The 576,716-nt window shown below is 41.4% G+C and overlaps 7 protein-coding genes and 1 long non-coding RNA gene across 13 annotated transcripts in view; 3 read left to right on the forward strand and 5 right to left on the reverse strand.

Moving 5' to 3' along the window:
- Window positions 1-53,071, forward strand: part of LOC132881737 (transcriptional enhancer factor TEF-3-like) — a 71,236-nt gene extending 18,165 nt beyond the window's left edge. The window contains exons 2-11 of the mRNA XM_060914557.1: window positions 18,945-19,009; window positions 21,646-21,696; window positions 39,204-39,338; window positions 39,587-39,630; window positions 39,746-39,804; window positions 39,892-40,022; window positions 40,155-40,328; window positions 49,898-50,038; window positions 50,295-50,447; window positions 51,912-53,071. Coding sequence (XP_060770540.1) covers window positions 18,945-19,009; window positions 21,646-21,696; window positions 39,204-39,338; window positions 39,587-39,630; window positions 39,746-39,804; window positions 39,892-40,022; window positions 40,155-40,328; window positions 49,898-50,038; window positions 50,295-50,447; window positions 51,912-52,025 — 1,067 coding nt within the window. The 3' untranslated portion in view covers window positions 52,026-53,071. The remainder of the gene's footprint in view (window positions 1-18,944; window positions 19,010-21,645; window positions 21,697-39,203; window positions 39,339-39,586; window positions 39,631-39,745; window positions 39,805-39,891; window positions 40,023-40,154; window positions 40,329-49,897; window positions 50,039-50,294; window positions 50,448-51,911) is intronic.
- A 14,163-nt stretch (window positions 53,072-67,234) lies between these two features.
- Window positions 67,235-76,809, forward strand: LOC132881739 (mucin-5AC-like). Of its 2 annotated transcripts, XM_060914558.1 has the most exons (3): window positions 67,235-67,515; window positions 70,071-70,205; window positions 72,593-76,809. In XM_060914558.1, the coding sequence occupies exons 1-3, from the start codon at window positions 67,296-67,298 to the stop codon at window positions 74,416-74,418; spliced, it is 2,181 nt and encodes a 726-aa protein (XP_060770541.1). In that variant the 5' UTR covers window positions 67,235-67,295; the 3' UTR covers window positions 74,419-76,809. The 2 variants fall into 2 exon arrangements, with proteins under 2 accessions (XP_060770541.1, XP_060770542.1); XM_060914559.1 differs by lacking the exon at window positions 70,071-70,205.
- On the reverse strand, window positions 75,503-112,421 carry mrps35 (mitochondrial ribosomal protein S35). Its single transcript, XM_060914560.1, has 8 exons — window positions 112,243-112,421; window positions 103,712-103,758; window positions 103,392-103,559; window positions 92,150-92,210; window positions 89,841-89,980; window positions 86,320-86,429; window positions 83,048-83,117; window positions 75,503-76,017 (listed from the first exon to the last, which is right to left on the reverse strand). The coding sequence occupies exons 1-8, from the start codon at window positions 112,385-112,387 to the stop codon at window positions 75,742-75,744; spliced, it is 1,017 nt and encodes a 338-aa protein (XP_060770543.1). The 5' UTR covers window positions 112,388-112,421; the 3' UTR covers window positions 75,503-75,741.
- A 5,411-nt stretch (window positions 112,422-117,832) lies between these two features.
- On the forward strand, window positions 117,833-410,068 carry kcnq1.2 (potassium voltage-gated channel, KQT-like subfamily, member 1.2). 3 transcript variants are annotated; one of them, XM_060914561.1, is made up of 18 exons: window positions 117,833-117,916; window positions 142,360-142,924; window positions 176,414-176,504; window positions 178,548-178,674; window positions 178,773-178,851; window positions 183,448-183,544; window positions 185,811-185,951; window positions 209,068-209,178; window positions 209,690-209,785; window positions 209,921-210,052; window positions 211,534-211,690; window positions 212,657-212,683; window positions 226,480-226,573; window positions 332,098-332,173; window positions 333,123-333,217; window positions 333,393-333,433; window positions 335,490-335,551; window positions 409,779-410,068. In XM_060914561.1, the coding sequence occupies exons 2-18, from the start codon at window positions 142,638-142,640 to the stop codon at window positions 409,923-409,925; spliced, it is 1,860 nt and encodes a 619-aa protein (XP_060770544.1). In that variant the 5' UTR covers window positions 117,833-117,916; window positions 142,360-142,637; the 3' UTR covers window positions 409,926-410,068. The 3 variants fall into 3 exon arrangements, with proteins under 3 accessions (XP_060770544.1, XP_060770546.1, XP_060770547.1); XM_060914563.1 differs by lacking the exon at window positions 409,779-410,068 and adding an exon at window positions 343,343-343,808; XM_060914564.1 differs by lacking the exon at window positions 185,811-185,951.
- Window positions 410,069-426,842: 16,774 nt separating this feature from the next.
- cdkn1bb (cyclin dependent kinase inhibitor 1Bb) lies at window positions 426,843-430,928 on the reverse strand. The gene is made up of 3 exons (XM_060914565.1): window positions 430,109-430,928; window positions 429,854-429,959; window positions 426,843-428,307 (listed from the first exon to the last, which is right to left on the reverse strand). The coding sequence occupies exons 1-2, from the start codon at window positions 430,515-430,517 to the stop codon at window positions 429,868-429,870; spliced, it is 501 nt and encodes a 166-aa protein (XP_060770548.1). The 5' UTR covers window positions 430,518-430,928; the 3' UTR covers window positions 426,843-428,307; window positions 429,854-429,867.
- A 2,217-nt stretch (window positions 430,929-433,145) lies between these two features.
- On the reverse strand, window positions 433,146-454,200 carry yars2 (tyrosyl-tRNA synthetase 2, mitochondrial). The gene is made up of 5 exons (XM_060914566.1): window positions 453,413-454,200; window positions 450,515-450,682; window positions 442,603-442,758; window positions 436,320-436,490; window positions 433,146-433,985 (listed from the first exon to the last, which is right to left on the reverse strand). The coding sequence occupies exons 1-5, from the start codon at window positions 454,198-454,200 to the stop codon at window positions 433,826-433,828; spliced, it is 1,443 nt and encodes a 480-aa protein (XP_060770549.1). The 3' UTR covers window positions 433,146-433,825.
- Window positions 454,201-469,102: 14,902 nt separating this feature from the next.
- Window positions 469,103-518,847, reverse strand: pparab (peroxisome proliferator-activated receptor alpha b). Its single transcript, XM_060914567.1, has 8 exons — window positions 518,660-518,847; window positions 491,955-492,200; window positions 488,792-488,949; window positions 486,690-486,828; window positions 479,448-479,647; window positions 478,197-478,406; window positions 475,906-476,149; window positions 469,103-475,764 (listed from the first exon to the last, which is right to left on the reverse strand). Exons 2-8 carry the CDS (start codon window positions 492,157-492,159, stop codon window positions 475,520-475,522), a joined length of 1,401 nt encoding a protein of 466 aa, XP_060770550.1. The 5' UTR covers window positions 492,160-492,200; window positions 518,660-518,847; the 3' UTR covers window positions 469,103-475,519.
- Window positions 518,848-535,825: 16,978 nt separating this feature from the next.
- Window positions 535,826-548,186, reverse strand: LOC132873282 (uncharacterized). 3 transcript variants are annotated; one of them, XR_009651550.1, is made up of 5 exons: window positions 547,671-548,186; window positions 546,644-547,500; window positions 546,255-546,303; window positions 544,330-544,383; window positions 535,826-536,789 (listed from the first exon to the last, which is right to left on the reverse strand). It is a non-coding gene; the product is annotated as an uncharacterized LOC132873282 (long non-coding RNA). The 3 variants fall into 3 exon arrangements; XR_009651549.1 differs by lacking the exon at window positions 535,826-536,789 and adding an exon at window positions 541,516-542,030; XR_009651551.1 differs by lacking the exon at window positions 535,826-536,789 and adding an exon at window positions 541,516-542,030 and having other exon boundaries at window positions 547,667-548,186.
- Window positions 548,187-576,716: the final 28,530 nt, after the last annotated feature.

The raw sequence follows: 576,716 nt of genomic DNA on the forward strand, positions 1-576,716 counted from the left end.
GACTACTTCACAGTTTCCACAATGTGGCATCTTTGCTTTTCTTTTCTTTCAGTTTCCTTATGAACTACTGAAGTTTTCCCATGTGCTTATTTCCTTGCTATTTCTTTTCAAAGTCATCACCTTGTGACTGTGACTGTATGTATGTAGTCTATAAAAGGTCCCTGCTATGTCATGCTCATTTTCTTCTCATCAGTCTGAGTGACCATTCTATTTGTTCAATATTTTTGCACTTCCTTTTATTCATTTGGAACTAATGGAGGCTGTATATCAGTAATAGGCATCATTCTTCAACAATACAAATACCATACATTGCTGAGAAGGAAAATCATCTGAGATGTTAATATTGCTTTCTACTGAGGAGGGGAATCATGTACAATGTTTATACTGTTCTTTATTGAGGCTCAAAATCACTCAACATTCTTAGGCCCTGTCCACACGGCAATGGATTCAGGTGAATCTGATAAAATTGTTTATCGTTTCGGCCTGGCGTCCACACGGCACCGGCGTTTTGGGTGCCCCAAAATGAAATCTTTTGAGAACGGGTTCCAGAGTGGAAAAATCTGGCAACGGCGCCGTTGCGAAGTCGTCTGGATGAGTAGAACGGATTTGTTTACGATGACGTCACAACCACATGACTGTCAGTGCTTCACGCTGGGTAGAAGTGTAACGAACTCGATGCAAGTTGTCAACAAATCCTATAACTTGGCTCATGAAACGCGCTTACAAAATATTTTCACTGCTTTCCAAAAACAAAAACAATCCCGCCAGCAAAAATAGGGGAAAAAAAGGAGCGATCTCACCTCTTCAGATGTTGGTTTAAGTCCGACAATACATTCCTCAAAAAGGGCGTAGAAGAACAAAGTAATCCATCAACGTGTAGCATTCAATTTATTCCGGACCATTAAAGAATTCTGGAGGATATCAGAATGTTGGCGTACCGGCTTCCATCTACCCCCATTCATTCCTCTTTCTGCGTCTTTCGTTTTACGCTACTGATTAATAATCAAAACTTTCTGTGGCTGATGCTACAGAAGAAGGGGTTTATGCGCATGGGTCTACTTCTTCTATTGTTCTGGTGTCTCCGATGGGACCGTTTTAAAGCGCACATAGAGGTGTGGCATGTGTATTGCATCGTTTTCAGCAAGCGTTGCGTTGCCATATGTACCTGATATTTTACTGATCCGTTGCCCATGTGGACGCGATATTTAAAAAAAAAAAAATCTCGTTGCCGTTGTCGTGTGGATGTAGCCTTATACCAGAGGTGGGCAAACTATGGCCCGCGGGCCACATCCGGCCCATTGGCGTTTTTAATCCGGCCCGCGGAAGACAATCATATAAACACGATTGAGCAGATCTATAAACTATAAGCGTCAGTGTTATCACATAGATAGGTGTTCTAGAGATCCGTCTTTCCAGTCAGTCGTATTCACGCGAGATTACATTTGCAGAGTGGTGCAGCGCGTGCCATGGAAGTCATTCTGGCGCCCGTGCCACTGATGATCTCGAGAACACAGGATAAAACTTTACAATGAGTGGTCCTAAAAGAAGAAAAGTGGACAGTGAGTGCCGGGTGTTCAATAAAGAATTTACAACTAAATATTTTTTTGCTGAAGTCCGATCAAAGGCTGTATGCCTTATTTGCAAAGAAACCGTTGCAGTTTTAAAGGAATATAACATCAAACGGCACTTTTCCTCCAAGCATGCTAATTATGCTAACAACCAGTCAGCACAAGCACGGACGAATACAGCTCAGCGGTTGCTGAGTGAATGTGAGTATTAACACTTTCTCTTTTTAAAACTATGTTGGAGCTGTAATAAGATGGTAGTCACATGTTTACAGACATAATAATATAAAAAGTATAACTCTTAGTAATTTTGGTTGTCGTGGGTGGCTGCTGTAGTGCTGGTGTTTGTTTTTAAGTACCGTGTGCTTTTGGGTGTCTGCTCCGCCCCTCATTTATGTCCCTGTCTGCTAGTATTGAGGTATTTCACCTGACGTCACAGGGTCACGTGATGCCCCGGTGTCCACCATTTTGGACGGCAAGCTAGCTAATGTCAACAACAGTAGCTGGTATGTTACTGTAGCAATGTTTACGTTCAGTCATTTGGATGACTGTTAAAACCTTTCAGTCTCAAGTTTTTCCTTTACTGGATTTACTAGTTTACTGAGCCAGCCGGCCCCGGAGCGCTAGCTAGCTAGCCAGCCAGCCGGCCCCGGAGTGCTAGCTAGCTAGCCAGCCAGCCGGCCCCGGAGCGCTAGCCATCCAGCCAGCCAGCCAGCCGGCTCCGGAGCGCTAGCCATCCAGCCGGCTCCGGAGCGCTAGCTAGCCAGCCAGCCGGCCCCGGAGCGCTAGCTAGCTAGCCAGCCAGCCAGCCGGCTCCGGAGCGCTAGCCAGCCAGCCGGCCCCGGAGCGCTAGCCAGCTAGCCAGCCAGCCAGCCGGCCCCGGAGCGCTAGCCAGCTAGCCAGCCAGCCAGCCGGCCCCGGAGCGCTAGCCAGCTAGCCAGCCAGCCAGCCGGCCCCGGAGCACTAGCCAGCCAGCCAGCCGGCCCCGGAGCGCTAGCCAGCCAGCCAGCCAGCTCCGGAGCGCTAGCCAGCTAGCCAGCCAGCCAGCCGGCTCCGGAGCGCTAGCCAGCTAGCCAGCTAGCCAGCCAGCCGGCTCCGGAGCGCTAGCCAGCTAGCCAGCCAGCCAGCCAGCTCCGGAGCGCTAGCCAGTCAGCCAGCCAGCCGGCTCCGGAGCGCTAGCCAGCTAGCCAGCCAGCCAGCCGGCTCCGGAGCGCTAGCCAGCTAGCCAGCCAGCCAGCCGGCTCCGGAGCGCTAGCCATCCAGCCAGCCAGCCAGCCGGCTCCGGAGCGCTAGCCATCCAGCCGGCCCCGGAGCGCCAGCCAGCCGGCCCTGGAGCGCTAGCCAGCCGGCCCCGGAGCGCTAGCTAGCCAGCCAGCCAGCCAGCCCACCCCGGAGCGCGCTCAGTAAACTAGTAAATACAGTAAAGGAAAAACTTATAACGGTCCATGTCTCAACAGACTAAGAAGTTATTTCAATGACATTTAATAACATTTTGTTTATCCTGAGGACCGAAAGTAAATGAAAATGTGAACAAATCTTAGCTGTCAGTGAACAATCCTGGTGGAAGCAGGTAAACGTCGTTCTCCAAGCCTGCTAACCTCAATTTTTGCAAATGCCTCTCCCTCTGCTCGCCCTGTAAATGCCCTACGTCGCTGGATAGTGAAGGTGTTTTCTGCATCTCGCTCCTTTTTCTTTTATGTTTTTCGTTTGTCGCCTTCCTCGCATTCAAACTGATTCGAGCCGTGCCGTCCAAAATGGCAGCCTCACATGACTTGGTCACGTGAGTGAAATACCTCAATAGGTGTATTATGAGCAGCTGACCTTGCTTCTGCTTATATCTGTTCCTGGACTTTTGCCTGTGGAGGTTATTCTGATCTATGAGTGGCCTTTTGGAATATGAAAACCTGTTTGGAACCTGTGTTTTGATTTTTTGAGGACTGGAAATATTTCAGTGAGTGACTTTGAACCTGAAAACCAGTTTGGAGTTTTTTTTGCTTTCTTGAGCTGTTTTGTTTGATTTTGTGGGCTGGATGGATCCAGTGCCAAACCACTGAACTGCAAACATGTTGGCATGGTGTGGTACCCAAACTGTTGAACTGCAAACATGTTGGCATGGTGTGGTACCCAAACTGTTGAACTGCAAACATGTTGGCATGGTGTGGTACCTCTCCTACTAATTTTGGTTGGTTGTACTGGCAGGCTGGAAGTGGATGGTTAAAAAAAAAACACTCAGGTGTAAATCTACGAGTTCAGTGAAATGTACAAAAATGATATGTACTGATATGTAATTTAGTTCAATTTAATGATATGCAATTTAGTTGTATGTATAAAATGATACAAATATACAAATACACTGGCATCCTACTCATCCTGGCAGCTCAAAGATGTAATTTAAGAATTAAGTGTGCTACTTTTCTTACTGTCGTGTGTGTGTGTGTGTGTGTGTGTGTGTGTGTGTGTGTGTGTGTGTGTGTGTGTGTGTGTTACTTTTCTGGATGGATCCAGTGCCAATCTATTGAACTGCAAGCATTTTTCTGCTCTGCCTTTGTTGACTGAGAACTAAAATAAATGTCAATTTGATCTGCATTTGGGTCTCTGTCAGTGAAGGCCTTACAATAACACTAAAGCTTTTCCAGTTTATGTTCGATATGTATGAATTTGGTGTTGGCCCGGCCCGCCTGGCAAATTTCAAAAGTCAATGTGGCCCCTGAGCCAAAATGTTTGCCCACCCCTGCTCTAAATTGACCGTAGGTGTGAATGTGAGTGTGAATGGTTGTCTGTGTCTATGTGTCAGCCCTGTGATGACCTGGCGACTTGTCCAGGGTGTACCCTGCCTTTCACCCGTAGTCAGCTGGGATAGGCTCCAGCTTGCCTGCGACCCTGTAGAACAGGATAAAGCGGCTACAGATAATGAGATGAGATGAGATTAAGCTAGAAACAAGAGAATACCCCACATGCTCACACAAGCTAACTGCCTTTCTGTTCTGGTCTGCCGTTAGCTTAAGTGTTAGCGAAATACATCCATAATATATACATAATCCTCTTTTTTAATAATGTGCTTACTGGATTTTAAGCAAAGCAAGTATGCATTGATTTTACAGCCAGAAATCTTTTGAATAATTTTGCTAATTTACACCTTAAAATTAATAGCCTGGCCCATGGGAGTGACTCCAACAAACTGGAATGTGCAGAAAGTGTCAGCCAATGTTGTGAGTTCATGTGCAGCACAGCATCTAGGCATCAGTTATATGCAGGAAAGTGAAAAGTTTTGCCACTCTATGTAAAATACATTGTGGTAGTGGGGGCATGATCAAGCATCAGCTGTGGGCAACGACGAGTCAGGTAGAACCAGCTGATGACCCGTGATGAGTTTCACCGGTGTTTGATTACTGGCAGTTTACTTATGTGTGTCTTTTGCATTATTTCAGAGAAAAGCCAGTAACTAGAGAGAGAGAGAGAGAGAGAGAGAGAGAGAGATATGAGCTACCCAGCACAGTGTGTATGTTTGTATGTGTGTGAAAGAGAATGAAAATGTCTGAAAAGTGATCTTTAAATTAAAAATAAAATGCACCTTGAGTTGTCAAGCCTGTCTCCCACATCCTCATTTCCCAAAAACCTTGAGAGTGTTACACTGGTGCCAAAACCTGGGAATTGAGGAGAAATGCCATCAAGGAGTCCACGCCAATCAGCGTGACCCTCCAGACCCTCGTCAACATCCACCAAAGCCAACATCAGGCCCTTATCTCACTGTGCGCAGAGCAGGAGCAGCACTTCCAGGCTCTGCTTCAGGCCCAGGCACAAGACTGGCAGGTGATCCAGAGCCTGATTCAACCAGTGGTTACTCCAGCAGCCTCTCCCACAGATACTGCAGCCAAACAGCATGTTCCACTGTTCAAAATAGATCCATAGAACACTGTGGAGCTGTTTGCAGAGCTGTTTGAACATGTTGCTGAAGTGTGCATGTGGCCAACCTCACAGAGGGTGGTCCACCTATTGCCACTCCTGTCAGGGGAAGCCCAGCTCACAGCCCAGCAGCTCCCATCTGCCAACTTGGAGTATCTGGAGCTGAAGTGGGCTAGCTTGCAGTCGACTGAACCCCAGAGCAACATCACCAGCGCTTCCATTCACTAAGGTTGGCTGCCCATTTGCCTTTGCCCAACAGCTCTGAGATACCTGCTGATGGTGGCTGTTGACAGAGGAGTGTGATGCTGATAACATCATCAGTTGAGGGGTGCTGGAGCAGTTCATCATTCAGCTGCTGGAAGGAACTTCTCAAGTGCTTGTTTTCCTACCCACATGAAGTTGGAGCAAGTTGGAGAACTTGGCTATGAGACCAGGCCAATAGATAGAAGTTATGCACTTCAGATTTACCATCGCAATCTCCTGAAACCATGGAGAGAGGTGTTTCCTGTGGCTCTGGCAACAGCGGTTTCCTAGAAGGAGGAGCTGGGACTGGAGGTAAGCCTGAAAAGTGTGACCCAATTTACCCAAGTCCCCTGTGGAGACCACCTCTCACTGTCTCAACACAGGTTTCCAGGTTGCAGGAGGAATTCGCCGATGTATTTTTGCCTCTGCCCAGTCGTACTAGTCTCGCAGAGAACCACATTGGGAATCCTCCAGGGGTGGTGGTACACTGCTGCCTGTATCGAATCCCTGAACACACACAAAAAAATGTGGTTCAGGATGAACTCAAGGCTATGGTCAACATGGAAGTAATTGAGGAGTTGCACTGTGATTGGAGCAGCCTGGTGGTTTTGGTTACCAAAACCAATGGGTTGGTCTGGTTCTGTGTAGACTTTAGAAAAGTCAACATGGTGTCTTAATTTGATACATACCTGTTGCCTCACATTGATGAACTGCTCAATTGGTTAGGTGCGGCTCGATTTTATTTGACACTGGGTTTGTCTAAGGCAGGGGTGGGCAAACTTTTTGGCTCAGGGGCCACATTGACTTTTGAAATTTGCCAGGCGGGCCGGGCCAACACCAAATTCATACATATCGAACATAAACTGGAAAAGCTTTAGTGTTATTGTAAGGCCTTCACTGACAGAGACCCAAATGCAGGTCAGATTGACATTTATTTTAGTTCTCAGTCAACAAAGGCAGAGCAGAAAAATGCTTGCAGTTCAATAGATTGGCACTGGATCCATTCAGAAAAGTAACACACACACACACACACACACACACACACACACACACACACACACACACACACACACACACACACGTGACAGTAAGAAAAGTAGCACACTTAATTCTTAAATTACATCTTTGAGCTGCCAGGATGAGTAGGATGCCAGTGTATTTGTATATTTGTATCATTTTATACATACAACTAAATTGCATATCATTAAATTGAACTAAATTACATATCAGTACATATCATTTTTGTACATTTCACTGAACTCGTAGATTTACACCTGAGTATTTTTTTTTAACCATCCACTTCCAGCCTGCCAGTACAAGCAACCACCATTAGTAGGAGAGGTACCACACCATTCCAAAATGTTTGCAGTTCAACAGTTTGGGTACCACACCATTCCAAAATGTTTGCAGTTCAACAGTTTGGGTACCACACCATGCCAACATGTTTGCAGTTCAACAGTTTGGGTACCACACCATGCCAACATGTTTGCAGTTCAACAGTTTGGGTACCACACCATGCCAACATGTTTGCAGTTCAACAGTTTGGGTACCACACCATGCCAACATGTTTGCAGTTCAACAGTTTGGGTACCACACCATGCCAACATGTTTGCAGTTCAGTGGTTTGGCACTGGATCCATCCAGCCCACAAAATCAAACAAAACAGCTCAAGAAAGCAAAAAAACTCCAAACTGGTTTTCAGGTTCAAAGTCACTCACTGAAATATTTCCAGTCCTCAAAAAATCAAAACACAGGTTCCAAACAGGTTTTCATATTCCAAAAGGCCACTCATAGATCAGAATAACCTCCACAGGCAAAAGTCCAGGAACAGATATAAGCAGAAGCAAGGTCAGCTGCTCATAATACACCTATACTAGCAGACAGGGACATAAATGAGGGGCGGAGCAGACACCCAAAAGCACACAGTACTTAAAAACAAACACCAGCACTACAGCAGCCACCCACGACAACCAAAATTACTAAGAGTTATACTTTTTATATTATTATGTCTGTAAACATGTGACTACCATCTTATTACAGCTCCAACATAGTTTTAAAAAGAGAAAGTGTTAATACTCACATTCACTCAGCAACCGCTGAGCTGTATTCGTCCGTGCTTGTGCTGACTGGTTGTTAGCATAATTAGCATGCTTGGAGGAAAAGTGCCATTTGATGTTATATTCCTTTAAAACTGCAACGGTTTCTTTGCAAATAAGGCACACAGCCTTTGATCGGACTTCAGCAAAAAAATATTTAGTTGTCCATTCTTTATTGAACACCCGGCACTCACTGTCCACTTTTCTTCTTTTAGGACCACTCATTGTAAAGTTTTATCCTGTGTTCTCGAGATCATCAGTGGCACGGGCGCCAGAATGACTTCCATGGCACGCGCTGCACCACTCTGCAAATGTAATCTCGCGTGAATACGACTGACTGGAAAGACGGATCTCTAGAACACCTGTCTACGTGATAACACTGACGCTTATAGTTTATAGATCTGCTCAATCGTGTTTATATGATTGTCTTCCGCGGGCCGGATTAAAAACGCCAACGGGCCGGATGTGGCCTGCGGACCGTAGTTTGCCCACCTCTGATTTAGAGCCACCAGTTAACCTAACCTGCATGTCTATGGACTGTGGGGGAAACCGGAGCACCCGGAGGAAACCCACGCGGACACGGGGAGAACATGCAAACTCCGCACAGAAAGGCCCTCGCCGGCCTCGGGGCTCGAACCCGGACCTTCTTGCTGTGAGGCGACAGCGCTAACCACTACACCACCGTGCTGCCTCACTTTATTTTATTTTATTTTATTTTATTTTTTTAATGATTCACATCTTCCAACTTCTTAAAGTTTCTGAGTAGGTGGGTTGATTTAGTCTTCTTTTAATCTGACTTCTGTCAGAACCTTAGACCTCCCAGCATGCTTTGGAGAAAGGTTCAAAACAGAAAAATGCTAATACTGGCATATTAAAAGTGAATCCAACTTTGTTTTATTGCCTGGCAAAGATCAGCTTGGAGCCTCTCCTGATGCCTCTCTGTGGTCACTTTGCCATGTGTCAGACCTCACTCTCCCCTGTGATGCCACCACTATGGGAAGGAGTTTCCTTGTAAAATTGTTCTACCACTAGTCTATAGAAAAATCCTATTTGCCATTACTTTTCCAAGAGAAACTGGAAAACTGATGTCTAATTAGCTGAAGTTGGTTTTCCTTGAGAGTTTTTGAAAACACTCACAGATTACAAGCTCATCTCACAGCTCTGTTTTCCCTATTAAGTAATCATATAAGGCATGTGAGTGAGTGGCCTTGGGGTTAAGAAGTGCCATGGGTTAGTGAAGGGGTTTAGGCACGCCTTGCCATATAACCAGTGCTGTGAATCATTGTGGCTGGTAACTGGAGAGCAGCTGAAGGAACAAGCCGTGATGATTTATGGCAGGAGTAAAAGCATATTCCATAAACATTGACACATACACACCAACTGCTATCCAGCTTTCCTGAGTCAGGGTTGCATTAGAACACCCCGCTGCTCTAGGTGTCATTCGTTGTCTCATACCTATGCCCACACGAACACACTCTTTTTCCTTCTCACTCACTCACACTTATATAAACAGATGCCAAAGACTGTAATTTAGTATTCACAGTGTCTTGCAAAAGTATTCATCCCCGTTGGTGTTTGTCCTGTTTTGTCGCATTAGAAGCTGGAATTAAAATGGATTTTGGGAGGGTTAATACCATTTGATTTACATAACATGCCTACAGCTTTAAAGGTGCATTTTTTATTGTGACACAAACAATAATTAAGATGAAAAAAAAAACAACAACACAGAAATCTGGAGTGTGCATAGGTATTCACCCTCTTTCGTATGAAACCCCTAAATAAGAGCTGGTCCAAACAATTCACTTCATAAGTCACATAATTACAACCCAGATTCCAAAAAAGTTGGGACAAAGTACAAATTGTAAATAAAAATGGAATGCAATGATGTGGAATTTTCAAAATCTCGTTATCTCTAGCTGCTTTATCCTGTTCTACAGGATCGCAGGCAAGCTGGAGCCTATCCCAGCTGACTACGGGCGAAAGGCAGGGTACGCCCTGGACAAGTCGCCAGGTCATCACAGGGCGAATTTTCAAAATTCCATGTTTTATTCAGAATAGAACATAGATGACATATCAAATGTTTAAACTGAGAAAATGTATCATTTAAAGAGAAAAATTCGGTGATTTTTAAATTTCATGACAACAACACATCTCAAAAAAGTTGGGACTAGGCCATGTTTACCACTGTGAGACATCCCCTTTTCTCTTTACAACAGTCTGTATACGTCTGGGGACTGAGGAGACAAGTTGCTCAAGTTTAGGGATAGGAATGTTAACCTATTCTTGTCTAATGTAGGATTCTATTTGCTCAACTGTCTTAGGTCTTTTTTGTCGTATCTTCTGTTTTATGATGTGCCAAATGTTTTTTATGGGTGAAAGATCTGGACTGCAGGCTGGCCAGTTCAGTACCTGGACCCTTCTTCTACGCAGCCATGATGCTGTAATTGATGCAGTATGTGGTTTGGCATTGTCATGTTGGAAAATGCAAGGTCTTCCCTGAAAGAGACGTCGTCTGGATGGGAGCATATGTTGCTCTAGAACCTGGATATACCTTTCAGCATTGATGGTGTCTTTCCAGATGTGTAAGCTGCCCATGCCACATGCACTAATGCAACCCCATACCATCAGAGATGCAGGCTTCTGAACTGAGCGCTGATAACAACTTGGGTCGTCCTTCTCCTCTTTAGTCCGAATGACATGACGTCCCTGATTTCCATAAAGAACTTCAAATTTTGATTCGTCTGACCACAGAACAGTTTTCCACTTTGCCACAGTCCATTTTAAATGAGCCTTGGCCCAGAGAAGACATCTGCGCTTCTGGATCATGTTTAGATACGGCTTCTTCTTTGAACTATAGAGTTTTAGCTGGCAACGGCGGATGGCATGGTGAATTGTGTTCACAGATAATGTTCTCTGGAAATATTCCCGAGCCCATTTTGTGATTTCCAATACAGAAGCATGCCTGTATGTGATGCAGTGCTGTCTAAGGGCCTGAAGATCACGGGCACCCAGTATGGTTTTTCGGCCTTGACCCTTACGCACAGAGATTCTTCCAGATTCTCTGAATCTTTTGATGATATTATGCACTGTAGATGATGATATGTTCAAACTCTTTGCAATTTTACACTGTCGAACTCCTTTCTGATATTGCTCCACTATTTGTCGGCGCAGAATTGGGGGAATTGGTGATCCTCTTTCCATCTTTATTTCTGAGAGCCGCTGCCACTCCAAGATGCTCTTTTTATACCCAGTCATGTTAATGACCTATTGCCAATTGACCTAATGAGTTGCAATTTGGTCCTCCAGCTGTTCCTTTTTTGTACCTTTAACTTTTCCAGCCTCTTATTGCCCGTGTCGCAACTTTTTTGAGATGTGTTGCTGTCATGAAATTTCAAATGAGCCAATATTTGGCATGAAATTTCAAAATGTCTCACTTTCGACATTTGATATGTTGTCTATGTTCTATTGTGAATACAATATCAGTTTTTGAGATTTGTAAATTATTGCATTCCGTTTTTATTTGCACTTTGTCCCAGCTTTTTTGGAATCGGGGTTGTAGTTGATTAAGATCCACCTGTGTGCAATCAAAGTGTCACATGATCTGTCACATGATGTCTGCATAAATCAACCTGTTCTGGAAGGACCCTCACCCTGCAACACGATTAAGCAAGCAACATGAAAACCAAGGAGCACTCCAAACAGGTCAGAGACAAAGTTGTGAAGAAGTATAGATCAGGGTTGGGTTATAAAAACTTTGAAACTTTGAATATCCCAGGGAGCACCATTAAATCCATTATAGCAAAATAGAAAGAATATGGCACTACTACAAACCTGACAAGAGAAGGCCACCCACCAAAACTCACAGACCAGGCAAGGAGGGCATTAAATCAGAGATGCAACAAAGACACCTAAGCTAACACTGAAGGAGCTGCAAAGATCCACAGCGGACATGGGAATACCTGTCCATTGGACCACTTTAAGCCATACACTCCACAGGGCAAGGCTTTATGGAAGAGTGGCCAGAAAAAAGCCATTGCTTAAAGAAAAAAAAATAAGAAAACACATTTGGAGTTTGCCCAACAGCATGTGGCAGACTCCCCAAAAACATGGAAGAAGATTCTCTGGTCAACTGAGACTAAAATTGATCTTTTTGGCCATCATGGGAAACACCATGTGTGGTGCAAACCCAACACTTCCCATCACCCTGAGAACACCATTCCTACAGTGAAGCATGGTGGTGGCAGCATCATGCTGTGGGGATGTTTTTCATCTGCAGGGACAGGAAAGCTGGTCAGGACTGAAGGAAAGATGGATGGCACTAAATACAGGGCAACTCTGGAGGAAAATCTGTTTGAGTCAGCCAGAGGTTTGAGACTGGGATGAAGGTTCACATTCCAGCAGGACAATGACTCTAAACATAGTGCTAAAGCTACACTGGAGTGGTTTAAAGGGAAACATTTAAATGTCTTGGAATGGCCTAATCAAAGCCCAGACCTCAATCCAATTGAGAATCTGTGGCATAACTTGAAGATTGCTGTACACCAACACAACCCATCTAACTTGAAGGAGTTGGAGAAGTTTTGCCATGAAGAATGGGCAAAAATCCCAGTGGCTAGATGTGCTAAGCTAATAGAGACATACCCCAAGAGACTTGCAGCTGTAATTGCAGCAAAAGGTGGCCCTACAAAGTATTGACCTTGGGGGCTGAATACCTATGCACACTCCAGATTTCTGTTTTTTATCTTAATTAATGTTTGTGTCACAATTTAAAAAAAGAAATTGCAGCTTTAAAGTGGTAGGCATGTTGTGTAAATCAAATAGTGCTAACCCCCCCCCAAAAAAAAAAAAAAAAAAAATCAATTTTAATTCCAGCTTGTAATTCGACAAAACAGGACAAACACCAAGGGGGATGAATACTTTTGCAAGACACTGTACATAAAATATTCACAAATTAGCCAAAAGAGTTAACAGAGTCAAAAATACTCTAATGTATTTCACTTAATAAATGTTTAAACCTAAAAAATGTACAGTTTATATAAAGTCTTCACATACATGTTAAAATGGAAAGATTTTTTGTGACGTAAAAAAAAAACAAAGCAAAAACAAACAAACAAACAAAAAAATGCAAGATAAATCGTGTCAGAAATTTCAAGTGGAAAATAAATAGAAACTTTTTATTTTATTTATTTATTGTGTGTGTGTGTGTGTGTGTGCGCGCGCAATAACCTGGTTGTATAAGTGTGCATTCTCTTTTATAATGGGACATGTGACTATGCTCAGAATTAACCAATCACATTCATTCTCATGTTCACCATACAGCTGTTATCAATGCAGTGATTCTGATTGACTCCAAATAAAGATCAAACCATTTCTGTTGGATTTTCATGCCATCTTTTTGGTTTCATCTGACTGTTGAAGCTGTTGTTGTGTGCAAGGAACTTACAAAGCATGTACATTATCTCATTGTTGAAAGGTGTCAATCAGGAGAGAAATTTTCAAAAGGAATTTATAAAAGAATTTCTAATTGTATGGGGTAGGGTGGCTAGATGGAAACCCTATTTCAAAAAATAATGTCCAGACCAACCTGAATCACCTCAAACCATGTGGCAACCATGTAAACTTTTTAGGCATAATTCTAAAAGGTATGTTTGACTCAAAAACAAGAGTTAAACAAGCTTATAGCTAAATAGAAACTGTCAGGTATGCAGGCGACAGATAGGTGTAAGAGCAGTACAATTTATTGCAGCAAAGCTGGCAGACAAATTCAAATCGATAATCAAAAGCAGAATCATTTAACAGGCAATGGTCAGGCAAGTCACAAACAGGATATCAAAGGCAAAGGTGATAAGCAGTAATCAAAGAACAAACTAGGTCAATAACCAAATCAACAGCATGAATCAACAAAGACTCGGTAAAGTCATATACAAGAACACTGAGCGATACCTCACAAAGTCCTTGTGCTGTGATGGTGCTAATATACAGAGCAGTGATGAGGCTGTGATCACAAACAGGTGTGTGTGATATTCTGTACTCTGGAGACTGAGAACAGGATGGCTGTTTTAATCCGTGGCGGCTATGTATGAAGGCTACTGCAAACTTTGACCAGGTGTAGACGTGACAGAAACATACCCACAGTGAAGCATGGTGGTGGTGGCAGCATCATGGTGGTGGGGGCTGCTTCTCTTCAGTTGGAACTGGGGCTTTAGTCAAAATAGAATGGATCATGAATAATAGAGGGGTTTGAACCTCAAAGCTGACAGGGGCCTTTCTGTGTGGAGTTTGCATGTTCTCCCCATGTCTGCGTGGGTTTCCTCTGGGTGCTCTGGTTTTCCCCACAGTTCAAAGACATGCAGATTCTGTAAAATACCCAGCCACTGGGATTGTACAAGCCAGTGCATATTTAGTGCCAGTCCCAAGCCTGGATAGATTGAGGAGGGTTGCATCCGGTGTAAAAACTATCCCAAATCAAATACTGTATGTAGAACAGATCCGCTGTGGCGACCCCTAACAGAAGCAGCCGAAAGAAGAAGAAGAAAAGAAGAAGATGAATGGCGACATATATTTCAGCACATAGCCTGCAGTTCTCTGTTAGACAGCTAAAGATGAAGAAAAAATTCACCTTCCAGCAGGATAACGATCCAAAATACAAATCCCACTCAACAAAGGAATGGCTTCAGAAGAAGAACATCAATGTTTTGGAATCCCGGATCTAAATCCTAGTTACAACCTGTGGAATGACCTGAACAGAGCTGTGTACAGGAGATCCCCTCTCAATTTCATAAGTTTGAAGTATTTTTTCAAAGGAAGAGTGAAACAAAATGACCAAATCAAGATGTGTTAAGTTGGTAGACTCTTACCCCCAAAATACTGAATATTGTATTATTAGAAAAAGGTGCTTTAACAAAATATTACTTAAGAGGTGTGTACACTTTTGCAAACAGGCTACTGTAAGGCTTTTAATTTTTTTTCCACCCGTAAAACATTTCAATTTGTTTTTTGCTTGAATATTTTTTGGTGGCTATATCACATCAAATGTGGAAAATGATCACATGTAATTTATCATGGTTTCATTTTTTAACATGACAAATGCCTGTAATTTGAACAAGGGTGTGTAGACTTTTTATATCTGCTGTAATTCCTTAGCGGCTACTGTGATCCCACGGTCATACCAGAATCTGTTTCGAGCATCATATTTATCATCATTGCCTGATACACACAACTGACCCCGGTATTGGAATGTTGCTTGCTTGCTCCGCTGCTTTAATGCCACCTGAAATGAAGAGCATGATTACAATATACAGTGGTGCTTGAAAGTTTGTGAACCCTTTAGAATTTTCTATATTTCTGTATAAATATGACCTAAAACATCATCAGATTTTCACACAAGTCCTAAAAGTAGATAAAGAGAACCCAGTTAAACAAATGAGACAAAAATATTATACTTGGTCATTTATTCATTGAGGAAAATTATCCAATATTACATATCTGTGAGTGGCAAAAGTATGTGAACCTTTGCTTTCAGTATCTGGTGTGACCCCCTTGTGCAGCAATAACTGCAACTAAACATTTCCGGTAACTGTTGATCAGTCCTGCACACTGGCTTGGAGGAATTTTAGCCCATTTCTCCGTACAGAACAGCTTCAACTCTGGGATGTTGGTGGGTTTCCTCACATGAACTGCTCGCTTCAGGTCCTTCCACAACATTTAAATTGGATTAAGGTCAGGACTTTGACTTGGCCATTCCAAAACATTCACTTTATTCTTCTTTAGGCCCCGGTCACACCGCCCGAACTTTGCTGGAGCGTTCCTGGAGCGGTGAAAAAAATTCATCACCGCTCGTAACCATTCACCACTGTTTAACAAAAGTTGGCCCCTGTTAAAGCAACGCCGTATACGCTCGGCCACCGCTGATGTTTCTCGAGGGGCCCTCCTACCGCTCCGAAAGTTTTGAGCTGCACAAAATATTGCGAGCGGTGACGAGGGGGCAATTTTCCGCCCCGGCAAAGTTCACCCCCGCTGCACCAACGCCCAGTCAAAGTTTGGCACCGCTAGATGCAAGTTCGTGGACGCTTGGGTCCGCTAGGCCAACGCAGAAATCTTGAATGCTGGACCACCGCTGCTTCGCCAGCGTTGCCCGGGTGGCGATTAAACATTGCACAAACTTCGGTGGAGCGGTTGTAAGCGTTTTACGAGCGGACACGGGGTTGCTGGAACGGTGTCGGGCGTTGAAGCAGCTATCCATGGCGGCGATGAACTTTGGTTTGGCGTTGGTATAGAGGTGTCGGAGCGGGACCAGAATTTGGCTATAAATACGGGGAGAAATGGACCAGGAGCTCATTTGGAATCGAGCTGCCGTTGAGTTCAGACCTCATCTATATCGAATTTGCTCAAAGTTACAGTAAAACTGTATCACCATGGATGCTGAGAGACTTGCTATGATTGGTGCTAAACCAACTTTATACCCCCGCCGAGCCAAAGCCCGCATGCGCAGAACGCCGCTATACCAACGCTCGCTACTGCTAAACCAACGCTAAAGCAACGCCGGCTTCAGCGGTGCACCGCTAAGCCAACGCCCGTGTTTTCGATTTTTTTCCCATTTTGTGCGCGGTGACGAGCGTTGTCGAAATTCGGCCCCCCCTCCCTACCGTTCAAGGAACGCTCCAGCAAAGTTCGGGCGGTGTGACCGGGGCCTTAACCATTCTTTGGTAGAACAACTGAGGGTCATTGTTTTGCTGCATGACCCACCTTCTCTTGAGATTCAGTTCATGGACAGATGTCCTGATATTTTCCTTTAGAATTCACTGGTATAATTCAGAATTTATTGTTCCATCAATGATGGCAAGCCTTCCTGGCCCAGATGCAGCAAAACAGACCCAAACCATGATACTACCACCACCATGTTTCACAGATGGGATACGGTTCTTATGCTGGAATGCAGTGTTTTCCTTTCTCCAAACATAACGGTTCTCATTTAAACCAAAAAGTTCTATTTTGGTCTCATCTGTCCACAAAACATTTTTCCAATAGCCTTCTGGCTTGTCCACGTGATCTTTAGCAAACTGCAGATGAGCAGCAATGTTCTTTTTGGAGAGCAGTGGCTTTCTCCTTGCAACCCTGCCATGCACACCATTGTTGTTCAGTGTTCTCCTGATGGTGGACTCATGAACATTAACATTAGCCAATGTGAGAGAGGCCTTCAGTTGCTTAGAAGTTACCCTGGGGTCCTTTGTGACCTCGACGACTATTACATGCCTTGCTCTTGGAGTGATCTTTGTTGGTTGACCACTCCTGGAGAGGGTAACAGTAGTCTTGAATTTCCTCCATTTGTACACAATCTGTCTGACTGTGGATTGGTGGAGTCCAAACTCTTTAGAGATGGTTTTGTAACCTTTTCCAGCCTGATGAGCATCAACAATGCTTTTTCTGAGGTCCTCAGAAATCTCCTTTGTTTGTGCCATAATATACTTCCACAAACATGTGTTGTGAAGATCAGACTTTGATAGATCCCTGTTCTTGAAATAAAACAGGGTGCCCACTCACACCTGATTGTCATCCCATTGATTGAAAACACCTGACTCTGATTTCATCTTCAAATTAACTGCTAATCCGAGAGGTTCACATACTTTTGCCACTCACAGATATGTAATATTGGATCATTTTCCTCAATAAATAAATGACCGAGTATAATATTTTTGTCTCATTTGTTTAACTGGGTTCTCTTTATCTACTTTTAGGACTTGTGTGAAAATCTGATGATGTTTTAGGCAGGGCTTTGAACCGGTTCAAGGAACGAAAACGAAAACCGGGAACTTTTTCTATTTCACATGGAACAGAAACGAAACCAGAAACTTTATTATTTTTTATGTTCCGGAACAGAAACGCTTATTAAAAATAATGGTAACCGGTTAATACCGGTTTTTATTTCGTTCCTCAAAGTTTCTGTAGCCTACAAATAGTCATTCTTCTCCTGCGCGAGTTTCTATGACCCGCTGGGGTTCACTTCCTGTGTGACGTTCGCTGATTGAATGGAGAGAGCGGGAAGGTGGACTACTAGTGAGTAAGTGCATTACTGAGTGTCTCTGAGCAAAGAAGAGCCTGAACGTTGCAACCTCCCTATTGGCTGTTTATAAAAATGTATCAGTTGTTGCCCTTCCCACGGGAATCATCGCGGGCTCGAGAGACGAGACCTGACGAGTTAGTTCGTTGGTAGCAGAACAAAATGTCTGGACACAAATCGGGTTTTCAGAAAAGGAAAGAAAATAAACGGAGGGTCGAAAATACAAAAAAGGAGGCAGAAAATGCAAAACGAGTTTTAAGGTAGGACAAATGGTTACTTTTCTGAGGCAGCCCGCCGTGGCTGCCTGCAGGCTTATTTATTATAGCCCATTTAGTTAAAATAGTTGATATAAAATGTTTATAGTTATAGTTATGTGATGGTTGTCCTGATTTAGACTGTTTTTTTTGGGGGGGGGGGGTTGCGCGATGTTGCACCCGGGTCCAGATTAGGGCAGAACCGGCCCTGGCTACATTTCAGCTGTAGTTTATGTATGTATGTACTTGCATAGATGTGTACTTCCAATATGGCGCCTAACAAAATCTCGCGGCGCAGTGACGTCATGCGGTAGCCCTCTATAGGGCCTGACTAGCCTTTGGTAACACACTAAACGAATTATCTTTCATTTTTGGCACTTTTTCTGTTTGTGTAGATGGGAAGACATACTGAGAATCCAAATCGCCAACATTTGAAATAATAATTGTTTTGAATTATTTTTTGTCTTATTTAATGAAGGTTGTAATAGAATTAGCCTACATTTGGCTTAAGCTGGATGAGACAGAGACATAATTTTATAGCCATTTGTTAAACAGCTGACAGGGAACGTAATTAACCGTTCCGGGAACGAAATTTTTTTGTTCTAACCGGTTCGGGAACATCTATTTAATGGTGGAACCCAAAACCGGAAACGTTAAAATTCCGTTTCTGTTCGGAACGAACCAATAGGAAAAAAATTCCGGTTCAAAGCCCTGGTTTTAGGTCATATTTATGCAGAAATATAGAAAATTCTAAAGGGTTCACAAACTTTCAAGCACCACTGTAAATACAATATTTTGATATTCTGATTTCTGTTTCTGTTGCTAGGACGCAATGAGCTAATAGCACGCTACATCAAACTGCGAACAGGAAAGACGCGGACAAGGAAACAGGTGAGAAAGCACTTGGTTCTTTTGCCAACAAATACTAGTGTACGCATAATGTCAGCCTATAACCTTAGACAGCATAGAATTGGATGAAATGAAAAGAAAAAAAATTGGAACTTAATTAGACTGGCTGCTCACAGTGTAGTGAGCATGTGATTATTAGGCCCCTGTGGGCCTCTCTGCTGAAACTGAGCCCAGTTATGTGATTTATGCCTGAGACCCACACACAGATGCTGCTGGATTGAATAACGGGCTTGCTGCTCAGCACCTCACATAGCCTGGCTTGTTAGAGCCATAACCAGCCGTTCTCTCACAATCAGGGCCACACTGCTCAGGGTTAGGCCCTGGAAACTGATAGTACTCCTTCCGGCCTTCAATATTGCTCCATCTCATCCAGAATTGGCAACATACATGAGGCTTAAGCCCATTTGCCACAGAAGGAGAAGGTGGGAAGGATGGATGTAGGAATGCTGGAATTTGAGTGCAGGGATACTGCTCCGGAAAAGGGAGCTCAGACACCTGTTCCTCAAATCTGGGATAATATCAGGGTGACTATTTAAACAAAGTAAGTAATAGACAGATATACAAGCATATAACACAAAACCCATGCAAGAGGCAGGTGAAGAACACTAGCATAAAATATTTGAACATTTATTTATAAAATGTATTTGGAATAGTAAGCCTAACCATTGCTGTGGTAGTGTGTAATATTTAGATGACCACGTACAACAAGTGATTATTTCATTACAATGGCATCTGTCAAGGGGTGGGATTTTCAACCCCATTTCCAAAAAAGTTGGGACACTGTGTAAAATGGAAATAAAAGCAAGATGTGATGATTTGCAAATCATGGAAACCCTATATTTAACTTGAAAATAGTACAAAGGCAACATATCAAATTTTGAAACTGAAAAATGTTATTGGTTTTTGAAAATTATATGCACATTTTGAATTTAATTCCAGCAACACATTTCAAAAACATTGGGATGGAGCAGCAAAAGCTTGGAAAAGTGTAATTCTAAAAAAAAAAAAGAACACCTGATGGAACATCTGGTAATTAATTAGGTCAGTTGGCAACAGGTCAGTAAAATGATTGGGTATAAAAAGAGCATCCCAAGGAGGTGGAGTCTATCTGAAGTAAAGATGGGGAGGGGTTCACCACTCTGTGAAAGACTGCATGTGCAAATAGTGCAACAATTTAAGAATAACATTCCTCAATATAAATTTGCAAAGAATTTGGGGATCACATCATCTATGGTACATAATATCATTAAAAGATTCAGAGAATCCAGGGAAATCTCTGTATGCAAGGGACAAGGCCACAAAACAATATTGAATGCCCGTGATCTTCAGGCCCTCAGGTGACGGCATTAAAAACAGACATGATTCTGCAGTGAAAATCACTGCATGGGGTCAGGAACCCTTCTGAAAACCATCATCTGTGAACAGTTTGTCACTGCATCCACAAATGCAAATTGAAACCATATATAAACAAGATCTAAAAATATTGCCACCTTCTCTGTGCCCAAGCTCATTTACGATGGACTGAGACAAAGTGGATAATTGTCCTGTGGTCTGACGATTTAAAATGTGAAACTCTTTTTGGAAATCTTGGATGGCGCGTCCTTTGAGTTAAAGAGGAGAAGGGAATGCACGGTTCAAAAGTCAGCATCCATGATGGTATGGGGGTGCATTAATGCACATGACGTGGGTAGCTTGTAGATTTGGGAAGGCATCATTAATGCTGAATGATATATATACATTTCAGAGCAATATGCTCTTGTTTCTTTCAGCAACACAATGCCAAACCACAATCTGCAATATTACAACTGTATGGCTCTGTAGTAAAAGAGTCTGGGTGCTAAACTGGTCTTCCTGCAATCCAGACCTGTCTCCCATTGCAAACATTTGCCTCATTATGAAACAAAAAATACGACAAAGGTGACCCTGAACTGCTGAGCATCTGAAATCCTATATCAGGCAAGAATGGGACAACATTTCACTTTCAAAACTATAACAATTGATCTCATTTGTTCCATAACATTTACAGAGTGTTGTTAAAAGTAGAGATGATGGCCAGGTATGTGTGCATCACTTACCTGGGGAAGAGATGGCACCAGGGTGCACTATGGGAAGAAGGCAAGCCGACGGAGGCAGTGTGACGCTCTGGGCAATGTTCTGCTGGGAAACCTTGGGTCTTGGCATTCATGTGGATGTTATTTTGATGTGTACCACCTAGCTAAATATTGTTGCAGGCTAAGTACCCCTTCATGGCAACAAAATTAAAATTACCATGACTTAAGCACATGGGTGGGCTCAGAGTGGTATTGGCTAGTATAATTATCTATCTCTTGTGGTCATGTGTGTTGTCAAATGCAAGTACATGGTTATAATTCATGCACATTTAAAGCCACTTTAAGTAGTACCTCCCATTAGCTATTTTTTTCTATTGCATTTGTTTATGCATTACATTCATATCATACTGTACCACAGTGTCTTTTTTGTTGATTGTCAACCCTATTATTATTATTATTATTATTATTATTATTATTATTATTATTATTATCACCTGTTCATATTATGTTATAAAATGTTATCTTTCATGCATAGCTTTTGGGAAACTGACTGTATCTCTTGTCCAGGTATCCAGTCATATCCAGGTGCTGGCACGGAGGAAGGCTCGGGAGATACAGGTGAAACTGAAGGTAGTGGCTCCCCGAGATGGATCCACCCATTACCAAATTCTCACCCGTTCTTCACTTTAACTGTGTTCATAAGTTTGATTGCGTGCGTTGTTCATCCATGATGTGACATTTGATCACCCTCTGACCTCTAAGTACACAAGGGTCAAGTTTATCCTCCTTGAGTTTCTATCTTTCCTCTCATGCTTTCATGTCTTTTATTGCACGGTATAGTTCACTCCCACTCCCATTGGCCGTCAGCCATCATAGCCCAGCTGTCAGAGCCCAGAGCTGGTCACAAGGCTACCACTGACAGGCCTTTGAAATATATTTCTGAAATGGAGAACAGTGACAGACACACACACATGTCCATCGTACGGGTTATGGCTGCACTGTTGGTCTGGTCTAGGCAAAAGAATGCATTGGCTTGTTGTGTTTCAAGGACTCTATTGCTCCAGGACATGGACAGCTCATTTTAAATCTTGCGCTTTAATTGATTAACAAATCTGTACTCATGTTGCTACTGATTTGTTGTGATCAGTTTAGTCTTCCAAAGCCATAATTAATTAACTGAGAATTCTACACTTAGACATTCACACACAGCTGTGGATTAGGATTTGCAACTGGTTCAGAGACAGAGTTTTTCCACTTGATGTTTCTCCAAGCTGGTCTGGGGTTTCATAATGTTGGCGCTTTGAGCTCTTAGCAGTTTGACCTCTAGCAGTAACAGGCAGCTTGTCATCACTAGGTGCAGTCTGGCAAGGCCATAAAGTTTAAATTCCTGCTCTGTAAGGCCCGCAGCAGGATTACAACTGCTTCATTCAGGAAAGGAAACATACTCACAAACCTACTTTTGTAGTCTTGAAGAATTTGCAGATATATTTAATTTTATTTATTGTAATTTATAGTTTAATGTAGTTACAAAAATAGAAGAACAGTGAAACAAGAATACACATACACAGCTAGGTTTAAGATTAAAATGTACAACCCCAAATCAGAAAAAGTTGGGACGGTATGTTCAAATTGAAATTAAAACTGAAAACAATGATTTGTAAATAATCTTTGACCTGTATTGTGTGTGATGCTTTGCCTCATGATTTTTTTTTCAAAATAAATGAACACATTTCAATTTTGATTCTTGCAACACATTTCAAATAAAGTTGGGATGGTCAAGCATTTACAACTTTATTACATCAAATTACAGGCATTTAGCAGACGCTGTTATCCAGAGCGATGTACAACAAGTGCACAAGTCAGGTACATGAAGTGCTGACCTTCTAGACAAGAAAATTCTAGTGCCAGCTGACCAAGTGACACAATAATACTTTGTGTAATATTCGTATGAAGTACTGATACTCAGCAAGCAGCCAAGGAATCAAACCAACCATACAAATGAACTGACAATGTACAACTAAATAGAGAAAATAAAACTCAATCGGCTAACCCCAGACTAGACAGTACTCAGCTTGGGTTGGTCTAGACCAATACGCGGTTACACAGTGGGCAGGGAAGCAGGGGAGAGGTGCAGCCTGAAGAGGTGAGTCTCCAGTCTGCGCTTGAAGGTGGTCAAGGAGGCGGCAGTTCTGACCTCAATGGGAAGGTCATCCACCAACAGGGAGCCAGGACAGGCTGAGCGGGCTGGGCAGGAGCGGAGAGGAGGAGGGGCCAGGCAACCAGTAGTAACAGAGCGTAGGGATCTGGCTGGCTTTATAAGGTTGTCATTCCTTCACACAACACTTAAAAGATTGTTTAGGGACTGAAGACACCAAGTGATGAAGCATTTCAGGACGTTACTTTGCCCCATTCTTCCTGCAAACAGGTCTTAAAGGAGATACACAGAACCTTTATTTTTAAATACATTTCTGAGTGGATAGTATCTCCATCCTTGACTCTTGTATGCTGCATAATTGGGAATAAAAAAATGTTTTTGAGAGTTAAAATCGACCACAAAGTTGGCATTCGAGCTGCCCCGCTGAGCCAGCCAGCCCTGGGTGGGTGACGTCACAGCGGGAACCGGTGTTATAGACCAAAGCCAGACTCAGCAGGTGAGAGTGGTTGCAATGGCCTCTTCATTCAGATTTATTGGAGATTCTTCGGATTCCTCAGACAGTAATACATCTGACTGTGATACTCCTGAAATTGGAGTGTGTGTACATGCTACTGCTATACACATAGAACCGTATCAGTTCGAACCATCGGAAAGTGAATCTGATAGTAACACGTTGGTCACGGAGGCCCCCACCTTACTAAATAAAGCCAGAGAACAAAGCCGGCGAGAGAATTAGATGGAATTGAACTGACAGTCTCATGTGACTCTCATTAAAACAGGATAGACGTTATAACTAATGCAACATATATGGACATGCATGCATTTTCACTAATAAAATGTAAAAGGCTAATTAAATAATCAGATGAACGGAGACAATCACATTCTGAAGCAAATTAAAAAATTTTATACCGGTAACTTAAACACACAATACAAGTTGCATGTATTAATCTAAATGCAGGTAAACAACGAGTGTTGTTGTTTTTGTTGTCATGTAGCCAAATGAGAGTTGGAGCTTACCCATCTGTGTTCTCGCTTCTTGAAGGCTGAGCTTGTGGCCGATTGTTTTGAAACAATCTGACTTTCAGTTCTTCGTTCATTCGCTTCGTCCATGTAAGGGCAAGATATTCCTGCTGAGGCAAGAATATCCAGCGGGGGGAGCATATCCAGTGGAGATATCAGACGACTGGACCACTCATTCTCCATTTTCTCCATACTGAGTACTCCGCCATTACTGCTTGGCTCACAGAACTGGTGCAACTGAACTTACTTTCCTTTTCTTGTAGTTTTCTTTTCCTTTAATTTTTGGTACTGCACCCTCTTTCAATACGGGCTTATAGCCAACACTCCTCAACAGATCAGAGGTTTCGTACGAGTCCTCAGTAAAATGTGCAGAGCAGAGGAGAGACCACTTTGTAGGTGCCCAATCCGTGAATTTCTCACAAAACGCGTCCAAATCTTTGCAGTTTGAACATTCTTGGGCCATGAATGCAACATAAATCTACCTTCTGTCATGTTGCTGCACCGGCCAGCAACACATCTATGTGACATGGTGATAAATTAGCCCAAAATGGAGGATCGGAAGTTAGCTCTGTGCTTTAGTATACCGGAAATGGCAATGAGACCAATAGCCTTCCTGCTGTGATGTCACAGATGTCAAGGTCATTCACTCAGACCACTACCTATATGAATCACTTTAATCGTAAGAATTACTATATTAGATTTATTGTTAACGCTTAAAACTATTCCTGTCCCATTCTTGAGGTCTCAAGGCATTTATAAACAAAAAGTGAGGCCATGGTTCTGCGTATCTCCTTTAAGGTGTGCAACAGCACAGGGTTGTTGTTGTCGCATTTTTCATTTCAAAATTTACCACACATTCTTTATTGGGGAAGAGGGGACAGGCACATTCTTCTTCCACAGCCATGCCTTTGTAATGTGTGCAGAATGTGTTTTTGCATTGTCTTGTTTAAATATGCATGTGCATCCCTGGAAAAGATGTTGTCTTGAAGGTAGCATGTGTTGCTCCAAAACCTAAATGTACTTTTCTGCATTAATGCTGCTATCACAGAAGTGTAAGTTACTTTTGCCAAGGGCCCTGACACAACCCCATACCACAACAGACCCTGGCTTTTGGACTTGTTGCTGGTAACAGTCTGGATGATGCTTCTTGATGCAGTGATATCTGAGGGATTGGGGATCACAGGTGTTCAGCTTAGGCTTGTGCCCTTGCCCTTTTTGAACTGGAATTCCTCCAGATTCCTTAAATCATTTAATGATACTATGTATCATAGAAGGTGAAATATCCAAATCCATTTCAATAAGGTTAGGCTTTTCCTGGATACTGATTTTGTTTAAAAAATATATATACATAATTACAGGCACCTGTTGACGCAAAACTGACACAAATTGTGTTAAATTCTTATTTATTCTTATAAAACATTATCATGAAGTAATAACAATAAGATTCACAGAAATCAAACTGAAGAATATAACAATACAAATTCATAGAGTAGAATTTCATAGAGGCGGCACAGTGGTGTAGTGGTTAGCACTGTCGCCTCACGGCAAGAAGGTCCAGGTTCGAGCCCCGTGGCTGGCGAGGGCCTTTCTGTGTGGAGTTTGCATGTTCTCCCCGTGTCCGCGTGGGTTTCCTCCGGGTGCTCTGGTTTCCCCCACAGTCCAAAGACATGCAGGTTAGGTTAACTGGTGACTCTAAATTGACCGTAGGTGTGAATGTGAGTGTGAATGGTTGTCTGTGTCTATGTGTCAGCCCTGTGATGACCTGGCGACTTGTCCAGGGTGTACCCCGCCTTTCGCCCGTAGTCAGCTGGGATAGGCTCCAGCTTGCCTGCGACCCTGTAGAACAGGATAAAGCGGCTACAGATGATATGAGAGATGAGAATTTCATAGAATTTCAGTAGTAATAAAGAAAATGTCTGACATAAGACAAAACAGTTCTTTTTCCAATTTTATTAGGCAACATGACACGTAACCACACCTCTTACATTTCACTTATTTCAAAACTTGGATTTTGAATTGATGTATATCTGATAATCCAAGAACCTAGGAATCACTGACCAAGGATCATCTTCAGATTGATCCATTTGCTGCATAATAAAGTAATAAAATATTAACATTTAGACAGATGCTTTTTCCTTTTTTTTTTACAATATTTTTGACACAAAGCATTAGCTGATATCACAGCTCTTCACCCCCTCCCCAACATAAAATCTATACACTTAATGTTAGGTAACATGAGGCTGCACCTACACATTCATACACCAAGATTGTCATACTTGCCAACCCCCTGAGAATGAAAAACGGTAGATCAGATTGTGCGACACATTCACACCCTTTTAGGGGGGTCCGGGAGCTAAAATGGTGCATTCTTCTGCATTCTGAGTGCTATATTTGAAGAAAATTGATTGACAAATTGGACTGACATATTTCACAAAACGCCTCACCTTGCCTTGATGCTTTGATGCATGGATGATCCGATGACCAAGTCACCTTGAACTTGTTGTCATAGCAAATCTTTTTCTTCTTTGAAGTTTTCATTGTTCGCGATCACCAGAGTCTGTTTGGGTTTTACAAATACTGGCACGATTTGTTGTAATATGTGACCTCATTACTGATTGGCTAGAACTACAATGAGAACCAGTGGAATGGTGCAATAGAGTGATATGATTTAGATCATTGTAATACTATATATACATCATTACCGTTCCATTGGCTCTTGGTTTCACTTAATATAACTATTTGACACTATATACTTGTATCCTCTGTATTGAAAATAGCTGAAGTGAGGTCAGAAGAGTGAATCCAACAGTTTTCACTGATTTATTTTGTAATGATGTATTTTTTTAGAACTAAAATCAGTAGATGGTATTCACCTTTCAAAATCGGTAGACTACAGCATGAATCGGTAGAATGGCCAAGTATGCATTCTTACAGATTTGAACTATATTTTTAAAAATATCTTTGTATTAAAAAGATTACCATCATGGGAAATAATTGGATTAAGCCAGTCATAGCTATATGAGGCACATCTTAGTTAGCAATACAGAAAAGTTAGATTGTTAACAAGAACAAAAAATATTCCCACCCCATGATGAATAATTAGTAAACTTATATTTCTCGTCAGGCTCTTTAATAATACCAAGTACAAACTAAATGGTAATCAAAATGGCACACAGTTACATAAAATATCTCACAAGTTAAAATTCCATCTTGCAAACTGAACAACAATATCTAAAATAAATAAATAGATCTCCCCACTGTGTTTGTGCCGTGTAAATTAGCTGCCTGTGCCATTCTGACAAAGTTAGCAAATTGATCTCAAGTTAATATAGAGTAAATGATATGGTTTAACAGTTCTGTTAGAAAACAAACTAAATCAGTTGTAGCGCGAATCAAGTGTGGGTGGAGCACAGAGGACGGCAGGACAACGTTTGAGATGCAGAGAAGGATATTTATTAATCCACTTTTCAGTCGGATTCAGCGTAAGCTCACATACACACGCACACACACACTCTGCTTCCGGTCCCGGGTCGCGCTCCCTCTGCTCTCTCTCTGCCTCCTTAAATAGGGAGCGGTTACTGGGAAAACACACACAAACACAGGTTAACGACCGTCAGGTGTAGCGATTCTGCCACTCACCTTCCCTGGCTCCGCCCTCCTGTCACAGACCGGCGCTTGACCACGCCCCCGCTGCCACATACCCCCACCGCCCGACTCAGGCCAGGCGCCCATCCGGCCTGCAGCCGACTCCCCCCCCCCCCCCCCCCCCTTGACGGGAGAGGAAGTCCGCCACGACCATCTGCGCCCCCGGCTTGTGGACCACCTTGAAGTTGAAGGGTTGGAGTGCCAGATACCAACGGGTGATCCGCGCGTTGGCATCCTTCATGCGGTGGAGCCACTGGAGGGGTGCGTGGTCCGAACAGAGGGTGAAAGGGCGCCCCAGCAGGTAGTAACGGAGGGCGAGGACCGCCCACTTGATCGCCAGGCACTCCTTCTCAATTGTGCTGTAGCGCCCCTCACGCACTGACAGCTTCTGGCTGATGTATAGGACCGGGCGATCCTCCCCCTCCACCTGCTGGGACAAAACGGCCCCCAGCCCTCTGTCCGACGCATCCGTCTGTAACACAAAAGGGAGAGAGAAGTCAGGGGAGTGTAAAAGTGGCCCCCCACACAGTGCAGCCTTTACCTCAGAGAAAGCCCGCTGGCACTGCTCCGTCCACTGGACCGGATCTGGCGCCCCCTTTTTAGTGAGGTCAGTCAGCAGGCTGGTGACGTCTGAATAGTTAGGTATAAACCTACGATAGTAGCCAGCCAGCCCCAGGAACTGTCTCACCCCCTTTTTGGTCTTCGGCCTCGGGCAGGCTGCAATCGCTGCTGTCTTATTAATTTGGGGACGCGCCTGCCCGTTGCCCAAGTGGAAGCCCAGATACCGTACTTCCACCCGCCCAATCGCACACTTCTTTGGGTTGGCAGTGAGTCCCACCCACCTCAGCGACCTAAGGATGGCCCTCAGGTGTTGCAGGTGCCGCTGCCAGTCATTACTATAAATGATAATGTCGTCTAAATACGCAGCCGCATAGGTGGCGTGGGGCCGGAGGACCCTGTCCATCAGCCGCTGAAACGTAGCGGGCGCCCCAAACAGCCCAAACGGAAGTGTGACGAACTGGTGTAAGCCGAACAGTGTGGAAAAGGCTGTTTTCTCCCGGGATAATGGAGTCAAGGGGATCTGCCAATATCCCTTCGTCAAATCCAGTGTCGAGTAAAAGCGAGCCATGCCTAGTCGATCAAGCAGCTCATCAATACAAGGCATTGGGTACGCGTCGAATTTAGACACCGCGTTGACTTTTCTATAGTCCACACAGAACCGGACCGAGCCGTCGGCCTTGGGAACCAAGACCACCGGGCTGCTCCAGTCACTGTGGGACTCCTCGACGATGCCCATTTCGAGCATGGCCTGAAGTTCTTCCCGAACCACCTTTTTTTTGTGTTCGGGTAGCCTGTAAGGGCGGCTATGCACTACCACCCCCGGGGGCGTCTCTATGTGGTGTTCTATGAGGTTAGTGCGACCGGGCAGGGGCGAGAACACATCCGAAAACTCAGCCTGCAACTGGGCGACCTCCGTGAGTTGGGTCGGGGAGAGGTGGTCTCCACAGGGGACCGGAGAGGTACGTGCTGCCAATGTCCCTTTTTGAACCTCCGGCCCCAGCTCCGCCTTCTCCGGAACTACTGACACCAACGCCACGGGGACCTCCGCGTTCCAGAGTTTCAGCAGATTGAGGTGGTAGATCTGTAGTGCCCCCTCCCTGTCCGTTCGCCTAACCTCATAGTCGACGTCCCCGACTCGCCGTGTGACCTCAAAGGGTCCTTGCCACTTGGCGATTAATTTGGAGCTCGACGTGGGCAACAGGACGAGTACCTTATCTCCCGGAGTGAACTCTCTAAGGCGCGTGCCCTTGTTGTACAGGCGGACCTGCCATTCCTGGGCCTGCCGCAAATTCTCTTGAGTTAGGTGGGTGAGCGTGTGGAGTTTTGCGCGCAGGTCCATAATGTACTGAATTTCATTTTTGCTCTGTGAAGATCCCTCCTCCCAATTTTCCCGCAGTACATCTAAGATGCTGCGCGGCTTACGCCCGTATAATAATTCAAACGGGGAGAACCCCGTGGAGGCTTGGGGGACCTCTCGCACTGCAAATAACAAGGGTTCGAGCCACTTATCCCAGTTACGTGCGTCCTCACTTACGAATTTTTTGATAATATTTTTGAGGGTGCGATTGAACCGTTCAACTAAACCGTCCGTCTGTGGGTGATAAACGCTGGTGCGGATCGGCTTAATACCCAGTAGCCCATACAGTTCGCTCAGTGTTCGTGACATAAACGAGGTGCCTTGGTCAGTTAGAATCTCTTTCGTGATTCCAACCCGGGAGATGACGTGGAAGAGGGCCTCTGCAATACTGCGTGCTGAGATATTGCGAAGAGGCACTGCTTCCGGGTATTGCGTTGCATAGTCCACCAGAACCAATATAAGCGGTACCCTCGCGTTGACCGATCTAATGGCCCGACGAGATCCATCCCAATTCTTTCGAACGGGGTCTCGATTAATGGTAGGGGGTGCAAGGGCGCTTTTGGAATGGCTGCTGGGTTTACTAACTGGCATTCGCGGCATGCCGTACACCACTTACGGACATCGCCGTGAATCCCCGGCCAATAGAATCGGGCCATTATTCGGGCTAATGTCTTATCCTGCCCGAGGTGTCCAGCCATGGGATTAAAGTGAGCCGCTTGGAATACCAATTCCCGGCGGCTCTTTGGAATTAATAACTGGGTGACCCGCTCTTTCGTCTGAGTGTCCTGCGCCACTCGGTATAATCTATCCTTCAAAATGGAAAAATAGGGGAAGGACGGGGTGGCGTTTGGCTGGAGCGTTTGACCATCGATTACTCTCACTTGGTCAAACACGTGTCGCAGAGTCTCGTCTCGCGATTGTTCCAGTGGGAAATCCGCGAGGGATTCCCCAATAGAAAGAGGAGGAGCCGGCGGCTCCTCACTCTGTCGCGGAGATGACGTAGACGGCTCTGCGACCGCAGCTCCAGCCAAAGAGACACCGGGACCCTCCCCTGTCAACCGGCAGGACCCACTCTTTACTAGGCGTGCCATTAAACCCTGAAATCCCGGCCAATCAGTTCCCAAAATTAAAGAGTGGGTAAGGCGAGGATTAACCGCCGCCTTCACTATGGATTTTGCCCCTCTGAAATATATGTGGACCGACACCAACGGGTATCTGTGAACATCCCCGTGCACACACAACACCTTCACCCCCTGTGCTCCCCCCAATGCCTCGTCTTGCACCAGGCTTTGGCGGATTGAGGTCTGATTGCAACCCGAATCCACCAATGCCTGATATCAAATCAAATCAAATCAAGTTTATGATATGTAGCCCCTTGTACACTTACCGGTATGCGATACGCTCCGGCCCGATCAAGGGCAGCTTCTGGCGCGTCGGGGATCCGCACCACCGCCCCCACCTCCATAGCTGCGCACTGTTGCTGCAGGTGGCCCGGTTCCCCGCAGCGCCAGCAAACCGGCCCGGGCCTTCCCTCTGCAGCTGTGTTCTGGGGCTCACTCACCTGAGGGGGGGGAGAGACAGACACAGAAGGGAGAAATGGGAGGGCACCACGGGTGCGGCGGGCCGGCTGGGGTGGAGCCGGCCCCCGCCTCCGTGGTGGGGGAATGGGGCGAGGACGGGACACAGAAGGGAGGGGAGAAAGAGAGAGAGAAGAGGGGAGAAGAGGCAGCATCGTTGGCCGTCCTGCCGCCGGAACAGCCGCCAAATGATCCTCCGCCAGTCCTACGGCCTGGTCCAGCGACGCCGGGCGGTGGCACTGGACCCACTCTGCGGTTCCGGCTGGTAAGCGGGCGATGAATTGCTCCAGCACCACCTGATCGATGATTCCCTCGGCGTCGCGATCGTCTGCCCTCAGCCACCGCCAGCAGGCATCCCGGAGTTGCTGGCCGAACGCGAATGGCCGGCCGACTTCCTCCATCCGCAGCACGCGGAAGCGCTGGCGCTGTTGTTCGGGCGTGCGCCCCACGTGCTGGAGGACGGCCAGGCGAAGGTCGGCGTAGGCCAGCCGGCGGTCAGCGGGAAGCTGTAGTGCGGCCAGCTGCGCCTCTCCCGTGAGGAGGGGGAGGAGGCGCGCTGCGCGCTGCTCCATCGGCCACCCCGAGGCTTCGGCGACTTGCTCGAACAAGGTGATAAATGTCTCGGGGTCGTCCTGCGGGCCCATCTTGGTCATGGTGAGGGGAGACGGGCCTGCGGCCGGGGTGCTGGTGGATCCCGCCGACGCGAGGAGATGCCGAAACGCCTCTCGATCTTCCTGCTGGGCCAGCACCAGGGCTTCAAAGCGTCGCTCCTGCTCCTTTCGGAGCGTGACGAGTGCCTGGTGCTGGATCTGCTGAGCCGTGGCGAGGGCGTGGACCAAGTCCGCGAACGGGGAGGATTCCATGGGGCTGCAAAGCTGGTGCTCCACCTTGTCCCGGATTTCGGCACCACTGTAGCGCGAATCAAGTGTGGGTGGAGCACAGAGGACGGCAGGACAACGTTTGAGATGCAGAGAAGGATATTTATTAATCCACTTTTCAGTCGGATTCAGCGTAAGCTCACATACACACGCACACACACACTCTGCTTCCGGTCCCGGGTCGCGCTCCCTCTGCTCTCTCTCTGCCTCCTTAAATAGGGAGCGGTTACTGGGAAAACACACACAAACACAGGTTAACGACCGTCAGGTGTAGCAATTCTGCCACTCACCTTCCCTGGCTCCGCCCTCCTGTCACAGACCGGCGCTTGACCACGCCCCCGCTGCCACATCAGTATTAAAAAATAACAGCAGCAGAAGATTTCGTTTTTGCACATAAATATACATTAAGAAACGATTTCAAGTACAACTTATCTAAAGAATTTTGCTTGCTGTCACAGGCATGAATCCTCTCTCTGTCAAAATGGCGGTTTCGACATTATACAACTCCCATGATGCTTATTGCGTACACTGGCCAAAGTCACTGGAAGTTAGCATTACCTGGTGACACCATGCATGGAACACACACTTGCCAACCAAAACCAATTAACTACTACTATAACTACAACATAAACTAGCCTTTACCTGCTTCAAGAACACATTGAATATATAGCTCTGGAAAAAATTAAGAGACCACTGCAAAATGATCAGTTTCTCTGGTTTTACTATTTATAGGTACAACCCCGATTCCAAAAAAGTTGGGACAAAGTACAAATTGTAAATAAAAACGGAATGCAATGATGTGGAAGTTTCAAAATTCCATATTTTATTCAGAATAGAACATAGATGACATATCAAATGTTTAAACTGAGAAAATGTATCATTTAAAGAGAAAAATTAGGTGATTTTAAATTTCATGACAACAACACATCTCAAAAAAGTTGGGACAAGGCCATGTTTACCACTGTGAGACATCCCCTTTTCTCTTTACAACAGTCTGTAAACGTCTGGGGACTGAGGAGACAAGTTGCTCAAGTTTAGGGATAGGAATGTTAACCCATTCTTGTCTAATGTAGGATTCTAGTTGCTCAACTGTCTTAGGTCATTTTTGTCATATCTTCCGTTATATGATGCGCCAAATGTTTTCTATGGGTGAAAGATCTGGACTGCAGGCTGGCCAGTTCAGTACCCAGACCCTTCTTCTATGCAGCCATGATGCTGTAATTGATGCAGTATGTGGTTTGGCATGGTCATGTTGGAAAATGCAAGGTCTTCCCTGAAAGAGACGTTGTCTGGATGGGAGCATATGTTGCGCTAGAACCTGGATATACCTTTCAGCATTGATGGTGTCTTTCCAGATGTGTAAGCTGCCCATGCCACATGCACTAATGCAACCCCATACCATCAGAGATGCAGGCTTCTGAACTGAGCGCTGATAACAACTTGGGTTGTCCTTCTCCTCTTTAGTCTGAATGACACGGCGTCCCTGATTTCCATAAAGAACTTCAAATTTTGATTCGTCTGACCACAGAACAGTTTTCCACTTTGCCACAGTCCATTTTAAATGAGCCTTGGCCCAGAGAAGACGTCTGCGCTTCTGGATCATGTTCAGATACGGCTTCTTCTTTGAACTATAGAGTTTTAGCTGGCAATGGTGGATGGCACGGTGAATTGTGTTCACAGATAATGTTCTCTGGAAATATTCCTGAGCCCATTTTGTGATTTCCAATACAGAAGCATGCCTGTATGTGATGCAATGTCGTCTAAGGGCCTGAAGATCACGGGCACCCAGTATGGTTTTCCGGCCTTGACCCTTATGCACAGAGATTCTTCCAGATTCTCTGAATCTTTTGATGATATTATGCACTGTAGATGATGATATGTTCAAACTCTTTGCAATTTTACACTGTCGAACTCCTTTCTGATATTGCTCCACTATTTGTCGGCGCAGAATTAGGGGGATTGGTGATCCTCTTTCCATCTTTACTTCTGAGACCCGCTGCCACTCCAAGATGCTCTTTTTATGCCCAGTCATGTTAATGACCTATTGCCAACTGACCTAATGAGTTGCAACTTGGTCCTCCAGCTGTTCCTTTTTTGTACCTTTAACTTTTCCAACCTCTTATTGCCCCGTCCCAACTTTTTTGAGATGTGTTGCTGTCATGAAATTTCAAATGAGCCAATATTTGGCATGAAATTTCAAAATGTCTCACTTTCGACATTTGATATGTTGTATATGTTCTATTGTGAATACAATATCAGCTTTTGAGATTTGTAAATTATTGCATTCCATTTTTATTTACAATTTGTACTTTGTCCCAACTTTTTTGGAATCGGGGTTGTATGTGTTTGAGCAACATGAACATTTTTCTTTCATTCCATAAACTACTTGACAACATTTCCTCCAAATTCCACATAAAAATATTGTCACTTAGAGCATTTCATTGGAGAAAATGACAACTGGTCAAAATAACAAAAAGGATGAAGTGTTTTCAGAGCTTGAATAATGCACAGAAATCAAGACCATATTCAATTTTAAAAAACACAATACTAATATTTGAACTTAGGATGAGTTCAGAAATCAATATTTGGTGGAAAACCCCTGACATTTAATCACAGCTTTCATGTGTCTTGGCATGCTCTCCACCAGTCTTTCACGTTGCTCTTAGGTGACTTTATGCCACTCCTGGTGCAAAAATTCAATCAGCTCAGCTTGGTTTGATGGCTTGTGACCATCCATCTTCCTCTTGGTAATATTCCAGAGGTTTTCAATGGGGTTCAGGTCTGGAGATTAGGCTAGCCATGACAGGGTCAGAAGCAGCAGAAGAAGTCTTTGTCACATGCACACTCAAGCAGAGTGAAATTCTTCCTCTGCATTTAATTCATCTGAAGCAGTGAACACAAACATAAGTGAGCAATGAGCACACACACATACCCAGAGCAGTGGGCAGCTATGCTACAGCACCCAGGGAGCAGTTAGGGGTTTGGTGTCTTGCTCAAGGGCACTTCAGCCCAAGACCGCCCAATGTTAACCTAACCACATATCTTTGGACTGTGGGGGAAACCAGAGCACCCGGAGGAGCCTGCACAGGCATGGGGAGAACATGCAAACTCTACACAGAAAGGCCCCCATCGGCCTCTGGGCTCAAACCCAGAACCTTCTTGCTGCGAGGCGACAGTGCTAACCACTACACCACTGTGCCACCCACCCACTGTGCTGGTTTTTATACTTTTCCTCATTCAATAAGATTTAGTTCAGGTGATCACCTTATCAGTACGTTATTAAGTAAAATGAGGTGTGTTTGTGTTGAAATTCCAGCACAGCCACTGGAATGAAATGGTTGCCATACACAGAGATGCTGATTTAAGAAAAAATTGAAGTGGTCTCTTCATTTTTTCCAGAGCTGTAGTTGTTATAAACAAGTAGCAAGCTAACATGATTCAAGCTGAAGATAGAGAGAGCTAGTGTTAATGTAACAGGGGTATAGCTAGGATTTTTCAAAGGTGTGGGGGGGGGGGGGTCACACACTGACTGGCAGCCTGAGTACATACCCGCAGGTTTGTAAATAAAAAAAATACATTGAATACATTTGAGAAAATAATGCAGTCTTTGCATCATTCTTTCATCTCATGTTGCGAGCTGTTGAGATGTCGGACAATGATTAGGCCAAATCAGCTTTATCCGGGGGCGGCACGGTGGTGTAGTGGTTAGCGCTGTCGCCTCACAGCAAGAAGGTCCTGGGTTCGAGCCCCGGGGCTGGCGAGGGCCTTTCTGTGCGGAGTTTGCATGTTCTCCCCGTGTCCACGTGGGTTTCCTCCGGGTGCTCCGGTTTCCCCCACAGTCCAAAGACATGCAGGTTAGGTTAACTGGTGACTCTAAATTGACCGTAGGTGTGAATGTGAGTGTGAATGGTTGTCTGTGTCTATGTGTCAGCCCTGTGATGACCTGGCGACTTGTCCAGGGTGTACCCCGCCTTTCGCCCGTAGTCAGCTGGGATAGGCTCCAGCTTGCCTGCGACCCTGTAGAAGGATAAAGCGGCTAGAGATAATGAGATGAGATGAGCTTTATCTGGTAGTGTATGGATAGCGGCTCGACATCTTACCCTAGTCAACCGATGCAGATCTCTCTATTCTTGTTGTCTTACTGCTCATCGGCCAAAATGTTTCTAAGTAAAAGGCGCCATGGATGACGCCTTTGACAAGATGTCAACGATCTTGTCAATGTCGATCGCTCTGCCATTCTTGATTATGTGTTCTAGAAATGGCACACTAAAACTTAGCTTCGAAGCCACAAAATGCAACTTTGATGGAAAAAAACATCTAATGAATTGCTTACCTCTCTTCACATCGAAAGAAGGAGGAAAGTTGCACTTCTTTTGGCATGGCAAATTATTAACACAAGAGGAAATACTTGTAATTTGCAATTAAAAAGACTGCAGCTACACTGGCAGCTTGACCGTGCTTTCTAGTGCGATCGTGTTGCGCTTGCGCAGAACTGGGTTTTCGCTCCCAAACCAGAGGAAGTCTATACAAGGTTATAGAAACCCTAATGAGGCTGAGGTGACAATCTAGTTTAAAAAAAAATGTTAGAAAAATTACAGTGGGCGCTTTTCTAATATTCTCATGCGGCTATTGAAAAAATGTATGGTCCGACAAAGGGGGGGTCACGGGCACCCCAGGACCCCCCAGCTACGCCCCTGTGTAACAGTAATGGAGTAACCCCATTAGTTAAAATTCCCTTATTGAAATCCCTCACCTCAGTTACTATCATTCTACCGATTTCCAGGGGGTTGTAAACAGGGGACTTCAATCTTATCCACTCAAGACTGGTGTATTATACTGCGAGTAGTAAGTACTGACAAGCTTCTGAATGTCTGCCGTTAGCAGAGTTGTTCCCATCATCTCTGAGAAATGAACAGGAGGTTCAGAGGCATTTAATGACCACTGAGCTGTGGATTTTTTTTAAGTGATTCACATTGTGAAGTTATTATAATAAAAAAATACAACATATGTACAACAATATATAATAAGTTGAAAACATAATGGCAAGTCGATGTCATTATCAGACTACAGACTGGCTACTGTTCAGCTCACTCAAACAGCTCATGCATTTAAAAAACCTGATACCAAGTTTGTGTAGAGCAGATCAGTCTAATGTTGTGAACAAATTTACAGATTATGTTAATTTTAAAACTACACATAACTATATATTAAAAAAAGCTGAATATTTCCAACACAGTTTAATTTAATATTGACACAAAATATGCAAACTCGAGTGCTGCACATGATTTGTGTAATTTTTCTACACATTCTTTCTAAGCGTGCACCTGTTTCAAATCACGTCATTATTTAATTGTTTTACCTCATTACTATTCCTAAATTGTCCCAGTCTCACCTTTTTATTGGAATGCATTGCACACATTTTTTAGAAAAATTGGAAAATTTAACTTTTTTGTTATGTGTAATGCTGCAGGCCTGAAATGCACGAATGGACGTATATTAACAGATGAAATGAAATTGACCAGACGAAACATGAAATATCTTCATTTAATCCTGTCTGCAATGAAATACAAGTCAAATTCAGAAATCACTGCTTTCTTTATTTTATTATTTACGTTTTCCATACCATCCCAACTTTTTCTGATTTAGGATTGTATTTAAAACAGCCAGTTTAATATATATATTTTTTCAATGTAGTTAGATTACATCCAGCCAGCCAGCCATCCATTATCTGTAGCCGCTTATCCTGTGCAGGGTTGCAGGCAAGCTGGAGCCTATCCCAGCTAACTATGGGCTAGGGTGCATCAGTTGCCCCCTAAAAATGAAAAGTTCCTCCGATCATGATGCATTTTTGTTTTTATGTTCCTTTTGGTAAGAAAGCACACTGGGTGAAATATTTTGACAAAATTCAAAAGTTTAATGGTGGCACCAGGAGCTCAAAGTTATGGAAAAAGCTGCTATTTTATGACAAAATTTCGATCACTTTTCATGAAACATTATGGCACCTTATAGAGTATACCAAATATCTTAGATACACATTTTTAGTACATATTCTAAATATATTATCAAGCACAGTTTGAGTTTTAGCTGTTCATTGAATCATTGTTCAACTACTTTTAAACAATACAAATGTATTCTGAATCACATTAATGCTTCTCAATCCCTTGCAAAGGTTCTTAACATGATCTCTGGCTCACAAGAAATCAATAAATGGAGTCCAACATTGTGATTCAAACCTTACGCGAAAGCATAAAATAAGCATTTTTTGGCAAAAAATGAACCTCATGGTGCCACCATTAGACTTTTGAATATGGTCAAAAAATTTTACAGGATGTCTTTATTGGTGAAAAGGAACACCCAAACAAAAATGCATCAGATTTTATGAAAGTGAGGGCAACTGATGCACCCTACTATGGGCGAGAGGCAGGGTACACCCTGGACAAGTCACCAGGTCATCACAGGGTTGACACATAGAGACAAACAACCATTCACACTTACATTCACACCTACGGTCAATTTAAAGCCACCAGTTAACCTAACCTGCATGTCTTTGGACTGTGGGGGAAACCGGAGCACCCAGAGGAGCCCGCACAGACACGGGGAGAACACAGAAAGGCCCCCGTCAGCCGCTGGGCTCGAACCCAGAACCTTCTTGCTGTGAGGCGACAGTGCTAACTACTACACCACTGTGCCCCCCTACTTTGATTACATAGATTTCTAATTCATTTGTAACAAATGGTAGCTTTTTGCATAGATTCTTATATAATTCTAATATTTGCATTACTTTAGATATCAATTAAGATTAAGACTTCAAGCTGTTCGGTTCAAGGCCAGTATTTGACACTGATCCCAACATTACATTTGTTTGATTTGGTATGGTGATGGACATCTAGTACCCTGGTAATGTCACTATTGTCTACTTTGTTTCTTGAAAGGACCAGGCAGCCAAAGACAAGGCCCTCCAGAGCATGGCCAACATGTCATCAGCACAGATCATCTCTCCTCCTGCCTTCCAGAACAAAATGGCCCTGCAGAGCCTCTCACGGCCTGCGTACCCAACTGCTGGTGGGGTGAGTTCAGGACTGAAATCAGCCTGACTTCTAATTAGAGCTTTAAACAATGTTTTTTTTTTGTCGTTTTGTATGAGATTGTTTTAATATGGTGGAGGAGTGTGAGAATCAGGCCAAGTAAATCAACTGACCATATGTCATACTGTGAATTGTGTAGTGGCATTCATGAATTGAATGTCCTATGAATGTATGATGACCACCTGACCTTCTTAGCAGGTATGAAATAAAGGCTTTCTTCTTCTTTGCAGTTTTGGCATGGAGCACTTCCAGGTCAACCAGTGCCTACAGAGGAGTAAGTAAGATTTTCCAAATTCAACATTAGAGCCAGCACATAGTGAAATCTGACATGCAGAAAAAAAAATACAGGCTGGTTTAAAACAACGTCTATGATCCATGTGTTCATACAGCATCAAACCATTTTCACAACAGAACTACGTAATGCAAGCCACAGGTCCTTCCATCACAGGTCTGTCTGCCATTAATAGTTAAACTTATAAGACACGAAATATTATCATAACTGGTCCTACAATGTTCCTTTTCCACTCTGTTCCAGGTTATGAGAGTGCATCAGGACTGTCTATGTCCCCTAGTTCCCCCCCTTGGCAGGGCAGAAGTATAGCTAGCTCTAAGCTGCGGATGTTGGAGTTCTCTGCCTTTCTGGAGCAGCCACAAGACCCAGAGAATGTAAGTCTATGAATTCAACTGTTCAGACTGTGTAATATGTTTTTTATTATTAAGTAGAGTTTTTAAAGCTATATGATAAGATTCTCTTTGCTGCATTAAACCTGATATTGCTCTCTGTTCTGATCTGAGCAGTTCAACAAGCACTTGTTTGTGCACATTGGTCAGTCAAACCCAACATACTCTGACCCTTATTTGGAGGCTGTGGACATCCGGCAGATCTATGACAAATTCCCTGAGAAGAAAGGAGGTCTGAAGGAGCTGTTTGAGAAAGGACCAGCAAACGCGTTCTTCCTTGTCAAGTTCTGGGTAAGACCTACAAAAAAAAAAAAGAAGTTAATGTGCAATGATTCACCCTTCAATCACTGATACTACTAAGTCTGATGATCAAGTTATCAGACTTACAGAATGTATGAAAGTTAAGATTGTGACATGAAAAAAGGTGAACTTTATGACTTTCTTGACCACCTGCAATGGTCATGCGTGACAACCTCTGAGGGACATGTAAGCATATATATTGGATGTTGAGCACATCTGAGCTCATATAGGAATGGTTTTGTATAAGTGATGAAGTGCTTTCTTTACATTGGCCAAACACACAGTTGTCCAGAGGGCACAAAGAGAGGGAGGGTGGGATGTTGTAGATCTCTAGGGCCTTAGCTTGGGGAGAGTGACAGGTTCTACTTTTTCAGCGGAGAAATCTGACCTCAGCCACCTGTCCCTCTCACTGTTACACCATCCCACAACACACGCACATGTCTATTTATAGAACCTTCAAGCCTAGATAGATAGATAGATAGATAGATAGATAGATAGATAGATAGATAGATAGATATTGTCAGAGTTTGACATAATGATGAGTTCATATAGTCAACCCCTGATGATACGTTTATATCTCCAGTAGTTTTACTGATTTTAATCTATCTGGAGTTAATTTTATGCTTGACAGACTCGTCTTACACTACCACTGGTAGCCAAATAGATATACAAAAGAGTTCACGAACTCATAAAGTCCTCTTTAGAAGGTCAGCACTGCTCAAAGTGTCTATTGTTGCTAAATCAGTATGAGGTCTGTTGAACAATGGGTGTGCAAAAAGACTACACGTGCACGACATACATGGGGACAAAATATGCAATATGTCTAGTCCTATACCAAAGATTAGATTGAAAAAGGACTTTCAATATCCAATAACCACTGAATTTTAAGTTTAGTTTACAAAATCATCACTAAGAAGTCTAAACCAATGAGCACTGTTCCATAAACTCATAAGTATAGGTCATGACTTGGGCGTCCATGTGCACAGGTCGCCATGACAACACTGACAGGCCTCCTGTGGTACTCCAAAGCTATGGCGTTCTAGATTAAATTTGCACACCGTCTATGGCCACTGTCTCGAACTGCGCCCCGCAGCCATGTCCTAACGGATCACCTCACGCTTTTGAAGTGCCGCCGCAATCGGATTTGAGTCGGCCGTGCTAAATTGTTACACAGGGAGCTGGGCAGCGTAACGCAATTTTGAACGTTGCGGGATGTTGATTGTAATTGGATGAATTCCCTCGCAGAAAGAGAGAGAGCATGGGTTCAGCTGAGAAATGAAGATAAATGAGGGAATAACCGTGCGCAAGGAATAGAGATGGAAGAGCAGTGCAGGCAGGAGAAAGGTGTCAAGGGGATTATAATGGGGCATTAAGAGGCAGGGAGCTAGAGGGGAAAAGGTGAACCTTCCTTGAACGTGTGCTTATTTAAGGGCTAATATGAGAACAGGGTTTGCTGCAGCGGAAACATCTGTGTAGGTCACCCTGTTGGTAAGATCTACATGGATCTGTGTCATTGTTGCACAAAAATGTGAAATTTCCTAATATACAGTTATTTTATATATATATAAGATATGAAGTTTATATTTGAGTGGTGAATGTATATATCATGAGTGGTGAGCGAAGCGAATGAGTGAAAATACTTTTCATCATGAGAAGATAAACTTCATATCTTCACACCACCATGTAATGTTCTTTGTTATATGGACACATCCACAAAAATATACGCAAGATAATCAAAAGAATTTTAATTTTGAACCGGTTCGCCATTTTAACAACACACATCTACTCAGCTGGAAAACACTGGAAGTGACATCATCAGAGTGAAATATCTGGAAATATGTCACTCAGATCTGCAATGTATTTTGTATGAAAAATGCGAGTTTTTCAACACGAGAAGACAAACTTCGTATCTTCAAGCCAACGAGTAATGTTCTTTTTATTATATAGACACATTCACAAACAAAAAGTACTCAAATTTATCAAAACCATTCATTAATTTTCTCATAATCATGCTATCAGCTGTCAGCTATCAGTGCAGATCCGACTCAGTTTCGTAGAATAACTGCTATATCTCATCATCTCTAGCCGCTTTATCCTGTTCTACAGGGTCGCAGGCAAGCTGGATCCTATCCCAGCTGACTATCGGTGAAAGGCGGGGTACACCCTGGACAACTCGCCAGGTCATCACAGGGCTGACACATAGACACAGACAACCATTCACACTCACATTCACACCTACGCTTAATTTAGAGTCACCAGTTAACCAGTATATATATATATATATATATATATATATATATATATATATATATATATATATATATACACAATGGTGCTTGAAAGTTTGTGAACCCTTCAGAATTTTCAATATTTCTGCATAAGTATGACCTAAAACATCATCAGTTTTTCACACAAGTCCTAAAAGTAGATAAAGAGAACCCAGTTAAACAAATGAGACAAAAATATTATACTCGGTCATTTATTTATTGAGGAAAATGATCCAATATTACATATCTGTGAGTGGCAAAAGTATGTGAACCTCTAGGATTAGCAGTTAATTTAAAGGTGAAATTCGAGTCAGGTGTTTTCAATCAATGGGATGACAATCAGGTGTGAGTGGGCACCCTGTTTTATTTAAAGAACAGGGATCTATCAAAGTCTGATCTTCACAACACATAGTTGTGGAAGTGTATCATGGCATAAACAAAGGAGATTTCCGAGGACCTCAGAAAAAGCGTTGTTGATGCTCATCAGGCTGGAAAAGTTTACAAAACCATCTTTAAAGAGTTTAGACTCCACCAATCCACAGTCAGACAGATTGTGTACAAATGGAGGAAATTCAAGACCATTGTTACCCACCCCAGGAGTGGTTGACCAACAAAGATCACTCCAAGAGCAAGGCACGTAATAGTCGGCGAGGTCACAAAGCACCCCAGGGTAACTTCTAAGCAACTGAAGGCCTCTCTCACATTGGCTAATGTTAATGTTCATGAGTCCACCATCAGGAGAACACTGAACAACAATGGTGTGCATGGCAGGGTTGCAAGGAGAAAGCCACTGCTCTCCAAAAAGAACATTGCTGCTCATCTGCAGTTTGCTAAAGATCACGTGGACAAGCCAGAAGGCTATTGGAAAAATGTTTTGTGGATGGATGAGACCAAAATAGAACTTTTTGGTTTAAATGAGAAGCATTATGTTTGGAGAAAGGAAAACATTGCATTCCAGCATAAGACCCTTATCTGTTCTGTGAAACATGGTGGTGGTAGTATCATGGTTTGGGCCTGTTTTGCTGCATCTGGGCCAAGACAGCTTGCCATCATTGATGGAACAATGAATTCTGAATTATACCAGTAAATTCTAAAGGAAAATGTCAGGACTGTCCATGAACTGAATCTCAAGAGAAGTTGGGTCATGCAGCAAGACAATGACCCTAAGCACACAAGTCGTTCTACCAAAGAATGATTAAAGAAGAATAAAGTTAATGTTTTGGAATGGCCAAGTCAAAGACCTGACCTTAATCCAATTGAAATGTTGTGGAAGGACCTGAAGTGAGCAGTTCATGTTAGGAAACCCACCAACATCCCAGAGTTGAAGCTGTTCTGTACGGAGGAATGGGCTAAAATTCCTCCAAGCCGGTGTGCAGGACTGATCAACAGTTACCGGAAACGTTTAGTTGCAGTTATTGCTGCACAAGGGGGTCACACCAGATACCGTAAGCAAAGGTTCATACTTTTGCCACTCACAGATATGTAATATTGGATCATTTTCCTCAATAAATAAATGGCCAAGTATAATATTTTTGTCTCATTTGTTTAACTGAGTTCTCTTTATCTAGTTTTAGGACTTGTGTGAAAATCTGATGATGTTTTAGGTCATATTTATGCAGAAATATAGAAAATTCTAAAGGGTTCACAAACTTTCAAGCACCACTGTATATATATATATATATATATATATATATACTGTGTGTCTATATATGTATATATGTATATATGTATGTCTGTATCCCTCATCAAAAAATTCCCCTGCAGGGATTGGCCAGTGATGGCTTATGTAACATAAAATAGTTTCACCATTGATTAAGCAATGTATCTCGTGACATCAAACATAAAAAAAATGGATATGGTGTGAGTCAGTCATGGTATATCCTTGATATATCATGAACTGACATCACAATTTCAAGCTATACAGCTGACTTGTGTCACAGCTGACATGAGCATTTCTGTGTGTATAGATATACATATCATGATCATGCCTAGCGAGGCCAGCAATAGCATGGTACATTGCACATGCACAGGTTGAAGTTCGCACTGACGTAAATAATAAACATGTCTCCCTCACATTTTTTTTTCCAGATTTATTTCCAATTCTTTGTAGTTCACACTTTTAGTTTGGAATTTTTTGAGGACACATATTAATCTAATATACCATGCACTGAGAGGCTCCGGTAATTATGGATTCTCTTCAGTGACTGGCATCGTGCTGCTGCGCCCCTCACAAAATAGTACTGTGCCAGTCACTGAAGAGAATCCATAATTTCAACCAGAGTCTCTCAGTGCATGGTATATTAGATTAATACACATCATCATCATCATCTGTCATTCGGCGGGCCGGTGACTTGGTAAGATATCCTATCCCAGCCCCGCCAGTCGAGCATAGCTGCTCTGAGTTGTTCTTCCTTCAATCCCGTCTCTCGCTCGAGGACTGTTTTCAGGGTGGTACGTGGTTGACCGACTTTGCGCTTCGCCTCAGGCTCCCACAAGAGAACTTGTGCGGCAGGTTGGTCGTGACGAAACACATGGCCGCACAATGCCAGATGGCGTTTAGTGATTATGGTTGAGAGGCGTGGTAGGGAACCATACAGGCGGTCGTTTGTCCAATGGTCCTGCCAGCTGACGTTGAACACTCTGCAGAGCATGCGGGTGTACGTGCCATCCATGGATTACTCTTGTGCTCTCGTTAGAGACCAAGACTCGGATCCGTAGAGAAGAATGGATTCGACTGAGGACTTGAACACTCTGACCTTTGTGTCTCTAGACAGCGGGGCAGCCCACACCTTGATTAGAAAATTTAGGCCGTCCCAGGCTTTGGCCTTTCTGGAGTCGATGTTGTGAGCAGTGTTCATCCAACTGCCAAGGTATTTGAAGTCATCCACCTTCTCGATAGCAGAGTTGTCAAACGTGCAGAGAGATTGGTCCGTAGAGGAATTTATATGCATCCATTTGGTTTTACATGCGTTCAACTGAAGGCCAACTGATTTAGCAGCCAGTTCTACTCGGTGAAGAAGATCCTCACCCGAATTCACCGAGTCCTCGAGAAGATCAATGTCATCAGCAAAGTCGAGATCGGATAGATGGACAGCAGGGTGGTGAGAACTTCTACGACATTTAAGAGTGAGCCCATCATCCATGCGAAGGGCTAAACACAAGGCATAATCAAGAACAATGATGAAGAGCAGAGGAGCTAGGGGGTCTCCCTGAAGGACACCCGAGTTGATAGAAAACTCCTCAGTTACACCGTCAGGAGTTATAACCACGGCAGTGTTATCAATATACATTGTCCTGATTGCCTCGACCATGCTAGGGGGGACGCCATATGCTTGTAGAATGGAAAACATTGTGTCGCGTCTGATGGAATCAAAAGCCTTCTTAAAGTCCAAAAAGGCTATCACACCTTCTTTATGGTGGTTCATGAGCTCTTCGATAATGTGCTGGAGGGCTAAGATGTGAGCGCTAGTAGAACGCAGTTGACGGAAGCCATTTTGGTTTGGGCGCAAGAAGTTACGGTATCCATTACTGACCTCAACCTATTGAGTAACAGTCGGTTATACACTTTAGAGGCAATCTGAGCTAGACTAATTCCCTGTAGTTGTCAGGCAACATCAGGTTGCCTTTCTTAGGGACAAGGACAATGCCTGCTAGACCCCATTCCTTGGGCCTGTTGCCTGCAAGGGTTTCATTGCAGAACATGAAGAGGAAGTCGCGGATGTTTGGGAGCTTCCATAGCTCAATAGGGAGACCATCCATCCCAGGAGCACGACCAGATTTCATCTCGTCAACAGCAGAGTTAACTTCATTACGGCCGAACAGCCCAATGAAGATTTGCTCATTGAGTTCAAAAATTTGGATGATCTCAGTTGGCCTTTCTGGCATAGGGCTATCAGGTGATAACACACGTTGAAAATGGTCCTTCCAGAGCTTCAAACAATCTTTGCCTTGGATGAATACTGGGTTTGGAGATTTGTTGGATAACTTCTTCACTAGGTTCCATGCACGTTTTGTGTCCGTCAAGGTGTTACTGGAGTCGAACCGGTTGAGGATGGCTCGGATTCTTAATTCTTCCTGCATAACGTACGTAGAACAGAGGGAAGCCTGGGCAGCTTGAGTAAGCTGAACGCTGGGGTTAATAGCGACATGGCGTGCCTCCGCCACCGCAGGGCAATTGGAAAGTGGTGACTTTTTGGGATGTTCTTTGGGTAGAAGGGATGACCCCACTTTATTACAGACTCCCACGAAGGATGAATAAGATTGGTCTTCTTCAGGAAGGCTTCAGAATTCTTCGGATATTAAAGCATCGACGGAGGAGGCGAGATTTGGGTCGGAAGTCAAGGAAGACCAGTTGAGCCGTTTCATTCGCGGGCACCTGGTCGAACGGACACTCAATTTGGTAGACACAGTAACAATTCTGTGATCGCTGCCAACAGGATTGGACGATGAGTGTGCTTGAGAGTCTCTAAGGCTGTTTCGCCAGCGCTTATGACATAGAATGAAGTTGATTTGAGAGAGTTCACCTCTCGGGGACCTATGAGTCCAGAGTTTATGCCTGGGCTTTTGGAAACAAGTGTTAGTAATGATAAGACTGTGCTCACGAGCAAATTCGGTCAATAGCTCCCCGTTCCGATTTTCACTCATGTGATATGAATGTCGTGCCGCGACATGGGCATTGAAGTCGCCCCCAATTGCAAGGAAAGCATGCGCCGGTATAGAGGCAACTGCCTCACGCAAAGAGCGGTAGAACTGCGTGACTTCCTCCTCGGGGGAAACGTTATGAGGCGAGTAGCACGACACAACATTAAGCCTTGGATTGCCTTTGAAAACAGTGATAATAATTTGTTCCGAGACCTTCCTGATAGTAGAAAGTAGTGGTAAGAAAGACGAAAGTATAGCTATCCCTACTCCATGAATGGCCACGCCTTGGGCGTTACGGGAAGCCGAGATGGTAAACAGCGTCACTGCACCTAGATTATGGGTTACGATGTCTGAGGACTCATCGTTATGGACAAAACGATGTTCTTGGATGCACACTATGGGTGTGTTATAGTGGCACATAAGGAAATTCAGTTCCTCCTTGGATGACGTAGTCGAGAGAGTTCGACAATTGAGCTGCCCTATGGTGAGTGTTTTACCAGGGTGCATAAGACCTTTCCCGGGCTGACGATCAGACAGTGACCTCCCCTGGGGGTTTGGGGCACTGTCATCATGAGATGTCTGACAGGCATCGACAGGCACGGTACCGGGTGAAGTTAGAGCACGGGCTTGAACCGTGGTGCAAGTATTGGATATCGTCATCAAGTTTTCAAATTGCTGTGAAAAGCCGAGGTGACGCAAATATTCCCAGGATTTTCTGTCTGGGTTTACTCCCATAGATCTGCCGCGTTCTGCAACACTAGGGGCGGCGCTGAGAGCCACGTGGACGGTCTTCGGCATGTGAGAGGCTAGATAGAGGGACTGCTTGCTGATGACGAGTTGGTCCTATATTCTGCATCACATGCCGCTGGTATGGGGAGACCAGTCTGGGATGCCAGGATGACGATCGGCAACCAGAAAGGTACTACTCCTCCAGGGACCTTGCCCCTAGATTAATATACACACGTCTCTAATGTTGCTGAAAATCTATTTCTGGTCTGGATATGTGTCCAGATGATATGTCATATTTTAAACGCATCCCTGAGCCATATAAGGTTTTTCAGACAGGTGGTATGTGATGAAGGGCAGGCCAGATCAGTGCTCTAAGTCAACATCAACTAGGTTGGAGCGGGTAGTTGGCCTTTGCAATTACATTGTTTGGCTTGACCATCTAATGTGATGGTACATAGTACAACTATACTGAAGAAAAAGGTTTCGGGATGCAGTATTTAATAGTTTTAAAATATGGAGTCTGGCTAGAAGTAAGCATGACTGATATAACGGTGCTAGCAGGGTTCAACACCCCCTGCCTCATCAGATTATTTGTGTTATCAAATGTCTTGAAATGGGTTATTGTGGACTTTTGTGGATTCAAGCACAACAGCACCACCAGCAGTCATAATAAAAATGAAGAAGTGAGTCTGGGGCTGACTTCTTTCAAGCCCAGACTGTGGATTCATGCAGCTACAGTTGCATCAGGTGATTATACAGAGTGAAACACCTCTTAGAGTTGTCTTCGATCAGTTCGCTTCACTGGCACATCTTTAACGTGGTGCATATTAAAATTTAGTTATTGTTGTAATGCATTTCAATGAGGTGAATTATTTACTCTATCATTCTTTTTGCCTTAAAATGTCTGAGTTAGAAACTAAAAGAAGACACAGTGCAACTGTAAATTTAGTGTGTGGTTTTAGCATTTTTTGTATTTGGAAGAAATACTGCATGAACCTAGTCATGCATTACAGACTTAAAACAGTTCATAAAATAGAAATTACGAATCTGTCTTTGTGTGTGTGTGTGTGTGTGTAATCATTTGCACATGATTATTTTTATTACATTGAATACAGCTTGGGCGGCACGGTGGTGTAGTGGTTAGCGCTGTCGCCTCACAGCAAGAAGGTCCTGGGTTCGAGCCCCGGGGCCGGCGAGGGCCTTTCTGTGTGGAGTTTGCATGTTCTCCCCGTGTCCGCGTGGGTTTCCTCCGGGTGCTCCGGTTTCCCCCACAGTCCAAAGACATGCAGGTTAGGTTAACTGGTGACTCTAAATTGACCGTAGGTGTGAATGGTTGTCTGTGTCTATGTGTCAGCCCTGTGATGACCTGGCGACTTGTCCAGGGTGTACCCCGCCTTTCGCCCGTAGTCAGCTGGGATAGGCTCCAGCTTGCCTGCGACCCTGTAAAAGGATAAAGCGGCTAGAGATAATGAGATGAGATGAATACAGCTTGTGATATAAATATATCACTCAAACACTAATAGTTTATAGGTAGAAGACTACAGTCAGTACTCTTATGCTCTTGAATTATATGCACAATAAGGTCCGTGATATCCAGAATACAGTAAGCAACTGTGAAGTAATTATCTTTGAATAATTACAGTAGCGTGTTAAAACTAGAAGAGTCTGGTGGCTGATTTGACTCTGCACTCCTTGCAAAGACAGCGCTCTTGTTCTCTGTACAGCTCTGGGTAGTGCTGTAATTCATGTTCCAAAAAGCATTACAGCACAAACCTGAAGACAGATGTGTTTGCTTGATACCATTTAGGTCACCTTTAGCTGAATTATGCCTGACTCAATGCACACTGTGCACCTGTTGCACTGAAAAGCAGACATTGTATATGGAATTGCTGAAATGATTAAAGCCTTTTTGTGTCGGCGCAGGCGGACCTCAGCTTGAACCTCCAGGACGACAGTAGTTTTTTCTATGGTGTCTCGAGCCAGTACGAGAGCTCAGAAAACATGATCATCACTTCCTCTACTAAAGTCTGCTCCTTCGGCAAGCAGGTTGTGGAAAAAGTGGAGGTAAGAAAAGACAGGAAGGCGAGAATGAAGCATGTAGTGCAATATTGCCAGTGGCTTCAGTACACTTAGATTAGCAAAGATATTCTAGTAATGAAATCACACGTCATGCCACATAAGCAATTGCACTCTTGTGAATCACAGAACAATTACGTTGCCTCAAATTGGCTCATATATTTGAAATTAAACACAATGTGATGTGATTTCTGATTATGTTTACCAAGATGAGGAATCTCTTTCCCTCTTTCTCTTTTCTCAGACGGAGTACGCACGGTTTGAAAATGGGCGATACGTATTTAGAATCCACAGATCACCTCTATGTGAATATATGATCAACTTCATCCACAAACTCAAACATCTACCAGAGAAATATATGATGAACAGCGTACTGGAGAACTTCACCATACTACAGGTAAACGGTCACAGAAAGACAAAGCCAGTGGTGCGTGTATCTTTAAAGAACCAGTTGGTTGAAGCAAAGGCAAATACAGCGCCAAAGGCAAATATCATAGTGCCTTGAAAAATTCCTCTAGCTCATCAATAACTAACCCTGTACGGGTGGCAGTTAACTTTGCCAGGCAGAGAAAAGTGCATTGAGTCAGATGGAAATGAGGCTATTACCCCAGCAACAGTGTGTTCCTAACAACAGTTCTCAAACACTGGTGTCGACTGTGTTAGCCTCTGCCCACACACTGTGACTCTGAGACAATGATCTACTGAGCATGCATTGAACAGCATAGGAGACTCACTCATGGGCTCCAGTGCCCTCTCAATAGTCTGATTTAGCCCAGATTGACTGTTTGAGGCATAAACAGATAGACAAGGACACATACAGTGGCTGGGATAAATATCCCTCCTTTAAACTTTTACACATTTTGTAGTGTTACATACTGGAACTGAAATGGATTTAATTGGGATTATGTTGTGAATCTACACAAAGCAACTCATAATACTGAAGCAGGAGCAAAAAGCTATATAGTTTGCACAAAAGGTGTTATGTGAAACCTTGATATAAATATACCTGTTCCTGGAAAACGCCAGAGTTTGTTAGAGGATGCACTTAAACATCATGAAAAATAAGGAGCTATCAAAACTGAAATAAAGTTCTGGAAAAGTATTGATCAAGGTTTGATTATTGAAAAAATCCAATCTCTGAACATCCTGCGGTGCGTTCATTATTAAAAAATGCAAAGATTATGGAACAATAGCTTCTCTGTCTGGAGGAAGCTGTCCACCAAAAGTCACTGATCAAGTAAAGAGGGCATTAATCAGAGACGCAACCAAGAGGAACAGGTGAATTTATAGTGAGATCATGTGACGCTCATTGCACACAGGTGGACTCGGCAGTTTCAACTGGTTGCACCAGAACTCATTTTTTTAATCGTAAACAATTTCACAAATATTATCAGATTTTTACTGTAGATTCATGACATTCCAGGCATTTAACAGACACCTTTATCCAGAGCAACATACAACAAGCACACACACATACCCAGCGACTGGGGAGCAGTTGGTGGTTAGGTGCCTTGCTCAAGGGCACTTCAGCCATGGATTTTTCCTGCTTGTATAGGGAATTGAACCAGCGACCCTTTGGGCCCAAGGTTGTTTCTGTAACCTTTAGGACATTGCTGCATAACATATAACTCCAAGTCAGGTCCAGGTTGTTACTCTAGAAAATATGGAAAAGCATAAATGGATTGAATACTTATGAAAGGTACTATTTGTGCACAAAGGACATTGATTTTTTTTTGCACTGCAGCTTGAAAACTTATGTCATTTTCCTACCAAATGTAAAGAGTCTATAGATTGTGACGAAAAGACATCAGCTGCCTGCATTTCTCTGATACTTTCTGCACCCATGTCTACTCTGTCTCAGGTTGTTACGAACAGGGACACTCTGGAAACTTTGCTGTGTGTGGCTTACGTATTTGAAGTGTCAACCAGTGAGCACGGTGCCCAGCATCACATTTACAGACTGGTCAAAGACTGATACACAGAGGCTCAGGCCATTAGACCCCTTTTTACCACTACAACTACTACTGCTACTACTACTACAGTTAAAAGCACCACAGCGCCCCCTACTGACTGCAGCCATAGCCTTCTATGCTTTAGGCAGGGATGACAAGCGCATCGGGGCATACGACTCCACAGCATTGCTGTCCAACGGCCTGAGCAGATAAGGCTTCACTACAGGAACCGTATCGAATGGGAACCATTGGAACGCTTGAGAATGTCAGGAGGTCACTGTGCATGTTGTAACAGGCATTTTGTGTTCTCTTGTGTTTTTGTTTTTGTATACTGGAACCTCTGATTAGAAAGAAAATGCATGAAGATGTTTTTTTTCCCTATTTCCTCTTCTTTAATCCAGTTTTACTCAAGAGTGTTTGTTCTATAACTGTCTGTTCACACAGTTGCATGTGTGACGTCCTGTCTGGTGCTCACCTAGTGACCACAGATATATATCAAATCTTGTATAGACTCCAAAGTGGAGGGGAAAAAGGGTACACCAAAATGTGACTTTATTTGGCTCAATTCTGTGTGGTCATTTCACAAGATTTCATGCAATTCTGCGAGACAAATTTGGTTTTTAGAAACAATCCTGGGAGAGTAGTTTTTCATAGCTTCAGTTTAGGAAGCTTGGTGTCATGAGCTGAATTATTTGGTGTATTAAAAGATGGGGAAAATCCATCTTAGCAGTCCAAGGGGTCTTTCAGGACTGGAGCTGAAAACTACTGACATATACTGTTTGGCTTAAATTCATTATGTACTATTTATCATTTATAAAAAGAAATCATGATGTATTCTTTTCTAACTTGAAGCAAAATTCTGTCGCATGTGCAGAAAAAGACAGAAAGAAAGCCACAAGTGGGCCAGTATGAGCCTGCACAAAGAAAACTGGGAAGAGAAACATGGAACTTTGCATATCAGGACTTGACTACAGAGTCATGTGTTTGATTATAATTTGTCTATATCAGTGAGGAAGCTAAATCTACCAAATAACATTTTGACAAATGAGATTAAATGAAGAAAATGTCACAGTCTCTGATTTGATTACATGTTTTTAAGTATGTTCAACAATTTAACCATAAGCCTGAGATTGGGATTGTACTTTTTTAAACATGTACATACAACATGGCTGCCACTCTAATCGGCACACCAATTGTGCATGTCTGAAATAATTAATGAGTTGTGTGCTCATGGTGCTGCACCAACATAAATCATGGGGGCAACATAGCTAGTACCACATGACAGTGTCTGCAAATGACTAAAAAAACCTAGCACTGTATCTAGTGTAATTCACATACGTCTCAATATCATGAGCTGGCATGAAATCAGTAAAACATTTTACAGAAACGTGATGGTCACGAATGTTTTGACTCCAACGTGCCATCCAGCGGATGTTGCTTTAATCCTGCACAGGTATATAAGGTACGCAGTTGAGTATGTGAACAATTCAGGTAATGTTGCCACTGCATCTACACACACACACACAGTCATGTGTTAAGTATAAACCAGGTCTTATTCTGGTAATCTGATAATCTTTTATGAACATGGACAATTATTTGATGGTTATACATATTTAGACACTAATGGTGTCATCAGCAGTCACCTTCTGAAAGATATGTGGTATGACTGCTGATCTTTTACAGTGCTCAGCGTAAATGAGTACACCCCCTTTGAAAAGTAACATTTTAAACAATATCTCAATGAACACAAACAATTTCCAAAATGTTGACAAGGCGAAGTTTAATATAACATCTGTTTAACTTATAACGGGAAAGTAAGGTTAATAATATAACTTAGATTACACATTTTTTCAGTTTTACTCAAATTAGGGTGGTGCAAAAATGAGTACACCCCACAACAAAAACTATTACATCTAGTACTTTGTATGGCCTCCATGATTTTTAATGACAGCACCAAGTCTTCTAGGCATGGAATGAATAAGTTGGCGACATTTTGCAACATCAATCTTTTTCCATTCTTCAACAATGACCTCTTTTAGTGACTGGATGCTGGATGGAGAGTGATGCTCAACTTGTCTCTTCAGAATTCCCCATAGGTGTTCGACTGGGTTCAGATCAGGAGACATACTTGGCCACTGAATCACTTTCACCCTGTTCTTCTTCAGAAATGCAACAGTGGCCTTAGATGTGTGTTTAGTCATGTTGGAAAAGTGCACAACGACCAAGGGCACGGAGTGATGGTAGCATCTTCTCTTTCAGTATAGAGCAATACATCTGTGAATTCATGATGCCATCAATGAAATGCAGCTCCCCGACACCAGCAGCACTCATGCAGCCCCACATAAGGACACTGCCACCACCATGTTTCACTGTAGGCACCATGCATTTTTCTTTGTATTCCTCACCTTTGTGACGCCATACAGTTTTGAAGCCATCAGTTCCAAAAACATTTATCTTGGTCTCATCACTCCAGAGTATAGAGTCCCAGTAGTCTTCATCTTTGTCAGCATGGGCCCTGGCAAACTCGAGGCGGGCTTTTTTGTGCCTGGGCTTTAGGAGAGGCTTCTTTCATGGACGGCATCCATGCATGCCATTCCTCTGCAGTGTACGCTGTATTGTGTCACGGGAAATAGTCACCCCAGTTTGGCTTTCTACTTCTTTAGATAACTGCAGTGACCTTGTATGCCAATTTTCTTCAACCCTTCTCATCAGAAGACGCTCCTGTCGAGGTGTTAACTTCCATGGACGATCTGGACGTCTCTGTGAGATGGTTGCAGTTCCATCTTTCTTAAATTTTTTGTACCACTTTTGCTACAGTATTCTGACTGATAAGTAAAGCTTTGCTGATCTTCTTGTAGCCTTCACCTTTGTGGTGTAAATAAATTATTTTCTTTGGGGAATTCTGAAGAGACAAGTTGAGCATCACTCTCCATCCAGCATACAGTCACTAAAAAACGTCATTGTTGAAGAATGGAAAAAGATTGATATTGCAAAATGTCGCCAACTTGTTCATTCCATGCCTAGAAGACTTGGTGCTGTCATTAAAAATCATGGAGGCCATACAAAGTACTAGATGGAGTAGTTTTTGTTGTGGGGTGTACTCATTTTTGCACCACCCTAATTTGAGTAAAACTGAAAAAAATGTGTAATCTAAGTTATATTATTAACCTTACTTTCATGTTATAAGTTAAACAGATGTTATATTAAACTTTGTCTTGTCAACATTTTGGAAATTGTTTGTGTTTATTGAGATATTATTTAAAATGTTACTTTTCAAAGGGGGTGTACTCATTTATGCTCAGCACTGTAATTGAACATTAAAAAATACTTAAATGAATGTGTTTAAAGCAGCAGTATGTACAGTGTATTACAAAAGTATTCATCCCCCTTGGGATTTGTCCTGTTTTGTCGCACTATTTGATATACACAACATGCCTACCACTTTAAAGGTGAAAATTGTTGTTTTATTGTGACACAAACAATAATTAAGATGAAAAAACAGAAATCTAGAGTGTGCATAGGTATTCACACCCTCAAGTCAATACTTTGTCAAGCCACCTTTTGCTGCAATTGCAGCTGCAAGTTTCTTGGAGTATGTCTCTATTAGCTTAGCACATCTAGCCACTGGGATTTTTGCCCATTCCTCAAGGCAAAACTGCTCCAACTCCTTCAAGTTAGATGGGTTGCGTTGGTGTTCAGCAATCTTCAAGTTATGTCACAGATTCTCAATCGGATTGAGGTCTCGGCTTTGATTAGGCCATTCCAAGACATTTAAATGTTTCCCTTTAAACCACTCCAGTGTAGCTTTAGCACTATGTTTAGAGTCATTGTCCTGTTGGAAGGTGAACCTTCATCCCAGTCTCAAACCTCTGGCCGACTCAAACAGGTTTTCCTCCAGAATTGCCCTGTATTTAGTGCCATCCATCTTTCCTTCAGTCCTGACCAGCTTTCCTGTCCCTGCAGATGAAAAATATCCCCACAGCATGATGCTGCCAACTTCATGCTTCACTGTAGGAATGGTGTTCTCAGGGTGTTGGGTTTACACCACACATGGCGTTTCCCAGGATGGCCAAAAAGATCAATTTAGGGTCTCATTTGACCAAAGAATCTTCTTCCATATGTTTGGGGAGTCTGCCACATGCTGTTGGGCAAACTCCAAACGTGTTTTCTTAAGCAATGACTTTTTTTCTGGCCACTCTTCCATAAAGCCCCACTCTGTGGAGTGTATGGCTTAAAGTGGCCCTATGGACAGATACTCCCATCGCCGCTGTGGATCTTTGCAGCTCCTTCAGTGTTATCTTTGGTGTCTTTGTTGCCTCTCTGATTAATGCCCTCCTTGCCTGGTCTGTGAGTTTTTGTGGGCGGCCTTCTCTTGTGAGGTTTGTAGTGGTGCCATATTCTTTCCATTTTGCTATAATGGATTTAATGATGCTCCCTGGGATATTCAAAGTTTGGGATATTTTTTATAACCCAACCCTGAGCTATACTTCTCCACAACTTTGTCTCTGACCTGTTTGGAGGCTCCTTGGTTTTCATGTTGCTTGCTTAGTAGTGTTGCAGAGTCAGGGTCCTTCCAGAACAGGTTGATTTATACAGACATCATGTGACAGATCATGTGACACTTTGATTGCACACAGGTGGATCTTAATCAACTAATTATGTGACTTATGAAGTGAATTGGTTGGACCAGCTCTTATTTAGGGGTTTCATATGAGAGGGAGTGAATACCTATGCACACTCCAGATTTCTGTTTTTTATTTTTTCATTTTCACAATAAAACAACAATTTGCACCTTTTAAAGTGGTAGGCAGGTTGTGTAAATCAAATGGTGCTAACCCTCCAAAAATCCATTTTAATTCCACATTGTAGTGCGACAAAATAGGACACACCAAGGGGGATGAATACTTTTGCAAGACATTGTATCTAAGGGATTTGTAGACCTTTAATTAAACTACTGCAAGCAATTCAGAAGAACCCATTTCTAATGTCAATTGTGCTGCTTTCCTACCTTGGATGGATTCACCCTTGTGTGGTGTTCATATTTTTGTTACTCAGCCAGTGTTCGTGGGTCTGGTGGACCCGCTGCATTTTGGTGCTTTAAATTCAACACAATCAAACAATTTTACATTAAATACTTAACAGGTGTTTACTTCACCCCAATTACAAGCAACATAAACAGCATATATGGTTAATATTTGCCCTTTACCTTTGTTAGATTAAATTTTTTTTTTTTTAAAAAGTGCTACTCGTGGGCGGCACGGTGGTGTAGTGGTTAGCGCTGTCGCCTCACAGCAAGAAGGTCCTGGGTTTGAGCCCCATGGCCGGCGAGGGCCTTTCTGTGCGGAGTTTGCATGTTCTCCCCGTGTCCACGTGGGTTTCCTCCGGGTGCTCCGGTTTCCCCCACAGTCCAAAGACATGCAGGTTAGGTTAACTGGTGACTCTAAATTGAGCGTAGGTGTGAATGTGAGTGTGAATGGTTGTCTGTGTCTATGTGTCAGCCCTGTGATGACCTGGTGACTTGTCCAGGGTGTACCCCGCCTTTCGCCCGTAGTCAGCTGGGATAGGCTCCACCTTGCCTGCGACCCTGTAGAAGGATAAAGCGGCTAGAGATAATGAGATGAATGAGTGCTACTCGTTTTTTGTTTGTTTTTTAATAAAATGTAATTTTACAAAAAGAAAACCAATTACAGTCAAGATATGAGTGGAAAAAAAGAAGTTTATCTTCAAATTTACAAATGAAGCAAGGTTTTTCATAACAACTGATTTTTATTTCTTTGAATTTCATTAGAAATTTAACCCATTCAGTTCAGTTTACACAACACAAGCTGAACACATATCGTAACCATGTCAGTCTATACAACACATCATCCCCATGCTCGTCTTCGTTTTGGGACTGGCTGATGCTCCATCTCATCCTCTTCTTCAAAGTCACTGTCAGACTCTGAATTTTCAGAAATGTGATCCTCACGTTCTGAAACGTCTTCCTGTACATCATCATCAAAAGCTTCTCTCTCTTCCAAAATCATTTGCAAGTCCATCTGAGCAGAGAATCTTTTGGCCATCTTGATCAGTTGTGATAAGGAGCCACATTGGAAAAGCTATATTTATTGTGTCCCGCCCCCAATTTATGGGAACTTCTGTCTTGGTTCCTGTAAGACAGAGGGTAAAATGTATAGGAATGTGAGAGCAGACAGGTGTCGGTGCTTGAACGGCAGGGGCAGAAACACAAAACTCACTCATACACACACACACACACACACACACACATACACACACACACTAACAGCAGGCCCAGACAAGAGGAGGACAGAGTGAAGGTACACACTTTTATTAGCCCCGGTTCCAGTGGACCCGAACATCCTGTATGTGATATAAATGTGTAGAGAGGGTGTACAGTGTGTGGTCATTGAAAATGTGTTCTGATATATGTTCTTCACAGAAAATGAGCCAAGGCCAATGAGTCTGAGTTTGAAAAAATAATTAATCGTATCATTGTTCCTTTGATAAAAAATGAAAACGGGTCCCACAGACCCGAACACCATACAAGGGTTAATCTGATGTCTGTGGGTGTCAGCTAAATAGACATTTAAGTAGTATTCAAGTAGTGCCAACGTCAAGCCAAGTTAGTTTTTATTGTCATTCATCTATATAGCTGGTATACACTGGAACGAAATGTTGTTTCTCCAGGACCATGGTGCAACACATAACAGTATGATAGTACAGTACACACCCATGTGTATACACACACACACACACACAAATAAAGTGCAAATACACAACACAGTACAATACCGGTATTTGATTTGATTTGATTTGATTTGATTCAATCATAATGTAAAATGAAGTACAAAATACATTAAAATCAGGATTACACAAGAAAGCACAAGCACTTATTTCCATTGTGGTCCCATTAAAACACGTAAAAAAGCAATGGCAACGTTATGATTTGACTTAATATTGACTCACTGTACTATGTAAATGGTGAAAATAATAATAATAATAATAACAACCACAATAATAAAATAATAATGATAAAATAATAATAATAATAATAATAATAAATTGACTTAAATTGACTAGACTAATAGACAATGAAAATGCATTGTATAGACTAGACTGAAATTTGATTATAAAATTTGATTTCAAAAAATATGACTAGTACCTATGGATAACAATTATAAAGTAAAATGTTGTATATATTAATAGTAAATATTAAATGATGATTAAATGATGATAAAGATAATATAATAACTAATAATAATAACATTAAGGAAAAAACAGCAAAAACATAATGAAAATAAAAATAATCTGACTGACAGCAAACAATAAACAAAAAATAAAGTAATATAAATGATAATAAAAAAGTATAAAGTAATATGAATAATAATATTAATAACAAACGTTTTTATAGATAGAAATATGATAATAAAATCAACTAAACAACAGTGAAAAAAGGGGAAAAGCTATACAGACAACAGAACAGTAATAAGAATTTTAACTAGAAAAAAAATAAATTAGTAAAATAAAAAAGTGTTATTTTCTTGATAGATAGATACACAGTACAGTGACAACAGTGTTGCTTGGGAAAGCCATTGCAATGATGGGCTGTAAACTACTGAGTAGTGTAATAGCAATAATATAGCAGCAATATAAGCAATCAAAAAGGAGTTTAGTTTCATAATTAGAATATGTCTAATGCAGCATTGTAAAGTGCAGTGTGCAGTGGTATTGAGGGATACTGCATTAGGTGTTTGACTAGCTCGGTGAGCATTGGAAGCCAGCAGAGTGTTGATGAATCTGACTGCTTCAGGGAAGAAACTCTTGTGGAATCTGCTGCTGGTGGTGGCACAGATGCTTCTGTTCCCTCTGCCAAATGACAGGAAGGTGAAGAGTCCATGGGATAGTTTATAGGTGTCATCTGCAATGCTGGTGGCTTTGCAGGTGCAGCGGTTATTGTACAGGGTGATGATGGTTGGTAGATTTTGCAGTTGTTCTCGCAACTCACTATTGGGTCTTGCAGGGTCTTCGTTAGGAAGCTCTCTATCATCCTTCTCTTGAAGGTGGTGAGATCAGAGCATTTTTTAAGGATTTTCCACTAGGAGACCAACTGGTCTGGGCAATATAATCACAGACCCCAGAGTCCATGCGGCTGCACTGCTGCAGCATATTCTGTGATGCAAATTGCCGCATTACGAATCCTTGTTTCAGCCAGCATAATATCAACATAGTTAATGCAGTGCCAAGTTTTCCTTGTTAAATGTTACATGGTACTTGGTTAATTAATTGCAACTGATTGAACCAAATGATAAGACATAACTTGGTTTAAAATTTGGTCTCCCAGTGAAGCTGGTTTGGCATTGACTAGGAGACCAAATCTGGCCACTGGGAGACCATTTGGTCTCCCAGTAACTATGTTAAAAAATGCTCTGGGTGAGATTGAGAGGGGGATTTTGACTCTCTTCAGCCTCCGTAGGAAATGGAGGCACTGCTAGACCTTCTTGGATATGCAGGTGGTGTTGAGAGTCCTAGAGAGGTCTTGGTCATGTGTATACCAAGAAACAGGAACTGTTGACTCTCTTCACAGTTGTCCCTGTGATGTGCAGTGATCAGTGGTGCACTCTAGTTCTCCTAAAGTCAACAATAATCTTGTTTTATCAACATTGAAAAATTGATTGTTGTCTCTGCACCATTCCGCTAGCTGTTCCACCACCTTTCTATAGGTAGACTCATCATTGTTGCTGATGAGGCCCTTAACTGTAGTGCCAACAGCCTATCAGCAATCCTGATGATGTGATTTGAACTGTACTTTTCAGCACAGGCATGAGTCAACAGTGTAAACAGCAGTGGACTGAGCACGCAGCCCTGGGGAGTGCTAGTGTTCAGTATGGTGGTGCTGGAGGTGGCAGTGATGATCATAATGGTCTCCCAGTTAAAAAGTCCAGGATCCAGGTTTTTTTTTGGGGGGGGGGGGTCAGACCCAGGAGGCTCAGCTTTTCTACCAGTTGTTGTGGGATTAACTGCTGAACTGAAGTTGATGAACAGCATCCTTACATAATTATCCTTTTTGTTCAGGTGGGTCAGCGAAAGGTGGATGGTAGCAGCAGTGTTGCCAGACACTGCTGACATTTTCCAGCCCAAAATATGTTCAAATCCGCCAAAATGCACTTAAAACCGCCCAATCTGGCAACACTGGGTAGCAGATATGGCCTTCTTTGTTGAGCAATTAAGGTGGTAGGCATACTGGAATGGGTCCAATATGGTGGAAAAATTGCTCTTTATGCTCTTTATGTGTTTCATGACAAGCCACTCAAAGCACTTCATGATGATAGGTGTGAGTGCAATGGTCCGTTAGTCATTCAGGCAGAACACAGCAAATTTCTTCTGCACAGGGATGATGGTGGTCATCTTGATGCACACAGGAACAACCGCTTGGCTCAGGGAGATGCTGAAAATGTCTGTAAGGATAGCTGACTAACACATTCCCTGAGCACCTGACCAGGTATGTTGTCAAGACCGGCACCTTTCCGTGGGTTAACTTGGGATTTGGAAGTGTTCCTGAAGTCTGCTGAATGAGTACTCTGTCATGTAGACAGAGTACTTGGTCACTGGAATTTGAAGTGATCTTCTCTACTGGCTTCAAATCATGCATAGAAATAATTTAGTGCATCATGGAGTGAAGTATCATTATCACAGACTTGTCATAGAGAACACTGTACACTGTGGTGGTCTGGATATCTTACCACATATGCCACGTGTGGTGTAGAGGTTTGTGATAAAATAACCTGTCCTGACTTTGAATTCATATTTTTGGACTTCCAAGGTAACAGCATGAGAACATATTTTTTTTATTTGTTTCTATACAGGGAAAGAAAGAAAGAAAGAAAGAAAGAAAGAAAGAAAGAAAGAAAGAAAGAAAGAAAGAAAGAAAGAAAGAAAGGCAATTACACACTGTAACTTTGAATTTCTCTCACTGGTACAAGGCTATTATTTAGTCTTTCAGCAGTGTGGCCCCCTGATGGTTTCTAATAGTGGTCCATAACTGTCTGGTATCCTGGTATGTTGGTTTAATTTATTTCTTTAATCACAAATCGTTGAAACAACCTTAAACAAATTTAACTTCACAATAAGGCACTTAGTATTAGTCAGTTTGAATGGCCACCAAAATTCAAATCTATGAAGCATTCATAATTTCATACTATATTTTTGTGAACTTGCAGCATGATGCTTTCACAAATCATGTTGTTCCAATATGATACAGCTTTACTGAGTGCAACGCCGATGCACAAACATGTCATTCTACACATTCACACCAGGCTACATTACTATTACCCTTTTAGACTGGGCCTGATTGTACCACTACTCTTTGTGTAAGCAACACTAGATCCTTTCAACGTCAACTTCATGGATCCCTAGAGACACTACAGAACACACACCAGTTGTTCACCAACTATGAACTGCAAAGGGATGTTTTCTGAAGTGGTCGACTCTACACGAGGATCTGTTCTTCTTCAAAGCATATATTTTACAAAGTACGATGGCTGCTAGTTAGATTTAAAGCATATACCTGTTAGTAAAAGTATACTTGACTCCCATAATTGAAAATATTTTGTAACAGCATGAAAGAAAACCATTTTACAGATGATCTTGGACTATACCTCAGGGTACAACTTCACATTTTTAGTGTTGTTGAGAGTTTAAAAAAAAAAAGCTATGGGATATAATTCCTCCCTGTGTGAATCCACACTGGCTAAAGAAATTAGACTTTTAAAATGGGAGTGTTTTTCTTCGAGAAACAGTGCATGTAAATGTATCATCAATACATTAGAAAACTTTTCGTCTGGTGCTTCTGGTGACTGATGCTGTGACAGTAATTATCAGCATGACTGAAGATGTTGTCTCACAGCTTACCTCAACGTCTTTAACAAGGACACAGTTTCTTTAATACAAAGCACCACTGTGACAGTGAGTACACCATATGTGTGTTACAAACCAGCTCCTTCAAGTGCTTTGCATCTAAAAAAGCTACAGAATGATGGCACATTTAAAAATCTAATAAAAACAACAGCGTTAATACATTTAATTTTTTTTCTTTAAGTCAGACTTTTAAAGAAGTAAAAAAAAAAAGTAGTAAAAAAAATAGTCCATCTCAACTTTTCCTGTTGTTTAATAGACATTTTTATAATGATGTTGAGTATAATTTAATTACGGTGAAGCTGCTGTTATAGTGTATAACCTCCTTGAGGATTACTTTACCTTCTCATTCCTTTTCTGCATTTTGCACAATATTGTTGCTAATTGTATGTAGGTAGTGCAAAAGAATGATAGATAGATAGATAGATAGATAGATAGATAGATAGATAGATAGATAGATAGATAGATAGATAGATAGATAGATAGATAGATAGATAAGCCAGTTTGATTGATAATTAATTCATTTAAGTTCATTTTTGTTATGAGTATCACTAAATCGGAAAAAAGTAAAATGCACCCACTAAAGTCACTGCTGGTGGTTAACAAAATTGCACCTGTTCATTGTGTGAAGTTGTTTTTTATGTGTCACCGTTGCTTGACACAGTGTGATTTTGTGTTATGAAGTTTGCATGATGCCATGTCGTGCCTGTTCATTGTGTGAAATTATGAATATTCTTATTTTTAAACATACAGTTGAGTGTCACTATTGCTTGGCACAGTGGCATGGTGTGTTACATCTAAAACTAAATAAAAAAGGAAACACAAACTAAAAAGTAAAATGCACCCATAAAGTCATTGTTGGTGATAAACTGTGTCACATTCATCTCATTATCTTCGGCAGAGCGGTGGGTTTAAAAACAGGCTGATGAACATATGGACTAGTTGAATGAGGACTTATTGTTGAGTCTCTAAAATAGTCATTGAATTAAGTCAAATCAAATCAAGCTTATTTGTATAGCGCTTTTAACAATAAACATTGTCGCAAAGCAGCTTTACAGAATTTGAACGACTGAAAACATGAGCTAATTTTATCCCTAATCTATCCCCAATGAGCGAGCCTGTGGCGATGGTGGCAAGGAAAAACTCCCTCAGACGACATGAGGAAGAAACCTCGAGAGGAACCAGACTCAAAAGGGAACCCATCCTCATTTGGGCAACAACAGACAGCCTGACTATAATATTAACAGTTTTAACAGGTATAACCCTCAACTGTCCTCATGGGGCCATCCTTCACAGGAGCAGTGTGATAAAACTCCGACCAGACACAGGGCACCAGGATGGATCAAGCAGGTCCGAGGGGCAGAAGAGGCCAGCATCTCAATCCCAGGATCAGCATGTAACTCAGAGGGACAGATTGGGGGGGAGAGAAAGAAAACATGTTGTTAGGTATGCCCTAAAAATGACAAGTATTAAATCTGTGTGGTAGGCTCGCAGAGACGAGAGTCTTTACATCAGGCATAACACACAACCAGTCCCGTCGCGAGATCTCAGTCTTAAGGGGGGCTTATGAAATCCACCAGGGGGGCACCACTATTATTAGCTTATTTTTGCACACTATTCGGGCAGCCCTAATCCCGCACAGTAATCATCACATTAAACATAACCAACAGCAAACATGACCGGACCAGCAACAGCCTGCAACATCAGTCCCCTCTCTCTCTCGCACACACACGCGCGTGCACGCACACATCAAGTACACGTAACTTATTAGATCACAAGCAGCATCTCAAACTAAACAAACAAACAAAAAAAAAAAACGCCACGGCGGGTGCATTTCAAAGCAACCAAGAGGGGTAGCTACCAATTGCCATTACACACACACCAACAACAACAACTGAGTGTGCACATGACATATTAGATGAAAAGCAGCATCTCAAACTAAACAAAAAAACACCACGGCGGGTGCATTTCAAAGCAACCAACAGAGGGGTAGTTACCAAATGGGTTGATGGTCTTCTTTGCCAACGACATCATGTGTTGGTTTATCCGAAGTTGCCGGTGTTGGGGTTTTGAACCAATTACGTATATCCATATTTAAGAAAGCGCGGAAACTAGCTGCTGTCTGCTGGCATAAACTTGCGCTTCATTTTCCACCCAAAAATGCGGGTAACTGATTTGGCAACACTGACTGACGTAATTACGTAGCCAAACTTTCCAACAAACTCACACGGTTTTAATATGTTTAATGTCTTAGTGATTGTGCAACACTGGAAGTTTTAACCCAAAGCGAGTACAATAAAATGAAATTAGGATTTTATTTATCTATTTATTTATTTGAGATCTGTGATTGTGATCTGGCTTGGGTGGGCGGGCCGGGCGGGCCCACGCATATTGGTGGGCGGGCACTGCCCCCAATGGCCCGCCCACAGCGACGGGTGTGCACACAACAATGGCATGTTAATATGGTAAAATATATCATGACCTGCTCTGGCTGGATGCTTGATTGGGTGATGGGAGCACACTCATAGGCGGTTTTAAACAGGGGCCAGGGGGGGCCAGTGCCCCTGTAAAATTGCTCCTGGCCCCTGTTGTGGCCCCTGTGCTGAACAGGTAACAAGATTTATTAATTTTGACGTGCGCTGGCTCGAAGATCGGAACTGACATGACGGAGTGTTCTACATGGACTCCTTAAAGCGCTACACGCACACTGTTATCTGCAGCAGAAAGACCAGCAGCAGCACGAATTGTAAACTTCGGACGTGAGAGATAACAGCTGCAGCCCTGCAAGGACTAGGCTACTGCCAAGAGGTGAAGGTAAGGAAAATTATTCAATTTTGTAATGTCAGTGTTTGCACATATCTGTGTTTTACTGTTGTTGTTCACTACAATAATAAATCTGTTTTATTGCGCTTTCTTAAAAGTGCGTTGCACAGCAATAAGTAGCCTAACTTAATATTTTTGGGAAATGGGTAAAATAACCGACAGTGTTTAACCTTCTTGTAAAACTTTAATGGCCTTTTGATATGTAGAGGCTACATTCCTCTCCGTTTACTTTTTAGTATAGACCTACTGTAGGCTGTCATCATGGAAAGGAGCAAGAAGGACATTATGTCCTTTTTTGCCCCTGTTGGCAAAAAGCAACATAGAGAGAGTAAGGAAGATGAAGATTATGAAAGAGGAGAGAGAGCCAGAGGTGGAGAGAGAGCCAGAGGTGGTGGTTGGAGAGGTGGGAAGTGAGGCATCTGAAAGGCAATCTGAGTGAGGATGAAGACATTCAGGATCAGATTGAGGGACAGAATGAGGGACAACCCAACGAGTCACTGGGACAACCAGATTCACCATGCATATCAAGTACAGCACCATCAGGTTTGTGATGTTGAACAAATGTATGTGTGTGAGCAGTGTCGACCTACAATTCATATAGCCTACCCCGAAAGTGTGAAGTCTGAATAATAATTAATAAATATAAAATACAAATAATAGATATAATAATAAATGAATAAATGAATAATGATAAATAAATGTTGTTCTCAGTCGCACTCTCATATTTACTGTATTCATCTTTCTCCAGATATCAGCAAGTGCTTGGACAACACTCCAGTGCAGCCACGTCTGAAGAAAAGGTTCATTGTATGCAAAAATAGAAATCTTATTTTACAAAAAAGAGAAACATGGTTTTAAGATTTACTGAGCACAATTTATTTTATGTTTAGGCTATTGAGACAGAATGTTTATCTCATTGTATTTATGCTCAATGTATTTTGTTTTGGTTTTAAATAAACTAAACAAAACATTTTGAACACTTAAATATTGCCATGTTTTGCCCATATGTGCCCCCCTGAAAAAACACTGGCCCCACCTCGGCCCCCCTAGTAATTTTGGTCTAGAACCGCCACTGAGCACACTTAAGTGACTTTTGTAGGACACAAAGTGACTTTTGTAGGACACACTTAAGTGACTTTTTGTAGGACACAAAAGTCCCATTAAGTGACTTTTGTAGGTAAAATGAGGTGTTTAACAACCTGTTAAAAATACACCAGAATGCAGGAAATGGCCTCTAATTAATTAATAAATGTTCTGGGGGAGGACCCCCCACACCCCCCGCCAGTGTGTCCCCCCCACATTAAAAATGCTTCTGACGCCGCTGGGATGGATGGATAGATGGATGGATGGATGGATGAAAGTTGGGATTGGCAGTGTGGAAGGGGCGTGGCAATGGCTCTTGTCCTTCCTCGCGCGCTCACTAGTACCTGCGCGCGCGCACACGGCCCCACACAGACGCGCGCGCGCGTGCACGTTTTCAGTCAGCGCGTCTCTGAAGCCGAGTCCAGGCGCGCGAGACATGTTCACGTTGACGTGACTGAAATTCAGATGATCGCGCGATGATCGTCACGTGGAGGTTCCTGTCCATCTTGAGTCTGTTCAGTTACACAGCATCCGAGTGCTCATCGACTTCCTACTACAGGAACTGCTGGATCCGGCGCTTCCCGGGGCTGCACGTGGACGCGGAGGAGTCTCAGCGCAGAGGCGCGCAGCTGCTGCAGCTGTACCGCGGGGAGAGCGCGCAGAACTGCAGCCGAGCCTGCTGCCTCACCTCCAACTGTGAGTCCAGCCTCATCCATCCATCCATCCCCCAGTCTGTTCGAGCCAGGGGTGCAGATCCGATGTCAGGATTGGGGGGGACACAAAAGCGATTTTTTTTTTTTGCCCGTATGCAACTCATACCATGCAACCATAAATCACAACTTCGTAGAGGCATCATTCAAAAAGTACTGCACAGGGAATCATTTGTCTGAAAATACATTTGTTTGTACAATTTTGAATAATTTAGGGGATTTTTATTGGGGGGGACAATTCATGTTTTTCAAAAATTGGGGGGTCATGTCCCCCCCGTCCCCCCTCGGGATCTGCACCCATGGTTCGAGCTGTCAAGAGAGCTGGGTCTGGAAAGTAGCATGGCACTAAAACAGATGACAAATATCAAATTCCATAAATTCTAGGATTATCAGTTCTGTACTATTTAGATTTAATAATACTAAAACCTGAAGTTGAAAAAGACTTATTGTTAGACACTGAAATGTAAAAAAAGTACTTTATACAGTATATATACTAGGGTGCATCAGTTGCCCCCTAAAAATGAAAAGTTCCTCCGATCATGATGCATTTTTGTTTTTATGTTCCTTTTGGTAAGAAAGCACACTGGGTGAAATATTTTGACAAAATTCAAAAGTTTAATGGTGGCACCAGGAGCTCAAAGTTATGGAAAAAGCTGCTATTTTATGACTTTTATGCCAAAATTTCGATCACTTTTCATGAAACATTATGGCACCTTATAGAGTATACCAAATATCTTAGATACACATTTTTAGTACATATTCTAAATATATTATCAAGCACAGTTTGAGTTTTAGCTGTTCATTGAATCATTGTTCAACTACTTTTAAACAATACAAATGTATGAATCACATTAATGCTTCTCAATCCCTTGCAAAGGTTCTTAACATGATCTCTGGCTCACAAGGAATCAATAAATGAAGTCCAACATTGTGATTCAAACCTTACGCGAAAACATAAAATAAGCGTTTTTTGGCAAAAAATGAACCTCATGGTGCCACCATTACACTTTTAAATATGGTCAAAAAATTTTACAGGATGTCTTTATTGGTGAAAAGGAACACCCAAACAAAAATGCATCAGATTTTATGAAAGTGAGGGCAACTGATGCACCCTAATATATATGTGTATACAGTATATGTGTATATATACTGTAGATAGATAGATAGATATAGATATGTCCACACTGTATATAAAAATTCTTTTACTAAACAGTTATTTAACTTAAGACAACTACACTTCATGTTCAACTTCTTTATTAGTCATATAATTAACAGTTATTCTACAAAATCAAGTCCTATATGAGCTGGCATGTACGACGAGATTGAATGGAATAACTGTTTTATTCTATCCACATGCACTGGATTTTGAGAAACAGAGCATTTTTATTTTTTGCAAATTTGATCAATAAAAACTTGACACAAAACGTCCCACAAACTCATTTCCGCTTTGAATGTAAACAAACTGAAGAAATAATAGTAGCAATTTGTGAAAAATGTTATAATAATAATAATAATAATAATAATTCTTGAAAAATAAAAAAAAGATACGTTCTGTCCAGCCCTGTGATGACCTGGCGACTTGTCCAGGGTGTACCCCGCCTTTCGCCCGTAGTCAACTGGGATAGGCTCCAGCTTGCCTGCGACCCTGTAGAACAGGATAAAGCGGCTACAGATAATGAGATGAGATGAGACGTTCTGACCAGGTGGCATGGTGTTGTAGTGGTTAGCACTGTCGCCTCAAAGCAAGAAGGTTCTGGGTTCGTGAGTTTCTGTGTGGAGTTTGTATGTTTTCTGCGTGTGGTTGCTCCGGTTTCGCCCACAGTCCAAAGACATGCAGGTTAGGTTAATTGGTGGCTTTAAACTGACCATGAATGGTTGTTTGTCTCTATGTGTCAGCCCTGCGATGATCTGGCGACTTGTCCAGGGTGTACCCCGCCTCTCGCCCATAGTCAGCTGGGATAGGCTCCAGCTTGCCTGCGACCCTGCACAGGATAAGCGGTTACGGATAATGGATGGGTGGACATTCTGCCCATTAAATACTTTTATTCCATATTTTGTTCCTTTTTTTTTGTATTCTTTGGGGTTTTGTTTTCGAGTAGAGTTTTTATTTCGTCCTCAGTTGGTTCAGGAACACGCCACCATTTTGTTTTTCTCAACTCATGGTATATGAGCTGATAGCCTTGTAGTAGAGTAGCCAATCAGAGCCCGTGATTGCTCATATCCAGTGAATGTGGATAGAATAAAAAGAGATATATGGTGTATAATTCATGCAGTAATATTTTAGCTGCAGTATTCTGGACCGTGGAAATATTAGACACATAAGATATAAAAAGTACAACAGAGCAGGACAATACGGTGCAGATAATGTTTAGAATGCAAATTGCAATGTTCAAGTGCATCTGATATGCAGTAAGACATGATATTGTATATGAATTTCCAGATTTGGTGTGTGTGATGTGTGTGCTGAGACTTATATGAATTGGAATTAAAACCTGCTTGTGTTTTATGATGTGAGTTGACCTGCTCTGTCCCAACTCGCAGTCTCCTGTAACGTGGCTGTGTTTCATTACAACACCACTCAGGACAGTGTCAATTGCTTTCACCTCCACTGCCCAACACTACAAAGCTGTATACTCCATCAAAGGGCTAATGTCATCCTCTATAATGTTACCAAAGGTGGGTGCTCAAGTATTCTATTAATATCTGCCAAAAAAAAGCTTTTTAACTACACTATATGGCCAAAAGTTTGTGGACATTTGACCATCAATCCTGGATGGACTTGTTGAACATCCTGTTCCAGATTTAGTCCCTTTTCTCTGTTAGGTACTGATGTTGAGTGAGGAGTCCTGAGGCACACTGGTGTTCTCATTCATCCCCAAGATGTTCAGTGGGGTTGAGGTCAAGGATCTGTGCAGGACACATGAGTTCTTCCACTCCAAACTTGGCAAAATGTCTTTATGGACGTCAGTTTTTGCACAGGACCATTGTCATGTTGGAACAGATCTGGGCCTCTTAGTTCCAGTGAAAGAAAATTATAATCCTACAAAACTTCCAACTTTGTGGCAACAGCTTGGAGATGAACCACATATGTGTATGACGGTTAGGTGTCCATAAACTTTTGGGCATTATAGTGTACACTCACCGGCCACTTTATTAGGTATACCCGTCCACCTGCTGTTTTATGCAGTTATCTAATCAGCCAATCCGTTGACAGCAGCACAATGTGACTGTGATTTTCGTTGTGGCGTGGGTGTTGGTGCCAAATGGACTGGTTTGAGTATTTCAGAAACTGCTGATCTCCTGGTGTTTTCACACGCAACAGTCTCTAGAGTTTACACAGGATGGTACAAAAAACAAAAAAACATCGAGTGAGCGACAGTTCTGTGGGTGGAAACAAACACCTTGTTGATAAGAGAGGTCAGAGGAAAATGGCCAGATTGGTCCAAGCTGCCAGGAAGGATATAGTAACTCATATAATCACTCTTTACAACTGTGGTGAGCAGAAAAACATCTTCTGCAACAGCAGAAGAACACACTGCGCTCTATCCTTGCCAGCCAAGAATAGGAATCTTAGAATCAAGAACAAGTTCCTATTAAAGTGGCCGGGGAGCGTATCTACAATACTTTATCATTTAAGTCAGGTATATTTCTAACTCTAGGGTTTGGATGCCAAGTTTCGTAATGTTAGGATGGCATGGTGGCACAACATGTAGTGTTGCTGCTTTACAGCTCTAGGGTCCTTAGTTTTATCCTGAGCTCGAGTTACTGTATGTTCTCTGGTTTCCTACACATCCCAAAACCACACTGGTTAGGTGGATTGGCTATGCTAAATTGCCTATAGTTGTGACTGTGCGTGCAAATGTGAGTGCGCGTGTTAACCCTGCCATGAACTAGTGTTCCATTTGGTGCACATTCCTGCCTCGTGCCTAGTGTTCTTGGGATAGGTTCCAGATCCACAGGCACCCTGATCAGGATAAATCAGTTAATGAAAAGGTTAATCTAAATTGCCCCTAGGGGTGAATGAGTGTACGAATGTACACTCACTGACCACTTTATTGGGAACACTTCTATACCTGCTTATTCATGCAGTTATCCAATCAGCCAAACATGTGGCAGCAACACAATGCATAAAATCATGCAGATATAGGCCTTGCGCTTCAGTTAATGTTCACATCAAATATTAGAATTGGGAGGATGTGATCCCAGTGAAGTTAATCCTGGCATGGTTGTTGGTGCTAGATGAGCTGGTTTGAGTATTTCAGAAACTACTGATCTCCTGTAATTTTCATGTGGAATGGTCACGAGAGTTTGCACAGAATGGTGTGAAAGACAAAAAGACGTCAATGAGCAGCAGGTCTGTGGGCAGAAATGCCATGTTGATGAGATGGGTGAGAGAAAATTGCTAGACATTTTCAAACTTATAGAGAGGCTACAGAAACTCAAATAGCCACTCTTTACAACCACAGTGAGCAGAAAAACTTATCAGAATGGAAAAACTGTTAAACCTTGAGTGGATGGAGTACAACAGCAGAAAACCACATTCAGTTCTAACCCCATCAGCCAAGAACAGGAATCTGAGGCACAGTGGGCACGGGCTCACCGAAACTGGACAATTGAAGATTGGAACAAGACCAGGCAATGTTTTTGAGAAAGAGCTTGGGCCCATTGTAGCTTCAGATTCCTGTTCTTGGCTCACAGGAGCAGAAAAGTAACTGGCATCACATTTTCCCCATTCTATTTGGTCTGAAGATTAACAGGTCACTTGTTTACCTGTATTTGTATGATTTTCTGCATTGTGCTGCTGCCGTCACCTCATTGGCTGACTGAAAAATTGCATGAATGAACAGTGCAGGTGGTTTTAATAAAGTGGCCCTGAGTGTATTTGTATGGTGTCCTGTGATGAACTGCTTGAAGCGTTTACTGAAGATAAAACAATGAATAAATAATGCAAGCGAATAATGAAGATAAAATAATGAATAAATAATGTTGCCCTGTTAACTGTTAAACCGATAATACAGATTGAGTGTGACTGCTTGAAACTTTCCTGTGTATGTGTTTTGCAGGCATGGACCCTGACCTGTTGATATTTGGGAAATTCTTCTCCTCTAATGTCCAGGTGCTACCTGAGCTGGTCTCTCTTAACACCTCTGACTTGTCTGGAACAGACAAGCGTCAGTTCAACCGGCCTTACATGGAGCCCAGCAGCTCAGACCATCCTACTATTCTTCCCACTAGCCCCAAAGCATCTACCAGTGCACCAACATCCAGCTTTCCCATCTCTACTACTCCCCCTGTCTCTGTTTATTCCACCCGAGATAACCAAGACACACTTCCTGCTTCAGCAATACAAAGATCCACAACCCTGAAGCGGTCATCTCTACTCATTTCTACTCATATTATTACCAATCCTTCAACAGACCCTACCATCATTTCAACTACAAAGGCATCCCCAGCTCCAAGAAGTACCTTGCAACCCTCATTCAGCTTTAGTAACAGGCAAACAAGCTCAATGCCTGAACCTGCACATACTTCCAGTACCACCATAACACCTTCACAACTATCCAGTCAGCTCACATCAAGCTCAACATCCTCTTCCCAAGTTGCTCTCCTTGAAACCACAACAGCATATACTATCAGCCAAACCACATCCACAGAGTTCAAAACCTTGCCGTATTTAGTCATTAGTACAAACTTCAGTAGTGGTCGTACCACAACAACTACACCTGTCCCTTTCTCGGGTACTCCGCAATGTAGCACGGGAGTGACTACAACCACGCCTGTCCCCATCAGAAGTACTCCAGAAAGTAGTACAGTAGAGACTACAACCATGCCTGTGCCCCTCACAACTACTCCACAAAGTAGTGCTGGAGAGATTACAATCTTGTCTGTGCCTCTCTCAGGTACTCTGCAAAGTAGTACAGGAAAGACTAAAACCTTGCTTGCCCCTCTCTCAAGTGCTCCACAAAGCATTACAGAAGAGACTACAGCCACACCTATCCCTCTCTCAAGCATTTCACAAAGTAGTATAGGAAAGACTACAACCACTCCTGGCCCTCTCTCAGGTACTCTGCAAAGTAGGACAAGAAAGACTACGACCATGCCTGTCCATTTGTCAAGTACTCTGAAAAGTAGTACAGGAGAGACTACCACCATGCCTGACCCTCTGTCAAGTATTCTGCAAAGTAGCAAAGGAGAAACTACAGCCCATACTACACTTGCTATGGCCCAGCTCAGCTCTGCAAATACATACTTAGCTTCAACTCCACTTACTCCAGTCAAAACCATGACTGGGCATGTAACTACAACTACAGGACCACAAGTAATGACTAATAGCTTCACAACCACCTCTTGCCCCTATAATCAGCCCATAAATACCCAATCAACAGCATCTCCTCTCATGGAAAAAATTACCACTCCAGCCTCGGCAGGTGGCCTTTCTCAAGGGTATACCGACATCAACTTGGCTACCACTGATGTTTCTGTGACCACCATCAGACCAACAACCTTAAATAGAATTCACTTGTCTGCAGCAGCTTCAGAAACCAACTCTGGCCTAAACACCTCACCAACACCCCCTCCCATTGTAGAGGACAGCCAACCATATCCCAATGACACAAAGGGTTACGTTAGCCGTAATGTCACGACAGGTAACAGTCCACAGCCTGTAAGTGAAGGAGGATTGACGCACGTGTGGCATCTGGCAGCCAACACTGTCCTGGTAGCCTTGGCAACCTGTGCAGCCTTAGCTTGTGGTTGTTGTTGTTCAGTGTTGATGGCGGCGAGTTGGAGAGGAAGGAGGAGGAGGAAAGGGAGATACCAGACTACGCTAAAAGGCAAGAAGGGCTCCATGCGCCTCATCAAATATGTCTTTGTTAGGGAGAGCTCGTGAATCAGGTCCTTCAGATACCTTTGTCAGAGTTTTCAATAAATGCCACTTTTGTTCAACCCTGTTACATGATCACAGCTACTTTCAAAAGACATTTTTCAAAAATCCACAACCCTCACTACATTAACTTGCATAAAGGAACTATCCATGAAGTACATTCATAAATGTATATACATTTCTTTTCTGTCCCAAATTAAATCAATATGGCCAATATAGACCAAAATGACCAAATGCAGTGAAAGCTTTAACACTTCCAGGTACTGTAACAATGTTTATCAGTTACCGGTCATGCTTGTCCTTAACCAGGACAACGTTAGGAATATTACATCTTAGAATATCAGACTCTGACCCATCATGAATATAAACCACTCATTTTAGAAAACCATCCATCACATGTAAAGGATGTATACTGTGTATTTTCAGGTCCATAGTGTCCTAGACTATATAATCATCCCAAGGCAGTGTTTAGATTAAATACCAAACCCTGTTGAGAAACCAAAACCAGCAAAGAAAACTTGATGTGCACGTTAAGTAGTTTGATGGGTGCTTCCAAGCAAGACAGCCAACAAGCTCAGTTTTGTTCTATAAAGGCAGTTGGGCTTTTAAGTGCTAGAACCTGTTACGGGTGGTACAGTCACCTGGGCTTGCTCTAGTTTTTGCTCAAATGGAAAGAGCCGGAACTTTTTTTTTTTTTGAAGGAGTCGGGTTACTCTTTTCCCATCACCCACAGATCAGAGCAGAAACTAATGGTGCAACTGGGAATATTTACCAAAAACTTTGCTTGAAAGAATTTCTTGAACAAAGGTCTTTGTAGATCATGTTGTGTTGTTGGAGTAGGCCGAGTCATATTCATGCATCAGAAGTTATGAATGTTCTGCCAAGCTGGGTGAAAAACATTTTTAAACATGAATCACACACATTCTTCATATTTCACAATATACTGTAGGTGGAATAAGTAAAAACACAAGGAGGCAGCTGATGTGTTTTGTGAATGGAAGACAAATTCAATTAAAGTTATTCATAATTAAATACAAGTACATACAAAAAAAAAATCTGAATTTACAGAAAAAGAATGGTCAGATGTATATATTTTTCAAGGACTTGGTTTTATTTGCTGTTAAAAGAGAAGATATTTACATCCCCAATAACAGACAGGAATAAAACACAATAAAAGAGTGAAGGTTCTTGACAGATGGTACTCAAACTTAAGCCCATATGCATCAAGCATCTCAAATTGATGATTTATGAGCAGATAAAACCACACCAACAGAACTGCATTATGCCAATGTCAGAAAACTAGAAAAGTGGCTCTTTGATTTATTTTATTTAGATATTTAGTAGTTTCTTCACTGCCTCTTTGTACTGCTGCATATTGCTCTCGGTTTCTCCCTCGTTCTTGAGCTTCGTCACAGAGTTTTTGTACTCCTGCACCTCTGGCCGTCCCAGCAGCTCCTCCTGCGCTCCTCCCTCATCCTCAGGCTTCTCCTTAAGTGGATACATGCGCAGCAAGGTTTCCAGAATGTTCTTCTGAGAAGGGCTGTCCTCCCAAACGTACTCCTCCATGTCAGCACGTGTCTTATCTTTCTCCCACGCCTCCGTTTTCTGAAATCGAGAAGTGCACAGGAATAGTGGGTTGGAATGGTAAAACCAGGATAACGCAAAAAGCACATCATCGAACAGTGGAAGGAGGAGTGATAATCCTGGCTGCAATTCGCCTGTTTCTAGCTTTGCACTGCATTTCAGAGAAATCATAATTGTAAAAGTTAGATATATGAAGATCTCGTTCATCTCTATAGCCATCTCACGTGAACCATAATGTCACATTGTCATACTCTGCGTATACAAAAGCTGCTTTGTGTTGTATGTAAATGCTTGTGTTGTCATATGAAAGCTTCTATTATTATTATTATTATTATTATTATTTTTGCTACAACAGTCTTTAACATCCCTGCTAATAGAAAGAAAAAAGAGAAATAGTCCTTCATTGTGACTTATCCACTGTGCTTTAGGCAACACTTACAATAATTAGATTTTATTAAAATGTTTGTGTTGAGCCTCTGATTGGATTATGTCCTCAATTAATGAGCCAGAGCAATTAGCCGAAAACTGGATGATGTGATTACCCTTTAACTTTAATGACAGAAAATAAGGGTTTAGTTAAAGATGTTACGTGCATTCTCTTGCTGTTAAAAAGCTGGAACAGCCACATAGATTATAGCAGTGTCTGCTAGAAGTATATTATATATATATATAAAAAAATCAGAAAATACATAGGAGCTACAGTGGTGCTTGAAAGTTTGTGAACCCTTCAGAATTTTCAATATTTCTGCATAAATATGACCTAAAACATCATCAGATTTTCACACAAGTCCTAAAAGTAGATAAAGAGAACCCAGTTAAACAAATGAGACAAAAATATTATACTTGGTCATTTACTTATTGAGGAAAATGATCCAATATTACATATCTGTGAGTGGCAAAAGTATGTGAACCTCTAGGATTAGCAGTTAATTTGAAGGTGAAATTAGAGTCAGGTGTTTTCAATCAATGGGATGACAATCAGGTGTGAGTGGGCACCCTGTTTTATTTAAAGAACAGGGATCTATCAAAGTCTGATCTTCACAACACGTTTGTGGAAGTGCATCATGGCACGAACAAAGGAGATTTCTGAGGACCTCAGAAAAAGCGTTGTTGATGCTCATCAGGTTGGAAAAGGTTACAAAACCATCTCTAAAGAGTTTGGACTCCACCAATCCACAGTCAGACAGCTTGTGGACAAATGGAGGAAATTCAAGACCATTGTTACCCTCCCCAGGAGTGGTCGACCAACAAAGATCACTCCAAGAGCAAGGCGTGTAATAGTCGGCGAGGTCACAAAGGACCCCAGGGTGACTTCTAAGCAACTGAAGGCCTCTCTCACATTGGCTAATGTTAATGTTCACGAGTCCACCATCAGGAGAACACTGAACAACAATGGTGTGCATGGCAGGGTTGCAAGGAGAAAGCCACTGCTCTCCAAAAAGAACATTGCTGCTCATCTGCAGTTTGCTAAAGATCACGTGGACAAGCCAGAAGGCTATTGGAAAAATGTTTTGTGGACCGATGAGACCAAAATAGAACTTTTTGGTTTAAATGAGAAGCGTCATGTTTGGAGAAAGGAAAACACTGCATTCCAGCATAAGAACCTTATCCCATCTGTGAAACATGGTTGAGGTAGTATCATGGTTTGGGCCTGTTTTGCTGCATCTGGGCCAGGACGGCTTGATGGAACAATGAATTCTGAATTATACCAGCAAATGTCAGGACATCTGTCCATGAACTGAATCTCAAGAGAAGGTGGGTCATGCAGCAAGACAACGACCCTAATCACACAAGCCATTCGACCAAAGAATGGTTAAAGAAGAATAAAAGTTCATGTTCTGGAATGGCCAAGTCAAAGTCCTGACCTTAATCCAATCAAAATATTATGGAAGGACCTGAAGCGAGCAGTTCATGTGAGGAAACCCACCAACATCCCAGAGTTGAAGCTGTTCTGTATGGAGGAATGGGCTAAAATTCCTCCAAGCCGGTGTGCAGGACTGATCAACAGTTACCGGAAACGTTTAGTTGCACTTATTGATGTACAAGGGGGTCACACCAGATACTGAAAGCAAAGGTTCACATACTTTTGCCACTCACAGATATGTAATATTGGATCATTTTCCTCAATAAATAAATGAGCAAGTATAATATTTTTGTCTCATTTGTTTAACTGGGTTCTCTTTATCTACTTTTAGGACTTGTGTGAAAATCTGATGTTTTAGGTCATATTTATGCAGAAATACAGAAAATTTCTAAAGGGTTCACAAACTTTCAAGCACCACTGTACATATATAATCTTTGGAATTAAATGACATTCAATAAATCTACCTATAAAAGGTCCAATAAGTAAATCTACATTTTCTACCAAAATCCAGTAGTAGTAGCAACAGCTTCTGTCTTTGCTTTTGAACAGAAGCTGTGGAGTCTTGAAAACTTTAGTATTTAAAAATTTTTTCCCTTTCTATTAGTTTGAGTGCCATTTAAACCAATAGCAATGTAGCAGCATTAGTGAGTAAATTAGGCCTTAGAGATATAATCTCCCCAATGGTCACTAACAATCACTTCCATTGTAAGCCCCCCCAGGCAACTCCACGTCACTAGCTGTGTTGCGCCATTCGCTGGCACCACTGCGGCTGCCATTGTAGCTGCAAAGGCCAGTAGACACGATTACACTTCCCAGCCAGGAAGGCTAACAATACGCGACCATGTCCTTTCTCCAGTAAAGCTGTATCCTTGGAGCAAAGCTAAGGTGCATGTTACAAAACACATAGGCCATGTGTTCCTGTGGGAGCACTGCATGCTGGGAAATGCACCTGACCGACTTAATCGATTTGAAATGGGCCCTTCATGGCGGACCCGAGGAATGTAAGGGCGAGTCGCAGGGAATAAAAAAGGGTTTTGTTTTAAACTTGTCCAAGTGAATATTAGGACATTTGTACACAGGAAAAAGTGGATAAGCTGTGTGCTGGTAAAGGGTGTGGTCTTTTGGCTGCAGGAATGAATTCACAAATGTGAAAAGCAACAGATGTCAGTCTGTGAGAAGTTCATCCGTATCGTATTCATTCAGTCCGTCCTGGAATTCAGTGTCCCATCTACTCGAACCTTACACTATCCTCATTTAAACCCTCCAACTGTACTGTGTAAACAGGGAATAACAAGTCATGTTTCAGGGGACTAATTGTTTTTTTCAATTCCTCTACTGATCTGAATAAGTACTATGTATACATATTTAGATACAAACAAATCTACAACTTCCTGTTTGTTGATGCAATTATGTACTTCTACACAGGGGGAGAAAAAAAAAAATCAGTATTGTACCGATACCTACAGTGATAAACTGGTACTGTAGGAGTTGTACAAGTCACTCAAGATGGATAGAAAACTGGAGGTGTTCATTATCCACTAGGGTGCATCAGTTGCCCCCTAAAAATGAAAAGTTCCTCCGATCATGATGCATTTTTGTTTTTATGTTCCTTTTGGTAAGAAAACACACTGGGTGAAATATTTTGACAAAATTCAAAAGTTTAATGATGGCACCAGGAGCTCAAAGTTATGGAAAAAGCTGCTATTTTATGACTTTTATGCCAAAATTTCGATCACTTTTCATGAAACATTATGGCACCTTATAGAGTATACCAAATATCTTAGATACACATTTTTAGTACATATTCTAAATATATTATCAAGCACAGTTTGAGTTTTAGCTGTTCACTGAATCATTGTTCAACTACTTTTAAACAATACAAATGTATTATGAATCACATTAATGCTTCTCAATCCCTTGCAAAGGTTCTTAACATGATCTCTGGCTCACAAGAAATCAATAAATGGAGTCCAACATTGTGATTCAAACCTTACGCGAAAACATAAAATAAGTGTTTTTTGGTAAAAAAATGAACCTCATGGTGCCACCATTACACTTTTGAATATGATCAAAAAATTTTACAGGATGTCTTTATTGGTAAAAAGGAACACCCAAACAAAAATGCATCAGATTTTATGAAAGTGAGGGCAACTGATGCACCCTATTATCCACTAAAGACTGAATAGTAATCCGTCGCTTATGCACCCATACAAACAAGCTCTGTCTCTCCTAACGCTGGAGGGCTCATCTGTTGTGCAGGGATGTGATTTGGGGCTGGTGAAATTATCTGAAAATTTTAGCCGGGGGTCTGGGGGCCACAGGCCCCCAGCTGGTCCAGGGCAGCACCCTGGTGGGGGGACAAGGGGGGGCGAAGCCCCCCGAAGCTCCTGGGTTCTGGGGTTTTCTGACTTAAAAATTGTACTAAAATGGCAAGCAAACACACAAGAAAAAACTTGTCATGATTAACAAATTCAAGCCAATTTAATGGTCAACATGCAACTCTGAGCCCCTATAGTAAATTCAATGATTCTTAACTGACAAAAAGCCAAAACATGAAACCTAAAAACGTTATTCAAAATTAAATCATCTGCATTAGAATAAATAGAAAATTGTATAAGGAAAAACAAAATTTATACTTTCAATTACTGTAGAAGTTGAACATACCTAAATGTGCCTTTTTAAACAAACATGATGCAACATAAGAATTCATCCACAAGTCTTCAGGAACTCTCAAAGGAAAAAGATGCTAGCATCCATGTCCAGTTCCAGCATATATCAGTCACTTTTTTTCTGCAGTTTCTACTCTAGCAATGTCAACTTCATATACATAACTCTATAGTGTTCACTCCCCAAAGGATAATCATAACTCCACAGTGTTCACTCCCCAAAGGATAATCATAACTCCACAGTGTTCACTCACCAAAGGATAATCATAACTCCACAGTGTTCACTCACCAAAGGATAATCATAACTCCACAGTGTTCACTCCCCAAAGGATAATCATAACTCCACAGTGTTCACTCACCAAAGGATAATCATAACTCCAGTGTTCATTCACTTAAGGATATTCAAAACTACTGTGTTCACTCACTTAGGTTTCTTTTCTATCCCAGGCTCCAGCCCGACTTTGCACACCCGTAGCTCGGGAAGGGGAGGTCCCAGAATCCCCAAACTTGACAGCCAGAGTCCTCTGCCCTCCCCCCAAAGAACCAGCGTGGGCAAGGCGCGCTAGCCCCGCGCCTTGGGACGTAATTCGCCTCGAGGCGAGCCGCGGCGCTCCGCTTAGGTTTCGTTTCTATCCCGGGCTCCAGCCCGACTTTGCACGTTTGTAGCTCAGGCAGGGGAGGTCCCAGAATCCCCAAACTTGACAGCCAGAGACCTCTGCCCTCCCCCCCAAAGAACGAAATCGCTGAACAAATGTCTCACAGTCTTATGTCCAACGTCTGTAGCAACCTCTTTCTCCAACCATTCCCAGCGGAACTTGTTTTTTCACTATTCTGTCGATTTCTTTACGCTCGATCACGGAGGCTGCCATCTTTCAACTCTCTGTTTGAAGCGAGCTTACGTACAGCTATCTAACAAGCGCGTTCATTGGTTGTTACAGAGCGATGGGCCAATCACGTACCTCGTTTCATCTCAATGACGGAATTACTGAAAGTCGGAACGAATAGGATACGAATGCGGATTTTTGAGCGAAAAATTGGAAAAAAAATTTTTTTTTCAAATTTTGAGGTGAAAAAAGTGGAATTCCGCGAATTCGTGGAAAAATCACATCCCTGGTTGTGTGCCCCATGGCGCAGTGTGTAGAGATCATGGAAACATAATTGTGAGCAGACCTTCAATGAAATGAGCGAAGATACAATGGACCCCTAAAAAATGTACGTCTGAGAAGAAAAAGACAGACTGCAAGCTTTTGTGCATTCAGAATGTATAAAACCTTCAATGTACAGTGTCTTGCAAAAATATTCACCCCCTTGGTGTTTGTCCTGTTTTGTCGCATTACAAGCTGGAATTAAAATGGATTTTGGGGGGGTTAGCACCATTTGATTTACTGTACACAACATGGCTACCACTTTAAAGGTGAAAATTGATGATTTACTGTGAAACAAACAATAATTCAGATGAAAAAAACAGAAATCTAGAGTGTGCATAGGTATTCACCCCCCAAAGTCAATCCTTTGTAGAGCCACCTTTTGCTGCAACTACAGCTGCAAGTCTCTTGGAGTATGTCTCTATTAGCTTAGCACATCTAGCCACTGGGATTTTTGCCCATTCCTCAATGCAAAACTGCTCCAACTCTCAAGTTAGATGGGTTGCGTTGGTGTACAGCAATCTCCAAGTTATGCCACAGATTCTCAATTGGATTGAGGTCTGGGCTTTGATTAGGCCATTCCGAGACATTTAAATGTTTCCCTTTAAACCTCTCCAGTGTAGCTTTAGCAGTATGTTTAGGGTCATTGTCCTGCTGGAACATGAACTTCCATCCCAGTCTCAAACCTCTGGCCGACTCAAAAAGGTTTCCCTCCAGAATTGCCCTGTATTTAGTGCCATCCATCTTTGCTTCAGTCCTGACCAGCTTTCCTGTCCCTGCAGATGAAAAATATCCCCACAGCATGATGCTGCCACCACCATGCTTCACTGTAGGAATGGTGTTCTTAGGGTGTTGGGTTTACACCACACATGGCGTTTCCCATGATGGCCAAAAAGATCAATTTTAGTCTCATTAGACCAGAGAATCTTCTTCCATGTGTTTGGGGAGTCTGACACATGCTGTTGGGCAAACTCCAAACGTGTTTTCTTATTTTTTTTTCTTTAAGCAATGGCTTTTTTCTGGCCACTCTTCCATAAAGCCCTGCTCTGTGACGTGTACGGCTTAAAGTGGTCTTATGGACAGGTACTCCCATCTCTGCTGTGGATCTTTGCAGCTCCTTCAGTGTTATCTTTGTCGTTTTTGTTGCATCTCTGATTAATGCCCTCCTTGCCCGGTCTGTGAGTTTTGGTGGGTGGCCTTCTCTTGTCAGGTTTGTAGTAGTGCCATATTCTTTCCATTTTGCTATAATACTTTTGCAAGACACTGTATATTCAACTTGCCAGCTACAGCTTTGATATCAGTTTGGAAAAAAACACTTCATATCCTATGTATTTTCACTCACATTTACTTTATAAAACAAAAGCCAATCGACTTACCCAGGACTCATGGTACAGAACAGTGAGCAGGTACATGGCATAGTCATAGTTCTGCTGTCTCCGTGGACAACTGTGGAAATAGTCATGCGACACGTTAGACAAAAAAAAAATATATATAATAATAATAATAAATAAATAAATAGATATGAAACATTTTTACAATTAATAAGCTGATCTTAATGAAGTGTATGAGTTTAAGAGCCTAAAGGTTATGATCACTGAAGAGAACTAACTAACAAAATTACCATGCATCTACCATTTGAATGTGTTGAATAGCCAATAAAAAGTTTGCAATCAATGTTCTCAAAAATCTAAAATCCCATTTTTTCCTGCAGACAACCCCCCACCACCACAGTGTAGTGGTTAGTACTGTCTCCTCACAGCAAGAAGGTTCCAGGTTCAAGCCCAGTGGCTGACGGGGGCCTTTCTGTGAGGAGTTTGCATGCTCTCCCCGTGTCTGAGTGGGTTTCTTCTGGGTGCTCCGGTTTCCCCCACAGTCCAAAGACATGTAGTTAGGTTAACATGGGGCGGCCTTGGGCTGAAGTGCCCTTGAGCAAGGCACCGAACCTGCAACTGCTCCCTGGGCGCTTGTAGCATAGCTGCCCACTGCTCTGGATGTGTGTATTCACTGCTTCAGATGGGTTAAATGCAGAGGACGAATTTCACTGTGCTCGAGTGTGCATGTGACAAATAAAGGCTTCTTCTTCAATCTGGTGATGCATGGGTGCAAGTATAAAATTTTCCAAAACCTGAAAAGTCTGACAAAGTCAGACGTGCATGGCGCAGCCATGGGGGGGTGGGGTGGGGTGTTACAAAGGGGGTGAGCCCCCCTTAGGGCTCGAAAAAAAATTTTAAATTACAAGTTAAAATGGTCTCTCATGCAAACATTTATAATATTAATAGTTATATGATTTGCATATTCACATCAAATGTTTAATACATTTCATCAATTCATCTGAAATAACAATATTTCAAGTACAAGGCTTGATATTTCAAAACATCTAGCAACTACTAATTTAAATGTTGAAACAACCATTTTTAATATGCTTTTGCTGTGATACCTTTTTTACAATATATACACACTGGAATAGCTGTGTTGATTTGGTCGAACAACCTGCTACATGCGTGAAACATGATATCACACATGTATAACACCGTGAAACAATGGGCTAGTCAGGACTGCTCGTCGGTGAGCGGCGTATAAATTGAATGAGGTTTGTGGCGAAGACGAGATGAAAAGATTTGTCTCGTGCAGAGACTGTACCGCGGTAACCCGGTAATACGCTGGGAGTGAGACAGTGAGAGGGCCACCCCCTGAAAATCTCAACGGATTTACACGATTTGGAAAAATGACTTTTTCAGAACCGAAAAAAAACCAGAGCTTCCGGCACATGCCGGAAAACTTGCACCCATAGTGATGCTGATGAAGACCCAAACTCAGCAGCCAAGTCACAAGTCCAGAAAGCAATCAGAGTAGTTTTCTAGGTAAAGTAATGAGCAACATTTCAGGAGTTGAGACAATGCAACTCAGAGTCTTGATGTCCTTCAGTGGAGTCCTCCTAACAGCTCAATGACTCTTCATCCTCCCTGTTCCATATCTCTGATGAATCAGCGGATGTTATGTCTCCAGCCATGTCTGGAAGATTCCTCCAGACTGATCATTACCCAACTATTCTGAAATTCTCAGCCAACACTGACAGGCAACAGCGTTCCTCTTCTTTCGTCACAGCAGCTCTGACATAGGTTTATGCAACCCTCTCTAATCTATCCGGGCCTGGGACCGACACTAAATATGCACTGGCTTGTGCAACCTCAGTGGCTGGGTATTTTACCTAATCTGCATGTCTTTGAATTGTGGGGAAAACCGGAGTACCCAGAGGAAACCCGTGCAGACATGGGGACAACATGCAAACTCCACACAAAAAGGCCCCTGTCGGCCATGAGGTTTGAACCTGGAACCTTCTTGCTGTGAGGCGACAGTGCCAACCACTACAGTTGACAGTCAACGCCATTAGGTCTAAAGGAGGATTTGGACAGACGGCTCTTCCATCCCCGTTCTCCATGGCACGTGTTTTAGCCAACATGACCGGTCACATGCAGGTCAGCCTACCCCAAATGTCTGCCACTGATGCCTGTAATCATATTGCTGGTGGTCTCACCACATGAAGGCTGACACCCAGGTGTGCGCTGCCAAGTGCTGAATACAAATGACTTATGACATTCTAGAGGACTTATTGCATTGTGGTCACAATACACAAGTAATTTTAATGCTAGCTTTGGAACAATCGCTCCAATATACAGAAGCTGCTCAATCTGTGGGAACACCTTGCTCCTGGGCCAGGATATGAGGTTTAGACACACCAACAAATATAATTAACACAATCTGTACAGTTGATTGCAGTGTGTGGCTCTGTCCTGCATGCTCAAGTTGCTTTTTCAGCCTGCAAGGTGTGGTGAGGTTGTAGAACCCGCTGCTCATTGGCGTACAAGTACACTCTCATGGGCCAAGTCCAAAGAGCACCTCTACCTATGAAGGTATGGGTTGGCAATGAATGCTTTGAAGTCAAAAACAGTGCTCACAGGCACAGCATTAGGGCCTAGTCAATGTTAGACCCCAATAAACAATACTCTGACCCAAGTCATTTGTTCTTTCTTAGACAGAGGAACCACTACAGTATACTTTTTCAGTCTTCAGACAAGGGATCTACATAAAGGGTTACGAGTGTCCAGCGTAAAGGCTTTTGATTAACGTGACAGCATTTCGGACAGACTTTAGTACCACTGTACTTTGCTATAATATGGGCTCAAGAAGAACATTCAGTGGAAGCAAACAAAACTGCAATAATAATCTTACGTTTTTAATAATTTTTTAAATTATTCCATAAAATTAACTTGATGTGCATAGAACTACATTAAAAATAACAGCTGGGGGGGGAACGTCATGGCTCAGGTGGATAAGGCGCCATACCATAAATCCAGGGACCCGGGTTCGATTCCGACCCGAGGTCATTTCCCGATCCCTCCCTGTCTCTCTCTCTCTCGCTCATTTCCTGTCTCTACACTGTCCTATCCAATAAAAGGTGAAAAAAGCCCAAAAAATATCTTAAAAAAAAAAAAAAACAGCTGGTAAAAATCTCTGGTGACCACAGCGCATCTTAGGCGACTCACATGGGGTCACAACTCCAAGCTTGAGAACCAGAGCCTTACACAGACTGCTGCTGATTTAAAAAAAAGTGCTACAGGTTAAAAGGTGCGAATGTAGCATAGGCTACCTGTCAGTGGTAATGGTGAGTATGTCTGTTTCTTTGTTGTAGCGCTCTCCACTCAGTTTGATCATTTTCTTCCTGGCATGATCATCGAGATTCAAACTGGACAGCTTTACCTGAGGCAAAAAATAAATATTGGCAGATATTAGTATAAATACGCAGGCAATTTTAGAAAATTGCATATGCTGATTATTGAGAAAAAAAGTTTGAATTTCTTGACAAATCACCTCGAGCGTCTCGGCACAATGCCAACCAATCGCTTCGTCACCGTATGTGAGGAAGAATTACAAATTATGAAAGAAAATGCTGTTCCTAAAAGCATTAAGATGCTATGAAGTGTGGTCTAAAACTATTCAAAGGGAAGGTGGAATTGAGATTTATTTTATCGATTTTAAAACAAAGTATTTTATGTGTATCGGCGTAGATAAGTGACACAAATCTGCACGTTAGATATGCATGCCACTTTTGAACTTTGAAATAAATTATTTTTTAAATACTATGTTAAATAAATAAATAATCAAATCACCCGCATTTTTATACTAATACAATTATCTGCCTCAGGCTCAGTGAATAATAACCAAGTTGGTCTCGCTTATTATTCACCAATATTCACTTAGCCTTCAGCAAATAATTGTTCATTTTTATTGCAAGTCAAAGTACATGAATGCATTTACTGTACAAATGCATGGGATAAACTATGGAATAAAACACAAAGCTAGACGGCCTTTCGATTTCATAAAATCGGTGAAATTTAGTTCCCTCTGAAATGTGGTCATTGTGATATATGTTTATTTCTGTAATGTCTCACAAAATATTAGGCCATTCTGTGGCTGGGAAGTTATTTAATTTGAGGAGATTCCCGAGCAAATAATGTGCATGAAATCGCTCGCTTTGCGCAGTCAAGCAGACAGAGGAAGTCCATGTGCGCATGCGCAGGTTTATCTTCTTCCTCTTTTGGGTTTTACAGCAGCCGGCATCCACAGTGTTGCATTACTGCCATCTACAGGTTTACTTTGACCGTGCACTGACAGTTCCATCATTCTGTCGCTAAACAAACAGCTGATCACACCGAGGTGCTCGCTGACCGCCGATATTTATTAGTTTGATCCTGCATTTCCTTTCCTTCGCAACACAACGCCTTTTCTTCTTGCTTTCCGTTACTGTAGTCAGTCTTTCACGTTTCATTCGCACACTCACGTCCTCCATTTTTATCTCCTGTTTCAAAATTTGTATCCCACAATGCCTTGCGTGAACGGGGAAAGCCCACCATGTGAAGCGTAAAGTAGTATTTTGAATTGGGTCATGGTGAAGCAGGAAAAATTAGTGGAGAACTCATTAATTATTCTATTAAAAAACCCTAATAAGTCTGTGATTCGAATTCAGTAGCTTCCGGTCCACTAAACAAAAATAACTGGGTGTCAGGGAAAATTCTTTGTATGACCTACACTTGAAAAATCTCAGAGGCAGTCTATCTTTAAGCAAAGTTGAGATAATGTGTAAATATATATTTATCAAAAATAAAACCTCTAATTCAACCAGATTTACAACACAAAATGTTTCTCAGTGCATGATGTAAAAAGAAAATATTCAAGAGTAAAACAAACAAACAAACCCTCATGCTGTTATCCATGTAACACTGCCATTAAAAAGATTACACTACTGATGGGATTAGATTACACAATACTTTTGTCTTTCGCAATGGTCACCATATGGTCAATCACAGCGCCATGAATTATTTTTGTGTTTTGGTCGGGAGACTGGCAACACTACAACCTTGTTCACTACCAATCATCGTTCACGTCCTTGTGTGTCGTCGGGGAAGAGGGTCAAGAACTTGTCAGTCATGGCCATCAAGGAACACACTGTCGGAGTTATCAAACGATGAAAAAATACAAAAAGTTTCTGACATGCTAGACTTTCCGTTGGCGTGTCATGGGGCGTCCTAGACGCCGCATCGCTGTTCTTCGATTATGTCACACTACAAAACCTGTTAATTCGCATTTGGGCCCGACGCTGGTAGTCTGATCTGCAGTCTGATCCTGGCTTAACACATACCAGATTCTGCTGTCTTCTCATCGAAACTTCCTTTTCTCCACCATTTTGGCCAAGAAATCACTGGATTCATTTCAGCTCAGCTCGTTATCGAATTCAGACGCTAATCATGTTTTCAACTTTCATTGAAAAGCTAAATGACATTAAATCACAACAACTCAACTGATCAGCTGAGAACAGACGAGCGAGGTGTTAAGACTTCCCTGTTCCATAAAGCCTCGTCAGGGTCAGCCAATCAGGAGCACAGCTCATATCATGACATCATTACTCATCTAAGATCGAAGGTTCCTTTGTTGATTGAGGAAAGAGAGCGAGATTACGACCATGTGGAGTTCTACGTGTGCTCACACCCCTGTGCTGGTGATGCAGAGAGGACAGCGTCATTTCACTTGTGACATGTTTCAGCCAGTTGTTTGGTTCCTGGTCTTCTCTTTCTAATCCAGGAGGATTACGGCAGATTCCTGCATCAGGGCCTTAAAGTGCCATTCCACCATTGGATGTATTCTTTGGCATAAAATACAATATATTTTATGACAACATGACTAGACAGAGAAATCTTTTAGCTTCAAAATGATATATCAAACATAATTTTTTGACAACGACAAGTATATTAATTTTGCGACCAAAGTCACCTACCCTTTTAATTTCCGCGCGGTAGTGAAACGTGATGTCATCGGCAGGTTCCCCTTCTTGTGTACCACGTCACATGTGATGTGGCACAGATTATCAGCAATGGCGGATAGAACGCGATTTCCACTTGTCGATTGCTGTGCCGATATTCACCATCGACCGTCTCCTTTGGGCATCACTTGCTATTTTCCTTCGCTTCTTTTACGAAGCTGACAATTGCGTTCTATCCGCCATTGCTGATAATCTGTGCCACGTCACATGTGACGTGGTACACAAGAAGGGGAACCTGCCGATGACATCACGTTTCACTACCGCGCGGAAATTAAAAGGGTAGGTGACTTTGGTCGCAAAATTAATATACTTGTCGTTGTCAAAAAATTATGTTTGATATATCATTTTGAAGCTAAAAGATTTCTCTGTCTAGTCATGTTGTCATAAAATATATTCTATTTTATGCCAAAAAAAATACATCCAATGGTGGAATGGCACTTTAATCTAACATCAAGTGTCACTCAAGCAGATAGTGGGAGAGGAACTGAAAACTATGTTTTTCCTTTAATGATGAATGAAAATGTGCATTTATTATAAATATGATGTTTAAATTCAGTAAATAACACGTTTCATTTGTATATTAATTACGATATGTCACTTGGCCATAAAAAGTTATTGAACAGGTGACTTTGCATTTAAGGGTTTAATGTTAATTAGCAGTCAGTGTGCTGGTTAAGAGAAAAACTAAATTGTTACCAGTTGCTCAGGAATTATTACAAATTATTCTGGGACTTTACAATCAAATAACCTTCAAAAAGACAGAAAAGACATATGAACATGTAGACAAGACTCACTGTGAGTGTGACGATTCGAGCATCGGGGTTCCTGAGCGACGGTCCAGCAGACACGTAATCCTTAGTCTGTATCTGGATGGGGAAATGCTCCTCACACTTCGCATCAGAGTCCAGAGCGGCAGGCCACTCAGTGCAGAACGCTGCAGCGGAGAGATGAGAAGAAAACACAACCTCAGAGTCAGCATGTAACTATTCACACAATTCATGATTCAATTCGATTCACAATATTGGGTTTATGATTCAATTTTCTTACAATATTTTTGAAAAAAAAAATTAAATGAAGAAAATTTTATGACCAAAAAAAGCAACATTTATTTTCCTATTTCTTATCAACTTAAATATTCCTTTTGTTAATTTAAAAAAAAAAAAAAAAGTTTCATTTTCTTAACAGCTAACAATAATTATTTACTCACATTTGTAAATGTTGGAGTAAAATATACTAGCCTATTATCGTATTTTTTGGACTATAAGTCGCACTTTTTTTCATGGTTCGGCTAGCCATGCGACTTATACTCCGGTGCGACGTATATATGTTTTTTTTTTTTTTTCACCGCGGAATAACTGGAGCTGATGCTGAGTCTGACGACAGGCACGCAGAAGAAGAGGAAACGGCGCTTCGTCTGCCACTGGAGTTGGCAGAGTTGTTCAGAAGCGACACCGAGGATGAGGAATTCAATGGATTTGCTGATTTGGAGTGAAATCATCAGCTTGATAAACTTGATTGACCTGTGTTTTATTATTAATGATAGCCCTATAGTTATTTAAATAAGTTATGTAATGATTTTAGGCAGTGCTTAATTTGTGAAGTGGGAGGTCCCGGAACGCAGGAGGTGGGTGGGTCCGGCAACTCAAAAAAAAAAAGGCGGGGGGTGGTTTACTATAAGTTTACGCACATGCGCTTATTGTGTGTGTAAAAAAAAAAAAAATAATATCAGACATTATGATCTTAGAAAACGCTTTAGTGACGAACAGTTACAGACAGTAATATGTTGTGATATGTTATAAAATATTATTTTTATTAGGCTATATATTAAATTATATATTAAATTTATCTTCTAAAATAACAGACTACTCATATCACAACCGGTTTATTTCACCATTGGAGATCAGATCACACAAGACATGAGTTAAATGACTCTTTTTAAGGATTTAAGTAGGGGATTTAAAAGCGGTTGTTGTTGTTTTTTTTCACTAGACGGTTGTCTTTGGAGATGATATACCTATAGCCTACTTGACCTCTGATTTAATAAAATAAAATTCGACAAAAATGAAGAATGACTCTCCTCGATGATGACTACAGCTTTAATAACAAAGATGAAAGAGCCATGGGGCGATAATAAGCCCTACCGGTAAAAATAATCTAAAAGCAAACTGATTAATGCATCAGTAATAGGCTACTAATATTAGTTATAATAATAATAATAATAATATAGGCTATTAGTAATAACGATAGTGATAGTATTAAAGATAGTAGTAGATATTTAAAATAATCAGACTAGGCTACTTACAGGGCAAAGGGCGCGTTATCACTGCTCAGCTGTTCGTTTATTAAATAAACAATGCAGTCGCGCAGTAACCACGCGCCGCTTATCAGATACAATCACAGATTCTATGGATAGAATAACCCTTCAAAAAAGTGCGACTTATAGTCCGGTGCGACGTATATATGTTTTTTTCGTCTTCATAATGCATTTTTTGGCTGATGCGACTTAAACTCCGGAGCGACGTATAGTCCGGAAAATACGGTAACTAAAATATTCCTTTTATTAAAAATTAAAAAGTCATTTAAAAAAAAAAATCAGCAGCCTTTTCTTAATAAATTTTTTTGAACATTTATACAAATGTTCAATTTTTTTCAATTTGAATGTTCAATTGCATTCTCTTTTCTTTCGCAATTCTCGAAAGTTCCAATTTCTACTTAAATCTATTTGTACTTTCCCATTTTAGATCTGTTTTTTTTTTTGGTGCATTTTCGCAGCATTAGAGCTGTGTTACTTCCACCTAGGGTGAAGTCTCGTGCATTCCTACTATCTATACATTATCTGCTGACTAAAGAACGCAATTACACCTTGGAAAACCTAAGAGATTACACAGCCCAATAATAATCACGATTCATTTGTTATTTCATCGATTTGAATCATCAAAAAAATTGTATCCTGATTTATTGTTGCACGATATAGGATTACATGCCTAATTCAGAGTGTTCCTGCACAGAGAAAACAATGTGGGCATCAAAACCAATAATGCAACAGTGAACAAATACGTTAACTGTACTATCGACATGAAGGACAGAATTATAAAACACATACGTTTGAGGGCTTCACAGTGTTTCTTGATGGCAGCTGGGGTTAAGTGTAAGAAGTTCGGAATCTGTAAGATAAAGTCATGTAAGACATGATGTTGATTCTCAAAAAGAAAGAAAAAAAAAAGAAGACCATACATAGCTTAAATGCACAGAGGCTGAGCACTGCTGCTTTACATGAATCAGATTTGATCGAGAAGTGCTTGATTTTTGTGCCTCGGATAATGTCAAGTTTTTGGTAAGGAAAAAAAAAACAAAACAAAACCTTGTGCTACATTTAATCTGTAGTGATTTAGAGACTAAAACTTTTACCTACTAAGCTTTTAACCACCTGAATAGATTAACTAGCTAACAAACATCAACTGAAACGGAAATAACCTCAAGAGCTTCAGTTAATGGTCACACATGAAACATCAGACTGGGGAAACATATGATCTCAGTGACTTGGACTATTGCATCGTTTTGGTGCCACTGGATTGGCTCCAACAACAGAAGAAAAGGGAAGTGTAACCGAGTAACGGAAGAAATTATATTTTTGTCTGGTGAGTTTATTATAGGGCAGCATGGTGGTGCAGTGGTTAGCACTGCTGCCTCATTGCCTTTCTTTGCAGAGTCTACATTTTCTCTTTGTGCCTGTGAGAGTTTCAATCTGGTTTTCAATCTGGTTTCCTCTCACAGTCCAAAGACATGCAGATTGGGCCAACTGGCTACTCTAAGGGCCCATTTACATGAGGACGCTGTCGGGTAAAAACGACTAAATATTTTATCGGAAGTGCCTTTCGTCTACACGGGGACGGCATTTCCGAGGCTGAAAAACGGAAAAAATTGAAAACGCCTTCCAGAGTGGATAAGTTAAAAACAGCCCCCGTTGCATATCCGTCTAAACTACCCAATACGCGAAACTCTGCTCGGATCTGCTCACGTGGGGTACGTGTTTACGTCATATATATGTCATATACTGTACATGCCAGCCCGGGAAGTAGGAAAGTAAGTAAAAAAGTAAGAGCATGTCTGATTACATCGATCCAACGGACCTTCAAGCTGCTCTGGCAGCTTTAATAAACGTCCAGGAGTCCTTCGAACATCTATACCGAATCTGCACATATACCGTTAATCAGGCATGCAAACTGGTCAGGGGTGAAAAAGGTGAGAAGGGCGCACGGACACACGGCACGCGCGCAAAAGTACATTTCGTAGTCTACGTTACAAAAAAAAATTGCAACCAGTATTAAGCAGGCAACATTCAACATCACTCATCACTTCCCTTTCAACTGTTGTGTGTACTAACTAGGTTTTATCTGGACAGGATGTTGTGTAATATACCATACCACATATACCATACGGTCAATTTGAAGATCGAGATGGTGATTTTGAATTAAAGAACAGGCGTGTACAATGGGCATTACATATTGGATTTTTTTTTTTAAATAAAAAACTATAAAGTTCATCTCGGCCTAAAAAATTTGGGCAGACGCTCCCGCGTGGCACATGCCAGCAATTCCCCCCGTCCCCCTATGAAATGAGCAACAAGTAGGAGAATTATACACGGTATCATACCTAAAATTTTATCAGAAATATAGATACGATACTATGATTCTCCCCAACATACTACATTAGATAAGCTAACCTCATTTATAAAAGATACACACTTGTCTATGACGCATGTGTGATATATATTCATACATTGTTACTTTATGGAAATCTTCAGTAAGTTTGGTCTTTTCATGACAGCCTGTTGTAGACCTAAATATAATGCACATGAAATGACACTCCTCACCTCAACATGTCTTTTACAATCATTTAAGCCACCATGGGCAATGCTGAAACCACTGCTGCAAACAGTACATCGTGCGAAACTGTCATTATTGTTGACCCTTATTAGACAGGGAGATTATCAGACAGGGAGATTATCAGGCAGGGAGATTCTTTTGTGTAATCTGAGCTGAAGTGGGTTTTGTATTTTGGGGCGCGCGCGCGCTCTCTGCCATGCCGATCCTGTAGGCCGCACTGACTCAGCTGAAAACTTCGGTCCTCGAGAAAAGAGAAGCCCGCCCACACTGAAGGCTGATTGGCTTATTTTACTGAGTAACCCAATCAGGATGCTCTTTGTCTCGCGTGCTCCGTCATATGCGCGAGGCAGACATTAATGTTTCGATTGGGAAATTTTTTTTTTTTAATCGCGAGTCTGATTGTGTGGCGCTGCGCAACACACTGGTCTATGTATGGGAAACCCTGCATTGCTTGCGCTCTACAGCCAGAGCAAGCTAGAACAAGCGGTTGTCATGGGGATTTGAAAAGACGCTTGGTGCTTATTTTTAGGAGAAAAACACCCTGTCGGCTTTCTAGCTCTCGAAAAAAAAAACTATTTGAAAACCATCCATTGTGAAGAGGGAATTTCTCTATACCACGCCACTGAGCTGATCATGTGTTCGTTTTCATCTCTCTTATATCTGGCGACAGTAAGCTATAGCAGCTGGTATTTACATCTGTAGCCGTCTTATGGAGCAAGCTAACGTTATGTCTTAAACTTGATTTCAGCATGCATGTTAAAACATATTAGACATAGTTACATTTATGTACACATTTCTGGCACTGTAAAAGACTTGCCTCAACACGTAACAGCAACAAAATCCAACGACTTTTCCAGTTATTCACCCCCGAGCGTTTTGTGGAGTTTGCATGTGTGGTTAATGAACAGAGGCGGGTATAGTATGCTCTTACTTTTTTACTTACTTTCTTACTTACCATAGCCAGAGTAGTCAAAGTTTTCGCGGCGCAGGTCAGACAAGACGGAAGACGTTGCGCATGCGTGCAGACATAGCGGAGGTCTTTCACAGCACCACCTAGCCGCCTGGCATGCACATCCAATTGAATTCCACACATTTATGCGTCACCGTATAGACGCAGATTTCCTCCTTGAAAACGGTCGTGTAGACGCGGAAAAAAGCGAGAACGAAAACGGACTTTTGCGTTTTTGTTTCAGACTGTCCCCGTGTAAAGTGGGCCTAAACTGCCGACAGGTATGAATGTGAGTGTGAATGGCTGTCTGTCTCTGTGTTAGCCCTGCGATAGATTGGCGACCTGCCCAGGGTGTACATGTGTCTCACCACCACTTATTAAAATCACAATGTCTGGGCAGTAAAAAAAAAACCAAATAAATAAATAAAGCCACCTTTACCATTGTCCAGTGGCAACAAGCACTGTTCCAGGAGTTTTAAAGGATTTCACTGCATCTGATTTTGCTACAAGACTTTCAACAGAAATTAGAGTGGATTTGTTAGTACAAATGGACTGAATCAACTATTACTTTACAATTATCCACCTCAGGCTCAGTGAATATCAGTGAATAGTTATTATTCACCGACATTCACTGAGCCTGAGACGGATAATTGTTTTCGTATAAATACACAGGTGATTATTTGAAAAAAAATAAAACGTATTTAAAAAAAAAATCATTTTCCAAACTTCAAAAGCAGCATACAAACGTAATGCGCACAGACTTGTGTCACTTCTCTATGCCGACTCGCATAAAATACTTTGTTTTGAAACAGATAAATCACAATCCCACCTTCCCTTTTAATAGTTTTAGACCAAACTTTGTAGCATCTTTAGTGATTTTAGGAACAACACTTTCTTTCATACAGGGTTTCTGCAGGCTTGAACAAGTTCAAATTAAGACTTTTTACGACCTTTTTAAGACCATAACAGGTTAAATTTAAGACTTATGCCGCACAAAAAAAATAAAGAAAATTGGGAGAGCCTGAATTACTTTCGAAATAACAAAATTTATCATCATTCACCAATGAACTCATTACATCCCCAGGGTGCGCTCTTGCATTAATGAGGAACTAAGTTGCAGTGGAGCCAAAGACATCCCGCAAATCACTTGAGGATGAGGCATTTGATTACGTATGGTTTGTGTGTTGTAGCGTTACAGTTCGCACAGAGTTAGCTGATACACCATCTCGAGATGTGCTTGGACCTGATAACGGTGAACAAAATTGAGTGATGGCATGCGACTGCTGCAGACTTTTATGGACAGCCTGGTGCTTCTTCGCTTTCGCATGTGATTCCGGTGCCTTTACACCCAGGGTGCCGAGTTTGAGTGTTCTTTTGCATAATGTGCAGTACGCCTCAAACGGATTGTTTGGTACACGTTTTAACCAGTCTACGAAACCATTGCGTTCAAGCCAGCAGTCGTTAAACTTGCATTTGCCCATTTTGCTACAAACCGTGACAATCTCCCTCGCTTCTTTTAGGCTCTACTGTCTAAATGCGTGCATGCCATGCCCTGTGCATCACCATACCTGCCAACCTTGGAAAAAAATCCTGAGTAGCAACTTATCGCGTCGGTGCAGCGCAGCATGGCGTGAGGTCAGGCACATTTGCTGATCAGTATTGATTGTAATGAGTGAGCATGTGAACAATGTATTACTAAGCACAGAGTTCCCACTCACCACCATATCTAGTTGTGCTCCGGTTTCCCCCACAGTCCAAAGACATGCAGGTTAGGTTAACTGGTGACTCTAAATTGAGCGTAGGTGTGAATGTGAGTGTGAATGGTTGTCTGTGTCTATGTGTCAGCCCTGTGATGACCTGGCGACTTGTCCAGGGTGTACCCCGCCTTTCGCCCGTAGTCAGCTGGGATAGGCTCCAGCTTGCCTGCAACCCTGCAGAAGGATAAAGCGGCTAGAGATAATGAGATGAGATGAAGACTCCGCGGAAGCCCTGTTCATAATGTCTAATTCTTCCTCACTTACGGTGACGAAGCGATTGGCCACCATTTTGCCGAGTCACTCGAGGTGATTATCGAGAAATAGTCCGAATTTCTCGACCAATCAGCGCATGCAATTTGCTATAAATCACCTGCAAATTTATACTAAAGTACAATAGGACAGCATGAATGCACTGAAAACAGTTCACTCGCTTTGTGTTCTGCTTGCACACTTGTTTTGGCAGAAAAAAAGATCGTCTCATCTTCCTATAAAATTTGGTCCACTTGAAATAAAAACAAGGTCTTCTTCGGTTTCATTTTGAGAGATCACAAGATCAACTGTGAGCTACTGCTCACTTGCGTATCCCCCCGCTCTCACTTATCAGAATGTAAGCAGTTGAAAGAATAGGACACTTATTATGAATGTTGACTTCAACAAATAATGAACCCTGAAACAAGTAAGTAAAGAGCAGTGTCTCTCCCCAGGGATTTCAAACAGCATCCTGGTACACTGTCATTTTGAAATAGCATTTTGCTTCTTGAAATAACGTCAAAATCCACCTTAAATGTTTTGTAAATACATTCAGTCAGTAAACAGGAAGTCGATGTGCGACAGACCTGAAAATAATATACACGGTATAAAACCCCAAGCTGAAGCTTGGTACCAAATATCAAGCAGTTGTGATTTGTAGTTGCTGAGAAAAGTGTTATGAAAATTTTGTAAATCCACCCTATATGTTTGGTAAATACATTCAGTCGGTAAACAGGAAGTCGATGTGCGACAGACCTGAAAACGATATACATGATATAGAACCCCAAGCGGCTATGATTTGTGGTTGCTGAGAAAAAGGGTGCTTCGGACGGATGGAAATACGGAGATACAGACAGACAGAGGTAAACCAGTATACCCCTCTCCTTTGGAGTGGGGGTAAAATTAACCTTTGTATCCCTCAGGCTATGAAAATAATGAGATTAGAAGAAGAAGAAACCTTTGTCACATGCACACTTCAAGCACAGTGAAATTCATCCTCTTAAAATACTCCTGCAGAAAAACTTAGAGATGAAAGTGGAGCAAAGAAAAAAAATCCTGAACTTTTGAAAGTCAAACTGGGGGGGGCAACATCCCCCGAAAAAATATGAATAACATAACACGCAAAACCCTGCATTCTAGTGCATTTTAGTACTTATTTTCATGTTAATATTTAGAGGTATACAAATTCATAAATGACTCATTAAATATAGCTAACCAATTATATCCCAATAAATGGCATACTAATAAATTATAATATCACTTATATTGAGTGTGTGGTTCATTTTTTATTTTTACTAACATTAACACTTCAATACGCCGATACGGTTTACAATATCACGCACGCTCACTGATAACTACTTTTATTTGCGATCATTATCAGTCAAGTCAATAAGAATTCATTCACAATTTTCTAAATCTCAATATGGATCTCAAGTACAACAAATTAAGAATAAGAAAAAATGACTTACCACTAGGGGTGGGCAAAAATATTGATACGGTGATATATCGCGATACTTTGTCTTCCAATTTAATATCGATACTCAAAATTTGAATATCGATATTTTTTCAAATAATAAATCATGTTTCAGACGGGTTGTAAATCCAGTGCGACTTCCGCACCGCGAGGTGTCACTGTGCCGCTACCTCACTGCAAGGCACTCTTCGTCTTCTCTTTTTTCCCCCGGCGGTTGCAGTGAGGAAAAAAAAAAAATGCCGACATATTAGCTCAGCCGGAGCCGCTGAAACCCCACCTGAAGCAAACTACACTGGACAGCGCCAAAGTCCTCCCGTCTACTTCAGTGATGTGTGACTTACTGTAACTGTGAACTTAATTTTCTCATTTAAGGCCAAAGGCAAGAAGCTGCACTTTATTTTGCATTTTTAATTTTAGTGTGTGTGAGACACTGCATTTTATTTTGAGTATTTACTCTAAGTTCAGAAGAAACATGATTCACTGAGGTTTCAATTCAGTTTCAGTGTGTGGACACTGACCCACACTGCACTTTGTTTCATAATTGTGCTCAAGGAGACCAAGATGCCCACTGCATGGATTAAAGCAAAAAAAAAAAAAAATCATCTGACTGAAAAAAAAAAAAGCTCCATGTCGTTGTTGGCCCCTACCACGTCAGCGATGCGTCAAATTTTAAACGCCGTGTTGTCCATTATCCCCTAGGCCCCTACTTATAGTACATTTACATAATTTTAACAATGACTAAAGCTAAGGCAAGACTTTACCATTGTCATTACTGGCTATTCATGATGAAACATCAAGTTTTCAGCACAAAGTGCAAATTTATTTCAACAATACTTTAGTAATGCACAACAGTGGTTCAGAGAAAATTGCAAGTGCAGTCAAACTTGAACCATGCTTTCAAAAGGGTGGAACAGAAAGAAAAATAAGAAAATCTGTTGAAATAAAGCCAGGAAACAAGAAAAGTGAAAGTTCACTTTTTCTGCTTCTTTGCAGTGAAGCCAAAGGAATCTAGTTTGGCAACACCTGATGCCTGTTTTTGTTTCTTTTTCCTTGGCACAGCAGCAGGAGCTTGCCATTATCGCCCATTTCATTTCGCCAAGCCCATCTCCACTTATTCTTTACCGTTTTGTCGATGTCTGACACATCTGTGCCTTCATTTAAAAGAAGCGCATCCATGCTGGCAAAACCGAAAGTAATTTGACGCGCTCTAGTGATGGAAATCGAAGGGCCTATGTCCGGTGAAATATGGCCTTATAGCCTACATGTACTCGAGTTGAGGGGGGATGTGGGGGGAGGCATCCCCCTTCTAAAATAAAAATCTCAAATCATCCCCCTTATAAAACGGCCATCCCCCCATCACATCCCTTGGGCCATTTTACCGATTAATGTGGAAATTAGCCTACTATTATTTTAACAAATATTACTACCATTTCAACATTAGAGGCTTTGCGCAGTGATAGCCTACATGTAGCCGGATAAAAAAGACGCATATTTATTTATTCGGTTGCACCTCTCATTCACACCTATACGGAGGTTTCAGTTACTGAAAACAGCTACTTTTGCAAACTCTGGGCAGAGTGGAGATTTCTGAAAACTCCATCTTCAGACACTCGTGTAAATCGAGAAAACGAAGCAGCAGTGGGCGAGAGGGCGCGCGCGAATATAATGAGTCATAGGTGTGAATCTTTCACCGAATGCCAATTGTCCTGGTTCTTCATGAAATCACACGCACACACACAAATTCATTAGGTTAACTTTCAAATAACTGTTCTTGTGCACTTGCGACACCGGAGCCACTTTCCTGAATTTTGAGCTTTGGAGTATTCACTTCTTTATTTAATCAATGAATTTATTTGTCACATACATTAAATTACTAATGTAAAACATTAGTAGCCTATTTAAGCAATAGCTATTTTCTCCACTGTTTTCCGACCTTTTGTGCTTAGTGAATGAGACACTTCATTACACTCCACTGACCGACTTCCAATTCCAGACTTTTTTGAAAATGTAAAATATAGGCCTACGAGATGTTTTTTTGGGACTTAATTCGCGTTGGTCCTTCACTATTAATTTTTGAGACTGACGAGGCACTAAATACTGTGGAATTATTTTCTCCTTACTATGAAGTTTGGCATCTTAAACAAGTGTCGGGAAATCTTGCAGCCCGACTCTGCAGCCTCCAATGTTTAAGCGAACTGCTGAAACCATAATGTTTAAAGATTAAATCGTAGGCTAATCAAACCAAAGAAAAACACAGCCTTTCCAGAACATTGTCTGCCGAAGCCTGTTTAACCTACAAAAGGCTTAATAGCATAGATCTCGCTGCGGCTTCAACAGGGCTGTTTAGATTTTTCACCTGATCGCCTTTCAATAGGCAAATATTATTATTATTACTACAATAGGCCTAATATTAGTAGTAGGCAAGTAGTTGCCTAGTAGTAGGACAGCCAGATTGTTTCATCAGTGGAGCCGCTGTTAAAAGGAAACTGATGCGGAGCGCCGCGGCTCGCCTCAGGGTGAATCGCGTCCTGAGGTGCGGGGCTGGCCCGCCCTGGCAGCGCTGGTTCGTTGGGGAGAGGGCAGAGGTCGCTGGCTGCCAAGTTTGGAGAGGCTGGGACCTCCCCTGGCCGAGTTACGAGCGTGCAAAGTCGGGCTGGAGCCGCCGATAGAAACGAAACTCAAGCCGAGCACCGCGGCTCGCTGCCTACGCCGAGCCTCCCCAGGACTAGACAGTAGTGTAGGCTGTATTTATTTATTTAGGCCTATCTAGCGCAACAACTTATTCCTTTACATATACTCCAGTGTTTCCCGCAGAAAATTGCTTAGTCAAGGTGGTGAGTCTTCGGTGGGCATCACGCACGGCACGGATAGTGGTCGGGGGGGGGGGGGGGGGGGGGGGGGGGGGGGTAGTAGTACTACAATAATAACAAAGCTGTGTAGAACTGTAAAATAGGTATTTATTGAAATTAAATGTCACAACTACTTACAAAAACTGAGGTAAAATGGTTTCCTGGCCAATAAAAGTGCTCTCAGTACAGCAGCAAGAAAAAAGTAACAAACCGATATTTTTTGTTGTTTCCCTGCCATTTACTGCACGCAAGAAAGGAAGCAACAAGTTAGCGTCAATCATGCAATCATTGGGACAGATCGGTTTTTTTTTTAACTATTATAATTTATTTACGGCCCATCAGAGGAATGTTGGTGTGCAACGGCGAAAAATGTATGGCTTTGCCATCTAGCCTATGATTACCCTCCCCTTTTGTTGAGGAGGAAAATGCATGACCCTCTCTCATAACATCCAGACCAAATAGCTGCCCCTTCCTTCCACAAAAAAAGTTGCGTGACCATTCCCTGTTTTCCTCCGGTGGACCCAACGAGAGTAATCTCGCTGGGTGGACCAACAAAAATAACGGAAGGGTCCCACGAATGTAGCCTACAGCCATAATTTATATTGCCTACCTTAATACATTTATATTAGGCCTACTTATATTAGCACATGAACATTATATAGCATTAGGCTATATAATTATATTATTATATTATCTTACTTATATTAGTACATGAAAATTAAATTTCACTGTAACAGTGCACCGTTTAGATGAGCAGTTACAAATACAACTTACCTTCTTATTCCACCGACGATAATGGCAACGTCTCCACTTTCCCGCTGAACCGTTGAATTTAAAATTAAAATGTTTGTAAATATGGCCTCGAGGACATATGGCGTAGTAATATATCCAACCACTAGGTGCCGCAGTTTAGTCTAGCTGTCAGTCCCTGCGCTGAAATGCATTACCACTTCGGTTGTTTTTTTTTTTTTGGACGCATTTTTTTTTTCTTGGAACCTTGCTAGGGCGGGCGGTCGAGTTACCCAGGGCGGCCGCCTTGCCTGGAAAGTGCTGGGGGAAACACTGTACTCAAACATAGCACAAGAAAGGGTTCAACAACAGGCAATCACAGCAGCTTGGTGAAGTTCTAAATCACATCGGTGTCAGACCTATGGGCCTACCCCCCCTTTTTTCGTCCTCGGATCTGCATCACTCTCATTATTGACCTTTAGCGCTCCCAGTTGAAATCCGTCGTAGCGACGGAAAACTTTAATCCATGCCACTGCACTTTTCAATGTGTTCCAGACAGTGTGTTGTTCCTGCAAATATATTGTAACTTGCGCTTGTATAATAATTTGAATTACATTGTTTTGACTCAGTTTGTCCCATGAATTATCACTATCATCTGATGTACATACAACTCGGATTTTAAGATGCATAATGCATTTTACATTTTTCAGTGAACTATGTAGAATACCGCAATATATCGCAAAATTTTGATATCGCAATATCGTATCGTGACTCAAATATCGTGATGCGTATCGTATCGTGAGGTCCTTGGCAATACCCACCCCTACTTACCACGTGCATAATGCATATCCTGGCCTGTCCACTTTCCTCACATAGTCCGATAAAAAGTCATCATTTGCATCTTTCTCCTCCAGCCACGACCATTTGAACTTGTTCTTTACCTTTCCTTCTATGCTACGGATATCCGCCGACCTGTCAACTTGTTTGTACATTATTATTGCTGAATCGGTAAACGCATTTCAATAGGGAAGGCTCTTCAACTGTCTCACTCAATAGAAAAGGTACACAAAAGAAAGACTGCGTTTTCTAAAGCACGATATCGCAATAAAATCTCGTTCACATGACATAAGGTATGTATATAAGCATATAAGGTCTCATACACACCAGCAAGCATTGCGAAACTACAAAAATGGCGGCGCCCTGTCGCCGAACGTAAACAAGCCACACGATCGCAAAACTGAATTTCTATGAAACGAAACACGAAAAATCCGAAAAATAAATTTCTCCATTCAGAAAACCAGAGATTTTCAAGAGTTTTGTCAAATATCCAGATTTCCGGGTAAATCCGGAAGACTTTCATCTATAAAAATTGACACTACATTTTAACCACCATTTATAAAACCAGAACAACGAAATGAAGCTCATCAGAGCTTTTCTGGCAGTTATTCTCACCTTTATAAGTTCAAGATTGCCCTTTTTCTCAGGAGGCACCCCTCTTTTTACTGGGTAGCCCATTCGCACTGGTAGCGGCACAGCATCAGGTTTAAAAGACTTAGCAGCGGGATAAACTGCAGTCCAGTCCTGATCCACCACCATCCGCTCTGTCCGTGGTTCTCCAGCCTACATAATCACAGAGGAGGGAAAAAACCCTGTAGGTTTTCATAGCAATATCTGTAGATACTGGAAATACAGGTCCCTGGAATTCTGAAGCCCGAACTGGAACGTTCTAAGAGGCAGATTATAGTGAATAAAGAAAGAAACTCAGCACTTGCCATACGTCTTGGTTTCCTCAGACCTCGACTGCTCCCCTCTAGTAAACCTGAAAAGGAAATAGAGACAGCTGTGGAAATGGTTGAAGGGTTACTGTGTTACCACTACTAATACCACAGCCAACTTAATCTGTTGTGATTGCACTTCCATCAGTTCTGGCTAAGGTTTAAAAAAAATAAACACGTTCATTCATTTTATTTGCCTTGTTAACTGATGTTGGTGGAGGTGGTCCAGTGTGGTAAAAATGCAGGCATCAGTATGAGGAGAAGAACTGGTCCATATGATCGGGGAACAACAGGAGTGGTTTTCTGTTGTCACTATGGTTACAGATACTTCGCTAGCGTAAGATGAGAGCTGACTCCAGAGCTGTCCCTAATGGTGCCTTAAGGCGGTCCTCCTCCAATTCAACATCTTAGTGATGGAGACAAAGTGAATATGTTTCTTGAACATGTGCAATTTTTTTAATGGGCATTTGGGACACAGTATCTGTTGAATGCAGTACACAGTTCTTGATCTTGGAGTGTCCACTGTGCTGAACGTGTTAGAGTTTTCCTTGCTTTAAACCTCTTCAATTCAGGAATCCCAGTTGATTGGCTGTCGGTTGAAGCAGGTGTGTTAAAGCATGAAAAACAATTTGTAGGAAAATGTGACAGGACAGGAGAGGACAGGGCAGGAGAGGGCAAGACAGGACAAGGCAGGAGAGGGCAAGACAGGACAAGGCAGGAGAGGGCAAGACAGGACAAGGCAGGAGAGGAGAGGAGAGGGCAAGACAGGACAAGGCAGGAGAGGAGAGGAGAGGAGAGGGCAAGACAGGACAAGGCAGGAGAGGAGAGGAGAGGAGAGGGCAGGACAGGACAAGGCAGGAGAGGAGAGGAGAGGGCAGGACAGGACAAGGCAGGAGAGGAGAGGGCAAGACAGGACAAGGCAGGAGAGGAGAGGGCAAGACAGGACAAGGCAGGAGAGGAGAGGGCAAGACAGGACAAGGCAGGAGAGGAGAGGGCAAGACAGGACAAGGCAGGAGAGGAGAGGGCAAGACAGGACAAGGCAGGAGAGGAGAGGGCAGGACAGGACAAGGCAGGAGAGGAGAGGAGAGGGCAAGACAGGACAAGGCAGGAGAGGAGAGGAGAGGGCAAGACAGGACAAGGCAGGAGAGGAGAGGAGAGGGCAAGACAGGACAAGGCAGGAGAGGAGAGGGCAGGACAGGACAAGGCAGGAGAGGAGAGGAGAGGGCAAGACAGGACAAGGCAGGAGAGGAGAGGGCAGGACAGGACAAGGCAGGAGAGGAGAGGAGAGGAGAGGAGAGGGCAAGACAGGACAAGGCAGGAGAGGAGAGGAGAGGGCAAGACAGGACAAGGCAGGAGAGGAGAGGAGAGGAGAGGAGAGGAGAGGGCAAGACAGGAGAGGAGAGGAGAGGAGAGGGCAAGACAGGACAAGGCAGGAGAGGAGAGGACAAGACAGGACAGGAGAGGAGAGGGCAAGACAGGACAGGAGAGGAGAGGGCAAGACAGGACAGGAGAGGAGAGGGCAAGACAGGACAGGAGAGGAGAGGGCAAGACAGGACAGGAGAGGAGAGGGCAAGACAGGACAGGAGAGGAGAGGGCAAGACAGGACAGGAGAGGAGAGGGCAAGACAGGACAGGAGAGGAGAGGGCAAGACAGGACAGGAGAGGAGAGGGCAAGACAGGACAGGAGAGGAGAGGGCAAGACAGGACAAGGCAGGAGAGGAGAGGAGAGGAGAGGGCAGGACAGGACAGGACAAGGCAGGAGAGGAGAGGGCAGGGCATTTTCTAGGATCAAGGTGAGAGAACTTGTGTCCTTACATTACATTAACAGTTATGACGATCAGTCCTAAACAGTGTACGCATATTTATGAGCCTGTGGTAGATGAGAAACTAACTAACAATCTACTAACCTACACCATGAGTCTTCCTTTTTAATTCAGACTCGACCAACAGTTTGTATGGACCCCATTTCTCTCACTTGGGAAAAAAAAATGGAGTTACATATGTCATAATAACGAGAACGTATCTCATAATTACAACTTGTGTCATAACAATGAGAAAATTTTCTCAAAATTATGACTTAATAGCTTACATTACATTACATGGCATTTAGCAGACGCTCTTATCCAGAGCAACGTACAACAAGTGTAAAAGTCAGGTACACGAAGTGCTGAACTTCTAGACAAGAAAGTTCTTGTGCCAACTGAACAAGTGACAGCAAGACCGAGTGTAATATTCTGTTGATGTACCAATACTTAAACAGCCAAGGGAACACACCAACAATATAAAGTCCAACTAAATAGAGAACTCAAACAGCTAACCCCAGGCTAGACAGTACACAGCCTGGGTTGGTTGCTCGTTATTGAGATACCTAATCATTACAATGAGATTCTATCTCAGAATGAGATAATAATATGATATTGATATATTATAGGAGACCGCTAATTCAATATTGAAGAGATCTTTATCATCAATACATCCATATACAAGTATACAGTGCATCGAAATATTTTCTCTCAGGCTCCCTATGGTGCATTTACAGAGAAAAACAGATTACAAAATAGGGTATGACTAAATAAACAAACAAACAAACAAACAATATAAATGACAAAACAAAGACAGGTGCAAAGTGGCGTTGTGCGTGTGCGCAAATGTTCATTTTAGTGCAAAAATACAAGAGAATAAGTTCAGTTTGAAGAGTTCAAGTTTTCCCAGGATATTACAAGACAAGACAAGTGCAAATTGAGCACTGTGCATGTGCATGAAATGGATTAGAAGTGGATGAGAAAACTAGAGCGGCAGCTACAATTACTGATAGTCCATAATTATCGACACCTTTTCAGATCTACCAATAAAAAACAAAGGTGAGTTTCAGTTACAACAGTTATTATTGGTTAATTAATCAACCGGAAGACACCGCCCCGCCCCACCCTTTGATCTTGTCGTCTGATGACACAGCTCGTTACCCGAGATGGAATTTTTTTTAGCACGATCAGCAAGTTGAGGAAAACCTGGATGTCATCATCACAGGTAAGCATGGTGGAAAGATCACAGACATGTTTTTACTGATCAAATTAACCAATATTTCATGATGATCTTGTCAAAACCTACTTTGTTTCTAACTCTTTCATTTGACAGTCGCCATTTTGGATCTAAATGCTTGTTTGAGAAGTCACGTGAGGTGTCGATAATAGTAATCACTTTCACCGGTGTCCACCATTATCGACACCCTGTGGAATTAAAGCTGTGTTCACATACGCTACCGTTCAAAAGTTTGGGGTCACTTTGAAATGTCCTTATTTTTGAAAGAAAAGCACTGTTCTTTTCAACGAAGATCACTTTAAACTAATCAGAAATCCACTCGATACACTGGTAATGTGGTAAATGACTATTCTAGCTGCAAATGTCTGGTTTTTGGTGCAATATCTCCATAGGTGTATAGAGGCCCATTTCCAGCAACTGCCCTGGTGCAAATCCTGGCCAGGATCCTACCAGGATCCTAACAGGATCTTGTACAGGATCTGAAATATAATCCTAAAGGATACTGTACAAGATCCTACAGGATCCTGTACAAGATCCTGTAGGATCCTACAGGATCCTGTAGGATCTTGGACAAGATCCTTTAGGATCCTAACCAGGATCTTGTACAGGATCCTACAAGATCTTGTACAGGATCCTGTAGGATCTTGGACAAGATCCTTTAGGATTATATTTCAGATCCTGTACAAGATCCTGGTTAGGATCCTGGTAAGATCCTGCTAGGATCCTGGCCAGGATTTGCACCAGGGTATTGTAAGACCTGACTTCTTTTTTGGTAGAAAAGGTTAAAGCCTATTCAAATGGTGTTCTGAATAGCCATTATTGTTTTAATCAACATTTAAGAGGGTGCTTGCATTCATTTTCATAAAGAATCAGCTGTGACCCAGGTATATGCATACTTTTAGATGAATCACATTATTATGGTTATTTTTCAACCAAACATGCTGTTGATTGTACTAGGTTTCATAGTTGAATAAATATGGAACACTGCTCTTTATAACTTTATTCAAGCAAACTAATGAAAACTGTAACTCTGAAATATTATCATGGAATAGTTAAAATTGTCTTCCATATTCACATTATTATGGTTTGTTGAAAAAAAGGTCATCATATTTAGCTATATTTAAACCCTAAATCACATATAGTATGTGTGAGCCCTCTTCTGCTCTTGTACAGAAGGATATTTATTTAAGTTTAAAAAAACCTCGCAAAAAAACTTTAAATTCACTATCTATTCAAGAATTTAGGGCTAGCAAGCCTTGTTTCTATGCTACCCTGAATTTGCTGAATCAGAGTATTGGGAATTCGTTCGGCAAGAACCTACTCAGCATCCTGTTGGTATCCAGTTAGGATCTTATTCAGGATCCTACTTAGGATCTTGTTAAGATCCTACAAGAACATACCCAGGATCCTGTTGGTATCCAGTTAGGATCCTGTTCAAGATCTTGTTTAAGATCCTACAAGATCCTACACAGGATCCTGCTGCAATTGAGTTAGGATCTTATTCAGGATTCTGTTCAAGATCTTGTTTAAGATCCTACAAGATCCTACTCAGGATCCTGTTGGTATCCAGTTAAGATCTTATTCAGGAAACTGTTCAAGATCTTGTTTAAGATCATACAAGATCCTACTCAGGATCCTGAAGCATTTGAGTTAGGATCTTATTCAGGATCCCACTCAAGATCTTGTTTAAGATCCTACAAGATCCTACTTAGGATCCTGAAGCATATGAGCTAGGATCTTATTCAGGATCCTACTCAAGATCTTGTTTAAGATCCTACAAGATCATACTCAGGATCCTGAAGCATTTGAGTTAGGATCTTATTCAGGATCCCACTCAAGATCTTGTTTAAGATCCTACAAGAGCCTACTTAGGATCCTGAAGCATATGAGCTAGGATCTTATTCAGGATCCTACTTAGGATCTTTTACAGGATCCTGATACTTTTTCAAGATCTTATACAGGATCCTGTTCAAGATCCTATCACTTCCAAGATTTTGGCTCCTTCTAGGATCCTATTTAGGATCCTGCACAGGATCTTATATAGGATCCTATTTCTACTTAGGATCTTAAATAGGAATGTAATCCTGTGCAGGATCCTATTTCTACATAGGATCCTATTCAGGATCTTAAATAGGATCCTGTTCCTATGTAGGATCTTATTCAGGATCCCATTCCTAAATAAGATCCTATAGGATCCTACAGGATCTTACAAGATCCTACAGGATCCTGTGTAGGATTTGCACCAGGGTATCACTCCAGTGTTCTAATGGTACAGTGTGTTTGCTCATTGCCTCAGAAGGCTAATGGATGATTAGAAAACCCTTGTACAATCATGTTAGCACAGCTGAAAACAGTTGAGCTCTTTAGAGAAGCTATAAAACTGACCTTCCTTTGAGCAGATTGAGTTTCTGGAGCATCACATTTGTGGGGTCGATTAAATGCTCAAAATGGCCAGAAAAATGTCTTGACTATATTTTCTATTCATTTTACAACTTATGGTGGTAAATAAAAGTGTGACTTTTCATGGAAAACACAAAATTGTCTGGGTGACCCCAAACTTTTGAACGGTAGTGTATATACCGGTACGATAGTGGTATAACTGTATCGATACAAAGTATACCGGTACAGTTTAGTGCATCTGTCCACACTAGCGAGAAATGTTTGCGCTTTTCTTTCACGGTAGTTGAAATGCGCGTGCATGAAATGTTTCCGTGGTTACCGAGTAACTTCCTTCCGAGAATATGGCGGATGAAACAACGCGTGTGTGCTTTTTGTTGTCAATGTACAGTCTGTATTTCTGGTGGTCATTTATTCAGTCAAATTGCATAAAATATGCGAGGCAGTTGAGAAAGACTCGTACGTGTACCCCTCAAATGTTCCTGGCATCGCTCGTCTCCCCAAAGCTCCAACAAACACACAACTTCGTCTTTGCTCCATGTAGCTCCACGGTCGTTTTGAGCCATTTTGATGTTTTATTTACAGCTGGAAAGCACGTGCGTATTGTATTGTATGAATAACCCGGAAGTAGGAGGAATGGTTCATTGTGCATGCGCATTATATTTGTATCGATACAGAACCGCTTCATCTGTCCACACTACAGCAAAGCGCTACAGTACCGATACTGTACCGGTACGAAACCCATACATTTGTGGGTTTCATACTGATACAGTTATACCGCTACAGTACCGGTATAGTTGCTAGTGTGGACAGGTGTTGCGGTACGAAAGTAGTATCGTATCGGTACAAAATCCCTAGTGTGGACAGGGTATAAAAGTGACATTTACAACTGTTACGTATCAATCTTTGTGTAACATTGTTGAAGTAGATGAAGTACTTTAAAAAAATAAAAGTGCTGTGATTTATAATAATTTTTTTCTGATTCATAACAGAATGGAATGATTATAGAGTATTTGGAATCCTATTGCAATAAATAGAATTACAGCAGAATTAAATTCTTAGCATATAAAAAATTACATGCTTGAAATATCCAGATTTTTTTCTTCCATTCAGATTTTTTTTTTTTTTGCAATTTGTTGTAAATATCAACCACATATTACACTATCAGTAGACATTTTATATTTTGGTTCGAGGAATGACATGCGACCTTTGACTTGGATTTTCATGTGGTTACAATGCCAATTGTCTGTTGAGATTTATTGGTAAACTACAAAACTAGAAATTAATACAAACAACAACGAATGATTAACAAAATGTGATCTATGAAAATACTTCGAAAGTGGGTAGAAAGTGGAACAAAAAGATTTTCCGACACAGGTTCAACAGTTCATTTGTTTACAAACATTAGAATTACTTCCTCATTTACGTAAATACTGACATCGATATATTTATATAAAAGATATTTTGTACTAAATACAAGTCTATATAAAACATCCATCCATTATCTCTAGCCACTTATCCTTCTACAGGGTCGCAGGCAAGCTGGAGCCTATCCCAGCTGACTACGGGTGAAAGGCGGGGTACACCCTGGACAAGTCGCCAGGTCATCACAGGGCTGACACATAGACACAGACAACCATTCACACTCACATTCACACCTACGCTCAATTTAGAGTCACCAGTTAACCTAACCTGCATGTCTTTGGACTGTGGGGGAAACCGGAGCACCCGGAGGAAACCGATGCAGACATGGGGAGAACATGCAAACTCCACACAGAAAGGCCCTCGCCGGCAGCTGGGCTCGAACCCAGGACCTTCTTGCTGTGAGTTGACAGTGCTAACCACTATACCACCATGCCACCCCAATGTAAAACAAATTTTAAATAAAAACTATATGTTTTGTTAACTTAATATTACATACCGATTATTTTTTAAAATAAATAATCATCTGGGTGTCGATAATTGTAGATAAAGCTGTCGATAATTGTGGAATGGTGTCGATAACTAACTGTGGGCGAAGGGCGTCGATAACTAACTGTGGGTGAAGGGGGTCACGTGATCTGGCATGCTAAGGGCCTCTGCATGCTCTTGCGACAAGGCTTTTGCAGATAGCTTTTCGCAGACAGTTGTAATTTATCGTTGAGCGGGGAGTAATAGGCGTGCGCGATGTTATTCACCGCTACAACGCAAGGGGGCGCGAAGTCGCTAGGAGTAGTTGGTGGGTGTGGTTAGTGGAGTGTTTATCCTCCGGTTACTTATAATGACTAGAACTGGAGTCGTATAGATGTCCGTACTTCCTCACTTCCTCGATCAACCGCTCTTCGTGCTGCTCCATCTTCGCTCGTGTTTTTAAAAATAGCGGTCGTGAAAACAAACCAAACAGGGAAAGTAGGGAAGCGGAAGTGCATGTACAGCGGATGTAGAGTGGACCAATCAGAGCCCTCTTGTCTGCGACGCTGTCTGCGAGGCTTCTGCGGTGGTCACAATTTTTGGGAGGTGCGCGCAGAGTGTCTGCGAAGGTGGGGGGGTGCTGCGCAGAGCGTCTGCGAAGGTGGGGGGGCTGCGCAGAGCGTCTGCGAAGGTGGGGGGGCTGCGCAGACGCTATCTGCAACACCGTCTGCGAGGACTGCGTTGTCAGCATAAATTGGCCTTAAGTCATCAGGAATCAACTCATTTTTTCCCAGTGGAAGTTTGAATCATTATTCATGCACAACTTACCTCCTGAAAGTCTTTTCTACTTTTGCAACGGCCAAAAGATCGTTAAGGTGTCGATAATTGTAGCCGCCGCTCTAGTTTATGATCATAATCACTGAGATATTAAATCATGATGATATTATTATGGTCGGAGAAACAAGCTTACAGTGTTTTATATTCCCACATGCACACTCCTGAGCTAAACTGTGTTCTTGTGTGAATATAAAAACACTGTGTGCTCTGCATGGGAACACCATCGCTAACTCTACTGATTATCTGCTGCATGTCTGATCTGAAACCTGCATGGATCAGAAATAAACAGTGGACTGAAGCACGAGTGCGGTCACTCAAACCGCGTCACAGCTCAGACATCACACAGAGATGAAGACCCGAACTCACCCCGGCTCTCAGAGCCACTGCTCGTCGCTAGTCCTATGGAGTATGCGGCTCTTTGCCGAGATACAGAAAGTGTGTAAAATCCGGAATGTTTACAGTTTAACCTCGGTAAGGCCGACAGCACGGGGCTGAGCGCGGCCGCCGCCATGATGCGCGGATCCAGGAGCAGCACGTCACGTTAGAGGGCGTGCAAATGCACTGAGCTTCAAGTCATTTCCACAGCCAGTCCAGTGGAGTAAATGCGATACAGAACTGCACTTTGCGGAGCGAAGGAGCGGACTAACGGACGACGGTGGCCCAGACGGCACATTTCCTCAGCGAAGCCGCCATCTTACCACTCACACCGCGTGTATTTTGGCTGATGTGTTAAACCGTTGTATCCGATCAAACTTGCTCCAAAAAAACTATCTCCTGACTTTTTATCCCATTACCTACGGAAAAGCGATAGTTCCATTAAGAAATACATTTATTTTTTAAATTTCTGAGAAAAAAAAACTCAGAATATTTTGTCTCATTTGTTTAACTGGGTTCTCTTTATCTACTTTTTGGACTTGTGTGAAAATCTGATGATGTTTAAGGTCATATTTATGCAGAAATATAGAAAATTCTATCTATCTATCAATCATACCAACACAAAGGCTGTACAATACTTCCTTTCTATTTAAACAGGATTAATTTATCATGTTATTTGCCATTTTTACTTCATTCTCACAGTCACGTCTTCACAGTATTTATTGGTCACATAATTCACATCACACATGAATCGATCCTGATAGAGTTCAATAACTTACAGATTATTCCTCGGTGCTCACACAACATGGCCTTGTCCCAACTTTTTTGAGATGTGTTGTTGTCATGAAATTTAAAATCACCTAATTTTTCTCTTTAAATGATACATTTTCTCAGTTTAAACATTTGATATGTCATCTATGTTCTATTCTGAATAAAATATGGAATTTTGAAACTTCCACATCATTGCATTCCGTTTTTATTTACAATTTGTACTTTGTCCCAACTTTTTTGGAATCGGGGTTGTATATTTTATTATTATATCATATTATGAAGATAAAAATGATGGCTTTCTCCAATATTTTAATATATAATGATTTAATCTCGTGTGTGTGAGAGAAAGAGAGAAAGCACATTCGGGATATTTTCGGTTAAATGAATGAATAAATGAAGGACTTGAGGAGGGGATAATAGTCTGAGGGGAAAAAACTCCGACTTTCCGAGATTAAAGTTGTACATTTACAAGAAAAATAATCAAATATTCTAAGATGAAAATATAAGAAAATACATTATTAAGAGGTCACAAATTTACGAGAAAATAATAATAAAAAACCTCTCGTGCTTCCCTGCTTCCTGTCTCAGTGCATTCTGGGAAATGCAGGCGAAACGCTCTCAGCGCTTCATCCTTTTATGTCGCGCTATCGAGGAGGAAAGACTACATTTCCCATAACTCTCAGCTCAGCCTTTTCAAAGTCACGCAGATTTGGACAGATGAGAAGAATCCATGCACTGAAAGTAACGGGAAACTGCTAGGCAAACTAGGACACAGATAAACAACCCTGTGCGGTTTATACATTCATCTTCTGTTCCATCCAAGAAGTGCAACAATCACATGCTTCCTGATTGCAGTGCATTATGGGAAATGAAGTATCACGCTATGAAGGTGTTAAAACTACATTTCCTGTAACTCTCAGCTCAGTGGTGGGGTCTGTGCTGCTGTGATGATGTTGATCCATGCAAAGTGAAGGGATCGGGTTCCTTGACAAAAAAACAAATATCTATCTATCTATCTATCTATCTATCTATCTATCTATCTAAAATCTGTAAGTATTTTTTCTCAGAATATGATCCCAACTCTACAAATCTACAATGACCTTAATACACTGTCGTATGTATACATATAAACACAGTGTGTAGAGAGAGTTTAGTTTTTCTTTTTAAACAAGTTAATAAAAATTAATAATAATTTGATTCATAAAATTAATAATTAATATTTGAATTAGGGCGGCACGATGGTGTAGTGGTTAGCGCTGTCGCCTCACAGCAAGAAGGTCCGGGTTCGAGCCCCATGGCCGGCGAGGGCCTTTCTGTGCGGAGTTTGCATGTTGTCCGCGTGGGTTTCCTCCGGGTGCTCCGGTTTCCCCCACAGTCCAAAGACATGCAGGTTAGGTTAACTGGTGACTCTAAATTGGCCGTAGGTGTGAATGTGAGTGTGAATGGTTGTCTGTGTCTATGTGTCAGCCCTGTGATGACCTGGCGACTTGTCCAGGGTGTACCCCGCCTTTCACCCGTAGTCAGCTGAGATAGGCTCCAGCTTGCCTGCGACCCTGTAGAAGGATAAAGCGGCTAGAGATAATGAGATGAGACAATTCTGATTAATTTTTGCAACGCCATGTTTATAAATAATTTGTATTTACTTGTTTTATATTGTTTTTCTTTTCCTCTTTTCTATGTTTATATGCTGATGTTTATGTGTTCTATTTACTATTTTTTAATCAATCTGATCCAAAATGTTTATGTTTATTACTCCTGTGAATGTGTCCACATTACACACACACACACACACACACACAGTGTATTGATGGTTCGAGCTGTCAGGAAGGATATAGTAACTCATATAATCACTCTTTACAACCGTGGTGCGCAGAAAATCATTTCAGCAGCAGAAGACCACATTCGGTTCCACTCCTGTAGCTAAGAACAGGAGTCTTTGAATCAAGAACAAGTTCCTATTAAAGTGGCCATATAGTATGTATGGTGTGGCTTACCATGGTACAGTATAGTATCGTATATTATGGTATGATGGGCGGCACGGTGGTGTAGTGGTTAGCGCTGTCGCCTCACAGCAAGAAGGTCCGGGTTCGAGCCCCGTGGCCGATGAGGGCCTTTCTGTGTGGAGTTTGCATGTTCTCCCTGTGTCCGCGTGGGTTTCCTCCGGGTGCTCCGGTTTCCCCCACAGTCCAAAGACATGCAGGTTAGGTTAACTGGTGACTCTAAATTGACCGTAGGTGTGAATAGACCCCGAAGCCGCCGCCAGGCGCCGCTAAAACCGCCATTTAGAATCTGAGCCGCCGCCAGCCAATAATTTTGTAAGCCAATTTGAGCCGCTATCTAATAAAATTTGGCTGAGCCACTAAGAATTGTGTACATCAAATAATGGGTTTATCCACATCATGAGCTACAAGAAAAGTGACACAAACATGATCAACTGTACACACTAGTAGTAACACAATAGAGACATATAGGCATACACTGTAGAGATTTAGAACTGATATCACAGTACAGAGAGCCACCACAAGCTTGCCGTTGTGACTACCTGTCTGGCTTCCCGCCCCTCACACCGTTACCACGATACACTGGGGAACCCGGGAACCCACCCAGAGCATCAATCGACTCCGATATCGACGAGATGGCTGCATTCTTTGCCGCTGCTGAGGGAAAGTGTAAAGGTTTTTTTTTGTTTGTTTGTTTCACATACTTCGAGATTGATAAAAAAAAAAAGTACTCCACCACTCTACTTTCATCATAGTAAGATAGCTGCCAGTCCTTCACTGGTCATTGCTAGTGAGAGTAGATAGCTAGATGCCTTCCTCGAACAATCCAGATTAGCTTATTATTAGCATTGAACTACAATCTTGCTAGATTTATATTTACAATGAAGTAAGAGACCAGGGGACCTGTGGTAATTTGCTATTTATTCCCCCCATTTGTTTGATCCGTTCGCCCGGATATATGCCACACAGTGACGTCCAGTATCAGCCATTTGTAGCCATAAACATTTTGGTGGCTGCAGCAGCCATTAAGGTTTTGGCTGAGTCAGCTAGCCAGCCAATAATTTCATCAGTCAGCCATTATCCTGAAAACAAACGGCTTCGGGGTCTAGGTGTGAATATGAGTGTGAATGGTTGTCTGTGTCTATGTGTCAGCCTTGTGATGACCTGGCGACGTATCCAGGGTGTACCCCGCCTTTCGCCCATAGTCAGCTGGGATAGGCTAGAGATGATGAGATATTATGGTATGACATGGTAAAGTACAGTATAGTATAATATGATACAGTATGGTTTACTTACTTGCTTAAGGATGTCCGTCGTATCTGATGATGACAATCCTGCCTCTGCTACTTGTGAGTTCTCATGTGACTATAAAGTCCAATCCGTGAGCCACACTGCCTGACGCAGACACAACAGTTAAGGGCACTGACTGGGGGTATGGGTGTGGAACTGGCTTCATGTCTCTTCAAGCATCTCCTAGTCCGTCGGTCTCCTTGAGCTTCTGCACCCCTTGCTGACAGAGCTGCCGCCAGATGGAGCGTTGGGTGGCAATGTCCTCCAGCTGGCTTGGGTTCAAACCACACTTTTTCATAGTCGTCTTCAGTTGGTCTTTGTAACAGTATGGTATAGCACAGCATAGTACAGCATGGAATAATACAGTGGTGTATAATAATAATAAGTTAAATTTATATAGTGCCTTTCTCATCACCCAAGGTCGCTTTACAATTAGGGAAGGAAGGAAAGAAGAAAAAAAGTCCACCAAAAGAGGGTCAGGATGTAATTCCAATGGTGTAGCTACCACAGTCCCACCAAAAGGCGCATGAAGATAAATCCCATACCGCCTGCACAGCTGCTGCGACACTGCCGGGCAACATCACTCAGAACACCGCACCAAGCACAGAAGCACCGCCACACAGAGCACTGGACAACCCTGATGTTAAAAGAGCAACGAGCTCACTGCAGTCCATAGCGAGGAGCATAGGCATCACCCACAGTGGATCAAGGCCTGAAGGGAACCGACACCCAAAACTGGGTCCGGAGCTACACCACAACCGGTGGACAAAACATTCAAACAAAAAACAAACATCAAACTATACAAACACAAAAAGAAAGACAAAGGGAAGAAAAATAAATAAATAAAAAGCTCGGGTGAGAAGCGGCAGCCAAAATGCGCACGGCGTACTCTCAGCCGGAAATGGAACTTCATTCTCATCATCTCTAGCCGCTTTATCCTGTTCTACAGGGTCGCAGGCAAGCTGGAGCCTATCCCAGCTGACTACGGGCGAAAGGCGGGGTACACCCTGGACAAGTCGCCAGGTCATCACAGGGCTGACACATAGACACAGACAACCATTCACACTCACATTCACACCTACGGTCAATTTAGAGCCACCAGTTAACCTAACCTGCATGTCTTTGGACTGTGGGGGAAACCGGAGCACCCGGAGGAAACCCACGCGGACACGGGGAGAACATGCAAACTCCGCACAGAAAGGCCCTCGCTGGCCACGGGGCTCGAACCCGGACCTTCTTGCTGTGAGGCGACAGCGCTAACCACTACACCACCGTGCCGCCGAAACGGAACTTATGATAATTATTATTAGTATAGTACCCTACTTTTTTTTTTATTTAAATAGTATAATCCTGTTTCTCTACTCTTTCAATATTGCTGTTTGTGTTATCAGACGTCCAATTCTAGTATCATACCTAAAGGAAGCACTTAATCAGTTTTAATCTACTCTAGAAGGCAACACAGACACCTACCTCCCTCCCTCCCTCTCTCTCTCTCTCTCTCTCTCTCTCTCTCACCACGTGTATCACTGCTCAGAGTCCCAGAGTCTGTACCTCAATAGCACATGGTTTTCTCTCTCCATGGTATTTGGATCTCCTTATCTAAGGTAATTATACCTTTTGTTAATTTTATTTGATTGAATAGAACAGAGTCACTTGAGTTTAGTAAAATTATGAAATTAAGATTTTTAACGCCATCTAAAGAATCAGAAGTAATTGTGCATGCTGACTGTTATTGAGTCATGGACACAGTGTTGTTTTAACACGTTTTTATCGGCTTACCTTTCTTGCCAAGAATATAATCTCTGCAAAAACAGGATTTCACATTTTACTGACATTATTAATGATGTTACCTTTGCCACCATTTTTCAAAATTTTTACATATATTAGTAACTGTAAATGAAGTCTTTGAAACAGGCTGGTGGGTGATGGGGCACTGAAGACTAACCGGTTCTCCTCAGGATAAACCGATTCTCTACACAATGATATGAAAAATAAAGAGAAGCTATTTATCCTTCAGAGACCCGGACTATCCTGTAGTGTTTCCCCCGCCATGCTCTCCTAGCACATGATGATTATGGAAATTAAACATTGTATTACAACGGATATTCTGTGAAAATATATTCTTTAAGGCCCTGTCCACACGGCAACGGATTCAGGTGAATCTGATAAAATTTTTTATCGTTTCGGCCTGGCGTCCACACGGCACCGGCGTTTTGGGTGCCCCAAAACGATATTTTTTGAGAACGGGTTCCAGTGTGGAAAAATCTGGCAACAGCGCCGTTGCGAAGTCGTCTGGATGAGTAGAACGGATTTGTTTACGATGACGTCACAACCACATGACTAGAACAAGCAGCACTCTCGCGCGCATCATTCGTAACAACAGCAGCAACAATGGATAAGAATCTTTATTATTGAATAAGAATCTTCTGAAATTGTTTACACATTAACCTGACTGACCTGCCAGACAGACAATTTACACCTGCTTTGATGAACAGAAAGTACAGCCTTTCACACAAAGCAACAGTTACCTGACTATTGAGGTATTTCACCCACGTGACCAAGTCATGTGATGCTGCCATTTTGGACGGCACGGCTCGAATCAGTTTGAATGCGAGGAAGGCAACAAATGAAAAACAAAAGAAAAAGGAGCGAGATGCAGAAAACACCTTCACTATCCAGCGATGTAGGGCATTTACAGGGTGAGCAGAGGGAGAGGTATTTGCAAAAATTGAGGTTAGCAGGCTTAGAGAACGAAGTTTACCTGCTTCCACCAGGATTGTTCACTGACCCATCGCCATACACAGGTTTGGGCGATTAGAATAGAATATTATTTTCCTTTTGATGAATAAAGTTTATAAATACTACTTATATCATGTCATAGCCGGAGCGCGCTAGCGAGCTCCCCCGGCGCGCTAGCGAGCTCGCTGGCACGCCGGGGGAGCTCGCTAGCGTGCCGGGGGAGCTCGCTAGCGCGCTCGGGTGCCGGAGCTCCCCTGGCGCGCCAGCGAGCTCCCCCGGCGCGCCAGCGAGCTCCGGCGCCCGAGCGCGCCAGCGAGCTCCCCCGGCGCGCCAGCGAGCTCCCCAGGTGCGCCAGTGAGCTCCCCCGGCACGCCAGTGAGCCAGCGAGCTCCCCCGGCGCGCCAGCGAGCTCCCCCGGCGCGCCAGTGAGCCAGCGAGCTCCCCCGGCGCGCCAGCGAGCGGCTAGCGAGCTCCCCGGCGCGCTAGCGAGCTCCGGCTATGACATGATATAAGTAGTATTTATAAACTTTATTCATCAAAAGGAAAATAATACATGACAAACAGGAGAACAAAATGTCTGCTACATGCAACCCTAGACAAATTAACACTGCCTTGTTTCACTGCTCAGATGGGTTAACAAACACTGACCCATTTACTTTTTGCTATATATTTTATCAAAATTGCGTTGACTGATAAACTAACCTGAAATTAAATGATCATTGCAAAGTCTGGAGTACTCTGTTGGCTCCCAATCGTGTCTTTTCACAGCTGCAATCCATTTGGCCCTCTTGTCTGGGTCAGTAGGAAACCGGTAAAAGGAGCGTCCTGCACGCTGTCCCTGTCCGTTGTGGCAGCCCACAGCACAACAAGCAAACACCATGGTTATTTATAGAGTGCTTACTGACAAATTAATCTATTCTAGGTGTCTGTAACACGTTTTTTTCCAAGCTGGTTCTCCCTCTCTGTCTGCAGCGTTAGTATGTAGCTTGCCGTCCAAAATGGCGGACACCGGGGCGTCATGTGACCCTGTGACGTCAGGTGAAATACCTCAATAATGGAGGCAGAGGGGAAAAGGGTCAGAACACCCTTCAACAGACTGTTTTGTATGAACCACTGCATTGCATTCACTTTTGTATACAGCTTTTCTTTTAAATAAACAAGTAACTGAACCATTTCTTGAATTTCTTTTTTTATTGGATAAGACTGCTTTTCAAAATGTTCACACACAATATAAAAAGTTATATAAATTATATAGAAATGCTTTTCAAAATGTTCACACACAATAAGAAAATTAAGTTATATAAAACTATGCACACTAATAAAACTAATTTGTACACACAGAAGGCACGATTTCCTCGTGTAGTCGCAGCCATCTTCTTCTTGTTGTTGTGTGTTTGTTCCTGTGAGTGCTTCACGCCGGGTAGAAGAAGGGGTTTATGCGCATGCGTCCTACTTCTTCTATTGTTCTGGTGTCTCCGATGGGACCGTCTTACAGCGCACGTAGAGGTGTGGCATGTGTATTGCATCGTTTTCAGCAAGCGTTGCGTTGCCATATGGACCTGATATTTTACTGATCCGTTGCCCATGTGGACGCGATATTTTTTTTTACCCGCTAAAAAAAAAATCTCGTTGCCGTTGTTGTGTGGATGTAGCCTAAGACTCAGAAGTAGTGAGGATGCTGCTTTAAAGCAACGACAACTGTTATCTAATGTTCATGACTTGCTGACTGCACTAATGTACAGCACATTTAAATGTTTTCTGTTTTCCCCCTGTAATAGTTTCTCTGTGAAATTCAGTTTCCAGATTGATAAGATAGAGAGATATTTTTATGCCCACTGCCTTTATACAGCCACCAATCTCTTTCATGCTCTCTGAACAGCTTTTGGATCTTCTTAGTTGTAAAATCCCACCCTCGCTTTCATTCTTGACATATTGTAACCCTGCCAGATGTTGTTCCCAGTGATCCTCAGATCAGTTCTGGCATCCTTGAGGGTTTTGAAAAAACTGTGCATTCTTGTTTTTTTTGTTCTTTTCAAATTATTATTTTTTTCTGCTGTCTTTCCTTTTTGTCATTATACACTCACATTTCATTTTTAAGTCCTTTGGGATTTCTTTTGTCAAGAAATTATAAAACATTTTCCTGTTTTTCTACCCAGAAACTACTGTACATGTTGCACTCAGGTGCGTTTTATTTTCAGTAGTCATCCTGATGTAGCTAGTGATATGCAGTATACAGCATCAATCAGTATGTTTTATGGGTCTTAAACAGAAAATAACAGCTGAGTATTCGTAGTGGATGATCATCAAGCTTAATGTCTAATCCCTAGAAAATCTGAAAAGACAACTGTACAAACTGTAACCTGCTTTCAGCTAGCTTTAATGGCAAAGACTGGGATTCTCATTTCCTTTCAGGCTGTAATCCTTAAGTGGTTTTTTATTTAGTTGAACTAACTGAACAATGCTTGTGAGTCTGCAGGATCCTGTCACTGCACTTCTGTGACACAGTGTACTGTACATTACAGGTAGACTGCCTTTCAGATTTTTCAAGTTTACACCCAATTATTTTTGTTTAGTGAACCGAAAGCTACTGATTTAGAACCACAGACTTCCAATTTTATTATTTTTTTTTAAATAGAACAATTAATGAATTTAGGGCCATGTAACCCAAATTCTCCACTATTTTTTCCTGCTTCACCATGACCCAATTCAAGATACTACGTCATGCATCACGTCGTGGGCTTTCCCTGTTTGCACAAGGCATTGTGGGATACAAATTTGAAACAGGAGAGAAAAAGGGAGGATGTGAGTGTGTATAATGAAAGACCGACTACAGTAACGGAAAGCGAGAAGAAAAGACGTTATGTTGCGAAGGAAAGGAAGCGCAAGACCAAACTAATAAATATCGGCGGTCAGCGAGCACCTCGGTGTGATCAGCTGTTCGTTTAGCGACAGAATGATGTAACTGTCAGTGCACGGTCAAGGTAAACCTGTAGATGGCAGTAATGCAACACTGTGGATGCCAGCTGCTGTAAAACCCAAAAGAAGAAGAATAAGGTAAACCTGCACATGCGCACACAGACTTCCTCTGTCTGCTTGACTGCGTGAAGTGAGCAATTTCATGTTGTCAGTAATGCTGTCGAGAGCGCCAGTCTGAACCCAACTACAAACATGGTTACTCAGAACTACAACACCCATGAACCACAGCGCCCTCTATCACCTGTTTATTAAATACACCTGTCACTTGTTTCCTGGTTTATCAGTCCCTGCTATATAAACACTTCTCCCACTCCCTCACTCGATGCGAAGTATCATTCAGTGTTCATTCCTGTCATACCAAGCCTTTATTCTACTGCCTGCTTTATTGTGTTCTCGACCCTCGCTCTCGTATCTTTCTTGTTATTCTCTAGCCCTGTCCGCATTGCCCCGTCTACCGATCGATTGACCCTCGCCTGTCCCACGACCTTGATTCTAGTCTCGCCTTTTAGCTTTGTTTCCAGTTTGCTTTCCCTGCTCTCCCCTGCGCATACATCCATAAGTGCCTGCACCCTGACACATGCACGTTAGTTACTCAGGAATCCCCTCAAATTAAATAACTTCCCAGCCACAGAATGACCTGATATTTTGTGAGATATTACAGAAATAAACATACATCACAATGATCAAATTTCAGAGGGAACTAAATTTCACTGATTTTATGAAATTGAAAGGTCGTCTAGCTTTAACTCTCTCCAGTACACATGCCCAGACTGATTAATCTGTACATCTGGGGTCCACAAGGACCCCAACGCTATTTCATTGACTTTGTATCTATATTCAGTATACAACTGCCTCAAAATTTGTTTGAATGATGTGTGAACTTGTAAGTCCAAAGCAAAAACAGAATTTTTTTTTTTTTTTTTTTGCTGGTTATAGTGGTTTTATTCAAGGAAAAACGAAATACACAATATTTTCACATTTTTTACTTTTTCCACAAATTTTTGTGCCACATCAAGTCTAAAGAAGGGTGTTGTCACATCCTAGTGCTACTTTGATAATAAGGTAGAAGAAAATATAATAAAGATGTACAGGTAAAGCATATATTTGGCTGATTTATCAAAATTACCCTATTGAGCACTGGGGTCCAGGTGGACCTCATGATAATAGCATGAAACTTAAGGTGGCAGCAAACATCGGATACAAAGGGATGCCGCCGGGGCGCACGGACAATGGAACGCAGCGGGATCTAGCAGGGCAACACAAAGGCGCGCGGCAGGTGCTAATTGCGAGCTCTCTCCTTTTTTTTTTTTAACCTCCATGGTATCTGCAACAAACTGTACAAAAATAGTGTTATCCTGTTAATGTTGGTAAGTATATTGTTTGAATAAAGTGTGGCTGAAAATAGCTGAAAATTAGAGAATCCGGCTGGGGTTCACATGGACCCCAAATGAAAATCTATTATAAAAATTCTATAAATGCGTGCAATGCAATAATCTGTAGTGTGTAGAGTGACAACCTGGTGAGTGACAACTACCTAATATAGCAGACAAAAAAATTTGGTAACATAAAAAATATTACAAAATACATACTGCTGGGTCCAAGCGGACCCCAAGTGTACTGATTAGGGTTAAAGCTAACATAAGGTAAAGTGTTATTTTGCATTATAGGTGTGTCAGGATGGGGATGGTAGTAATGTTTTAAGAAATTTGTTCATTCCATCTTAGATCACGGTGCACTTTTTTCTGGCATGGAGCAGGATAACATTAATGAAAAGGTCAATACATTGTTTGTTTTGTGGAGACAACTGTCATGTCAAGAATAGGGCTATAAAATTCTTGTCTCACTAAACGATTTAAAGTAGAAGCGTTTACCATCTATACGAGTTTAATTTCTTTCACCACACCAACTTCGAGTTGATATTAAATGCACTTGGAAGAATGATCTGTGTTCATCCGTATCTGTTCCAATATGTCTTGAACCATTTCAAACCCACCTGTTCTGGGCTTCTGCATCTCTGGTTCCACTAGTTGTCCAGGTGAATTTGGAGGACTGCGAAACTCAATCCAGATGAGGACAGTAGTGTGGTGGAGTCTGTCAGCACATCTGCTGTCCTGCATGACAGGGGTATAAGTGGACACAAGGCTCCTGTTTCCAGCCTCTTAAACATACAAAGACTGGTTTCCAGAGGCCAAATGTCCAGCCACTGCTCATCATGCAAAGATTGATGGTTGCCTTGAGGAATAGACTGACCTTTTAAATTAGGCTGCTTGACTCATATTTCTTTTTTTGTTTGTTTGTTTGTTCCGAGACTGATTGCCATGGTCTGTTAAATAGGCAAGGAATAGACATTAGGCAAGTGCCGGGGGGAATCACAGTAGACAGAGCTTTTATATGACGCCATGCCAAAGAAACACCACATTTTTTCTCCCAAATATTGCATCTGTTTGACCAAGATTGATACACTTTTACTGACTGTAACTAGTTAACAGGTTCTTAATTCTGTTACAAATGCAGAGCACACGAGAGGAACTCCGTCTGACTGGCAAGTCACATGAACACCTTAGATATTTTATCTCCATGTAATGTGTGGTCCAGTAACCACTGTTAATCTTGTTCATGCAATATGCAGAACAGAATGCCACTATTTATAATTTCAGGCTCCTTATTTAAATGGTCTGCTATATACGTAGATTCATTTTCCAGTTTCGTCAAATGAATAAGCCTTGAAATAGCAAAAGCCTTAAGTTTAAACTGAAAGATAACAAATGATAATGATAAATTACATCCATCCATCCATTATCTGTAACCGCTTATCCTGTGCAGGGTCGTGGGCAAGCTGGAGCCTATCCCAGCTGATGATGGGTGAGAGGCGGGGTACACCCTGGACAAGTCACCAGATCATCGCAGGGCTGATACATAGAGACAAACAACCATTCACACTCACATTCACACCGACGGTCAATTTAGAGCAGTGGCGGCTGGTAGTCTTTCAAACAGGGGAGGCTGGTCGGTTACGATATTTCCAGATTTTAAAAGAAAAAAGAAAAAACACATCAATTTTGCCCATACTCTTGCCTCTGACCTGGCTGATTGTTGGCAGGGTCACAAACTGTGAAATAACAGGTTCTTTTGGCCCATTAGCCTACTGTCCAATATACATTGTGTTGGGGGGGTATATTTTAACATTTTATATTTTAAAATTGTGGCATGTTGTTTAAAAATTGATCATTATTGAAAGCAGCTCTTTGTCAGGAACCTCAGCAGTAACAGCAGAGTGTTCTGGAATAGGCACAAGCACTGACCTTGGGGAGCCAAACATAGAGCTGGGTGCCACACATTTCATTCAATGACACTTTCCCTATATTTTACTTATTTTGACTGAGAAATGTTTTATTGAGGGCGGCACGGTGGTGTAGTGGTTAGCGCTGTCGCCTCACAGCAAGAAGGTCCGGGTTTGAGCCCCGTGGCCGGCAAGGGCCTTTCTGTGCGGAGTTTGCATGTTCTCCCCGTGTCCGCGTGGGTTTCCTCCGGGTGCTCCGGTTTCCCCCACAGTCCCTGCAGGTTAGGTTAACTGGTGGCTCTAAATTGACCGTAGGTGTGAATGTGAGTGTGAATGGTTGTCTGTGTCTATGTGTCAGCCCTGTGATGACCTGGCGACTTGTCCAGGGTGTACCCCGCCTTTCGCCCGTAGTCAGCTGGGATAGGCTCCAGCTTGCCTGCGACCCTGTAGAACAGGATAAAGCGGCTAGAGATAATGAGATGAGATGAGATGTTTTATTGACAATTTTGATAACCCTTCACTTTTAATCCAGGTCTGTAGTGTGAAATGTTCTCGGCTGTGTTTTTGTTTAAAAATGTTTTCCAAATTGTAGCTGTGTTTAATTCATATCCAGAAAAATATATATTCCAATATAATATACTCAGCATAAACATTTTAAATAGATTCTATATTTTTGGTCCATCCATGACATATTACTAAAGTAGCCTATTTACTGTTGTTGATGTGGGTCACTTGCTGTTAGCCAATTCACTTTCTCGTACCAGGAGAGCTGAAAGGAACGAGTATTATTCCCTACCTTTTTCACCAAGTCAATTTGAGGCGTTGGTCTACCCTGCTCTTTAATTTAAATTTTTTCCTCGAAAGGAAGACTGGCAAATGGCTTCGCCAAAATTAAATCAGCAATGCTTGGCATCTGTGCGCAGCTTTCTTGCTAGCTGACTAGCCCCCTCAAGTTCAAGTTCAGTCACTCAAATAAATGAAATTTCTGGAACTAAGATAGCAAACTTGACAACACTATATTTACACTTTATTTACAATGAAAATATATACAAACTAAAAAAGCTGGTAGAAACCGTATGTAATGAATGAAATCGAAATGTAAGCCGATCTCTTACAATACACCACAGCACTTGCGAATCCGCATGGGACTGAACTGAAATTCACCACTGCCTGTCTATATTTGAAACGAGCTGTCAATCAAAGAGAATATCTGGCCGCTTTCACCAATCACCAGTCTCCTCGCGGAAAGCTTTGCCATGTCCTTCCCACTGTGAGGCTCGGAGTCCATGGGCGTGCGTTTTCGCAGTATTTGTCCAATAACCGTCTTGCATTTTGAGATTGAAAAGCGCATAGCTCCCAAATGCCATTGAAGTCCACTGAGGCTGGGAGTCCGTGGGACTCCGTGGGGCGGGCGTTTTCGCAGTATTTGTCCAATAATCGTCTTGCATTTTGAGATTGAAAAGCACATAGCTCCCAAATGCCATTGAAATCCACTGAGGCTGGGCTGCATCGCGCTGTCACGAGGGGGAAAAACTTACGCACACATTAGGCGAACTGGGGAAAGTTATAAGGGAATGATTTCGCACTGTAGTGGGTTGAGCACATATATTTCTATGATTCTTGATCTGAAATAGCAATGTTATAAGGTCGGCTATAACATAAGCCTAGCGCAATTCATCCTACACGATGTTCGTCATTTTTAGAGGAGGCTGAGCCTCCCTCGTTGTCTTAGAGCAATCGCCCGTGATTTAGAGCCACCAGTTAGCCTAACCTGCATGTCTTTGGACTGTGGGGGAAACCAGAGCACCCGGAGGAAACCCACACAGACATGGGGAGAACATGCAAACTCCACACAGAAAGGCCGCATTGGTCACTGGGCTTGAACCCAGAACCTTCTTGCTGTGAGGTCTCATCTCATCTCATTATCTCTAGCCGCTTTATCCTTCTACAGGGTCGCAGGCAAGCTGGAGCCTATCCCAGCTGACTATGGGCGAAAGGCGGGGTACACCATGGACAAGTCGCCAGGTCATCACAGGGCCGACACATAGACACAGACAATCATTCACACTCACATTCACACCTACGGTCAATTTAGAGCCACCAATTAGCCTAACCTGCATGTCTTTGGACTGTGGGGGAAACCGGAGCACCCGGAGGAAACCCACGCGGACACGGGGAGAACATGCAAACTCCACACAGAAAGGCCCTCGCCGGCCATGGGGCTCGAACCCAGGACCTTCTTGCTGTGAGGTGACAGTGCTAATCACTACACCACCGTACCACCTGATAAATTACAGTGTTAGTAAAATAACTATTTAAAAAACTGTTTATAAGACCATAGACATTCAATTACCCTAAAATTACAGTAGAAAGTGACAGACCTCTTAAATGGCATGAAAATTGCTTGTGGGGAAGCATTACACTAAATGCTAGAGAAAGGGAAATGCAGCAGGCTTAAAGCACTGGCGGCTACAGCAAAGTCAGATCAGATACAGTATGCTGTTACTTAAAGGTATACTGCCATTCAGATTTTTCAAGTGTAGGGCATAAAAAGAATTTTCCCTGACACCCAATTATTTTTGTTTAGTGGACCGAAAGCTACTGAATTCGAATCACAGCCTTCCAATTTTATTGTTTTTATTTTTTTTTTTAATAGAACAGTTAATGAATTTAGGGTCATGTGGCCCTAAATTTTCTACTATTTTTTCTTGCTTCACCATGACCCAATTCAAGATACTACATCATGCATCATGTGGTGGACTTTCCCCATTCGCGCAAGGCATTGTGGGATACAAATTTGAAACAGGAGAGAAAAATGGAGGACGTGAGTGTGCGAATGAATCGTGAAAGACCGACTACAGTAACGGAAAGTAAGAAAAAAGACATTATGTTGTGAAAGAAAGGAAATGCAGGACCAAACTAATAAATATCGGTGGTCAGCGAGCACCTTGGTCTGATCAGCTGTTCGTTTAGCGACAGAATGATGTAACTGTCAGTGCACGGTCAAGGTAAACCTGCGCATGCACACATGGACTTCCTCCGTCTGCTTGACTGCGTGAAGCGAGCGATTTCATGTGCATTATTTGCTCGGGAATCCCCTCAACTTAAATAACTTCCCAGCCACAGAATGGCCTGATATTTTGTGAGATATTACAGAAATAAACATATATCACAATGATCAAATTTCAGAGGGAATTAAATTTCACCGATTTTCTGAAATTGAAAGGCTGTCTAGCTTTAATTGTTTAATAGCACTATTCTAATTTTAATGGTCTAAAAAATGAAATGAAGGTTTTATATTTTGACCAAATTCTTGGTTCTGGATTAAGATAGATATGGACTAACTAATAATCTGTCTATGCTAGCTATAATCAACATTGCTGACATTTTCAATTGAGATTTTAATAGATTTTTAATATAGCAGGATTCTCTTATGTAGATTTTAGATAGCTGTTTCGTGTGCTACTTATTAACCTCCTGTTGAAGCTTTGAGTTACCTCAAGAGTAGGAAAGCATGCCAAGCGCTAGACAACTTACCAGAGAATACTGTAAACACAATGGGTCTCATTTATCAATCTTTTAGTAAAGTTGTATGTAAAATGTAGGCTACGCCATATGAAAAATGCTGCAGGATTTACAAAAGTTTTAATAATGTCAAAATGACAGCTAAAGTGCACCTCCTAATCATGTCTCCCAATAATGTAGCTCAGCCACTGCAGCGTGTTCATACTCGGAAAATAAAGTACATCATTGTACCAGTAGGAGTACAATGGCTTGTCACTGAGGCACATTCTAAGATACTTATTTGTATCCTTTATATACTCCTTGGGAAAATATATGTGCATTTTGAGGTCCAATAATGAGCCCTAGGTGGTACATTAGTGTAGACTGTATCTTGGGGGACAGAAATGGGCTCCTACTGTACCCCTACAGTGGCTACAAAAAGTCTCTAAAATGGCAGGTTTTTTGTGATTAAAAAAAAATGAAACCAAGATAATTCCTGTCAGAACTTATTCCATGTTTACTGCAAAATTAAAATCTATACAAAGAAGGTGAAAACAAAGCAGAAACCATTTAGGATAAAACATGAAAATAAAAACCATACACCCCTCCTAGAACTGCCACTTTATTGTGGTGGAGGGGTTTGTGTGCTTGAATGATCCTAGAAGCTATGTTGTTGGGGGCATTATGCCCCTGTCAGGGTTTCCCAAGGCAGACAGGTCCTAGGTGACAGGCCAGACCAAGAGCAGTTCACCAAAACCCGTATGGAGAAAAAATCAAGGACCGTGACGTCGCCCGGTATGACGCAGCCGGGGCCCCACCCTGGAGCCAGGCCCGGGGTTGGGGCTCATATGCGAGCGCTTGGTGGCCGGGCCTTTGCCCATGGGGCCCGGCCGGGCTCAGCCCGAAGAGGTGACGTGGGCCCGACCTCCTGTGGGTTCACCACCCACAGAGGTAGCAGTAGGGGATTGGTGCAGCGTGGATTGGGCGGCAGTCGAAGATAGGGGCCTCGACGACCTGATCCCCGGACACAGCGGCTGGCTGTTGGGACATGGAATGTCACTTCGCTGGGGGGAAAGAGCCTGAGCTTGTGCAGGAGATTGAGAGGTACCGGCTAGAGATAGTCGGGCTCACCTCCACGCACAGCTTGGGCTCTGGAACCCAGCTCCTCGAGAGGGGCTGGACTCTCCACTTCTCTGGAGTTGCCCGTGGTGAGCGGTGGCGGGCTGGTGTGGGCTTGCTTATAGCTCCCCAGCTCAGCCGCCATGTGTTGGAGTTTACCCCAGTGAATGAGAGGGTCGCCTCTCTGCGCCTTCGGATTGGGGAGAGGGCTCTTGCTGTTGTTTGTGCCTACGGGCCAAATAGCAGTATAGAGTATCCGGCCTTCTTGGAGTCCCTGGGAGAGGTACTGAGGGGTGCTCAGACTGGGGACTCCATTGTGCTACTGGGGGACTTCAATGCTCATGTGGGCGACGACAGTGACACCTGGAGGGGCATGGTTGGGAGGAACAGCCTCCCCGATCTGAACCCGAGTGGTGTTTTGTTTTTGGACTTCTGTGCTAGTCACGGTTTGTCCATAACAAACACCATGTTCGAGCATAGGGGTGTCCATAAGTGCACGTGGCACCAGGACACCTTAGGTCGGAGGTCGATGATCGACTTTGTAGTCGTTTCATCTGATCTCCGGCCCTATGTCTTGGACACTCGGGTGAAGAGAGGGGATGAGCTATCAACTGATCACCACCTGGTGGTGAGTTGGATCCGCTGGCAGAGGAGGAAGCTGGACAGACCTGGCAGGCCCAAACGTATGGTGAGGGTCTGCTGGGAACGTCTGCCCGAGCACTCTGTTGGGGAGGTCTTTAACTCCCACCTCTGGGAGAGCTTTTCCCAGCTTCCGAGGGAGGCGGGGGACATCGAGTCTGAGTGTAACATGTTCTCTACCTCCATTGTGGACGCAGCTGTTCGGAGCTGTGGCCGCAAGGTCTCCGGTGCCTGTCGTGGCGGCAATCCTCGAACCCGGTGGTGGACACCGGAAGTAAGGGATGCCATCAAGCTGAAGAAGGAGTCCTATCAGGCCATGTTGACTCCTGAGGCAGCTCCTGAGGCAGCTGACGGGTATCGGCAGGCCAGGCGTGCTGCAGCTCGGGCAGTTGCGGAGGCAAAAACTCGGAACTGGGAGGAGTTTGGGGAGGCCATGGAGAAGGACTATCGGTCGGCCTCGAAGAAATTCTGGCAAACCGTCCGGCGCCTCAGGAGGGGGAAGCAGTACTCTGCCAACACTGTTTACAGTGCGGGTGGGGAGCTGTTGACCTCGACTGGGGACATTGTCGGGCGGTGGAAGGAATACTTTGAGGATCTCCTCAATCCCACCGTCATGTCTTCCACTGAGGAGGCTGAGGCTGATGACTCAGAGGTGGATTCGTCCATTACCCAAGCCAAAGTCACTGAGGTGGTTTGCAAGCTCCTCGGTGGCAAGGCACCAGGGGTGGATGAGATCCACCCTGAGTATCTCAAGTCTCTGGATGTTGTGGGGCTGTCTTGGTTGACATGCCTCTGCAACATCGTGTGGCGGTCGGGGACAGTGCCTCTGGAGTGGCAGACTGGGGTGGTGGTCCCTCTTTTTAAGAAAGGGGACCGGAGAGTGTGCTCCAATTATAGGGGAATCACACTTCTCAGCCTCCCAGGGAAGGTTTACTCCAGGGTACTGGGGAGGAGAATTCGACCAATAGTCGAACCTCAGATCCAGGAGGAACAATGTGGTTTTCGTCCTGGTCGTGGAACACTGGACCAGCTCTATACCCTTCATAGGGTGCTTGAGGGTTCATGGGAGTTTGCCCAACCATTCCACATGTGCTTTGTGGATCTGGAGAAGGCATTCGACCGTGTCCCTCATGGTATTCTGCCGAAATGAGTTTCCTTCGCAGGGTGGCTGGGCGCTCCCTTAGAGATAGGGTGAGAAGCACAGTCACTCGGGAGGAGCTCGGAGTAGAGCCGCTGCTCCTCCACATCGAGAGGAATCAGCTGAGGTGGCTCGGGCATCTTTTTCGGATGCCTCCTGGACGCCTCCCTGGGGAGGTGTTCCAGGCATGTCCCCCCGGGAGGAGGCCCCGGGGAAGACCCAGGACACGCTGGAGGGACTATGTCTCTCGGCTTGCCTGGGAACGCCTTGGTGTTCTTCCCGAGGAGCTGGCCGAGGTGTCTGGGGAAAGGGAAGTTTGGACTTCCATGCTTAGACTGCTGCCTCCGCGACCCAGTCCCGGATAAATGGAAGAAGACGAGACGAAAAACCATACAAAAACCTGGCTGCATTAGTGTGCACACCCTTTCATAATCAAGGATTTGGCTGTGTTCAGAATCAACCAATCACATTCAGTCTCATATTAAATAGTCATTAGTATACACCCGGCGGCACGGTGGTGTAGTGGTTAGTGCTGTCGCCTCACAGCAAGAAGGTCCTGGGTTTGAGCCCAGTGGACAGCGAGGGCCTTTCTGTGTGGAGTTTGCGTGTTCTCCCCGTGTCTGCGTGGGTTTCCTCCAGGTGCTCCGGTTTCTCCCACAGTCCAAAGACATGCAAGTTAGGTTAATTGGTGGCTCTAAAGTGAGTGTGAATGGTTGTTTGTCTTTATGTGTCAGCCCTGCGATGACCTGGCGACTTGTCCAGGATGTACCCTGTCCAGGGGCGGACTGGCAATTTGTGCGTTCTGGAAAAGTCCAGAACAGCTGTCCGGTCTACGGCCGTCAGCCCTGTTCAATAACCAAAATTTTCAGTCTATCAACTAACAACAGGTGGCGCTAAGATGATAATTTATCCGTCAATCATTATTCCATAGGCCTAAAAGCCAACAAAGAAGAGTAATGTTAGTGTCTGTCAACAGAAAGATGGCAAACATAAAACATAAGGAGAAAGGTGGATGAGAAAAGTTAAAACAAAAGAAAGTGAAGTCACTTGAAGAAGATGCTTCAAAATGTAGAAAGCTCACAGAGCTTTTTGGCAGCAGTGCAACTGCAAGCAGCAGCAGTAACGTTCATGTCACGTTATCACCGAGCGAGACTGAGAACCAGGTGGACATCCAACCTGACCAACCACATGCTGATGATGATAGTCATGATGAGGGGCAGGCAGCTGAGGGAATTTCACCGGAGGAGGAGGTACCGGTAAGTGACAACGACATAAAACCATAGCATAAAACAGGTTACGTAAAGGCCACTCATAGACCTGTCTCATAGTAGGCCAATCTTCTATTGACTGGATATGCGGTGTGATGATGAGAAATATGTGGTTTATTGCTGTCAAAACAAACACATAACTACCAAGCAAGCCAATTCTAAATAGATAGGCAAGCACAAATGGCTGCGATTTCATATGTTCACCTCTGCATAATTCATGCAGATTAGGCTCTTTACGTTCAAGAGAACCAAAGCTCTAGCCTATCGTTAACCAAAAGTTTGAGGGGGAGAAGTGTTTTCCATTTTGGCACTATTTATCTTTGTCTTCTCTTTCGAGGTGCGTGGTGGAATGTCTGTGGAATAGGCTACAAATGTTGTTTGAAGGATGATTGGTTGAACGGTATCATAACTAATCACAGCAGCATTGCATTGTGCAATTTGTTAATAGCCTAATTTTAGATCTGTTTGTCAGGCTTACCTACCAAAAAATCAGCATAATATTAAAACTATAAAATGTGTCAAGCAGGCTAATTCTTACACAGAATAGACCTAAAAGGCTAAAAATGTAATTGGGATTTAGGAAAAACCTCCAAATCTGTTTTATTCTTCTTGTCTGTAGCCTAGGTATCAAATGCTATGTTTATCCAAAGTTTTGGCTGGTTTTTAAAAATAGAATTTTGAGGTCTAAGTACAGGTTTAAAGGCTGTCATTCCAAATAATACCTTGAGGCCTTCATGTTAATGGCTACTGAAAAAGACATCCTCATGTCCCTGGATAGTGACTTGACAGAGTGGCAGAAAACAGTGACCTTCTGAGGAAACTTCTTCTCTCTCAGCACTAATTGTACCAACCTTTAATAGCCAACATTCAGAATGACTGCTCAGTGTAATTATTGTTGGCAAAGTCAGTTACAAATATCAATGATACAGATGTTTTTTCTCTTTAAAGTGCAAGCATAGAAGTGACTGTAAAATAGCAGTATAAAAGACAATCTCTATGTTCATTTTTGTTTAGGAGATGCAAGTGATGTTTAGTCATTCTTGAATATTAGGTGTTCTTGAGTTCTTGAATAAACAATCATAAATAGTTCATTTGTGTGGGTTTTGTTATAACAGACAATATACCACTATAGTACTTTACTATAGTATAGTGGGCCTATTTGGGGGGAAAGTCCAGGGCCGTTTTTTTGGTCCCAGTCCGTCCCTGACCCTGTCTCTCGCCTATAGTCAGCTGGGATAGGCTCCAGCTTGCCTGTGACCCTGCAAAGGATAAGCGGTTACAGATAATGGATGGATGGATAGTATACACCTGAAATCAATTAAAGTGGCTCTAATTGTCCTCAGGTAAAGTTTGGCTGTTCCTGTAGAATTATTCTGATATCCTCTTGGTTGCATCATACTCCAAAAGCCATGGTCCACAAAGAGCTTTCAAAACATGAACAGGATCTTATCACTGAAAAATATCAATTAGGGCAGGGGTACAAAATTATTCAAAGCATTAAACATCTAATGGAACACAGTTAAGACAGTCACCAGCAAGTGGAGAAAATATGGTTCAACAGTAACCCTACCAGGATCAAGACGTCCCTTCAAGACTGATGAGAAGACAAGGGGGAAACTGGTCAGGGAGGCCACCAAGAGGCCTCCAGCAACATTAAAGGAGCTACAGGATTTCCTGGAAAGTACTGGTTGCTCCCTACATGTAACAACAATCAGTCATATTCTTCAGATGTCTGGGTTGTAGGGTAGGGTAGCAAGATGAAAGCCTTTACTCACAAAGAAAAACATCCAAGCCTAACTAAACTTTGCAAAAAGGTATCTCCAGTCTCCCACAACCATGTGGAAAAAATGTATTATGGTCTGATGAGACCAAGGTTGAACATCATCTTCTTTCAGCTGCTCCCATTAGGAGTTGCCACACTGCATCTGTTCCACATATTTGGTTTGGCATAAGTTTTATGCCAGATGCCCTTCCTGATGCAATCCTCCCCAAATGAGACCAAGGTTGAACTATTTGGCCACAATTCCAAAAGATATGTTTGGCACAGGGCGGCACAGTGGTGTAGTGGTTAGCGCTGTTGCCTCACAGCAAGAAGGTCCGGGTTTGAGCCCCGTGGCCGGCGAGGGCCTTTCTGTGCGGAGTTTGCATGTTCTCCCCGTGTCCGCGTGGGTTTCCTCCGGGTGCTCCGGTTTCCCCCACAGTCCAAAGACATGCAGGTTAGGTTAACTGGTGACTCTAAATTGACCGTAGGTGTGAATGTGAGTGTGAATGGTTGTCTGTGTCTATGTGTCAGCCCTGTGATGACCTGGTGACTTGTCCATGGTGTACCCCGCCTTTCGCCCGTAGTCAGCTGGGATAGGCTCCAGCTTGCCTGCGACCCTGTAGAACAGGATAAAGCGGCTAGAGATAATGAGATGAGATGAGAAGTTTGGCACAAAAAGAACACAGCACATCATCAAAAGAACACCATACCCACAGTGAAGCATGGTGGAGGCAGCATCATGCTTAGGGCTGCTTTCCTTCAGCTGGAACTGGGATTTTAATCAAGGTTGATGGAATCATGACTAGCTCCAAATATCAATCTATTTTGGCACAAAACCTTCAAGCATCTGCTAGGAAGCTGAAGAGGAATTTCACCTTTCAGCACGACAACAACCCAAAGCATACATCTAAATCAACAATGCATTGGCTTCAACAAAAGAGAATCAATGTTCTGGAATGGCCCAGCCAGAGCCCAGATCCTAATCCAATTGAAATTCTGTGGAGTGATCTGAAGAGAGCTGTGCACAGGAGATGTCCTCACAATTTGACAGATCTGGTAAATTTTTAAAAGGAGGAGTGGGCAAAAATTGCCAAGTCGAGATATGCCAAACTGATAGACCCTTACCCCAAAGACTGAGTGCTGTAATAAAATCAAAAGGTGCTTCAGCTAAGTATTAGTTTAGAGGTGTGCACACTAATGCAACCAGGTTTTAGTAAGATTTTCTTTTTTTTCGCTAAACAGTTTCTGGTTTGGGGCGGCACGGTGGTGTAGTGGTTAGTGCTGTTGCCTCGCAGCAAGAAGGTCCGGGTTTGAGCCCCGTGGCCGGTGAGGGCCTTTCTGTGCAGAGTTTGCATGTTCTCCCCGTGTCCGCGTGGGCTTCCTCCGGGTGCTCCGGTTTCCCCCACAGTCCAAAGACATGCAGGTTAGGTTAACTGGTGACTCTAATGCCGCTTTTCCACTACAAACGCGGCTGAGCCGTGCCGTGCTGAGTCGAGCTGAGTCGAGCTGAGCGGGGCTGTTGGAGTTGCATTTCGACTACAACCGCGCTGAACCGTGCTGGCTGGAAGTGGGTGGACACATTGGGTGGAGTTAGTGAAAGTGGGTGGACGTCACATGATGTCGTTAAGCAGCGCAAACAGTGACATCAGTGACAGTGGCGGAACAAGTCAGAGCCGGGCCGGGGGCGGGGCAAATGACCGGGCCCTTTATTAAAGCTTATCATAACATCATTTTAGGCTACAAAATGTCCGCAACTGCGGTGTTTACCAATTTCAACACTACCGGGTGCAACTATATGTTATTTAGTACATCAAGTCCTTCAAACGAACATGTAACTCAGAAACAAAAAACATTAGGATACTGTACATGGCTCATAATAAAACATCACTGCGCACATTATTTGAAGGGCATACGAATGAGCACTCAGAGTGGTGACAGGAAGAGTCAGAAATAAAAGGAGGGCGGTGCAAACCTCACTGAATGCACTGTGTTTACCAATTTCAACACTACGGTGTAGGTATCATGCCGCCATCTTGTGTCAGAACTACAATTCCCAGTCCACTTCCGTGTGACCTACGTCACGCGTGGGCGGGATCATCTACGTCATCATACAAGGAAACATAAAACAATGGGACAACGCTTCCATCTTGGTCTCTCGCGGCTAGCTTCCGATGAATCTGGACGTATAAAGAGGCGCTCTCCACCCAAACAGATGTCTTCTTTCTTGCAAGATCCATCACTCAGCGCGATTTTCTTACTTACCCTTGGCAAAGGTAAGCTCTAGAGTCGCGCGATCTTTAAACTCAACCTGAGTTATAACCGGTTTACTTGCATTAGAAGTGACGTCACGACTGCAGCCCAGGCAGTTAAAAGTTAAGAAGCGATTGAATCCTTTTTAACTCAAAAGCGCTGTGCATCTTATTCTGATCAGAGACTTTTCCTCACGAACGCTGAGGTTCGGACCAAGAATCCTCTGCTTTCCACGGGAACCACCCAAGTGCTCCGCTGGACCCGAAAGTTTTCTCCGCCTCCATCACGAGCGGCTCACGTGCTCCCACGGCGAGGCCCGAAACTACACCGGCGAATAGTTCTTCATATCTTGCTAAAGGCAGGATTAAGTAAGATTTTGGCATTTGGGCATAATTAGGATAGTCTTAGGAATTTGCTTTTATTTGAAATAGTGTGAATTTAAACCCAGGTTTATCTGTTACACTGTTAGACACGCAGCGTGTTGATTTATTTTGGTTCTATGTTCTCTCAATTGTTTAATAGATAGGCTGCGCATGCTTCTCTCTCTTTTATTCTTACTAACATTATAATTTCATTATTATACATCTTGATCTCAAGATTTCAGTGGATTCAGTATGGTTATGAGCTAGTGGGTTAGCTACAGCTTCCCTTTTGTCTGCTTAGCAACACAAAGCTAATCAAGGCCTACCATGTGCTCAGCAGGCCATCAGGCCTGATAAACCACACCTCAGCTAGAAATCCACAAGCTAGCTTTTAGTTAGCTACGGCTAATACCCCTGTCTTTAGCAACACGTGCTCAGTAGGCCTCACCAGGCCTAACAAACACACTTTAGCTAGGCCATAGGGCCTTTAGCAAACTCTCACTAGCAACACAAGGCTAAACACAGAGCTAATCCTTTGTTCTGTTTAGATAACATTCTTTTGTTTAGCTACCAACAAGCTAGGCCTCCACCACGTGTAGTTAGCTACACGAGGCTAAACACATGGTTAAGTCCTACACACACACACACACCTCACTGCTTGTATATATTGATTTATTATTTTTATCTTTTATCTTTGTATAATAAATTCATTTATTAAACAAACTGTTTATTTGTGAACAATATCTGAAGTCCCCAATCTTCTCAAAGAATTCAAAAAGGGTGCAAATGTTATATAATATGGTAAGTGATCTTAATAATTTGGAAATGTACCATAATTTAGCTGTTTGGTAATTTATTAAGCACCAGGATTAATGGTATGATTCATTGAACGATTCACTAAATGATTCATTGAACGATTCACTAAATGATTCACTGAATGAGACTGATTCTATGGTATGATTCACTTCAAGTGAGTCAAAGTAAATGATTCAATGGGATTGATTCATTTTAATTATTAACCTTCAAAATTTAATGAGACTGATTTAACGAGATTGATCACTTAATTTCAATAATTAACTGATTGCACCCACAACAGGGTGCAACTATGTTATTTTGTACATTAAGTCCTTCAAACGAACATGTAACTCAGAAACAAAAAAACATTAGGCGACATACTGTACATGGCTCATAATAAAACATCAATAGCCTACTGCGCGCATTATTTGAAGGGCATACGACGAGCCTTGCGCTCCGCGAACTCGTCCACGATGCTCTGTATGTCACTGATTCAGTGAGCTTTTAAGCGGTAGTCTCACGACCCGGATAGTAAACAATAAACATGGAGGACATGGAGTCGTTAGTGTTGCTGGTCTTGGTGCTGTGGCTTGTTGTCACCGACAACGCCAACAGATACTGGCAAGAGCGTATAGATGAGGCGAGGCGCATAAGGCTTCAGAAATTCTCGCAATTTGTAATTCTTCTTCTTCCGGGTTTGCGGTGTTTACAGATCCCAGCGCGCTCGCGGGGTGTGTGTGGGCATGTGAGGACACTCCTCCTCACCAATCAGTGCACAGGGGAGTGTCTGCTCACGCCCCCAACCTCACTCGGCACGGCTTGGCTCGCTTCAGCCCCACTCCAAAACGGTGCGAGTTTTAGGGGCTAAGCAGGGCTGAAACGAGCTGAGTCGTGCTGGTTTTTGGTAGTCGAAACGCGAGCCGTGTCGGGCTGGAGTGAGCTGAAGCGAGCTGAAGTGAGCTGAAAAAGGGTAGTGGAAAAGGGCCATATATTGACCATAGGTGTGAATGTGAGTGTGAATGGTTGTCTGTGTCTAATGGCCCTTTTCCACTACCCTTTTTCAGCTCACTTCAGCTCGCTTCAGCTCACTTCAGCCCGACACGGCTCGCGTTTCGACTACCAAAAACCAGCACGACTCGGCTCGTTTCAGCCCTGCTTAGCCCCTAAAACTCGCACCGTTTTGGAGTGGGGCTGAAGCGAGCCAAGCCGTGCCGAGTGAGGTTGGGGGCGTGAGCAGACACTCCCCTGTGCACTGATTGGTGAGGAGGAGTGTCCTCACATGCCCACACACGCCCCACGAGCGCGCTGGGATCTGTAAACACCGCAAACCCGGAAGGAGAAGAATTACGAATTACGAGAATTTCTGAAGCCTTATGCGCCTCACCTCATCTATATGCTCTTGCCAGTATCTGTCCGCGTTGTTGGTGACAACAAGCCACAGCACCAAGACCAGAAACACTAACGACTCCATGTCCTCCATGTTTATTGTTTACTATTCGGGTCGTGAGACTACCGCTTAAAAGCTCACTGATGTCACTGTTTGCGCTGCTTAACGACATCACCTGACGTCCACCCACTTTCGCTAACTCCACCCAATGTGTCCACCCACTTCCAGCCAGCACGGTTCAGCGCGGTTGTAGTCAAAATGCAACTCCAACAGCCCCGCTCAGCCCGACTCAGCACGGCACGGCTCAGCCCGACTCAGCCGCGTTTGTAGTGGAAAAGCGGCATATGTGTCAGCCCTGTGATGACCTGGCGACTTGTCCAGGGTGTACCCCGCCTTTCGCCCATAGTCAGCTGGGATAGGCTCCAGCTTGCCTGCGACCCTGTAGAACAGGATAAAGCGGCTAGAGATAATGAGATGAGATGAGTTTCTGGTTTGTTTTCACCTTCTTTGCATAGATTGCAATTTTGCAATGAAGGTGGAATAAGTTCTGACAGGATTTATCTTTGTTTAATTTTTTTTTATCACCAAAAAACCTGCCATTTTAGTAGTGGTGTGTAGACTTTTATATCCACTGTTTGTAGACAGTGGTGTACTGTCTACAGCCTGCAGTGTGAGACGCGCACTGACGGTATTCACTGATTTAGTTGCTCCAGTTGCTGGTAATTTACCGTTACCTGTAAATTTGACTTTTGAAATGGGATGTTATCATTTCACACATTTCTGTAGTAAACATTACTGCATTTCATCACTTTTTTCACTATACTTTGAAATGCACCTTTATGAGTTTGCTTTTTTGCCTGCCCTCCAAGCCAGCAGGTCATTGGGATGACAGAAATCTAACACTAATGCATCAGTCTCACATAGCCAGAATCACTTCATGGTAGACGATTTTGAGCCTTCCAGGGGTCAGTCGGCACGTGTTCCAGGCCCTTCTTTCAGAATATGTGAGAGCCAGGGAGTTATAATGACAACCGGAAGGGCATGGCTTCCATCCCTGGAAAGTTTGGTCATGTTGAAAATTGCTGTGGGTCAAGCGCCAGATGAATTAATAATGAGACTGTATTTTCAGAAGGTTAATAACCAATTTAGCTCACGCAAATCTTACACTGGGCCTTCTGTCTATCCAGGCTTGGGACCGGCACTAAGCGTGCACTGTCTTGTACAGCCCTAGTGGCTGGGTATTTTACCGAATCTGCATGTCTTTGAATTCATCCGTCGCAACCGTGAAGGCATCTGTGAGCATTCTTGAGGCATACTTGAGGCTATGTGAGCTACCAGGCAGTACTGTAGCATTCCGTCGCAACCATCAAGCTCAAAATGTTCCCAGAACAATATTCTGCAGAAAGTGAAACGTTTGCCTGGGGGCGTGGCTTATTTCGTCTTGCTGTAACTATGCCATACTGCAGCCGTGAAAAACGTACACACTTCCATCATTGTTGTAAGGCCATACATCGCTGCCACCATTGGTTTACCGGCATCTTCTGTCACTACTGTTGCGGTTACTGTGGCTTCATTTGCATATTTACTTCTCCCAAATGTATGCAACGGATCACCTCCAAAATCTGTCAGAATGGTCACGGTAACCCCAGCCACAGTTCTCACGGATCAATCAGCTATGTGTGACCTGAGCATAACAGTGGAAGAGCTCTCCCTCAGACCAGTGAGCTGCCACACCGCCTTGAGTTACTTAGCTAGGTTTGAGAAGATGCTATGGATTCAACCACGGCTGAACAAACTAGTGACATTAGATTGCTGAAACTTGTTGAGAAACAAGCCTCTCTGAGCGAGATATGGCGATATTTTACTTTTCGAGCAAGTGATAGTGGAGCAGTGGAGTCCCCTTCTACACCTGTGTGGAAACAGTGCATCAGGCCATGTGTGGCAGGAGGAGGCAATACAACGAAACGTCTGATGCACGTATATACCAATGTGTATAAAGAATTCCAGGAATGGAAGGTGCACATGATGATCACAAAAATACATTGAAAATAAGATTGTTTTTGTTCTTGTCTATGCTGTTTGTAGATCACCCAATGCTTGTTTGTTTATGACCACGTTTCTGCCTGCCGTATTGGATCTGTTTGCCTGTATTAATAATCTCTTCCTGCACATGTATCCTGCCTCAACCAGCCCTTTCATCACAGTGCATATAACCTTCTCACAGAAACAATTATTTCTTACACTTTAAGGATGGCCGTTCATTAGATGAACATTGATTTTATAGAATCAGTAAACAACGCTCTTATTTCAACAACTTACTTCTTTTTGTATTGACATGATGTGATGTAAATAAAACTTTTCTTTTTTTCTGAACAGATATTTTTGTAGTCTGTATTTTTGTATTACTGATTTTGAGTTTCCTGCTAAGCCATGCGTTGCCTATATACATGATGCCCTACAAAGTTATATACATTATGCCTACTTTAAACTAACTAACTACTATACTTAGAAATTTCAAGGCAAACAGTTTCCTGATTTTTGTCTGAGACAACTTATTACAGTGTACAGAGTATCACTGAAGGATACAATCTACTGGAGAATTTTATTTTATAGAAAATTTAGCCTTCCTTGCATGTCTGTGAAATGGCTATTTACTGTATATACAGTATGTCTTAAATATATGTAGACCTTAACTGAATAAATGGTGTATTTATAAGTATAATATAAGTGATTTCTTAAAGTAAATTGTGAATTACACTTTTCGTTCCATCACTTATTCTAAAGTGAAATACAGTAAGTGATGTTCCTTTCCGTTTGTATTTTCACAGGTGTAGAGGATCGAGTAACACTTCCCAGTGTAGTCATCGATGAACTTCGGTGGTCACACCATCATCAATTCCATCTTCTCTTCTTTTGTTTGAACACTAAACCTCTCCCAAGAGCCATGGAAGAGCGTCGAGGACGTCCCATTCCTCTCATGTGTCACACACAACATTTTGACTGATCTGGGAGCAGCGACACTGTTGTAACCAAAATCGACACTCCAAATGAGCATACTCTGAAAAGCCTAAACTCCAAGCGCAGCTTAGAAGAAGCTCCAGTAGCCATGCCGGAGGCACCAGTAGACAGCCCGTGCTGCTCTCCTGTTTCAGTGGAACTTAAATCCATGGTGAATAATGGATCAGACGTACTAGATGGAAACACAAAAGAGTTAACGACGCAGGGAGAAGACAGGGAGCCATACTCATGCTCCCCTGCCTCACTTTCAAGCAGCCCCGCTCCCCCTCACTTCAAATGCAAACCCTATCGCACCAAGACTAGCATGCAGGGCGATGTCTACAATTTCCTAGAGAGACCCGCAGGCCTAAAATGCTTCCTCTATCACTTCCTGGTGTGAGTAGATTTGTTTGTCAGCTGATTTTTCATAGTTTCTGGTAACAACATCTACAATTGTAAGTGTCTGCTTTATAATTTAGTATATTTTATAATGGTATCTTTCAGTCTGTAAATCGGAAATTGTGTCAGAGTGCATTGTGGTGATCCTTTTTCTGATTGGCTGGAAAAACAATTAAATCAGGACTGCTAAAAGTCACATGACCAGAAGCCATCTAATGGATGCTTTTGGAAATGAAAAGGAAGTCAATTTATTATTATTATTATTATTATTATTATTATTATTAATTTATTTTTCTTTTTGCAAATTGTGATTTACAAGCACAAATTGTCTGATGTTTACAATTACGAATATATAATTTGCATAGTTTTTTTCATAATGTTATTTCTACAGATCAGGGGTCTCATATACAGTTGTGGTCAGAACTTTATATACAGTGACATGAATGTCATGGCAATATTTGGGGTTTCAGTAATTTCTTTGAACTGTTCTTTTTCTGTGGCAGAATGTACAGCATACAACTTTAATTAAAAAAAAACACTAGAATTTGGTACACAAGTTTTAATTTTCTTTGGGTTTTCTGAAATCAACACAGGGCCAAAAGTATACATACAGGGTCAAAGATATACATACAGCATACCTAATATTTGTGTAAAATGTCTCTGTGCAAGATTCACCTTGACCAAATATTTTTGTTTACCATGAACAAGCTTCTGGCAGAATTAGGGTTGGAAATTTCACGACTCTTCATAGTAGAAATTGGTAGAGTTCAATTAAATTTTTTTTTTCTTGGCATGGACTCGACTTATAAGCATGGTCCATATATTTTCAATAGGGTTGAAGTCAGGACTTGTTTTAAGCTTAATGTTAGCCTGCTTTATCCTCCACAACCAGCTCTGATGCGTGTTTGGGTTCATTGTCTTGTTGTAACTCCCAAGCCCCAAGTCATGTTCAAGTTTGATGGTTTATGCGGAAGAATTCTGAGATAGTCCTCCTTCTTCATTATTCCATCCACTTTATGCAGTGAACCAGTTCCACTGGCAGCAAAACAGCCCCAGAGCATGATGATCCTACCACCACCACCAGCTGGTATAGTGTTCCTCTGTACATGGTGGTCTTTTTGGCCAAACAACTCAATCTTTGTCTCATCTGACCATACAGCTTTCCTCCAGAAGGCTTTTTCTTTGTCCGTGTGGTCAGCTTCAAACTAAAGTTCTGAAGAGTATGTAGTCCACCTGTGTAGATCTTCCTCCACTCTTAAACATCACTCTGTGCTGCTCTTTCTTCTCGAAATATGTATTGACTTTTGTCAAATTCATCCTCTTTGAAAAATCAACCACCATTTGCCCTTCCACATTTCTCTCTCTTACACCATATCTGCCCATCACGTCCTCATCTCCTCTGTTTCCCTCGCCAACATGTCCATTGAAATCTGCTCCTATCAGTACGCGCTCCTCCCTCAGTATACTTTCTACCACTTCATCCATCTTTTCCCAGGAAGACTCTTTCTCTTCATTCTCACATCCAACCTGTGGGGCATATGCACACACAATGTTGATTACCACTCCTTGAATCTCCAACTTCATGCCTATTACTCTATCTGCCACCCTCTTCACATCAGTCACACTGTTGACCAACTCTCCCCTCAAAACACTACCAACACCATTTCTCTTTCCATCCACTCCATAGTAAAACAACTTGCATCCATCTCCAATGTTCTTGGCCTTGCTTCCTTTCCACCTCGTCTCCTGCACACACAAAATGTCCAACTTCCTTCTTTCCATCATACCTGCTAACTCTCTTGCTCTGCCAGTCAGTGTTCCCACATTCAGTGTTCCTACCCTCAATTCTAAGCTCCTTCCCTTCCATCTTTCACACTCTCTCCTAACACGCCTCCCCCTTCTCCGTTTTGGCGCAACAGTAGCACACTTTCCACCGGCACCCTGTTGACCAACAGTACCAGAGGTGGTTGTTGTTAACCCGGGCCGATCCGGTATGGTATTTCTCTTTTCATTCCGCATGTTAGATTTGGCACAGTTTTACGCTGGATGCCCTTCCTGACGCAACCCTCTCCAATTTATCTGGGCTTGGGACTGGCGTCAAGAGTACGCTTATGCACCCCCAGTGGCTGGATTTTTTTTTATATATGTGGAAAGGATATTTTAAAAATCAAGTTATTTTAAGCTGTTTATTCCAATTAGATTTTATATCTAGTTGGAAGAAACAGCTTAAAATAACTTGATTTTTAAAATATCCTTTCCACATATATTTTTCATATGTCTGAAATGTACTGTAATGTTTCTTCCCTATCAATTTTGTTCTTTAAACATATCTTTGTGTATGCTGATGAACACTTTTGGGGTTTTTTGTTCACGGACATTATTTAGCAGCACTGCTGCTTCCTGGATGCACCTGCCCTAAGTTCTACAGGGTTAACATGACCCCTCCCAGTGGCATGGTTTCAAACCATGCAGTAATTACAGCTGCAGTAATTACAGAGGAATAAAATTGATGAGCCACACCATGAAGTTATGGGAAAGGGTATTGGAGGCGAGATTGAGAAGAGAGGTAGCAATCTGTGAACAGCAGTACAGGTTTATGCCAAGGAAGAGCATGTCGGATGCAATTTTTGCTTTAAGAATGTTAATGGAGAAGTACAGAGAAGGCTAGAGAAAGCTACATTGTGTGTTTGTAGACCTGGAGAAGGCATACGATAGAGTGCCGAGAGATGAGTTATGGTATTGTATGAGAAAGTGTGGAGTGAATGAGAAGTATATCAGAGTGGTGCAAAACATGTATGAGAACAGTGAAACAGCAGTGAGGTGTGCAGTTGGAACGACTGAATGGTTCAAGGTGAAGGTGGGACTCCATCAAGGATCTACTTTGAGTCCTTTTTTGTTTGCCATAGTAATGGATAGCTTGACGGACAAAGTGAGGCAAGAATCACCATGGAACATGATTGTGGATGATATTGTGATATGTGGTGAAAGTAGAAAGGAGGTTGAGTTGGGTTTGGAGAGATGGAGGTATGCATTGGAACGAAGAGGAATGAAGGTGAGCAGTAGCAAAATAGAATACATGTGCATCAATGAGAATGGGGATGAGAGTGTAGTGAAGATGCAAGGAGTAGACGTAAAGAAAGTTGGTGAATTCAAGTACCTGGGGTCAACTGTGCAGGAAAATGGGGGCTGCGATAGTGCGGTGAGAAAGAGAGTGCAGGCAGGGTGGAGCAGTTGGAGAAGGATTTCGGGAGTCATTTGTGATAGATAAGTCCCAGCAAAAGTGAAAGGTAAGATGTATACGACAGTAGTGAGACCAGCTGTGATGTATGGATTGGAGACCGTACCCTTAACGAAGAGACAGGAGGCAAAGTTGGAGGTGGCGGAGTTGAGAATGTTAAGGTTTGCGATGGGAGTGACAAGGTTGGACAGGATAAGGAACGAGCACATCAGAGGGACAGCACATGTGGAGAGCTTGGGAATTAAGCTAAAAGAGATGAGACTGAGATGGTATGGGCACATCCTGAGAAGAGATGCAGAGCATGTGGGAAGGAGAATGTTGAGGATGGAGCTGCCAGGCAAACGAAAATGAGGAAGGCCAAAGAGGAGATACATGGATGTGGTGAGAGAGGGCATGAAAGTGGCAGGTGTGGTAGAGAAGGATGTGGAAGACAGGGAGCAATGGAGACGAAAGATCCGCTGTGGCGACCCCTAATCGGGAGCAGCCAAAAGAAGAAGAAGATTCCAATTAGATATAAAAGCTGCAAAAAATGTTCTCATGCAAATTGCATATGGTGTCATTATAAAATATGTTGCCATTGGTTGGGAATATTTCACGCAGCAATTAGCAATCATGGTGCAAATTGCATATGGTGCAAATTGCATATGGTGTCATTATAAAATATGTTGCCATTGGTTGGGAATATTTCACGCAGCAATTAGCAATCATGGTGAAGAACCTCCTAAAGTTCTCAGGGACAACATTTATTAAACAAATCTTGCTCCCGAGTGGCACAACAGAAACTTGTCCACCCTATCATTTGGAGATCGTGAATTTAATTCCCGATGCTGCCACAGCCATCTGTGGCCAGGAGCCCAAGACAGCAAAATTGGGCTGCGCTCTCAGCAAAGGAGGGGTGGCATAGTCACTCTCCCCTGTCAATTACAGCAGCACTAGCCAATCATGGGCATCCATGAGCTCATGCATGCGGGAGTGGGTGAATAGCACTTTCCTCCGAGTGCCTGATGTTGCACATGGAGCAGTTTGAAAAGATGCAATCAGCTGGCATCATGTGCCTCGGAGGAAGCATGTGGTAGCTTTCGCCCTCCTTGGGTAGTAGCTGTCATGTGTGTCTGGTGGTGGGAATTGGCCATGAATTAAGTTAGGAAAAGTCTTGGAAAAATCTAGAATTGAAAAGCCTATAGAGACAAAGAAGATATCTGTTGGTACAAATGGTTTGATAATATACAGGTGGAAAGTTCATGGAACCACAACAAATCATCCCTGGACAGGTATGCAGTGCAAGATTTCAAAATACGCTCTCAGACAAATGATAAGGAAGGTAACTGGAAAAGAGTTGATGACCTGAAAGCAGCAGGAACAACTGTTACATAAAGAACCATAAGCAATAAACTGCACCACAATCAGGCGGCATGGTGGTGTAGTGGTTAGCACTGTTGCCTCACAGCAAGAAGGTTCTGGGTTCAAGCCCAGTGGCCTTTCTGTGTGGAGTTTGCATGTTCTCCCTGTGTCTGCGTGGGTTTCCTCCGGGTGCTCCGGTTTCCCCCACAGTCTAAAGACATGCAGGTTAGGCTAATTGGTGGCTATAAATTGACCATCGGTGTGAATGGTTGTGTGTCTCTATGTGTCAGCCCAGGGATGATCTGTTGACTTGTCCAGGGTGTACCCCACCTCTCACCCATAGTCAGCTGGGATAGGCTCCAGCTTGCCCACAACCCTGCACAGGATAAGTGGCTACGGATAATGGATGGATGGATGGGTGGATGCACCACAGTCATCTCTGTTTCTATACCCCATGCAAAGTCCAATCTGCTTCCTTGAATCCCTTTGAAAATTTATGGATTTTGAAATTGCAAGTCTAAGCAGGGACGCTCTAACTTGGAATGGGAAAAATTGAATCCCAATGCGACAAAATCTAATTCCTTCTTACCATAGTAAGAGATGTTTCAATGCTGCAATTTCTAACAATAGTTTTGCAAGAAAGTAGAAGTAGTGTTTTGGTCACCTGCCAAAGTATGTTGTTAATTTGTGGTGACTGAATACTTTTTCCCAACCAATTTTGTTTTTTAAATGTATATTTGCTTACGTTTATGAATACCTACTGGTAAATTGTTCATAATATCAAGAGACATTCAAATTCCTTCCCATGCCACAAGGCACATTGGGTGACACCAATCTCTATTTCAGGAGCCCTCGGCCTCTTACCTATTACATAGCTTGGGTTACAGTGGAGGGCTGGTCCTCTGGTAACCGCGAGAGTTTGACTCCCTACTCGCATCTGTGTTGTGGCGTACCTTGCTGGATGGCAGTAGGTACCATTTTTATGATGGTCTTTGGTATGACTGGACCATAAGAAGAACTTAAAATCTCCTCGTCAAGAGGCGGACACATCAACCACAAGGCCAACTTGCTATTCTCAAAGGACATTATGTGTGTGCATAAATTTGAAAGTGGAAGTATATTAAATAACAAAAATAAGTGTCCAAATACCTATTTCCCCTCAGTGTAAATACATATGTTACATAAAAAACATAAAATATAAAGTACCAGTACACATACACTTGGTTAGAGAAACCAACCAGAATATAGCACAGCTGCTCAATTTCAACATGATGATATCCCAAAACATAGCAGGAATTTGATAAATGTTAATGCTACTTTTCACTTATACTATCTTGAATATGTATAATACAATATAACTACCTGAAATATCCAATAGGTGGTGACATTACTCTGTGTTACTTACCCAGTGCCATGCCTGTAATAATAAAAGAAAAGCACAATAGCGATGCGTAATTATTCAGTGCACATTTGAGAGCATTTGTTTTATGTTTTTATTACATGCGCATTAGTCATGATTGGAGCTCTAGCCATTTAACTATGTGAAGAAGAACACCACTAAATCCACCTTCCATGACTGCCCATGTGCACAAAGCATACTTGGAGAATTAACCGTGACCAAAGGAGTTCAATTAGGGTTAGAATTACCAAGGACTGTCATAAAAACACTTTGAGTGGCTATTTATTAAGTATTGCCTTACTTTGATAAAGGTAACTCACATGTAGCTAAATCTACCTGGGTTTACATGTCAACCTTTAGTTACCCATGCCCTTACAAAATCTGTACTATTCCCTTACATACACCCATGAGCCCTTATACATGAGAAAAAAATTCCAATATCCAAAGCACCAATTGTTTTATTCCACATTATACACTCCTATTGTAATAGGCATATTTATCACACTGCATCAAGTTAAAGGGATCAAATAAGCATGTACTGAATGAAAAAAAAATTTTGATCCCAGAGAAAACAACTGAATTAAAAAGGACTATATGTACAGTCAAGTAAATGATTATCTACTAAAGAGAATGACTGAACTCTAAACTTAATTATTTAATATACATTGTATCAGTAATACCAGAATTATTTATGTAAATTTTGCAAATAAAATGTATTAATATTAAATCAATATTAAGTCAACTAAAGATGACTAAACCACATCAAGTATATTATCTAAACAAGGATAAGTGAAAATATTAATAAGTAATGAAGTTAAATTGAAAATCTTCCCAGTAATTTATAATAAGAATTCCTTTTTATTCCTTTTTGGAGTGTTCTTTGTTGTACAAAGATGTTGCAGATTTGGCACTAGCTATAATATCACTGCTTGGGCAGCAGTTGTAGCTCCTCATCACAGCTCATTTTAATTTGCAGATATGCAGTTAATGTGTCTGCAGCCATCTTTTTTTTTTTTGTACTCCGTATGAATTCTCCTAACCAATGAAAAAGCCCTCTCACTATCTGCATTGCTATGTGGGAGGCACAGCAAAGCAGTAAAAAGTTGTTTCAGCACTGGAAATCTGGCAACACCCAGAGCAGTTTTTACATCGGAGACCTTTCGCCAATATACATCTATTGGTACTTTTTGGCCATCATTTGCTCTGCATGGCACATCGTCTGGCATAAGCTGAAAGTCCTCCCACTCCTCCTTCAACTGGTCCAGGTCAAAGCCAAAAGAGGAAGTTAAATTGACAACACCACTATAGTCCAGGTCATCCTTTTTAGATGGATTTAACACTGCAAGATTGGCCAACACTTCATTGTCAAATGGAAATTTATCCATCATCTTCCTGGCAGCAGCCTCATAAAATCCTCTGACAGAGGAGAAGAAAACCTGGACAGTTTTTGCGTCCAGCTCTTCCTCTAGCTCCACCAGGTGAGATCTGACTGCAGGCCCCACTGCCAGCTTGTCATCGGACTGCTGCAGCTCCTGGTTGCCCACATCAAGTTCCCTAAGGTTCCTGCAGGACTTGACATGCTTCAGCTCCAAGAACTTCACAGCAAACTTCCGTAGAAGCCTGTCCATCTCGGGGAGGAGACTGCCAACCATGCAATCCTCCCCTTGAAAAAGGATGTTAAACTGATTGAGCACTGGCATAATGTACTGCAGGAACAACAGTATCAGCTCAGTCAGGGGTTCCTGTAGCCTGTCATTTATCGACTTGACTTTGTCCGGTTTCTCAACATCTTTATGACTGGCAAAGTAGCTTCACAAGGTTGGCAGTTGGCTCAGCAGGCGGTTGCAGACTTTCTCTAGGGATAGCCAATGGGTAGGACAGTGCTTCAAGAGCTGCTGCTCCTCTACCTAGAATTTAATGTAGAACAATTAATTGAGGAAAAGCTGGAAGACTACCAGAAGAGAACCTCAAAGACTCCTTATGTTTTAGTGATACAATAGGTCTGTTAGCTAACCTCTGTAAACTGCTGAAATTCTTTGAAGTCCTGAATGCGCTTTGAGCTGTGGTGGAAAAAGTAGAACACATCCACCAGAAGGTCATCTACTTTAAATGGCAGCGCCTTCACACTGGCCTTCACACAAAGATTTGCCAAGTGGCAAATGCAGCCAATGCTGAAACAGAAATAACAGTAGAATAAGTACAGTACTGGAGTACTATTCTGATAAAATTTTGGTGCATATTATTATATATACATATATTATATATATAAAATATATCAACTTATGACACATGAAAAATACCTAAATCTGGAGACTTTTTGCTTGGAGCCTGGTCAAAACAGAATCTTTTCTGCCAATCATGGTGTTGCAATTGTCACCTGCAAACCCAATTGGCCCAGGGGATGTCATTTTCACTGAAAATATGCATTATGCATTAGTGCTCATTTTGTAATTATAAAAGTTACAAAGGTATTATATATATATATATATATATATATATATATATATATATATATATATATATATATATATATATATATACTAGTGCGTCTCAAAAAATTAGAATATTGTGAAAAAGTTCAATATTTTCCATCAAGAACGTGAAAATGTTATATATTATAGACTCATTACACATAAACTAAAATGTTTCAAGCATTTTTCTATTTTAATTTTAATCAGTATGGCATACAGTACAAAAACATAAAAAAAACCCATCTCAAAATATTAGAATATTTCATTTCGAGTTTGAGTAAAACAGTATGAACACAGTGTATCTCTCGGTCTAGTTCAGTACACACAACCACAATCATGGGGAAGATTGCTGACTTGACTGTTGTCCAGAAGATGATCACTGATGCCCTGCACAAGGAGGGTAAGCCACAAAAGGTCATTGCTGAAAAGGGTGGCTGGAAAAGGTTCACAAGCAACAGGAATGGCCGCAGTCTTGAGAGGATTGTCAAGAAAAGTTGATTCAAGAACTTGGGAGAGCTTCACAAGGAGTGGACTGAAGCTGGTGTCAGTGTATCAAGACCCATCATGAACAGACATCTTCAAGAAAGGGGATACAACTTTCGCATTCCTAATATCAAGGTACTCCTGAGCCAGAGACAATGTCAGAAGTGTCTTATCTGGGCTAAGGAGAGAAAGAAATGGACTGTTGCTCAGTGGTCCAAAGTCCTCTTTTCAAATGAAAGTACATTTTGCATTTAATTTGGAAATCACGGTTCTAGAGTCTGGAGGAAGAGTGGAGAGGCACAGAATCCAAGGTGTTTGAAGCCCAGTGTGAAGTTTCCACAGTCTGTGATTATTTGGGGTGCCATGTCATCTGCTGGTGTTGGTCCACTGTATTTTATCAAGTCCAAAGTCAACACAGCCATCTACCAGGAGATTTTAGAGCACTTCATGCTTTCATCTGCTGATGAGCTTTTTGGAGATGCTGATTTCCTTTTCCAGCAGGACTTAGCACCTACCCACAGTGCCAAAACTACTACCAAATGGTTTGCTGACCATGATATTACTGTGTTTGATTGGCCAGCCAACTTGCCTGACCTGAACCCCATAGAGAATCTATGGGGTATTGTCAAGAGGAAGATGAGAAGCACCCGACCCAAAAATACAGATACGCTGAAGGCCACTATCAAAGCAACCTGGGCTTCAATAACACCTCAGCAGTGCCACAGACTGATCACCTCCATGCCACACCGCATTGATACAGTAATTCATGGTAAAGGAACCCCAACCAAGTATTGAGTGTATAAATGAATATACTTTTCAGAAGTTGGACATTTCTGTATTGTAAATACTTTTTTTGATTGATCTTAGGGAATATTCTAATAATTTGAGATACTGGATTTCTGATTTTCATGAGCTATAAGCCATAATCATCAAAATTAAAACAAAAAAGGCTTTAAATATTTCACTTTACATGTAATGAATATAGAATATATGAAAGTTTACCTTTTTGAATTAAATTATGAAAAAAAGGAACTTTTTCATGGTATTCTAATTTTTTGAGATGCACTAGTGTGTATATGTGTATGTATGTATGTATGTATATATATATATATATATATATATATATATATATATATATATATATATATATATATATATGAGTGATTCCACGCTTATGGGTACTGAAATGGGGACATGAACTTATTTTTAAAAATTCACCTAAAACCATTTCTTTTTTTTACCATCAGGTCACAAAACATGTAATCTTTAATGAATGATATGTTAAAAGATAACTTTAATTTTCTGAGATGTAATAAAAACATATTTATATGCCAAAGTCAGAACGTAACAGAAGTGTTGTGGACATATATATTTTCAATTTTAACAATGTAGAATTACTTTTTGAAACATAGGAAGGTGATGTTTTAGCAAATATAATTAATAAACATGTGTAGTAGAATAAACATACACATTCTTTCAATAAGATTAACATGGTATATAGCTAGATTGTAATTAATTTGTAACAGACGTGAGATGGACAATCGTAACAGAAGTAATGTAACAGACATCATTTTGGAACTCATAGGCTTGACTTTGGCATATAAATATGTTTTTATTACATCTCAGAAAATTAAAGTTATCTTTTAACATATCATTCATTAAAGATTACGTGTTTTGTGACCTGATGGTAAAAAAAGAAATGGTTTTAGGTGAATAAGTTCATGTCCCCATTTCAGTACCCATAAGCGTGGAATCACTCATATATAAAATTACTATACACTTCCAGTCTAGATTGTTAAACAATTACTACACACTTCCAGTCTAGATTGTTAAACAGGTATACAGATTCAGCAAACTGGCACATCGTATTACAATTTAAAGAATAAATTCTTACCTCATGAAGCTGTCAACAGCTTCAAATATCGCTGAAGCTTTACCAGAAGCAAGTTCTGGTAAATCCAGCATTCTAGTTTTTACACAGACATCTTCAAAAATGTGTGCCAGAATGACCAAGCGCTTGGTGCTGTTTCTGTCGTTGCTCTCATCTATCATAAGGCTAAATGGCTGCTGGCGCATTTTTTCAACGACAGGATTTGTATAAGCAGGGGCTAAACTTCCTTTGATGACCATGGTCGTCTTCGTTCGTTTGCGTGCAAAATCCTGGGTGAACAACAAATGAATAAAAGGTTAGGTCTACGTACATAACTGGCAAGTACAGATTATTTTCCTGGTCAATAAAAGAAAATCAGAGCACAGCAAACATGTAGATGGTGTTAAATTGCTTCCATCCCCTACTACACATTTAAGAGACAGGTTACCAACGGTCATTACCACCATTACTCTTCATTCAATACTTTTCCAATTTACTGACGACTGATGGTAGTAACGAGTGTTGGTCATCTGTGTCTACATATCCTCCTGGGAACCAAGAAAAAAATGTGTCTCAATTTCTCTTTTGTTGTGATTTCCTTACTAGGTAGGGTTAAAAAAAACAACTTACAATTTAGATTTTTTTTTAAAAAAAAAAGGATGCACTCTTTACAAGACACCAGGATTCAAGTGAATAGCTTGAAAGAGTAAGAGGGTGTGCACGTAAAACAAATGTCAACTACAGAGGACACAAGTCTATGGATTGGTTCTCAGGAGGACAAAATGTCTATCAGCAATTAAAATGTTTAGGGAAGCAAAATCACTGGGTAACTACAGTTGCTGTTGTATAAACGGTGCCTCCCAGTATTGCCTCCCTAAATTATCATGATAATGGAGGAAGCTTTCCTACATGCAAACCAGTAAAAACTTTTTCATCTCATCTCATTATCTCTAGCCGCTTTATCCTGTTCTACAGGGTCGCAGGCAAGCCGGAGCCCATCCCAGCTGACTACGGGCGAAAGGCGGGGTACACCCTGGACAAGTCGCCAGGTCATCACAGGGCTGACACATAGACGCAGACAGCCATTCACACTCACATTCACACCTACGGTCAATTTAGAGTCACCAGTTAACCTAACCTGCATGTCTTTGGACTGTGGGAGAAACCGGAGCACCCGGAGGAAACCCACGCGGACACGGGGAGAACATGCAAACTCCACACAGAAAGGCCCTCGCCAGCCACAGGGCTCGAACCTGGACCTTCTTGCTGTGAGGCGACAGCGCTAACCACTACACCACCGTGCCATCCCGTAAAAACTTTAAAAAAAATACATTTAAAAAACCCACAAATGCTTACCTGTACAGTCTTTGAATCGAGAAACTTTTTTTTTGCTAGCTCTGAAAAATGGTCTGCCACAGTCGGGGGATGTTGTGTTCCACAAGAAATTGGCAGAACGTAACTTCTGCAGTCGTCACAGAAGTCTGGACAGTCTGAGCCGATGGACTTGCGCCAAAATGCTGCTCCATATACTTGAAGGTCCTGCATTTAACGACGCAGTCTTTATGTGCCTTGGTTTGGAAATGCAATTTCAGGTCATAAAAACTGAAGCTGCCACTTTAATGTGCTTTCTGCATGGAACACAAAACAAATATTGGGGGCCATTCGAAGATGCCTGGATCCATCCTTTGTACTCTCCATCCAGAGTTTCCCATTCCTTCAGATGTTTTTCGGTTCCAGCACATTTTCTCTTTGCCATTGCGTTTCCAGATGCCATTTTTAAAAGATAAAACTTGTCAAATTTGATGTGCACATGAGGACTGCTCAACTACAAATGACCGAGAAAACCACGTGCAACTAGAAAACCACAAACTGAATATAGTTCCGTTTCACTGGGCATGTGTGTCAGGACTGCTCAACCACAAATCAATGACCAAGAAAACCACGTGCAACTAGAAAACCACAAATCGAAAATAGTTACTTTTCATTGGGCATGCGTGTTTGAAAAAATAAATGGGGGATGCTAAGAAAATTTTCTCGGAGTAATGGAAAAAATCTCGGATGATACGAAATGTAATTTTCCCGTATGAAAATCAGTGTACGCCGTATTAGCCAAAAAATTGCATTTTCCCGTACGAAATACAGGGAAACCGTATACGTTGACATGTAGGGGTTTATGATAATTTGCTTGATAAATACTAAATCCCCTATATAGCCTACATCTCAATAAAACACACTGAATGATTTGCGCAGTGTTTTGTAGAGAATCTCATCTCATCTCTCATCTCATTATCTCTAGCCGCTTTATCCTTCTACAGGGTCGCAGGCAAGCTGGAGCCTATCCCAGCTGACTACGGGCGAAAGGCGGGGTACACCCTGGACAAGTCGCCAGGTCATCACAGGGCGTTTTGTAGAGAATCATGTCACCAAAATACACTACTTTGTACAGCATCCTTTTTCCAGATCAGGCATCAAACTCCTGTGTCTACTTAAATCCTGTTTATATTTTTCACACAGAAAAGGTTTCTGATTTCTCTGTACACAGCTCATTACCAATGAACTCTAGACTGAACACAATACTGGAACACCGTATTACACTTACTCACGTTCAGCAACTGCTTTTTCCTGATCAGGGTTACGGGGATCCAGAACCCATTCCAGGAAGACTTGGTGTAAGGTGGGATTTCACCCTGGATGGACCACCTGTCTACTGCAGAGGACTGTGTACACATGTTCACACCTAGGGGCAATTTATCTGAGTCAATCCCCCTACTGGTTTGTCTTGGGGGGTGGAAGAAAGCCAGAGAACATAGAAGAAACCTACATGGACACAGGGAGAACATGCAAAGAAACTCCACATGGAGAGTAACCCCAGCTCAGGATCGAGCCCAGGACTCTGGAGCAATGAGATGGACAAGCTCATTACTGCAATTTCATTTGTAAAAAAAAAAACATGGTACCTTTTCCATCCATCTGTTATCCATCTGTGTATCCATCAGGCTCAAATCCGAAGCTGGAGCCAATCCCAGCTGAACTTGGGTAAGAGGCGGGGTACATCCTGGATAGGGTGCCAGTCTATCGCAGGTCTCACATAGAGACGAACGATCATTAACACTCTCACACCTATGTACAATTTAGAGTAGCCAGTTGATCAGGGTGCTTTGATAGCAGTCTTCAGCTCGTCTGTATTTTTGGGTCGGATGTTTCTCATCTTCCTCTTGACAATACCCCACAGATTCTCTATGGGGTTCAGGTCAGGCAAGTTAGCTGGCCAATCAAGCACAACAATATCATGGTCAACAAACCATTTAGTAGCACTTTTGACACTGTGTGCAGGTGCTAAGTCCTGCTGGTAAAGGAAATCGCCATCTCCATAAAGCTTGTCAGCAGATGGAAGCATGAATTGTTCTAAAATCTCCTGGTAGATGACTATGTTGATTTTGGACTTAATAAAACACAATGGACCAACACCAGCAGATGACATGGCACCCCAAATCATCACAGACTGCAGAAAACTTTACAAGGGACTTCAAACACCTTGGATTCTGTGCCTCTCCACTCTTCCTCTAGACTCTAGGACCTTGATTTCCAAATAAAATGCAAAATTTACTTTCATTTGAAAAGAGGACTTTGGACCACTGAACAACAGTTCAGTTCTTTCTCTTCTTAGCCCAGGTAAGACGCTTTTGACGCTGTCTCTGGTTCAGGAGTGGCTTGATATTAGGAATGCAACAGTTGTAGCCCCTTTCCTGAAGACATCTGTGTGTGGTGGCTCTTGATGCACTGACACCAGCCTCAGTCCACTCCTTGTGAAGCTCTCCCAAGTTCTTGAATTGACTTTTCTTGACAATCCTCTCAAGACTGTGGTCATCTCTGTTGCTTGTGCACCTTTTCCAGCCAGCCTTTTCAGCAAAAACCTCCTGTGGCTTCCCCTCCTTGTGGAGAGTGTCGATGATTGATTGATTTATCATCTTCTGGACAGCTGTCAAGTCAGCAGGCTTCTCTATGAATGTAGTTGCGTGTACTGAACTAGAAAGAGAGATAGACAGTATTTATACTGTTTTACTCAAACTCGAAATGAAATATTCTCTTTCATGATAGGCCATAATTATCAAAATTAAAATAGAAAAATGCTTGAAATGCTTTATTTTACGCGTAATGAGTCTAGAATATATTAATTTTTCACTTTTTTAAATAACTGTGTGGCAGCGGGGGCATGGTCAAGCGTCAGTCTGTGACCGGAGGGCGGAGTCAGGGAAGGTAAGTGGCAGAATCACTGCACCTGATGTCAGTTAACGTGTGTTTGTGTGTCTTCCCCAGTGACCGCGCCCTATATAAGGAGAGAGAGAGCAGAGGAAGAGAGCTCTCTCCCCAACCAGACGACCTGTGTGTGTGCATGCGTGGCTGGGAGAATAATGTCACTGTAAAGTGTTCAAATAAAGAGATTTTGTTGAGCTCAGTTCTGGCCTGCCGTCCTTCTGTGCTCCACCCACCCGTCCGAATTGCAACAAACTGATATCATGATATTCTAATTCTAGTTGTTTTGAGATGCACTAGTACTATATACCTCACTATTATGCTACACTGAACAGTCAGTATTGCCATCTTGGTTTAGGCATTGAACAAGTGTAATATTTCAGGTTGGTGAGAATCAAACTCAGTTAAACAGGAGCACTAGTTTAAGCATTTCACTACAAGATGGTTTCTTCTGCCTTTTTTGCTTTGCTGAGATCATGATCTGACCTTGGCAATGATTAAGGTTCATGTACATTCTTCATAATCTCCCAGTCTTCCCAGTAAATATTACCTGTGACATAGATCAGGAAATTTTAATTGCATGATGAGTAATAGAGCATATTAAATGACATCCTTTTGGTAAGGGCTAATGGTAAAGAATACAAATGTAAAAAAAAAAAATCTTTAAAATTTGTTTTCTATGAGTGAGTATGACATGGCTTATTTTATGGAAACTAGGAAACCTTGTGCTCTGTATGTGTCCACGTTTGTGTGATCTGGGTGTCTGATAAGCATCTGTCTTTGTAACTGAACCTCCACTATGGCAGCATGTTTAGTAGAACCTGATATCAGCCTGTTACAAAATTAAACTCTTTTAATTGACAATCTACAGTGTTCCTTTAACTAACCTACTTACTTGTTGATGGTTATCAACTCCAAGCCCTTGTTCTTTGTTCTTGCTCTGGTTGCCTGGTCTAAAGTGTGTCTATAAAGACCTCAGTGCATCAGCCTTGACAACATAATGACCTGTCTGTTTACTTGGATGGCCAGTGAATATGTGCTATTGTGTCTAATGAGCAAGGCACAATGCATTAATACTCTGTTTAGAGTGAAAACACTCTTTTATACAATTGATTGAAGATCACTGCCTTTCATTCTTTTTCTTCTTCTTTGATAACCGCATGGCTTAAGTGTATTATTCCACTTATACTACAGCAACTTGCCAACAATTATTATTATTTTCATTTAATTTCATTTCATTGAATGACACCTTGTGCTTTTTAACAGTTTATATTTCATATTACATTTAATGTTGTGGAATGTCTGCAAAATAAGTTAGGTCCTGTTATCACTTACATTATGGCAGCAATAAGCATTTACTCATGTGCCTTTCCTGTATTAATTTGATGTGACAAAAAAGTTGCCTTGCCATGTTATTGAGGAGTTGGAGAGTGCTAAGTCCTCTATCCTGAAAATTCCTGAAGACTTAAAAAGCATGGACACCTGAGACTTTCTCTGTAAATGTTACATTAACATTTTCTAACAGAAAACTTAACCATATCAGCAATCAAATATTTTTCTTTGCTAAAGAACATGGTGGTGTAGTGGTTAGCACTGTCACCTCACAGCAAGAAAGTTCTGGGTTCGAGCCCAGTGGCCGGTGAGGGCCTTTCTGTGTGGAGTTTGCATGTTCTCCCCGTGTCTGCGTGGGTTTCCTCCGGGTGCTCTGGTTTCCCCCACAGTCCAAAGACATGCAGTTAGGTTAACATATGCCGCTTTTCCACTACCAACGCGGCTGAGTTGGGCTGAGCCGTGCCGTGCTGAGTTGGGCTGAGTCGAGCTGAGTGGGGCTGTTGGAGTTGCATTTCGACTACAACCGCACTGAACCGTGCTGGCTGGAAGTGGGTGGACACATTGGGTGGAGTTAGCGAAAGTGGGTGGACGTCAGGTGATGTCGTTAGGTGGCGCAAACAGTGACATCAGTGACCTTTTAAGCGGTAGTCTCACAACCTGGATAGTAAACAATACACATGGAGGACATGGAGTCGTTAGTGTTGCTGGTCTTGGTGCTGTGGCTTGTTGTCACCGACAACGCCAACAGATACTGGCAAGAGCGTATAGATGAGGCGAGGCGCATAAGGCTTCATAATTCTCGTAATTCGTAATTCTTCTTCTTCCGGATTTACGGTGTTTACAGATCCCAGCGTGCTCGCGGGGCGTGTGGGGGCATGTGAGGACATGCCTCCTCACCAATCAGTGCACAGGGGAGTGTCTCCTCACACCCCTAGCCTCACTCAGCTCGGTTTGGCTCGCTTCAGCCCCACTCCAAAACCGTGCGAGTTTTGGGGGCTGAGCAGGGCTGAAGCGAGCTGAGTCGTGCTGTTCTTAGATAGTCGAAACGCGAGCCGTGTCGGGCTGAAGTGAGCTGAAGCGAGCTGAAGTGAGCTGAAAAAGGGTAGTGGAAAAGGGCCAATAGGGTGGCCTTGGGCTGAAGTGCCCTTAAAGGACATGGGACATGGATTTTTTTCTGGGTATAATTATGTATAAAGGACATAAGAAATGCCATCTAAATCACTGCAGGGCGTCAAAAATGTGAAACTCATCACATTATTCAACTTTTTTATACATCAGCGTAAAACATTCATTATCTCTAGCCGCTTTATCCTTCTACAGGGTCGCAGGCAAGCTGGAGCCTATCCCAGCTGACTACGGGCGAAAGGCGGGGTACACCCTGGACAAATCGCCAGGTCATCACAGGGCTGACACATAGACACAGACAACCATTCACACTCACATTCACACCTACGCTCAATTTAGAGTCACCAGTTAACCTAACCTGCATGTCTTTGGACTGTGGGGGAAACCGGAGCACCCGGATGAAACCCACGCGGACACGGGGAGAACATGCAAACTCCGCACAGAAAGGCCCTCGCCGGCCCCGGGGCTCGAACCCAGGACCTTCTTGCTGTGAGGCGACAGCGCTAACCACTACACCACCGTGCCGCCCAGCGTAAAACAATGATTCGTTAATTAGCTAAGCGGTCACGTGACCCGTGACGTCACAAAAACTTTTCAAGGAGCCAGCACTTGGGTATCTAATGTAAACAGGTTACCGAAATGGACACCATCGACAGTGACATTCCCGATGTTTCACAGAGATGTGAAGTTAGACCCTATCAATTCGAACCGATAACTGGAAATTCACATGAACATGGATCTTGTCTTTACTCTGACGGGTCAGCTGATTCTGAGAGTGAGAGTTCATTCAATCCCCATGAAACTGAAAGCGGTCGGCTCGATAACACATCCTGGTAAGTTAAAAACAATTCTGCTCAAAGGCTAATGATTTGTTGAAAGAAGTATTATTTTTGTATCATACATTGAAAGTTCATCATAGATCTAGCTAAAGTCTGTTGCAAGCTAGTTTTTTTTTGCTGATATTTTTCGAGATTGATTGAGATACAATGCTTCCAGAGTCCGAGATGAAAACATTCAAAATGGCAAAACGAGTCAGAATTATGATAATCAATAATTGATACACCCAAAATTATAATACCAATCCTTACCGCATGAGGCCCATGGTAAAACCACACTTCCAGGAGGGGCTGCCATCTGCCTCCCAAGCCGGCCAAGAGCGCTCCTCGTCGGGCACGGCCAGGCGGGCGAATGCCCTGGTCCGTCCGCCCTGTCTAAAAAATAATGGTACAACTCCGAGTGAAGGTATCAATGCGCTGTTGAAGCTCGCAGAAGGTGTTAGTACACCTGTCATTATAGTGCGGACTTTCCATAGCATAGAAAATCGCCACGTTTCAATTTGTGTAACTGAACTTTGTTTCATGTCACTGGTCATATAAACCTATGTAAACAGGAAAAACGCGGAAGAGTTTGGTTGCATCTAACTACAGCCCCAAAAAATACCATTGGCCATACTGAGCCTAGCTACATTGCTAACAGGAGTAACAGCGCGTCTGACTGACTGGGAGGTCGCAATACACCATGATGTTCAATGTACGTTAAACACTCTAAAAACGAAACAATTTTCTTGTCATCCAAGACACAAAAACTATTTTGTTGCATTCGTCATCATCACGATTCACACTACTCCATATTCATCTACCCGCTTGTGCTGTACCCGAAAGTTTTTGTGACGTATGATCACGTGACAGCGGCTCGTCCGGTTGTAAAATATGCATATCGGAGCTCGAGCAGAAATGCCATATAATCATCACGAATATAACGATTTTGCTGAATTTAATAGATAATTTTGTATTTGTTGATGCAATTATTTCATATTTTTAATGGAAAGAAACTGATATAGCGTGCATTTATGTTTCATGTCCCATGTCCTTTAAGCAAGGTACCTAACCCCTAACTGCTCCCCGGGTGCTGTCATGTGGCTGCCCACTGCTCTGTGTGTGTGTGCATGTGTTCACTGCTTCAGATGGGTTAAATGCAGTGGATGAATTTCACTGTGCTTGAAGTGTGCATCTCGTCTCATCTTGTCTTCATCCGCTTATCCGGGGCTGGGTTGCGGAGGCAGCAGTCTGAGCATGGAAGCCCAAACTTCTCTTTCCCCAGACACCTCGGCCAGCTCCTCAGGAAGAACACTGAGGCGTTCCCAGGCCAGCCGAGAGACATAGTCCCTCCAGCGTGTCCTGGGTCTTCCCTGGGGCCTCTTCCCAGGGGGACATGCCTGGAACACCTCCCCAGGGAGGCGTTCAGGAGGCATCCAAAAGAGATGCCCGAGCCACCTCAGCTGATTCCTCTCGATGTGGAGAAGCAGCGGCTCTACTCCGAGCTCCTCCCAAGTGACTGTGCTTCTCACCCTATCTCTAAGGGAGCGCCCAGCCACCCTGCAAAAGAAACTCATTTCGGCCGCTTGTATCCGCGATCTTGTTCTTTTGGTCATTACCCCAAAGCTCATGACCATAGGTGAGAGTCGGAACGTAGATCAACCGGTAAATCGAGAGCTTTGCCTTTTGGCTCAGCTCCTTCTTCACCACAACGGACCAGTAAAGCGACCGCATCACTGTGGAGGCTGCACTGATCCGCCTGTCAATCTCGCGCTCTATCCTTCCCTCACTCATGAACAAGATCCCGAGATACTTAAACTCCTCCACTTGAGGCAGGACTTCTCCACCAACCTGGAGAGGGCAAGCCACCCTTTTCCGGTTGAGAACCTTGGACTTGGAGGTGCTGATTCTCATCCCAGCCACTTCACACTCGACTGCAAACCACCCCAGTGCATGCTGAAGGTCCTGGTTTGAAGAAGCCAACAGGACAACATCATCCACAAAAAGCAGAGATGAAATCCTGTGGTTCCCAAACAGGATTCCTTCCGGCCCCTGGCTGCGCCTAGAATTTCTGTCCATAAAAATTATGAACAGAACTGGTGACAAAGGGCAGCCCTGCCGGAGTCCAACATGCACTGGGAACAGGTCTAACTTACTGCCAGCAATGTGAACCAGACTCCTGCTCCATTCGTACAGGGACCAGACAGCCCTTAGCAAAGAGCCCCGAACCCCATACTCCCGAAGCACCCCCCACAGAATACCACGAGGGACACGGTCGAATGCCTTCTCCAGATCCACAAAGCACATGTGGACTGGTTGGGCAAACTCCCATGAACCCTCAAGCACCCTATGAAGGGTATAGAGCTGGTCCAGTGTTCCACGACCAGGACGAAAACCACATTGTTCCTCCTGGATCTGAGGTTCAGCTATTGGCCTAATTCTCCTCTCCAGTACCCTGGAGTAAACCTTCCTGGGGAGGCTGAAAATTGTGATTCCTCTATAATTGGAGCACACTCTTCGGTCCCCTTTCTTAAAAAGAGGGACCACCACCCCAGTCTGCCATTCCAGAGGCACTGTCCCCAACCACCATGCAATGTTGCAGAGGTGTGTCAGCCAAGACAGCCCCACAACATCCAGAGACTTGAGATACTCAGGGCGGATCTCATCCACCCCCGGTGCCTTGCCACTGAGGAGCTTGCAAACCACTTCAGTGACTTCGGCTTGGGTAATGGACGAGTCCACCTCTGAGTCATCAGCCTCCGCTTCCTGAATGGAAGACATGATGGTGGGATTGAGGAGATCCTCAAAGTATTCCTTCCACCGCCCGACAATGTCACCAGTCGAGGTCAACAGCTCCCCACCCACACTGTAAAGAGTGTTGGCAGAGTACTGCTTCCCCCTCCTGAGGCGCTGGACGGTTTGCCAGAATTTCTTCGAGGCTGACCGATAATCCTCCTCCATGGCCTCACCGAATTCCTCCCAGTTCCGAGTTTTTGCCTCCGCAACTGCCCGAGCTGCGGCACGCCTGGCCTGCCGATACCCGTCAGCTGGCTCAGGAGTCCCAGAGGCCAACATGGCCCGATAGGACTCCTTCTTCAGCTTGACGGCATCCCTTACTTCCGGTGTCCACCACCGGGTTCGGGGATTGCCGCCACAACAGGCACCAGAGACCTTGCGGCCACAGCTCCGAACAGCTGCGTCTACAATGGAGGCAGAGAACATGCTCCACTCAGACTCAATGTCCCCCGCCTCCCTCGGAAGCTGGGAGAAGCTCTCCCGGAGGTGGGAGTTAAAGACCTCCCCAACAGAGTGCTCGGCCAGATGTTCCCAGCAGACCCTCACCATACGTTTGGGCCTGCCAGGTCTGTCTGGCTTCCTCCTCCGCTAGCAGATCCAACTCACCACCAGGTGGTGATCAGTTGACAGCTCAGCCCCTCTCTTCACCTGAGTGTCCAAGACATAGGGCCGGAGATCAGATGAAATGACAACAAAGTCGATCATCGACCTCCGATCTAAGGTGTTCTGGTGCCACGTGCACTTACAGACACTCCTATGCTCAAACATGGTGTTCATTATGGACAAACCGTGACTAGCACAGAAGTCCAATAACAAAACACCACTCAGGTTCAGATTGGGGAAGCCGTTCCTCCCAATCACGCCCCTCCAGGTGTCACTGTCGTCGCCCATGTGAGCGTTGAAGTCCCCCAATAGAACAATGGAGTCCCCAGTCTGAGCACCTCTCAGTACCTCTCCCAGGGAGTCCAAGAAGGCCAGATACTCTATACTGCTATTCGGCCCGTAGGCACAAACAACAGCAAGAGCCCTCTCCCCAATCCGAAAGCGCAGAGAGGCGACCCTCTCATTCACTGGGGTAAACTCCAACACATGGTGGCTGAGCTGAGCTATAAGCAAGCCCACACCAGCCCGCCGCCGTTTACCATGGGTGACTCCAGAGAAGTGGAGAGTGGAGAGTCCAGCTCCTCCCGAGGAGCTGGGTTCCGGAGCCCAAGCTGTGCGTGGAGGTGAGCCCAACTATCTCTAGCCGGTACCTCTCAACCTCCCGCACAAGCTCAGGCTCTTCCCCCCCCTGCAAAGTGACATTCCATGTCCCAACAGCTAGCCGCTGTGTTCGGGGATCAGGTCGTCGAGGCCCCTGCCTTCGACTGACGCCCAATCCACACTGCACTGGCCCCCTACGGCTACCTCTGTGGGTGGTGAACCCACAGGAGGTCGGGCCCACGTCACTGCTTCGGGCTGAGCCTGGCTGGGCCCCATGGGCAAAGGCCCGGCCACCAAGCGCTCACATACGAGCCCCAACCCCGGGCCTGGCTCCAGGGTAGGGCCCTGGCTGCGCCATACCGGGCGACGTCACGGTCCTTGATCTTTTATTATCCATAAGGGTTTTGGTGAACTGCTCTTGGTCTGGCCTGTCACCTAGGACCTATCTGCCTTGGGAGACCCTAACAGGGGCGTAATGCCCCCGACAACATAGCTCCTAGGATCATTCAAGCACACAAACCCCTCCACCACAGTAAGGTGGCAGTTCTAGGAGGGGTGAAGTGTGTATGTGACAAATAAAGGTTTCTTCTTCTTCAAACATGCTTTATATTATGCCTTAGGGGGAGGCATGGTGGTGCAGTGGTTAGTACTGTTGCCTCATATCAAGCAGGTTTTGAGTTCAAACCTAGCAGCCGACTAGAGCCTTTCTCATACATGTCAACTCCAAATTGGTGTCACCTGTACTACAGTGTCTCAAAATCCTTACTTACTATAAAAATCCATAGTAACTACTAACATAACCATGCATGAAATAAGGTAATCTTGCCTCCATTTGTTCCAGCAATAACTATTAAACTATGATGTGCTGCACAATGCATTTAATCCAAAATGATGTGCGATAAAATTGCAGAACACAACTTTGGATTTCACTGCATACCAACTTTACTAGGTTATTTCTGAGCAAAAAAAAATATTGGTCGCTGATTCCTTCTCTCAGTTACATTTGGCTGATGAAGCTTCGATTTCATATGTTCATTTAGGCCAAGTTTACATTAGACCGTATCTGTCTCGTTTTCTTCGTGGATGCACTGTCCGTTTACATTAAACTGCCTGGAAACGCCGGGAAACGGGAATCCGCCAGCGTCCACGTATTCAATCTAGATCGTGTCTGGTCCGGTGCTGTGTAAACATTGAGAATACGCGGATACGCTGTGCTGAGCTCTAGCTGGCGTCGTCATTGGACAACGTCACTGTGACATCCACCTTCCTGATTCGCTGGCGTTGGTCATGTGACGCGACTGCTGAAAAACGGCGCAGACTTCCGCCTTGTATCACCTTTCATTAAAGAGTATAAAAGTATGAAAATACTGCAAATACTGATGCAAATACTGCCCATTGTGTAGTTATGCTTGTCTTTAGGCTTGCCATCCTTCCACTTGCAAGTGGTAAGTGATATGCGCTGGGATCACACACACAGCGGCTCAGTCCCGAATCACCGCTTGTGCACTTCACTCGCGCGCTCTGTGAGCTGCGCAGGGCCGGAGTGCGCACCCTCCAGAGGGCACTCGCTGTTCAGGGCGGAGTGATTTGGAGCGCAGGATGCCTGCGGAGCCGAGTGTATCCGTGTATTGGTGTTGCTATGTGCACGCGAATCGTGTATTGGTGTTGCTGTGTGCACACTAATCGTTTTAAAAATGTTAATCTGATGATCTGCTGATACGGTCTAATGTAAACCCCACCTTAGATCATACAACCCCGATGCCACAACCTTAACATCCCGATTACAAAGTGAACAATTGGCGTAATCACGTCCTTGTTTCGATGGAAGAATAATGCCATCAAACATTTCCATCCATTCTGGAAGAAAATGACTCCGTGATTTTGTCTTCAATCATTTCTTTGGTGGAACCTCTGCCATGACTCGCCTCGTGTGCTTGAAAAATTCACACTCAGCTGGAAGGTGACTACTTGCGCAACTGAGCATGTGTGGACATTCAGATCAATTTGTGTTATTCCGGAAATGCAGATTGAGTAATTCCAAATGTAAATTAAGGCGTCTTCTGTGATTGTTTGTGTACTAAAACTTTGAAAATAATTTTTCTCGGGTAAAAGCATAATTTCCGTATTATTTTACCAATATGCCCATATTAATTTCAAATGCCCAAAATCCATACTAAATACGGATAAACTGTAGGGGTTGACATGTATGCTTTCTGTGTGGAGTTTGAATGTTCCCCTCAGGCCTGTGTGGGTTTCCTCCCATAGTCCAAAGACATGTGGATTAGATCAACTGGCTACACTCAGGCCCTGTTTACATTATTTCGAATCAGCGGATCATCAGATTAACGTTTTTAAAATGATTCGCGTACACACACAAAATTTCTGTGCCCGCAACAAAACCATTCCCCGTGCACACAGCAACGCCAGTACACGGATACGCTAATCACATGACTAATTAGACGGCCCGTCACATGATCCCAGTGCATATCGGGCATGCGCAAGTCACTCACCACTTGCAAGCACATAAAGTGTGTGAGAGATTGAGTGAGCGAGTGAGGGAGAGAGAGTGAGCAAGAGAGTGTGAGAGAGAGGAGAGAGAGAGAAAGAGAGAGCGAGCGAGAGAGTGTGAGAGAGTGAGGGAGCATAAGAATCAAAATTTGAAGTTCTTTATGGAAATCAGGGACGCCGGGTCATTGGGACTAAAGAGGAGAAGGTTTTTCAGCAGTCGCATCACATAACCAACGTGGCATGACCAACGCCAGCGAATCAGGAAGGTGGATGTCACAGTAACGTTGTCCAATGACGACGTCAGCTAGAGCTCAGCACTGTGTATCCTCGTTCCTCAATGTTTACACAGCACCGGATCAGATACGTACTGGGTTGAATACATGGGCCCTGGCGGATTCAAACTGTTCCGCCTGTGGAGTCGTTTCCTGGTGTTTTAATGTGCACGGACAGTGCATCCGCAACGACAACAATACGGATACGGTCTAATGTAAACACCACCTAAGTTGCCCATAGGTGTGAATGTGAGTGGTTGTTTGTCTCTGTGTTAGCCCGTGATAGATTGATAACCTGGTCAGGGTGTACCCTCCTGTCACCCAAAGTCAACTGGGATTGGCTCCAGCTTCCCCCATGATCTCAGTGGACAAGCACTATAGATAATGGATGGAGATCATGTGTTAGGATATGTTTTAGCCTTAGATTATGTGGCACATCCTCCATACAAGTGTTTACGCTGTTACTACACTATAGGAACACTGTATTAGATGTATTAGTAAACATGCATTAATATACAACTAGCCAGAATGGCCAGAACTACTATCAGAGCTGCTGATGTAGAAAATTAATCCACACCTTCTGATTTGAGAATTCAACCATGCTGTGATGTACAAGAGAAAGTATTGACCTTTTGCTGAACTATTCAAGGATGCCATGACCAATAATAAAACTATACTTTAAAAATGAAATAAACAGACAACCACAGAGGGGGGAAAACTTTTAAAGGTCTGTAGAGGTGAATAGAAAAAAATTGCTATATTGATCACATTCAGAAATATTATTTTGATTTTTCAGATATGAATAGTGAAACATACTAAGGAGGAAACATCTGTTAAACTTGCATTAATGACATTATTGATTATAGTGGACCCAACACCCAACCCCCCCAAAAAGGCCTGCTTTATTTCTTGGGGGCAAGACTGCTGGACCCACTGTCCCCTGCTGTTGTGCCCTTGAGCCAGACACTTCCCTTTAAGAGTAGGCTCACAGTGACCTAATTAGAGATAAATAAAGGTGAAAATGTTCCTTCTTTCCATGAGAGTTCTTCCAGATATACACAGTGAATATTCTGCTGTAGTCATCAGGATGTGACTGATGTGGATAATGCAAGATAAACAACCAGCTGTTTTGTTTTAATCAGGTCTCTACATTTTGTCCTTCTAAAGCAGTGTCTCACAAAGACGACCCCCATTTGACCTTCATGGAAGGGTCTTATGCATTTCTCCAAACAACAAGAGTTTGATTAAAATAGTTTGATTAAATTGGACACAGTTATATTAAATTAGATAAGCCTAGTAGTCATCATAGTAACTGTTCTGCTTTCTGTTCTTTCTTTCTTTCTTTCTGTTCTTTCTTTCTGTTCTTTCTTTCTTTCTTTCTTTCTTTCTTTCTTTCTTTCTTTCTTTCTTTCTTTCTTTCTTTCTTTCTTTCTTTCTTTCTTTCTTTCTTTTACCCTTTGTGTCATCGGTTAAAAGGTCAGAGTAATATTATCCCCCTAATTTCATTGCATTTTTACTATATTCTTTTTATTTATCTATAATATTAAATATTATCCAAATAATACAAACTCTGACAATGTTCTTTTCTGATTTTCATAAGAAAACATGATTAAAAGCTTCTTTTATTTTTTTAATCCCTCTAAAATACTAACACATTTTATCCAGATGTTGAACACTGAAAACATTGAAAAAAAAAGTATGTTATTTCCTGTCGCATGCTCTACTTGGAACACACAGGATATTATCTAACTCATGAAACATCATTTTGGTCATTTGTATTTTTGCTAGCTTGGCTGGAGGCTGATCCAAATTAGAACAAATAATGGTGGTGGAGCGATCCCATATGGCTGTTGTGTTTTGTGGCTGCTGATACTGCAATTTCATGATACATTTTTGGAAAGGATTATTTTTCTTATTAAATGTAGCATTTTTGCATGAGTTCAAGTTGAGATGCATCTCATTTAATGAGAACGAGCTGTGTATACTCACCGGCCACTTTGTTAGGAACACCCATACACCTGCTGTTTTATGCCGTTATCTAATCAGCCAATCCGTTGACAGCAGCACAATGCATAAAATCATGCAGCTATAAATCAAGAACTTCAGCTAATTAATGTTCACTTCAAACATCAGAATGGGAAAAATTGTGATCTCTGTGACTTTCACTGTGGCGTGGGTGTTGGTTTGAGCCAGATGGACTGGTCTGAGTGTTTCAGAAACTGCTGATTTCCTGGGCTTTTCACATGCAATAGTCTTTAGAGTTTACACAGAATGTTTGTTTTCCGCACCAATATTGAGTGAGCGACAGTTCTGTGGGTGGAAACATCTTGCTCATAAGAGAGGTCAGAGGAAAATGGCCAGATTGGTTTGAGCTGCCAGGATAGATATAGCAACTCATAGCAACCCTTTACAACCGTGGTGAGCAGAAAGGCATCTCAGCATGCAACAGCAGAAGACCACATTAGGTTCCGCTCCTGCCAGCCAAGAACAGGAGTCTTAGAATCAATAACAAGTTAAACAATTAAAGTGGCCAGTGAGTGTATGTGGTACACAAAGCAAGTTATTGTACACTAGATAGCTAAAAGAACAGTATGTGGATACCTGGCCATCATAGCTCATATTCGGTTCTTGCCCTGTTACCATGAAGTTGAAAGCACATCGTTCTCTACAATGTCTTTGTGTGCTACAGCTTTAAGATTTCCCTTTACTGGAACTAAGCGGCTCAAACCTGTTCCAGCATGACAATGTTCCTGTGCACAAAGACATGGTTTGCCAAGATTGGTGTGGAAGAACTTGAGTGTCCTGCACAGCACCCTGACCTCAACCCCAGTGAACACTTTTGGGAACCCAGGCCTCCTCGTCTGACATCAGTACTTGACCTCACTCATGCTGTTGTAGCTGAATGAACATAAATCCCCACAGCCACACTCCAATCTAGGGGAAATCCTTCTCAGAAGAGTGGATGTTATTACAACATCTGGAATGGGATGTTCAACAAGCACATATGGGCTTGATGGTCAGGTGTGCAGATACTTTTGTCCATATAGTGTATAAAAGCTGTGCATGAATTTGATGTTAGAAAATGTGCAAAAAGAGAGTGAAATGTAGCTCTGCATGGTAAAAGTCAAGGGCAGTTCAGCAGGTTGTCCACAATAAATCTTATTCTTTTGAATTGCATAATATCTGGGCTAGATTTTGGATTTAAAATTGAATAGGGCAATTGATTGGGACTGCTTCAAAGAGGGGTCTGAGTATCCCTGAACAGTGACGGGTCTTAAACTGTTCCATATAATTAATCAATACTACCATGCTAGCGGATCACCATCTGGCTTCCTGGTAGAATATAAAAAAATCTAGGTTAAAAAACCTAAACCAAAGATCAAGGGACATGCGTTACAGTTACAAGTGGGAATATCTTATTTATTTTCCAAACAAACCTTAATCTTGCGGTGCTATTTGCAGTTAAAAACGAAAAAAAGGGGGGAAAAAAAGGATATTTTGATCAGTCTGTGTGTGTGTGTGTGTGGTCTCGTCTCTCTCCCATCTGGAGAGGAAATCCTTGATATGATTTCAGTGAGGCTGTGCTTAGTAGTAAGCGTATCAACATGAAATGTATACACACCTCATATCCTGACTCTCATATCTAAATGATCAACACTTTGTTGTCTTATTTGTGTATGTGCATAGTGGATAGGTGGAAATGTACAGGCAAAAAATATAGAAATTTTGAAAAATCGTACTAAATCAATTGTTCAATTAATTGTTCTGTGGATGCAGCTCCTGTTTTTTGAAACGGTTTGCTGGGAGAGGCTCATTGCTTCCATGTTTTTTCACTGTGAAGAATTTCCCCACTTTTCTTTCTATTTTTTATCAGATACTTTATCGTTGTTGTTGTTGTTGTTGTTGTTGTTGTTGTTTTTTCTTTCCCAGAAAATGGAGACTTTGCCAACAAACAGATGTGCCCAAAATCAGTAAAAAAAGAGATGGGAAAATATGGCCCAGGTTTAAAATAAAATAAATAAATAAAAAATCCAGAGCTTTCCTTAAGTTAGTAATGTAGGGTTCTGCAAGTTCTGTCATTATGAAAGCTGAAGTAAGGCCACAGGTTTATGGTTATTTAGCACAAAAGTCTTTTAGCACAAAAACAAAGTATTTTAGCACAAGTTCTAAAGTCTCTTAGCACAACTCTGTTCTTTTCACCATCTGTCCCATTGTTATTACAACAGCAGTTGTAGATCGCTCGGCTTGGGGATACCACTAAAAACCAGTGTCTGAAAATGTCTGTAAATGTCCTGAAATTTGTAAAAAAAATAGGTAACATCAGGAAGAAAGAAAATAATGAAGATGAAGAATACTGATAGAGAAAAGGAAATGAACTTTTCCAAGAATTGAATGTACATGCCAATAAGTTGAGAAAAATGATTTTTGTTTGTGAAGGTGAAATTTATCATGAGAAAAACGTCACATTACAAGTAATAGACGCGACAGGTAATTAAAACTGTTAACTTTGGCACATGAAACTGATGTTTTGATGTCGTGAAAGCAGGTTTTTAGACATTTGTGCTAATTTATTAAAAATCAAAATGTAAAATAACATATATACACAAGTCTGCACACCCTTTGATATGACACCCAAAAGTGTCCTGAGGTGCATTTTGTTTCCACTGATACTGCTTGAGCTGTTTCTACAACTTAATTGGAGTCCATCTGTGGTAAATTCAATTGATTGGACATGATTGGGGATGGCCAACACCTGCCTATATAAGGTCCCACAGTTGACAGTGCATGTCAGAGCAAACTCCAAGCCATGGGGTCAAAGGAATTATCTGCAGACCTCAGAAACAGGATTGTGTCAAGGCATAGATCTGGAGAAGGGTACAGAAAAATTGCTGTAGCTGTACAGGTCCCAAACAGCACAGTGGCCACCATCATTCATAAATGGAAGAAGTTTGGAACAACCAAGAATCTTCCTAGACCTGGCCACCTGGCCAAACTGAGCGATCAGGAAAGACGGGCCTTGGCCAGGGAGGTGAGCAGGAACCTGAGGGTCACTCTGACAGAGCTCCAGCGTATCCTTGTGGAGATGGGACAACCTTTCAGAAGATCAGCGATCCAGGCAGCACGCCACAAAACAGGCCTTTATGGTAGAGTGGCCAGACTGAAGCCACTCCTTAGTAAAAGCACATGACAGTCCACTTGAAGTTTGCCAAAAGGCACCTAGAGGACTCTCAAACTATGAGAAACAAGATTCTCTGGTCTGATGAAACCAAAATTGAACTTTTTGGCCTGAATACCAAGCAGCATGTCTGGAGGAAACCAGGCACCGCTCATCACCTGGCTAATGCCATCCCTACAGTGAAGCATGGCAGTGGAAGCATCATGATGTGGGGATGTTTTTCAGCAGCAGGAACGGGGCGACTAGTCCTGATAGAGGGAAAGATTAATGCAGCTAAGTACACCGGGATCCTTGAAGAAAACCTGCTCCAGAGTGCTCTGGACCAGACTGGAGTGAAAGTTTACTTTTCAACATGACAATGACCCAAAGCACACAGTCAAGAGAACAAAGGAGTGGCTTTGGAGAAAGTCTGTGAATGTCCTTGAGTGGCCCAGCCAAAGCCCAAACCTGAATCCAATTGAACATCTGTGGAAGGAGCTGAAAATGGCTGTGTACTGATGCTCCCCATCCAACCTGACAGAGCTTGCAAGGATATGCCAAGAGGAATGGGGAAAAAATGTCCGGAAACAAGTGTGCCAAGCTCATAGCTTCTTTCCCAAGACGCCTTGAAGCTGTAATTGCTGCCAAAGGTGCATCAACCAAGTATTAGGTGAAGGGTGTGTACAGATATGTAACCCCTAAATAACCTATTTTTGTCAGTAAAATAAAATTGCATATTTTCTAAAAAGCTGCTTTCACTTTGTCATTATGGGCTATTTTATATAGAATTTTGTGACAAAAAATGAACTCAATCTATTGTAGAATAATGGCCCTTTTCCACTACCCTTTTTCAGCTCACTTCAGCTCGCTTCAGCTCACTTCAGCCCGACACGGCTCGCGTTTCGACTACCAAAAACCAGCACGACTCAGCTCGTTTCAGCCCTGCTTAGCCCCTAAAACTCGCACCGTTTTGGAGTGGGGCTGAAGCGAGCCAAACCGAGCTGAGTGAGGCTGGGGGCGTGAGCAGACACTCCCCTGTGCACTGATTGGTGAGGAGGAGTGTCCTCACATGCCCACACACGCCCCGCGAGCGCGCTGGGATCTGTAAACACCGCAAACCCGGAAGGAGAAGAATTACGAATTACGAGAATTTCTGAAGCCTTATGCGCCTCGCCTCATCTATACGCTCTTGCCAGTATCTGTTGGCGTTGTAGGTGACAACAAGCCACAGCACCAAGACCAGCAACACTAACAACTCCATGTCCTCCATGTTTATTGTTTACTATTCGGGTTGTGAGACTACCGCTTAAAAGCTCACTGATGTCACTGTTTGCGCTGCTTAACGACATCACCTGATGTCCACCCACTTTCGCTAACTCCACCCAGTGTGTCCACCCACTTCCAGCCAGCACGGTTCAGCGCGGTTGTAGTCGAAATGCAATTCCAACAGCCCCGCTCAGCCTGACTCAGCTGCGTTTGTAGTGGAAAAGCGGCATTAGTCTGTAATGTAATAAAACCTGGAGAAGATGAAAGGGGTGCGCAGACTTTCCAGCTTGACTGTACATCCATTTCTGTTCACTGAGTGCTCAATTAAAAGAAGACAATAGGATTAGAGAAGTGAAAATGTTTGCCATCTATCCCATTGTTATTTCAACGACAGGTTTAACGAACGATGCAAAAACACAATAGACTTTATTATTATTCAAATAAAGTGCAAGTTATTCTTGATCGACTTGTGTGAATTGCCTGTAATCTGTGCATTGTGGGGTTGTTGTTTTTTTGCACAATCTACAAATGAGTGTTTGTGGTTTACTGATTTGATAATTTAGGCCCTGTCCACACGGCAACGGATTCAGGTGAATCTGATAAAATTGTTTATCGTTTCGGCCTGGCGGCCACACGGCACCGGCATTTTGGGTGCCCCAAAACGATATTTTTTGAGAACGGGTTCCAGAGTGGAAAAATCTAGCAACGGCGCCATTGCGAAGTCGTCTGGATGAGTAGAACGGATTTGTTTACGATGACGTCACAACCACATGACTAGAACAAGCAGCACTCTCGCTGTTTTGTATGAACCACGGCATTGCATTCACTTTTGTATACAGCTTTTCTTTTAAATAAACAAGTAACTGAACCATTTCTTGAATTTCTTTTTTTTTATTGGATAAGACTGCTTTTCAAAATGTTCACACACAATATAAAAAGTTATATAAATTATATAAAAATGCTTTTCAAAATGTTCACACACAATAAGAAAATTAAGTTATATAAAACTATGCACACTAATAAAACTAATTTGTACACACAGAAGGCACGATTTCCTCGCGTAGTCGCAGCCATCTTCTTCTTGTTGTTGTGTGTTTGTTCCTGTGAGTACTTCACACCGGGTAGAAGAAGGGGTTTATGCGCATGCGTCCTACTTCTTCTATTGTTCTGGTGTCTCCGATGGGACCGTCTTACAGTGCATGTAGAGGTGTGGCATGTGTATTGCATCATTTTCAGCAAGCGTTGTGTTGTCATATGTACCTGATATTTTACTGATCTGTTGCCCATGTGGACGCGATATTTTTTTTTTAATAAAATCTCGTTGCCGTTGTCGTGTGGATGTAGCCTTAGTGTCAAATAATGTTTTTTACCAGTTGATAGCATTGAAAAAAAAAGAAATATTGAGATCAAATATAAACATGCTGCAACAAAGTGAATTTCCCTGTAAACTAGCCACAGCTTCCAAAAATTCCAGTCTCTAAGCAATCATAATAAACCGATTCCTATATCAAGATGAGGAGTTTTTCGATTATTGTGACCATAATCCAGAGTTGTGCGAAAGAACATAGTTGTGTTAAGAGACTTTAGAACTTGTGCTAAAAGACTTTTGTGCTAAATAACCGGATACCAGGCCAGATACCCATTATAGTTCTACTAATAGTTGGAATAGTTTGTGGTGTTCGTGAAGTTGTAATGACGATAAACAAATTGCAAAATCAAATGTTGAGATTTACATAATTAAGTTCTCTTGGATGAAATAAATACATTTGAGTAAAATTTGCCAACAAAACAGAGAACCACTTGTTAAATGTACTTATTTATAAGCCTAAAAAAGCATTTTAAATATTCTTCGTTAAATTTACTAAGACTTATATGTGTAGAACTTTTTACCACACTTTTCTTGAGTAAATGTCACTCCAGTATTTTACTGAGTGTAACTTTTTTTTCCCCTTTATCAGGTTCCTCATGGTCCTCATATGTCTCATCTTCAGTGTGCTCTCCACCATTGAGCAGTATGCAGAATTTGCCACTGGGACACTATTCTGGATGGTAAGTATTTAAAAAAAATGTTTCTATCACTATCTGTCTATAAACACATCATTGTGGTCCTCATTATAAGCTAAATATGAAATAGCTTTGTATATTGCAGTAATATAAACATCCACTTGATGGGGATAGTACATCTTACTAAAGAAACTTACTAAGAAGTCGTGCCTTTTCATCACCACAGTAACTCGTCCATTGTTCTGCTTTTTATTAGAGCAATGCAAAACTTATGTTTAACTACTGGAAGGATAAATTGCATATCTTGTTACAGTGTCTTTGAACCAAATTCTCAAGTGCCCTTTCTAATAAGAATAGAAACTAAATATTCAGTACATTAACATCTGTGCTTCCTAAATATTAAAAGCCATTATCTTTGTCATCTTCATGTGGATAAATAGTCTTAAAAATAAGGACATGAGTGGTGCTCGGTAGAAGTGTAAAATAGTAGAATCACACCATTGACAAAGCACTGACTCAAACGTTACTGTATTTTAAAACAGCCCTAATTCTAACAAGACGAACAACAATAATACGTGTTATATGTTACACATTAAGTTAATGATTTTTTTCTGTTAAAACATTCACTTAATAAAAAGTGAGGACCAGAAAAGTAGTTAAAAAAACATTTTCCTGCTTGACATTTGGTGCTCATTAATGAATAACTTTTTCTGATTGGCTGACACCAGAAGTGTTGAAGCCCTGCATGATTAGGCTGATATTATTCACTTGCATAAATGACCTGCGGCAGGTTTCGAGAAAATAAAGCCCATACAAATGCCATACAAATGAGTCACACATCTCTGTGTCCTGTTTAACACTAGGCCTCATTTATCAAGCTGAATACAAACTAATTAATTCCTAAATCATTCGTAGGAGCATTAACACAAGAAATTAACACAAAAATCTCATTAGTTTAGAAAAATGTCCCCCCCCCCGAGAGCTCCTGAGCTTGTGTAAATTAAGTATAAGGACACTTGCTAATGTGAACAATGATTGATTGACTTCAAATTGTGTAATTCGCATGAGATACTGCAATTTATTAAATCATATTGTGGTGATAGGCTTATTGCACACACATTTAGTGAATATGTACTGAAACTCAGTCGTTCCATCATGTCTGATTAATAACATTAAAGAACGCAATAAAAAAAATCACAAATTAAGACCTATATAAGGCTATTGCATTAGGACAAAAGAAATGGCACCCTGTAAAAGGAGAAAAAATTAGTGTGTGTGTGTGTGTGTGTGTGTATGTGGAAGCCGATACATTGCAATGGCTGAGCTGCGTTATTGGAAGATTTAGTGCAAGCTGTGTTTCTTTCATTGTTGACATTTAGTCATTATTTGGTCATTTTCAGCTCTGTGAGCATTACCTTTTATGGTGTTTTGTAGCAGTTATTAAATGTAAATAGGCTATGTCATTACCATACTCTGTAATTTACGGGTGATTGGTGCCCAACAACAGGAACAGATGCACGTGAGTCTGAAAAACATCTGGCGAGAATTTTTTGCTTGGCTTGACCTGAAAACTTTACTAAAAGATTGATAAATGAGGCCCAGAATGAGTATAATTACCTCATCTGTGGTGTTGGTATTTCCATAATGATGTTATGTGTTGGCAACATGAAGGATTTGCTAATTATTATTATTAATGGTTATAATTATAAATAAATAAATAATTAATAATAATAATAATAATAATGTAGGTGATGACTTACAGAGGAGATACAGTGTAGTACAGCACTAATGTAAGCTAGCTGTTATTTAGGCAGCTACATCAGCTCAGTGCTCACATAGTTTCAGAGGTCACACTGGCAGTCAGGGTAATTTCATTCAAAATGAGAGGTGGAAAGAGAAAACTGGATAAATGTTTTCTGTATAACAGAGGTCACCCTGAAGCTACCTACTGCCAGCATCCTTGTTTTGACTAGATGAAATCTAGTCAATCTAGCTTATTTTGCTCACCACACCCAATTTAAATTCACTCATCAGTGAGTCATGTTGATACACACAATCAAAATAGTCATGTTTTTGTCCTGTGCTTAGGAAATTGTGCTGGTGGTGTTTTTTGGTATGGAGTATGTTGTACGCCTGTGGTCAGCAGGCTGCAGGAGCAAATATGTAGGCATCGCAGGCAGACTACGCTTCATCCGAAAACCCATTTCCATCATAGGTACCCAGTCACTCAGTATATCACCTACAGATATTTTGAATGTTTTATTAAACATGCACTTTGAAATTCCTCAAACTCTTTGTTTTTGCTCGGATCAGATCTGATAGTGGTGGTTGCCTCAGTTGTAGTACTTAGTGTGGGATCAAATGGACAAGTTTTCGCCACCTCGGCAATAAGGTATTAATGCTGTAATACACACAACAACAAAAACATTTAAACAAGATGATCTTAACACACATCCATGACTGCTTTAGTTACAGTGGTGCTTGAAAGTTTGTGAACCCTTTAGAATTTTCTATATTTCTGCATGAATATGACATAAAACATCATCAGATTTTCACACAAGTCCTAAAAGTAGATAAAGAGAACCCAGTTAAACAAATGAGACAAAAATATTTTACTTGGTCATTTTTTTATTGAGGAAAATGATCCAATATTACATATCTGTGAGTGGCAAAAGTATGTGAACCTCTGGGATTAGCAGTTAATTTGAAGGTGAAATTAGAGTCAGGTGTTTTCAAATCAATGGGATGACAATCAGGTGTGAGTGGGCACCCTGTTTTATTTAAAGAACAGGGATCTATCAAAGTCTGATCTTCACAACACGTTTGTGGAAGTGTATTATGGCAGGAACCAAGGAGATTTCTGAGGACCTCAGAAAAAGCGTTGTTGATGCTCATCAGGTTGGAAAAGGTTACAAAACCATCTCTAAAGAGTTTGGACTCCACCAATCCACAGTCAGACAGATTGTGTACAAATGGAGGAAATTCAAGACCATTGTTAACCTCCCCAGGAGTGGTCAATCAACAAAGATCACTCCAAGAGCAAGGCATGTAATAGTCGGCAAGGTCACAAAGGACGCCAGGGTAACTTCTAAGCAACTGAAGGCCTCTCTCACATTGGCTAATGTTAATGTTCATGAGTCCACCATCAGGAGAACACTGAACAACAATGGTGTGCATGGCAGGGTTGCAAGGAGAAAGCCACTGCTCTCCAAAATGAACAATGCTGCTCATCTACAGTTTGCTAAAGATCACATGGACAAGCCAGAAGGCTATTGGAAAAATGTTTTGTGGATGGATGAGACCAAAATAGAACTTTCTGGTTTAAATGAGAAGTGTTATGTTTGGAGAAAGGAAAACACTGCATTCCAGCATAAGAACCTTATCCTATCTGTGAAACATGGTGGTGGTAGTATCATGGTTTGGACCTGTTTTGCTGCAGCTGGGCCAGGACGGCTTGCCATCATTATGCTTGCTGAATTATACCAGCGAATTCTAAAGGAAAATGTCAGGACATCTGTCCATGAACTGAATCTCAAGAGAAGGTGGGTCAAGCAGCAAGACAACGACCCTAAGCACACAAGTCGTTCTACCAAAGAATGGTTAAAGAAGAATAAAGTTAATGTTTTGGAATGGCCAAGTCAAAGTCCTGACCTTAATCCAATCGAAATGTTGTGGAAGGACCTGAAGCGAGCAGTTCATGTGAGGAAACCCACCAACATCCCAGAGTTGAAGCTGTTCTGTATGGAGGAATGGGCTAAAATTCCTCCAAGCTGGTGTGCAGGACTGATCAACAGTTACCAGAAACATTAGTTGCAGTGATTGCTGCACAAGGGGGTCACACCAGATACTGAAAGCAAAGGTTCACATACTTTTGCCACGCACAAATATGTAATATTGGATAATTTTCCTCAATAAATAAATGACCAAGTATAATATTTTTGTCTCATTTGTTTACCTGGGTTCTCTTTATCTACTTTTAGGACTTGTGTGAAAATCTGATGATGTTTTAGGTCATTTTTATGCAGAAATATAGAAAATTATGAAGGGTTCACAAACTTTCAAGCACCACTGTACACTTTATGAGCTTAGAAGACGTATAATATTTACAGTGTCTTGCAAAAGTATTCATCCCCCTTGGTGTTTGTCCTGTTTTGTTGCATTACAAGCTGGAATTAAAATGGACTTTTGGAGGGTTAGCACCATTTGATTTATACAACATGCCTACCACTTTAAAGGCACAAATTGTTGTTTTATTGATTAAGAGCCACCTGTGTGCAATCAAAGTGTCACATGATGTCTGTATAAATCAACCTGTTCTGGAAGGACCCTGACTCTGCAACACTACTAAGCAAGCAACATGAAAACCAAGGAGCCTCCAAACAGGTCAGAGACAAAGTTGTGGAGAAGCATCGATCAGGGTTGGGTTATAAAAAATATCCCAAACTTTGAATATCCCAGGGAGCATCATTAAATCCATTATAGCAAAATGGAAAGAATATGGCACCACTACAAACCTGACAAGAGAAGGCCGCCCACAAAAACTCACAGACCAGGCAAGGAGGGCATTAATCAGAGATGCAACAAAGACACCAAAGATAACACTGAAGGAGCTGCAAAGAGCCACAGCGGAGATGGGAGTATCTGTCCATAGGACCACTTTAAGCTGTACACTCCACAGAGTGGGGCTTTATGGCAGAATGGCCAGAAAAAAGTCATTGCTTAAGAAAACCTGTTTGGAGTTTGCCCAACAGCATGTGACAGACTCCCCAAACACATGGGAGAAGATTCTTTGGTCAACTGAGACTAAAATTGATCTTTTTGGCCATCATGGGAAATGCCATGTGTGGCGCAAACACAACACCCTGAGAACACCATTCCTACAGTGAAGCATGGTGGTGGCAGCATCATGCTGTGGGGATGTTTTTCATCTGCAGGGACAGGAAAGCTGGTCAGGACTGAAGGAAAGATGGATGGCACTAAATACAAGACAATTCTGGAGGAAAACCTGTTTGAATCAGCCAGAGGTTTGAGACTGGGATAAAGATTCACATTCCAGCAGGACAATGACCCTAAACATACTGCTAAAGCTACACTGGGGTGGTTTAAAGGGAAACAGTTAAATGTCTTGGAATGGCCTAATCAAAGCCCAGACCTCAATCCAATTGAGAATCTGTGGTATAACTTGAAGATTGCTGTACACCAACGCAATCCATCTAACTTTGAAGGAGTTGGAGCAGTTTTGCCTTGAGGAATGGGCACAAATCCCAGTGGCTAGATGTGCTAAGCTAATAGAGACATATCCCAAGAGACTTGCAGCTGTAACTGCAGCAAAAGGTGGCTCTACAAAGTATTGACTTGGGGGGGTGAATAGCACACTGCAGATTTCTGGGTTTTTTTTTTTCATCTTAATTATTGTTTGTGTCACAATAAAACAACAGTGTGCACCTTTAAAGTGGTAGGCATGTTGTGTAAATCAAATGGTGCTAACCCCCCCGCAAAATCCATTTTAATTCCAGCTTGTAATGCGACAAAATAGGACAAACACCAAGAGGGATGCACTGTAAAAAAAGAATAGTCGAGAATACTTGAAATTTCAAGGCAACAGTCTGCATTAAGAATTTTATGTTTTGCCAACGATGTATGCCCATGATAATCCAAACTATGATAACACTGTTATCTTTATTAAGAATTCTTTATTAAGTCAATTTTCAATTCCTCATTCTGCCAACATAGATTTCTCTTTTTGCTGAACAGTGGCATTCACAGTAGTACAAAAAGGCAATTGAGGTTCTCACAATTTTGGGGGGGGCTTTTTTTTACCTTTATTTGGATAGGACAGGGTAGAGATAGGAAATGAGCGGGAGAGAGAGACGGAGAGAGATCGGGAAATGACCTCAGGTCGGAATCGAACCCGGGTCCCTGGACTTATGGTATGGCGCCTTATCCACCTGAGCCACGACAACATGATCTTCAACCGGAGAGAGAACCACATTGCCCAGCCCTTGCATTTGGGAGAGGAAACCCCGTGTCTTGGTCATTAAGAGCATGTGCTGAATAAACACCTGTGGCAATTATGTATTTTCAATTCAGATTATTCACTATTGCATATTTACACATCATTGAGGTGCACCCTATCAGTTTGATGTGGATTTTTCTGTTCGTTAATAATTATTCATATTTTCTTGTCCATTCAATTGTGAATATGGAATTACTTGAACAAAGCATAATTCTATTTTTTAGAATTATCCACATCAAGAAAAATCCACATCAAACTGATAGGGTGCACATCAATGATGTGTAAATATACAATAGTGAATAATCTGAATTGAAAATACATAATTGTCACAGGTGTTTATTCAGCGCATGCTCTGAATGACCAAGACACGTGGTTTCCTTTCCCAAATGCAAGGGCTGGGCAATGTGGTTCTCTTTCCGGTTGACGTTCATGTTGTCGTGGCTCAGGTGGATAAGGCGCCATACCATAAATCCGGGGGCCTGGGTTTGATTCTGACCTGAGGTCATTTCCTGATCTCTCTCCTGCTCATTTCCTGTCTCTACACTGTCCTATCCAAATAAAGGTGAAAAAAGCCCCCCCAAAAATTGTGATAACCTCAATTGCCTTTTTGTACTACTGTGAATGCCACTGTTCAGCAAAAAGAGAAATCTATGTTGGCAGAATGAGGATATGAAAATTGACTTAATTAAGAATTCTTAATAAAGATAACAGTGTTATCATAGTTTGGATTATCATGGCACATCGTTGGCAAAACATAAAATTATTAATGCAGACTGTTGCCTTGAAATTTCAAGTATTCTCAACTATTCTTTTTTACAGTGTGAATACTTTTGCAAGACACTGTAGCTACTAAGAGACAATTGATGTCAAAATACCAGTAAATTAGATGTTGTATTTAAAATGATGGCTGGCCAATATACAGAATACGTAAGATGTTGGATTTGTCTTACGTGATACTTCTTTTGATTTCAGGGGAATCCGCTTCCTACAGATTTTGCGCATGCTCCATGTGGATCGTCAGGGAGGCACATGGAGACTACTGGGATCTGTTGTCTTTATTCATCGGCAGGTCAATAAACACAAAGAAATGTGCACAGGCATTTTGAATTATGGGGGTTTGAAAAATATCAAATAATCCTGAACATATAGTGTCACTGATGAGAAGCACCAAAGTACATATATGACTCCTAATTTCATCCCCAGTGTCGTCGTCTTCTTCCTCTTCTTCCTATTATTATTATTATGCACTAACATTCATTTGACTGCCTTTCCCCAATACGTTTATTCTATATAATGAATCTTAGCGCTGTCACCTCACAGCAAGAAGGTCCGGGTTCGAGCCCCGTGGCCAGCGAGGGCCTTTCTGTGCGGAGTTTGCATGTTCTCCCCGTGTCCACGTGGGTTTCCTCTAGGTGCTCCGGTTTCCCCCACAGTCCAAAGACATGCAGGTTAGGTTAACTGGTGACTCTAAATTGACCGTAGGTGTGAATGTGAGTGTGAATGGTTGTCTGTGTCTATGTGTCAGCCCTGTGATGACCTGGCGACTTGTCCAGGGTGTACCCCGCCTTTCGCCCGTAGTCAGCTGGGATAGGTTCCAGCTTGCCTGCGACCCTGTAGAACAGGATGAAGCGGCTAGAGATAATGAGATAATGAATCTAGCCTTTTTTTTTTTAAACTAGCAGCACTTCATACGGTAAGTGGTTCATTTTGCCAGGGAAAGACCACTGTTAGTCAGTTTTCTTCGTCCCACTGCCCACAAGGGCACCACTGAAGACATCTTAACAGTCCATCATTGGTGTGTCTAGGCCATTTAAACTTGGCGGAGCCCATCCCTCTCCAACCTTGACCAACGGGCAATTTAGAGTAGCTTGTTAGTGTAACTGCATGTCTCTGGACTGTGGGGGAAAAACAGAGCATCCAGAGGAAACCCACGCAGACTCCCACTAGGCTCGAACCCAGAACCTTTTTCTGTGAGGCAACAGTGCTAACCACTACACCACCATGCTACCTGTCAATCAGTATGCAATCCCAAATATTTAGACAGGCCCAATCAGGCAGAAAGTATGACTTTTTGTAGCTTTTAGTTAGAATTTCGAGCTTTTATAGCTAGATAGATAGGTAAGTAGGTAGGTAGGTAGACATCAGGATTTGAGTGACTTTGATGAGAGCTAAATGACTGGGTCAGAGCATCTCCAAAACAGCAGGTCTTGTTGGGTGTTCCTAGCATGCAGTGGTTTGTATCTATCAAAAGTGGTCCAAGGAAGGACAACCGGTAATCCAGCAACAGGGTCAAAGGCACCTAAGGTTCATTGATGCACAGGCTAGCCCATCTGGTCTGATCCCACAGAATACCTACTGTAGGGCAAATTGCTGAAAAAGTTAATGCTGGCTATAATAGAAAGGTGAGAGAATACACAGTCCATCACAGCTTTCTGCATATGGGGCTGCATAGCCACAGACTGGTCAGAGTATCCATGCTGTCCCATGTCCACTACTGAAAGCACCTATGGGCATGTGAGCATCAGCACTGGACCATGGAGCAATGGAAGAAGGTGGCTTGGTTTGATGAATCACATTTTCTTTTACATCATATGAATGGCCAGGTGCATGTGCGTCGCTTACCTGGGGAAGAAATGGCATCAGAATGCACTGGGGAAGAAGGCAAGCAGGCAGAAGCAGTGTGATGTTCTGGGCAATGTTCTGCCGGGAAACCTTGGGCCTTGGCATTTATGTGGTTGTTACTTTGACACGTGCCACCTACCTAAACATTGTTGCTGACCAAGTACAGCTCTTCACACCTTGTAACTACACTTAAGTAACAGTATCATAACCATGTGAGGTCGGCTAAAATATTCCCTGTGCCCAAAATGGCTACTGTACTCACTTGTTCACCATTTGCCATGTAGATTGCGCTATATATAGCACTGTATACAGAGACACTGAGCTGAATTTAGAGGTATGTCTTCATGATCAGCTATTACGCAGTCAATTTCAAACCTTGTAAATTACCCAGATAAGAAAAACCATAAAAAGAAAAGTATTACAAGTGATTTTATGGATTAAATGCAGCATTGGGAAGTATCTGTTGGCTTTAGTGACATTAAACAACAAAATTATGTATTCCTACTGACATGCTATAGTTAATATACAGCATTTTAGTGTCTAATGACTAAAAACAGTCAATGCATGCTTTCTTAATTGTTTGGTGTATACACAATATATATATCCTTGTAGTATATCACCAGCACTCTGCAACAAAGCAATTATAGGATGATCCAAGTATTTAGAATGATGTATCTTAATACCATTATAACTGTGTGTCCTCTTTCTACCAGGAGCTGATAACGACACTGTACATTGGCTTCCTGGGTCTGATCTTCTCCTCGTATTTTGTGTATCTGGCGGAGAAAGATGCAGTGGATGAGGAGGGGAAGACAGGCTTCTTGAGTTATGCAGATGCGCTCTGGTGGGGTGTTGTAAGTCTCACGTTTATGATCTTCTGATCAAGTATGATGTACATAGTCAGCAGCAAAAATCAGTAAAAATGTATATTTTTTCATTCATTCTTTATTTATTTATGTCACCAGAATATTAACATTGTGTCTATCTGATTAGATGGTAAAATTTACAAGCATTTCATACCATATTTTTAGATAATATCTAGTCATAGTTATAATACGTTATATAAAAAACCACAGCAAGAAGGTCCGGGTTCGAGCCCCGTGGCCGGCGAGGGCCTTTCTGTGTGGAGTTTGCATGTTGTCCCCGTGTCCGTGTGGGTTTCCTCCAGGTGCTCCGGTTTCCCCCACAGTCCAAAGACATGCAGGTTAGGTTAACTGGTGACTCTAAATTGACCGTAGGTGTGAATGTGAGTGTGAATGGTTGTCTGTGTCTATGTGTCGGCCCTGTGATGACCTGGCGACTTGTCCAGGGTGTACCCCGCCTTTCTCCCGTAGTCAGCTGGGATAGGCTCCAGCTTGCCTGCGACCCTGTAGAACAGGATAAAGCGGCTACAGATAATGAGATGAGATGAGATAAAAAACCAAACACAAGTTATAGCTTACAAATGCTTCACTAATATATGTAAAAATGTATGTTCTTATTTACTAAATGAAATGGATATGATCAAACAGTACATACTGTATATGACCAAGGTAATTAAATTAATTTCAGATGTTAGAGATTAAAAGATGATGATATTAACACAGTAAGCTAACTGCATTCAAAAATTATATTCAGATTAGGGGTTCATATGACAATTTTTACTAGTTGGATAGTAATTTAAAAAAGTATTCAACTAGTTGCCTTTTCTATAGTTAAATTAATACAGAAAGCATGAACTGTTACATAATATACACTCAACTCGTTCAAAACAATTACTATTTTTTGTTCTATTAGTGCAGTTAAATGCTTATAAACAACAGTAAATGATGCATTAATCTGTGTTTCAGTCAAAAGTCATACGCAAGCTACAAATTACATTTGCAGCTTCAGTGCTTTTTTGGCGACACCATTAACTGCTTACCAATTATATAAATAAAAAATAAATCAGTGCAATCAAATTAGAAATCATGTTTTTATTAGTTATATTATGCTATTTAAAGAGGGCATATTCTGAAAAACTAACTTTTTCACTGCTTGCGTATATATGTTTGGGTATCTGGAGTGCGTACCAACCCACAAACTCTGAAATAAGACAACACAGTCAGTTTCTTTTGGGCTGCCAACAAGCTGTTTAAATTTGGCTCCACTTTCTATGTCACAAGGGGAGCTCATTAGAAATTATTCCATCCCCTCACCTGAGTATCTCCACTCATTGCTTGAAAACTGCCTTTGCAAATGAATATTCATGAGGAAAGTGCTGCCTGATTGGCCAGCGGAAGAGTGGGGTGGGGTGAGCTGTGGCTCATTATCATTTATAAGAACAGACACTCAAATCTGCTGTGTTGAACAGGGCTGTTTAAACAGGGGGAGAAGGTGCTGTGGTGCTTTAGCCTTGTAATATTTTGACCAAAGCATGTCACAGACATTTCATTAAGACCTCAGGGAACTGTGTCAACTTGTGGAAAAGAAGTACGTCACCTTTAAGGAGGTACAGAATAAAAACAGAGCTCTCCTGACAGTGTATATCTCAGCGATGCAATGTTTGCACCATTTTCAACTCACGAGTGTGGATGAGTGGATTGGATATGGATCTGAAACCTGTGGCACAGAATGCACAGCTATATTCACTGTTTCACAGGACAATAATTTGATTTTGATTTTATATAGCTTTAAAGCGGTGGCACCATAGACGTCGCCAGACCCATTTTAGGGTAGCTCCAGCCACCCTATCTTATGGCAAAGCCACCCTATATTTTTTGCCCTTTTTTAAATTATTTATATTTTTATTTTTTTTCCCCCCAAAAAAACAAAGGCAGTAAAGCACTGAACATGAGCCATCAAGAACGCAAGTTAATCCGAACAACAGTTTCTGCTTGCTTATTTATTGTTTAATGCAATATTATTAATATCGTTATGATTCCTCCTCATTGGCTCTGTGTCAAGCGTCACGTCGAGTGGTAGGCTAGTAGGACTTAAAAAACTACGCAGGCATTCTGCAGCAGGCGCGGTGCGGGCTTCCATTGAGTTGGGTTTGCAGAGAGTCAGAATTCTATGCTTTCATTTGCAGACACACACGGTGAGATTGTAATTTGATGTCAGTGGTTTGCATTTGCTTAACTTTACCTAGGCTATATTGAGTCGTCTGTAGAATGTTTACATGATGATTTGTGAAGCACTTGCCCTCTTCAGTTTGCGCAGGAATGCATGACACCTACCATTGTTTTTTTCACATTTTTGTAGTTTAGCTGGTGAAGTTGCTTCAGCAAGCAATTAAATGATGAAAGCAATTTTAAAATAGAATAGAAATGGTGGGAAGTGTGTCCCCAAGGTGTGATGCTCTTGAAATAATGAATTGATTGACAGCCTTAGTAGGTGCTCTGAAAAATGTTCGGCGCGCGCTGCGCGCGCACAATACCTTTTCTCCTCTGGGTGCTAAGCTACCCCTGTCTCTCAAACCTAGTGACGTCCCTGGGTGGCACGGTGGTGTAGTGGTTAGCGCTGTCGCCTCACAGCAAGAAGGTCCTGGGTTCGAGCCCCGGGGCCGGTGAGGGCCTTTCTGTGTGGAGTTTGCATGTTCTCCCCGTGTCCGCGTGGGTTTCCTCCGGGTGCTCTGGTTTCCCCCACAGTCCAAAGACATGCAGGTTAGGTTAACTGGTGACTCTAAATTGACCGTAGGTGTGAATGTGAGTGTGAATGGTTGTCTGTGTCTATGTGTCAGCCCTGTGATGACCTGGCGACTTGTCCAGGGTGTACCCCGCCTTTCGCCCGTAGTCAGCTGGGATAGGCTCCAGCTTGCCTGCGACCCTGTAGAAGGATAAAGCGGCTAGAGATAATGAGATGAGATGAGATAGCTTTAAAGCAGTGTTTCTCAACCACTGGGCCATGGCCCATTAGCGGGTCACGAAACGCCATCTAGTGGGCTGCAATTTTTTTTTCCAAGTTGACGCTAATTTTTAGGAGGGTACAATTGCTGGGTTGCATCTGATGTCACATCCGCTTCATTAGATATGCAAGACAGGAAGTGGTGGTCAGCTGAGCTCACTGTTCACAAAGCGTTACTATCACTCGGGTGCATTGCTAGTTGTTAAAATGCCCTACGCTTGCATTGTTTTGGCCTGTTAGAATCAAACCATGAAACTGATAAAAGTTTCTTCCGGGTTCCCCATGAAGTGATAAAAAAAGTGAAAAGGCAAAGGATTTTACCAAAAGATGACAAGAAAGGTGGCTCTTGAACCTTTCGCTGCAATGGAAGGGAGCGGACTCAAAGAACACTTAAATTTGGTGTGATCACTTCGTGAAAGGTTTGTAAATTCCTCTGATTTTATTTTGTTTGGATTTGGCTTTTATCACCATTTTCTGTTATTTCATGATGTTTTGGAGTTCAGGAGATGCTTAAGTCCTCACGTGTTTTTGTTTATTGTTTGATCATCGTCGCCATATTGTAAACTAACACGTATATAATACACGTAATACCCATGTCTTTAAATGGGTTTCTGTGGATCATCGTGAATGATTTACCTGGAAGAGAAGAGCAGGGAGGATTGAGAATCGAGCTGTGGTTTGTTTACACCCAATACTAAAACTTGTAGTGTCCTAACAACCATCACAAATACGTGTACAAAAAGCCCTAAAATTCCTCCTTATCCGGGCAAAAATGATACAGGATTTATCTTGTAGTGTCCTGATCCTCAGATCTTTAACCCAGCCATATATAAAATTTGTATGCCTCTATACTCTTCCAGGTTTTCATCTGTGTGTCCGTGTAGAACGATGTCTGCAGCACCAGGTAGTTTGAGATGTCGGGGAAACTCAACAGATGGATAATTTTCCAACTCATAGGAAAAATCCTTCTTTGTTAGCGTGTAAGGCTCTATCCCATTGAGTGGTTTCTATATCCACTTCTTTTGAGTGTACGTCTTGGTTTTAATAACTTGTTTGTTTGCTGAACACAAACATGGCAATAAGTTCTTATGTTAATCGACCAGACTCCACTTTTGGATCATTAATCCCTTTTGATTGAGAATGCCCTGCATGCATGGTTTTATGTTAGCTTCTGGCACATCCAAACAGTTTTAAATACAATACTTACAATTAAAAACAGTTTGGTTTTATTGCATTTATTTAATTCCCAGGCTCCCATCTGTAACAGGGAGTAATGTTGCATCCCATTAATACACTTTACAATAGGTTATTAGATTCTGATAGAATAGATGACCCAAAATAATTGGGGATCTTTTTTTAATAGGCCCCGACTCATTACAAGTATGAATAGGTGGGCCTTAAAGTAGAAAAGGTTGAGAACCCCTGCTTTAAAGGACAACAAATATAACTGCAGGGGGGAGGTCTTCAGGAAATGGGCAGGAGTAAGATTTAAAAATAAATAAATATGTACACATTCACTACATACATTTATTATGAAAGCAATAATGTTACGGCAGAGCATTTAAACAGAAGACAAGTTTTCTAGCACAGTGTTACACAGCGTACAGTTGACTGGAGAATTGGCTTCATCTAGTCTGAAATATTTTCAAACTACCAAACTAGATTTAGTCTGCTTTCTTTACTGTTTGCATCACTAGTCTTTGTGAAACCTATTTCAGATACAACAAAACCTGATATCTCAAAATCTGAAGAGAAGTAATTATACCGATATTTTGCATTGCAAATAAATCCACCTTTTAAGTCCGGTGTAATGCTTCTATAGTATAATCAAACCACTAATTAAACTATTCAGCTTTTAGAGTGCTGGTTAGAATGGTAAAGCCTAGACGTTCAATAGATATTCTTGTTTATCAGCAACAGAGAGTGATAGCAGCACAGAAAGTGGTAACTGTAGTATACACTAATCCAAAACTATTCAATCAAAAGGCGGTTTGAATACTTCTCAGATGAAGTTTCCAGGCTAGTTAATTAACAAGCTGCATTCAGCATGAAGAGTAATGAGACACCAATCACAGGCTTGCACACGGGATTGGGGTTATACAAAAGCCCTGGCAATGGCCTCCTTTCACCTCTTTTCACCTCGCCTGCTATCCTTTTGAAAGCATTCCCCTTTTTCCCCCAACACTCGGAGGCGTCAGCGTCTTTAATTAAAACTTTAATTGCAGGGTTTCTACCTTTTTGTGGTGAGGGTCAGAAAGCATGAGGCTTCCTGTAGCTCTGTGTAATGGAGGACAAAAGCCGTTGTTTGTGTCAGAGAGGTAGTGAGGAGAAGTCCTCTACAGGGGGATTTGCTCCCTTTTGTTTTTTTTTTTTTCTGAAAACTGTAAACTTGAGCATGATGAGAGGCAAAGGAAATGAACTCGCTGAAGGAGAGTGGGACAAAGAGAGGAAAGCAGAGCGGGAGGGAGGTGAAGGAGAGGAGGGAAGGCAGGCAAGGCAAAGGGTTGAGCAAACTAAGGAAAAATAGAGGGAGAGAAAGAACCCATTTTGGATGGCGACTGTATTTTAAGATGTAGCTAATTTGCTGAATATGGGGTTATTGGCTTGTTGTCAGTACTGAGAGTACATTCACTGCCAATGTGAAGCATAGGTTAGTCCAATAATTTGAACTTTGAATCACCATACATTTAAAATTTGTTTTTCCTGGTGTCAGCCCAATAGCAGAAGAAAAAAGGACAACACGAGAGACTGAAATCGATGTTTATGAAATCTAGTGGATTAGATTAGAGAGACAGCTTTAATGATTTCACAAGAAATGGACAGTGTGATACTGGGCTGTTCTCTGTAGGAACTGCAGGTGCAAAGAATAAGCAAGAAGAAGGAGCCAACACACACCATCAATCATACCGCAGTTTCTCACAGTCAACATACTGTATGCCTATGACTCCTAAAGTTAACACACTGCTTACTGTTTCCTCGCCCTACTCATGTCTCTCTCTCATAAAAAACAGAAAATATGAGAACTAAATAAAACCGAGGGGGAAAGACACAAGAGTTGGCTTGAAAATTACAGGAAAAGAGGATAGCATTGCAAGATGGAATGCTAAAAAGAGAAAGTGCGGTTGAAAAGAAGAAAGATAAAATGGATGCAAGTTTGTTTTACAGATCGATGAAAATGTATGTGAGTGGTAGAAATAGATTAAATACACGTCGAGATAATCAGCTCACCGACTGTGACTGCCACACACATCGCCTTTAGCTCTCTCTCTCTCTCTCTCTCTCTCACACACACACACAAACAGCAGACTCTACACCCAAAAGCAACACTGAGATGTCAGCTTTGTCTTGGCCACACACGTAGACCATAGGCTGCACTCAGGCTCAGTGAATCATGCGCATGGCTTCATGGTCTGAGTAAATTGTATGTCTGGGGACATCGCCACCTTGGATACCGTTATGTCACTCATATACGCACAAAATGTCTCAGATGGAGCCAGCAGCACTGCCCTGGCACTTAGAGCCAGCTTTCTAACTTGAACTTATACCAGAGTGGCCTATTGCGTGCCCATTTCATTGCTAGCGTTGTGTGAGAGCTTTGAAAGCTAGGATTAAGCTCTCCTTGCCGCTCTTCACTCCAAAGTCTGTGTGTAAGAGCCTTGGCCTCCTTCAGTCTCTATTCTAGGTATTGTAAAAGCAAAGCCCCAGACACACTTGCCGTGAGCCGAGAGCTCTCTCAGCGTGTCAGAGTTGGCTCCTCTTTCAGCACAGGGCTCCGGAGGTATTTGTTTTCCTGTGTTTGCTGAATTCCTGCACTTTATAACGGATTAGAGGAAACTGTGTGTGTACGTGTACTTTGTGCGCACACACTTTTCACACTTCAGACTGTGCAATGTTTGATGAGTCAGAGTACACTCAGAAAACGTGGGCTTGTGAGCATTAGGTGTCAGACAGAGAGTCTTCTCTATCCAAATAAACTCTGAGGCAAGCTCTGAGATTTCAGAAACATTCTTACTCTCGATGGCCTTAACCTTTTTTTTTAATTCTCTTCTTTCATGCTGTTTTAGCAGGCATTTTGGTATGCATTAATATCATGAAATGAGCATAACCAAATTGGGTATCTGCACTGTTTACATGGACTTTTAAATGTTAACAATTTGCCCCAGAGTGAGGCACATTACTCCTGCTTGCCAAAACATAGCAGGAGACTATAGAGATTTTTAAAAGCAAGTCAGAATTTGTTTTCTGAAGAGGTCATGTTGGGTGTGAGAATTGGGGGGGGGGGGGGGAGTGTTCATAAACACACATTTTTAGTGCATACTATACTATTCAACTGGACAGCATCCCAAGACAATGGAATACAGTTGTGGTTACAGGTAGTTAGGATGGATAATTTGTTTGAAAATCTCTGTCTTTGCAGCACTGATTATCTCCGCTAAGTAGCCTACTATTATACCGGTGAAGTTGGCATTTTAACCAGGAATTGATCATGCTTAGCAAACATGCCTAATTTATTTATATTACTTTAGCTAGTAATGCTAGATCACATTCTTAGTGAGGAGTTGTGAAACATGCTCACAAACAAAGCTGCAAGAGACTTGTATGTCTTCAAAGTCTTTCTAGTGCTTGGAGTTATATATATGTAAGGGCAGCACAGTGGTATAGTGGTTAGCACTGTTGCCTCACAGCAAGAAGGTCCTGGGTTTGAGCCCAGTGGCCGACGGGGGCCTTTCTATTACCCCTTTTCCACCAAATCAGTTCCAGGGCTGGTTCGGGGCCAGTGCTGGTTCACAACTCGTTCAACTTGCGAGCCAGCTGAGAACCAGTTTGCTTTTCCATAGCTCACGGTGCCACGTCATTACGTCACTGTATATGTCATTACATCGCTGTATGGACCCTTTTCACGTGACGTCACGACAAACGCGGCCGCCATTTTGGACGTGTACTACCAGTAGTTTACCACAGCCAACATTGAGGAACGGCAGCAAAGAAAGTTTTTACTTTCAGCAAGACTTCCATCATGCCACTATATTGTTGTGCACCTGGATGTAGTAACCATCAACAAACAAGGCAAGGTTTATCATTTTATCGGATCCCGACGGAGAAGATGGATAGCGGCCATTAACAGATTGGCAGCCCTCGGCATACCAACGCTTGTGTAGTGACCACTTTGTTGGAGGTAAGACGAATAAAATTAGCCAGAAAAGGCATTACATTGCTGTTAACATTCTGTGGCGGCGAGTGTGTAACCAAATAGGCTAAAATAACCCATTGTAACCTCTTTGTTCTTCTGTAGTAGCTATTGTTGACTAGCTAATGTCAACAAGTAGCTGGTATGTTACTGTAGCAATGTTTACGTTCAGTCATTTGGATGACTGTTAAAACCTTTGTCTCAAGTTTTTCCTTTACTGTATTTACTAGTTTACTGTAATTATGATCCGGCAGCTATTTAAACCGGATCCAGTGTAAATAGCTGCCGGAGCCAACGTCCGAGGTTCTGGAGCGCGCGCCGGCTTGCTCTCCCTCAAATTAAGCAGCGCGCGCCGGCTTGCTCTCCCTCAAATTAAGCAGCGCGCGCCGGCTTGCTCTCCCTCAAATTAAGCAGCGCGCGCCGGCTTGCTCCCAGAGTGCTCCGGCCGAGGTTCCCCTCAAATTAAGCAGCGTGCTCCGGCTTGCTCCCAGAGTGCTCCGGCCGAGGTTCCCCTCAAATTAAGCAGCGCGCGCCGGCTTGCTCCGGAGCAAGCCGGAGCGCGCTCCGTAACCTCGGCCGGAGCACTCCGGGAGCAAGCCGGAGCGCGCTCCAGAACCTCGGACGTTGGCGTGTATGTATATGACGATGGGTTTTTAACGACATAGGTATACAGATCATGTGGGCCGAAGTCAGGTAAAGACGAGGGCTTCGTGTACTTCCGTACGTCAGTGAACAATCCTGGTGGAAGCAGGTAAACGTCGTTCTCTAAGCCTGCTAACCTCAATTTTTGCAAATACCTCTCCCTCTGCTCGCCCTGTAAATGCCCTACGTCGCTGGATAGTGAAGGTGTTTTCTGCATCTCGCTCCTTTTTCTTTTATGTTTTTCGTTTGTCGCCTTCCTCGCATTCAAACTGATTCGAGCCGAAGTCCACTACATGTCCAAAATGGCGGTCGCGTTTACGAAGGTCACGTGACTGAAAAGGGTCTATACGTCAGTTACGTCGCTACGTTTGCTTAAACCTTGGTGCAAATATCGAAGCAAAAACAACATGGAAGAAGCAGCAGCAGCAACAACAACAATAATAATAATAATGGATGACTTCGCGTTTGTACAGCTGCTGCTTCTCGCCGCTTAAAAATGGCGATCTTTCGCGGTCTTGTTATTGTTGTTGGTCTTAACAACTCCGCCCCCTCCGCTGACATAAGCGGTTCTTTCCTCTGGCCAACAACATTCAAACAGAGAGTTGGTGCTAGCCTGGAACCGGTTTTTCTGGCCCCAGAGCCAGTTCCTTGTCAGTGGAAACAGAAAACCCGGTTCCAAACTAAGCACTGGCCCCGAACCAGCCCTGGAACTGCTTTGGTGGAAAAGGGGCATATGTGGAGTTTGCATGTTCTCCCTGTGTCTGCATGGGTTTCCTCCGGGTGCTCCGGTTTCCCCCAAAGACATGCAGGTTAGGCTAATTGGTGACTCTAAATTGACCGTAGGTGTGAATGTGAGTGTGAATGGTTGTTTGTCTCTATGTATCAGCCCTGCAATGACCTGGCAGCTTGTCCAGGGTGTACCCCACCTCTCACCCATAGTCAGCTGGGATAGGCTCCAGCTTGCCTGCGACCCTCTACATGATAAGTGGCTACAGATGATGGATGGATTGAGATTTTATTTACACACACACACATACATATATACATATACACACACACACACACACATATATATATATATATATATATATATATATATATATATATATATATATATATATATATATATATTATACACAACCCCGATTCCAAAAAAGTTGGGACAAAGTACAAATTGTAAATAAAAACGGAATGCAATGATGTGGAAGTTTCAAAATTCCATATTTTATTCAAAATAGAACATAGATGACATATCAAATGTTTAAACTGAGAAAATGTATCATTTAAAGAGAAAAATGAGGTGATTTTAAATTTCATGACAACAACACATCTCAAAAAAGTTGGGACAAGGCCATGTTTACCACTGTGAGACATCCCCTTTTCTCTTTACAACAGTCTGTAAACGTCTGGGGACTGAGGAGACAAGTTGCTCAAGTTTAGGGATAGGAATGTTAACCCATTCTTGTCTAATGTAGGATTCTAGTTGCTCAACTGTCTTAGGTCTTTTTTTGTCGTATCTTCTGTTTTATGATGCGCCAAATGTTTTCTATGGGTGAAAGATCTGGACTGCAGGCTGGCCAGTTCAGTACCCGGACCCTTCTTCTACACAGCCATGATGCTGTAATTGATGCAGTATGTGGTTTGGCATTGTCATGTTGGAAAATGCAAGGTCTTCCCTGAAAGACACGTCGTCTGGATGGGAGCATATGTTGCTCTAGAACCTGGATATACCTTTCAGCATTGATGGTGTCTTTCTAGATGTGTAAGCTGCCCATGCCACATGCACTAATGCAACCCCATACCATCAGCGATGCAAGCTTCTGAACTGAGCACTGATAACAACTTGGGTCGTCCTTCTCCTCTTTAGTCCGAATGACACGGCGTCCCTGATTTCCATAAAGAACTTCAAATTTTGATTCGTCTGACCACAGAACAGTTTTCCACTTTGCCACAGTCCATTTTAAATGAGCCTTGGCCCAGAGAAGACGCCTGCGCTTCTGGATCGTGTTTAGATACGGCTTCTTCTTTGAACTATAGAGTTTTAGCTGGCAACAGCGGATGGCACAATGAATTGTGTTCACAGATAATGTTCTCTGGAAATATTCCTGAGCCCATTTTGTGATTTCCAATACAGAAGCATGCCTGTATGTGATGCAGTGCCGTCTAAGGGCCCGAAGATCACGGGCACCCAGTATGGTTTTCCAGCCTTGACCCTTACGCACAGAGATTCTTCCAGATTCTCTGAATCTTTTGATGATATTATGCACTGTAGATGATGATATGTTCAAACTCTTTGCAATTTTACACTGTCGAACTCCTTTCTGATATTGCTCCACTATTTGTCGGTGCAGAATTAGGGGGATTGGTGATCCTCTTCCCATCTTTACTTCTGAGAGCCACTGCCACTCCAAGATGCTCTTTTTATACCCAGTCATGTTAATGACCTATTGCCAATTGACCTAATGAGTTGCAATTTGGTCCTCCAGCTGTTCCTTTTTTGTACCTTTAACTTTTCCAGCCTCTTATTGCCCCTGTCCCAACTTTTTTGAGATGTGTTGCTGTCATGAAATTTCAAATGAGCCAATATTTGGCATGAAATTTCAAAATGTCTCACTTTCGACATTTGATATGCTGTCTATGTTCTATTGTGAATACAATATCAGTTTTTGAGATTTGTAAATTATTGCATTCCGTTTTTATTTACAATTTGTACTTTGTCCCAACTTTTTTGGAATTGGGGTTGTGTGTGTATATACATGTGTGTGTGTGTATATATATATATATATACACACACACACACTCTCTCTCTCTCTCTCTAATATATATATATGTATATATATGTATGTGTGTGTGTGTGTGTGTGTATGTATGTATGTGTATATATATATGTGTGTATGTATATTAAAAAAAATCTCCTTCTCACCCCCGGCGGGGGGGGTGGTATCCATGTCATCCTCAAGCTCGGGTCCTCTACCAGAGGCCTGGGAGTTTGAGGGTTCTGCGCAGTATCTTCGATGTTCCTAGTACTGCGCTCTTCTGGACTGAGGCTTCAGATGTTGTTCCTGGGATTTGCTGGAGCCACTCTCCCAGTTTGGGGGTTACTGCCCCAAGTGCCCCCACTACCACGGGGACCACGCAACCCTTGACCTTCCACATCCGTTCCAGCTGCTCTTTCAACCCTTGATACTTCTCAAGTTTCTCATGTTCCTTCTTCCTGATGTTGGCGTCAGCTGGGATGGCCACATCTATCACCACCACCCTCTTCTGCTCTTTGTCCACCACCACTATGTCCGGTTGGTTAGCCAGGATCTGTTTGTCAGTCTGGAAGCTGAAGTCCCACAGAACCTTGGCCCTGTTGTTCTCAGCCACCTTCTGTGGTATGGCCCATTGGGACTTGGGTACTTCTATTCCATACTGGTTGCAGATGTTCCTGTATACTATCCCAGCCACTTGGTTGTGCCTCTCCATGTACGCTGATCCAGCTAGCATCTTACACCCTGCTACTATGTGCTGGACTGTTTCAGGGGCTTCTTTGCACAGTCTGCATCTTGGGTCTGATCTACTCTGGTAGATCCTGGCCTCTATGGCTCTTGTGCTATGTGCTGCCATGATTAGTGCCTCTGTGCTGTCTGTCAGTCCTGCATTATCCAGCCACTGGTAGGATTTCTTGATATCAGCCACTTCCTCTATCTGACGGTGGTACATGCCATGTAGGGGTTTGTCCCTCCAGGTTGTCTGTTCCTCCTCCTCCTCTGCGCTCTCATCAGGGTTCTGCTGCCTGAGACTTTCACTTAGCAGTTCATCCTTTGGGGCCATCTTTCTGATGTATTCTCGGATTTTCGATGTTTCATCCTGGACCGTGGTCTTGACGCTCACTAGCCCTCGGCCTCCCTCTTTCCGCTTAGTGTATAGTCTCTGGGTGCTGGACTTGGGGTGGAACCCTCCATGCATGGTGAGGAGCTTTCTAGTCTTGATATCTGTGGCTTCTATCTCCTCCTTTGGCCAGTTTATGATACCAGCGGGGTATCTGATGACTGGTAGTGCATACATGTTGATGGCTCGGACCTTGTTCTTATCATTCAGCTGACTTTTCAGGACCTGCCTTACTCTCTGGAGGCATTTGGCTGTGGTTGACTTCCTTGTGGCCTCTTCATGGTTTCCATTAGCCTGTGGGATGCCAAGGTACTTGTAGCTGTCTTGGATATCACCTATGTTGCCCTCTGGTAGGTCAATCCCCTCAGTCCGGATCATCTTGCCTCCCTTTGAGACCATCCGGCCACACTTGTCCAATCCGAATGACATCCCTATGTCATCGCTGTAGATCCGGGTGGTGTGGATCAGCGAGTCTATTTCTCGCTCGTTCCTGGCATACAGCTTGATGTCATCCATGTAGAGCAGGTGACTGATTGTTGCCCCACTACGGAATCGGTACCCGTAGCCGCTCTTCGTGATGATCTGACTGAGGGGGTTCAGGCCTATGCAGAACAGCAGTGGTGATAGCGCATCTCCTTGGTATATGCCGCACTTGATGTTGACTTGGGCAATGGGTTTTGAGTTGGCCTCTAGGGTCGTCTTCCACATTTCCATTGAGTTCTGGATGAAGGTCCTTAGGTTCCTGTTGATCTTATACAGTTCCAGACATTCCAGTATCCATGTGTGTGGCATTGAGTTGTAGGCTTTCTTGTAGTCAATCCAGGCAGTGCACAGGTTGGTCTGTCTCTTCTTACAGTCTCGGGCGACTGTTCTATCGACCAGTAGCTGGTGCTTGGCTCCTCTGGTGTTACTGCCAATCCCTTTCTGTGCCTCGCTCATGTATTGAGCCACATGCTTACTCATTTTTGCCGCAATGATGCCTGACAGGGCCTTCCATGTTGTGCAGAGACAGGTAATTGGCCGGTAGTTGGATGGGATGGGTCCCTTCTGGGGGTCCTTCATGATTAGGACTGTCCTGCCTTGGGTTAGCCATTCTGGGTGGGTCTCATCCCTCAGCAGCTGGTTCATCTGTGCTGCTAGGCGTTCATGGAGTGCAGTTAGCTTCTTCAGCCAGTACGTATGGATCATATCGGGGCCTGGTGCTGTCCAGCTCTTCATCTTTGACGCTCTTTCTTGGATGTCTGCCATTGAGATGGTTACTGGTTCTTGTTCTGGGAGGTTGCTGTGGTCAGCTCTTAGGTCCACTAACCACTGGGCATCGGTGTTGTGTGATGCCTTTCTTTCCCATATGTCTTTCCAGTATTTTTCCACCTCAGCTCTTGGTGGGTCTGACCAGTTGTTGTTCCCCTGTCACTGAGAGTACACCTTGGCTGGTTCAGTGGAGAACAGCTTGTTTATTCTTCTGGCCTCTCCCTCCTTGGTGTATCTCTTCAACCGGGTGGCCAGAGCTGTTAGTCGCTGTTTGGCAGTTTCGAGTGCCTCTGGTATGGAGAGTGAGTTGTACTTCCTGGGTGCCCCTTTATTCACCATGTTCCCTTTCTGTAGTTCAGCTAGCTGGCTAATTTCTCTCCGTGCTGCCTTTATCTTGGCCTCTAATCGTCTCTTCGTCTCTTATGTCCCGAGCCCACCTTGTGTCCAAGCATCTCCATGATTACTGTTGCTGTACTGTGTATCAGCTTGTTGGTCTCAGTGATGGTTCTTGTGGAGATTGTCTAGATTCACATCTACTAGTAGATCTTCTGAAGGTACTTGGCAAGTCAGCTTCGGTATTCGTCGGGGGCTCCAGGTTTCCAGTTGGGTCACGATCTTCCTTCTCAGGTCAGCAGCTGTTGAGGCTGTTAGCTGTTGGGGCCTGGTACCCAATCTCTGGTTGTGGGGATGATGATGACATCTCCCCGCTGATCTGTCTTCCTGGCTCCCCCTTGCCGTAGTATCGTTGTTGTATTTCATTAATCTCTAGTCGTGATAGTAGATTTCGATTACAGATGTTGGAACACTGGGCTAATAGCTGTTTCTTTGTTAGCCTTGATTGTGGGTTTCGAAGTATCCAATGGTCCCACATTCGCATGTATCCCCTCTCTCTGGGATTGCTTGTATAATAGCATTCCAGCAATTCCGTATTTTCTGTCCTCATCCATCGATGTCTTGTTCCAGTAGCCCATTTCTCATCAGTTTGCCCTGGTTCCCTAGCAACTGACGCAGACCTTGTTGACCCGGGCGACGTCTGAGCTGGTATGACTCTATCAGTTATGTCTTCACTCATTCCTGAGGAATGGCTGATATATCATGAGGGGTCTTGCCTAAGGACCCTTACTGGATGATGTTTTGCTCCGACCGGGATTCGAACCCCGATCTCCCGTGTCGTAGTCAGTGAGCATTACCACTGTATATTAAAAATATATATATATAAAATATATATTAAAAAATAACACACCCTATGTCTGGTTATCTTAAGGCTTGGCATCCTATCAGTGGCTAAATAATGCTGAGTGGTGGCTGAGCATGAGATAACCAGACATAGTGTGTGTGATTTTATATATCACACACACTATGTCTGGTTATCTCATGCTCGGCCACCACTCAGCATTATTTAGCCACTGACAGGATGCCAAGCCTTAAGAATTCTCTTGAGTTACATCATTTGAAAGTGTCAGTTTAACTGAATAGCGCTCCCTGTCTTGTAGTGGTAATCTCTAAAAAGAGAACATTTTAGCCAAGATTACAAAATAAAATTATTGATTGAAGCATCTATCAGACAGTTAAGATTATACAACACCAAATCAGAAAAAGTCGGCACGGTATTAAAATTAAAACTGAAAGTGATTTACAAATCTCTTGACCTGTATTGTACTCATAACAATACATTATTTGATGTTTTACTCCATTATTTTTTTTTCTTCAAAATAAACATTTCAATTTTGATTATTGTAACACACTTCTAAAAAAGTTGGGACAGTAAAAGCATTTACCATTTTGTAATGTTGCCATTCCTTCTCACAACACTTAAGATGTTTGGGGACTGAAGACTCCAAGTGATGGTGTTTCAAGCGTTATTTTGTCCCATTCTTCCTGCAAACAGGTCTTAAGATATGCAACAGTACTGAGTCGTCATTGTCATTTTTTGTTTCAAAATTCAACATACATTCCATTGGGGACAGACACCCTCTTCTTCCACAGTCATGCCTTTTGTAATGTGTGTAGGATGTGGCTTTGCATCCCTGGAAGAGAGGTCATTTTGAAGGCAGCACATATTGTATTGCCCCCAAACCTTAATGCACTTTTCTGCATTAATGCTGCCATCACAGAAGTGTAAGCTACCTTTGCCAAGGACACAACCCCATACAATGACAAACCCTGACTTTTGGATTTGTTGCTGGTAAAAGTCTGGGTGGTGCTTTTTATCTTTGGTCCAGAGCACATGGTGCCCATTACTTACACACACACACACACACACACACACACACACACACACACACACACACACACACACACACGGAATACTGATTCGTCTGACCACAATACATGTTTCCACTGTGTGATGGTCCATCCCAAATGCCTCTGAGCCCAGAGAATATGTTAACGGTGATTCTGGATTCAGTTAACATCAGGCTTCCTTTTTGCACAGTAACGTTTTAACTGGCATTTGTGGATGTAACTCTGTATTGTAGAGCTTAACAAAGGTTTGCCAAAGTAAGCCCAAGCCCATGTGGTTATATCTGCTATAAATAAAGGACAGTTCTTGATGCAGTGCTGTCTGAGGGATCAGAGGTCACAGGTGTTCAGCTTAGGCTTGTGCCCTTGCCCTGGATGCGTGGGGATTTGCAGTCTTCACATGGTGTCACTGTGTGACATTTCCTGCAGCTCTGGAATCCATCAGGGCTGAGAGAACAAAGATTGAGAGCCTTATCTACAGGTCAAGCGCAAACGATTGGCAAGAGAAGGACAGACAGACTCACCGAGAGAGGGCTTGAGGTAGTTGATGCTCTCAGACATTGTTGAGGGTTTAGAGCCTCCCTGATGAGAAGGGCAACTTGACACATGATGTGTGGAGTCCCCATAATAGAAGCACAACCCCTCTCTGCACCTTCGCTCACGGTCAGAAATGCTTACATTGGTATGCAACATCTGCATGAGCTCTGGGTTCTCTGTGACACTTGGGAAGTTAGTGGGAGTGTGCAGTGATGGTCGGTTCCTGAGCAGCTTATAGAGTTGAATGGACACGTCAGTGACGGAGTCGAGAGAGACTTGATCCAGTCGTGTTGGCTCGGTGAATATCTCAGGACTTAGACCTTGGCAAAAAACGGGTTTTAAGGCAGCCTCATTCCAGTAGCTTCCTGCTGCGAGCATACGAAATTCGAGTCCGTACCCTGCAACTCGTCTCTTCCCTTGTTTTATCGTGAGCAGCTGTTCCCTGACCTCTACCCTTTCAGAACTGATCAAAAACTCGGCGAAAAAGCTCAATGAATCAGTCATGCAAAGATATAGACTTGTCGCCATTCTCCTATACTGCAGTCACCCACTTTAGCACTTTATTTTTTTTATTTAACCTTTATTTAACCAGATAAGTCACTATGAACAAATTCTTATTTACAGTAGCAGCCTGGCAACAGGCAAAGCCTCTTGAGGAAAGTGGGTAAGGGCTAAAAATGACAAAAGGTAACATGATTGCTTCACAAACAGACAGATAGCTAAAGCAGCCTCATCAGGCAGCGCAACAAACACAGCAGCAACATCAACAGCAAGGTGTTTTACCAGTGAGAAGATTCATAAACTGAACAATTCTTTGTTGGTCTGTAGTCCCCATCTGAGCAGTGAAAACAGGGAGCATTGCAGCAGAAATCCCCAAACACTATTATTGAGAACTTGTCAGGGCAGGGGATAAGCATGCTGGAGTTCATTACGAGCACAGGGTGGGCTAGGAGTGCCAGCATTGGTGAGTTGGGTACCACGGGTGTCAAGTTTACCCAGACATTGCTGCTGTTCTCCTAGGATACAACTCTGTGTGGACAAGGTGGTGTGCCTGCTCTCTTCTCCTGCTACATCCATCATGATGGCAAAGCAATCTGTCAGGTTAGCATGCGACAGAATGATGTAAAAGCAGAAGGAGTTAAATCAGACAATCAGGCAGACAAATCCAAAATGTGAGACAAAATCAGAGTAGATAATCAGACAAGGCACAAGCAGCAAAGCAGAGAAGCAAAATCTAAAAACAAAGACAAAACCCAGAATAAACAGTGCAGAAATTTAAGGCTTGGCAAAGTCAAACCAACAGAACTGAGCATCTACTTCACAAATACTAAGTGATAGAGTTCAAATGACAGTAATCAGGGGACTGTGAGTGATGAAGTTCAGGATGGGTGTTGTAGTCCATGGCGGCCATATTTGAAGGCTGCTGTGCACGGGCGCAGATGGGGGGGACGGGGGGGATTCATCCCACCCAGATTTAAATTCACCTCGTGCGGTCCCCCCCACTTATAGGGAGAAAAAAATGTCTATGCTGTCTTTCTTTGCATAAGGCAAACCTCACGGAAAAATCAAAAGACTAATTACCATTCGGTTTATTGAGGTGCACAGCAGTATAGTTGCAACTGCGCAGACTGCACAGGTTGCGAGCTCGAGCTTGGTTGCTATGGTTACCCACAGTGAGTTTGACAGGCATATCGGGGACAGCTCCTCCTAGTTCAGGACCCCAACACGGCATGATGAAGGGTGCCAAAAGGCAGAAAACGATTGCATCGTTTTTTCAAAAAAAAAAAAAAAAATGACTGTAAGTAAACTGTGCCTTACTTTATCATATCACCTTGCAATTTTTTTGATAGTCTTTTCAAAGTAATGTCGTAGTGAAAGTAAAATCGTACGGAGTAGAGATGCCTTTCTGGTAGCCTCCTTCTTTCGGTGGTGGCCTGTAGATACAGTGCTCAGAAGGCAGTTTTAATGTTTAATCTGGCGTTCCCTGCCATAATTTCAGCAAGCATATTGTTTCATAAGGAAACTTTGCGAAGAGTTGTTGACTGACTGCCGCTCACGCAACACAGGCATAGTTAGAAAGTCAGGATGCACTGGTTTACACTTTACACACACACACGTAGCCCAGCCTCTCGCTATGTTTAACAGTTGGAACTTAGCAGTTTTAAAATTAGTTTTGCAATTTCTGTGCGTGATGATAATGTGTAAACTTTGGATTTCCATAGGCTATGTTAAAATGTTATCATTGTCCTGGCCTGCAGGTAGTTCCTGGTGATGGCAGTGAGGGAGGTGAAATAACATGTATACACACTACCGTTCAAAAGTTTGGGGTCACCCAGACAATTTTGTGTTTTCCATGAAAAGTCACACTTTTATTTCCCACCATAAGTTGTAAAATGAATAGAAAATATAGTCAAGACATTTTTCTGGCCATTTTGAGCATTTAATTGACCCCACAAATGCGATGCTCCAGAAACTCAATCTGCTCAAAGGAAGGTCAGTTTTATAGCTTCTCTAAAGAGCTCAACTGTTTTCAGCTGTGCTAACATGATTGTACAAGGGTTTTCTAATCATCCATTAGCCTTCTGAGGCAATGAGCAAACACATTGTACCATTAGAACACTGGAGTGAGAGTTGCTGGAAATGGGCCTCTATACACCTATGGAGATATTGCACCAAAAACCAGCAGCTAGAGTAGTCATTTACCACATTAGCAATGTATAGAGTGGATTTCTGATTAGTTTAAAGTGATCTTCATTGAAAAGAACAGTGCTTTTCTTTCAAAAATAAGGACATTTCAAAGTGACCCCAAACTTTTGAACGGTAGTGTGCGTGTATATATATATATATATATATATATATATATATATATATATATATATATGTATATACACGCACACATACATATATACACAAAATGGAATCATTTGCTGACAGCTCAGTCCCCCCCAGTTCAAAAATCCTATCTGCGCCCCTGCTGCTGTGAATGTTGGGAAGTGGAGCCTTGAGTGATTTCAGGCGCAAACATGACAATCTGTTAATTGAAAAGCATTCCATGTAGCTACTTCATGAAGCCGGTTAAGATAATGCCAATTCTACGTTTGCAACCACGTAACCAAAACTGCTTGTGTCATTGACCACCGCCATGTTGGAGGATATAATATATATAGAGTGACATGAATGTCATCTTGGATATGAATGTCATAGCAATATTTGGGCTTTCAATTATTTCTCTGAACTGTTCTTTTTCTGTGGCAGAATGACTGTACAGCATACATCTTAAAAAAACAACACTAGAATTCGTTTTAAAATTTTCTTTGGGTTTTCTGAAATCAACACACGGTCAAAAGTATATATACAGGGTCAAAAATTTACATACACGCTTAGATTATTAATTCAGAGGTGCTGAGACTTCCAAAATGTTTCTTATTTTGCCAAGGCCAAGGCCTCTTAACTTCCTGTTAGTGATTATGATTGACTACTGCTGGTAGCTCCTCTGTGCCTTCATAAAAAGGGTTTGTTTACAGCACTCATTGGATTGACCAACACACAGTAAAATGGGAAAGTCCAAGGAGCTCAGTGCAGATCTGAGAAAGAGGATCGCCAATGTACACAACTCAGGAATGTCTCCTAGAGCCATTTCTAAACAACTGCAGATCCCAACATCACTTCAAACAATTGTATGTAAGTTACTGGGAGGTGTAGTCACTTTGCCAAGCCACTTTGCTTCAAGAAAACCCAAACTGTCACCCTCACCTGAAAGGAAATTGGTTCGGATGGTCAGGAACAACCCAGGAACCACTATGGCTACAGCTTTAGTACCATCTTTGATTTTGTTGTGGCCCATAATTTGTGCTGGAGCCCAGTCTGGATTTGTAAAATTGTAGCAATCAGCTGGTTTCCCTAATGGAAAGAATAAGCAAAATAAAAGCATCATCATCAAAAATTATATGCAGCTCTTTTTAAAATGAAATAATCGTAGAAGCCTTTGATTGTTGGCTTACCCACTCAATGATCATGGCTTTGTCACGTTTGACAGTGGTGAGTTTCTGCACGACCAGGCTATTAAATGATCCAATATTTCTTATATATTGCGATCTTTCACTAATAACTAGTTTCTAGCACTTACCATTGATAAAATGTTTACTGCAGACTCATGTGGTTTTTGCTTTCTCATTACTTAGATCAGCCCAGTTTATGTTGGACAGCCATTGATGTCTACGTGAACAACTCTCTTGTTTTTTTCTCCTTGATTATTTATAATTGCTGGAATTCTAAAGAACTTATAAGCCCCCTTGTCTCAAATAGAGTTTTGCCCGCATCCAATTACAGCACAAAGAGTAGGCATAGCGAAGAAACAAAAGGAATTCTTGAGCGTAACAACCTCTCGAGCATATCTTCTATAGAGAGCGTGCACGTGACATCACGAGGTCACGTGATATTTGTTTATCTGCCATCTTGGACGGCAAGGCCGCGCATAGAACTTAGACGAACCCGTTCTAATTATCAAGTGTGTGGGAGTAGATCTTTCGAGAATGGTTATCTTGTTCAGCATTTGGTTGTACCAATAGACAGGGCCAAAAGGAGGGCCTGTCATTTTATAGATTCCCCGCAGACGAGGAGAGACGCGCAAAATGGGTGTCCGCTGTGCGAAGAGAAAACTGATACCCAGTTCTACCAGCCGAATTTGTAGTGAACACTTCATATCAGGTAGGTGTAATCTTCTAATTCAATACTCCTAGTACATCTGTTAAGTTGATTTTCGGATTGAATGATAGCTGCATACTTAGAAACTAGACAGAACAGTGTTTGTGGCCGTCAGTCCGCTTGATCTCTAACGTTTAAAATGGCTATGCCTAGCCCTACTACCCTGGCCTAGTCTATGACAATGTTTTATCTTTTTGGCTCATATATGCCTTTGAAAGGCCAATCCATAGTAGGGATGGCGAAAACTAAAAAAAAATCTTGACTGACCACCGAGCCTCATTAGCCGGTTAAAGTCGGTTAACCTATGAGTTTAAACAGGGATGCAAACGGCGGATGCCGCCTTTTTCACGGCTGAATCGTGCAGATTCGATTTTTTTTGGGGGGGGGGGCGTTGGAGTGTCTGAATAATTTAATCAAAGTAAATTCTGTATTAAAATTACTAAATGAGCAAATGCCGTTACAGTCCATGAAACAGGAAGTATAAGTATGAGAAGAAAACAGTAAATCAGAAAGCTGCGCACATTTGCGCAGCTTCCGCGCAAACGTGCGCAGCTTTCTGATTTACTGTTTTTCAGACAAAAACATACATATTTACAACCCTGTCATTATCTGGAACTGAGTTTAGATTTCGAACATTCTTACGATAAAACGTCCTGCATAGTCTCTTTTTGATAAATGTCTTAATGCCACTTACCCATGAGGTTATCAAGTAGACATTCTTCTTCGGAACCTTCCAGAGGTATAGTTGGGATACCCATCCCGCAACAAAATATTTATAAGCTTCCAGGCTCTTGTAAGCTTTGAGGGCTTTGCCAGTGTAACACGATTCACGATTAACAAGAAGATTGTAAATGTCGTGGTAGGCCAGATCAGGCAAATCGCCGGCACCGCAGCTCCGAATTTCCCTGAACAAGGATTGCAGCAAGTTGTACGGATCTGCAATCCCCAACCTGGAACACTTTTCCATGTAACGCTGCCTCACGTCACCTTCAAGATGCTGAACAAACTTAGACAAGTTATCGCGCGATGTAGATGGGGTATTTTCTGAATTTTCTTGGGGATTACTCCCTGGATCCATTACGCTCGCGCAAGGTAAACAATCCTGAAGCCGTCCAATATGGCGGAGTACACATGTGCGTGTCACGTGACTGCACATCCTCTATAGTAAATAACGACGCAGTGTGAATTTGTGTATATCCTCCAACATGGCTGACTTCCGGTTCAAAGCCTCATGCATAATTAGCTATGATGTAACGTGCAAACGAAGAATAGTGTGCAAAGCGTCATCAAGGCAAACGCTGGCTACTTTGAAGAATCTAAAATATGAAACGTTCTTTTAAACACTTTTTTTTGTTTACCACATAATTCCATATATGTTCCATTTGTTATTTCATAAGTTTTATGTCTTCAGTATTGTTCTACAATGTAGAAAATAGTCACAATATGGAAAAACCTATGAATGAGTAGGTGTGTCCAAACTTTTAACTGGTACTGCATATGTAGTTTAATTCCTGACTTTTCAGACACCCTGTATATTTAGGTTTAAAACAATTGTACAAAAAACAAGATATTTTATTTCTTCTTGAATTATTCCCCTAAATTGTGTATTGGTATTGTTCTTAAAATACAATCTCTTGTGATTATTAGTGAGATTCCCTTCTCTTCTCCAGGTCACTGTGACCACAATAGGCTACGGAGACAAAGTTCCTCAGACCTGGATAGGGAAGACCATTGCCTCCTGTTTTAGTGTGTTTGCTATCTCTTTCTTTGCACTGCCAGCGGTAAATGCCATCTCTCTCTCTCTCTCTGTATCTCTCACACACACAGACAAACACATAAATCTCACAATTCACGTACCCTGTCTGGTGCCCTGGGGCAGTGTTTTCCTACAGAAACCCATGCAGTAATTGGGACCAGGGTTAATGGGGTCCATTAAAGTGAAAGCATGTCCCCAGGGGCCTTGCTTCTCACATTTCACTCCATATAATGCACAACTGCAACATTATTTTAGACAAATGCACCATATATTGTGAACACCATTCAAAATGAATATTCATCAGACTGGTTTATAAATTACTAATCACACAAACACATCTGTATTTAAGCTTCTAACTTCATGCAATGCAGCACAATGATTTGTTCAAGATGTTGATAATATACCTGTCTATTGTAAATTTTGCAGCCTTTTGTAAATCTAGTACAATGTGAGTTTATTCATTTGAAATGTTCTTAATTACTTCTGGAAAGACAGGATAAACCTTTTCCGCTGGCCAGTTAAAACTCTCCTTGCAGGGTATTCTGGGTTCAGGATTTGCGCTGAAGGTGCAGCAGAAACACAGACAGAAGCATTTCAATCGTCAAATCCCAGCTGCTGCTTCACTAATACAGGTCCTGATGAAACTACAGATTATCTTATAGTTTTACACTGCATGCTAATATAAATAAACCATGTATTATTAGCCATGTGAGCTTCTCATTTCGAAGCACAAAGCATAAATGTGGAATCTCTCTGCTTGTTTGCAGGCGATGTGGCGATGCTATGCCTGTGAGAAGTCCAGTGGCTGTCCAGCTACGTGGAAAATATATGTGTTGATGGGTGACTACATCCCAGTTATAAATTTTGAGAACGCCAGTCCTGTAAACTTGAGAAAACTTGTGAGAATAATGATTTTTTTTTTTACTTTGGCAATTATTGACTACCTTTGTTTAAAAAATTTTTTTATTTCTTTTTAGTGTCATTGTCATTTTACTTCCTGTTGGTTATCCTTAGAGACCATCTATAGTAGGTCACTGTAACGTAAACCACGATACACTGTTGTATGGTTTGCCCCAAGGCCCATTCATATGCACACCTGGTGAAGGTAAATAGGGTTAGGTGTGTTCGAACTCCATACGGTAAGTGACATTAGGTCATGGTAGTCATTTGCTTTGATTTAATCTCAAGTATGTAACACAGAAATGAGTATAATGGATGGGATTTATATTGTGAATTTTGCTTGAATAAGGAATGCTGCTGTAGGTTGAAGTATGATATTGTAGTTGGGCTGGGCGGCTAGTAAATGCACTGAAGTCATGGGACAGGCACTGAATGAATGCTTACTCTCTCAATCTCTTTCACTCCCTCTCTAGTGTCCCTCCCTCTCTCTTTCGCTCTCTTCCCCGGACACCCAGTTGACCTCAGTCCCCTTTGTCTTCTCTACACAAAGACACAGTCAGTTGAGATGATGTCACGGCCGCCTCTTTCCTGGGAACAAACCTTTGTGTAGTGAAACAACAACAAAAAAATCTTTGTGTAGCTCTTACTCCAAACATATTGGGAAAACCTCAGCCACTTCCACCTCTTTCTCTGCATGGGTGTGTGACTATCCTTTGTTCACAAACCAGCCATTCATTTCTTCCACATTTCGAAAGCAGTCATTCACTGATCCCATCTACTGTCCTCCTTCATTGGTATTTCAGATTAATGGGAAAAATTATTTCAGCCAGATTATCTCAAATTCAGGAATGACAAAGGTTCTGGGTGAGGATTTAATTGTTGAAACTGAACATGAGACAACAAAGGTGTAAGATTTTGCAGAAAAGGAATGGATTTCCCTGTTTGGATGTGTGGATGGTTTGAAATATTTATGAAATTCTCTCAGAAGGGCAGATTTACATTTTGTTTTAGTTGCTAATGTGTCTGAACCTGTAATGTGAGTTACAGAGATTTCAGATACCTCCTTGCCAAAGGAAAACAAAGGCAGTTGTCTGTTGCATTACATTTCAAATCTGTTTGGTGAAATGACTCTTTGTTGGCCAAAGTGTATGGAAAATGACTTGCGTCACAGTTGAAGTGATTATGAATTTCTCCTTTTTCTGTAAAAAAAAAAAAAAAGAGCACTGGATCCACAGTTCTGAACCTTCCTTATCACCATTACTCATGATGCGATTTTTTTCTTTGACTATAAACTTCATTAAAGCTCTTGTATAATTCATGTTCACGTTCAAGTACTTTTAAGATACTCTTTTGAGTTGAGCCAAATACCATGACCATGAAGGTATTTCAAATAACTCATCATCAGTTCAGTAACAGATGCTTCTCTTTTAAGTCCTCCACACTCTGGCATTCTGTTATCTCCTTTCTGCTTTGAGTACAGAACAGACGATACAGGCGGAGGCTGAAGTCCACACGCGATAATGGTTCTCTGGGAAATTCAGGAGAAAAAGCTCTGTCCATCCCTCAGATCACTTACGATCATACAGATGACAAGGAGAACAAGCGAGAGGGGAATTTCTTCTTAGAGGAATCCACAGGTACAAACAGTACAATCTGAACATGATCCAAATTCAGTTCTTTATGACAATAAATCATTTGATATGAATTTTCTCTTTAATAATATATGAGCCAAGCTTTGCTGCTTCCAGTTCAGAAACATGAATCGGAAAAGATTAAATAATCTTTTCATTAATAATACTGCAAGCACCCCTAGTGTTAGTCAACCCAATACTAATTAGACAACAGTCATGCAAAACGTCATTTTTCATTTTTTATTTCAAGCTTGTTTTTGGTGAAGGTCAGGCACAAAAATAGTGTTTTGTCCAGCAGTTTGTATACCCTGTGCAATTAGTATAAGCACTTTGAACAGTAATCCAGAGGAAAAACAATTAAATAGATAAAAGAGTGCTTGACTTGGATCATTTTCCGTACTGGTGAGATCTGCCATTTTCCATATGTGACTGGAACACATCCTGTACGAAAAAAAGAGCTCGTGCAAAACAAATCCACGCCTTCTTGCTGTTAAGGCTGTTTTACAGGCTTTTACAGGTTCTTCCTGTCTAATAGCTTTATCATAAAAGCATAGACATTTACAGATACAGTCCCCAGCAGAGAAACCAGTTCTTGGTGGAAAAAAATAGTTCCTTCTGAGGCTTAATTAGTTAAATGGAGAGATTATAGCATAGAACCATATGCCTGTAAGACTTTGAACCTAACCAAAAAGAAAGAAAGAAAAAAAAACACCCTAAGAATTAACACTGAATGATCATGGAGCTCAATAAGATGGCCTTTAAGATGTAGAGGTAACTGAAACTAAGACCAAAAAAAAAAATAATAAGCTTTCAGATGTGGAATCATCTGGGTTTTGAAAAAAAAAAAAACCTGCTGTCCAAGAAGATTGATAAAACCCATCCCATATATTAGATTTATTTCTTAATAACATTCAAATACAGCAGTTTATAATAATACTTGACCTGGCCTGTTATCCATTTTCACCCCTGCAGGCATCACGAAGATGTTCAGACAGACAGGTGAGTCCCATCTCTCTCTCTGATTTCCATTGTGTGTGTTTTTTTTGTGGTGTTGGTCTATTTTTCATTTTCTATTCAGTGTCAAGTATACTCTTTTTATGCCTTCTTGATATCCATGGTCTGTAAAGGATGGTATAAGAAACAAGCCAGTGATACAGAGCAGAGTGAGGATGGATGGATGGATGGATGGATGGAAAAGACTCTACAAACAAGGAACAAGGAAATTACACTATGTAGTAATCTAACATGCATATGCAAGCCCAGGATGAAACAGAGATTTACATAGTATGTATATCTTCAAGAGACCATGAAGAAGATAAGTCTGCGAAAGAGTGCTGATAATCACTAGCAGGTGAAGCTATAGAAATTGGAGTCTAATCTGGCAGTAAGCAATCTACAGGATATTTCCATATCATTGATTCCCTGACTGTAGTGACTGAGATATGCATTCTCAGATAGGTATTTCAAAAAGTGTGTTTGAACACTAACGTTTATATTGTGCTTCAGTATTACACAACAGAACATAGCCATTTTCCACTTCCAAAGTTTTATTTGTGGATGGATAACATATAGTATCAGTCAAATGTTTGTACACCCCACTCATTCATAGGTTTTTCTGTATTTTGACTATTTTCTACATTGTAGAACAATACTGAAGACATCAAAACTATGAAATAACATCTGGAATTATGTGGTAATCAAAAAAGTGTTAAAAAACAAAATATATTTCATATTTTTGATGATTCAAAGTACCCAGCGTTTACCTTGATGACGCTTTGCACACCATTGGCATTATCTTAACCAGCTTCATGAGGTCGTCACCTGGAATGCTTTTCAATTAACAGTGTCTTGTCAAAAGTTAATTAGTGCAATTTATTGCCTTCTTAATGTGTTTGAGGTCAAACAGTAAATAGTAAATAATAACAATACAGTAAATAGTCATTTTCCACAACTCTAGTAATCCATATTATGTCAAGAACCGCTCAACTAAGTCAAGAGAAATGACATCCATCATTACTTTAAGACATGAAGTGACTTTTAATGAATAAAAATAAAGAAAAAACATTGAATTAGAATGTGTCCAAACTTTTAAATAGTACTGTACAATGCAGCTAATTATAATCATATGAACATTTTTTTGTACAGTAATTGTGCAAGAATGTTCATTAAAGACCAATGGAGTCATTATTACAATTCCCCGTTTACATCCTTGCTGCAGGATCAAAAGTTCAAGGGGTGGGAACTGGACTTTTAGTTCTCCAGCAAGGGGTACATTCCCCAAACTTGTTTTATTGGCTACCAACTGCTGTGGTGAAAAACAGAATTAATCAGCATCATGCATTTTTCCCATTTCTGTCTGAAAGCCAGCTAGCTACACTCTGAAATAACAGCCTGTCAATTACTTGAGGTTTACTGTATAAGAAGAAAATGATCCAGTAGTTATGGTGTCATGAGATGAAGTGCCATTTCCACTTACTGCTAAAATGTTATTTTAATCATTTTCAGCATAACTGTAAATGAACCATCCTAAATATTTTATGGCAGCTTTATTAATACAACAAGACTGACAATAGAACACCACTCCTACTGCCGTCTGGCATCCACCCAGAATGTGTGGGCATGTCTCACTCATCAATATCATTAGCCCGGTTTCCATTGCAGTTTCATGAACAATAGACAATACACGATTACAAATTGTCCGTGTTTCCATTAAGTACGGAAGCATAATGCTGCCACACCAGAAAAAAAAAATCAGTATCACATAATAACATGAAAAGTTTATTGTTATAACAATATATTTTTCACATTATTTAGCAGTTATTCCATGAAATTGAGTCGTACATGAGCTGATGGCCGACAAGGGGCTATAAACCATGTACGATGAGACTGAGTGGAATAACTGTTTTATTCTATTGACATTCACTGGATTTTGAGAAACCGAGCATTTTTTGTTTTTTTATTTTTTGCAAATTTGATAAATAAAAACTTTATACAAAACGTCCGACAAAATCATTTCCACTTAGAATGTTAACAATCTGGCAAAATGACAGGAGCAATTTATGAAAAATGCTATAATAATCATTTTTGAAAAATAAAAAAAGATACAGTATGTTCTTACCATCAAATACATTTATTCTATATTTTGTTACTTTTTTTGTATTTTAGGGGTTTTCTTCTTCTTCAGGGTTTTTTTTTTTGGTGGTTGGCAAACCAAGGTGGTTGGCAAACTAAAGGTGCATTACTGCTACTGACTGAGCTGGAGCGTGGAAAAGGAGAGGGAGAGAGAGAGAGAGAGAGAGAGAGAGTGTGTGTGTGTGTGGGTAATATTCTTTTAGCTATTTCTGTTTCTTTGAAATACTTGATAACAATTTTTGCGTTTTGTTTTAGAGTAGTTTTTTTGTCCTTGGTTGGTTCAGCAACACGCACTGCCATTTTGCTCTTCTCTTCTCACTGAGCTGATATTCTAGTAATAGAGTAGCCACTGAGCTGATATTCTAGTAGAAGAGTAGCTAATCAAAGCGTGCGATGGTTCATATCCAGTGAATATGAATAAAATAAAACAAGATATTATATGGACACGAGTGTTTTATTGGGAAATATGCCACTCATATTTTTCATACAAGTTACAGCCAGGACATGGAGAACCAAAACCATAACATAAATCTCTACATGTCATTCATGAGGAAATCAATGAATTGTTTTGATAAATTTGGGTATTTTTGTTTGTGAATGTGTCTGTATAATAAAAAGAAAATCACGTGTTGGCTTGAAGATATGAAGTTTATCTTCTCGTGTTGGAAAACTTGCATTTTTCATGCGAAATACATCATGGATCTGAGTGACATATTTAAATAATATTGGTTGGCTTTTTTCATGGTATATCAGATATATTCCATTCAGCTAAAATGATACTGAATGAGTCAAAGACAAATTCAGTATCATGCTAGCTGAATGGAATATATCTGATATACCATGAAAAAAGCCAGCTAATATTATTATTATTCTACAAATACATTCGATGGAACAATTATAGATTTTACAAAAAGTTAAGAACAGGAGGGTAACTTACCAATATTGAATGCTGATTCTGATTGAATGTAATTCAATGTTCTGTCAATCTAATGTACAAAGTCAAAGTTCTAACAATAAAAATGGTACAAGTCCAAAAAGCCTGAACAACAACCCAACTTGTATACAAGCTATATCCAGGTTGACAGTTCAAGTTCACAGTTACTTTCGGTAGGAGTTAATTGTTACATTGCAGTTGTTCAAAACAAAAGGGCTTTGCTGAGTGAAGTCCTCTTGTAAAAGTCTCCCTCACTTTTCCTCACCTCCAAGTAGAACTTTGATAATATTTCCGCTATTGCTCTCTTTTCCAGTTTTTCTATGTCCGTTGGTATGTTTTTCTCTTGTAAATATGTGTGAAGAATATCCAGTGACGTTTTGATAGACTTTCGGGTGTTCAGCACCTCTTTCACTTTCAAAATTCTCTCTAAATCTTCTGCTTTTAATGAAGCAAACTTCGCAGCCATGTTTATGTACAAACTGTCTGTCACTCGCTAGTGCAGAAGTTTTACATCTTCGACATGTCTCTTTTCCAGTTTTTCAATGTCTGTTGGTCTGTTTTTCTCTTGTAAATATGCATGAAGAATACATAATGAAGTTTTGGTAGCTTTTCGGGTGTTCAGCGCGTCTTTAGTTTCAGTTTTCAGTTTATTTATTTACTGCTTAATCCGAGCACTGAATTAACCCCTCCTTATCTCTCTCCCGGCCGACAAAGAAATGATTGTGCGCATGCGCAGCAGAAAAGTTTTGTCATTGGAGCTTCACATGAGCTCTGACATGTGACTTGTTATCTTGACAGCATGCAATATTAAAACAACATTGCATGCTCATTCTCCATTGGGGAGAGTGGCGTAATACATGGAGGATGAGCGATATGATAACAATATTGCATGCCATCAATAAACCCACTAGAAGGGAATAGAATACATGGTTTTATTCCATGGAAAAAGTGGCCTGTATGTATAATAATTTCTGATATTTCACTCCAGTGATGTCAGTCCCAGTGTTTTCCCGCTGACTTGATGCACGTTGTCAAAATGGCAAACCGGTTCAAAATTAAAATTCTTTTGATTAACTTGTTTTTTTTTTTTTTGTTTGTTTGTTTGTTTGTGGATGTGTCCATATAATATAAAGAACATTACACGGTGGTGCAAAGATATGGTTTATTTTCTCGTGTTGAAAATATTTTCACTCGTTCGCTTTGGTCACTCGTGAATATATTCACCGTTCAAAGATAAACTTCATATCTTCGCACAACCATGTGATATCCTCAATATATTTTTAAGTTATTATGTGAAACATTTCACGTTATAACATGATAACTTTAAATGCATGTTTGAATCTGTGGTTTGAATGAGGCATGTAGAAAATAAACTGGATAATTATGGCTCATTTACATGAATTAATCAAGTTCTATTTCATGCTTGGGTTCAGACATGCCGAGAATCTGCTGTTATTGAACATGGTGGATGACACTGTAATAAGTATTCGCACTTTAAGAAGGATTTTAAAATACATGGGGCTGTACAGAAGGAAGAATGAATCTGACCTGCTGGAGGTAGCATAATTTCTCACTGATCAGCTGGAGGGGCACAGACGGCTCCATGGTTACAAGCTACCTCCAGCGGGTCGGACTCATTCTTCCTTCTGTACAGCCCCATGTATTTTAAAATCCTCCTTAGAGTGTGAATACTTATTACAATGTCATCCACCATGTTCAATAACAGCAGAATCTCACCATGTTTCAACCCAAGCATGAAATAGAACTTGATCAAATCATGTAAATGAGCCATATTGCCCAGTTTATTCTCCATATTACTCAGTTTATTCTCTGCACACCTCATTCAAACCATAGATTCAAACACGAGTTTCAAATTATCACATTTTAATATGAACTGTTTCACATAATAACATGAAAATTACAACCCCGATTCCAAAAAAGTTGGGACAAAGTACAAATTGTAAATAAAAACGGAATGCAATAATTTACAAATCTCAAAAACTGATATTGTATTCACAATAGAACATAGACAACATATCAAATGTCGAAAGTGAGACATTTTGAAATATCATGCCAAATATTGGCTCATTTGAAATTTCATGACAGCAACACATCTCAAAAAAGTTGGGACAGGGGCAATAAGAGGCTGGAAAAGTTAAAGGTACAAAAAAGGAACAGCTGGAGGACCAAACTGCAACTCATTAGGTCAATTGGCAATAGGTCATTAACATGACTGGGTATAAAAAGAGTATCTTGGAGTGGCAGCGGCTCTCAGAAGTAAAGATGGGAAGAGTATCACCAATCCCCCTAATTCTGCGCCGACAAATAGTGGAGCAATATCAGAAAGGAGTTCGACAGTGTAAAATTGCAAAGAGTTTGAACATATCATCTACAGTGCATAATATCATCAAAAGATTCAGAGAATCTGGAAGAATCTCTGTGCGGTCAAGGCTGGAAACCATGCTGGGTGCCCGTGATCTTCGGGCCCTTAGACGGCACTGCATCACATACAGGCATGCTTCTGTATTGGAAATCACAAAATGGGCTCAGGAATATTTCCAGAGAACATTATCTGTGAACACAATTCACCGTGCCATCTGCCGTTGCCAGCTAAGAAGAAGCCGTATCTAAACATGATCCAGAAGCGCAAACGTCTTCTCTGGGCCAGGGCTCATTTAAAATGGACTGTGGCAAAGTGGAAAACTGTTCTGTGGTCAGACGAATCAAAATTTGAAGTTCTTTATGGAAATCAGGGATGCCGTGTCATTCGGACTAAAGAGGAGAAGGATGACCCAAGTTGTTATCAGCGCTCAGTTCAGAAGCCTGCATCTCTGATGGTATGGGGTTGCATTAGTGCGTGTGGCATGGGCAGCTTACACATCTGGAAAGACACCATCAATGCTGAAAGGTATATCCAGGTTCTAGAGCAACATATGCTCCCATCCAGACGACGTCTCTTTCAGGGAAGACCTTGCATTTTCCAACATGACAATGCCAAACCACATACTGCATCAACTACAGCATCATGGTTGCGTAGAAGAAAGGTCCGGGTACTGAACTGGTCAGCCTGCAGTCCAGATCTTTCACCCATAGAAAACATTTGGCGCATCATAAAACGGAAGATACGACAAAAAAGACCTAAGACAGTTGAGCAACTAGAATCCTACATTAGACAAGAATGGGTTAACATTCCTATCCCTAAACTTGAGCAACTTGTCTCCTCAGTCCCCAGACGTTTACAGACTGTTGTAAAGAGAAAAGGGGATGTCTCACAGTGGTAAACATGGCCTTGTCCCAACTTTTTTGAGATGTTGTTGTCATGAAATTTAAAATCACCTAATTTTTCTCTTTAAATGATACATTTTCTCAGTTTAAACATTTGATATGTCATCTATGTTCTATTCTGAATAAAATATGGAATTTTGAAACTTCCACATCATTGCATTCCGTTTTTATTTACAATTTGTACTTTGCCCCAACTTTTTTGGAATCGGGGTTGTATATTGTTATAACAAACTTTTCACGTTATTATGCGATACTGTTTTTTTTCTCTCTCTTTTTCTGGTGGGGCAGCAATACACTTCCATAATTAAGTGATGTTATGTGATTAAAGCTGGGTTTTCTCCTCTCGCGATAGGTCTTATAGGATGCTCTTTTTTCAGAAAGCGAGCTTTTCCATTTGCTCTTCATGTCATGCAGGTGACTTAAATGTGAAAAATGTATTTCCATTTAACGTTTGTGAAATATTGCTTTATCCAATCATCTAAAAAAAACACCTCATGCAAATGTAAAAATGTTTTTGCAATATTTGAGGGTTTATTTTCAAAATTCATGTGTTTCCATTACTAATTTTTTAATTTGCCGTTTCAAATTGCGCATTAAGAAGGTTAACGGAAACATGGCTATTGTCATATGTAGTGTATATAGTACAGTATCATGAAGGCTTTTCTTCGCATAGTCCAGTTTGTTAAAAAGCTGGGGGCAAACATGGCAGGCAGAGGGGTTAAGGGCCAAGCTCAAGGGCTCAAGAGCCCAAAAGCAGCAACTTGGTGGTGCTGGAGCACGAACCCTCAACTTTCTGATCAGTATTAGCATTTAAACATTGAATCATCATTGCTTTCTCATGCAGGGCTGAGTTTCCCAAAAGCCTCTTAACGCTAAAGAGCATCTTAACTAGGAGAGAGAGCATTCATTGTGCTGCTCGCTCGACCATTTAATGATCTTTGTGCTACGATGCTTTTGGGAAACTCAGGCCAGATTTGTACATTGAGCCACTACTACCCTCTTGTACAGTGCCTCGCAAAAGTATTCATCCCTCTTGGTGTTTGTCCTGTTTAGTCGCATTACAAGCTGGAATTAAAATGGATTTTTGGAGGGTTAGCACCATTTGATTTACACAACATGCCTACTGTTTTAAAGGTGCAAATTGTTATTTTATTGTGACACAAACAATAATTAAGATGAAAAAACAGAAATCTGGAATGTGCATAAGTATTCACTCCCTTTCGTATGAAACCCCTAAGTAAGAGCTGGTCCAACCAATTCACTTCATAAGTCACATAATTAGTTGATTCAAATCCACCTGTGTGCAATCAAAGTGTCACATGATCTGTCACATGATGTCTGTATAAATCAACCTGTTCTGGAAGGACCCTGACTCTGCAACACTACTAAGCAAGCAACATGAAAACCAAAGAGCCTCCAAACAGGTCAGAGACAAAGTTGTGGAGAAGTATAGATCAGGGTTGGATCATAAAAACTATCCCAAACTTTGAATATCCCAGGAAGCATCATTAAATCCATTATAGCAAAATGGAAAGAATACATCACCAATACAAACCTGACAAGAGAAGGCCGCTCGCCAAAACTCTCAGACCAGGCAAGGAGGGCATTAATCAGAGATGCAACAAAGACACCAACGATAATGCTGAGGGAGCTGCAAAGATCCACAGCGGAGATGGGAGTATCTGTCCATAGGGACACTTTAAGCCGTACACTCCAGAGAGTGGGGCTTTATGGAAGAGTGGCCAGAAAAAAGTCATTGCTTAAAAAAAAACACATTTGGAGTTTGCCCAACAGCATATGGCAGACTCCCCAAACACGTGGAAGAAGACTCTTTGGTCAAATGAGACTAAAATTGATCTTTTTGGCCATCATGGGAAATGCCATGTGTGGCAAAACCCAACACCCTGAGAACACCATCCCTACAATGAAGCATGCTGGTGGCAGCATCATGCTGTGGGGATGTTTTTCATCTGCAGGGACAGGAAAGCTGGTCAGGACTGAAGGAAAGATGGATGGCACTAAATACAAGACAATTCTGGAGGAAAACCTGTTTGAATTGGCCAGAGGTTTGAGACTGGGACGAAGGTTCAAGGTCTAGCAGGCCAATGACCGTAAACATACTGCTAAAGCTACACTGGAGAGGTTTAAAGGGAAACATTTAAATGTCTTGGAATGGCCTAGTCAAAGCTCAGACCTCAATCCAATTGAGAATCTGTGGCATAACGTGAAGATTGCTGTACACCAACGCAACCCATCGAACTTTGAAGGAGTTGGAGCAGTTTTGCCTTGAGGAATGGGCAAAAATCCCAGTGGCTAGATGTGCTGAGCTAATAGAGACATATCCCAAGAGACTTACAGCTGTAATTGCAGCAAAAGGTGACTCTATAAAGTATTGCCTTTTTTTTGGGGGGGGATACTTATGCACACTCCAGATTTCTGTTTTTTCATCTTAATTATTGTTTGTGTCACAATAAAAAAAAAAAACAATGTGCACCTTTAAAGTGGTAGGCATGTTGTGTAAATCAAATGGTGCTACCCCCCCCCGCAAAATCCATTTTAATTCCAGCTTGTAATGCGACAAAACAGGACAAACACCAAGGGGGATGAATACTTTTGCAAGGCACTGTACAGAATTTATTTATTTAGCAGATTTGTATATTTCTTCATTCTTTGCTGAAATTAATTCCTACCTGCATCACTGTTACACAGTATAACAATTTGGGATTGCCTTAGACTTTGGAGGAAATAATCGAAACTCTTCTGAAAACCCTTCAAATGATTTCTGTTCATGAAATTATTATATATGTTTATGCGTTACCATTTCATTTTTGTCTGAACTGTACTCCAATACATATATCTATGTTGTTTCCAGTTTTTTAGTGAGTAGAGCAGTGAGTGCTGTGGATGTGTGTGCTGCATGTACAATTCTGTACTATGTTGTTAGTTCAGGTTATAATACAGTATATTATTTCATTGCCAGTCTTATTGTCAGGGAAATTATTAAAAAAAAAAAGTATTTGCTTTTTAATGTGGAGCATCTCATCTCATTATCTCTAGCCGCTTTATCCTTCTACAGGGTCGCAGGCAAGCTGGAGCCTATCCCAGCTGACTACGGGCGAAAGGCGGGGTACACCCTGGACAAGTCGCCAGGTCATCACAGGGCTGACACATAGACACAGACAACCATTCACACTCACATTCACACCTACGGTCAATTTAGAGTCACCAGTTAACCTAACCTGCATGTCTTTGGACTGTGGGGGAAACCGGAGCACCCGGAGGAAACCCACGCGGACACGGGGAGAACATGCAAACTCCGCACAGAAAGGCCCTCGCCGGCCACGGGGCTCGAACCCGGACCTTCTTGCTGTGAGGCAACAGCGCTAACCACTACACCACCGTGCCGCCCAGCTGAAGGTTTTACTTGCATTTTATTTTCGAAATAAGTCTTGTTTTTCCTTTGGGGTGAAACAGAAACTGGTGGAGCTGACCTTTTTTCAGATAATTGATTATGGTGATGTGTTATATATGAATGCCTCCGCTCAATGCCTCCATGTGCTGGATAGTGTGTATCATGGCGCTCTGAGGTTTATCATAAACTGTGGAGCTCAAACTCATCACTGTGTCTTATACACTAAAGTAAATTGGCCATCTTTATATGCGCGCCAACTCTGCCATTGGTATGTCTTTATCTACAAGGCTATCCTTGAGATAATTCCATTTTATTTATCATCTCTTTTAATCCTGAATAATAGAGCCTACAGTCTTCGTTCTCTAGACTTTTTACATTTTACTGTTCCTAGGGTTAGAACAGAAATGGGGAAGAAAGCTTTTAGGTTTTCTGCTCCAACTACATGGAATAATTTGCAGTCAGAGCTCAAACTCCATAATCTGGTATCTCTGAATGTATTTAAGTCCATGATAAATACCATTGTTTTGAGGCTTCATGAGTGCAAATGTTTTATTTGAATGGAAATCTATTATTTGATCTTTACCTGATTTTGTAAATTCAATTGTTTTATTTGTATTTTTATGTCTAATGTGACAATGTGTTGAAACTGTTTTTTGCTGCCATTCTTGCCTAGGTCTCTCTTGTAACAGAGATCTTTGATCTCAATGGGACAAACCTGGTTAAATAAAGGTTATAACAGGGCTTTGAACCAGAATTTTTTTCCTATTGGTTCGTTCCGAACAGAAACGGAATTTTAACGTTTCCGGTTTTGGGTTCCACCATTAAATAGACGTTCCTGAACCGGTTAGAACAAAAAAATTTCGTTCCCGGAACGGTTAATTACGTTCCCTGTCAGCGGTTTAACAATATAAAATTATGTCTCTGTCTCATCCAGCTTAAGCCAAATGTAGGCTAATTCTATTACAACCTTCATTAAATAAGACAAGAAATAATTCAAAACAATTATTTCAAATGTTGGCGATTTGGATTCTCAGTATGTCTTCCCATCTACACAAACAGAAAAAGTGCCAAAAATGAAAGATAATTCGTTTAGTGTGTTACCAAAGGCTAGTCAGGCCCTATAGAGGGCTACCGCATGACGTCACCGCGCCGCGAGATTTTGTTAGGCGCCATATTGGAAGACCAAGTACACATCTATGCAAGTACATACATACATAAAACAAACTACACCTGAAATGTAGCCAGGGCCGGTTCTGCCCTAATCTGGACCCGGGTGCAACATCGCGCAACCCCCCCCCCCCCCCCCCCCCCCCAAAAAAAACCACCAGTCTAAATCAGGACAACCATCACATAACTATAAACATTTTATATCAACTATTTTAACTAAATGGGCTATAATAAATAAGCCTGCAGGCAGCCACGGCGGGCTGCCTCAGAAAAGTAACCATTCAATGACACAACTGAAAGCCTGCAGCCACGGCGGGCTGCCTTAAAAAGTAACCATTTGTCCTACCTTAAAACTCGTTTTGCATTTTCTGCCTCCTTTTTTGTATTTTCAACCCTCCGTTTATTTTCTTTCCTTTTCTGAAAACCCGATTTGTGTCCAGACATTTTGTTCTGCTACCAACGAACTAACTCGTCAGGTCTCGTCTCTCGAGCCCACGATGATTCCCGTGGGAAGGGCAACAACTGATACATTTTTACAAACAGCCAATAGGGAGGCTGCAACGTTCAGGCTCTTCTTTGCTCAGACACTCAGTAATGCACTTATCACATGGAGACGTGATAGCAGTCCACCTTCCCGCTCTCTCCATTCAGTCAGCGAACGTCACACAGGAAGTGAACCCCAGCGGGTCATAGAAACTTGCGCAGGAGAAGAATGGCTTTTTTATTTGTAGGCTACGGAAACTTTGAGGAACGAAATAAAAACCGGTATTAACCGGTTACCATTATTTTTAATAAGCGTTTCTGTTCCGGAACATAAAAAATAATAAAGTTTCTGGTTTCGTTTCTGTTCCATGTGAAATAGAAAAAGTTCCCGGTTTTCGTTTTCGTTCCTTGAACCGGTTCAAAGCCCTGGGTTATAATAATAATCTCATCTCATTATCTCTAGCCGCTTTATCCTGTTCTACAGGGTTGCAGGCAAGCTGGGGCCTATCCCAGCTGACTACGGGCGAAAGGCGGGGTACACCCTGGACAAGTCACCAGATCATCGCAGGGCTGACACATAGGCACAGACAACCATTCACACCTACGGTCAATTTAGAACCACCAGTTAACCTAACCTGCATGTCTTTGGACTGTGGGGGAAACCGGAGCACCCGGAGGAAACCCACACGGACACAGGGAGAACATGCAAACTCTGCACAGAAAGGCCCTCGTCGGCCACGGGGCTCGAACCTGGACCTTCTTGCTGTGAGGCGACAGCGCTAACCACTACACCACCGTGCTGCCCCTATAATAATAATAATAATAATAATAATAATAATAATATCTAAGAATAATCTGAATTAATACAAAGTTCTGTTGACTTTTGAAAGAAATCAGGAGCTTGTTCACTGTGGTGCACTGTACTGCTGGTGTTGAGAGTCTGATAATATATTTATTTAGTTTGGCCTTTTTGTCTGTAGTTACTGGTTCTTTATTTCCTAAACCAGCAGCAATGTTATAACTCTTGACTAGCCTAGTTTCTGGATACAATCAGCTGATGAAAAACAGCAATATAATATTGTTGGCACTTGTGGGAACAAGATAAAACAGCTTTGCAAGACCAGCCCTTGTGGGCCAACAGTGTTCAGAAATAAAACTCAGCATTGTTGAGTTTGCTCAACATCCGGCTTATCTTAGTGTTATCAGTTTGCTCCGGTGGCCTGAGAGAATCTCTGAATGGGGTTGTGGCTCCAGGACCCTGCTGTCACCAGGCACTGTATTTGTTTTTATTGGCTGGGGCCCTGCGTAACCGAACGTGTTTGTGCAAAACTGGGGGAGCTATTAATAAAAATGGGTTGTTTTCTTTTTCCCTATTATTCTCTCTCTCACTCGCTCGCTCATTCGGTCTGTTTCCCCATCCTTCTGCCTCTATTTATTTTTCCCTTTCTCCCATGTGCCAACTGTATCACTCTGACGAAAGTGATTATCCAACAGTTCCAGGCTGAGTGGCCTGTTGCAGAAGTTGTTTTTATTTCCAAATTAAACCTCTGGCGATGAATCTTTAATAAAACGTACATTTTATTATGTACTACTGAGATTTGAGAGGTTCTCAAAACTTTTTGGATCCAGGGGACCGCTTCCAGAATAAAATAATTTTAAGGACTCCCTTATGATCACAGAACAGATTTAATTTTATGAACAATAAGGCAAATATTGACAATTATATCAATTTATTTGATCTTTTTAGATGTTTTTATTCCTGAACTTTCCAATCGCCCAGATGATGTAGATTCGAAACACTGTATCATATTAACAACACTTGGTTTTTATTAACATTACAGTTGAACTGAACTTTATTCATACTTGTCTTTTAGTTATTGAGTTTCACGTCTACATCTGGAGGATACGAGAGTTCAGTTATAAAACGCTTTAAGCCTTTCAGTGATGATTACAAATTTGAGAACTGAATAATAACCAGAACACCTTTGATACTAATAATGTCCATCACTTTTTTTTTAAAGTAATGTTGCTACTTGGGTAAATGGAAAGATTCTTTGAATATTTGAAACATTTCCAGAATCTTTATCAGTGGGTTTTTTAAAATCATACATCTTTGATTGGCTCTGTTTAAGAAAATTTTTTTTTTTAGTGTGCTTTGTGGTTTATTTTATTTCATTTTTTAATGCATGTCCACAGACTGCCAACACTCATAGTCTTCTTTCAATTTTACATGTCCTCCTTCTCCAGGTATCATCAACTGCATTTCCTTTCTTTTACTTTATTCTATGGATCATCTCGGTAGTTGCAATTTGTTTATTTTTCTTTTTATTGAAGTTGCTTTCCTATCTTTTTTTTTCCCCATTTCGAAAAAAAAACTGGAAGGACCTCCTGATATCTCGCGTACCAGCAGCCTAGTGGATGACATGGACCTTGCCAGGGAATATATCCCACTCCCCATAGTGACAGATGCTTCACAGTGAGTACACAGTGCTTCCTGCATTTATTTTTCATGAATCCAAATAATTCATTCATCAATGCACATATCCGTCCATTTGCACACACTGAATGTGGCCCATTAATTACATGCCCTCATATACGGAGTCCTCCTAAACCTTTGCACTCGGAGCTCAGTGATGTGTTAAATATTTCAGACACTGGAGTAATAGGCTTTTAGTGCACTCTGTTGTGAGGTGTAAGAAAGAAATGTATTCACTGAGGTTAAAACTGTATGCTAACTGATACCTGCATTATGCTGAATGCCTATACAGCCTGTCTTCACATGTGTGGATCTCTAGAACTGCTAAATGTGTTTGTTATTTGTCCTAAAACTAATCCTACTAATTTTGGGTTTAGTACCATGTCTGTCATCTGTGTCCTTAGGGGCATTTATATTAGACATTTAACAAATATACATCTTCATAAAATCTCCACTCGCTCCAAACTCCATACAGTTGAATTTCTGTTGAAATGCTAATTACCTCTCTTGAGTGACTTTTAAAAATGTTGCTATCTGACAAATATTCCATTGATTTGCTTGTCTTTATTGCATAGTCATGGGGTAGAACAGTGGCGTCATTAGGCCCTATCACGCAGGGCTATAGTGGTGCTTGAAAGTTTGTGAACCCTTTAGAATTTTCTATATTTCTGCATAAATATGACGTAAAACATCAGATTTTCACACAAGTCCTAAAAGTAGATAAAGAGAACTCAGTTAAACAAATGAGACAAAAAAATATTATACTTGGTCATTTATTTATTGAGGATGATCCAATATTACATATCTGTGAGTGGCAAAAGTATGTGAACCTTTGATTTCAGTATCTGGTGTGTAATAACTGCAACTAAACATTTCCGGTAACTGCTGATCAGTCCTGCACACCGGCTTGGAGGAATTTTAGCCCATTCCTCCGTACAGAACAGCTTCAACTCTTGGATGTTGGTGGGTTTCCTCACATGAACTGCTCGCTTCAGGTCCTTCCACAACATTTCGATTGGATTAAAGTCAGGACTTTGACTTGGCCATTCCAAAACATTAACTGTATTCTTCTTTAACCATTCTTTGGTAGAACGACTTGTGTGCTTGGGGTCGCTGTCTTGCTGCATGACCCACCTTCTCTTGAGATTCAGTTCATGGACAGAAGTCCTGACATTTTCCTTTAGAATTTGCTTGTATAACTCAGAATTCATTGTTCCATCAATGATGGCAAGCCATCCTGGCCCAGATGCAGCAAAACAGGCCCAAACCATGATACTACCACCACCATGTTTCACAGATGGGATAAGGTTCTTATGCTGGAATGTAGGGTTTTCCTTTCTCCAAACATAACGCTTCTCATTTAAACCAAAAAGTTCTATTTTGGTCTCATCCATCCACAAAACATTTTTCCAATAGAGGGCTACCGCATGACGTCACCGCGCCGTGAGATTTTGTTAGGCGCCATATTGGAAGACCAAGTACATGCACTCACAATGTAAAACAAAGTACGAGCGAGAGTAAAGTGACATGATGGATGATAATTCGGGTTATGTGAGTACATTACCAGCTGCAGAAAGGGCACAGTATGTGGAGAAACTCGCTGTGATTGATGGGTTTGACCCATATGATAAGACTCGCGGCAAGGGAGAATGGAAACATAAGGAGGACCTGACACCAATTCTGCCATCTGTTTGCTACCCAGACATTGTAAACTATTTGTTGTTTACACCCAGTGCCTACACTGCTGATGACTTGAAAGCCTACAAAGGGCTACAGGCTTACAATTATGTTGTTAGTGGCTTGGTTCGTGATATTACAGCTGTTATTAAGAATAACCTACACATAGTTATGGCCAAGGTAATCTTGTTGATATCTTTTAATAATATATCTTTTCAGTTGAAAAATTAATACTTTTTGTTACTATTAAGGTATCCATAATTTAGGTTAATTTATCCATTATACATATGTATTTATGATATATGCCTACACAACAACTATGCTTTATTTATATAATAGGAGGGAGAGCAAGCCCCAAACCATCCTAAATTATTATTATTATTATTATTATTATTATTAAATTGTAGAAGTCTGGGAGGCTTGCTCCACATCCAGTTATCAACTTGGGGCCAATTTAGCATGCTTTAAATCTGAATTTCTTGCGTTTGCTTACCTCAAAGTGTCCGCAGATCATGCACAGACTTATCCATTATATCCACAGTTTTTTGCCAAGTCTCACACAGGTTTCTTTCAAGTCTACTGTTGGGCCAATAAATCATAAATAAAACAGCTCAGATTTGTTTGTTTAAGTTGTTTGCCACTCCACTTTATTCTCGTAGGTTCACATATCGCTGCCGTTATTTCCCCCTAATCACGAGTTTGTTGGTCTTCCAAAATGGCGCAGGGTCTGTTTACTTCCGGTTTCGGGTGACGACAGTGAAATCCCTCTATTGAGGTATTTCACCTGACGTCACAGGGTCACGTGACGCCCCGGTGTCCACCATTTTGGACGGCAAGCTAGCTAATGTCAACAACAGTAGCTGGTATGTTACTGTAGCAATGTTTACGTTCAGTCATTTGAATGACTGTTAAAACCTTTCAGTCTCAAGTTTTTCCTTTACTGGATTTACTAGTTTACTGAGCTAGCGCGCGCTGACTCCCGGCTTGGCCGGCTAGCGCGCGCTGGCTCCCGGCTTGGCCGGCTAGCGCGCGCTGGCTCCCGGCTTGGCCGGCTAGTGCGCGCCGGCTCCCGGCTTGGCCGGCTAGTGCGCGCCGGCTCCCGGCTTGGCCGGCTAGTGCGCGCCGGCTCCCAGCTTGGCCGGCTAGTGCGCACCGGCTCCCGGCTTGGCCGGCTAGCGCGCGATGGCTCCCGGCTTGGCCGGCTAGCGTGCTAGCTCAGTAAACTAGTAAATACAGTAAAGGAAAAACTTGAGACTGAAAGGTTTTAACAGTCATCCAAATGACTGAACGTAAACATTGCTACAGTAACGTACCAGCTATGATGTTGTTGACATTAGCTAGTGCTAACAGCTAGTTGCTAATACACTGCTACAACTACACCGACCCTAATAATACAGTTCTTAGTCATTGCCTGGTAACAGCAAATTTATAACGGGCTATGTCTCAACAGACTAAGAAGTTATTTCAATGACATTTAGTAACATTTTGTTTATCCTGAGGACCGAAAGTAAATGAAAATGTGAACAAACCTTAGCTGTAATCAGATGGCAACCACCGGCTCCAGGGACGACCCACTGATGTAGGCATGTTACCCAGCCTGACACAAAATATTTGTAGGCATCCATACTCTTATACGCTTTCAGATCAATACCTGTGTATGGCGATGGGTTTTTAATGACATAGGTATACAGATCATGTGGGCCGAAGTCAGGTAAAGACGAGGGCTTCGTGTACTTCCGTACGTCAGTGAACAATCCTGGTGGAAGCAGGTAAATGTCGTTCTCTAAGCCTGCTAACCTCAATTTTTGCAAATACCTCTCCCTCTGCTCGCCCTGTAAATGCCCTACGTCGCTGGATAGTGAAGGTGTTTTCTGCATCTCGCTCCTTTTTCTTTTATGTTTTTCGTTTGTCGCCTTCCTCGCATTCAAACTGATTCGAGCCGTGCCGTCCAAAATGGCAGCATCACATGACTTGGTCACGTGAGTGAAATACCTCAATAGCCTTCTGGTTTGTCCATGTGACCTTTAGCAAACTGCAGATGAGCAGCAATGTTCTTTTAGAAGAGCAATGGCTTTCTCCTTGCAACCCTGCTATGCACACCATTGTTGTTCAGTGTTCTCCTGATGGTGGACTCATGAACATTAACATTAGCCAATGTGAGAGAGGCCTTCAGTTGCTTAGAAGTTACCCTGGGGTCCTTTGTGACCTTGCCAACTATTACAGGCCTTGCTCTTGGAGTGATCTTTGTTGGTCAACCACTCCTGGGGAGGGTAACAATGGTCTTGAATTTACTCCATTTGTACACAATCTGTCTGACTGTGGATTGGTGGTTTTGTAACCTATTCCAGCCTGGTGAGCATCAGCAACGCTTTTTCTGAGGTCCTCAGAAATCTCCTTTGTTCGTGCCATGATACACTTCCACAAACATGTGTTGTGAAGATCAGACTTTGATAGATCCCTGTTCTTTAAATAAAACAGGGTGCCCACTCACACCTGATTGTCATCCCATTGATTGAAAACACCTGACTCTAATTTCACCTTCAAATTAACTGCTAATCCTAGAGGTTCACATACTTTTGCCGCTCACAGATATGTAATATTGGGTCATTTTCCTCAATAAATAAATGACCAAGTATAATATTTTTGTCTCATTTGTTTAACTGGGTTCTCTTTATCTACTTTTAGGACTTGTGTGAAAATCTGATGATGTTTTAGGTCATATTTATGCAGAAATATTGAAAATTCTGAAGGGTTCACAAACTTTCAAGCACCACTGTATAGTCCCGGGTATTTTGAGCCTAGCCCCGGTTATTATTGCCCTAAAAAAAAAAAGTAAGAGATTAATAGAAAATAACTGACTGAAACAGATCGGAACTTGACTTGCAGTGTCCGAAGATGGGGCAGAAATACAGGGGAAGTGTGGAGGGAGGACATAGGCGCTACACATTCAAAATTTTGCTAACTACCAACAGAAGAACATTCAGAAATGGTTGTAAGACGACCTCAAAAAAACCCAAAACAATCCGCTAGTGCTCTATTATTTCACCTGGAGGTCTAGGTGCTGTGTTCCACTGAGTAGAAGGTAATGACAGGGTTGCTAGATTGGACTAGTTTACTATGCTCCAATATCTAATCAATTTCCTCAAAAAAGACAGTGTACACAGTGTGACTCTGATGTACAGAACCATTTCTATTGTAAGACATCTCATTATCTCTAGCCGTTTTATCCTGTTCTACAGGGTCGCAGGCAAGCTGGAGCCTATCCCAGCTGACTATTGGCGAAAGGCGGGGTACACCCTGGACAAGTCGCCAGGTCATCACAGGGCTGACACATAGACACAGACAACCATTCACACTCACATTCACACCTATGGTCAATTTAGAGTCACCAGTTTATTGTAAGACATATTGTCTCATCTCATCTCATTATCTCTAGCCGCTTTATCCTTCTACAGGGTTGCAGGCAAGCTGGAGCCTATCCCAGCTGACTACGGGCGAAAGGCGGGGTACACCCTGGACAAGTCGCCAGGTCATCACAGGGCTGACACATAGACAACCATTCACACTCACATTCACACCTATGGTCAATTTAGAGTCACCAGTTTATTGTAAGACATATTGTAAAAAAAAAAAAAATGGGAGAGGAAAAGAAGGTTTATAGAGTGGATAATGTACAACCTCAATTCCAAAAAAGTTGGGATGCTGTGTAAAATGTAAATAAAAACAATGTAATGATTTGTGAATCCTTTTCAACCTATATTCAATTGAATACAATACAGAGACCAGCTATTTAATGTTCAATCTGATAAATTTTATTGTGTTTTTGTAAATATACACTCATTTCTGAATTTGATGCCTGCAACACATTCCAAAAAAGTTGGGACAGAGGCATGTTTACCACTGTGTTTTTTATTTTCTTTTAACAACGCTCAGTAAATGTTTGGAAACCGAGGACATGAATTGTTGAAGTCGAGAAAGTGAGATTCTTTCCTATTCTTACTTGATACACAACTTCAGTTGCTCAACAGGTTGAGTTCTCTGTTGTCGTATTTTGTGCTTCATAATTCACCACACATTTCATATGGAAGATAGGTCTGGACTGCAGGCAGGCCAGTTTAGTACTCGCACTCTTTTACTATGAAGCCATGCTGCTGTAAACACATACAGAATGTGGCTTGGCATTGTTTTGCTGGAATAAGTAGGGACGTCCCTGAAAAAGATGTTGTCTGGATGGCAGCTTATGTTGCTCCAAAACCTGTATGCCAGCATTTGAGCATTAATGTTGCCTTCACAGATGTGCAAGTTACCCATGCCTTGGGCACTAACACACCCCCATATCATCACAGATTCTAGCTTCTGGATGGTCCTTTTTATCTTTACCTGGAGGACACCATGTCCATTATTTCCAAAAACAATTGCAAATATGGACTCATCAGACCACAGCACACTTTTTTCCACTTTGTGTCAGTCCATCTCAGATGAGCTTGGGCCTAGAGAAGTCAGCAGCGTTTCTGGATGTTGGTGATATATGGCTTTTGTAGATGCAGCAACAAACTGAGTTTAATGGCAACAGTTTTCCAAACTGTTCCCGAGCCCATGTAGTAACACCCTTCATACAATCATGTCAGTTTTTAATACAGTAATGCCTGAGGAATTGAAGGTCACAGGTGTTCAATGTTGGTTTCCAGCCTTGCTCTTTACGTGCAGGATTGCAGACAGTGAAATCCTTAAATTCCTTCCAATTGTACATTGGGAAAAGTTGTTCTTAAGCTGTTGGACTATGCAACAGTCCCCATGCAGTTCTTCACAAAGTGGTGAACCTCACCTTGTCCTTGCTTGTGAACAACTGAGCCTTCATAGAATAAAAGCCTGGGTGACAGAAAAAAAAATTAATGAAAAAAAACCTAATCAATTATTTTGTAACTATAGAGAAACAACTAAAAATACTGTGTGTAGATACTTATTTTAAAAAGAATGCATGACTACTAACACAGCGGATACATACCAGGTACTATAGCTTATTATGAGTTTTCCGTTTCCTATTGGATGAACTCAGATAATCACTTTTATTTCTGAATTAAAAAAAAAAATTATTATTCTGTACAAAAGTGCATTCCACACCATTTGGTAGTCCACATCATTTGGGAGAACAGAAGCTTGTAAGGCTAGAGCATTCCAGCCATGCTGTGCATTCTTCACAAATCTGCTGTTAAGGGCGGCACGGTGGTGTAGTGGTTAGCGCTGTTGCCTCACAGCAAGAAGGTCCGGGTTCGAAACCAGCGGCCGGCGAGGGCCTTTCTGTGTGGAGTTTGCATGTTCTCCCCGTGTCTGCGTGGGTTTCCTCCGGGTGCTCTGATTTTCCCCCACAATCCAAAGACATGCAGTTAGGTTGACGTGGGGTGGCCTTGGGCTGAGGTACCCTTGAGCAAGGTACCTGACCCCTGACTGCTCCCTGGGCACTCTGGTGTGGCTGCCCACTGCTCTGAGTGTGTGCGTGTTCACTGCTTCAGATGGGTTAAATGCAGAGGATGAATTTCACTGTGCTTGAAGTGTGCATGTGACGAATAAAGGTTTCTTCTTCTAAAAGATCATTAGACTGGTGTGAAGAATAGGATGTGGTTTAAATCTCATGTATTACCATTGCATGTTTTTAGCTCGGATAGTTTCATTGTGTAAACTCCTATCAGCACTCATTGCTTCTCCTTTTCCACCTGTGGACCTTTTTCTACTGCTGTCTGCTAACTGAGGCTACATCCACACGACAACGGCAACGAGATGTTATTTAAAAAAATATCGCGTCCACATGGGCAACGATCAGTAAAATATTAGGTCCATATGGCAATGCAACGCTTGCTGAAAACGATGCAATACACATGCCACACCTCTAGGGGTGCTGTAAGACGGTCCCTTCGGAGACACTGGAACAATAGAAGAAGTAAGGACGCATGCGCATAAACTATTATGCGTGAGACTTCATATTAGCCACAAAGTCAGAAAAATCTGTTCGTAAAATTACATTATAATGACCAAATACAATGAAAAGTATTTTTCCAGTCTCACCTGTGAAAGGTAATCCCATGTGATCTTGTTTGGACGGTAAACCTGTTGGTACAGTTAAACGCAGCACATGAATGAGGCATCTTTATTCTCCGCTTTGACCCATCCAATATGGCGGCGAGGATGACGTATGATTCTATGCGGAAGGCGGCGTCTTTAATGGTCCGGAATAAATTGAATGTTACACGTTGATGGATTAATTTGTTCTTCTACGCCCTTTTTGAGGAATGTATTGTAGGACTTAAACCAACATCTGAAGAGATGAGATCGCTCCTTTTTTTTCCCTATTTTTGCTGGCGGGATTGACTCTGCCCTAAGGGCTATTCTCTCTCTCTCTCTCTCTCTCTCTCTCTCTCTCTCTCTCTCTCTTTGCACCATTACACAATAAATATTCACAGTTAAAATATTTTGTAAGCGCGTTTCATGAACCAAGTTATAGGATTTGTTGACAACTCGCATCGAGTTCGTTACACTTCTACCCGGCGTGAAGCACTCACAGTCATGTGGTTGTGACCTCATCGTAAACAAATCTGTTCTACTCATCCAGGCGACTTCGCAACGGCAACGTTGCCAGATCTTTCCACTCTGGAACCCGTTCTCAAAAGATTGCGTTTTGGGGCACCCAAAACGCCGGTGCCGTGTGGACGCCAGGCCGAAACGATAAACAATTGTATCGGATTCACCTGAATCCGTTGCTGTGTGGACAGGGCCTGAATTAGATCTGTTCTACCAAATTTCACTGGCTGGCAGATGGCATTCAGAGTGCTGTATCTACACAGACCTGGAGGTGTTAATGAGTTGTATGACAACCATTAGACCAGTGTTAGTAAAAGAGGATTTGGGCCAAGTTTACATTAGACTGTATCTGTCTCGTTTTCTTCGCGGATGCACTGTCCGTTTACATTAAAACGCCGGGAAACGGGAATCCGCCAGGGTCCACGTATTCAATCCAGATCGTGTCTGGTCCGGTGCTGTGTAAACATTGAGAATACACGGATACGCTGTGCTGAGCGTCGTCATTGGACAACGTCACTGTGACATCCACCTTCCTGATTCACTGGCGTTGGTCATGTGACGCGACTGCTGAAAAACGGCGCGGACTTCCGCCTTGTATCACCTTTCATTAAAGAGTATAAAAGTATGAAAATACTGCAAATACTGATGCAAATACTGCCCATTGTGTAGTTATGATTGTCTTTAGGCTTGCCATCCTTCCACTTGCAAGTGGTAAGTGACGCGCATGCCCGACATGCACTGAGATCACACACACAGCGGCTCAGTCCCAAATCACTGCTCGTGTGCTATACTCGCGCGCTCTGTGAGCTGCGCAGGGCCGGAGTGCGCACCCTCCAGAGGGCACTCGCTGTTCAGGGTGGAGTGATTTGAAGCGCAGGATGCCTGCGGAGCCGAGCGTATCTGTGTATTGGCATTGCTGTGTGCACGCGAATCATGTATTGGCGTTGCTGTGTGCACACTAATCGTTTTAAAAACGTTAATCTGATGATCCGCTGATACGGTCTAATGTAAACCCCACCTAAGGGTGTGAAGAGAAGGGCCTTTTTTGTGCAGCAGAGTTGATCTTTCTGTGGACATTATGGGGTTTAATTTTATATGAATGATATGTTTTGACCAGTAAATCTGAGTTTGTAGACTCCCCAGTACTCATTTTGGGCAATGGCCAGATAATCTACTTATGTAAGGACATGGTTCTGCTTAGGTATTTAATTAGGTATTCCATTGATTAGTTTGACCTATGATACTGTCTGTCTTTTTTATTTTTTATTTTTTTACCCCGTGCATGTAGGAGTGAATTGTGCTTGGTGTATCCATCCATTATCCATAACCGCTTATCTTGTACAGGGTTTCAGGCAAGCTGGAGCCTATCCCAGCTGACTATGGGCAAGAGGCAGGGTACACCCTGGACAAGTCGCCAGATCATTGCAAGGCTGACAAATAGAGACAACCATTCACATTCACACCTACGGTCAATTTAGAGCCACCAATTAGCCTAACCTGCATGTCTTTGGACTGTGGGGGAAACCAGAGCACCCGGAGGAAACCCATACAGACACGGGGAGAACATGCAAACTCCACACAGAAAGGCCCCCGTCGGCCACTGGGCTCGAACCCAGAACCTTCTTACTGTGAAGTGACAGTGCTAACCATTACACCACCGTGCCACCTACTTGGCGTATCTTTGTTCATATTTCATAGTATGTCATTGTGATTTAAAAAATTGTATATTGCTGACAAGACACCTACGATCATCCATCATATTGTGTTTTTGAGCAGCTGTCACTCAAAACATTAATTCAAATGCATTAATTAATTCCAGACTTAGGTGCTGTAATTAGTATCTATATATGTTTTCAATGTTTAATTTTTTTTTTCCTTTGCATATTTTGTCAACTTTCTCATGAACACTTTAAACAGGTTGATCATGTTAAATCACTTTCCCTGAATTCACACTGGATGGTTGTGTTGTTTTGTGTTGCAATCATCCATTCACTTCACACTAGCATGAAAGCCGGCTTGATTTATATCAAGAGAATGTCCAAAAAACAAAAGTGTCTGTCAAACACTGAAAGCTGATGTTGAGCAGCTGTAATTTCAATACAGGTCAATACAAATGTGACATGAGACATGACACTGTTTTCAATATGTAACACATATTGTATACATAAGCTACGTTTATACATTAGCATAAACACTGAGATGTCACACTTGCATGCAGTTTATGTCCTCTTGATAGGTCATTTTAAACAGTCTTGAAATAACATGAACTATCCAGTACAATCAATAAACATGGAAATAAATATATCAGTCTTTATGTTGGGTCTCCAGGCAAATGTTCACAGGCTTCCGGATGCAGTGCTTTTACTGTTCACCAGGTCTCCGTCACAGTACTTCTGAAACATTGACAGAATATCTCTGGTGATATAGCATGTTTGTTGAAGATGTTCTTCAACAAACCTATTTCATACAGGTTTTTGCTCATCCTGTGTATGGAAAAGATACTGGGGAGAAAACAAGGATAACTACCTTCCTCTGATTATGCGCTCAGTTTCCCACACCCTCTCTGCAGAAAGCGGCTGTAATGAGCCTGACCTGAAAATGTCGGAAAACATCACAGGCTGAGTGATAATCTCGAGACCAAGCTAGCTGAAGATCAAATCCCTCTCAACCTATTCATTCAGTTTCAGTCAGAACTCTTTAAGGGTCAGACACCTGCAAGCTTGGCATAATTCGTCAGAAGCCAGAAAGTTGAAGCCAGGATGTGAGACATTGGAGATTAGTCATGCTAAACTAACAACCAAGGAAAAATCTACTGAAGGAAGGAGTGGCTGTGTCTATACTATGGGGGAGAAGGTCATTTTCAAGTTGAATGTAAATCATTAAAGCACCCTTCTTGAGAACTTCTAAAGCACTTTATCTATAGTATTGGACAACCCCTGGTTTACTGCCCACAAATGTTTTCACCCCACATTATCCATGTGACGGTACTATTGATGCCTTGCCTGAAACATCACCACCACGATAGGAAGTTAACCCACGATCAATCACAGAAACTCATGTAATAGAGGAGTACTGTATATGCAGAAGGCATTAGCACTAGGGTTCTGTCAACAATTTAACACTGACTTCAGTCTCTCATCTGGTTATTATCCATAAATTAACAGGCAAGTAGAAAAGTTAATTCAAGAAATTGGAAGATTCAGACCATACTGTACCAATAACCAATGTGACTGCAATTGTTACCTCCTCTGGGTGGAGAATACACACATTTTCCTCCCTCACTCCTCTATTACCCCCTTTTCTACCAACAGGGAACGGGATCTGTTCTGGTTCGCGCACAAATTTTGAACAGTTTGGAGCGTTTCAACCAAAAATAAATTGGCTCAGAACCTGAAAAGTTGGTTCCCAGCTGGAACCAAAATATACCGTAGCTGTTTTTTCCAGCGTGAACCATGATGACATCAGTGGACGTGTCATTAGTTTGGAGAGGAAGCAGAGTGCAGCAATGGAAAATGCAACAGAAAAGGATACATCTTCAGAAATAAATGGACCGAAAACAAACATCTTTAACAGAACAAAAGCTCACAGGTAATCAATGTGCTCTTCCATCTTGCTACTACTGTTCACTCCTGTTGTGAATTGTACAATACCTTCTGTTCATGACACATCCTTGATTACAACAGTTCCACTCAAAACTGGTGAAAACACGGGCCGGTTTGCTAGCTGGCACCAAGGTTCAAAGAATCCCGAATGGAACCGGTTCAAGAACCGCTTCCTGTTAGTCAAAGAGGGGTATATGACCCTCATACCCTTCCAGTGTGTTCTGGGTAACCAATGTCTACTCTTTCCATCATCCAGAGAACCTTCCTAAGCTAGTGCTGTTGAAGAGTTGATCAGATCAGTGAGGTAGCACAAGTCAGGTTGCAAGCAGAACAGAGACCAAAGCTGAAAGCAGACAAGTGGTGCAGTGCTTATTCACAGCAATGCCTGGGCCAGATGCTCTGGTTGTCCACCAGAGATTGACTTCTCAGACTTCTTTCATTTATGCAGTGAAGTCCCAGATTTATTGGTCATTTCAAGACAAATCAACCTAGTTTCTTACACAGTTTACATACATTATTAAGTCTACCATACAGATTAGCACCTGTATCTTCACATCTGCTGCTCAGATGCAAACAACTGGAGCTGAGCCACCTTCCCAGTTGGCAACCAAGAGTAGACCAGCTTACCTTGTTTGGAGGCTACTCAACTCCAAGTATTGGGGCTGGTGCGTGTTATACCTCATGGATTGGGAGAGGTATGGTCTCAAAAATGGACTCTGCAGAGGATATTTTAGGCCCATGTCACTGCACAGACTTCCACCAAGAGCATCTAGAGCAACTCTGTTGGAGCAGAGGTTCAATAATATCTGCATAACTTTGCAAAGTTTTGCCACTCTTGGTGAAGTCTTGCCATTCCTAGTGATTGAGTAAGTTCTGAGCCTATGATGTGTTTAACCTTCCCCTGTTTTATTGGACTACTGTTTAGAGTATCCTTTGGCCTTTTATATTTGGCCTTTATTTATACTTTGGCCTTCTATATTGAATTATGACTTGGCTCGATTGAATTTTGAACCTTATTTGCCTGAATTTTAAATAAAATTGCCATGTGGATTGTAACTCTCCTCCTGAAATTTCCTTGTCTCTTATAAACTGCTTCCCTGTGATGCTATGGGGCACAGCTTTCCCTCTGATTGTGTCCATTCTGTGTCATGGCAAATCTGTCAGAAATTGGAAGATAAAAATACACTCAGGAAATTGTTGTTTTCGCAGTGTGTTCCTGCGAACAGACATTGATGCCAGGTTTTTATCCCCTGCCCAAACGAAGTTTGATGGGGAATATAGAAACAGGTTCTGTCCGTCCGGCTGTCCGTCCGGTCACGTTTTCGTTTCTGGGCCATATCTTTAAAACTACTGAAGATATCTTCATGAAACTTTGTATACATATCAAGCAACATGTCAGCTGGTGCCTTTTGCTATTTTGGATTTTTGAAAAAAAAAGTATTTTTTAAATTTTTACATAAAAAAACAGATTTTGATGTAGTTTCTAAGAGCAATGTTTGTTTCCGGAGCATATATCCAAAACTATTCATGATACGGATTTGAAACTTGGTATGCATGTTAACAAGGTGATGTAAATGTCCCTTTTCATACTAAGAAATTTGAGAAATTTTAATTTTTCATGCTTCCATGGAAACAGTTTCAGATTTAGTCTCTCAGGTTAGTCTTAGGTTTTATTTCCAGAGCAAAACTTGAAAACTATGAGTGGTATGGTCTTGAAAGTTGGTATATGTGTTGATTAAGTAATGTATATGTGCATTTTGATGCTAAGAAATGTGAGAAATTTTAACTATTTGCGCACCTGGACCAAAGGTCTGGTGGGCTTTTGCCATGGGCTGCTGAGGTCAGTGTAAAGAGGTACACAGCAAATTCCTCAGTGTTGAATTAACACTTTCAGAGTTAATTTGTGTCCAGTTGGACCTATATAAACACTCTGGGTGTTAATTCAACACTGGGGATTTTGCTGTGTAGGGTTTTAAGAAGAAGAACCTTTATTTGTCACATGCACACTTCAAGCACAGTGAAATTCATCCTCTGCATTTAACCCATCTGAAGCAGTGAACACATGCACACACACCCAGAGCAGTGGGCAGCCACACTACAGCGCCCAGGGAGCAGTCAGGGGTTAAGTACCTTGCTCAAGTGCACTTCAGCCCAAGGCCACCCCACATTAACCTAACTGCATGTCTTTGGACTGTGGGGGAAACCGGAGCACCCGGAGGAAACCCACGCAGACGCGGGGAGAACATGCAAACTCCACACAGAAAGGCCCTTGCTGGCCACTGGGTTCGAACCTGGAACCTTCTTGCTGTGAGGTGACCGTGCTAACCACTACACCACTGTGTTGGTTTTCTGCAGCAGAACTTGAAAAATGTGACCAATAATATCTTGAAACTTGGTATATTGTATAGTTGGTATATAGGGCGGGGGATATAGATGACTCTGTCTTCTTGTTGTTTTTCAATCTAGACTGGGTGGTGGAGGGGGGTATAAGTATCTAATCAACAGTACAATAATCATGACTGGGTTTTAATTTTGTTGTAGACTCATATCTAATGTTTTCTCTATATTCTTAATTTCTTTCTTTCATTTTCTGAATTTCTTTCATTTTCCTGAGTCTTTTTTTCTGATTTTCATTTAGCATTGAGCTTAGAGTAATCTACTGCATTCTACACTGTTTTGTTTTGGTGGAGTTTGTTGTTTGATTTGTTAAGTAGCTGAGGCAACAAGTCTGAATTGTTTTTATATAATTTTAATTGCTAATTTAATTAGTGGATTGAACAGATAAACAGAAAACCTGAGAAAAGACTTGCAGTGGAATTATTATAATCTCAAATCAATCTTGCTTCCACACTGAACATGATGAAAGTGATGAAAGTTCCCCCCCAGCTCTCTTCCCCTCCTGCCAGCATATCTGTTTGCTTTTGTTTTTCTTTCATTTGGTTGAATGAATTCTTACTGGGTGAGTTCTTTAAGGGGCAAACTTACAGGCAGATAAGAGTCTTAATGGACCAAATTAAAAAAAAACAACTTTCGGTTGTGATAATAAAGTTCAGTCAAGTTAATATGCTCACTGGGTAAGTATTCTCAGAAGTGTCATGCTTATATATTTAAGATATATTTAAGAGATTTTTCAAGCAGTTTGAGCATGTTGCTATTTCCAGGCTTTGCTCCGAGGAAGCCTGAGTATTGAATGGGTTCTTCATTCTCTCCTTCAAAGGTGTTCCTTTGGTCCATGCTCGTTCCAAAAGCACCTGTATAAATACCATCTCCCTCCCATTCTGTCGGCTCTGGTTCCTAGCTCTCGATGTGGTGTGTTTATCTGTTCTAACTCTTCACTGACTGTAGTGGAGTGTGTAGAGGGATGGGGTTCAGGTAGTGTGTTATGGATGCTCTAATATGAGTTTATTCAGGTGGGCTTGGGTGTATATGAGAAACTACTGAGAGAGAGTTTTTTTAACTAATATTGTTTACTTAGCATTAGTTAACATGAACAAACTATAAGCTTCATCAATAAACCATAATGTTTATAAATCTGAATTGACTTTTACTAATATTTATTCAATCCACGACAAAGAATATATCCATATACAGAAATATATCAAATTTAATTACAGAAAATTACTAAATGTTTATTACTGAGCTTGGGTTTCCGGTGGTAAATATTGGGAGTTGTTATTCAGCTTGAGTTCTGAATTTTGCCAGTTAACAACCTCAAACATGCTCATTAAGGTGTTTGTCCATAATGGTTATTGTGGACTTGACTCATTGATGGTATGAACAAAGTTAATGCAAGTGCTGGATATTTGGCTTAATTTTTTATTACGTAAAAATCAATTAATCCAAGTGGTAGTTACTTTGCTCATGTTACTTAAGGCATGTTAATCATGAAACACACACACACACACACACACACACACGGAGGAGTAAAGGATCCCTCCCAGAGCCTGTTCGCTCTCCTGCTGACTGCAGCACAGGACACACCTGGAGCGAATGAACACCTCTTTGTGTTCAGAGCAGAGAGGGATGTTAGTCTAGGAGTGTGGACTGGAATCAGACTGTTGAAGTGAGCCTGTAGTCTGTAATACATATTACAGCCAGCTCAAATAAATTTTGACTCACTTTAACTGGTCTTAGTATGATCAGGTCTTCTCTTCTGACTCAAAATGTTCTTTATTCAGCTGTTGGTCTCGAGTTGAAATTTTCCACAAGTTTAGTTTTATTCTTGCTGTGTGCGCGGCAGGCTATTGAGGGACTCCATTTTTCCAAACAAGATGACTGTTATTACCTTATGGTCCTACTTTGCATTCTTTTTTTTTGTGTGTGTGTGTTTAAGGAAAAATAGCAGTTTATAGAGACAGCTTGCTTGGACCCATTACTCTAACTGTTTATATCTTTTTTTTTTTTTTAATTGCTTTCTTACTCCATGCCATCTATGCTCATCCTAAAAACCTAATATCACACATCCGTGATACTCTGAACATCAGGAATGTGCTTCATGCTTGTGCATATTTAATACACATAGGATAATGATGGATCGTTCAGAGGCATTTCAGAGCAGCATCTGTTTGAGACAAGACTGCCCAATTACTCCTGGCTCACTGTGTGAAGTCATGCTTTCCTAAGATAATGAGAGAACCTTCTGAAACAAGAAGAACTCAATCTGTGCTCGTGACCTAAAGACAAAACGAATGCAGTCATCACAGAATGCACTGATTCGTGTAAGAACCTCTGTGTGTTTGACAGAGTATATCAGCATGAGTAAGTGAGTGTCAGTGAGTCATTGCGTGAGACAGGCATGCATTTGGTGAGTTGATAAAGTCGTAATTTAACTGGAACTGAGGATATAAAATAAAACACATTGAGCATTATGCTCTTTCTCTCTCTCTCTTGGCCAGTAAGCGTGATATCTCATTTACTTTATCTGTTTCTAATTATAATATTGGGGGGGGGGGGAACCCTCTCAGCACTGTTCTGTAGCAGCCACAGATGTGACCTTCAGTTTAAGCAGATAGATGCTAAGTGAGATATGAATGCTGTATGAATTATTCAGATCAAATCCACGCAAGAACTGCCCTTTCTGCCCACACTCAGGGCTTAATCAGATCCATACTGCCCTAGTTGGGACTCTCCCAGGGGTCTTGGCTCTAAGTGCCACTAATAATGTTTCGAAATAAGTCTCACTGGGTGTTGAAAAGCAGGCCTTTTTCTCCACCACATGCATTTATCAGCCAGTAAGGCAACTAAATGGCTCCTGTGAGTCAGCAGCCTATAATAGTTTTTGTAATGCAATTACAACTGGCTACTTCTTCAAATATGTCTGGGGGGAAAAATGTGAACCTCTTATCTTTTAGGGTTTTTTTTTTAAACTTGTATGCTTTTTTTATTTGCTTACTAAAAACATCCTTATTGAAATATAACTCTACGACTTGTGCTTTTTATAATACTTCCATAAAACGTATGGCATGCCAACCCAAGAATGCAGTGAATGTAAAATTTCTAAATGTGGCCATATTATGGTGGAAAAACGTTCTACAAAAGTTTAGGATGTTAGTTTAGTGTTTGTTGAGGAATGCTAGATCAGTGCACTGTGGGCTTTTATGAACTGCAAATAAGACTGGACACCCTGCTGATTTGTGCAAGATCACTCTGACCAGTAAAGGCAGCAGGATTGCTAAAGCAAAGAGTGAGAGTTAGTACACAGTTTACACAGTTTAAGTATTAGACAATTTAAAAAAAAAAAGGATACAGATAACTATTTTCCTGAATCCCCATAACTGGATTTTCAGAGAGAGATGATCCTAGGTCAGGGTTACACAATAATCTTTTATTTTTATTTATTTATTTACTTATTTTAGAATAGTGGGCCTCAAGAAAGGCATCACTCCATTTCCTGTGTGCCTCATGAGCAGGGGCATCTCAGCAAGATATCTTTGAACACAGCGAAAGACAAGACAAAGCCGAGACCATAAGCAGCAGATTGATTTATTTGTAGCGTACTCTGAGCAGCGCTGCACAATAATCAAATGGTCTGATAGAACTGCACTCTTACACGCTGTATTTTTTTTCTTGCTGTAGACATTTCATTTTTTTTTGGGATTTAATTATGTAAATTCCTTAATTCCGCTAACATGATGCTTTTGTTTGTGTGACTGACCATCACTTCTGAGATTTTATCTCTAAATAACACGATATCCTGAATATACATCAACTACTAGTCAATCACAGTTTGACCTGATTTTGCTTTAAATGAAATGTCTTGCAGTAAAGGACTTTCTCCCGCATACAGTAAAGGATTTTCCATGGAGTGAGTTTCTTTTCTATAACTGAAAGGCCAGAATAAATGGCTAGTGTGCATGAGTCACTGTCGGCCTACGGCTTGAATCACCCACTCGGCTTAAACACGCTGTTATGAAGTGATGCTTTAATGATGCTTTAATAAAGAGAAAAAGAGACAAACGAGTCAAAAGTAATGACTTTAATGAAGTCATATTTAAAAGGTTTACATCATCTTTGGAAATAAAATGCATAAAATATAGCTGTTCGGTCCAAATAAATCCGTATTTGGAAGTTAATTGAATATACCTGCAGATCCTGTAAATACATAACTGATTTATTTTATATCCTGCCTCTTTTACTATCTTGTATTCACAGATAAATATATTTTTCTTCTACTATGTTCAGTGGTGCAGCATCAACATATCGAATTGCTGTTTGTTTATTTTTTAACAATGGTTAATTTTACAACATTAACCATTGTAGCATTAAAAATAATATTTATCTGTGAAGAACTAAATGGACCAATTTCATCATATGAATCCAAGTGACAAACCCACTTAAATTTATTACACTTCCCTAAGGATCTGCTGTTGACCTTTTTTAAGCTAATAATTGGGCCATCTTGATTTGGAGATCATGGCCTTGCCGTCTAGAATGTGATCGCTATGTGCTCTATCAGCCTACTGTGGAGAAACATAGAGGGGTTTTGTGTGATTGGTCAGCTCCAGACGTCTGGGTCATGTATGTTTACGTTGCTAAATCACTTTCACATCTGCTCCTGACTGCAGTGAACAAGTGTGCTAGTGATATTAAATGAAGCAGGTTTCCTTTGAAAAACAAGATGAAAACAATGACAAGGCCCTGACCGAATAAGAGCAGGTATATGGAGTTATCACGCTGCGCCAACAGCTATTAGAACAATAAAGGAGTATTCATTTTTTCTGCTGTGCCCGTTAACCAGCAGGTTGTGCTGTAGCAGCACTCATATATGCTCACACATGTCTGCGTGCGTGCATACACACGCATGCATGCACACATACACACAAAATCACGACTAATCATGATTTCACTCCAGCTCAGAGTAGCATATTTACTCGCTATAGAGCACATTTGAAACCTTTCACCCTGGAGCAGAGGAAACAGACCAGCAAAAGTGGAAACAGTGCTGTCAAGTGTTTTCCAGTGCCAGAGAGGAGTGTGCGCGCCCGGGCCGTCTCACCCCCCCTCTGTTTGGAAGTGGTTCTGCTCTAATGGGAATTGCCATAGTAGTCGATCCTGCAGACAAAAAGAAATTGCGTGAAATTGCACAACAACTTGAGGATTGGAAACATACTTTTTTTTCTCTTTGTTGAGTGAGTGGATTTTGTAGTACGACTTTTCCACTCTCTTTCTTTCACTCTCTCTTGCCATCCATCTTGTTAATGAAAGTACAACTAATAATAAGGACAATTTATGCTTATTATCTGGTTCTAAATGTCTCATAATGAAACAACTCTCTATTACTTAAACATTTTCATGTTTTCTCTTGAGCATTAAATGGATTAAGGAACAGCTAATACCACTGTCAATGTGAAATGCGCCTACATTAGCAGGACATGAGCTAAAAGTGATCTGCTTCAGGCCGGTCCAAAGCCCTCGATATCCTCCACATTACTGGAACACCAGAGCATCTGGCCTTTATTCTGGCATTTATTCTGGAGCATGAGTCTCCATGTTACTTCTTTTTCAGAGGAAGAAGCCATAAGGCTTCTAGATTTAACTTTTTTTTTCATAAGAATGTATGGTTTTACCCTCTCTGTATATGGATTGCTAAATGGTTCTATATACACTGTTTACAGTACACTTTATCAGAGAAGTTAGGTGGATGCAAATGCGGATTAAAGATCTCATCTCATTATCTCTAGCCGCTTTATCCTGTTCTACAGGGTCACAGGCAAGCTGGAGCCTATCCCAGCTGACTACGGGCAAAAGGCGGGGTACACCCTGGACAAGTCGCCAGGTCATCACAGAGCTGACACATAGACACAGACAACCATTCACACTCACATTCACACCTACGGTCAATTTAGAGTCACCAGTTAACCTAACCTGCATGTCTTTGGACTGTGGGGGAAACCGGAGCACCCGGAGGAAACCCACGCGGACACGGGGAGAACATGCAAACTCCGCACAGAAAAGCCCTCGCCGGCCACGGGGCTCGAACCCAGACCTTCTTGCTGTGAGGCGACAGCGCTAACCACTACACCACCGTGCCGCCCGGATTAAAGATCTTTAAGTACAAAATGTGAGCAAGAATCTTAATCAAGCAGGAAGAGGGTCAGGAGATGAGCAAACAACTTGATCTCAAGGGTTCCTCCTCATGTCCTCTCAGGGACAGGGAGTGATTCCTTGCCACCGTCATCTCAGGCTTGCTCATTTAGGAAAAATTTATACATGCATATGTTTAAAATGTATATATTCCTCTGAAGCTGCTTCATGACGATGTCTATTGTTAAAAGTGTTATAGAAATAAAATTGACGTGACTTGAACTCAGCAAATTACAAGAGTAGACAAAAACCAAAAAAACAGGACAACATTAAAAAAAAGAAAGAAAAACAGAATACAAATACATGGAAAAACAGGGCTTATTAAAATCAGGCATGCAACACTGAAGAAATACCTCACAAATGTGTATGAACTTATCCTTTTGTACCATGAGCTGTGATTGTGTGAAATGTGGAACAGGTGTGTGTGTGGTCAGGAATCAGGTGACTGTGAATATGAGAGAGTCTGTGCTTGGGCATTGTAGTCCATGGCGGCCATGTTTGTACAGTAGGCAGTGGTGTGTCCTGGGAAGTGTAGTTCACAGGACATGACACGGTGCTTTTTGATATAGAAGGGAACAGATGCTGTGTAATATTATACAGTACCAGTAAAAGTTTGGACACACCTACTCATTCATAGGTATTATTGTATTTTGATTATTTTCTACATTGTAGAACAATACTGAAGACATCAAAAGTATGAAATAATACATGGAACATGTAAAAAACATGTAAAAAACAAACTGTTTCATATTTTAGATTCTTCGAAGTAGCCACCATTTCCCTTGATGATGCTTTGCGCACTATTGGCATTATCTTAACCAGCTTCATGAGGTAGTCACCTGGAATGCTTTTCAGTTAAGAGCTGTGTTAATTAGTGCAATTTCTTGCCTTCTTAATGTGTTTGAGATCAAACAGTAAATAGTAAAAATACAGTAAATAGCCCTATTCCACAACTGCAGTTATCCATATCATGTCAAGAACCGCTCAACTAACATCCATCATTACTTTAAGACATGAAGTGTCTTCCATTCATCCATCCATTATCCGTAACCGCTTATCCTGTGCTGGGTCGCGGGCAAGCTGGAGTCTATCCCAGCTGACTATGGGCAAGAGGCGGGGTACACCCTGGACAAGTCGCCAGATCATCACAGGACTGATGCATACAGACAAACAACTATTCACATTCACTTTCACACCTACGGTCAGTTTAGAGCCACCAGTTAACCTAACCTGCATGTCTTTGGACTGTGGGAGAAACCGGCGCACCCGGAGGAAACCCACGCAGACATGGGGAGAACATGCAAACTCCACACAGAGAGGCCCTCGTCGGCCACTGGGCTCGAACCCAGAACCTTCTTGCTGTGAGGTGACAGTGCTAACCACTACACCACCATGCCGCCTTTTTGAAGTGTGTTTTAATTATAAAAATAAATACAAACCACTGTGTAGCAAGTGTTCTAGGTGGGTGGAGCACAGAAGCATGGCAGGCCAGAACTGAGTTCTCAAAAACCCGTTTATTTTAGCTTTTCAGCCTTAACTACACATACACACACGCACGCACACAAGTCTCCAGGTTGGGGAGTAGCCCCCTTACTCCGCTCTCCCTCTCCTCTTATAGGGTGCGGTCACTGGGGAAGACACACAAACACAGGTTAATTCCCGTCAGGTGCAGTGATTCCGCCACTTACCTTCCCTGACTCCGCCCTCCATTCACAGACCGATGCTTGACCACGCCCCCGCTGCCACATACCCCCACCGCCCGACTCAGGCCGGGCAGCCGTCTGGCCTGCAGCCGACTCCCCAACCCCCGACGGGAGAGGAAGTCCGCCACAACCATCTGCGCCCCCGGCCTGTGGACCACCTCGAACTTAAGCGGCTGGAGTGCCAGATACCAACGGGTGATCCGCGCGTTGGCATCCTTCATGCGGTGGAGCCACTGCACGGGCGCGTGGTCCGACCAGAGGGTGAAAGGGCGCCCCAGCAGATAGTAGCGGAGGGCGAGAACCGCACACTTGATGGCGAGGCATTCCTTCTCTATGGTGCTGTACCTGCCCTCGTGCACCAACAGCTTGTGGCTGATGTACAGCACTGGACGGTCCTCCCCTGGGACAGAACAGCCCCCAGCCCTCTGTCCGACGCGTCCGTCTGTAAAACAAAGGGGAGAGAAAAGTCAGGGGAGTGTAACAGTGGCCCCCCACACAGTGCAGCCTTTACCTTAGAGAAAGCCCGCTGGCATTGCTCCGTCCACTGGACTGGATCTGGTGCCCCCTTTTTAGTGAGATCAGTCAGTGGGCTGGTGACGTCCGAATAATTAGGTATAAACCTGTGATAGTAGCCAGCCAGCCCCAGGAACTGCCTCACCCCCTTTTTGGTCTTGGGCCTCAGGCAGGCCGCAATCGCTGCCGTCTTATTGATTTGGGGACACACCTGCCCATTGCCCAAGTGGAAGCCCAGATACTGTACTTCCACCCACCCAATCGCACACTTCTTCGGGTTGGCTGTGAGCGCCGCTCGCCTCAGCGACCCCAGGACGGCCCTCAGGTGTTTTCGGTGCCACGGCCAGTCATTACTATAAATAATAATGTCATCTAAGTATGCGGCCGCATAGGTGGTGTGGGGGCGGAGGACCCTATCCATAAGCCGCTGGAACGTAGCGGGCGCCCCAAACAGCCCAAACAGAAGTGTGATGAACTGGTGTAAGCCAAACGGTGTGGAAAAGGCCATTTTCTCTCGGGATAGTGGAGTCAAGGGGATCTGCAAATATCCCTTTGTCAAATCCAGTGTCTAATAAAAATGAGCCATGCCTAGTCGATCGAGCAACTCGTCAATACGAGGCATTGGGTACGCATCAAATTTAGACACCGCGTTGACTTTTCTATAGTCCACACAGAACCGAACCGACCTGTCGGCCTTGGGAACCAAGACCACCGGACTGCTCCAGTCACTGTGGGACTCCTCGATAATGCCCATTTCGAGCATGGCCTCGAGTTCTTCCCAAACCACCTCTTTCTTGTGTTCGGGCAGTCTGTAAGGGCAGCTGCGTACTACCACCCCCGGGGGCGTCTCAATGTGGTGTTCTATGAGGTGGGTGCGGCCGGGCAGGGGTGAGAACACGTCAGAAAATTCTGTTTGCAACCGGGCGACCGCCGCAAGCTGGGTCGGGTAGAGGTGGGCTCCACAGGGGACCGGAGCGGTGGGTGATGCCGATTTTCCCTTTTGAACCTCTGGCCCCAGCTCCGCCTTCTCTGGAACCACTGACACCAGCGCCATGGGGACCTCCTCGCTCCAGCGTTTTAACAGATTGAGGTGGTATACCTGTAACGCCCTGCCCCTGTCCGTTCGCCTCACCTCATAGTCGACGTCCCCGACTTGCCGTGTGACCTCAAAGGGTCCTTGCCACCTGGCGATTAATTTAGAGCTTGACGTGGGCAATAACACGAGTACTTTGTCTCCTGGTGTGAATTCCCTCAGGCGCGTGCCCCTGTTGTACAGGCGGACTTGATGTTCTTGAGCCTGCCGCAAATTCTCCTGGGTTAGGTGTGTGAGTGTGTGGAGTTTTGCGCACAGATCAATAACGTATTGAATTTCATTTTTGCACGGGGAAGGTCCCTCCTCCCAATTTTCCCACAGCACATCTAGGATGCCACGCAGCTTGCGCCCATATAATAATTCGAATGGGGAGAACTCCGTGGAGGCTTGTGGGACCTCTCGCACTGCGAAAAGCAGGGGTTCGAGCCATTTATCCCAGTTACGTGCGTCCTCGCTTACAAATTATTTAATTATGTTTTTGAGGGTGCGATTAAACTGTTTGACTAAGCCGTCCGTTTGTGGGTGATCAACGCTGGTGCGGATCGGCTTGATTCCCAATAACCCATACAGTTCACGCAGTGTGCGTCACATGAGCGTAGTGTCTTGATCAGTCAGAATCTCTTTGGGGATTCCGACTCGGGAGATGACGTGGAAGAGCGCTTCCACAATACTATGTGCGGAGATATTGCGAAGTGGCACTGCTTCCGGATATCGCGTTGCATAGTCCGCCAGAACTAAAGTAAAGCGATACCCTCGTGTTGACCGATCTAATGGCCCGACGAGATTCATCCCAATTCTTTCGAACGGGGTCTCGATTAATGGGAGAGGGTGCAAAGGCACTTTTGGGACGGCCGCTGGATTTACTAACTGGCATTCGCGGCATGCCGTACACCACCTACAGACATCGCCGCGAATCCCTGGCCAATAGAACCGGGCCATTATTCGGGCTAGTGTCTTATCCTGCCCTAAGTGTCCAGCCATGGGATTAAAGTGAGCCGCCTGGAATACCAATTCCCAGCGGCTCTTTGGAATCAAAAGCTGCGTGACTTGCTCTTTAGTCTAAGTGTCCTGCGTCACTCGGTACAACCTATCCTTCTTAATAGAAAAATAGGGGAAGGACGGGGTGGCGTTTGGCTGGAGCATTTGACCATCGATTACTCTCACTTGGTCAAACGCATGCCGCAGAGTCTCGTCTTGCGATTGCTCTAACGGAAAATCCACGAGGGATTCCCCGAGAGAGGGAGGAGGAGCCGGCGGCTCCTCGCTCTGACGCATTGATGACGTAGACGGCTCTGTGACAGCTGCTCCCGCCAAAGCCACTCTGGGACCTCCCCATGCTAAACTACGGCAGGACCCACTCTTCACTAAGTGTGTCATTAAATCCCGAAATCCCGGCCAATCAGTCCCCAAAATTATAGAGTGGGTGAGGCGAGGATTAACCGCCGCCTGAACTCTAAATTTCTCCCCTCGAAACAGAATGTGGACCGACACCAAAGGGTAGTTGTGAACATCCCCATGCACACACAACACCTTCACCAATTGTGCTCTCCCCAATGCCTCGTTTTGCACCAGGCTTTGGTGGATTGAGGTCTGATTACAGCCGGAGTCCACCAAAGCCTGATATGTATCCCCTTGGATACTCACCGGTATGCGATACGCTCCGGCCCGATCGAGGGCGGTTCCTGGCGCGTCAGGGATCCAGACCACTGCGCCCACCTCCATCGCCGAGCACTGATGCTGGAGGTGCCCCGGCTCCCCGCAGCGCCAGCAAATCGGCCCAGGCTCTCTCTCTGCACCGGTGTTCCAGATATCACTCATCTGGGGGGGGGGAAGACACAGACACAGAAGTAGGAAACGGTAGGATACTGCGGGTGCGGCAGGCCGGCTGGGGTGGAGCCGGCCCCCGCCTCCGCGGTGGGGGAATGGGGCAAGGGAGAGGAACAGAAGGGGAGAGAGAGGAGAGGGGAGGGGAGAAGGGGAGACACACTGTCCTGCCGTTGGAACGGACGCCATATGGTCCTCCGCCAGCTCAATGGCCTGATCCAGCGACGCCGGGCGATGGCACTGGACCCACTCCGCGGTTCCTTCTGGAAGTCAAGCGATAAACTGCTCCAGCACCACCAGATCGATGATCTCCTTGGCGTCGTGGTTGTCGGCCCTCAGCCACCGGCGGCAGGCGTCCCGGAGTTGCTGGCCAAACGCGAACGGCCGGCCGACCTCCTCCATGCGCAGCGCGCGGAAGCGCTGCCGCTGCTGCCGCTGCTGCTCCAGAGTGCGACCCACGCGCTGGAGGACGGCCCTGCGGAGGTCCGCGTAGACCAGCCGGCTGTTGGCGGGGAGCTGTAGCGCGGCCAGCTGCGCCTCGCCCGTGAGCAGGGGGAGGAGGCGCACTGCGTGCTGTTTCACCGGCCAACCCCACGCCTCTACTGCCTGCTCAAAGAGAGTGAGGCAGGCCTCGGGGTCATCGTGCGGGCCCATCTTTGTTAGGGTGAGGTGGGAAGGGCCCGAGGTGGTGGACCCCGCCGACGCGAGTAGGTGCCGGAACGCCTGGTGATCTTCCTGCTGCGCCAGCACCAGGGCCTCGAACTTTTGCTCTTGTTCTTCCCAGAAGGCGACCAGCGCCTAGTGCTGGCTCTGTCGGGCCGTGGCGAGGGCATGGATCAGGTCCTTGAAGGGGGAGGACTCCATGGGGCTGTTCTCTCCTGCGCTCCGTTCCGGGTTTCAGCACCACTGTAGCAAGTGTTCTAGGTGGGTGGAGCACAGAAGCACGGCAGGCAGGAACTGAGTTCTCAAAAACCCGTTTATTTTAGCTTTTCAGCCTTAACTACACATACACACACGCACGCACACAAGTCTCCAGGTTGGGGAGTAGCCCCCTTCCTCTGCTCTCCTCTCCTCTTATAGGGTGCGGTCACTGGGGAAGACACACAAACACAGGTTAATTCCTGTCAGGTGCAGTGATTCCGCCACTTACCTTCCCTGACTCTGCCCTCCATTCATAGACAGACGCTTGACCACGCCCCCGCTGCCACACACTGAATTAGAAGGTGTGTCCAAATTTTTGACTGGCACTGTTTGTTTAGAAGAATTTATTTATTGAAAATATTGACGTGGAAGCATAGCAAAATGTAATTGAGAGCATTTCCTGTCACTCAGACAAAATGAGATTTTTCATGTGTTGATTCATCTGCACCAATACATTGGTGTCAAACACACACATACATATATATCCCCTCTCTCTGTTTTTTATTTTCCTTTTTTTTTCCACCTTCTGTCTCTGTGCCTTTTCACCATGATTAACTAGAGCATGAAAACAAGCTGTTTGTGAAAGCAGGTCTGTCTCTTTGGCATGGAAAACGTGTGTTTTGACATTAGTTGGGTTCGTGTTATTTGGTGGATGTACCACAGCCTCAAAGATTTGCCCAAAAGAGTATAAACAGTATGGAAGTACTTATAAGTAGATGTGATTCCATCTACCTCACTTAATCCACATTATTCAGTCTAGGTTTTTAAGAGATGTAATTGCATTCTGAGCCTTTCATTTAGATCAGAATAGGTCTGGCTACTTTGTGCGTGTGTTCGAGTGCTGCTGTAGTATTTGGCTCTGTCTCCATTTGGAACATGCCCTGAGCAAACTCCCAATAGTGAAGGAGGAGGTGCAGAATTTCAGTGTGTGTTGATGAGGTGAAGCATATAAGCCAAGCACAAAGTCAAACCCAACCTGGAAGTAGGAATAGAGGAGAGTCAGGGAGACTGGCCACTACAAGTCTGGTACTCAACACTGATGAATCTAATACCAATATACATGTCACTAATTAGAATCAAGGCCACATTTAATTAGGTTGCAAAATGTGCATTGTACAGTACATAAAGTTGTGGTCAGAAGTTTACATACAGTAACATGAGTGTCATCTTGGATATGAATGTCATGGCAATATTTGGTCTTTTAATGATTTCTCTGAACTGTTCTTGTTCTGTGGCAGAATGTATAGCATACATCTTTAAAAAAAAAATAGAATTCGGTGCTCAGCCCTGCGATAACCTGGCGACTTGTCCAGGGTGTACCCCACCTCTCGCCCATAGTCAGCAGGGATTGGCTCCAGCTTGCCTGTGACCCTGTAGAACAGGATAAGCTGCTATAGATAATGGATGGGTGGATAGAATTTGGTGCATAATTTTCTTTGGGATTTCTGAAATCAACACAGGGTCACACAGGGTCAAAAATGTACGTACAGCACACCTAATATTTGGGTAAAATGTCTCTTCACAGATTCACCTTGACCAAACATTTTTTTGTTCACCATGAACAAGCTTCTGGCAGAATTCTGGTTGGATATTTCATGACTCTTCATGGTAGAATTGGTAGAATTCAATTAATTTCTTTTTTCTTTGCATGGACTTGACTTATAAGCACAGTCCATATATTTTCAATAGGGTTGAAGTCAGGGCTTGTTTTAAGCTTAATGTTAGCCTGCTTTATCCTCCACAACCAGCTCTGATGTGTGTTTGGGTTCATTGTCCTGTTGTGACTCCCAGTCATGTTCAGGTTTCCAGTGGTTTGAGGTTATCCTGAAGAATTCTGAGGTAGTCCTCTTTCTTCATTATTCCATCCACTTTGTGCAATGAACCAGTTCCACTGGCAGTAAAACAGCCCCAGAGCATGATGCTGGTACCACCACCACCAGCTGGTATAGTGTTCCTCTGTACATGGTGGTCACTGTGGCCAAACAACTCAATCTTTGTTTCATGTGACCGTACAGCTTTCCTCCAGAAAGCTTTTCCTTTGTCCATGTGGTCAACTGCAAACTTTAGTTAAGCTTGAAGGTGTCAATTTTGGAGCAGGGGGTTATTTCTTGGATAGCAGCCTCTTAGTCCATGGTGATATAAAACTCACTGAATTGTAGACCGTGATCCATCAGCTTCCAGTTCATGGCAGGGCTGTGCCATGGTGGTTCCTGGGTTGTTCCTGACCATCCGAACCAATTTCCTTTCAGCTGAGGGTGACAGTTTGGGTTTTCTTGAAGCAGAGTGGCTTGGCAATGTGACTACACCTCCCAGTAACTTATATACAATTGCTTGAACTGATGTTGGGATCTGCAGTTGTTTAGAAATAGCTCTAAGAGACATTCCTGACTTGCATACATTGGCGATCCTCTTTCTCAGATCTGCACTGAGCTCCTTGAACTTTCCCATTTTACTGTGTGTTGGTCAATCCAATGAGTGCTGTAAACAAACCCTTTTTATGAAGGCACAGAGAAGCTACCAGCTGTAGTCAATCATAATCACTAACAGGAAGTTAAGAGGCCTTGGCAAAATAAGAGACATTTTGGAAGTCAGCACCTCTGAATTAATAATCTAATTGAATGTATGTAAATTTTTGACCCTGTATGTGTACTTTTGACCCTGTGTTGATTTCAGAAAACCCAAAGAAAGTTGTGCACCGAATTCTAGTGTTTTGGGTTTTTTTTTTGAAGATGTATGCTGTACAGTCATTCTGCCACAGAAAAAGAACAGTTCAGAGAAATCATTGAAAGCCCAAATATTGCTATGACATTCATATCCAAGATGACATTCATGTCGCTGTATATATATTATATCCTCCAACATGGCGGCAGTCAATGACGCAAGCAGTTTTGGTTATGTGATTGCAAATGAAGAATTGGCATTATCTTAACCAGTTTCATGAGGTAGTCACCTGGAATGCTTTTCAATTAACAGATTGTCATGTTTGCACCTGCAATCCTGTATGTATAATTTTGATCCTGTGTTGATTTCAGAAAACCCAAAATAAATTAGAACTTCTGCACCAAATTCATGGATTTTTCTATTAAAGAAATATGTTGCACAATCATTTTGCCACAGAAAATGAACAGTTCAGAGAAATCATTGAAAGCCCAATCTTGTCATGACATACATATCTAAGATGACATTCATGTTACTGTATGTAAACATCTGACCACAGCTGTACTATGTTTTTATGCATGTTAATACATACAATATCTGTTGTTTCAGTGAAGGATTTTCAATCAGAGAAGACAATTTAATAGCTGATAAGTTTAGAGCACTTCTTCAATGCCTGTATTAAGTGATGATCAACATAAGAACAAACACTGAAAATCAAAGCTAGATTGACTAAACAAATAAAAGTGGAGCGTGTGGTTTTAGTAACAACCCTGAAGGTAAAAACAATATTGGTCTGTGGAATAAGACTGGAATGAACGTATATATGTCAAATTAATTAGAATTAATTTTATAAATTGTGTTGAAGTAGGAAGTAGTTTGTTCTTAATTTTTATTGAGAGTACATGACAACCCAATTAAACTAAACACAACTTGCGCAAGTTGAAGACTCATTGTTGTCACACTAAAACACTAATAAGTGACTCATAGCAAACTTCTCTTGCAGTTACTGGCTTCTTTGTTTTCCAGAAGCAAAACAATTTTCTCCTGTACTACTGCTTCACTAATCATTCCCATGGGGTGTATGTAACAGCATTGCTTAACTGAAGTATCTGTTTATACATTTGATTTATTGCCTATTAGACCAGTCTAAAATGAGTAAGGAAAACAGTGATTAATTTATATATTGCAAACCTTTAACTATTAATCACGTCGCTGGCATTACAAGGGCAAGCATTTGCTATGTGAAAATATTTTGATAAATGTAGCCGTTTGTAACGTAAAAGTAATCTCTGGAGCTCCTCTGGGGCATGTAAGTGAGAAGTACTGACGTAGCCCAGCTTTTGCTACCTTCTTGTTTCGGCGTGCTTCCATTCATGTCCTCTGCTTCATCAAGAACTTAAAAATGGAGGTGGAGCTCTTGGTTTGTGACTCAACTCGTACAAAGATACACACTTGGGCACTAAGGCATCACTTAACACACACTCCCTCTACACTCGTCCATTTTGGAGAGTCTAATGGCACACTCTGAGCTCCAGCTATAATCAGCTGAGGTTATGAGGGCCGCTGAGCTGTTCCACATGTGTGGGGGGGCGTCAGATCAAATTAAGCCAGGCCGGACAAAGGCTCTTTTTTGAACACAGGTGTCTGGGGTGGGGGACAAGGGCAGTTTAGAACTGATGTGCTAAAGGAGTCTCTTATGCAGGGATGGAGTGGGTTGGTTTTTAACCCCCTCCCCGCCTTCCCAGTGCTGTTAACCCTCTAGGGGCTTTTGTACCGATAAAGCGATTATAGGATCCAGCTCTTAGCTTGTTAGAAATGTAATGAGTATTTAGACAGGACCCTATGAGCATACATAGTTATGCTTAAATTACAATCCTTTTTTTGTGTGTATGTAAAATTCCTATATGGACCACCAGTGTAATAGGATGACGCATCTAAAAAGTGATGTTCAGAAATGATCCAGGATATTTATGTAAGAATACACTGCAAAAAAATTGAAAACTGAATTTGAAGAGAAAATTACTTAATACTAGTGAAATGATCTTGCTGCATGGACAGATATTTTTACTTGATAAGACATCTTAGAATAAGTTGGTTGCAATCTAGAACTAGGTTTAATAATGTCAGAATTTGTGTCTTGTATTCTTCTAATCGGAAGTGCTCGCTCATTTCAATTATTTTCAAGATATTTTCACTTGCTAAGATATCATTTTTTGCAGTGTATGCCAAAAGCCTTTCGTTGTGGTCTACTTTTCTCCCCGTTTTATCATTGCCCTACCACTGGTTCTTACAATTTATTATAAAACCATCAACAATACTTGCTCATCCTAACAGCTCGAGCTTCCTAGCAACCCTGATTCAGCTGTGGTGGGGGTAGCTAATTTTTGCGCACGTAGCCATACCCTCCGTCTGCATGGAACTAATTTTGTCTGGGTGTTCAATTTAATTCTCCATGCTGTCCCTAAGCCCTTTGCAGCAACCCCCACCTCCCTCCGCACCCCCCTCCTGTCAGCCATGTAAACTGCTTATCCACGGCCTTTAACACTGAAGGGATTGTGCTCTGAGTAATTTATCAAAAGTGCATAAAACATTCTTGTGAGATTTAGCCGTTTAGGCTAACAAGGAGCACTAATACACTAAGGTATTGTGGCGAAAGCAGCAGTAACTGATTCTGAACAAGCCAAAACATCAGGGACAGGCCTAAGCCAGCGTGAAATGAATTGAAATGGAGACGACTGAAACTGTAAATAAGATGCCAGTTGAGGGGCAGAACCCAAATCAACAGATGGCATTATACAATGCATGTGCTGCACTGTTTATTTCCTTACCTCGGGGACCAGGGTGCTGCCTTGGAAGTGTAATCTGTTGGTTTTAAAACCATTTCTATTTCTATCCTGAAAGACAGAATACACTTGTGCTCATTTTTTATTTCAGTCTGAACTTCTAAACACATTAGCAGACTAGAAATCACCTGATCTAGCAACTCTCTTATCAACATCCATGGCATGTTAAATCTCCTCTGAATTCTATTGGAGTGCAGCACTGACTCTTATCACCAGAGTGTCTGTCTCCAGGTGGTTATGCTCTTTATGGTCCAGTGCTTAAATCAGATTAGCTGCGAGTGACGTTGGGACCTGAGCGCCGACCGGTCTCCTCATAACAGAGCCCTCCTGCACTCACCTCTTCATATCTCCAACTGCATGGTCACCTGAAGAGCAGGCATTCTAAAAATCTAATGAATGCATGGACAGCACTGGGAGACTTATGTGATGGAACCAATCATCAAAGTTTTAAATCATTTTTCAAACCTGACATCATCTTTCATTTACTGTGCATGCAGTGGGGTCCTAAGGTTTGAGACCACACGAAAAATCTGGGAATTTGTTTTCAGGAATCATTTAAAACTTAAAAACTTTATAGTAAAAGGAAACATTCCGTATCGTGAGTATCCAATATTCCTGATTTATTTCTAGGTCACTATTTAAGCAAATTAGTGATATTCTCTGTGTGAACTCCTTTGTAGAAAAATTCAGATTTTCTTTTATTATTCCTTTCAGTCAGTACATTTACAAGCACACTAATATTCCACTATTATTCCGGATATGACAATATTCGGAATTTGATACGGGTCGTATGAACAGCATATTCCATCTGGATATTCTGAATTTGGCCTGATTACAAATTTAGCATTTTCTAGTTAAGACGTGGGATATGCTGATATTATTCAGGTTGTGGAAGCATTCTTTAGACATGTATACAGCGCATTCAGAATTTATGTCTTAAATGGGGTTTTTATGGCAGTTGGCGACACCCAGCCTCTTGTCTGTTTACATTCAGCTCTGAGCGTCGTACACAAACCAACTAGGCAACAGTTTGCAAGGCTGGGATAGAGATGGGACCGCATGTAAATGGGAATATTATTGGAATTATTCTTTTTCAGAATAAGGACAACAAGTGGAATATTTGGTACATGTAAATGTAGTGAGTGAAACCCATGCTTAATCCAAATGGATTTGATCAAACATACATCAGGTTTTTTTTTAATTTTTATAAACTTGTGGACTCCATGTGAGCTTGAGTGTATGCTATCATTAATGCAAAGGAGGACATACTACCAAGATGTGCCAGTCTGAAATTCCATCCATCTATATATTATCTATATCATTTATCAATCAGAATTGCAGGAGAAACTGGAGCCAATCCCAACTGACTTTGGGCAAGAGGTGGGGTACAGCCTGGGCAGGTTGCCAATCTATCACAGGACTAACACAGAGATGAACAACCATTCACACTCACATTCACACCTATGGACAATTTAGAGTAGCCAGTTGACCTAATCGGCATATTTTGGGACTGTGGGTGGAAACTGGAGCACCCGGAGGAAACCCACACAGGCACAAGGAGAACATGCAAACTCCACACAGAAAGGCCCCAGTCGGCCATGAGGTTCAAACCCAGAACCTTCTTGCTGTAAGGGGACAGTGATGACCACTGCGCCACCCATCCTGAAATTCATGTTTTGGGAATTACTGGGAACAAGCAAACATTAGTCCTAATGGTGAATGGTTGTTTGTTTCACACACACACACACACACACACACACACACACACACACACACACACACACAGTGTCTTGCAAAAGTATTCATCCCCCTTGGTGTTTGTCCGGTTTTGTCGCGTTACAAGCTGGAATTAAAATGGATTTTTGGAGGGTTAGCCCCATTTGATTTACACAACATGCCTACCACTTCAAATCTGCAAATTGTTGTTTTATTGTGACACAAACAATAATTAAGATGAAAAAACAGAAATCTGGAGTGTGCATAGGTATTCACTCCCTTTCATATGAAACCCCTAAATAAGAGCTGCTCCAATCAATTAACTTCATAAGTCACATAATTATTTGATTAAGATCCACCTGTGTGCAATCAAAATGTCACATGATCTGTCACGTTTGTATAAATCAGCCTGTTCTGGAAGGACCCTGACTCTGCAACACTACTAAGCAAACAACCTGAAAACCAAGGAGCCTCCAAACAGGTCAGAGACAAAGTTGTGGAGAAGTATGGATCAGGGCTGGGTTATAAAAAAATATCCCAAACTTTGAATATCCCAGGAGCACCATTAAATCCATTATAGCAAAATGTAAGGAATATGTCACCACTACAAACCTGACAAGAGAAGGCCGCCCACCAAAACTCACAGACCGGGCAAGGAGGGCATTAATCAGAGATGCAACAAAGACACCAGAGATAACATGAAAGGAGCTACAAAGATCCACAGCAGAGATGGGAGTATCTGTCCATAGGACCACTTTAAGTCGTACACTCCACAGAGTGGGGCTTTATGGAAGAGTGGCCAGAAAAATGCCATTACTTAAGAAAACACATTTGGAGTTTGTCCAACAGCATGTGGCAGACTCCCCAAACACATGGAAGAAGATTCTCTAGTCTAATGAGACTAAAATTGATCTTTTTGGCCATCATGGGAAACGCCATGTGTGGTGCAAACCCAACAACCTGAGAACACCATTCCTACAGTGAAGCATGGTGGTGGCAGCATCATGCTGTGGGGATATTTTTCATCTTCAGGGACAGGAAAGCTGGTCAGGACTGAAGGAAACATGGATGGCACTAAATACAGGGCAATTCTGGAGGAAAACCTGTTCGAGTCAGCCTGAGGTTTGAGACTGGGATGAAGGTTCACGTTCCAGCAGGACAATGACCCGAAACATAGTGCTAAAGCTACACTGGAGAGGTTTAAAGGGAAACATTTAAATGTCTTGGAATGGCCTAATCAAAGCCCAGACCTCAATCCAACTGAGAATCTGTGGCATAACTTGAAGATTGCTGTACACCAACGTGACCCATCTAATTTGAAGGAGTTGGAGCAGTTTTGCCGTGAGGAATGGGCACAAATCCCAGTGGCTAGATGTGCTAAGCTAATAGATACATATCCCAAGAGACTTGCAGTTGTAATTGCAGCAAAAGGTGGCTCTACAAAGGATTGACTTTGGGGGTGGGGGGGTGAATACCTATGCACACTCCAGATTTCTGTTTTTTCATCTTAATTATTGTTTATGTCACAATAAAACAACAATTTGCACCTTTAAAGTGGTAGGCATGTTGTGTAAATCAAATGGTGCTAACTCCCCAAAAATCCATTTTAATTCCAGCTTGTAATGCGACAAAACAGGACAAACACCAAGGGGGATAAATATTTTTGCAAGACACTGTAAATATATAAAATTAAATAAGGATTTACTCTTGCTGAGTTTGTTGCTTTTAATGAGTGGCGCTCTGGCATGATGTCGAAGCCCTGAAGGACCAGCTGCTGTTTGATGGGAATGTGTGATGTGCAGAGCAGAGAGCCTTTATTACAGCTGAATGCAGCTTTGATGTGAAGCAGAGGCCACAGAGCAGCCACGTATCTGTCATTAACCCAGCTGCACACAACTCTTCCTGCATCTTCACCTGCATGTGTGTGTGTGTGTGTGTGTGTGTGTATTTACCTCTGAAGTCAAAAACTTACATTTTAGCTCCACACATACAGACAGTGTTTATAATATCGATATCATATTTGCACTTAATCCACATATGAGCTTGTTCATGATATTTGCTCTGTCTTTAAAAAAAAAAAAAAAAGTGTTGTTCTTTTTTGTCCCCTAATGCCTACAGTTGGTGTTGCAATGTTGTTGTATCTAGCACGGCAGATCTGCAAGTTTGGCAAAAAGAAAGTTCTCGACTCAACATCAGTTAAAAAAAAAAAGGGACCTGGCACTCTGTCAGGTCATGAAAACTGAAACCTGTTTGTGCTTGCTGCTCCGAAGCAGTTCTGTATCGTACCCAGCTCCTTTTGTGCCTCTTCAACTCTGGCTCAACTTCACGCTCTTGGAACGAGAGCAGTTTTTAAACTAAAAGACTAGGGGGAGGGGGCTCCAAAACTTTTTTATATGTGGTAACAGCATGGATTTAATTATTTCGCCTTGTCCTAATTTATTCTTTTGATGTATATATAGAGTTTTACATTACTCATGTTTTCACATACTGTACTGTATATCTTTATGGTTTATCCTTGCCAAGTCACTGCGTAGAAGAAAGTGCAGCTGTACGCGTACGTATGACGGGAACTATCCGAACACCGCACCATAATGCAGTGATATATATTATGGATTTTATATATATATATATATATATATATATATATATATATATATATATATATATATATATGCCGAAGTAAAAGATATATTAACACCTTATGTTTTCTCAACATGAGGTGTTTATAATGAGCTTATTGAAAGACGTTGGCATTTTCTGGCATCTTCATGACAACACTGTAACTCATTTTAACACGGATCACATTTAAAGCTCAACTAGAGTGGAGAAGTCACTGGTCTAAAAGGGGCACAAAGAATTCACAGTGCACCCAGATGACTAGGGCATGTGTGTCTGTATTTATCTCTGCACAGACATAAAAATAAAAAGAAGAGTGTGACCCATCTGAGGCTTAGCACTCAAAGGATTGCACACACTTCTTTCTTTCTTTCTTTCTTTCTTCTTTCTTTCTTTCTTTCTTTCTTTCTTTCTTTCTTTCTTTCTTTCTTTTTTTTTACTTTAAGCAAGGCTGACACTGCTTTTCCATTTTAGCTCTTTCTGTGGTCCAGTGTGTTAACCAGACACTTAATGTGCTGATTTTTGCCAAGAAGAAGAAAAAAAATGCACTGAGATCTGTTTATGATTTGTGTCAAAAATAGGTCCTGAGTATACATAGAGCAACGTGCATACACACACACATTCAGTAACGTTTAAAAAGGTGTCTTGTACATATTTTATACTTTTATATGACAGTTTTAATTATTTTCACAAAGTATTAGTCAATGTTTGCTTCTTCTTTTCAAAGTTATTGTTCTCCCACATGTCGCTGATCATCTTGTGTCCACAGACAGTGTGTGTACAGATGGAGCCAGACCCAGATTTTAGAAGGAGCAGAGTGCTGGATTTATTTATTTATTTATTTACACCCCCCCCCCCCCCCCCCCCCCCCCCAACATGCAAGATATGATGGTCTGAATGCCTTGGGAAAATTCAGCTGCTAAAAAGTTTTTTTTTTCTGTCCAGCTGATTTGGAAATGAATAAATACTGAAGCCAACATTAAACTGCAGTTAATTTTGTTTTTAGACCTCCATATGCTCCTTCTGAAAGAGTGTGTTCAAGAGTGTGCCTGAAAAGTAGCAATAGGACAAATATTTCAATGTAAGAATGATTTCCATTCGAACCCATCTGTCTCCCCAGACATGCGCGCACACACACACACACACACACACACACACACACACACACACACACACACACACACATTCCCTGAGATGAGCTTTAATAAGTAGCTGGTGGTCCAGTTTAGCATGAAGGTCATGCAGGTCATGGGTGTGTGACTGTGTATGTATATGTCTACCATGTCAGTCACACAACACAGCTGGTCTCTTGTCTACAGGACAACCTCAATACATGCGCTGTTACTCATCTCAAAGCTTCGCCTCCTCAAAGCCGAAAAGGCATTCACACCTGCTGACACACACACACACACTTCAATCCCTTTTTGATGAGACGGTGTGGTTTGATCTCTGTTTGCTGACATTCAAGTTCAAGCTGTCACACCCCCAACTCTCTCTCTCTTTCTCTCTTTCCACTTACTTTCGACACATTCTCTTAAGATGATCTACAAAGATATTTTGCTTCGTAAATCCTTCCTTCATCTCCCAGAGTGGAATTTGTGTTGTGAATATGCTTGATTGAATCTAGTTTGTATGGACACATTAAAAACTCAGGTCTGTTTCTCTTTCTTTAGCTCAGGCTGAAATGCAGTCAGTCATTGCTCTCGCACAGTTTTAGCTGCATTCAGTCGAGTGCTTCTCTATTATTTTAGCTGTGAGTCATTTCATGCAAAATGTTGATCAGGTTTTCACATTTGACATTCATGAATTTATATCAGCTCTACCTCAAGAGCTGTTCGTCCAATCACTTGCATGCTCAGCTTCACACTGTTTAGTTACGGATTAAAAAAAAAAACAGGTCAGTGTTAGAAAGTAAAAGAACACTTTTATCAGTAAAAGCTGAGTGATAGTGGTGAAGGTTTGTAGCAGGCCCACATTGTGAAATATTAGCTTTGGATGGCATCCAGATATGTTCTGGGTCTCCTGCCAGATAAGAGCTCATGCAAACATCGAGTGTTGGCTTTTTTTTTTTCATTATCACATAGCAAAAAAATAGTAAGTGTATGTTAAGGAACAAAATACATTTCAAATGGTTTAGTCTCATTTTGTGAATGTAATATAACAATGCTTTAATAACTTGTAACCTGCCCACCTTTTACCTTGTAACTAACTCCAAACAAGATTTTTTTTTTTATCCTCGTAAATTGCAATATTCATCCATCATTCTTCCTGACATTTCTGTTACCACTCTGTCAGACACTACCTTCTTCTAATCAGGCCTTTTCAACATCTTTTCTTTCTCATGTTTGCATTGAGAGGTTGGAGAAACACACTTGCACCCCAGTATTTAGGCTACATCCACACGACAACGGCAACGAGATTTTTTTTTTTGAATATCGCGTCCACATGGGCAACGGATCAGTAAAATATCAGGTTCATATGGCAACGCAACGCTTGCTGAAAACGATGCAATACACATGCCACACCTCTACGTGCGCTGTAAGATGGTCCCATCGGAGACACCAGAACAATAGAAGAAGTAGACGCATGTGCATAAACCCCTTCTTCTGTAGCATCAGCCACATAAAGTTTTGATTATTAGTCAGTAGCGTAAAATAGTATCTATTGTCGAAGACACTTATTTATATTTCATATTAAAACGTCTATGTAAATTAATACATAGAAAGCCTGGCCAGGCGCTGAACGTTCTTCTGCCTTCACTTTAAGAGAAATTCAGGGCGAGCATGAGCCTAGGTTCTTCCCTGTCACTGTCACACGCGCACACCTTCTCACTCCCTGTCCTATGGCTATAGTCCCTTTAAATCACGTGCTCGCTTTTTGAATGGAGACGCGGAAAGAGGAATGAACGGGGGTAGATGGAGAGAGAGAGGAATGAACAGGGGTAGATGGAAGCCGGTACGCCAACATTCTGATATCCTCCAGAATTCTTTAATGGTCCGGAATAAATTGAATGCTACACGTTGATGGATTACTTTGTTCTTCTACGCCCTTTTTGAGGAATGTATTGTCGGACTTAAACCAACATCTGAAGAGGTGAGATCGCTCCTTTTTTTTCCCTATTTTTGCTGGCGGGATTGTCATGTGGTTGTGACGTCATCGTAAACAAATCCATTCTACTCATCCAGATGACTTCGCAACGGCGCCGTTGCCAGATTCTTCCACTCTGGAACCCGTTCTCAAAAGATTTCGTTTTGGGGCACCCAAAACGCCGGTGCCATGTGGACGCCAGGCTGAAACGATAAACAATTTTATCAGATTCACCTGAATCCGTTGCCGTGTGGACAGGGCCTTAGGCCCTGTTTACATTATTTCGAATCAGCGGATCATCAGATTAACGTTTTTAAAACGATTCGCGTACACGCACAAAATTTCTGTGCCCGCAACAAAACCGTTCCCTGTGCACACAGCAACGCCAATACACGGATACGCTAATCACATGACTAATTAGACGGCACGTCACATGATCCCAGTGCATATCGGGCATGCGCAAGTCACTCACCACTTGCAAGTGGATGTCGTTGTAAAAAATGAAGTATGCCAGTCTGTTATCGCCGGTACTGGTACTACAATGACGCCTTTTTTACACTGTGTATGGCCTTCGTGTTTATGCTAGAAGGATCTAACAGTGTTCGGTACACTCTTCACCTCGCAGAACGGCCGTTTTTTGCGATTACAACAAGACTATTTAGTGCTACGGTAACCAACACACTTCCTGTATTGCTCATTCACTTAATGACTTCCTCAACACACTTCCTGTATTGCTTATTCACATGACCAACGTGGCATGACCAACGCCAGCGAATCAGAAAGGTGGATATCACAGTGACGTTGTCCAATGACGATGTCAGCTAGAGCTCAGCACTGCGTATCCTCGTTCCTCAATGTTTACACAGCACCGGATCAGATACGAACTGGGTTGAATACGTGGGCCCTGGCGGATTCAAACTGTTCCGCCTGTGGAGTCGTTTTCTGGCGTTTTAATGTGCACGGACAGTGCATCCGCAACGACAACAATACGGATACGGTCTAATGTAAACACCACCTTAGACACATTATGTCGCTGGAAAAGACCGTGCTTTTACACTGGCTCTCCTTTTGCTACTACTTTGGCCATCTTAATTTTGAATGCAGCCATTCCTATTTCACTGTAACACAACTTTAATCTTTGTCATTTTGTTCTATTTTGTCCGCGCTTTATGAAAGATAAATTATGACATCATCAGGAAGATATTGCAGACTTCAGGCAGTAACTGAAGAATGTGAACTATGCATCCGGTATGTTGGATATCCAGGCATCTTGTGTTTTGAACTTTGAATACAGACAAAAAAAAAATACACATAGCGATCCTCCCACTATTCTTTTTTTTTATCTCTTCAACTTCTGACTCTTGTTCTGCTTTATTTAGAACAAGAGTCAGAAGTTCACTATCTCTAAGCCTCTGCATGACCCCATAGAGAGAGAAAGGGTGTGTAAGCTGGCTGTGGCATCATATTCAGCTGCCACTGAAGGTGTGGAGCATGAGCTCAGCATTTGCATTCATCTGCCAATGAAATGGCATGAGTTCGAACACTGGCTACAAATATTCAGCTCTGGTGTGAAGAAACACTTTGGTTTCAAATGCAATGGTGGTCACAAAGATACCTTTTTAGATAGTTTTATTTTATGGGATGACATCATGCTTTGTTGATGGAAATGTTTAAAACAGTAAGTCTTGCAAAGACTGTATTTTTATTTTTATTTTTTATAGTTGAGTTGACTGTCCTGCAAATTGCTGGTCACTAATTACATGTCTCCTGTGTTTTTGTGGCAACGCTAAGGATTGTGTACTTTAGAAAGTTTAGGGCCTCCACATGCAGAAACAGGAGTGTAAACGGCTCCATCACACACTGGAGGGCTTGTTTACACACTGCTTTAGGACGCCCCTGCCCCTCTCCTCCACCACCACCACCTCTCTTTTTCTCTCTCTTTCTTTCATTTGAATTTCAATAGTCTGAAGTTGGGCTGGTGCAACAAGTGTGATAAAATGCTTGTCATTGACTTAAACAGGGAGCGTGGGATGGCAAATACAGTAGCCATTTAACAGGATGTTCTTTCTGAAACAAATATTTATAACTCTTTCTAATTTAACCAATCAAATCATTCTGAGATGTAAAAAAAAACCCTGAATATTTTCCAGACAAAAAGAAATGATGATGCTTTTTCTGAACTGGTCTCATGACACACTCCCAGCATAACAATGTAACGAGGAAGCTTTAGATGATTAGCTAGTGAAACAGCATATGGTTATCATGATACCTGTATGCTGCTCATTTTAATAGTGATTCATCGAAGCCCCGCTGCGTCAGCGCTGTTTAACGGTCCGTGTTTGTCAGAGTTGAATGGATGAGAGTTAAACAAATGGAGAGGCTCCTCACCACCTCCACACCAGTTTGTGTCCTCATGCAAACAGAGACAACCAGGGTGCACCAACGCAAACAGCACACACACAAAAGGGCTCTGCACAAGAAGAGAGCACTGACTGGTGGGCAAATTACTGAGGCTGTCTACGCACTCATTTATGGGAACTGGTCACGTTGGCTTTAGCTCTGGATTTGTGACCGGCTTTGTGTTTTATTGTTTTATGGGTTGTGTAATACTAACGTTTACAAAGAAGAGAAAAAATATAGTTCTGGATTATTATATATATAAAGTACCAGCCAAAAGTTTGGACACATCTAACTCAATGGTTTTTCTTTATTTTTATTAAAGGTAGACTGCCTTTCAGATTTTTCAAGTGTAGGTCATAAAAAGAATTTTCCCCCGACACCCAATTATTTTTGTTTAGTGGACCAAAAGCTACTGAATTTGAATCACAGACTTCCAATTTTATTAGTTTTTTTTTAAATAGAACAATTAATGAATTTAGGGCCATGTGGCCCTAAATTCTCCGCTATTTTTTCCTGCTTCACCATGATGCAATACAAGATACTATGTCATGCATCACGTGGTGGGCTTTCCCTGTTCGCGCAAGGCATTGTGGGATACAAATTTGAAACAGGAGAGAAAAATGGAGGACGTGAGTATGTAAATGAACCGTGAAAGACCGACTACAGTAACAGAAAGCGAGAAAAAAAGACGTTACGTCGCAAAGGAAAGGAAACGCAGGACCAAACTAATAAATATCGGCGGTCAGCGAGCACCTCGGTGTGATCAGCTGTTCGTTTAGCGACAGAATGATGTAACTGTCAGTGTACGGTCAAAGGTAAACCTGTAGATGGAAGTAATGAAACACTGGATGCAAGCTGCCATAAAACCCAAAAGAAGAAGAAGGTAAACCTGCGCACGCTCACACGGACTTCCTCTGTCTGCTTGACTGCGTGAAGTGAGCGATTTCATGCACATTATTTGCTCGGGAATCCCCTCAAGTTAAATAACTTCCCAGCTACAGAATGGCCTGATATTTTGAGAGATATTACAGAAATAAACATATCACAATGACCAAATTTCAGAAAGAACTAAATTTCACTGATTTTATGAACTCGAAAGGCCATCTCACTTTAATTAAAAGACATTTCATGTCTTAAAGTAATGATGAATGTCGTTTCTCTTTACTTAGTTGAGCGGTTCTTGACATACTATGGATTACTACAGTTATGGAATAGGGCTATTTACTGTATTTGTATTATTTACTATTTACTGTTTGATCTCAAACACATTAAGAAGGCAAGAAATTGCACTAATTAACTTTTGGCGAGGCACGCCTTTTAATTGAAAAGCATTCCAGGTGACTCCCTCAAGCTGGTTAGGATAATGCCAATGGTGTGCGAAGCATCATCAAGGGAAACGCTGGCTACTTTGAAGTTGTTCTGGTTCTAAAGGTAAAGTGTCGGACAGCATGAATTATGTTTTTGTCAGAAAAGTAGTTACAACAAGAAGAAAATGTACATATTTCTCGGTGGCATTGGGAATTCCCGGTTTAAAAAAAAAAAGGTCAGGAAATCAGTAGGTTACACCTTGGTTATGAGTCTTACGAGTCTTCACCTCGTAGCTATGATCATGATCCCACGTGTGTCGACTATAAAAAGCCTAAAACTGTTTATGTTAAGTATAAGAGTTACTTAAGCACTTAGTGGTGGCTGGTGGGAAATATTTTTTGGGGGGTGCAGTGAATAATACAGTTTACTAATATATTTGAATATGAACTGCATTTTGTCTGAATAACAAACACAATACACAGAAAACTCTTTTGTTCAAACAAATAAACAGACAAACAAACCCACTAAACTTATAGTTTTGTTATCTGTCCTTTTGTGTAATTTGTACTTTGATTAGGCAATGTGTGTTCAGTTTATCAACTTTCAGTTCCTCCTCCAAACATATTTTAACGGAGAAATAATGATGGACTAAATAATCCACTTCATTCACATTCATTACACCTGTGACTGAGTCTATAATATGCCTACTGGTGACATATTACAGAAATGTCACCAAAAGCCCACTTGAGCCCACTATAGCTGAAAACCGGGGGGTGTCAAGCTGTGTAGTCATGATGTGACACAAGTGTCGCTGATTGGCTGCATGAACCTACAGCACTGAGCTCGTTACAGTTAGCCCACAGCCTCGCTTCATATCATTCTGTGTGTGTTTTTGTATGACCACTAGTGGTGCTGTTCCACTCAGTTTAAACAATTCACAAATAATCCTCTTTAAAATGTTTACTAACAACAGATAAGATGACATGGATTCCCCAACTATGAAACTATGATATATTCTCGTCTCGTCTCATCTCGTCTCGTCTCGTTTTCTTCCGCTTATCCGGGACCGGGTCGCGGAGGCAGCAGTCTAAGCATGGAAGCCCAAACTTCCCTTTCCCCAGACACCTCAGCCAGCTCCTCGGGAAGAACACCGAGGCGTTCCCAGGCCAGCCGAGAGACATAGTCCCTCCAGCGTGTCCTGGGTCTTCCCTGGGGCCTCCTCCTGGGGGGACATGCCTGGAACACCTCCCCACTATGATCATGAGCTTTGGGTAATGACAGAAAGAACAAGATCGTGGATACAAGCGGCCGAAATGAGTTTCCTTCGCAGGGTGGCTGGGCGCTCCCTTAGAGATAGGGTGAGAAGCACAGTCACTCGGGAGGAGCTCGGAGTAGAGCTGCTGCTCCTCCACATCGAGAGGAATCAGCTGAGGTGGCTCGGGCATCTTTTTCGGATGCCTCCTGGACGCCTCCCTACTATATATTCATACGATATATTGATTTTTCTTTTACCTTTGAAAGACACGGGGGCTTAGCCTTGCTAGCCCATTGATACCAGCTGCCCCTGCTTCTACTTCTCTTTATTGATGATGTGGATCATTCAATTTATTAGTAGGGGAGAGCAGGGAGACTTGGGACAGTTTGTGTTCCCATAAATTAATTTAACCAATCAGGTTTTAGACAGGGCGGCACAGTGGTGTAGTGGTTAGCACTGTCGCCTCACAGCAAGAAGATCCGGGTTTGAGCCCCGTGGCCGGCGAGGGCCTTTCTGTGGGGAGTTTGCATGTTCTCCCCGTGTCCGCGTGGGTTTCCTCTGGGTGCTCCGGTTTCCCCCACAGTCCAAAGACATGCAGGTTAGGTTAACTGGTGACTCTAAATTGACCGTAGGTGTGAATGTGAGTGTGAATGGTTGTCTGTGTCTATGTGTCAGCCCTGTGATGACCTGATGACTTGTCCAGGGTGTACCCCGCCTTTCGCCCGTAGTCAGCTGGGATAGGCTCCAGCTTGCCTGTGACCCTGTAGAACAGGATAAAGCGGCTAGAGATAATGAGATGAGGTTTTAGACAATATCAGAAGTTAGATGTTGCCCTTTAGAGTAACCGACTTCCTTTGGAGCCATGAAGGTCTGTGCAGTTCAATTTTATAAACCAAAACTTGGATTTTATACTTTGCAGTCCACCTCCATTCTATGGTGTAATGTACACTGGTGAATTCGGGATTTGTTAGGAATTAAAGTATGTAGCCTAGAGTTACCATGCGCAGTATTATTTATTTAACTTAAATTCTGGGGGGTGACAAAACAAAACCATTTAAGGATTTTTTTTTCCAAAATGGCCAGATGGAGAGAGTTGGGACAGTTTGTGTTACAGGTTTGTTCTTGTGGGTTATAAATATAAAATTGTTTTAAAATATTGTTAAAAATGGGCGGCACGGTGGTGTAGTGGTTAGCGCTGTCGCCTCACAGCAAGAAGGTCTGGGTTCGAGCCTAGTGGCCGGCGAGGGCCTTTCTGTGCGGAGTTTGCATGTTCTCCCCGTGTCCGCGTGGGTTTCCTCCGGGTGCTCCGGTTTCCCCCACAGTCCAAAGACATGCAGGTTAGGTTAACTGGTGACTCTAAATTGAGCGTAGGTGTGAATGTGAGTGTGAATGGTTGTCTGTGTCTATGTGTCAGCCCTGTGATGACCTGGCGACTTGTCCAGGGTGTACCCCGCCTTTCGCCCGTAGTCAGCTGGGATAGGCTCCAGCTTGCCTGCAACCCTGTAGAACAGGATAAAGTGGCTAGAGATAAGGAGATGAGAATATTGTTAAAAATGTGGGCATGTACCTGCATGAGGATTAAACTTATTTCATTCCTTCTTGAGAATGGAACTGTTTTGTTTCATCAGGTTTTGGGTAAACTGACATTTTTCTATCACTGTACCAGCATTGTGTGTTCATACACTTCATATGGCACAAGTTTTGATAATAAATAAAAATTAAACACATAGGTCTAGGTATTTTATTTTTGTTTCATATCTACCCACTATGTCCCAAGTCTCCTAACATAATGTCTCATGTCTCCGTGCAAAAAATAATGACAGAAAAAGTGAAGCCTGAAAGGCCAGTATATGTGGCAAGCTGAGAAACTAATGCTGTGGCAAGAGGGTATATTAAATACTCTGTAATGCACTAGGAATGTGACGCGACCTGCAAAGAATTTCACACGATCTACAAAAGCTGAAAACTTGTCCCACGTCTCCCTGCTCTCCCCTACTGTACTCTATCACTCAGTACTGTACTTTATTGAGGATGAAAACTACTGAAGGTACTGCTGCTGCCTTGTCTGATACTGGTACTGATTTCTGATATCAAGATATACTCAAAGTCCTATTAATGTACTCTCTTGAAAATGAAATCTTTCAAGTACTTTTTTATGTTGTGAATGATAATTAGTCAGGCTCAAGCACTGTTTTTGAGTGAGAGTAATTGAAACTCAGCACACAAGACATGGGGTGTGACAGCATTTACAATCTGGTGATGGTTTGCAATCTGTGAATTTTGTGTTGCTGTGTCTCAAATGTTCCCCAGTCAGACTCTTCTGAATGACCCCCAGGAGGTGGCCACAACATTTCTAATGCCATTTAATGAAAGAAGTCACCTTCTGGCTTGCATTCAAGTATGCCTGCAAAATCACTTTCTTTACCCAATGGGTTAATCTGTGTTTAGACAGCGAGGTCCTTATTGGTGATCCCAAAAGCACACAAATAGCTGGGCAATGACTTGTCAGTTGGCAGGCACTTCCACATAGCACATGAGAGCCCTTCCTGGACACAGGAGTGACCTGTGCATAGTGTAATTTGCAAGAGCAGGTTTGTTAATAGGGTTATTAATCTTTGGCAGTAATGCTGGGTTCAGCCACACTGTGACATGTTTGAATTCCAGTCTCCAGAACAGGCACTGCATGCTAAATGATAGTACCTGTATTTTGCCAACTTGCCTGGATATAGTTATGTCCAGTAAAAGAGCTGTCTTAATGAGCTCTCTTCATGCCTTCTGTTGGTTTATATGGGGATTTGCACAAACTGTCTAGCAGCATATCCAGGTCCCATAGTGACACCATTGTTTTGCGTTGCCATTGGAGATGTTCTGCATCTTTAACAGATGTCCTTAATAGCCATAATATCAGAGTATGGTCTGCTGTGCTGTAGTGACCCTTGTCTCTGGGGCTACATCCACACGACAACGGCAACAAGATGTTATTTAAAAAAATATCGCGTCCACATGGGCAACGATCAGTAAGATATCAGGTCCATATGGCAACGCAACGTTTGCTGAAAACGATGCAATACACATGCCACACCTCTAGGGGCGCTGTAAGACGGTCCCTTTGGAGACACCAGAACAATAGAAGAAGTAAGGACGCATGCACATAAACTATTATGCGCGAGACTTCATATTAGTCACAAAGTCAGGAAAATCTGTTCGTAAAATTATGTTATAATGACCAAATACAATGAAAAGTATTTTTCCAGTCTCACCTGTGAAAGGTAATCCCATGTGATATCGTTTGGACGGTAAACCTGTTGGTACAGTTAAATGCAGCACATGAATGAGGCATCTTTATTCTCCGCTTTGACCTATCCAATATGGCGGCGAGGATGACGTATGATTCTACGCGGAAGGCGGCGTCTTTAATGGTCCGGAATAAATTGAATGCTACACGTTGATGAATTAATTTGTTCTTCTACGCCCTTTTTGAGGAATGTATTGTAGGACTTAAACCAACATCTGAAGAGGTGAGATCACTCCTTTTTTTCCCTATTTTTGCTGACGGGATTGACTCTGCCCTAAGGGCTATTTCTCTCTCTCTCTCTCTCTCTCTCTCTCACTTTGCACCATTACACAATAAATATTCACAGTGAAAATATTTTGTAAGCGCGTTTCATGAACCAAGTTATAGGATTTGTTGACAACTCGCATCGAGTTCGTTACACTTCTATCCGGCGTGAAGCACTCACAGTCATGTGGTTGTGACATCATCACAAACAAATCCGTTCTACTCATCCAGACGACTTCGCAACGGCAACGTTGCCAGATCTTTCCACTCTGGAACCCGTTCTCAAAAGGTTGCGTTTTGGGGCACCCAAAACGCCGGTGCCGTGTGGATGCCAGGCCTAAACGATAAACAATTGTATCGGATTCACCTGAATCTGTTGCTGTGTGGACAGGGCCTGGGATAACAGGTCCTGTCTGATGAGTAGTTGTCATGGAGGGCCCATCAATAACAGATTGATCTGTCACCAGAATGGCGCTATCAGCAATACCAACTACAGCCATAACAAAGACATCAGCCAGTTGTGTGCGAATGCATCTTGGCCCAGAGCCTCTGTCTCTGTCCTGTCCATGAACCACATTGGATGGTGACTGTCTGCATTTCAAGTTTCTTGATTGCCTTCATAATCGAGGTTGCTCTGGCTTTTGTCAGAGGTTTGCATAGCAAATGAAATGAGTTCCAAGCCACCACATAAAGGAGTCCAATTGCTCTTCTTGTGAATTTTATCCCTTGAGCGTCCTCATGTAAAATCTGTCTATTTACTTGCAGCTGAGACAAGTAATCGTCTAGACAACCAATTGTCTAGATAAACAGCAGTCCTCTGATAGGAGCCAATTATCTCGACACAGACCTTGGCTTTGGCAGGGGCTCTGGGTTGAATCGCACTATGCTTATGTGGAAGTGGAGAAATTGTCTGTTTTCTACAATGATTGTAATGTGTAAATATGCTTTTTTTCAGCTCTATGACCACAAAACAGTCATGTTTGTTCACTGCTTGCATTACATTTGCACAGCATATAGAAAGGCAGCATATAGAATAGGCCAGCCAGTTAATCTTATACACCATGAAATTGCCTTAGCAAAAATAATGCAGCCACTCAAAGTACATCAGGGTCTATCTCTACATTAAAGGTAGGTCTACTAATTCAAAACTTAGTAAGCTCACTTCAAAACGCTGTTGTATTGTCACTAAAAGCTCCTGCAGTTGGTTCTTGCCTACTGCTAGCTTGCTTATATTGATATGGAAATATGTTTGGCTCATTATTTTATTGAAAGCTCTAGCTATGGCCAACTCTGAAACTCCTGGTAGAAGCAACCAGGTTTTGGGCTGAAATATGCTGGTACTTCAAGACTCACAACAGCCTATAAACTACCAGGCACAAAATAGCCTTAAAGCATCAGTGAACCATTTCCACATTTTACAGTGTGTATCAGGTGCTTTTACTTGTATGCAGTTCTCATCTGTCACCAAACATGCTGATGGTGTGAGAGAGAGAGAGAGAGAGAGAGAGAGAAATAGATTTTGGTTTCATCTGACCATATCACACGATGCGAATTGTAGTCCTAATGATGCTTAGGGGGGGCGGCACGGTGGTGTAGTGGTTAGCGCTGTCGCCTCACAGCAAGAAGGTCCAGGTTCGAGCCCCGTGGCCGGCGAGGGCCTTTCTGTGAGGAGTTTGCATGTTCTCCCCGTGTCCGCGTGGGTTTCCTCCGGGTGCTCCGGTTTCCCCCACAGTCCAAAGACATGCAGGTTAGGTTAACTGGTGACTCTAAATTGAGCGTAGGTGTGAATGTGAGTGTGAATGGTTGTCTGTGTCTATGTGTCGGCCCTGTGATGACCTGGCGACTTGTCCTGGGTGTACCCCGCCTTTCGCCCATAGTCAGCTGGGATGGGCTCAAGCTTGCCTGCGACCCTGTAGAACAGGATAAAGCGGCTAGAGATAATAAGATGAGATGAGATGATGCTTAGGGGCGGCACGGTGGGGTAGTGGTTAGCACTGATGCCTCACAGCAAGAAGGTCCTGGGTTCAAGTCCAGTGGCTGGCAAGAGCCTTTTTGTGCGGAGTTTGCATGTTCTCCCCGTGTCTGCGTGGGTTTCCTCCGGGTGCTCCGGTTTCCCCCACAGTCCAAAGACATGCAGGTTAGGTTAACTGGTGGCTCTAAATTGACCATAGGTGTGAATGTGAGTGTGAATAGTTATTTGTCTCTGTGTGAACCCTGCGATAACCTGGCAACTTGTCCAGGGTGTACCCCGCCTCTCGCCCATAGTCAGCTGGGATAGGCTCCAGCTTGCCTGCGACCCTGTAGAACAGGATAAGCAGCTACAGATAATGGATGGATGGATAATACTTAGGGAAATTTAGCTGCTGCAATCTGGGTCTCAGGAAGGGCTTCATTCTTGCAACATGTCCAATCAGTTTATTGTCATTAAAAGTGGGGTTTACCATTTGAAGTTGAAGCTTCACAACCATAATAATCAATTTAACTGTGCAATTCTGAAACTAGGGTGACATTTGGACCCTTTTTTCCTCTTATTTACTGTGACAGTACAGTGTGTTATTCAGTCCAGTTCCTGGCAAATTTCTGTTTAGGGACATGTGATATGTTTGGTTATGGCCCGAATTGTTCTTTATTTCCTGTATTGAGAGTAAATGAATAATAAAATATTTTCATCCATATGACAAATATCAGTGTTCTTCAACCAAGCTTACAACTATTACTACAAATTTGAATAAGCTCTATATGTTGTAAATTTTACCTGATTTTTAAACATATGGAGTGTAGGCCACTTCAAGTGAAACTTTTATGCTTTTCATGATATATGGTGGATATAAAACAGTCCACACAATCCTGTTATAATAGCAAGCTTTTGTGATGAAAAAAATGAAAACAAGATAAATCATGCTGGAACTTTTTCCAAGTTCAAAATGAAATTACAAGTAGAAACATTTTAGGGAAAAATAGGGAAGATAAAAATAAGCTCTAACCCGGTTGCACAAGTGTGCACACCCTTTTATAATTGGGGATGTGGTTATGTTCAGAGTGAATCAATTATATTCTATCTCATGTTCAAAAGTACATAATTATCATACAGCTGTCATCAATTAAACTATTTTGATTAACCCCAAATAAAGACCAGCTGTTTCTGTACGATTTTCTTGTCCTCTTCTTGTATTCATTTGACTGCTGAAGCCGTGTTCCGCAAAGGGCTTACAAAGCATGTACAGTGTCTCATTTGTCAAAAGATATCAATCAAGAGAGGAGTATAAAAGGACTTCCAAAACATTAGATGTACCCTGGAACATCATGAAGGTCATCAACAAGTGGAGAAAATGGAGTATCACACTGACCTCACCAAGAACAGGACATCCCTCCAAAGTTTACAAAAGAGCAAGACAAACACTTACAAGGGAGGTTGCCAAGAGACCTACGGCAATATTAAAGGAGCTGCATGAATATCTGACACGTACTGATGACTCTCTGCATGTTACAATCTCTCGTATTCTTCACTATGGGATAGGGTAGCTAGATGGAAGCCCTTTCTCACAAAAAAATCCAAGCCTGCCTAATTCACCCCAAACCACGGGGCAAAATGTGTTATCATTGGATGAGAGCAATTCCAAAAGTTATAATAATTTCATAATTCCAAAATGTATGTTTAGCACAAAAAAGCACATCACCAAAAGAATACAATACCCACGGTGAAGCATGGTGGTGGCAGCATTGTGCTTATAGGCTGCTTTTCTTCAGCCAGAAGTCTAACCTGAATAGACTGAGTGGTGTAATAAAATAAAGGTGCTTCAACAAAGTATTAGTTTAAAGTGCCATTCCACCATTGGATGTATTTTTTTGGCATAAAATACAATATATTTTATGACAACATGACTAGACAGAGAAATCTTTTAGCTTCAAAATGATATATCAAACATAATTTTTTGACAACGACAAGTATATTAATTTTGCGACCAAAGTCACCTACCCTTTTAATTTCTGCGCGGTAGTGAAATGTGATGTCATCGGCAGGTTCCCCTTCTTGTGTACCACGTCACGTGTGACGTGGCACAGATTATCAGCAATGGCGGATAGAACGCGATTGTCAGCTTCGGAAAAGAAGCGAAGGAAAATAGCAAGTGATGCCCAAAGGAGACGGTCGATGGTGAATATCGGCACAGCAATCGACAAGTGGAAATCGCGTTCTATCCGCCATTGCTGATAATCTGTGCCACGTCACACGTGACGTGGTACACAAGAAGGGGAACCTGCCGATGACATCATGTTTCACTACCGCGCGGAAATTAAAAGGGTAGGTGACTTTGGTCGCAAAATTAATATACTTGTCGTTGTCAAAAAATTATGTTTGATATATCATTTTGAAACTAAAAGATTTCTCTGTCTAGTCATGTTGTCATAAAATATATTGTATTTTATGCCAAAGAATACATCCAATGGTGGAATGGCACTTTAAGGGTATGTAGACTTATGCAGCTGGTTTATTTTTTTTTCTGATTGTTTTTCACTTTATTTGTATACCTTGTAATTTTACGTTAAAGGTGGGGAAAGATCTGATATGATTTATCTTAGTGCCATTCTTTTACTTCACAAAAACCATTTTAACAGAGGTGTGCAGACTTTTTATATCCACTGTATGATTAGACAAAGATTCTTTAGGCTGTAGTTTCTTGAGGTGACAAAGACTATAGAAGCTTTTGAAAATACCCTCATTGCCTTGACATGTTACCATGTGATTTGCAAGCCTGATTGTGTTTGCAGAGAAGAGGAGAAGTTTTATTAGCCTGATTTTTTTTTTTAAAATAGTGTAGTGGTAAATGTGGATTTAAATTACTTAAATTACAGTTGTGCAGAATGTGGCATACAGAGCATTTGAGTAAAAGTTCAATACGTCGGTATTCATTGTATATAAGGTGCTGCAAATAAGTTGGCATGTGAATGTTTATTCAGACGTAGTCTTTAAACAGTGTGCATTAGTATGGTGCAATGAATGCATGGTGAAATGAATGGAATGTGGGACAAATATATGACAGATAGTATTCGTGAAACGTTAGCCTTTCCCAGCCTTGTTAATGTGAGGCAGTGATATCTCAGCAGTTAAGATTTTAAGCTAGTGAATGCTATGGAATTTTGTGAGTTCAAATGCCAGAGAGCCCCTGTTGGGCTCTTGAGCAATAGCTCAACCCAACTGTTCAATTTAGGTCGCTCTGGATAAAAGCATCTGCCAAATATAAATGTATCATGGCCGTATAGATCTGTAGAAAATCAGGTGTACAGTAGCTCCTGTTCATGCCCAGTCAACTCATGCTTTATAGCAATGCTTGCCCCATATGGTGCCAGTTTCTGCTGGCATTGTGTCACCACCACATCTGTGAAGCACAGCTTAGCCACCATCTTGTTGGCGCTGCCTCAGTTTTTAAAAGGTTAAAAGTTTAGAGTGCAGTGTGTCTGTGCATGAACATACAGTAGATGTGTGACATGGACTCAGGGCTCCTGAGCTGAACTAAGTGCTATATCCTTTACCACAGACCTCATTGTTGGTTTGGGTGAGTGGGGGAGAGAGTGGGGTTAACTCTTTGTGATCATGGCCCCCCCATGTGAATGTATGAATGAACGAATGAATGGGACAGGAGGGATGTAACACTAGCTTTTGCCTCCTTCCTCCTTCTACTTCCATCCCATCGTTTCTGTGTGTCTGTTGGGTCAGAGAGCCACAGACAGATATCATCAATTACCACCTCTAGTCCTACTCTCCATATGGCCAGTGGCCGTATATAGAGAAATCTCTGTTCATCCCCCACTGGTCGTATGTTTTCAGACCTCCATTAAACTGGCTGGTGGTTGCCTTGTACAGCTAGGCACAGTGGGTAAGGTTACAGAGTTTTCAAGGCCAGGATTGAATTGCATGCCTAGAGAGAGGGGGTTGGGGGCCGAAGTATCTGCATTTTCGCCTTTGAATGTTAGTAGATGAAAATGTGCTTAGCCACATCTGCATACCTAGTAGACAGTCCATTTCAAACGTAAAGGACAGTCCATTTGTTCAACAGACTCAAAGCTTCACTGATGATGACTGAACAGGGCCTTACACATGTTCATTTAAGCTCAGCTTATTTGCACACTCTGGTCTAAACACCACTGCACATTAACACATTCCCTACTGATCTACCAACAACATGTTTATTGCTTTCTTTGCAAACTGTTTTTTCATCCACATTACAGGTTGGGTATGGAGACAGAAAGTAGTTGACTTTTTGGTTTCATGAAGACTTGATGAGTAAAGTTGAAGGGTGCTGACACAAACAAAGCAGTTCCGTTCACACCTGCTCACCAGCCTATACAAAGAGATGGGGATTAATCTGGTGTATTTAGGCTGGTGTGTGAACCAGACACTGTTGCTTTGGAGTGATTTGCTTGAGATCACAAAACACTATCAACAAGATCAGCACAGAAACAGAGCACCCATGCTATAGCTATATCTGCTGAAATACAGTGGATATATAACATACAGCTAATAGCATTCACATACAGTGGGTATAAAAAGTCTACACACCCCTGTAAAAATGGCATGTTTTGGTGAAGTAAAAAAAAAAAAAGACACTAAGATAGATCATGACAGATGTTTTTCCACCTTTAATGTGAAACTGAAAACTATACAAATAAAGCAAAAAACAATCAGAAACTTTTTTTACCGAAAAAAAATTATTACAGTGCCCTAGTTGCATAAGTCTGCACACCCTTAAACGAATACTTTATTGAAGCATCTTTTAATTTTCTTACACCACTCAGTCTATTAGCATGGCACATCTTGCATTGGCAATAATTTTCCACTCTTTTTACAAAAACATTCTATATCCTTCAAATTGTGAGGGCATCTCTTTCACACAGCTTACATCAGATCACCCCACAGATGTTTAATGGGATTCAGGTCTCAGATCTGGCTAGGCCATTCAGAAACTTTGATGATCTTTTGGTTAAGCCATTCCTTTTTTTTTAATGTATGCTTTGGGTCATTGTTGTGCTGAAAGGTGAAATTCCTTTTCATCTTCATCTCACAAGCAGACATCTGAATGTTTTGCACTAAAATCAACTGGTATTTGTAGCTGTTCATTTGTCCCTCAAGCTTGAAAAAAGCCCCAGTTCTGGCTAAAGAAAAGCAGCCTAAAAGCACGATGCTGCCACCACCATGCTTCACTGTGGGTATGGTATTCTTTTGGTGATTTTTTTGATGTCTTTTTGTGCCAAACATACATTTTGGAATTATGAAATTATTATGCCTTTTGGAATTGGTCTCATCCAATGATAACACACTTTGCCCCATGGTTTGGGGTGAATTAGGCAGGCTTGGATGTTTTTTGTGAGAAAGGGCCTCTGTCTGGCCACCCTACTCCATAACCCAGACATGTGAAGAATACGAGAGGCTGTTGTCACATGCAGAGAGTAATCAGTACTTGTCAGATATTCCTGCAGCTCCTTTAATGTTGCCGTAGGTCTCTTGGCAGCTTCTCTCGTAAGTTTTTGTCTCGTTCTTTTGTATATTTTAGGGGGACATACTGTTCTTGGTGATGTCAGTGTGGTGTTCCATTTTCTCCACTTGTTAATGATGAAAAAGGAAAAAGAACTAATTGAGAGTATAAAACAGGTGGTCATGGACAGAGCTAAGGATGTGTTGCCATGGATGTTTGGGTTGTCTGTGTGGTTGGCAAGATTTGTCACCAGGTTTCTCTTTACATCCAGGTCTAGTGTATGTGATTTGGCTTAATGGGCGGATGGCTATAGCTTGTTGCTTTAGTATAATCTCATCCTTCCTCTTCATAATCCTAACAAACCCAGTGATATCCGTTGTGTAACTGTATGTGCGTGTGTGTGTGTGTGAGAGAGAGAGAGAGAGAGAGAGAGAGAGAGAGCGCATCATTGCATAAAGGAAGACCCATTTTCTAAACCTATAGAAATGCAAGTAAGTTCAGGAGTTTTATAAGGTCAAAGCTGGTGGAAGACTTCGGGGTGTAATGCGCTGCCATATAGCAATAAAATTACTGTGGTACACTCACACTCCCATGTCATGTTGGAGAACAGAGAATGTAACATTTATGCTGAACTATATGGACTGTAAACTTTAAAGAGGAAGAATAACATACATCTTACACATTTTCTGTCTAAACTGCTAGACAACTTGAAGGGGTCTTGTCAGGCTGGATTTGTATCTCCTCAGATATATATATATATATATATATATATATATATATATATATATATGTGTGTGTGTGTGTGAGGGAGGGAGAGAGAGAGAGAGAGAGAGAGAGAAGTGCATTGAAAACATTTCTACCAGGAATAAAAGCCATGCTCCTGCCTCTCATTCACACTAATGTGAAAGCCACTATTGCAAAAAACAGAATGACGGGGGATACATATGACTGTAGTGACTGGCACCTCCCTGCATTAAGACCAGGCCAAATTATTAGGGTGCAGACTGCAAATGGTTTTGACAGGCTAGCAAGAGTAAAAAGCCCAGCTCCTCATCCTAACAGCTACATACAGTGGTGCTTGAAAGTTTGTGAACCCTTTAGAATGTTCTATATTTCTGCATAAATATGACCTAAAACATCATCGGATTTTCACACAAGTCCTAAAAGTAGATAAAGAGAACCCAGTTAAACAAATGAGACAAAAATATTATACTTGGTCATTTATTGATTGAGGAAAATGACCCAATATTACATATCTGAGTGGCAAAAGTATGTGAACCTCTAGGATTAGCAGTTAATTTGAAGGTGTAATTAGAGTCAGGTGTTTTCAGTCAATAGGATGACAATCAGGTGTGAGTGGGCACCCTGTTTTATTTAAAGAACAGGGATCTATCAAAGTCTGATCTTCACAACACGTTTGTGGAAGTGCATCATGGCACAAATAAAGGAGATTTCTGAGGACCTCAGAAAAAGCGTTGTTGATGCTCATCAGGCTGGAAAAGGTTACAAAACCATCTCTAAAGAGTTTGGACTCCACGAATCCACAGTCAGACAGATTGTGTACAAATGGAGAAAATTCAAGACCATTGTTACCCTCCCCAGGAGTGGTCGACCAACAAAGATCACTCCAAGAGTAAGGCGTGTAATAGTCGGCGAGGTCACAAAGGACCCCAGGGTAACTTCTAAGCAACTGAAGGCCTCTTTCACATTGGTTAATGTTCATGAGTCCACCATCAGGGGAACACTGAACAACAATGGTGTGCATGGCAGGGTTGCAAGGAGAAAGCCATTGCTCTCCAAAAAGAACATTGCTGCTCGTCTGCAGTTTGCTAAAGATCACGTGGACAAACCAGAAGGCTATTGGAAAAATGTTTTGTGGATGGATGAGACCAAAATAGAACTTTTTGGTTTAAATGAGAAGGGTTATGTTTGGAGAAAGGAAAACACTGCATTCCAGCATAAGAACCTTATCCCATCTGTGAAACATGGTGGTGGTAGTATCATGGTTTGGGCATGTTTTGCTGCATCTGGGCCAGGACGGCTTTCCATCATTGATGGAACAATGAATTCTGAATTATACCAGTGAATTCTAAAGGAAAATGTCAGGACATCTGTCCATGAACTGAATCTCAAGAGAAGGTGGGTCATGCAGCACAACGACCATAAGCACACAAGTCATTCTACCAAAGAATGGTTAAAGAAGAATTAAGTTAATGTTCTGGAATGGCAAGTCAAAGTCCTGACCTTAATCCAATCAAAATGTTGTGGAAGGACCTGAAGTGAGCAGTTCATGTGAGGAAACCCACCAACATCCCAGAGTTGAAGCTGTTCTGTACAGAGGAATGGGCTAAAATTCCTCCAAGCCAGTGTGCAGGACTGATCAACAGTTACTGGAAACATTTAGTTGCAGTTATTGCTGCACAAGGGGGTCACACCAGATACTGAAAGCAAAGGTTCACATACTTTTGCCACTCACAGATATATAATATTGGATCATTTTCCTCAATAAATAAATGACCAATATAATATTTTGTCTCATTTGTTTAACTGGGTTCTCTTTATCTACTTTTAGGACTTGTGTGAAAATCTGATGACATTTTAGGTTATATTTATGCAGAAATATCGAAAATTCTAAAGGGTTCACAAACTTTCAAGTAGCACTGTAATTTCTCATCCTTCTGAGCCATTCTGCCACTGAAGTCCTTTTAGTTCATCTTTATACTCGAGAACTACAGGTCGCTACTGTGCATGTGATTATGCTTGATTAAAAAGTATCCCATGCTTCAGAGACTCGCCTCACAATGGAGGCTGAAACACATATGGCACACAATCAGACTATCAAATGATTAAATCTAGAGCTTTGTGATGTGTGGCTAATACACTTCACTAAAGGTCACAGTGATAGCCTCAAAAGCTTCAAAAAGATTACACAGCATAATAGCAGATTAAGATTACAAGTCTTTTTCTTAATTATAGCTAAGTGATCCACCTTAACTATTCTTTCTGTAAGAGCCTACATATCAGAGTGTATTGTAACAAATGACATTCTTTGAAGACTTACAAAGGGGATTGTTTTCATCAATGTGTTTATTAAGATTACTTTCAAAGCCAGTATGTTCCATCTAATTTAGCACCACTTTGTTTTGGCACCACCGCACAGACGGACTTTCTCAAAGTGAGTTCACTGAAGTCAGGGTTAACCTATATACAGTAGGTTTCTTTTCTTTGTGAGTTGCTAAAAATAGTCTTTTTGCTGAATTATTATAAAGGGATTGTGTGCACTATATGAGTCTGACTGTGACGTCGCTGTCAGCTGTCCATCGCTAGCGATGACTGCTTCATTAGGATGCGCAGAAAGGCACATGGCCATGAGGCCCACACCAGACTTATTCTCCTTTCCTAATGAAGCGTCTTGCACAGTAAGGTAAGACAAACGATGTTGTGCCCCTATCGTGTTGTCTCTCTGGACCTCCAGACCTGATCCCAAGTGGTGCACAAAAGTGCCACAGATCTGATGGGTATGGAAGTTGCCCCACAGTGACAACTGACTTGCTGGGTGATGCCATCCATTGGCCATTTGAGGGGCTCTTCCATATGCCATCAGGTGGTACACCATTGACCCTTTTGGGTTCATCTGCCACATTGCACCAAAAAGCGCCCTGCTGCCAGCATCTTATTGATGATGTACTATTTAACCCATAGCTGGAACCCAGGCAGGTGCTCTCACTTTGGGTCAGAGCAGACCTGGGAGCAATGGTGATTAAGGGGTAACTCCACTTTCCCCAATACTCAAGTCCTCCCGGACCTGAGACTCACCACCGGTTGTAGTTTAAAGTCATACCCAGGACTAATCAGACTGTGACATAATCAGTACTGGTATAATTAATAAAATGAAGTGAGAAAGAAAGGAAAGGGTGTTTTTTTTAATTATATGTATTGTTCAAGCTTAACTATGGAAATCAAAATAAACTGTTTCTTGATTAGAATTTTATTTTGAGTGAAATGTTTCTCATTCTTCTGTTGTGACAAAAGTTTTATTACTGAACTGAAAAGTCTAAGGTCTTTCAACAGTCAAAAGGTTAAAAAAAACCAAAAAAACAAAAAAAAACCTTTTGACCTGTTCCTGTTCAGTGTATTGTGCTATATTTTTAAAATAATTTGCAAGTTTTTTCTAAATATCTAAAATAATAATAATAATAATAAAGGACAGGGCGGCACGGTGGTGTAGTGGTTAGCGCTGTCGCCTCACAGCAAGAAGGCCCGGGTTCGAGCCCCGTGGCCAGCAAGGGCCTTTCTGTATGGAGTTTGCATGTTGTCCGCGTGGGTTTCCTCCGGGTGCTCCGGTTTCCCCCACAGTCCAAAGACATGCAGGTTAGGTTAACTGGTGACTCTAAATTGACTGTACAGTGGTGCTTGAAAGTTTGTGAACCCTTTAGAATTTTCTATATTTCTGCATAAATATGACCGAAAACATCATCGGATTTTCATACAAGTCCTAAAAGTAGAGAAAGAGAACCCAGTTAAACAAATGAGACAAAAATATTATACTTGCTCATTTATTTATTGAAGAAAATGATCCGATATTACATATCTGTGAGTGGCAAAAGTATGTGAACCTTTGCTTTCAGTATCTGGTGTGACCCCCTTGTGCAGCGATAACTGCAACTAAATGTTTGCGGTAACTGTTGATCAGTCCTGCACACCGGCTTGGACGAATTTTAGCCCATTCCTCCGTACAGAACAGCTTCAACTCTGGGATGTTGGTGGGTTTCCTCACATGAACTACTCACTTCAGGTCCTTCCACAACATTTTGATTGGATTAAAGTCAGGACTTTGACTTGGCCATTCCAAAACATTAACTTTATTCTTCTTTAACCATTCTTTGGTAGAACGACTTGTGTGCTTAGGGCCGTTGTCTTGCTGCATGGCCCACCTTCTCTTGAGATTCAGTTCATGGACAGATGTCCTGACATTTTCCTTTAGAATTCGCTGGTATAATTCAGAATTCATTGTTCCATCAATGATGGCAAGCCATCCTGGCCCAGATGCAGCAAAACAGGCCCAAACCATGATACTACCACCACCATGTTTCACAGATGGGATAAGGTTCTTGTGCTGGAATGCAGTGTTTTCCTTTCTCCAAACATAACGCTTCTCATTTAAACCAAAAAGTTCTATTTTGGTCTCATCCGTCCACAAAACATTTGTCCAATAGCCTTCTGGCTTGTCCACATGATCTTTAGCAGACTGTAGACAAGCAGCAATGTTCTTTTTGGAGAGCAGTGGCTTTCTCCTTGCAGCCCTGCCATGCACACCATTGTTGTTCAGTGTTTTCCTGATGGTGGACTCATGAACATTAACATTAGCCAATGTGAGAGAGGCCTTCAGTTGCTTAGAAGTTACCCTGGGGTCCTTTGTGACCTCGCCGACTATTACACACCTTGCTCTTGGAGTGATCTTTGTTGGTCGCCCACTCCTGGGGAGGGTAACAATGGTCTTGAGTTTCCTCCATTTGTACACAGTCTGTCTGTCTGTGGATTGGTGGAGTCCAAACTCTTTAGAGATGGTTTTGTAATGTTTTCCAGCCTGATGAACATCAGCAACACTTTTTCTGAGCTCCTCAGAAATCTCCTTTGTTTGTGCCATGATACACTTCCACAAACATGTATTGTGAAGATCAGACTTTGATAGATCCTTGTTCTTTAAATAAAACAGGGTGCTCACTCACACCTGATTGTCATCCCATTGATTGAAAACACCTGACTCTAATTTCACCTTCAAATTAACTGCTAATCCTAGAGGTTCACATACTTTTGCCACTCACAGATATGTAATATTGGATCATTTTCCTCAATAAATAAATGACCAAGTATAATATTTTTGTCTCATTTGTTTAACTGGGTTCTCTTTATCTACCTTTAGGACTTGTGTGAAAATCCGATGATGTTTTAGGTCATATTTATGCAGAAATATAGAAAATTCTAAAGGGTTCACAAACTTTCAAGCACCACTGTAGGTGTGAATGTGAGTGTGAATGGTTGTCTGTGTCTATGTGTCAGCCCTGTGATGACCTGGCGACTTGTCCAGGGTGTACCCCGCCTTTCGCCCGTAGTCAGCTGGGATAGGCTCCAGCTTGTCTGCGACCCTGTAGAACAGGATAAAGCGGCTAGAGATAATGAGATGAGAATAATAAAGGACAGTGGGGTGGAGAGAAGGGCTAGTCTGTCCATAAGGGACCAGTTAATGTCATCTCTTGGCCAGTGATGGTAGTCATGGTGGTGTAGTGGTTAGCACGGTCGCCTCACAGTAAGAAGGTTCCGGGTTCGAGCCCAGCGGCCGGCCAGGGCCTTTCTGTGCGGAGTTTGCATGTTCTGCGTGGGTTTCCTCCGGGTGCTCCGGTTTCCCCCACAATCCAAAGACATGCAGTTAGGTTGACGTGGGGCGGCCTTGGGCAAGGTACCTGACCCCTGACTGCTCCCTGGGCGCTCTGGTGTGGCTGCCCACTGCTCTGAGTGTGTGTGTGTGTGTGTGTGTGTGTGTGTGTGTGTGTTCACTGCTTCAGATGGGTTAAATGCAGAGGATGAATTTCACTGTGCTTGAAGTGTGCATGTGACGAATAAAGGTTTCTCTTTTTTTCTTTAGTCTTCATGGTCAAAGGGTTACATAGACTATAAAAAGACATGTAATTGCATTTCATTAAATAAACAAGATAACAGTCCTGACAGCATGTTGCTGAAACAGTTTAAGGTAAAAGGGGGGGGGGGGGGGGGTTTAAAATAATTATTTCCATATGGAAAAGCATTTTTCTGATGCTTTGCCTTGAAAAGCTTTGCCTTTTCTTCCATATGCCGACAGTAGCAAATGTTTGGGTCTACAGCAACCGTATAATTCATTCTTGGATGCAATAAATACAAGGGCAAACTCATCTGCATCTGAAATTGGCACCGAGAAACATATTGGCAAGGAAATAAAGCCGTTCACATGGCCTCTGAATGTTTCCAGTTTATCATTGCCTTCATACTTTTTAAATTATGTGGACTTGAGAAGCCTTCAAGTGTTTGGCAAATGTTAAACCTCAATCAGGGGTGATCTTGGCAAATTGAATTTTATTTTCAAAAAGGGTAGAAAGTATTATACAGATTGTGTTTTAGGTTTACACACACACACAACAAAAAATTTAAAATAAATAAATAAGATTCAAAAAGTTTCTTTTTCATTACTGAGGTGAAGGTTAGGTTTAGGTGCAGGCACAGCATTAATTAACTGCAATAATAGTTATGTCAATGGAAGGTCCTCACAAGGATAATGAAACAATCGTGTGTGTGTGTGTGCACACAAAAAAATCAGATTCCTCTGTCCTCTTTCACAAACTGGTGATGACATTAGATGGGAGGGATAAAATAAAACCTCATATTTGTAAGGTTTGCTTGACAGTTGTAGCATTTGAGCAATATCTCATCTCATTATCTGTAGCCACTTTATCCTTCTACAGGGTCGCAGGCAAGCTGGAGCCTATCCCAGCTGACTACGGGCAAGAGGTGGGGTACACCCTGGACAAGTCGCCAGGTCATCACAGGGCTGACACACAGACACAGACAACCATTCACACTCACATTCACACCTACGCTCAATTTAGAGTCACCAGTTAACCTAACCTGCATGTCTTTGGACTGTGGGGGAAACCGGAGCACCTGGAGGAAACCCACGCGGACATGGGGAGAACATGCAAACTCCACACAGAAAGGCCCTCGCCAGCCCCGGGGCTCGAACCCGGACCTTCTTGCTGTGAGGCGACAGCGCTAACCACTACACCACCGTGCCGCCCCATTTGAGCAATATGTTATATTAATATATAACATATAAGCAATATGTTACATAATAAGAGTGATGTGATTTGTCAGTGATGTGGACTGAAAAATATCAGCGCAAATGGAGAGCAAATTAACTAGGTGTTTCCCTCTGTGTAATCAAGTGACATGACTGTCTCTGTTAAACTGCATACATTTACAGTCTGGGGTAGAAAGAAATCAGCCCCAGACTAATTTCTTCTTATATAAATTTTTTTAAACTTATAGTCTGTTTACTTTTACTTTTTACTTACCACTTGTGGTGCTGTTGAACTTGTTTCTACAAAAGTGCAATAATCCATCATAAAACATTTGTTATCCACAAATAATCTGATGTGGATATCAGAAATGAAACCGTATCCGGATGTCTTTCTCTTATCAACTCTTTTTTTTTTTCCACCTGCCCCACCCCAGAAACTCACCTACTGCTGGAATGGCTCCAGGCAAACGGAATCATGCATCAGTTTTGTCACTGGAAAAAAAAAACCCAAACAAACACAAACAAAAAAACCTTACCTGTTGGTAATTCTGAAAGTCCTGAAACTCTGAAAAAGGTATGGGGTTATTATAGTCTTCATGTAGAAATCTTACAGCTACAGCCAAAGCAGTCACCTTGCTGATCCTGTCTGATAAAAACGTTATTAAGGGTCAGTCTTCCTGCCAGTACTGAGTACTAGTCCCATTATAATTATAGTATTTACTTGTTCCTTACAGACAATGACTCACCTGGCCAGCTGAACTGGTCTTTGCATACCATTGTATAATTTTCTTTTCTTTCTTTTTCTTTCTTTCTTTTTTTAGAAGGAGCACAACCTAAACATTTGCATTCTTCTATGCACACAGTTTTTTCTGTTGAAGAGTAACCACACTGACTTCACATAAATCAGGCTCCATTATGGCATACAAATGTGTTTGTGTGTTATATCTGACTGAATGCCCTCACATGGATACAAATATTTGACACTTTTAGCCTTGTGAGGACATTTAGCATCTCTCTTTTTTTCCCCCAAAACTGCAGCTTTCATTTCCTTTAAGGATTCGATTCAATTTAGGTGTAGAAATAACATTAATAAGCTGCATTAATAATTGTGTCAGTGGATGGATCTGTGTGTGTGTTCGTTCTTGTTTAAAATGGTGTCTGCTGCAAACCAGCGACCACTTGATCAGTAACCACTTGATCCCGGTTAGGGTCATGAGGGATCTGGAGTCCACTGTGTCACTGGAACACTGGGCACAAAAGGCAGAAGGATTCACCCTGGATGGGATGCCAGTCCATCACTGTGCATCATGAGCATACACCTTCAAAAGCAGTTAAGCACAGCCAGCATCACATCACATCACATTATCTCTAGCCGCTTTATCCTTCTACAGGGTCGCAGGCAAGCTGGAGCCTATCCCAGCTGACTATGGGCGAAAGGCGGGGTACACCCTGGACAAGTCGCCAGGTCATCACAGGGCTGACACATAGACACAGACAACCATTCACACTCACATTCACACCTACGGTCAATTTAGAGTCACCAGTTAACCTAACCTGCATGTCTTTGGACTGTGGGGGAAACCGGAGCACCCGGAGGAAACCCACGCGGACACGGGGAGAACATGCAAACTCCACACAGAAAGGCCCTCGCCGGACCCGGGGTTCGAACCCAGGACCTTCTTGCTGTGAGGCGACAGCGCTAACCACTACACCACCGTGCCGCCCACAGCCAGCATGTCTATGTTTTTGGACAGTGGGAGTAAACTGGGGAACCCAGAGAAAACTATTAGGAAACTATTATTAAACTTCATTCTAAACAATAAACTGGGGTTAAATGATATGTTGAGACCTTGGAATTATAAGTTTCCACCTGACAGCTTGGTGATTTTTAACATGTTGAATTAAAGCTAATCCAAGATTTTACATACTGTATACATTATGTAGTATGGCCAAAAGTTTGGTGCTATAATAACCTCTACTCTTCTGGGAAGGTCTTCCACTAGATTTTGTAATGTGACTGTGGGGATTAATGCTCATTCAGCTTCAAGAGCATTAGTGAGATCAGGCACTGATGTTGGGTGAGGAGGTCTGGGGTGCAGTCAGTGTTCCAGTTTATCCCAAAGGTGTTTCATAGGGTTGAGGTCAGGGCTGTGTTCAGGACACGAGTTTTTCCACTCCAAACTTGACAAAGCATGTCTTCATGGAGCTCGCTTTGTGCACAGGGGCATTGTCATGATAGAACAGGTTTGAGGTTCTTAGTTCTAATGAAAAGAAATTGTAAAGATACAGCATACACAGACATTCTATATAATTGTGTACTTCCAGGGCAGCATGGTGGTGTAGTGGTTAGCACTGTCGCCACACAGCAAGAAGGTCCTGGGTTCGAGCCCAGTGGCCGGCGAGGGCCTTTCTGTGTGGAGTTTGCATGTTCTCCCCGTGTCTGCGTGGGTTTCCTCCGGGTGCTCTGATTTCCTTCACAGTCCAAAGACATGCAGGTTAGGCTAATTGGTGGCTCTAAATTGACCGTAGATGTGAATGTGAGTGTGAATGGTTGTTTGTCTCTCTGTCAGCCCTGCGATGACTTGTCCAGGGTGTACCCTGCCTCTCTCCCATAGTCAGCTGGAATAGGCTCCAGCTTGCCTGCGACTCTGTAGAACAGGATAAGCGGCTGCAGATAATGGATGGATGGATCTGTACTTCCAACTTTGTGGGGAAGACCCACATATAGCTGTGAAGGTCAGGTGCCTTTTGGTGATATAGTGTATATTTTATGAATGTAACAATCTAGGACTATACTATACACATACAAATACAGATATGAATAAGAGGTGCACTATTATTATTATTATTATTTTTTTTTTTTTAAATGTATTATTATTTTTTTAAATAAAGTTTTCTCGAAAGGTTCACAGGGCATCTGGTTGAGACTAGAGATGTGCATTCAGATTGGGATCCTATCCCATGGATGCAAAAAATAAAAAATAAAAAAGCAAGTGAGCAGTCAGATCAGCCTGTAGAACAAACCAAGAATATGTTAACATGAATGTGTAGTACTGAACAGTGCATTTACAGCATCCTTTATAAATGCTTGGTCCAGGTCATGGTGGTTTAAATGAGGCTAAGAGATTATATTTTGGGAAATAGAGCCAACTATATTTGTTAGAAAATATCGCAGGTAGGTACAAACAAACATGTATGAGCATGATTTAACAAACAGTCTCATGCACAATTCTGGTTGAAACCAGTCATAAAGTCAAGGGATATAGATGAAATTTAGGAACTGTCAGACTCAGAATTTACAGATTGTACTGACAGTGCTGGTACTTCTGCTGCTGTTTTTTTCCATTGTGTCACATTGTGTCATAGTGGTTAAAAAAAAAAAAAAACTTTCCAGTTTAGATCATGCCCACTTCAGGTTTAAATCCAAATACAGATATCAGTATTTGAATCATTCAACAGATACACACACCGTGGCACTGCCTTACACCCAGTATAACAAAAACAGCTTTTACAGACCATATCAAATATATATTTAAATAACTACTCTTTTATGTATCATTTGCATTGTATTCTTTCTGTAAACAGTAAACATGATGGAATACATGGCAGTATGTTTAATATCCTGTCGGCATTCTGCTCAGCTTCAGATTCTCAGACGATACACAGACAGGGGGCACTTCCTGAGTGAGCCACAGTGTTTCTGGCATTTCAAATGACTTCACTTATGAGGACAGTTAAAAGTACACCTCAAAGAGCTTTATTATAGCTGTGTTTAGTTTGAGTGTGCAGTTTATTTTTTGAATTATGTCACTTCAGGAGATCAGTGCACACAAGCAGAGAGTTAGTGACTTATAATTAAATGTATTTGTTGTTGATCTGACATGTTGATGTTCGTTTAATTTAACGTGTTATGATTCTGCTAAGCTTCTTCATAAATTGCGTGACATTTTTTACTTTACAAAAAAATCTGATAGGATCTTGGATACCGTCTTTGATATGAGGAATGTACTGTAGTAAACTACATTAGATTATTAATAGCTGTAAAGCTCAGAGGACCGTCTGGCCTGCGCTGATACTCTAACTTATTTTGCAGACGCTCATACAACTCAGATTTGTCTACTTTGGACATAGGTATTATGACACCAGATTTCATATCCTCATGGCAGTATTCATTGTTTCAGTCCTAATTTGAACTGGTTGTGTCGTGGCCCTTAAATAGTAACCACACTGTTTCGGTTGATGTATCCTTCCTTAAGGACAGAGGTCAAACAGCAGCTTTAGCAAAAACGATGGCTCCCCGGGGCCTACTTTTTCATCAGACCCTTGAGAGACATATGGAGTTTTGTGCAAATATACTGAAGTAATCACTTAACCTAAAATATAATATTAGCTCTAGAAGTAAATTAATGTATGAATTTGTGTTTGTTTCAAACAATTTCTCGTTATGAATGTAAACCTGGGCTTGATTCACTTAGCAACTGATCAGCCAGTGTCACTTTTTTTTTCCCAAATTTAGTAGCCAGTCATCATTATTAATAGCCTACACACTGTAACCCCAAAATGTATACTGAACAAAAAATATAAATACGACCCTCAACCATTTGAAAAATATACACCCAAATGTACACTCAAAATTTCAGAACGTTGACATTAAATTCTGCACTCTTACCAACGCTGATAAATTCCTCATTCTGATAAGCCTACATTTCCCAGTAGTAAACTACCTCCCTCCATCTCAGGGACGACTCACTGTGAGCACATGTGTAGTGTGAACATTTTAGTGACACTATTTTATCAGTCTGTCTGTCTGTCTCACGGGCGATTGCTCTAAGACAACGAGGGAGGCTCAGCCTCCTCTAAAAATGACGAACATTGTGTAGGATGAATTGCGCTAGGCTTATGTTATAGCCGACCTTATAACATTGCTATTTCAGATCCAGAATCATAGAAATATATGTGCTCAACCCACTACAGTACGAAATCATTCCGTTATAACTTTCCTCAGTTCGCCTAATGTGTGCGTGAGTTTTTCCCCCTTGTGACAGCGCGATGCAGCCCAGCCTCAGTAGATTGGGAGCTATGTGCTTGTCAATCTCAAAATGCAAGACGATTATTGGACAAATACTGCGAAAACGCCCACCCACGGAGTCTCACGGACTCCCAGCCTCAGGGGACTTCAATGGCATTTGGGAGCTATGCGCTTTTCAATCTCAAAATGCAAGACGGTTATTGGACAAATACTGCGAAAACGCCCGCCCATGGACTCCGAGCCTCACATGGGAGGGACATGGCAGTTTCCGCGAGGAGACTGGTGATTGGTGAAAGCGGCCGGATATTTTCTTTGATTGACAGCTCGTTTCAACTATAGACAGGCAGCGGTGAATTTCAGTTCAGTCCCATGCGGATTCGCAAGTGCTGTGGTGTATTGTAAGAGATCAGCTTACGTTTCGATTTCATTCATGACATACGGTTTCTACCAGCTTTTTTAGTTTGTATATATTTTCATTGTAAATAAAGTGCAAATATAGTGTTGTCAAGTTTGCTATCTTAGTTCCAGAAATTTCGTTTGAGTGACTGAACTTGAACTTGAGGGGGCTAGTCAGCTAGCAAGAAAGCTGCGCACGGATGCCAAGCATTGCTGATTTAATTTTGGCGAAGCCATTCGCCAGTCTTCCTTTCGAGGAAAAAATTTAAATTAAAGAGCAGGGTAGACCAACGCCTCAAATTGACTTGGTGAAAAAGGTCGGGATAATACTCGTTCCTTTCAGCTCTCCTGGTACGAGAAAGTGAATTGGCTAACAGCAAGTGACCCACATCAACAACAGTAAATAGGCTACTTTAGTAATATGTCATGGATGGACCAAAAATATAGATTCTATTTAAAATGTTTATGCTGAGTATATTATATTGGAATATATATTTTTCTGGATATGAATTAAACACAGCTACAATTTGGAAAACATTTTTAAACAAAAACACAGCCGAGAACATTTCACACTACAGACCTGGATTAAAAGTGAAGGGTTATCAAAATTGTCAATAAAACATTTCTCAGTCAAAATAAGTAAAATATAGGGAAAGTGTCATTGAATGAAATGTGTGGCACCCAGCTCTACTGCTGAGGTTCCTGACAAAGAGCTGCTTTCAATAATGATCAATTTTTAAACAACATGCCACAATTTTAAAATATAAAATGTTAAAATATACCCCTCCCCAACACCACCATCATGTATATTGGACAGTAGGCTAATGGGCCAAAAGAACCTGTTATTTCACAGTTTGTGATGCTGCCAACAATCAGCCAGATCAGAGGCAAGAGTATGGGCAAAATTGATGTTTTTTATTTTAAAATCTGGAAATATCGTAACCGACCAGCCTCCCCTGTTTGAAAGACTACCAGCTGCCACTGATTTCATTTCACAGGTAATACTCATTGGGAAAACTGGAAGAATGTACATGAACTTTAATCTTTGCCAAGGTCAGATCATGATCTCAGCAAAGAAAGAAGGCAGAAGCAACCATCTTGTGCTTAAACTAGTGCTCCTGATTAACTGCGTTTAATTCTCACCAGCCTGAAAAATTACATTTGTTCAACGCCTAAACCAAAATGATGAGGCTGACTGTTTAGTGCGGAATAATAATGAGATATACAGTACTAGTGCATCTCAAACAATTAGATTATCATGAAAAAGTTCAATATTTTCCATCTGTTATTTAAGAAAGTGAAAAATTTTATATATTTTAGGCTCATTACATGTAAACTAAAATGTTTCAAGCATTTTTCTATTTTAATTTTGATAATTATGGCCTATAATACAAAAAGTCATCTCAAAATATTATAGTATTTCATTTCAAGTTTGAGTAAAACAGTATAAATACCATGTATCTCACAGTCTAGTTCAGTACACATAACCACAATCATGGAGAAGACTGCTGACTTGACAGTTGTCCACAAGACGATCATCGACACCCTCCATAAGAAGGGGAAGCCACAGAAGGTCATTGCTGAAAAGGCTGGCTGGAAAAGATACATAAGCAACAGGGATGAACACAGCCTTGAGAGGACTGTCAAGAAAAGTCGATTCAAGAACTTGGGAGAGCTTCACAGGGAGTGGACTGAGGCTGGTGTCAGTGCATCAAGAGCCACCACACAGAGACATCTTCAGGAAAGGGGCTACAACTGTCACATTTCTAATATCAAGCCACTCCTGAACCAGAGACAGTGTCAGAAGCGTCTTACCTGGGCTAAGAAGAGAAAGAACTGGACTGTTGCTCAGTGGTCCAAAGTCCACTTTTCAGATGAAAGTAAATTTTGCATTTCATTTGGAAATCAAGATCCTAGAGCCTGGTGGAAGAGTGGAGAGGCACAGAATCCAAGGTGTTTGAAGTCCAGTGTGAAGTTTCTGCAGTCTGTGATGATTTGGGGTGCCATGTCATCTGCTGGTGTTGGTCTACTGTGTTTTATCAAGTCAAAGTCAATGCAGCCATCTACCAGGAGATTTTAGAGCACTTCATGCTTCCATGTGCTGACAAGCTTTATGGAGATGCTGATTTCCTTTGCCAGCAGGACTTAGCACCTGCCCACAGTGCCAACACTACTACCAAATGGTTTGCTGACCATGATATTACTGTGCTTGATTGGCCAGCCAACTCACCTAACCTGAACCCCATAGAAAATCTATGGGGTATTGTCAAGAGGAAGATGAGAAACACCTGATCCAAAAATACAGACGAGCTAAAGGCCACAATCAAAGCACCCTGGGCTTCAGTAACACCTCAGCAGTGCCACAGGCTGATGGCCTCCATGCCACGCTGCATTAATGCAGTAATTCATGGTAAAGGAGCTCCAACTTGAGTGTATAAATGAACAAACTTTTCAGAAGTTGGACATTTCTGTATTGCAAATCCTTTTTTGATTGATCTTAGGAAATATTCTAATAATTTGAGATTCTGGATTTCTGATTTTCACGAGCTATAAGCCATAATCAAAATTAAAACAAAAAAGGCTTGAAATATTTCATTTGATGTGTAATGAATACAGAATATATGAAGGTGTATCCTTTTTGAATTAAATTACAAAAAATTTATTTTTTCAAGATATTCTAATTGTCTGAGATGCACTAGTATACTGCTCATCTTTAACTTGGTATAGTTTAAATTGTGATTCATTTATAAAGAGGACTGTCATGGTCTTGCCCATTCATCAGTTACAGCACTGAACTGCAGTAAGCACAGTGCTACAATAAGGACATCAAGCATTTAAACGACCTGCCCTGAGACATTTTCTGTTTGTGCAGAAAATCTTTCAAATTCTTTCTTGTGGTGTCTCTGTGGCTGATCCCACATGATCCCATGAGTGAAGTAGCCTGATATCCCTCGTTCATGACTTTAATTGTGAGGTCAGTTAGACGTACTGCCAAAAGCTCTGAAACAGCATTGAAAGTGACTTATGTCAGAGGAAAGGATATTCATGACTCAACAACAGTTCTCAGTGGCATTCATACAGTGAGCATGTCACAAAGGTTCAGTCCCACAAACATATGTGCAGTGATCATGCTGCTTAGTCAACTTTTTGATACCTCTGCAGTAAATGATCATGTGCCTATAAACTATCCTGGATTTTTTTCACCCTGGAATTTTTGAGAGCAAAACTAAATGTGTTGCATTTATAGTTTTGTTTAGTATCATGAAGTACATCTTATATTTATAAAATACAAACCAATGGGTTAATATACTGTTTCAGCAGCACACAATAATTTGTTCCTGCAATAACACTATCATTGTCAATTCTGCTAAATTGTATGTGAAATAATAGATTTTTCTCCTTTCATTCTATCCATTATCCATAACCGCTTATTCTGTACAGGGTCGTGGGCAAGCTGGAGCCTATCTTAGGTGGGATTTACATTAGACCGCATCAGCGGATCATCAGATTAACGTTTTTAAAACGATTAGCGTGCACACAGCAACGCCAATACACGGATACGCTCGGCTCCGCAGGCATCCTGCGCTCCAAATCACTCCGCCCTGAACAGCGAGTGCCCTCTGGAGGGTGCGCACTCCGGCCCTGCGCAGCTCACAGAGCACGCGAGTGAAGTGCACAAGCAGTGATTTGGGACTGAGCCGCTGTGTGTGTGATCTCAGTGCATGTCGGGCATGCGCGTCACTTACCACTTGCAAGTGGAAGGATGGCAAGCCTAAAGACAATCATAACTACACAATGGGCAGTATTTGTATCAGTATTTGCAGTATTTTCATACTTTTATACTCTTTAATGAAAGGTGATACAAGGCGGAAGTCCGCGCCGTTTTTCAGCAGTTGCGTCACATGACCAACGCCAGCGAATCAGGAAGGTGGATGTCACAGTGACGTTATCCAATGACGACGCCAGCTAGAGCTCAGCACAGCGTATCCGTGTATTCTCAATGTTTACACAGCACCGGACCAGACACGATCTGGATTGAATATGTGGACCCTGGCGGATTCCCGTTTCCCGGCGTTTCCAGGCGTTTTAATGTAAACGGACAGTGCATCCGCGAAGAAAAAGAGACAGATATGGTCTAATGTAAACTTGGCCTCAGCTGACTATGGGTGAGAGGCGGGGTACACCCTGGACAAGTCACCAGGTCATTGCAGGGCTGACACACAGAGACAAACAACCATTCACACTCTCATTCACACCTACGGTCAATTTAGAGCCACCAATTAGCCTAACCTGCATGTCTTTGGACTGTGGGGGAAACAGGAGCACCCGGAGGAAACCCACGGGGAGAACATGCAAACTCCACACAGAAAGGCCCCCGTCAGCCCCTGGGCTTGAAATCTATAACTGCAACCATTTTATATGCCTGGATATGTTTCCAAAATTATTTGCCTACATATGTATTCCAGGGGGGCGGCACGGTGGTGTAGTGGTTAGCGCTGTCGTCTCACAGCAAGAAGGCCCGGGTTCGAGCCCCGTGGCCAGCAAGGGCCTTTCTGTGCGGAGTTTGCATGTTCTCCCCGTGTCCTCGTGGGTTTCCTCTGGGTGCTCCGGTTTCCCCCACAGTCCAAAGACATGCAGGTTAGGTTAACTGGTGACTCTAAATTGAGCCTAGGTGTGAATGTGAGTGTGAATGGTTGTCTGTGTGTCAGCCCTGTGATGACCTGGCGACTTGTCCAGGGTGTACCCTGCCTTTCGCCCATAGTCAGCTGGGATAGGCTCCAGCTTGCCTGCAACCCTGTAGAACAGGATAAAGCGGCTACAGATAATGAGATGTATTCCAGGGGATTACTGGTACCCGTGAATGTGGATTGTGATCTAGAGTCATCATATTTCTACATTAGTTATGTTTTATCAATATGAGATGTGAAATTTCATGGGTTCTTTCTTGGCCCATGTTATACAGTCAAGCCGGAAAGTCTGCACACCCCTTTCATCTTCTCCACATTTTATTACGTTACAGACTTATTCTACAATAGATTGAGTCCATTTTTTGTCACAAAATTCTACACAAAATAGCCCATAATGACAAAGTGAAAGCAGGTTTTTAGACAATATACAATTTTATTTTACTGACAAAAATAGGTTATTTAGGGGTTACATATCTGTACATACCCTTCGCCTAATACTTGGTTGATGCACCTTTGGCAGCAATTACAGCTTCAAGGCGTCTTGGGAAAGAAGCTATGAGCTTGGCACACTTGTTTCCGGACATTTTTGCCCATTCCTCTTGGCATATCCTTGCAAGCTCTGTCAGGTTGGATGGGGAGCATCGGTACACAGCCATTTTTAGCTCCTTCCACGGATGTTCAATTGGATTCAGGTTTGGGCTTTGGCTGGGCCACTCAAGGACATTCACAGACTTTCTCCAAAGCCACTCCTTTGTTCTCTTGGCTGTGTGCTTCGGGTCGTTGTCATGTTGGAAGGTAAACCTTCATCCCAGTCTGAGGTCCAGAGCGCTCTGGAGCAGGTTTTCTTCAAGGATCTCAGTGTACTTAGCTGCATTCATCTTTCCCTCTATCAGGACTAGTCGCCCCGTTCCTGCTGCTGAAAAACATCCCCACATCATGATGCTGCCACCGTCATGCTTCATTGTAGGGGTGGCATTAGCCAGGTGATGAGCGGTGCCTGGTTTCCTCCAGACGTGAGGCTTGGTATTCAGGCCAAAAAGTTCAATTTTGGTTTCATCGGACCAGAGAATCTTGTTTCTCATCGTTTGAGAGTCCTCTAGGTGCCTTTTGGCAAACTCCAAGTGGGCTGTCATGTGCCTTTTACTAAAGAGTGGCTTTAGCCTGGCCACTCTACCATAAAGGCCTGATTTGTGGAGTGCTGCCTGGATGGTTGATCTTCTGAAAGGTTCTCCCATCTCCACAAGGATACACTGGAGCTCTGTCAGAGTGACCCTCAGGTTCTTGCTCACCTCCTTGGGCAAGGCCTGTCTTCCCCGATCGCTCAGTTTGGCCGGGTGGCCAGGTCTAGGAAGATTCTTGGTGGTTCCAAACTTCTTCCATTTACAAATTATGGTGGCCACTGTGCTGTTTGGGACCTGTAAAGCTGCAGCAATTTTTCTGTACCCTTCTCCAGATCTATGCCTTGATACAATCCTGTTTCTGAGGTCTGCAGATAATTCCTTTGACCCCATGGCTTGGAGTTTGCTCTGACATACACTGTCAGCTGTGGGACCTTATATAGGCAGGTGTTGGCCATCCCCAATCATGTCCAGTCAATTGAATTTACCACAGGTGGACTCCAATTAAGTTGTAGAAACATCTCAAGCAGTATCAGTGGAAACAAAATGCACCTCAGCTCACTTTTGGGTGTCATATCAAAGGGTGTGCACAGTTGTGTACATATGATATTTTACATTTTGATTTTTAATAAATTAGCACAAATGTTTAAAAACCTGCTTTCACTTTGTCATTATGTGCTATTTTGTGGAGAATTCTCATCTCATTATCTCTAGCCGCTTTATCCTTCTACAGGGTCGCAGGCAAGCTGGAGCCTATCCCAGCCGACTACGGGCGAAAGGCGGGGTACACCCTGGACAAGTCGCCAGGTCATCACAGGGCTGACACATAGACACAGACAACCATTCACACTCACATTCACACCTACGGTCAATTTAGAGTCACCAGTTAACCTAACCTGCATGTCTTTGGACTGTGGGGGAAACCGGAGCACCCGGAGGAAACCCACGCGGACACGGGGAGAACATGCAAACTCCACACAGAAAGGCCCCTGCCGGCCCCGGGGCTCGAACCCAGGACCTTCTTGCTGTGAGGCGACAGCGCTAACCACTACACCACCGTGCCGCCCTGTGGAGAATTTTGTGACAAAAAAATTAACTCAATCTATTGTAGAATAAGTCTGTAACGTAATAAAACATGGAGAAGGTGAAAGGGGTGTGCAGACTTTCCAGCTTGACTGTATACTTCCACCGAGTTTTCATGGAAATCAGGTTTTGTGCAAGCCTGCTTACAGTCAAACAAACAAACAAGCCTCACAGAAAGCATAACCCCCTTGGTGGAAATGATCACAGTTTATGCAACTAGCTATATGAAGTGAAGAAAATGTGTAAGTGCAAGAAGGAATACTACAGTGTACTATGTAACACAAACACACTGTACTGTATTTGATATCCAGCACTGTAAGCTAAAGTAGCACCCGTACTTCCTTTTTGCTTGTGTCTGATATGAGGCTGTTATACTGCATTCAGCTAGAGGCTGTACCTTGTAATTCCTGACGTCTTACCTTTTTAAATGAGTTAAGCAGTTATATATTTGCTTTAGATTAATCAACATACAGACACATTCACTTGTTAAAACTACCGTATAACATTGACTAGACAGTGTTTTGAGGAGGAAAATACATCACTCATCACAGATAGTAGCTGGTGTGTCTGAGAGAGAGAGAGAGAGAGAGAGAGAGAGAGAGAGAGACCACACACACACACACACACACATACACACACACACACACACACACACACACACTCTTTGTAGCCAAACGCAGCATTAATTTGAAGTCCCAAATGCAGGTAGTTGAAAGGAAGATTGTGAAAACCATACTCTCATTACACACCGCAAGTTCAGTGGAGGTTGTGAATCTACCCCAAGTTCTGTTCACTATACTGTACATTTTGTACATGTATTTTTCAGCATGAATGTTTGGGCCACATTAAGGTCATTAAACAAAAACATACAGTATATTTCTGGATATCTCAGGGGCGTGTGTGTGTGTGTGTGTGTGTGTGTGTGTGTGTGTGTGTGTGTGTGTGTGTGTGTGTGTAAATAATGCTGCCATTCTAAGCATGTTTCCTTGGCTGCAGTAAGTATCTGTGTGTGTGTGTGTGTGTGTGTGTGTGTGTGTGTGTGTGTGTGTGTGTGTGTGTGTGTGAGTGATGTGTCAGTGGGATCTGGCATGGAGTCAGAAGGAAGAATGAAATTGTTGCACATTGGCGTCAGCGTGATTAAGCTGCCACACATGTTTGAGAGAGAAAAAGTTAGAAACACCACACTTACTATAAAACTACTGGTACTTGTATTACTTTCCCTTCTCATTTAATTCTCTTACATTCTCTCTCTCTCTCTCTCTCTCTCTCTCTCTCTCCCATCCCCCAACCCACCAGTGTCCCAGATGAGGAATAAAACTGTCGAGAGGGAGATATAATGTCCCAACAAACTCTCCAAGAGAGTCATTGCTTCTCGTGAAAGTTTCTTCACATATGACACCTTACAAAAACATATTAAATACATACCATGGATAATTCACATTGTCCTTGTCATTTGAAGTACATTCTTACAGTTACAATATTTATATGCTTAAGTGACGATAAAAAACAACAGGATAAAAGAGGCAGGCTAACACACACACACCCACACACCCACACGCACACACCCTTTCCACCTCCCCCTCACTTTACAAGCAGCTTCTGCCTGATTTTGGAACATTAGAAACCAGAGCTGAATAGTTGCAAAACCTGAGTAACAATATCAAACAACCTTTAGTTCACCTCAGTTGGCCTGTTACTGCTTAGCTTGGACATGGTTTTGAGCACACACACACACATATTCAGTGTTGACCCACATTCAGCACACACCTCCATACACCGTCGTCCTCCCCTGGCCTGCAAAAACACTTAATATTTTCCCCCTGCTCCCCATGCCATCCATTCATCAGAGCTTGTCATTCCTTTGCATAGCTAAATGATTCTGTTACATCGTCATGCTCTACTCCGTCAAAACCCCTCTGTTTTCCTCCTCCACAATGTGTGCCGACACTTCTGCGCTCAGGCTGCGTCTTTCAGTCTTGCACATCTATCCAATTATGAGTTCTCCTTCTGTTCCCAGAGCTTAATAACAGCCCACGCTCGCTACACAACCGTTGCCCTTCACTGGCTGATTGCATCCGCTGCTCTCCCGTCTCCTTTGTCTTATTTTCACATGAATTTATTCAGTGTTGTCATGCTGTCTGTCTTTCTCACTCATGCATTCACATATTTTGAAACATAAACACGTGCATATACACACAAGGAAACTGAATACAAATACATTATTCAGAATGAATATGAATGGATAGAACTACAGATAGGAGGTGCACTATTTTATTAAATATTTTTTAGAAAGCTTTCCAGGTTCTCGGGGCATCTGGTCAAGACTAGAGGGGTGCTATGGTACTGGGATCCTTTGGGATGTAGCAATGCAAGGGGTCAAATATAAAGCTGCTATTAGTGTTGTAGTCAAGACCAGCTAAACCGAGACCAAGTCATGACCAAGACCAGAGTGTATCAAGAACATGATAAGACCAAGACTTTGAGGGGTTGAGATCAAGTCAAGGCCAACATCAAGGCAGGGCGATACTGAGTCAAGACCAGGACCAGACTAGTGTGTGTGAAGGGGTGCGTTGAGCAGTGATGCCCATTAACAGTAACAAAATTTTCAAATGAGCAATGAGTCGTGTTATTGGTTGCATTTGAAGCAGGAAGTTTCCCATTCAATCACAGTAATGATGTGAACAAATAAATCAGATGACGCATCGACAAGTTATTGATATCGCCTCAGTTGAGGTCTTGAACAGTCTTGAAATAAAATCCAGAGTCCTGTATGTCTGAGACCGAGACAAGACTGGGTAAAAATGTAGTTGATTCCGGTACGAGACAGAGACCTTCAAAAAGTGGGCAGTTTTGCGATCAAGACCGATTTCAAGTACTATAACACTAGGTGCTACATTTGTAATGCACTTAAAGCATCCTTTGCCTGGTCAGGGTTGCTGTGATTTATAATAGGCTCCTAGTTTGTCCATATTTCATGAAATATGAGCTTTATTTTTAAGCTAAACCAGTTCTCTGAAGATATCTGACAAAGAAACTGCAAGAACTATGATCATTTTTACCATGCTGATAATGCTTTTTTTTTTTAATTGTTGACTGTCAGTGTAACAAATAATATGTAATAAAATATTTTGCTGTCTGCCACATCTGCGCTCATTCGTGCCTGCATGCTTCCACTCTGAACAGCATGCGCCTGTCCCGGATTAGAGCAATGGATGCTTATGTATGTTATTTAAATAAATGTTGTTCACATGTACAGTGGTGCTTGAAAGTTTGTGAACCCTTTAGAATTTTCGATATTTCTGCATAAATATAACCTAAAATGTCATCAGATTTTCACACAAGTCCTAAAAGTAGATAAAGAGAACCCAGTTAAACAAATGAGACAAAATATTATATTGTTCATTTATTTACTGAGGAAAATGATCCAATATTACATATCTGTGAGTGGCAAAAGTATGTGAAACTTTGCTTTCAGTATCTGATGTGATCCCCCTGTGCAGCAATAACTGCAACTAAACATTTCCGGTAACTGTTGATTGGTCCTGCACACCGGCTGGGAGGAATTTTAGCCCATTCCTCTGTACACAACAGCTTCAACTCTGGGATGCTGGTTGGTTTCCTCACATGAACTGCTCGCTTCAGGTCCTTCCACAACATTTTGATTGGATTAAGGTCAGGACTTTGGCTTGGCCATTCCAAAACATTAGCTTTATTCTTCTTTAACCATTCTTTGGTAGAACGACTTGTGTGCTTAGGATCACTGTCTTGCTGCATGACCCACTTTCTCTTGAGATTCAGTTCATGGACAGATGTCCTGACATTTTCCTTTAGAATTCGCTGGTATCATTCAGAATTCATTGTTCCATCAATGATGGCAAGCCGTTCTGGCCCAGATGCAGCAAAACAGGCCCAAACCATGACACTACCACCACCATGTTTCACAGATGGGATAAGGTTCTTATGCTGGAATGCAGTGTTTTCCTTCCTCCAAACATAATGCTTCTCATTTAAATCAAAATTTCCATGTTGGTCTCATCTGTCCACAAAACATCTTTCCAATAGCCTTCTGGCTTGTCCACATGACCTTTAGCAAACTGCAGACGAGCAGCAATGTTCTTTTTGGAGAACAGTGGCTTTCTCCTTGCAACCCTGCCATGCACACCCTTGTTGTTCAGTGATGGTGGACTCATGAACATTAGCATTAGCCGATGGGAGAAAGGCCTTCAGTTGCTTAGAAGTTACCCTGGGGTCCTTTGTGACCTCACTGACTATTACATGCCTTGCTCTTGGAGTGACCATTGCTGGTTGACCACTCCTGGGGAGGGTAACAATGGTCTTGAATTTCCTCCATTTGTACACAATCTGTCTGACTGTGGATTGGTGGAGTCCAAACTCTTTAGAGATGGTTTTGTAACCTTTTCCAGCCTGATGAGCATCAACAATGCTTTTTCTGAGGTCCTCAGAAATCTCCTTTGTTTGTGCCATGATACACTTCCACAAACATGTGTTGTGAAGATCAGACTTTGATAGATCCCTGTTCTTTAAATAAAACAGGGTGCCCACTCACACCTGATTGTCATCCCATTGATTGAAAACACCTGACTCTAATTTCACCTTCAAATTAACAGCTAATTCTAGAGGTTCACATACTTTTGCCACTCACAGATATGTAATATTGGATCATTTTCCTCAATAAATAAATGACCAAGTATAATATTTTTGTCTCATTTGTTTAACTGGGTTCTCTTTATCTACTTTTAGGACTCGTGTGAAAATCTGATGATGCTTTAGGTCATATTTATGCAGAAATATAGAAAATTCTAAAGGGTTCACAAACTTTCAAGCACCACTGTATATGCATATATAAAATAAATGTATTATTTACAAAACTCTTTTTTTCTATAGCAACATGACATTATGTAGTCATAATTCTATACAGCGTAGTAGCACCGGCGAGTTAATTACAAGTTATTATAAAATTACAATAGCAGTGAGAAGAATATGGATCTCGTGCAGGCCTGGAGTCGGACGAAACGAAGCATGTTTTATCAATGTGTGACGTTCGCCACAGAAGTATCATTGCATTCAAACCATCTTAACACGTTTTCAAGTAACTCTTCTTCTGAGTCTGAGACTGTTGAGTTCTTGAATACAGCTGCGTAAAGTTAAATTTTAGGAGCCATGAGCTGACCATGTTACAACCGTTTTCATGTAATAGCATTCCATATTATAATGGCGCTCCACTGTAATCTGATATACAATTCTTCGGTTTTGTCATCAGTCTAAAGTTGTGAAAATTGTGTGCCATAATTACAACCTCAACCCCTAGCTGGACCTTTTTCAGCATTTCATTTAGTAAGCTGATCAGTGAACAAGTCTTAAAGCTGATGCTGAGCTAATATATAATGTTTTTTTTCCTGCATGATTTGTGCTGCAGTCCGGCACGGTGGTGCAATGGTTAGCATTGTTGCCTGAGGGTTCTGGGTTTGAACCTTGTGCTCTACTGGGGCCTTTCTGTGTAGAGTTTGCATGTTCTCCCTGTGCCTGTGTGGGGTTCCTGAGCTGATTCTATTCATCATTCACTTGTTTTCTCTCAGAGATTTCTCTGAGCAGGGAAAAAATTTTATGCCATTTCCTTTAAATAAAGATTGATGGCTGAATTGTTCAGTGATTATGACATGTAACTGCTTTAATTTTCTGGCAACAAATGTGATATATTTGCATGCATCCATACAAAAAAAAAAACTCTCCAACAGTTATATACAGCTGTGGTTCACAAGGTCACAGATGTAGAGGCGTCTCCTTGCTGAGGTCACAGTGTAACCCTAAAGAGGCCATTTTCCCAAATTTATCCTTGTTGCCCATGAAAAAACATTCGGATCATCTTTCTCTTTTTTCCCATTGCCCTCCTTTGTTTCCCCTTAGACTGTGAACATTCTTTCTGTAGTCATGCAAGCTGCAAGCTCTACACAAATAAAAAAAAAAAGATCAGCCTGCGTTCAGACATATAACCATCATGGGCAGCTGGGATGTTTATATGACAGTAAAGTATGCATCCATGCATATGTACAGGCTCAGCAAATGGTGTTCTTACTCCAGACTGAACAAGGATAGATTCAGGAAAATGTCCTTCAGGAAAATGTGTCCTTAGCATGAAGTGTGTGTTAGTCTGAATACTGGTAAACAGTGACCTTGGTATGTAATTGGCAGCCGAAAGCATGAAGCCCCTTTCACATATGAAATCCGTTATTGTATGAGGTAAAAACAACATGGAAAAGATAACAAATTTTCACTCCCGCTTAGTCTTCCATAATGGAAAAGTAACAGACATCATCTATTTCCACTTAACTGTATGTAATGGAATGCTATGGAGCACGAACCATGCGAGACTGGATATGACGGATAATTCATGAAGCGGCAAGTCTATTGTTAAAAAAAAAAATCCTGAGACATCAGGTAGTTAGCTATAATGGCATGAGTTGAGCTGCATCATGTCTGTGTGGAGAGATTGTCTTCCTGTTTCTGAACATTTATTTTGTTCAAGCAAATGCAGAGGGAGTGCTGTATATGAACTGCCCGTGTATATTTTCTAAGTCCTGAAAACTCACAAAATCACAACAAGTGTGTGTATGTGTGTCAGAGAGAGAGAGAGAGAGAGAGAGAGCAAACAAGTGAACGGTTTATTTTTCTGTCACTCTGAATATGTTCATTCAATATTTGACTTCTAAATGACAAATATATGAAACATGATCTCCAGCACTGGCACTTTGGCTTAGGCCCAGTGTCTCTTGCGTACCTGTAATTGTATACTCAGAACCACAGGGCTTACTCAGCTGTACACTTCCCCCATCTCCAGTATAACCTGAATTCTGTCTTGATGCCAGTATTGTTTCAGCAGTCACTATTACTTAGTGATCTCAAAGTGTGTTCAGTGAAAGGACAACAAACCTTATCATAATAAAATGCTGCACATTAACACACTGTTCTCATACAGTATCGCTTTTTTATGAGTGTGACTACTGTGTGTGTGTGTGGTTGTTTTGTATGATAGCCTCTCATATCTTCAGGCCAGATAAGCTCTCACTGTCACCTGTTCTTTTCCTTCTTTTCCTTGTTGTTGCACTTCTGTTGCTGGTCTGCCAAATCAAGCCAGACTTAGCCAGACTGCTTTCCTTTTCCTGTTCTCTTTTCTTGATAGTCATACACATGCTAAAAATACATCAGTCTTACAGCAACACACAAACACACATGCAGGCACGCACGCATGCACGCACAAACGCTGTGTGTCCTAGGTCAAAGTAGCATCTGAAGCAAGATTCTTTTAAAAATATCCACTTCTCTATAAGGTCCACAAAACAAGCAATATATTAACACCTAACTAATGCTTTCACAATGATGAAGTAATATAAGCACATCTGAAAATAATTACCATGTATACATTAACGGCCAAATGAGACACATATATATATATATATATATATATATATATATATATATATATATATATATATATATATATATATATTACTATTGATTAATAATGAAAAAAAAGTCTTGTTTGTTCATTCTGTTAATTAACACCATGATGTGGTATTAATGCAGTTAAGTATTACAAGAGAGAACAAGACAACAAGAAGCCTTTATTTATCACACGTACACTCGAGCAAAGACTTAAGCACGGTGAAATTCCTCTCTGCATTTAACCCATCTGAAGCAGTGAACACATTCATGCACACACAAGTGAGCAATGAGCACACACACATACCCAGAGCAGTGGGCAGCTATGCTACAGCGACCAGGAAAAGGGTCGCTGGATGGATGGATGACAAATCACCATTTGTCATCCATCCATCCATTATCTGTAACCACTTATCCTGTACAGGGTCGCAGGCAAGCTGGAGCCTATCCCAGCTGACTATGGGCAAGAGGCGAGGTACACCCTGGATAAGTCGCTAGGTCATCGCAGGGCTGACACATGGAGACAAACAACCATTCACACTCACATTCACACCTATGGTCAATTTAGAGTCACCAATTAACCTAACCTGCATGACCGCCTCTGGTACTGTTGGTCAACAGGGTGCCGGTGGAAAGTGTGCTACTGTTGCACCAAAGCGGAGAAGGAGAAAGAGAGGGGGGAGGCGTGTTAGGAGAGATCATGAAAGATGGAAGAGAAGGAGCTTAGAATTGAGGGTAGGAACACTGAATGTGGGAACACTGACTGGCAGAGCGAGAGAGTTAGCAGGTATGATGGAAAGAAGGAAGTTGGACATTTTGTGTGTGCAGGAGACAAGGTGGAAAGGAAGCAAGGCCAAGAACATTGGAGATGGATGCAAGTTGTTTTATTATGGAGTGGATGGAAAGAGAAATGGTATTGGTAGTGTTTTGAGGGGAGAGTTGGTCAACAGTGTGATTGATGTGAAGAGGGTGTCAGATAGAGTGATACGCATGAAGTTGGAGATTCAAGGAGTGGTAATCAATGTTGTGTGTGCATACGCCCCACAGGCTGGATGTGAGAATGAAGAGAAAGAGTCTTTCTGGGAAAAGATGGATGAAGTGGAAGAAAGTATACTGAGGGAGGAGCGCGTGCTGATAGGAACAGATTTCAACGGACATGTTGGCGAGAGAAACAGAGGAGATGAGGACGTGATGGGCAGATATGGTGTAAGAGAGAGAAATGTGGAAGGGCAAATGGTGGTTGATTTTTCAAAGAGGATGAATTTGGCAATAGTCAATACGTACTTCAAGAAGAAAGAGCAGCACAGGGTGACGTTTAAGAGTGGAGGAAGATCTACACAGGTGGACTACATACTCTGTAGAAGGGGTAACCTGAAGGAGATTGGAGACTGTAAAGTGATGGCAGGGGAGAGTGTAGCTAGACAACATCAAGTGGTCGTGTGCAGGATGAGCTTGAAAGTGAAAAAGAGGAAGCGTGAAATAGTGGAGCCAAAGATTAAGTGGTGGAAACTAAAAGAGGTTGAACATCAGAAGGAGTTTAGGGAAGAAATGAGACTAGCATTGAGTGGTAATGGAAGTCTGCTGGAAGAGTGGAATACTACTGCTGTACTAGTAAGAGAGGCAGCAAGGAAGGTGCTAGGATGGTCATCGGGAAGGAGGAAGGAAGACAAGGAGACATGGTGGTGGAACAAAGAAGTGCAGGAAATTATAAAAGAGAAGAGGCTAGCAAAGAATTGGGACGAGCAGAGAGACGAGGAAAGCAGGTGGTTATACAGAGAGATGAGACAGAAGGCAAAATAGGGGTAGCGAAGGTGAAAGCAGATGCATACCAGGAGTTGTACATAAGATTGGAGACCAAAGAAGGCGAGAAAGACCTGTACAGACTAGCTAGGCAGAGAAACAGGGAAGTGAGGGATGTACAGCAGGTAAGAGTGATGAAAGATGTAAATGGAAATGTGCTGACAAACAGATGCCGCTTTTCCACTACAAACGCGGCTGAGTCGGGCTGAGCCGTGCCGTGCTGAGTCGAGCTGAGCGGGGCTGTTGGAGTTGCATTTCGACTACAACCGCGCTGAACCGTGCTGCCTGGAAGTGGGTGGACACATTGGGTGGAGTTAGCGAAAGTGGGTGGACGTCAGGTGATGTTGTTAAGCAGCGCAAACAGTGACATCAGTGATCTTTTAAGCGGTAGTCTCACGACCCGAATAGTAAACAATAAACATGGAGGACATGGAGTCGTTAGTGTTGCTGGTCTTGGTGCTGTGGCTTGTTGTCACCGACAACGCGGACAGATACTGGCAAGAGCGTATAGATGAGGCGAGGCGCATAAGGCTTCAGAAATTCTCGTAATTCGTAATTCTCCTTCTTCCGGGTTTGCGGTGTTTACAGATCCCAGCGCGTTCGCGGGGCGTGTGTGGGCGTGTAAGGACACTCCTCCTCACCAATCAGTGCACAGGGGAGTGTCTGCTCACGCCCCCAACCTCACTCGGCTCGCTTTGGCTCGCTTCAGCCCCACTCCAAAACGGTGCGAGTTTTAGGGGCTAAGCAGGGCTGAAGCGAGCTGAGTCGTGCTGGTTTTTGGTAGTCGAAACGCGAGCCGTGTCGGGCTGAAGTGAGCTGAAGCGAGCTGAAGTGAGCTGAAAAAGGGTAGTGGAAAAGGGCCAAGAGTGTATTAAGAAGGTGGAAAGAGTACCTTGAGGATTTATTAAATGAGGAGAATCTAAGAGAGAAAAGGTCAGATTCAATGGAGACAGCAAATCAGGAAGTAGAGTTGGTTAGTAAGGATGAGGTGAGGGCAGCCATGAAAAGAATGAAGACTGGGAAAGCAGTCGGACCAGATGGTATCCCGATTGAGGCTTGGAGATGTTTGGGTAAGATGGCTGTGGAGTTCCTAATGAGATTGTTTAATAAAATCCTAGAGAATGAGAAAATGCCAAATGAATGGAGTGTGCTAGTCCCAATATACAAGAATAAGGGATATGTACAGAGCTACAGTAATCACAGAGGGATAATCCGATTATCTCGGATTCGTTTCAGCCGACATGTGTCCCTGGATTCGGTGAGGTGTCACATATACAAAAATAAGGGAGATGTACAGAGCTGCAGTAATTACAGAGGAATAAAATTGATGAGCCACACCATGAAGCTATGGGAAAGGGTATTGGAGGCGAGACTGAGAAGAGAGGTAGCAATCTGTGAACAGCAGTACGGGTTTATGCCAAGGAAGAGCACATCGGATGCAATTTTTGCTCTAAGAATGTTAATGGAGAAGTACAGAGAAGGCCAGAGAAAGCTACATTGTGTGTTTGTAGACCTGGAGAAGGCATCCAATAGAGTGCCGAGAGATGAGTTATGGTGTTGTATGAGAAAGAGTGGAGTGAATGAGAAGTATATTAGAGTGGTGCAAGACATGTATGCGAACAGTGACAGCAGTGAGGTGTGCAGTTGGAATGACTGAATGGTTCAAGGTGAAGGTGGGACTCCATCAAGGATCTGCTTTGAGTCCTTTTTTGTTTGCCATAGTGATGGATAGCTTGACTGACGAAGTGAGGCAAGAGTCACCATGGAACATGATGTTTGCGGATGATATTGTGATATGTGGTGAAAGTAGAAAGGAGGTTGAGTTGGGTTTGGAGAGATGGAGGGATGCATTGGAACGAAGAGGAATGAAGGTGAGCAGGAGCAAAACAGAATACATGTGCATCAATGAGAATGGGGATGAGAGTGTAGTGAAGATGCAAGGAGTAGACATTAAGAAAGTTGGTGAATTCAAGTACCTGGGGTCAACTGTGCAGGAAAATGGGGGCTGCGATAGTGAGGTGAGAAAGAGAGCGCAGGCAGTGTGGAGCAGTTGGAGAAGGATTTCGGGAGTCATTTGTGATAGGAAAGTCCCAGCAAAAGTGAAAGGTAAGATGTATAAGAGAGTAGTGAGACCAGCTGTGATGTATGAATTGGAGACCGTACCCTTAACAAAGAGACAGGAGGCAAAGTTGGAAGTGGCAGAGTTGAGGATGTTAAGGTTTGCAATGGGAGTGACAAGGTTGGACAGGATAAGGAACGAGCACATCAGAGGGACAGCACATGTAGAGAGCTTGGGAATTAAGCTAAGAGAGATGAGACTGAGATGGTATGGGCACATCCTGAGAAGAGATACAGAGCATGTGGGGAGGAGAATGTTGAGGATGGAGCTGCCAGGCAAACAAAAATGAGGAAGGCCAAAGAGGAGATACATGGATATGGTGAGAGAGGACATGAAAGTGGCAGGTGTGGTAGAGAAGGATGCGGAAGACAGGGAGCAATGGAGACGAAAGATCCGCTGTGGCGACCCCTAATAAGGAGCAGCCAAAAGAAGAATTAACCTAACCTGCATGTCTTTGGACTTGTGGGGGAAAACGGAGCACACAGAGGAAACCCACGCAGACATGGGGAGAACATGCAAACTCCACACAGAAAGGCCCTCGTCGGCCACTGGGCTCAAACCCAGGACCTTCTTGCTGTGAGGGGACAGTGCTAACCACTACACCACCATGCCGCCCCACTGTTTGTCATATCACCAGAAAATGTAATCACAGAATTGGTGTCCACCATGGTTACAGTCAAACAAAAAGATGGACCTGCAAATTTGCACTGACTTAGTGCAGCTGAACAAGGCATTTCTCAGACCACATCGTCCCCTGAAATCTACTGAACAAATCATTGCAGACCTGCCTGTTGTTAAAGGTTTTTTTTTTTTTAGTATTCTGGATGCCAAATGTGGTTTTTGGTAGATCCCCCACTAGTCTTTGCAACCAAGAAGTTCCCTGATTTCATCGATGAACTGAAACCAATCACCAGCCCTTACTAACAATTCTGAGGAAACTGCTTCATGCAGCATTGCCCCACCTGCAGGCTGTAGGGTATGATGTTGAGATTACATTTCTACAACCTGGATTTGATCTCCAGATGCAGTAAGCAACTTTTTGTTGCTGAAGCTTTATCACCTGTACACCTCCCACTGATTGAGACCCCACTTACTGATGACTGCTTGGAAGTCATAACTGTCCAAATGCTCTCCCCATGTGGCACAGGAACTGAGAAATGTGGTGGAGAGGGATGTCATGTGCCAACAGTTCTCTGATCTTATTCTGCATGATTGGCCAAACACAGAGAATAGTCCCATGCTCTGTGTCCCTTCTTTTCAATGTAGGAAGAGTTGACTGTTGAGGATGGACTCCTGCTCCATGGACAAAGGCTAATAATAGCCTTCGCACTGCAAAAGTTCTATGTTGGCTAGCTGCAGCAAGGCCATCCCAGTATCATAGTCTAGGGAGAATATGTACTGGCTCTCAATGTACACAGATATTGAGAGAGAGAACTGTCTCACTGTGCAATGCTCTCATACCTCACCACACAAAGAAACTACTGCATCTTCATGAAATGCCAGTCCCACCTTGGTCATTCACTGCATCTGACATATTTGAATGGCAAGCCAAAATGCATTTTGCTGGACTACCTCCCTGACATGAAAAAAGTCAAAGTTCGTCCTGTGCCAGGACCTGATCTTCCCAGGCAGTCTCCCATCCCAGTACTAAACAGGTATTTATCACATTGGGCGGTGCCAATCTCTGTTTCCATTGCCCTTAGACTCTCACCTATTACATAACTAGGGTTACAGTGGGGGGCCAGTCCTCTGGTAACCACACGAGTTTGACTCCATACTCACATCTGTATTGCAGCATGCCTCATCAGATGGCACCATTTTTATGATGGTCTTTGGTATGACCTGATTGCGAGTAGAACTCACGAGCTCCTGGTCCAGAGGTGGACACACTAGGCCAACTTGTGGTCCCTGGTATGAAAAGCACCACGGTAATCACAAAACTGAAGGGACACAGCTCAGTGGGACCCCCATTTAGCGACTTCTGTACAGATGAACCAGAACATTTCTACCAGGAATAAAAGCCATGCTCCTGCCTCTCATTCACACTAATGTGAAAGCCACTATTGCAAAAAACAGAATGACGGGGGATACATATGACTGCAGTGACTGGCACCTCCCTGCATTAAGACCAGGCCAAATTATTAGGGTGCAGACTGCAAATGGTTTTGACAGGCTAGCAAGAGTAAAAAGCCCAGCTCCTCATCCTAACAGCTACATACAGTGGTGCTTGAAAGTTTGTGAACCCTTTAGAATGTTCTATATTTCTGCATAAATATGACCTAAAACATCATCAGATTTTCACACAAGTCCTAAAAGTAGATAAAGAGAACCCAGTTAAACAAATGAGACAAAAATATTATACTTGGTCATTTATTGATTGAGGAAAATGACCCAATATTACATATCTGTGAGTGGCAAAAGTATGTGAACCTCTAGGATTAGCAGTTAATTTGAGGGTGAAATTAGAGTCAATTGTTTTCAGTCAATAGGATGACAATCAGGTGTGAGTGGGCACCCTGTTTTATTGAAAGAACAGGGATCTATCGAAGTCTGATCTTCACAACACATGTTTGTAGAAGTGTATCATGGCACAAACAAAGGAGATTTCTGAGGACCTCAGAAAAAGCGTTGTTGATCAGGCTGGAAAAGGTTACAAAACCATCTCTAAAGAGTTTGGACTCCACCAATCCACAGTCAGACAGATTGTTTACAAATGGAGGAAATTCAAGACCATTGTTACCCTCCCCAGGAGTGGTCGACCAACAAAGATCTCTCCAAGAGCAAGGCGTGTAATAGTCGGCGAGGTCACAAAGGACCCCAGGGTAACTTCTAAGCAACTGAAGGCCTCTCTCACATTGGCTAATGTTAATGTTCATGAATCCACCATCAGGAGAACACTGAACAACAATGGTGCGCATGGCAGGGTTGCAAGGAGAAAGCCACTGCTCTCCAAAAAGAACATTGCTGCTTGTCTGCAATTTGCTAAAGATTACATGGACAAGCCAGAAGGCTATTGGAAAAATGTTTTGTGGACAGATGAGACCAAAATAGAACTTTTTGGCTTAAATGAGAAGCGTTACAGGTATGTTTGGAGAAAGGAAAACACTGCATTCCAGCATAAGAACCTTATCCCATCTGTGAAACATGGTGGTGGTAGTATCATGGTTTGGGCCTGTTTTGTTGCATCTGGGCCAGGACAGCTTGCCATCATTGATGGAACATTTGAATTCTGAATTATACCAGCGAATTCTAAAGGAAAATGTCAGGACATCTGTCCATGAACTGAATCTCAGGAGAAGGTGGGTCATGCAGCAAGACAGCGACCCTAAGCACACAAATCATTCTACCAAAGAATGGTTAAAGAAGAATAAAATTAAGGTTTTGGAATGGCCAAGTCACAGTCCTGACTTTAATCCAATCGAAATGTTGTGGAAGGACCTGAAGCGAGCAGTTCATAAATAACATTTTTAAATAACATTTTTTATTGAGGATTGCACTTAAATATCATAGTGATAATATACATGTGGCCCTCAAACTTAACAAAGCAAACATAATATGTATATAAAACCTACAAATAACATAAAATACTTTTGAGGGCTAAAACTTACAAACTACTAAATCCCTTTAACCTAATACTAAAACTAGAAAGTGACCTGCAGGTTTTCAGATCCAGTGAAAGACTATTCCATAATTTTGCTGCACTAAACGCAAGTGTGCAGCCCAAAACTATGCTTAACTTTAGGTAAAATTAAATTATGATGACTATTTCTAGTATCTCTTTCATGAATTTCACTAAAAAATTCAAACTTATTTCTAATATATTGCGGAGCCAGTCCATTAAGTGCTTTGAAGACTAATTTTAATTTAGAATGTACAACTCTGTCTTGAAACTCCATAATGTTGAGTTCTTTTAGAAGTGGTTGTGAATGGGCATCCCACTTAGCGTCCATAATTATTCTGGCCGCGCGCTTTTGAAGTTTTACCATCTTGGTTGTATGCGATGCGGTGACATTTCCCCAGATGGAACATCCATAGTCCATCACGGGCAAGACTAATGCATTAAAAAATGCCAGTCTCGCTGATCGAGTCAGGAATTTTTTTGTCCGTTTTAACAAACCCAGTCTCTTTGACACTTTTTTGCATGTTTTATCAATGTGTGTTTATCAGGAGAGGTTACTGTCAATGTACAGTCCAAGAAGCTTTGCACATTTAACAGTTTCTATAGGCTTATCCTCGATGGTTATTTCCAGACTTTGATGTTCCCTTTCTAGTTTCAACATCTTCTGTTTGCTACAGACCAGCATTGTTTTAGTCTTGTCCAAGTTAAGTGCCATCATATTATCCCTTGCCCATTTATTGATGTGGTTGAACCCCTCCTGTAACGTAGATCTCACCTCTGCAATACCGTCTCCTGATGCCACTTGAGTCATATCATCAGCATAAATGCATGTGAGGAAACCCACCAACATCCCAGAGCTGAAGCTGTTCTGTATGGAGGAATGGGCTAAAATTCCTCCAAGCCGGTGTGCAGGACTGATCAACAGTTACCGGAAATGTTTAGTTGCAGTTATTGCTGTACAAGGGGCTCACACCAGATACTGAAAGCAAAGGTTCACATACTTTTGCCACTCACAGATATGTAATATTGGATCATTTTCCTCAATCAATAAATGACCAAGTATAATATTTTTGTCTCATTTGTTTAACTGGGTTCTCTTTATCTACTTTTAGGACTTGTGTGAAAATCTGATGATGTTTTAGGTAATATTTATGCCGAAATATAGAAAATTCTAAAGGGTTCACAAACTTTCAAGCACCACTGTAATATCATCCCAAGGAACCAGGTACATCAGGAATCATTCAGTGCGTTTACATGCACATCCAAATCGAGCTACTGTCGGTAATCGAGCTAAGGGTCCCAGCAAGGGTGCCAGAGAAATCCAATCCTACATGCACACAAGTTAATCGAGCTATTGTGTGAGGTACATTGTGCACCTGAGCCACAGGTGGCGCTACATGCCCCATCGTGTTGGTACACTTCCGGTTGTCGTCATGAAGAAGAGCTATTCAAGACTATAAACAAAGTTATCAGCAGTGTTGCCAGATACTGCTGACGTTTTCCAGCCCAAAACATGTTCAAATCCGCCAAAATGCACTTAAAACCGCCCAATCTGGCAACACTGGCAGTTCTGTGTTCACAAGTTCCGTGCTCAAGCTGTTAGGCTTGCTCTAACAGACTGTATGGCTACAAACTGTCCTGCACAGACCACTGTTTTGTAAGACAACTTATTTTGCACAATTGTATATTTTTCTAAACTCCATTTTTTGCTTACAAAAAATATTTTTCTAAAGTCCATTTTTTGCTTACAATTTAACTTATGTCTTAATAAACACACAAAAAGTTCAGTTGTTTTGTTTTTATTGACATTCATCAGATGTTGGACATATATATATATATATATATATATATATATATATATATATATATATATATATATATATACAGTGGTGCTTGAAAGTTTGTGAAACCTTTAGAATTTTCTATATTTCTGCATAAATATGACCTAAAACATCATCAGATTTTCACACAAGGCCTAAAAGTAGATACAGAGAACCCAGTTAAACAAATGAGACAAAAATATTATACTTGGTCATTTATTTATTGAGGAAAATGATCCAATATTACATATCTGTGAGTGGGAAAAGTATGTGAACCTTTGCTTTCAATATCTGGTGTGACCCCCTTGTACAGCAATAATTGCAACTACACATTTCTGGTAACTGTTGATCAGTCCTGCACACCGGCTTGGAGGAATTTTAGCCCATTCCTCCGTACAGAACAGCTTCAACTCTGGGATGTTGGTGGGTTTCCTCACATGAACTGCTCGCTTCAGGTCCTTCCACAACATTTCCATTGGATTAAGGTCAGGACTTTGACTTGGCCATTCCAAAACATTACCTTTATTCTTCTTTAACCATTTTTGGTAGAATGACTTGTGTGCTTAGGGTCATTGTCTTGCTGCATGACCCACCTTTTCTTGAGATTCAGTTCATGGACAGATGTCCTAACATTTTCCTTTAGAATTTGCTGGTATAATTCAGAATTCATTGTTCCATCAATGATGGTAAGCCGCCCTGGCCCAGATGCAGCAAAACAGGCCCAAACCATGATACTCCCACCACCATGTTTCACAGATGGGATAAGGTTCTTATGCTGGAATGCAGTGTTTTCCTTTCTCCAAACATAACACTCCTCATTTAAACCAAAAAGTTCTAGTTTGGTCTCATCCATCCACAAAACATTTTTCCAATAGCCTTCTGGCTTGTCCATGTGATCTTTAGCAAACCAGATGAGCAGCAATGTTCTTTTTGGAGAGCACTGGATTTCTCCTTGCAACCCTGCCATGCACACCATTGTTGTTCAGTGTTCTCCTGATGGTGGACTCATGAACATTAACATTAGCCAATGTGAGAGAGGCCTTCAGTTGCTTAGAAGTTACCATGCGGTCCTTTGTGACCTTGCCAACTATTACACGCCTTGCTCTTGGAGTGATCTTTGTTGGTCAGCCACTCCTGGGGAGGGTAACAATGGTCTTGAATTTCCTCCAATTGTACACAATCTGTCTGATTGTGGATTGGTGGAGTCCAAACTCTTTAGAGATGGTTTTGTAACCTTTTCCAGCCTGATGAGCATCAACAACGCTTTTTCTGAGGTCCTCAGGAATCTCTTTTGTTCGTGCCATGATACACTTCCCCAAACATGTGTTGTGAAGATCAGACTTTGATAGATCTCTGTTCTTTAAATAAAACAAGGATGCCCACTCACACCTGATTGTCATCCTATTGATTGAAAACACCTGACTCGAATTTCACCTTCAAATTAACTGCTAATCCTAGAGGTTCACATACTTTTGCCACTCACAGATATGTAATATTGGATCATTTTTCTCAATAAATAAATGACCAAGTATAATATTTTTATCTCATTTGTTTAACTGGGTTCTCTTTATCTACTTTTAGGACTTGTGTGAAAATCTGATGATGTTTTAGGTCATATTTATGCAGAAATATAGAAAATTCTAAAGGGTTCACAAACTTTCAAGCGCCACTGTATACACACACACACACACACACACACACACACACACACACACAGATACAGTGACTTGTTTATGTACACAATTCACAGCTATGCAACAGCTGTACAGATGTATTTGGTGATACAGTAAGTGAGCTAAATTTTAACAGTGCAAACAATGCCACAAAAAGAAAAGATTCATGCCGTTGTCATGATTCGTTGTCATGCCGACCGAGGCTGTTGTGTTTCCCACTTGTGGTCTCGTCACTCGTCACTTCCGGAAGGGGCAGTGCTGAAGTAAGTAGCTTGACTACGTAGCTCGATAGGGTTTACATGCACTAAGTAGCTCGGCAGAAATCGCATAATCTAGGTCGTGTAGCTCGATTCCGAGAAATCAAGTTCGGTTCAATTTCAGCCGAATTAAGGTGTATACATGACGTTTTGAACTTCGATTTCAGTCGAGCAACGGCAGAAATTCGATTCTCGCTACGTGCATGTAAACGCACTGACTGAAACCTCTAACTGTTGTATAAAGTATTGTATCATGTCCATAAGACTTCGGAACAGCTCTGAAACACCAGTTTTGATTGAGAGCAGTCTCCAACCTATGAATACTGTACACTCTCAGAAAATAAGGTATTGTACCTTTAGGGATACAGTGGCTTGTCACTGGGGCAGTACCATCTAAGGTACTAATTTGTACCCTTTATTTACTGCTTGGGAACATATATGTACCTTTTTGGTCCTAAAAAGTACACATAGTTACCTTGAGGTCCAGTAATGACCCAGGGTACATTAACGAAGATTGTACCTTGGGGGACAGAAACGGACTCCAACTGTACCCCTGTTTCTGACAATGTGGTCACTACTCTTCATGCACTCTTCTCTCAACCTCTGGTATAACCATGGAACATCAAACAGATCAAACATCAAACTTTTAATCCTAATATCAGCCCTCAAGCTGAGATGATTTAAGGTACAACAGATGGCTTGTCTTAAGAGTCTATTTCCAGAAACTGAGGGGAAAAAAACAAAACACTAAATACATAGGCACTTGGAGAACCCCCTAAGAGGAAGTAGTCAACTGATTTTCTTTTTCTTTGACATGCCTAATCCTACTAAGCAGCTTGCAATCCTATTAAGAACATGAATAATAAACCCTGTCTCAGCATTACACAAATTTAGTGAGTTGTCCTTCAAAAAAGGACAAGAATCTCTCTCTCTCTCTCTCTCTCTCTCTCTCTCTCTCTCTCTCTCCAATGTCTTTAGCAGATTAGCATATTTTCATGTCTTACAACTTCAGTTTCTCCATCTCTTTTGTAGTATATAAAATAAAAGGAATACATGACTGTGTGTGTGTAGAGTTTTTATCTCTGAACAGAATATATATTTGTTACTTATCTCCACTTTGTTTCATGACCTCCTTGCTTAGATCCCAACCCTCTGAAGACCCTCCTTGCTTTGAAGTTGATAACATGATTGTTTTTGCCTGAAAGGATCTCAGACTGTTTCCTTTTTTTTTCTTTTCCGGTTATAAAAAGCTTGCAGATCAATGTGCTCATCAACTAACCTTTGAAAATTAACCAGTAAATTTCTGATAATCTTGCAGTTTCTCCAGAACTGAGGGAGCTGTTGGATTCTTTTAGTCTAGACCTGATTAGTAGAACCAAAACATTTATCTTTTTTAACTATGGTGCATACTCAGACTAATAATTAGGGTTAGATGAAGGATAATTATAATGTTCGGGCTATATTTAGACTTAGTTCAATTAGAGTATGGGTCTAGTCTTCACAAGTATACTGTATTTAGTCAATAACATACTGTATATTTGTTAAAAACAAAGAAAGGGAGGAGAAACATGAATAAAAAGAGCAAATTGATATCAGAGTGATGTCAGAAGTGACATTTGATAATGTAGTTCAAGTTCAGTAAATTTCTCCTTCATAGCTTAATTGATATTATATGTCACTAATTTCCTAGCTGCTAATAATATTACCTACAGATTCTTTTTTTTTTGCCATTAGCCACTTGTTATATATACAACTGTTACTGCAATTTGTTGCACTGAATTAAAATAGCAACATTTACAGTATTTCCAGAGTCCATGATGTCTTGCATGATTAATGATGCAAGTTTCCAGTCACATTCCAGTAAACTGCAAAAGTTGTCAAAACGTCATTTCCTGAAATCAATGTGTCTGTTCAACACAACAGAGCTGTTTCTTATGGAATCACTTTGTGTGCTTTTTGTAGAGGAACTTGTAACTTATGAACATTCACAGCTAACTGAATTTTTTTAAGTTGGTTTTGTTTTGTTTTAAGCTCTGAGTAAAATTTAAAAGCCTTGAATGACATAATCGCTTACCAATCGGGTAAAACTGTAACATGTGTCAACATTTATTCATGGATATGGCACCTTTTGTTTTGAAGGACATGTTCAAACAAAAGGTGAATAAGATGTAATTTAACAGGACATACTATATGTCATACTATTCAGAATTGAGCATGAGAATATAGCATCCTATTCAGAATTGTTTCCCATCCATCCTTGTTAAATAATCTCAGCAAATGCACGTTTCCTCCGAGACATGTGAAGCCAACCTCGACATCTTTTCAAATTGCTGCTCACAGGGCAGCATAATATACTTGTAAGAAAGCTCTATTGCTTTCTCATATTTTTCTTATATTTTATATATGTTCTTATATTATTGCTTACCAAAGTGGGAAGTCACAGCTCTGAATTTCATCAATTTCAACCTCTGTGCATTTGAGCTACAGAGGGGGGGCATGGACGCCTCCATGTTCATCTTTTGTTTGGAGCAAGCTGGCCAGCTAACTGTGATGAGTGATATATATATTCCTCCTCACAATCCATCTGTACAATCCATGTTGTAGATCTAAAAACCAAAGATGTCTGTTTGTTCTAAGATCGAAAATAATTACTAGTATATGCAGTATAGCTCTTTTAAAGGTAAGAAATGCTACTTTGTTTACTGCTGATGCTCTGTCCAACCATGTTGATTTGATAGTACTTGCTGAACTTAGACTTGAGGAGACCATCCCATGTTCCTGAGGATAAATTCTGAGTTGAAGGACATTTTCTTTGGTTATTCCTGGGCGCAGGTTGGGAAAAATGCCTTCCAACCTCTAATCAAAGGCAGCACGTCTGCCCTCTTCCACATACATGAGATCATAGAGTCCCATGATTGGTTATTGTCATTGTGATTAACAGGGGAGAGAGAGTATGCCATGACTAACACCAAGAGAGCAGGGGCAGTTTTGCTGTCTAAGCTGTGGCATCATTAGGATTCAAATGATAAGGTGAACAATTTTCTGTTATGCCACTCAGGATCCATGTAATTTTTTTTTTTGTAGGAATTGTGTCAAGTGCCACAAATATGAAAGTGGGTAGGTTTAAATAAATGAATTGATAATAGTTGTGCAGTTACAATATCCAATTAAACCAGCTCCTTCAGTAAAAAACTAAATGACTAAGCATCTCTATTTGAAAGCCAGAAATCGAAAATCAGGTTAAAAATGCATGCTTCCTTTCTGACAAGTAGTTTGCTCCAAATTATTTGATAGTATTGGACAAACAGACTACTTCAGCAAGATTGTATTTAGTGTCTATAAGCAGCTTCTTGCTTCTTCAGTTGTAAATCTAAATTTAAAATCTAAAGCCTGAGGAGATGGCAATGACAAAGCAGGAGCCCAGTCTGCAAAAACTAGTCAAGTCAGTTTCAAGTCAGTTTATTTGTATAGCACGTTTAACAACAGACATTGTTACAAAGCAGCTTTACAGAAAAGTAAAGACTTTAAACATATGAAGTAATTTTATCCCTAATACGTTTATTTATTCCTAATGAGTAAGCCTGTGGCGACGGTGGCAAGGAAAAACTCCCTCAGACGACACAAGGAAGAAATCTTGAGAGGAACCAGACTCAAAAGGGAACCCATCCTCATCTGGGTGATAATGGATAGCGTGACTATAAATAACTTGCTTCTATAACTGTGTCATAAAGTCACAAAGTATAACTGTGTAACCAGGAAATTCATCATAGTTTTAGCATGAAGTCTGTTTTGTTGAAGGTATCAACTGTTCATTGATGGAGACTTGGATGCGAAACTGTTCATGACAACTGCAGTCCTAGAATTATCATGACAATAGACCTAAACCATCATAGCAAAACTGTGTCCAGAGCCATCTTCTAAGTGTATCTTTCAACTGTCCATATGCGGCCGTCCTCCATGGGAGCAATGTGATGAGAACTCCATCCAGAAGTAGGGCATCAGGATGGATCACGCAGGTCTGAAAAGCAGGAGAGGCCAACATCACTGGTATTTCAGGATTGACATGTAACTTGACACAGAGAGAGAGAGAGAGAGAGAGAGAGAGAGAGAGAGAACACAGGTTGTTAGGTATGCCTGTTGTCACCTAATGGTTAAAACAGTATACATTATGTGCTGAGTACAAGCAGGGACTCTGGCAAAACTAACGATGACAGCATTACTAAAAGGGAGAGCCAGAAAGTAGCATAGAAATGAAGGAGCCCTGGGACATAAAGCAGCCAGCCACAACACCATCAACAATCCTGAGTGTATATGTGAGAGTGTGTGTGTGTGTGTGGGGGGGGTGACAGCATCCATACATCCCAGTTTACCAAAACACTCTATGCCTGAGGACCCTCCAAATCTACTCCTTTACCTAATCAAAAGCTATTAACAAAAGGCTTGACTAAACAGATGTTTTCAGCCTAGACTTAAACACTGAGACTGTGTCTGAGTCCTGAACACTACCTGGAAAGCTGTGCCATAACTGTGGGGCTTTGTAAGAAAAGGTTCTGCTCCCTGATGTAGCCTTCACTATTTGAGGTACCAAGAGAGCCTGCACCTTTTGATCTAAGTAGGCGTGGTGGGTCATAAAAGACCAGAAGTTTGCTCAGGTACTGTGACACGAGATCATTCAGTGCTTTATAGGTCACTTTTTTGTTATTTTTATAAAGATAACTTTATAGGTATTTTATAATCGATGTGAAATTTGATTGGAGGCCAATGCAGTGTGGAAAAGATGGGATGATGTGGTCATATCTTCTAGTAAGGACTCTTGCTGCTGCATTTGGACTAACTAGACCTTGTTTATGCACTGACTGGAACATCCAGAAAGTAAGGCATTACAATAATTAAACCTCAAGGTAACAAAGGCATGAACTAGTTTTTCTGCATTGTGTAGTGACATTATATTTCTTATCTTGGCAATATTTCTGAGATGAAAGAAGGCTATCATTATAATATTACTGACATGAGTTTCAAATGAAAGACTGGAGTCATTGATCACCCCAAGGTCTTTTGCTGCTGCACATGAAGAAACAGAAAGGCCATCCAAAGTTACTGTGTAATCAGAACACTTAGTTCTAGCTGCATGTGGTCCTAGTACAAGTACTTCTATCTTGTCAGAATTAAGTAGAAGGAAGTTAATAAGTATCCAGTGTCTAATGTCATTTACATATTCTTCTTCTTCTTCTTCTTCTTCTTCTTTAGTGTTCTGCTTGATAGCAGGTCTGAGCTTCTAGGGAAGAATTACAGTAGTGGTTTCCCATTGCCTTCTACTGGATTATTTATAGAGGTTTTCTCCTCTCAACCATTCACACACATTCACACCTATGAGCAATTTAGAATAGCCAGTTAAACTAACCGCATGTTTTTGGATGGTGGGGGAAACTGGATCACCCAGAGGAAATCCACGCAGACACAGGGAGAACATGCAAATGCCACACAGAAAGGCTCCCGTCAGCCACTGGGCTCGAACCCAGAAGCTTCTTGCTGTGAGGTGACCGTGCTAACCACACAGCAGGCAAACACTTGATTGTCACACCTTGCTGTGAGGTGACAGTGCTGTGGTCACACAGCAGGCAAACACTTGACTGTCATGCCTTCAAATGCTCGAGTGGCTACACTCACTCACAGGACCCAGCCGTTATGGGAAACACCTGATGCTGAACACAATCAGCATGTACATATAAGGACGCTGTTTTCACAGAGGCTTTGCCTTCGCTTGTATTATCATTGTCACGTTTGTTTCTAGCCATGTTTATGACTCTGTTTTTGGTTTCATTTGTGTTTTGTTTTCGTTCTTGAAAGTTTGTGAACCCTTTAGAATTTTCTGTTTCTGCATAAATATGACCTAAAACATCATCAGATTTTCACACAAGTCCTAAAAGTAGATAAAGAGAACCCAGTTAAACAAATGAGACAAAAATATTATACTTGGTCATTTATTTATTGAGGAAAATGATCCAATATTACATATCTGTAAGTGGCAAAAGTATGTGAGCCTCTAGGATTAGCAGTTAATTTGAAGGTAAACTTAGAATCAGGTGTTTTCAATCAATAGGATGACAATCAGGTGTGAGTGGGCACCCTGTTTTATTTAAAGAACAGGGATCTATCAAAGTCTGATCTTCACAACACATGTTTGTGGAAGTGTATAATGGCACAAACAAAGGAGATTTCTGAGGACCTCAGAAAAAGCATTGTTGATGCTCATCAGGCTGGAAAAGGTTACAAAACCATCTCTAAAGAGTTTGGACTCCACCAATCCACAGTCAGACAGATTGTGTACAAATGGAGGAAATTCAAGACCATTGTTACCCTCCTCAGGAGTGGTCGACCAACAAAGATCACTCCAAGAGCAAGGCGTGTAATAGTTGGCGAGGTCACAAAGGACCCCAGGGTAACTTCTAAGCAACTGAAGGCCTCTCTCACATTGGCTAATGTTCATGAATCCACCATCAGGAGAACACTGAACAACAATGGTGTGCATGGCAGGTTTCGAGGAGAAAGCCACTGCTCTCCAAAAAGAACATTGCTGCTCATCTGCAGTTTGCTAAAGATCACGTGGACAAGCCAGAAGGCTATTGGAAAAATGTTTTGTGGACGGATGAGACCAAAATGGAACTTTTTGGTTTAAATGAGAAGCATTATGTTTGGAGAAAGGAAAACACTGCATTCCAGCACAAGAACCTTATCCCATCTGTGAAACATGGTGGTGGTAGTATCATGGTTTGGGCCTGTTTTGCTGCATCTGGGCCAGGATGGCTTGCCATCATTGATACAATAATGAATTCTGAATTATACTAGTGAATTCTAAAGGAAAATGTCAGGACATCTGTCCATGAACTGAATCTCAAGAGAAGGTAGGTCATGCAGCAAGACAGCGACCCTAAGCACACAAGTCATTCTACCAAAGAATGGTTAAAGAAGAATAAAGTGAATGTTTTGGAATGGCCAAGTCAAAGTCCTGACAATCCAATCAAAATGTTGTGGAAGGACCTGAAGCGAGCAGTTCATGTGAGGAAACGCCAACATCCCAGAGTTGAAGCTGTTCTGTACGGAGGAATGGGCTAAAATTCCTCCAAGCCGGTTTGCAGGACTGATCAACAGTTACCAGAAACGTTTAGTTGCAGTTATTGCTGCACAAGGGGGTCACACCAGATACTGAAAGCAAAGGTTCACATACTTTTGCCACTCACAGATATTCAATATTGGATCATTTTCCTCAATCAATAAATGACCAAGTATAATATTTTTGTCTCATTTGTTTAACCGGGTTCTCTTTATCTAGTTTTAGGACTTGTGTGAAAATCTGATGATGTTTTAGGTCATATTTATGCAGAAATATAGAACATTCTAAAGGGTTCACAAACTTTCAAGCACCACTGTATCACACCTGCTAATAAACACTCTTCCTGCACTTAGATCCATCTAACACCGCATATCTGACAGAATACTTTGCAAAGTCTCTCTGAAAACAGTGTCCTTATATGCACGTGTTGTTTGCACTCAAATCAGCATCAGGTGTTTCCCATCACGACTGGGTCCCAAGGGTGTGCACAAAGCGCTCCGAAGGATCCCTGAATGTAAATGCAATTCTTAAGTTTCAGCGAAGGTTAGGCTATGCTGAGCCACTGTGTTGATGAGGCTCCCGTGAGCACTGGGGACATGGGTTCAAGACAAATACATCTCAAGAGGCTCGAAGAAGGTTCCCCGAGCTTTGGGAAATATTCCCAAACCCATCTGCAGGTATTCGCTGCTTTGTTTGCCGATGAAAACATTGCCACCAAATTTCAATGCATGCACTGAAATTTTTTGTGACCTTTTCGGCCACTCACGAGGTGGAGACAACAAAAAACAACTCACGAAGCTTGGAGAACAATTGCCGTCTATTGTATGATTGGTGTCGATGCTACCAGTTTTTCATCACCAAGTATTTGCAAACCTGTCGCGAGCTGTAGTGTGACCAGGGCCTAAGAGACAGCCCAAACTGAAAGCTTTTTGCCTTTTTGTTTTGTGTGTGTGTGTGTGTGTGTGTGTGTGTGTGTGTGTGTGTGTGTGTGTGTGTGTGTACTGTAAAACTGAATTTGGACTCAAAGCTTGTACACACAGGTTGTTTTAGGTCTCCCATTCAGCAGGAGGCAACACTGTTCTCAATCTTATCACAGAGAGACTTGCATGATATAATAACACTGAGGGTCTTGTGTAAATGCATAGTTGCCAACTTTTCAAAATTCTCATGGGGGAGAAAAGTGCGTGAACGACATTTTCAATTGGACGAGGGTATGATGTGTGGTTGAAACGATAAAAACAGTGGATCCCAATTAATTGCAAACCATTTGAAATGTATACAATTGAAGAGTTTTTGAATTGTTAATATTGTTCTATCAATTACTATAGGTTATGGGATTCATGTATCAGGCATGAGAGAGCTCAGAGTGAAAAATCTGAAATAATACTCGTCTTGAATTTTAATATCATAACAATGAAAGGGAAGTCTGCTTAAATCAGATTTTTAGCTGAAAAATCTCATGCCTGAATATTGTATACATACAGAGACCCACAGAAAATAACACAAGTGATGCTTTAGAAGAATGTTTATAATTTCACTTGTAAACTTTCACTTAAAACTTTCAAACATAAATTCAAAATAGCACAAAGACACTACCACACTATTCAAATACACTCATCAAACAAATTCTGTCATGCAAAATTTCACTAAACACTTTAGAAGTTGTACAGTTTGTTTCTGAAATGGTATCATTTTTAGCATCATTTTTCCCACCATGGCTGATTCTAAAATTTCTGCGACACAACTGCAAAAAGAAATTCTCAAGAGTTAAAAACATTTCAATCAATATGATAAATATATTTCATTTATACAGAGGTTAAGATCCTACTGTATATGCAATTTAATTATACTTCTTACTACAAAAAAACAAAACATAATATAAATCTTAAGTTAATTTCAATGTCTCATAAGTACTTGTTACATACACATGTACAAATGATCAACTATTTTTAATTAAAAAATAAGAGCATTAAGAATTTACATAAAAGGGTGAATGACCTATTGCAGTTTTGAAGAATATGTAATTTACCTGCTTTTACCCCACCATAAGATTGGGATAATTGAATCGCAATTGAATAATTGGGATAAATGAATCGCTTTGTAGTCTTACCTTGCAAAATGCGTTGGTCTGGCTGGTCGAACATTTGCTTATCCATGGAAATTCATCCTCCCATGCAACCTGGTATTTGCATTCGTATTTTTGCCGTTTGGTATTTGGTTTAGCGGCTATGATGAATAACTGCTTGTAAAAAATGTCGGACAGCCTGGGTGAATCCTACATTACGGAAGTGACTGTCGTTCTGTTCGTTGATTTGTTAAAAATCAGTTGACGTCAGCAGTGTTTCTCATACGATTCTGATTGGACATAATCAGGAGTACTTTTAACTTGGCGGTAGGGATTTCCCAAAATCGGGAGATTATCCAGTTTTTAACAAATACAATCGGGAGGCGGGAGACGGAGGCTAAAATCGGGAGCCTCCCGCCGAAGTCAGGAGGGTTGGCAAGTATGTAAATGCTGGGCTCAATCTTTAATAAGAAGGGTCGCAATATATCCAACAAAACATAATGGAGTGTGTTTTCATTCTTTTTCTTTTTTCTTTTTTTAACTTAATCTAGGATCTTCTCAGAAACGGAAACAAGCATATATCATAATGTAAATTTGTCATAGAACATGAGTTGAATTAATGCGTCCTTGATATGAGCGTGTTGTGTATGCAGGATCAAATGTCAGACATGTACATTTTTGATGGAAGCCTGCACTCCATGTGTGTGGGGATATAATATAACATGAGGACAGAGACTTATGATTAAAGAGCATGTTTTTGGAACGTGTTTTCTTTTCCCACTGTTCTCAGTTCTCAAACACGCTTCACACTTGTAGGGGAAAAAAAACTTCACTGTAGATATTTTCATGTTTCATGCAGTTGTGTATCTGATTAATAGAAAGAAATCAACAAGAAAGACATGATGGGGGACTGAGACAAAAAGGGAGGAGAGAAGAATAAGATTCCATTTGATGAGCAGGCGCGTGTGCGTGCGTGTGTGTCTGTGTTGGTCCGCTTGCTGCTTTTGTAGCTCTGTCCCCTCCTCTAATTAAGAGCTCTACTCTGACTGCTGACGCCACAAAGGGAGTGGGCTGAAGATGGCGGGAGACCAGCAATCAAAACAAACAAGTGTCCTGGCGGAGCCTCACAAAACCCTGTGGCACATGGAGTTGATTTATGTTGTGAACTGCATCTCAGTGACAGCACACAGTGGCTTATCTAGAAAGAGATGACCTGAGAAACGCAAATATGTGGTCTGTCTTTTGTGGTAAAGATGAAGGAAGTTTTATGAAATGGCATTTTTCCTCTGTGTGTGTGTGTGTGTGTGTGTGTGTGTGAATCATGTGCGCCAGCATTCTTCTGGGCCAGACATTTGTGACGTATGATTTTGTTTGTGCACGATCAGAAGGATATGACAGCCCTCCTTTGAGCCTGCCCTATTTTTCTTCACTGTCAGTGCCCTTTTATTTTCCCACCACTCACTTCTCATTTTCTCATTTTTCATTTTAGCCTCCTTTCGCATATTTATAACACCAAACCCAGGATAAATGCAACACTTTGAAGTCAGAGATAAACCCAAAAAAGTCACATGTTCTGAGCCAGACATGAGAAGAGTCTTGCTATCTCGGGGCTCTGTATGACTGATAAGAGAAATATCTGCTTTAATCAGGCTGAAACAAAACAAAGGTCTCCTTTTTTCCATAACATAAAAAGAATGTGCAGGAATTCAAATGACTGAGTGCTAAAATAAATAAATGTTTTGTTGATTTTGAATGATGACACTGATTTATAAATAACCAACAAGTATTTTGGGGTAGTACATAAGCATGCAAACACACACATACACAAACAAAAAAATTTCCACAGCACTCGATATTGACTCATTCATGTACTGTTGATTTGGCCACAAGTTGATATTTACTTCTTAGGAAGTGTGCAGAATTATCTTTCTTTGGCAGGAAAGAAACGAAATCAAAGTGTGTGTGTGCGTGTGTGTGTGTGTGTGTGTGTGTGTGTGTGTGTGCGTGCGTGCGTGCGTGTGTGTGCGTGCGTGCATGCGGGTGCACATGTGTTTTTCCAGGCTTACCCATGTGCATCGATCTGCAGTAAAAGTCATAAGGAGGATGCAGTATTTTGTAGCTAGACAGAAATTTCAGGTACAGAATTTCCTTCATATTGGAGTATAAAAGACACACACATACAGTACATACATACTATATATATATATATATATATATATATATATATATATATATTCTTTTGTTTACCAAACGGTGTTGACTGTATACATACATACAGTATCAGGCAAAAGTTTGGACACACCTTCTAATTCAATGGTTTGTCTTTATTTTTATTAATTAAAAGACACTTCATGTCTTAAAGCAATGACGGATGTCGTTTCTCTTTACTTAGTCAAGCGGTTCTGACATAATATGGATTACTACAGTTGTCTATTAGAGTTATTTACTGTATTGTTATTATTTACTATTTACTGGTTGATCTCAAACGCATTAAGAAGGCAAGAAATTGCACTAATTAACTTTTGACGAGGCACCTGTTAATTGAAAAGCATTCCAGGTGACTACCTCATGAAGCTGGTTAAGATAATGCCAATAGTGTGCAAAGCGTCATCAAGGTAAACGCTGGCTACGCTGAAGAATCTAAAATATGAAACATATTTTGTTTTTTAACACTTGTTTGTTTGCCACATAATTCCATATATGTCCCATATGTTAATTAATAGTTTTGTTGTTTTCAGTATTGTTCGACAATGTAGAAAAAACGATGAATGAGTAGGGGTGTCCAAACTTTTGACTGCTACTGTACATTGTACATACAGGAATTAATTATTAATTTCACAGCTACATTTCAATATTACACACCAGCAAGTCATCACATTGCTAGAAGCTTTGGATTAAAGTGAGTATTGTTCACAATGCAAGTCAAACCCAAGTCACATTGTTTTGGCTTTTTTCTGGACACTTAATGAACCACTTTGTGGTGAACTTGTTGAATAACACTGTCATGGTAACAAAGCATGGAAGTCGGAGGCCCAGAGGGACAGTAGCCATGCTTATTCACACTTTCTGTCTCTGCACTCGGCAGCAAGCAAGGAAACCCTACGACGTGCGAGACGTGATCGAGCAGTATTCCCAGGGCCACCTGAACATGATGGTCCGCATTAAAGAGCTCCAGAGACGGTGAGACAACAACCACATCCCCAGAACTGGTTCTTTGTTGCTTTCTTTTCACGTCTTTCTGTTCAATTGTATAGCCAGGGGGCTTGGGAAAGGGAAGTGGGGGCGGTCATCAGGGGCTGGGGGTCTGAAACAATCAATGCATATTTCATTGTTTCCTGCTGTTTTCCTTTCCTAGGATGGATCACACGTTGGGAAAGCCAGGAATGTTCCTGCCAGGTATGTATCATTATTACACCACCCTCCATGGCCTTGAAAGTGTCAATAAAGCTTAACTGACATCTATATATTGTCTATGCAGACTATAGACAGTACATAATATATGGGGTGTTTCTGCAACAACAAGCACTTTTATGTGGCCACATGACTTAACAACACTGATCTGTTGTGGTAAAAGTATGTCACAGCAACAACGTCTGTTTCACTGTTTTGGATTCTTAATAACAAGTAGCATAGTTCTACGTTAGCTGTAGCACAAAACCACAAATATATTTAATGTAACATTTATATTTAATTGCTTTAAAGGTATATTTTGAAACAGAACATGTCAAAATGAGTCATGACAAAATAATTTCTGTGCTTTGTGCCCCAAAATGTAACATTTATCCAAAAAATCCAAAACACCTCTAGATGCAAAAACTATATTCTGTATAGATTTTGCATATTGTCTTTCTCCAAGGTAGTTACTCAACTATGAATTTCAGTGTTAATATACCATGAGTGGTGTTACCTCAATTATAACCACTTGCATGAACCAGTTTATTCAGGCTTTATTATTATGTAGTTGATTTGGACTCAAATTAAGTTCATATATACACTTTATTAGGAACACCCATCCACCTGCTGTTTTATGTCGTTATCTAATCAGCCAATTCCATGACAGCAGCACAATGCATAAAATCATGCCGATACAAATCAAGAGCTTTAGTTAATGTTCACTTCAAACATCAGAATGGAGAAAATTGTGATCTCTGTGACTTTCACTGTGGCATGGGTGATGGTGCCAGATGGACTGGTTTGAGTATTTCAGAAACTGCTGATCTCCTGGGGCTTTCACACACAACAGTCTCTAGAGTTTACACAGAATGGTGCGAAAACAAAACAAAAAAACATTGCATGAATGATGGTTCTGTGGGTGGAAACGCCTTGCTAATAAGAAAAGTCAGAGGAAAACCAGATTGGTTTGAGCTGCCAGGAAGGATATTGTAACTCATAGCAACTCTTTACAACCATGGTGAGTAGAAAAGCATTGCAGCATGCAACAGCAGAAGGGTTCCAACATTGGGTTCCACTCCTGCCAACCAAGAACAGGAATCTTAGAATCAAGACCACGTTCCTGTTAAAGTGGCTGGTGAGTGTGTTAAATTAAATGAAATTACAACATGCTCCTAAATGTTGACACGAAGCTGAGCTCAGGTCTCTGGGTGTAAAGGTGAGAATGGACTGTATCATTCAGTCTCATTAAGGAATTTGTTCACCATTAAAAACCACGAACGTATGAATTAAGACATTAATTGAATGCAATGTATTAAATGTGTGATGGTGTGGGAAGCCCTGTTGGATGTCGCTGTGACTGTGTTGTGTGGTGGATTGTAGTCCATGTTGGCCATATTAGAGGCAGCAGTGTGTTCTGAGAAGTGGAGTTTGGAGTGCAATCCAGCATTGATGTGACACTTCAAAATAGAGATTTAGCCAACAGGACAGGACTTGATTATTTCAGCAATGATTTGCCAAATGCTACAGGTATCTTGATGAGACAGCTGTGGAAGATGGTAACAACTGAAATGATTACACATTTCAAGCGCGTAATAAAGAGATGCTCTTTGGTATCTTGTACAGGGCACAAGTAAAAGTTTTCACCCAATACTGTTATCATTTATCAAATTTGGCCTGTTTAAAGTATCTGAGTCACATACCTGAGATCATGAGTTTCAAAATAGAGCAGTTGGTGCCCTAGCATCACTCCAAACGTTTTTCCTTCCTGTAACCTGGCAAAATATCACAGGGAATACATACACTTCAAAATTTGTTAAATAACATTAGAAACAACACGTGAAGTATTTTGCAAGCCCAATTTCAAAAGACATTTGTGTGTAGTAGATATATGCATACAAAAGTATCTGAATATTTATTTCATTATTGAGGAAATGCTTGTTACCTGTTTCCAGTTGAAGGTGATTTTCTGTTTTTTGCAAATGGATTCTCAAGTACAGGTATATGTCTTTTTTTGTTTGTTTGTTTGTTTGTTTGTTTGTTTTTGTTTTGCTTTTTACAGAAAAAGGAGTGAAGAAGGAGTACCACACTATTGGAGCCAGGCTGATCAGATTGGAAGATAGGGTGAGTGCAGAGCCGGCCCGTGGCATAGGCAATATAGGCAAATGCTAAGGGCGCTGCGTCCATCCAGGGGCGCAGAAATGGGGGGAGAAAATTTATGACTTCCACTATTCTGAAAACGAGTCAGCATTATAATGTCTTAGCCTAATTTAATTGTACAGCAAAGCATGAAGTCAGGGTGCGATTTGTCAAAAAAAGCGGGGTGGGGTGGGGTGTGGTGGTGGTTGTTAATCATGAAACAATAAGCGCTCAACAGTGGTTCGCCCTGTCTATTGAGGTATTTCACCTGACGTCACAGGGTCACATGACGCCCCGGTGTCCGCCATTTTGAACGGCAAGCTAGCTAATGTCAACATCATAGTACCTAGTATGTTACTGTAGCAACGTTTACGTTCAGTCATTTGGATGACTGTTAAAACCTTTCAGTCTCAAGTTTTTCCTTTACTGTATTTACTAGTTTACTGAGCCAGCCAGCCCCGGAGCGCGCTAGCTAGCTAGCTAGCGCCAGCCAGCCAGCCAGCCCCGGAGCACGCTAGCTAGCTAGCTAGTGCCAGCCAGCCAGCCCCGGAGCGTGCTAGCTAGCTAGCTAGCGCCAGCCAGCCAGCCAGCCCCGGAGCATGCTAGCTAGCTAGCTAGCGCCAGCTAGCCAGCCAGCCCCAGAGCACGCTAGCTAGCGCCAGCCAGCCAGCCAGCCAACCCCGGAGCGTGCTAGCTAGCTAGCTAGCGCCAGCCAGCCAACCCCGGAGCGTGCTAGCTAGCTAGCTAGCGCCAGCCAGCCAGCCCCGGAGCGCGCTAGCTAGCTAGCGCCAGCCAGCCAGCCAGCCCCGGAGCGCGCTAGCTAGCTAGCGCCAGCCAGCCAGCCCCGGAGCGCACTCAGTAAACTAGTAAATACAGTAAAGGAAAAACTTATAACGGGCCATGTCTCAACAGACTAAGAAGTTATTTCAATGACATTTAATAACATTTTGTTTATCCTGAGGACCAAAAGTAAATGAAAATGTGAACAAACCTTAGCTGTCAGTGAACAATCCTGGTGGAAGCAGGTAAACGTCGTTCTCTAAGCCTGCTAACCTCCATTTTTGCAAATACCTCTCCCTCTGCTCGCCCTGTAAATGCCCTACATCACTGGATAGTGAAGGTGTTTTCTGCATCTCGCTCCTTTTTCTTTTATGTTTTTCGTTTGTCGCCTTCCTCGCATTCAAACTGATTCGAGCCGTGCCGTCCAAAATGGCAGCATCACATGACTTGGTCACGTGGGTGAAATACCTCAATAGTGTGTCTTCGGGCGCTAGTGCGCCCCAGGGGTGCCAAGGGTGACCAAAACCCCACCAAAAAGGAGGGATGGAGTTATTGAATGGAGAGGTTACCAAGTGCATCAGTGGTGTACAGTGTTTTCAACCACTGTGCTGCCGAACTCTAGTACCGCGGAACACTAGTGTGCCGTGAGAGATCACCAAGTGTACTGTGGAAAATTATAGAATGACTGTATATTGTAAATATTGGCAACAGCGTTTTAGTTTCAGTCAACATTTTCTATTGGTGATGTGCCTTGAGATTTTTTTCATTGAAAAAAGTGCGCCCTGGCTCAAAAAGGTTGAAAAACAAGTGTAGCCTACGCAGTAGTGGTCGGTGATTTCCTTATGCCTACTAAAAATGCACAATGATAGGTTATAAGGGGGGGCGGGGGTAGCGGTGTTCATCAGGGAATGAGTGGCTATCCACTGCAAAAAGTAGCCCAGACTACAAGTGCTTAAATGAAGAAATCCAAACTCTCGGGTGCGCAAGGGCGCAAACGAAGGCTACAGGAAGAAACAAATAGAGCCAAGTATAGAGGTAAATCTGATCTAATCTCTCATATCAACCATTATAGTGGCAAATTAATATTTTAGACGCCTGAATCAATGTCTGCCTAGCTAACTAGATGCAAACAGCAATAGACTTCAATAACAAAGTACCCATAATAGCACTTTTGTTTGAAAATACAGCCCATTGATGTCCAAACAGGGTGCTTAAGTTTGCACAATTTAGAATTGTAGAATTTTTTATTCATTTAATTTGTTAATTCTTCAGAGATGACTTAACTTTTAATAGCAAAAAAGAAACTAAAAATAATTTCTTGTTTATTGTCCATGCACTACACTTTGAACAGGGTGCGGAAGAGTTTTTGCCCATTATATGGAGATATGTATTGAATTTGTGTGGTCATTTTACTTTGTGACACTTTATGTTAATAATGATAACAATAATAACAATAATGAAAAAGATAAAAATTACTTCTTGTTTATTGTCCATGCACCGTACATTGTTTAATAGTAATAGAATAGAGTGATTAGATTAAAGTGTTATTTAGATGTTATTAGAGGGTTTTTTTTCTTGGGGGGGGGGGCGCCAAAACTCAATCTCGCCTAGGGCAGCCAAAGACCTAGAGCCGGCCCTGGGTGAGTGTGTGTGTGTGTGTGTGTGTGTGTACGTGCGCACACATGCGTGCAAGAGAGAGATGTGTCTAAATGAGCCAGTCAAAATACAGGGTGTGGATACCATCTCTTTCAGAGAGGAAGATCCAGAAGAACATCCAGTTATCAGAACATCAGCAGGAGCTTAATCTCACTCTCTCTCTCTCTCTCTCACACACACACACACACACACACACACACACACACACACACACACACACACACACACACAGTATTCAGTAGTCTGGAGTCTCAGTCAGATCTTATCACAGCAATCTGAAATGACAGCACAATCTTTATGTTGCATTCTGCAGTCCAATCATCACAAAAATGACAAGGCATGTTTTCCTGTTGTTTTCTTGGTATAGGAAGCCAAACATGCAATGATTATAAATAGTGTGATTATGTGGACTAAATATCAGAAATTTTTAATAATTTTGTCTTTTGACAAACGGTCCACTTGTATTCAAGTCTACTTGTAATTGTTAAGTGCGTTTCCGGTTTTATCACAGATAGAAATATGAAACATTGCATTTCATTCTAGAAAACTGATTTTTTTTTTTTTTTTTACAAGTTCAGCAATTAATGATTTTTTTTTTTTAAATTAAGCCCAGTGGACAAGTACTTTATATCATACTCATTTAACTGTATTTCAGCACAAACATGTGTAAAGACACACATACCTACAGCACTAGTCAAAAGTTTGGACACAGTGACTCATTCATAGGTTTGTCTGTATTCTGACTATTTTCGACACTGTAGAACAATACTTAAGACATCTAAACTATAAAATAACATACAGAACATATATGGAATTATGTGGTAAACAAAAAAGTGTTAAAAAAAACAAAAATATGTTTCGTATTTTAGATTGTTCAAAGTAGCCAGCGTTTCCCTTGATGACGCTTTGCACACTATTGGCATTATCTTAACCAGCTTCATGAGGTCGTCACCCGGAATGCTTTTCAATTAATAGGTGCCTCGTCAAAAGTTAATTAGTGCAATTTCTTGCCTTCTTAATGTGTTTGGGATCAAACAGTAAATAGTAAAATAACAATACAGTAAACAGCCCTATTCCACAACTGTAGTAATCCATATTATGTCAAGAACCACTCAACTAAGTAAAGAGAAATGACATCCATCATTACTTTAAGACATGAAGTGTCTTTTAATAAATAAAAATCAAGAAAATCTATTAAATTAAAAGGTGTGTCCAAACTTTTGCCTGGTACTGTATGTATGTATACAGTCAACACTGTTTGGTAAACAAAAGAAGAGTATTATTATTCTACTATAATCATCTCATTATCTCTAGCCGCTTTATCCTGTTCTACAGGGTCGCAGGCGAGCTGGAGCCTATCCCAGCTGACTACGGGCGAAAGGCGGGGTACACCCTGGACAAGTCGCCAGGTCATCACAGGGCTGACACGTAGACACAGACAACCATTCACACCTACAGTCAATTTAGAGTCACCAGTTAACCTAACCTGCATGTCTTTGGACTGTGGCGGAGCACCCGGAGGAAACCCACGTGGACACGGGGAGAACATGCAAACTCCGCACAGAAAGGCCCTCGCCGGCCACGGGGCTCGAACCCGGACCTTCTTGCTGTGAGGCGACAGCGCTAACCACCACACCGCCGTGCCACCCTATATATATATATATATATATATATATATATATATATATATATATTATTATTTTTATTTATTTATTTATTTTTTTAATCTGCTGAAATGTTACAAATGCAGCTCTCAGGCACTGAGATTTAATTATGCTAAGCTATATTGTTCTTTGTTGAAAAACAGATGTGGCAGTAATGCATTTTGCAAAGAAACATGTTTTAAACCCCTGAACAAACAAGTTGTCATTAGTACATGCGTACTCTATACTGTATGTGGTAACCCATAAGCATTCAATTATGTTGATAAAAACACAGAACCTATTTTGGAAACAAACTGTTCATATTATTACAGTTTTAATACCCTGCTCAGGGGTGCATTAGTAGGGTGGAATCTAAAGCAGATCTGGATATCAGATATCAGTCCTCCAAATCCTTTAATGCCACATCTGGAAATGGAAGCAACGCTAATGGCAACCCATAAAAGGAAATCGAGACTTTATTGACAGTACCGGTGATTATCTTCTGCCAGCTGTGGTACTCAGTGATAGTCAGTATCTTGGTTTGGCGATGGTGTTTCCATTATAATGTACATAATAATCAGTAAACACTGAACCACAAGATGGTCTGGATGATGAAAGACGGAAGTATGACTATGTTAAAGGTGATACAGCATAGCTTCATTTTACTGTATCTCTCTTGATGTTACTAAATAAAGTGAAAAGAGTTGATTTCCAAACTGAGCTCATATAAAATGGCACAAATAGAGTACAAGTTGATTCAAGGGTCAGTTTAAAAGGAGTAGGAAAATGTTTAGCCATTTCCCTTATCACCGCGGCTATCGGTTCATCACCATATATATATGAGTTTTCCAGTCATTATGTATTGTTATCATTTTTAAATAAAATCAGAGAACAAGTAGTGTACATACTAATTAATAAAAGTGCAAAGGAAGACTAGGCATCTGAGTATGTGAGTATGTATGAGCGTGCAAAGTGTAAAGGCAGCTTTAGTCCAGACTAAGTGCAGGCCAGCTGTGTTTAGTGGAAGCTGCTAGGCGTATCCGTGTTTTGTGTTGCATGGCACTTCTTACAGGACAGCCTTAGTATCATGGCATTCTGCCAAACAAGCACCCTGGCACATGCTCTGGGCTTCATGGCTCAGTCCCAACTCACTGCAGTCTGTCTATTCTGTAGCCTGTGTGCATAACACTGTAATCTTTTTCCTCTGAATTATTTGCTAGCCTTTCCCTATCTCTGTTAGCCACGTGTGAACCAAATAATCCATACAGCCCAGTGTCAGCTTGGTCATGACCCATTTAGCATGTCTGTAACTGCATTTCTGATTATTAGCATAAAGCAAAGTTTAAAAGCAAAGTAGTGGATCTGTTGCACTCATATTACTATTAACCTAATGTGGAAAATTGGAGGGTGTGAGATAACAGAGGGTGTGAGCTCATAGATGCCCTTCATCTGAAATCCATGTAGTCATACACTACATTTATTGTCTTGTGAAACCTATATCAGTGATTGCATTCTAATTAGTATAACGTTGGTCTTATAAGCATACAACTAATTTAGTGACTCAACAAATGCTCCCCTTTGCTGTATTTTAAATACAGTGGTCCTTGAAAGTTTGTGAACCCTTTAGAATTTTCTATATTTCTGCATAAATATGACCTAAAATCTCATCAGATTTTCACACAAGTCCTAAAAGTAGATAAAGAGAACCCATTTAAACAAATGAGACAAAAATATTATACTTGGTCATTTATTGATTGAGGAAAATGATCCAATATTGCATATCTGTGAGTGGCAAAAGTATGTGAACCTTTGCTTTCCGTATCTGGTGTGACCCCCTTGTGCAGCAATAACTGCAGCTAAACATTTCTGGTAACTGTCGATCAGTCCTGCACACCAGCTTGGAGGAATTTTAGCCCATTCCTCCGTACAGAACAGCTTCAACTCTGGGATGTTGGTGGGTTTCCTCACATGAACTGATCGCTTCAGGTACTTCCACAACATTTCGATTGGATTAAGGTCAGGACTTTGACTTGGCCATTCCAAAACATTAACTTTATTCTTCTTTAACCATTCTTTGGTAGAATGACTTGTGTACTTGGGTCGTTGTCTTGCTGCATGACCCACCTTCTCTTGAGATTCAGTTCATGGACAGATGTCCTGACATTTTCCTTTAGAATTCACTGGTATAATTCGGAATTCATTTTTGCATCAATCATGGCAAACTGTCCTGACCCAGACTCAGCAAAACAGGCCCAAACCATGATACTACCACCACCATGTTTCACAGATGGGATAAGGTTCTTGTGCTGGAATGCAGTGTTTTCCTTTCTCCAAACATAACACTTTTCATTTAAACCAAAAAGTTCTATTTTGGTCTCATCCGTCCACAAAACATTTTTTCAATAGCCTTCTGGCTAGTCCGCATGATCTTTCGCAAACTGCAGACGAGCAGCAACGTTCTTTTTGGAGAGCAGTGGCTTTCTCCTTGCAACCCTGCCATGCACACCATTGTTGTTCAGTGTTCTCCTGATGGTGGACTCATGAACATTAACCAATGTGAGAGAGGCCTTCAGTTGCTTAGAAGTTACCCTGGGGTCCTCTGTGACCTCGCCGACTATTACACGCCTTGCTCTTGGAGTGATCTTTGTTGGTCGACCACTCCTGGGGAGGGTAACAATGGTCTTGAATTTCCTCCATTTGTACACAATCTGTCTGACTGTGGATTGGTGGAGTCCAAACTCTTTAGAGATGGTTTTGTAACCTTTTCCAGCCTGATGAGCATCAACAACGCTTTTTCTGAGGTCCTCAGAAATCTCCTTTGTTCATGCCGTGATACACTTCCACAAATGTGTTGTGAAGATCAGACTTTGATAGATCCCTGTTCTTTAAATGAAACAGGGTGCCCACTCACACCTGATTGTCATCCCATTGATTGAAAACACCTGACTCTAATTTCACCTTCAAATTAACTGCTAATCCTAGAGGTTCACATACTTTTACCACTCACAGATATGTAATATTGGATCATTTTCCTCAATAAATAAACGATCAAGTGTAATATTTTTGCCTCATTTGTTTAACTGGGTTCTCTTTATCTACTTTTAGGACTTGTGAAAATCTGATGATGTTTTCGGTTATATTCATGCAGAAATACTGAAAATTCTAAAGGGTTCACAAACTTTCAAGCACCACTGTAGCTGTTGTGTTTTAGATATTGATAAAGATCCTGATATTCTGCAAGATTTTGTTTCCTGTCCCATACAATGTGTGGGTGTAAATAAAGTTCAGCCAAGTATGCATAGTGTTAATACCTAAATTGCATGCATTGCTATTCAGACCTCAGATTTCACTCGACTCTGATCATCTAATTAATTTTCTTGCATGATATCACGTCAGGTTGAGGTCTTAAGTCCAGTGCCACTATTTGGCGGTTTAACAACCATATGTCACACTGAAAATTATATTCTCTGGGCTATGAATACACAAAACTTTCTACTACCCTTTGAAGCCAATATAGGACCCCGAATCATAAAACGTTGGGACGGTATAGTAAATACAAATAAAAAAAGAAAGCAGTGATTTTCTAAATTTACTTTGACATATATTTCATTATAGACAGTATGAACCCAAGATATTTCATGTTTATTCTGGTCAACTTCATTTCATTTGCTAATATACATCCTTTACTGTGTTTCAGGCCTGCAACAAATTCCAAAAAAAGTTGGGACTGGACTTGTAATGAAGTAAAACAATTATGTAATGATATGATTTGAAACAGGTGATGTCAACAGGTGATTGTAATCACGATTTGGTACAAAATCAGTATCCAGGAAAGGCCTAGTCTTTGAGGAGCAAAGATGAGCTGAGGATCTCCAGTTTGTTGACAAATATGCAAGAAAATTATCGGAATGCTTAAAAACAATGTTCCTCAAAGAAAAATAGGAAGAGATTTGGATATTTCACCCTCTCCGGTGCATTAAACCATTCAAGGAGTCTGGAGGAATTTTATTGGACGTCTTGTGCTCCAGACCAAAGATGAAAAGGACCATCCAGACTGTTACCAGCATCAAGTCCAAAAGCCAGGGACTGTCATGGTATGGTGTTGTGTCAGTGCCCTTGGCAAAGCTAACTTACACTTCTGTGATGCTAGGATTAATGCAGAAAAGTACACTGAGATTTTGGAGCAACATACGGTATGCTGCCTTCAAGACGACATCTTTTCCAGGGGTATTTCAGCAAGACAGTGCAAAACCACATCCTGCACACATTACAAAGGCATGGCTGTGGAAGAAGAGGGTGCCTGTCCCCCCGTCCCCAACAGAGAATGTGTGGTGAATTTTGAAATGAAAAATATCATACCAATGACCCCATACTGTTGCACACCTTAAAACCCGTTTGCAGGAAGAACGGGACAAAATCACACCTGAAACACTTCATCACTTGGAGTTTTCAGTCGCTAAACATCTTTTAAGTGTTGTGAGAAGGAATGGCAACATTACAAAGTGGTAAATGCTTTACCGTCCCAACTTCTTTTGAAAGGTGGTGAAATGTGTTTTATTTTGGGAAACAAAATAAAATTCATGAGGTAAAACATCAAATAATGAGCTGTTGTATTGCTTTGAGTGCAGTACAGGTCAAAGATTATTTATAAATCAGTGTTTTCAGTTTTAATTTCAATTTCAACATACCGTCTCAACTTTTTCTGATTTGGGGTTATCTTTTCAGATGAAAAAATTATAACCACAAATCACACTGTATGTGTAAAGACCTTTAGGCAGAAACAACTGTCTGGACAATTCTCCGATCTGTCTGATCAGGAGACTATTCTCAGATCTGACTGGCCATTATGTTTGTCTTGAACAAATAGTCTGACATCAGTGGGATGGGATTTGAACTTAGGAACCAAACTATGCACTTGTAGAAGCATGTTAGGAAGTCTGTGGTTCAAATTAAATATTTTCTAATAAAAACTACAAAGAAAAAGAACCAAGCACAAATGTTTTTAACAATAACACTAAAGCTGAGTAATTGAATATTCATGTGAGCAGATGCTCATCCTGTATTTTGTAGTGAGAGCGAGGACAGTGTAGCTGTGTCCACTGTGTAGTTTCATGGGTCGCTTTATGCCTCAGGGCAGCAGGTGTGTGAACCGACTGACCTTGACACGCATACACACACACATCTGGACTGAGTGTGTTTCCATGTTTTTGGTTTTCCTGGAGCAGGGCACGAGAGAGATGGTTTAAAAACAACTCCACAGGAATCTTTGTGAATGTATTTCTCAAAATGAAAAAAGGGCAAGTAGAGAAGCTTATTATATATAAGTGGGACAAGGCATACTTTTGAAAATGGTGTAAAAGGCAGCCTGTTGAGTTATGTATAAAGTCGTATGAAAAGATACCAAGGTTAGGGGTTCTTCAAAGGAAACACGGGGCTATAAGGACACATCCCTGTGTCACATAGAAAGTCGACGACAAATACTGTGTTTCTTAAGTCTCTCATTTTCTCTCTTTCTTACAATTCTCCTCCCCTCCTTTTATCTATGTTATTTAGCTCTTTCTTGCCATTAGCATGAAACCATTTGTCTTTTGCAGTGCCGAAAGTTTTGAGGTGTATGTCTGAATGGCGGGTTGTGAGTAATACTCTGTTAATATGTTTGAGTCAGACAGTGATTTATTCCACTTGGACAGAGACGCATATGCCAAACAAATGTCTCTTTCTGTCTGGACAAAGACACATACCCCAATGGAGGTGTCTTTCTCCACTCCCTCGCAACAAGAGAGCCAGGACTTTGACTGTCTGCAGTTTTCATGAAGATAGATTATCCTATATGGCATCACAGCCTCTCCCCATGTGAGTAAATGGTGAAGGTTGATCAGTCTTTTTGATGGCTGAAGTGTTCAGACATGAAAATTCGGTAAATGTTACAAGTACAGGACATGGTTAATGCACACACACACACACACACACACACACACACACACACACACACACACACACACACACCTCTTGTGCAGGACAGTCCATCCCACCCATATCCAGTGTATGCCTCAGGCTTATTGTAGGGTTGATCCAGATTACACAAACAAGACAGGACTTGTGCACTTAATAGGAGATTACTTAGGAAACTCACATCATGGTGAAATGCAGAACAACAATTCCTGGACATGTGCATTTGGTCTAAATAGGAATGTGAAAAATGTACACTTTTTTTAAATATTAGCAAAGGATTCTGAGCTGGACAATGTTATCTGGTTGCTGCACAATGTCATTATAAAACTGAATGCAGTGAATCAGACCAGTGGTATTCACCAGGAATCTCAAAAATGCTAAACTGAAACTCTCCAGTGTTTAAAAATTTAGTGTCTTTCATCCAATCTTTCATCCATTCAGTCATCTCCAATAAATGCTTAATCCCGGTCAAGGCTGTGGAGGATACAGAGCATATTCCGGGAATCCTGGGTGTGAAGCAAGAACACACCTTGGATGAAACACCAGTCCATTGCAGTACACCACACACACACACACACACACACCCTTACAAAAAAAGAAGTTTATTCAAGTGTGCATCTAGTATACTTCATTTAAACTAAAAATAAGAGTATGCTTTCAGTTTACCTTTTATTTACTTATCAGAGATATACTTAATAAAGTGATACATAAGTATACTTGGCTTATACTGAAAAGTATATAGAAAAGTCTAAGTATATTAAGCTTATACTTAAACTTTTGATCAAGATATACTTAACAAAAGTGTAATAAAGTATTAAAATATTTGTGCCTTATGTTTAAGTGTACTTGCCCTGTAGTTGTGCTTCAGCATTGTTGACTCTTAGGTATGTCTGTGGTTCCATATAAGTTTTTTTTTTTTTTTTTTATTTCTCCTGAGTGGGATAATTAATTTTTTTCTTTCTTTCTTTTTCTTTAGAGCTTGGATGTCAATTTCAGTTGTCATTGCCATGTTTTTATACTTTGGCATTTAATACAATGTTGCTATAAATTTTGATTTTTAAAGAAAATGAATATGTTCTTAATCCTGAATGTCTGTTGTTATTTTGTGAATTCTTACCTTTATAACTTCATTGTAACTTAAGGTACAAAACACTTAAAGCCTCACTCACAACCCGCCATACGTGCTGCTACGGGCAGTCTATGGTAAAAAAAAAATTGGCAAAACCGGGCTTGAGACTTGCGTGACACTTGCGTGTGTTCAGCACCGTAGAAGGTCACAGACTGCCCATGGAGACTTTTGTTCCTGCACATGCAAATTCTATGGGTCTTGCGAAAAATCAAGAATGCATACACTACGTACGGGACCCGTACTCCTTTTGTACGCCTGAACCAAGTCAGCAGCACGGCTAGTAGGGGCTTTTTGCGATGACAGTAAGACTCATGAGTGACACATGGTCATTGTATGAGTGACGTGCCTCAGAAGTACTACACAAGTATTCCACACTTGCTATTTGTGCGGCGCGCAAGACAGAAGTGCATCTCACTTTCTACCCTTTCTACCTGCACACAGCGCATGCAACACGAGGGGCAAGACTCTGGGTATATATATTGGGGAGGAACCAAGGAACTGATCGTGTAGTGTATAGCATTGTAGAAGGGAAGAAGACCACCTCATTTGCTGTTTTTATTTGAGTATATGTTAATTTACCATGCAAACGTCAAATATTAAAACTTGAGTATAAGGGAATAACGCATTTTATTACATTGTAAAAAATCCCAACTAAATAGCCCAACAGTTTGAGCACTGAAACACACTCTGACTCCGAGCTACTGTCCTGCTCCTGCTGAGTGGTGGGACGGGGTGCTGGGATGTCCTTGTCCTCATCACTGAGCATGGCACAATGGCCTGACAGCGATGATGGGATTGCAATGTCCTCACTTCTGGGTGTCGTTAGCTGAAACATACATGAAAATCAGCATGTATAATATTAATTACATAAGCATATAGATACTGAAATGAATGTTTAAAGCATGTGTATTTACCTGTGAAAATCCCTCTGGCGGGGTGCTGTGCTTTCTGCCGGCTTGAAGGCAAATTTCTCCCTGTCCGTGCAGGGCTCACTGGTGCTGCTACCATCATCATCAAATTCTTCTTCCTCCTCCTCCTCTTCTGCTGTTTCAGGCTGGGTTACTTCACTTTTGCTCTCTTCTTCTTGGGTCCCATTTTCTAAACTTTAAACTGAAAATTTTTACATTTTTCCCACAAAATATCCAATGTTCTTCAGCTGAAAGGCAGATGCAGAATGCTGCAGACACGCTGGTTTTATACCCACTCCTGGTTTGCATCACACGCAAGTTATGAGTGATTGTAACGTGCTAATCACATGCATCACAAGTGCGGCCTGAACTCGGACCGCAGGAAACTGGTAAAATGCAAGTCTCACACACTCCACACTCACTGAACACGCACTGATCACGTGCGTCAGACATACGCTTTCCATGGGTTAACGGCACAATTTTTCCCACGCCTTGAGGAAGTCAGGTGTGCAACCTGTACTTGACAAGTGCTTTGCCCGTACTCCTCCCCCAAACTTTCCCCCAGGTTCACTGCGACCCTGCGGCACGGCTGCAAGCTACTAAACCCTGCGACCCATGCGTGTCCAAAACACTTATGGCAGGTTGTGAGAGGCTTAAGTTGTCTTCTGGTAGTGTGCATGAGGTAAGGGTTAGGGCTAGAAAACTAATAGTATACCTAGAAGGGTAATTGCAGTATACTTCAAAACTAAAAAGTGGACTAGATGGATATCACCAGTCACTAATAGTATATTTCCAATATGCTATAAAGTATACTTTTATAAACTAAAAAGTGGACTAGAAGTGTGTAATGAGTAAACCAATAGTATATTTCCAGTATACTACAAAGTATACTTTAGTAAACTAAAAAGTGGACTAGAAGTATAAAACAAGTAAACTCATAGTATATTTCCAGTATACTATGAAGTATGCTTTTGTAAACTAAAGAGTGGACTACAAGTGTAGAACTAGTAAACAATTGGTATATAAGTTCACTTGTGGTACACTTGCAGTACAAAATAAAAAATACTAGTTGTATACTCAGTTTACTTCTCTTAGACTGAAAGTATACTTTTTATAAACTAAAAGTGGGCCAATTTAGTCCCGAGAAGTATTAGGTTAGTTTACTTACAAGTATACTGTAAGTACGTTGATATCAGTATACTTGGTACACAAAAGTATACTTAAGGAAATATACTTTAACTTTATTTAAGTATACTTCTTTTTGATAAGGGCACACACACACATTGACACAGTTATTCACACCTAGGAGCAATTTAGAGTCGAGGAGAACATGCACAGGCAGTAACATGAGCTGAGGATAGAATCAGCGACACTAGCAAGGCAGCCAAGCTAACTGCTGCACCAGATTTGCTGATTATGAGCAGGCCTGCTAAGTCCACTTCGTCACTGATGTGACATAAGGTGTCAACAAAATGAACCATTCAGCCCGGTCTTGTGCCATTGTCTTTATGTCTTTTGGAGCTACCAAATTGCTCATTATTCTCAGGCTTGTAGGACCTTCACCATCTCCGTTCAAATCAGTGACATGTGTTCCATTTCTTTTTGTTTCTGTAGCATGTGTTTCTTTTTTACATGGTAGGGTTGCTAGCCCTAAACATAACCCTCCTCTTTTCACAGCCTGGACTTGGGACCAAGTTAAAGTAGGGCTGTAGTTATTCATTATTTGTTTTTTGAAATATTTGCCAGAATACTCCATCCATCCATCATCCGTAACTGCTTATCCTGTGCAGGGTTGTGGGCAAGCTGGAGCCCATCCCAGCTGACTATGGGCGAGAGGCAGGGTACACCCTGGACAAGTCGCCAGGTCATCACAGGGCTGACACATAGAGACACACAACCATTCACACTCACATTCACACCTACGGTCAATTTAGAGCCACCAATTATCCTAACCTGCATGTCTTTGGACTGTGGGGGAAACCGGAGCACCCAGAGGAAACCCATGTGGACACGGGGAGAACATGCAAACTCCACACAGAAAGGCTCTCATCGGCCACTGGGCTCGAACCCAGAACCTTCTTGCTGTGAAGCGACAGTGCTAACCACTACACCACTGTGCCGCCCCTTGCCAGAATACTGTCTTAAATATCCAAATATTCTATAATAGTGACAGAATGAAGAGGAAACATTCCGGTAGTTGATGAACATTAACATAGCCAAAGTTAAACCATGTTCTAAGATGCAAAACTGTAATGTGTTGGGGGTTTTTTTGAGCCACTAGACACTTAGACACTCAAAGCAACAGTCTTAAAGTCAGGTGTATCTCTCTTTCCTATACTACTCTGGTCTGCTAGCTAGCAATGCTCAGAGGCTGGTATTGAATATTAATAGGTGTTTGCTGGAGTCGGAAACCTGGTGATATTGTTTACTGAGAGTACTGAGTTTTGCACATACAAAGCCTCACTTGTCATTTATAACCCTGTTCTGTTGTTCATCATTTATCATTTATACCACAAGACATTACCGTTTCCACAAACATGAAATGTTTTCACTCTGTCTTGAGTTTTTGCTGCAAGGAAATAGTTTTTTAATGGTACTGGATTGCATGAAGAAGGCAGAATATGTTGTCTGAACATGAGGTAATGGAAGAGATTTACACTGAAGAAAAGTGGAAATACCTTGAATATAGTCAAATATAGCTACTATTACCTGTTATATGATTACAGTAAGCTAAATAGAATAATATTAAGCCTACTGCTCACCACTTTTCCCAATTTCAAACTGGAAATAGTGTTATTCTTTTGTCAGATCATTTCTGCTCAAAGTTTGAAGTTAGTACAAATTTCTAAAAATAAATTTGATAATCTTATATTTAGTTTATTGTAATATTGTAACAGGAATTATTTTACACATGGGCCACTTTTTCCATGGAATAAAAACATTTATTTTTTACGCAGTCCAAATCCTGTGCTCTGATTGGCTGGCGAGTGGGTCCGTATCCTCCGGTACGGACCCCAGTTACGGACCCCAGTTATGGACCTCTGGTGACTTGATCGTTCACAACAACAACAAACATAGTAGAAATTTTTTTTGTCAACATTTATCTTTTTTTATAAGATTTATTTATAAGATTTTTATCAAAAATCTTATAAATTTTTGCCAGCATTTCTCAGGAGAATAGCATTAATTTTACAGCATGGATAGCGATAATGAGTCTTCACAGCGAAAGCGAGTTTTACTACCCTGAGGAAGAAGAAATAAAATAAAACATTTCAGGAGAAAGCTCATCTCATTATCTGTAGCCGCTTTATCCTGTTCTACAGGGTTGCAGGCAAGCTGGAGCCTATCCCAGCTGACTACAGGCGAAAGGTGGGATACACCCTGTACAAGTCGCCAGGTCATCACAGGGCTGACACATAGACACAGACAACCATTCACACTCACACCTACGCTCAATTTAGAGTCACCAGTTAACCTAACCTGCATGTCTTTGGACTGTGGGAGAAACCGGAGCACCCGGAGGAAACCCACGCGGACACAGGGAGAACATGCAAACTCCATACAGAAAAGCCCTCGCCGGCCCCGGGGCTCGAACCCGGACCTTCTTGCTGTGAGGCGACAGCGCTACACCAGTACACCACCGTGCCGCCCTTCAGGAGAAAGCTAAAACCTGTAATTTGCTAACACCAAGCAAAAACATGGCTGAATCCTGAATGATTAAATTTTGTATAAATAGGGGACTACATACAGTGGTGCTTGAAAGTTTGTGAACCCTTTAGAATTTTCTATATTTCTGCATAAATATGACCTAAAACATCAACAGATTTTCACACAAGTCCTAAAAGTAGATAAAGAGAACCCAGTTAAACAAATGAGACAAAAATATTATATTTGGGCATTTATTTATTGAGGAAAATGATCCAATATTACATATCTGCGAGTGGCAAAAGTATGTGAACCTTTGCTTTCAGTATCTGGTGTGACCCCCTTGTGCAGAAAGAAGAAAGAAGAAAGAAGAAACAGCCCGAAGGCCCTCCGAGAGGCGGGATGGAAGAAGGGCCTACCAGGACGGATCACATGGTTTCGGACATTACTATGATGACTAACGAGACTAAGATTCTTAGAAAGTGCGGGTGCGGATGGGAAAGAATGACAACACTTAGGGGTCTTCATATCCATATGGGGAAGAAAAAGTGTGGAGAGAGCCTCAAGCGACGTTGCACTGCTCAGGCAGGTCAGACAAGTGGGATCCAAGGCCAGGTTGAAAACCACAGTGCTGTTGGGCCCAGTGTCGTAGAGGAAGAACAGGACGTGAAGAGGGAGGAGGAAGAGAGGGAATGTAACGATCCCCAAGAAGCCATCCCAGCAGCACCCCCAAGCAACCCAGGAACAAGGCCATCCCCACAAACCAGAAGCCTGAAAACCCTAGTGCAGAGGAACAGAATCAAATGGCCAAAGTCCAATGAGACGGAGGAGTGGAGAAGGTTGGATGAACATCTGAGTGGACTGCTCCAGAATGCTCTGCGTGGATCAGTAGAATCGAGGCTGAACCTGTTTGGCGAGATTTTATATGAAGAATGTAACAGCAGGCTCGGCGAAGTTGTCAGCCGGAAAGCTGGCAAAAGGGCCAAGGGAAGGAGGGAGAAGGAAATCGAGGACCTGGTGGTAGATAGAAGGCGTCTCCGGAAGCATTGGAAGAAAGCAGAAGATGCAGAGAAAGAGGGTCTAAAGGCCCTCTGGAGAGACATCAGAAGAAAGCTGGCTGCCCTACGAAGGGCCGAGCGCATCCAACGACGGAGGAAAAGGAAGAAGGAGAGGGCAAACTTCTTCAAGAATCCATTCCGGCATGCACGAGGCCTTCTGGAGGAAAAAAACAGTGGAGTGTTGGAGGTATCCAAGGAGGACCTAGAGAAACACATTCAGGCCCAGTATAGTGACCCAGCCAGGAGTGAACAGCTGAGCTCGCCAGGCTATGTGCCCAAGCCAGCTGAACCAACAACAGAATTCGATGTGTCTCCCCCTAAACTCAGCGAAGTAAGGCAAGTTGTCCACAAGGCAAGGTCATCATCAGCACCAGGGCCAAATGGAGTCCCATATAAACTTTATAAGAACTGCCCACATGTGCTGAAACTCCTGTGGACACTGATGAAAACTGCCTGGACTAAACAGACCATCCCCGCTGAGTGGCAGAGGGCGGTAGCAGTCCCAATTCCTAAAGAGCAAAACTCTAGAACCCTCGATCAGTTTAGAAGTATAGCCTTGCTGAATGTTGAGGGGAAGATCTTCTTTTCAGTAATGGCGAGAAGAATGACCGCATACCTCATGGCCAATGGATATATAGACACCAGCTGTCAGAAGGCAGGGATTCCCGGTTTCCCAGGGTGTGTGGAACATGCCTCAATGATATGGGATCAAATCCAGACAGCAAAGAGGGAGAAGAAGGACCTGCATGTAGTGTGGCTAGACATAGCGAATGCATATGGCTCAGTGCCCCACCAACTCATTGCATTTGCATTGGACTTCTTCTATATCCCCACTAACATCAAGGCCATGATAGCAAGCTACTTTCAGAATATGCACATGCTTCAGACTGCAAAACTTTACCACCAAGTGGCAGCAACTGGAGGTAGGCATTGCCATGGGGTGTTCCATCTCCCCCATCCTCTTTGTGGCTGCGTTTGAGGTCATTCTAACAGGAGCAAGGCAGGTGGCGGGGGGAGTCAGATTGCCGCAGGGCCAACGGCTTCCCCCATTACGAAGTTACATGGACGACATCACATGCCTTCTGCAAATGGCTCCATGCATGTCGAGGCTGCTCAGACGATTGGACGAGCTGATTAGCTGGGCCAGAATGAAGTTTAAACCGGGCAAGTCTAGGAGCCTCTCTATGCGCAAGGGAGAACGTAACGACAGGGCTGTGTTCACCATAGGAGGAGAAAACTTCCCCCTCATTGCTGACCAGCCAATCCGCAGTCTGGGAAGACAATATACATCCAGTCTCTCAGACAAGTCGATGGGGAGGACCATTCTGCAGCAGCTATCAGCAGGCCTGGAGAAGATCGATGTCAGCCAGTTGCCCGGAAAGTACAAGGTGTGGTGTTACCACTTTACCTTGTACCCAAGAGTAATGTGGCCGCTGAAGCTCTGCGAGGTCACCTCCTCAGCTGTAACTTGGATGGAGACAAAAGCCAATGCCTCCATCCGTAAATGGCTGGGGCTCCCAAAGTGCTTTTCAGCAACAGGTCTGTATGGATGGAATGCACTCCAACTGCCCCTGAAGTCCATCACCCTTGGGTATAGGCAGGAGAAGGCAAGGCTTGTAATGGAGTTGAGGGAGTCTTCCAATGCAGCGGTGAAGGACCAGTGGGCACGGGTTAAGACGGGGAGGAAGTGGAAGGTGGAGGAGGAGGTGCAGAGGGTAGTAAGCAGGATACAACACCAGGAAGTGGTTGGCAGGGTCCAGCTAGGGAGGGCAGGCCTTGGATGGAGGGAGCCACCCCGTGTGTGGTCCAGAGCAAGTAAGAAGGAGAGGAAGGACCTGGTGGCTGCTGAGATGGCCAGGATGGAGCAGGAGGAGCTCAAAGTCAAGGCCATCGCTCAGGGCCAGCAGGGCCGTTGGACAACATGGGAGGGGATGACGAGAAAAACTGTCAGCTGGGCGGATCTCTGGAAGACTCCACAGGCCCGCCTTAGTTTCCTAATCCGAGCAACGTATGACACCTTACCCTGCCTTCGTAACTTACATCAGTGGCTGGGGACAGAACAAGCCTGTGACCTATGTGGTACCAACAACGCTTCGTGACAACATGTCCTGTCAGGATGCAGGACAGCTCTGACACAGGGGAGGTTGAGATGGCGTCACGATCAGATCCTCCGAAAGCTGGCCGAGATCGTGGAAACAGCAAGGCGTGAGGCGAGCAGAGAAGAGACAGCGGGAGCCCAACATCGCATCCACTTCCTCAGGCAGGGAGAACTGCCAGCCGGATTAGGAAGGATACTACCATCAAAGCTCCTCAATCAAGGTGCAGAGTGGAGGATGGCAGTGGACGTGGGCAGGCAACTTCAATTTCCCCAAGAGATCTGCAGCACCTCCCTACGACCTGACATGGTATTGTGGACCACAGTGGAGAGAAAAGCACTGTTGGTAGAGTTGACTGTGCCATGGGAAGAGGGGTTGGCAGCTGCCCATGAGAGGAAGAGGGCAAAGTACTCTGACCTACTGGTAGAGTGCAGGGAAGCCGGATGGAGTACGAGGCTATACCCTGTGGAGGTAGGGGTAAGAGGCTTTGTGGCAGACTCGACAACCCGGCTGCTGAGAGACTTAGGCCTGCGTGGCACCAGTTTGCAGAGGGCCATCAGGGGGCTATCTGAGGAGGCAGAGAAGGCAAGTTTTTGGCTCTGGCTGAGACGGAGGGATGTAGCGTGGGGAGCAGGTACGATTTAAGAATGCTAGCTGCAGGGGGTGGCAGGGAGACGTCCCTGTTCACTGCCCCGCCACCAGGAGATGTTCTGGGGTAAGGGGCGAAACATCTATGAGCGGTGGTCCCCAGCTGACGACCCTGCAGCTAGCAAACAAGGCACCGGTGGAGGTGCTGCATGCCAAAAGGCAGTGCAGGAGAACACCTACCTGTATAAAGAAATGCAACTAAATGTTTCCAGTAACTGTTGATCAGTCCTGCACACCGGCTTGGAGGAATTTTATCCCATTCCTCTGTACAGAACAGCTTCAACTCTGGGATGTTGGTGGGTTTCCTCACATGAACTGCTCACTTCAGGTCCTTCCACAACATTTTAATTGGATTAAGGTCAGGACTTTGACTTGGCCATTCCAAAACATTAACTTTATTCTTCTTTAACCATTCTTTGGTGGAATGACTTGTGTGCTTAGGGTCGTTGTCTTGCTGCATGACCCACCTTCTCTTGAGATTCGGTTCATGGACAGATGTCCTGACATTTTCCTTTAGAATTCACTGGTATAATTCAGAATTCATTGTTCCATCAATGATGGCAAACTGTCCTGGCCCAGATACAGCAAAACAGGCCCAAACCATGATACTACCACCACCATGTTTCACAGATGGGATAAGCTTCTTATGCTGGAATGCAGTGTTTTCCTTTCTCCAACCATAACGCTTCTCATTGAAACCAAAAAGTTCTATTTTGGTCTCATCCGTCCACAGAACATTTTTCCAATATCCTTATGGCTTGTCCACATGATCTTTAGCAAACTGCAGATGAGCAGCAATGTTCTTTTGGGAGAGCAGTAGCTTTCTCCTTGCAATCCTGCCATGCAGACCATTGTTGTTCAGTGTTCTCCTGATGGTGAATGCATGAACATTAACATTAGCCAATGTGTGAGAGGCCTTCAGTTGCTTAGAAGTTACCCTGGGGTCCTTTGTGACCTCGACGACTATTACATGCCTTGCTCTTGGAGTGATCTTTGTTGGTCGATCACTCCTGGGGAGGGTAACAATGGCCTTAAATTTCCTCTATTGTACACAATCTGTCTGACTGTGGATTGGTGGAGTCCAAACTCTTTAGAGATGGTTTTGTAACCTTTTCCAGCCTGATGAGCATCAACAACGCTTTTTCTGAGGTCCTCAGAAATCTCCTTTGTTCATGCCATGATACACTTGTGATAAACATGTGCTGTGAAGATCAGACTTTGATAGATCCCTGTTCTTTAAATAAAATAGGGTGCCCACTCACACCTGATTGTCATCCCATTGATTGAAAACACCTGACTCGAATTTCATCTTCAAATTAATTGCTAATCCTAGAGGTTCACATACTTTTGCCACTCACAGATATGTAATATTGGATCATTTTCCTCAATAAATAAATGACCAAGTATAATATTTTTGCCTCATTTGTTTAACTGGGTTCTCTTTATCTACTTTTAGGACTTGTGTGAAAATCTGATGATGTTTTAGGTCATATTTATGCAGAAATATAGAAAATTCTAAAGGGTTCACAAACTTTCAAGCACCACTGTAGGCGGCAAAATGTAGTTTTTTTCCTGCCATGGAAGTGCACTTGTATACCGAGGAGCAAGCAATTTGCATTACAGCCGTGAATAAGGATTCAAAATAGCATTAATTTTACATCATGGATAGCTATAACGACAGTGTTCACAGCGAAAGCCATTTTACTACCCTGAGGAAGACAAAATAAAAGAAAACATTTCAGGAGAAAGCTAAAAACCTCTAACTTGCTAACAGTTTGTTCTCATTAGTTAATGAGGCCCATTTTGGACCATGTTGTCCTAATACATAATATTACGTTAGGTAAAAACTTTAAACCAGTACAATCTGTTCTTCAAAGTTTTACCAAATGGCTTTATTTATGCAATATAAAGGTCATAATACTGTATAACTTTAGTCGAGCAAAAACATGGCTGAATCCTGAATGACTCAATTTTGTATAAATAGGGGACTACATAGGCGGCAAAATGTAGTTTTTTTTCCTGCCATGGAAGTGCACTTGTATACTGAGGAGGAAGCCATTTGCATTACAGCTGTGAATGAGGATTCAAAATGGCGGCTTGCCTCGGCTTTCCCTTTCGGGCACTCTCGTTTTCTGTTAGAATTTGGTAAAGAAAAAAATATATATTATTTACCAGCTTAAGGTCGGTCCGTATGGTGAAATACCGTGACCTCAGCCTTGAATACTGACCTTGGCCCAGAGGGCCTCGGTCAGTACTTTCAAGACCTCGGTCATGGTATTTCAGGATACGGACCTCCCAGCTAGTAAATAACATATATGTATTCTATTCCCTTCTAGTGGGTTTATTGATGGCATGCAATATTATCATATAGCTTATCCTACATGTATTACGCCATTCTCCCCAGTGGAGAATGAGTGTGCAATGTTGTTATAATATTACACGTTGTCAAGACAACACATCACATTTCGGAAAAAAATCCATATTATTTTAAATATTCCATTCAGCTAGCATGATATTAAACTCGTCTTCGACTCATTCAATATCGTGCTAGCTGAATGGAATATATCAGTAGACTGCTCAAAGCCAGCCAATATTATTTAAATATTATTTTATAAGATTTTCACTTGCTAAGATGGCTTTTTTGTGGTTTAGTAGTTAGTAGTAAAAGTATTGATAATTCCTATTCTTTTACAGTTTTTGAATTAATTTAACTGTCGAATTTATTGAATATGTATATTGAATGTCTGGCCTAACCATGAGCTTCCTGTTCTGGATCATTCGGAGCAGGTATTGAAGTCTAGACAGACATTAGAGGCAGTGGAGACAGGTGTGGTCAGAACAAATAAACGGGTAAAAGTAGCTTTGATTCAACCCTCGTCCAAAGTTTATCCACATGTGGAAGTAAGGACAGGTAGGAGCATGTCTGACCACACAGATTAGTGCATTTATCTGTATTTGTTGATTTCACTCTTCAGTGGCAAAAGGAGTTTTACTTTGCTCAGCTGGCAAATACTATGAACATGAATTATTTGAGGCCATTGTTGAGCGCAATGTCCATTTCCTCATACTCTTAGCAGGACTTGAACTCGACACACTCACACTAGACAGTCCCAGTAGCCTCTATAGAGGGCAAAGGCAATGAGGGCTCTAGTTGTCTCCTGGCCTGCTGCTGTGGGCTCTTTGAACTGTGTATAGAGAAAAAAAAATTACCACAGATTGATTTAGGCTTGATTCATAAATGAAACAAAAGGAGGAAACTTGGCAGAGCAATTTGCGGTCCATTACACTCGTCACTCAGGATGCAGACCATTGGACATGTCTGGACATTCTCTCAGACTTTCACTTCGATTCAAAGTGTTCATGGCTGCCTGAACACAGAACAGACCTTTCACCATCATAAGAAGATATTTACATGAACTTAAGCTAATGTATAGAAAAAGACTTACTGTACAACTCATTGTTCAGTTTATTAAAAACCAGGAATAGTATTCGATCCCTAAAGCATGATTTTTAATTTCCATAATATTCCATTGGCTGAGGTTTTATTAAATAGTCTCACACAGCTATAGAAGTGAGTTATTTATAGTACCAGTCAAAAGTTTGGACACACCTTCTAATTCAATGTTTTTTTTTCTTTATTTTTATTAATTTAAAAAACCCTTCATATCTTAAAGTAATGATGGATGTCGATTACTACAGTTGTGGAATAGAGCTATTTACTGCATTTTTATTATTTACTATTTACTGTTTGATCTCAAACACATTAAGAAGGCAAGAAATTCCTCCATTTAAATTTTCACGAGGCACGCCTATTAATTGAAAAGCATTCCAGGTGACTACCTCATGAAGCTGGTTAAGATAATGCCAATAGTGTACAAAGTGTGATCAAGGTAAACACTGGCTACTTTAAAGAATCAAAATATGAAATATATTTTCTTTTTTTCACACTTTTTTGTTCACTACATAATTCCATATATGTTCCAGATGTTATTTCGTAGTTTAGATGTCTTCAGTATTGTTCTATAGTGTAGAAAATAGTCAAAATACAGAAAAAACTATGAATGAGTAGAGTAGGGTGTACAAACTTTTGACTGGTACTGTATAATCACACAATCCCCTGTCACCAATATGAGGTTGGGTTCCATTTTGAGTCTCTTCCCTCTCAAGGTTTCTTCCTCATGTCGTCTCAAAGAGTTTTTCATTGCCAATGTCAGTTTCTGGCTTGCTCATTAGGGATAAATTTTATCATTCATAAGTATATGTAAAATGTATATATTTCTGTAAAGCTGCTTTGTGACAATGTCAATTCTTAAATGCACTATACAAATGAAATTGAATTATTATTTATAGGGCAGCATGGTGGTGTAGTGGTTAGCACTGTCACCTCACAACAAGAAGGTTCTGGGTTCAAGCCCAGCGGCTGATGAGGGCCTTTCTGTGTGGAGTTTGCATGTTCTCCCCGTGTCTGCGTGGGTTTCCTCCGGGTGCTCCGGTTTCCCCCACAGTCCAAAGACATGCAGGTTAGGCTAATTGGTGGCTCTGAATTGACCGTAGGTGTGAGTTTGAATGGTTGCTTGTCTCTATGTATCAGCCCTGCTATGACCTGGTGACTTGTCCAGGGTGTACCCCCCCTCTCGCCCATAGTCAGCTGGGAAAGGCTCCAGCTTGCCCGTGACCCTGCAAGGATAACCGGTTACATATAATGGATGGATATTACTGATATATTTTTTTAAAGCATAAGTAAGTATAAGTTTCACTTGAATACAGGTTTCCTCAGGAGTAACACTCAGGGTAAGGGGGGAAAAAACATTAATAAAGTCTTGACCATTATTTTATTCACAATTTCAATTTAGACAGTTATGTGTAGATATTGTACATCATGTGTAAATATTTAAATAATATTGGCTGACTTTGAGTGGTATATCAGATGTATTCCATTCAGCCAGCATGATATTGAACAAGTCGAAGATGAGTTCAATATCATGCCGGCTGAATGGAATATATCTGATATACCATGAAAAAACCCAGCCAATATTATTCATATGCATGCACATTTGATGAAACAATAATAGATTTTACAAAAAGTTAAGAACAGGAGGGTAACTTACCAATATTGAATGCTGATTCTGATTGAATGTAATTCAATGTTCTGTCAATCCAATGTACAAAGTCAAAGTTCTAACAATAAAAATGGTACGAGTCCAAAAAGCCTGAACAACAACCCAACTTATATACAAGCTATATCCAGGTAGACAGTTCAAGTTCACAGTTACTTTCGGTAGGAGTTAATTGTTACATTGCAGTTGTTCAAAACAAAAGGGCTTTGCTGAGTGAAGTCCTCTTGTAAAAGTCTCCATCACTTTTCCTCACCTCCAAGTAGAACATTGACAAAATTTCCACTATTGCTCTCTCTTCCAGTTTTTCTCTTATAAATATGTGTGAAGAATATCCAGTGAAGTTTTTGTAGCCTTTCGGGTGTCCAGCGCGTCTGTCTTGTTAAACCTTCAGCTTTTAATGAAACAAACGTCATCGCCATGTTTATGTACAAACTGTCCAAGTCACTCACTAGCATGGAAGTTTTGCATCTCCGATGTCTCTTTTCCAGTTTTTTGATGTCCGTTGGTATGTTTTTCTCTTGTAAATATGCGTGAAGAACATATAATGAAGTTTTGGTAGCCTTTCGGGTGTTCAGCGCGTCTTTAGTTTCAGTTTTCAGTTTATTTATTTTGTGCTTAAACCGAGCACCATCTTCTCTCTCTTCGGGCCGACAAAGAAATGATTGTGTGCATGTGCAGCAGACAAGTTGTCACTGGATCTTTGCATGAGCTCCGAAATGTGATGTGTTGTCTTGACAACGTGCAATATTATAACAATATTGCATGCTCATTCTCCATTGGGGAGAGTGGTGTAATACATAAAGGATAAGCGATATGATTAAAAATATTGCATGCCATCAATAAACCCACTAGAAGGGAATAGAATACTGTAGCAGTCCATGTAGGTGGGTGGAGCACAGAAGGACGGCAGGACAGAACTGGTTTAACAAAACTCTCTTTTATTTGCACTTTTCAGTTGCACACACACACTCAGACACACGCACACACATCAGCCGTCTGGTTGTGGAGAGAGTCCCTCTGCTCTCACTCTCTCTCCTTAAGAAGGGCGCGGTCACTGGGAAGACACACAAACACATCAATTAACAACAGGTGTAGTGATTCTGCCACTTAACTTCCCCGACTCCGCCCTCCTGTCACAGACCGATGCTAGACCACGCCCCCGCTGCCACATACCCCCACCGCCCGACTCAGGCCGGGCAGCCGTCCGGCCCGCAGCCGACTCCCCCCCCCCCCCCCCCCTTGACGGGAGAGGAAGTCCGCCATGACCATCTGCGCCCCCGGCCTGTGGATCACCTTGAAGTTAAAGGGTTGGAGTGCCAGATACCAACGGGTGATCCGCGCATTGGCATCCTTCATGCGGTGGAGCCACTGGAGGGGCGTGTGGTCCGAACAGAGGGTGAAAGGGCATCCCAGCAGGTAGTACCGGAGGGCGAGGACCGCCCACTTGATCCCCAGGCACTCCTTCTCAATGGTACTGTAGCGCCCCTCACGCACCGACAGCTTGCGGCTAATGTACAAGACGGGGCGATCCTCCCCCTCCACCTGCTGGGACAAAACGGCCCCCAGCCCTCTGTCCGACGCATCCGTCTGCAACATAAAGGGGAGAGAAAAGTCAGGGGAGTGTAAAAGTGGCCCCCCACACAGTGCAGCCTTAACCTTAGAAAAAGCCCGCTGGCATTGCTCCATCCACTGGACCGGATCTGGTGCCCCCTTTTTAGTCAGATCAGTCAGCGGGCTGGTGACATCCGAATAATTAGGTATAAACCTACGATAATAGCCAGCCAGCCCCAGGAACTGTCTCACCCCCTTTTTGGTCTTGGGCCTCGGGCAGGCCGCAATCGCTGCAGTCTTGTTAATTTGGGGACGCACTTGCCCGTTGCCCAAGTGGAAGCCCAGATATCGTACTTCCACCCGCCCAATCGCACACTTCTTCGGGTTGGCCGTGAGACCCGCCCGCCTCAGTGACCTAAGGATGGCCCTCAGGTGTTGTAGGTGCCGCGGCCAGTCATTACTATAAGTAATGATATCGTCTAAGTATGCGGCCGCATAGGTGGCGTGGGGGCGGAGGACCCTGTCCATCAGCCGCTGAAATGTAGCAGGCGCCCCAAATAGCCCAAAAGGAAGTGTGACGAATTGGTGTAAGCCGAACGGTGTGGAAAAGGCCGTTTTTTCATGGGATAATGGAGTCAAGGGGATCTGCCAATAACCCTTTGTTAAATCCAGTGTCGAGTAAAAACGAGCCGTGCCTAGCCGATCGAGCAACTCATCAATACGAGGCATTGGGTACGCATCGAATTTAGACACTGCATTGACTTTTCTATAGTCCACACAGAACCGGACCGACCCGTCGGCCTTGGGTACCAAGACCACCGGGCTGCTCCAGTCACTGTGGGACTCCTCGACGATGCCCATTTCGAGCATGGCCTCGAGTTCTTCCCAAACCACCTTTTTCTTGTGTTCGGGTAACCTGTAAGGGTGGCTACGCACTACCACCCCCGGGGGCGTCTCAATGTGGTGCTCTATGAGGTTAGTGCGGCCGGGCAGGGGTGAGAACACGTCTGAAAACTCGGTCTGCAACTGGGCAACCTCCGCGAGTTGGGTCGGGGAGAGGTGGTCTCCACAGGGGACCGGAGAGGGACGTGATGCTAATGTTCCTTTTTGAACCTCTGGCCCCAGCTCCGCCTTCTCCGGAACCACCGACACCAACGCCACGGGGACCTCCTCGTTCCAGAGTTTGAGTAGATTGAGGTGGTAAATCTGTAGCGCCCCACCCCTGTCCGTTCGCTTCACCTCATAGTCGACGTCCCCGACTCGCCGTGTGACCTCAAAGGGTCCTTGCCACTTGGCAACTAATTTAGAGCTCGATGTGGGCAACAGTACGAGTACTTTCTCTCCCAGTGCAAACTCTCTAAGGCGCGTACCCTTGTCGTACAGGTGGGTTTGCCGTTCTTGGGCCTGCCACAAATTCTCCTGGGTTAGTTGTGTGAGTGTGTGGAGTTTTGCGCGCAGGTCAATAACATATTGAATTTCATTTTTGCTTGGTGAAGGTCCCTCCTCCCAATTTTCTCGCAGCACATCTAAAATGCCGCGCGGCTTACGCCCATATAATAATTGAAACGGGGAGAACCCCGTGGAGGCTTGGGGGACCTCTCGCACTGCAAAGAGCAAGGGTTTGAGCCATTTATCCCAGTTACGCGCGTCCTCGCTTACAAATTTCTTAATTATGTTTATAAGGGTGCGATTAAACCGTTCCACTAAGCCGTCCGTTTGTGGGTGATAAACGCTGGTGCGGATCGGCTTAATCCCTAATAACCCATACAGTTCATTCAGTGTTCGTGACATAAACGAGGTGCCTTGATCAGTCAGAATCTCTTTCGGGATTCCAACTCGGGAGAAGACGCGGAAGAGCGCCTCCGCAATACTGCGTGCTGAGATATTGCGAAGAGGCACTGCTTCCGGGTATCGCGTTGCATAGTCCACCAGAACTAATATAAAGCGGTACCCTCGTGTTGACCGATCTAATGGCCCGATGAGATCCATCCCAATTCTTTCGAATGGGGTCTCGATTAACGGTAGAGGGCGCAAAGGCGCTTTTGGAATGGCCGCTGGATTTACTAACTGGCATTCACGGCATGCCGTACACCACTTACGGACATTGCCGCGAATCCCCGGCCAATAGAATCGGGCCATTATTCGGGCTAGTGTTTTATCCTGCCCTAAGTGTCCAGCCATGGGATTAAAGTGAGCCGCCTGGAATACCAATTCCCGGCGGCTCTTCGGAATTAAAAGCTGCATGACTCGCTCTTTAGTTTGAGTGTCCTGCGTCACTCAGTATAATCTGTCCTTCATAATCGCGAAGTAGGGGAAGGACGGGGCGGCGTTCAGCTGGAGTGTTTGACCATCGATTACTCTCACTTGGTCAAAAGCATGCCGCAGAGTCTCGTCTCACGATTGCTGTAATGGGAAATCCGCGAGGGATTCCCCAATAGAGAGAGGAGGAGCCGGCGGCTCCTCACTCTGGCGCGGAGATGACGTAGACGGCTCTGTGACAGCTGCTCCCGCCAAAGCGACACCGGGACCTCCCCCTGTCAAATGGCAGGACCCACTCTTGACTAAGTGTGTCATTAAACCCCGAAATCCCGGCCAATCAGTCCCCAAAATTAAAGAGTGGGTAAGGCGAGGATTAATCGCCGCCTTCACTATAAATTTTTCCCCTCTGAAAATAATGTGGACCGACACTAAAGAGTAGTTGTGAACATCTCCGTGCACACACAACACCTTCACCAATTGTGCCCCCAATGCCTCGTCTTGCACCAGGTTTTGGTGGATTGAGGTCTGATTGCAGCCAGAATCCACCAACGCCTGATATGTATCCCCTTGGATACTCACTGGTATGCGATACGCTCCGGCCCGATCAAGGGTGGCTCCTGGCGCATTGGGGATCCGAACCACCGCGCCCACCTCCATTATCGAGCACTGCTGTTGGAGGTGGCCCGGTTCCCCGCAGTGCCAGCAAACCGGCCCGGGCTTCCTCTCTGCACTAGTGCTCTGGGGCTCACTCACCTGAGGGGGGGGAGAGACAGACACAGAAGGGAGACACGGAAGGGCACCGTGGGTGCGGCGGGCCGGCTGAGGTGGCGCCGGCCCCCGTCTACGCGGTGGGGGAATGGGGCGAGGAGAAGACACAGGAGGAGGGGAGAGAGAGAGGAGAGAAGAGAAGAGGTCGTCTGCTGTCCTGCCGTCGGGACAGCCGCCAGATGATCCTCCGCCAGCTCGATTGCCTGATCCAGCAACGCCAGGCGGTGGCACTGGACCCACTCTGCGGTTCCCGCTGGTAGACGCGCGATGAACTGTTCCAGTACCACCTGGTCGATGAGTCCCTCAGCGTCGGAGCTGTCAGCCCTCAACCACTGCCAGCAGGCGTCCCGGAGTTGCTGGCCAAACGCGAACGGCCGGCCGACTTCCTCCAAGCACAGAGCGCGGAAACGCTGATGTTGTTGCTCCGGGGTGCGTCCCACCCACTGGAGGACGGCCCGGCAAAGGTCCGCGTAGGCCAGCCGGCGGTTGGCGGGGAGCTGTAGCGCAGCCAGCTGCGCCTCTCCCGTTAGCAGGGGGAGGAGGCGCGCCGCGCACTGTTCCACCGGCCACCCTGAGGTCTCTGCTACCTGCTCAAAGAGCGTGAAGAATGCCTCGGGGTCGTCCTGCGGGCCCATCTTCATGGGGGGGGGAAGGGCCCGCGGTGGTGGAGTTGGTGGACCCCGCCGACGCAAGGAGGTGCCAGAACGCCCGACGATCTTCCTGTTGTGCCAGCACCAGGGCCTCGAACCATTGTTCTTGCTCCTTTCGGAGGGCGAGCAGCGCCTGGTGCTGGCTCTGTTGGGCCGTGGTGAGGGTGTGGATCAGGTCGGCGAAGGTGGAGGACTCCATGGGGCTGTTGTCTTCTGTGCTCGAGTCCCGGGTTTTGGCACCACTGTAGCAGTCCATGTAGGTGGGTGGAGCACAGAAGGACGGCAGGACAGAACTGGTTTAACAAAACTCTCTTTTATTTGCACTTTTCAGTTGCACACACACACTCAGACACACGCACACACATCAGCCGTCTGGTTGTGGAGAGAGTCCCTCTGCTCTCACTCTCTCTCCTTAAGAAGGGCGCGGTCACTGGGAAGACACACAAACACATCAATTAACAACAGGTGTAGTGATTCTGCCACTTAACTTCCCCGACTCCGCCCTCCTGTCACAGACCGATGCTAGACCACGCCCCCGCTGCCACAAATACATGTTTTTATTCCATGGAAAAAGTGACCTGTATGTATAATAATCACCAATATTCTACTGTACATCATTGAATAATGCAAACCAACTTCTTTTTTCTCTTTCTTACAGTTATCTTTAGGTGGGGAAGTACATTCTGTACATTCTGTAAATAGGTACACCCCAGTACACTTGCCTTTTAATGTTCCACATTTGGCAGACCTCACATTCATATTTCTACACATGCTGTCTCTGTCGGCCCACTACTCGTTTGCACTCTGTCCCACTGAGACGAAGGAACACGTTTTAAAGGGTTATGAACAGGTCAGCGTGTTTAGAATGAAATAAATGGCTTTATTGGTCCTGTAACATTTCCTTTTTGTTTCTGTGCTCCCCCACGTGCTCTGGTTTATGTGGGGTAGTAAGTAACTGCGGTGCCTCTCTACTTTTCAGGCCCATTAATTTAGTCTGCGAAATGGAGTGCGACATAAAGCGGGAGTAGCTGCGTTACGCAGTAAAAGGCAGCTCGGTGCAATGCCTAAATGTTCCTGTCACTAAATTACATTAAACACATCACTTCCACTCCATCTTACTTCTCCTCTGATTTGCACATGCACTGATCATTTTCCAGAAAGCTTTTTGGATTAAATTTGATAATGCTTATAAGAGCGCATAAGAGATTGCAGGTGCAAAACCATAGAAATCACTTTAACTCCTCTCAACTGACTAGAATAATGAAAATACACTTCTGTGCAAAAGTTCTGCTAGAGTGTATGCACAGGGCAGGTCATGGATTTTATGTGTTGGTGTGCGTGCGCGGGCCTGTGTGCCAGCTCACCATGGTTAACCACCACTTGTGTTACAGTGCATTACTCCACAGCAGTGCTTGCGTTCCTGGGCCCCTTTTCTTTCTTTAGCACAATCACAAAACAGCAAGCAAGGTGCAGAGAAACCTGATCAGGACTCCACCCTCCAAATGATACACTGCCAGCCACTACTACAATAACACACTGTGCGTTTGTTGCTGGATCTGTCACGTGATCTGCCCGTCAGACAGGCTGCAGCTGCATTCAGTGAGGGAAGTGTTTTTGTTTACTTCAACCAGGCTAGAGATGAAGAAGCCAGACACTTGTGTGTGTGTGTGTGTGTGTGTGTGTGTGTGTGTGTGTGTGTGTGTTCAGTCACATGACCTCTCTGTTCCTCTGGCACTATGACCAAAATCTCTGGTCTGTGGCAGAGCTGGAGTAATCTCTGATGATTGTATGGCTGAATTTAGATGCTTGTGTTGCGTCGTTCCTATAAGTGTTTACTTTGTGCCTTTTGAATAAACACACATTAAAATATCGGTAGGGCTGTGACCGATCAAGCAACACAAAAACCAATGAGTCCTAGAGTGCAGGAAAATGTGATGACCCAGTGAAACACTCCAGACTTTGGTGAGAGGGATCCTTAATGGTAGGGTTGCTCATTTTACTGGGAGAGAGAGTGGGGTGAGGGTAAGGCCGTGTGTGTTTTTGGTGTGTGTGTGTCAGTGTGTATGAGCGTGCGGAGAAGGGGGGAGAGCTGCTTTAGCCTGACTGGAGCCACTATGGAGGAACAGAAGTAGAGTAATGAAGGGGTAGTGGTTTGTCGCTGAGCGTACATACATGCACACTCTTCCAGTAGAGACGCAAGGTAGGATGATGAGTGTTTAATTAGGGTAAGTGTATTCTTTTGTCCCCGCAGTGGCTCTTGGGTAGTCCCTTGGGCTATTTCCTCTGTCTCCCACTTGAGATTGCTGATACATTTGGACTCAATTGGGGCTTGTGCAAACCTTGTGCCCTCTGTTATTTAATGACTACTTCATCTGTAGTCCTTTAGTTCACCAACATATTGTGTTGCTAGCCATGTGATATTGTCTTGCTTCCACAAACAGGCATTCACATTGACAGGATACACTTCTAAGCCATATTATTTATGCTGCGTTTTAACCTGGCTACTGGCATGCACAAGTGGACTGGATGTCTTTGTTTTTGTGTTGCCGTCTTTTTTGTGACAGTTTTTGGAAGCTACGAGATTCAATACCTATTATGTACACACACAATTAGACAGAAAATAGCTTGGTAATCAGAGAGCGTCTATTGTTCATGGTTGTTTGGTTGTTAATGTTCTTTTTTTTCATTACAGATTGCACACACCATGTGATATAGTTTACAGCTGTTGTCCAAATTTGTCCATGGACTTAATCAGAGTCATTAATGTTGCTGGTGCACTCCCAAGTCCATTTTCACTTGAGAGGGAACAAATTTTTTCCAAAGTCTGCCATGGTTTCCTGCTGTTGTCCTTAAGTACCTCAGGCGATACGGTTTTATAGAGAAATGAGGATAATTTAGGTAATAAACAATAACATAATTGTGTTTACAACACCCCATGAGTGAAAAGAATATACAATACAAATACTTACTTATTACAAATTACAAATTATGTATTTAAAAAACCCATCATTTTCAACCTCCTTGGTATGAGCTAAAACCTGAAAATAAACATGGACATCTCCATGTTCGGGCAGCACGGTGGTGTAGTGGTTAGCACTGTCGCCTCACAGCAAGAAGGTCCGGGTTCGAGCCCCGTGGTCGGCGAGGGCCTTTCTGTGCGGAGTTTGCATGTTCTCCCCGTGTCCGCGTGGGTTTCCTCCGGGTGCTCCGGTTTCCCCCACAGTCCAAAAACATGCAGGTTAGGTTAACTGGTGACTCTAAATTGAGCGTAGGTGTGAATGTGAGTGTGAATGGTTGTCTGTGTCTATGTGTCAGCCCTGCGATGACCTGGCGACTTGTCCAGGGTGTACCCCGCCTTTCACCCGTAGTCAGCTGGGATAGGCTCCAGCTTGCCCGCGACCCTGTAGAACAGGATAAAGCGGCTACAGATAATGAGATGAGATCGCCATGTTCGTCTTTTGTTAGCAACAAGCCAGCCAACTAATTGTAATAACTGATGTTTATTTTTCTCCTCAAACAGAGAATGTTGGTCACTAAATTAACTGTTTTTCATCTGAGTGACAAAGGTGCAAAACAACAACCAGAAGTAGGGGACAGCAGGGAGACTTGGGACACGTTTTCAGCTTTTGTAGATGGTGTGAAATTCTTTGTAGGTCATGTCACATTCATATTGCATTAGAGAGTATTTACTATACCCTCTTACCACAGTGTTAGTTTCTCAGCTTGTCACATACAGTTAGGTCCATAAATATTTGGATAGAGACAACATTTTTCTAATTTTGGTTCTGTACATTACCACAATGAATTTTGAACAAAACAATTCAGATGCAGTTGTTCAGACTTTCAGCTTTAATTCAGTGGGTTGAACAAAATGATTGCATAAAAATGTGAGGAACTAAAGCATTTTTTAAACACAATCCCTTCATTTCAGGGGCTCAAAAGTAATTGGACAAATTAAATAATTGTAAATAAAATGTTCATTTCTAATACTTGGTTGAAAACCCTTTGTTGGCAATGACTGCCTGAAGTCTTGAACTCATGGACATCACCAGACGCTGCGTTTCCTCCTTTTTAATGCTCTGCCAGGCCTTTACTGCAGCGGTTTTCAGTTGCTGTCTGTTTGTGGGCCTTTCTGTCTGAAGTTTAGTCTTTAACAAGTGAAATGCATGCTCAATTGGGTTGAGATCAGGTGACTGACTCGGCCATTCAAGAATATTCCACTTCTTTGCTTTAATAAACTCCTGGGTTGCTTTGGCTTTATGTTTTGGGTCATTGTCCATCTGTATTATGAAACGCCGACCAATCAGTTTGGCTGCATTTGGCTGGATTTGAGCACGCAGTATGTCTCTGAATACCTCAGAATTCATCCGGCTGTTTCTGTCCTGTGTCACATCATCAATAAACACTAGTGACCCAGTGCCACTGGCAGCCATGCATGCCCAAGCCATCACACTGCCTCCGCCGTGTTTTACAGATGATGTGGTATGCTTTGGATCATGAGCTGTACCACGCCTTCGCCATACTTTTTTCTTTCCATCATTCTGGTAGAGCTTGATCTTGGTTTCATCTGTCCAAAGAATGTTCTTCCAGAACTGTGCTGGCTTTTTTAGATGTTTTTTAGCAAAGTCCAATCTAGCCTTTTTATTCTTGAGGCTTATGAGTGGCTTGCACCGTGCAGTGAACCCTCTGTATTTACTTTCATGCAGTCTTCTCTTCATGGTAGATTTGGATATTGATACGCCTACCTCCTGGAGAGTGTTGTTCACTTGGTTGGCTGTTGTGAAGGGGTTTCTCTTCACCATGGAAATTATTCTGCGATCATCCACCACTGTTGTCTTCTGTGGGCATCCAGGTCTTTTTGCATTGATGAGTTCACCAGTGCTTTCTTTCTTTCTCAGGATGTACCAAACTGTAGATTTTGCCACTCCTAATATTGTAGCAATTTCTCGGATGGGTTTTTTCTGTTTTCGCAGCTTAAGGATGGCTTGTTTCACCTGCATGGAGAGCTCCTTTGACCGCATGTTTTCTTCACAGCAAAATCTTCCAAATGCAAGCACCACACCTCAAATCAACTCCAGGCCTTTTATCTGCTTAATTGAGAATGACATAACGAAGGAATTGCCCACACCTGCCCATGAAATAGCCTTTGAGTCAATTGTCCAATTACTTTTGGTCCCTTTAAAAACAGGGTGGCACATGTTAAGGAGCTGAAACTCCTAAACCCTTCATCCAATTTTAATGTGGATACCCTCAAATGAAAGCTGAAAGTCTGGACTTGATGTCCATGTCCATTATATAACTATAACTTGAATATGTTTCAGTAAACAGGTAAAAAAAGAAATTTTGTGTCAGTGTCCAAATATATATGGACCTAACTGTATACTGGCCTTCAGGCTTCACTTTTTCTGTCATTATTTTTTGCAGGGAGACATGAGACATTGAGGGGAGATATGGGACATTATGTTGGGAAACATGGGACAAAAATAAAATACCTAGGCCTATATGTTTAATTTTTATTTATTATCAAAACTTGTACGATATGAACTGTATGAACACACAATACTGGTACAGCGATAGAAAAATGTCAGTTTACCCAAAACCTGACGAGACAAAACAGTTTCATTCTCAAGAAGGAATGATATAATCTTTGAAACTCTCTGCCTCCTCATATCCGTAACTCTGAATCTCTCCCCATCTTCAAGTCTAAACTCAAAACTCACCTGTTTAAGATTGCTCACTCATTTTAACTTCTATTATACTTTCCATTGTTTCTTTTATGTATGTTGATTTTATTTATTGTTGTTTTATTCATTGTACAGTGTCCTTAAGTGTCTTGAAATGCGCTTATAAATAAAATGTATTATTATAAATAGGTTTAATCCTCATGCAGGTACATGCCCACATTTTTAACAATTTTTTTTTTTATTTTATATTTATAAACCACCAAAAACAAATCTGTAACATGAACTGTCCCAACTCTCCCCATCTGGCCATTTTGGGAAAAAAATCCTGAAATATTTTTCACCAGAATTGAAGTTTAATAAATAGTACTATATATGGTAACTCTTAGCTACGTACTTTAATTCCTAACAAATCCCAAATTCACCAGCAAACATTACACCACAGAATGGAGGTGGACTGCAAAGTAGAAAATAGACGTTTTGGTTGACATAAATGTTTAACTGCACAGACCTTACTGCAGTGTCCAGCTTCATGGCTTCAAAGGAAGTAGGTTAGTCTAAGGGGCAACATCTAACTTCTTATGTAATCTAAAACCTGATTGGTTGAAAGTAATTTATGGGAATACACACTGTCCCAAGTCTCCCTGCTCTCCTCTACAGTTAGACAAACCCATCTGTTATCTGTAGCCACTTATCCTGTACAGGGTCACAGGCAAGCTGGATCCTATCCCAGCTGACTATGGGCAAGAGGCGGGGTACGCCCTGGACAAGTCGCTGGGTCATCGCAGGGCTAACAAGTGAGACAAACCTACACAGATAAACAATATAATTGTTTTGTTTTATTTACTGCAGTTGGTAAGCTGTAATCTGTTCTTGAGGGACAGTTTTCATAGGTGTAAATCTCATCTCATTATCTGTAGCCGCTTTATCCTGTTCTACAGGGTCGCAGGCAAGCTGGAGCCTATCCCAGCTGACTACGGGCGAAAGGCGGGGTACACCCTGGACAAGTCGCCAGGTCATCACAGGGCTGACACATAGACACAGACAACCATTCACACTCACACTCACACCTACGCTCAATTTAGAGTCACCAGTTAACCTAACCTGCACGTCTTTGGACTGTGGGGGAAACCGGAGCACCCGGAGGAAACCCACGCGGACACGGGGAGAACATGCAAACTCCGCACAGAAAGGCCCTCGCCGGCCACGGGGCTCGAACCCAGACCTTCTTGCTGTGAGGCGACAGTGCTAACCACTACACCACCGTGCCGCCCTAGGTGTAAATGTTTCTTGGTATTTCCAAGGCATTTTCATTAAGAATGGACAGTGTTATAGATTTAACAAGTGACAGATTTAACATCTGTATGGTATTTGATCTAAAAGAAACACTTGTATAAACAGTGTTTCATTTAAAGGTAACAAGTGTTACTTTGTTTACTGCTGATGCTGTGAGCAGCCATGTTGATTTGACGTCACTTGCTGAACTTGGAATAATTCGGATTAGAGGAGACCATCCCGAGTTCGTTAGTAGAAATTCTGAAATTCATTTTGCCATGGTGTATTAATGGAATCTTTATATAAAAGCCTCCTGACATTAATCCTACCCAACTCACATTGCAAAGTTGGTTTTAGAGTGTGAGCAAAAATTGAGAATTCCAAATGACTGAAATCTGCCTTCAAAAAACCCCAGTGATTAGATCATCCTTTAAATCTCTCGCCCTGTGTCATTATACGTGTCAATACCTAATCCATTCAAGCCCCCAGTCAGCCCTTTCTCTGGATGGGAAGCTCATTTGGGTTCAGCAAGAATGACTGGAATTCTGGGTCTTCAGCAAATCTCTAGATTCAGTCATATATTTTGGCAAATCCTCTTTCCCAGCTGCCATTACGTAGCAGCGTACAGCAGTTGGATGATTTCTGATGACAGCATTGTGTCATTTTCTTGGAAAAGAAAATCCAGCACTCTTTTATTATTCAGAAGTTTCCTACTCATCTGAGTTATACTGTGTGAACTTTTAGGCGGGTAGGAACCACGAATTATCACAAATGATATGTTATCTAAATTAACTGTTTTCCTTCCAAGTTTCAAATGGGACAAAATGGTTGCAGAAGTACAGTTCAAAATAGAAATGTTTGATTCTATTTACTGCAAGTGGCAAGTTCTTAAGTAATCTGTTCCTGAAAGGCAATTATCATAGGTCTAACTGTTTCGTGGAATTTCCAGGCATTTTCCTTGGGGCTTTGGTTTAGTCACCTTGTCCCTAAAGCAGATAATGCCATGCAGGTATACATAGTTAAAGGAGAATGAGCTGTTAACACAATGCTGGCAGTGTGTGTGTGCTTCATGCAGACTCTCAGTGGGCCTTTCAGAGGCAAGCATAAATGCAGCATTATTGCATTGCAGTGGAAACATTAATGCAGCCTGTAAATTAGATACTTATACAGCACCACAGTAAAAGGTAATTGTAGAACATAATGGGGTAATAGCTGTTTCCTTCACACTGCGCCAAATGACCGAGCACAGCTACCACTGCTCTTAACCAGTACACACCTGAGCTACTGTTGGTCATGTGACCAAATCCAAGCTAAAGCAACGACTTTGTAGTGTTTTTATTATTTTTTTAATGTATTTATGTATTCATTTTAAAACCTACCCTCAGTAGATATTACATACCAGAGCAGAACTATGACTTAATGCAAAGAGGGTTTGTATCTAAAATTAATTGTTGCACAGAAGCATGCTGTTTCTCCAGAATGTATAATGTTCAGCTTTTCCCATAAGAAGGACTGAATCTCCAGCTGATGTTCTATAAGCATGCCGTGCCCCTGTTGTAAGTCTAGCAGGCCATCTGTTTCAGGTGTTCAGGTTGTCTCCTACCTCATAAATTGATAAATGCTACTCTTGGGAGTCAGCGAGAGGGATTTGTATTGAGTCTTGTCTGGGATAATCTAATCTGACCCACATAATATGACACCTATTGGGAAATGCTCTATTTTTCTCTGTATGGATTTTATAAAACTTTACCAATGGTTTACCACTTTTTACTGTGACAAAACAAAACCGATTTTATTAGATTGCAGGAATCATAAAGAGGCTGTGAATTTTCTCTAATGTTTGTGGTTGCTAGTTTGCATACTCTGTGGTTGTATCCACTCCATAGTTACTCCCCAAACCCAATACGCACGCACAATTCTTTGCTCGTTTGTCTAATTATCTTCTTTGCCTAATCAGCTTAATGAATGTGCAGTATGTTCTGCCACAGCTCTGCTGGGTTTGCAGGGCTCTTTCTGCACTGTTGTTTTTCAGTAGCATTCCTCAAGCAATTTGTGGGAGACACAGACAAAGAGCAGCCTGTTAGGGGACCACTGTGTCTGTGCAGTATGGGCACTCATGTGTTAAGAGGGCCTGTGAGAATGACTGAGGACATTACACAGAATACACACAGAATCAAATGGATTGTGTGTGTGGTATGGGCGTGTGCATACATGTCCAGCCATACACGTGTGTCCGAGCGGAGGAGAAAGTCGGCTCTGCTGATAGCACTCCTAAACGCAGGCCATTATCCTCTCAAACATAGCCACACTGGACTCTTATCTCCGCACCCGAGTGACTAGGGCGATGACAGCTCCAGCAGCTGACAGCACGACTCGGCCACATCACATCAGATAAGCGCTATAGACGATCCCAAGGCAGCCAGCAGAGAAAGGTAAAGTTGAGCTGGAAACTAAATGCCCCTCAGAAGCACAATGCTATCTGCATCCCTGCTGTGGACACTGAGCCTGGGGCCTCTGTGTTTCTCTCTCGCTTTATCTCTAACCCATCATGCATCGGGGCACTTAGCTGTCACTGGCCCCCACTTAAGTAGCACCATATTGTGTTACAGCAACATGCCAGTCAGGTGGCCTCTCTTATTTTACTGCAAGACATGAGTGTTTACCCTCAAGTGTTTTTCATTTCACATTTTTATTTAATGGTTCATTTGGAGACAAGTCATACGGGGCACCCTAAGAGTGAAGAAAAATGCCAGCGGAGGAAGACAGATTACGTGAGCACAGTTTGAGGAAGAAGGAAAATGTGTCGTTGATTTTGGGCTCTGTTTATGTAGGAAAACTACTGAGTGAAAGAGAAAAGGCTATGTGTGTGTGTGTGTGTGTAGTGGCTGACTGAAGCATTTCCTTGTACTGTTGGCACTGACTCCTGCAGTCTGACATTCTTACAGCACACAAAGCTCCAGGTGTGTGTGTGTGTGTGTGTGCGTGCGTATGTGCGCACGCACGCACACATATGTTTGTCTTACTATCCTTGTGAGGATCTTCCATTGACATCAATACACCTAAATATAACCCTAACCTTAACCTTAGTAGCCGAAAAAGGAAACATTATGGATGTTTACTCATTTAAATAAATGCTGCAGGTCTGTATGTATTTATATATATATATATATATATATATATATATATATATATATATATATATATATTCCCTTTTCCTTATGGGGACCAGCCGAATGTCCAGACAACATCAAACCCTTCAGATATTTCAGTCTTTGCAGTTCCCACCAATATATAAAAACATGACCAGACACACACACCTGACAGTCGTGTCCTACCCCGAATATGTGCATGTGCTAGCATAAGATATGTACTTACACACAGGAAATAATGTACTTCTGCTTCCTATTCTAATTTAGATGTGTTAGAATTCTACATCTTTTATAGAATTTGCATCGGCAAGTAAAAGAAAGGAATAAATGTTGTCAAAGCACTATTGGTTCAGGTTCTGTAGTTTATGCTGCTCTGAATGCCAAACACTGCACAGCAACAAGCCAGGGCTTCAAGTCATGATGTATTGTTATCCCAGCCATACAGAAGAACCTCATGTCACTTATTCAGAGCCTAGCTGGAAAATACAAGAGAAGAACATGACAGAAAGTCCTACTTTAAGTAGAATAAGTGTACAGTGTAAGGCAAGTACAAAGACAAATAAGACAGTGCAACATAATACATTAAGTTCTAGCTCGACAGGACAGCAGGAGTCAGCAGGTTGGATGAGTAGATGTAAATAGCAGCGTTGCAAAATGCATATGCAAAAGTTGTGCTTGTGCAAAATGATCAGACTGAGTTTTTAAATGTGGGAGGCTTATATCAGGTGCTGGTTTCTGTGTGGGAAAATGGCTTCCATCATGTGTGTTTACTCCTTATTCAAATCAGTTAAACCACAAGACCAGCGGATATGTCGCTTGCTATTAGCCTCCTGTGGTCTGTGTTTGCCAAATTCTCCTTTGTTTGAAGTGCAATTAAACAGTTGCTTATCTACATATGACATATATCTAAAACTCCTGTCTGTCTCTGTGTGTTTGTGTGGGGGAAAAAAATGTAGTCTGTAATCTGCATATGATTACAGAGTATAGAGAGAAAGTATTGTGTTTCCTGCTGTGAATCAGCCTTCACAACAATACCACCTCCCTCCTTACTTTATATTTGTTAATCAGTTTCTATAAGCAAAGTGTTTTTCAGAGTCAATAGGTTTAAGGGTTGATTGGAGATCATGCGAGTGCATGAGAATGGAAAATCCCATGCACTTTGATGCAAATTTAGTCTTGTGTTTACAAAGATAAATAATAATTTATGATGCTTCTTCACATTCATACTCAGCATGCCAGGATGTTGAGTGAAAAGACTTAATGAGGTGTTTCAGGGCGGTGGAATTCATGAAGAAAAGGTTGAACATCCGTTGCTGAAAAAGCTGTTTGACAAGTTCAGGACAATACTTCATCGCGTGTGTTGCTATATTGTTCCTAATTATATTTTTGCCTTTTGAAATTTCAGATAGTGAAAAAAAACCATGACGTGTACATACTCATATTGAAACTGTAATGAAAGTTGTAACACTACAAGTAAACTACATGGCGAGCTGTGGTGTCATCAAAACAGTTAGCATAAATACCACAGTGGTTAGTCATCTTTCATCCTAGGTCAGGAATTCATGTAACTCACACTGTATGCAATATAAAACTGTATCATAATATAAAATTCTCATTCAATTTTCATGCACAGTGATTAGAAAATGTCGGTGGCTAAAGAACAGACTATCCTTCTGCAACATTGTTGGTACTTTAACCCATAGGTGTTTTCATCATGGGTGTGTCCTAAGCCAACATGAGCTGTTCTTTTCCCCTTCATGGATGATGCAATAATAAATTCAGACCATATTTGTCATGTTCTGTGTGGTTTCTAAAACTCCATTTTACAGTTTCAATCTACTTTTGCTAATAATGAGAGCATATGTGGTTTTGGTTTGTTGTTAAGTAAATACTAGAAGATTACACATTGTCATGTGCGCGCCAGATCTGGTTCCAATTCCTAGAACCCCTTGCAGCCTCCAAACATGGTCACTACAGACTCCATTTCCCAGCACTCTCATGTTCACAGTCACTTGATTGCAGACAGCTGGACTCAGTCACCCACACACTATTGCTGGGTTTCACATGATGTCACAGCCGCCTCATTAGTTATTCAGAACTTTATCTGGTCTACTAAAGCTCATTTGAGAAAGCGTTTGTATGGAGAAGGTGCATTGCTCGCATGAAAAATGCCTTACGCTTGCGTTGTTTTAGGTTGTTTGAATTGATCAAACCGTGAAACTGATAAAAGTTTCTTCAGGGTTCCCCATGAACTAATAAAAAAGGGTGAACGAACACAGGATTTCACAAAAAGGCGTCGAGAAAAGTGGCACTGAAATCGAAGGGAGCCGAGTCGAAGCATGCTCGAGTTTGCAGTGATCACTTGGTGAAAGGTTTGTATCTCCCTCTCAGCTATGTCCTTAGTGTTTTCCAAGTGCTTTTCTTGCTATGTGTCATTATTTTATGGTACTTTTTTTTAGTCATGAAACACTCAAGTCCCTAGCTGTTTCTTTGTTTACTCCTCACAAAGTCCATATGCATGAAGATTGTGACAAAATTCTTCCCCAGCCGTACAGTTACAATGCGCCGTGATCACTTCTCCGTCTTGTTTAACTAAGATCCAGGTCTTTAAAGGGGTTTCTGATGATCTTTGTGAATGATTTACCTGAGAGATAAGAGCCAACACAAGGAAGAATCAAGCCAACTGTTGTTTGTTTACACTTCAACTTGCAGCGCTTTGTTGTAAAGACGCGAACGAAAAGCTTAAAAAAAACATACTTACACGGGCAAAAACAATACAGGATTCATTCAGTGACTTGATAGCGAGGTCCTTTACCCAGCCACATACAAAAAAGTTGTAAGCCTCCACACTCTTCCATGCTTTCATCTGTTTTGCGGTGTAAAAGGATGTCTGCAACACCAGATCAGGCCCGCCGACAGGGGGGGACAAACGGGTATGTTGTCCCAGGCCCAGGAATGGGGAGGGCCCAGAACTGGGCTCTCATGAAGTTGCGATTATTTTATTTCATTTCAAAATGTGTTGATATGGGGGAGAAATGTGCTATATTTGCATTCAATAAATTATTTCTAGATCTTTTGCCTTTATTGTCTTTGAAAAAGGCGTCAAGAACCCCCTACCACCCCTAATGCAAAAATGGTTTGGTCTGACTCTTTGATTAAGGGGAAAAAAACGACATCGTTCGATCATAGCGCTTCGACAATCAGCGTACGTGCCATTTGCCAACATGCACAAGTCAGGAGCACAGAAAAGAAAAGAAAAAAAAGAGAAAAAGAGAGGAAGAAACCAAGAGACTCAGGGGCTCACTGCATACATATTTTAAAAAAGATTCGGATGATGCAGCAGGTACTAGCCAGGTAAGACACAGCCAACTTTTTCCAGCCCCGTAAAGTAACCCCAACCAAGGCACGCGCGGCACGCAATTCATGTTACAAACGAGGGGAGAGCAAGTCACACTGAACACCATATCAAACGCACAGGGCATTGAATCATTTCATAACCACAACGGCTTAATAACATTGTGTTTCATATATCTGATTGAAGCTAAGAATATTCACATTAGCCTGCAATCATATCCCGCCGTTTCTCGAGTGGTGTGTTCTTCTCTGCTTTTCACACTGGACAGTACGCACGCACAGTATACTATGTTCGCCCCCAGCCCTGCCCGAAATCCCCCGTCCATCGCTGCTCCTTCAAGAGCACCCCAATCGCGTGATTATAGTAGACTATCCACGAGTTTAGGAAGGCATTACGGGGGCTGTCGCATGCAGGCTTGGGGCGTAACAGAATACATTTAATGGCGTTCGGTTAAAGGATACAAAATAACAGTAACCGCTTATTCCGTTACAGTACGGGGGGAAAGATTCAGTGAAATTGGGGATTACTTCACAGGATCACAATGTGTGTGAGGTTGCTGGTTTTAATAAAATGAAGCTTATAAAAAACTACCTGCGCTCAAACATGTCACAGGAGAGGCTCAATGGGCTGGCAATGCTCTCTATAGAGCACGAACTTGCGAAAAAGCTGGACTTCAATGACCTTATTGACGACTTTGCCACAACAAAAGTCCGGCGCATTGCATTTCGCACCTGAATAGTTGCAGACTAAGGAAATGTTAAAACTGTAAAAATGTTGAAATGCTAAAATGAAATGGTTGTTGACCGGTTGAATGGTTTTTGAATACCTGTCATTTAAGGGTTGGAGTGAGTAGAGACTGGGATAAGAGAGGTGGGTGTGTGTGTGGGTTGGCCCGGGGGGGGCCCATTCAGAGCATTTTGTCCCGGGCCCAGCCAAAGCTGTCAGCGGCCCTGCACCAGATAGTTCAAGACGTCGGGGAACTTGACTGAAAGGTAGTTTTCGAGATTGTATGACAAATCCTTCTTTCCCAGACTGTAGGGGTCGATCGCATTGCACATAGCAATCTTCTGAATATATCTAAAGTGAGCAGTGGCTTCTAGATTATGAGCGTACTCTGATAAGTTATTGCTAGTTGTTTGCACTACGGCAGCCATTTTGGTTTGCTAGACCACCAGCTGTTTTACCGGAAGTGAAATCGCGAAGAAAAGTCATGTAACTGAAACCCAAGAATTGGTGCCTTCCATTTGAAGTCAGGATTTCTGAGTTCCCAGTAGGAAATGTCAACTGGAATGCCCCTGAAGTTGGATTTCCGACTTGCAAAGTTGGAGGACCCTCATCAAGCCCAGCTTCAAAATCCAAGATGGCTGCTCCATGCATCAACATTTGTGAAAGCTGTAGTAATATACTGTTTATTTGCACTTCTGTTTTCTTTCTGTCTCATTAAATCAGTTGTATACACAGTACTATCCAGCTTCTATCTGTGAACATGTTGCTATGGTGTTTGTATGCAGAAAATACTGCTGCATGCATTATCAACTGATATTGCTAACAATGGCTACAAGTGGTATTGCTACATGTAATTGCTGGTATTGGTTTTCCTACTTGCTGTACTGGAACATGGTCAACTCAGGTGTGATGGCCTTTCCAGCTCCAACTTCTGAGGTAAATGGAACGTAACAAATATAAACATACATTGAACACTCACTCACCACAAAGTAACACTAAAAGTATATTTGTCTGACTTACCACATCTTTGTTTATTGATCCCATTACTCTGTCTGGGTGGCACGGTGGTGTAGTGGTTAGCTTTGTCGCCTCACAGCAACAAGGTTCTGGGTTTGAGCCCAGTGGCGGACAGAGGGCTTTCTGTGTGGAATTTGCATGTTCTCCCCATGTCTGTCTGGGTTTCCTCCAGGTGCTCCGGTTTCCCCCACAGTCCAAAGACATGCAGGTTAGGTTAATTGGTGGCTCTAAATTGACCATAGGTGTGACCTCTATGTGTCAGCCCTGTGATGACCTGGCGACTTATCCAAGGTGTACCCCGCCTTTCACCCATAGTCAACTGGGATAGGCTCCAGCTTGGCCACAACCCTGGGTGTACCCCTGTAGTTGTGTAGTGGCTTTCTTTCACTGTATGGACACTGTCTGGAGTTCCTGTTGTTGCAGCCACACTGTGTGGAACCACAGGTTGAATCACTGCTCTAGTTTCTTCAAGAGTTTTTCAATGATGCCTGTCCATATGGATAGGTAGAGCAGAGCCCCTCCATTTGTATCAGCAGTTCAACAAATGTTAATATTCATAAAGTCCTCATTCACAAATTAATGCATTTAAATTCAGTTGAAACAATTACCTGTTTTGAGTGACTAATGATTTAATGTTGCTAATTGACAGATTTAAGCTGATCCATTGATTTGCCCATCTCTCTAGATGTTGCAAACTTGTTACTTTCCAAAGTTATCATTGCACCTAGTGGACAAAGCTAGGAACTGAAACAAGTGCTAATGGAGGCTCATCTCATCTCATCTCATTATCTCTAGCCGCTTTATCCTTCTACAGGGTCGCAGGCAAGCTGGAGCCTATCCCAGCTGACTACGGGCGAAAGGCAGGGTACACCCTGGACAAGTCGCCAGGTCATCACAGGACTGACACATAGACACAGACAACCATTCACACTCACATTCACACCTACGCTCAATTTAGAGTCACCAGTTAACCTAACCTGCATGTCTTTGGACTGTGGGGGAAACCGGAGCACCCGGAGGAAACCCACGCAGACACGGGGAGAACATGCAAACTCCACACAGAAAGGCCCTCGCCGGCCCCGGGGCTCGAACCCAGGACCTTCTTGCTGTGAGGCGACAGCGCTAACCACTACACCACCATGCCGCCCAATGGAGGCTCATTTGGGCAGGAATCACGCTGCTCCATGATCGGGGGAGGAGCTGTGGACTGTGCACACCTGCTGTATCAAACACAATTAAATAAAGGTACTAAAACCACACAGAACGAGCTTCTAGACTGTATACTTAATGACTGTATGTTGTTGGTTGCCAACTGCTTATTATGGAGTTACTCAACTACCCCAAATCAGAAAAAGTTAGGATAGCGTGTTGAAATTAAAACTGAAAACAATGATTTATAAATTATCTTTGGCCTGTATTTCACTCAGAACTATACAACAGCATGTTTGTTGTTGTTGTTGTTGTTGTACCTCATTAATTGTTATATTTTCATTAAACATTTATTTCAATTTTGATTCTTGTAACACATTTCAAAGAAAGTCGTGATGGTAAAGCATTTACCACATTATAATGTTGCTATTCCTTCTCACAACACTTAAAAGATGTTTAAAAACTAAATGATGAAGCATCCATCCATCCATTATCTGTACCCGCTTATCCTGTTCTACAGGGTCACGGGCAAGCTGGAGCCTATCCCAGCTGACTATGGGCGAGAGGCGGGGTACACCCTGGACAAGTCACCAGATCATCACAGGGCTGACGCATAGAGACAAACAACCATTCACACTCACACCTACAGTCAATTTAGAGCTACCAATTAGCCTAACCTGCATGTCTTTGGATTGTGTGGGAAACTGGAGCACCTGGAGGAAACCCACACAGACACAGGGAGAACACAGAAAGGCTCCCGTCGTCCACTGGACTTGAACCCAGAACCTTCTTGCTGTGAGGCGACAGTGCTAACCACTACACCACCATGCCACCCTGTTGTCATATTTTTCATTTCAAAATTCTCTAAACATTCTCTATTGGGGACAAAGGGGACAGACACCCTCTTTTTCCACAGCCATGCATTTGTAATGTGTGCAGAATGTGGTTTTGCATTGTCTTGTGGAAATATCCCTGGAACAGATGTCATCTTGAAGGCAGAATCTACTGCTCCAAAATCTCAATGTACATTACATTACATTAATGGTATTTAGCAGACACTCTTATCCAGAGTGACATACAACATGCCCTAGGGAGCAATTGAGCAAGGGGGTGCCTTGCTCAAGGGTACTTCAGCCATTCTTGCTGGTCTAGGGAATTAAACTGGTTATCTTTTGGTCCCAAAACTGATTCTATAACCATTAGGCCATGACTTGAAGTTTTCTACATTAATGCTGCCATCACAGAAGTGTAATTTACCTTTGCCAAGAGCACTGACACGACCCCATATCATGAGAGACCCTGGTTTTTGGACTTGTTGCTGGTAACAGTCTGGATGGTCCTTTTTGTCTTTGGTCCAGTGCACACAGCGTCCATTTAAAAAAAAACTGGAATACTGATTCGTCTGACCACAATACACATTTCCACTGTGTGATGGTCCATCCCAGATGCTTCCAAGCCCAGGTAATCGACGGCACTTCTGGATACAGTTAGTATAAGGCTTCCTTTTTGTACAGTAAAGTTTTAACTGGCATTTGTGACTGTAACTCCATATTGTAGTGTTTGGCAAAGGTTTGACAAAGTAATCCCAAGTCCATGTGGTTACGGTGTCTTGCAAAAGCATTCATCCCCCTTTGTGTTTGTCCTGGTTTGTCGCATTACAAGCTGGAATTAAAATGGATTTTGGGGGGTTAGCACCATTTGATTTACACAGTATGCCTACCACTTTAAAGGTGCAAATTGTTTTTATTTTATTTTATTGTGACACAAACAGTAATTAATATTAAAAACATCAGAAATCTGGAGTGTGCATAGGTATTCACCTCCCAAAGTCAGTACTTTGTAGAGCCACCTTTTGCTGCAATTACAGCTGCAAGTCTCTTGGGGTATGTCTCTTTTAGCTTAGCACATCTAGCCACTGGGATTTGTGCCCATTCCTCAAGGCAAAACTGCTCCAACTCCTTCAAGTTAGATGGGTTGTGTTGGTGTTCAGCAATCTTCAAGTTATGCCACAGATTCTCAATTGGATTGAGGTCTGGGCTTTGACTAGGCCATTCCATGACATTTAACTGTTTCCCTTTAAACCACTCCAATGTAGCTTTAACAGTACGTTTTGGGTTATTGTCCTGCTGGAACATGAACCTTCGTCCCAGTCTCAAGCCTCTGGCTGACTCAAACAGGCTTTCCTCCAGAATTGCCCTGTATTTAGTGCCATATATCTTTCCTACAATCCTGACCAGCTTTCCTGTCCCTGCAGATGAAAAACATCCCCACAGCATGATGCTGCCGCCACCATGCTTCACTGTAAGAATGGTGTTCTCAGGGCGATGGGAAGCGCTGAGTTTGTGCCACGCATGGCATTTCCCATGATGGCCAAAAAGTTCCATTTTTGTCTCATCTGACCAGAGAATCTTCTTCCATGTGTTTGGGGAGTCTGCCATATGCTGTTGGGCAAACTCCAAACATTTTCTTACGCAATGACTTTTTTCTGGCCACTCTTCCATAAAGCTTTGCTCTATGGAGTGTACAGCTTAAAGTGGCCCTATGGACAGATACTCCCATCTCCGCTGTGGATCTTTGCAGCTCCTTCAGTGTTATCTTTGGTGTCTTTGCTGCATCTCTGATTCATGCTTTCCTTGCCCGGTCTGTGAGTTTTGGTGGGCGGCCTTCTCTTGTCAGGTTTATAGTGGTGCCATATTCTTTCCATTTTGCTATAATGGATTTAATGGTACTCTGTGGGATATTCAAAGTTTGGGATATTTTTTATAACCCAACCCTGATCTATACTTCTCCACAACTTTGTCTCTGACCTGTTTGGAGGCTCTTTGGTTTTCAAGTTGCTTGCTTAGTAGTGTTGCAGAGTCAGGGTCCTTCCAGAACAGGTTGATTTATACAAACATCATGTGACACTTTGATTGCACACAGGTGGATCTTAATCAAATAATTATGTGACTTATGAAGTGAATTGGTTGGACCAGCTCTTATTTAGGGGTTTCATACAAAAGGGGGTGCACACTCCAGATTTCTCTTTTTTCATCTTAATTATTGTTTGTGTCACAATAAAAAACAGTTTTCACCTTTAAAGTGGTAGGCATGTTGTGTAAATCAAATGGTGCTAGCCCCCCCCGAAAATGCATTTTAATTCCAGCTTGTAATGCGACAAACCAGGACAAACACCAAAGGGGATGAATACTTTTGCAAGACACTGTATATCAGCTATAGATGAATGATGGCTTTTGATGCAGTGACACCTGAGGGATCGGAGATCATGGTTGTTCAGCTTAGGCTTGTGTCCTTGCCCTTTCTGCACTAAAATTCCTCCAGATTCCTTGAATCGTTTAATGATATTATGTACCATAGAGGGTGAAATATCCAAATCCCTTCATATCTTTCTTTGAGGAACATTGTTTTAAAACATTTTAATAATTTTCTCATACATTTGTTGACAAACTGGAGATCCTCGGCCCATCTTTGCTCCTCGAAGACTAGGCCTTTCCTGGATACTGATTTTGTACCAAATCATGATTACAGTCACCTGTTGACATCACCTGTTTCAAATCACATCATTATTTCATTATTTTACCTCATTACTAGCACTAAATTGTCCCCATCCCAACTTTTTATGGAATGTCTTGCAGGCCTGAAACACAGGAATAGATGTATATTAACAAATGAAATGAAGTTGACCAAACAAAACATGAAATATCTTTCAGTTCATACTGTCTGTAATGAAAATACACATCAAAGTCAATTTAGAAATCACTGCTTTCTTTTTTTTAATTTGCATTTTCCATACCATTCCAACCTTTTCTGATTTGGGTTGTAAAAATGAGGCAGCATGGTGGTGTAGTGGTTAGCACTGTCGTCTCACAGCAAGAAGGTCCTGGGTTCAAGCCCAGCGGCTGGCGAGGGCCTTCCTATGTGGAGTTTGCATGTTCTCCCCATGTCTGCATGGGTTTCCTCCGGGTGCTCTGGTTTCCCCCAAAGACATGCAGGTTAGGCTAATTGGTGGCTCTAAATTGATCATAGGTGTGAATGTGAGTGTGAATGGTTGTTTGTCTCTATGTGTCAGCCCTGCGATGACCTAGCGACTTATCCAGGGTGTACCCCGCCTCTTGCCCATAGTCAGCTGGGATAGGCTCCAGCTTGCCTGCGACCCTGTAGAACAGGATAAGTGGCTACAGATAATGGATGGATGGATGGACCGACGGATGGATGGAGGGTTGTAAAAATTCACAAGATAGTAGCCTATAGCACAAAAGTCTTATAGCCTCTCGACTTAATTTTGTTTGTTATTAATGTTGATCTGGGCGGCACGGTGGTGTAGTGGTTAGCGCTGTCGCCTCACAGCAAGAAGGTCCTGGGTTCGAGCCCCGGGGCCGGCAAGGGCTTTTCTGTGTGGAGTTTGCATGTTCTCCCCGTGTCCGCGTGGGTTTCCTCCGGGTGCTCCGGTTTCCCCCACAGTCCAAAGACATGCAGGTTAGCGTAACTGGTGACTCTAAATTGAGCGTAGGTGTGAATGTGAGTGTGAATGGTTGTCTGTGTCTATGTGTCAGCCCTGTGATGACCTGGCGACTTGTCCAGGGTGTACCCCGCCTTTCGCCCATAGTCAGCTGGGATAGGCTCCAGCTTGCCTGCGACCCTGTAGAAGGATAAAGCGGCTAGAGATAATGAGATGAGATGAGATTAATGTTGATCTGCCCCACCAAAATCTGTGGTCACAAGATACTGCTGGAGTTTGTGATAACTGAACAAGAGCTTATTATAAGTGTCTCCACCAGGCAATCTCAAACCTTTTGCAATCAGAGACCCCTTTAACAGTAAAATAGATTACACTCACCCCCTCAATAAAGATATTTTAATTAATATAATCGAACTATTCAGATATGGCTCATTATTTAAATGTATGCAGTAATATTTTACAGTATACAGTAATAACAATAGATTGATTGATTGATTGATTGATTGATTGATTGATTGATTGATTGATTGATTGATTGAGTGATTTTATTAAGGTAAAATTACATGCAAGTAGGACAATATACTAATGTACAATTGAACTAAATAGATAAAACTATACCAAGGACAGCACAACAAAGTGTAAAACACTTATTTCCATTGTGGTCCTAGAGCTTTTTATTTCTGGACTTTCCACTGACAGAAAGCATTAGGGTCCAAGTTGACTTTTTGTTTGGTTATGAGGTTTGGATTACACCTTTTGAATTCAAGTGAACAGTCAAACAGGCTAATAACTATCGAAACTACACTGACCCCTGGGGGTCCGTGTACCCTAGACTTTGAGAACCACTGGTCTACATGACCCTGGATCTCTGTATGTATTCATCCACTATTGTAATGGTGGGCTGAAACATGTTTAGAATGTAGTGTTGATTCAGTACTCCTATAATCTATTATTCAATGACTTTATCTCCTCAAACTAGGTGCCTTGTTCTCCCACCCGTACTCCCCTAGTACTTGCTTACTGCTTGGCTCCAGTCTTCCCCATTCCCTGCTGAACATTTGACCTCAGGCTACTGTCGCTGCTGCTTAGAGTGATGAAAACAGCTCACTCCTGTCCCTCCCCATTAGTCTGAGTAAAACAATACTGATAAAAAAAAAATCCTGCCCTGCTCAGAGTCTCCACACACCCACCAGGGACAGAGTGCTCGTTATGCAGCCAACACCCGAACCAGCACGCCAGGGGACCAGCAGAGGCACGTGCCCCTGGAGTCTTAAGATGCGACAAGTAGCAGCAGCTGTTGGTTTTGGAAGGGTCGATTCAGTGGAGCCTGGATAGGGCTGGAGTGACCTCAGGCTGGGGGGTTTGGGAGGAATCAAGCTGCCCTTCTCCTGATGAAGGTTTGCACAGCTGTGGGGAAGAGATCCATCCCCTGTGTGCTCGGCAGCCCTCTGAAGCTGACTCCAAGCCTCATAGATGAAGAAAGAGACTCTGCCATCATGCAGCCTTGAGAAAATAAAAGTTTAAGGTCTGCACTTCTCTTTGCTGTATTCATGTCATTTTCTTCAAGGAAAGATTGAAGTGAGGAGGAGCGCAGGGTCAAGGTGCCAGGTGTTAAGTTTCAGTTTTGTTTTGGGTTTTTTTCCTCGCCATCACTAAAGGAGGTTTTTACATTTCATTCTGTGGTGTTTGCCAGAAAAGTTACTGCTTAAAAATATCCATCATGGTTGTGTTATTGACCTCCTCCATGGAGTTATATTTCCAGATAAATACTAATCAAATGCAGTGCCAATGAAATCACCTGCATGCTGTGTTTTTTCCATTAAAATAAGCAGCACCTGGTTAATGGATTCTTCAAGTATGAAATGCACGTGGCATTTTCTCTATCTTGCCCCACACTTGCTTATGACTCATGCAAGCTGGAAGTGAATGGTGAATAAGAAGAAAGCTGCCAAGGCAGGCCCCATTATCTTGTAAGTCTTCCAGGTGTATGTGGTTGATAGTGATGGCATGTTTCTGATGGGACTATATTTTTCTGTCTGATATTTGGTGATTTAAGTTGGATCACTCAGTCTGCTCTTATTAAATCTTAGAAAATACTCCTTGTTCATACAGTTTATACTGTATGAGTTGAAGGTCTCTGTGAATCTGATGAATAGAGAAACTAACATAATCTGCCAAGTAGCTTAAACAGGGTTGCAGTTTGATGACAAATCAGTATTTTGTGTTCAAATGCGCCTAGCATTGTGAGGACTCGAATTATTTGAGTGCTCTGATGACATATGACAAAGGTTCCACTGAAACCCACACCAAATAGTCCTAAACTCGCAGCTATTTGGTTATCTGTCTGTTAGAATGACACACAGTGTGTGTTAGAATGATGCACAGAATTTATGAATGGATCTTTTTTTATACACAGAGAAACAAAATGGCCAGAACGATGGCAGGGTAGGATTGGAATTAGGGAAACTTTTAATGCCTCATTTTATTTGCAGAATTCACCGTGCGTGTTTTTTTCCTTTAACCTGCTCTCAGACAGAATTGAATGACAGCCCCTGAGACCACAGAACCCGAGAAATATAATTTCCACCCCAAGGCTATACATGTATGACAAAGATTCATGTTGCAAGCCACTGGTATTTGACTTTTCATTATGATCTTTCCCTTTTCATGTGTTAGCATGCCTGGTTATGATTTTGACTGACAGATTTACATCATCACCTCCTCTTTGATTCGGACAAAATTTCCCTTGAAAGGAGTAAATCTTCCCTTCTTTTACTGGGCAAATATCAGGAGGGCGTTTATAGAGGTTAGTTGTACTTAGTGACTATTGCCTTATATTACACTGTAACTACACTGTAATGGATCAGTTAAAAAAAATACTTCAGTTCATGGGAACATAAGGAAACAGCTTTTTATTTTTATTTGTGTTTTTCTTGGCAGATGCTAAAATTGGACACAACTACTCATTCATGGGTTTTTTCCGTATTTTGAGTATTTTTTTACACTGTAGAACAACACTGAAGACATCAAAACTATGAAATAACATATGGAACATATTTGGAATTATGTGGTAAACAAAAAAAGTGTTTACAAAAAACAAAATACGTCTCATATTTTAGATTCTTCAGTTCTTCATTTCAATTCAATTCAATTTTATTGTCATATGTACTTGAGACAGTGTCACACAGTACAATGAAATTCTTATTCTGAGTCCTCCAGAAACATTACCTAAGCATGAATAAAGACATTAAAAAACAAAAGAAAGTAATTACAGTTAAATAATAAAGTAATTAAAATAAAGTAATTAAAAACAAGGACATTAATAGTAAAAAAGGTGCACTAAATCTTAACCAGCTTCATGAGGGAGTCACCTGGAATGCTTTTCAGTTATTAGTTGTGCCTCATCAAAAGTTAATTAGTGCAATTTCTTGCCTTCTTAATGTGTTTGAGCTCAAATAGTAAATAATAACAATACAGTAAATAGCCCTATTTCACAACTGCAGTATTTCATATTATGCCAAGAACCGCTCAGCTAAGTAAAGAGAAACGGCATCCATCATTACTTTAAGACATGAAGTGTCTTTGAAGCTGTGTCCAAACTTGTGACTGGTTTTATATATATATATATATATATATATATATATATATATATATATATATATATATATATGTGTATATATATATATATATATATATATATATATATATATATATATATATATACATACAGTGTAGCGGCACAGTGGTATAGTGGTTAGCGCTGTCACCTCACAGCAAGAAGGTCCGGGTTCGAGCCCCATGGCCGGCGAGGGCCTTTCTGTGCGGAGTTTGCATGTTCTCCCCGTGTCCGCGTGGGTTTCCTCCGGGTGCTCCGGTTTCCCCCACAGTCCAAAGACATGCAGGTTAGGTTAACTGGTGACTCTAAATTGACCGTAGGTGTGAATGTGAGTGTGAATGGTTGTCTGTGTCTATGTGTCAGCCCTGTGATGACCTGGCGACTTGTCCAGGGTGTACCCCGCCTCTCACCCGTAGTCAGCTGGGATAGGCTCCAGCTTGCCTGCGACCCTGTAGAACAGGATAAAGCGGCTAGAGATAATGAGATGAGATACAGTGTGTATATATATATATATATATATATATATATATATATATATATATATATATATATATAAAAAATATGACTTCCACATTATCCAGCACAAAATTCATAGAAAACAAACAAATTTAGCCCAGAACTGAGCCCGTGTTTGGAGAAGTGATTCAGACATACATAATTTACATTTTATTCAACTTGCTTGAATGGTATCTCTATGGTATCTTTTGCTTCATTTGAAAATTCTGATGTTTGCAAACACCTTATTTTTAATTTTAACTGTTAAATGTGGTTAAGGATATTATGCATGCAGTGTACATTATTAATGAATAAAATTACATAGTTTTAGCATAATGTTGATTATATTTAACAGAGAGATTCACGGTGTATATGGAGGTTTTAAACACTGTTGATTAAGATTAGGTCTGTAATCAGTCTGGTATGCTGAGGTGCATTAAGACTGTGTGCGTGTGTGTGCATGTGTGTGTGTGCATGCATGTGAGGAGGTCAGACTGTCTGTAGGATCCCATGATTAAAGCATATGGTTAGTGTGTACACAATAAACCCTACCAGTCTTTACAGTAGTGTCACCGCCATTAACAGGTGTGTTTTTCTGTCTGTGGAGTTCGCCATGTCTCTGTGTAAGCTTAAGACCCCGTCCACACGTAGCCGGGTATCTGCTAAATCGAAGATATTTTTCTACGTTTTGGCCTGTCATCCACATGAAAACACATCAAAAACGAATATTTAAAAAAACTCCGGGCAAAGTGAAGATTTTTGAAAACTCCGTGTATGCCTTTTCGTGTGGACAGAGATAACCGGAGGTTTGCGTTTTAGAACGTCACAATCTGCGCCAAAAAAATGACAACAAATCTGCCCTGACGTCAAACGTGCGACCTTTGTTTACTGCAGAAGCCAGATAAAGCATGGACTTAAGCTAGCCGCACACTACGGCGATCCACGCGGTACCGAACCGACCCATTTCAGAGCCGACTCCCGACTGTTAACGAGTGCAGTCGCGATTGAAGCGACACGTGACAACTTAATAGCTTTGTGATTGGCTATTGGATATAGTTACTGTTAAATCCAACACTTGAAGATGCTACAGGCTGAATTACAAATGACACAACACGGAATATGTAGCGCACTATCTAGGCTGCATGAGCTATTATTCCCAACCTTAAATAGTGCACTTATATAGGGGAGTTAAAGCGATTTGGAATTCAGCCACACAACTTGAGCAGAGTGGCTTTCCAGCCCACTGTGTCTATGGATAAAGCTTCAGTCTATGGAATTACAGTATATACCTGCATTAGGTGCTACCAACACGTAGTTCTCGCGCTAGAAATTGTGTTTAATGATGTCACGTGTTATATGCGAAAGATATGATTGGCTATTGCTCGCGACTCTCGCCGATCAGTCTGGCTCCCGATTAGTTTTTTGAATCGGCTGTGAGATGAGTCGGTACCATCGAAAACTAGTCTTTACGCCTGACTCGCGACTTCAGTTGGCTCGGTACGCTGAAAATCGGCGTAGTGTGCGGCTAGCTAAAGAGTAATGGATCGGAGGAGTGCCTTGAAAGCGTTAATTATTGTGCAGGTGCTATTTACATGTTTAATTTTAGAAGCCCAACTACTGCTCCAAGAGCACAGGCGATGTGATTAGGGGGTAGGATTTGGGGAAATAACCATCTACAGGTTTGGAATGCTTATGAATGTGATTGAAAACGCAGATGTTCGGTTATGTGTGGAAGGGATTTTTTTTCGAAGACGAGGTGGTGTGGATAAAACATTTTTATAAACGGAGGGGGGGAAAATGTTCGGTTTTAAAAATACCCGGCTACGTGTGTACATGGCATGAGTCTCTCTAGACAAAAAGACACATGTTTGGCATTCAAAGAGTACATAATAAGTTTACTCTCAATTGTTAGAATTAGGACAATCCTCATGTTACACACAGGAATCATGCAAATACTAAATCTTCCTCCTCATGACAAACATCAGTCATGTTCTTTTCATTTCAAAACACAACTAATTCTAGGCTAGGTTTTATGATGGTGTTGAATTGTTTCTTTATTAAAGTTAGTTTTTAACACTTAACACTCAACACTGTTTACTTGCATCCTAACACACATTACAAACATTATCCAGACAGATAGCTCTTCCACATCACATGCATATTGGGAAAATATGCTGTATGACGGAGTCAATGTGGCTGATTTATCCAATATCAGAGTTTGTTTTTAATCAGTGTTATCCAGTTAATCTCTTCGGTGTATATACAAAGTAGGGGTGGAACACAGTGCCACTATCTGTATCTGTATCTCTTTAATGCTCCAAATATTCATATTGGTGTTGTGTTCAGATGTATATCTGCACCAGGCATAACCTGAACCTGATTTTTATTTATAAATGAACATTATGCCCCTGGAAAACACTGAAAAGTGCCCGGGAGAAAAACTCCAGAGGAAAAAGTACCAGCATTGTCAACATCGTCTGTGAATTCTGGCTCTGACAGTTTACTCTAGTTCATAGTAGGTCTCCGTTAGAGATGTAATCCAGCTCATGCAATTATTAGTTTTGTTTGTACAGTATATGCCTGCAGTATTTTTTAATGAATTTGCTGGTTTTATTTCCCAAAATTTAAACAAACTAGTATCCTAATTTAATCCACTGCATCTCTGATAAGGCAAATTAGTATGTTCATGTTAATTTGTTTGTCTTACAAGCTTCATATTCATGCTCGTGTGAAATCATAAACCTCTCTTGTGTATTTTTTGTTGTTTTTCACGGGATTCCTAGGCTGGGATCTTGGCTCAACTAGTTGCTCTGTCTGGCAAGCTTTAAAAAAATAAATAAAATAGTGCTCTCCTACTCGTATCTGTATTTACATTTGTTTATCACATTGTCTGTTCAGTGCAACTAATTTTGTATCCATTTCTTCCTTAGTACACAGACACAGCAGGGTAGTGTGTCATGTGAAATCAGTACGTTCTCAAATGTATAGGCATAGAACATCTTTCAACCCTGTTTGTGTGTTTATATGCAAAATACATGAACATAATTGTTATGCTATATAATACCCTGCTTATTTGTCTGTCACATAAATGCAAAAAAAAAAAATTCATCCCCCCTCAAGCCACACCCTCACAGAACCACTGCTGTGGCAAGACCTAACTCAGTCATCCTCTCCAAAATAGAATCTCCGCACACAGCCTTTTTAAGACTTGAAAGCCCTACCTGTATTTATTTTCTGCAGGGCTCTATTTCAGCCATCCTGAGTAAACACTGAGACTAAAAGGGGACAGTGATCTGCCCAATGACTGCTTTCTTTCATTGGGAAGTGGCTGCATGGGAGGCAGGACCCGGGAGAAAGAAAAAGAAAGAGAGATAGGAGGGCAGGAAGTTTGGGCAATGGTTGATGGGCACTAGATGTGTTTATCTACCATCTAAAAATACACATTTGCAGCAGGCGGTGAGCACCTCTAAACTGGGGGGTGTCTCATGGGTGTTGGAGTGGCTGCTGGCTGAGTAGAGTGGAGCAGGTGGAGGGAAAGGACGACATGTGCCACGAGCTGGATCTGGTCTGGGTTGGCAAGATATTGGCCATACAGTGGGGCAAAAAAGTATTTAGTCAGCCACCAATTGTGCAAGTTCTCCCACTTAAAAAGATGAGAGAGGCCTGTAATTTTCATCACAGGTACACTTCAACCATGAGAGACAGAATGGGGGGAAAGAATCCAGGAAATCACATTGTGGGATTTTTAATGAATTAATTGGTAAATTCCTCGGTAAAATAAGTATTTGGTCACCTACAAACAAGCAAGATTTCTGGCTCTCACAGACCTGTAACTTCTTCTTTAAGAGGCTCCTCTGTCCTCCACTCATTACCTGTATTAATGGCACCTGTTTGAACTCGTTATCAGTATAAAAGACACCTGTCCACAACCTCAAACAGTCACACTTCAAACTCCACTATGGCCAAGACCAAAGAGCTGTCAAAGGACACCAGAAACAAAGTTGTAGACCTGCACCAGGCTGGGAAGACTGAATCTGCAATAGGTAAGCAGCTTGGTGTGAAGAAATCAACTGTGGGAGCAATTATTAGAAATGGAAGACATACAAGACCACTAATAATCTCCCTCGATCTGGGGCTCCACGCAAGATCTCACCCCGTGGGGTCAAAATGATCACAAGAACGGTGAGCAAAAATCCCAGAACCACACGGGGGGACCTAGTGAATGACCTGCAGAGAGCTGGGACCAAAGTAACAAAGGCTACCATCAGTAACACACTATGCTGCCAGGGACTCAAATCCTGCAGTGCCAGACGTGTCCTCCTGCTTAAGCCAGTACATGTCCAGGCCCGTCTGAAGTTTGCTAGAGAGCATTTGGATGATCCAGAAGAGGATTGGGAGAATGTCATGTGGTCAGATGAAACCAAAATAGAACTTTTTGGTAAAAACTCAACTTGTCGTGTTTGGAGGAGAAAGAATGCTGAGTTGCATCCAAAGAACACCATACCTACTGTGAAGCATGGGGGTGGAAACATCATGCTTTGGGGCTGTTTTTCTGCAAAGGGACCAGGACGACTGATCCATGTAAAGGAAAGAATGAATGGGGCCATGTATCGTGAGATTTTGAGTGAAAACCTCCTTCCATCAGCAAGGGCATTGAAGATGAAACGTGGCTGGGTCTTTCAGCATGACAATGGTCCCAAACACACCGCCCGGGCAACGAAGGAGTGGCTTCGTAAGAAGCATTTCAAGGTCCTGGAGTGGCCTAGCCAGTCTCCAGATCTCAACCCCATAGAAAATCTTTGGAGGGAGTTGAAAGTCCGTGTTGCCCAGAGACAGCCCCAAAACATCACTGCTCTAGAGGAGATCTGCATGGAGGAATGGGCCAAAATACCAGCAACAGTGTGTGAAAACCTTGTGAAGACTTACAGAAAACGTTTGACTTCTGTCATTGCCAACAAAGGGTATATAACAAAGTATTGAGATGAACTTTTGTTATTGACCAAATACTTATTTTCCACCATAATTTGCAAATAAATTCTTTAAAAATAAAACATTGTGATTTTCTGGATTTTTTTTTTCTCATTTTGTCTCTCATAGTTGAGGTATACCTATGATGAAAATTACAGGCCTCTCTCATCTTTTTAAGTGGGAGAACTTGCACAATTGGTGACTGACTAAATACTTTTTTGCCCCACTGTACATGGTCCAGTCCGGTATTTGAGTCAGTGTTTGTGCACTAAAATGATGGATACCATGTATGGTGAGTTACTAATACCAAATAGGTGTGCTTAAAAATCAGGCGTTGATTATAACTGATATTGATGTTCCACATTTCTCCTACAATCACATGCTTTGAAAGTTCATGGCAATAATTTCAGATGAAATTACATCTCACCTTTTACCTTTTCGCTTTTTCCTGCTGTGTTGATTCTAATGCAAACAGACAAGGGCAGAGTGATTTAGAGAGTTCACAAGTTCACAATCTCTCTGGGTTTTTTTCTCTAAAATCCACAAATTTGGAAGCTAAAATTACCTCAGAATAAACAGCTTCAGACATATGTTCTTTCCTCCCAGTGCTTATCACAAGATGATTTCCATAGACGCAAAAGCAAAGTGAGGTTTTTATGATGTAAAAACAAGATAAATAATAATGTTTGATCTTTTTTCCACCTTTAATGTGACATAGAAACCAACAAAATGTGGGTGAAAAACAAACATGAATGTTTTATGTGAACAGAAGAAGAAGAAAAAAAATTATCTGGTTGCACAAACTAATATTTTGTGAAAGCACCTTTTGCTTGTAATACAGAATTCTTTTGGGGTAAGAGTCTACCAACATAACACATCTTGAATTGGTCATTTATTCCATTCTTCCTTGAACAAAATGCTCCAGATCTATCAAATTGTGTGGGAATCCCCTGTACACAACCCTCTTCAATTCATTCCACAGGCTGTCAATAGGACGTAGATCTGGGCTGTGACTGGGCCATTCCAAAACATTGGTCGTCGTCTTCTTCTTAAGCTATTCCTTTGTTGACGTGGAGTTGTGGTTTGGGTCATTATCCTGCTGGAAGGTGAATTTTCTTTTTTTTTTAAATCATCTTTAGCTAACAGAGGCCTGCAGGTTTTGTGCCAGAATAGATTGGTATTTGGAGCTATCCATCATTTCCTCTATTCTGATTAGAGCCCCAGTCCCAGCTGAAGAAAAGTAGCCCCATAGCATGATGCTGCCACCACCATGCTTCACTGTGTTAATTGGGATGGTACTCAGTGGGCAATAACCTGTCTTTTGTGTGTGTGTGTGTGTGTGTGTGTGTGTGTGTGTGTGTGTGTGTGTGTGTGTGTGTGTGCGCGCCAAACATATTGTTTAGAATGATTCCCAAAGCATTGTATTTTGGTCTCATTTTCACCATGGTCTCCTGATCAATAGCTCTTTGTGGACCATAGCTACAGCAGTAGAAGATGTTAGTAAAGTCCTACAGAAACAGCTAATCGTTATTTGGGGTGAATCAGAATCACTTTGTTCATGACAGGGGTATGATAACGCTCACAAGTTTGAAAATGATTAGTTAATTCTGAGCATAGTCACAAGCCCCATTATAAAAAAAAAGTGTGAACACTTGTGCAACAAGGTTATTGTACTTTTTTCTTTTTTCTCATAAAATATCTCTATTTGTTTTTCACTTGAATTTTCTTGGTTGCTGTAATCACATTAAATTGGCATAAAGATGTGACATGATTTATCTTGGGTTTTTTTTCTTACATGGATGTGTAGATTTTTTATATCCATTGTTGGTAAGAGACTTTTCAGTGCAGGTGTTTAACACTTGGTCTTCCCTTGTGTTGTATGAATTTGAATAGAGCAAAAAATGTGTCTGGGTGGCCCTGAGGACTGGTATAAGAACCAATGCCACTGTATAACGTGAAGACATTACTTTAGCATAGAGAGATATTAGATGTGTGGGTTTTGGGTTTTTTTTTTTTTGTTGTTGTTTTTAATCCTATTACTCACTGTCACTCACTATCACTAGACTCATTGAACTAAGCAGCAAAAAAAAAAAATCCTATTCTCATTCAAAAGTAGTAAACTGATTCATTCATGTCGGAGCTTTCTCAGATGACTGACAGTTTAAGATCCAGTAAAGCTTCAATGGAGAATATAGAAAAACTTGCCTTGCATGTTATTTTTATACTAATAGCTAAACCTAGGAATTTTTATGACTTGTTAACTCTATCCTTACTCTTAGATGGCAGTAGCGAGATGAATTACAGCCGGCTGCAGTCCCCTTTCTATCCTCTGTTGTGTCTTGGTGTGTTGAAGCAGCTGGAGGGAGTCACTGAGTCTATAAAGACACCAGTGTTCACCATACAAGACAACACGGCCCGCTGAGATCCGTCTAAACACTCCCTACCAGCCTACATCTGTCCCCACACCCTCGTGTTTATAGGACACTTGTGCTGCTCATGGTGCGTGTGTGTGTAGGTGTATGCATGTGTGCACTAGATGCCTGGGTTTGAGAGAGAGAGAGAGAGAGATGCACAACATCACAGAGTTGGAAAAAACAATGTGGTAAAAATGTTTTAAGCACAATCTGTAATGCTTAATTTTAACTTGCTGTGCTGCCCAACAAGCCATCATTAATAGACCCATTGCCTGGTGAACACATTTCAAAAGTAACCACAAGACTGCCCAAATAAGGAATTTTCCAGAGGCCTGATGCACTCACACGCACATGCACACATACACGCACGCACCTTCCCCCCTGCAGAGCTTATGAAACGGTATTTGTAGCCACACCCTTGGGCGAGCACCAGAGACCAGTAAAGAAAGGACGCTCAGCTGCCTGCCTGCAGAACAAATGTTTAGAGGGCCAACTGGACGACTGCGTATGACTGTTACAAGGAGCTTTGAGATTTATACACACAGTGTAGCCTGTAAGTCCTGATAAATCTAAATAGAAATGATAACCTGAAAGTGGAGTCAAAGTATTCAAGAGCAGTAGACCAGGAAAAAGGAAATAGTGGGTTTGAATGTGTCACAACATCAAGATAGATATATACTTCAGCCAAGGCACTTTCAAAAAAAAAAAAGCCTAAGTATCCCTGTGTTTGCCATGAGGCCTGTTCTTTCTCCTCACCCTCTTTTTTAAATATAAAGAAATTGCTGTTCCCATATAACCTCTCGTGCAGCATACAACATGTGAAGTAACCCTTTGTTAACATGTCTAGTACAAACTTCGACTGTATGCAGTCCTTGTAAAATGAGGGCTCACAGATCGCAGTTGTGGTTTCAAAAGAGAGAAGGCATAAAATGAGTGTGTTTATGTGTGTGTGCGTGTGCACGGGTGGTGATTGTACCTTCAGGAGTGACTCAGAAACAAAAGCATCTTTGAGTGCGCACTCTGCTGAGAAAGAGAGAGCGAGAGAAAGAGAAGGGGATTAGAGTTTAGTGGCACGTGGCAAAGGCCTTGATTCTTATCATGTGCGTCAGGTGTTCGCAGTCTATTTCCTGCTCTTAAAAACATATCCCTATCTGTCTTTCATTTTTAATCAGTCCACTGCTCAGACAGCTTTCTCTTTGCTTCGTCAAATTCCACCATTCTCGCTCTGTTAAACCTCCCCCCCACCCCATCCCACCCCACCCCTAGCTTCTTATTCACTTACTCACTCACTGACTCACACTCTCTCTCTCCCTTTCATATTCTCTTTACTCCTCTCTCCCCTCTCGCGCTATGGTTTAAACACAAAGAGCATATTGTATCTGGCAGTGTTAAACACAGTGCATTCAGTGAATCTGCTGTCGTGAACCTGACCTTGGCAAATTCGCCACTCGCTCTCTAGTTGCATTGCAGGTCCGCAGTCACCTACACCCAGAAGCTCACCCAGATTTCTTCTCATTTCCCTTGTTCTTACTTTGGTGAATCAGGAAGCAGTCAAGCATCTTTATGCACAAAATGTACAGTGAGTTGGAGCAGGTATCGCTGGAGTCCAGTAAGCACTTATCCAACAGTGTAAGGTCAGTATATCCCTGTGGATTGCCTTGTACCTCTCACAATACGTACTGTATACATGTCGATCTTTATTTTTCCCTTCATTTCTAATCATAAACCACAGACTTATTGTTCAGTAATTGTGAGCCAGTACTCAGTGAGATGTGATCAGACTCTCATAGATGTGTTAATGTGTTAACACATTAAATGTTAAATGTGTTTTACTTGCTTTTTTTTTTCACTATAATTGCAATTTTTGTCAGGGATAATGCCCCGTTTCCAAATTTGGTTCCCTAAATTTTTCTTTTTTCTAAACATAAGAATAATCTTAATTAATGTCCATCCATCCATTATCTGTAGCCACTTATCCTGTTCTACAGGGTCGCAGGCAAGCTGGAGCCTGTCCCAGCTGACTACGGGCGAAAGGCGGGGTACACCCTGGACAAGTCGCCAGGTCATCACAGGGCTGACACATAGACACAGACAACCATTCACACTCACATTCACACCTACGCTCAATTTAGAGTCACCAGTTAATCTAATCTGCATGTCTTTGGACTGTGGGGGAAACCGGAGCACCCGGAGGAAACCCACGCGGACATGGGGAGAACATGCAAACTCCACACAGAAAGGCCCTCGCCGGCCACTGGGCTCGAACCCAGGACCTTCTTGCTGTGAGACGACGGTGCTAACCACTACACCACCGTGCCGCCCCTTCATAAATGTCATCTGGACTAAATTTTTAACCTCAGCATTAGCAAATGTTATACATGGAAAAAAATGCCATATTTTATTTGAAGTAGCAACATATTGTTGACCTTGTTTGCTGAAAAAAAAACTCTTTTTTGCCATTTTTTAAAAAAAAATAAATTATTACATTTTTTTAGCAAACCCTCAGTTGTCTGAAATTTTACTGAAATGACAGCATGGTCATATTGATTTCTTTAAACACCATTGCTTCTGTCTAATAGTAATAATGTGGCATGAGCTCTGTAATCCTTCTAAGAGGGAAAATAATTCACTGTCAAGGACAGAGATCTAGTTGATACTGTTTCTTATGAACTGTTTTTTTATTTCTTTTTTCTTTTATTTATTTATTTATTTATTTATTTATTTATTTTTCTTATCAGTGAGGAGTTTTCCGAGAGGTCTCTCACTGCAGCCTGCGGGACTGATTCAAGCCTTTAAAAAACAATACATTAAAAACAAACAAACAAACAAACAAACATGATATTGAACTCATGCACAGTGAGGAGCACTGAGGCCACTGAGTTTCATGAAGTTTTGGTGGTACAAGTCTCGTTTATTATAATATGCAATAATAGGTTTATTATAGTTTTACAAACAAACAAAAAAAATCCTTGCTGCCAGTCGATTGAAGAAAGCCCTATATGATAGGATTTTTGCATAAATTACTTTATTTTAAATACAACCCCGATTCCAAAAAAGTTGGGACAAAGTACAAATTGTAAATAAAATCGGAATGCAATAATTTACAAATCTCAAAAACTGATATTGTATTCACAATAGAACATAGACAACATATCAAATGTCGAAAGTGAGACATTTTGAAATTTCATGCCAAATATTGGCTCATTTGAAATTTCATGACAGCAACACATCTCAAAAAAGTTGGGACAGGGGCAATAAGAGGCTGGAAAAGTTAAAGGTACAAAAAAGGAACAGCTGGAGGACCAAATTGCAACTCATTAGGTCAATTGGCAATAGGTCATTAACATGACTGGGTATAAAAAGAGCATCTTGGAGTGGCAGTGACTCTCAGAAGTAAAGATGGGAAGAGGATCACCAATCCCCCTAATTCTGCACCGGCAAATAGTGGAGCAATATCAGAAAGGAGTTTGACAGTGTAAAATTGCAAAGAGTTTGAACATATCATCTCCAGTGCATAATATCATCAAAAGATTCAGAGAATCTGGAAGAATCTGTGCGTAAGGGTCAAGGCCGGAAAACCATACTGGGTGCCCGTGATCTTCGGGCCCTTAGACGGCACTGCATCACATACAGGCATGCTTCTGTATTGGAAATCACAAAATGGTCTCAGGAATATTTCCAGAGAACATTGTCTGTGAACACAATTCACCGTGCCATCCACCGTTGCCAGCTAAAACTCTATAGTTCAATGAAGAAGCCGTATCTAAACATGATCCTGAAGCGCAGACATCTTCAATGGGCCAAGGCTCATTTAAAATGGACTGTGGCAAAGTGGAAAACTGTTCTGTGGTCAGACAAATCAAAATTTGAAGTTCTTTATGGAAATCAGGGAGGCTGTGTCATTCGGACTAAAGAGGAGAAGGACGACCCAAGTTGTTATCAGCACTCAGTTCAGAAGCCTGCATCTCTGATGGTATGGGGTTGCATTAGTGCATGTGGCATGGGCAGCTTACACATCTGGAAAGACACCATCAATGCTGAAAGGTATATCCAGGTTCTAGAGCAACATATGCTCCCATCCAGATGACGTCTCTTTCAGGGAAGACCTTGCATTTTCCAACATGACAATGCCAAACCACATACTGCATCAATTACAGCATCATGGTTGTGTAGAAGAAGGGTCCGGGTACTGAACTGGCCAGCCTGCAGTCCAGATCTTTCACCCATAGAAAACATTTGGCGCATCATAAAACGGAAGATACGACAAAAAAGACCGAAGACAGTTGAGCAACTAGAATCCTACATTAGACAAGAATGGGTTAACATTCCTATCCCTAAACTTGAGCAACTTGTCTCCTCAGTCCCCAGACATTTACAGACTGTTGTAAAGAGAAAAGGGGATGTCTCACAGTGGTAAACATGGCCTTGTCCCAACTTTTTTGAGATGTGTTGTTGTCATGAAATTTAAAATCGCCTAATTTTTCTCTTTAAATGATACATTTTCTCAGTTTAAACATTTGATATATCATCTATGTTCTATTCTGAATAAAATATGGAATTTTGAAACTTCCACATCATTGCATTCCGTTTTTATTTACAATTTGTACTTTGTCCCAACTTTTTTGGAATCGGGGTTGTACACAAAAATTTGAAAATGTAACCAAGGAGTAGGTATAAATGAATCGAGAAATGCACTCATAGCTCATATTTATGATTTCCAGTTAATACTAGTCTATATACTGAATATATATTTGTTAATTTAAAAAGTCAATAAACAGATAAATAAACTTTATTTTCAGTGTCAGATCAAGCCAATTAACCACAAATACATTTTTCATCACTGATTTTTCCTTATCACCCTAATTAGGCCCCTGTTGCACACCATAGTTATGTTTTACAGTTAATACGAGCACAGTGAGTGTTTTTTCTTTAGGCTTAACAGGTTTATGCTCTATGTGCTGTAATAAAATGTTCATTTAGTCCCATTAAAATCTAAAAGTGACCAGTTAATGAGTTCCACAAAGATTTAGGCCTTCCTATTTAATTTCTGTTCTGTATCATTTTGTTTGGTCTGTGGCAAGAATAGTAATAAAATTGTAGTAGTAGTAGTAGTAATAATAATAGGGCGGTACAGTGGTGTAGTGGTTAGCACTGTCGCCTCACAGTAAGAAGGTTCTGGATTTGAGCCGATGGGGGCCTTTCTGTGTGGAGTTTGTATGTTCTCCACATGTCTGTGCAGGTTTCCTCCAGGTGCTCCGGTTTCCCCCACAGTCCAAAGCAGTGTTGTAGTCAAGTCACTAAACCTCAAGTCCAAGTCCAGTCTCGAGTCCCCAGTGTTCAAGTCCAAGTCATTAAAAAAAATTTCAAGTCAAGTCCACTACTGAGCCAAGTTGAGTCTGAGAATAAGACTCCAACTGCACCATTTGATGGTGGCTGTTTTAACCCCATTAACATTCGTTTGTTCCTGAACATGACATATGAACAGGTGAAGGTGCTTTCTCTTTGTCAGGGAGTGTAAAGTATTCTGTCAAAGATGGTTGGGAGACGGATGTAAGTGCAGAAGGTGTCTTTATTAATACAAGTGAAGAAGGTAAACAATCCAGAACGGCAGGCAAAATCATAAAATAGTGAAACAAGTAATAGGTCGAGTGAGGCACAAACAGGCTATTGTAGACTCAACAGAATCAAAGAAGAGAAACAGGAAATCAGGGATCAGGAAACCAAACAAGGAAATAAGGCTCAGTAATGTGTCAGCAACACAACTCAATACTTCGCAAAGTAAGTGTGTTTTCACAGTTTTTATATAGGCACACTGATTGCGCCTTAATCCTGTGCAGGTGCAAGTCGTTTACGGTGTGCACGCAAGAGTCCGCTTGGTGCACGCGCTGTCCAGACCACGCCCGAGAGTCTATCTAAGTGCAAGTGTGACACTCTTGCACAACGTTAGTACAAAAATTAATGTACTGTAGATATAAATACCTTATGCCAAATTATTATGGCATGTTACAAAAATAAAGAAAAAATCAGAGTCCTTGTCTCCAATTTACGAGTCCGAATGCAGTTAATGCACGAGTCCAAGTCCAAGTCATCAGTGCTCAAGTCCAAGTCAAGTCACAAGTCCTTAAAATTAGGGCACAAGTCGGACTCGAGTACTACAAGCCTGGTTCAAAGACGTGCGGTTAGGTTAACATGGGGTGGCCTTGGGCTGAGGTTGGGCTGAAGTGCCCTTGAGCAAGGGCGCCTAACCCACAACTGCTCCCCGGGTGCTGTAGCATAGCTGCACACTGCTCTCGGTATGTGTGTGAGTGCTCATTGCTCACTTGTGTGTGCATGTGTGTGTTCAGTGCTTCAGATGCAGAGGACGAATTTCACTGTGTGCTTAAGTCTGTGCTTGAGTGTACATGTGACAAATAAAGGCTTCTTGGCTTCTTAAATTAAATTTAAAATGTAATTAATAATAATAATAATAATAATAATTATTATTATTATTATTATTATTATTATTATTATTATTATTATTATAACCTTTGAGTGTATAAAAACCCCTACAGTGTATCTCTACAGATTTGTGACAAATTAAAGGAAAAACCCAACATGAAGTGTCTTATTAAAGTATCAAAGTGGCGCAAGCCACTAGAACCTTCTCAGTTACAGTACAGATTTCTGGAACTGTGTAAACACCATTCTTCCAAAAGATATTTCATGTATTCAGTGTGTTGGGTTTTATCATTAAACAGTTTGGAATCCATGAAACGTAGAATCTGGTTTCACTGTTTTACTGAAGTGGTGCTGTGAACGTTTTAAACAGGAATGAGTATCAACATCACTTATTAGCAAGGCTTCAAAGTGTTGCTATGGAACTATGTCATGTGCTAGCAAACAAGGAAACAACAGTTAAACTGTAAACAAAAAACACAAACAAAGAACAGAGGGTGTGGTGGACAATTGTTTAGGAGGGCGGGTTGTGTGGTGCTTTAGGACACAGGAAGGGAATGCGTGTATTGTGATTATGAACATGGACGCTGTGTCTTTACCACAACAGCTGGTCCTGTACCATGAGTCACACGGACGCAAATGGACAGGGATAGGGACAACACTAATCCCCGTCTTTGTATGTTAAAAAAATATATTTTTCTGATTTAATATCTCCTGTAGATATATAAATATAAACTTAAACATACACATAGATGTCCTCACAAATTTGGAGGTTAAAAATTCACAAGTATATACACACACACACACACACAAATGTTTTAAATATTATATGTAGTTTATAGTTGTGTACTGGTGAAGAATCGGTCAAACTGTGATGTGTGCGCTGGGGTAGTTGGGGTAGATGTGTCTGGGCTGTGTCCACAGTCCTTAGCATGTGTTGAGAACAGCTGAGGTATCACCTGTCTTTGTATCATATGTTCCCAAACATTGAAAGTGTCAAAATTTCACTACAACAAACCATGCTGGCTCGCTTACACCACAAACCCAGAAAGGTCCATTTCTTTCATACAAGAACAGAAATAGTGCATATAGTATGTGTCTTCTATATTATAAGCGGCAAAGTTTGTTTGTTTGTCTGTCTTGAGCTAACGTCGCCATTTCTTGACAGATTTTCACCAAATTTGGCAAGTAGGTCCAGGGATGACCCGGAATTTTGCAGATATAAACAAAATTCATGTACAGGCCCCAGGGAGGTCCCTGGGGGGCACAACATCCACCCACCCCCTCCCTCAATGCCTTTCACGTTACATTTATCAACACAAACTCTCGACAGATCTTCACTAAACTTGGCACGTAGGTACAGGAGATGGCCACAATTTGGCAGAACTCAGAAATTCCATATTTGGGCCCCATGGGGCCCCCGGTGGGCCCCTGGGTGGTGGATGTTTGGATTTTTGTTTGTCTTAGGTTAACATCACCATTTCTCGATGGATCTTCAACAAATTTGACATGGAAGTCTGGGGACAACCCAGAATTTTGCAAAACCTGGGCAATGCCAGGTAACCTGCTAGTTAGTAATAAGTGCTATTATTATTATTATTATTATTATTATTATTATTAGGCTAATTTTTCACGTTCAGGTCCTGACTTATCAGGGGAGGGGGAACTCAACAGTTAATAAGAATATACAGTGCATGCCACTGAGCATACATTTAAGACCAAAAGGAAAAAGTCCCTGAATTCGGGATTAGGAATTGAATGTTCAATGCTTCGAATGTTCTTCAACTTTTGTAGTGGTAAAGATCTTTGGTCAAAGCTCTAAATCAGGTTTGTTCCTCAGACCAGTTTCTTAAAAAAATATTTAATGTTAAGCTGATGAAACTTGTATTGTTGGGAATCTTCATGTGTCAGAGTGCTGTTGCTTGTAGGATGGGAGGAATTTCTAATCTAGCAAAAGCCATGAGCCTGGAATGCTGATAATGCAGTAGATTACCAGTGACATGTTTATAATACAGATTTATACACCCCTTCAAACAAGCAGGGAATGTTCTCTTTCTTTATGAACGTATATTTATGGCAGCCTGTTTGTTAATGGAGTCTGGTGCAATTTAGGCCTTTTGGGGGCTATTATGGTTTTCTTATTATGCACTTTTTTTTGCATGTATGTCAGCAGTTCTCTGATAACAGTTCAATAAACAGTGTCATGTTTCATCAAGGTATCTGATATAAACAGGGAATGGATGATGGGATAAGTACACTAACTGTTTGCATGAGTAAAAGTATAAATGAATTGATGTTATAAGTAAACCTATGTAGAGAAGTAAAGTAGATATTATAATCAATAACAGATTTCTAACAATGAACACACTAAAGTAGCAACCTATTAAATACATCAGATGTAATGGTGTAGTACATAATAAAAAGAAAGAAACTTGCTCCTGTGCTCTTTTATAGCAGTCATCAACATCACTGATCCTCCACCTTACATAATAGTGGCGATTAAGTTCTTTTTTAACCGCTTTGAACATTTTGTTGCAAAAAAAAAAGATATTTTTGTCTTATCTGACCATATAACCTGATTCCAATCAAAGTACCAGTGGCGTCTAGTGAACAGGCACTTACGTTTGTGGTTAGATGAAGGAAAAGGCTTTCTTCTGGCAGACCTTCCAAATAGTTTGTTGGCACTGAGGTGATGTCTAATTGTAGATTTGGAGACTTGGTGACTCCAAAATACTACCACTTTCTGTACATCTCCATCTGTGAGCCCTGGAGATGTTTTGTTTTTTGTGTTTTTCTTTCCATTTTACCATCTTCTTCGTTATGCAATATAATTGTGTTCATTACAGCTCAGGTTGTTGTCTTTTTTTTTTTAGAGGTGTACCTATTTTTATTGCATAATTTATGAACACACGTTTGTGTCCTTTCATTTCTGCATTCTCGATATTTTTCTTCACCCTGCTAATGAACTTCTGAGGAAATTTGGCCTTTGTATCACCTCATATTTATGCACCAGTAAAACAGGAAGTTATACATGACTGCTTAAGTGTTCCTCACCACTTGGGTGAACTCGAAAATGTAAAATATAAAGGGGAACATGTTTCAAGTACATTTTGTTCATTAGAATTTCCAGGCATTTCCATAAACGTGACACATGCTCTTTTGGTTAAACACACACACACACGTACAAACCAATCAGCCATAACATTAAAACCAGCTGCCTAATATTGTGTACATCTCCCTTGTGACACCAAAGTAGTTGTGACCCGTCAAGGCATAGATTCAAAGGTGTGCTGTGGTATCTGGCACCAAGACGTTAGCAGCAGATCCTTTAAGTCCTGTAAGTTGCAAGGTGGGGACTTGTTTGTCCAGCAAATTCAACAGATGCTCAATCTGATTGAGATCTGGGGAATTTGGAGGTCAAGTCAGTATCTTGAACTCTTTGTCATGTTCCTCAAAACATTCCTGAACAATTTTTAAAAAACGGCAGGTTGCATTATCCTGCTGAAAGAGGCCACTGCCATTAGGGAATACTGTTGCCATGAAGGGGAGGACTTGGTCAACAACAATATTTAGGTAGGTGGTACGTGTCAAAGTAACATCTGCCAGGACCCAAGGTTTCCCAGCAGAACATTGCCCAGAACATCACACTGCCTCTGCTGGCCTGCCTTCTTCCCCAGTGCATTCTGATGCCATCTCTTCCCCAGGTAAGTGACGCACACACACTCGGCCATCCACATGATGTAAAAGAAAACATGATTCATCAGACCAGGACACTTTCTTCCATTGCTCCATGGTCTAGTGCTGATGCTCACATCCCATTGCAGGTGCTTTCTGTGGTGGACAGGGGTCACCATGAGCACTCTGACCAGTCTGTGGCTACGCAGCCCCAATACACAGCAAGCTGCAATGCACTGTGTGCTCTGCTACTTTTCTACACTGCCTGGCCAAAAAAAATATTGCCATTTGGATTTAAATAAGCAAATACATAAGAGCTTTGGATTGGATAATTACTGCAGTGATTGTTTTTCATCTGACAACAATCCATTTAACCCTAACTGATGCAGTGAGTAGCTTCTCATTTCTTAAACAAACATGTCAGAAGATGTATCCTGTGCTCATGGAAAAGATGTTACCATGTTTCAGAAGAGTCAAATTATTGGCATGCATCAACAAAGAAAACAACTAAGGAGATTACTGAAATGACTGGAATTGGGTTAAGAACTGTCCAACACGTTATTAAAACCTGGAAGGATAGTGGTGAACTGTTAACTTTGTGGAAAAAATGTGGTTGGACAAAGATCCTGACTGACTATGATCAGAGATCACTTAAATGCTTGGTGAAGTCGAATCGTAAAAAAATCAACAGTAGAACTCATGGCTATGTTTAATTGTGAAAGTAAAAGCATATCCATATGCACAATGTGATGAGAACTCACAGGATTGGGACTAAACAGCTGTGTGGCTATAAAGAAAACCACTTGTTAATGAGACTAATCAGGAGAAAAGGCTTCAATTTGCGAGGGAGCAGAAAGATTGGACTCTTGAGCAAGGGAAAAAGGTTATGTGGTATGATGAGTTCTGATTTATTCTATTCCTGAGTGATGGGTGTGTCAGGGTAAGAAGGGAAGCAGTGAAGCGATGTACCCATCATGCATAGTGTCCACTGTACAAGTCTCTGGAGGCAGTGTTATGATCTGTGGTTGCTTCAGTTGATCAGGTCGAGGCTCAGCAATGTTATGGGGCAATAAAGTGAAGTCAGCTGACCACCTGAATGTACTGAATGACCAGATTATGACATCAATGGATTTTTTCTTCCCTGATGGCACGGGCATAAAATTAGGGCTCAGATTGTGAAAGAGAGGTTCAGGAAGCATGAGGAATCATTTTGACACATGAACTGGCCACCTCACAGTCCTAACCTTAACCCCATTGAGAATCTTTGGGATGTGCTAGAGAAGAGTTTATGTAGTGGTTCGACTCTCCCATCCTCAACACAAGATCTCGGTGAAAAATTAATACAACCCTGGACTGAAAAATGTTGTGACACTGAATAAGTTTATCGAAACAATGGCATGGGGAATGTGTACTGTAATCAAAGCTAAAGGTGGTTCAACCAAATATTAGAGTGCACAACTTTTTTAATTTTTTGGCAGGGCACTGTATCATAGCCAGCATTAACATTTTAGGCAATTTGTAGTACAGTAGGTCTTCTGTGGGATCAGAACAGACAGGCCAGTCTTCACTTCCCACGTGCATGGGTGCCTATGACCCTGTCACCAGTTCACCAGATGTCCTTCCTTGGACCATTTTTGGTAGGTACTAACCACTGCATACCGGGAACACCCCACCCCACAAGACCTGACATTTTGGAGATGCTCAGAGGCAATCATTTAGCCATTACAGCTTGGCCCTTGTCAAAGTTGCTCAGATCCTTACATGTGCCCATTTTTGCTGCTTTCAAAAAAGTTTACTTGCTGCCAAATATATCCCACCCCTTTGCAGGTGTCACTGTAACAAGATGTTCATTTTTAAAATTGTCTTAAAATGAGAAACTCTCCTAAAAGGAAAACAAGTTATAAAGTTCTCTCTCTCTCTAATGTTTCTTTCATGTAGGTGCTTCAGATGAACCACAGACTGGAGTGTGTCCTGAAGATCCTGGTGGAGCAGTTCCAACTCGAACCAGAGCTGCTTCAGAAACCGAGCCAGTGCAGCTCCTGCTTAATGAAACGCCAGAATGGCAGCATGGAAAAAGGACAATGAGTGCGATGGAAAGCAGGCAAGACTGGAAGACATCTTTTAATAAGAAGTGTGGAAATTGTAATGTCCATATCAAGGGTTTTTTTATTATTTAAAAAAAGATAGTACCATATGGAAATTTGATAATAAACTGTCCAAGCTAGCAAGAGTTTCACTTTCAATGTATCTTCCAAAGACAACATGCTATGTGTTCAACACGTTATTAGTTTGCAGCATAGGGAAGTCAGTCAGAGTTCCGTCCTTATTTGATTTCCATCAGTTTGTTATTAAAAGATGGATAGCTGAAAATCCTGCTGTGTTGAAAAAAAAAAAATCCCTGATTCAAAATATGCTACATGGACACGTCAAGAGAATTATAGGGATCCTAAAGTGCTGTAGCACAGAGGGAGTGTGATGGAGTTGATCCATTCCACATGTTAATGTGCATGTTAGTAAGTGTGAACATGTTTTGCATGATCTAGATTCACCACTGATAAATAGATATGGCAGAGATAATCAAAACAGCAAAACACTGCTGATGGGGTTTAATGGACTTAAATGGAATGTAAGAAAGGAAGAGGGAGAGCTGTTTGAGGTTGTGGACTCAGTAAGCAGTGCCAAGGCTTTCAACAGCCTATTCATTTTACAATTTCACTGGATTACTCCCATTAAGTCTATGATTATTTTCTCTCACTCTAGCTATTTGAATGCAAAACTTCTGGTAAAGGTGAGGTGGCTAGATGCCAGCTGCCAGCGTTTGAGGAAAGTAAACTACAAAAGTAAAAAGTAGATTTGCTTTCAGTAACCACAGAGCAGAAAGGGCAGAGAGAGGGAGAACAGAAAGATAAGGTGCCTGCACTCCATTCAGAAGTCACACTCATCTGTTGGCACGTTGCCTGGCACAGAACAAATTGGTTGGTGGTTTTCCTTTTTAATGTGTTCATTAAACATTTGCTTTTATCACAGGTTTCATAGAGAGAAGAGACCTCAAAGAAGGGGAAAGTTAGTGTAAGAGGAGTGTTCTCCCCCCCCCCCCCCCCCCCCCCCCAGGCTTCTTTCCAAATCACTTATGAAAATAAATGAGAGCAAAATTCAAACTGTGATTATCTCACACTGCCCTAGACACTTATAAGCAATGTATATGACGCAGCATTGCCTTATCACACTTCTACCAACACTTTCACCAGAATCTAGTGATGTAAGAACAATCACAGTTGTATTATACAATATATACAGCTCATTGTAAATAAATATGCATTTATATTATTTCTTCTCTGTTTATGCTGAACATTTGCTGGCGTGACTGCATTTTTTTTTTTTTTTTTGGTATTTACTCCAAATTCTGACTTGCTGAGGAACGCCATTTTCAAGTTTAGTGCAAGCAGTGAAAGAACAGGTCTCAAATTTCTACACGATTATATTTGTGTTCAAAGGCCAAAAAAAATACGATGGATGTCCCAAGATCAACAAGGCCAGGCTTAGAAAGAGAGAGAGAGAGAGAGAGAGAGAGAGAGAGGGAGGGTCAGGGGAGGATGAGAGAACAGGAGGGAGGGAAAAAGGAAGTCTGGTCTGGAGCCATGTTCAATTACAGAGGGCCGTGGCTCTACTTCTATGTGCATGCTGTTGCTCTGCTTTTGTCTCCTGTTTTATGTCTGTGACGGAGACCTCTGCTCGGGTTTACACAGTCAGCTCTGTGTGATCACGACACTGTGCTACTTTCATGTGGAGAGTTAAGAGAGCCTCCCCAATTCAGAGGCTGTTTGATGGCAGAAGAGCTCAGTCATGGTTTATCACCGTGGACCAGGCCCCTGGAAAGACATTAAGGAAGAAGAATAAAGGCCTAACATCAATGGGAAACCACCTCCAAACAAGCTGTAGACTGATAGAAGTAGAGATTCTTATCTTTGCCAGCAGACAAAATAACTCGAGAATTAACATATAATCATTACAACTACATCCATAATGATGCATCCACTCAGGAGGCATTGTAAATTCTGCACGCTAAAGGCGTGCCTGGACATGAAGGATACTTAAGGTCAGAGTCCATTTCCCAAGCGAAGTATCCACTAAACCTGATTCAAATTGACTGTAGATTTATTTCAGCCTCCATGCTGAGCTTTAGAAGTTATTTAACCGTGTATCGCCTGCTGGAGCCTGCGTGACCTGAAGACAAGCTGGAGCAGTGGGGCCATTACAGGGGCCACCTGTGACCACTGGTCCCCTATGAAAGCAGATATGAGTAAGAACAGGTGTGTGTGGTGCGAGTGCCACCCTGCAGCAGCTGACTGCTGCACTCCTGTGCTTTCTAAATAGCAACAGGCCCGGAACAGTTGGAGTTGGCTGCTCCTGACCTATGGCTTCAAGACTGCTTTTATCCATTTTGAAAAAAAAAAAAAGTTTCCTGACTTTGTCTTGATGAATTTTGACTACTTTCTTCTGGCAATAGATGACTGTCTGTTGGCTAATTTAGTTTAATTTCTTTCATTCCATCACTACATGTTAGTTCATATACATATTGTTTATGAAGTTTCTCTTTCTACCTCACACTGTGGAGTAAATGTCTACACCCCCGTTCAGTCACTTGGCTTTGGGCCTGTTTTGCTTAAGGCAAACAAACTACCACAGACTCAGAGATTTGTTTTTGCCTTGACTTTTCCCCTTTCCAAACCATATGTTTTCTGTATAAGCTACAAGTTTCAGTCAGAGCTCCATTGCTCTTTATAAAAGTAAGCTCCATTTCGATCATCTCAGCCTCAGGACAGCTGTGAATATGGCATGAATTTGGGTTCACATTCGGTTTTTACATAGAAATGAGATGGTCTGATGAACTAGGTCAAATTGCTGCGGATTTTTCTCCCAGACAGAGGGAGAATTCCAGGCCAGGGCTGGAAGGACTTCAGTGGCGAGTGTTGGTTTGGCCAGGCCAGGCAGTATGTGAGGCATGAGGAGAGACAGCTGCAGTGCTGCCTCACCGGTGGGCGCTACACCACGCCACGTCAGTGGGACACACACACACACACACACACCAGACTTGTGTGCTCCAACTGCAACTGTATCCAAAGCACCATTAACTATCCAGTCATCCACTGGTTTTAAGATCTGATCAAAAAAACCTATAAATACAATTAAAGTCTTTTATCTTTCTAAAACAATATGTAAGTTACAAAATGTCCCTCATGACCTTTTCAGAAGCCTCTTTATGACAACCTTTTTCTTGTAGTGAAATCGTTTACTTCACCTGACTTGACATTTCATACAGTAAGCCACCGCCGTATTAATCTGGAGTACAGGTATCTGGTGTGGCTCCATGGTCTCACACACAGCTGAATAGATTAGAGCAAGCAGGATAATGTGAAGCGAGGCTGCTGTAGATGTTTTGCCCTGCATGCTTCAGCAGAGCTGCTCTACCTGATAAAGAGCTTTTGACTGGCTGCAGGTGGGCCCACCTAATGAGTGCTACTGGACCAAAGCAAACACGCAGTCCAGGTCACATCACGAACGATGAATGAAAAAAAAAAAAACCTGGTGCAAACTAATGATAAGCAAACAAAGGATATTTCTGCACTGCATGCTATTTAAGAGCAATAAATCTACATGTTAAAGTGAAAAGCAACAGATTTGCTGTATCATAAATCCAGACTCTAAGCAAAAAAAAAATCTCCTTTGAAAATATGTTTTAAATCTTTGTTTAGTCCATATGTGGAAAACGTACAGCTTTTTGAACCACATGAACAAAACTGCCTGCCAGAGGACGGAATGAGTAAATGCAACTTAGCACAGAGGAGATAATGGGATAAAATTAAGAGGCATTAAAAAAAGACTACCATGATTTTGTTTATTGTTAAAGCTGCCTACAAATTATTTTAATACTAAAATATGGCACCATGATAAACCTGTACTTTTTCTTTCACATTAGTCATCATTCATTTTATTTATTGAAAATTAGCCAGTGACGTTCATTGTGGTTATTAGAGGAAATGAAGGGAGGAACTCTGAGATTTCAATGAACTGCTTACACCACGATTTACAGGAAAGGATGCAGGTCTGCGGCTAGTGATAGACTAAGAAGGAAATATGAACTTGCTGTTTTAGGTAAACACACTGGTAGGAGATAGTAAGTGTGGCCACTAGAAAGTTTTGTGTTGTGTGTATTTGAGACTCCCTTTGAAATGTTCTTTATGTTAATTCACACGATTATTTTTCCTCACTTTATCACTGAGACTTTTTAAAATAATAAATGAAAACAAAGCATCAATTGCCAGATGTAATGATGGTTATAAGCCACTATAAGCAATAATGATGTACTTCTAAGACTGAAATTAAAAAAAAGATATAAGGTTTATCAAGGATGATTTTCAGTATCTCCAATAAAACTGATTATACTGGATATGTATGGGTTACATTTGACATGCTCTGTATGATGTCTGTCCAGCTGAGAACAAAAGCTTCAGTAAAAGTCAGCAAACTCTCCTGTAAACCTGGATTACAGCAGGCATGTATACGAGTCATTCAAAGACACAAACATATTTGCTGAATGATTTGTAGATCACGGTGTCCCATGTGATGTGTGTCAATAGAGCTGGAGGAAACCATTAGGTTTAATTTGTGAGAGCATTGTTCATATTTATCTCTGTAGTATCTGATGTGTTAGCTCAAATATGAAAGTAAATACAGTCATATATACACACATTGTGCAGTTTCAATACTATAAATGGATGATGTAATTATTTTTCATTTCATATAGTGTAATATCACAGGGTGAAATACCATATGTCACTCTTAGAGGTTTGGATTTTATTTTGATTTTCTGCCATGTTTACTTTTTCTTTTTTATCTGAGCCCATTTTAAAAAAAAATCACTGGTGTAAATCTAGTGATGTTCCGAAAGCACTACCTCAGACTGTTGTCTGAAATTCAGATATCAGGGGTTAACCATTTTTCTGATCCCTTTGGGTTTTTTTCCTACACTTTTCATTTTAAAATAATGATCTCCCGCTGGCCAAAACAAAACTAATAGGAACTGTAGGTGCTTTCGGACCAAACAGTTCTAGGGACTTATTGAGATGAACTACCCACTGGGGAGCTCCCTTGAGAACTACATACCTTCAAGGGCTTTTTCCTGTTTGCATTCACATCTCTAGTATGAACACTGAAGTGGCGTAAGCCAGCTTGCTAGCGTGACGTTAGCAGGAAATGAGTGCAAAGATTTTTATATTTTGCTGAGACATGTCAAATTCATGCTGTATTTCCTCTTTCACATATACACTCAATAAAGTCTGGACTTCTTGGTCAGTCCATTTGTGTGTGTGTGTGTTTATTTTAACACTAACATTAAGAGCTGTTGTTTACATAAACAACATTTTACATGGATTTTTGGAAATGGCGGTTGCCGACGCTGCGTTGACTCACAATCGACCAGTCACTGTTCACTTATATCATTCATGGTTCCTCTTGTGCTGGAAGAGTACTTACTCTGAAGTAGGAGCTAAAAACGTCCCACAAAATGGCGTTCTAAGAACTACAACCGTTCTCAGTTCCTGCAGTGCAGACACACGAAACTTCCTCCAACAGTTTTAAGAATTATGAAAATGTTCCTCCTGTCCAAAAGCACTCTATGACTAATAGGAACTAACTACTAGGAGCTATAATTTCTAACAAGCTATAAATTTAAAACGTGTTACCCAGTATATTCTAATGTATTTCCTGTAATAAAGTACAATCTCTCTGAGTTAAGAGTCTTTTAAAATATATAAAATGAAGTTCTAATATGGTTCTCAAACAAACAATGTCCCCAAGGTTTTTCTTTCATTATATATTTTGAAATTATTCGCATATTGACACATTTACTGTCAACTCTGTTACTTTGAAAACACCCCTTTTAAAACAATGTATTCTGGTATTCTGAGTCTTGTAGATTTTTTAAGAAGTTAAATCTTTTTTTTTTTAATAGATGGAATCCAACCATAAAGAGCAAGTAAGTGTCCCTTCCTTATTTTGTCTTGTTTATAATGTTTTATTATACTGATCCACTAATAACATATATTATATACATCCACTAATAACAATCATACAAGACCGTTCCTGTTATTATAATTTGGAAGATATTTAAAAGGTTTTTGCACTTGTATATGGGGGAAAAAATGCATGTAAGCCGTCACATCGGCTATACAGTGTGCTCCCATATGCTTCAGGATTTAGTGCTGACATTGTCTGAAAATGTCAAATCTCAGGTAACAGAGTTGAGAAGGTTGATATTTTGCTGTAAGAGACCATAAAAAATGGAAAATGCATTTTGTAATTCAAATGCAGCAGTCTGTACTGTACAGTAGATATAAGCATGATGAGAGAAGCAAAGAAAAAGAAAAATGAAATCTTAATAACATTGTTTTTTATGTGTGAAAGTAAATTTGTTGTACTTATGTAGCTATTTAAACTGTAAGAATAAAATATGTGGGAAAACATACTGTACAGGAAATAGTGACTGAAAAATTGTCACTAAAAAAAGATTTGGTATTAATAACATTATACTTATAACACAAAAAAAGGAAAAAAAATTATAGATCTTATCTTTGTTTTTAAAGGAATGGGACATCAATTACATGTAAAACAATGAAGAAATCATTTAAATTATAGCAATAGTCTAAAAAATTTTAATTATTCAATATGATGTAAAACTGCACATAATATTATAAGTATATTAAAAAATAATATACGGAATTTAATTGATCATATTGTAAGTGTCAGCCCTGTGATGACCTGGCGACTTGTCCAGGGTGTACCCCGCCTCTCGCCCATAGTCAGCTGGGATAGGCTCCAGCTCGCCCGCGACCCTGCACAGGATAAGCGGCTACAGATGATGGATGGATGGATGGATGGATGGATGGATATTGTAAGTGTATTATCAGTGTAGAAAATTACAGATACATTGGATTCATTATCAAATAATTGTGTAGTAAGTTCCATGGCTTATGTAAACAAACAAAAAAAAAAGTTGAATATTACCTTTAGGGTAATGTCTGAGATGTTTTACTGCAATACCTCTTTCAAATAATGTAAGTAAAATGTTGAATGCTTTTCCAGATAACAGGTAAATAATGATTTTTTTTACTAAACATTTAATTGAGTATTTCATCTCATCTCATTATCTTTAGCCGCTTTATCCTTCTACAGGGTCGCAGGCAAGCTGGAGCCTATCCCAGCTGACTACGGGCGAAAGGCGGGGTACACCCTGGACAAGTCGCCAGGTCATCACAGGGCTGACACATATGTAGAGACAGACAACCATTCACACTCACATTCACACCTACGGTCAATTTAGAGTCACCAGTTAACCTAACCTGCATGTCTTTGGACTGTGGGGGAAACCGGAGCACCCGGAGGAAACCCACGTGGACACGGGGAGAACATGCAAACTCCACACAGAAAGGCCCTCGCCGGCCACAGGGCTTGAACCCAGGACCTTCTTGCTGTGAGGCAACAGCGCTAACCACTACACCACCGTGCCGCCTAATTGAGTATTTTAAAACATAAATTTGTATGTCACATAACAATACACTCCAAAAATTTGTGGACACCTGACCATCACACCCATATGCGTTTCTTCCCCAAACTGTTACCACAAAGTTAGAGGCATGGAATTGTATACTAAGTTTTTGTGTGCTGTAGCATTACAAATCATCTGTGCACAAAGCAAGGTCCATAAAGACATGGTTTGCCAAGGCTGAAGTGGAAGCTCCTGTGGCTGAATGAATAAATCCCCACAGCCACACTCCATAATCTAGAGGACACCTTCCTTAAGAGTGGAGATTATTATAACAGCAAAGGGGGGACGAACTCTGGAATGGGTTATTTAAAAAAAAATCACGTGTAAGTGTTACGGTCAAACTTTTGGCTGTAGAGTGAATTAGTGAACTGCTTTTAACATTGCTGTTGTACAGGACCATTACTGGATGCTGTTCAATGCTCTATGGAAACTGATGCAAAGTTGGGAAGCTATTTTCACAATATGTATTTTTTTTTTCTAAGTGAATTGTAATGCATGAATTTTATTATTTTTTTTAAATCACAAAGGTGCAAAGGTGCTTTTTTTGGCCCTTCTTTGGCCTTGTTGCTCTTTCTCATTGTGCTTTTGGTGATTTGGTAAAATTTAGCTATATGAAGGTTAAAAATCATGTAATGCAAATGTTGACTTTCACTACCCTATTGTTTTTCTATAAAGGAGAGCATCCACTCCGTGGGTTGATGGCATAGGCACTCCACCCAATGCTTGTGAACGCTTCATAACAGCAGTCTCTCTCTCTCTCTTTCTCTCTCTCATTCTCTCTTTCCCTTTTCTCTCTATCAGATGAAGCCTTTTGTCTGTCTCGGAGACCCAGACACAACAGTGCACAGAGTCACACAATCCCACAATGGTTCAGTCCACAAAGCCACACACAACTGAACAATGTGACCATCTCTAAAGCAAGCGGAAGGGAGTAGGTGGGGTGGGGGGTAAGGTCATGCACCTGCACCCTAAGAGCCCTCAAAGCGTTGATGCAGGTGTCTTCATGTTGATTTTCTTTCTTTTGTTAGTATTTTTTTTTAACAGACAGCACAACCTACAGCTTTTTGGCTCTGCTGTTTGTTCAAGTGGGACCACCTTTCATATATCTTTCATACACCATCCCAGTGGCAGGCATTGTTCACAGAATCAGTTGTAATAAACAGCCAGCTTTACAAATCCAGTTGAAAACAATATAGATGTTCATAAATAGAAATAAACTATGTAGTTCACAATATATTATAACTGGTTAAAACATAACATAAATTCTTCACTTTCTAGTTGGTAAGCTGATATTTGACAAGTATTATAAAACGTTGGCCTTGCTAAGCACAAACTATGGCAGAGTAAAGCTTTAAAGTCCATCCAGACTAATTGCTCTTTCACGCACATTCATTCCTCTCTGTCAACATGTGATTTATTTCACATTCTTTGGAATTTCACAACTGTACAGAAACTTTACAGATGTGAATTGATTCGTAAACAAAAAGCAGTGTATGTTATCACTTTCTGTCTGTCTTGCATGAGGTATTTCTCTATATCTACACATCTCTATATATTTTTTTGAAAATAATCTTTTCAAATTAAATATTATTTGAGAAAATGTTCTTATCTGAAAATGCTAATTACCTTTGCATATTATTTATTCTGTTTATTTGCTTATTATTTATATTCCAGTCATATTGCCATTCTGTTATTGGGCTTTGTTACATTTTAATGTAATAGGGGCTTTTTTTTCTTTTTTTCCCCCTTTTTTTTTAAGAATCAATATTCGTCACCTGCCAAACTCAAACAGAAAGTGTAATAATTGAATGATTAACCAGAAAACCAGTGCTCAGTGTGGGGGTGTCACAGAGGGGTAAGTTTGTTTTTCTCTTGCTGATTTTCTAAAGGAAGTCTGTAAAGGAAGGAAGTAGCTATAGGCTCTATAGGTTGTAGTAAATAAAACCTCACACTCCTGTCTTACTGTAAATGCTAGATCTCTGTTTACGTCAGCAGTGCTTTACAGAATCCATGTAACCTGATCTGAATCTGCAGTTTGAGTGAGTGTTTAAAGGAGCCCACAGGCTACAGCCTAGTATTAATAATCTACAGTATGTAAACCCTTAACACAAGTTTTATTTCAGCCTTGCTTATTGCCAAGAGCAGTAAGAAACACCTGGATAGCTCCTTGTGTGCATGTATACACATGCCAAGACCTTCAATCAAAGTCACATAGTAACATATCATGTAGTATTTTGGTATAAATACCATCATCCAGCCATCTTTCTTCTCTTCTTTTCACTGCTCAATTTGAGATGACATTCGGAGCTATGGGTATCCAAATCTGGTAATAGCCTTCTCTCATCCTTTTTCCACATCAGTGAGTGCATTCCTGTATATCGTGAGCATTTATTTTGTTGAAAACAACTAATGACTGTAACACTACGTTCAGACTGCAACCTGAAACGACCCATATCCGATTTGTTGTGAAATCCGATTTTTTTGTTAGGCCGTTCACATTACCAATTATATGAGACTTGTATGCGATCTCCAATATGAACGGAAAACGACCCAAAAGTGTCCCGCATGCGCAAATTGACACGTAATAAGCACATCTACGTAATACGTAAACAAAAAAAAGCGCACTCTTCAAGTTTGCAAGTAAAGCATGGAGATTAGGCGAGACCTGGCGATGTGGTTTTTGTGGCGGCGGCGGCGGAACTCACACAATAATCTGATTAATGTGGGCAGCAGACTAATGAGACCGAAGGTGTCAAATTACTGGAAATTTCCAGAACAATCTTATAATCTTGTAATACAGGATGGTTTAAGTTATAAATCAGTTATAGAAACTGTTTTATTTAATCAGGCTAACAGATCAACATCCAGGTCCCTACCAAATCCACCATTAGCTTGATCAATTCTATAAAACTCTATTTAAATTCTGAAAACTGTACAAATGTTGTTGTTTTCCACCAAAGAGGCGGGATTAGCCAACGCAGAATAGTGACGTTTGTCTCTTGTTGATGACGTGTAGGTCGCATGAATGCGACCTGTCCGGTCAGACTGCAGTCGCATGTGAAAATAACGGATATGCATCGGAATTAGGACCACATATCCAAGCGGCCTGGGTCGCATGTGAAAAAAATCGGATCTGTGTCGTTCAGATTGTCAATAACAAATCGGATACAGGTCGCATATGGGCAAAAAAATTGGATATGGGTCGTTTCAGGGTGCAGTCTGAACGTAGTCTAAGTCTGCAAATGTCGCTGGATTTCTGCTAATCCATAGCTCTGGAGTTGGTGTTGGTTTTCCCTCCACAAACTGCACCCCTTTTTTGCTCTTTACTTGGCTCAGATTACCCAATTAGATCATGTTATAACAAGTGGATAGCCAAAAATAGCTTTGTTGCTAGACTTGAGCTCATAACTGGTGTATAATGGTGTGTCTGACTTGAGCATCCGCTGCTTAGTTTAGGGTCTGGCCATAGGGTGCTTCTCCACTAACTTGGTTTAGTCACCAAATATGGTCAGTATAATCCGACTAAGTGGAATCTGCCTTGGTCAGCAACTGTGTCACAGTGTCCTGCTTGTGGCCCCAAGATGATCCTGGTTCCCACTACTGCTTTCACCAGTCAGAACCCAGCATCCTCCCTGAGCAGGTCTGATGTCCCAAATGGCTGATATGATTTGGCACCCTCAACTAGGCCAACTGAATCACCACAATGAGGACCTAGCAGTTCAGAAAACATTTATCAGTGCAATTAAGTGGAGGCTGTTCTGTGAATGGTGTTCATCTCATTAACTGGTGCAGTGCCCAATCCCTGATTCTGACTTTTCTTCAGGCACTGCAAGACAGTGGTGTATATGGACACCAATACGACAGATGGCAACTCTGTAGAGCCTCATAGGCATATTAATGCAGTGCCTAATCCCTGATCCTGACTTTTTTTTTTCAGGTATTGCTAGACACTGTGGGCAGCAATACTACAGATGGCATCTCTTTAGGGTCTCATAGGCATATTAGTGCCTTAATAAAAGGGCCTCCCTTATGTGCTTATGCAGGATGCCGACTTGAAAACGGTATCTCTGAAAAACTGTTTTTTTTAGTAATCACTTCAGTTAAGAGTCAGGGTGTCCTATATGCTGATGATAAGCTTGTCTTGCATGAGTTGGTGTCTCTATGACTCTGGGGTGACCTTGTGGTTGAACACAGGATGTCTGCATAAGGTCATATCACTGAAACTTGTCAATCAGTTGATTAACCTTGCAGCTTTCAATGAGGGTGAGTCCACAGAGTGTTTGTTGCTGTAACTGGTATAAGGTATTGTATAACCAATCCTCAGAACAGCAATTCATCTATCACAGAGGAAAGACACAGGGAGCTCACTCAGTGGTGGATAGCTACACCTTGGAGTAAAGATTGGCTTACTCCTGTTATATATCACCCTACAAGAACTGTCTCCTCTTCAGGGGAATGTCATTCGAGGAAGTCTGTTCTGCTGCTACCTGGGTATCACCATGCACTTTCTTCAGGTTCTACTAGATGAACATCACCCCCTCCATCACTCAGTGGTGAGTGTGTCAATCATCTGCTTCTGTGAGTCATCAGTCATCTATCTCATGGCATATATAAAATACAGGTGGCACAGTGGTTTGCACTGTTGCCTCACAGCAAAGGCCAGTGAGGAGTTTGCATGTTTTCCCCGCGACTACATAGGTTTCCTCTCACAGTACAGTGACATGCGGATTAGCGCAACTGGCTACTCTTAGGCTATGTCCACACTAATACATTTTAGTTTTAAAATGCATCACTTTTGCTACATTTACATCTGGAGTCCACACTAATCCAGAGTTTTTGAGCACCTAAAATGGAGACTTTTGGAAAAGCTGCTGACCTCGTTTTAAACATTTTTTCTAAACGTTTTAAACTAAAACACTAGCTCAGAATTTTTCGTTCGAAAATTCTGAGCTAGTGTTTTAGTGTAGACAAGCAAAAATGGAGATGCTTGAAAACGATAATGCAGACACCCACATTCGCTTCCTGATTGGGTCTTATCAGTTATGATGTATCCTACCTTGAGTCATCATGCACCTATAACATGACCCTTTTCTGGAAGAAAACAAACTGCATCGGCTGTTTATGTCGGCACGGACATGCCCAGTGTACGTGAATGGTCATGCAATATGCATTTTCAGGCATGTTAGTATGGATGGAGATTAAAAACTAAAACATATTAATGTGAACTTGGCCTAAATTGCCTATAGGTGTGAATGTGAGTGGTTGTTCTTCTCTGTTGCTCCAAGATAGATTGGCGATTTGCCCAGGGTGTACCCTGCCTCTCACACAATGTCAACTGGGATTGGCTCCAGCTTCACCCATGACCCTGACAGATAAGTGATTGATTATATATATATATATATATATATATATATATATATATATATATATATATATATATATATATATATATATATACACTGTATATACAGTACTCAGCGTAAATGAGTGCACCCCCTTTGAAAAGTAACATTTTAAACAATATCTCAATGAACACAAACAATTTCCAAAATGTTGACAAGACGAAGTTTAATATAACATCTGTTTAACTTAGAACGTGAAAGTAAGGTTAATAATATAACTTAGATTGCACATTTTTTCAGTTTTACTCAAATTAAGGTGGTGCAAAAATGAGTACACCCCACAATAAAAACTACTACATCTAGTACTTTGTATGGCCTCCATGATTTTTAATGACAGCACCAAGTCTTCTAGGCATGGAATGAACAAGTTGGCGACATTTTGCAACATCAATCTTTTTCCATTCTTCAACAATGACCTCTTTTAGTGACTGGATGCTGGATGGAGAGTGATGCTCAACTTGTCTCTTCAGAATTCCCCAAAGAAAATAATTTCTTTCCACCACAAAGGTGAAGGCTACAAGAAGATCAGCAAAGCTTTACTTATCAATCAGAATACTGTAGCAAAAGTACAAAAATTTCAGAAAGATGGAACTGCAACCATCTCACAGACACGTCCAGGTCGTCCACGGAAGTTAACACCTCGACAGGAGCATCTTCTGATGAGAAGGGTTGAAGAAAATTGCCATGCAAGGTCACTGCAGTTATCTAAAGAAGTAGAAAGCCAAACTGGGGTGACTATTTCCCGTGACACAATACAGCGTACACTGCAGAGGAATAGCATGCATGGATGCCGTCCATGAAAGAAGCCTCTCCTAAAGCCCAGGCACAAAAAAGCCCGCCTCGAGTTTGCCAGGGCCCATGCTGACAAAGATGAAGACTACTGGGACTCTATACTCTGGAGTGATGAGACCAAGATAAATGTTTTTGGAACTGATGGCTTCAAAACTGTATGGCGTCGCAAAGGTGAGGAATACAAAGAAAAATGCATGGTGCCTACAGTGAAACATGGTGGTGGCAGCGTCCTTATGTGGGGCTGCATGAGTGCTGCTGGTGTCGGGGAGCTGCATTTCATTGATGGCATCATGAATTCACAGACGCATTGCTCTATACTGAAAGAGAAGATGCTACCATCACTCCGTGCCCTTGGTCGTTGTGCACTTTTCCAACATGACTAAACGCACATCTAAGGCCACTGTTGGATTTCTGAAGAAGAACAGGGTGAAAGTGATTCAGTGGCCAAGTATGTCTCCTGATCTGAACCCAGTCGAACACCTATGGGGAATTCTGAAGAGACAAGTTGAGCATCACTCTCCATCCAGCATCCAGTCACTAAAAGAGGTCATTGTTGAAGAATGGAAAAAGATTGATGTTGCAAAATGTCACCAACTTGTTCATTCCATGCCTAGAAGACTTGGTGCTGTCATTAAAAATCATGGAGGCCATACAAAGTACTAGATGTACACTGTAAAAAATGTCCGTAGAATTAACAGTGAATTTATGTAAAATCATGACATAAAAAACTGTAAATACAAAAACAATGAAGCAGTGTGTAATTTACATCAATATACTGTAAAACTCCTAACCAAATACCACTGTTAATTTAACAGTAAGAATATGTTGAATTGATCATATTTTTTTGTAGAATTTACAAATTGTTGTAGTTTAAACACAGACAAACTGTAATACTAAAACAGAATGTGATAGTTAAAATTACATCATTGCCCTGTTAAAAAAATAAAAAAATGTCAGTAGAGGCTCTCTGTGGCTCAGTTGACTTAGGCTACATCCACACGACAACGGCAACGAGATGTTATTTAAAAATATATCGCGTCCAGATGGACAACGATCAGTAAAATATCAGGTCCATATGGCAACGCAACGCTTGCTGAAAATGATGCAATACACATGCCACACCTCTAGGGGCGCTGTAAGACGGTCCCTTCGGAGACACCAGAACAATAGAAGAAGTAAGGACGCATGCGCATAAACTATTATGCGCGAGACTTCATATTAGCCACAAAGTCAGGAAAATCTGTTCGTAAAATTACATTATAATGACCAAATACAATGAAAAGTGTTTTTCCAGTCTCACCTCTGAAAGGTAATCCCATGTGATCTCGTTTGGACGACAAACCTGTTGGTACAGTTAAACGCAGCTAATCTTTATTCTCCGCTTTGACCTATCCAATATGGCGGCGAGGATGACATATGATTCTACGCGGAAGGCGGCGTCTTTAATGGTCCGGAATAAATTGAATGCTACACGTTGATGGATTAATTTGTTGTTTCTCACCTGTGAAAGGTAATCCCATGTGATCTCGTTTGGACGGTAAACCTGTTGGTACAGTTAAACGCAGCACATGAATCTTTATTCTCCGCTTTGACCTATCCAATATGGCGGCGAGGATGACGTATGATTCTACGCGGAAGGCGGCGTCTTTAATGGTCCGGAATAAATTGAATGCTACACGTTAATGGATTAATTTGCTCTTCTACGCCCTTTTTGAGGAATGTATTGTAGAACTAAAACCAACATCTGAAGAGGTGAGATCGCTCCTTTTTTTCCCTATTTTTGCTGGCGGGATTGACTCTGCCCTAAGGGCAGAGTCTCTCTCTCTCTCTCTCTCTCTCTCTCTCACTTTGCACCATTACACAATAAATATTCACAGTGAAAATATTTTGTAAGCGCGTTTCATGAACCAAGTTATAGGATTTGTTGACAACTCGCATCGAGTTCGTTACACTTCTACCCGGCGTGAAGCACTCAGTCATGTGGTTGTGACGTCATCATAAACAAATCCGTTCTACTCATCCAGACGACTTCACAACGGCAACGTTGCCAGATCTTTCCACTCTGGAACCCGTTCTCAAAAAGATTGCGTTTTGGGCACCCAAAACGCTGGTGCCGTGTGGACGCCAGGCCTAAATGATAAGCAATTGTATCGGAGTCACCTGAATCCGTTGCCGTGTGGACAGGGCCTAAGGCGCCATACCATGAATCTGGGGACCCAGGTTCAATTCTGACCCGAGGTCATTTCCTGATCCCTCCCTCCAGCTCATTTCCTGTCTCTACACTGTCCTATCCAATAAAGGTGAAAAAAGTCTAAAAAAAAAAAATTTGTCTAGTAGCTCATTGCTTGTAACCATCATTTTGAATCATTGTTTATTGTACAATGAATATCCATAAAATTAACAGTTATGTATTGATTATTGTACATTGAATACCTGTAAAATTTACATTTAGTTATCATTAATTGTACATGGAATCCCAGTGAAATGTGCAAGTTATTCTGTAATGTTGTTTACATTTCACTGTATTTTTAACAGGATTATTCTGGCAACCACAGCTGCCAGTGTTTTTCCGTAAAAACAACGGATTTTTTTTTACAGTGTAGTAGTTTTTGTTGTGGGGTGTACTCGTTTTTGCACCACCCTAATTTGAGTAAAACTGAAAAGTGTGTAATCTAAGTTATATTATTAACCTTACTTTCATAAGTTAAACAGATGTTATATTAAACTTTGTCTTGTCAACATTTTGGAAATTGTGTTCATTGAGATATTGTTTAAAATGTTACAAAGGGGGTGGACTCATTTATGCTGAGCACTGCATATGAATACGACAGTGTGTGAAAAATTAAGGAATGACGGCTGAATGAGCTGGACTCTTCTTTATAGCCTATTAAGCTGTAGGTTATGAATAAAGGCTGCTATGATGGTTTTTGTGGTCATTTATTTATTTTATTACATAAATTAAATGCAAATTCTCAATGAACAGTAGTTGCTTTTAGACAGTAAGTACAGTGGTGTCTGTAAGTGTAGTTAGAACTGAACCTTTAAAAGCAGTATTCTTACATTTCAATTCTCAAGTCTATTTCAGTTCAGGAAAAGGTAGTTTTCAGAACTTCATATAATAATAATAAATAAAATTTTCACCATATGAAAGAGTTGTGTTCTCACACACACACACACACACAATACAAGAAATTCAAATACCCATTATAATTTAATTCTTTTTTTAATTGATTTCAGCACATTGTTTAACCACTTTAAAAAAAAAAAAAACCACAACAGCACATACCGTAATATTAATTTTTTTTTTTTTATAACCAGGCTCAGTTTGCACCCTCACGCAACAATTTGTTAAAATATATATTTTTTTAAAAAAAAGCATTTTAAAAAATAATCCAAATGCCACTTTGGACTTTATCCATGACCAAACACTTTTAGATTAAAAAACAAACAAACAAAACCCCTTGACATAAATAAGTTAGTTTTAATTTTCCTCAGTTTTTTTTTGTTTTTTCGTTTTTTTTTAAACAAAGTTATGTACACAGGTACACTTCAAAAGTTTAACGAATACACAGGCTGTGTGGTCTGCTGAATTTTTTTTCTATAAATAAAATTATGTGTCATAATTAACCACAGAATCAAATGGGAGTGTAGGTGCATACAGCTGAGAGAGATTTCTGATACGACACCAAATGTGGGGGAGTGCTGGAGTCAAACTAAGTGTAACAAAACAGAAAAACTAAAAGATAAGGCCATCAGTAGAAATTTTCACTCCCCCCCCCCCCAAAAAAAGATGCATATTAAAGAATAATTTATGAATAAGTTGAGGGACACTAGTCTTTCAGCAAGTGCCTCACATGGTGTTAATACTGGTTGATGCTACGTGGTTTGACCTTGTCTAGAACTGAATGTTATCGGTCAGCCGTCCTAATCAAAATCAGAGGCATAAAGTTGCATATAATAATAATAATAATAAGCTAAAGATTTTTAGATAATCTCTGCATTCTCTACAGAGTATATTGTGTGTATGAGGTTTTCTTTAGAAGAGCGCAAACAAAAAGATGAGAAACCACACCGATCTACATGAGATCAGGCGATTTATGTACCATGTATCACCCGAGCACTGTAGGTGTGTGCACAGCTGTTCGAACATGTACGGACACTCCAGCAGGCGTTCAGTGACTAAAGGAAGTCTGTAAAATCGGTGTAAAATAGGGTAGTCCGACTTAAAAAAAAAAAAAAAAAAACACAGCAAGAAGGAGCAAACAGCATTTTGGGAAAATAAACTTTTTTTTGAAAACCCTAAATTGCAACTCTTCAAGTCAATTAGAATTCACCTAGTCCAAAACTGAAAAGAGAGAAAAAAAAAAAAAACATCATAATGTATTATGTGCTACATACATAAAGAAAATATGTACACAGGTAGTAATAAAAAAATAATGAGCAAAAAAGGAGATTAAACCTAATTGCACACTGCTACATAGACTGCTTTTGAGGCAGTTGATTTTTTTTTTTTAATTTTTTTTTTAGTGCCAGAACATTTGTTTCAGTGCTTGTCCAGTCTCCCCACTCTTTCAGCTGATAAGCTTTTCCTTTCCTATCATTCTTCACTCCATGAATTTTTCATATGCCAAGCACTGAAGCCGTCAGGAGGGAGAGAACATCCTCAGCTCTGTAAAAGATAACAGCACATGCACATCGATAAGTAGGTTAGTCATCATGCAAAATGTTGCTCCACTACACACAATGTAGTTCTCCACAAAATACAGTGATTTGCACGAGTGCGAGTCAGGAAGTCCTTTAAATATACAGAAACTACAAGAAACCTTGCGCAAGAACTTTATTAATGCACTCCCACAATTTACATTTAATGCTTCCTCAAATTTTATACGTGTACAAGTGTTTGAAGGTGACATGTAGTCTACCTAACAAACTTTCCCAACCTTTGCACACTTCCTTGTGTAAATATTGCATTTGACAGCCAAGTTATTGACATCATCCCTGAGGCAACAGCAGCTTATGGTTGCATCAGTCCCAACTATGAGCCATCAAAAAACCAATCCAATATGCACCCTAATGATCCAGACATGTATTTAACTCATAATTGGTCTTTAAGCTGAGTTTATTAATTTATTATTATTATTTCGCAAGTTCTGGTTTAAAATGCAGTCAAAGTGCATATTTATGTATCTTTCCCAAGTTTTTAAAATTAAACAAACAAAACAAAAACAAAAGACAGGAAGAAGGGGGGAAAAAAAAAAACCCACACACATTTTGAACCTACTGCCTTTTCGGTGCCACACCTAAATTAAAGTTGTACAATGTCATTCCATATGCTCATGTGTATTACCGTATTATTACTATTACTACTACCACTGTGTATGTATATCTGTACAGACTAAAGAAGTTGGTCAGTGTGTGTATTTTGTTATTGGGTGTAAGCGTTTGGAAAGGTCAGAGCTCGGCTGACGTGTTACTACACTGTTTTCAAGCAGCTTTTCACTTACAGACACACACACAGCTGGTAGTAGTAGTAGTAGTAGTAATAAAGGAAATGTGTTAACCCTTTACTTCACCACAGAGCACTGACTACACTTTTACACCTTTTCACAGCATGTACACATTTCATTATATTAAAATTAAAAAAAAAAAATTAATTAGTATACATACAATCATTAACTAACACACTTGCGTCCAGGGAGTTTAGATTTCCTAAACTTGCTACAGTAGCTAAAGCTTTTCTTTTTACTTAGTGTGTGTGTAGAGAAACATCCCTGTAATTACATGAAACTGGGAGGGTTTTGTGTTGTGGGGACACATTTGGCATACGGGCGATACATTACAAATACAGAATTGTAAAATGTGTGTGTAGGTGATGACTGGTGTGTGTGTGTGTGGTGATAATGTGGAGGTACGTCTAAGATGGACTTGGTTGGGGTTGGAATTAGGGCTGCAATCATGTCATTAAGCATTGCTGTTTGTCTCCTCATGAACTTGTAGATGGAAATTAGCTGATTGCTAACTAACTGGTGTAAGTAATGTTTTGGTCCCTGACAGACAGACAGACAGACAGACAGACAGAATTCCGCTTCACAACATTACAATCAAACCGTAGTGTTCAGGTGCAGCCAAGACAAAGAACATGTCTGGTGGTGTTTAAGAAAGAAACGGAGAGCAAACAGACTTGAACGTGTGGATTTAAAGAGCTTCTTACGTACCTCCGCTGTGTTGTTTACGTGTGTCTTGGCGGACTGCATTTCTTCTTCGGTGTGTGAGGAGTTTCATCTAAACAGGTGCGCGAGCGTTTAGTCGGACACGACGAGTCTAATAACAGAAGAAGAAAAATAGAATCACATCCAGCTGCCACATAAACACACAGGAGGAGGATCATCTATACCTCAAAAACAAACAAAAAATCACAGATTTCACAGGCTAAGTGAAGGCATTTCCACCCAAAACAAACCCAAACATACCGACACACGCAGGTCTTTTCCTCTTGTCTGTCCTGTCAGCTCTGTCCTCTTTCTCCTCGGTTAGTCCACAGTTCCCGTTTAGGTCCACTCCGTTATTCCCAGACGGACACACGGTTTTGCAAGGCGGTTCCGACGCGCTGTAGAAACTGGGTAAGTCCTTTCTGTCCACACGCTTCCAGATGAATCTGGTGTTGGGCCGCGGTGTGTGTGTGGAAAAGTCGAAGCCCCAGGTCTCGGCCGCCGCCTCTTCCATCGCCTTCAGGTGGCCCGTTAACTCCCTCTTTAACTCTTCGTGATCCACCGGACCGAACAGAGTCCTGCAAGCGGACGGTTTGGGCTGATCCGACAGCCGCGTCGCGTCCATCCTCTCCAGGGTCGGGCTCCCGTTCGACAGGCGCACGTTAGACATTACTGTTGTTGTTTTTACAGCTTGAGAAGTGTTTAAAGTATCGCATGCAGACCAGAAATAGCAAAAAAAAAAGAAGAAAATCAGAAAATCCAATTTCCTCCTGGTTCAACGCGGATCAAAACAACAGGCGTCAAAACCCCAGTGGCCCCGAGCGCACGCATGCCACGACGCAGCAGAGACGCTACTTTAAAGCCCCAGAGCGGCTACGAGCGGAAACAAACAACAAAAACAACCAGAGAGAGAGAGAGAGAGAGAGAGAGAGAGAGAGATTTCCTCCTCTTCGGAGCGCATCAAAACAAAATGCACTCACGACGGCGGCCACTCCTGTCAACTTCAGCGTCGTAGTAAAAGGAAGAAAATAACAGCAGGCTTTTCGGTGCCCAATATGGCGATAGAGGGGGAGGCGAACCCGAGCAGGGGAAAAAAAAAACATGATTGACACAAAGAGCTATTTAAACGTAGACGGACAGTGATTGGTTGAAACTAGTAGCCCCGCCCCCTGCTTCTGGAGAAGCTGCACCTCCCCCACCCTGAAGACAAGAAACACCACTTACACACTTTCAAACACGCACGACATCTTTAAAATACTTATTTGTGTTGTTCATGGTCGAGTCGACTCCCTGATCCGGTTCATACGCGAGCCGACTCGCATACCTGTGCGTTTGTTTGCTGTATGTAGCAGTTTTTGATTCTTTAATAAAACAAACAGGGCCCAAAATTATGATTTAGATTTTCGAGAATGGTGACTTTTTAAATAACTACAACGCAGAACAGACTATCATGCTGTTGATCAGAAGTTTCAAACTATTCATGCGACATAAACAACAAGAAGCTGTTTGGGAGCCGAATGAGTCGGTTCTTATTGGTGAACTGAACCGATTGCACTGATTCACCGCGATTTCCATCACTATTGTTTTCACTTCATTTTTATGTTTTTTTTTTTAATTATTATTTGCTTCTGCTCCATTTGAACGAATTGGGAAAACCAACAAAAGCATTACAGTAGTGGCTTTCTCAGGATTTTCCACATTCAGAACTGATTTTCTTTACAAAGCTTTGGGTTATTTCCAGGAGTTTCACACTTGCAGTTTCTGTGTTCAGTAAACATGGCTAAATAAAAGTGCCCCCCAACACACACACACACACACCTTCATGGCTTGTGTCTGTATTTTGAATACTGAATGACTCATTACTGTGTGTAAGTCAAACACGACATAATCTGAGATGTTAGTGGTCCAGAGTCCATGGTTCAAACAGTCATGCTTGTTTCTAGAAATCAGGACTCAGCACTTCTAGGAACGCACAGGTCACAGACATCAGGTTGTCTGGTTATGATTATGACGAGTGACACAGTGGTGCGCGGCGCAGTGGTTAGCACTGTCGCCTCACAGCAAGAAGGTCCTCGGTTCAAGCCCAGCAGCCAGCGAGGGCCTTTCTGTGTAGAGTTTGCATGTTCTCCCCGTGTCTGCATGGGTTTTCTCCGGGTGCTCCGGTTTCCCCCAAAGACATGCAGGTTAGGTTAATTGGTGGCTCTAAATTGTGAGTGTGAATGGTTGTTTGTCTCTGTGTCAGCCCTGTGATGACCTGGCAACTTGTCCAGGGTGTACCCCACCTCTCGTCGTCCATAGTCAGCTGGGACAGGACCCTGTAGAACAGGATAAGTGGCTACAGATAATGGATGGATGGATGGATGGACGGACACAGTGGTGCAGTGGATAACACTGTTGCCTTTACAGTAAGCAGGTTCTCGGTTCGAACAGGCTTGTTGACTGGGGTCTTTCTGTGAGGAGTTTGCATGTTCTCCTCATGCCTGCATGGGTTCCCTCAGTTTCCTCCCACAGTTCAAAGACATGTGGATTAGGTAAACTGGCTACTCCAAATTGTCCAGAGGTGAGAGTGTGAATGGCTGTCTGTCTTTCTGTTGGCAGCCTATCCAGGGTGTACACCATCTCTCGGCCGAGATTGGCCCCAGCTCACCTGCAACTTGCAATGGATAAGTGGTATAGAAAAAGAATGGTGTCCATTATAATCAACCTTCAGTTGCATAGACCCTGCACACAACTGTAATTATTACAATAATTACTAGGTAATTATTTCCTTAATTTTCACAATTTCATCTCATCTCATTATCTCTCATCTCATCTCATTATCTCTAGCCGCTTTATCCTTCTACAGGGTCGCAGGCAAGCTGGAGCCTATCCCAGCTGACTATGGGTGAGAGGCAGGGTACACCCTGGACAAGTCACCAGGTCATCACAGGGCTGACACATAGACACAGACAACCATTCACACTCACATTCACACCTACGCTCAATTTAGAGTCACCAGTTAGCCTAACCTGCATGTCTTTGGACTGTGGGGGAAACCGGAGCACCCGGAGGAAACCCATGCGGACACGGGGAGAACATGCAAACTCCGCACAGAAAGGCCCTCGCCGGCCACGGGGCTCGAACCCGGAACTTCTTGCTGCGAGGCGGCAGCGCTAACCACTACAACACCGTGCCGCCCTCACAATTTCATATGATTGACAAATGCCAATCCCACTCATGCTGTTTTTCAAAATAAATGAATGACATGAACCCATATCCACTGATCTTAGGTATCTGAAATAAAGTTCCTGGTAACGTGTACAGTTTGAAGAATGTCTGAGACATCTTGCATTTATAGCATATTAAGGGTAACAATAACTTGCAATTCAAATCACTTAAACACTCAAAGGGAAAAAATGTAAAGGAGTTAAATTGCAACAGCACAACTCACAAGGTTGTACTACACCTCACATGGTACTTCTCAATCCTGGTCCAGTAAATTTTATTGTTGTCCCCCAGGGTCTCAGCTCACCTGATTCAACTGATGAGCCTGAACTAGGTGAGTGTTAGATGAGGGCAAACACCAAGCTGTGCAGGATAGGGGTTGCTCTAATTTATGAAACTTGTACAGGAATTTAAAAATTTACAGGCATCAAGGAAAAAAACACGACTGACATCTTGTGGTCGGACGTAGAACTGCACTTTAAAACAATCACCCAAAAGGTTGACCATTTTCCTGGTGCTTAACTTGAGTAGTATAAAATTTCAGAGACAAAACTCATATGAGACAGTGTACACACGATACACTGTTTAATAGTATTTTTTCTCTGTACTGCAACATGGCTCCTTGTAGCCGGTTTCTTCCTCTTGCCAGCAGCCTTCCAAAATCCACTGATCAGCAGCCCTGTGGTTCCACAAACATCACTTGGCTTGTACTAGGAGTACATGTCCAGTACTTCAGCTGCATAGACTCCTAATTTTCCACATCTATGATGTGAATCACATGCTCAGCCACTTGATGATGTAGAAGTTCTTTTTTCCCACTCGAATCAGACTGAGTCCGTTTGAGAGGATGTGCTGACCTGGGACTAGTATCTGCTCGGGGTTTGAGGCCCTGTGGTGGTTAATCCACACACCACCATCAGTTATCATCTGATACCTGAAACACAGAGCAAGTCATTAGTTAATTCAATTCAATATTATTTATACTGCACGTTTAACAGTGGGTGCTGTCACAAAGCAGCTGTGCAGAATAACATTAACTTAAAAACGTTTCCCTCTTAAGCCTAATATATTAGGCAAAGTTATCTGTAATGAGCGATATGGCCAGAAATCAGTGATCAGTATATCACAATATTATCAGTATACAGTATATAATGGTATAATTTGATGTCCTGTCAATTTCACAAGGATCATAGTTACTGACAGACATAATTAAATTTTTGGAAACCAAACAAAAAAGAAACAAGAGTGCTCTAAGAGCACAATATCTCCTGCTGGCAACTATGCCATAACTCTGGTAAAATGTGACTGAACTGAACGAAATTGCAATATGCGTATTACCAACATATAACAAAGAATCCTGTCAAGTTTTGTGAAATTCCTCCAAAAATTGTGAGAGGAGTTGATTTCAAAAGGTGAGGACCCTTCCCGGGACAGACGGATGGACGGACATCACCACGACATAATCCCCCTTCGGGCCTTTCAGCCAGCGGGGGATAAAAATTATGAGGCAAGTTGATTTCAGAAAGCAAGCACACCTTGATGAACTTGCCAAAGTACAAGTTTGCTAATAATCAAGGGCATAACTCTGGTAACATTTGCCCAAATCAAACGAAATTTCAATACTTGTATAACGGTCATTATAACAGTCTTTTGCCAAACTTGGTGAAATTCCTCTACAAATTGTGAGAGGAGTTGATTTCAGAAGAACGTACACCCTCCTGAAATTGTCAAAGTACAAGTTATTTAATCAAGGGTCAAAACTCTGGTAAAATGTTCACAAACGAAATTAAATCGCAATATGCGTATTACAGTCATATAACAAGGCCTTTTGCCAAGCTTCGAGAAATTCGTCCAAAAATTGTGAGAGGAGTTGATGTCAGAAGGCAAGCACACCTTCATGAAATTGTAAAAGTACAAGTTTGTTCACCAAGGGCCAGAACTCTAGTAAAACGTGACTCAATTGAACAAAATAACAATATATGTACTACCGAGATATAACAATGCCTCTTGCCAAGTTTTGTGAAAGTCCTCCAAAAATTGTGAGTTGATTTCAGAAGAAAAACACACTCATGAAATTGTCAAAGTATAATTTTGTTAATCAAGGGCTGTAAATGTGGTAAAATGTGACTGAATTGAACAAAATTACAATATGCGTATTACTGACATATAACAAAGAATCTTGCCAAGTTTTGTGAAATTCGTCCAAAAATTGCGAGAGGAGTTGATTTCAGAAGGTGAGCACCCTTCCCGGGACGGATGGACATCACCACAACATAATCCCCTTTCGGGCCTTTTGGCCAGCGGGGGATAAAAAAAACAAAACAAAAAACAAAGCACAGACTAACAGAATAGTGCATAATAATAATAATAATAATAATAATAACAGCAGTTCTGTGAGCAGAAATGTCTTCTTGTTGAGAGAGGTCTGAGAAGAACGTCCAGACTGGTTCCAGCTGACAGAAACACTATGTAGTCATCGGCTGCTGTAGCCCATCTGCCTCAGTGTTCAGCGTTTTGTGTGTTCTTAGGTGCTTTTTTGCTCACTATGGTTGTAAAGAGTGGTTATTTGCCTTACTGTAGCCTTCCTGTCAGCTTTAACAGCCTTCTCATCAACAAGACCTTTTTTGTTAATATGGTGTTTCCGTCTGCTGACCTGCTGCTCATTGGATATTTTTTGTGTTTGGATCATTCTGCGCAAACCCTAGAGATGGTTGTGTGTGAAAAATCGCAGAAGATCTACAGCTTCTTAGACAAGTGAAAATCCCCCCACCCACAACACCCCACAAATTCTAAACGGCTGGTCGTTAGCACAGTCGCCTCACAGTAAGAAGGTTCCGGGTTCGAACCCAGCGGCCGGCGAGGGCCTTTCTGTGTGGAGTTTGCATGTTCTCCCCGTGTCTGCGTGGGTTTCCTCCGGGTGCTCCGGTTTCCCCCACAATCCAAAGACATGCAGTTAGGTTGACGTGGGGCGGCCTTGGGCTGAGGTGTCCTTGAGCAAGGTACCGAACCCCTGACTGCTCCCCGGGCGCTTTGGTGTGCCTGCCCACTGCTCTGAGTGTGTGCGTGTGTTCACTGCTTCAGATGGGTTAAATGCAGAGGATGAATTTCACTGTGCTTGAAGTGTGCATGTGACGAATAAAGGTTTCTTAAAAAACTCCTAAGCCCTTGGAAATAATTACTCATGCTGCATACTTGTACTGCTCATTAACTGCGGTTTCATGTTTGCAGACGTCTCTCTGAAAAAGTAACATCAAACATGAACACACACCCTCTGGGTCCTTCAGGAATGGCCTGGCTCCGACGGCAGGCATCCAGTACTGTGGTACCTGGCTCCAGAAAGAACTCTTTAAATGGAGCTCCTCTGAACAACTCCTTCAGTTCAGCATCATCCATCTGCTGCAGAGCCTCGATGCTGCTCTGGTACAGAGCGTTGGTGCATCTAGACACACACACACACACACACACACACGAGTAATACAATATCTAGATTCTACACCGTTCTGTATCTTCACCAATAATTACCCTTACGAAACCACAATGTGTCTGGTTGGTAGAAAAAGAGATTTCACATGCCTTATGGGAAATATGTAGCTGCCTGGGGAAAACCCTTCATGTGGTGAAATTTTTAGCTTTTTCTGCTATATGCAGTTTTGAAAACTACAGGCTTGCCTGAACTGAAATGTGTTTCTATTTTGCATACATCACAAGCAAAGTTTAAAGTCCATTAAAAGTGAAAAAGGAGAAAAATCATATTTAAAAAAGATTTCATTCCTACTGTGGCACAGGAGCAGCACAGATACTTTAACAGCTACTATCAGATTACAAACCGAATTGATTAGGCTTACGTCCATTTCATTACAGCACATTTGATCAAGTTCAAGAACTTGATCAAAACTTGTCACTCACTGCATGAGGAAATACCATGTACAGTTCCAACCAGAAGTTCACATACAGTTTAGAAAAAGACACAAACTTTTTTTTTCCTCCATGTCTGACAATAAAATTGATCCTGTTTTAGGTCAGTTAAGATCTCCAATTTTTTTTTCAGTTTGTAAAATATCAGAATAATCAGAGAGAGAATTTTTAATTACTTTCATCAAAGTCAGAAGTTTACATACACTTGGTTAGTATTTGGTAGAATTGCCTTTGAACTGTTTGAACTTGGATCAAGCCTTCTACAAGTTTCTCACAATATCTTGCTGGAATTTTGGCCCTTTCCTCCTGACCAAATTGGTGGAGTTGAGTCAAATTTGTGGGCCTTCTTGCTCGCATACGCCTTTTCAGTGCCACCCACAAATTTTCTACAGGCTTGAGGTCAGGGCTTTGTGATGGCCACTCCAATACCTTCACTTTGTTGTCCTTAAGCCACTTTGCAACTAATTTAGAGGTATGCTTGGGGTCATTGTCCATTTAGAAGACCCATCTATGCCCAAGCTTTAACTTTTTGGCTGATGTCTTGAGATGTTGCTTCAAAATATCCACATAATTTTCTTTCCTCATGACGCCATCTATTTTGTGAAGTGCACCAGTCCCTCCTGCAGCAAAGCAGCCCCACAACATGATGCTGCCACCACCATACTTCACGGTTGGGATGGTGTTCTGAGGCTTGCAAGCTTCCCCCTTTCTCCTCCAAACATAACGATGATCATTATGGCCAAACAGTTCAAAATTTTGTTTCATCAGATCACAGGACATGTCTCCAAAAATTAAGACCTTTGTTCCCATGTGCAGCTGCAAACTGTAATCTGTTTTTTTTATGGTGGTTTTGGAGCAGCGGTTTTCTCCTCACTGAGTGGCCTTTCAGCTCATGTCGGTACAGAACTCGTTTTATTGTGGATAATGATACTCTCTTACCGGTTTCAGCCAGCATCTTTACAAGGTCTTTCGCTGTTGTTCTGGGGTTCATTTGCACATTTTGCACCAAAGCACGTTCATCTCCAGGACACAGAAGCCGTCTCCTTCCTGAGCGGTATGATGGCTGTGGGCTCCCATGGTGTTTATACTTGCATATTATTGTTCGAACAGATGAACATGGGACCTTCAGGCATCTGGAAATTGTACCCAAGGATGAACCAGATTTGTGAAGATCTACAATTCTTTTCCTGATGTCTTGGTTGATTTCTTTTGATTTTCCCATGATGTCATGCAAAGAAGCCCTTGTGTTTGAAGCTGTGCCTTTAAATACATCCACAGGTATGCCTCCAATTAACTCAAATGATGTCAATTAGCCTATCAGACGCTTCTAATGCCAAAATATCATCATGTAGAATGCTCCAAGCTGTTTAAGTCACAGTCAACTTAGTGTATGTAAACTTCTGACTCTGATGAAAGAAATTAAAAATTCTCTGAAAAATTCTCTCTCTGATTATTCCGACATTTTACAAATTAAAAAAAATTGGGGGGTCCTAACTGAACTAAAACAGGAAAAGTTTCCTCGATTTTACTGTCAGGCATGGAGAAAAAAAAAGTTTGTGTCTTTTCCTAGACTGTATGTAAACTTCTGGTTGCAACTGTAGCTAGCAAGGCTTTAAACACTTTTAGGTAGACTGGATTTACTATAGCGTTTATTAAACTGGCTTCTTATGCAATCTGATCTTTGTAGGACAAAATCCTAGGCAAGATTTAAAAAGTAAATAAAAACAAATACAGTGGGGCAAAAAAGTATTTAGTAAGCCACCAATTGTGCAAGTTCTCCCACTTAAAAAGATGAGAGAGGCCTGTAATTTTCATCATAGGTACACTTCAACCATGAGAGACAGAATGGGGGGAAAGTATCCAGGAAATCACATTGTAGGATTTTTAATGAATTAATTGGTAAATTCCTCGGTAAAATAAGTATTTGGTCACCTACAAACAAGCAAGATTTCTGGCTCTCACAGACCTGTAACAACTTCTTTAAGAGGCTCCTCTGTCCTCCACTCATTACCTGTATTAATGGCACCTGTTTGAACTCGTTATCAGTATAAAAGACACCTGTCCACAACCTCAAACAGTCACACTCCAAACTCCACTATGGCCAAGACCAAAGAGCTGTCAAAGGACACCAGAAACAAAATTGTAGACCTGCACCAGGCTGGGAAGACTGAATCTGCAATAGGTAAGCAGCTTGGTGTGAAGAAATCAATTGTGGGAGCAATTATTAGAAAATGGAAGACATACAAGACCACTGATAATCTCCCTCGATCTGGGGCTCCATGCAAGATCTCACCCCGTGGGGTCAAAATGATCACAAGAACGGTGAGCAAAAATCCCAGAACCACATGGGGGGACCTAGTGAATGACCTGCAGAGAGCTGGGACCAAAGTAACAAAGGCTACCATCAGTAACACACTACGCCGCCAGGGACTCAAATCCTGCAGTGCCAGACGTGTCCCCCTGCTTAAGCCAGTACATGTCCAGGCCCGTCTGAAGTTTGCTAGAGAGCATTTGGATGATCCAGAAGAGGATTGGGAGAATGTCATATGGTCAGATGAAACCAAAATAGAACTTTTTGGTAAAAACTCAACTTGTCGTGTTTGGAGGAGAAAGAATGCTGAGTTGCATCCAAAGAACACCATACCTACTGTGAAGCATGGGGGTGGAAACATCATGCTTTGGGGCTGTTTTTCTGCAAAGGGACAGGACGACTGATCAGTGTAAAGGAAAGAATAAATGGGGCCATGTATCGTGAGATTTTGAGTGAAAACCTCCTTCCATCAGCAAGGGCATTGAAGATGAAACGTGGCTGGGTCTTTCAACATGACAATGATCCCAAACACACCGCCCGGGCAATGAAGGAGTGGCTTCGTAAGAAGCATTTCAAGGTCCTGGAGTGGCCTAGCCAGTCTCCAGATCTCAACCCCATAGAAAATCTTTGGAGGGAGTTGAAAGTCCATGTTGCCCAGCGACAGCCCCAAAACATCACTGCTCTAGAGGAGATCTGCATGGAGGAATGGGCCAAAATACCAGCAACAGTGTGTGAAAACCTTGTGAAGACTTCCAGAAAACGTTTGACCTCTGTCATTGCCAACAAAGGGTATATTAACAAAGTGTTGAGATGAACTTTTGTTATTGACCAAATACTTATTTTCCACCATAATTTGCAAATAAATTCTTTAAAAATCAGACAGACAATGTGATTTTCTGGATTTTTTTTTCCTCATTTTGTCTCTCATAGTTGAGGTATACCTATGATGAAAATTACAGGCCTCTCTCATCTTTTTAAGTGGGAGAACTTGCACAATTGGTGACTGACTAAATACTTTTTTGTCCCACTGTATTCCATGTTGTTTTGGTGAAATCTCAATGTCAGAGTATGCTATAGGCAGAATACTCAATTTTGCTGATGCTAAACCTTTTCTTTTTGTCTAAGTGTTTACCAAGGCTGCCACACACACGTTATATGACCAAAGGTTTGTGGATACAGTGGTGCTTGAAAGTCTGTGAACCCTTTATATAATTTTCTATATTTCTGCATAAATATGACCTAAAACATCATCAGATTTTCACACAAGTCCTAAAAGTAGATAAAGAGAATACAGTTAAACAAATGAGACAAAAATATTATACGTGGTCATTTATTTATTGAGGAAAATGATCCAATATTACATATCTGTGAGTGGCAAAAGTATGTGAACCTTTGCTTTCAGTATCTGGTGTGACCCCCTTGTGCAGCAATAACTGCAACTAAACGTTTCCGGTAAATGTTGATCAGTCCTGCACACCGGCTTGGAGGAATTTTAGCCCATTCCTCCGTACGGAACAGCTTCAACTCTGGGATGTTGGTGGGTTTCCTCACATGAACTGCTCGCTTCAGGTCCTTCCACAACATTTCGATTGGATTAAGGTCAGGACTTTGACTTGGCCATTCCAAAACATTAACTTTATTCTTCTTTAACCATTCTTTGGTAGAACGACTTGTGTGCTTAGGGTCACTGTCTTGCTGCATGGCCCACCTTCTCTTGAGATTCAGTTCATGGACAAATGTCCTGATATTTTCCTTTAGAATTTGCTGGTATAATTCAGAATTCATTGTTCCATCAATGATAGCAAGCCGTCCTGGCCCAGATAGAGCAAAACAGGCCCAAACCATGATACTACCACCACCATGTTTCACAGATGGGATAAGGTTCTTATGCTGGAATGCAGTGTTTTCCTTTCTCCAAACATAATGCTTCTCATTTAAACCAAAAAGTTCTATTTTGGTCTCATCCATCCACAAAGCATTTTTCCAATAGCCTTCTGGCTTGTCCACATGATCTTTAGCAAACTGCAGACGAGCAGCAATGTTCTTTTTGGAGAGCAGTGGCTTTCTCCTTGCAACCCTGCCATGCACACCATTGTTGTTCAGTGTTCTCCTGATGGTGGACTCATGAACATTAGCCAATGTGAGAGAGGCCTTCAGTTGCTTAGAAGTTACCCTGGGGTCCTTTGTGACCTCGCTGACTATTACATGCCTTGCTCTTGGAGTGATCTTTGTTGGTCGACCACTCCTGGGGAGGGTAACAATGGTCTTGAATTTCCTCTGTTTGTACACAATCTGTCTGACTGTGGATTGGTGGAGTCCAAACTCTTTAGAGATGGTTTTGTAACCTTTTCCAGCCTGATGAGCATCAACAACGCTTTTTCTGAGGTCCTCAGAAATCTCCTTTGTTCGTGCCATGACACACTTCCACAAACATGTGTTGTGAAGATCAGACTTTGATAGATCCCTGTTCTTTAAATAAAACAGGGTGCCCACTCACACCTGATTGTCATCCCATTGATTGAAAACACCTGACTCTAATTTCACCTTCAAATGAACTGCTAATCCTAGAGGTTCACGTACTTTTGCCACTCACAGATATGTAATATTGGCTCATTTTCCTCAATAAATAAATGACCATGTATAATATTTTTGTCTCATTTGTTTAACTGGGTTCTCTTTATCTACTTTTAGGACTTGTGTGAAAATCTGATGATGTTTTCGGTCATATTTATGCAGAAATATAGAAAATTCTAAAGGGTTCACAAACTTTCAAGCACCACTGTACCTGACCATCACACTCATATGTGGTCCTCCTCTAAACTGTTGACACAAATTTGGAAGCATACAATTGTATAGGATGTCTATGTTTGCTGGAGCATTACAATTTCCTTTCTCTGGAAGGGAAAAGGCCCTGTGCTCTATTGCCCCTGTGAAAAAGCAAGCCCCATGAAGACATGGTTTGCCAAAGTTGATGTGGAAGAACCCGAGTGTCCTGCAGAGTCCTGACCTTAACCCCAATGAACATTTTGGGATGAACTGGAATGTGATTGCATCCCAATCCTTCTTGCCAGACCTGACCTCAATAATGCTCTTCTGGCTGAATACGCAAATGCAAAATCTAGTGGAAAACCTTCCCAGAAGAGTGGAGGTTATTATAACAGCAAATGGGGGACTGAATCTGGAATGAGATGTTCAACAAGTGCATACAGGTATGATGGTCAGGTGTCCGCAAACTTTTGGCTATATAGTGTATGCTTTTGCCCTCCTAAACTGGTGATATTGCTGTGCCATACTCTTATATACTGCTGTTGAGGAAGGCTCTCACCGTTTGGCACTTTCCAGCCCCTCCTTGCCATGCACCAGCTTGGTTACCTCAGCAGCAAGCCGTTTTTGTGCTGTTCTCTTGCCTGGATCCTGCTGCTGCTGCTCCATCACCTTCTCCACCTCGGCCAGTGGCAGGAAGGTGAACAGCTTCAAGTACCTGAGGTTCAAACACTGCAGATTAGTGCTCTAAATTAATTTACACAAATTACTACAGCTTCCAAACTTTACAGCTTTCTAACTAGAGGATATCAGTCAGACTTTTCCATGGACCCATTCAAATTTCAGCATCTTGTTCAGTTACTCATCTTAAAGCATATAATGCAGGAACCAAAGTAACTACGGTGAAACAAAGCAGGAAAGGTATATGTAGTGTAGAATGAAAATCCGACTTTAACAAGAGATTGAATGTTGCTATTGTTTATATAATACACTAATATTATACTATACTAGAGTGGCAGCTACAATTATCGACACCTTAATGATCTTTTGGCCGTTGCAAAAGTAGAAAAGACTTTCAATACATAAACTGTGCATGAATAATTCCTCAAACTTCCACTGGAAAAAAAAATATGAGTTGATTCCCGATTACTCAGTGTATCAGATCACGTGACACCGTTCCACAATTATCAACACTTTTGTCCACAATTATCAACATCAAGATGATTATTTATTTAAAAATAAATAAATAAATAATTGGTATGTGGTATTAAACTAACAAAACATAGTTTTTATTTAAAATTTGTTTTACAAAGACTTATATTTAGTACAAAATATCTTTTATAGAAATATATCAATGTCAGTACTTACGTAAATGAGGAAGTAATTCTAATGTCTGTAAACAAATGATCTGATAATGTTTAACCTGTGTCAGAAAATCTTTTTGTTCCACTTTCTAAAGTATTTCTGTAGATCATATCTTGTTAATCATTTGTTGCTGTTTGTATTACTTTCTAGTTTTATTTTTTTTAGATTTTTTTTGGGCTTTTTTCACCTTTATTATTGGATAGGACAGTGTAGAGACAGGAAATGAGCAGGAGAGAGAGACGGGGAGGGATCGGGAAATGACCTCGGGCCGGACTCGAACCTGGGTCCCCGGATTTATGGTATGGCGCCTTATCCACCTGAGCCACGACACAAACTGCAAAAAAACAAACTGCAAACAAACTGCAAAAAAAATTCTGAATGGAACAGAAAAATCTGAATATTTCAAGCATGTAATTTTTTTATATGCTAGGAATTTAATTCTGGTCTAATTCTATTTATTGCAATAGGATTTCAAATACTCTATAAACATTCCATTCTGTTATGAATCAGAAAAAAAAATTATTATAAAATCACAACACATTTTTTAAAGTACTTCATCTACTTCAACAATGGTACACAAAGATCAATCCATAACAGTTGTAAATGTCACTTAATTCCACATCAGTGGTCGAAATACTTTTTTCCAGTGTTCTGCAATATTGTCAAAATTTTGTTCTGCAATTTGGAAATATTTTCTGCAAATACACAAGCCTCCATACTACACCCTTCTCAACCTAATAATGCCTATTTACATCATATCTAGCTTTAGAACTCATAGCATTACTGTAATTCTTTATTCTCTCACTCTATTTTTAATTTCAGTCTTCACAGATCCTTCTCTGCAGCAAAGTTATCATTCCATGATACCTCCACAGGTCTTTCATCCCCCTCGCTCTGACACTACGGGCTACTACAACTTGAAGTATACCAACTAATTCATAAATGTACTAGTTATCACACCCACACATTATCCTTCCACACAGCATAGTAATAAAGGTATCACCACCATAAAAAATAGAACACAACTGTTCTTCAAGAAACAAAACATTCATTTTCATGTTACACGTCATGTTACATTTTGTCAAGATTAAGTTTCTAGCTTGAATAATAGATTGTTACCCAAAATGTACTTCATTCACAGTGTTTGCATCTGCAACCTGTAGTTTTAAATTGAAAGCAAGGTTTCAATTCTACACTCTGTTACATCTTACGATGATGCAAAGAATTGATGCCATTAAGGAATAAAACCCAACTGGCAAATGGAAAGACGTTTGGGTTCAATGTGTTTGCCTGGCTTTTAAAGTGCAAGGTCATGAACTGAACTGAGAACGACTGCAGGGGCTTCACTGCTCTAAACTAACAACAGAGAACTGGGTACAAACTAATCATGGCAGAACTGAGAGCTACAGAACTACTGAGAGCTACAGAACTGAACCTATGAGCTTTGTCTTACAGGGCAACTGTTTTACTTTGTGCTAGTCTGCACCACAGGCAAGACAGCACTAGTAAAAACAATAGAACATGTACACAAAACATGTATTAGTGTAGCTTGGTATGAGAAAACAAAATATTCAAAAGTATCTATGAATAAAAGTAAAATACTGTTGCTGTCTTCAAAAGGGATATAATATCAGTATAATTTTGCATAATTCAACAATACAACATATACAAACCTATACAATTTACCAATATATATGTATGCAAGATAAGAACTAGTCAAAGTCTTCGCTTTCGTTTTTTGTTGTCCCCCTCCCGGACGCACGATCTGTCACTGTTGTTGTTGGAGTCACGCTGCCTACCGGTGTCACGGTCAGACCGTGACACCGCCATGCATCTCCCAGAATTCAATGCAGCACAACAAACATGGCTCCCAAGAAGAGGATTGTTTCTTCGGGGCAAGAGTTCGACAAAAACGGCAAGAAAACAAAGACGATTTTGTCGTATCTTAGCAAAACCGGTATCACGGTCTGAATTTACCAGGTAAATTTATACTGTAGCAGCCACGGTCTAACCTTACCACAGTATAAATTTACCAACTTGGTATAATTGAGCCTAGTCTGAATTTACCAGCCTAATATGAGATTTATGTTCATGTTCATACTTGAATTATTTACACTTTATCTTGATGAATATTGATTTGTTTGAGTGAGACTCCTCATGATTATAATATAGTTATTCTGTCAAATTTACCAACCTGGTATAATTAGACTCCTGTCATTGGACCTAGTCAGAATTTACCAGCCCAATATGATATGGGATTTATGTTCATACTTGATCCATAAATAAATTATTTTCACTTTATCTTGATGAATGAATGAATGACCCGTGTTTTAGTTCCAGTTTATGCACTAAGTAGGCTGATCAGGACCAGCCAGCAGCCAGGAATGATGAACTTTGTTTCCTCATCCATATTCAACAGCTTGTCTACTGATAATCAAATCTCACAATTGTAGTCACAATTCGTGTTTTATTAGTCCGCAAATGTGTTGAAATGCTCGGTACAAAATCGCAGCAAGAAAGGGTAAATTTAGACTTCCCGGAAGTTGACCGGGAAAAAACAAAAAGTCAGTCTGCGCATGCGCATGGTAAATTTATACCAGCACACGATCAGACCGTGACAGCAGAAACTGCTGAACACTGCCGAGGTAGTTGTCGGCTCCTCCCATTACGTAAATATTGCTCAACTTTGACCTGGAAAACGGCGTCAGGTTCACGCGGCGCAGGTTTCAGTTTATTTACAGCGCCGCTAGTTTGCTAAATTGAGAACCATTGAATCCCGAGCCTGATTTTTCATTCTGCAAAATTGCAGGTTGTTTAAATTTTTCTTCTGCAATCTTGAAAATCATTCTGCAAAATGCAGACTGCAGAAGGGTATTTCGAACACTGCACAGGGTGTCGATAATGGTGGACACCGGTGAAAGTGATCTCTATTATCGACACCTCACGTGACTTCTCAAACGCGCGTGTAGATCCAAAATGGCGACTGTCAAATGAAAGAGTAAGAAACAAAGTAGGTTTCGACAAGGATATTGTGAAATATCGGTGAATTTGATAAGTAAAAACATGTCCATGATCTTTCCACCATGCTTACCTGCGATGATAATATCCAGGTTTTCCTCAAATTGCTGATCGTACTAAAAAATTTCCATCTCAGGTAACGAGCTGTGTCATCAGACGACAAGATCAAAGGGCGAGGCGGGTCTTCCAGTTGATTAATTAACCAATAATAACTGTTATAACTGAAACTCACCTTTGTAAAATTGTTTTATATTGGTAAATCTGAAAAGGTGTCGATAATTATGGACTGTCGATAACTGTAGTCGCCGCTCTAGTTTCACTATAGGTTTTTGACACCTGACAAGCATATGGATATGTTCATTAGGTGTCCAAAAACTTTTGGCCATATAGTATATTTTCAAATAATATTCAAACAAAACTCAATTGCCACCAGGTGATCTTTCTGTTCACATTAAATTCAGAATTATCATTCTGTACATTACATGCATGATACAACCCCGATTCCAAAAAAGTTGGGACAAAGTACAAATTGTAAATAAAAACGGAATGCAATGATGTGGAAGTTTCAAAATTCCATATTTTATTCAGAATAGAACATAGATGACATATCAAATGTTTAAACTGAGAAAATGTATCATTTAAAGAGAAAAATGAGGTGATTTTAAATTTCATGACAACAACACATCTCAAAAAAGTTGGGACAAGGCCATGTTTACCATTGTGAGACATCCCCTTTTCTCTTTACAACAGTCTGTAAACGTCTGGGGACTGAGGAGACAAGTTGCTCAAGTTTAGGGATAGGAATGTTAACCCATTCTTGTCTAATGTAGGATTCTAGTTGCTCAACTGTCTTAGGCCTTTTTGTCGTATCTTCCGTTTTATGATGCGCCAAATGTTTTCTATGGGTGAAAGATCTGGACTGCAGGCTGGCCAGTTCAGTACCCGGACCCTTCTTCTACGCAGCCATGATGCTGTAATTGATGCAGTATGTGGTTTGGCATTGTCATGTTGGAAAATGCAAGGTCTTCCCTGAAAGAGACGTCGTCTGGATGGGAGCATATGTTGCTCTAGAACCTGGATATACCTTTCAGCATTGATAGTGTCTTTCCAGATGTGTAAGCTGCCCATGCCACACACACTAATGCAACCCCATACCATCAGAGATGCAGGCTTCTGAACTGAGCGCTGATAACAACTTGGGTCGTCCTTCTCTTTAGTCCGAATGACACGGCATCCCTGATTTCCATAAAGAACTTCACATTTTGATTCGTCTGACCACAGAACAGTTTTCCACTTTGCCACAGTCCATTTTAAATGAGCCTTGGCCCAGAGAAGACGTCTGCGCTTCTGGATCATGTTTAGATGCGGCTTCTTCTTTGAACTATAGAGTTTTAGCTGGCAACGGCGGATGGCACGATGAATTGTGTTCACAGATAATGTTCTCTGGAAATATTCCTGAGCCCATTTTGTGATTTCCAATACAGAAGCATGCCTGTATGTGATGCAGTGCCGTCTAAGGGCCTGAAGATCACGGGCACCCAGTATGGTTTTCCAGCCTTGACCCTTACACACAGAGATTCTTCCAGATTCTCTGAATCTTTTGATGATATTATGCACTGTAGATGATGATATGTTCAAACTCTTTGCAATTTTACACTGTCGAACTCCTTTCTGATATTGCTCCACTATTTGTCGGCGCAGAATTAGGGGGATTGGTGATCCTCTTCCCATCTTTACTTCTGAGAGCCGCTGCCACTCCAAGATGCTCTTTTTATACCCAGTCATGTTAATGACCTATTGCCAATTGACCTAATGAGTTGCAATTTGGTCCTCCAGCTGTTCCTTTTTTGTACCTTTAACTTTTCCAGCTTCTTATTGCCCCTGTCCCAACTTTTTTGAGATGTGTTGCTGTCATGAAATTTCAAATGAGCCAATATTTGGCATGAAATTTCAAAATGTCTCACTTTCGACATTTGATATGTTGTCTATGTTCTATTGAGGTATTTCACCCACGTGACCAAGTCACGTGATGCAGCCATTTTGGACGGCACGCTTAAGTCCTTCAGTGCAAGGCGGTATGAGATGGTGGAGACCTTTGCACATTTTAACAAGAAAGTAAGCTGTGATTCGTGTTAAATTGGATCTGTCTTTTATCACAAACACTGTACCCAGCCTTGGTATGGAGCCAAGGTTGTCGACAGAAGTCAACAGTTTGATGAAGGATGACCCCAGCAGTTTGAAACGGTACAAGGTAGGCTATGTTCACAACACTGTTTTGTTACTCAGGGGATCTGAGATCCCCTGAAACAGACATGAGATCCTTTGAAAACATGATTTGGGAAATGTTGGGGGGTCTCTAAAATATTGGCAAAATGATGTTTATTGACATAGCAATTGTGTGTAATAACGGGAAGCATTTGCATATCCGAAGTGTTGTGTTTACATGACAACGACTGCTGCTGCCAGGTTGGTTGTTGAGTAGCCTGACTGATTTTTTTTTTCTTGCGTGTGGTATCATTGTTGACGCGAGGTTGTTTTTTGAACATGCCAATGCGGACACGATGTCCCCTGATGAGTTATGACTTCAGACGCGATGCGTGTGTGGAGTCCGCGTGATATGTGCGTAAGATAGGCTTCTCATGTGTTTGGAGATCCGCGCTCTTTTTTTTCCTCTTTCTTTCTTTCTTTTTACTTAATTTCCCTGTTTATTTCTGTGTCCCGTTTCTTTCTAGCCTCTGTTATTGCGTTTTATGTCTGATGTCTGCTACATGCAACCCTAGACAAATTAACACTGCCTTGTTTCACTGCTCAGATGGGTTAATAAACACTGACCCATTTACTTTTTGCTATATATTTTATCAAAATTGCGTTAACTAATAAACTAACCTGAAATGAAATGATCACTGCAAAGTCTGGAATACTCTGTTGGCTCCCAATCCTGTCTCTTCACAGCTGCAATCACTCTTGTCTGGGTCAGTAGTAAACCGGTAGTGATGTGTCGGTCGCGAACGATCCGGTTCAAAGAGCCGGCTCTTTGAAGTGAACGACGGGAGCCGGCTCTTCGGTGGGAGCCGAGCTGGGGAGCCGAATTAGTTTTTTGTCCTTAGGTGCCTCAGAGAGAGAGACTTTCACAAAAAAAGTTGCTGTCCGATTGCGTCTTTGTGTTGTCTATTACTATTCAAAGGAAAAAAAGTAGCATGGTGTACACCTACTTTTTTTGGTTGATGTCATTCACAGCTGCGAAAATACGAAAATTGGTGTAATGCTTAAAGCTGTGGAGCGCAGGGGAGAGGAGTCTGTGAGGCACCTGAGGAGGGGAAAATCAGCTGTGTATTTTATATTGGTAATATAACACAGTTTTGCATTATGTTTGTGAGAAAATAATTTATTAATTGGTAAGTAAGTTTTATTTCTATAGCTAGAACATTGTTACACTGCTATACTTTACAAAGCTTTACAATGGCTACAAAAACTAAAAAATAAAATGGAAAACATCCTATTGATAAAATATAAATAATAATGTAATTAATTAACTAGTTAATTGCAGCAATTAAATAAAAAATAAAATCTCAGGAGCCGTTTGGGAGCCGAAAGAGCCGGCTCCTTATAGTAAGAAGAGCCAAAAGAGCCGAAATTCCCATCACTAGAAACCGGTAAAAGGAGCGTCCTGCACGCCGTCCCTGTCTGTTGTGGCAGCCCACAGCACAACAAGCAAACACCATGGTTATTTATAGAGTGCTTACTGACAAATTAATCTATTCTAGGTGTCTGTAACACGTTTTTTTTTCAAGCCGGTTCTCCCTCTCTGTCTGCAGCGTTAGTATGTAGCTTGACGTTCAAAATGGCGGACACCGGGGCGTCACGTGACCCTGTGACGTCAGGTGAAATACCTCAATTGTGAATACAATATCAGTTTTTGAGATTTGTAAATTATTGCACTCCCTTTTTATTTACAATTTGTACTTTGTCCCAACTTTTTTGGAATCGGGGTTGTATAATAAAGCTCATTTTTGCACAAACTCAATATTTTCAAGGTTTCTCTGATAGACTTCTGCATTATGATCAAAAACTTTGCAAAGACACCATCTTACTGTTCCATATTGTTATCTGGCAGTCTCAGGAAATACTGGTAGAACTCAAAGGGAGATGTTTTATTCCGGTTCAGCCATACAGCATTTCCTGCAGTCTTCCCCAGCTTATCTCCCATTGAGGTGGTCAACAGTGGTACCGTCAGTCCATATACTTCCTCTCCTGTCTTTCTGAAAGGAATACCAAAAACATTAGTGCTAACCTTGTTCATTCATTCATCTTCAGTAAGCACTTCATCCTGGTCAGGGTCACGGTGGATCCGGAGCCTATCCCAAGAACACTGGATACAAGTTAAGGACACACCTTGGATATCTCCCACAGGGAGCTATATATCACTGACGCAGACATAGACCTCTTGCACTGACATCACAAATATGTTAGCAACCATCGCTACCCTTGTCCTGGGGGACAAGCGAACTTTGTTTACATACAGTTCACATACTGAAGACGAACGATACTGAAGATGTCCGACGTCTGTTGCTGTTATCTGAAGAAAACTACAGCTAACAAAGCTCTACTACCAGATTATTTGGATAATCTTAATCAGAAAGAAGCAAAGGATAGATATATGCAGAAATTAGAGTTTATTGGTGGTTATGGTCCATACAAAATTCCTCGAAATGACTGGCATGACGATGTAGATTTGTGGCCTAGTGTTACCTACACAGATGTTGGAATGTACCTTCTTTTTTTTTTTTTTTTTAAGAGTCCCTAAATGGAAGAACAGTTTAAAAAAAACGACAAAAGCAACAAAACCATTGTGGAAAGAATTTTTCTTGACACCAGCTTTTAGGAACAGAATGTTGCAAAAGCCAAAGCATTTACCCTCAAAGGACTCCAACCTGAACTGTGGGCTAGATGGTATTCCCGGCCCTCCATATCTCAACAACCCCAAGGGCATCTAGGTACAGAAGTATTTATACTCTATCATTTATACATTGATATTTATTATTGTTAAAACGATATCTGAAGTGTTATTATTTGTAAAATAACAATAGCTTGCTCTAGACTTTCAAACAATTAATATTGTCAGATTTTATTTTAATTTTACCTAATAGTGGATGGGACAATAATTACAAATGCTAACAGAATCAGCATATTCCAGTTGTAGCTATAGTCATTTAATAACTATAAAATGACTATAGTTGCAATAATAATTTCAATAAACAGTTAATGTTCAGTTCCCTCTTCATTTATTCTCTATGCAAAAGGCACAGCTGAGTCACACAGGTTGAGAAGTGTGCGATGGACAGTAACAATTTTATTCAAAATAGTTTTTTTCCTGTCTTCGTCAATTTATTTCCATTTCATGTGCATGCAGCTGTTGTAAAGTTCAGTCTTTCTGTGGAGAACACTCTCGAACTGGAGGGTCATTACTACACGTTCATTACTACACTCTGACTCCATGGTGACATTTTGCACAGGACTGGGTTCCTCTGATAACAGAAACAAAACATCAGCGCTCACTGATTTTAATCTTTTCTGTTCTTTCAGGATATACCACGCATGTCACTCTTTGGTTTTTTTTTTTACTGAGTTATGTCTGAGTTGTTTGCTTGAGGCCCAATCTGGGTTTTCCGTGTTGAATAAGGAAGCTGGTTCATCTGTAAGAAAATTAAACACTTTCATGAAGAAGCCGACTCAAATGTGAACAGAAATAAAATGAGATTCTGAAGCCAACTCTTCCATACTCACTTACGACTTTCTATTATTTTTAAATACGAGTTCTTACCTGAAATAAAATGATCACTACAAATGTGGGTATTCGCAAACTTCTCTGGAGTTTTCAGGCTTAGCTCCTCTCATCGTATTCTCTTTAACCACTCATTTCTTCATTGTTCTTGAAGCATTTGCTTCTCTTTGTTAACATTTTTCTTGATAGCGGGGAGACGGTAATACCTTTTATTTATTTCTCTATTTGAACAATTGGAACAACCAAAAACAGCACAAAACTGGACCATATTTAAGACAGGTTAAGCCTTGCTTACAGGAAAGACAGTGTCTGTTTGTCCCCCAGGTGAAATTATCACTTGATGCGGGACGTCATGCGCAAGGGGTCTATATGGTCCACCTATAAATGCAGTCACTGGTGTACCTACATGCAGTATACAGTCACTGGTCTACCCACCTACATACAGTCATTGGTCTACCAACATACAATATACAGTCATTGGTCTACCAACGTATAATATATAGTCATTGGTCTACCAACGTATAGTCATTAGTCTACCAACATACAATATACAGTCATTGTTCTACCAACATACAACACATAGTCATTGGTCTACCAACATATGTACAATATACAGTCACTGGTCTACCAACATAGTCATTGGTCTACCAACATACAGTGTACGGTCATTGGTCTACCAACATGGTCATTGGTCTACCAACATTGTATATTGTATGTTGGTAGACCAATGACCGTACACTGTATGTTGGTAGACCAATGACCATACACTGTATGTTGGTAGATCAATGACCGTACACTGTATGTTGGCAGACCAATGACTATGCTGGTAGACCAATGACCATGTTGGTAGACCAATGACCATGTTGGTAGACCAATGACCGTACACTGTATGTTGGTAGACCAATGACTGTCATTGGTCTACCAACATACAATGTACGGTCATTGGTCTACCAACATACAGTGTACGGTCATTGGTCTACCAACATACAGTGTACAGTCATTGGTCTACCAACATACAGTGTACAGTCATTGGTCTAGCCATGTATACAGTAATTTGTCCACACACACATACCATAATTGGTCCACAATATATACAGTCATTGGCCCAACCAAACTGACCTCTCAGACCAAAACATTAGAGGTTACAAGTAAATGAGAGAGACAGATGGAATAAACATGTCTGCAGTTTCTGTCCCATTGCTCTTACTTGTGAATGAACTCATGGCCGGACATGAGGTTCCCCAGCTGATCTGTGCCCCCCAGCTGTATTCTGCAGCCGTGCACCTGCTGGAGGTAATAGAAGTCAAAGGCCTGGAACAGCTGGTAAGAGAACTCGCTGAGACTCATGCCCTCGGCACTCTTTAAGCGGGACTGCACGCTGTGTCTGCTCAGCAGAGTGCCCATGCGGAAACACCGTCCCGCCTCGGCCACAAACTCCACCACGTTCCAGTCCCGGTACCAGCTGGCGTTGTTCAGCACGCGCACGGAGCCCAGTCTCTGCGGATCGCTACAGAAATACAGCTCGTGGTTGGTGAAGATCTGGTGCAAGCTTTCCATCACGCACCTGCCATTACTATCGACCACACTAGCCGACAGACCCTCTCGCTCCTTGGATTTGCCGCTCGGGTCACCGATCCGCGCCGTGGCTCCGCCGATCAGCGCGATCACGTGGTGTCCTGCGTTGCGGAAGTGCAGCAGAGCGATGAGCGGCAGCAGGTGTCCGGCGTGCAGGCTGTCGGCGGTCGGGTCGAAGCCGCAGTACACGGTCTGCTGGGCCGAATGGAGCAGCTGAGGGAGCGCCACCTGAGCCGCGGTCTCGGGGAAAGAGTCCTTCAGGAGGCCTCGTTTGTGCAGCGATGATAGAAATCCGTTTCTACTGACTGGGGACGTGTGAACGGTAGTCTTTGGAAACCAAGCCGAAGACGGGCTTTTTAGAACTAAACCCGTCTTTCCTCGCCATCTTCTGCACAGGTTGCGGCCACAGGACGCCGCCATGTTGGAAATGACGTAAGAAGGCGCTCACTGCTGCCCTCTGGTGGATACGAATCTAATTCATCTACTTTCATACGTCAGCGCAGCCGCCATGTTGGAGCGGGCAAGAATCACTCCTAAACCCGTTTCCGCCACCATAATAATGAGAGAATTTTCTCATAATTATGGCGTTCTATCTCATAATAATGACTTAGTAAGTCATAATTGAAATAATATATCATAATTAAATGAGAATGTATCTCATTTATGAGATACGTTTTCTTATTTCATTATGATATAGTATCTTAATTACAGTTATTATTATGATAGAAAGCCATCCGTACATTATCTCTAGCCGCTTTATCCTGTTCTACAGGGTCGCAGGCAAGCTGGAGCCTATCCCAGCTGACTACGGGCGAAAGGCGGGGTACACCCTGGACAAGTCGCCAGGTCATCACAGGGCTGACACATAGACACAGACAACCATTCACACTCACATTCACACCTACGCTCAATTTAGAGTCACCAGTTAACCTAACCTGCATGTCTTTGGACTGTGGGGGAAACCGGAGCACCCGGAGGAAACCCACGCGGACACAGGGAGAACATGCAAACTCCACACAGAAAGGCCCTTGCTGGCCGCTGGGCTCGAACCCAGAACCTTCTTGCTGTGAGGCGACAGCGCTAACCACTACACCACCGTGCCGTCCATAGAAAGCCATAATTATGAGAAAATTCTTATGACAGTGTCTCATAATTTTGACTTAGTATCTCGTAAATATGATGTAAGGTCCCATAATAATGACTTACTCTCTCACAAATTATGAGATATTAAGTCATAAGTTTGAGAAAATGTTCTCATTATTATTATTATTTTTTTTAAAGCATCTCTACCCTGATAAAATCAGTCATAACTCGCTCTATGTATTTTTGTTTGTTTGTTGTTGTTTTTACAAAACTTTCTTTGTTACAGGTCAGTATAAATATACATGTCATGCATCAACAATAATTAGTTTGAGCCTGATTGCTGGAAACTTGAAACCTACTTGTCTTGAGGAAGTGATTTACTGTTACTGATACTTTTAAATCCACTAAAACTCTTAAAGTGCGGCACAGTGGTGTAGTGGTTAGCACTGTTGTCTCACAGCAAGAAGGTTCTGGGTTCGAGCCCAGTGGCTGACGGGGGCCTTTCTGTGTGGAGTTTGCATGTTCTCTCCGTGTCTGTGTGGGTTTCCTTCGGGTGCTCCAGTTTCCCCCACAGTCCAAAGGCATGCAATTAGGTTAATTGGTGGCTCTAAATTGTCCATTGATCAAGGTTGGAGAGGGATGGGCTCCACCAAGTTTTAAAATGCCCTAGACACACCAATTATGGACTGTTAAAATGTCATCAGTGGTGCCCCTACGGCCCTTCCTGGCTATGGGATGAAGAAGAAAACTATTGAAAGTAATAGAAGAATAATTGAAAGAAAGAAGAATAATTGTCCAAATAATAAATCAGAATTCCATATAACAGCAACATAACTACAATAACTAAGTATAAGATTCATGTCAGAATACCGTCACATCATTGTAACTTGTTCAAGTAACATAATGTTAGCTAACATGACAAACACCAGTGTCTAAAAACTTTACTAGACAAAAAGTCACTGGTATGCAGGCCTAATCGTAAATGGTCACAAACATTCTCACGCTTTCGTTCTTGTATGTGTGAAATTCTTAATTTCCCTGAGGGAACCCACCCAAAGGGATCAATAAAGTTTTATCTAATCTAATCTAATCTAATCTAATCTAATCTAATCTAATCTAATCTAATCTAATCTAATGTGTTGCATGTTCTCAGCAGAACTTGCTTGGGTATTTTGTCTGTTTAAACTCTTGATCTGTATTGAAAAAAAAATTCTCTTGTATACTACCTACAGTTTATAGTGAGATTTAGTAGCATATTCCATTTTATAGCCACAAATTATTCCAAGGAGTTACTGTTGCATGATAACCAACAGATGGCACCAAAGTAATGCCAGTTTTGAGTCTGGCAACAAGTAAGACAATAGTCACTGCCTTTGCTTTGACTTTTCCCTCCTTATCTGATCAGATGTGTTTATCATGCTTGATATGCAATTTATTAGCTGTGCAAGTTTTATATTCCAAACCTGGGTCTGTTTGCCTGTGCATGGGGTTATTCCTGTATCCTCAATGGAAAATATACCCTCACTGAACACTTTATTAGGAATACTATACTAATACTGGGTAGGGCCTTCATTCGCTCTCAAAATAGCCTCAACTGTTCATGGCATGGATTCCACAAGACGTTGGAAACATTCCTTTGACATTCTGGTCCATGTTGACATGATTGCATCACACAATTCCTGCAGATTTTAGGTGCACTTTCCTGCTGTGAATTTCTCATTTGATCCCATCCCAAAGGTGTTCTACTGGATTCAGACCCGGTGACTGGGAAGGCCACTGAAAAACATTGAACTCATTGTTATATTCATAAAACCACTTTGAGATGACTTTTGCTTTGTGACATGGTGCATTATCATCTGGCTGTTGCCATTAGAAGATGTAAATTGTGGCCATGAAGGGATGCACATGATCAGCAACAATACTTGAATAGACTTGAATAGAATGATTGATTGTTATTAATGAGCCCAAAGCATGCCAAGAAAACATTCCCCACAACATTACACCACCTCCACCAGCCTGGACTGTGAACACAAGGCAGGTTGGGTCCATGGATTCATGCTGTTGGTGCCAAATTCTGACCCTACCATCTGTGTGCCTCAGCAGAAATCGAGATTCACCAGACCAAGCTACATTTTTCCAGTCCTTTTTCCTATATCTGTTCAGTTTTGGTGAGCCTGAGCCCACTGCAGCCTCAGCTTTCTGTTTTTGGTTGGTGGAATTGGAACCCAATTTGGTCTTCTGCTGTTGTCGCCCATCCTCCTCAAGTTTCGATATGTTATGCATTCTGAGATGCTTTTTCTGCTCACCACAATTGTACAGAGTGGTGCTTTGAGTTACTGTAGTCTGTCAGCTCAAACCAGTTTGGCCATTCTCTGTTACCATTCCTCATAAACAAGGCGTTGCCATCTGAAGAACTGCCACTCACTGGATGTTTTTTAAGTGGACCATTCTAAGTAAACTCTAGAGACTGTTGTGTGTGAAAATCCTATATGATCAGCAGTTATAGAAATACTCAAACCAGCCTGTCTGGCACCAACAATCATGTCATGGTCAAAATCACTGAGATCACATTTCTCCCCATTCTGATCGTTGATGTGAAAACTACCTGAAGCTGCTGGCCCGTATCTACATGATTTTATGCACTGCACTGCTGCCACATCGTTGTCTGATTAGATAATTGTATTAATGAGTAGGTGTACAGGTGTTCCTAAAAAAGTGTTATGTGAGTATATATTATGTGAGTTTTGTATGAGGGTCAACCCTGAAAGCCTTCAACCTTCTGCACCCACAGTTCTTCTACTAGTGCATCTCAAAAAATTAGAATATTGTGAAAAAGTTCAATATTTTCCATCAGTTATTTAAGAAAGTGAAAATGTTATATATTATAGACTCATTACACATAAACTAAAATGTTTCAAGCATTTTTCTATTTTAATTTTAATCAGTATGGCATACAGTACAAAAACATAAAAAAATCTCAAAATATTCGAATATTTCAGTTCGAGTTTGAGTAAAACAGTAAGAACACAGTGTATCTCTCGGTCTAGTTCAGTACACACAACCACAATCATGGGGAAGACTGCTGACTTGACTGTTGTCCAGAAGATGATCACTGATGCCCTCCACAAGGAGGGTAAGCCACTAAAGGTCATTGCTGAAAAGGGTGGCTGGAAAAAGTGCAGAAGCAACAGGGATGGCCGCAGTCTTGAGAGGATTGTCAAGAAAAGTTGATTCAAGAACTTGGGAGAGCTTCACAAGGAGTGGACTGAGGCTGGTGTCAGTGTATCAAGACCCATCACGAACCGACATCTTCAAGAAAGGGGATACAACTTTTGCATTCCTAATATCAAGCTACTCCTGAGCCAGAGACAATGTCAGAAGTGTCTTATCTGGGCTAAGGAGAGAAAGAAATGGACTGTTGCTCAGTGGTCCAAAGTCCTCTTTTCAGATGAAAGTACATTTTGCATTTAATTTAGAAATCACGGTTCTAGAGTCTGGAGGAAGAGTGGAGAGGCACAGAATCCAAGGTGTTTGAAGCCCAGTGTGAAGTTTCCACAGTCTGTGATGATTTGGGGTGCCATGTCATCTGCTGGTGTTGGTCCACTGTATTTTATCAAGTCCAAAGTCAACACAGCCCTCTACCAGGAGATTTTAGAGCAATTCATGCTTCCATCTGCTGACAAGCTTTTTGGAGATGCTGATTTCCTTTTCCAGCAGGACTTAGCACCTACCCACAGTGCCAAAACTATTACCAAATGGTTTGCTGACCATGATATTACTGTGTTTGATTGGCCAGCCAACTTGCCTGACCTGAACCCCATAGAGAATCTATGGGGTATTGTCAAGAGGAAGATGAGAAACACCCGACCCAAAAATACAGATACGCTGAAGACCACTATCAAAGCAACCTGGGCTTCAATAACACCTCAGCAGTGCCACAGACTGATCACCTCCATGCCACACCGCATTGATACAGTAATTCATGGTAAAGGAACCCCAACCAAGTATTGAGTGTATAAATGAATATACTTTTCAGAAGTTGGACATTTCTGTATTGTAAATCCTTTTTTTTTTATTGATCTTAGGGAATATTCTAATAATTTGAGATACTGGATTTCTGATTTTCATGAGCTATAAGCCATAATCATCAAAATTAAAACAAAAAAGGCTTTAAATATTTCACTTTACATGTAATGAATATAAAATATATTCATGGTATTCTAATTTTTTTAGATGCACTAGTACATGTACTATGTTAATTTGTTTCACAGACACAAAGCTTGGGGGCGGCACGGTGGTGTAGTGGTTAGCGCTGTCGCCTCACAGCAAGAAGGTCCTGGGTTCGAGCCCCGGGGCCGGCAAGGGCCTTTCTGTGTGGAGTTTGCATGTTCTCCCCGTGTCCGCGTGGGTTTCCTCCGGGTGCTCCGGTTTCCCCCACAGTCCAAAGACATGCAGGTTAGGTTAACTGGTGACTCTAAATTGACCGTAGGTGTGAATGTGAGTGTGAATGGTTGTCTGTGTCTATGTGTCAGCCCTGTGATGACCTGGCGACTTGTCCAGGGTGTACCCCGCCTTTCGCCCGTAGTCAGCTGGGATAGGCTCCAGCTTGCCTGCGACCCTGTAGAAGGATAAAGCGGCTAGAGATAATGAATGAATGAATGAATGACAAGAAGCAAGTTGAAGAAAGAACAGTGGGAGCAACAAGTAAACACAATAGTTGTGATAAGTGTTGCTACACAGCTGGGCAAAAACATGACTCACAAAGCAAGAAGTCATATGCTTCAGTCATAAAACCTAATAATACCCACTAACTACAATAATATCCTGTGAGATACAGTTGTGCTAAAAAAAAAGCAGTATAGCATCAGTAACCTGATGAACCACTGTTATTAGTAGCAGTGATATTTCTGCATGACAAATAATTTACTTGTAGATGTGTTGTACAACTCCAATTCCAAAAAAGTTGGGACACTGTGTAAAACATAAATAAAAACAGAATGTGAAAATTTGCAAATCATGGAAACCCTATATTTCATTGAAAATCATACAAAGACAACATATCAAATGTTGAGACTGAGAAATTTTTTTTTGTTTTTTGAAAAATTTACTCTCATTTTGAATTTGATGTCAGCAACACGTTTCAAAAAAAGTTGGGACAGGGGCATGTTTACCAGGAATATTCTGGATATTCTTTATATCTGGTTTTAACTTGCGTTTGTGGATGCAGTAATAAACTCTTTTCACAGACGATGGTTTTCTGAAGTGTTCCTGAGCCCATACAATGATTTCCACTACAGACGCATGTCTGCTTTTAATTCAGTGTTGCCTGAGGGCCTGAAGATCACAGGCATCCAATGTCAGTTTTTCTGAGAGACTCAGCCTCTCTGGGATGCTCTTTTTATTCCCAATCATGTTACTGACCTGTTGCCAATTAACCAAATTAGTTTTTTTTTTTAGCATTACACAACTTTTCCAGTCTTTTGTTGCCCCTGTCCCAACTTTTCTGAAACGTGTTGCTGACATCAAATTCAGAATGGGCTCATATTTTTCAAAGAACAATAAAATCAGTTTCAACATTTAATATGTTGTTTTTGTACTGTTTTCAATGAAATACAGGATTTCCATGATTTGCAAATCTTGACATTTTGTTTTTATTTATGTTTTAAACAGTGTCCCAACTTTTTTGGAATTGGGGTTGTAATAGAAAAACAACTGATGCAACTGTCATGACATGCACACTGCTTGTTCCGAGTAAATGACTCATTCATTGAAAGGGCATGTTCAAAATTATAGCAGTGTGGAGTTTAATTAGAAAATTCATTTATTCTGTGAAAAAACAGGTGTCATTTATTGTCTTTATTAAGGAAGAAGGGAAGCAAATGTTTCATACATTGTTATAGAGTAGATTTCCTTCTGAATTGCTAAGTAAAATGGGCTGTTCTAAACATTGTTTGGAGGAACAATGTGATTTAATTAAAAAGTTTATTGGAGGGGGGGAAACGTATAAAGAAGTGCAGCAAATTATAGAATGTTTAGCTAAAATGATCTCAAATGCTTTAAAATGACAACAAAACCCCAAACACGTGGAAGGAAATGAGCAACTACTTTTAAAATGGATTAAAGAATAGTCAGAACAGCAAAAATTCAGCCAATCATCACCTCCAGAAAGATCAAAGATGATCTAAAATCACCTGTAAGTACTGTTACAGTCAGAAAATGTTTGATCGAAGCTAAGCTATCAACAAGAAGCCCCTGTAAAGCACCATTGTTGAAAAATGTCATGTGCAATATCGGTTAAATTTTGTCAAGGAACACATCGATTGGCCCAAAGAGAAATGGCGTAACATTCTGTGGGCTGATGAGAGTAAAATTATTCTTTTCAGGTCTAGTGGTCATCAATGGTATGTCAGACGACCCCCAGGTACTGAATTCAGGCCACAGTACACTGTGAAGACAGTGAAGCATGGTGGTACGAAAATCATGGGATGGGAATGTTTTCCATACTACTGTGTTGGGCCTATTTACACGGGCGCAGATAGAGGGGGGGACGGGTGGGATTCGTCCCACCCAGATTTAAATTCACTTCGTTCGGTCCCCCCCACTTTGCATAAGGCAAACCTCACGGAAAAATCAAAAGACTAATTACCATTCGGTTTATTGAGGTGCACGGCAGTGTATACATAGTTGCAACAACTCACATAAAACAAAACAAAGACTGATATTCGGTTGGTTGAGCTGCGCAGACTGCACAGGTTGCGAGCTCGAGCTTGGTTGCTATAGTAACCCACAACAAGTTTGACCGGCATATCGGGGTTGGGGTTGGTTTGCTGGCAGCTTTGTCCCCCCCAGTTCAAAAAACGTATCTGCGCCCCTGCCTATTTATCATATACCAGGGATCATGGATCAGTTTGAATACATCAGAATACTTGAAGATATTATGTTGCCATATGCCAAAGAGTAAATGCCCCTGAAATAGGTGTTTCAACAAGACAACGACCCCAAACACACGAGTAAGTGAGCAACATCTTGGTTCCAAACAAAAAGGATTGAGGTAATGGAGTGGCCAGCTCAATCCCCTGACCTCAACTCCATTGAAAACTTGTGGGGTGACATTAAAAATGCAGTTTCTGAAGCAAAAGCCAAAAATTCACAGGAATTGTGGAATATAGTTAATTCATCCTGGGCTGAAATGCCTGTTTATAGGTGCCAGAAGTTGGTTGACTCAATGCAATGCAGATGTGCAGCAGTTATCAAAAGCAATGGTGATGCAGCTAAATATTAGTTCAGTTTGAAGAGAAAAATGTTGATAGTGCTATTTTTGAACAGATTAATATTCCTTTTATTTGCTTCCTGTAGAAGAATAACACAGTCTTGATAAAAATTTGTTAATGCTTTGATTTGGAATTGAATGTGTAATGTTTTCACTACACTTGCCATCCATCCATTATCCATAACCACTTATCCTGTGCAGGGTCACGGGCAAGCTGGAGCCTATCCCAGCTGACTATGGGTGAGAGGCAGGGTACACCTCAGATAAGTCGCCAAATCATCGCAGAGCTGACACATAGAGACAGACAACCATTCACACTTACACTTGTGTTCAAAATAATAGCAGTCCAACACGACTAACCAGATCAATCACTGTTTTTGGTGGAAATTATATTACTACATGGCAAATAATTTACCAGTAGGTGTAGTAGAGTCATAGAAAACCAACAGACCCAACATTCATGATATGCATGCTCCTGAGTCTGTGTAATTGAATAATTAAGTGAAAGGGACGTGTTCAAAATAATAGCAGTGTGGAGTTCAATTAGTGAGGTCATTCATTCTGTGAAAAAACAGATGTCAATCAGGTGGCCCTAATTTAAGGATGAAGCCGGCACGTGTTGTACATGCATTTCTCTCTGAAAACCTGAGAAACATGGGTCGTTCCAGACATTGTTCAGAAGAACAGCCTGCTTTGATTAAAACGTTGATTGGAGAGGTAAAATGTATACTGTAAAGAAGTGCAGAAAATGATGGGCTGCTCAGCTAAAATGATCTCCAGTGCTTTAAAATGGACAGTAAAACCAGAGAGACGTGGAAGAAAACAGAAGACTACCATTCGAATGGATCGAAGAATAGCCAGAATGGCAAAGACTCAGCCAATGATCAGCTCCAGGGTGATCAAAGACAGTCTGAAGTTACCTGTGAGTACTGTGACAATTAGAAGATGCCTGTGTGAAGCTAATCTATCAGCAAGAAGCCCCCGCAAAGTTCCACTGTTAAAAAAAAAAAGATGTGCTGAAGAGGATACAATTTGCCAAAGAACACATCGATTGGCCTAAAGAGAAATGGAAAAACATTTTGTGGACTGATGAAAGTAAAATTGTTCTTTTTGGGTCCAAGAGCCGCAGACAGTTTTTCAGACGACCCCCAAACACTGAATTCAAGCCACAGTACACTCTGAAGACAGTGAAGCATGGTGGTGCAAGCATCATGATATGGGGATGCTTCTCTTACTATAGTGTTGGGCCCATTTATCGCATACCAGGGATCATGGATCAGTTTGCATATATCAAAATACTTGAGGAGGTCATGTTGCCTTATGCTGAAGAGGAAATGCCCTTGAAATGGGTGTTTCAACAAGACAACGACCCCAAACACACCAGTAAGTGAGCAGCATCAGGGTTCAAGACCAACAAAATGAAAGTTATGGAGTGGCCAGCCCAATCCCCGGACCTTAATCCGATAGAAAACTTGTGGGGTGACATCAAAAATGCTGTTTCTGAGGCAAAACCAAGAAATGAAGAGGAATTGTGGAATGTTGTCAAATCATCCTGGGCTGGAATACCTGTTCACAGGTGCCAGAAGTTGTCAGAAACTGTGGTTATACAACTAAATATTAGTTTAGTGATTCACAGGAATACTAAATCCTTAAGATTTTTTCAGTTTATACAGTAAATATTTGGAGTTTGTAATGAAAAATGCAGACACTGCTATTTTTTTGAACAGCCCAATGTTCATTTTTCTTCATTTTCTGTAAAGTAATTAAAATATTGATACATTTTTCTTCATGTTTTGATGTAGAATATAATGTGCATTGTTCCCAATGCATGGAAATAAAAACTATTATAAGGATTTTGAGCTTTACTCACGTTTTTAAACACACTGCTATTATTTTGAACACAACTGTACATTCACACCTATGGTCAATTTAGAGTCACCAGTTAACCTAACCTGCATGTCTTTGGACTGTGGGGGAAACCGGAGCACCCAGAGGAAACCCACGTGGACACAAGGAGAACATGCAAACTCTGCACAGAAAGGCCCCTGTCGGACACTGGGCTCAAACCCAGAACCTTCTTGCTGTGAGGCGACAGTGCTAACCACTACACCACTGTGCCGCCCTGCCACTACATTTGAAATATGGAAATAAAAGCTATTAAAAATACTTCACTTTATTCACTTTTTTTTAAATGCACTGCTATTTATTTGAACACAACTGTACATAGACCTACACTAAAAAAGCCAAATCACGTGGCAAAGAGAACAGACCTTGATAGACATGTACTGTAGAATGATGCCAGGTGTCTCTTTAGAAGGACTGCCACACCCTGATCAGCACCATGGCCAGCAACTGCATATATACACTTGGCAGTGTTATAACAACAAATGTGTACTCAACGCAGGGCCAGATCCAATCAACTTTGGTCATGGGTCAGTCCAAACAGTTGCAGCTGGTCACTCATTTGGTTGCAGACAAGAAAGCTTCATGCTTAGGACAGTGAATATACAATTCAAAACCAGCCTCTCTCTTAACTAAGGTAATCTCCACTTCAGCCTACCAACAGAGCACCTGGACTGACACACATACACACTCCTTTCAAGGACTTCTCGATAACATGTACCAACTCTATGAATCCTTCCCTTACCCTCTTCATACTCCAGTAAATAAACTAGATCAATGCCTTGCGTTAATATCACACGATACTCATCATTCTGGCAGAGGATGTGGGCAACAACCTCGGCAGCAGTGGCTAGTAGTCTGCCAGTGTCATAGTCTGGCATAGTACACAATATACTCAGTTGCTCCTCACCTACTCTGGACAATGACGTGCAGTCATGACTCTACTGCTCTATTGGTGCGTGACCCAAGAATGGCTATGGGTCATTTTCTGCCTACCCTTGGAGAGTCTACTACATAAGGAAGCAAGCAGTATGGTAGTATGGAAAGCGCAGAGTGCATCAAAGCCACCTTCTTGATAAAGCTGAATGACAGAAGCCATTACTCCCCAGCCTTGAAGGGAGAACCCCAGCTGGGTTGGGTATCTGAGCCCTACTCTTCTCCTTGCAAGATTAATCAAGGCCCTCCACCCAAGAACACTGCTCTCTAATTTGGGGGAAGTCCTGACTGGCAGGCTGTAGTCTACATGGAGGAAAGACTGGGTTGGTTCCAGTATGTGTCAGTAGACTCAGGTGATACAGACATGGACAAATTTGTTGGTACCCTGACAGCTCGTTGAAACAATGCTTTATTCCTCCTGAACAGTAATGAAATTGAAAGCAATTTTCTCATGTATACTTGCATGCCTTTGGTATGTCACAGAGTAAAGCAAAAAAAGTCTCATCTCATCTCATTATCTGTAGCCGCTTTATCCTCTTCTACAGGGTCGCAGGCAAGCTGGAGCCTATCCCAGCTGACTACGGGCGAAAGGCGGGGTACACCCTGGACAAGTCGCCAGGTCATCACAGGGCTGACACATAGACACAGACAACCATTCACACTCTCATTCACACCTACGGTCAATTTAGAGTCACCAGTTAACCTAACCTGCATGTCTTTGGACTGTGGGGGAAACCGGAGCACCCAGAGGAAACCCACGTGGACACAGGGAGAACATGCAAACTCTGCACAGAAAGGCCCTCGCCGGCCATGGGGCTTGAACCCAGACCTTCTTGCTGTGAGGCGACAGTGCTAACCACCGTGCCGCCCACCCTAGAAAATATTATAAATAATTGGATTATAGTGGGGTGGCACAGTGGTGTAGTGGTTAGCGCTGTTGCCTCACAGCAAGAAGGTCCGGGTTCGAGCCCTGTGGCCAGTGAGGGCCTTTCCGTGCGGAGTTTGCATGTTCTCCCCGTGTCCACTAGGGTGTATCAGTTGCCCTCACTTTCATAAAATCTGATGCATTTTTGTTTGGGTGTTCCTTTTCACCAATAAAGACATCTTGTAAAATTTTTTGACCATATTCAAAAGTGTAATGGTGGCACCATGAGGTTCATTTTTTGCCAAAAAAACGCTTATTTTATGTTTTCGTGTAAGGTTTGAATCACAATATTGGACTCCATTTATTGATTTCTTGTGACCCAGAGATCATGTTAAGAACCTTTGTAAGGGATTGAGAAGCATTAATGTGATTCATAATACATTTGTACTGTTTAAAAGTAGTTGAACAATGATTCAATGAACAGCTAAAACTCAAACTGTGCTTGATAATATATTTAGAATATGTACTAAAAATGTGTATCTAAGATATTTGGTATACTCTATAAGGTGCCATAATGTTTCATGAAAAGTGATTGAAATTTTGTCATAAAAGTCATAAAATAGCAGCTTTTTCCATAACTTTGAGCTCCTGGTGCCACCATTAAACTTTTGAATTTTGTCAAAATATTTCACCCAGTGTGTTTTCTTACCAAAAGGAACATAAAAACAAAAATGCATCATGATCGGAGGAACTTTTCATTTTTAAGGGGCAACTGATGCACCCTAGTGTCCGCGTGGATTTCCTCCGGGTGCTCCGGTTTCCTTCACAGTCCAAAGACATGCAGGTTAGGTTAACTGGTGACTCTAAATTGACCGTAGGTGTGAATGTGAGTGTGAATGGTTGTCCATGTCTATGTGTCAGCCCTGTGATGACCTGGCGACTTGTCCAGGGTGTACCCCATCTTTCGCCCGTAGTCAGCTGGGATAGGCTCCAGCTTGCCTGCGACCGTGTAGAACAGGATAAAGCGGCTAGAGATAATGAGATGAGATGAGATGAGATGAGATGAGATGAGATGGATGATAGTGATATTTCAAACTAATTGTTTAAGCTTTAATTAGTATCACCGGTGTCGTCAATCTTGTAATCAGTAAATTCAGTCTATTTAAATTGAGAAAAGTCGTCACTCTGCCATTTGATATCGTCGTGTGCACCACATTGAGCATGAACCAGAGAAAGCAAAGGAGATAGCTGTTTGAGGAGATGAGAAAGAAAATTATAGACAAGCATGTTAAAGGCAAAGACTATAAGACCATCTCCAAGCAGCTTGATGTTCCTGTGACTACAGTTGCAAATATTATTAAGAAATTTAAGTTCCATGGGACTGTAGCCAACCTTCATGGATGTGGTTGCAAGAGTAAAATAGACCACAGATTGAACAGAAGGATAGTGCCGATGGTAGGCAAAGAGCCAAGGATGACTTACAAAGAGATACAAGTTGAACTCCAAGGTCAAAGTACATCAATGTCTGGTTGCACCATCCATCGTTTTTTGAGCGACAGTGGGCTCAGTGGAAGAAGACCCAAGAGGACTTCATTGTTGAAAGAAAAACTTAAAGCCAGACTGGAATTTGCTAAAATGCATATTGACAAACCACAATGTTTCTGGGAGCATGTTCTTTGGACAGATGAGACAAAACTCTAGCTTATTGGCAAGTCACATCAACTCTATGTACACAGAAGAAATAAAATGAAGCTTTCAAAGAAAAGAACACCATACCTACTGTGAAACATGGAGGCAGCTTGGTTATGATTTGGGGCTGCTTTGCTGTGTCTGGCACGGGATGCCTTAAATTTGTGCAGGGCACAATGAAATCTCAAGACTATCAAGGCATTCTGGAGTGAAATGTACCACCCAGTGTCAGAAAGCTCTGTCTCAGTCGTAGGTCATGGGTTCTCCAACAGGATAAAGACCCAAAACACACAGCTAAGAGTACCCGATAATGGTGAAAAACAAAACATTGGACTATTCTAAAGTAGCCTTCTATGAGCCCTGATCTCAATCCTATCAAACATCTCTGGAAAGAGTTGAAACATGCACTGTGGTGAAGACATCCTTCAAACCTGAGACGGCTAGAGCAGTCTGCTCAGGAAGAGTGGGCCAAACTACCTGCTGGCAGATGCAGACGTTTCATTGAGAGCTACAGAGCTCACTTACAGTATTAGCAGTGATTGCTGCTAAAGGTTATGAAACAAAATATTAAGTTAAGGGATCATAATTTTTGTCCATGTCATTTTCATTTGTTTTGTGATGTAAAATATTCAGTTGAATCAAAAATCAAAAGCAACGTCTGATTTGTGTTAAACATGGAATGAACCATTAACTTTTGTCAAATTTCAAGTTATTTTAGAGAGATAGTTGTGGGTCCTTTTTTTCCCTTCATGGAAGGGTACCAACAAATTTGTCCACGTCTATATATTAACTGTCCACTGACTGGCCACATCTGAGCCATGGAAACTCTATGAGACATGTATAGTATGATGTTCCCACAGTGTTCTTAAATATAGAAAGGCCCACATGCACCTCTTCTGCAGGTACTGTATATGGGGGAATAGGTGGTGTCCTTAATGGACACAAATCAAGAAGAACCAGGGGATATTGACGTGTGTCTCAGCTCTCTACCAAATAACTACTGGCAATTTTTTTTCATTATGGCTCTTTAGCCATTTTCCCTGCACTATGGTTCTGTTTGCAGGTGCCTCTAAAACAGACTTCAGACTAATTATTATATATACAGACTTCAGACTAATTATATATATATATATATATATATATATATCTCATCTCATTCATCTCATTATCTCTAGCCGCTTTATCCTGTTCTACAGGGTCGCAGGCAAGCTGGAGCCTATCCCAGCTGACTACGGGCAAAAGGCGGGGTACACCCTGGACAAGTCACCAGGTCATCAGAGGGCTGACACATAGACACAGACACCATTCACACCTACGGTCAATTTAGAGTCACCAGTTAACCTAACCTGCATGTCTTGGACTGTGGGGGAAACCGGAGCACTCGGAGAACATGCAAACTCCGCACAGAAAGGCCCTCGCCGGCCACGGGGATCGAACCCGGACCTTCTTGCTGTGAGGCGACAGCGCTAACCACTACACCACCGTGCCGCCCTCTCTCTTGCTCTCTCTCTCTCTCTCTCTATATATATATATATATATATTAAAAAAAAAATAAATAAAAATCAGCAAATGCCATGTTTGGATTTTACAAATAGATTTTTAATGTTTACAGATGGTGTGGGTTTTGTTAATTACATCCTATTAATCTGCTGAAAAGAAGTCATAAAATTACAGATTTTTGCATATGGATATGGGTTGCCTTTTTAAAGAAGTTTTCTGCTGTCTAAAGAACTGTTGCCTAACTAGTTCTGACCTGTGCTAACAAATTCTTCAAAACACATTTTCCCTGATATGGTATTGTTAAAAATCCCTTCCGAAAAATATTATGAGTTCTAATCCAAGCAAAGTGGAATTTTCATGTGTGCAATTATTATTTTAATCCATAAAGTGTCAAAGTACTATTCTCTAAGCACTCAATTCCACACCCAAGCCAACATTCTTTCAGTTCTTGTCACTGGCATAGCATGAACAGAAATGCAACATTTGGGCTATCAAATTGTGCATGCAATCTTGACAACAAATTGTGAAATAATCAAATGTTTAGAAAGTCTGTAGCTAAGGCACAGGGATTTTTCTTTTGGCTTAGGTTTGACAAAGCCAATCAAATCAGATTATTTTTCTCCACCTTGTCTGATATACAGTATTTGTAATCCTTAAAGTATAAATAGCATAAAATCACACCCAAACTGACAAATACATTTGTATACCAACGCAGCCATTATAATAAATAATCATATGGTGATACCATGATGTCTTGTCATAGTATGTGTATTTGAACTTAGGATTATTGAACTCTCAATTCGTCTTAAGACAATCCTTTTCACTATTACAATTAAACACTGGAAATGCAGGATTGGGTAATTTTACAGCATGTTGCTAAAATTGCTGAACAAATGGTTATGTTACTGAAATGACGTGCTTTAATGAAACAGCAAATTAATTATTCAGAAATCATGAACAAAAATCAATACATACAATGGTTATACAGAGTTACACAATGTCTGAAGTATTCCTGCCAACACAGTTATACTGTTCACAGGAAGCTCCAGGAACAGACACTTGATTTTTCTGGCTTGACATGTCAGGATATCAGTTATTAAAAATTATAACTATCAAGTTTTCATGTTGTTTCAGAGGTTCTACCTGAGACTAAACTCATGGGCTAAGAATTCATACACTCCGAAACCTATAGACTTTTTACATTCCTGGGTAAATGGGTAAATCTCCTCAGTGCTGTGGCACAAACAGAAAGAAGACTGGGAATTAAGCATGTTCAAATAGATATTTCTCTTTGCGACAGCACACTCTGCTAACCATTCCATAATTTTAAATTCCACTCTGACTAAATCCCAATTATTGTACAATGTTTTTATATATAAAGAGAGTCTTGATTTAGTATAAAAATATTACACCATTAAAAACAACTACAAATGAATATGGTGCTCACACTACCCATGTTGGTGATACGAATGCAATTTCAAAATACTTATCATATGATATAAAAGTTAAAAAGTGCATTTAGGTCCCTTTAAAAGGAAATATGGCCACCATGACTGCATTTGTGAACATAAATGCAAATGTAGAGCTGTCCGTTTCTGACAACGCTTTCAGATCCAGCTTGAAGGATTAGTCTAAAGGTTTGCTATGCATCAGTGATTTTTCTTTTTTTTCCCCCCTGTGTGGTTAAGACCGTTTACATGCTAATCATGTGCTATAAACACAATATAAAGGTACAGTTGAATACCTGATACCCGAGTATCATGTGTGAGGGGTAAGGTGCATCAGTTGCCCTCACTTTCATAAAATCTGATGCATTTTTGTTTGGGTGTTCCTTTTCACCAATAAAGACATCCTGTAAAATTTTTTGACCATATTCAAAAGTGTAATGGTGGCACCATGAGGTTCATTTTTTGCCAAAAAACGCTTATTTTATGTTTTCGCGTAAGGTTTGAATCACAATGTTGGACTCCATTTATTGATTTCTTGTGACCCAGAGATCATGTTAAGAACCTTTGCAAGGGATTGAGAAGCATTAATGTGATTCATAATACATTTGTACTGTTTAAAAGTAGTTGAACAATGATTCAATGAACAGCTAAAACTCAAACTGTGCTTGATAATATATTTAGAATATGTACTAAAAATGTGTATCTAAGATATTTGGTATACTCTATAAGGTGCCATAATGTTTCATGAAAAGTGATTGAAATTTTGTCATAAAAGTCATAAAATAGCAGCTTTTTCCATAACTTTGAGCTCCTGGTGCCACCATTAAACTTTTGAATTTTGTCAAAATATTTCACCCAGTGTGTTTTCTTACCAAAAGGAACATAAAAACAAAAATGCATCATGATCGGAGGAACTTTTCATTTTTAGGGGACAACTGATGCACCCTATTGAGGGGACACCTGAAGTAGGTGAAAATTAATCTCTCAAGGAATTTAATATTTCACATATATGGAGGCCTACATTCAAAAGCACCAAGTATAAGCATGTATAATCCAGGTCCATGCCAAAAGCAAATGTTCATACTGAAAAAAGGCAGGAGGAATTAACACAACAGCACTGGCTTAGCTGCATACTGATACTGCATCATGGAAATATTAATAGCACAACAATTATCTTGCCATATTACAATTTCTAAAGTATTCATGACTTATTTGTCTCAAGCAGTTATCGATGTCTCTGACCCATTCTGTTTTCTCAAACTGATTCAGACACACATGTAGGCTATTCAATATAGATTGTAGCTTATAAAACTTTAAAATCTCATTTAAACCAAATCAACTGAACATGTTCCTTCCATCCTATTGCATACTCGTTGTATTGTAAATTAAATAAATAAAATTTAGCTATAAACAAATTTAATTAAAGAGCGTCTACCATATATTCCACCCATTTCCCAACCTACACCATATGGCCAAAAGTTTGTGGACACTCGACCATCACACATGCGCATGTGCTTCTTCGTCAAACTTGTGTACTTTCACCAATACTTTTTACATTGTACACCAACGACTGCAGGAAAGTCCATCCCAATAATTTCGTTTTTAAATTTACAGATGACACAGCAATTGTGAGTCTTCTGCATAAGGACATGGACTCTTTTGTATACCACAATGAGATCAACACCTTCATTAAGTGGTGTGACAAAAACCATCTGATTTTAAACGTGGCAAAAACACAAGAGATGGTTCTTGACCCAAGGCAAGTGACTACACACGAGCCAGTGGTCATTAAAGACCAGACTATCAATCAATCAGGTGGCCACATACAAATACGTAGGGGTCCATATAGATAACCTTCTCTGCTGGAAATCACATATTGACAACTTGTGCAACAAACTGCAGCAGAGACTGTATTTTTTGAGATGACTGAGGCTGTATGGTGTTAGCAACCAGATCATGCTAATTTTCTATAAAGCTATCTTAGAGAGCCTCATGAGATATGGAATCACAGCCTGGTTTGGTAACCTAACAGTACAACTGAAAAACAGGTTGGCTAGCATGCACAAAACAGCAATGAAGATAACTGGTATGAAACAATATGAGTCCATAGAGAATTTGTACAACCAGTCAGTCATGAAACAAGCAACAAAAATCTCTTCAGATTCCACTCATCCACTGTCCTCTGAAAATTAACTTCTCCCATCAGGAAGAAGATTCCGAATGCCAAAGTGCAGGACAAACCGCCTCAAATTATCATTTGTTCCAGCCTCCATTAAGCTGTTGAACAATGTTAAAAACTAGTGCAATAGGGCAACGTGCAATGAACACACAGGCACTTCAGCACTAGCACTTTTTCTTCACTTTAAATTGCCTAACGTTTTTGTACTGCCATTGTCAAATGTAGTCCATGTTTGTTTTATGTGACAGAACTGTTCTTGTAATGATGTTTTCCTGTGATGGTGTTTTTATCTTGTTTTGTGAAGCAATGAAATGTACTGTAGCACTATGCCCAAGACAAATTTCCCTTAGGGGACAATAAAGTTTACTCTACTCTACTTTGCGACAAAGTTGAAAGCACACAATTGTATAGAATGCCTTTGTATGCTGAAGCATTAAAATTTCCCTTAACTGGAACTAAGAGGCCCAAACCTGTTCCAGCATGACAATGCCCCTGTGCACAAAGTGACATCCATGAAGACATGGTTTGCTAAGGTTGGAGTGGAAGAACCTGAGTGTCCTGCACAGAGCCCTGACCTCAACCCCACTGAACACCTTTGGGATGAATTTGAATGCACCACAGTTCTCCTCACCCAACATCAGTGCCTGACCTCACTAAAGCTCTTATGGTTGAATGAGCACAAATCCCCACAGCCATGCTCCAAAATCTAGTGGAAAGACTTCTCAGAAGAGTAGACATAATAACAGCAAAGGGGGAATAAATCTGGAATGGGCTGTTCAACAAGTACGTATGGGTGTAACGGGCAGGTTTCCACAAACTTTTGGTCACAGTGTTTCAACACTCCAGACCTATTAATTTATTAATTAATTAAGCAAACAACCACAAAAATATTTATTAAAAATTTGGCATTTTCTGATCTGCCAAAAGTCTTCTTGATAAATACATCCATCAAAGATTCCTTATGGTACAAAACATCACCAAAACTTAAACATATGTTTCAGTAGTATGCATTTTCAGCATTCTATAACTTTCACGTTTCATGTTCTAAACGTAGTTTGGCTGTTTTGTGTTTTCATTCATTTAAAACATTGACTTGCCCCAGCCAGCTATTTCAAGATTCAGGATTCTGTGGGCAAGATTGTAGCGACTCAAATCCTCAACCTTCCTTCAGGAAGAATTTCACAATGCCCCAAGAACCCTTTCACTAATACAGAGGAGATCATGTGGCTAAACGGAGGGAGGACACTAGATTTCACCAAAAAGAAATAAGATCCTGCAATAAGAACTTGCAACAACCCAAACAACCCATACCCCTAAAAGACCTGCTTTATTAAGCTTCAAGTTCTACCTTTATGCCAGAAATGCAAGCTGTAAAATCTGGAAAAAGGCTAACATGAGTTTTGTTTCAAGATATTAGTATACATATGCTTGTACTGGATTTTGTGGTGCAGAGCATCTCTTGGAAACGGGACAGATGTGTAGCTGCTTGAGAACAGTGAAAAGCTGGGATACCTGCACAAAAAAGCCCAAGACAAATAATGTTACACATGTTCCATCCAGATGTGGACCAAGGAAAGGTAGCAGAGTCTAAGGGTGATCACTAATTTATTAAGAGCTGAGGTGGTTTTGCTACTAATGAAAACGCAACCTGCCAGACGCAGTCATCATTTTTGAATTTCTTTTTTCTTTTCTTTCTTTTTTTTTTTTTAGCAAAATGTAGCAACTCGTGAAATAGCAAGTCTAGCTTACAAAACGGAGTGTAGTAACATTTTTGCTTCACTGCGTGCCATGATCAGTATCTGGCTGTCATTGATGCAATGACAAACACTGAGCCAACATCTGGCAAACGATTTTGGACCCAAGCAAACTAACCAGGTGTTAATAAAACCGCCTTGGAAATATATCAGAGGCAGCATAATAAAACATCTTAGTAATACTTCTGACACAGTATCAGCTTTATCCTTTCTATTACATTTAGAAAACAGAGGCACAAACTGACCCTAACTCATGACCCTTACTCTTACTGAGCAGCCCGATTCATACAATTCCAGGAAAAAATACTAACGTTCATGACACAAATATTTTAAGATTATGAACAGTCATTTGACTGTTGTGTGTATAATAATCATGAATTGGCGCACTTGTTGTGACTTTATAGAACACATTTACAAGCCCTGTAGTTTCTTTTCTCTTAACCTGAACTGAACCCACTTGGATGTTAGTGGTGTAATTCTTGCTCTTAGTATCACTAGCTTGTGCTCATTTACTGTACGTAATACAGATTTCATGCAGATCTTCCTATTCTTGCTGAACAACCAACCATTCTGCATGTTTTGGATGTACAAAGCCTTCACCAAGTCTGTCATGCAAATGCACCCTTATTTCTGTTTAAAAGGCATATTGCTGTATCAACAAATCTGATTTGTATGCTTGTTTTCACAGTCTTCAGCCCATGCGGGAGTTCATGATGATTAGTATACATTTTTAGAAAGTATAATAAACCACGAGGCAGAAAAGTACAATGAAAATTTAGTGCAGTGTGAATTAGGACCGTCCTGACCCTGGTCCTTTCTAAAGAAAACCCCTCTACCTGATTTCCATCCCTGTACAGTTGGCTGGCATTTACTTTCTAGACACCACTGTCTCCTGTGCATAGTGGTTTATTGGCAGCCCTTCAATCTTTAACAAGGACAGATTCCAGAGGCCCCTGAGAGCATTTCCTCATTTTTTTAGGAACAAATGAATGTCCGAGTTGTCAGACAAGCCCTCGCCCTCAATTGTTAGAAAAGGTTTAGGACGAAACCCGCTCCATTGTTCTCTTGCGCCTTCACCACACCCCATACAATTTATTAGCACACGAGTCTCCCTTAGTACATGTCTCTGTAGATTTCCTGGAGCAGAGGATGTAGTGATGCGTCCTCAGTTTTCTTTATCTCCTGCACTAATTGGGCATGCTCCGTGACGAGCTGACGCAAGTCAGCTAGTTTCTGCAGCAGTTTAGGGAAGAGGAAGGTATTGTCTGGGTGGTTATTCTGTAGGTGGAGCTGCAGCACATGGACGATGCTCTCCTGCATCCGCTCGATGTACGGGACATTCATCAGGCCTGGACGATCTGAGTGACGAGAAGGATAGGTTTGAAGAGACCTGCTCAGTCCCAGCACAAAATTCATCTGATTTATTCACAGTTTGTGGAAACACATGAAGAATGGAAAACTAAATCTGCAAGCAACGTTAATCAACTCGTTTCTCTTACCCCCACAGCAGATGATGGCTGCCACAAACAGGGCCAGGTCACTGTCATCCAGCCCCAGTGCATTGAACTTCATGGCGAACTGGAACTTAGGCTCCATCATGTCACTAATGGGTCGCCGCAGGCTCTTGAGGAACTCTCTTGTGATGAAGCCACTGCCATAGGCAACCAGCAAGCCATCTTTATTCATGCAAGAGGCCAGCATGGCAAAGAGTGCCTCATACACACCATACTTTAACAGTGTTACCTAAAAAGAAAGTATATAAAGTAAGAAAGAGGATAGGTAGAAGGAACATGTAGAGAAGAACAAGGATGGAGATATGGCCCAATAGGCCAGTCTGACTGGAGGGAGCACCATTAGCTTAATACCAGGATCATTTAAACATGCACTACTGAAAAAGCCCCAACATCGCAATACCCTGAATTCACAGGAAAGACATTCTACTGGCTTCCAAACAGCAAAAAGGTCAAGCTCTATATATACACACTTTCAATTTCTCTCATTTGATTGCTGTTTGTAGGCATATCAGACGTTCGCTGGCCGTGCTGTGAAAATTGTGCATGCAGACGCTCATATAAGTTTCCAAATCTGTCACTGCTTAACTCTTGAATATTTTCTATTGTGAATACCATCATTAAAAAGCTTATAATTTCTGCTTTCCAAATAATTTTATCTAGTTAAGATCTGTTCAGTACTTTGGGAGTAACAGCAGGTTGAAGTTGGTACAACAGAGTAAAAACTCCGCTCGCGTGACGTCGGGAAACTGCCGGTGCTTTTTGGGTCACGTAAAAGTGGTCAGGCTCTCTCTCTCTCCTGATCAATTTTGGACTGGGTTACTCATGGATATTAAATCAAATAACTTTTATAGGGGTGCTCTGTAGCTCTCACGGTTTCTGATGAAGTATTCAGCAAACATTTCCGTCAGCTAGTTTTGATGTTATGCTTCACGGGAGACTTTGAAGTGAGTTTTCATAGCTTTACCTACTTAATTTTTCACATCAAAGTGATTCATGTAGATAAATAACTATTTTAGAATATAACTGTAGTTGTTTTGACGAAAAAATACTGAGCTGTTAGTGGTCGGAATGAAATTTAAAAAAAACGGAAGTCAGAAACGCGAGTGTCAATTTCAATTCAGCTAACTGGAATTGTTTATTGGATGTGACTCATGCAGTTTTTTCGAGGTTAACCTTGAAAGCTGCGAATATTAATTGAAATAATCATTTATATTCTTTCACATAAACACTAGCAGGCCCTATTTAGAAATACAAAGGCGTACAGGGCACAAAGAGGGTATTAGAAATATTCTTTTATCACTTTTTTATTTTGACAGAGAATGGTAGATGTGAATGACATTCAATGTTTATTTATGCGTATTTTATAATTAACATTGATTTCTCCTTTGTGACGTATAAATGAGAGTTAAGATCAGCTTTATATTGCACAAATAAAGCCATTTGGTGAAACTTTGAAGAAGAGAGTGTACCAATTTAACGTTTTTAAAATCTCATCTCATCTCATTATCTCTAGCCGCTTTATCCTTCTACAGGGTCGCAGGCAAGCTGGAGCCTATCCCAGCTGACTACGGGCGAGAGGCGGGGTACACCCTGGACAAGTCGCCAGGTCATCACAGGGCTGACACATAGACACAGACAACCATTCACACTCACATTCACACCTACGGTCAATTTAGAGTCACCAGTTAACCTAACCTGCATGTCTTTGGACTGTGGGGGAAACCGGAGCACCCGGAGGAAACCCACGCGGACACGGGGAGAACATGCAAACTCCGCACAGAAAGGCCCTCGCCGGCCCCGGGGCTCGAACCCAGGACCTTCTTGCTGTGAGGCGACAGCGCTAACCACTACACCACCGTGCCGCCCGTTTTTAAAATCTAATTAGCATAATTATACTAATTAAATTATAATTTGCATAATTTATTTTTACTAAATTTTTAAACTTTGTATTCAGTATACAACCATCTATGTGCCTTCCAATTTCCACGTAAATATATTTTTTAAAAAAAGTTATTACGAAAAAACATTTTATCTCATTCAGTAATGAGGCCCATTTTGGACCTTGTTATCCTCATACACAATATTACAGCAGGTTTCTAAAAATTAAGCCATTTTTTTCAATCTTTGATTTATAATATCTCAAGAACAGATAAACATATTTTAATTCTGTAAAAAGTACGTTGTTCTGAATTCAGTTCTGAAGTCAATCAGACCAGTTTCAAGCAATTTGGATTGAATTTTTACCTGATATGCCTACTGTTTGTTATGGCACCAACCTGGTCATTCAGGTCCAGGTTGCAGAAGCCTGGAACAGACTTGGCAAATTCAGTGAGCTCTGTGACTGTCTCCACTGACGTGTACTGGCAGCAGTGGAAGATCCGCACTTCTGCATCCTTATCAAGCAGTCCACCTGCAGTACTAACCATCTTTGCCACCAGAGTCTGCTCAGCCAGATGCAGAGTCTCCATGTCATGGATTACAAAGGGCTGGAATACAAAAAAAAAAAACCCTAAGAAAACAAAAATCTGAGTAACCCATTTTCAGTGTAGAGAAATGTTATTCGGGGCGGCACGGTGGTGTAGTGGTTAGCGCTGTCGCCTCACAGCAAGAAGGTCTGGGTTCGATCCCCGTGGCCGGCGAGGGCCTTTCTGTGTGGAGTTTGCATGTTCTCCCTGTGTCCGCGTGGGTTTCCTCCGGGTGCTCCGGTTTCCCCCACAGTCCAAAGACATGCAGGTTAGGTTAACTGGTGACTCTAAATTGACCATAGGTGTGAATGTGAGTGTGAATGGTTGTCTGTGTCTATGTGTCAGCCCTGTGATGACCTGGCGACTTATCCAGGGTGTATCCCGCCTTTCGCCCGTAGTCAGCTGGGATAGGCTCCAGCTTGCCTGCGACCCTGTAGAAGGATAAAGCGGCTACAGATAATAAGATGAGATGAGAAATGTTATTCCATTTCCCCTTAAAGTCTGTAAAAGTAGTACTAATTCATCCCTCCTTACTGAGAGGTGACGTGAAAATGACCTTCACGCTCTCCATGATTATTGGGACCCCTTGTAAAGATTAGTAAAAAGGGTTAGAAAAAAAATTCACCACAGAACAGAGGTATGCATGGGGATGAGGAAGTGGGCAGGTTATACGGTCAAGTGTGTGGGAGTGAGTGGTCAGATATGAAGATTGCACAACAAAGAAAGGCCACTTTCATTAACAGGAGCACACTGGGTTAGGTGGAGCAACATGTGGTGCAGCAGTGCGCCACATGTTTACTTAGTTCATTCACTTATCTTCAGTGAATCAGGGTCAGGGCTGCTGCAATTAAAAATCACATATTCCTTTATAGTCCATGGATACAGAACCAACAAAGTTCATTTAAAAAAATATAAGCGGCAGGTGCAAACAAAAATAATAGCTGTGGGAGTGGACAAATTGGCCATACTTTCTCCAGGAGCAGGGATTTCAAAACAAACTCGTGCAACTCTAACAGCAGAGAGAGGAAAAAAAAAATTATAAATAAAGTAGACTAATCTTACCGGTGTGTTTGTTTTGCCAGTCAGGATGGTCCGTGCTTTAGATTTGTTCATGCTGAAGTTCTTCAGATAAGCTTCGTAGATTTGCTTGGCCAGAGTTTTCTGATCAGCTAACTGAGGATTTTCCACTTCCTTCTCCCCAGTTAGTATCTCTGCCTTCAGCTTCAGTTTCTCGGACTGGGGCATCCGGCCAAAGCGGATGGCTACATGCAAAAAACATAGCACAATGGTTCAGGTAAATAACATGTTAAATATTTAATTCACTGGTTAGTTATATGTTGATTCTTATTAAAAAGATATGGTATAATGAGTACACCATTGCTTTTTTTTTTTCCCCTGTTGGATTTGGATGACTACACTATAAAAAGAAACACACAGTTTGACTTTGGGAATGCACTTTACAGATTTGAAATCAGTCTTGGGGGCGGCATGGTGGTGTAGTGGTTAGCGCTGTCGCCTCATAGCAAGAAGGTCCGGGTTCGAGCCCCGTGGCCGGCGAGGGCCTTTCTGTGCGGAGTTTGCATGTTCTCCCCGTGTCCGCGTGGGTTTCCTCCGGGTGCTCCGGTTTCCCCCACAGTCCAAAGACATGCAGGTTAGGTTAACTGGTGACTCTAAATTGACCGTAGGTGTGAATATGAGTGTGAATGGTTGTCTGTGTCTATGTGTCAGCCTTGTGATGACCTGGCGACTTGTCCAGGGTGTACCCCACCTTTCGCCCGTAGTCAGCTGGGATAGGCTCCAGCTTGCCTGCGACCCTGTAGAACAGGATAAAGCGGCTAGAGATAATGAGATGAGATGAAATCAGTCTTGATAGTAAATTATTATGCGCCTGAACACACTGCATGTCTGGTGCCTTGGTAGTAGACCCAAAGGAGTGGTGTAACTCAAATTTCAAGCTGGATTCCATCCAAAGATGAAAATCACTGCATATTATCATGTGGCGAGTTCATCATGACCCAGCACTGGGCTCATGTCAAGATTACAGGTGACATTTCAGAATCATTTTATCAGGAATGGAACTTTACTGACTGATTCCTTCTGTCAGCTGAAGTTGCCCAAGTACAACCCCAATTCCAAAAAAGTTGAGACAGTGTGTGAAATGTAGACATCATAAGTCCAAAATTTTTTAGAGCCTGTCAGCTGTAATGACTGTCGCAGGTCATCTGATGACTGAATGTCAATGAGTTTGAGTTGTAAAGACGCTTCATTTAATGACGTTACCAGCTCCTTTGCTTTCGATGCAAACTCTCCATCAACATTCTCACAGAAAGGGTCCTTGTCTGTCCATTCACTGTTGAATTGCCTGTTTTCTGTATCAACTTTTTGCTTTTTTTAAAGTAGAAAGAGACATTCTGTCTAGTCACCATGCTAGCAAGAACAGGACTATTGTATTTGCAAATCCTTTTCAACATATATCCAATTGAATACAACACAAAGACAAGATATTTAATGTTCAAACTGTCAGAATTTATTGGTTTTTGTAAAGACAAAGTCATTCTGAATTTGATGCCTGCAACATGTTCCAAAAAAGGTTGGGACAGGGGCAAGAAAAGACTGGGAAAGTTGTGGAATGCTCAAAAAAAACACCTGGTTGGAACATTCTACAGGTAAGCAGGTTAACTGGTAATAGGAAAGGCTCAGTCATTCACAAGCAAGGATAAGGAAAGGTTGACCACTTTGTGAAAAACTGCATGGGCAAATAGTTTCTCAATGTATAATGGCAAGGAATTTAGGGATTTCACTGTCAACAAGCCATATCATCATCAAAAGATTCAGAGAATCCAGAGAAATCTCTGCATGTAAGGAGCAAGGTCAAAAACCAACACTTAACGCCTGTGACCTTTGATTCCTCAGACAGCACTGCATTAAAATTGACATGATTATATAAAGGATATTACTACATGGGGCAGCATGGTGATGTAGTGGTTAGCACTGTCGCCTCACAACAAGAAGGTTCTGGATTCGAGCCCAGTGGCTGACAGGGGCCTTTCTGTGTGGAGTTTACATGTTCTCCCTGTGTCTGCATGAGTTTCCTCCAGGTGCTCCGGTTTCCCCACAATTCAAAAGGCATGCAGGTTAGGCTAATTGGTGGCTCTCAATTGACCGCAAGTGTGAATGTGAATGGTCGTTTGTCTCCATGTGTCAGCCCTGCGATAATCTGGCGATTTGTCCGGGATGTACCCCGCCTCTCGCCCATAGTCAGCTGGGATAGGCTCCAGCTCACCCGTGACCCTGCACAGGATAAGCGGTTACAGATAATGGATATATATATATATATATATATATATATATATATATATATATATATATATAGGCTCGGGAACACTTTGGAAAACTGTCATTGGTAAACACAGTTCATCGCTGCATCTATCATGCCAAGTGAAAGCCAAATATCAACAATATCCATAAATGCCACCAAATTCTCCAAATTTCAAATTGTTTTTGGAACTCATGGACGTTGTGTCCTCCACGCTAATAAGAAAAGGACCATCCAGATGGTTACCAGCAAAAAGTTCACTTGGAAAACACATTTGCAAATTGGTAGAATGAGTTAATCATCACATGCAAGATTTGCAATTAATCAAATGAATTGTATATTATTATTATTATTCATGAATTACTACAGTTCTGAACTTCAAATTTTAAAAGTCTGGACTTTGGAGAGATGATAGATACTCTTTTGGTGGAACACAACGGAGCAAAATATTGTGACCCTCTAACGTTGACCTGAAGTTGGCGCCACTGGGGTTTGGCATTGGGTTTATGTCCCCACCAATGTTAATACCAAACCTACGCCCTTGCCTACATGTTACCTCGTTCTAATTGTTACTTTTATCCAAATGACAGCTGGCAATACGTTGTTACTTTACACTTTTTGTTTATCTGGGTACTAATCTTTGAGAAACTGGATTGGCAGAATGTTGCTTGTGAAGAAAAGAATGTCTTTTTATTACCCTGTGCCAAGTTAATATTTACTTAAGTGCAATTTTCAAGAGCCATAGATTGTATTTTATTGATTGTTTTTGTTGCGAGTGGTTTTGTTTGATTGTTTTATTTCCTTAGGTAATTTATTTATATTTATATATTTTTTACGTTCCACTGTTGAATTGAATAAGTTGACTTCATTAAAGTTTACTGTTCTTTAAAGGGTGTATTTGCATCTCATCTCATCTCATTATCTCTAGCCGCTTTATCCTTCTACAGGGTCGCAGGCAAGCTGGAGCCTATCCCAGCTGACTATGGGTGAAAGGCGGGGTACACCCTGGACAAGTCGCCAGGTCATCACAGGGCTGACACATAGACACAGACAACCATTCACACCTACGGTCAATTTAGAGTCACCAGTTAACCTAACCTGCATGTCTTTGGACTGTGGGGGAAACCGGAGCACCCGGAGGAAACCCACGCGGACACGGGGAGAACATGCAAACTCCACACAGAAAGGCCCTCGCCGGCCCCAGGGCTCGAACCCAGGACCTTCTTGCTGTGAGGCGACAGCGCTAACCACTACACCACCGTGCCGCCTGTATTTGCATGATCATTATTATTTTACTAGTGGCATAAAATTGTCTTGAAAAGACGTCAACAATAATATCGTTTATCGCAATCATTTCTGAGACAATATATCGTCCAACAAAATTTGTTATCGTGACAGGCCTACTTAGCAGTTTAAAAATACAATTAGCAATTATTATAAAGCAAGAATGTTTATAATTATATTTCTATGTTATTCAGCAAGTTCAAATCATTGCTCATACAGCTGGCAGTCTGACCCTGCATGTTTCCTGAACCTTCAGACCGTTTTGACACTGTTCCATGATGTCACTTGTTATCCCTTCACCCTTGCTGCTATTTTTAGTGTGGCACCACTATGACATGCTGTACGTGTACATAAAAAGGGGGGGAGGCTCAGTGCACAAAAAATTTTTTAGGTCAAGGACTGACTTGGAGCACGGCATTCAACGCACACCACCTCTGACTGCTGAGCACGTGAACAAAGGAAAGTATAACTGTGGATCTGAAATACTGAAAAATATTAAATCACTTTGACCATTTTTAGACTCAAAGTTTTTTTTAAGAACCATGGACTTGGTGTCCCTTTTGTTTTAATGATTAACAGACACAACGTTGTTTGGCGGTAATAAGACAGTAACTAGAAAAGCACTCGGAGAGCGCAGACCTCTGCCAAGAATCCTTTAAAAAAATCCAGGATCCAGAAGGTGATCCAGATCACCGCCAAAATTTAACGGATTGTTACTTGTGCCCAGTCACACCTCTGGAAAAAAATTTCAGAGCAATCCGTTCAGAACTTTTTCCGTAATGTTGCTAACAGACAAACCAACAAACAAACCAATGCTACCGAAAACATAACCTCCTTGGCGGAGGTAATAAGTAGAAAGAAATTGTTTACTGAAAGCTGCTATCTGATCTTCAGAAGAGAAGCTCTGGAAAGTTAATGTGCTTGGGCATGGGACACATTACTAAGCTCACACAATGGGTCTGAGATAACTTGAATGTTATTTACATTGTTTCTCTAGTAACAGGAAACCAGGATTTGAGATCTGATATCACAGTAGGAAGCATACTCAAAATGTCACCTTACCCACTGCAGTACACATGTAGTGTTATTCTGCATGCAATCTATTGCTAAATAATGTACTGATTATATCTTGAAGAGTGTTGCACAATCTGGTCATGTGATCGGCCATATCACTGTAAGAAATGTGATAGTTTACTTACATCATTTGACCACCACACTTCTAACTCACAGGCCAAACTGTGCCTCCCTCGTAATGTTCTTCACTAGACAGTATGGTACAATATGATGCATTAATCCGTGAATGCATGAACCCATATTTTGTTCTTTTCTTATTTGACAAGTGAACTGCATGGGTAAATAAATCACCTGTACTCAAGTTGGATTAGTGTTGATTATGAAGATGTTTTGCCAGGGTACCAAGAGTCCCAAACAAGAATATTTAGAACAATTAGGTAAAGTAATTGTTGATTACTCAAAAATCACTTGGGCTGCACTAAGTATCCATTCATCCATTATCTATAACGCTTACGGTATCTGTCAGGGTTGTGGAGGAAGCTGGAGCCAATCCCAACTGACTTCAGATGAGAGGTGGACTACACCCTGGGCAGGTCGCCAGACTATCGCAGGGCGATCACAGACACAAACAACCATTCACACTCAGGCCAAGTTTACATTAGACCGTATCTGTCTCGTTTTCTTTGCGGATGCACTGTCCGTTTACATTAAAACGCCTGGAAACGCCGGGAAACGGGAATCCGTCAGGGTCCACGTATTCAATCCAGATCGTGTCTGGTCCGGTGCTGTGTAAACATTGAGAATACGCGGATACGCAGTGCTGAGCTCTAGCTGGCGTCGTCATTGGACAACGTCACTGTGACATCCACCTTCCTGATTCGCTGGCGTTGGTCATGTGACGCGACTGCTGAAAAACGGCGCGGACTTCCGTCTTGTATCACCTTTCATTAAAGAGTATAAAAGTATGAAAATACTGCAAATACTGATGCAAATACTGCCCATTGTGTAGTTATGATTGTCTTTAGGCTTGCCATCCTTCCACTTGCAAGTGGTAAGTGACGCGCATGCCCGACATGCACTGAGATCACACACACAGCGGCTCAGTCCCAAATCACTGCTCGTGCACTCCACTCGCATGCTCTGTGAGCTGCGCAGGGCCGGAGTGCGCACCCTCCAGAGGGCACTCGCTGTTCAGGGCGGAGTGATTTGGAGCGCAGGATGCCTGCGGAGCCGAGCGTATCCGTGTATTGGCGTTGCTGTGTGCACGCAAATTGTGTATTGGGGTTGCTGTGTGCACACTAATCGTTTTAAAAACGTTAATCTGATGATCCGCTGATACGGTCTAATGTAAACCCCACCTCACACCTATGGGCAATTTAGAGTAGCCAATTGACCTACTCTGCATGTTTTTGGACTGTTAGAAGAAACCACTGTACCTGGAGGAAACCCACACAGGCACTGGGAGAACATGCAAACTCCACACAGAAAGGCCCCAGTCAGTCGTGAGGTTCAAACCCATACCTTCTTGCTGTGAGGGGACAGTGATGACCACTGCACCACCATGAAATGTAAAATATATGAATTCATAAAGCTCACATAAAACTGAGTTTTTTGTGTTATTGGAGCTAAAGACACATTATTTACACCATTTTTGTCAGATTTTAACAAGCATTTCAACTTTATATTGTTGGTCTGGTTTGGGTGAATGTTCTCTCCTCAGTCAACTAAACAGGCACCTGATCAGACTTAATAATAATAATAATAATAATAATATAAGGACTTTACAGTACAGCAGTCTTCATTAGTAGCGTCTGATCCAATATAGTGGAAGACCTGGAAAGACCTGGTCACATGCTTTGACCAAACTGAAAACCTACATAAACATATTCCCTACATAAAACCACATGTGGAGTGAAAGGAAATTATACTTTGAAGCACCTCCATTGTTCCTATTGTTGTTAAGGTTTTTCCTGTTAAGTTTTGCAGAGTGCAGGAAATAATGTCACAACAACACAACTCCAGAGAATCCCTTCTCCATTTTCAGGTACCATCAGACATTAGGAACTGTAGGTACTCAACTACAGCATAGCTCATTCCAGTTTTGAATTAGTAACTATACTGTGCAACACCGTTCAGTGGAAACATTGTCACTACTTACCCACATGTATGCAAATTCATAATATTAGGAATAAAATATGGCAGGACATGCTAGGCTAATTTAAAAAACAAAAACAAACAAAAAAACGGGGTGGTTTACTTCCTCCATGAAGTCAACGGTTTTCCTATAACACCATGTCTAAGTGCTTTATTTATTAAACAATGACACATCATAAGTTTTGTCCCTTTATAGTTACATTTCATGTTATGGAATGTCCCTTACAGCTGTAAGTTTGCATATTGTTCCTTCACCAGCCTTTTTATTTTTCTCTCTCTCTCTCTCAAAGTTAATAAGACACTTGTCATGGAACTGAGCGATCGCAAAGTCCTCTGTACTTGCTGTGCTGTTAGAGAAAAATAATCACCTTCTGAACAATCAGACTTGAGAGTTGAACAGCAATGACTATACCACGGTTTTAATTGTGTTAACTCTATTATCTACAAGTACTGTGTGTGTGTGTGTGTGTGTGTGTGTGTGTGTGTGTGTGTGTGTGTGTGTGTGTGTACACGCGTGTTAATAGCATAACACTCACCATTGTGGGACATGCCCACAGCTAGGCACTTTTGAAAGCGGCAGTATTGGCACTTGTTTCGGTTCTTCTTTTGGATTTTGCAGTGGCGTTCACACTTGTCGTATTCTAGCTTGAGGCGGATCGTGCGCCTGAAGAAGCCCTGTAGAGAGCAGAAATCAAGAGTTCGCTGGATTTGATGTCAAGCATGCCAAATATGGCAAATGTAGAGATTGACAAGATTGACCTTCATCCATCCATCATGTTTAGCCGCTTTATCCTGTTCTACAGGTTTGCAGGTAAGCTGGAGCCTATCCCAGCTGACTATGGGCAAGAGGAGGGGTACACCCTGGACAAGTCGCCAGGTCATCGCAGGGCTGACACATCGAGACTAACAACCATTCACACTCACATTCACACCCACGGTCAATTTAGAGCCACCAATTAACCTAACCTGCATGCAAGATTGACCTAGTGCATTAAATTGCATTTTATGCTTTACCCCCCCCCCAAAGAACAAATTCTTCTTATTATTAATTATTATTTTTTTGATCAGTTTAGGCACTTCTATTTAGTATTGCACTTTGTATTGCACCTAGCTATATTGAGATCTTAATAATTATCTACAGTTTACAATAAAACATCTTGTTTATGAGTGAAATAACATGATGCCTTAGCAATTCTGTAATACGGAGCATGTACTTCCTCTTTCAAGATACTGAATTGTGTCTTACTATACACATAACTGGAAATAACACAACTGTAGGAGGGTCCTCCTAAACTCTTCTTTGGTTTGTCCTCTTGGGACATTCTTTAAAAGCTCTATCTAGAAGCCTATAACATTTTATAAAGGGTTCCAAGTAAAATCCCTTTAGAAAACTAGTATTAATCAGCCAAAGAAGCCTGGAGGAACCCAACCCTTCAAATTCTTTTATAAAAGGCTTTAAAATCCCTTTAGAAAGCTAAAACTCTTAATCGTCCAAATAACCCTGGAGGGACCCTTTATTAGATGGGTTATAAATCCCAGACATGAATTTGTAACTGTGTACTCAATGCAGCTTACAGCGTCGAAACTTATGACTTACAGCACTGAGACTTCAGTCCACCAATAAATTATAAGAACATTAAAAGCACCACCTGGGATTCTACCCAGACTGCACTCCTTGCTATATCAGTATACCAGACAAGCGAAAGTCCAGTCATCAGACCACACAATCGTAACAAACTTGAAATTGCTTAACTTGCACAATCTGGATAAACAGTTAGTCACTGATAACCAGTGCCAGCAGTGTGGACACTCAAAGGGAGGCTGGCTGGCAGGCAGATGAGGGCCATTAACCAGAAATTTCTTCACTCCTATTTAGCCACTCTGTTCCAAGACACTTCCAAAATGTTATGAAAGTGAGAGGATAGTGCAGGATATCCATGGGGACAGCAAGAACAGTGAGTGTTGGTTGATTTAAGGACAAAAAATTCGGGGGCACAAGTCCAGCAGAGAGACCGTCTGCACATGGCTGCCCTGGCCTAATCACAGGCCATGGACGTGACTGGTGTACCAGATAGCTGAAACAGTGAGTGATGGTGTGTGTAAAGGCCTGTGCATGTGAGGGGGAGCAGATAGGAGTACGTGGATGCAAGTGGTCACATAGTGTGCCTGTTCATGTTTTCTCTAGGGGTGAATTCCATTTGAACTATCCTTAAACTGATGTATCTGCACACAATATGCATGTAGTCCACAGAGGTAGACAACACGGGACGTTCACTTCTCCAAAGCATTCAAATAAAATTTTATTATTTCCTACCATCATTACAGCCCTGGTAACACTAAAATAATCATGTGTTTACCAGCAGGGGTAGCATTTAATCACGTTATCTCTGATTAAAGTTTTTGTTGGAGGTAAGTCAAATAAGTGACCAGCCCTTGCTTATTCTGGAGAATACAATGACTTGACCACGTGCTTTCTATAACAGGGACTAGCACAGTCAGTACTCCATTTGGATGATATATTTGGTGTTGTACCATATAACTACACTCAGGAGACAAAACAACATTTTTTTCTTGTGCAAAGGGACAGGTTTGAATCTCAGAATAAGAAGGAAGATGCCTCATGCAAAACAAGTCTCACCTTGCAACCCTCACAGGCGTGGACGCCGTAGTGATATCCTGAGGCTCGGTCTGCACACACGCGACACTCCAGGTTTAGAGAAGCAGATGTGAACTCCTCCTGTCCTGTTACGGCCCCACACGCAACTGAAGATGGACTCGAGGCCGGGGTCAGAGCATCTATTGATGCACACAAGTGAAGTTTTGTATACAGTCAGTTTGACCTGTTTTATTAGACATTCAGCTACAAATGGTCAATTTACTCAGGTTAGGTTTAGTACACTCTGCTACAAATTCTGGCGTCATTGCATCAAGTGACAAATAATAGACTCAAAAGACAATTCCATATTTTGTAATGTTCTGCTGCTTGCATAGTAAAGCCTCGGTCACAACCGGCCGTACATGCTCCTACGGCCGGTCTACGTGCAAAAAACGCAAGAAATGCACAGAGGGCGCGCGTGAAACGCACGGAGGGCGCACGTGTGACGTGCTGATTTTCAAGCCGTAGACTGGCTGCAGAGGTTCTTTGTCATGTCAAACAAACTTTACGGGCGCTTACGTTTTTTTCAGGTTGCAAGACAAACTTACGGCCAACGTGCGTCTTTCTCCATGAACAAAAAAAAACGCAGCGATTTGGGAAACGCCAAAAATTGCACGGCCAAAAAATCGTACGTCCGGTTGTGACCTAGGGTTAAGAGAGGAGAGACTGATGTTGTGAACACACAAACTCCAGGTTTGTCTCAAAACCACTCGTGTTGAGGATATGTCACATGAAAATGGCCAAATATTTCAAATGATACAATAAATCTGTTCTCTGAAGTGAAAAGAAACCAAAATATATATGTTCCAAAATGTTGTATTTTGGAAAGGGAATCTAGATCCTGAAAATCTCTAGTAGCACTTTTTTTTGTTTGTTTGATTTTTTTCCCCCAGAAGGGAAAAACTATGGGTTAAGATGTGCTACATTATGGCTTCTCAGGGCCAAATGTTGTTTGATATTATGCATACTAACTGTAACGCAGTAAGCTACAAGCATTATGGCATCACAAGATTTGCAAAGAATTAGCACTTCATGAACAGAAATGAGAGCTCCAGCAGCACTACAGAATGCTGTAAAACTGTGGATTAATAAACCAGTGTGGTACCATTCCCTGCGATGACCTGGCGACTTGTCCAGGGTGTACCCCGCCTCTTGCCCATAGTCAGCTGGGATAGGCTCCAGCTTGCATACGACCCTGTACAGGATAAGCGGTTATGGATAATGGATGGATGGATGGTACCATTTCCTTGTAACTAATTCAACAACCACACATACTTATTGTCATACATTAGTTAGAATTAATATTATCTTATTTTCCTCTTCCCCTTTTCAAATTTTATAACTCTCTTTTTTTGCCTATCAGACTGGCTGGATGCCGGATACACCCTGTTTGAGTTAAATGTTTGCCTTGCAAACTCTGATTTATTAGTTTTGCATCTTTTGCATAAATGTCTTTGACTGTCACAGGAGTGCCCACCCCCTCTAATTTGTGCATTACGTTCCAAAATCAAACATCTGTTTTATTATACCCGAGTGTGTACGAGACACATCTTGAATGATATTTACTAAAGATTTTCAAATGCATCTCTCATGTGATGTAGATGAAGTTATGTTGAATGTGGAGGTAAAACTAAGAGGATTCTTGTCAATGATGAACTGAAGACACCACACTAGGTGCAAATTTCTCATTTTGTAGGCTACAACCTCCCAAACAACTACAGGAAAGATTTAATTTTCTATGTTCATACATTCATGATAAGTATCTGCTAGCTTTAGTCAAGCTTCCCTTATGAAATTTTTTTCTTGACATATCCCAGATTGTTAGGATGTTGGGGTCAGAGCACAGGATCAGCCTTGATACAGCACCCATGGAGTAGAAAGCGTTAAGGGCCTTGTTCAAGGGCCCAACAGTGGCATTTTGACAGTGCTGGGTCTAGAACCCCTGACCTTTAAAATCAGTAACCCATAGCCTTAACCACTGAGCCACCACTGCATTAGATAAAATAAATATTGAATGACTGAACTATGAAATAACATCTGGAACATATCTGGAATTGTGTGGGGAAACATCCATCCATCCATCCATCCATCCATCCATTATCCGTAACCGCTTAACCTGTGCAGGGTCGTGGGCAAGCTGGAGCCTATCCCAGCTGACTATGGGCGAGTGGCGGGGTACACCCTGGACAAGTCGCCAGGTCATCGCAGTGTGTAGGAAACATACAAGCAAGTGTTAAAAAACAAAATGCTTCATATTTTAGATTCTTCAAAGTAGACACTGTTTACCTTGATGACACTTTACACACTATTGGCATTATCTTAACCAGCTTCATGAGGGAGTCACCTGGAATGCTTTTCAATTAACAGGTGCCTCGTCAAAAGTTAATTAGTGCAATTTCTTGCCTTCTTAATGCGTTTGAGATCAAATAGTAAACAATAACAATACAGTAAATAGCCCTATTCCACAGCTGTATGAATCCATATTATGTCAAGAACCACTCAACTAAGTAAAGAGAAATGACATCCATCATTACTTTAAGACAAAGTCTCATCTCATCTCATTATCTCTAGCCGCTTTATCCTTCTACAGGGTCGCAGGCAAGCTGGAGCCTATCCCAGCTGACTACGGGTGAAAGGCAGGGTACACCCTGGACAAGTCACCAGGTCATCACAGGGCTGACACATAGACACAGACAACCATTCACACTCACATTCACACCTACGGTCAATTTAGAGTCACCAGTTAACCTAACCTGCATGTCTTTGGACTGTGGGGGAAACCGGAGCACCCGGAGGAAACCCACGCGGACACGGGGAGAACATGCAAACTCCACACAGAAGGGCCCTCGCCGGCCCCGGGGCTCAAACCCAGGACCTTCTTGCTGTGAGGCGACCACACTAACCACTACACCACCGTGCCGCCTTTAAGACAAAGTGTCTTTTAATTAATAAAAATAAAGAAAAAACACTGAATTAGAAGATGTGTCCAATCTTTTGACTGGTACTGTACACTCACTGTATTGCAGGCACAATATATTTTTTTTTAACACAACTGAGTAATAAGACAGTATACAGTATGAGAATGCTATCCAATTGTTCAGGATGAAACTGTCAGTAAGTCACTGTTCTATTGCTAGATTCCTACCTGGTACCATGGAGCTCTCGGAGCTGGAGCACAGGCTGGATGAGTGGTATTCAGACACGTCTAGGTTGCTGAGTGCTTCTTCATTGATGGACTCTGAAATGTCTTGCAGGTCTCCCACAGCCACCAAGTCCCTGTAAAGCGGGCTGTTCAGCACAGTGTCCTCCAGGGGAGACGGAGGACTGTAGGGGCTCTCCATGTCTACCATGTCGATGGTGGACTGGGTCTGAGGCCAACTCACACATCAGCCTGCACGTAGGGAAACACAGAGGTCGTTCGATTTTATGAAAGATTATGACACTAAACAGATTCCAGAACTACTACAGATTTAAATCATGTTTATAAATGTTCATGAAATCACATACAGAAGGAGGTCAATAATGTTTCTTCAGCATGAGCACTGTATGATTTATGACCTTAGTTAGCATGAAACGAATCTGATTTATCTAAGCATTCATCTTAACTCCTTAGCACATGGTTAATAAAATAAAATCAGCAGTCATCAATCAGGGCAATGTTCAAAACCGATGGCCAGTTTAACCCTGTCAAGAGTTGAGATTTGTCTTTTATTTCCATTCTTATCTGTATTCAACTTGGGATGGGAGCACTCAAAATATCCTTATCAGTGTCTGTGTTGTGTCTGTCTGATGGAGGAGTTAAGCAGACAAGCCAAATGAGCCCTGGGTGATCAATAGTTAACATGCACTTAAAGGAGAACACACGGGTCTCTATATGTCAGGATAATCCAAGGTGCATTTAACTCTAACCTACAGTGGTGCTTGAAAGTTTGTGAACCCTTTAGAATTTTCTGCATAAATATGATCTAACGTCATCAGATTTTCACACAAGTCCTAAAAGTAGATAAAGTGAACCCAGTTAAACAAATGAGACAAAAATATTATACTTGTTCATTTATTTATTGAGGAAAATGATCCAATATTACATATCTGTGAGTGGCAAAAGTATGTGAACCTCTAGGATTAGCAGTTAATTTGAAGGTGAAATTAGAGTCAGGTGTTTTCAATCAATGGGATGACAATCAGGTGTGAGTGGGCACCCTGTTTTATTTAAAGAACAGGGATCTATCAAAGTCTGATCTTCACAACACATGTTTGTGGAAGTGTATCATGGCACGAACAAAGGAGATTTCTGAGGACCTCAGAAAAAGCGTTGTTGATGCTCATCAGGCTGGAAAAGGTTACAGAACCATCTCTAAAGAGTTTGGACTCCACCAATCCACAGTCAGACAGATTGTGTACAAATGGAGGAAATGCGCACAGTCAGTACGTTAACATGCACATCCAAATCGAGCTACTGTCGGTAATCGAGCTAAGGGTCCCAGCAGGGGTGCCAGAGAAATCCAATCCTACATGCACACAAGGAAATCGAGCTATTGTGTGAGGTGCATTGTGCACCCGAGCCACAGGTGGCGCTACACGCCCCATCGTGTTGGTACACTTCCGGTTGTCGTCATGAAGAAGAGCTATTCAAGAGTATAAACAAAGTTATCAGCAGTGTTGCCAGATACTGCTGACGTTTTCCATCCCAAAACATGTTCAAATCCGCCAAAATGCACTTAAAACCACCCAATCTGGCAACACTGGCAGTTCCGTGTTCACAAGTTCCGTGCTCAAGCTGTTAGGCTTACTCTAACAGACTGTATGGCTACAAACTGTCCGGTGCAGACCACTGTTCTGTAAGACAACTTATTTTGCACAATTGTATATTTTTCTAAAGTCCATTTTTTGCTTACAAAAATATTTTTTTTTTGCTTACAATTTAACTTATGTCTTAATAAACAAAGAAGTTCAATTGTTTTGTTTTTATTGACATTCTTCAGATGTTGGACATTATATATATATATATATATATATATATATATATATATATATATATATACACACACACACACACACACACAATGACTTGTTTATGTACACAATTCACAGCTATGCAACAGCTGTACAGATGTATTTGGTGATACAGTAAGTGAGCTAAATTTTAACAGTGCAAACAATGCCACAAAAAGAAAAGATTCATGCCGTTGTCATGATTCGTTGTCATGCCGACCGAGGCTGTTGTGTTTCCCACTTGTGGTCTCGTCACTCGTCACTTCCGGAAGGGGCAGTGCTGAAGTAAGTAGCTCGAATACGTAGCTCAATAGGGTTTACATGCACTAAGTAGCTCGGCTACAATCGCATAATCTAGGTCGTATAGCTCGATTCCGAGAAATCAAGTTCGGTTCAATTTCAGCCGAATTAAGGTGTATACATGGCATTTTGAACTTCGATTTCAGTCGAGCAACGGCAGAAATTCGATTCTCTCTATGTGCATGTAAACACACTGAATGAATGCTCTCTCTCCTAGTTAAGATGTTCTTAGTGTTAAGAGGCTTTAGGGAAACCCACCCCAGTTCATGTGTGGAGCAGTAAGTCTTATCAAACAAACTGACTGCATTAAAAATATTAATTTTATTACTTTCAGAAAAGGAGAGGACAACAGAAAGCAAACAGAATAAGAAAGATAGAGAGTTAGAAATTTAAGAATGTTGGCACTAAAACTTTCATGTCTACAAGTTCAACACTTCGTCTACCTGACTTCTGCACTTCTTGTACATCACTCTGGACAACAGCATCTGCTAAATGCTATGTAATGTAACGTAATGTAACGAAAGCAAGAGAAGGAGACTTAGGATCACTAGCTGAGACAACAGCGCTTTGTTTGTCTCAGGTCAAAGTGACTGAGTGAGACAAGACCCTGCGAACCATCAACTCAAGGTCATCTACCTCACTCAGCAAAGACACACAGACTGAGCAGGTAGAAGAAAAGTATCAATGTGCATTGGGCATTCTCAACAACCAGCAAGAAAAATGAGATATTTATCCTGGTCAAGGTCATGGTGGATCAAGAGAATATCTATCGGAGAATATTTACAGGCAATTTATCAGTCCACCTCATCACCAGATCACCCATGAGGACATACGGAGAACATGCAAAACTAAACACAGACAGTAACCTGAGCTCTGGCTTGAACCCAGGACCCTGGAGCTGGGGGAGGGTAAAGCTTCCAGCCATGCCAGTGTCACCCATAACATAAGATGGCATAACAAAATGACAAGATAGAAATGGACAGAAATATTTCACTACTTAATACATATTAGTGACTATGGTCCCATATTTCTGTCTATATAATGTATATTGATATGCTGACTCCTCTATATACAGGATATTACATGGTGGCGTGAAGATATGAAGTTTATCTTCAAGTGGTGAATGTATATATTCACAAGTGAGTGACGTGAATGAGTGAAAACATTTTCAATGCAAGAAGATAAACTTGATATCTTCATGCCACCGTGTAATATTCTTTATATTATATGGATACAGCCACAAAAAAAGAAAAAAATACCACAAGTTAATCAAAAGAATTTTAATTTTGAACCCATTCGCCATTTTGACAACACGTGTCAAGTCATCAGGAAAACACTGGGATTGACATCATTGGAGTGAAATATCGGTAATTATTATACATACGGGTCATTTTTTCCATGAAATAAAAACATGTATTCTATTCCCTTCTAGTGGGTTTATTGATGGCATGCAATCATATCACTTATCCTCCATGTATTATGCCACTCTCCCCAATGGAGAATGAGCATGCAATACTGTTCATAGACTTTAGCTCAGCATTCAACACAATCATTCCTCTGCAGCTCATTCATAAACTGGACCAACTGGGACTCAACACCTCCCTGTGCAACTGGCTGCTGGACTTCCTGATGGGGAGACCACAGTCTGTACGGGTCGGCAACAACTCCTCCAGCACCATCACATTGAACACGGGGGGCCCCCCAAGGATGTGTGCTGAGCCCCCTCCTCTTCACTCTGCTGACCCATGACTGCACACCAACATCCAGCTCTAATCTCTTCATTAAGTTTGCGGATGACAGGACTGTGGTGAGTCTCATCAACAATGGCGATGAGACAATCTACAGGAGTGAGGTGAGCCTCTTGGCCATGTGGTGCAAGGACAACAATCTCCACCTGAACGTGGAGAAGACGAAGGAGATTGTTGTGGACTTCAGGAGAGCGCACACCCAGCATGCTCCACTAACTATCAACGGTGCTGCAGTGGAGAGGGTGAGCAGCACCAAGTTTCTGAGTGTACACATCTCTGAAGAACTGTCCTGGAGCAACAACACTGCATCACTGGCCAAAAAAGCCCAACAGCGTCTGTACTTCCTCCGCAAACTGAGGAGAGCAAGAGCCCCGGCCCCCATCATGCACACATTCTACAGAGGCACCATCGAGAACATCCTGACCAGCTGCATCACCGTGTGGTACGGCGCCTGCACTGTGTCCTGCTGCAAGACTCTGCAGCGCATCGTGAGAGCAGCTAAGAGGATCATTGGTGTCTCTCTCCCTTCTCTAATGGATATCTATAACTCCTGCCTCACCCGCAAAGCCATCAGGATTGCAGGTGACCCCACCCACCCATCTCACAGCCTCTTCAGTCTGCTGCCGTCGGGGAGGAGACTGCGGAGTCTCTGGGCCAAAACCAGCAGGCTCAAGGACAGTTTCTTTCACCAGGCAGTCAGGAGGCTCAACTCCCTCCCTGTTCTGCCCCTCCTCCCCCCTCTGCCCCCTGCCACAGATTCTGCTCGCACACCCGCCTGCCCCCCTTCAGCATCTGACATGTCACCCTCACAGTCCCCCCCCCCCCCCAACACACACACACACACACACACACACACACACACACACACACACACACACACACAACGTTCATTAACACACTGAACTCAGGGACTGCACATTTCACTTTACCTCGCTCATTTGCACTATTCCGCACTACCTCACCTTAACAGCTATTAGTTTATTGTTTATACTGCTTATTTCATGTTTACCTGCTGTATCTCAAGTGCCCTTGACTGTTTATTTGCTCCAATATATATATATATATATATATATATATATATATATATATATATATATATATATATATATACACACACACACACACACACACACACACAGACAGTGGTGCTTGAAAGTTTATGAACCCTTTAGAATTTTCTATATTTCTGCATAAATATGATCTAACGTCATCAGATTTTCACACAAGTCCTAAAAGTAGATAAAGAGAACCCAGTTAAACAAATGAGACAAAAATATTATACTTGATCATTTATTTATTGAGGAAAATGATCCAGTATTAGATATCTGTGAGGTGGCAAAAGTATATGAACCTCGAGGATTAGAAGTTAATTTGAAGGCAAAATTAGAGTCAGGTGTTTTCAATTAATGGGATGACAATTAGGTGTGAGTGGGCACCCTGTTTTATTTAAAGAACAGGGATCTATCAAAGTCTGATCTTCACAACACATGTTTGTGGAAGTGTATCATGGCACGAACAAAGGAGATTTCTGAGGAGCTCAGAAAAAGCGTTGTTGATGCTCATCAGGCTGGAAAAGGTTATAAAACCATCTCTAAAGAGTTTGGACTCCACCAATCCACAGTCAGACAGATTATGTACAAATGGAAGAAATTTAAGGCCATTGTTACCCTCCCCAGGAGTGGTCGACCAACAAAGATCACTCCAAGAGCAAGGCGTGTAATAGTCAGCGAGGTCACAAAGGACCCCAGGGTAACTTCTAAGCAACTGAAGGCCTCTCTCACACTGGCTAATGTTAATGTTCATGAGTCCACCATCAAGAGAACACTGAACAACAATGGTGTGCATGGCAGAGTTGCAAGGAGAAAGCCACTGCTCTCCAAAAAGAGCATTGCTGCTCGTCTGCAGTTTGCTAAAGATTACGTGGACAAGCCAGAAGGCTATTGGAAAAATGTTTTGTGGATGGGTGAGACCAAAATAGAGCTTTTTGGTTTAAATGAGAAGCGCTATGTTTGGAGAAAGGAAAACACTGCGTTCCAGCATAAGAACCTTATCCCATCTGTGAAACATGATCGTGGTAGTATCATGGTTTGGGCCTGTTTTGCTGCATCTGGGCCAGGATGGTTTGCCAACATTGATGGAACAATGAATTCTGAATTATACCAGCGAATTCTAAAGGAAAATGTCAGGACATCTGTCCATGAACTGAATCTCAAGAGACGGTGGGTCATGCAGCAAGACAACGACCCTAAGCACACAAGTTGTTCTACCAAAGAATGGTTAAAGAAGAATAAAGTTAATGTTTTGGAATGGTCAAGTCAAAGTCCTGACCTTAATCCAATTGAAATGTTGTGGAAGGACCTGAAGTGAGCAGTTCATGTGAGGAAACCCACCAATATCCCAGAGTTGAAGCTGTTCTGTACGGAGGAATGGGCTAAAATTCCTCCAAGCCGGTGTGCAGGACTGATCAACAGTTACCGGAAACGTTTAGTTGCAGTTATTGCTGCACAAGGGGTGATGATGTTTTAGGTTATATTTATGCAGAAATATAGAAAATTCTAAAGGGTTCACAAACTTTCAAGCACCACTGCATGTGTGTGTGTGTATATATATATATATATATACATACTGAAAAATCTCCTTCTCACCCCCGGGGGGTGGGGGGGGTATCCATGTCATCCTCAAGCTCGGGTCCTCTACCAGAGGCCTGGGAGTTTGAGGGTTCTGCGCAGTATCTTCGATGTTCCTAGGACTGCGCTCTTCTGGACTGAGGCTTCAGATGTTGTTCCTGGGATTTGCTGGAGCCACTCTCCCAGTTTGGGGGTTACTGCCCCAAGTGCCCCCACTACCACGGGGACCACGCAACCCTTGACCTTCCACATCCGTTCCAGCTGCTCTTTCAACCCTTGATACTTCTCAAGTTTCTCATGTTCCTTCTTCCTGATGTTGGTGTCAGCTGGGATCGCCACATCTATCACCACCACCCTCTTCTGCTCTTTGTCCATCACCACTATGTCCGGTTGGTTAGCCAGGATCTGTTTGTCAGTCTGGAAGCTGAAGTCCCACAGAACCTTGGCCCTGTTGTTCTCAGCCACCTTCTGTGGTATGGCCCATTGGGACTTGGGTACTTCTATTCCATACTGGTTGCAGATGTTCCTGTATACTATCCCAGCCACTTGGTTGTGCCTCTCCACGTACGCTGATCCAGCTAGCATCTTACACCCTGCTACTATGTGCTGGACTGTTTCAGGGGCTTCTTTGCACAGTCTGCATCTTGGGTCTGATCTACTCTGGTAGATCCTGGCCTCTATGGCTCTTGTGCTTATGGCCTGTTCTTGTGCTGCCATGATTAGTGCCTCTGTGCTGTCTGTCAGTCCTGCATTATCCAGCCACTGGTAGGATTTCTTGATATCAGCCACTTCCTCTATCTGACGGTGGTACATACCATGTAGGGGTTTGTCTCTCCAGGTTGTCTGTTCCTCCTCCTCCTCTGCACTCTCATCAGGGTTCTGCTGCCTGAGACATTCACTTAGCAGTTCATCCTTTGGGGCCATCTTTCTGATGTATTCTCGGATTTTCGATGTTTCATCCTGGACCGTGGTCTTGACGCTCACTAGCCCTCGGCCTCCCTCTTTCCGCTTAGTGTATAGTCTCAGGGCGCTGGACTTGGGGTGGAACCCTCCATGCATGGTGAGGAGCTTTCTAGTCTTGATATCTGTGGCTTCTATCTCCTCCTTTGGCCAGTTTATGATGCCAGCGGGGTATCTGATGACTGGTAGTGCGTACATGTTGATGGCTCGGACCTTGTTCTTACCATTCAGCTGACTTTTCAGGACCTGCCTTACTCTCTGGAGGTATTTGGCTGTGGTTGACTTCCTTGTGGCTTCTTCATGGTTTCCATTAGCCTGTGGGATGCCAAGGTACTTGTAGCTGTCTTGGATATCACCTATGTTGCCCTCTGGTAGGTCAATCCCCTCAGTCCGGATCATCTTGCCTCTCTTTGAGACCATCCGGCCACACTTGTCCAATCCGAATGACATCCCTATGTCATCGCTGTAGATCCGGGTGGTGTGGATCAGCGAGTCTATTTCTCGCTCGTTCCTGGCATACAGCTTGATGTCATCCATGTAGAGCAGGTGGCTGATTGTTGCCCCACTACGGAATCGGTACCCGTAACCGCTCTTCGTGATGATCTGACTGAGGGGGTTCAGGCCTATGCAGAACAGCAGTGGTGATAGCGCATCTCCTTGGTATATGCCGCACTTGATGTTGACTTGGGCAATGGGTTTTGAGTTGGCCTCTAGGGTTGTCTTCCACATTTCCATTGAGTTCTGGATGAAGGTCCTTAGGTTCCTGTTGATCTTATACAGTTCCAGACATTCCAGTATCCATGTGTGTGGCATTGAGTCGTAGGCTTTCTTGTAGTCAATCCAGGCAGTGCACAGGTTGGTCTGTCTTTTCTTACAGTCTCGGGCGACTGTTCTATCGGCCAGTAGCTGGTGCTTGGCTCCTCTGGTGTTACTGCCAATTCCTTTCTGTGCCTCGCTCATGTATTGAGCCACATGCTTACTCATTTTTGCTGCAATGATGCCTGACAGGGCCTTCCATGTTGTGCAGAGACAGGTAATTGGCCGGTAGTTGGATGGGATGGGTCCCTTCTGGGGGTCCTTCATGATTAGGACTGTCCTGCCTTGGGTTAGCCATTCTGGGTGGGTTCCATCCCTCAGCAGCTGGTTCATCTGTGCTGCTAGGCGTTCATGGAGTGCAGTTAGCTTCTTCAGCCAGTACGTATGGATCATATCGGGGCCTGGTGCTGTCCAGCTCTTCATCTTTGACACTCTTTCTTGGATGTCTGCCATTGAGATGGTTACTGGTTCTTGTTCTGGGAGGTTGCTGTGGTCAGCTCTTAGGTCCACTAACCATTGGGCATCGGTGTTGTGTGATGCCGTTCTTTCCCATATGTCTTTCCAGTATTTTTCCACTTCAGCTCTTGGTGGGTCTGACCGGTTGTTGTTCCCCTGCCACTGAGAGTACACCTTGGCTGGTTCAGTGGAGAACAGCTTGTTTATTCTCCTGGCCTCTCCCTCCTTGGTGTATCTCTTCAACCGGGTGGCCAGAGCTGTTAGTCGCTGTTTGGCAGTTTCGAGTGCCTCTGGTATGGAGAGTGAGTTGTACTTCCTGGGTGCCCCTTTATTCACCATGTTCCCTTTCTGTAGTTCAGCTAGCTGGCTAACTTCTCTCCGTGCTGCCTTTATCTTGGCCTCTAATCGTCTCTTCCATGGTGGATACTGTTTGTTATGTCCCGAGCCCACCTTGTGTCCAAGCATCTCCATGATTACTGTTGCTGTACTGTGTATCAGCTTGTTGGTCTCAGTGATGGTTCTTGTGGAGATTGTCTTCAGAGCAGCATTCACATCTACTAGTAGATCTTCTGAAGGTACTTGGCAACTCAGCTTCGGTATTCATCGGGGGCTCCAGGTTTCCAGTTGGGTCACGATCTTCCTTCTCAGGTCAGCAGCTCTTGTGTTGAGGCTGTTAGGTGTTGGGGCTTGGTACCCAATCTCTGGTCGTGGGGATGATGACATCTCCCCGCTGACCTGTCTTCCTGGCTCCCCCTTGCCGTAGCATCGTTGTTGTATTTCATTAATCTCTAGTTGTGATAGTAGATTTTGATTACGGATGTTGGAACACTGGGCTAATAGCTGTTTCTTTGTTAGCCTTGATTGTGGGTTTCGAAGTATCCAATGGTCCCACATTCGCTGCATGTATCCCCTCTCTCTGGGACTGCTTGTATAGTAGCATTCCAGCAAATCCGTATTTTCTGTCCTCGTCCATCGATGTCTTGTTCCAGTAGCCCATTTCTCATCAGTTTGCCCTGGTTCCCTAGCAACTGACGCAGACCTTGTTGACCCGGGCGACGTCTGAGCCGGTATGACTCTATCAGTTATGTCTTCACTCATTCCTGAGGTAGGCCGATATATCATGAGGGGTCTTGCCTAAGGACCCTTACTGGATGATGTTTTGCCCCGACCGGGATTCGAACCCCGATCTCCTGCGTCGTAGTCAGTGAGCATTACCACTGTACTATCCAGCTGATTATATATATATATATATATATATATATATATATATATATATATATATGAGTGATTCCACACTTATGGGTACTGAAATGGGGACATGAACTTATTTTTAAAAATTCACCTAAAACCATTTCTTTTTTTTATCATCAGGTCACAAAACATGTAATCTTTAATGAATGATATGTTAAAAGATAACTTTAATTTTCCGAGATGTAATAAAAACATATTTATATGCCAAAGTCAGAACGTAACAGAAGTGTTGTGGACATATATATTCTCAATTTTAACAATGTAGAATTACTTTTTGAAACATAGGAAGGTGATGTTTTAGCAAATATAATTAATAAACATGTGTAGTAGAATAAACATACACATTCTTTCAATAAGATTAACATGGTATATAGCTAGATTGTAATTAATTTGTAACAGACGCGAGATGGACAATCGTAACAGAAGTAATGTAACAGACATCATTTTGGAACTCATAGGCTTGACTTTGGCATATAAATGTTTTTATTACATCTCAGAAAATTAAAGTTATCTTTTAACATATCATTCATTAAAGATTGCATGTTTTGTGACCTGATGGTAAAAAAAAGAAATGGTTTTAGGTGAATAAGTTCATGTCCCCATTTCAGTACCCATAAGCGTGGAATCACTCATATATATATATAGATAGATAGAGAGAGAGAGAGAGAGAGAGAGAGAGAGAGAGAGAGAGTTTAGTCTATGTCTAGTTCTTATCTAGAGTGTTTATACTGTTTATATTGTTTATTTCAATTATTCTATTTTTATTGCATTGCCTGTTTGCATCGTGGGTCAGAGAGGACTGAAATTTCACCTGTGCTGTATGTCAAGCATGTATAGCATATTTGACAATAAAGTTGACTTGACTTATAATAATATTGCATGTTGTCAAGACAACACATCACACATCAGAGCTCATGCGAAGAGCCAATGACAAAACTTTGCTGCTGCACATGCACACAATCATTTCTTCATTGGCTGGGAGAGAGAGAAGGTGAGGTTAATTCAGTGCTCGGTTTAAGCATGAAATAAATAAATTGAAAACTGAAACTAAAAAGACATGTTGAACATCCGAAAGGCTACCATAACTTCATTATACATTCTTCACGCATATTTACAAGAGAAAAACATACCAACAGACATCGAAAAACTGGAAAAGAGAGCAATAGCAGATTTTGTCAAAGTTCTACTTGGAGGTGAGGAAAAGTGACAGACTTTTACAAGAGGACTTCACTCGTGGACTTCACTCAGCAAAGCCCTTTTGTTTTGAACAACTGCAATGTAACAATTAACTACTATCAAATGTAACTGAACTTGAACTGTCTACCTGGATATAGCTTGTATACAAGTTGGGTTGTTGTCCAAAAAGCCTGAACTTGTACCATTTTTAGTGTTAGAACTCTGACTTTGTACATGTACATTGGATGGACAGAACACTGAATTACATTCAATCAGGATCAGCATTCAATATTGGTAAGTTTCCCTCCTGTTAACTTTTTGTAAAAATCTATAAAATTGTTCCATCGACTCTATAATAATAATAATAATAATATTGGCTGGCTTTTTTCATGGTCTATCAGATATATTCCATTCAGCTAGCATGATGGTGAATTTGTCTTCGACTCGTTGAATGTCATGCTAGCTGAATGGAATATATCTGATGATACCACTCAAAGCCAGCCAATTATTTAATTATTATACATACAGGACACTTTCTCCATGGAATAAAAACATGTATTCTATTCCCTTCTAGCGGGTTTCATTCATTTGGTTTGATAGCTTGTAATATTATCATAATCACTTATCCTACGTGTATTATGTCAGTCTACCCAATGGAGAATGAGCATTGAATATGGTTTACGATATCGCATGGTTGTCAAGACAACATGACGCCACACATCGGAGCTGATGTGAATATCCAATGAGAAAGTTTTCTGCTGCACATGCACAGAACCATTTCTTTGTTCACTGGGCAAGAGAAAGACGAGGCTAATCCAGTGCAAGGATTAGCTATGCTATAATTAAGCACTAAATAAATAAACTGAAACTAAAAGATGCGTTGAACACCCGAAAAGTTACCAAAACTTGATTAGATATTATTCACGCATATTTACAAGCAGTGGCGAACCGTTGCTATTAGAGCTGGGCTTAGGCTCAACCAAACCTTTGCCATACACACCAAATAAACAACAGGGCAAAGGATTTTGCAAGGGATTAGCAGCAGACTGCCAGGTAGCGCCGTTGTGTGCAGTTGTCGATGTTGATTTTAAAAGTAACTAAGTAAATTACAGAGGGAAATGAATACTTAAGTCTGAGTGAAAAATGCTGTGGCGAGTGTGTGTGTGGAAGAAGAGTCTGGAGACAGAAATCTTAGTTTCTCGCTCGTTAGCCTGTGCTACTTGCTCTCAATAGCACTGGCTTGACCAATTTATTTGCATTTGTTAACAATACTGATGAACGCTACACCAGCTGGAAGGTGACTGCACTGCTGATGGTGCTGATTCACGGTTAAGCTTGCGTTGGCCTTCGAGAAGGCCTAGGGCAATACGTTTTTGGTCCCTCCCACTATAAATCAAAATCTGATTGGTTAATTCATCTGTCACTTCCTACATAAACATACACTGCCATGGCCTTCTGTCCCAGCAGTGACGTCCTAACCAATGAGTGAGCCAGCGCTAAACCCTTCTCCGCTTAGAGACAACAGGCAAAAAAACCTTATTGGATAACTCAATTTTAATGTTTTCAGGACAGTAACCCTTTCATTTCTGAAGCAAATTTGATAGAAAACGAGGCCAAATTAGAATTAGAAGAGAATAATTATCATGAAATTATGAAAAAATGAAAGCAATTAAAGAATGAAAGAAATTAAACATTTGAAATAATGATATGTTTGGGCCTTCTCTGAAGGCCAAGAAAGCCCTGATGGTTCCCCTCTGTTTACAAGAGAAAAACATACCGAGGGACATTGAAAAACTGGAAAAGAAAGTGTGTATGTATAATAATAATAATAATAATAATAATAATAATAATAATAATGGCATTGAGTGGGATATCAAATATATTCCATTCAGCTCGCACGATACTGGACTCGTCTTCGACTCATTCAATATCATGCTAGCTGAATGGAATATAATCTGATATACCACTCAATGCCAGACAATATTATTTAATTATGTCACTCAGATCTGCAATGTATTTCGTATGAAAAATGCAAGTTTTTCAACATGAGAAGATATGAAGTTTAAGCCAACAAGTGATTTTCTTTTTATTATATAGACACATCCACAAACAAAACGTAACCAAAACAATTAATCAATTTCCTCACGAGTGACATACAGAGATTTATATCATGGTTTTGGTTCGCCATCTCCCGGATGTAGCTCGTGTGACAAATACAAGTGGCATATTTCCCAGTAAACCACTTGTGTCTATATAAAAGTATATAAAATAGTATCCAGGGTATCTGTAAAATCTCATCTCATTATCTCTATAAACTAGACAGGGACACTCTAACGAGTGCAAACCCCGCCTTTTCCCTATTAAAATACATTGGGCGAAAATTTCGAAGTTCTGCCATGACCTTTGACCTCCAAAATTTAATGGTTTCCTTCCTGGGTGATTGGCAACACGTACAAAATTTGGTCCAAATCGATCCATTGGTTCTTGAGATATCTTGCAGACACACAGACAGACAGACAGACAGACAGACAGACAGATACACACACACACAGACTGACGCAGGTGAAAATAATAACCCCTCCGACTACTGTCGGCGGGGTTAATAAATAAAATAGCCATTTTTCCTTATATGAAATTTAATATTTTTCTTTTTATTTCAGATCTGAGATGCCTTCAATATTAACAATAGAAGATCAAATTGAACTGTATTCAGTGTATATACAAGTATCACTTAGTCCAAGGTCATCAATTTGAGCATTTGTTGTAATATCTGTATTTAATTGAATAATTGCCTATGGATGCAGACTTTTGGGACACCCTGTATATAAATCAGTATTTAACCTACTGTTTGGAGCATTACATTAATTCAGTTCTATCATGAAGACAAAGCCATAGTATTCCATTTTTATGCACCTCATGAGGCATGAAGCACATTATTTTAAACATACTGTATTATCTGAACTGGACTTTAGATACTGATAACATATCTGTCTACATAATAGGTGCACAGTGTATCCACCCAAAACTAAAATGAAATTAGTTTAATCTATGCACAGTTTCTGCCAGTCCAATGCATTTGTAAACATTAATATACTGTATTTCCAGAATTATTATACATACAGGACACTTTCTGGATGGAATAAAAAACGTGTTCTATTCCCTTCTAGCAGGTTCCATTCATTTGGTTTGACAGCATGCAATATTGTTGCATATCACTTATCCTACATGCATTACGCCACTTTACCCAAAGGAGAATGAGTGTTCACTATGATTTACGATACTGCACACTGTCAAAACGTCACATGTCAGAGCTGATGCGAATATCCAGTGAGAAAGTTTTCTGCTGCGCATGCACAAAAGCATTTCTTTGTTCACCAGGAAAAAGAAAGATTCGTTGAACACCCAAAAGGCTACCAAAACTTCATTAGATATCCTTCACACACATTTACAAGAGAAAAACATACCAACAGAAATAAAAAAACTGGAAAAGAGACAAGTCGGAGACTGACAATTTGTAAACAAACATTGCCACCAGGTTTGCTTCATTAAATACAGACGATTTTGAAAGAATTTTGAAAGAGAAAGACACGAACACCCAAAAGGAATGTGTATAATCTCATCTCATCTCATTATCTGTAGCCGCTTTATCCTGTTCTACAGGGTCGCAGGCAAGCTGGAGCCTATCCCAGCTGACTACGGGCGAAAGGCGGGGTACACCCTGGACAAGTCGCCAGGTCATCACAGGGCTGACACATAGACACAGACAACCATTCACACTCACATTCACACCTACGGTCAATTTAGAGTCACCAGTTAACCTAACCTGCATGTCTTTGGACTGTGGGGGAAACCGGAGCACCCGGAGGAAACCCACGTGGACACGGGGAGAACATGCAAACTCCACACAGAAAGGCCCTCACTGGCCCCGGGGCTCGAACCCAGACCTTCTTGCTGTGAGGCGACAGCGCTAACCACTACACCACCGTGCCGCCCGGAATGTGTATAATAATAATAATAATAATAATAATAGATGGCTTTTTCATGGTATATTCCATTCAGCTAGCATGATATTGAACTCATCTTCAACTCGTTCAATATCACTCGTTTTTGACTTGTTCAATATCATGCTAGCTGAATTGAATATATCTGATAGACCACTCAACACCAGCCAATATTATTTAAATACCATACTGTATATAGTCTGTTCAAGAAACACCTACCTCTTCTGGGTTAATAAATGAGATCAGTGTTCACCATGGCTTGAGATTAAAAACTTTCCCACACACTAATTCTGGTGCATGACAGAACCTAAGACAAAGTCAAACACCAATGCTGTGAGAAGTTACTGAATTATTATCACACAAGGAGCATACTGTGCATACGCATGATCATGAAACCAGGACCAGGAAACCAGGGCTTCCTATTTCTGAGTTACTGCTGGGTTTCTCCAAATAATGCCTACTCTTGGATTTGTTGTTTTGGTCTTTTTAAATAAATGACTACCTCAGGATTATTTTTGCCTTTGAGCCATTAGAAATGCATTTCCCATATGAGGATTAGTTATATTCTACTCTATCACTACCTGGAAAATGGATTCAGGCCATTCAAGATAATTAACAAATAAATCTGTATGAAGAGTTTGTTTCCTCTGAAGGGACTAGGCTGCTTTTTAAATTCAGACACTACAATATAGGCACCAATTTCAAACCTTGGTTCAATGTCAGAGCAGCAAACAGTCTGAAGTGAAGGTGACAATTCAGCTATCTTTTTCCAGACCACTGGTCATGTGAGTGCATAGTTTAGGGAACTGCTTTGTCATGCGCTAAAACGCAAGTCCCTGACTCATGACTGGTCTTTCTAAACTCATTCACTGCAGTGTTATGTTACATATCATAATGAAGTGGCTATGATTTTTACCTGCTGTAATCATACAGTACCAGTCAAAAAGTTTGGACACACCTTCTAATTCAAATGTTTTTTCTTTATTTTTATTAATTAAAAGACACTTCATGTCTTAAAGTAATGATGGATGTCGTTTCTCTTTACTTAGTCAAGCGGTTCTTAACATAATATGGATTACTACAGTTGTGGAACAGGGCTATTTACTGTGTTATTATTATTTACTATTTACTGCTTGAGCTCAAACACATTAAAGGAACAGTCCACCGTACTTCCATAATGAAATATGCTCTTATCTGAATTGAGACGAGCTGCTCCGTACCTCTCCGAGCTTTGCGCGACCTCCCAGTCAGTCAGACGCAGTCAGACGCGCTGTCACTCCTGTTAGCAATGTAGCTAGGCTCAGTATGGCCAATGGTATTTTTTGGGGCTGTAGTTAGATGCGGCCAAACTCTTCCGCGTTTTTCCTGTTTACATAGGTTTATATGACCAGTGATGTGAAACAAGTTCAGTTACACAAATTGAAACGTAGCAATTTTCTATACTATGGAAAGTCCGCACTATAATGACAGGCGTACTAACACCTTCTGCACGCTTCGGCAGTGCATTGATATCTGAGCTCCGTATCAATGCGCTGCCGAAGCGCGCAGAAGGTGTTAGTACGCCTGTCATTATAGTGCGGACTTTCCATAGCATAGAAAATCGCTACGTTTCAATTTGTGTAACTGAACTTGTTTCATGTCACTGGTTATATAAACCTATGTAAACAGGAAAAACGCGGAAGAGTTTGGTCGCATCTAACTACAGCCCCAAAAAATACCGTTGGCCATGCTGAGCCTAGCTACATTGCTAACAGGAGTGACAGCGCGTCTGACTGCGTCTGACTGACTGGGAGGTCGCGCAAAGCTCGGACAGGTACGGAGCAGCTCGTCTCAATTCAGATAAGAGCATATTTCATTATGGAAGTACGGTGGACTGTTCCTTTAAGAAGGCAAGAAATTGCACTAATTAACTTTTGATGAGGCATGCCTGTTAATTGAAAAGCATTCCAGGTGAAGCTGGTTTAGATAATGCCAATAGTGTGCAAAGCGTCATCAAGGGAAACGCTGCCTATGCTGAAGAATCTAAAATATGAAACATATTTTGTTTAACACTTTTTTGTTTACCACATAATTCCATATATGTTATTTCATAATTTTGATGTCTTCGGTAATGTAGAAAATAGTCAAAATACAGACAAACCTATGAAAAAGTAGGTATGTCCAAATTTTTAACTGGTCCTCTAGATCATAAACTTTTGATGGCAAGTTTCTGAATCTAATGTGACGTAAACCCTACGGATATAAATCTAAAGCAAAAAAAGTCACCAAAGTCTATAGTGAACACTCAAGAGGTGCAACACCATAAGCTGGTCTGATCTCAAACCTGGGGAAAAAAAAATTATATATGCACAGTATTTTACCTCTTTATCCACAATTTTCTCTTGACCAGCTCTCTGTCTTCTTCTGCTTATCACATGGATCTGAGAGACCCACCCTGTCTCATATGATGCTTGATTTATGCACTGGTGCAAGAATGCGTAATCAAAATGACAACCACGGTAGCTGTGAATATCGTTTGGCACTGAATTCTAATGTATACAAAGACAGGGAAAAACCAGTAGGAAATGTATCTAATCAGTGAGTGATTGATGACGACCATGTTTCATACACTGTAGGTGACAACGAAATGTAGTACAAAACAATTTCTAAATACAGAGCTGCACTGAGCCCAAGTCAGAGATATACTGTAATTCCACACATTATTGCATTTAAGAAATAAATCATAAGAGATCCTAGAGATCTTAGTTTAATGTTACAATGTCTGTGTTTTTTCAGCATCCAAAATATTAAACAAAGTTATAAAATCCACAGGGGGTGGCACGGTGGTGGAGTGGTTAGCGCTGTCGCCTCACAGCAAGAAGGTTCTGGGTTCGAGCCCCGTGGCCGGCGAGGGCCTTTCTGTGTGGAGTTTGCATGTTCTCCCCGTGTCCGCGTGGGTTTCCTCCGGGTGCTCCGGTTTCCCCCACAGCCCACAGACATGCAGGTTAGGTTAACTGGTGACTCTAAATTGACCGTAGGTGTGAATGTGAGTGTGAATGGTTGTCTGTGTCTATGTGTCAGCCCTGTGATGACCTGGCGACTTGTCCAGAGTGTACCCCGCCTTTCACCCGTAGTCAGCTGGGATAGGCTCCAGCTTGCCTGCGACCCTGTAGAACAGGATAAAGCGGCTAGAGATAATGAGATGAGATGAGATGAGATGAGATAAAATCCACAAAGACTTTCCATTTTGTTTGTGAATGTTGCAGATTTGCTTCTAAAATCTTTTACAGCTTCTGGCATATTTCACATCATATAAAGGGGTTTACCAGAGAACCTATTCTTGTGCAAGACTGAAGAGTGTTCTCCAAATGTCCCATAACGGGGACATCTCAATTATAGAGTTGTGGTCATACGTTTGCATACACTGACTTGAATGTCATCATGGACATGAATGTCATGGCAATATTGGGCTTTTAATGATTTCTTAGAACTGTACTTTTTCTGTGGCAGAATGATTGTACAACATACATCTTTAATAGAAAAAAAATAATTTGGTGCACAAGTTTTAATTTATTTTAGTTTTTCTGAAATCAGCACAGGGTCAAAATCATACATATGTACAGCACACTTAACATTTGGTTAAATGTTCCATAGCAAGTTTCACCTTGACCAGGCACTTTTAGTAGCCATCAACAAGCTTCTGGAAGAATTAGTAGAGTTCAGTTAAATCTGTGTTTCCTGGCACTGCCCTGTCTTTTAAGCAGTCCTCATATTTTTGAAAGGATTGAGGTCAGGACGCATTTTAAGCTTAATGTTAGCCTGCTTTATCCTTTCCACAACCAGCTTTGTTGTGCGTTTGAGGTCAATATCCTGTTGGAACACCCAGTTGTGTCCAACGTTCTGATGGTTTGGGGTTATGCTGAAGAATTCTGAGGTGGTCCTCCTTCTTCATTATTCCATCCACTTTGTGCAATGCGCCAGCTCCACTGGCAGCAAAACAGTCCCAGAGCATGATGCTACCATCACCATGCTTCACATTTGGTACAGTGTTCCTCTGTACCTCTGGTCATTGTGGCCAAACAACTCAATCTTTGTCTCATCTGACCGTAAAACCTTCCTCCAGAAGGCTTTTCCTTTGTCCATGAGGTCAGCTGCAAACTTTATTTGAACTTGAAGGTGTCCCTTTTGGAGCAGTGGCTTCTTTCTTGGAAGGCAGCCTCTCAGTCCATGGAGATATAAAACTGTAGACAGTGACACTAGCATTCCAAAAGCTTCCAGTTCATGGCAGGCCTATGCTTTGTTGGTTCCTGGTTTGTTCCTAACCATCTGAACCAATTTCCTCTCTGCTGAGAGTAACAGCCTTATTCCAACAAAGTGGCTTGGCAAAGTGGCTACACCTCCCAATAACTTGTACTTACATACAACTGTTTGAACCGGTGATCTTCGAATCTGCAGTTGTTTAGAAATGGCTCTAATTACTGAATTGTGTAAATCCATGATCCTCTTTGTCAGATCTACACTGAGCTCCTTGGGTTTTTCCATTGTACTGCATGTTGGTCAAACTAATGACTGCAAACATTAACAAACGCTTTTTATGTTGGCACAAAGAATCTACTAGCTGTAGTCAATCATGGACACTAACAGGAAGTTAAGAGGCCTTGGCCTTGGTAAGTGAAGACATTTTGGAATGTTCAGCACCATTGAATTCATCATCTAAGTGGATGATTGTAGATTTTTGACCCTGTATGTATGATTTTGACCCTGTGTTGATTTCAGAAAACCCAAAATAAATTAACACGTGCACCAAATTCTTGGTTTTTTTTTTCTATTTAAGATGTATGTTGCACAGTCATTCTTCCCCTGAAAAAGAACAGTTCAAAGAAATCCCGATATTGTCATGACATACATGCCCATGACGACATTCATGTACGTGTATGCAAACTTCTGACACCAACTGTATATACAGGGATGAGTTTTTCCATTCACAGTTGCCCAATGAACAGTAATCTGCTGATATAACCATCACTTCACTTGCCCAACTACCAGACAAATTTTACTGTAAATTGGCTTTCTCAAGGGCGGCACGGTGGCGTAGTGGTTAGCGCTGTCGCCTCACAGCAAGAAGGTCCTGGGTTCGAGCCCAGAAGCCGACGAGGGCCTTTCTGTGTGGAGTTTGCATGTTCTCCCCGTGTCTCTGTGGGTTTCCTCCGGGTGCTCCGGTTTCCCCCACAGTCCAAAGACATGCAGGTTAGGCTAATTGGTGGCTCTAATTTTAGGTTTTAGGTAGTTTTAGGTTATATAATGGAAGAACAGTGAACTACCAAGGGTCCGTAGGGTGACACTAAAAAAAAAAAAGCCAGCAGTGATTTAAATATCCAGAATAGCTGAAAGAAATAAAAAGCATGAAACGCTTTAGAAATGGGGCCTGTATAATTTGTCCTTCCTTTGAAGGACATTGATGCCATTTCACACACCAGAGTTTATTTTACACCTTGTATGTCAGTCAGCCAAATTGAAAACAAAAGCTAACAAACCAGAAAAGCTTTTTTCCCCCCATTGTATCTGTTTTTACTTGGCAAAGACACCTACCAAAAGAAAAAAAACCCTCCCAAAGCAGAGGGCATGTTCTCAAATGTGATTTCTAATTTGTATTCATCTGGTTTCATGGCAAAACCAACAACAAGGGCAAAGTGTTATGGCAAATGCTACAGATGGCTGGACAGCTGGAAGGGTCCTGTTACATTTTCCAGCATGCTCTTTACAGGGAGGGCCTGTCATAATCTAGCGCTGTGGACATCACCAATACACTTGAAACCTTAGCTATGGCACATGAGGACACTTAGCTGTAATCCTTCAGGCCACAAGCTAGGAATATGCCAGCATGTGCTAAGACTCAGTATTAGAAACCATGTTGTTACTTCATTTTTTCTGTTTTGTTATATGCTAGGAAAAGACTACAAAACATATTTGAGACTGACATGCGTCTCTTGTAATATCCATCTTAAGAACTCACTTGTGATCGAGGAGACTGGAATTATTATTGGATGCTAGCTCACGTGATTGGGCAGAATACAAGAGAGAACAAAACACACACCGTCCATTGCCCATTTATAATGATTTATAAACTCCGGTCCTTGAGGGCAGTGGCTTAATGTTCTCTATACTCCACTGCATGTGATTCATGAGCTAATTTTCAAACATCTAATGAGCATGTTACAGTACGAAAAACGCTCCGTCTGGCATGATTATTATAGCTTTTGAATTGATCCAAAGTGTCACAGAACACATTATTCCAGATACAGTTTGACACAGCACCCTGTTCAACAATATCAGGTAGAACTCAACAACTCCAACCACTTTTAAATAGCAACTCGGATTATTTTGAGAGCGTGCCAAGGACAGTCAATTTCACTTGAGTGATGAGTAATGTCGCAATGAGTCCAGCACACTTTGCAACAGTTTAATAACACAAGAGTATGCAAACAAAGGTGTGTACATGCTTATATACATATCCATAGGTACAGTATGTGAGTATAATGACTATCCATATAGGAACAAATAATACATGTTGACATGCAGAAGCAGACAGGCAGAGGGGCAGTTAGCAGAACCAGAAAGTCCTGTTGGGGGGGGGGGGGGGGAGCTAAAGAACAAGTCGGTACTATGGAACAGAGAAAGTGAGTGAGAGCTTAGAATGGGGCCTGATTAGACAGCTCAGATTCCAAACTAAAGCACCCTTTCTCACGCCTGCCAGAGCAAAGTCTCACAAAGAACGAAAGAATCAAAGAACCTGAAAGAAAAAGAGAGACAGAAAAATGCAAGAAAGGTGCATTACACCATTACATACTGCTACAGAGTGCCAATACTGTACTAGTGACATGTTCTGACTTGAACAAACGAGATGCTAAAAAGTCAACTCTGATTACAGAATAGGAAGTTCGGTTTTGGAAAAGATCTTTACTTAATTACATTAATCTTGTGAAAACCAGTATTCTTTCCAGATTACTTTCTTATATCACTTTACATTGTTAGTTTAAATAACTTATGCATGGATATTTTATATACACATAGTACAAGTCAAAATTTAGACTCATAGGTTTTTCTGTATCGTGACTATTTTCTACACTGTAGAACAAGACTGAAGACATCAAAAGTGTTAAAAAAAAAAACTGAACATGTTTCATATTTTAGATTCTTCAGCGTAGCCAGCGTTTACCTTGATTACACTTTGCACACTATTAGCATTGTCTTAACCAGCTTCATGAGGTCGTCACCTGGAATGCTTTTCAATTAACAGGTGCCTCGTCAAAAGTTAATTAGTGCAATTTCTTGCCTTCTTTTAATGCGTTCGAGATCAAACAGTACATAGTAAATAATAAGACAGTAAATAGCCCTATTCCACAACCGTAGTGATCCATATTATGTCAAGAACCGCTTGACTAAGTTAACAGAAACAACATCCATCATTACTTTAAGACAAGAAGCGTCTTAATTAATAAAAATATAGAAAAAACACTGAATTAGTAGGCGTTTCCAAAGTTCTGACTGGTACTGTATGCCATTTGTATACAGTATGCATATCGCATGTTTGTAATTAGCTTATCAGAAAGATGAAATACAGTAAGTAAGACCCAGAAAGATGAGTGAAATGCAATAAATCTGTCTTCTGCAATGCACCATGAAAGCTCTGAGCAATGTAGGTCTGTTCAGTCTATTTATTCAGCAGGATGCCACTGAGAAAAATGACAGTCTGCTTCATGTCCAGGCTGCTTTAGCAACCACCCTTAAGGGTTCTCTATTTACACTATTTCACTCCACCAGGAATGGCAGAAATGGATCTTGTGTAACTCACCCCAATTGTAATTTATTCCACCACCAACCAAAGCTTTTTGTCTCTGAAGGCATTCCATACAAAACAGCATAATCCTTTAATGATTAAAGATAAAGCTCCATAAGGTCAGGTTTGGTTACAGAATCACAAAGATTGACAAACTGCAATACAAACAAAGTGCAACTTCAAAACATATAATAACATATAACTATTTTGGCACAGGCGAATCTTTCACTGCAAATAACAACTCATCTCATCTCATAATACAAAATTTGTATCTTGTCATAAATGGCCTAATTATGTTTTGGTCATGTTTTATTATATGCTGAATTTCCGATCCATGCAAGATCTTTTTAATTTTGTCATTCTAAAAGGCTGTTAAACAGAAATATATACAGTGGGGTCTAAAAATCCGAGAACAAACTGAAAATCTGGGATTTTTTTCCCCCATTTAAAGCTAGGGTAGGTAATTTGAGAAACCAGCAAGAGTAAGAGAGATTTCGAAAGCAACCAACCAAAAAATCCCATCTCCTCCCTTCAACGCCAGTCCTCCAAAACACATGAACGTGCACTGCCTGACTACTACTGAAGGAGGAGTCCATGAGAGAGAGGGTTGGGGGAGGAGCATACCGTGTTGTCATATTCAACTCCATCATGTCTAAGAAAACACCTAAGATTATTATAATGAATTATCTTAAACAATATACATGGCTACTGTTAGTACTTACAGCTGTCGACTAGCACGCTAGCTTTAACAATATGTCTGCCTAGCCTTGTGGAAGACACTGGTGCCACACAATATATGCACAGGCAGGAAGACAGGTAGGTAGGTAGACAGGCAAGTAAGCCATCCGTTCATTTAATTTGGATCTAATGTAAGCAATTTTGTCATGTATAACTTTGTGGAGACCACGTCAGCTCGAGTACACACGGTCATTAAAGGAAAACAGGGATGCATCAAAAACAAAGAATCTCTGAAATTCATGCAAATATTTCAAAAAGAGTCTCATTTTCACTCAAGTTGTTGTCAATAATAGTGGCGGCACGCATGTACGCAGCGGTTTTGCCCTCCTATGATAAACTAAATTTCATTGAACATTTGTGCAGTGGCAATAAAGGCATTCTATTCTATTTTAAAATAGAAGTATTTTCACTAGTGCTCTCGAATTTTTGGACTCCATGGTATGTAACTTTAATAAGCAGAGAACTGTTTCTATTAAAGTTCATTGAGTACATCTGCAACAGAGCAGGGAGTTTCATCAGGAAACTGTCGCCAGGGTTTTTTTCGAAATACACGGTTTCATATTAACTCCCTCTTACAGCAAAATCCCAATTTTCTAGGACACTACGCATCTCCCACTGTGGCTGATAAACAGAATATTCTCCATGCTATTGGTTAAGGCTTGATACTGAACTCTGATTGATTTCTTTATCATGCTGACTGAGCACAACTTGTTTCGGTGATATATATATATAAAAAAAAAAAAGAATATCCCCAAATCAGTTTTCGCTCAGTGTTACTCAAGTAACTATACCTTCTCCTTCAATCTGAAGTAAATCAGTAATCACTGCTATAAATTGGAGTTAAAGGCTTAGCATATCTCTTGCTTTGAAATTGCTGCTATATATCAATTCTCATTGTTATCTGTTATATGTTCAAGGTTAAAGATGACCATTGGCAGAGTGCAATTTATCTTCCCTCAGTTATTTTTTAATAACCCTGCTGTGCTATATAGTGTTTTATATATATATATATATATATATATATATATATATATATATATATATATATATATATATATATATATACACACACACTCAACAAAAAAAAACTTTACACTCATTTCAAAGTCAATAATTTGAACATTTTGGAAAATAGGTTTGAAATAACGATTGTATTCAATTATCTTGTCATTAAAGATGCTATAGCATACAGATCATGTTTGTCATGGAATCGGTTCCACCGGAAATGCGACGACAATGTCCATGATCAAAAACTGCGAGTCACAACTTAATGAAATCATGTCAATATCGGGTGTGTCCTCCATGGGCGTTCACAACTGCGATACAACGTCTCCTCATGGATTGGATGATGCGTCTGAACACAGCTTGGGGAATGCGCCACCATATTTGTACCAACATGGCACCAAGCTCCTGGAAGTTCTGTGGAGGGTTCCTTACGGTCGGCTGTGGTGCCAGTTTGATGGAGACATGTCTGGAGATTATGGATGGTCTGTCGACTGCATCCCATAACCCTCGCAACGTCAGTGACGGATGTTCCCGTATTCAGCATGCCAATGACACGTTCACGCTCAATGTTTGACAGTCGTGGCATTGCAAATTAACGAATAATTAACCATAAAACCTTGTTTTTCTGAGATGACACTCTATTCTGCTACCGTGAGATCAATTGCACGTGTATCAATAGGTCACGTCACTTGTGTCACGTGGAAACGTGATTTTAGCGTGCAGTGCTCTCGCACGTGCTACGTAGGCCCGACCAGTAGAATGAATGTGTGATGTAATGCCCTTGACAATGCATTTAACCATAATCACAACAAGAACTCTTTCAAGAAAAGTTTCTAAACACTATTTGAAAAATAATGAGTGTCAAGTTTTTATTTTTGCTGAGTATATATATATTTCACCTAATTATTCCATCTTTCCATAATACGCATTAGCAAAACAGCAGCATGATGGTGCACTGTCATCTCACAGCAAGCAGGTTCTGGGTTCGAACCTGCCAGTTAACTGGAGCCTTTCTATGTGGAGTTTGCATGTTCTCCCCATACCTGTGTGCATTCCCTCATGGTGCTCCGGTGTCCCCACAGTCCAAAGACATGCAGATTAAGTCAACTAGGTACTCTAAATTACCCATAGCCATGAATGAGAGTATGAATGGCTGTCTGTCTTTTGGTGTTAGTCCTGTGATAGATAGACCCTGTCCAGGGTGTACCCTATCTCTCACCCAGTGTCAACTAGGATTGGCTCCAGCTCACCCACAACGGATAAGCGACATAGACAAATGACGGATGGATGCATTAGCAAAACTAATAGGTGATTAGACTGAGGACTGATACTGTATATACTGTTGTATGTTAGTCATTTAGAAAATTGCTGACACAAGTTTATAATCTGACTGCACTTTGAAAACTGGCGTGTAATATATTGTTGTCTGTTTGGTTATTACTCCCCCCCACAAAAAAAAAAAAAAAAAATGGACCATGGTTTCAGGCAGTGAATCCAAGTAGATGTGAATGTGTGATTAGATAAATGAAGGAAAGAAGTGCTGGAGCAGCAATCACAGGAACACCGCTTCAGTGTTATGTAATGAGACTGGTCCTCAGGTGCTATAGTCCTGCTAGTGCGGGGCCCAAAAAAAGTAGGGACAAAAGCCCAATACCTCCTTTCCTGTGCCTCAGCAGAGCCTTTCGAAAACACTTCTACAGCCTTTCAGAATATTGCAGAATAATGCTGCAGCCTATAGAGGACTGACAAGTTTGCATTCTGTTGCAAAGAGCAATTTTGTGGAATCAACAACAAGACTTTCTGTATCATTGATTCAGTGATGATTCTCATACTGGTATGCTTTGACATGTCGTTCAGTATGTTAGTGCGCAGCTGGAGACACTACAGGCCTTCTCTTACTCCTACTACATGACAGCACTGTAAATAAAGCACAGAGTGCACAGCTCTACATTAAAGACGTGTACCTGGAGTCGTGTCGCGTCCATATGGCGGGAGTTTTCGGCAGGCAAGAGAAGACAAGGGCTCCGTGCAGACAGAGGAACAGAGAACAAGGGAAACGTGTGTCTCCTTCCACGCGTCCTTGTTTGTCCGTCGCTGTCAAACTCTCCTCCACTCTCCCTGCCGCCTGCACAGCGCCCCGACCAAACTGCCGGAAGTCGCGTCACGAAAGGCAGCTCGCGCCGTAGCCTTGGCAACGCTTGAGCGCCCGCCCCCTACCACCCCGACACACCTACGGTCTGGGCCAATGAGAGTGCAGGAAGAGCCGCGAGCGCATGACGCTCCCTAACTCTTTCAGAAACAAACGCCGAGCTTGGACAGAGTGAGGCACAAGGACGGTGTCAGTTAATCACTGATAAACAGAAACGCAATTCAAAAATAACATTTGTTTACTGTTAATAAATATAAATTATATATATATATATATATATATATATATATATATATATATATATATATATATATATATATATATATATCTCAGTGGCGGCTAGTAGTCTTTCAATTTTGCCCATACTCTTGCCTCTGATCTGGCTGATTGTTGGCAGCGTCACAAACTGTGAAATAACAGGTTCTTTTGGCCCATTAGCCTACTGTCCAATATACATGATGGTGGTGTTGGGGAGGGGTATATTTTAACATTTTATATTTTAAAATTGTGGCATGTTGTTTAAAAATTGATCATTATTGAAAGCAGCTCTTTGTCAGGAACCTCAGCAGTAGAGCTGGGTGCCACACCTTTCATTCAATGACACTTTCCCTATATTTTACTTATTTTGACTGAGAAATGTTTTATTGACAATTTTGATAACCCTTCACTTTTAATCCAGGTCTGTAGTGTGAAATGTTCTCGGCTGTGTTTTTGTTGAAAAATGTTTTCCAAATTGTAGCTGTGTTTAATTCATATCCAGAAAAATATATATTCCAATATAATATACTCAGCATAAACATTTTAAATAGATTCTATATTTTTGGTCCATCCATGACATATTACTAAAGTAGCCTATTTACTGTTGTTGATGTGGGTCACTTGCTGTTAGCCAATTCACTTTCTCGTACCAGGAGAGCTGAAAGGAACGAGTATTATTCCCGACCTTTTTCACCAAGTCAATTTGAGGCGTTGGTCTACCCTGCTCTTTAATTTTAATTTTTTCCTCGAAAGGAAGACTGGCAAATGGCTTCGCCAAAATTAAATCAGCAATGCTTGGCATCCGTGCGCAGCTTTCTTGCTAGCTGACTAGCCCCCTCAAGTTCAAGTTCAGTCACTCAAATAAACAACATTTCTGGAACTAAGATAGAAAACTTGACAACACTATATTTCCACTTTATTTACAATGAAAATATATACAAACTAAAAAAGCTGGTAGAAACCGTATGTAATGAATGAAATCGAAATGTAAGCTGATCTCTTATAATACACCACAGCACTTGCGAATCCGCATTGGACTGAACTGAAATTCACCGCTGCCTGTCTATAGTTGAAACGAGCTGTCAATCAAAGAAAATATCCGGCCGCTTTCACCAATCACCAGTCTCCTCGCGGAAACTGCCATGTCCCTCCCATGTGAGGCTCGGAGTCCGTAGGCGGGCATTTTCGCAGTATTTGTCCAATAACCGTCTTGCATTTTGAGATTGAAAAGCGCAGAGCTCCCAAATGCCGTCGAAGTCCATTGAGGCTGGGAGTCCGTGGGACTCCGTGGGCGGGCGTTTTCGCAGTATTTGTCCAATAATCGTCTTGCATTTTGAGATTGAAAAGCGCAGAGCTCCCAAATGCCATTGAAGTGCACTGAGGCTGCGCTGCATCGCGCTGTCACGAGGGGGAAAAACTCACGCGCACATTAAAGTTATAAGGGCATTTTTAGAGGAGTCTAAGCCTCCCTCGTTGTCTTAAAGCGATCGCCCGTGATATATATATATATATATATATATATATATATATATATATATATATATATATATAATATACAGGGTGCGATTTGTCAAAAAACCAGAAGGGGGGATGTTTTTTTTTTTAAATCATGAAACGTCACAAAATTAAGGTAACAATAGGCTAACAGCTCAATAACATCCGATGATATCAAATGAATAACACTAAATGAAAACGAACACTAAACCAGAGATAGTAAATTCATCTTCCTATCTCTCTGACTAAATACACGAACACTAACACAACAAAGTTCGCATTGCTTGTCGCGTTGCTGTGATGTTTCTCTCCCTCCGGATTAAATGGACAGTGACTCGAAAATCACTAAAATACATGAATACTAAATGAACAGTTTGCTCTGATGGTGCAGTTCACATTGTGCGCAGCTTTCCGATTTAAACTGTTTTTTTTCTCATCCTTATACTTCCTGTTTCATGGACTGTAACGGATTTGCTTATTTAGTAATTTTAATACAGAATTTACTTTGAAATTATAATCAGACACTCCAACGTCCCCCCTAAAAAAAAAAAATCGGCCGTGAAAAAGGCGGCATCCGCCGAAAGGCGCGCTGTTTGCATCCCTGCAAACGCAAAGATATTGTTATTATCTACAATGTATCTATTTGCTGGGGACGTTCGTGAACATCAAAGCTGCCACTTCGGGTCATTTTGAAAGTGAGTGCAATGTAGACCATAGAAAACTGTGTCACAACATGCCTGTCATGTCAACTTTTTTTTTGGTTTGTTTGTTTTATTGACGGGGTTGTCCCCGAGGATTTTTTTTCAGCAGAGATAAAAACCAGAGGGGGGGATGATCCCCCCCAGCAAATCGCACCCAGTATATATATATATCGGGACATCCGTGTATGCAGGTATATTGAGTCATGTAAGGGGGTGTGGCCAGCATCAAACAGGAAGCTGACCCTTGGGGTACCTGACATAATCTTTAGGTAGTTTTCATTTCAGGTTTTTTTGTTTTGTTTTGTTGATAAAATTGTCATGACTAATCTTCTTCTTCTTCTTTTGGTTGCTCCTGATTAGGGGTCGCCACAGTGGATCTTTCGTCTCTATTGCTCCCTGTCTTCCACATCCTTCTCTACTACACCTGCCACTTTCATGTCCTCTCTCACCACATCCATGTATCTCCTCTTTGGCCTTTCATGTTTTCGTGTGCCTGGCAGCTCCATCCTCAACATTCTTCTTCTTCTTTTGGTTACTCTCAATTAGGGGTCGCCACAGTGAATCTTTCATCTCTATTGCTCCCTGTCTTCCGCATCCTTCTCTACCACACCTGCCACTTTCATGTCCTCTCTCACCACATCCATGTATCTCCTCTTTGGCCTTCCTCGTTTTCGCATGCCTGGCAGCTCCATCCTCATCATTCTTCTTCTTCTTTTGGTTGCTCCTGATTAGGGGTCGCCACAGCGGATCTTTCGTCTCTATTGCTCCCTGTCTTCCGCATCCTTCTCTACTACACCTGCCACTTTCATGTCCTCTCTCACCACATCCATGTATCTCCTCTTTGGCCTTCCTCATTTTTGCGTGCCTGGCAGCTCCATCCTCAACATTCTTCTTCTTCTTTTGGTTACTCCCAATTAGGGGTCGCCACAGCGAATCTTTCATCTCTATTGCTCCCTGTCTTCCGCATCCTTCTCTACCACACCTGCCACTTTCATGTCCTCTCTCACCACATCCATGTATCTCCTCTTTGGCCTTCCTTGTTTTCGTGTGCCTGGCAGCTCCATCCTCAACATTCTTCTTCTTCTTTTGGCTGCTCCCGATTAGGGGTCGCCACAGCGAATCTTTCGTCTCCATTGCTCCCTGTCTTCTGCATCCTCCTCTACCACACCTGCCACTTTCATGTCCTCTCTCACCACATCCATGTATCTCCTCTTTGGCCTTCCATGTTTTCGCGTGCCTGGCAGCTCCATCCTCATCATTCTTCTTCTTTTTTTGGTTGCTCCCGATTAGGGGTCGCCACAGCGAATCTTTCGTCTCCATTGCTCCCTGTCTTCCGCATCCTTCTCTACCACACCTGCCACTTTCGTGTCCTTTCTCACCACATCCATTTATCTCCTCTTTGGCCTTCCTCGTTTTCGCATGCCTGGCAGCTCCATCCTCATCATTCTTCTTCTTCTTTTGGTTGCTCCTGATTAGGGGTCGCCACAGAGGATCTTTCATCTCCATTGCTCCCTGTCTTCCGCATCCTTCTCTACCACACCTGCCACTTTCATGTCCTTTCTCACCACATCCATGTATCTCCTCTTTGGCCTTCTATGTTTTCGCGTGCCTGGCAGCTCCATCCTCATCATTCTTCTTCTTCTTTTGGTTGCTCCCAATTAGGGGTCGCCACAGTGGATCTTTTGTCTCCATTGCTCCCTGTCTTCCACATCCTTCTCTACCACACCTGCCACTTTCATGTCCTCTTTCACCACATCCATGTATCTCCTCTTTGGCTTTCCTCGTTTTCGTGTGCCTGGCAGCTCCATCCTCAACATTCTCCTTCCAACATGCTCTGCATCTCTTCTCAGGATGTGCCCATACCATCTCAGTCTCATCTCTCTTAGCTTAATTCCCAAGCTCTCCACATGTGCTGTCCCTCTGATGTGCTCGTTCCTTATCCTGTCCAACCTTGTCCCTCCCATCGCAAACCTTAACATCCTCAACTCCGCCACTTCCAACTTTGCCTCCTGTCTCTTCATTAAGGGTACGGTCTCCAATCCATACATCATAGCTAGTCTCACTACTGTCTTATTCATATTACCTTTCACTTTTGCTGGGACTTTCCTATCACAAATGACTCCCGAAATCCTTCTCCAACTGCTCCACCCTGCCTGCACTCACTTTCTTACCTCACTATCGCAGCCACCATTTTCCTGCACAGTTGACCCCAGGTACTTGAATTCACCAACTTTCTTCACGTCTGCTCTTTGCATCTTCACTACACTCTTATCCCCATTTCATTGATGCACATGTATTCTGTTTTGCTACTGCTCACCTTCATTCCTCTTCGTTCCAATGCATACCTCCATCTCTCCAAACCCAGATCAACCTCTTTTCTAGTTTCACCACATATCACAATATCATCCACAAACATCATGTTCCATGGTGACTCTTGCCTCACTTCGTCTGTCAAGCTATCCATCACTATGGCAAACAAGAAAGGACTCAAAGCAGATCCTTGATGAAGTCCCACCTTCACCTTGAACCATTTAGTTGTTCCAACTGCACACCTCACTACTGTTTCACTGTTCTCATACATGTCTTGCATCACTCTGATATACTTCTTATTCACTCCACACTTTCTCATACTAATGTACTACATATATTTATGATGCATTTATAGTATGTATAAGATGTATTAATAACAATACTGTATCAAAATAAGCATATAGTTAGTGTGAATCATGTACACATGTTCATAATTCAATCATTTTCAAGACTGTGGCAATTGGGACTTCCTTTAAACACAGTGGGAAAAGAACAAATGAAGGGAGATCATGGATGAATGAAAAGATGCATGAAGCACCCCAAGGCTATGGTGAAATGAGGCACGAATGGATTTTATAGGCTATGTATTAAACTTTTTTTTTTTTATAAATCAAACATCTTACTAAGAAAGTTAATAAAAGAGACTAAGGGTTCCTGTTTAGATTATACTTAGTGTCCTGTGTTCATATACTTTTAGAGACTGATTCTGATGCTTATTATTCTTAATTCTGTCTTCCACTGCAACTGCAATAAATAATAAATAAAAATATATTTAAAATGTAGGTGGCACGGTGGTGTAGCAGTTAGCACTGTCACCTCACAGCAAGAAGGTTCTGGGTTCGAGCTCAGTGGCCGGCGAGGGCCTTTCTGTGCGGAGTTTGCATGTTCTCCCCCTGTCTGTGTGGGTTTCCTCCAGGTGTTCCAGTTTCCCCCACAGTCCAAAGACATGCAGGTTAGGCTAACTGGTGGCTCTAAATTGACCGTAGGTGTGAATGGTTGTTTGTCTCTGTGTCAGCTCTGCGATGACCTGGCGACTTGTCCAGGGTGTACCCCACCCTGGTACATACAGTACAAGAACCCATAGTCAGCTGGGATAGGCTCCAGCTTGCCTGTGACCCTATAGAACAGGATAAGTGGCTACACATAATGGATGGATGGATATTTAAAATGTTTAATTGATTAAAAAATTATAAAATGTTACTTCCCTTTGATGTAACATTTTATAATTTATTTATTTATAAGTTCAATTATTAAAAAAAGTTAATTATAAAATGTGACTTACATTTTAGTTTTTTTTTTTTAACTGCAATTTCTACCCCATCTGTTCATATTGGATTTTAGAAGAGATTGGTTATGGAATTTTTATATATTGACTATACAACCCAATTCCTAAAAAGTTGGGACACTGTGTAAACTGCAAATAAAAACAGAATGTGAAGATTTGCAAATTATGGAAACCCTATATTTCTTTGAAAATCGTATAAAGACAACATATAAAATGTTGAAACTGAGAAATTTTATTGTTTTTTGAAAAATATAAGCTCATTTTGAATCTGATGTCAGTAACATGCTTCAAAAAAGTTGGGACGGGGCATGTTTACCACTGTGTTGCATCACCTTTACTTTTAACAACACTCTGTAAATGTTTGGGAACTGACGAGACCGATTGCAGTATTTTTGAAAGAGAAATGTTGATTGATTTTGTCTGGATGGCAGCATATTGCTCTGAAACATGGATATATCTTTCAGCATTAATGATGCCTCCCCAGATGTACAAGCTGCCCATGTCATGTGCACTAATGCACCCTTATACCATCACAGATGCTGGCTTTTGAACTGTGCACTGATAACAAGCCGGATGGTCCCTTTCCTCTTTAGCCTGGAGGACGTGGTGTCCATGATTTCTAAAAAGAATTTCTACTTTTAATTCATCAGACCTTGGGACAATTTCCACTTCGCCTCAGTCCATTGTAAAAGAGCTCGGACTCAGAGAAGGTGGCGGTATTTCTGGATATTGTTTATATCTGGTTTTAACTTGCATTTGTGGATGCAGTAATAAACTCTTTTAACAGATGATGGTTTTCTGAACTGTTCCTGAACCCATACAGTGATTTCCACTACAGACTCGTGTCTGCTTTTAATGCAGTGTTGCCTGAGGGCCTGAAGATCACAGGCATCCAGTGTCAGTTTTCAGCCTTGTCTCTTGCATACGGAGATTTCTCCAGATTCTCTGAATCTTTTAATGACATTTTGTACTATAGATGATGTGATCCCCAAATTCTTTGCAATTTTACACTGAGGAACATTATTCTTAAATTGTTGTACTGTTTGCCCAAGCAGTCTTTCACAGAGCAGTGAACCCATCCCCATCTTTACTTCTGAGAGACTCAGCCTTTCTGGGATGTTCTTTTTATACCCAATCATGTTACTGACCTGTGGCCAATTAACCAAATTAGTCTTTTTTTTAGCATTACACAACTTTTCCAGTCTTTTGCTGCTCCATCCCATCATTTCTGAAATGTGTTGCTGACATCAAATTCAAAATGAGCATATATTTTCAAAAAACAATAACATTTCTCAGTTTCAACATTTGATATGTTGTCTTTGTACTATTTTTAATGAAATATAGGCTTTCCATGATTTGCAAATCTTCACATTCTCTTTTTATTTATGTTTTACACAATGTCCCAACTTTTTGGAATTGGGGTTGTATAATAAATATTTTAAAAAATAACATTTATTATAAAGTATGTTTAAATAAGTAAACACCTTGACAGTTTCAGAAATGTATGATGTGTTGAGGTATATTTTATTAATGGCAAGAAAGAGAATGTGGAAATAAAAAAAACCCTCACAATATAGTCTCACTGTCCCCTTTATTAGGAACACCTGTACACCTGCATATTCATGCAGTTATTTCATCATGTGGCAGCAGCACAATGCATAAAATCATGCAGAAACAGGCCAAGAGCTTCAGTTAATGTTCACATGGAACATCAGAATTAATAAAAAGTGTGATCTTTCTGACTTTGACACAGAGTGGTACGAAAAACCAAAAACATAGAGTGAGCGACAGTTCTGTGGGTGGAAACAAACACCTTGTTGATAAGAGAGGTCAGAGGAAAATGGCCAGATTGGTTCAAGCTGCCAGAAAGGATATAGTAACTCATATAATCACTCTTTACAACTGTGGTGAGCAGAAAAGTACCTCAGAACACACAAAACATCAAACTTTGAGGTGAATGAGCTATAACAGCAGAAAATCACATTGGGCTCCACTCCTGTCAGCCAAGAACAGGAATCTGAGGGTATCATGGGCAAAGACTCACTGAAAATAGACAGTTGAAGACTGGGGTTAAAAAATAAAAAATCTCATTACAATAGCACCTGTCAAGGGGTGGGATATATTAGACATCAAGAGAACAGTCAGTTCTTGAAGATGATGTGTTGGAAGCAGGAAAAATGGGCAAGCATAAGGATCTGAGTGACTTTGACAAGGGCCAAATTGTGATGGCTAGATGACTGGGTCTGAGCATCTCCAAACTGGCACATCTTGTGAGGTGTTCCCAGTATGCAGTGGTTAGTACCTACCAAAAGTGGTCCAAGGAAGTACAACCAGTGAACTGGTGACAGGGTCATGGGTGTCAAAGGCTTATTGATTCACATGGGCACAAAGGCTAGCCCATATGGTCCAATCCCACGGAAAAGCTAGTATAGCACAAACTACTGATAAAGTTAATGCTGGCTAAAACAGAAAGGTGCCAGCATTAACTTGTCCAGCAGTTTGTGTTACACTAGTTCTTTGTGCCCCAAGCCAGTATCCCCAGTCATCTAGCCATCACAATTTGACCCTCGTTAAAGTCACTCAGATCCTTGTGCTTGCCTATTTTAGCTGCTTCCAACACATCAACTTCAACAACTGACTGTTCTCTTGCTGCCTAATATACCCCACCCCTTAACAGGTACCATTGTAATGAGATAATAAATGTCATTCACTTCATCTGTCAGTGGTCATACTGTATGACATCCTTATATCCTTGTCTTTTTTGCGATGCATTGCTTTTTTTTCTAGTTCAAACCTACTGGATATTTTACATGAGACAGAAATCGATGTCAAGATCCCTAATGAGCAAGCCAGGGTAGGGAGTGGCAAGGAAAAACTCCATAAGATGGTATAATTAAGAAACTCTGGGAGGAACCAGGCTCAAAAGGAAACTCATGCTCACCCTTACCAGATGGTGACATTTTGATAATTGCAGTATACAGTGCTGATGCAACTAATATGAAATGAGTTGAACATTTATAGGACGTTGGTTATGACTTTTGGAAATATGAACAACCAGAATTTGATTTACTGTGTGGGCATGTGTCAGTGAATGCACCAACAGATGGCGCTGTTTTGTACTGGCAGCTTAAATATATAGACAGAAATATCCCCCCCCCCCCGCTGTAAATCAAACAAGTCTTGAATGCAGTCTTTATAGTCGAAAACATGCCAACGGGACTAAACAAGCATATTTAATGAATGTGTAAGAGACATTTTTGTTCTTCACATCTTAAAATAAATAAAAACTTGTCGCATGCTTTCTGCTGGCAAGGATAACTGGATAAGTACATGGACAATGGGGTAGACATGTTTGTTCTCCATATCCTGGGTGGAGTACAAGGCTCAAGAGGCCATAAGCAGCTGGTTTGTTCCTGGCCCTGTTCTTCTCAGCACATGATGGGATGAAGTCCTTTGGCTCACTGCCTCTGCTCAAGCTACTCCTGACTTGAAGTGAAGCAGAGCCTTCGCCAGTTTCCCTGGGGGTGCTGAACATGAGGACACTAGCACTGTGTTGCAACACACCCAGAAATCTGTTCTTGTTCTTGCTGCCTGTGTCTCTCGGCCCACCTCCCCAGGGCAGTAAGACTGCATGCTTTAGGTAAAAAGTCTGGATGATTTCATGACATAAAGTGTGAATCATGTGCTTCTGCATATGGCTTTTGCAATAAAAGAGCTTTCAGTAACTATTTCAAAAGAGATAGTTCATCACTGCTTACTCAACTGTAAGATTTCCTATTTAAAATGCTGGATGTCGCCTCTAATACTACATCAGTGGACATGAAGACATACGTATGTGCTTTAATAAATCACAATGAAAAAGGATGAAAAGAAAAATAGTGCACAAAGCATACATATTTGAAAGCAAACCATACAGCATACTGAAAAAAAATATTGTAGGGACTAATTTGTATTTTTATTGAAAATGATATTTGACATGGCTCTAAATGTATGAAAAACAGTTGTCAACATAAAAAAAAATAAACTGTGATTAATATGTGTGTGTGTACACACACACACACACACACACACACACACACACACACACACACATATAGGTCATAGCCCAATGCATAAAATCAGGAAGATCAAAGTCAAGCGCTATAATTTATGTTCAGAATGGCCAGACTGGTTCAAGCTAACAGTAACTCAAATAACAACTCTTTACAACCAGAAATGCATCTCAGAACACACAACATGCCAAAACCATGAGGGGATTGGCTACAACTGCAGAACACCTCACTGGGTTTCACTCCAGTTAGCCAAAAGCAGGAATCTGATGCTACAGTGGACGCAGGTTTACACCGGACAGTTTAAAGGGGCTGCCTCACCCTTCCCAGAATCCAATTTGTTGTTTTTGTTTTGAAAACACACAACTGCTACCTGCTAGCTTTCTGTGCAGAAAAACCTCCACATATTCAGTTAGTGATCCCTTTGAAACCCATCTCAAACCTTTCCTTCTTTTCTCTGTGTCATACATGAAAGCTTTGAACAAAATATGCCTTGCTTTTTTCTCTCCTTTGTGGCTGCACACAAGACGGCCAAAGCCGGTTTAGTTCCATTACAGCAAAATTAACTGTATGAGAATGGAATAGTTGACAGAATTAAGAATTTCGATACTTTGACAAAATATCTTCAATTTCAGATTACAATTTAAGATTTGTGGCCTAGGATGTCGCCGGATTGTTTTTGGAATATCATTTACACAGAAAATGGCGACTCACTACTTGGTGAAGAGGATTCTGGGAAGGCTGATCCAGCCCCTTTAAGACTGGCTGTTTTGCAGTCCATCCATCCATTATCTGTAGCCACTTATCCTGTGCAGGGTTGCAGGCAAGCTGGAGCCTATCCTAGCTGACTATGGGCGAGAGGCGGGGTACACCCTGGACAAGTCACCAGGTCATCACAGGGCTGACACATAGAGACAAACAACCATTCACACTCACACTCACACCTACGGTCAATTTAGAGTCACCAGTTAACCTAACCTGCATGTCTTTGGACTGTGGGGGAAACCGGCGCACCCGGAGGAAACCCACAAGGACATGGGGAGAACATGCAAACTCCGCACAGAAAGGCCTTCGTTGGTCACTGGGCTCGAACCCAGAACCTTCTTGCTGTGAGGTGACAGTGCTATCCACTACACCACCGTGCCGTCCCTGTTTTGCAGCCCTGTCATTGAAACTGTTCGGCTTCTTTCCACTTCTGAACTTAAACAAATATGTTTGTCACGCACCTTTCTGCCCCATTTGACTCACTGGCAATGTTTTGCACTGACCACACAAATGCACTGATACAGGAAACCCTTCGTACTTCACAGAAACACTACTTTCTTAGAACTAAGCAGAATCCCCTTATCCTGTCTTGATTATTTTCCGTGTGGTACTAAACAGCAGGTGGCACCATTTCTCATTCGCTTTAGTGATCAGGCCAAGCTCTTGACATTCTCTTTGGGACTCTTGTTCTGAGGGTGAGAGCTCAATATCATTTCATTAGATTCTCCCATAGCAATAAGACAGCAAAACACTGAACATCAAAACAACTGTATTGAGATAAAACGCTGAAATGTCAAGCTGATATTAATTTCGAATTATAAACACTTTCATGATTAAAGAACCATTTCTGGTGGAAGGGTAGCACACAGATGGGGTAAATGACAGTAGCTAGAATTTGAATAAAGCTGCTTGTAGCCCATCATAGATTGATGCTTACTTGTTGATTTATCTATGGTGAACAGCTGTAGGCTGAATCTGGATTTCTAATTCGACACACACACACACACACACACACACACACACACACACACACACCACCGAGGCTGCTGCATCAGGTCCAACAGCTTTCCAGAGGGATTTTTTTTTTTTTGTGTGATAGTTTCATCTCATCTCATTGTCTCTAGTCACTTTATCCTGTTCTACAGGGTCGCAGGCAAGCTGGCACCTATCTCAGCTGACTATGGGCGAAAGGCGGGGTACACCCTGGACAAGTCGCCAGGTCATCACAGGGCTGACACATAGACACAGACAACCATTCACACTCACATTCACACCTACGCTCAATTTAGAGTCACCAGTTAACCTAACCTGCATGTCTTTGGACTGTGGGGGAAACCGGAGCACCCGGAGGAAACCCACGTGGACACAGGGAGAACATGCAAACTCCGCACAGAAAGGCCCTCGCCGGCCACGGGGCTCGAACCCGGACCTTCTTGCTGTGAGGCGACAGTGCTAACCACTACACCACCATGCCACCCTTTGTGATAGTCATTTTATTATTGTTCTTTTTTTCCTTTCTAGATGCTTCTAGATTTCCTAGACATGATTTTATTACAGGTTGTATTTGTACTTCTAAGCTCCTATATCAAACACTATATGCTTATTAACAGTGTGTATTAAAAAAAAAAAGCATAATTAAAGAACCAGGCCTAGTTCAATTCAGGGCAGCCTTCTGTGGCACCTTTACCTGGCCCTTGAGAAAGATTATTTTTTCTATCGTATTATAAGCTTTGAGATACGTGTATTATTTTCTTCATAAATATGCCTTTTTGTGAAGGCAATAACAGGCTATAAGAAGAGAACACATACTATACTTAGTTCTACTGCTCTATTTGCCTTTGTGGACCAATACAGAGCGGCGGGTACAATTATTGACAGTCCATAATTATCGACACCTTTTCAGATTTACCAACAAAAAACAATTTTAAAAGGTGAGTTTCAGTCACAACAGTTATTATTGGTTAGTTAATCAACCGGAAGACCCGCCTCGCCCTTTGATCTTGTCGTCTGATGACACAGCTGGTTACCTGAGATGGAATTTTTTTAGCATGATCAGCAAGTTAAGGAAAACCAGGACGTTATCATCGCAGATAAGCATCGTGGAAAGATCATGGACATGTTTTTACTTATCACATCACATCACATTATCTCTAGCCGCTTTATCCTTCTACAGGGTCGCAGGCAAGCTGGAGCCTATCCCAGCTGACTACGGGCGAAAGGCGGGGTACACCCTGGACAAGTCGCCAGGTCATCACAGGGCTGACACATAGACACAGACAACCATTCACACTCACATTCACACCTACGCTCAATTTAGAGTCACCAGTTAACCTAACCTGCATGTCTTTGGACTGTGGGGGAAACCGGAGCACCCGGAGGAAACCCACGCGGACACGGGGAGAACATGCAAACTCCGCACAGAAAGGCCCTCGCCGGCCCCGGGGCTCGAACCCAGGACCTTCTTGCTGTGAGGCGACAGCGCTAACCACTACACCACCGTGCCGCCGTTTTTACTTATCAAATTCCCGATATTTCATGATATCCTTGTCGAAACCTACTTTGTTTCTTACTCTTTCATTTGACGGTCGCCATTTTGTATCTAAACACACATTTGAGAAGTCAAGTGAGGTGTCGATAATAGTGATCACTTTCACCAGTGTCCACCATTATCGACACCCTGTGGAATTAAGTGACATTTACAACTGTTATGGATCGATCTTTGTGTAACATTGTTGAAGTAGATGAAGTACTTTAAAAAAATAAAAGTGCTGTGATTTATAATAATTTTTTTTCTGATTCATAACAGAATGGAATGATTATAGAGTATTTGGAATCCTATTGCAATAAATAGAATTAGAGCAGAATTAAATTCCTAGCATATAAAAAATTAAATGCTTGAAATATTCGGATTTTTCTATTCCATTCAATTTTTTTTTTTTTTTTTTTGCAGTTTGCTGTAAATATCGACCACATATTACAATATCAGTAGATATTTTGGTTCAAGGAATAACATGCGACCTTTGACCTGGATTTTCATGTGGTTACAATATCAATTGGCTGTTGAGATTTATTGGTAAACTACAAAAGTAGAAATTAATACAAACAACAATGAATGATTAACAAAATGTGATCTATGAAAATACTTAGAAAGTGGAACAAAAAGATTTTCTTACAGGTTAAACATTATCAGTTCATTTGTTCACAAACATTAGAATTACTTCCTCATTTACGTAAGCACGGACATCCATATATTTAGATAAAATATATTTTGTACTAAATATAAGTCTATGTAAAACAAATTTTAAATAAAATCTATGTTTTGTTAACTGAATACCACATACCGATTATTTTTTTAATAAATAATCGTCTGGGTGTCGATAATTGTGGAACGGTGTCACGTGATCTGATACGCTAAGTAATCGGGAATCAACTAATTTTTTCCCCCAGTGGAAGTTTGAGTAACTATTCATGCACAATTTACGTATTGAAAGTCTTTTGTACTTTTGCAACGGCCAAAAGATCGTTAAGGTGTCAATAATTGTAGCCGCCGCTCTAGTATGATTCTTTTGCATGTTCTATTAAACACTGCAAAACACCTCCATCTTCTTTTTCCCTACAGTTCATCTTAATCTGGTAGATTGCACATTAAATGATGAGCACCAACTAGTAAAGTGTAACACATCAGTTCAATTACGTTGGGACCTGGTGACTGTGAAGGCCATAGCATATGAGTTATATAATTTTTGGACTCATCAAACCATTCAGTGATCCTTTGTGCCCTGTCTATGAAAGCACTGTCATCCTGGAAGAGAGCATTCACATCAGGAAAGAAATGTTTCATCAGAGGAAAAATATGATTAGTCGGAAGAACTGTATTCATGTGCAGCGACCCTTCCCAATAAAGGGACAAGTGGGCCCAAACAATGCTAGAAAAATGCCCTCCATAGCATATAACAGAGCCTCTGGATCTACTCAATTCTTCAGGACTGTAATACTCACTTGGTGTACACGACATGTCACTGTTTTCCACATTACCGTAAACCAGATTGTGTGGTTTTTGCACCACTTTAAAATGTGCACTCTTTGAAACTAGGGATTTATGCACTGCATCTCTACTATAATATTTCTCTATTTGTGGTTCTTCCTAACAGTCTGATCTCCTCGTGTTCACATTCTCAGAACACTTGCTGTTCCGTTTTTCCTGATATACTCACTAATGCAAGAGCATCACAAGCACTGAATGTGCGCTTTCATCCTCCACTGACCACCCTGTGTACTGTCTTTCCCATAGATCTAAATTCTGATGTCACTTTAATCACTGTTCCTATTGAAACACAGCCAGCAGAGCAGACTTTGTGACTGAAGCTCCTGCTATCACCAGGCCACAATAATGAATACTCTTTCAAAGTTGCTTAGATCTTTTCCTCTTGTCATCTTGATCCAAAACTGAGGTCAACCGGGTCTGCTGAGAGCATGGTAGGATGTTAACGGCTTAACTGTATCATGCAGTACACATTTCTGGAAGCATTTGTGACTTATGTTTCTCCTTTCATTTATTTAGGTTGTTCCTGATATTATAATTCCACTACACTTAAAAGAAATACCAAAGGATAAAATCTTTCACTCTTGTGTGACATTGTGCGTATGGTATATAAACAATAACACATTATGAAGCGCTACACATACGTCACAACACTGATGGAAACGATGCAGGCTGAGTGCTGCCCCCTGCTGGTGATTAGGTGTTGAATCGCTGCCCTCCAGGGAAGGCAGTAGGTTGTATAGTTATCTCCTGATGGGGCAAAATAACTACCCAGAAACCACACAACCTACTACCTCATCCTGTACGAACACCAGAAACGGCCCATAGGGCAAACAGGAGGAAGCCTGGATGATTCGATAGCTTTTACACGATACACGTTTATGAATTCATATGTATAGAGTATGGAAAGCATCATGACATTTATTTTAGCAAGGAATGCACGGTAATCATCAGAACATCATTATTTATTGACACTGTATATGCAAAATAAAAAACGTACCAGTACAGAGAAAGTATTGTCTAAACCAATACAAGCAGGTAGAGATGAATATTACTGCAACTGCAATCTGGACATAAACCATCTGCTTCCTGAAACTAGTTAAACATATATTTTTTACACGCACGCACACACACACACACACACACAGTTATTCCATGAAATCGAGTTGTGCATGAACTGATAGCCGACGAGGCGCATAGGGCCGAGTTGGCTATAAGCCATGTACGATGAGATTGAGTGGAATAACTGTTTTATTCTATCCACATTCACTGGATTTTGAGAAACAGAGCATTTTTATTTTTTGCAGATTCAATAAATCAAACTTCATACAATCATTTCTGCTTAGAATGTAAACAAACCGGTGAAATGACTGTAGCAATTTGTGAAAAATGATATAATTCCTGAAAAATCAAAAAAAGATACATTCTTACCATCAAATACTTTTATTCCATATTTTGTTGCATTTTTTTGTATTTTTTGGGGTTTTCGGCAGTTGGTAAACCAACTTAAAGTGCCATTCCACCATTGGATGTATTTTTTTGGCATAAAATACAATATATTTTATGACAACATGACTAGACAGAGAAATCTTTTAGTTTCAAAATGATATATCAAACATAATTTTTTGACAACGACAAGTATATTAATTTTGCGACCAAAGTCACCTACCCTTTTAATTTCCGCGCGGTAGTGAAACGTGATGTCATCGGCAGGTTCCCCTTCTTGTGTACCACGTCACGTGTGACGTGGCACAGATTATCAGCAATGGCGGATAGAACGCGATTGTCAGCTTCATAAAAGAAGCGAAGGAAAATAGCAAGTGATGCCCAAAGGAGACGGTCGATGGTGAATATCGGCACAGCAATCGACAAGTGGAAATCGCGTTCTATCCGCCATTGCTGATAATCTGTGCCACGTCACATGTGACGTGGTACACAAGAAGGGGAACCTGCCGATGACATCACGTTTCACTACCGCGCGGAAATTAAAAGGGTAGGTGACTTTGGTCGCAAAATTAATATACTTGTCAAAAAATTATGTTTGATATATCATTTTGAAGCTAAAAGATTTCTCTGTCTAGTCATGTTGTCATAAAATATATTGTATTTTATGCCAAAGAATACATCCAATGGTGGAATGGCACTTTAAAGGTGCATTACCGCCACTGACTAGGCTGGACTGTGGAACAGGAGATACTGGGTCGTGGAAAAAAAAACTATATTCTTTTAACTATTTCTCTTTCTTTTTAATACTTGATAATTTGGGGGGGGGTTTGAGTCGAGTTTTTATTTCATCCTCGGTTGGTGCAGCAACACGCTCCGCCATTTTGGTTTTCTCTACTCATGATATATGAGTTGATAACCTATTAGTAGAGTAGCCAGTCAGAGTGCACGATTGCTCATATCCAGCGAATATGGACAGAATTTTATATTGTATATATATACATAAAATCAGGCAAGATGATTGCTGTCCAGTAAATGCATAATTCATACATCGCAATGAAACAAGTCAGGTTTACAGTCTGCAGGGAAGAAATACATAAAGATATATAATATATAATTAGTTTTGCATAAATTTGACACTGACATACTTAATACTAAACAGATCAGAGGAAAGACACCAACTGTAGCAGTAAGCAGCATGCCATAACTGTAGCAGTCACTTCACATCATAACGATGATATTATAGCCACTTCAGGAAAGACAGTAAGTTGTATAGTTATCTCACAGCAAGGGTATGACCCTAAAACTATACAACCTACTACCTCACCCCAAAGGACAGTGTAATGCACTGCAGAGTGGTCAGGTGATCCGGCTCAGGCTGGAAACAGGGTTTCATAAAGTGTACAGAATCATAACAAGAGCAATAACAAAAAACGAATATAAGTGCAAACATGTAGTTATGAATAAAACTATAAAATTACCCAGACTGAATTTTACTCACGTTAACATACAATACCCAGATCAAATGTTCCTGTTAGGGAGTTCGGTTTGTCTGTTGGTGCATCTATCCAGTGTGCCTCAGCATTTCTCACCTCCATCTGTAGCATGGGGGAAAAAACACAAGACTCCTTAAATCCATTAGTTGATCTAGGCCCATGTTCATAAAGTTAATGAAACATCTTATTGGAAGAACTGCACTCTCTTCTGTTGCTATGCAATTCACCAACCAATCACTGATCTGCTTGGTCACATGACAGGCTGACGGTTCACTGGTGATTCACAACAATAGAACTGCAGTCTTGTAAACTTGAAGCACACTCTTATATGTTTATCTTTCTCTAAAATGAGCCAATTTTAAAAAATCTTCTTAAGAAATATGTAAAATATCTTTTATTGGAATTGTGACGTATCCAGTGATAAATTCCACATATTAGGTCTAAATTCGACAGCGGACCCGTGCACTCTGAGCTGTGACAGGGGTAAGGTCATTCTTCATCACTGAAATTCGAGGAACAAGAATTTAATCATGCTTCAGAAGCATAATGTGCAAATTCTCATTGGTATTACATTATTGAATTCGTGCCGTTGCCTGCTTCCTACACTGTGAAAATGAGTGTGGCAACAGCACAAGAAAAAAAAATCACGTGTCCCAACTTGGGTGCTACACGTTATAGTTTTGTTGCATGGGACTATAAAAAAGAAATCATTCCTTAAAAGGGCTGACTGAAGCATTTTCTGGTAGTTAAAGCTTTTTTATTCAGTATATTCCAAGAGTTTGTAGCATTTATCAAACTGATGTCTACAAAACACACTTGGTATCTTGGCATACAAAAAAAGTCAAGTTATTTTAACAAGAATTTTAACGAACCAGCAATATCAAAATCCATTTGAATCATATCTTCTCTCGGTGCTGTGAATATGGCTTATACTGAATGTGTAAATGATAATTGTACAGGCAATGTTTCATGTCATCAGCGTCCACTGAACGGCTCTGGGTGCCAACAGGAGAAATCCATGCAGTCATGTGAGCAGAGCAAAGGCTAAATAAGGAGCCCAAGGTTCCTATGCCCCCAGGTTAATGGGCACAGGCTTGAAACAACTATTTATACATGACAGAAGCTCCTATTACACTAGTGTGCGGCCAGCCTGGATGAGTAGACGTTGTGGTGATCTGAGACAGACACCGTGACCTCCCGATCACCCCTGCAGTTGATACAGCACATTTAATGTAACTAATGACTCTAACATACCTCAACAGAGACACACTGTAATGCATATGCTTGAGTACACAAGCAAGAACAGACTAAAGTTTACATAAAAAACATAGATGTAATCCTATCTTTTTTTCAAAGGTGCCTGGATGAATGATGTTACATATTTACAGTCAGCTCCAGAATTATTGGCACCCTTGCCCATGATGGGTAAAAAAACAGTTATGAAAAAAATCTCTTTGTGGTTAATTAGTTTAATCTCACAAAAGATATTTAATCGTCAGTTTAAGTAAAAAATATTCCAAGATTTTACACATTAACAAAGCAATGTGTTTTGGCACCCTTACATTATTAACACTCCTAGAAATTTTGATGAACAAAATGTTTAGTTTACATTTTTTCAGGTTCACTTGAGTGTTTAGAGTCTCTTCACTGGTCCTCCACAACTTCCTGTTTCACTGCGGTATAAATATAAGATGACACAGAGGCCTGAATTCCTACGTCAGTCGTCAACAGGGGAAAGGATCAACAATTCACAAATGGAATAAGAAAAGTGTGTTGGCCTTCATTAATCTGGCAATACATGCCTTAAAAATACCCACAGCATAATTAAGGTAATTAAGAAGTTTAAAACAATCCGAGCTGTAATGATCTACCTGGACGAGTACACAGACCTATTTTGCCTGCATGCACAATGACAATGAGGTAACCATTTCTCCAAGTATTACCCCAGTTTTGATGTCGTCGTCTCAGTCCCCTGGCCTAAATCCCAGTGAAAACCTGTGTGGTGAGCTTCCACAAGAGATGACCTCCGACTCTGAAGAGATTCTGTATTGATAAGTGCTTTCAGGTTCCTTGCTCAGCATTCTCCAGTCTCACTGAGGATTATACTACTAACCGGAAATACCGTTATGTTGTCAAAGACCGGTTGCACAAAGTACAAAATGCAGGGGTGCCAATAACTGTGACATATTTTGTGAAAAATATAAATATTATGATAAGGGTTCTTAATTTCCTTGGAATATGCTTGCATCAATTAATTTAGATATATCTCATTTTCAGTGCGAGATTACACAAATTAACTACAAAAGGACGACCCCCCCCCCCCCCCCTTTTTTTTACCAAGGGTACCAGTTTATTTGCTGAAAGCGTGACCTCATGTTTCAGTGTCATACTTGCTGACCATTGGGTGGTCAAACAAGTTGGGGGCAGGAGTGACTGTCCAGAAATGAAACAATAGGCAGGATATATTTACCTACCTACTTACTTACTTACTTACTTACTTACTTACTAACTAACTAACTAACTAACTAACTAACTAACTAACTAACTATCTATCTATCTATCTATCTATCTATCTATCTATCTATCTATCTATCTATCTATCTATCTATCAGAATAGACCACAGCCCTCCAACTTGCATTCTCTCGGCTCAGTAATTCCAAGCACTGAGAATTCAAAAGAATAATGTTCACATAGAAAAGCTTATAAATAAATAAATAGAAATAAAAATAAAATAAAGTAAATCCAAAGATGAATTACTTTTTGTGTCATGGTGTCCTTTTCCTTTCAAATGAACGGGCTTTTCAATTCAGCAAATGTATTCACATTTACATCCTAAAAGCAAAATCAGTTCAACATCAATTGTTTCTTGTTTTCACTGAAAAGAAAAAAAAGCGTTTAAATTACACACTCGTTTATAATTTGTGGTACTTGGACCAACTGGACCAAAACTGCGTTTGAGTATGACCAGAAAAGGAGAGATCAGAGCATAGTCCTCAGAACACTTCGTGCGGAGGCAAAGTTTGTTTGGCTTCCATGAATAATATGACAAAACTGTAGCGTGAATGGAGGACATGCGGAGGCTTCACTCACCGTGTCATGCACATGGCAGCTTGGTGAATCCACGGAAAAACACTCTACCTGACAAAGCCTGTGACTGGAGCATTCATAGGCAACAGCCAAAAACAAAAACCACAGAGAGTATGCACGCTTGTAAACTCACAAAGTTGGATTTGCGCAACCCTTGCAGACGTCCTCTTCACATTAAGCATGTTGAGGCCTTATCAGCGGGCTGCTAACGGAGCACAGGGTTAGGAAACCATCTGAACATTCAAACTATTGTTTCATTTTATTTAATCTTGCTGTCTAAATGCATTTACAGTGTCGACGTAAAGAATGGGCCAACCTGACTCATGTTCTTCTGTCACCAAGAATCAGCTGGAATTCCAACTGTTCCAAAAGACAATATGCTTAACTACAAGCAAATTTGCACTATTAAACCACAAGCAAAAGGGCCAAACATATTATTGTGGAGACTGTGAAGTGAAATGAAATGAAGTCTACAGGGACAGACACAGGTGAGGATCTGCTGGGAGGAACTTCAGCCATCAATGAGAGCTCTGGGTGAGGCTTCCCCAATACAGTCACAAAATGTTCAGTAGCAGAAAGAACATGCTACCACAATATGGACTGTTCAAAGCCAATACAAATCACCATCAGTATATATTATGTCATAATGTACAAGACAAAATTGGGCTTTGTGCCACAATGGTCTGTCATGAGTTAGGACCCATTGTTCCTCACAGTTGAAATTTCCGTGGCTGGATCTGAACATCCAAACCAGTTTTCTGCTTCCACTTGCCAAATTCAGCTATAATTTCAATAGTCGCATTTGGTAACATAATATAAAAAATGCACCTCGGTGACAGGTCAAAATAAAGTTCAGGCGTTCCTCCACTAATCGTTTCTGACTCAGTCGCCTCCATTCACACAGGAGACCAGCTGCATCCTGTTTTGTAAGTTAAGACTTACCAATGTCCAAGGATCAAATACTAGCCTAATTTCTAAAGTTTAGCTACAAATTTAAATTTCAATCCAGGATAAGCAATGATGCACGCTCACTTGAATTTAAAAATTTTCCTGCATAAAACCAGGTAGTTTATGACAGACTACTTCTCCTTTTATGAACCTTTTGGGTACTTAAAAAAATAATTGATGAAAAGGAAGCTCTAGGACCTGTCCTATTCTGAATGGACTAGTGGAGGAAAGAGTGCTGAAGCAGCAACGGGCGCGCTCTGATGCAGACGAGCTACGGTGACTGACTGAGATGATCCGTCAGGCTGACACATTCTCAAACCACATGCCTTAACTATGCCTCTCTGCCATTGGAAGACAGAAATGCATCTGTTGCTAGGCTATTAATAGAGCACTATTCAAATACTTTTGACTGTTTAAAGCGCCACAGAAAAACCAGAGGATTTCTAACCTTATGCAGTGCACTAGTGACTGAGACTATTTCTAGCTAACCAGGTTTGCTCTACTCCATTGAGCAAGTAAGCAAATAAATAAGATCTACAGAAAGATTATATTGGAGGAAAAAAAACCCCACTGACTTTCATCAAAGCATAAGTTTACTGAATCCTGTTGGACATTTAAGGCTTGCTTGGACCATTTTCCCCTATATATTCAGATGCATCATGTTGTGACATCCCATGCCATGCTGTGATGCCATCTGCTCCACGGAACTCTACCCGGGCGCAGGCCCATGGCAGAAGGACACTCTAGAGGTCCTGTGAGCTCGCTTCGGTAGTATAGGAGGTGGTGCGGTAATTTGTGTGTAGTGGGCACTTATGTAATAGGGTTTATAATTCATAAACACAATATGGATGGTTATATGTGCCAAACGGAAGTAGGCTGCTGCCCAAAGAAAACAATGTAGAGAATGAGCTTCAAGTTTTTTTCTTTAAGTGTTTTATTTGTACTTTTCAACTTGTGGAAACCTTTTGGTTGCAAATGGTGCAATACTGAAATAGAGCTTCTGGTGCACCCTTCGGCAAAAGAAATGAAAACAAAAACAACAAATCAGTAATTGCTAAAATATGAAGTAAAATGCAGATCTTCATCCTTGTAAGGTTCATGGAAATATTTTCATCTTTATATGCAATTTCTCGAGATACGTGACTCGATAGTAGAGGTGTCTTTAAGATGTTTCCACCATCTGGCTGAGTAACCGAATGCCTGGCATGTGCAGAATTCCAGAGGAGACATCATACGGCAGTGATGGGCTAGCAGAGCCACAGCCTCAGTGCCTTATGCACAAGCAGGTTGTATTTCTAGCCAAGCATCTGGGGGAAGGGGGGGACAAAGGGCAGGGTAGACAAGTTGTGAGGGTTCCAGAAGTACCGCATACCCTTGCCAGTACTTCAGCACAAGTGGAAAACAACAGTTTATGGCACTGATCCAAGGTCAAGGCGCGGAGGGTGGAGCCAAAAAGAGTCCAGGACACTGCAAAGCTGCTTGTTGTTCACATGCAAGCCAGTCGACTAAAATGAACCTGGCTAACACGAAAATGCAAATTTACTTCACTCCATCTTCTATTTTGCCAGCCCTATCTAGTCTGTCATTCCCAGTCTCCCAAAACGCAGCACTCTTATTTTCATTTGTACAACACTGGCTAATGTTCACAATGTTCACTGAGACTCTCCAAAAGGTCAGTCACTTTTCCATAGAAATGAATGTTAGAGGAAGGAATCTGTTTATATTTGTTTAAACAATGACAGTATGTATTGTAGTGAAGGTTTAGTGAACATTCTTTTTGAAAAAAATAACTACACTATTTAAATTATACGTGCAACATATAATAGATTTGAGTGGATATATTACGTCAGGGCGAATACAATGACTTAAAAGTTAAGTTAAAGTCCTTCCCACGCCTTACAGTACCTGGGCAGTCCAATTCCTAGGCAGTCTCCCACTCAAGTACTAACCAGGCCCAACTCTGTATGTGGCGCATCGGGCGGCGCCGATCACCGTTTCCATAGCCCTCGGCCTCTCGCCTATTACATAGCTAGGGTTACAGTGGGGGGCTAGTCCTCTGGCAACCACGAGAGTGAATACAATGACTAATAAGAAGAAAAATATGGCCAGTTCATCATAACAAAATTCTCTAAAATTTGCCAAAACTGGTTACTGTAAAATAGTGATGAGCTCTATTCATGTCATATTATCATGACCAAACACTTGACTAATTATTCTGTACTTCAGTATTATTACATCAGTGTATTAACAGTAGCGTTTTTTCCCCATTGAGAGCATTTAGCAGATCACATCCTTTGCGCTAGCTTGCGTCTTGTAAAGCTCCATTATACGAAACAGTAAGCTGAAATTGGACCTTTTGTTTTTGCTCATTCATTCATCTAATCTACTTTAAGAAAAAGAAATTTCAGTTAGAGTTATTTGTGGCTCTTCAATTATTAAAAAAAAATAAATTAAACATTTCTTGAAAAAAAATTAAGATTGTCTGTTGTCTTTTCATTCTCATTATTTAGAAATATCATTTAAGCATGTAATAATACAATGCGGTGTTTGCGCACTGATATTAATATATTGCCGATACCCGATATTTACCCAATCTATTATGAAGGGATTGAAACCTATGTTTATGAACCTGTGCCACAATAATCTGCAGGACTTCAAGCTGTCATCGTGTCATCCTATTATCGTCAAAATGCAAAAAAAAAAAAAAATCAAAGGAATAATGCAAAAAAAAAAGTTTGTGGATGACAAGAAATTTACAGTGCAATTAGCAACCGATCCAAATTCTTTTTATGGAGGATCTGCCACCACTCCTGATATACCACTCCACTTCTATATATTAGAACATAGGCTAATTCTCTCCATGGTGTTTCACTGGTGCATTTAGAAGTTCCTTATATTTTGTCAAGAAATGTCATGTTTTCTTTAAAGATTTATTTATTAAGACACTATTTTATTAATACAGTTAATGATTCCAGCCATAATGTGCCGTACAAAAATGAATGCATTTTGTATAGTTATTCTGTGAGGTCAAATACAGAGAATGAATTGGGTGTAAAAGACACAGAAAAAAAAAAAAGCTTACATGCTTTTGAAAGGCGCAAATACCACTTTTTTCATCTTTTTTTTTAAACTTTCTAGTTATTTCATATAAGTTGTGCTTAAAACTTTTTGTGGATTAAGTGACCCTGAAAGCTTGCTGAAAACTGTATTTCTGTGGTTGTGAAGACATTAAAGAATGTCACAGTTTGTTGATTTTGCTGCTCAAAAAAACCTGACTCTTTGGTTCATTACCAGATTTAGTCGGAAAAATCACTAAAGTGTTCAACTGAAACTGTCCAAAACTGCAATGGACAACTCGGTATGTGTGTACGTGAGGAAATAAATAGCACCATAGTTTTTTCCAAGGCTTTTTACTTTGGTATTAACTAACCAGAGTCCGATTAAATGTAACTTAAAAAAAAAAAAAGGTAAAATATGGCAAAAAAGAAAATAAGGGCCAAACATTTCTTTTTGCAAGCGTTAAGACATTTTCAAAGACGTTCTTCTTCTACAATGAAAATATTTGTTGTTTGTTTAAAAGTAAAATGGCGCTCCCATGCCACTCACCTGTGCAAAAAGCTTGTTCAGAGTGCGTAAGACAGGATCAAGCTTCAGACAACCCTGAAAACAACAAAGCAAAATGTCTCACTTAGTCTCAGACATTGCTCGAAATTTAAAATGAACAGCTGATTGCGTAAGAGGCGGTTAGACTATAACGATTTAGTATATACACTATAATATACTATATATTATATAAAGTCACTGACATGATTTTGCTTTTTTTAATATTAGCCATTGGATGTCACCCAAATTTAGGCACTTAAATGACTGTGGAATTGAAACGAACTGATTAGTCGGAAAATTCATTTTAGTTTAATATAATTCACTACGTCGAGCGCAAAACGATGCCTGTGTGTACTTTGATTTCAATTGAACACACTCTAGCATGCGCACACAAATAAGTCTGAAAACAAGTTTTGCGTTTAAACCTGCAAACTTTGCAGAGGATGTGGCCTTCAAAACAGATTTCATTGAATATATTAAATGTGAGACTAACATACAACCAGATACATGTGGTGTTGTCTGTGCTGAAGTATTAATAAGAATTTGCTTTATGATACTGACATAAACCTCCTTCTCTGTGAAAAGCAGTAAGCGAGCGAGAGAGAGAGAGAGAGAGAGAGAGAATGAGTGTCATAATGAGAGAAAATAAGAAAGATACTGATCCAATGCAGCACACAGTGCAGGAATACAGTTAATATTTTGTTTATTGGTCTTAGAGCAACACCTAATAACGTTAAAAATGTTTAAATTGGCGGCTTTATGATGTAACACAATAATAAATAGCAAGCATTATCAGAAACATCTCGCATTTCTTCTATTTGTTTCCAGAAGTATGTTTCCGCAAATCAAACGGACTGCATTTTTAAAAGAAATGTCACATCTTTAAGGAAAATGTTTTGACAAAAATAAGTAAATAGTATAGGTTTGCACGTGGCAAAGCGCCTGTGTGCATTTGCAATCAATACGACGATATTTGCCTCATCAGTGAAAATATGCAAAACTTGTTAATGAATATAACGCAAAAGTATAAAAGCTCGAACTGACGTTTGCACTTCTATAAAATGAAATCAAAATGGCGGAGCTGGTTTTCACTAAGGCTCGAGCCTTGTCTCCTCAGGAATAAGACCGTGTTACTGCAGTTTGCTTAGCATCCAGGAAATACATCAGTAATGCGAGATTAACAGCTTTATAAACGATCGTAAGTGATGTGTGGGTTTGTGTAACTTTATTGGTGACATGGAGCAAATTTGAAATAAAATAATCTAAGTTTTAGGGTCGCTTCCTCTCTCTCTCTCTCTCTCTCTCACACACACACACACACACACACACACACACCTCAAATATTTTACAAGATAAAGAGACTGAGGGGATGTAATCAAAATAATCCTGTCTGTTACTACCTTGGCTATCAAGAAAATCTCTCTCTCTAAGTATATCCCAGTAGGAAATGAAAGTAAGCAAGAGCAAACACTCACACTCAAAGGCATGCTCACACAGTTTGTCTATACAGTGACATAAATAACATTATACATCTATATGTATATATAATGTTTGTTCGCAATTGCTGTTTTTCCAAATCAAATTCCTAAAATTGCGCAACAGTATAAAATTTATAAACGATTACAAACACGCACAAAACTGAAAAATGCTGCGATACAGTTAAAAAAAATTTTAAAATACAAAATAAATTCCCTTTTAAAATAGCAATTCAATAATATTGTTATGAAAGGGAATGGCTGCTCGGTTGCCAAGTTCTATGAGTTGCATTATGTTATACTATATACTTATTCAGAGTTCTCCTGAAGAAAATAATTGTGGGTAGCAGAATCCATTTTAAATCAATTACGCCGCCATTTTGGAAAATAATGCTGCAAAAATCACAAGTTTGGTGAAATTTTTAAAGGCCTCGACAATATCTGAATATTTACCTTAATGCACAGTATAATCCTGAAGACTTCACTCTCTCACGCAAAATGTCTGAGAAAACAAAGAAATGAAAAAAAAAAACACCATGAACAAACACTCAGTGTCTCACATGCTAAATTATTCCTGAAAAATAGAAAACCTAATTATGTTGATAAAACTAACTCTTATGGCTGATAAGTTTAATGTTCATATGATGTACACCTGTCATGCTGTGATGAGGAACAGATATCGTTTGATCTGTCTGAAAATTCTTTAAAATTATAAAGGCATAGAAAAACAGAAGAGGAAAATTCACACACAACGCGCACACGCAACGCGCACACACACACACACACACACACACATACAAAATAAACTATTCCCAAACAAAAAAAATCTCAACGGAACTTACAGAAATCTAACCCTCAAGGCTCTAAAAGTGTTTCGGATACTCAGGTTCGAATTCCTATGGCCTCGTTCCTTCTCAGCCAGGGTTTTTTCCCCGCAATATCTTCTTCATTGTGGAGGGATAGAAATGATAGAGGCACTCCGAATCTGAGAAGGGAGTTCTAGCTAAGTGTTTCCCCGTTCTGTCCTCTCTCCACAGCAGCCTAGAGATCCAGGCTAACCCCCTGCTCTGCATTGTGCCTCGGCCCGGGCCTGGAGCTCTTCGGCCCGGTTAAGTGGCCTCAGCAACAATAGGAGGCCACGCGGGTGTCTGGGAGGCGTGTATGAAGCCCGTCTGTAGACTAGAGCCTCGTCCGAATGAATGGAGCATGTTAGAAAACACACAATTAGCATGTCCGCTGAATGCAAATCAGCATGCAGTGCCTGCCTTCGCCTTGGCTGGGCCTGGGGAACATTTAACAGGCTGGAAAAGGTCCTCCCCTCCTCCTCCTTCCGCTTTCCTTCTTTCCTCCATTCCCTCCCCTCTTGGCGTCTCTCAGTTGTGCCTTTCTCTCTTCCCTCTTGGGCTTCTGAACCATCAGCACGACCAGCTTCTGGAAGTACAGTACTCCCTCCAAGCATGTGTTCCAGAGAGCAGGATTTTGCGTTTAGTTCTGGGAGAGTCTGTGCATGAAGAATCCGCCACAGAAGGAGAGCCACATTTTCCTCCGCGCTCCCTCTCTCACGTGTCTGTGTAACATTTTCACAGCAAAAAAAAAAAAATCTGTGCTCTGTTTTTGGTCCAGTGGCCCGAATTTTTTTTTTCAGTCTTTTGTGAGCAATTGGCATCTGTCCCAGACACAGCTCCCGTACACCACTACCCTGTCAGAGTCGAGAAAGAGAGACAGAAAGGGAGGGAAAGGGAATGAAAGAATGAGACAGAGGAAGTTGGCACTGAGGCAGGACCAAAATGTGTACCTGGCAAAGCAACAGGGGCCTCATGGAGCCCAGCCTTGCACATAAAAATGGTGGAAGACTCGATACAGACCTACCTACTGTATAGTTCTCTACGTCCAATGAGATCCCATGCTCCAAATCACTCTCAAAAAGCTACAACTGATAATCATCACGAGGCATAAACGAAGAACTCAAAACCAAACCGAAACAAAATAAAATCTCCAGTGCCGAAAACTGGTGCATGAGACCTCAAGCAATGCGCTGGAGAGTGTGACTTGTTGGCAGGGTTTGGTTCGGCTGCAGTGCAGCGGCTGTAGACAGAGGGTTAAATCCTATTAGGAGAGCAGAAGCCCTCCCTTTCTGGCTAGGCCCGCTGGTGGGGAGGCCCTTGCAGCAGAAAAAGCAGCCGAAAGGGGTTTTTTTTGCCTTCTTTTTCTTTCCCTTCCCTTCTTTCCTGCCACGCTTTTTCAGTTTAGCTCCAGCAATCTACCCCATATCTTAAAGAGAGGACTGAGAGAAGGAAATGAGGGGAGCATAGGAAAGAGAGCCAGAGAAAGAGTGGACGGGGAGAGAGAGAGAGAGCTGACTAATGTTGAAATATGAGACTCAGTGGGGTGAGCCTCTTTCTCATCATACGCCCCACATGGTCTTGCACTTGAGAGGGAGGGAGAAAAAGAGAGAGAGAGAGAGAGAGAGAGAGAGAGCGCAAGAGTGGGAGGGAAGAAAAGCAGCAAATCCAGGGTGGTAGGAGTAAAAGAGATAGAGAAAGCGGGAGAGAGGGAGGGAGTGAGTGTGACATACAATCCACTCCTCCCCCAGTGTACAGACCCTGCATGCACTCACGCACCATTCTGGATTTCTGAAATCGCCTAATCCTGACGAGATAAAAATATGCAACAAAAACAGGTCTGTGCTCCCGTGATGCCTGCAATTAAATACTGTCACTAAATTGACTTTGCTCTATTCTGACTATTTTTGTGAACTCTTGACTCGCCTTTGAGACCATCAGCAAAGTACCTTGAATGTCCTGGGAATTGGGAGAAATTGAACTGGAGACAGAAAAGCTAGTCTCCGCCCCCTGCTCCACTGATTTCCTCATATGCCCTCCCTCCCTCACAATATTTTTTTTTCTTGTTTAGTCCCCTATGCCTCCATCCATCCACCCCACCTACTCAAATCCCACCCTGCTCCAATCATAGAGAAAATGAGCCAAAAGAAAATAAAACAAGAACTAGAACCACACCTTACTCCAGCACAGAGGAACAGTCTTGCAGATTTATGCTTTATCAGCATATTTCTTCACATTTCTTATTTTTCAATTGTGCTACAATGGCATGTTGGGATACCACTGGTATAACCATAACTGCCGATTACTATTGCAGTACATTAATGTAATGGTATAGTTAAATAAATAAACAAATAAATAAATCATTAGGCAAATAAATAAATAAATAAATAAATAAATAAATAAACCGTTTTAGAAGGGGGGTGGGGGGGCTTCCTGTCTCTTTATATGTCTCACACCAAAACCTGGGCTGGACTTAGTGCTCGAAGTCCCCCTTCTCCCATTTTACTCGTTCTCATTCTCTGGAGGAAAGACAGTGAACGGTAAAACACTTGATTTGCGTTTAATGGATTCATATTTGCTTCACATGCTTTTTTTTTTTCATGATCAGGATCTTGCAAGCCTGAACTGGATAGAGACTAATGAAAAGGTGGGGGAACCTTTGCTCTCTTTCCCGAAGTAGCTTGGTGCCTGTTTAGATGCAATCTAACATGGCTGCTGCTTTAATTTTATGTGGTACAGTTTAAGACCTGGCTCACCCTTTGCCTTTTCAACTGACTTTGTTTCAAAGGGCTGCTTCGTGTCTGTCCACACACACACACACACACACACACACACACACACTCCCAATTCAGCATTGCCACATACTCGAAAGCCAGTGTCTGAGAACCTGGTGTAGTCCGCGCTACAGAACAGAACGGTTAAAGCGAGCAGGTTATAGATAGCCTCCTTTGCCTCCTTCGTATAATTGTGTGAGAACCATAATATTCTATAACAGCTTGTGCTTTAGACAGAAGAAATTCTGCCTCTTACAGGGTACTCCCTACGTCACATCTCGCCACAGCCTCGAACCAATCCACAGCCTTATTTCTAGGGGGCAGATAAAACATACAGAGATATATTTAATTGGATATTTTAACTACATACAAAGAGGACTGTATAAGAGTGACCAAAAGGCATGTTTACACATCACATACCTGTTACTAAGCTTTGAGCTTCCTGAGTTTCAACATTGTCTGACACATCTAAAAACCTAACTGTATTAATCGCACTGATTTATATTTGTGTTCAGACGGATGACAAAATGTGAGCATACGACAGTTATGGATATTGTAGAGCAAGAAGAAGTAGTTCAGAAGAGCTAATACACCTCATCATCCACAGTGGAGTTTATAAAACAACCTTTTAAAAGGCAGTATGGCTAACAAAACCGAATGAGAGACAATTCAAATATGCTGACTTCAACATGCAGCAACATGCTGCTATAAGTTTGTACACTATACATGGTAGGCTATTTATTGTATTAAAATAAGCTGCAGTGGACAAGGACTGTATGTGGTGACTCATAACCAATCCACTCTCCCACACTCAGGAGATATATAACACAAGATGGCTGCTATGCCATGTTTTAAGCACTTGGCGAATCTGTTGCAGCCTTAACAAAAACAGTGACACAATTTTCTTTACTTTTCAGTCAAATAAAGTTAAATCTGAAATAGTGTCTCATGGGTATTCTTTTCCTATACGCTCATATTATTAAGGTCTGTCTGTCTGTCTCTCTATCTCACACACACACACACACACACACACACACACACACACACACACACACACACACACAAAACAAACTCTTTTTCAATTCAATTGTCACATCATTGCTCCTCAAGCTGTTGTCATGACAGACACCCACCCAGTGCTTTTGAAGTAGTCTGACCTTTGACCTTTGCATGTGCCTAAAGGACCGCTCTATTACTAACCACTAGTTGAGAATGAAAGGTCATGACCTCTAGGGCAAAAGTGTGACTCAGGGGGCTGTTCAGAGTCCATTGAAACTCTGTGGTGCTTGTTTGATTTGACAAGGTAAAGACTGTGCACACATTAAGTGTCTCTAACAAGAGGGTCAGCCCCTAAGGGACGACCTTTTGGTGCCCAGACAGCACTTCTTATTAACTAGCATTGACCTAAGACCCCTGGAATCAACCAAGCGTGACCAGGTTCTCTCATGCTCCCTCACACACGCGCACAGACACACTTGCGCACTACGCTCACCATCTCCACCGCAAACACACCGCATGCAGAGTGGCATTGATTTACTGCTCATCGTATCATTCAAATTCTAGTTTAATAAGACTACCTTCCACCCCCATCACAGAGTTTTGCATTCTAAAGAAAGTATTTTAGAAAATGACTGAAAACACTAAATTAAAAAATGATATACTGTATTGGGGTTATTAATGCTTTATAAATAATAAAATTACATTTCGTACTTGTGTAAAAATGATTAATCTTTATTTAACTCTTTATATTTTTACAAAAAAAACACATTTCTATATCTTATCGTTGACTTTATCTTACATAATTCCCCGTGTATCATATGAAGTAGAACAGATAGATTAATATCTATATTTTTATTACATTTATAAATAAATTAAGGCATATTTTTATCGAGACTCTTTAGTGATCAGAATGGTAGAATTAAGTGTCAAGTATGTTTATAGGGAATCTTTTATATGGAAAAAATATTGCACACAAAATATGGTTTGTAAATTACTCCACAAATAAGATAATACAAATGTATACAGCTTTATATATACATACATATATACATTATGCATGTACATAATTGTTCAAGAAATATGCTTCACTAACAGCATAATAATTTTCACTCAAATAAATAAACTGGTTCATTTCATAGTTTTAGAGATTCGTCACTCACTTTACATCACTTACTAAATAAACTGTTGAAATAATTTGGCCCATCAAATGACACGGTTATAAACTTTGGTATGGAAATCTTTTTTTGTGCCTCAAATTGTCATTCATTAAATAAAAACCTTACATAAAATTGTATTAAATTCTACAAAACATGAAGCCATCGTTTTAAAAATGATAAATTCAATATACACTATAATGCATAGTTGTGGTGTCACCTGAAAATGTCATATATTAGAATGTGAACACATCATTTACATTTTCTCCTCCTTTAAGTATTTTTATAATTATTCATAAACTCAAAATATTTACAGATTATAAAACTATTCATACAATTACTTATTGTGTGATTTTCTTTTTGCTCAACATGTTATCCTTTACTTATTAGTGTACATCAGTACAAAACATAACCTTTAGTCACAAAACCTCCAATTATTTACTCCCCAATATTCCTTAATGTACAGCATTAACATATTTATTTTCCTAATAAAAAAAAATTATGAACATGTACACCACAAAATAGCTGAGTACAAAATATCGGATCAGAAAAAAAAAACATGCAATAAGTATAAATATGAAGACTTTAAAAATGCTTCAGGCAAATTACTGTTCTTTTCCTAAATTTTACACTGCAATGACATTCAATGTAATTCCAGGATAATCATGCTAATAAAACAAACAGTCTTACTTTATTCAAGTCTTAGATGCACAAACTTTGTTAAGGTCTGCTATGAGATCTACATTCTACTGTATATTGATAAGAAGGACACTGGTCACCTTTTGGATTTATGACATCTGCTAAAATAAGAGCTCAACAAAATGCAAGCAGAGATATTAACATAACCAAAATATTAAAGCAGTTTGCCGGTTCCTGCGAGAGCACTCCTGCTGTGTCCACCTGCATGAAACTCCCTTACTAAAGCTGGAATGCCACTTCTAAACTCATGTGTAGCCAAAAAATTAGGAATGAAGAAAGGATTTTTTTTAATGGTGAGTTTTTGAAGCATACATTTTAATCCTTTACAGAAAAATCAATTGAAAAAAGTAATGAAAAACGATTCCGCACTATAAAACATAATAAAAATAAAGGAGAATCAGAATTTTACTAAACACAACATGCCTCAGTTTGGATGAAAGATTGCAGCCTGTAGTACTGATACAGTACTTAAAGACTGGGTCACTTTTCTGAAATTTTTCTGGAAATTTCCTTTGCTCCACATTTAAATGTCAAACCCAGAGGTTCCAAGCAGCACTTAACGTAAAGAATCACATTCTTCAATAAGGTCACGTTCTCTTATAAATCCTCTTAAGTCTACTGAAGGCTTTTGTATGGAGGCTGAGATTTGTCTTGCATTCATGTTAGCAGCCCCTTAACTGGACAAAGAGTCACTTAGACAAGTCCTACACACTCGATCTCTCTGCAGACGTCCTCACTCCCTCGTCCTGCACTAACAGCCCTTCCAAGAGCCTCAATATCGTCACCCTTTATGCATATATATATTGATGTAAGTTATACTGAACATACTAATGTTTGCTTAAATAAGAAAAAGGATTTATTGATCTTATCCGTCAATGGATAACATGTTAAATTGTTATTGATATTAAATGGCCACAATTGGTTAAAAAAAAGAGAGAAAAGCTAACAATCTGCGAAATTAATAAGCAAATAAATATGCATTTCTATAATTGACATTATTATATAAATGGTAACAAAACAATACATTTTACTGCCATACATAAAAATAATCAATAAAAAGGACAGTCATTATACCCTTTACGGGATATTTTTTCCTTTAAATCATTATATAATCATTCACATTGCTGGTCTGATCAACTGTTCTGAATTCTAACCACTACTAAAACTTTCTCAAAGTAATTTAAAGAGATTTACAAATATTCAGATGATATTGCTCATACCAGGGAAACTACCAGGAAAAAGTTTTGACACTCCTGGTCAGAGATGGGTCTTCCTCATTTTTAATGAAGCTCATCAGCACTTTGAAAGAAGACATGTCAAATTACTGGGTGAAGAAGAAAAGTTATTTTATTATTTTCAGTTCTTCACATTATTCTTCATGAAGCTTTGCCTACTCTTGGCATCTTCTCAACCTTGTTCATAACTACTTTTTTAAGTGAAAACTATTTATCAAACACAGTAAATATATTAATAAAATACACTACCAGACAAAAGTTTGTACACCCCTACTCATTCATAGGTTTTTATGTATTGTGACTATTTTCTACACTGTAGAACAATACTGAAGATATCAAAACTATGAAACAACATATGGAGCACAGATGGAATTATGTGGTAAACAAAAAAGTGTAAAAAAAAAATTATGTTTCATATTTTAAATTCTTCAAAGTAGCCGCCGTTTAACTTGGTGACGCTTTACACACTATTGGTATTATCTTAACCAGCTTCATGAGGGAGTCACCTGGATTGCTTTTTAAGTAACAGGGGCCTCGTCAAAAGTTAATTAGTGCAATTTCTTGCCTTCTTAATGTGTTTGAGAGCAAACGGTAAATAATAATACAGTAAATATCCCTATTCCACAACTGTAGTAATCCATATTATGTCAAGAACTGCTCAAGTAAGTAAAGAGAAACGATATCCATCATTACTTTAAGACATGAAGTGTCTTTTAATTCATAAAAATAAAGGAAAACCATTGAATTAGAAGGTGTGTCCAAACCTTTGACTGGTACTGAACATTCATGGGCATTAATTTTTAATATTTATAATTGTCTCACACTCTAAAAAGTTCTGGGGTCTTTGGCAACCCAGTGTCATGTAAATATTTTACAGAACACATGCTGTGTTATTTTAACTCAGATGACTGGGTTATGCAATTTAATCATTTTTCTTATTACAACAACTCATGTGGGGGTTCTATTTTACAGTGCTGGGCTGATTGAACTATTCTGTTTATTTCTTCTCATCTTTGTTAATAGGTTTATAATAATAATAATAATAATAATAATAATAATAATAATAATAATAATGTAGAAGCTGCACCAGGTTAGTCTCAGACTGATGAAAAATACAGCATAAATATAACAAGACATTTGTAGGTATGACTTAGCAACGATTCCTGATATAACCAAGTTTATTTTTAAATAGTAATTAAAATCATCATATTCTGAAAAACAATTCCCCCATGTTTCCTCAGGGGCTCTGGACGAAGTCTGTCTTCATATTCCACGTCAGTCAAACGGCCTCACCCTGTGAAAGTAGCCGATCTTTGCCACGTTTAATGAGAAGTTCAGCTTATCCCAGCAAAAATACTCAACAGGCTCAACTTAGCGACAAAAAATAAACGAACAGAACGTAGAAATACATTTCAACCAAAAACCTTTACAAAATGGCAATATATATTCAATCTAGTGTGCCCAAACTTTTGCCTGGTAGTGTCTTTCAGTGTAACAACTTGGCACCTGCTGAGATAATGGCAAATTAATCCCAGCTGGGATTTTTAAACTAATATACTTTCATAAAAACCATTACAGCTGGGTTGCTTGTAGTACTTCAGAAACAGTGAAACTGACATGAACATATAAAGACCACTGCTATCTACAATATGTATTATAGTCTGCTGCACTGAGCTCACTTTAATTCCATTCCATCCTTAAAAGTTTGGATATGACTTAAACAACTTCTTCCCAACAATTTTAAAGAGGATTCTACTCATACAATGATATTTACCAGGCTTAGCATGTTAACCCCCTAATCCAACCATTTACTATTTAGTTATTTACACTCTGGGGCAAAAATGGGGCAAGATTTATTATTATTATTATTATTTTTATTATTAAGAAAGGAATTGTAGTTAGGACCCATTTCATGTTGATACACTGAACACTGCTGTACCTGTACATCAACTGTAGCAGGTCATTAACAATGAATGGAACAACAGTGACACATCCACATGTAATAGCTATCTGCAAATTTACCATAAAGACTTCATTATTTAAAATAAATTAAGTATTATTCCATATTAAACTATCTTGCATGTTGCTTCTTTACTTGTTTCTTAATTTGTAATTATTCATTTCTAAATTAAAAATTTTCAATTTCATGCACTATTTCGCTTGACCCACTCTGAGGCAACAACAAAAAAAAATGGGCCAAGCAAAAAGGCATTTAGTATTTAATTATTTCATGCATTTCAAATCATGCAGCAGTGGTTCATCTGACAGAACTTACCAACATAGATGGACAAATATTTTGTCCAACTCTGGTACACACATTAAATATAATGAGAGTTAACTGAAGCATTGAACGCTTTATCATCAGCCACATTTATGCGCCCATATCACCCAGACCAAGCACATAAAGTACATCATGCCCGACCCCATTTCCTTTTTTTCTAAAAAGTGGGGAAATTGGGGTACTCTTTCACCCTCTCTCTCTCTCTCTCTCTCCTCCTCTCTCTCTTTTCTTCGGTCTAGACTGAGGGGGTTATGGGTGAACTCTGGACACTAATGTGTGCCAAACCCATGACAAAAGAGCCCTTTATGCACAGCGTATGCAGATAGATCTGCTTCTTTTGTGCATAGACAGGGAGCCTAAGCCTGGATAGAGATAGGAGGAGGGAGAGAGGAGGAAAAATGGTAGAAAAGAGGAATACAAGCAGATTGGCATGTAAAAGACATCTGAGATTAAGAAATTGGGATATGGAAAGGTTTACATATTGTCGGTTCCAATTGTTCCAATAGCTTAAAATGTTCTAAATATTTTTGATCAACAGTAACAGCAAGATTAATAGCTTCAAGAACACTCAGCATTATACACTGTAATATATATATATATATCAAGAAACTTGTATAACTTTTTTTTTTTTCTTTGCCCCGGTTATCCTTTTGTAACCAAACATGAATACTTACATATTGAGTATACACAAACGTATGCACACTCACACCTAATTAGACACAAAGAGCTTTGGTGATGGTGCTGATTGTGAATGACTGTCTGAGTCTCTGCATGTTCTGTGCCAGTGAGAGAGAAAGGAGTTGGCACAGGCCTCTCTCCACCATCTCATGCGCAGCTGGCATTGCCCTGACAAAAACAACCCAAGGCCTTGGTGTCATGCATTTGCTTCCATAATTGATGTGCCTGCCTGTCTATGGCGTACATGCACATTTGGAAAAGGAAAAGCGCAGAATATCTTGACAGTCATTTCACAAGGAGTCAGAAGGATCATTTTGAGAGACAAAAAGAAAGGCAAGGGAAAAAAAAAAAAAACCCCGAAGTCAGATACACTTTCCCAGGTTGTCTAGGTTGACCTCTGGAACTTTTTGGCTGGATTCAATGGAAATAGCACTGACTTCCACCCACTAAATCCTTCTGGCGATTCAAATGAGTCTGTGCTGCTGACAAAAGCACACAGGCAGGGGCCGTCCTCACATAAACTCACAGAGGCATCATTTACTCTCGCGTCCTCAACTTAAACAATGATGAAAAAAAGCCCTATATTTATGCATCTGTAAGTAAAAAAATGTAATGCATAAATCACAGCAGAAATGGAAAATGTGTATACTGGTGTGTTATTTGTTGTAATCACTAATTATATGTTAATCTAACTGTAAGATGTAAAACATTTATTCTGATTGGTTGCATACATCTTACTATACCTGTGTATTGCACAACACAGTGACATTTTATTTGATATTTGGCTCAAATTAGATTCATCTAGTAAAGCGGTTGCATTACTTTTGCAAAATACCTTAATGTCGCAAAATGTAATGCTGAACACTTAAAACGTTGCTTTACAATGCCATTAGATGTGTAAAAGAAATCGACTGCACAGAATAATGGATCATTTCAGGGTGTCTTGCAGGCAGTTTGTCAGAGTGCAAAATGTTCCAGAATGCCTTGCGAAAGCCCAGCTGTACAAGTTAACTCTTGAGAGGCAAAATAGCATGAGTGTCTCGGAGAGTTCGAGCTCCACAGAAAAACATGGAGTGCAGACATTTCTGGTGCTGTCTTGTCACCAGTCTCTGCGCTCCCCCTCACTTGAACTGGAATGGACTCTTCCACATTCCATATTTGGTCATAGTTCAAGTTCAGGTTTATTGCTCACGCTGACTGATTAACACGTTCATGTATTCCTAGTTTCTGTGTATGAACACAGCAGTTTCAATCATGTTCTTTGCCATATCTTGTTCATTACAGTCACGGTGTGAGCCTTATGTTTTCTTCATATTTGCAGGATTAAGTTCTTGCACAAAATGGACCACTTAAATTGTTGCACAAACTATTGCCACTTATGCGATATTACTGTACATATAAACAACTGTACATGTGTTCATACTGCTGCTGCACACACTGTCACTTTATTGTACATATAAACATAAGCACATATGGGTTAAAGTGCCATTCCACCATTGGATGTATTCTTTGGCATAAAATACAATATATTTTGACAACATACTGTATATAAATGGTATCACTAGATAGAGAAATCTTTTAGCTTCAAAATGATATATCAAACATAATTTTTTGACAACGACAAGTATATTAATTTTGCGACCAAAGTCACCTACCCTTTTAATTTCCGCGCGTGATGTCATCGGCAGGTTCCCCTTCTTGTGTACCACGTGACGTGTGACGTGGCACATATTATCAGCAATGGCGGATAGAACGCGATAAAAATAATACCAATAAATCTAGCTAATACCAATAAATCTAGCTAACTGAAAGATTAACTCAAAATTTTTCGCAAATTTTTTGGCCCCCATATACCAGGAGAAATGACTCTCTCACTTTGGGGGTTTCCTGGTCTAAAAATAGACCGACACGTGGTACACAAGAAGGGGAACCTGCCGATGACATCATGTTTCACTACCGCGCGGAAATTAAAAGGGTAGGTGACTTTGGTCGCAAAATTAATATACTTGTCGTTGTCAAAAAATTATGTTTGATATATCATTTTGAAGCTAAAAGATTTCTCTGGCTAGTCATGTTGTCATAAAATATATTGTATTTTATGCCAAAGAATACATCCAATGGTGGAATGGCACTTTAACTACTGCTAACTGTACATACAACCTTACATACTCTAAATATGCATTTAAATATTTACAAACATATTTGTATACCGTCACTGTCCATCATTGTATATACTGTAACATATAGCATCAAGATGCTGCAGTACTTACTTCTGGCACTTATCTCTGTATAATACTGTATTTTGCACTTCTGATTAGATGCTAACTGATTTTCATTGGCTTTGTACCTCTACTCTGCACAAGGACAATAAAGTTGAATCTAATCTAATTTTGTCTCCTCACTTACTTCTTTTTTTTAATATTACTATTTTTTGTAACCGTTTTTGACCATGTGTATTTGACTTGCCATTAAATTTTGGTAATTAAAATTTTGTGGGTTTTTCATTTGTATGGATTTCATATGTACTAATATGTATTAATAAAAAGAAGCATTATGATCTATGATCTACACTATCCACTGGGTAGAACCCCATCTTTGCCCTCAGACCAACCTCAATTCTTCATGGTCATGGACTCCACAAGGTGTCAGAAACACTCGTTTTGAGATTCTGAAGTATAATAAACTTGCTATCATGGAATCCGTTGTAGACAACGTCGTGCTTTGTGACATGGTGCATTATCATGCTGAAATATCCATTATATGATGGGTACCAAGAAAACATTCCCCACACCATTGCACCACCACCACCAGCCTGATCTGTTGAGACAAGGCAGGTCAAGTCCAGGGATTCATGCTCTTGATGCCAAATGCTGAACCTACTTCTGCATGTTGCAACAAAAATCGAGATTCATCAGACCAGGTGACAATTTTCAGAATCTTGCCTGATAGGAGTAGAACCTGATGCGGTCTTGCTGTTGTACTCCACCTGCCCCACGGTTTGATACACTGTGCATCCTGGGATGATTATAAAGCATGATTATTTGAATTACTGAAGCATTTCTGTCAGCTCGAACCAGTGTGGTCATTCTCCTCTAACCTCTCTCATCCATAAGGCATTTCCGCCCACAGAAAAGCCACTCACTGGATTTTTTTTTTATGTTTGTGCAATTATCTATAATCTCTGGAGACTGCTGTGTGAAAATCCCAGATTAGCAGTTTCTGAAGTTTTCCCCCATGATGTTTGATATGAACATTAACGGAAGCTTGACCTGTACCTGCATGATTTTATGCACTGCACTGCTGCTACATGTTGGCTTATTGGAAAATTAAGGTGTGCTGGTGTTCCTAATAAAGTAACAGGTGTATCTGTCCATCTAGCTATCTAATTTATTTGTGTATTTATTTATTATGGGGTGACGCTTTCATGAGGTGTGGCAGATAAGCCTAACCTTTGGACATCCTGAAGACAAGCACCTCATTTTTCCTGAGCAAAATTTTCTAATTACTTCGACTAATTATCTAATTTAAAGGAATTTAATTAAAGTTTAAAAAATTGCTATGTTATCCAGTGTCCTTTAAACAAGCTAATATAAAGTTAAGGTATGGGAGCTATATGTTTAAGTGGTTTTGACCCTAACCCACCTGCTGCATACTGTATTCCTAACCTCTTACATTTGCACTCACTCTTTCTCCCTTGATCTCAAATCTGGTGCAACCACCAACACATGCATGCAATGACACTATTCACTTACACATCTAGTAGACACCTGTACTAGTAAGGCTGTATTTCACCAGAATGGAATTGAAAAAGACAAAAGGTAAATACGCAGAAAGACAGGGATAAGGTGAGAGACAGGAACGCAAACTTTAATAACACTACCTCACAAACCTAGCTAAAAGAGCCAATGACAAAAAAAAACAAAACTAAATTTAGTTACACAGTGAGTTGTGATATGAGAAATACCAAATGTTATATATAGAGAAAGCTTATATATTATAAACTGATTTGAATGAAAAAAAGTATTTATTCTGCAATTCGGTGTTATTTGCACTGTGTTCATTGGCTGCCAGAGAGAAGGCACTGGTGCCACCTCATGGCCTAACTTATCCACTGGAGATGCCTTTGGTCATACATTTCCACAGTTAAAACTCAAATTTTATCCTTTAAAAATATCATTAATACAGACAAATACAGCTCTCAAACTGACCTGAACGAACAGGATAGTGCATCAACAATAAAACCTTCCACCAAATTGGGTCAACTGGTAATGTTTGCACATTTGTGTTCCTGGCACAGACTATGGTTCCTCCGTGATCCTGACAAGGATAAAGCAGTTACTGAAAAAACGAAACGTAAAAAGCTGTTCAAATCAGGATGATTATTATTAATTATCAGAGTACACATCTAGTATATTTCCATAAAAATATGTACAGTTAAACACAACATTCTTTCTCAATTTGTTTATTTATCAGTAGTACATTATCAAATCACTGTGCCATCATGATTTAGTCCTTATTCTTGGTCAGGGGCTTTGAACTATTTCTGATTGCAATTTGTTGTGTAACACAGTCATATTTAGTGACATTATAACTTATAACACTTAAATGCACTGGAGATGAAAAATACTAACTTATTTGTACAATTTGCTAAAAAGCTTTCATACATTTTAGGTTATTATAGGCTATATACCATGCCTTCCTTTTGTGATTTTTGACAATTCTTAAAGGCAAACGTATTTTCAGTGTTAAAAAACTGTTATGTGCATTATTTACTCAATCACTGCAAAATAAATTGAGCTGGACTGATATAAGTTGCACAGATTCTGAGACTGATTGTTCAGACTGAAGCTGTGTTGCATATCTGACCTGTATCCGATTTCCCATTTTACATTTATACAAACACTCATCCAGAACATAGTCCAAAATCTGCAAACAAAATTGCAGCACCACGTATGAATGTGGCCCAAATCAGAATGAAAAATCATTTGATCCACTGTAATATTTCCTGTGCGCACTGTAGTGAAAAAAGACCATGATCTGGGTCACAAATGAGGGACATCAGTTTTGGGCTATTTTTGCCTGCAGCATGAACATAGCCTTAATGTACCTCCTGTATATTTGACACATGCTTTAAACGTACGTGTACTTGACTCGAAAACTATTTTGGCATAATAATACAGTTTTGCACTTAGAAATCTTAATTCTGGACAATTTCCTGTAACTGAAATGCAATGCCCATTAAATATGACATGGCAAAGAAAAAGCATGTTCGCAAAAGCATGAAAATGATTCTTAAGCATAACTGCTTTAATCCAAGAACTTTGTATTGCGCTGGCAGCCAGGAACTTTTACTCCTTCACTGATAACACTGGGACCAGCTGCACAGTATGCCATTAAAGAAGTGAGAGCCATGCCAGGCAGGCAGTGATGCAGACTTGCCCGTATCCATGGCAGCCGACAGGTGCTGTCTGGGTCACAGGATAAATAAATGCAGGCCTCTTTGGCCAGCAGGGAATTTAATAAATACATATGCTATGACACAGATAAACCCTTTAACACACACACACACATTAACCAATAATAAACCTATTGTGACTTCAGTGACACTCGCAGATGCTTTATGTACACACTCAGGTCACTGCTGTAGGCCAAACAATTCAAGACCAGTCTTTGTTTGGCAGGTCATTCACAATATGGCTTTACTGTGTATGGTCATCTATCATATATAAATATATGTAAACTAAATGTACATTCCTGTCTGGATTGATTTATTTTCACACCAAAAGCTCTTCCAAAGAGTCACACAAAGCAGATATATTTCCATTTTTATCAATGGTAATATTATATGAAAATTGCATAATATAAAAACTGTATATTAAAAATATGTAAAAATGATACTGTTCAATATAAATTGTATAATTACAAAAGTCATTTTGTACACTCAGCATTTAAAAAGAGCTGATTTGCCCGGATACGGGAGCTGCGTTGCCAATCCACACAACTTCTTTTGACAACCGTTCTCTGTGCTACATTACCACCTGAGCCGTTGGTTACTAAAGTGCCAGAAATATGCTGCACTACGGTCTCATGCCATATTTATCTCAATCATTGCCTCAAATATAATACACAGAATTGTAGTAAATCAATTACAATCAATAATAATAATATAATAATAATAATTTCCACAAAAGCAGCTCTGATTTTATTCCATCGTCTCTTTTTCGTAGACTGTAGTGGAGTTTCTTCTGGCCTATACAAAATGAACCAGCAAATGTTTTTGACATTAGCTATTACCTTAGAAATTGAAGCCAAACCTTTGGCAAGCTGAGATGGCTTGAAGATTCAGGATTGAAACTGCCACTAATAGCATGGAGTTATGTGAAAACTATAAGCCTAACATTTTCTGATCATTTTAATAAAAGAAAACTTTATAGTGATCAAAATGCCATACAAAGCAGTAAGAGCATTAATATGCTAAATAAGGAACAACATGGTTGTCCCCCCCCACATCGTTTTTATTTTGCGGGGTCTTAAGGTCATTAGATGCATTATGTTGTGCAGGTACAGCACCCTAATACAAGCTTATTTTACTTCATGGACTTACTACACCTTTGCAGACCTACATTCTAATGCTTTACATGACGCAAGTAAACACGACACACAAGTACTTGGGGGAGGGAGGGGGGATCACCTTCCTGCCTAGTCAGTCACTAATCCTCTTTCTGACCAAATCCTAGGGCAAGAATTACAGTAGTGTCTTTCTCAAACAATCAGAACCTTGGTTTGTAGCTGCACCCGTTCCAAGGTTTCATAACGGCTGGAAGAAGGCTCTCTTCCTATTTGTCTCCTATCATTTCATGATCAAAGGATGCAATTATTATATTATAACTATGGTGTCATTCTCTTGCCTGTTTAATCAGGAAAATATTTGATCTAGAAATATGATTTACCCTTCAAGCACATTACCTGCACATTGCAAATACATCTGACTAACCAGCTTGGCTACTGTTAAACAAATCCCTGAGAAACTGACGATGAAGAGACTGCAATTAGCAATGAAAAAAAATACAAGAATGCAAATGGAGAGTCTGATACTGAAATCCCAGTAGACCTTGATCATTTTGTAGTTTCGAGATCATATGATATAAAATGGCATACTGCAATGCACAGTGGAAAGAACAGCTACAGGTTCTTACGCAGGTGCTAGAACAGACTGCAATGTGACGGCCTCCAGAAGCACTTAGTCATACAGCTTACAGCAATCTGGCAACTATTTTCATATGACGCCACCTAAAGTTTCTTATGGCCATGTACATAACCCTAACTATAATATTCCCATTTCAACATACCAAAGGACCTGTGCTTGGAATTGTCCTATCAGCTACACACTGTTTTACTATCTATTAACTGATTGAGAGAATTTACACTAAAAGATGATAAAAACGTCTACTGATTTACTGTAATATTCAGTGTGCACTGTAAACCAAGCCAAACACCCACCGGTGGTTTCCCAGTGGTCATGACCCTCATGTGTCAAGCCACAAGACGCATGAGCCATTTTATGATGAATTAAAATGCAAAACTACAAGTCTAACCCACAGACAACGTGTTATTTTGTAACCAAAATCTCTAATCCCTAAAGCTAATTTACGACAGCTATATCCCTAATTTGCAGGTTTCCAGCCCTGGTCCTAGAGTACATTTTAGTGTTTTTCTAATACACTAATAAACCAACTTCAACTCAAGGGCTGTGTCTGAAATCACTCAATCATTCACTATTCCCTACCCACTATCGAGGGAATTCTATATAGAGGACTATATAGCGAGCTCATTGGTATAATGGAAAAAACAAAAAGCTTTCGGACACTACTCTGCCGCGCCGTTATTTATGTCATTACTGTCGCGGAATTAAAATGTGCCAGATCAGTCGGCTGGTGGGTTTTCAAAATAATAAATACATGCATGTATTTTTGTGACAATATTATACTGAGCGTATTTCCCATGTTAATAAATACAAAGGACTTTGTGTCTGCTGCACCTTTCAGTGCTTTTAAATCAAAGCTGAATACTTTCTTCTTTGCTGCTGCCTTTTATTAAATCAAATTTGAGGCTTTTGATGAATTCCTCGCTCTGCACTGTAACTTTTATTCTTGTATTTTATCTGTCTTATTCTATTTTAGCTTTTTTCTATTCTCTTACTATTTTTAATTGTACTTGAATGTCTGTTTGTGTTTCTTCCTCCATCCATTCACCCCAACACACTTTTTTTTTTTTCCAGCGCGACCGCAATGCATGCATACACAATGCATACTGCTTGGTTAGTGACCATCAGTTGTACACTACTTTTCAAGGTGCATTGTGGGATACTATGAGACCACTATATACAGTAGGGTGTAATAATTCTCACTATACATTCGGACAGCACTACAAAATGGCGAACTCACTATATCGTCCACTATATAGTGAGTAGTGAGTGATTTCAGACACAGGGAAGAAGAGTTGTTATGTACTGTAGCTGTTAGCTAGTGACATACTAATGGGTAACCAATAGGTAGCTCTTGTGGTGATTTTATGCATATGTAACCACACACACACATACCTTGATGTAATCACACATACAGTAATTTGTTTTATGTTGATTGTATTTTGAGTTCAAGCCAATCATGTTGGTTTTCATTAAAGAGTAAATGAAGTTGATTATACTTAAAAAGAAATTACAAATAGATTGGTTAAAGCATTATATTTTTTATTGAACTTTGAATCACGTACTAAATCAGAATAAAGTCTTGTTTAAATGATGATTATTTTTTTAGTTAGCTCAGTGTGGCCTTGGAAATACTGGTAGAGCAAGACCTGAATGTATCTTTTTTTTTTTAATGACATCAGTGCCACGCTGGAAATATTGGTGGAGACAAACTTGAAACTGAAAGAGTTTATATGGCCCAATAGAAAATATTGGTGGAGATGAGGTCTTGTATGGCGAGATGTGTGAAACAATCAGAATTCATGATACTTGGTAAACTGTATCAAACTTTATGTTAGAACACTATAAAAATGAATGTAATGTAATTCTGGAGTCAGATCACTCTGCAGGCTGACTCGGCTTTTGTTGATTGATTGAATAAAAGTCCAAACTTTTCTTCAAACTCTTTGACTTCGGATTATTCTTGCTTGGGAGAGTTTCCACGATGCTCTAAGCATTAGATCACTTATATTTAAGTGTTCTTAGGTTTGAGGGTTGGTTTTCCTTAAAACATCAAAAAACTTGTGCTGTTCCTTCCATTTTGGTGGAACAGAAAAGGAAGTACAGACATCTACAGCTATCTCTCGGAGTAACTTAGTGCTGGTAATATATAAAACCAATTCCTGTTGACCTATTGTTTGGATCAGCTTGTCACTCATCAGCGAAGAGGTCCTTGTGCATATTCGCTTTGTGAACTCATAAAACTGTCCCTATCCGTAAGTATTTGTGAACTACAGAGCATCAGCCCTTCTCCCAACAGAATATTCAAACAAACAGGAAGAAATGGCTGAATCCTAGCGAGATTTATTTTTATTTGCTTGTAGGACATGGCTGAATTCAGGAACTGGCTTTTGCCTGCTGTATCTTTAAAGGACCTGAAGTTTTCTTGGCAGCAAAACGAAGAAATACAAGTTCAGCCAAAATAGACAGTAGAGCAGAGGAGAGAAACATGCCAAAATGCAGGGGCAACTCAGTCCAGGGGCTCATTTTTCCTAAATGATTCACGCTGGAAAGAAAAGCATTCCCCTGTCCTCAGATGAACCCTTCCCTCCCTCCACTAGCTGTTACAAGGAAACCATGGGGGAGGGGAAAGAGAGCCACTTGCCACACCCCCTCTCTCCTGTTTTGCACACACACAGAATATACAGGGGGAAAAAACCTACAGTGCATGGTCTTTGCCAAAATACTGGGGAAAAAAAGGTGCCATACTAACTACCGGTTTCAGAAGCAGACAGAGTAGCAAGCTAATAAACACAACAATTTATCTTTGTCCTTGCAGACCGGTCCTTACTCCCAAAATCAGAAAATAACCTTATGCTTGCTGCGTTGATCCATTTCAATGTTTTTTTTTTTAAATAAAGACAATGTGTTATTTTGGTGAAGGAGATTCCATTAAATTCTATGAATTCATGAGATAGTAAAGATTTTAAACTATATATATATATTCCTGCCGTGTGTGTGTGTGTGTGTGTGTGTGTGTGAGAGAGATTTTTCTTCAGCTTAGTCAACAATTAAGTATACGAAATTGCCACAAGTGTGTCAGTGACAATATATGAGCATTGTTCTTTGGTAAATTATTGTACCAAATATGTCATCATTTAAATAATTTTCCACCGACTATCTAGGATAACTGAGACACAGACTGAGTTGGTTCAACGACAAATCATTTAAATCAGAGACACCTACAGCTAAAATCTTGTGGCAAACCCCCCCACAAATCTTCCAATACCTGAAAAGATAAGAGGATGATTTTCCTAACCCGTTTCAGGTCCGTGCATGTATAATATTACGGGGATAACAGTGAGAGCATGTATTAATAGACTAATGCAGAAGACATCACTTCTTATGAAGTATTTCTGTTCACACATAACAAACATACAGCTTCAACTAATATGATTTTGTTTTGAATCTCAGCTTCACGATTTACCAACTGATCAAAATCAGTTCAATTAAAATCCAAAAAAAAAACCTAACCAACCTACGAATATTTAAGCAGATATTCTTATTACACTGTAAGCATACTCTGTATGTAATGTTTTTATTTATTTATTTATTAGTTTTTTTATGTAATGCGACACTTAAAACAGCAGATAACAACATAAAGGCCTTATGTCGACGACATTCTCTACCACAGCATCGTTCCTTCCTTCCTTTAATTGTCATTACATTAAAATGTTTATCATGTGACAAATCATTTAATTGCACTCGCTAAACAGGTACCACGTGGCGATTTTAATGAACTTGTACTGCTCGAAAGTTAAGGCTGCTTCTCAAAGGGATTTATTCCTGCTTTACTTTTAAATGACAAAGGACACATCAGGATAGCGTAGTATTGTTGTATAGTATTTAGCAGCCTACGATATAGAAGGCCCTCTATATTTACTCCCTCCAATTTTCGTACAAACTTTTGCTTTGTAGATTTTTATATTATGACTTTGACATTATAGAGGCAGGACAAAAACCCTTTTAGATTTCCAGCACAAAATGAAATGTTAGGCGAAAATAAATGTTTGTTAGGAAAGAAAGTATCATCTTACATAAGAGACCACTTTTCAGGGAAGGGGGGGGGGACGGGACATAATGAAAGTTACTGGGTTTTGCTGCAGAAATAAGAAGCGAATGTGACAGTTAAAGTGTCCAGAAGAACTGTGGCTGGTTCTGTAAGATGCTCAGTCAAACCTACTGCACTACCTGAGACTAAAGCAAAGGGTCCTCAGCCAAATCCTGACCCGGTTTCATTTTTGACTGTTTACTCCTTTTTATAACAGTTTTAATGTAGAAACAGTTAATTTCATTATTTTTGAAGGCATATCTTTGCTCTACAGCATTTCTGTGCATGTGCCTAAGACAGTACTGTATACTGTACACACACACACACACACACACACACACTTCATGGATGATAAAATCTGCTCATTCTACTCACCCATTTAAACTAATTATATGGCAAGCAATACTTTTCTGCAGCAGAACAAAACCTGATTGATAATTCTTCTAATGAAGTGGAGATATTTCTAATATTTCTACTTGCAGCTCTAATATTATCCACCTCCTGTTTGCCTGTAGAGAGGGTTACAAAGTTTTAAAAAGGTGCTACACATAAACATGCAACTTCCAGAGCAGAAAGAAGCAAGGTATTAGGACATGACAGTGGCACAAACCTAGACAGCTGGTCAGAGTCAGACTTTCTCCGACATTTTGCGTGTCCTTGGTCAATTCTGTTGCATAAAAAAAAAAAGTTGCGACCTCGTTGCTGAACTACCGACCAGCAAAGCCGGGTGTTTCACACTGCCACTGGTCTTTCTCAGCTCCATAAACCGCAGTGTGGAGGTCACAGCAGATGGGGATAAGCCGTGCTCTAATGCATGAGCCTGCGCGCGCTGCTTTTGTGTGGGAGAGATTAGAGAGTTCAGCGGGTTCTTAACTTAAGTGTGTGCGTGCAAGAGCGACCGTTACAAATTCAAATTCGGCTCGTTTTGTCTTTTTTTTTTTTTTTTGCTAACGGCAAAGCAAACTATACAAACCCGTTTCCGCCTCGGGAAAATAATAGCAACAAAGTCACATGTCATAACATTAAGAACTTATCTCACAGTTATGAGATACTAGGTCATAATAACGAGAACATGTTCCCAAAATTACGATTTAATATCTCGTTGTTGTGAGAGTAAGCCATTATTACGAGCATTTAATCCATGAGATGAGTCATTATGAGATTTCATGACTTCATTTCATTATTACGAGGTTGAAAATCATAAGTGTGAGAAGATTATCTCGTTATGATGAAAAGTTAGAATGATGATGAGATACTTAGGAGATTGAAAATCATAATTATGAGACAGGATCTCATTATGACGCAGAAAGGCATAATTAGAAGATAGGCTCTCATAATTAGGAGAAAATTGTCTCATGATTATGAGATACTAAGTCATTATTATGAGACAACAAGTCATACACTACCGTTCAAAAGTTTGGGGTCACCCAGACAATTTTGTGTTTTCCATGAAAAGTCACACTTTTATTTACCACCGTAAGTTGTAAAATGAATAGAAAATATAGTCAAGACATTTTTCTGGCCATTTTGAGCATTTAATCGACCCCACAAATGCACAATCTGCTCAAAGGAAGGTCAGTTTTATAGCTTCTCTAAAGAGCTCAACTGTTTTCAGCTGTGCTAACATGATTGTACAAGGGTTTTCTAATCATCCATTAGCCTTCTGAGGCAATGAGCAAACACATTGTACCATTAGAACACTGGAGTGATAGTTGCTGGAAATGGGCCTCTATACACCTATGGAGATATTGCACCAAAAACCAGACATTTGCAGCTAGAATAGTCATTTACCACATTAGCAATGTATAGAGTGGATTTCTGATTAGTTTAAAGTGATCTTCATTGAAAAGAACAGTGCTTTTCTTTCAAAAATAAGGACATTTCAAAGTGACCCCAAACTTTTGAACGGTAGTGTAATTAAAAACAAAACAAAATGAAGAACCCTTTATTCGTCACATGCACACTTCAAGCAGAGTGAAATTCATCCTCTGCATTTAACCCATCTGAAGCAGTGAACACACCCACACACTCAGAGCAGTGGGCAGCAACACCAGAGCGCCCAGGGAGCAGTCAGGGGTCAGGTACCTCGCTCAAGGGCGCCTCGGCATCAAGGCCTCCCCACGTCAACCTAACTGCATGTCTTTGGATTGTGGGGGAAACCCACGCAGACATGGGGAGAACATGCAAACTCCACACAGAAAGGTCCTCGCCAGCCGCTGGGTTTGAACCCGGAACCTTCTTGCTGTGAGGCAACCATGCTAACCACTACACCACCAAAAGTCAACAGCTTTCTGCTGATGCATGACCTCAGCATGATTTGAACATGCAACCTTCTGAAACAGGCACACTACCACTGCATTACTAGATCCAAGCTGAGCTGTTGCAGATCAAGCCATCCTTGTACAAGAGTACCTTGTAAGAGATAATTCATTGAGATAGCAAGTGATAATTATGAGACAGGATCTCATTATGATGTAGAAAGTCATAATTACAGGATAAAAGCTCATGATTGTGAGGCAATTATCTCATTATTATGAGATAGTAAATTATTTTTATGAAAACGTACATCATAATTATGAGATACTAAGTCACAAATAAGAAATAACTTGTTATGAGATAGCAAGTGATAATTATGAGACAGGATCTCATTATAATGTAGAAAGTCATAATTAGAAGATAGGATCTTATAATTATGAGAAAATTGTCTCATTATGAGATACTAAGTTACTATTATGAGATAGCAAGTGATAATTACGAGACAGGATCTCATTATGAGCTGGAAAGTCATAATTACAGGATAAGAGCTCATAATTGTGAGACAATTATCTCATTATTATGAGATATTAAGATATTTTTCTGAAAATGTACATCATAATTATGAGATACTAAGTCATAATTAAGAGATAAATCATTATTATGATAGCAAGTGATAATTATGAGATAGGATGTCATAATTAGAAGATAAGATCTCAATTGTCAGAAAGTTGACTCATTATGAGATAAGTTGTTTTTATGAGAATGTAAGTCATAATTATGAAATACTAAGTCATAATTAAGAGATAACTCATTATTATGAGATAGTGAGTGATAATTATGAGACAGGATCTCATTATGACGTAGAAAGTCATAATTAGAAGAATGGATCTCATAATTATGAGAAAATTGTCTCATTATTATGAGATACTAAGTCATTATTATGAGCTAGCAAGTGATAATTATGAGACAGGCTCTCATTATGACATAGAAAGTTATAATTAGAAGATAGGATCTCATAATTATGAGAAAACTGTCTCATGATTATGAGATACTAAGTCATTATTATGAGATAGCAAGTCATAATTAAGAGATAATTCATTGAGATAGCAAGTGATAATTATGAGAAAGGATCTCATTATGACAGAAAGTCATAATTACAGGATAAAAGCTTATAATTGTGAGGCAATTATCTCATTATTATGAGATATTAAGTTATTTTATGAAAAAGTACATAATAGTGATGAGATATGAAGTCAAATTAAGAGATAGCCAGTGATAATTATGAGATAGGACATTATAATTAGAAGATAGGATCTCAATTGTCAGAAAACTGTCTCATTATGAGATATTAAGTTATTTTAATGAGAACGTAAGTCATAATTATGTGATACTAAGTCATAAGAGATAATTCATTATGAGATAGCAAGTGATAATTATTAGAAGGATCTCATTATGCCATACGGTAGAAAGTCATAATTAGAAGACAGGCTCTCATAATTATGAGAAAATTCTCATTATTATGAGATTCTAAGTCATTATTATGAGATAGCAAATGATAATTATGAGACAGGATCTCATTATGAGATGGAAAGTCATAATTACAGGATAAGAGCTCATAATTGTGAGGCAATTATATCATTATTATGAGATAAGTTATTTTTATGAAAAAGTACATAATAGTGATGAGATACGAAGTCAAATTAAGAGATAGCAAGTGATAATTATGAGATAGTACATTATAATTAGAAGATAGGATCTCAATTGTCAGAAAACTGTCTCATTATGAGATATTTATTTTTATGAGAACGTAAGTCATGATTATGTGATACTAAGTCATAATTAAGAGATAATTCATTATGACATAGAAAGTGATAATTATTAGACAGGATCTCATTATGACGTAGAAAGTCATAATTAGAAGACAGGATCTCATATTTATCAGAAAATTGTCTGATTATTATGAGATTCCAAGTCATTATTATGAGATAGCAAATGATAATTACGAGACAGGATCTCATTATGAGATGGAAAGTCATAATTACAGGATAAGAGCTCATAATTGTGAGACAATTATCTCATTATTATGAGATATTAAGTTATTTTTATGAAAACATACATCATAGTTATGAGATACTAAGTCATAATTAAAAGATAAGTCATTATTATGAGATAGCAAGTGATAATTATGAGATAGGATCTCATTATGAGATAGAACATCATAATTAGAAGATAGGATCTCATATTTATCAGAAAATTGTCTTATGATGAGATATTAAGTTATTTTTATGAAAACGTACATCATAATTATGAGATACTAAGTCATAATTAAAAGATAAGTAATTATTATGAGATAGCAAGTGATAATTATGAGCTAGGATCTCATTATGACCTAGAACATCATAATTAGAAGATAGGATCTCATAATTATCAGAAAATTGTCTCATTATGAGATATTGTTATTTTTATGAGAATGTAAGTCATAATTATGAGACAAGTCATTATTACGAGATAGCAAGTGATAATTATGAGACAAGATCTCATTATGTGATAGTTATAATTACGAGCTAAGACCTCATAATTATGAAAAAATTATCAAGATGTTAAGTTATTTTATGAGAATGTAAGTCATCATTATGAGGTAAGTGATTATTATGAGATAGGATTGCAAATCATCGTTATGAGATAGGATCTCATTCTTATGAGATTGAAAATCATAATTATGAGATCTTATGAGAATTTTTATTTTTGACTGTTACTCCATAAACAGTAAATCAGGAAGGTGTGCCAAAAAATTCCAGGCCCTGAAGTTGGCAAGCTTTCTAAAAAAACAACCATGAATACTTTGCCTATTATCTGTTCAATCTAAATTATGTACTTGCATTTGGTAACACCCCTAGTATATATAAACGCAAAAGCATCAAAATTAGTCAGCAACTGTGAAATTGAGACTATTCAAGATCTCTGCATCTGACCCTTTCACACTACATGACTTTAAATGGCTTGAGGGTCACACACTACATGATCATTAATCACAGAAAAGTGCCAGACTTCCAAATACAGTTTTGTCACAAAAAAGCAAGATATGTTTATCATGTGACTTTGTCACAATTTTATACAGAAAAAAGAGAAAAATGAGGAGGAAATTGGTTGGGGAGGATTGTGTGATCTCTGAAGAGAACTGAAGGTCCTGGCAGATCCATAAATATTTGGACATTAACAAAGTTATTTTTATTTTCGCTGTCTAACACAGTATATTGGAGTTGAAATTAAATGATGCAGAAATGCTGGTGTGTGTTATTCCCTCATTATTTCATGTTCAAATAAGCAGATAAAAGGTCTAGAGTTCATTTCAAGTTTGACATCTGCATTTGGACTCTATTACTGTTAACTATCAATTTGAAGTCCAAAGACCTGTTGCTAACAGTGAAGCATCATTGTTAGGCTGCAAATCACAAACCCATAAGAGGGATAGTGAAAAGGTGTGTCCAAATCAAGTATCTAGTAAATTTAAAAAGAAAGAACACACTCAGAGCTCAGAAATACCAAAAAGCCTGGAAGACCACAACTGTGGTGGATGACACAAGAATTCTTTCACTGGTGAAGAAAAACTCTTTTACAACAGTTGGCCAGATCAAGAACACTCTCTAGGAAGTCAGAATAACAAAGTCAGCGCTCAAGAGAAGACTTCACTAGAGGGTTTACCACAAGATGGCAAGACTCAAAAAACAGGTGGAAAGAAAATAGTATAGAGAAGGGAAAGAACAGCTCATGAGCCAAAGCAGATGGAGTGGGCATGTATGGCTGCCAGTGGAACTGGTTTCCTTGTATGTATTAATGATGAAGACTGATGACAAAAGCAGCAGGATGAATTCTGAAGTGTACAGGGCTATATTATCTTCTCAGATTCAGCCAAATGCTCCAAAACTCATGATATGGTGCTTCACAGTGCAGATGGACAATGGCCCAAAAAGTAAACCAATACTTTTTTTAAGGCAAAGAAGCAAAATGTTCTGCAATGGCCAAGTCAACCACCTGACCTGAATCCAGCTGAGCATGCATTTCACTTGCTGAACGCAAAACTGAAGGCAAAATGCCCCAAGACCAAGCAGGAGTGAATGACAGTTGCACAAATAATACATACAGTATACATCTGATACATACATATAAAAAGTGCCATAATTCCTACACTGTTCATCCATAATAACAACTAAAGTACCTGGCACACATTTGCCGAATGGACAATAGTGAACTCCAAAAACAACTTCTATTTGATACGCAATTTTCTAGATGGACAAAGTTTGAGAATCTTCTGGGATTAGATGCACAACAAATTAGAAGAATAATGATGGATAAGACAGACTTCCATCAACTGTTGGGCCAAGTCCTGACAGGAGCACCCTGAGGAGTAAGATACTCCATTAGTGGAACATGATGATGATGATGAATTTGGATGTAAATTCTATTGAATTAAAGTGGAAAGTCTGTATTTTGGTTTCATATTCATTATCATCCCCTGCCCAAACAAAGTTTGACAGGGGATATAGAAATGGGTTCCATCCGTCCGTCCGTTCAGCTGTCCATCCGGTCACGTTTTCATTTCCTCACCATATCTTTAAAACTACTAAAGATATCTTCATGAAACTTTGTATACATATCAAGCAACATGTTGAGTGAACTGGTGCCTTTTGCTATTTTGGATTTTTTTAAAAATATATTTTTCAAATTTTTACATAAAAAATAGATTTTGATTTTGACTTAGCTTCTAAGAGCAATGGTTGTTTCTGGAGCATATATCCAAAACTATTCATGATACTGATTTGAAATTTGGTATCCATGTTAACACGGTGATGTAGATGTGCCTTTTCATACTAAGAAATTTGAGAAATTTTAATTTTTCATGTTTCCATGGAAACAATTTCAGACTTAGTCTCTCAGGTTAGTCTTAGGGGTAAGTTTTGTTTCCGGAGCAGAACTTGAAAACTATGAGTGGTATGGTCTTGAAAGTTGGTATATGTGTTGATTAAGTAACATATATGTGCCTTTTGATAGTAAGAAATGTGAGAAATTTAAATTTTTAGCTCACCTGGACCAAAGGTCCGGTGGGCTTATGCCATGGGCTGCTAAGGTCAGTGTAAAGAGGTAGGGTTGGTTTCCTGCAGCAGAACTTGAAAAATGTGACAAATAATACCTTGAAACTTGATATATAGTTGGTATATAGGGCAAGGGATATAGATGACTCTGTTTTCTTGTTTAATTTCAACTCAAATATACAGTGGTGCTTGAAAGTTTGTGAACCCTTTAGAATTTTCTATATTTCTGCATAAATATGACCTAAAACATCATCAGATTTTCACACAAGTCCTAAAAGTAGATAAAGAGAACCCAGTTAAACAAATGAGACAAAAATATTATACTTAGTCATTTATTTATTGAGGAAAATGATCCAATATTAGATATCTGTGAGTGGCAAAAGTATGTGAACCTCTAGGATTAGCAGTTAATTTGAAGGTGAAATTAGAGTCAGGTGTTTTCAATCAATTGGGTGACAATCAGGTGTGAGTGGGCACCCTGTTTTATTTAAAGAACAGGGATCTATCAAAGTCTGATCTTCACAACACATGTTTGTGGAAGTGTATCATGGCACGAACAAAGGAGATTTCTGAGGACCTCAGAAAAAGCGTTGTTGATGCTCATCAGGCTGGGAAAGGTTACAAAACCATCTCTAAAGAGTTTGGACTCCATAAATCCACAGTCAGACAGATTGTGTACAAATGGAGGAAATTCAAGACCATTGTTACCCTCCCCAGGAGTGGTCGACCAACAAAGATCACTCCAAGAGCAAGGCGTGTAATAGTCAGCGAGGTCACAAAGGACGCCAGGGTAACTTCTAAGCAACTGAAGGCCTCTCTCACATTGGCTAATGTTAATGTTCATGAGTCCACCATCAGGAGAACACTGAACAACAATGGTGTGCATGGCAGGATTGCAAGGAGAAAACCACTGCTCTCCAAAAAGAACTTTGCTTCTCATCTGCAGTTTGCTAAAGATCACGTGGACAAGCCAGAAGGCTATTGGAAAAATGTTTCGTGGACGGATGAGACCAAAATAGAACTTTTTGGTTTAAATGAGAAGCATTATGTTTGGAGAAAGGACAATGCTGCATTCCAGCATAAGAACCTTATCCCATCTGTGAAATATGGTGGTGGTAGTATCATGGTTTGGGCCTGTTTTGCTGCATCTGGGCCAGGACGGCTTCCCATCATTGATGGAACAATGAATTCTGAATTATACCAGCAAATTCTAAAGGAAAATGTCAGGACATCTGTCCATGAACTGAATCTCAAGAGAAGGTGGGTCATGCAGCAAGACAACGACCCTAAGCACACAAGTCATTCTACCAAAGAATGGTTAAAGAAGAATAAAGTTAATGTTTTGGAATGGCCAAGTCAAAGTCCTGACCTTAATCCAATCGGAATGTTGTGGAAGGACCTGAAGCGAGCAGTTCATGAGAGGAAACCCACCAACATCCCAGAGTTGAAGCTGTTCTGTATGGAGGAATGGACTAAAATTCCTCCAAGCCAGTGTGCAGGACTGATCAACAGTTACCGCAAACGTTTAGTTGCAGTTATTGCTGCACAAGGGGGTCACACCAGATACTGAAAGCAAAGGTTCACATACTTTTGCCACTCACAGATATGTAATA

The sequence above is a fragment of the Neoarius graeffei genome, chromosome 2, assembly GCF_027579695.1.
Source record: "Neoarius graeffei isolate fNeoGra1 chromosome 2, fNeoGra1.pri, whole genome shotgun sequence".
NCBI classification, from domain to species: Eukaryota; Metazoa; Chordata; class Actinopteri; order Siluriformes; family Ariidae; genus Neoarius; species Neoarius graeffei.

What these genes read in the sequence shown, in the direction of transcription:
- LOC132881739 (XM_060914558.1), top strand. Translation starts at nt 67,296, where the DNA reads ATGATCGTCACGTGGAGGTTCCTGTCCATCTTGAGTCTGTTCAGTTAC. An exon ending in CTGCTGCCTCACCTCCAACT is followed by an intron (nt 67,516 to 70,070) that starts GTGAGTCCAGCC and finishes CCCAACTCGCAG; the next exon opens with TCTCCTGTAACGTGGCTGTG. An exon ending in CCTCTATAATGTTACCAAAG is followed by an intron (nt 70,206 to 72,592) that starts GTGGGTGCTCAA and finishes TGTGTTTTGCAG; the next exon opens with GCATGGACCCTGACCTGTTG.
- yars2 (XM_060914566.1), bottom strand. Translation starts at nt 454,200, where the DNA reads ATGGCGGCGTCCTGTGGCCGCAACCTGTGCAGAAGATGGCGAGGAAAG. An exon ending in CCAGATAACAATATGGAACA is followed by an intron (nt 442,759 to 450,514) that starts GTAAGATGGTGT and finishes TTTGAACCTCAG; the next exon opens with GTACTTGAAGCTGTTCACCT. An exon ending in GGGCTGGAAAGTGCCAAACG is followed by an intron (nt 436,491 to 442,602) that starts GTGAGAGCCTTC and finishes GTGTGTGTCTAG; the next exon opens with ATGCACCAACGCTCTGTACC.
- mrps35 (XM_060914560.1), bottom strand. Translation starts at nt 112,387, where the DNA reads ATGGCGGCGGCCGCGCTCAGCCCCGTGCTGTCGGCCTTACCGAGGTTA. An exon ending in TGAGGAAACCAAGACGTATG is followed by an intron (nt 103,560 to 103,711) that starts GCAAGTGCTGAG and finishes GTGATTATGTAG; the next exon opens with GCTGGAGAACCACGGACAGA. An exon ending in CTCACCATTACCACTGACAG is followed by an intron (nt 83,118 to 86,319) that starts GTAGCCTATGCT and finishes CTATTTCCACAG; the next exon opens with TTGTCCACGGAGACAGCAGA.
- kcnq1.2 (XM_060914561.1), top strand. Translation starts at nt 142,638, where the DNA reads ATGCCGGAGGCACCAGTAGACAGCCCGTGCTGCTCTCCTGTTTCAGTG. An exon ending in AAAACCCATTTCCATCATAG is followed by an intron (nt 178,675 to 178,772) that starts GTACCCAGTCAC and finishes TGCTCGGATCAG; the next exon opens with ATCTGATAGTGGTGGTTGCC. An exon ending in CTGCTGCTTCACTAATACAG is followed by an intron (nt 209,786 to 209,920) that starts GTCCTGATGAAA and finishes GCTTGTTTGCAG; the next exon opens with GCGATGTGGCGATGCTATGC.
- pparab (XM_060914567.1), bottom strand. Translation starts at nt 492,159, where the DNA reads ATGGTAGACATGGAGAGCCCCTACAGTCCTCCGTCTCCCCTGGAGGAC. An exon ending in ACGCCTGTGAGGGTTGCAAG is followed by an intron (nt 486,829 to 488,791) that starts GTGAGACTTGTT and finishes TGCTCTCTACAG; the next exon opens with GGCTTCTTCAGGCGCACGAT. An exon ending in TGTGGGCATGTCCCACAATG is followed by an intron (nt 479,648 to 486,689) that starts GTGAGTGTTATG and finishes TTTTGCATGTAG; the next exon opens with CCATCCGCTTTGGCCGGATG.
- cdkn1bb (XM_060914565.1), bottom strand. Translation starts at nt 430,517, where the DNA reads ATGTCTAACGTGCGCCTGTCGAACGGGAGCCCGACCCTGGAGAGGATG. An exon ending in GAAAAGACCTGCGTGTGTCG is followed by an intron (nt 429,960 to 430,108) that starts GTATGTTTGGGT and finishes TTCTGTTATTAG; the next exon opens with ACTCGTCGTGTCCGACTAAA.